Source organism: Cinclus cinclus, chromosome 4, assembly GCF_963662255.1.
Source record: "Cinclus cinclus chromosome 4, bCinCin1.1, whole genome shotgun sequence".
NCBI classification, from domain to species: domain Eukaryota; kingdom Metazoa; phylum Chordata; class Aves; order Passeriformes; family Cinclidae; genus Cinclus; species Cinclus cinclus.
This window is the reverse complement of record NC_085049.1, coordinates 19,085,915-19,623,441: the sequence shown is the minus strand read 5'-3', so window position 1 is coordinate 19,623,441 and position 537,527 is coordinate 19,085,915. Positions and strand designations below refer to the sequence as shown.

At 39.2% G+C, this 537,527-nt stretch overlaps 1 protein-coding gene across 7 annotated transcripts; it reads right to left on the bottom strand.

Moving 5' to 3' along the window:
- Window positions 1–221,385: 221,385 nt before the first annotated feature.
- Window positions 221,386–466,342, bottom strand: SOX5 (SRY-box transcription factor 5). 7 transcript variants are annotated; one of them, XM_062491739.1, is made up of 14 exons: window positions 466,112–466,342; window positions 433,827–434,037; window positions 375,167–375,253; window positions 361,129–361,301; window positions 358,591–358,659; window positions 314,469–314,592; window positions 302,570–302,655; window positions 273,143–273,289; window positions 252,738–252,915; window positions 247,896–248,041; window positions 232,528–232,636; window positions 231,508–231,681; window positions 225,139–225,355; window positions 221,386–221,915 (listed from the first exon to the last, which is right to left on the bottom strand). In XM_062491739.1, the coding sequence occupies exons 1-14, from the start codon at window positions 466,340–466,342 to the stop codon at window positions 221,612–221,614; spliced, it is 2,256 nt and encodes a 751-aa protein (XP_062347723.1). In that variant the 3' UTR covers window positions 221,386–221,611. The 7 variants fall into 7 exon arrangements, with proteins under 7 accessions (XP_062347723.1, XP_062347720.1, XP_062347724.1 ...); XM_062491736.1 differs by having other exon boundaries at window positions 247,896–248,068; window positions 314,469–314,589; XM_062491740.1 differs by having other exon boundaries at window positions 314,469–314,589.
- Window positions 466,343–537,527: the final 71,185 nt, after the last annotated feature.

Here is a 537,527-nt window from a genome sequence, read left to right as displayed (position 1 = left end):
TTGAAATACAAAAGCTTATAATGTTCCTAAAATTTTTGCAGGCTTAGATACTTAGATGTTAAGTACCATTTTAATTCATTGGTTCCTTAATTAAATTAACAAGTCCCTCCTTTCCTAATCAGGAGATCATCTGTCTGTAATTCTGAGTCATATTCCAAGTTACAAAAAATTATTACGTTTTCTCTCATTAACACTGCAGAGCAACAGTAGCAATGACTGACCTAGATGCTCTTTTGATTCAGGAAGATAATTTTGTGAAACTTTATTTATATCCCCCATGCAAATTAAATAAATCACATTTTTAATGGAGGACCTAACTTTTTCTTGAAGGAATCTTATATGCCAGTGGTGTGTAAGGAAGATGCTTAGCTTACAGCACTCAGACAGTAAAGAACACTGATAGAACAGGGAAAATGATTAGATTTTGATTCAGGTGCCTACAGAGTTTGAGATAGGGGCCTGAATTTTTGTGTTTAAGATAGCATATTTAGCACTGGTAGCAGAATACATGAGCTTAGTGACAAACTGTGCAATTTATAAATGCACAGCACCATTTCTTTGGCTCCTCAATCAAATGAGGACACAAGCTCTGCTTTTCAAACTACATTTTATAGAAACAGATAAAAAAGATGCTTCACAAGATTTCCTGCTTACTTTGTGTCCCAGAGCAATACCTAACAAATTTAAAGAAAGTGAAGAGTGAAAGAGAATCAGAAAAACAAGCCAGTCATGTAACAAGAGATATTGAAGAAACATAAGAAAAGAAGTTCAAGCAGGAAGACCCCATCAGCACCTGGAAACATTAAACATATGAACCTCTTTTATTACTCAGTTTGTGCTTTTTCCTCACTGTAACATGACCAAGTATGCAATTTTCTTCTTTTATTCAGGAGAAGCTTATCAGGAGAATGCTGTTCTACAGCAAGGCCATTCTGCTCATTTCTATGTCAGAGAAAAACCAACAGGCAGCCTGGGGAGACCACAGTTATCTATCAGTTGTATTTTTAGAAATAATACTTCTGCTGTCTTTCGACCTGTTGAATCTGTCCCAGGAGAGCAAAAAAAATGTGTGAAATAGTAATATCAAATTAATTCTAAGTAGAAAGTCTTCCAGGTGCTCCCTTAGTCTCTGAGCAGTGTAAGAGCAGAACTGATATTTTCAGATGGACACAGAAGAGAGGAGTTAGAATCATAGAATCAGAGAATGACAGAATGGTTTGGGTTGGCTGAGACCTTTACGATCATCTCATTCCAACCCCCTGCCATGGGCAGGGACACCTACCACTAGGCCAGGCTGCTCAGAGCCCCATCAGCCTGTCCTTGAACATTTCCAGGCATGGGGCATCCACAACTTCTCTGGATAAACTCTTTCAGTACCTCCCTGCACTCTGAGTAAAGAATTGCTTCCTAACATCTAATCTAAATCTCTCCTCTCTTTTTGTTTAAAACCATTCCCCATGTCCTATTACTACCTGCCCTTAAAGTGAAAAGTTGCTCAGAGGATATTTTCAGTTCAATCCATCTGAAATACTGATTACATCTGTATATAAGACCCTGAAATTGTGAAATATGTTGAATAGCAAGGTGGGCATAGCAGTTTGTGCCAGACAGGGTGCATTTGCATATCCTGGGTGCTGTGCACAAGAACAGGGGGTTTTCAGCTCAGGTGCACTGTGCTGTCTTGTCAGTAAATGGATTTCACACCCTTCAATGAGAGGACTGCATCTTCCTGAGGTAGTTGAAAACCTGTTTTCATCTATTTCATGTGTCTAACTTTCTCAAACTTTCACCATTTGGACTGGAATTTTCCATGCCAGCTTTACATCCAAAGGTGATTATATAAAGATCACTATAATAAAAAAGGAGGAGGGTTTTATGTTTCCTTGTTTGTTTTTGAGAAAGACTAGATTACTTATACTTTTTTTGGATGGATAGCTCTGCTCTCTGGGGAAGAACATTGCATTTTGCCTCCTACCCATGTCCATGCAGACTTCTCTGGATTTTGAGCAGTTGCTCAATGCTAAAGCCTGTTCAATGAGATGATGAGTTCAGTGTGCTCTAGAAGAAAATAGTACTAAAACCTGAGGCAGACTGGCTGCCACCCCCAACCGTCTGTAAGATTTGGACAGGCATCTTCCTTTCTACTTAATTTAGGATGTGACCTTGATCAAACTTTCCCAACTAATATTTCATTCCACTCCATAATATAATATATATAATCTATATAATCTTCCTCATGGAGTAGAAGAATCTTTGTACAACTGGGATATTAAAGGCACAGGCCTCTCACATAGGGAGAGTAGCTGCAGATAGAGGAGATAGGAAGCTTTCCCAACAGATCCTGCAGGGTTCAGCCAGCCATACAGCTGGGTCTTAGGACACTCCAGAGACAGCAGGTTGGCAGCTAATTTGGGAACACTGGAACAGCAGTAGTGCATCAGATCAGACAACATTTTCTGCTTCCTATGAAAATGAAAAAAGGAGTGCAAGAAGGGGTCTAATGTGTCATAAGACTTTCCCCTCCCTGTTACTGAAGGATTTTCTGAGCTGGAGACTTGTGGCTTTGTGTTCCACAGCCCATAATAGATTTTCCTCCATGAATTTGTCAAATTACATTTTCAATCATATGATACTTTTGGCTTCCAGAATTATCTGTATTTGGGCTTAATTATGTGCCACATGGAAAAGTGCTTCCTCTGCTCATTCCAGTTCTGTTGCAAGATAATTCATTTCATGTCCTTAGGTCTTAGATACTGAGAAGGAGCCACAGATCTTCTCCTCTTGCCCTTTGCTTCAGCCACCAGCACGTGGAAGAACAAGTTCCCTCTTCTCCAAGCTGGAGAGTCCCAGGGTGCCTCTGTTCCCCACATAAATGTTGTTTTGAACTGTGATCCAGCTGTTGCTGCATTATTTCTATTTATGCTGTGTCATTTTTGAGAGTAACAACAGGGCCTTGAAGTAGACACAACCAGAGTGATTCTCCTTTCTCTTCTCTCTGCCCTTCCTTTCCCCGTGGTTCTCTGTGTCTTATTTGCCTTTTCAATCTTCCTGAAACACAGGCTCGATGTTCCAGTGGCACTATGCACAGTGACACCAAACTCTTTCCTGCATGATAACTAGTGACTCCATGCCTGAGTGCAGTTCTTTGCTTTTCTTGGTGTTCATGTGCTTTTCCTGGCTACCTTATCACCTCCTCACCCAATAACTTTCTCCCACAGATGGACCGTTGGATTTCCAGGATGCTGCCTATGCCAAATAGTTCTGCTGCTGGTTTGTGTCACAGTCCCAGAGTGGGAGCTGCACTTGAGATGTTTGGGAGTTTGACTTGACTGCTGCTGCCCTATGAGAGGTCTCTGCTCTGTTTTCACTCTCAGTTTTGAAATATGTCTCAAATGTTTAATGAAGCCCCTCACTCAGAACCAAATGAGTTCTTTCTGAGGCTGCCTTCCTCCCAGCTCCTCTCCTGCTCTGCTGAGAAGACTTTCACAGCTTTGTGTATTGTTCCCTTTGAAAAGCAGGCTGTTTATTTAGTATGTGGTTAGGCTGGAGCTGTTTCCTTTTCAAAGGCACAGATCAGCAAGCTGACTTACATTCCTTGATTGGCTGGTTAAGCTTAGCCAAGATTCAAAACTCAGTCTTAAACAGAACTGAATGTGACATTTTCTTTTCCAGCTGCTTCCCTGAGTTTAAAATGCCATGTGCTTGTGAAGGAGAGTCCCAAAATAGATCTGCTTATTCTAACCCTGGACAAGACACTTTACCAGCACAGGGGAAAAAAAAGCATTATTTAAAAAATTCTCCTCTCCACCCTTCAGGGTAAACAGGGTGTGTGCCCTCAGGGCTGCTCAGGCAGAGGGAACAAAAGTCGTTGTGCCATGTGTGAAATATTGTGTCTGAACTCTCCACTTCTGTTAGTCTGCCCAAATAAAAAATCACTGGCACTGTAAATTAATTGGAGCATATACTCCAGTTATCTTAGCCCATGACACAGTGGTTCAAAGGAAGGCGCTGGGGAGCTGCTGGGGCAAGTCCCAGTGGTGAAGGTGTCTCTTTCAGGATGTTTGTTGTTACTACTGCCATCACATCTCATTGGGACATACAGACAGGATAGTGACTATTTTGTGCTGTGGTTTCCTTTCAAAAAAAGAAAAAGCCAGTACCCATAGAGTTGTTTTTATTTTGGTCAACAAAAATTTAGACATAATGGTATTTTTGCTGAAGGAACAGGGTACAAGTTTCTGAGCATCTTACATTTTTTAACCCATGTGCAAAACCATACTCCCTGAAAAAATAAAATACCGGTAACAATTACTTCACTGCAGATGGCAATGTTAAAAATCCTACTCTATATATTAAGTTTATGGTATGCCACTGCTAATTCTGGTTTCCCACATTCCAAAACAAGACACCAATCTGTCTTCACGTTAAGCACAATAACGATGTGAGGTTGACTAGGAGTGATTGTTAAACAGATCTCCTTATTATATATAATTACCCCACTGTCTAGGCAAGCAGCCACACAGAGCAGCTTAATTTTTGTTATATTTAATTCAAATCTGACAGTATTACAAACTCTCAGGACACTACAACAAAAACATTTGGTATTCATAAAGTGGTTTGTTGCTAATTTTGTCCAGTACCTTAAAAGGTTGCTGGAACTAGGGCACAACAAAAGAATATGCTGCTCTAAGCTGGGATTTTTATCACTTTCTAAATGATGCAGTGAATGTCAGAGAAATGCTGTGTGATAGTGGCTGAATGGGTAATGATGGTTGCTGTAGTGCTAAATGATACATTGGCACCAAAATAGAGCCAAAGAACAAATCATCGGTGACTTTTTTTTTATTTTACTCTTTCAGGAAGAAAAACTCACATCAAGACTTGCAAAACCTGAATTAGCTGAAGGAAACCTGCAGCAGACAAGCCCAGTTGTGTGCCCATGTTCTCTCACTCATCGCTGCAGCAGCACAATAAGCAGGGGACTTAAAAAGAGAACCAGAACAATTTTGTTCAGATCCTAGCTGTTCTTTTTAGAAACCTGACAAGCTCTGAAGGCTGGAAAACTGCTGGACCCAAACCAACCAAACCCTCCTCACCCCATCCCTCCCAAACCAACCTAAAACCTACATGGGAAGAGGGTGTTGCTCCTTGTGCCCACTTCTGTACACCCAAACCACTTTTGTACACTCTGCTGCCTATATTAAAAAGCTGGTCTCCCTCATCCGTGCATGGGGACAAGTTCTTCCAGCTGCTTATGCAGGTGGGAAAAACAGCTCCCTCTGATATCTGCTGTCCAAACCAGATTGAGTGTAATGCACAATGCATATTAAACATTTTATCTGATGCTTTGGCTGGTAGTAGGGAAGAGAACTGCGAGCTTTCCTGAATACTGCATAAGTATTTCTCCATTTCAGGTTAATATACTTTGGGTCTGAGAAATGTGACTGTTTTTTTTATTTGGCCTTTGGTTTAGGCACCCACAGACTCCTAACCCATGACAACCAGTTTTTACTGGTGCATGCACCAGTGTTTGTGGGACAGATTCCCAGGCTGGCCAAGTTCAGGTCTGTGATGCATCAACAGCTCAGAAAGTGCAGAGAGTAGGTGGGTCTAGATTTCTCTTTAAGCAGAGAGGGTACAGGGATTTATAAATGACATCAGCTGGGGGGGGGGTGGACTGGACTGAGGAGTAATCTGGAAATTCCTGACCCTCTATAGCCCTTGGCTGGTAGGTCTGAGCTCAGTTCCTGCTAAAACAGCAGCAGCTGTGCTCTAAAAATATGGAAAGTGTAGGATTAGAGTGAAGGTGAACTCACTGATGCTCTGTGGGCTCCACCCTCCTTTCTCCATGGTGGGTGAGAACTGCCATGTGCATGACTGCAAGCTCCCTGCCTCCTGACATGAGCTGATCACGAGCAGTGACCTCATGGGCTTATTAATTCTTCTTACTTCATTAGCAATTTTTCGCTTGAGTTTTTCATTTAGCCATCCAAAACTTTAATTCTCTCAGTATTTCTTAATCTACCCTTGGGTCTTATTATCAGCAAAAAAAAAAAAAAAAGGGGATCTAAGAATAATTTTGCTTACACTGCTAGGGTAGAGATCAGTCTTTGGCAGCAAAGATGTTTGTAGTTCTACTAATAAAAAATCACTTAAAAAAAAGCAGCCAATCAGATCTCATATAAAATGAGAGCTCATCCTCAACATCCTCTGCCTATCCAGGTTTGTTTCCTGACAGACCTTCGAGGAGACATCACACCTCACTTTGACAATATTTAGACAGCATATAGGGAAGGGAAGAGCCAAAAATCCAGAAGTCCCTCTATACTGGACTGTTTCTCAGGGAAAGAAGCAGCCCACAATGATCCATCTGAAAGAGTCCAAGCAAAAACACTGATGCAACACCTGCACTGTGGTAGCAGTAGGATGGGAGATAGAAATGATTATGCTCAAGCAGCAGTAGAGCTGCTGCCCATGCTCTGTGCAATAGGACCTTTTGGAGAACCCTGGAATACATCCAGTAGGAATGCATGGAAATAATGTATGGAGAGAAAGGGAAACATCTTTGTGGCACAGCAGTGACCAGGGAAATGGAATTTAGAAATCACTTGCTTCTGTGGGGTCACCTGTTTTGAGTCAGTTAACCAATGTTCTCAAAACAGGAATTTAGGGGATGTGTCAATAAAAGTGAATGAACACCTACAGCTTGGGCAGGTCAATAAAACTTTCATGAGTAAATCACTAGAATTGCTTCAGTAGCATGTAGTAGCTCAGAAGTTACATGCTTCACTTTTAGGGGCTACACAGTTAATTGATAACCCAGGAACACATGAACCATCTGCATTAATGAAGAAATACTTAGCCTTGCTTAGTGAGGTCAGCACAGGTCAGAGCACAGTATCTAATGTCTGTCCTTTCACACCTCTTCCTGAGTTGTGAGGAAATCAGAGCACCTTGAATCTTGTCTGTAGTTTTGGATCCCTCACTGCAAGGAAGACATTGAGGTGTTGGAGTGTGTCCAGAGAAGGGCAACAGAGATGGGGACAGATCTGGAGCACAAGTTTTATGAGGAGAATTTAAGGGAGCTGGGGGTGTCTACTCTGGGGAAAAGGAGCTTTGGAGGGGGCCCTTATTGACCTCTATAACTCCTTGAAAGGGGGCTATAAAAAGAAGAGGGGGAGCGAGGTGGGGCAGTAAAAAAATCAGTCTCTTCTGCCAAGTAGCAGGTGATAGGAGGAGAGGTAACGGCCTCAAATTGCACCAGAGGAGTTTTAGACTGGGCATTAAAAAAAAATTTCTACGCTGAAATTTTGGTAAATCACTGAAACCAGCTGCCCAGAGAAGTTTTCAAAAGACATTTGGATGTGGCACTTATGACTGTGGTGTAGTGGTAAATAAGGGTAGTGTTGGATTAAAGGTTGGTTGATGATCTTAGAGGTCTTCCCAAATTAAGTGATTCTATGATTTGTGAGATCAACACACCTGCCTAAGAAACAAGGTGTGCAGCCATAGGATATGTCTTTTACTGGTTTTGCATTTTTATATAGCTTTTTACACTGTGTACTTCTCTGTTCAAGTACTGAAAAGAGGTAGAGTTGTAAGGTAGAGGGTGGCCATGCAGCATCCTGCCTACAGCCATAAAGGGACACTGCAGGGGTGGGAAATGGAGCTCTTAGGAATGATGGATGTTTCTCCTCTCCGGGTTTCCTAGCGAGTTCATCATTGCAGGAATCTGTAAATTCAATCAGTAAGTAAAACAAAAATGAGCCAAAGCTTTCAAATGGCAGTTCCACCATCTTGGTTCCAACTTGAGGAAGCCTTGGCTCTAAAAAAAAGCCAAAACACTTTCCAGAAGAGTGTTATGAATGGATGTGAGTGTTTAGATAAGTCCCTGCCCTTTGCCCAGGCCTCTGGCAGCAGGCAGCAGTTTTATGGAGGTGGCCAGCACCCCAGAACTCACTCTCTTTCACAAATTCTTTAATAATGATAGTTTTGGTTTATTATAGAATCAATTATTTATTTAATAGACAGAAAATTAACAGACATAAGACTTAAAACAAACGAATACTACACAGGAATAAGGACAAAAATAAACTACTAGTAGGTATACACAGCACAAGGTTAAAGGTACCTCTTAATGTTATATCTAGGGAAGAAATAATATAGCAGGATTCAATGTATCTTACCATCCAATTGCTCGTGGGGCACATACTGAGATCCTTTCCCTCAATCCCCAAGGAAGTAACCACAGAATCTGAATCCAGACTCTGGGGAGAAGTCTCAAACACTTCAGGGTGTGTGTGTAAGAGGATCTGCCCCTGTGATAACTTGTGTGTCTTTTATAGTTTGTAAAACAGGGTATCTCAGTCAAGAATATTTCTTTTATTTCTTCCCACATCTGCTCTCCAGACTAAGATGTTGATTCTTAGCTGAGCAGGTGCCTTTTGGCACCAGAGATGACACCCTGCTAGGCTTTTCAGCCCAGGTTATCTCTTTATGCACCAACTATCTGTGTGTGAGGGGGTGTAGATGTCCTGCCACAAAGAGAGAACAAAAAAAAAAAAAAAAGAAGTAACACAGATTAGAAATTAAATGCCCCCCACACCCGACAGCTGGTCCTGCTGCTTAAGTGTCCCTTTTGAGGCTCAGGAATACGTAAGCAGCAGGACCAGGGCACTGCATCTCCTGAGGGGCTTTAGGTACCCATGTAAGAGGGGCTGGGGGGGTATGTTGAAGCAGGTGAGGGCAGATGGAGGCCTCAGCGGGGAGCAGTGGAGAAGGAAAGGTTTCAATTAAGTTATAGCCTGGTCTCCCAGACACCACCCCCCAGATTAGCTCTCTTGTTGGTACATGTGAAGGCCGGGCTGTTGTCCTGCTCCCCGGAGCAGCCATGTGTGAGACTGGCCCAGCCAGTCCAGGTGAAGGGAAGGAGCAGCAGAGAGAGGCAGACATGCCTCAGTCAGTGGCTGGCATTGCAGTATCATTAGGTAGAAGAGGTTAAAAATAGCATTTTGCAATCTAGTGAGCAGAAACATAAACCAGAAGGCAGAGGAAGGAAGGAGGCGCTATTCTTACTGTCTAGGTAAGAATTTTTGTGAAATTGTTCAGGATCACAAAGCTGGAGAGGAAGAAGGGGCCATGCAGCCCTCTGCCAGCAGGATATGGGGGACACCCACAAACCTGGGCTCTCTCAGGGGGTTGCTGTCTGCCTGTCCATTATGGTGTGGCTAATGGGGGGCTGCCAAGCATTGTGATGAAGGTGTGAGAAGCTGCAAGTAAATTCTACTTGCTGGGGTAGGTGTTGTATTTGCTGTGGGCAGTGTCGGAGTGAAGCTTCTCAGAGGGGGTCAAATAGCATCCTTTGTGCCTGTGTGTGCTGTGCTCAGGTGTGAAACTGCCTTTCACATGAGCTTCTTAGCAAAGTGCTGATAGGTCTGAAGTTGCTCAGATCAAGTGCCTCCTGTTGTGCGCTGGAATGTCTCGGAGAAAGGCTTGACAAGGGAGCCTTGGTACCAGGTGTCATCCCATTGCTTGGTGAGCCTGTGTCCATTGGAACATGGGTGACAGAGAGCTCAGGCACGCCTTTATGTTGCCACATTTATAGTGACTTTTCATGTGGCAAGGGAGGAAACCTGCCCTGCTGCCAGGGATCAGGCCAGGTCTCCTGTGCCACTGTGCCCTCTCCCTCCCTCTGCCCCATTGCTTGGTCCTGAGGCCCCTCTGCTCACCTGCTGTGCTTCTTGCAAACAGCAAATACATCCAACAAGTTAGTGCAGGGTGAGGGTCACTTTCTGACCCAGACTCATTTATGCTTGAAATTAAAATTCTTAGATGAAAATTTGGACCTAATGTCTAGCTGAAATAAATCCTAGTTAAAAGGGAGTGTTTTATCTTCTAGTAAGAGGTAGAAAAAGGAAACTACTACATGTCAACTCCATTATAACATGTTGTATCTACATCATTCAGATGTCACTTTCTCAACCTCCTTCCCAGGATGAATCATGTAGTCATCATGGAAATTGCTGGGATGGTGGGACAAGAGGCTGTTCTGGGGCTTGGTAACTATGGTAAAGATTCACAGTCAGACAGAGTGCAGTAAATTGCCTGGTATTTTGAATTTACTTCTTACAGCTTTCTTTCTCTTAACTTATAATGGATTCACTCTGTAAAAGTAAAGCTGTATAGTTGTGTATGAAAAGGTGCTCTGATGAAATGAGTTTTGCCTAATGGAATTGGTACAAAAATATCTGATACTAATTTTCCAGCTACTATGACAGAAAACTGTGGAAGGAGGAGGGATCTTCTTGCAGATGGGAAACCTTATGACTCCCTCAGTTATCCCCACTTAAAAGCTATCAATTTAGAGCTGTCCTGTGTACTGCCCCATGAATTGAACAAGCCTTTTCAGTCTTTAATTAAGGGTGACAAACTCTTTGAACATCACAGCATTCATCTGTTCATGTGTGGAAAGCCTGGTATAACAAAAGAATTTAATCAAACTACAAGCCTAATAAAGACTACATTGCCTGAACTAAATGATGTTATTGCTGCTGCAGCTCATAGTTTTACATTTAAAAAAGCGGGTCAGAGTGTTCATTCATCTTGATTAGCAATGCCAACCTAATTACTTCTGGAGGAAACAGTAATTAGCTGGAGTCTCACCTCATTAATCATGACATTCTTCTAGCAGACTATTTTTATCTCATAAATGGCTTGGATTGGAACAAGGTGTATATTTGAATTCTAGTTAATTGTACACAGCTTGCTGCATAACATTTCACATTTTTATCATTTAACTGCTTCCTTCCTGTAAACCTCTCAGCTATTCTTGTAGGCTGCTCTTGTTAAATAAGAGGTGAATGGCCCACATAAGATAAGTCAGCTTTAATTATGGATGGAAGGAGATGAAGGTGTGTTCCAGCAGCAGGGAAATGGAGTCCCTGCTTGCACAGGAGAATAAAGGGATCTTTTCTCAGGCAGAAATCAGGGCACAACTACCATTGCACTGACACTTAAGAGAAGTCTGGGCCAAGATTTTCAGTGGGGAAAAATGATTAAATACATCCTCATTATTAAAGCCAAGCTCCTGGGGATGTCTCCATGTAGGCACCTTGAAGTCAGTGCACCGAGTAGCCAGTCTCTGATGTTATTGATTATTACATGGTTTTAAAATATGTGTTGTTAGAAAAGAGGTTTTGCATTTATTAAAACCAACGAAGAAGCAAGGAGGGTTTTTTTTTTTTTTGCGAGTGTGTGTGCTAGGGAGGTTGTTTTTTGAAAAGTTGCTTTAAACAAATCATGATTATTTTTCTGAATTTTAAGAACTGGGAAAGAGAGAGAGCCTGGAAGCCACAGTTCCAGATTCACTTTACTGACTGGACTATTAGAGCTTAATTTTCTAGGGAGGATGATTATGGGTGCATTAGTCTGGGAACATCAGATTTTTTAGAAGTAGTAAAATAAACAGATTTTTGTATATATGCTTATAAAACATATACCAAGTATGCCAAGTGTGTCCCTATTACTAGTCTACTAGTGAAGAAAGTTCTGCATGAGGCCATGTTATATGTATTTATTTATATATATACACACATATATATCCATATATATATATATATACACACACACATATATATGTAGCTGAAATGAAGGGGTTGTTTTTCCTTACCTACAATGTATCTTTTTAAACAAGCAGTATGTTAACCTGAAACAGTGAGAGCAGATTCATAATGAAACATAGGAAAAATAAAAGTTATTTCATTTTTGACTGACAAATATTGTCAAGTTTATACTTGGTATTAGTTGTATGCAATGCTTTACATTTCTAAAGCACACAAATGTTAGCATCAGCTTTTTATTTGCTTTTAGTAGTTAATTATCTGCATTTTAGAAGTTGATCTATGTTTTATGAGTAGTTTTCCTCTTCCATAATCAGGTAAGTTTACATTACTACAAATGGAAACTAGTAGCTATTTTTGAGTGTTTCCTCCAGAATATTTAGTTATAACTTCCCCACAGATTAAACTGTAACCCAGCAGCCACTGGGGCACTTTTAGAACTTGCAAATAAGACAGCAAGTATTCTTGTCAGTTTTTGAGAAATTATTAAATTATTTCATTTTATTAATTAAAGAAAGTACTCTGCATTTTTGTGCAATTGTGTTTTAAAAAAGTTTTCTTGATGTCCTCTTTCCTCTCTTTCAATTACAAAAAGAAAATGGAACACACATGAGGAGGAAATCAAGTGTCCCTAAAATGGAACAAACACCTCTCCCTCCCTCCCTTGACCTTGAAAAAAGCATTTTTTCACAAGAAAGAGTTTGGTGTAAGAGACAGTTTTCATTCCAAAACGATGTCAAAGTGCAATTGGGTCCACACAGTGATAAAGCAAAAAATTTCTTAACTTTTCTGGCAGAAGGAGCCCTGCTTTTTTTTGTAGATGTGAAGTACCTGCAAAAAAAGGGTATATTTGACTTATGCATATGCTACATGTAAGTCACTTTTTGATATTCAAGTGATTAATTTAAAAGTCTGTTTCAATAACTGCTATTGTTTCTAATAGTTAACTTTATTATTAGGATCCAATATGTTTGAGACAGATATCTTTGATCATAGGTCCCAGTTACAGTGTTATGCTAGAGGCAGTGCTTGTCAAATGCTAGAAATGTAAGAGTTTTCCTAATTAGTATGTACTTATAAATTAATAAAACCTTAATAAATATTTAATGAAAATTGTAGGCTTGTTTGCCTGCATATTACTTGTGTAGATATCTGTGATGTCTCATAATTTTGGTCGTGGATCACTTCTAGAGGATTCCTCAAATCTAGAGAAAATTACTTTTCTACTTCTAATAGGCTTGCTCATACTAAGCTTTTGATATTTAAGTAGTACTTCTGACATCTCAAATTAATTTATAAAAAATTAATTGAGCCACTGTTACACTTCTGATAGAGGCTGTCATTACCTCCCCAGCTTTGAGGAGGAACTGAAAACTAAGTTGGTTAAGGATAACTGTCTCAAGAAAAGGATATTAATGTGTGTAGGGTTCAGAAAAACCAACCTTTTCTCTTGCTATAAGACAAAACATCAGTATACCTTAAATGTGAGCTTTGTGACTGAGCCAGGTGCAGAGCCAAGAGAAGAAGACCAAAGTTCTTGTTATCAGGGCTGTTTTTCCAGCAGTGAGATACAGTCTCAAACTTGACTCTTTCCCTCTCTACGGCAGAAATTTAATCTAAGAACCTTTAGTCAACATCAGGCTGATGTCATATCCAAATGGAACACCATTTCTCATCCTGAAATTCACAGTAAAAGGAACTGAACCTTCTTTGTACCATTTTATAGGTGAATGCTTTGGAGAAGGGGGGAAAGGTGGCCAGATGTTTGGCTTCCCAACCCCTGGGGCTCGGGTGGCCTGTGGCACAGGGAAAATGCCCTTTTGTTGTCTGGAGCTTGCAAACCTGAATTTCTGTGCGTTTGTGGGGACTCTGGGAAGGGGCTAAACAGCCACTGGAGGAGTGGGATAGGCTGCTGCTCTGGTGGATTTGACACCTCCTATTTCCCCCTGTCTGGTGTTACAGAGTTGCAAAGAGCCCTTGAGCAGGTCTCCAGATTCTTATTTCAGTTTCTTGTAATTTATGTCCAGATTCTCTTCTGTGAGGTCTGCCATTGTAATAGTTTAAGGTTTGCTAATCGTAATATATTTACCTTTTGTTGTGAAATAGGATTAGGAGTAAAAGTAAAGCAGGCTTGAAACTTAAAAAGGGAATAAAGAAAAAAACTTTATTAACAACACAAATAATAATAATAATAACAATAAATTCAGAACACCTTTTTAGACCAGTTCTTTTTTTTTCTCTTTGTTACAGCTGAACAACATACAGGGGCACTTCAGTCAATTCCTTACTTCAATCTTTTTTTTTTTTTGTTCACTTTAGGGAGAGGAGGTGTTGGGTTTTTTTTTTTTTTTTTTTTTGTTTAGCTATAAGGATCTTTTACCAAGAGAGGAAATCACCAGTTTTTTCTTGACTTTATTTTTTCATGATTAACAGCTGCCCGGGATTTGCTATCATGAACTTTCTCCCATTTTACAGTCTTTTTAGAACTGAGTTGCAGGCCATATTAAAAAGTCATGGGGTATTGCTTTTAAGGATGAGCTACTTAAAGGGAAAAGTTTTCTTTAGCTCACTTCTCTCTGTTCATACTTTATTCCCAGGAACAGAGACTCCTTTCTTTTTCTTGGGGCAAAGGACTCTTCAAACACTTGCTCCACCCCCCATGTCTTTCTTTTTTTTCGTGGTTTAAAGAAATTTTTTCGTGAAGTACAGTCCACCCCTATAACTTGCAAAAAAGATATTTCAGCCACCCTTCATGGTGTCTCCTCATTCTCCTTCCATTTAGAAACTTAGCTTTTACTTCACTGACTGTGGTGTATCCTTTCTGTTGTTCTTCCTCTCACCGAAGGAAAGATTAAAGTCTCTAAGTCTTATCTGAGCATTGTTAAAAAGTTAAAATCTCACACAGAAGTTGCTGGAGCTGTGTCAGGATCTCAGGGTGCCCAGGCCGCGCTGGAGGGGCAGGACGAGAACTGCAAAGCGCACGCAGAGGAGAAATGGGTGCCAAGGCCGTGTGTCCATGGCTTTCCCCCGGCGCTGCCCGCCCCCAGCTCCAGCCGCAGCCCGGGGGTTCTCCCTCTGCCCTGCCCAGCACACAAAGCCCTGGGGGCTCTCCCGAACCGGGCCCGGCTGCCTCCCCCCAGCCCGTGAGGGCGGCCGGGCGGGCTCGGCCACCCCAGGGCTGCTCCGAGCCGTGGCAGGGCAGGGCAGGGCCCCCCGAGCCACGGACACACCGGGATAGAGCGAGAATCCCAGCAGTGGGCTGGATCCCCTTGGGCACTGGGGTCCCTGGTTAAAAACGGGGCCCAGCAACTTCCCGAGCCCTGCCCCGCCTGGCCCGGGCTACATTGGAAGCGGGCCCGGGCCAGGTCAGTGCACTCCGTAGAAGGTCAAAAATGCAAGAGAGCTTTCCCGCAGTTTACTTATTTCAAATGCGATTCACGGAGCGAACCGTCTTTTCCAATTGGTTTCTCAGGCTGTCAACAACTAAACCAGCCTCCAATTGGTCCCATCAATCCACAGTTCTCATGGAGAAAAAACTTTCCAGTGTGCCCTCCCCCCAGGGTAAAACCAGCACTGCCATACAAAACACTCCCACCATCCCAGTAATATGCCAGTCACAGGATGCAAATGCTGTTTTTTGGGTATGTTGTATTAGACATTATAAGCTTTGTGTCTATCCAGTCCTGTTACTGCATTTAAAACATGTGGTCCTAGTCTCAGGTGTTGCCAGGGCTTCTTCCTGTGTTTGCCTTGGAAGGCTTTTAAGAATGTCCAGGGGGAAAATTTTAAGCACTAAAATTCAATTACAAACTCCGTAAAATGATTCAAAATTGCTACTGCTTGGTAACCAAAAGACAAAACACAAACACAGTTTCTTGACATTGAGAAAGACAGAATAAGCCTGCACTTTTAAATATGAGTATGAGACTTGAGTGGCATAATTTCTATCACTGTCTATACCTTTTGATAGCTCCATCCTCCGGATAATCCTAAAATTAATTACATTGCTATTGAAATATTCCTGCAGGTCTTTACTCTTACCCATGGCCATAGCTGAACAGAAAGCCAACAGAAACTTGAGCAAACTTTGGAGCAATTTTATATATTTTTAATAACTGTAATTATTTTGGTTTTTCAAGTAGTATAGGGTGGATACAAATGGTATTGTGGGCAACTGGTTTGTGGGGAAAAATAAAAGAATAAACCACAGTGCAGAGGCATGGTGACCATGCAATACAAACATGAATGTCCTCCAGGGATAATGTTGCATTGACATGAAGATAATCAGACTCAGTATAATGCACCCTTCTGGAAGACAAGTTATGTGGTAGTTCTGCTTGCTGAAGACTAACTCATGTCCCCTAATTTTGTACTGGTTTGAAGTTAATCTAACATGCATCAGAAAATACATGTAGTAAAACAGATATTTAAAAGTTTCTAACACATTTAAAAATAAAATCTAAGGCACAACCTTATAACTGGAGGATTAAATCTTGCCCTAGCCAGTAAAAATAGATTAAAAGCATGGGAAACTATTTTAAGCACAGTGTTGGCTGTACTAGACAATTTTAGTTAGTTCTGTGTCTCAGTCTTCTCAGGGATTAGGGTAGTCCAGAAGGCTGCAGTCAGTATGCCAAAAAATGGCTTTGGCAGGGGGAATAAAATATTTTAAAAATTATAGAAAGCCAGTGTTTGTAAATAAAATGGAATGGTAAACCTGTACCTGAAATCTAGAAGTGTGATAAAGATAAGCCTTGGAAACTGGTCACGGATGAAAAAAATAGAAGAGACTGTCAATGACAGCATCTAGTCCTGTTGTATGCAGTGGAAATTCTGCCAGTTTCATCTTTTGGCCAGGATTTGTTCATGTGGAATGGGCCCCCATCTGGCACAGGCTGTTGTAGTTCCACAGTGTTCCGTGGAATTATAACATGTTTTTAACAATGTAGAATGGACTCAATCTGAAGCTTTGCACCTTGTGTAGACCTTCATATCAGTATGAGGAAGTTGAACCATTCAAACTTTACAGGATAAATACAAAAAATTCAATCCCCTTGTTGCTATAATCACTTTTATTGGCAGTGGAAAAAATACCAGGCTAATCTTCAAAAGCCTGTTAGTCTTATTTTTCCCTTTTAATTTTGTTTGATTGCTTATGTATGAGATTAAAATCTCCTAATTTGTGAAGAATTTGCAGGTGATCTCCGATCCATATTGTTGTAACAGCCTCATCTGTGAGTAGACCCTTCCAGTGTACAGATTTAGGAAATCTGTTGTCTCATTACCATGGTCTTTACCCCATCCCAGAGAAGAGATGCAGATGTGTCCAAAGCGTTTGCAAGGGCAGAAAAACTCATGGATACTGAGCTTAGATTTATCCAGCTGGGACAACAGCCAGAAGTAACTCAATTTTAACATAATGGCTTCCAGAATATTTAGCAGCTTGAAGAGATAAATTTTTCAATGCAGATTTGTGAAGTCCCAAAGAACTATTACCATCCCCTTTTGGTGGTGCACCACTGTTCTTAGGACTGATGGAATTTTTTCATGTCAGGCAGAATATGTGGAGGGCACGTTGTCATACCACAAACTGTCAGGGAAATTCTTGGTGACCTTTTCTCTTTCTAATAATATGTCTTGGCTCAGGCTTTTTCTCTGTGGAATCATGAATATTTTCAGTTTTTCCAGGAAATGCAAAGAAGTAGGGCTTCTGCTGCTCTTGCTCTGTCTCATATGCAAAATTTTCTATATGTCTTCTCTTGTTCTGACCTAGGAGCACCTCAGAGACTCTGCCATACATTTGAATTTTGTCTTGACTTGGTTATTCTATTCATTTGTAGACAGTGTACTGTAATTATTTTTTGCCCCAGGGGTTTGTTTGTACTGAGTCACTGAAGCTGAATGGCCCTTCATCAAGCATATTTTCTTTGCAGATATTATTTGCTCATGTAAATTATTAGTGTGTTTATGCTACTTATGTTTGATCTTGATTAAAAAAAAGTGCTCTTTGTGGTCCTGAGTTGTAGATAATGCCTGGTATCGATTAACCAGCTTAATTTAAAGAGTAATTTTAGACTGATCTTTTAGAGAGCTGTAAGAGGTGGCATAAGTTGAAGTGCTTTTAAATGAACACCTTTTTCCTGGGATTTAGTGTACTAAGGTGTAACTTTTTGTTGTGCCCCCTGCCCTGTTGTTGTTGGGCAGGGGAAAGTTCCAAGGTTTGTGAGAACTGGCCTTTCAGGCACTTACCTTCATGGTTTCTCACAGAAACCTGTAGTTTCCAGCCGGCATAAAAAGACCGGGAGAGCAGCTCAGACGTTTTCCACAGGCTTTATTATTGTCTGTGAAGGGCTCAGGCCACAAATCCAAAGATGGGGGATCACACATGTACTTTTATAGGGTTTGGGGGGATCACAAGTAAATCAATAGAAAACAGGGTTAACACATTTTGGCCAACTACATTATCTTTCTTTGTTTGGGACAACCAATTATAAAGAATCAAACCTAACCAATAATATTCTTAAAAGATAAGAAGAAGAGCTTACATTTTTTCAAACATGAGTCATTCTAAGCAAGTAGTTTTTCTTATCTCAAAGAAGGTTCCAGGGGGCCCTCGCAGGGCTGTCTGCAGAGGGATTCATCTCCTCTACACTAAGGGATGTGCAAAATTTGGGCAGTCTCAAGCTGTTTGGTGTTGCCAACTTGGTTGCTGTCTGTGTGCCCATGTTTGCACCATAAAAGCACCTGGTGAGGAACGAGTGGGACAGAAGATCTGAAGCAAAACATACTTTAATCAAGACACTGGGTGACCCTAAAGGACCTTATTGTTCAAACTGCTTTGCAAATTTTGATGTGAAACCGTGGTTTCATGTGTAACAGCTTTGCTTTCTTCTGCTGCAGGGAGGCCTATCTGTACAGGGTGGTCCTGCCCTCTCCCACTGCTGCATCTGAGGCTTGTGAGAGCTTGCTACTCTGCAAAAAAACCTTTTTCTTTTGGCCAAGTTAGTTTTGTATCTGATTAGTGATTCACGCTCCTTGAAGGGGTCACACAACCTACTGAGGGGAGATGGACAATATTTGGGAGTAGGTGAGAGAGGCCAGTTGTGGGAGGACTGACTATAAGAGAATAGATATAGTGCTGAAGGCAATCTCACCCGTGAAAAATTGCAGCTGTACTAATTACCAAAGAGTGGGAACAGCCTTGTCCCTTAATGGCTTGGCTGTGTCCAGTGAGGAGGGGTGTTATAAAAGAATGGATTAGCTAGTTGAGAGTCAGTTGAAATCCACTGGTTCTGAGGTGGAACGGTCAAGTAGTTGTGCAAGGGATTGAAAGGGTAAAATGCATGTGAGACAGATAGGGTCAGGTGGTCGTGCTAGGGGCAGGAAGGGGTTAATGCCAGTTCTGCAGAAAGAAGAGAGAGAGAGTCAGTGTTGCGTGGAGCTGCCTGTGGGAAGTTCACAGAGAGAATGGTATGAAAGTTTTTAAGACAAAAAGGGCTGATGCTGGCATCAGTCATGAGTCCACCATCAATTGGCGCCCTATGAGGAGTGGCTGGAAATAGCCAAAACCACTTCTGGGTAGAACCTCTCCTTACTGGCAGCAATGTGAGCTGCTAGATGAGCTCAAGGTAACTTTATCCCAAATTAGGGCTGGGCCAGGCCAGCAGGTACTCACCTGGTCAAGGTTGGTGGTGCTTCACTGCTTCAGATTCTGGCACTATGAAAGGATGTTTGGGACAAGGAGGATCAGGCTCAGATCACTGAAGTCCATCATGAGACTTTGAATTAACCTCAGGCATCTCTACTGAGTTCCAGAAACAAATGTGAGCCTGTTGCTTCTGTGTGCTGATGCTACCTCACATAGCCTGGCTTCTTGGCAGGACTGGTACAGCAGGAAACAAGAGGAGTAAAAATGAGGATAAGTCTTGGCATGTACAGATTTGTGCATGTCTGATATTACAAAATGTTTATGTGCAAGGCACACTTGATTTTGAAGTTTCAATTTGAGTTTGGATAGCATTCAATAATCTCATTTTATTCCCATTTAAAATCCATCTTAATTAAAATGTACAGAGTATTCCCACAATGAGTATTGTTTCTAAACTGTGTGTCTCCTTCAAATTCCCAGTATAAACAATCCTGTAAATAGGTAATTAAAGCCATCTGCTTCTTGGTAGCCTAGTTACCTTTGCAGAATCATTTACATTTTTCTCCCCTTTAACTCAGGGAATTAAATTGCCATAAATTCTTACTTTAGTGGATAAACTACTACAAAATAATGCTCGTGGCACACAGTTCCTCAATAAAAGACACATTCTATTGAATTTATCTTCCAAATAAACTGTTCTTCACAGGCACAAAAAATGGTGCTGTCAGGTGATGGACATACCCAAAGACTAATCAAGCACAAGATACTTAAAATAATGTGGTTACTATTTGTAATGTTGTATTCCTTCTTTTTCTATGAAAACGGTGCTTTTTATCAAGTCATCAAAAGTAGATACTGATGTCTATGAACCTATTTTGAGCTAAAGATCTGACTCTGGTTTTAGGCCAGTTTCACAGATGAGCAAACTGAAAGTCAAATTTTAGAGTAGCTCTTGGAAGTGAATAAAACCAGATCTCTGCCTTGAGGTCACCTCTTCTAAGTGAGAGAAAAAGAATCTCTCTTGTAGCAATCTTGGTGATAATACTATGACTGCAGAGTGAAGGTTTAAATGCACTGAGGTAGCTGCAAAGGCCTAGACTGTAGTGCCCGGGGTACTCGCTGGGGCTTATAACTTCTGAGAGAGTTGCAAATTATTTTTATCCCAGTATCAGAGGAGGAAAAAATGTCTTCTGGGTCTTCTCCAAGAGTTCTCCAAGCTCTTAGAAACTTATGCACATTATTTCTGTGAAAGGAGAAACACTCTTTTTCTTCTACTTTCTCCCTTTTAAAAATAGCAAATTCACTGCTGATTACTCACACTTGTAAGTTCTGAATTGACATTGTAGACCATGGGGCAAAATATTGCAATATTCCAAAAGCACGAAAATATACTCCCTGCTTAAAAGAGAGTAGAAGGCCTCCTGCCATCCCAAATGGCAAGTGCAAAAACCTGGTACATAATTCTCATTTCATTGGCAGCACTTTCTGGAAAGAACCCTTCACAGCTTGCAAGCACAAAGTAAAGGTATTTGAGCTCTTTAGCCCCTTAAATTATTTTGGGCATCAAAGCAAGCAACAGTATTGCAAAATTTCTTATTAAAAGGGTTTTCTCTGGTTGTGGGAAGGAAAATGCCAAACCAAAAAACCCATAAGAAAGAAATTGGGTTCTGTCAGTGACTTTGGGTTTTCTCTAAAACTCAAGTTGGAGCTTGCTGGTGAAGGGAGCTGATTGTGCATAGATACAGCAAATAACTTACTGCCACTTTGAGTTTATTCAGTAACTACATAAGGCACCTAAAATAGTGTGTGAACACCTTTAGGAAAAGAATTTAGTGCTGCAGGTTACAGTTATTTTCTGAAGACCATGACATGACCAGGCAGGCTAGATATGTACAGACTTAGTCCCAAGTTATTAAAACATCCTCTTAAATGAACAGAAATTGGAAAAGTAAGCCTAATTATGGGATTGCTTATTTAATAGAAATAACCTTTTAATGGATTTATATTGTTGCATCATTGGGAGTTGAGACAAATGTAGAACATTATTGCATAACCGGATCATTAATCCAGCATTGTACAATAACCTACATTTGTCTTTTTCAGTTATGACCAATTGAAATTTAAATTATATTTTGTTTGCTCTGCAGGTAATACAAAAGTAGCTTTTGGATTTGCATTTTAAGAGCTTGTTCATAATTTCTGACTCTGGCAGTGTTCCTGTTACATACACAGTTTTCTATAAGAATATTATGTATGGCAGGTACATGGCATTTGGTTTAAAGAAAACTAATTTCAGTTCCAGTGGTTGTGGTTTAGATTAGAAATAGGTGCAAAGCGAAAAGCACACCAAACTGAAAAAAAAACAAAACAAAACAAAAAATGCTTTTGACCTTGAACCATAACAGAGGGAGTGAGTTGTAGGTGGTGGAGTGTCTCCCAGGAGAGCAAGCACACTGTGCCTTTGCATGTGCTAGAATTGCTGGTGGGGGGTGGAGAGAGAGGAAAACAGGGCCAAAGCAGAGCTGGCTCTGAGGAGGAGCCCCCTCTGTGAAGTAATGTTGCTATGGACAATTAACAGTCGTTGGAGCACAGGCAGAGGAAAATAATCCTGTTTTTTTTTTTTTTTTTTGTTTTTTTTTTTTTTTTTTTTGTTGGTTTTTTTTCTCTCCCTGCAGTTTTTTGATCCATATCCTAGAAATAAAATCTGCATTTAGAGATAGAAGTTCTTCTTACTGTCAGTACAGATAAAGTATTTGCACTGAGGGAGTAAAGGGTGCTCTCCCCAAAAAAGCCACTCCTTCCTTCTAGTATCTGAAAGGAGCCAACAAGGAAGCCATCCCCCAAGAGGGATTCTTCATCAGAAACTGCAGGGACAGGACAAGGAGTAATAGCTTCAAACCAAAAGAGGTAAAAAATACGTTAGATATCCAGAAGCAATTTTTTACTGCAGGAGTAGTGGGGCCCAGGCAGAGGTTGCCCAGAGAAGCTGTGGCTGCCACATCCCTGGCAGTGTCCAAGGCCAGGCTGGATGGGACTCTCAGCAGCCTCATCTGGTGGAAGGTGTCCCTGCCCATGGCAGGGGGTTGGAACTGGATGAGCTTTAAGGTCCCGTCAACCCAAGCCATTCTGCAATTCTGTGGTTTTTGCCAGAGAAGATGGAACTGTAGGAAAGAACAGGTAGTTTCAGCGGAGGGCAGGTGATGGATATGTATTCCAGGAAACACTGTTCCTGATGAATTCATGTGCATTCATAAACACATTTATATATTTTAATTTTTGTCAGGGCTGGTAGCAACTTGTCTTATTTGAAGCTGAGATACCACTGGAAATGCAACCAGGGGTTTGGTTACCTTAGGGATATTGGGAGAAGTGATGCCATTTGTTTTTTGCCTTTTTTTCTTTAATATGTTCTCTGTATTCTTCACACATATATTTGTAGCTCTGTAGCCTATTGTATTAGTAGCTAGTTTCCCCAATACTTTTCCATGGCCTTTCCCTAGGCAGAAAGACAAAACAAACTCCAGTGCTCCAAGCCCTTGGAGATACAAGGTCCCTGTCCTATCTTGGTTCTTCCTGGCTACCAACATTGAGAACTAGTCTGCAAGATACATTCTCATAGACAAAATACAGCCAATGCCAAGGGGGAGACTCCAGAAAAGGGGCTTGATCTGGGGGGGAATTCCATCACCACTGGTCCTCCTAATTGGTGCTTTTTTGGTAAATTATACTAATTTGTTGAATGTATAAAATCTCTATTCACCCCATATTGGTGAGCTTTTCTGGACATCTTTCCATAACTGCCCCAGAAATCCTTCAATAAACATTCACTTTTATATTACCTCCCATACTAAAATTATCTTGAGTTTCATTTCTGGGCTGGAAAAAGCAACAGAAGAAATTAGTCATTAAAACACCATGAAGATGGAAGTTCCTTTATAAATCCTATCTCTGTTTCCTCCCAAGAACATTGCTGAGATGGCTATTCAGACCTTCAACTGCTATAAATTAGCACAGCTACATGCTTTCCAGTGAAGCTACTTTTAATTTGCATCTGCCAGAAGATCTGGCTTCCTTGATTCAATGATGCTAAAACTTCCATTTTATGATGCCTGTTTAAAGATTCTCTTGTTTTTATAGCCTAACCAAAGAATTTGTTTTCTTAATGATAGCCACAGAAATACACAAGCCAGATTCTTTGTTACCTCACTGCAAAACACAGTCCTTGCATTGCTGTCAGTGAATTTTATCTGTTGTCCAGCTGTGTAGCTGAAAAGAATTTGATCTTTTTTGTCTGTAGAGTTTCCAGGGTGCTCTTTTGCAAATATTTTTGCTTTCTATCCAGTGGGCATTTCCACATCACTTTAGTAATCTTGACTACAGTGGAATTATGCCTGTTTACACTCATTTGCACTAAATTTGTGAAAAGATTTTTGATATTGTTTTATAAATATAAATTATTAGGTTTTTTCCTTAAACTAGAATTTTGGTAAATTAAGATAATTTAAGTGGGAGCTCTGGCTTCTTTGAGGGAATTGTTTGGTTAAGCTCACTGGTATAAATTGTATTGTCTTCTGTAGGTAAGAGAAAGAGACATTTTTTCCGACAGTTCATATTCAACATAATTTTCCATCAAGGAGACTGTAGCAGTTTGCCAAAGTTGTCACATGCCTTGATATCTTTGAATTTCTGCCTTGGAAGCTGCTGAAATCCTTCATGCAACTGCTCCACTTGGGCACAATCCAGGAAGAGCTTTCTCCAGCTGCTTTGGTTTATTATGTATTGGCTCCCAGAATTTGAGATCACAAGTCGAGCAAAGAGGCTAAATGTAGATTCACACAGAACATCCGGCTCTTGATGAGCCTGTGCTCCAGCAAGCCCCTCTGACCTGTTCTCAGTGCTAATGTTCCCCAAGTTACTCCCAAGACTCCTGGAATTTGGGCTGTTGACGATAACAGGCCAACAACTGTCTTCCTGCATTTATGGGACGAAGAGAAGCAAGCAGTAAAAAACCCTTCTTTTATTCTATATTTGTTGTATGGGGAGAGAAGCACATTCCACATATCCTCCCTCACAAGCTAGAAATGAAGTGCTAAAGCTAAAGTCTTGGCACTTAGGAAAACAGGAAGGAGAGAGGCTGAGGTCCAACACATTGAGATATAAATCTTTGATGCTACAAGACTACCCTTGCTATTGCTTTTGTTCATGTTTGTATTCTTTGAATATTTTTCTTGTGCAAATTCAGGGCATTCAAGCTTATCATTGTGTTTTTATGGGAGATAAGCTTCTTCCTTCAGTTTGATAAGTGTCTTATTCCTAAGGCAGATCTGTCAGGTAAAGAAATATGATTGAGGTAAATGAGGTTTATGTAGGTTAGAGTGGGCTCCCTATTGCTGTAGCAGTGGTAGGCTGGCAAATGTCTCCAGCACCCTACTGGCAAAGTAGCAGGTGTTTACTGCCAGCTACAGCATTTTCCACCCTTCATACTTCAGGTACTGCCATTCAGGTCTGTCTCAGCTTTGCAGCTGGGTATTGAAGTTAGTCTGGATATTCTCCCTCCCTCCATCCTTTTCCTCTCTGTCCTTCACTCTTCCCCTTCTTTGCAGTGCTGTGCAATCAGCTGGGTAAAAAAACTAATAGTTGTGAGGATGGCATTTGTTCTTCATTGCATTAGAAACCCAAGTCTGAGGTAGTGCAGAGAAATGGAAAGGCTCATGTTCAGATGGCATGTTCGTGTTCAACATGTTCAGTGTTTCCAGAAGGGAAATGTACCAGGAAAGGCTCCACAAGCCCATGTGCTGGTGGCTTGCAGAACAGCAGCCTGTTAATGCCCCACCACATATATTTGCAGTCTCACAGGATACTCAGCTGGACAGGTGATGAACTGGGAACAAATCCCAGTGACCTTCAGAGGTGGAGCAGGATGGAGATGCTAATGGCTTCCAGCTCCAGAAAGCTACAAAAAGGCACAAACCCTGCTAACAATTTGCTGCCCACCAAAGAAGAAACCTGGAGGCATGAGAAGGTCTTAGTGTCCCTTGTCCTCTCTGGCATCACAATGGAATAGGCTTAATAGCTAGATACAAGCATTGCTTGGCCCAGTGGCTGGATGGATTTCTTGGCACTTCCCATGCTGGTGTTTCTGTGTGTGAGAAATTGAAAATTGTTTTATTTCAGATTTTCTTATAAAAACAGATCTGCCCGTGCTGTGTTCTGATACGGTGTTGCAACAGCATTTCCTCCAAGATGTGGACATTCAGGAATGGAAGATGTCATGATTATAGAATTCCAGTCTAGTCCAACTAAGTGTTTAGGCATTCCTTTTGCAGAAATGAATAATCCCTATTAATTAAGAGGATTCTTAAGTGCTTTCCTGAAATGTCTTGCAGGATCAAATACAGTTTATTCCCAGAGCTCAGGTTTGTTTTTTTTTTTTAATTATTTTTCCCATTTTATTCTATCATTTATGATTTAAGAACAGTGCTTGAAAAACAGCTGCTGTGAAGATTAAAGATCTCTATAATTCACATGTTCTAAACTCAGCAATTCTAGGATACTTATGTTCTTTTACAAAGCAGGGGGAGGAAGGGACATGCAAAATCTTCAAGATGCTATTTAAAAAAAGACTTCAAAGGAAGAGGGAAAGTTTTATCCTTTCATAGCTCAAGAAAAGTATGCCAGAGTTATGCAGATAATCAAGCATCTTCTCCACACTTTAAGAGTGATTTGCAGAATGTGATTTGCCTCTTTTCGTTACATCTAAACACTTTATAACTTGAAAAGCTGTAGTTGTGTTTTTAGTTCCATCTCAGGAAAGCTTAGGAGAGCTAACATTAATTAGTGTATACACATTTTATGTGAGCTGTTGTGCTCTTCAGTTACAATAAAATGGGTTTTTTTTCTGACTATATGCAGGAGTATTTTTAATGGGTTCTCTCTCTAGCTTAGTCTGACCTTTTTACTGTTGCAGTTCTACTGCAAGGAAGAACCCACAAATTCATTCCATGATTATCATGTGTCCTGGCTTCCTGTATGTCACCTGCAGCAGCTTGGGAAGGACTGGGCAGTTCTGGCTCAGAAAAAGGGTGTGATCAGAGGTGGAAGAGAGTGGCTGAGTGACTCTGGCCAGGGAAGAACATTAGGGTTGAACAAGTCTTTTTAAAAAATCTTCTTAAAACAGAGATGCAAAATGTACTAGAATCCTAATCTTGACTGGTGAAGACAATGGGAATTTTGCCTATTTTTTATCTTTCCCCCCCCTCCCTTTTTTAAGGACTAATTTTTTTTTTTCTTTCTGTGTGCTTGTTAGACAGTATTTTCTTTGAGACAAATATATCCACAGTTCCAAGTCTGAATATATAGCTCATAAAATGCTAAATAAGTTTTCTCAGTTTGTAGTCATTAAAGTCTAGATATTGGAAATTTGAACTTCTTTGCTGAAGGTATTATTTCTCATTTATTATACCTTGAATACCTTGCATTTTATTTTGCTCTGCTTTACTGTTGTGACCAAGAGCAGTATAGTGAACATTTGAAAATAACAGGTGAAAAAACACCAAGGCCATTTACCAGCTAAGGCGTCTCCTACCTATCCTGTGAATTTGTCCCAGTGAGAGGCAACATAGGTCAGGCATCAGGGACAATGAAAGAAGACATATTTTTGTACCTGAAACTGTTCAATTACTTTGGATTTTGGTATTTGCATTCTTTATCTAAATGCAAGATTTCACGTTTTGGTAAAATCTCACTGTGAATTTATGATTCTAATTTGCACCATCAATATTTCTTTTTTGTTCCTGACTAAAGCAGTTCAGCTCCTTTCCTCACAGTTATTTTACTCTGTTTACAGGATTGAATTCTTGTCTTGTAACTAAAATCTAGCAAGCCCATATGATAATAAATATGTGCTAGCTCTTCCTTTTTTCCCTATTTTGCTTTACAAGATAAGGCCAGACCTGTCAATGTTTTGCAAACTATGCTTAAAGCTCACTCTGTGCTCAAGTGTGATTATTTAAAAAAAATTACATTTATGAGAAACAACACAATGTATAGAGGACAAAGAAAGGTTCTGAACATGTGAATTGGTGTCTTTTTTCCTGTCTCTGTGCTGATGGACTATTGCATCTTAGACTGTTTTAGGGTTTTTATAATGACTTCACATTTGGTAGAAAGGCTTCAGACTTATGAACTGCTCAGGATCCTATGAATACTGATTTATATATTTATTTATACAAACATTTCAGTGTGTAGAGACAGCATTCACCGCTCATAAAGTTTTACCTTATGTTCTTTCCTTAAATTTAAAACCAATGAATACTGTTACTGAACTTCATTGTTAAAGGATGAAAGCGTATTTTTCCTATGCTCTTTAAAATAATTTTAAGCCTAGATTATTTGAATTGGAGACCTGTTTTTTTAATTTACTCAGCACTTATTTACATAATCAGTACTCAGACCTTTTCCTGTACAGTTAAGCTCAGTTGTTACTGTTTTTTTCCTGCTCACTTTTTGTTTTGCATGTTCAACCTTCAGACTTCAGCTAAAGGATTCCAGTGCAAAACAAAGAGCATTTTTAAGATTGGATTGTTAACATTTCTCTGCACAGAGAGACTTGGGAGCAGGCATTTTGGACCTGTTTTTCTATATTTTCAAATAATTTTGGATGCATCTCAGAACACTTCTGTGTCAGTTGTGCAAAGAGGACTAAATTACAAGGCTAAAAAATCTGGATACATCTCATTGGCACTTTCTAGCTCTATTTGCTGAAGTTGGTCCATTTCTGCTTTCACATCAAACACTGCTTTTCTTCCATGTGTTTGGCAGGACAGCCCTAAAACAGTTATAAGGCTGTAGTGAACTAAGTGAGGCTGTTGTTTCCAGCAAGGCATTTGCAGTATTCCCTTGTCATTGAGCTTGCTGACAAGACAGTTTTGGGGCTAGAATTTCTCCCTATCCTTAGTGTGACTGGTTGCCAGAAAATGAGCACCATATGCTGCACTTAGTTTAATAAAGTTTTCTGTGTGTTATCTATGTCATTATTCCTTCTGTAACATATTTGTAATGTAAAATTATATTAGGAAATTGGGAAAACTGGAGAGTCCAAAGATGGCAGAGCTGCTGCTCAGAAGCAACCAGCAAAGAAAGCTCCATGGGGGAGGTTTGCAAGACCTGGCTTTTTGCCCTTTCAGCTTTCTTTAGGCAACAATAGAGAACAAATCTTGTGCATTCTGAGTATTTGGAGACCCTGGAAAAAATCCATTATTAAGGGATAGGACTAGAGTAGATTAAAAAAAAAATTAGTTGAAAGTAGGTGTAGTCAGTAGTAAGCTTTTTTTCTTGGCCTGACTCTAAATGTAGAGTCCTGTACATAACATTTGCTTGTCTTATAGGTAAAACCCCCTTGTTTCGTGTTTGTCTTAATAATGGATAATGTTCAGCTCCTTGGCTTGCAAAAATGTTATGCAAAACATTTCCTGTTTTCTAACTAGCTCTAGTTCTGAGCTTGGAGAAAGCTTTTGGCACTCCTCATCAGAGGGATTCAAACAACTTCCCAGCATGCTTTTATGACCTGCTTAATACACAGGGACTTGGAAGCAAAAGTGGATGTAAACCAGGTTTTAGGCAACAGGCTTTACGTATTTTTTTTTGCTTTTTTTTTGCCTGAATTTCAGCAATTGATTTGCTTTCCAGAGTTTGGAACTGCCTAAGTCTTGCATTAACTACTGTTGGTGGAAGCAAACACTCTATTGGATTTCAAGCAATTATTTTCAGTTATCTTAAGTCTGCTTTCAGAAAATTAGCGACTTCCACTTCCAAGACTTTTCAAAAATAAGGCACTGAGGGAATTGGACCTCTGCAATGTCTGTGTATGTGGTACCTGGGAAGCTGTTTAATTTGTTTGCTATCACAATAAAGCTATTTTTGTGATAGAGTAATTCCAGTCCTGCTTGAACAAGAAGCACAGAAAATCTGAGTCTCATAAGGAACCATGATTTGCAGTGTTTCTGTGTTGATTGTTTGAAGAGAGCAGATGCTAGGAAGATGCTTTGTTAAGCTTTTTAGATGAATATTTAGAAATGAAGAAACCTTCACACTTGGTCCTGTGCAGCAGTCCATTCATCACTGGATCATACCATGTCAGGGTAGGAATCTAGGAATTTCAGTGGAATTTGCAGAAGCTCCCAAAGAGACAGTTGTTGGACAGTCCTGCCCATTACAAACTACATTTCTTCTTGCTTTCTTGTGAGTAATGGATGCACAAACGACAAGACTTTGCTTGCTTATTCTGTTTTTAACATCTGCGTCTCTGTAACACTCATGGCACTGCACTCTGCAGAATAACAAGGTATTTTCTTTTTCTTGCTTTGCTGTCTGGGTACTTTGCCACACCAACCCAAGCATGTGGTCCACCCCATGTAAGACTTGATGTGATTCACTGAGATGCCTCCAGTTGTGGTGAACCAGAGATGAGTTGTGAGGCTACACACAAGGCCAGAGAAAATAAGCTATTAAAAGCCTTCTAGGATAAATATGAACTCCCAGGTTGAAATTAGGATTTGGAAACAGCCAGATCATTCTAGGCTGAAAATGAAGACAAAGCTAGCATGAGCTACAACAATGAATATAGAACAGGTTCTGCAGCTGTGCTCCAGCTGATCACAGGTTATTCCCTTTGTGCCATTTCCTAAATTTATGACACAGCTGACCTATCAAGCCCAAGTGACCAGTTAGAACTGATGCATGGATCCTGAAAGTGGTTTAAAAAGGAGAAGCCTCCACAGTATTGTGGTGGGCCAGAAGAGATGAATGTGTGTAGGTGAATAGGGGAAGACTGAGAGTGAAGGAGCTGTTGCAGAGTAGTCTCTTCTAGCTCCCTCCTGTGTCATCAGTTCTGTCACTGCAGAGGCCTGGTCTTAAAGTGCATATCAGTCAGAGGTTATAAACAGCTCAAAAGGGGCCTGACATATTCTACTTTACCCCTTGCTGCTGAATTTGACCCCTTGAATCCTGTTGAGGAGCTGATTTGTAGGGATGACTACTGCAGAAGCCCTCTCTCCTCTAGCAGTGATGGCCCCTGCATGGCACATGGGGTGTGACAGAGCTCTGTGCCTAGTGGTGGCCAAAACAGGGACATGGAGGGAAACTTTCACCACATCTGCTAAATCAGTTGCTGAAATGTGCTATGACAACCCTTCTCAGGCCTATGTGCACACTGAGGACAGTGTTGTGACCTCTTTGTGGCAAGTTATTGCCATTCAACCCATTTTAATCCATATTGTCTTTGTTTATGATTTTAGTTGTATATTATTAGGGCTGGGACTCTCACAAAACTGCAAGCACCTGTATCAGACTATACTTTCACTCAGCCCAGCAAAGGCAGGCAACTACCACAGGCTTTCTGAACACAAATTGTTCCCCCTCAGCCCTGCCAGACTGGTGGCAGAGGTTCTCATGGACATCCAGGGAGTGACCTGGTCCCTTGGACATCAGACTAAATACAGCTTTTAGATGCTGGTGTTTAAGTGACAAATGTGATGAGTTATGAAAAATCTATGAAGTGATCAGAGAGAACAAAAGTCCTTATGATTGGTATTGGCTAAAGTTTTGAGCCAATTGCAAAAATAATTAATGAAAACATGGCAAAAAGGGGTTGTCATTCTTGGGAATAACTTTCAGCACTGTGTGAGCTTCTGTAAACAAATCTTGGAAGTTAGAGCAGATAGATGCTCTTTGAGAGCAATATAACCACAAGTGATGCGCCAGAAATCTTAATCCATGTCAGAAATTATAATCCATACCTTTGCTGGGTAAGGAATCTCTGGGACCTCTATGACTATTTTTGAATGCTGTATGAAAAAAAACCCCAGTCATAAATTAGCTGTGTTGGTGTAAAAACACTGCATTACAAGTGATGAGAACTAGAGCATGGAGATTTCCTTTCTTGCCCTTTGAACCTGAAACCTTGGCATTCATAGTGGATTTAGTGTCTTCCCACTGTAAAATTCTTGTAATGGAGTGGGAGGGGGGATTGTTTTTTTATTCTTCCAGTAGCCCTCCCTATTCCCTCCCGAAAAGCTTTGCATTGTTGAATGCTAAAAGACCTGGGGTTTACAATGAACCTGTGAACACTTGAATCAGTGTAATATTTGTTATAAAATTGCAGGAACAGGCAATATTTCAAAGTCCTCTGAGATTTAAATATTAAAAGCTCTTATCTTGTGTAGATTCCTGCTAAGATTACTGGGATATGCCTCTACACAGGAATATGTATTACGTTATCTTTGATGGTGTATTTTTGATTATTAAAATGTTGATTTTTTAGAGGTCATTGTAAGTCTGCTGTAAAAATGTTGTGCTGGAATTTAAAGGTGAATTTGGGGACTGGCAGTCAAGTGACTGTCAGGCAGCTGCCTGATTTCAGGCCCCTTGGAAACCCACTCTTTTTACCTTTTATTTTTCACACAACTCCCTAGATATGGATAAGATTTACTTAATTTCAGCTTTCTAGCATCCAGTTGAAGAAGTCATCTGGATTCTCTCTGCAGTTAATGGAAAGAGATAAGCACTTCCAGACAGTGCCTTATCTCAGAAAGGTGAGATAAATCTGCTTTTGGAGATGTTTATCGATTACTATTGACAACAGAGGAATCCTGAAGAGGTAGTTCAGACTAGATGCCTATCTTTAGGTGGCTGTTTAGTTAGGTAGGATGTTTACTCCTTATCCTAGGTGGTTTTGAAGCAGACTTTCTAGCTATGGAAAGTAAGGGAAGCAGTTCCTCTAACACAATGCCTTGTCATGCCAGTGAAGCTTCAGGTATTTCTGAAAGTGGGCTGGGAGGCTGAGAACAGCAGCTCACAAGAGGAGTGGGATGATGTTCCCATGACGGTGGCACGGGTTTATGGAAATGTTTCTTCTCTTCCACCATGCAATTCCAGGCTGACCTGGGGCTCATATCCCTATCACCCACATCATTCTCTGGCAATCAAAATTTTGCCTCTATGGAAGGAATTCTTGAGGAGTTAAGACTTAGTTGTTAAATACCCACAAAACTGGGAACAGCTCAAGTAACTGGAGAGGCAGAAGTAGGAGTACTGTGAGCGGGCAGGAGCTGCCTGTCGCTAACCCAGACTTATTGATGCTTTTTGATTGCAGGGATCACATCCTTATAGGAATAAGAACCTCCCAAACCCATTTGTAGCACACCCCTCTGGCAGCTAGAGGTTGCTTCCAGGGGAGAGAAGGAAAGATGACTTTGAAAATACTTGTGATGGGAGGCAGCTGCTGTTGACAGCAGGTTGCAAGTGGAACTTTGCATCAGATCTTCTTGGGCACCTGGGCACGTCCACCCTTGGCTCTCACTCAATGACTCTCTCCTCAGTGCCTGCCTGATCTAGTGTTATGCTGTGCATGCCATGGATGAGCCTGTTAGTCTAAGAATTGCTGCACAAACCATTATTTTTCTCAGTGGAGAAATAAACACAAACTTTTCTTCTTAAGAATATAATAAGATCAGAATACACAGGAAAATAAGTGTGTGGGTATGTAAAGACTACTTCTCTGTATGCATCTGTTACCATTCACTCTAATGGCTGGGAAATTATCATCTCTATATCCCATGACATTATACAGCAAAAAGAACACTTGTACACATTATCTTTACATGTATTCTTTTTATCATCAGGACCTCTGTAAGCCAACAAAGCTCCTGGAAGCAGATACAGTTTCTTTAAAACTTCCATATATAATTTTGTAGTCACAGGAAATAGAGAGAAACATAGTTGAAAAACAGGAGTTTATAAAAGACTGCTCCTTCATTTTTATGAACATGAAAGCAAGAGTAACTGCTTTGCAGAATATGGAAACAACAGAGACCTTCCATCTTGCAGTATTCAATAATGTTTTTTTTACTCCTCTGTACATAATTTTAGCGGATCCTGAAAAGAGTAATTTAAGAGGTGTTGTATTTGTGGAGGCATTTGAAAGAGGTAAAAGAATACTTTAAAATTGGAAGTGTTTAGGAAGGCTAGATCTCATACCTTTAAAATGGGGATTTCCCAAACCAATTTAACACGAAAACCCATCTTCACACTAAATTAATGTCGATCATAAAGATACTAAAAGAGTGCATTAGGCAATCAGTGAATTTGTTAGTAACTGTAACACCAGATCAATAAATATCTAACATGACCAGCAAAAGGAGTATACAAAAATGTTTTCTTCTATTCTAAATTTCAAGATTTCATTAGTAGTAGCATTCTTGCCAAGATGTTTTTCTTTTGTTATTAGATAACCTTATTGATGTTGATGTCCACACAATATGATACATTTCTTTCCTATATACGCTTTCTGTGCTTCGAGGAGATAACATTTATAGGAAAGTTGAAACCAGTAGCAATGGGTAAAAACACCACAAGATGTCACTGCTAACCTGGCAAAACGGCTGCTGCTGCCAAGCTGTTCGACAACATGCTATTAATTTATAATAAAAGGTATCTGACAGCTTTATTCTGATGAATTATGGGAATCCGAAGCACAATTCCAAGTCTTTGGTTTATAAATTGTCATTGATTTTAATGTTCTTTGTAAAGTTGTGGCACGCAACAAATTTTCCTGCCAAAAGCTGTTAAATAAATAGTGATCCTTTGCTCCGAATAGTACATTGAACTTGTTAGAGTGATGAGCAGAATGAATTGATGGTTGTTCATAAACCATTTATGACAGAACGCACAGCAGCAATTCAAACAATTATTGAATGCATTTATTAGAATTGTTTTTTGAAAATACTCCACTGAACAGGGAGGAACGGGCACAAGTATTACAGGAGCAATTTGACACTGTTCTTTGCCTAATACTTCCTCCTGAATAACACATGGCTGGGTCTGCCACAGGGTTTCTGAGCAGCACATTTGCCTCCCCCTGAAATTATATGATTTCCCAGCATAGGATATCTGGCACTATGAAAAAATATTTCACACACTCTGGAAATAGTTATTGTAAAGACAAGCTAACTTTCCTATCTAAAAATTAACTACTAACTCTTGTGTTTCCTTAAAAAAATTACAAAATGGTTATAATAATTCAAATTAATTTAAAACTCAAATTTATATATCTGTGATAGCATTATTTGTAGAGCCAAACCAGTGGAAAATTCACTTTTTCTCATGTAGTGTCCTTTGTTAAACCTGATAACCACACATAATTTCCTTTGAGAGGGAAAATAGCCCAAACCAAAAGATTGCAAATGAACATATTTCCAAATCTTTGCCCTTTTTCTAGATCTGAAGTAGATCAAATCCCTTTAGCAATTTAAACAGGTAGCAAATGTTGAAGGAGTTTGTACATTGAAGGACTGAAAGACCGGTTTAAAAACAAAAATCAGGTTGCTTATATGATACTGTTAAGCAAAAATAGAAAGTGGAGGTGCTAGAAATCTTACAAGTAAGCTTAGTAAAGTTTGCGGTACCATTTTGTAAAGGCAGGGACAGATCTGCTGATTATGTATATGTAAATTGATTTAGCTCAAAGTTTGGGGGAAAGAGTCGTTTTACAGATGCTTAACACAGGGAGCTAAGTATGTTTTGTCAGTTCACTGAAGCTGCATGTATGCAAAACTGCTGTGCTTCATTAAAGAAATTATACCTTTAAACTTTGGTATTTACATATCCCCATTTTCTAAATCTTAGCAAGATTTCAATTCATATGTGTAAAATCAGAAGAAGCAAAGTTCTTGCCTGATATTTTTGTTTTTTTGCAGAAAGCATAAATGAACAAGGAATTTTCTGGGTTCTACTTATTCATGGAACTGTCATTTCCAGATATGGTACATCAGCCTTAAATTTGAATGTAATTTGTCCAAGGCTCTGCCACAATGTAAGTAATGTGTACTTTTTTTTTTTTTTTTTAAAGAAGATAATGAGAAGTTGGGAACAGAAATAAAGAATCTATAAAGTTTTTGTAAAGCTGGCTCCTACTGACAGCTTGTCTGGAAACATTATGGTCTGACATATAAACACTGTGTTTACTAATATTTCAAAATGCAGCCTATAATCTGTGTACATTTGTTATTTTATTAATGCTTTTTATTGCAAGTTACAGAAAACAAATGTTTGAATACAGTGTGAGTTGTAGGTATGGACAGATGTTGACACACTTAAAAAGCTTTTAGTTGTATGGATTCAAAGTATATTTAGATTTTATTTCTGCAGATCTACAGCAGTGAGGGGAAAAGATTTGTCAGTATACATTTGTGGACATTTTTAGTGTATAGGAGGTTTTGGTAGGTGTGTATTAAAACTGAAAGTTGAGGAGTGTTCTGTTAAAATATTGCTTGCCTTTCCCTGGTGGGAATCCTGCTTCTAGCCCATGGCAGATACCTCTGGGCGCTGGAAGCTGCTGCAATGCCAGGGAAGAGAAGATATTTTGCTGTTTTGGGGAAAGGGGAGAAGTTTGCACTAACACTGAGTGCTTTGCCAATAATTCCTCTCCAGTCGGGTTGACAACTGAGGGTAGGATTGTGCAAACCCTCTCTAAAATCCCTGTAAGAAAATGCAGCTGATTCTCCCCATTTAACATCTGAAAACTAAACAAACAGAACCTCCAAATCCTTAGACAGCTCACCGACATTAGCAAAATAAACAAACCCCACAATGCAGACAGGTTGAGTGAGACATGATTTCTAGAATCCATGTCTCTGAGGAGTACTTTGAAGTATTAGATCTCATTGCAGTGAGCAGCTTTTGAAAGCAACAGCCAGGACGTAATCGGCTGCTGGTGTAAATCGTTCTTGTTCCTTGCAAACTTGTGGAGCTGGGATAATTTACTCCAGCCAAAGCTCTGCTTCCCCTGAAAGTAGTCAGATTTGTCTGTAAGTCTTTCAAGCTCAGGAAAAAAGAGATAGAAATCTTTCTGCACATGTTTTCCCCTTGCATTTGGAAAAAAAAGAAAAGGGAAAGAAAAAAATATGAAAGGATGACCTAGCCTCCCCAAAAGCTCTGAAAAAAATGTCTCACACAATTTTTATGGGACCTCAGAGTACCTTGAATTTTTAAGTAATCTTTTTTGATGATTTTAGACAGACCATTAAGCTGAGGATAAAAGTCCCTCTGTTCAATATCTGGATACATTAAGCATTAGGCTTAAAATTTACAGCTTTCATTTTGACAAGAAAAATGGCATGTTTGGTCTCAAGTGCTACCTTGAACTGTTTTTCAACATTAAGACAGGTTGTCAGTCTGAGGGGAGGAGGTCTGGGCACCAGTGGCAGCTGCTGCTGCTCTTGCTGTGTGCACATGCAGGGATAGAGAGATGCAGCACTGCTGCCTGTCAAGAGCTGCAACTTGAGAATGTTTGGCTTTTTTAAAGTAAAAGGAAAATTATGCTGATCCAGAGGAAAGCAGAAAGCAAACGGGGTCTCATTTCTGACTGTAAAATTAGTGGTTCGTCCAAATATTTGAAAGAATTGAAACCAGGGGAAGATGGAAAATTGAGAATCGTATTTCCAAGAAGGCTTTAGGGATTAGAGTAATGAAGAGTTTGACTTCCAGCTTCCCTGGTGCTCGTATTCCAGAATGACTTGCTCTTCTCAACATCTGAGCATATTTTACCAAGCAGCAACCACTTTCAATTTTGTCTTATGTCTGAAAGAGAGATAGAAAAGCAGACATATTTATTGGCAGTATCCTCAGCTGGGAAGATACAGCAAAATGTCATTAGGAATTTGATAGGGAGACTTTCACTATGCTAATTCAAGGCACAGCCAGTGTACAGCTGGTCTTAATAGTATTTTGTATGGTGAGATAAACAGCCCAGGCAACTCAATAGTGTAGGATCACATATACTGTCTGTAGGCATTCCTTCTTTTGAGATTTGCCAAAGTTAGCAGTTACTTTCCATTTGGTGGATTATTAGGATCTTAAATAATCTTATTAATTAGATTGAAGGGGCAAGGGAGCAGTGACCACCCCATGCAGGATCATGTACTCGTCTCTGGGAACAAGAGAACTCTCTCAGTTAATGAGAGTGCCCATCTCACTTGCAGGTTGCAAACCAGGTTTGTTGGACAACATCACTGTATGACTTGGTGTTTTAGTGAGGCAAGTTTTGAAGAAAGTTTTCAAAAATTTGCTTAATGATAGTGGGTGAAGAGACAACTCCAGGAAGAGATTAGCCTTTTATTGCTTGGCTGAAGCCAGTGAGTTTAAGAGAACAAAAATTAATCCATTAATTGACCATCTTCCAAATTAAAGTAGAGCTGGAAAAGAAAACAGTTGTAGAAAAATGCCTGTGGGCTTTTCCCATGTGAGCGGAGTTGGTAACTGCTGCCAGCATATATGTCCTGGTAATGGTCACAAATCTTAGGGCAAAAAAGCTTTGATAACCAGTCAAAGAAAGATCTGAAGCACCTATAAAACTGCATCCTCTCTAGCTGCAGGAGGCAACACATGATCAGGCCATGCAAAAGCAAGAGGCATATGACTGGTTTGCTGGCATTAGTCTGTATTTATTGTCCCTGTTATTATTAACTTCATGCATCTTGTGATTTATCTGATACTTGAAAAGAAGGACAGCAAACAAAAGGAGTTGTTGTTTGTTTATTTGTTTCTAATTTTTTCCTTTGGAAGCAGTAAAATATTAACTCAGTGCAAGTACACTAGGCTGTTGTCTTCACACAGTCAAGAGAGGGATGACCTACCACCACAAATATCACTCACATGTTTTTCAGAGATATTAAATAGGAAAATATCATCTCTCAAGTCACAAGAGAGCTGAGAAAGTGAGTTGTAACAGGGTCAATTAAACAGGCTTAATTACAATGGATCTTGTGAGTACTTGCCACCCTTTGGGTTAAGGCTTACAGCCTGATCCAGGATCACAAATGGGGTCAGAAGTGCTTAGAAATACTTCCATGCAAAAAACTGCAATTTGATGATCAATAATTCAAAGTGAAGAACACTCCTACTGTCTCTCTCATTTCTAAAACATGACTGAAGATACCTGAATGTTTTAAGTCAGTGGTCTTGATGAACTGCTGCTTGAATGGATGAAGTACTCTCAGAGCTGTCACTGGCTTGTTTTTGAGACACAAAAGTATCAGGAGAAGGAACTGGGGTATTTTGGCACTGTTGTCTTTCCTTTAAATCCAAGAAAAATTCTGGGAGAAGTAACCAATAAAATTCTTTGTAAGCACAAAGAAGTTAACAGGATGAATAGCCACCAAATGGATTTGTCAAGAGAAAAATCATGTCAATGCAATCTAACTTCCTTTTGTGAGAGTCTGTCATATCCTGTGGATAAAGGAAAAGCAGCAGATGAGATATTTTCACTTTCTTTAGGCTTTTGACAGTGTCTTGCGACATTTTGATAAATAACCTAATATTGGTGAAATTACTGTAGATGGGGCCCAAAATCAGTTAGGAAACTGAATGTAGAGAATTATCAGGGGTTTGCTGTCAAAATAAAAGGGTGGATTTAAGGTGTTCTGCAGGAGTCTGTCCTGGGTTCAGAGCTATTCAGTATTTCAGTTGCAGTTTAGGTGACAAAAGAGAACACACTTACTGAATTCCCATGTGACATGGTGCTAGGAGAGACTGAGAGCACGTAGAAGACCTAGATTAGAGTAAAAAGTACCCCTCATTAAAACAGATTCAGACTTCAGAAGAAATTAAATGCAATTTGATAGGACAAGTTGCAAGCGTCACACTCAAGCTCATATGATCAGAAGTTCAAGTTAGGGGGGAAAGCCTTTGATAGAAGCTCCATGGACCAGGACCTGAGAGACACAGTAGAGCATAAGCCAAATGTAAGTCAGGAGTGTCATGCTCTTGTGAAAAAGGCAAATATAATTTTGGAAAGGATCAACAGCAGTATAGCCTGCATGACCCATGACATTTTTCTGCTTTTTTAGCATCTGTAAGACCTCAGCTTTAAGGCTATATCTGATTTGTGTAGTACATTTCAAGAAATATGTGGACTGGCTGGAGAAAATACAGAGAACAGTGATAATGATCAGAGGTCCAGGAAATGTGGCCTATGAAGGAAAAATAAACTAATTACCTTCTAAGATATAAAAGCAAGGACTGGGGTGTATGTGGCAATGATATGGAACTACACAAAAGCAGAGGGACAATGCAGGAGATGTTGTGGGAACTCCATAATTGGGTCTCTTACAAAAAAACATAAACACTGGGAATGATACAGGAAGGGTATGAGAAACCAGCATGTTCCCTGGCAAAGGCTGGGGACCACCACATTAGGTGGAAGCTTCACAGAGATAGGATCTCAGTCATGTCTAATTTTTTTGAATGTTAATTTTTAGAAAACATTTGGCTTAACTAATTTGAGACTGGATGCCCTAATTTACACAGGTAAAGCAACAGTCATCATTGTGTAACATTGATAAATCAAGGGAGCATTGATTTAAGATGTGCATGTGCAGGGACTAACAATAATATTTTATTTCTATAAAGAATCCTTTGAGTCTGACAGATCTGTAGCTATAAGTTCAGTTTGGAAGTTTGACTTTTATATATCTAAATATTGTAGAGTGGAAAATCATGTTGAGGAGTGTTGATATTATTTGCTCTGCAATACTGATGTCAGGTCTGACTTATGCTTTGACTATGAGCAGAGACAGAGAAATGAGGATCCCAAATCTAAAGAGGGTAATATTTAAAAAAATCCTTCTAAATTCTGTTTTCAAAAGTGATCCAGGCACTTAAGAATTTACACTCCACTGAATTTCAAGTCACTTTTGAAAGCCTGATGGAGATGGGTTATCATCTTTGGACGGATTGTAAATATTGGGAATAACTCCTGCAGTCACTTTCATTGCAAGTGTTTTCTGAATGTTTATATTTACCATCCAATTCCAAACTCACATTTGCAGGAGAATGAAGCCAGAGACAGTGTTGGACAGCAGATGAGCCTAACTGAGGGCTCTAAATCACCAAAATCAGTGATGTAAAGCAAAAAGTATGAGTAATCAATACAGTCCATCTATCTGTGTTTTGCTGTTTGGCAGTTTCACACCAGTCACTGTGAGACAAGTGGTCCTAGCAGAGAAACCCAATGGGAGAGACAGGAAGGGACTTTCAGCTCCTCAAGGGTATTTCACAAGGTGGGTGAGGCTGGAGAGCAAGCTAAGGAAAAAGTAACAGAAGTGGAAAACTAAAAAAAAAAAAAAAGAAAAAGAAAAAAAGTGAGGTAGGCAGGACATGAAATTGCAAAGAGCTGAAGAATCAGGATTTTTAAACAGTGAATCTCCATCACAATATCTTCTCCACACTGAAAAGGGCAGGAGAAGGGGAAGTAGTTCTAAGTAAGAATCAACATAGAAGGCAAAATCAGAAATACAGCGACAGACAGGAAGAAAGTGGGAAGATGAGATTTTACCTAAAGTAGATTGTATTGAGATGGAACAAAAATTCCAGCAAATTAAAAAGCAGGAGGAGGGAACTTGGAAAAAGAAGGGGTGTTCCTGGGGAAGTCAGGAGGAGAGGAACTGGGGGCTGAAAAATTAGTATTAGAAACATGTAAGTCAAAATGATTGACACGTAATTCAGTGAAATGGTTGATTCTTACCTACCTTCACTGGGATTTAAATGTCTATGCATGTGTTTGTAAATGCCCTTCCTGCATACTACCACTGTTGTCCCTTCATTTGATGAACTGAACTGCTGTGAGTTTCTAAAATATGACCAACACCAAATAACTGAAGCCAGAAGATAAATAGCTGTCTATTTATTGTCTTATCTATTTTTGCAAACATACCAGCTTGTCAGACTCATTACAGCAACCAGCATGAAACTCTGATGCATTTTAGGAGATGAGTTTGCAATATGGATCTGCAGCAGCTCTGGACACGACAGCAGAAGCAACAGCACATCCTTCTGTAACTTCTCCACTTGAGTGGAGTCTGAGCAGAGCATTTGCTTTTCTTCATGTCTTTACTTCTTTTTCCTGATTTTATTGAATACAACCTAATTGTGCTTTGGACAAAAAGTTAGAGATTAGCTAGAGGAGTTTTAGTTGGCTGGCCATCAGTTCTAAATAGCAAAGAAAAATTAACTTCAAAGCAAAGTGCATTTCAATACGAAAAATGAAGAAAGGAACATGAAAATTTTACTAAGGTCATGAACTAGGAGAGAGAGAGAAAAGTAGCTTTGTCAACAATAATTTATTTTTTGTTTCTACCTAAATCCAAAGTGTAGGAAAACTAAAGTTTTGTAAGCTATGTCCTTAATTATTCAGAAATCATTATTGCATTGGCTGTGCAGTTTAGAGCAGCATTACATGATGCAGGTCTTCATCTGAGTGATTGTCTTAACTTCAGGTGATTGTATGGAATACTCACAACCATACCTATTGTAACTAAATAAGCTTTACAATGCAATTCTCAGGGTATAGGAAATAATGTTATTTATTCTATATATGTATGAGCTGAGGAAATGGTGCATTGCCTATGGTTGCACAGCAATTTGGGCAAGAGTCCTGAATGGAAATGAATAATGGTGATTGCTCTGCGATCCTCTTCCAGTCACTAGGCAACTCTGCCTCTCACAAATTCCATGTAGTATCTTCAAACAAGTCCCAGTTTTGAATATTTTTAATGGAATTTTCAAAGAAATTTGCACAAGTTAAACATTCATAACCCAAAGAAATTAAAAGACTCTGGCAACTTTGAAATTCCAGCTCTCACTCCTAAAGATAGCAGTTGTGTCATTCTTTTAAAATGCTAAAGGGGAGTTTGTGAATCTGGGCATCACACCAGGCTCTTAGAATCACATCTCCATTTCTGCCCACTAAAGGAGGATCAGCACTATTAGGCATATTTTGAGGAAACCTTTCACTAACCCAGTATGTTTTATATTTCTTTAGTACTTTCACTGCAGCTTTGTTTTCCTTTTTTATTGGTATTGCATCTTTAGTATTACCCATCTCATTGCTTGAGTCACATGGGAATATCTCTGCTATTGCAAATAATGACAGGAAGGATAATAGCTTGTACTGTGAGGGACATATATAATGATTCAGAGTCTCTTCCAGATCAGGTTTTAGTAGGTGCAATGCAGACTGGCATAGCTGAGTTAATACTATATACAGTGGCTCATGTCCATGTGTTCAGAAGCTGGAGATACCGGCTGCCTTGTAGATTGAACTCAGTATACGTATGTATGTATACATACATTTATGTTTGTTTGGCTCAGTAAGGATATCAAAGTGCTCCTTTTAGTTTTATTTTTTGAACAGCAGTAATAAAGAAAGATCAAATACAACTGAGCCTTTTCTTGCTGGGCCAGCAGCCCTGCTCCTGGATGGATGATTTGCCTGAAGAAAGGCAGAGGAGAAAAGAAGTTGCTCCTGAAGCAGCAATAGAAGAGAGATGAGTGAAGGGATGAATTTTCAGCAATCCAGAAAAGGCTCCTAGGTAGCCTTCATTTTAAGGAATTAATCATAAGATGGCACACATGCTGGGTGAGGCAAAAAGAGTTGGTGAGGTAACCTGCTGTCATAAATGTGTTCCTGGAAGAAACTTCCGTTGGGAACATTGTGTGGAACAGGGGGAAGCAATAACTATGGACAGTCCAAAAGAAGAACACAAAGGCTGCACTGTGGGAAGGAGCAGCAAGCCTACCTGCACAAGTTCCACATTTGTGTGCTTCTCATTTTCTGTGCATGTGGCTTTTTATGACACATTTATGACTCACCCTTCTTGGGCACTGGCATCTACAGTGATGCTCCAAAGTCTTGTTTATGAGAAATGGCCTTCTAGGCTCTGTGTTCCAAATTTATACCCTACCTGCAGTAAATGTGGCTAAACCATGCCTCGTACTAAGGAGCAGAAACTACAAACAGGGAAATAACAAATTTTGCAGGTAGCTCACTGGTCAGCCTTGGCATCCTATTGCCCATATTTCAAGTCTCCATTTGGCATAACTTTATTTTCTTTTTTTTTCTTGCCTGTAAAATATTTAAGGGAGTTTTTCTTTTCAAGCAGGTTGAACACTACAGTGTCTTTTCTGTTCATGGACCAGTGAGAGCTCCAGCTTGTCAGTATTCAAATTACTATCAAGCTCTTTAGTACCTGTCTAATTAAAACAGAACTTACTTGCTGATCTCTTCATGCTAAAGCAAATGAAATCCTAATAGGAAAAGCGATATATCACTTAGATCAAAAGAAAATGAGTAACTATAACATAACCACCTCTTCTATTTTTTTTTTCTTTTTCGTGAAGTGGGGGAGGAGAATGGCAGGCAACTCCTGTTTTCAGATAAAAACATATGTTCTGTCTCAACCTTCTTATTGATTCCCTGTACTAGCAAAATCCCTGCATTTTACTGTAGCTGAGGAGAAGCATAATTCCAGGGATGGAGCATGGGGAGGGGAACAGGAGATGGCAAACTGAGGGAAGAGAGGACACTGGGGAGGGAACGTACCCCTAGAATATTTTGAGCTGAATGTAGAGTTTTTTGCTATTGCTTTGTTGCCTAAAAGAGGATGTTCTGTGGAAGTCCTCAGTCCTTTTGTTTGGTTCCATTAAATTGCCTAAGTATCCTTGGGGAAAGGGCTATCTCAGTTTCTCTGATACTCTTGGGTTATTGATAAAAATAAAATAGAATAGAGAATACCTCCTTGTTTCCAGTCTATTTGCATAGTTCTTCCTATAGCAGAATGGTCTGTTCTTCTTCCGCCAACAAAGGCACCATTTGTCTTGGGGTATTGACTTATTCTATGAGGCCTTCGAATATTTTCCCTTCTTTTTACTCTTTTTTTTTTCTTTTTCTTTTTTTTTTTTTCCCTTTCCCTGACCCCTTCTCTCACTGAGCTGTAATTCACTTGCCTCTGGCTAGGAATATTAATGAGCATTTCTTTTCAAGAGCTTATGCAGATTCCACTTTGTGAATCAGCTGGCAAGAGGTGCTGTCCAAGTAACTTACCCAGAATGGTGCCCAGGGGCAGATCGTATGAGTGCATGGCATGTCTCATTCCCCAGCTTGAGAATAAAAGGTCAAGGAGTTGACTTTCAGTGTGGGGTGCCTTATATGGATGGCTCAGAGAGAGAGCCCTTCATACAACAAAGGTTATTTAAATAACTCCAATGTCTCAAAAAAATGTAAATTTGCAAAAAGATAGGGAACTTAGCAGCTCAGGTGGTCCATTATTAACGGTAGAAGTATTTTTCTTTTGTTTGTTCAGACATGCTCCAAGTTAGAAGAGACACAGAACATTAAAAGTGTCTGAGTAGGGTTCAGTGGCAGGCATGAAATTACTTTAGTTGGCCAAATGAGAGTGCATTTTTTTATAGAAGACTCTTAACCACATTGCAAACTTTCATTGGAGATAGACAGAAAATGAAAATTTAAAAATTGGGCAATAAAAAATTTTATAATCCTGAGCAAAGTGGCCCTCAAAAGTGTACCACTCCAGTCTCCTGGAGAAGATGGGCCATTTGAGATGAGTGGTCTGGATCACAATATAGAGGAATGCACGCTGCTTTTTATTTGAATCCAACATGCTCTTTAATGATGTAAATGCATGTTTGTCCTCCTCTGCATCCTCCTGTTATCTTGGCCTTTGTGGTAGTGGCTCAGAATATTTGTCTTTATGCTAGAGATCTTTTTCAGGTGGATTTTTTCCACCACTCCCAGCCATAACACTGGACTTGCATCATGCAACTTCTGGCTGACACAAAAGGTCTGGAAGAACAGATACCCAATAACCTGCAGGGAAATCTTTTCTGAAATTGGGCTAAATCTGATTCTAAGCAAAGGAGCAGTTTAAGTTGCCTCAGGTAATCCTTTTCACTAGGGTTCTGAGCACTGGGAAGAGATGTTGGCATAACCTGAGTGCAAAAAATGGGTAGTATTTTGCCTGTAGGTGTCCAAACCAAGCATGGGCTAAGTCTAACCACCATGACTTTAACTAAAAAAAAATAGAGAAAAGATAATTGTTAAAATCTGTTCATAAATTATTTGTACGGTTCCTTCCATCTTCTGTCCCGGACAGGATGTTGACAAAAAAGGTAATATTTTTTGCAATATTTTGGTATGTTTGTCCCTCTGAAAACAGAAAAATAGATAATTTAATACAAACATGAAGAAAAGTGAAACTGAACTGGAACTGCTGGAGTTTTTCTTTCATTTACATCCTTCCATCTGCCAACACAGGTCAATTCCTATACAAACTCTTGATTAGTTCCTGGCCCTGAGATATAGGGCTTATCAAATTCTATCAAATTTCAGATAGCCACTAGATAAATGCCTCATTTTCATTACTTGAGGAAAGGAAATGGTGATCCAAGGATTGGTGTATTTGGCGGGCTGTGGAAAACTAAGCTTTAGTTCTGTGTTTTGCTGCAGAGATCCACTCAGTTTTGAGCAACTTTTTTAATCTCTATATGATGAAGCATCTCCTGCAAAATTAAGGCTAATAGCATAAACGGGCATGTTCTGAGAATATATATGAACCTTTTGACAGGAATGGACTGACATTAGCAAAATTCAAGGTTGAATTTCAGGAAGTTTCTACTAATATGTTACCTCACACCCTACCCTAAAGCCAACAAAATTGAAACTTCTAGTGCTCAGTGTGTAATGTTCCCAAATCAAAACAGGAGTCTTTGCTTAAGAAATGGTATTATATGGAAGGGAGGAAAAGAGAACTCTCTAAAACCCTTGTAGCCCAGTGCTGGAAGCTATTGCCATCCATTTAGGTGACCACTCCCCAGGCACATTCACATAAAATTACTTGACATAAAGCACTTTGGACTTTTACAGTTAACAGGTTTTCTTCACTTCATGGCACAAGTCCCCTTTTGTTGTGATTCAACACTGGCCAAATGCCAGGCATCTATGAAAAGCTATTCACTCTATTTTTTTCTTCTATAGCTTAGCAGAAGAGGGGAAAAGAAACAAAAATGAAGGGCTCATGTGTTGAAATAAGGATTAGGAGAAAATAATCTACGTGCAAACCGGGCTTAAACTTAAAGGTATAAAGTAAATTTATTATTAACAGAATCAGAGAAGGATAATGAGGAATAAAAGAAGCCTTTAAAACACCTTTCCCCTGCCCAGTCCCTCCCTCCTTCCCACCAACAGCACAGGGAGACAGGGCATGGGAGTTTTGGTCAGTTCTTCACTCGAAAAGTCTTTCCTCAGTTCGCTTAGTGGGGGGAGTCTCTTTCTTCTTCTGTGCCGTGGGGTCCTTCTCATGGGAGACAGTCCTCTGTGAACTTCTCCAGTGTGGTTCTGATTTCATGAGTAACAGTGCCACCTGAACTGCTGTAATGTGAGTCCCTCCCATGGGTGAAACAGTCTTTCCAGAACTGCATGGCATGGGTCATTTGTTCATGGGGATGAAGGACAGTCTTTTAAGGATAAGCTGCACTAGTTTGAAAGCAAGGACCCTCTCTCTCTGTTTGGGTTCCCCACTGGATTACAGCTTTTTTTTAGCATCCACCTGCTGCAGTGTGAGCACCTTTTCTCACGGGCTGCGAGTGGATCTTTGCATTCCCCCATGCACTTAATGAATTACAGGGAGACAGTTTGTTATATTATGGTCCTCACCATACCTTCCAGAAAAATCTCAGCTCTGATGTTTGGAGCACCTCCTCCCCCCACCTTCCTGTCACTGTGGTGTCACCATGCTATCTTTTTCCACATGCCCTCACTTTATCCTCTTTCTCTGACTAAGAGGGAGAAAACCTGCTGCTTGTAAGTACCATTGCCAACAAATTCCATCAGTTCAAAGATTTCTGCAAGATCTCACAGTGCTGAAAGGTTGATTCTGTCCAGGTTCTGCACTGGGGAATTGCTTGCTGTATTTCTTTTGCCATCCATGCAACCCCTGCCAGCACTGTGTGGGAAGTCACTGGCCACTGCCATTCAACACTTCTCTTCATGTGGGGTGCCCAGAAGGAGAAGTTGGTGGGAAGGACTACATGGGGTTTTGATTTCCTTCTAAATATATTATCACAGAGCAGTTACCAACTTCCCTAATTGGGCCAGCAACATGTCCATCTTCAGAGCCAGCAGAAATTGGCTCTGTCGGACACAGTGGAAGCTTCTGGCAGCTTCTCACAGAAGCCACCTCTGTGGCTTCCCCCCACTCACCAAAAAATCAGGTTGTACTAAACCAACCCACCTGTTAACAGAATTGCTTCTCTGCTCCTTTCCACTATTCCTCCATCACTGCATGCACTGGCACCATAGGGCTCTTCTGATTTTCGGAACCTTTGTTCTGGAGTTCCTTCCTGAGCTTTGTGGCTGCACTGTGGCTTGGCTACGTCTCCCGCCTACTTGCAGTAATGGCTTTAGGGTTGGATTCTAGAGACATATGGACACCAAACTTTACTAGGGTGAGAATCTGAACAGTTGACTTTTTTTGTTCCTTTTCCTTGTAGAGTGATCCTTGGCATGTTACTTGTATTGTCTTCTGATTCTGCAATTCTAAAATGGGGAAAGGTTTTTTCTGAACAGGACGTCACACCACTTTAGTAGAATTTTCAAGATGTTTTGCCATCCCCAATTGTAGAAATTACAGAACTATTATTACCTTCACTATTTCAATAAACTTTACCAACTAGCCTGAATAGATACTGCTTTTGAACTATTAAATATTTCAAAACATCCATTAACAATCTCATGTGGAGGATAAGGATTTTGAATGTATTTACGGTTGGTTTAATGTATTATTTTTCTGACTTTTAAGAGAGCAGAGATAAACTAACATAAAGAACTGATTACACTTAGGAAAAAGAGTCGTTGGACCATGATAGGAGTTCAGTGCAGCATGAAACTTTAGATGTCTGCTGGAGAGAGGGAGATTTAAATACCAGTAGTGAGAATATGGAAGAAATATTCCTAATGTAACTGTCCCTTTCCAGAGCTGATTTTTTTTCTTGTTTCACTTGGAAACCTTAATCTTTCTTCCCTGTCTTCAAGATGTAGTTCTCCCAGGAAAGTAGTTTTGCAGTCTTACCTCAGATTTTCAGTTTGATTCAGTTACTCGTTGAGGAGCACACATCTCAACTGAGAGGCACTTTTAGAGGTGCTACAGATTTTATGTGTCAGCATAACATATCAGAACGGCATTACTCTGAAAATATTTCTTATCATGACATAAATTTTCTGCAACTGATTGTGACACTCAGGTCTCTAAAGTTACTGTTACTTCTTTTCCATTTTGCTGAAAAGTTGTACAAGGAAAACTGACCACTACAATGTCTGGTAAAATCTAGGGTTTGTATTTTAGTTTGATATACACCCTAATGCCAATTAATGTCAGTTGAATCAAACGAGTTAGAAATGGAAAACATCTATTACATAATGGCAGGCCATGGCTATTCCCCCAGTGAATTCTCAAGTACTTTGCCTCACCTAGTTTTAAATGACTTGCAGTTGAGGTGTCTCTGGGGAGGCTATTTCACAGCCTAATGTACTTTGCCAATAAGAAATGTTCGCTTCTATTTAGACTAAACTTTTCTGTTGCTTATTCTTATCAAATTACTTATACTTCACTGCTTGCTTTTGCTAAACTATTGCCATTCCTCTCACATATTTACTCTTTCTCGACTTCAGTCCATGAATCAATATTCTCATCCTTGTTTATTATATGCCCACTTCCCCACTTAATTTCTTTCCTCTTGTATCATCTCATAATCCAGGCTCTCCTCTTCCGGGACCTCTTTCTGATGCTAGGCCCCCCAAACTGAAATAGTTAGTGCAGGAACAGTGTCCTTCATAGATACAAACTCTCAAGGTTTGTGGTGACATGTCATTTTGATTGATGCTGGCATTTCTTGTTCTCTGATCACTGCTCTGTCCCACTCACTGGTGGTAAAATGCTTCATGACCTCAGTGCATCACAGTCAGAAATATGTGAGGAAGTATAGGCATTTTAGAGTTTCAGGAATTAGGGATGGGTGACTCAAAATATACAGCTAGGTGTGACACAGGATAGGCTTCTCCACACCTCCTTCCACTGAAAAAAACTCAAGACATTTTAAAGCATCCTTCGTGGAAGATTTCAAATGATCTTCTGGAAGACTGAAGCATTTGATAGTCATTTGTATCTGAAAAAAACAACTGTGGAGAGACCTCTGCCACTGTTTGCAAAGAGACTGTTGCTTTCTTCAGAGCACTGTGCTGTTCAGGAACCAGCCCTTTCACTGCCCAAAGCTTTACTGAGCTCTCCTGGTCCCTCTCATCCCCAGCTGCTAATGCACACCTTGAATTCTTTACTATGAATAGTCTAAAATGCAACCAACCTCCATATTCAGGGCTGGAATCCTGAACCAGCCATCTCTGTAATTAAAAGGGACTGTGTTCAGCTCTTGAGGCGACAGTTTAAGCTGAACACCAGGTTAGAACTAATTCTTATGGGTCTTCTCTTGTATGTTTTTGTTAATGAAGGATAAATGTTTGAGACATATTTCTTAGTTCTTCAGATACCAGGGAAGACTAGTGCTTAGCCAACTTAAAATAAATTCCAGGATAAAAAGGGAAATTGTCTTTTCCAGCTTTTCTCCTTGTAGGGAGGAGTTCTGTTTTGTTGTATTTTCTTTCTTTGCATTTAGCCGAAGTTGTTATTGTTGCAAGTCATGGAACAAACAAATTTGTTCTTCTTTCATAAAGTAAACCTCTAGCATTCAACCCGAGTTGTCACCTCTTGCTATAAATGCACTTTTCCAGACCATTTCCAAGGTTTAGTTAGAGAACAAAAAAGCAAAAATGTGCATATGGGAGACTGCAAATGCACTCTGCCTGTGAAAGGAAAGTAAATGAGTGTTCATTAATGTAAATCTCTATCTAAATGCAAGTACCTTTTCATAGATCTTGAGAAATTATTATGACAAATACAGTGCTTTGTTAATGGTTATGGTTAATCTAGGAAGTTTGTTCCATGTCTCTCAACAATAGCAACTTAAGTGAAATGCAAAATCCATCAAGAACTGGAGGAAGCTCAAATAAAGGGAATGAGTTTTGGACAAATAGCTCCACATCTAGTCTGAGTCCTATGCTGAAAGCCACCTCTTGCCCCTCTAGATTTGCTTGGTTTTAGTTGCTGTGTTTCAAAATTAAAGGGTCTTAAATTATGTTCATTGGCCTGGTTTTAGAATTAGGCAGGTGTGACTGTGTGCAGTGCTGTTACCTTCAATAATGTAATGTAAATGGAGAAAGAATCTGCTTCACTGCCTGCTCTTGGTTTGCCCTTCACGTACTCCATGTGCTATGTGGAGGCTGGATCTAAATTCTGCATCAAGACCCTCTTGTTCTTGCAGCACCCTGGGGAATCCTGTGATAAAATGGGGATTCTGTGGCAGCTACAAATAAGTTCAGGTTCAGTTCCTTTGTACTGAATTAAATATGTACATGAATAATACAATTGGTACAGTAAACCTTGTAGTTTTCATTATCAAATAAAATTCTTAAAATGTGTTTCCTACATTTTCAACATTCCAAAAAACTTTGCTTCAATAATTTATGTCTGCACTGTAAATGCTTTCAACAGAAAAAAAAAATAACAAGATGGAATTTAATTTCCTTATATCCAGTTTGTGAAATAATTTGGCTTCTGGACACCTGGCACATGTTATAAAATCAACCAGCATGGCTTGGGTTGGTAGAAAACTCCAAGATCATCTTTTTCTAGTTCCTTGTCATGGGCAGGGACACCTTCCACTAGACCAGGATGCTCAGAGCCCCATCCAACCCGGCCTTGAACACTTCCAGGGATGACGCAGCCACAGCTTCTCTGGGCAACCTGTGCCAGTGCTCACCATCCTCACAGGGAGCAATGTCTTCCCAATATCCAATCCAAACCAACTCTCTGTCAGTGTGAAGCCATTCTCCCTTGTCCTGTCACTCCAGGCCCTCATAAATAGTCTCTCTCCATCTTTCTCAGGTTCCCTTCAAGTGCTGGAAGGCTCCAATTAGCTTGCCTTGAAGCCTTGTCCTCTGGTTGAACAATTCCAATTCTCTCTAACTGCTGACATTTAAAGAACAATATTTCACTTTTAGACTGAACTTTTCCTTTGTGTTGCAGTTGTTTCTGAGGCTGTTGATGCTATGTAACACCCTAGAATAGGTGATGCCATACAGACCTCAAGTCGGGGTAGACTTTGATCCCAGAAGTGACCCATGCATAAACTCATTTCCAAGGGAAAGGTTCTGTGGAAAAGTGAAGCAGTGGGAAATACAACTGCAGCAGCAGAGCTGGCTGTGCAGAGCTGGTGGCTTCAGACACTTTCAGTGTGCAGCAGAGCGACATAAATTCTGTTGAATGGTTGTTCCCCCCTTTGTTTTAAAGAATAGGTGTTATATTTCACCATGACTTCCTTAGGGATATTTCTAGATGTTTTGCAGTGTGAATTGCAAAATATATAGGAGTGTGCTTAAAAGTTACCAAGTATCCCCGTTTATTTCCTAGTGGTACAGATACTTAGTATCTACTGAACCTTGTGGGTGGCCACATAATTAAAGAAGTCTTTCCAGGACTTCGTAATGGGCTCCATAATTTTCTGGTTAATAAGAAAATGACTGGGCTTACAGAAAAATTCAGCTGGAATTTTTCAGCTCTGGAGCTAAAAGCACAATCTAAAGTCCCCCCTTTAATGTGAACATGAGTTTCAATGAAACACAAAAGCAGAACATGTCAGTCCAGCAATATGATGTTTCACCTTGTTCTTTTATTACCAATGTTATCCTCCTTCTAATTCTGGTGCCAGGGCAAATTATTCATTATTTTTTAAATTCTTCTATGTTCTCCAGTATCATAGAAAGGTAGAGATTTGGTCAGGTCAGATCCCCTTGTTTGTCCTTCTTAATGTAAAGAATACTATTTATGTTGGACATAAATACCTTTGGTCCTCATGTAAAGGAATTAACCTCTTTTTCTGTAATGTAGAAATATTTAAAATGTAAATGTAAGGTACATTTTAAATGTACCTTTTATAATTAGATTTAAGTTTAGGCAATGAGTGCAGACAGATTTAAGCTTGGTACACTCAAACAGAAACCAAGAAGGGAATATCATTTGGGATTTATATTAGGATCCATGTATAACTGTCAGGATGCCTGGGCTCCTGCCCTGTTTACCACAAGTTGCTGGCTCTGTACATATAATTAATTCAATCAGCAGAAATCTTTATTACTGGGCCAAATCCATCCTTTGTGGGTGGAAATTCCTATGATTTCTGTGTGCCTGCCCTTTGCCTACATGTGGATGCATTTACTCCATGGGAAAGGAATTCTGGCCCAGAGTTTCAAAAGTGGGTGTTTAACAGAGCCTTGTATAACATTTTAAAACTCACTCTCTAACATAAAAGATGATACCAGGCAGTGGTACTGGCAGGACTTGCTCACACAGATGTTATTGGTAGTTTAGATAAACAGTAGCACCTAGGATGCCAGATGTTTTGATTCATCCCTGGTGCTTGCCAAACTGTAATTCATATTCCATTAGGGGCTACTGGTTATTTATTTTTCAGCCCACTAGAAGTTTAACTGACTATTTCTCCATCTATTTTCCTTTCCCCCTCTGCTCTTTCTTCCTCTCATTTACTTTTCTTCTATCTACATTAATATTCATTTTGGCCTGAAGCGTGGAGAAATCCCATCAATCACCCAGGGACCAAGTACCCTAGGCCAGACTATCCTATTTTTACTTAAGATTTAGTGATAGTATCCACATAATTTCCCATTTTCCAGCTGAGAGGTGGGTGAGGGGAGAAGGTGAAAACCTTTGCCAAGAAGCTCTCTGTGGTGGATACTAAAATAAGTCAGGTAGCAGATGCCCAACCCAAACTTCAGTGTGTAATTAGCTGATTCAATATCCAAAAGAAGCAGGTAACTGTTGTGATTTCTGAATCCTCTGCCAGGGTGGATAGTTTACAACTTGCAGATATTTCTCTGATGAGGGAGGATTATCTTGAGCTCTGAGCAGTAAAACACTGTTTTCTTAGTATTCAAAAAGAATGGCTGTTTTTTTTTCTTTAGGGATGTTCTTGGCTTAGATGGTTCCCGTTCTTTTCTTTGCTATTTCTTGGAAGTATTCTGAAAACTATTGATACAGTATGCAAGTTCAATGCAAGAAATGCATCGTTATAGAAGTGTAATTATACTTTTATTCAAAGATGTTTTTATTTGTTGGTGCGTATTTCAGTCCTTTAAAAAAAGATAGAGAAACACAATTGTATACATTGTCAAAAATAAAAAAGTCAGAGGAAGGCAGTGTAACAATCAGACTGCAAAAAGAAGTGGAGGAATTAGAGAAACACTAATAAAAGAAAAAATATGGATATCACTGGAAAAGCACATTTCAGGAAGAAAAAAGTGTGCCTGGCTGTTGCCCTTCTAGGAGAACTAGTCATAGAAAGAAGAGAATGGAAAACAAGATCAAAGCTGTAAAGCCATTTCTCCTCCCTTCTTTTCAGTGCCATTTCATAAGGAGTAAGGGGAGAGGGGGAGGTGAGGGGAAGGGGGCCAGGAATCCTAGCAACCAAAATACTATGGATGCAAACACCTTTAAAATGTGCAACTGCCAGCAAAAGTTCTCAGAGGGTCAGGTCACTCCTTCTGTTCCTGGGCAGAGCAGGATGTGCTCACAACAGCACTATGGCTTTGTTTTCTTCACTTCCTAAGGTGGAAATTTATTGTTTTAATGTCTGCAATATTTTGATATACAAATATGCCTATAGAATTTGGGGAAAAATTTTTGGGAAAAAAAAATTGCTTGGATGTAGTCAGTTTGAAGAAACAGCTGGAGAAGTGCAGGAGAAAGGGAAACAGTGTTTTGTGCAAGTCGTTAAGGTTCTTTTTTTATACTCTATCAGGATTTCCCTTTCTTTCCTGTATTTTTTCTTCCACTTACTTTTTTTCCCCCCTATGAATCTCTCCTTATTATTTTCTTTCAAAACAGAGATCTGGACAAAAGTCATAGTAACTTCACTGAAGTCAGTGGACTTTCTCTGGCATAAGAGATGGAATATCCTCTTCTCTTTATTGTCTTTGTTTGATATGCCCCATTTTTTGCTGTCTCTCTTATACATGACATTCCCTATTGTACAACTTCTTCCTTGTCTTTTTTTTCTCTGATTAATTATTTTTACTTTTTTTTTTCTCCCCAGCACTTTCCAGTAAAAATATCTCTGTTCTTCACTGCCAGCACAACTGCCAGACAGGTGTCGGTTCCTTCCATTCATTGACAGGAGCAATTTTTTATGGCAGAACCCAAAACTGGCCAAACAACAAGCCTGCAAATGAAATCACCATCACAAGTATCAGTGACAATGAAGGTGCCAGTTATCTCAAGTCCTACACTTGGAAGGAAAAGATCAAGCCATAACTCACCACTTCATTGCAGCTTGATACTTTTGGCCCCTACAATTTCTGTACCAGGGTCAGTATTTTAGGAATGGAACAGTAACATATTGCTGTCTATAACAGTCCAGGAGAAGCTGATAGTGGAAACAGACAATATAATTTTTACTTTCTTTGAACAGGGCTCCAACTGCACTCACATAAATGAAGCAATGGTAACAGATTTACATGTAAATGATTCCAGTTCAGTGTGGATGTTGATTCACGGAGGCTAATAGCTAATAACACAGAGGCTAGTTCAGCAGATTGTAACAAAGAGTAATGGAAGAAATTTCCACTGGAATGACAAAATTGAAATCAGCTCTAAGTCTTTTAAGGTCATGTAAGCAGTGTTTTTCATATTGCTAAACTTCTCACATAATCTTTCAATATGAATCCTTAAACTCCTTCAAGAACCCAACCCCTATTTCACCCATAACAATGCTTATATATTTTCTAATTGCATAAAACTACTTCAGGTACTACATGAATCAATCCACATGTTTAATGGATATTCTTAACTGGTATAAGGTAAGTTATTAAGAATATGGTGAAGTAGTATTTGATTATCTTTGAAAGGATAAATGTTCCAATGAAAAAGAATAGTCTTTGTGTGGAGGGCAGTACACCATTTTGGCTTTCACAAACAAAAATGTATCAAAAGCTAAATCTAGGAAAATTATATTCTAGAACAAAGTGATGGTATGATCAGAACCTGTCTGTTCTTGTGTTCTTGCTCCCTGTGGGGAAAGGTCTTCTATAAATCACTCAGAAAAGGTTAAAAAAATTATTGCCTGTTCCCTAAACCAATAGTAAGGTGATAATATTAAAAAGAAACATTGTGGACAACATCAAAGTCCAACAGGGCTAAGGAAAAGGAGACAAACTGAAAACAGGTAAAACCCAGGTGTGGGTTTAGACTCAGCCTTAGTTTTGTCTTGTAACATGCTCATTTATAAAAGCCTACACTTTTCACTTTTTTCTATTCTGGATGGTTGGATGAACTGCACTATAGATGAACTGCAGCACAATGGACATCCTGAAGGCACAATTGATATATTGAAGGCACAATGCCTCCCAAATTGGTTTGGTTGCTGGCAACTGTGAAACACCTGCAGCTTTGAATTCAGCCCTGGATTCTGCAGAACCATTTTGAGAAAACAAACGTAAAATTTTGGTTTCCTTTTTGATTTTCAGAATGCAGAAACAAAGATAGTCTGGGTAACTTCAGGATATGCACAAAAGGTGTTCAAACAGAAAATGAGAAAAATAATTATTATGGGGGGTTTGCATTATTTTTCTTCAAAAATTAATCTTTGCATCCCTAACTTTCTATGTAGAGAATAGATTTCAAACTCTGATCCACTATGACACACTAAGGGTAGCAGCAGGACCTAGCTGATCAAGAGCAAGCAGTAGAGACCGTGTCAGTTTTGTATCTGGGGAGGTTGAGAAGAAAAGGAGGAGTGGCAGTCAATCAACCCTCAATTGACAAATTTTGCCAGCACAATCCAAATCTGCAGGGAAAAGCTGGAGCACGAACACTGGGAAAGAGTTCCCTGCTCATCTGGCTTACCTGTGGAGGAAGAATGGTCTTTTCCAAACCAAGTATTATTTGTCATCACTTGCCTCCAAATATGCATCAAAAAGCACGGCAAAACTGTTCAAATGTAATTTACTCGCTTATCAGAATGGGGTTTTATGCATTAAATTGCTGGTGTATCCATAATCAAGTCTTAGTGTGCTTTTAAACCACTGACAATCTTCTTCATATAGATCACATCTTCTAAGCTTAGGGCAGCTGATAGATATTTCCATGTACACAGTTGTTATGAGCATGATTAATGCTTGGATACACTGTTTGCATTTTCCAGTGCCATGTGTAGGATTTACAAAGCCCAGACTATCTCATGTATAGCCATAATCCAAATAAACTTTGGTTTCTCTGATCCTGAAGAAGAAACTTTGACAATAGAAGAAACAATTGCTTAGTATACACTTTCTAAAGGATGTGCTGGCCCACAAAAGAATATGTTTTAAAAGTTTACATGGTTTTCACAATGCTTTTGGTGTTTTATGCAAGCTGTCATATAATGGAAATAATTACCTCAGGGACATGTGTTTATCTTGCGTTTAGACCACTTAAAATACATTTTGCTTTTAACTTTTCCATAGGCCAAAACCACATCAAATGGGCCAAAGATGGAATAAACGCACACACTCCTGAGGTCATTATCACTTCATTGTAGTTTTGCAGAAGAAAAGGAAAACAAACGCTGTCTCTTTGTGTTGCTTTTGGGACTCAGCATGCCCAAGTGATGGTGTATACACTATTTTATAAATATTTTCTTTTTAGAGATGTGCTTTGCATTCTTTTTTTTTTTTTTTGCCTCAGCCACTTACTAATTGTGAATTCTTCTCTGTTAGTACTTTAAGCTTTAAAACATTGAAAAGCTGGAATAGTAGAAATTAGAGCTGGAGTTGCCAGTGCAGTATTAGTAGCTGGCATTCTCCACAAAGAGAGGCACAGATGGAAATATTTTAAGAAGAGTTTGCATGGAGAATCTACTCCTTTTATGAGCTGAGTCCTGGAATGGGCTTTTGTTTGTGAACAAGTAAATGAACTTTGCACTCTAAAACTACAAGACAGTTACTGACCAGTACAAAATATACAGATCAATGCTATTCCTATCACTCCAGAAAATGGTAGTGGCAAACAAACTGCCACCTTACTGTTAGGAAAAGCTTACTTTTTCTATTGACCCTATTTTAAACATGAATATCATAGCCTACTCCTGTCATTTTCTTACATAGACACTGTGGAATACAAGTGATGAAGTTTTACTTGTCTTTTCAGAAGCTTTAGTTTGCTTCCTAACCTTTAGTTATGGAAGGGGAAGGAAAAAAGATTTCTCTGAAACATCCAATTTAAAACACCAATTATTTGCTCTGTTGAAGTCATTAGCAATTTAAAAAATGTATTTAATTAATTTAATTAATTTAATTAATATGGTGAAGATTTCACTCTGCGCCCAAATGGTACTCGGACTCAATGCTGTATAATAGAAACCTGTGGAAAGCTGCAGATTTTGTCTCTGCAAAGCCACCAGAACAAGCTGAACTTCAATGGACTTAAATGGAAAATAATTTCAAAAGTCCTAGGCTTGTTACATTTTAGGTAAATTATATGTTTAAGTGACTATTTTTCTTTTGGATGTTTAAAGATGGAAACAGTATAGTTTGACTCGTGGGTAGATAAGATGACCCTGGCAAAGGTGCTTGCTAGGGAAGGAAGCATTGTGTATGTGTGTATGTTAAAGGGAGCTGTTGGCACTCACAGTTAGGACATACTGAGGAAATTCAAAGTTCTGAGAAGATCAGTAAGGGACTGAGTCCCATGCAGGTCTGCCAAAGGCCCAGCAGCTACACGGAGGTGGAGAGATCTCTCCAGGAAGAGTGTAGGAGTAGCATGGAGTCACTGCTAGGCTGTACCTCCTGTAATCCCAGGGACTTTGAGGAAACACACACCAGTAGCAAATGTGCTGGCTGGTTTCTCTTACTGCTGCCTGCTTAACAAGACAAGGTATTCAGAGGGGCAAGGATTTACTAACAGAGGTGACCCAAACAGCTGTCTGTTCTTGTCCATAAAAATACCTCCTTAAGAGCTAATTCCCACCCCTGGTAACTGGCCCTAATTCCATGTGGAATCCTCATTTTCATCATAGAGATGCTGGCAACATGTGGTCTGTGTGGTACAGCCAGCCAAAGTTACGTGCAGTACAGAGCTCCCCTTGGAGGGAAAAGACCTTCAAGAAGATTATTCTCTTTCAAATATCAGGCAACATCTACTTTTGTAGTGGGTTTTTGTGGCAAGGTTTTTGGTTGTGTTGCTAACACATTTCGTTGGTATCACAATATTAGGCTTAGAAGAGATTCAAAACCATGTAATATCTGAGAAATTACACCATTCGAGTTTGAGAAGCATCGCAACTTGGCATGTAGCAGAGCAAACAACATCTAACACCAGGTTTCCACCTGCACTCCGAAGGGTGACAGCCATGGAAGAGGAAGAAACTAGGATGTCTGTGACTGGAAACAAATAAAAGTGTGTGGGTAGAAATCTCTTACCCTTTCTTCCCCTAAAAGTCATGGCGCTGTGGGAATGACTGTTTCACGTGGAGCCTATTTGGGGCAGCTCTTTCCCCTGTGGGTGCCTGCTGCTCCCCAATTGCACATCTGAGGTTGCTCTCCACCCATCTACTTTCTGCTCCTCGCTTGACCATGGAACTTGATTTCCTCCTCCTTCCCTCCTTGTCCACGTTTGGAAGGGACAAACGTTTGGAAGGAGGGCAGTCTCCAGGCAGGTCAGGGCACGTTCTCCTGGAGGGCAGGAGGAAGGAGTCAGGGAGAGGAACTGAGGACTCTATCTGCGGAGTGGATTGGAACTGTGGGAGGATTGGAAAATGTCTTTACATGTTGGACTAATTTTCATTTCCAAAATTCAGTGTTTCTGGCAGCACTTATTTTTAGTTTGAAGTTCTATTTAACAGTTTTCAAGATTGGGCAGTGTAGTAATTTAGCAGCCCTTATGTGAAGGAAAAAAGGCTGCAGCTTCTGCACCACTTTTAATATTTGTTTACCATTTCAATTTTGTAGCATGCCGACATTTAAATGTTCTGTTTGCTGTTATTTTGACACCTTCCCTTTATTTACGTATTTTTAATCTGTGAAAACATAAAACTTTGTGCTTGCTATTTAGAATCTGGGGATTAGAGCTGACTTTTCTTTGAGAGTTAGCTTGGGTGTACCTCGAACGTGGGTGAAAAAACTGGGCTGGAGGTAACTGGAGAGTGTACCTTCCAGAGAGGTGATCAATCAGTATTTTATGACTTCTAGCTAAAATGTATATCAATAAATTTTCCTCTACTACTTTAAGTTTCTCTGGTCTAAAAGAGAACGGAAAGTAAAAATTATTGTTATGCTGTAGTAATGAAAGGTTTTCAAAAAATACACATAAGTCAATGCATGTAGAACAGTTGATATATAGAGAACAGTTTTGCTCTAAAATAGTTGTCTTGGATTTGAGTACTCATCTGCTTTGTCTCAACTCTGATGCATTATCTATATGATGGAAGATTTTCACAACAAAACATGAAACCATATATCAATGCAGTCATGAATCTCAACCCAAATGGTTAAAAGTATTTGCAAGATATAGAGCTTGGCGTGGTTCTGGTTATACAATTCCAAGTGAGACTAGGTAACTTTCAGAAGTGGAAAATGAGTTTTCATCACATTTAAAAAAAAATTAAAAGTAAAATTCCAAAGTATGAAATTCATTTTAAAAAACACACTGAAAAAAATATTTACACAGTTACCTGGAATGTTCTGAAAGCAGAATTTTGCAGAACTGCTTTTGCAAAAACAAAATCGCACAGGATCTTAAGGGGTCACCAAACATATTCCCCTACAGGTGTTCAAAAACCCAGAAGATCATCTCTTTCATGAATTTTTTAAATTTTTCTTTATATCCTTTTCTCTTGGCATTTTTTTTCCTGTGGAAATCATTACTATGTTACTGCTCTTTTTTCTGCAGCAGCTCACCTATGGACCATCTCTGCCTTCTCTCAAAGAGCAAATCTCCATAATGTTCAAGAATGATTCCAACCTACATCTTCTATATATGAACAAATGAGCAAGAAAGAACTGTAGCACAGCCTGGCAGGATCATGGTACTTCACTGTAGGCTTAGATAAGAGCACATTAATAGTCATGCATCCAGGATTTAATCATAGCTGCAGCATTATTCGATACAAACCTAGTTTCAAATCTCGCATGGAAAGTTGGTCAGTGGCAAAGTCAGCTTCTGCTCTGTGACCTGGAACTAAAATACAATTTCCTCTTCTTCCCAGAGGAAGCCTCTCCTGGTGCACAGAAAGGAATGATCCTCTGTGAAAGGAAAATGGAAGTTGCTTTAACTTTTATGATTTTATGATTTGATTGTTCTGTGGTTTTCCACAAGGCAGTCTGCATCTTAACACCAAAATCAGCTGGAACCTTTGATCTTCTTTGGGGATATGTTCTCAAAGATTCACTTGGAATTTAGTTGTGTGGCCAGTGTAGAGTCAATTGGATCTATATGGTTATATCAGTTTGCTGCTTTGAAAATTTACCCTGTTTTATTTTAAAATATGCTGTCTCATTACACAGAAATAGAGAGGGTTTCTCTGATACCTCATTGAGATAGCAGATGTGGGGCTTTGTGTGTTTCTGTTTTTACTGCATCTTCTTTTGATTAGCTGCCTATTTCTTGTTAAGCAATAATAGGAAAACATTCCTTCAGGGTTTCTTTCAGCCCCAGTCTTTCTTCTCTAGGAAAGTAAAAGAGGGAGAAATTTAAAGATCTATCCTGTGAAACTGTTATTTCTTTGATTAACATTCAAAATTCTGATGCTTGTTTTATCAAATTAATGTAACTTTGAAGAAAAGAAAAAGGCAACACTGATTTTTCATAATAGATTTTAATTAGGATGAGTGTTTGAATCTTAGGAGTCCATCCCATGCATGTTTTCAGATCTCTCTCATCATCCCAGAATCAGAACTCTAATTACCACCCATACAGATCAACTTGTATTCTGAAGATATCAGAAAATACATAATGAAAGATTCTTCTTTTTAATTGCTTCCTTATACCCCTGCTATATAATTTCTATTGTCATCAATGTGCCTGCACTTCTCTTTTTGTGATTTTATTTCCTTTATTATAGGTGAGCCTGTTGGGTTACATTTGGAAGAGGGTCTGTGCTCAAGCATCTCTCTGTTCTCCTTCAGCTTCTATCAGAATTTATGTGGTTGGACAATTCCTGGCATGTGTGGGGCATTAGATAATACAGCCTCAGCAGACAGGGGCTATCCTGGGTGGGACTCACTGTGGGTTACCTGAACTCCTCAGCCATGGCTCTCCCACTTCCCATAGCAGCAGGACAAGGGTAGGAAAGCTGGGACAGCAATACCCAGTGAGGGAGCCTGGATGAAATCATCATGGATCCAAGTGCTTCTGCCCCAGGTCCCATGGGTTGGAGTCTGTCAGGTGTTTTTTTCCCCTCTGTTGTCCAGGCACAACATTTGGAAGCACAAAACATGGGTCTCAGTTACTTGAGACATTAACATATATCTTGCACCTTGAATAAATGTTCCAGGCAGTAGTGTGCTGGTGTCCCTTCCTCTTCTCCCTCTCCTGTTCAGTGACAGGCTCAAAACTATGGTGCACCCTGACACCTTTCCCCACTGAGTACAGAAATTTGCTATTGACAGCTTTTGGTTGAGCCCTGAGTGAAGAAGAGTCTGGATAAACAAGGAGCTGGAATTAAACTAAGTCCTTCACATGCCAGACCAGAAACTGAATGCTGAAAATCCTGTTCAACTCTGAATATATGGTATCTACTCCACTCTGCTGCCTCACACTTGCTGTGCCTGTCAGAGTAAGACTCTGTCTGAGCAGGAAGGGTTGGAGCAAACAACTCTCCACTTCTTGTGAGGTGCTGTCTGCCCTCAGACTATCCTGTAGGGTGAGTTGGCTTTAGAGTTAAGCAGGGAAATCCTTGAGACATTTTTAGCTCTGCCTAGAGTCCTGTAAAGTCCATTCACTACCACTACAGTGCCTGCACTCATTTTGTTATGTTCCTCCTCCATCCTGGATCCATTCATAATGAAGCTCATGAGATGGAGAGACTTGTTATTTAACAGTCTTCACCTGAGGTCCAACAGCAGAGATAAGGGATGTTATCTGTCAGATGTTCACACTGCCAACTGTCATTAATTCCACACTCAGGTAAGATGAATTAGGATAAAGTTCTATACTTCCCTTAGCAAGACTTCCAGCACACTCAAAGGGTGAGCCTATGCAAAACCACATCTGTTTTCAGCAGAACACAAAAGAAAATGAATGATCCCAGATGAATTCTTATTTTCTTTTCAAAGGTAAATGAGGATATGTGAAAGAAGGGATATTATTGGCTTAATTGGATCCTTTCTGGGCTATGATCAGCAAAATGTGATGGCAGCAAGGAGTAAGCACACTGCTTATACTATGGTGCAGGATCTTGAGTTCCTAGAATGCTGCACAACAGGGCAGTGGCCACTCCACCAACCCCCATTTGCTGAGGGCTTAAATGACTACAGATTCAATATTCCCAAATTTATTGTCTGTTTTGAAACCCTCAAAATATGGTTAGCATTAATTTTGTGGAAGTCTGTTGTCTTTCACAAGTCTTAAATTGGGCTTGATGGAGACCAAAAAATATTGTTAAGATATTAGCAGCTAGGAAAAGTCAAGCGCAGGGGATTTTTATTTGCTTTAGTTTCAACATTCACATAGAGCAAAGATATTCACACTTAAAAATATCTTGAACCATATTATTGATCTATTCAACAGGGAACAAGAAACTGTGTGTTTAGGAGAAATAAAAAGTTTTAAAAAGGTAGAATTTAATGATGAATATTTAGTTCTTATATGTATTTATTAGTGTCTTAAGAAATGCAGTTATATTGGTTCAACTTTCAGCATGTGATGTTGGGGTTGTATTGCCTTTTAAATTGATGTTGGTGAAAATAGTCATGGTGTAATTTCAACATGCAAAAATTTGGAGCCTTACTTAAGGCAGAGAAAGGTCTTAACTTTCTAACACACACACACACACACACACACATATGTATATACAGATATATATATATCTTAACTAATAAAAATTCACAGTTTATAAGTTTATAAAACTTCTTAGTGGTCTATATAAGTTTTTGAGTGAATATATATTTCTCAGATCCAGGGATCTAATGCTCCCTGAAACCAACAGGAATTTGTTAAGCATTTGTCTGACCCACAGTTAACTCCTTAGAAAAAATCTTCATCTGCCTTCCTTCAACATATATTTTACTTTGTTCAGCTATAACCACCTCATACTCACAAACCTTCCCCTGGGCTTCACCTGGGAAGTTGCATTTAATTTTCTAGAAATTAAGTTAGGCTCTTAATTACTGCACCATTTACCTGCCATAAGAGACAGCAGCCAGAACTGTACCACTTCTGTGTATTTAACTCCCCATGTTGAAAATCATGTTGGGGGAAACAATTTTTCAATGCAGGGAAACAAAAACATTATTTGATTTGATTATTTCTAGAAGTCCATTAAAAGTGCTTAAGAAGCTACTTATTACAGGGTGAAATATTGCAAATCTTCAATCTGCTTTAGTTTCCTGGCAGTCTACAATTTTGAGCCTTTTATGATATCACAGAACTGCCACAATAGACGGATACCTTTTGATTCATACTGAGGTTTCCTCTTTGTCTAGATCAATTACACTTACACTTACATTATTTTTACTGGGGATTTTCAAATCCAATGTTTTGTGGATTTTTCCATTTTCTTGCAGTCCTGGTTACCAGGGCATCAGGACTGCCGAGTTTTGGTGTTGTGGTGATGACAGAGACCCCAGCTGTCCTAGCGAGCCCCTTGCAAGAAAACCACATATTAACTTTTTAAGTGCTTGCAACCCTTAAGGGTTCAATGTATCCAGTGCTTTCTTGTAGTCTGCTAAAAAGATATAAGAGCAGGGAAGGAAATTGTCCATACAAGTAAATTAGCAACTGACTCCAACTGAAAGGTCAGAATGAGTCAGATAAAGTGCCATTTTTCTCAGAATGAAAGGCTTTAAAAACCTTGTTCTAAGGAAAAAAATGTAAGGACAGGAAATGGCACAATATGTGAATCTTGAGACAAGGTTGTAAGACGAGAGTAAAAAAAAAAGGATAAATTGTCACAGTCAAAGAGTAGCATTAAAAGTGTCTAATCTGCATTTTGGATTTGGCATGATGTAATCAATTTTATATTAGTTGGCAGGAGAAATTCACATATTACTGTGTTCCATTTTTTCATTTCAACTGACAACTAGAAACAGGCAGTGACCACATTGTTTTTCTTTATAAATACAATTTTTTCACTCTATATATGCTGAGCTGCATTGTGGTAATATGCTGAAGTTACCTATGTGTGAACTTCTTACTATGTACTCTTATTCTGTAAGATTATCCAGGTCTAACTAGGGGTTCTGTGATAATATTTGCAATGCCTGGACTTTGGCCAGTTTGTGGAATTACAATTCTTATGACACTCTCCTTCAGATTTCCACATTTTGTTGGCAAGTGGATGCATTTCAAGAGTATGGAACAATTCCCTATTATACCAGCTTATCTGAAGTCTGCATTTGGCACTCAGAGGAATTATTCCATAGACTTCAGTGGGCTTTCCATAATTTTTGGAAAAAATGCTCATGAGAACCATAGATATACATAAAAATAGATAAACACAAAAATGTACATATATACTTTTATATATGACTTTTACATGTAACACTGACTTTCTAACTGAAGATGTTGTACAGATTCCCTTATTTAGCTTCCTCAGGGAAGCAGTTTTTCATAAGTAGGATTACCCAAGTCACTTCCTCAACTGAGAATGAAGAACTGCTCAATATAAATTGAAAAATTGTCAGCCTCTGAGGTCAAAGATCTATGTTCACCTCCAGACAGTGTGGAAGAAATGCACTTTAAATTATTTTTTTAGAGGAAGTCAAAGGCTCTAGCTAGCAGAGAAATTTGCATTCAGGAAATGTTAATTAAAATTCTCTAGACGAAAATTTCAAAATGGGCATTGAAGGTGTTGATGGCACCTTGCTGTCCAAGCCAAATTTCATTCAATTGTATCTGTTTTCAAGGGAAATTGCTGCACAACAGATTTGACTAGAGATTCACTAATATGAACTACTCAAATTTCACATTCTGAGCTGCTGTGCCAATATCACATTCTAAATACCAGTGAAGAAATATAGGATGGAGAACCTCTCCTGTGAGGAAAAAGTTGAGAGAATTGGGATTATTCAGCCTGGAGAAGAGAAGGTTTCAGGGCAATCTAATTGCCCCTTCCAATACCTGAAGGGAGTCCACAAGAAGGATGGAGAGAGACTATTTACAAGGGCCTGGAGTGACAGGGCAAGGGGCAATTGGCTTCAAACTGACAGAGTATAGGTTTGAATTGGAAATTAGGAAGAAATTCTTCCCTATGAGGGTGGTGAGACCCTGGCACAGGCTGCCCTGAGAAGTTGTTGATATCCCTGCAAGTGTTCAAGACCAGGCTGTGATGACTCTTTCAACCTAGAAATGAAACAACACATACTTTTGAGTTAATTTCATATAGGAGATAATATAAAAATGGATTCTTATTGGAGCTCCAGGGGCAGTTATGAAAGAATGTACACAAAAGCTCACCCTCATGGGGGTGAATACAGTTTTATAAGTTTGTAAATTAGCCCAACAGTTATTAGCATAACTGACAAAAACCACCAATTAGGAGGACTAGTGGTGATGTAATTCCCCCCCAGGTCAAGTGTCTTCTCCAGAGCCCGCCCTTGGTACAAGCTGTACTTTGTTTATGGAAATCTATCTTCAGAGTTGTTCTCAACCCTGTTAGTCAGGGAGAACCAAGATAGGGTAGGGGCCCTGGAATTTGTTTTGTGTTTCTGCTTAGGGAAGGGGCATAGAAGATTGCTGGGGAAATTAGCCACTAATGCAATAGGCTACAAATACATGTGTAAAGAATACAGAGAATATATAAGGGGAAAAAAAAAAAAGCAAAAATCAAAACAGCAGAAGCTGAACGGGGCTCTGAGCAACATGGTCCAGTGGAAAGAGTCCCTGCTCATAGCAGGGGGTTGGAATGAGATCATCTTTAAGGTTCTTTCCAACACAACCCAACCTGTCATTCTGTGACATGAATTGCACAAAGCACTTTAAAGGTGCCCAACACAGTTTGTTACAGGGACAAACCTCTGGTGTAGAAAGAAGCAAGGCAAGTCAGAAGGGGCTGAAATGGAAAAAGGGAAGAATTAAAAATCTCTTAGAAAGAAGCAATACCCTATCAGCCTTAGGTGAATGCTGAAGAAATAGAGAACTGAAAAAAAGGGGAAAAAAGTATGAGCTCCTCAAAGACCTTCAAAACCTACATTTTCTGCTAAGGTTGCTCTGTTAGGTCCATGCATTATGGCACAATAAACTTTCAAAGGTGCTTTCATCAAGTGAACAAATGCCTAGATGAGTCCTTACATTGTTTTTCCCTTTATTGCATTGTTATCCAATTGTCTTGCTAAAGTTACACAAGAACTTTCAAATGTGGCATACAAATTTCTATACTTTCCAGCAACAATTTCCTGGGCAAATATTTATTATTTTAATAGATGAAAGTGTCAATCTTGAGTCTTTTGGCACATTCCCAAAATCTTCACTACATCTCCAGAAAGTTGATGTGGATGTCAAACTCCTGAATTAAAGAGGTATTCTGAATGCCAGATTAAATTAAATAGCTATGATTAGGCAATCTATATGATTCATCAAGTATTTCAGGGAGAAATGTGCTGCTGACACACACTGGACTTGGTTCCATCCATTTTTTCATTCTTCTGCTAGCAAAAAGCAAAAGGGTTATTTTTTCTTATTTATTAATCCTCCTTTCAAAAGATATTTCTGTCTTTTACAATATTTCTTGGTTGTTTCACATTTGTCATTTACTGGAAGAGAAATAACTTGCTACATTTAATTTGGGGAGTCAAAACAAGCACTGATGTCGGCAGAATTATGGAAAAGATGCACTTTCCCAAAATATGTTCTTAGTTTTCTCTGTTACCCAATTTAACAATATTGATAGCACCCATTTATGGATGTACTCATTAAATAAGAGGATATCCATAATTTTAGAGTCTTTATGACAGGCAGATTTAAACTGCATTTCAGGTTATTTTTCCCTCTGTGACTTCAGAATTTGACTTGTACATTCAAATTCCAGTTAGCTGATTTAAAAGTTTCTCTTACTGGAAAGAAAACTTTCCATTGCTTGGTGGGTTTTTGTGTTGTGCTGGGAATTTTGGAGGAAGCTTGGAAGGTAGGTGTTGTACAGAATCAGAGTCGGAATGATGAGCTCCATGTAGTTACTAAAGTGAAGCACCTTAGTTTGGCTCTGGTTTTCATACAGCCTAAGATATCACACAGATGGTACTGGCCACTGGACAAACTGGCTACTACTCAGTAACTCTGGCAGATGCTGGCAGGGCATCCACAGGAAGATATTCCTTCAGTCTCTTTTTCACATTCTCTGCCTTTTCCCCAAGTTTTTGGCAGAGTATGTCCAATATAATTATTGATATTTCTTATGTCATGCCTAAGCTTTTACTTTGATTAGGTGTTTCATATTTAGAGGGTGCTATGTTGATCCAGTGGCTTTACTTGGCGAATGTTACTGCCAAGAAGATGAATATGTCATTTCTTACCCACAAGACCCCACAGATCACTTACTGTTTCAGAATGTATCTGAAGAGCTTTGCTGAAACTCAGTATGCCAGTAGAGTGCCATGAGACTCCTGCAAAGCTGGAGTTCAGTTTTAAAAACAGTAGTTTTTGACTTCCAGTCTTTTAAAGAACTTGTTTCTAGACATTTTTGGTAATTTCCAACTACATTATACTCTTGCTTCCTAGACTAATTAGTAAGGATAATTTAGAGCTTTGGAAGTTAGTTTCTGTTTGCAAAAAGTTACCAATAAGTGACATGGAATCAGTGTATTTTCTTAGCATAATTGGCACGTATTTCAAATGTAGGGAAGAGTCAGATCCTCTGAACAACAGCAGCACTTTCAGCTCACAGATGGTTTTATTTTTACCAGTGCCTCAGGCTAGGTGTCTCTCCCTTGTCCTACCAGACCTGTGCTGCCTATCTTGCCTTACTTGCTATCCGGAATCCATGCAGGCTATGTGAAAAAAAGCTGTGTACTTGTTGATTGTTCACATAACAACATTTGCAGTTTGGGAAACCCAATTAGATAAGCAATCCCTCCAATCCATGTGCTCATTCCCAGTATCAGGAGCTTACCTGCTCATTGATTTACTTTCCTATGCAGAGAGGCCTATGGTTCTCTCTGTTGCCAAGGCAGCCTCAAAGTGCAAAAATTGCTTTATATCAATATTCAGCCCCTTCAGAAAGAAAGGGGACAGTTGACATATTCAAAAGCAATTGACATATTGCCAGTATTTTTGCCTGTGTGACTTTTTGACCTGTGAACCAACACAGCATTAGCTGTTCTGAAATAAAAACATCTCAATTCCAGAAAGCTCTTGGCATTGTATCTTTATTTTATTTATATTTTTATACTAACTTGTGTTTTTATACTAAGTTTTACTCTTGTAACTTGGGAATTATTTTTCACTTCATTGTAAAATGGCTAAGATACTACATAAGTGACACATAAATATTATTGTTATAGATATTTGTATATTTCTGAGTGCAAACTTGAACTTGAATTTGACAAAGAACATTTTGTTCTACCCATTTGCACTGTTGGCTGGTATTTGCCATTTATAGAATTTTGTAAGACCAGTTAACTCCTGGTTATAATGCCAGTATATGCACTGCTCTCAAGTGTTTCCTGCAGATGAGACACAAACAAATGTGAGAGGAAAAATTGGTAGAAATATCATGACGTTTTCAGATTGATTTTTGTCAGAGTGAGTGAGCATTAATTGCACCAGCAAGGATCCCCCACCAAGCTGCTATAGCTTGGATGTCCCCAGCCAGCAGCACTTGTTCCCCTCAGGTGTCAGGGTGCCCCATAGTCTAAGTGCCAGCTTTGTTATGGGTGAATTTTCACATGGAGTGTCAACAGAAGGTAGCAATTCTTTCATGTTTTAAGAGATGAATGAACCCCAAACCCAGCCTGCTTTCCACTTTCCATTGATTTGAAAAAGTTTTCAAGGTTGAATTTGCTAAAAATAGTGACAGCTTATATTACCTGGAATGAATTCATGCTGTTCATTTTACTGGTAACCAGGGGAGAGATAGAGGCAAGTTAATGTCCCTCTGTTTCACAATGATTCAGGGCAACAAGAAAACCTGTTACTTAGGAGATAATTTTAGTTTGCCGTTGAGGTTACAAGGCAGTAAATGGCTTCTTGCTGCATCCTCAGAGTTTACCCAGCTCATTTATGAGGCTATTTATTGCCCAATGTACTTAGAACCAAGCTGAATTATCACTACAGTATCAAATCTACATTAACCCCCCTCCCTTTTCATTCATCCCTTCCTTTATTTCTTTTATATCTCTTTCCCCACCAGATATAGCCAAGTGCTTACTTCTTCTGTATTGCTTTTTCAAATAGAATCAGAGAAAATCATATTAAAAGAGCAAAAACATTTTATATGTTAATTGCTGATGGTTTTTATTAGATCCTTGATTTTAATTGGTTAAAATTTGGTAAGTTTTTTTCCTTGGGGGAAAAAATGTGCTCTTGGTACAAACAGTTTTGTTAGAAGGATAATTAATTGCTTGTACGCAAAGTGAAGTGGTTCACTTATTCTGTTTTGGATCACAACCAACTTATAAAATCCTATTTATATGAAAATTGTCCAAACTTAAGATTCCCTTATGATAGTGGAAAATATTCTTGTAGCAGTCCACATACCTTTGCTTTCTCTCAAGTTGGATAAACACAGGCCAAGTGTTTGCAGGGTTGTAATACTTTCTAGATTTTACTGATACAAAACATTTCTTTGGTAGTTTGTAAGATTTTTTTCTAAACATTTTATATTATGATATCACTTGGTAGAAATTGTTTACATGTACTTTTTGTTGTGTACTGCTTGTAGACCATAGTTTTATAATTCAGCTTCCTTGGTGTCTCGTGGTACCCCATGGATTTGCTCCTTATTTATATGCCTTTATGACAGCTGCCTGCCATATACCTAATATGGCCAACTGATTTCCAAAATATAACCAATTTGACAGGTGTTGTGGACAGCAGTAAGAGAATGCAGTAGCAGCTCTGTGAAAACTTCATATGGGATCAGCTATCAGCTTCCAGACCTGCACGACTTCTTCTGAAGGCAAAAATGTTATGTTGGATTTTACAATTTTTTTCATGAACACTTTCGTTTTCACTTGGAAAAAAAATTCTCTTCCTCAATCAGTTAGTATCTGTAAGTGATTGCTGCAGAGTTGCAGCTGAAACTCAGTCACCTTAAAAACTTTCAACCTGTTTTAAAGCAGTTTTTAGCCGACTTTGATGAGGCTGGTCTTGACTTTTGCAATTTATTCCTGATACCCAGCAAGTACCGGAAACTCATTTGTAAAATTTGGCCTTTATAAAATGTAATTTAAAGTTATTTAAAGTAATGTGCTATTTATAATTGCACATCAGGTGGAAACAAGAATCAGGCACAGGCTTTCCGATAGTTTAGTCCAAAAAAACAGAAGCCCTTTCCAAGGGGATCTAATGATGAAGTGCATCAGTAACACCTTCCCAATTTCCAGACTTTCTGTATTGGCACTCATGATTACAGTGGTTTTCTGTTGGTCTTTGAGGAAGCTCAAAGTGATGTGAATTTAGTAGATTTGTCTTTCCATTTTGCACATTATGACAAGTGTAATGCTAAGCAGATGTGATTTAATTTTGAGCATCTTTGATGCGCCACTGGGAGACGTTCCTAATGTGAATATGTAATGTCAAATACTCTGTTAAAATGCCCCCAGACAAAGCCAATATGAACTCTCAGTGTGGGAGGGCATTTGTCTGTATGTATAAAAGAATACACTGGAAACACTACAGGGATGCCAGTGTAGCATCCCCTTTATTTCAGCAATACTGACCTGCTAATATCAGACATACACTCTATAGTGTGCAACATACACAGCTTAAATAATTTGGAACTATTTGTTAGTGATTATATTATCTTATTGGACTGAAATATAACTTTAGCAATAATTTCAATTGATGCGTAGTTCTTTTTATTGAGGGAAGTTAAGAAATTCTGACTTGTAGATGATTCATGGCAAGAAAGAGTAGGGTCTATTTTTCTTGCTTTAATCTGAAAGAGGGTAGGTTGACATTAGATATTAGAAAAATAGCCTTTGCTGTGAGGGTGGTGAGCCATTAGGAAGAGGTTTCCAAGAGAAGCTCTGGTTGCCCCATCTCTGGAAGAGCTCAAGCCAGGTTGGATGGGGCTCTGAGCAACCTGGTCTAGTGGAGATTGTCTCTGGAAGTTGTTCATCCCATGGCAGGGGATTGGAACTTGATGTTCAATTTCCCTTCAAACCTGAACCGTTCTATGATTCTCTACAATGTGAGGGTTATTTTTACCATCGTTGACAAAGATTGTATGTGGATCACCCGAAGACTGAATAAGAGACCTCCAGAGTTGCCACTGGAGGGGCTGTCAGGGGAGCTGCTACAACTGCTGTGTACTCCAGCTCCTCTTTTGTATCTTAAAACATGGGTGTGATTAAGAGAAAGCATAGTTGCAAGTAGACTTTCAATAGCCATCTTTGGCTGGGGAGGCTGCATTCCAGAACACAGGCATGGATTTTTTTTTTTTTTTGTCATGTCCCTGTACTCTGTAATTAAATTTTCATTGAATGGCTGACTCTGGCTATTATAATGTAATCACTTACAGCTCTTGCGTGTAATTCATTAGAACAATAATGAGTTTCAATGAACAGGATTCCCACCAGCGATGAACTCTGAATGATTTCTACAATAAAAATTAATTTGGGAGGGTGGCAGATGTAACACAGATCATGGCATGCTCAGGATCTGTGCATACCTAAGTATAAATAATAAACACCCCTCAGGCAAATGTAAAATGTTGCAGCTTTTTGTGAAGTCATTGTTAGAGGAGCTTCTCTGCATTCTGGTACTTTAAAGCAAGAGCTGCCTCATCACTCAAGTTGTTGCATTTTTTGCATTTATTATTTGATTCTCCATACCATGATTTTTGATAGCAAGTTTTCCACCAGCCCTGCACCCTATTCAATTCAAGATTTCCAGGTAGTAAATTTGTTGATGAATCCTACAGAGTACCAGGCGAGCTGCTGTTGTTCCCTAATCACTCAACCCTCGGACTAAGCCCAAGTTCTTTTGCTTGGGTAGATGCAAAGGAGAAAATTTCAACCAAATATTCTCAAGAGGTAAAAATACACAAAAATTTACTGACAGACTATAGAAAATTAAGTAACATTGGCAAAAGAATAAATACAACATAGTATCACTTATCACAGCAAATTTTAGCCCATTGAACATAGAAACCCATTCAATGTAATGTTCTATGAGAAGAAGATTAGAAGAAGAGAGGGAGAAAAACTAAAAGACAGGAAAATGATAAAAAAGCCAGACGTAGCTACCAACTCCTGGATTCCAAGGATGTAAGGCTCCAAGATAAAGGCAGGGTTAAAGGAAAGCATGTTTGCCTTGTGATGTGGTTTCTTAAAGGCCCAGGTGGGACCTGTGGTCCCTGGGCCACTCAGGGGTGGGTTAGGGGACACCGGGGGCTGCCTCCAGTGAGCCATGGCTGACAGACACTATGGAGCTGGGCTGTATGGGGGCAGGGCACCTCCTCACCAGAGCAGGGCCTGACCCATCCCCTACAACATATTTTTGCTTCCCAAGATATCTTGAAACAGATGATCTTCCCTAGTCTCTGCCAGATGCCTTGCTTGCAGCACCCCTCAGTCTCCTATCAGCTGGTGCCTGACCTCCAAGTGAGGCAGCTGCCTGTTATCCTTCTTCTGAACCACTGGTTTTCTCAGGAACACTGTTCCCTAGGTTCCACATTGCCCCAGATGTAAAGAGCTGAGCAGCCTGCCAGCTGGGATAGCAGGAGCCAAAAAATCTGGGTAGCATATTGATGTTCAGATTGTTCCACCTTGGGAACATGCTGGAGTTTTCAAACTAGAGCTGTCTTTGTGGTGGGGGGGGAAGGGAAAAATAATACTAAAAAAATCTTTTGGTTTTTCAACATTTTTAATGTGTTGGGAGTTCCATTTTTATGCAATCTTTGTGGTTGAATTATTAATGCCTTGGCATGACAAGCTTAAGAAAAGACCAAGAATTACAACTATATGAAGAAGCAAATTTTTTCTGGTTATCTTTGATTTTGCATGAAAAAATAAAAACAAAGTATTTTTCAAAATAGATTTTGCTGCAGAAAATTCTATTTGTAATGCATTTTTAAAGTCTCTCTGAAAAAAAATCAAATAAGGTAAAAGATGCAGATTCCTACATATTTAGATTTTTCTGCAGAAAATGAGAGTTTTGTACTCCGCCTTGACTTGATTCCATTGAAGTATTAACCACACAGTTGCAGTCTTGCTATGCAGAAAGCTGCCTTTCTAATGGATGAGGAAGTCTTGGGAAGCAGACATGGGTGGAAAAATACTCAGTTTTCAGATAATTTGTGTTTCATGACAGCAAGAAAACTTTCTATAGTGCTTCCCATATTTGGAGGCAAAATAACGATGAATAAATCTAGAATGTTGAATCCTTTATACAGAGTGGCTGGATTGGATCCCTGTTCTAGGATCTGTTCCCAGAAAGTTTAGCTCATGTCCTGATTGCAGTTTCAATTTAGGTATTATAGCATTATCCCATTAATGATTCTTACCTTTGGGCACAAGACAGTGAACAAGACAACGAGGGTCTTGCTGATGATGCAGAAAAAAAACAACTATGTTACAGACCACATGATGAAGGGAAATAAGTGCTTGAGGCAACTTCAAAAACGACCTCTCTGTCCTGCAAAGAGCTTCTGTCCTGGTTTTTTGCTGCTTCCAAAAGGTTATTTAAAAAACTAGTACTTGCCACTGCAGCAAAGCTGGGACATTCCTAATTCTGACAGATAAAAATGAATTGATCACTGAAGTAGATGGCAACCTAGGTACAAACAATCATGATCAAATTTTATTTGTTGTGTGCAATACAGCCTTATATTCTTATATAAACTTTTCTAAAAACACAGTTTCCCAGAAGGGAAAACAGTCAGGGCAAAATTGAGTGGGAGAAAAATTTGAACACAAGAATATCCATGAAAATTAGGATTTGTTTTGGAATGATTTATTAGAGGCAAAAAAACCCCCAATAAACCAAAAAAAAACCCACAAAAAACAAAAAACCAAGACCCAAACCCAGCTCTGCAATCAAGAAAGGTTTCTACGGCTAAAAAAATCCAGGTAAAATAGGAGAAGGAAATTACAACCCCTTTAAGAAAATAAATAAAAACCCTACAGGAAAAGTATGTAGCAAATGAAAAAATGAGAAGCCCATCATAGGGAACACAATCCAACATTTAGGAAATAAAATCAACTGATAGAAAAAACCTATATGCATCAATAAAGACCCCTCTGCACCCAAGAGGATGCAAAAATCAAGAAAGCATTTCTAAAGCCCATGAAGAACAAATCAAATCTTAGTGGATATCTCAGTGCTGGATGAAGGTGACAAAATTTTCTAGTAATGTACATCAAGATATAATAAATAGATATTTTATAATTGGAAAGAAGTGGGATTATATTTTAGCATGATACTGAAATACCTTTAGCTAATTTTTAGGAGATTAAACAGCAGTAGTTAAAGCCAATTATTAAAAAAATTGGCCAAGGAGTGTCTTGAAATAAAACTGTAGGCACTGAATTAATCCTTAAAGATGGGTGCCAGAGTACTGGAAAAAAGGCAATGTGGTTAGAATAATTAAAAAAGAAATTAAATAAACTGAAATAGGTTGAGTAGGTTAGTTAAGACAGGGATCCCAGAAAAAAATATGGAAAACCTGAAGTGGACATTGTCAAATAAAGGGTGCAATGATGGGTGCCTTATTGCTGCCTGTCAGAATGATTGTGTTGGTTGTGAAAAAAAAGGCTTTCTCAAGCATACCTGATGTCTTAATTCTGTTGTGTATTAAAACGATATAGTTGTCTTGATTCAAAACTTCTTATAAATATTTGACATAGTCCTGCAGGGAAAAAATACAGCACAACCCTCAAATAACTCATATTAATGTAAATAAAATTAAATTAATTAGGATCTTATTAAATTGTCTCAAAAGGAAATGACAATGGGCATTGCCAGCCAGAGAAGGAATCTACAGGGTTGGATTTGGTTGGTTGGTAGCTTTTGTCTGGAAAACACAAAAAAAGTCCTGTCTGACTTCACCTTGTGAAGTGAAAAGCTGTAAGGGAAGCAGCCACCTCTTACACTGGGAGCTGGATAACTTGATATAATGAACATGTTTAAACAAACATGCATTTTCATACTGTTAAAATGTGTGTTCTTTTGTCCCAAACTAATGCATGTATAAATCATGTTTACAGTTTCAAGGTATTTTATGCGGCACACAGTGGCAATAATTATTCTTCATAATAAATAAAATCTGGTTTATGTGAAACTTGACTAGAAAACCCCAAATTATCTTTGGCTCTATATGCCCAAAGTTTTCTGTATGAATAGTAATCTGAAGCTTGTATTCAAAATTAGTGAGACTATTTAAAGAAAACTGTGTGAACTGGAAGACTAAAATTAGAAAAAAAATATTAAAAAGTGGTCTGGAAAAGATGTTTCTTAGAAACTTCAGAAGCACAAATGATTCAGTCATTTAAGACTAGGCTAGGGGGATTGTTGACCCTGAGCATCTGCATGAAGAAAAGAATATTAGTAGACAGGTGTCAATCTAATAAAATTAAGTAATTGAACAAATGGCACTGCAAGATCCAGTCGCTAGAAAATTCAAACCAAATGTTTACAAGATTTGCACTGCAGAAGTTCAGCCATTGCAACAATTTATATAAGGATGCCATAGTTCATCACCTGAAGCTTTTCAGCCAAGGATATTTTATACTTATATTTAAATATACTTATATTTAAAGTTTACTCAAAAAGTTTCTGTGAAGTTCCAGAAGTCATTATATTATCTTCTCTCCCTTAAAATGTAAAGTGATTGCATCTTGAAATGTTTGACTTAATTGCAAAACCATTTGGCTGTTTAATCTTAACGTGAATTTTGCACTAGTTGCATGGATTATGCATTCTCATATGGAATCAAATGGAATTTTCTCTGGTTTCTTTAGCACACACCTCTTTTATCTTGCCAGCTCCAGTGACAACCATGAGTTTCAGCTTAGAACTTCAGTCCAAAAAGAAGAGGATGCTGTTAGACAGAATTTCCTTTTGAAGGTTTTCCATGGGTAGAAGGGAGTAACACAGGCAAGACAATTATTTGTTTGCTTTCTCTAACTAGGAGCTGCTCCAGTATTGTGACTATGTGAAAGGCAGTAAATTCCCAACATTCCCAGTATGTAAATGCAAAAAGTCACATACAGATTGCTCTTATGTGTAGTTCTGGAGCACATCTTGTGGCTGAATGTTAGAACAGTTAAAGTGGTGCTGAAATTAATGATTCCAGAGGTATTAGGTGGATGAACTCTGCTGGTAGATATTAATGATTAGTTATGAAGGACAGGAATGGAGCATATTCTTCTGGGCAGAGCTTTGATCTTTTTGCTGTCTGAGAGAGCTCACTGAAAACTTGTCTGGTGTGCCTGGGCAGTGCAGACCTAAGGTGGAGCTAAAGCTTCCTGCAATGCTGAAGATGTTTTTAGTATTTTTAAATTATATTGTATGAAACAGATTTTTCAGGTCTGAGGGTGAAACAAGAGTCAAACAAAAGAAATCTAATGGTTTAGTGTTGAGTAGAACTGAGTTTAAAATGTTCTTAACTCTACATATTTTTCTTTTACAGAAGTACACTTTAATAGGTTCCTTACACAAGGTATGATTCTCTTATGAATTTCCCTGGAAGTGGTATGGTATGCAACTGCCAGCAGAGATTCTCCTGTGTCCCCATTTCCACCACTCTCAGAAATGAATAAATTTGCAGTAATAGTGGCTTCATATGACAACAAATTCCTTCCCTGATTGTGGCAAAGCCCTGTTATCTTACAAAGGAATCAACTGAAAACAAGTGAATGTGTAAATATACTGACTTCTTTCTATCCTTCCCCACTTCAGTCTACTCCTGTCTTTAGTTATTGTATTCTTCGTTGATGTCGCAAGCAGGCAAGAAATTAATACTGAATTTATGGGGGTATTCCCACAACAGTTTATTTCATACACACTTATTAACATGACTAAGACTTTAAACAACAGAACTTTTAAATGCCTGGCTGGGTTTTATCAGGTGTTAAGATGACCAAAGCCACTGAGTCTTTAGACTTACAGGCAAAGACTGCACTTCATCATACTGGTGGTCCCTTCCAGTTGCTATGAAGTCATGGGGACAAAGATGCTTGCAAAAAATTAATGGGTAAATGTTTTGTTGAACTTAAATTATGATGAGTTAGGGGATGAATATAGCAAGAAATTCTTCCCTGTGAGGGGTGTGAGACCCTTGAATAGGGTGCCCAGAGAAGCTGTGGCTCCCCCATCCCTGGAAGTGACCAAGGCCAGGTTGGACAGGGCTTGGAGCAACCTGGGATAGTGGAAGGTGTCCCTGCCCATGGCAGGGGGTTGGAATGAGATCAGCTTTAAGGTCCCTTCCAACCCAGACCTTTCTATGATTTTTTAATATATTAAAAATACATACTTTCTTCATGCATATTTTTGAATCTGCAGTGCATCTCCAAGAAACAACACTATTTACAACATGCTATCTATCTCTGTAGGGCCCTGATATGTTTATTTGAGGCTAAACAGATGTGATCTTCTCGTTTCAGAAAAATATTGAAGCAGATTCATAGGCCTCTGAGTTTCTGATCTATTTAGTGAAGAAGATGCTGTAACTTTTTTTTAAAGGATAAAGAAATAAGACAAGTAACCAAAAACCTTGCACTTAATTCCCATAGATTCTGTAAAACCAGAGTTGGGAACTAAAGCTCCATTTTAGGAATTCCTTCTTTAATTTTTCTGTCAAATAGGTCCTTTGATAATGTTCAGAGAGCTTTTAAACTATTTTATTTTTCTTTCAGGTCAAAGTGAGATTTGCCTGGTGGTCAGCTTTCTAAGCTATTGCACTTCGCATTTAAAGGGGAACATAAAGATCATTACATTGCAATTGGCACGCATCAGGGTTCCCTCCTATTTTACCACCAGTTGAGATTTTAGAGATTTTTGAGCTGTTCAGGGGTTGAAAAGAAAACCAAAGAAATCATTTTATCTAGATGAAGATAACTGCTTTTTTCACAGCAAAGGTAAATGAAACCAATGTATTTTGCATAATGAAACAGATGACAAACTGGGCAAACTGATCTATTAATGAGCTTCCTGTAAAGCAAGAATGCAGAAAAATGAGCAAGGAGCAGAAGAAATCACTCTGATCTTCAAATTTAACAACCACTTCTAATCAAAGAATATTCTAGGATATGTGAATTCTTTAGCTCCCTCGAATGGTCAGCACTATTTGAATTAAAAAGTGTGTTGTAAGGTTATAATGTAAACCTCATTACAAGCAACTTATTCAGGTGTGCAATATTACTATTTGGAGGAAAACTTATCAAACTTATCTACTTATCTGTCAGGTGTTAAAGACCTGTCAGTCAGAGGTGGCAATTTGCAATGCTAAGAAAGAATCACAGACAAGAAGAGGTGTCCACACAAGATACTTAGGCTAGTTCTTCCTTTGAGTGTTCATTGTCTTTGTGACAGTTCTTCATCATCCACTTTGCCATAAGATACCCTCAAAACCAGAGCTAGAGTTCTGAAATGAAGGCGGGCCTTGCCCATTACTCAACTTGGCTGTACAAGTCCTGTCAATGTAATTTGTAATTCTGTTCTTTGCTGAGTGCTTTCATGGAAGCTTCTTTAAGTTCTGGGGCTGTATTCTTTGGGTTGATTGCATGGAGAAAAGTCCTCTCCTCCTGCCAGAAAAGTGCCAGGCTCTGCACTCAGTAGGGTGTGCATGTGTCCAGCCCTGCACAGTGAAGCTGTAGAAGTGTCTGTGCAAACATTTTCTGCTTGGAGAGCAGCTGTTTCCAGTGCTGCTGTTTGCAATGGGGACAGTTGGAGCTGCATCCCAGCTTTGATCCCTCCTGATTTCATGGTGAGCTGCCACTTTCAGGGGAGGTTGCTGATAGACACATACTGGTGGTCTTTTCTCATCTACGGTTTGGGCTCTTAGGTGCTCTGGCAGCCCACTGTGCTCTCTGCTGCACAAATCCCCAGTAAATGACAGATTGTGACACCGAAGATACAGAAGCATTTAAATTGTCCTAATATTCCTATCCCTATGATGTCTAAGCATCACCTAGAAAAGAAGGTTATCAAGCTAATAAACCTAATTCTCAGCTTCCCTTCAAGGAGCTGAGACTTGATTCCTGGTAATTGTTGATAAAGAAGTTAAATCCAAGCGCTGTTTCTGAAGATACAGTGGAGAGACTGGTTTTTTTTAAAAAATTATACAAGCCAAATAAGTATCAAATAATGAAACCTATAACAAAGATCAATAACTTCAAAATATTTCCCAGTACATTGCTGCCTAAGCTAGCTATCAGTCTGCCTGAAGAAGCACTAAATAAAATGCAAGAATTAAGAAAAGGAAGAAGTCAAACAGTGCTGTTTTTTCCTTTCAGTCACAAGCTGTGTTGGCTGCTGTTTTCACTCCAGGTGTGGCCACAGGTATCCTTCAGAAATGAGGTTTGGATTTATTTGGGCTCATACTTGGTCTGCTTGTGAATGCTTTTGTCTCTCTTCCTTCTTTTAGCTCAGCCATCATCCTTCTTCTCCAGTACATACAAACTTTGAATTAAAAGTGAAGCCACTGCTAGAGAGAATGTGGCATAATTTATTTCTAGTATAGGCTGACCCCTTACTCCACAGTATTTTGAAGGCCAGGTCCTAAAAAAGCACGGAGAAAGAAAAATGTTAGTCCTAGTTCATATTCTAACAATTTAGTAGTAAATGTTTTATTGGTTTTTACAATGTGATAGATTGTGATTGAGGGAGGAGTAGCTCAATATCCCATTAAAAGGAAAAAGCAGCTGTTTAGAAGGATATGATATTTCAGCTCATTTTTATTTACTGGTTACATTTAGAAAGCTCAGTAAGTTTTGCTTCTTGGTCCATTTTCTATTCAGAAAAAAGAGGTGGTATATTAATAGTTTCTAGTATTTAGGTTAGAGGTGTGGTTTGTTTCCTTTCTCTAAGAAATTGCATTTTTCCTTACTGAAGGATAAATAACAGCAGCAGCAACATTCATAACAATGAATGTTGATTCTGTTAATAACTCTCCCTTTGTAATACAATGCTGACTTGGACGATAGGTGCCCCTTACACTGCAGAAAAATTCTAGCACCTTTACAAAACTGTGAGTGATGGACTGTTATTGGATGCAGACCAGGATTCATCCTGGCTTTAGTACAGGTTTGGAGAAGGACTTTTCATGATGAAAACGAGCATGGCTGAATGGATTTTAATTATCTGAAGTTAGGTTGTGTTTAGCCAACAACATGTTGAACATGATTTTTCCATACATATAATAGCAAAGTCATGCTCATGCCATGTACACTGTCCTTCTACAAAAGTGAATGTATTTCCTGCTTGGATGTCTTTTAGTGTTTTAGTCTTTACTTCAGAAAGCACACAGTCAAGTAAGAAAATTTAAAAAAAGGTCAGCTTTTGATTTTCTTTTTGTTTTTGTGATATGGATCTTTTGATGTTGTTATGTTTTTTTGTTTTTTGACTTTTTTGGTTTGTTTTTAACTCCCCACAGAAAATCAGTTGTGCTTGTTTGGGTTTTTTTCCTAGAGTGAATTTCACATCTGCACAGTTGCATATACTCAAATATTCTCATTGGAGAATTATTATTTTTGGAATTATAATGCGAATTGAATCTCAGATTGGTCTGAGCCTCCAGCATAGCTGCATATTGAATGAAATGCCTCTACTCACAGGACTGCATTTGAATACATCTTATGCTTTGTATGTGTTTAATTCTACACAGGGAAGACCTCATTGCTTGAGGGTGAAAGGAAATCAATTTTTACAGTGATTCCTGCATTAAAGACAGACGTGTCAGAGGTCATTCTTGATCTATATGCTGTCATTGTTTATTCCCGGGGATAAGGTAATTCTTAAGTTAGAAGAGAAATTTTCGTTAGGATTTAATGCAGTGTGCAAGATGTAAAAACCTAATGTCTTAGTGCACTCTGGGAAAGTGGGGAATTTAAGTTATTACAGAATCACAGCAAGGTCTTGGGGGTCTCTCTCACAGTGATTTGGTGTCATCTGAGGTAAATGGAAAGCAATTGTCCAGAGGAAGAACAAAAGAAATGAAATTCTAGTTACCAATCTGTGCTATTTACACAAAGACCCAGTATAAATGGAAACTGAAGATGATGAACTCTGTATCAGCTCATCTTTTGAACCTCAGAAGAAGTAATTACATTTTTAAAGTCTGGATTTTTCTTTTTTTCTCTCCCATTCTTTCTTTAGATCTTCTTGTTTTGTTTTTACACTTCAAGAAAAGAAAAGAAAAAGAAAAAAGCGATAACAATTCATTCCTGTCCATGGGGAATAGCACACAGGTTGTAAACCAAGGAACTGTATTACTACATTAGTGCTGAAACCCACCAAATGAATGAAATAAGTACTTGAAATGAAATAAATAAGGTACATCTTGCTGCACAGTTTCTAAAGAAGAAACCTTGCACCCAGCAGTGACTTTGAAGTTTCACTTTTTTTTTTCTTTCCATGATGTGCTGGTGTTCAGAGTCCATGACCTCTGTGCAATCCCTTGAGGATGTCAGAGATCTGAGAGCCATTGTTGTGCATGTGTTCATTAGGTATAAAGGAAAAGGTACTGATCTAAATGCAACAGAACGCCAAAGCTCCCCAGATTTTGTTGTTACTGTTAAGAACAGAGCAAAATAACAATCCTGAGCTGTTAAATTTCTGTCCTCTGAGTAGATTTTTGCAGTGTAAAATTAAATATCACTGCTAAAGTACTTTGCTGAAAAAATTAATAACCAGCTGTATTTTGGGGGGCTGATGGCAATAATGTTAAAAAAAACCCCTCATATAAGTGAAAAGAGTCCTACTAAAATAAAATCATTTTAATCCTACTCTAATGAAAGTCCATTTCAAAACTAAAACCATTCTAGGAAAATACAGACTGAACCTAATTGTTCTTGATGCTTGTAACAACACTCTCCAAACTGCTTTGCAAATATTCAGTGTTGTAAATTAACTTATCTGCAGAAGGATCCTAGAGATAATCATGCAGGACTGTTATTACCAATTCTGCTAATTTTCTTGTAGTGCAATTGGCCTCACAACTCCCTTTTTCTTAGACATAATATTCACAAAAAATTATAGACATCACGTGCCTCAAAGGATTTAGAATATAAGTGGATATGACAAACAGAGGAAGTATATTATCCCTAGATTGTAGTTATAAATATGAGTTACAGAGAGAGAAAGAGAGATTCTCTCTTGCAAAACAATGTATGAGATCACCACCTACAGCCCTTGGGGCCATTTAGATATGTCTTCAGCTGACACTAAAATAGACTTAGGAAACTTTAGATTTAGGGACAGAAAGAGGTCCTGTGCCCTACATCCTGTCCTTGCCATGTGGGCTTACTCATAGCTCTGCTGGGGTGCCCTGGCTCCAAACAAACCACAGTTCTTTTGTTTGGAGAAATTTCTGCTAATTAAGGGAAATTTTCTTATATTTTTGAATTGTGAGATGCATCATGAGTACTGATATTTGTATATCCATCTATCTCACTGTTCATTCTTTGGATGAATTTATTTCTTATTTTGCTCGTTAATAAAATAATGCCAATTACTCAATATAAAGAAATGCAGAGGAAGTGTGGGGCTTCAGTACAATTTACTTGAACAGAAGGTAGGAAACATTAGTATCGATGCATTCCAGGACTTGCTAGCAAAGCACAACTAAATTTAGCAGCCAGAGATATTGATTTGATTAAAAATTGTTTTAAGACTTGTAAATGTCACTGGAACTTAGCAAAATGAACATTATTAAATCCTTCTGGTGATGGGGAAAACTAACAAAGGGATTTACAGTGGTTTCTGTAATTAATTGCTCTGTCATGATTTATATTAACTTACAGTACAACTCCATTAGCTCAGACCTGTCATCTCTGCTCAAGGAACCACCAAGTAATCACTACCACATTAAAGAATAAATTAGTTTTTGGCTTGGAGCCTAGTTGTAGAATGTTCCATTTGTGTCTGCTGTAGACATATGTACCTAATAAAGTTGGGAAGAATGAGTTAAACTATGTATATATCAATGTCAGCTGACTGTATTTTAGCGACTATATGATCAGCATTGTTCATTAGGCCTAATGAATCATTTAATATCTGTTGCTTGCCTCCTGTTTTGGTGAACACCTTTGGATAAACTATGAAACAGTAGATGGTTGGAAATAGGTAGGTCTCCTGAGATCCTCCTTCCTTCACATTCTGCAACCTGTGGTTGTAGTAATAACTTCATATGGTTTTTGTTAACACTTCATTACCCCTGACTTGGATAAATTATCCTCCTGCTTCTTCCCTAGTTGCAGACACATGGGTGAAGCCAAAGTCTTAGCTACTACTTACAGTAGATTATGGGATTTGTGAGGTTCTATCAAATTATCTCTGGCTTTGATAGTTTGAAGATGTTTTAAGTGGTTTTTCTGTTAGTGTGTTATGGCTTGCACAAGAAGTTGTTTTACTTTTCCACATATGTTGTAATGTTCTTAGGAGTCTCCAAGCGAAGTTTTCAACCAATTTATCTTTTCTTTCTTCCCCCCCTGAGTCCTGGATAAATCCTGGAGAAATCCCCTTGAGGCATATCAGCACGTGGTCAGGAAGGCAGCAGTAGCACTTGGAACATGAGGCTGGCTGTTCCACTGAAGTGTCATGTGGTTAAACAAGAGTTGTGGGCAGACTTCATGACTTGTGAATGTGCATCATGTGTAACACCTCAAAGGGCTTGTTGTGCATTTGAAGCTTTTAGTCCTTTGACAAGCTACTGAAATTAAAACTGTGTCATTTATTAGCTCTGTTGTCCAAATCAGCACATTATCCCTTCCCTTTAAGCAACAATGGAAACCACAATGACAGCCTTGCTAGCTTTATTGTTTCCTACTGTTTAAGGGGTGCTGCATGGGTCTTGTTTGTCCTTCCTGGCCTTAGTGAGAATGTTGCCCTTAGAGCTAAAATAAGGACCTGCATGTAAAAAACCTAATGAAAAATCCAGACAGGTCTTAGCTGATTTTGTAGCTAGGAAAAATATGAACCTTGGTTGCTCAAGAAGACCTAACAGGACTGCAAACTACAAGACCCAAGACAAAGGGGAATAGCTCTAAACTGCAGGCGAGAGATTAGATTGAATATTGGGAAGAAATTCTTCCTTGTGACAGTGTGAGGCCCTGTCAGAGGTTTCCCAGAGAAGTCATGTATGCCCCATCCCTGGAAGTGTTCAAGGCCAGGCTGGATGGGGCTCTGAACAACATGGCCTAATGAAAAGTGTTCCTGCCCATTGCAGGAGGTTGGAACAAGATGGTCTTTAAAGTCCCTTCCAACACAAACTGTTCTGTGATTTCATGAATATGCACAAGCTTAGGAGTGGGAGATGAATCAGCGTGGCATCCCAGGCAGAGGGAATAAGTTAGCCATGCAGTAGAGAGGTGGGCTGTTAAATATACATTTTGATGAAGTGTTCTGGACACAAGAGATGGCTTGGAGTGATGTTGCATTCCTCCTCTCAGTTGCAACTTGAGATAGTTACAGCTGCAGCAGGGTCAGATGCAGAGCACACGAACACTGAGAGTGCTTCTAAAATATATGGTGCTTTTGCAGGTTCTACTGGACACTGATTATGAGTAATTTTAAACATTAACATATTTTATATTAATGGTAATTTCCTAGTGTCCCAGAGAAAAAGTCAAAGCCATGCCTGGCATGTTCACAGGAGTGGCCAAGGCACAGATTTTTGTGAGCCCTCCATCTGTTGATGCCAACACAAGGACAGGAAGGACTGTGAGTTTCAAACCTCTTTTCTATTAAGGGCTCTGTGCCACTCCCTACTGTTTTCAGTATAGAGCTACAGTAAAACTCAAACTTTTTTTTTTGAATCTGTGAGTTTACCAGATCTCTTGGCACGATGACTGCTGTGCCTTTCTTTGAATGCCACAGCACAAGCATTAGGTTCAGTGGCAAGAGACACTGTCATTTCTAGTGTCCCAGACTGCTAATCTTTAAATATTGTTGTATCAGCCAGCTCTTTTCTACACATGCCATCATGACTGGCACTGCCAATCTACTATTTATGTGGATTATGTTCAAACCATCTGTTTTAAAATAATAGTAACGATCTCTTGAATAGAAATATGCGTGCTGACGTAAAGTACAGGGCAATGCTAGGGAAGTATTACAAAATGGATGGACATTAATTTGCAAATGTTCAGTGATGGAAGAGATATATATCTATTAAGTATTCCCAGGAGGAAGTGAAAAACAGGCCAATAACACCCCCCTGTTATTTTACTGGACATAACTTGGACCAGAATTTGTTCCAGTGTTTAGAGACAAGCCTAGTTTTATTTTTCAGTTCAGACCTAGTGGGAATTATTCAAAATGGTGCAGTTGTAATTCTAATACTCCCCCCCAAACTTGCAGAATGTACAGATCACTATCCAAACTTTGTGGTTTGGTCTCACATTTCTTATGCAAGTTTTCAAAATTAGCCACAAAATGAGGTAGTGCTTTTCTACAAACTTGATGGAAAATGGGAGGTAGAAAATCTCAAGAGAATATCAGTTTTCAGAAGATTTCTGTATGTCCTGAATTCAGTGGGAATAGAAAATCTGTGGCAATTGTTTTTCTTTTAAAGATCAATCTAAACCTCTAGCTTTAAATCTAGTCTTCTAGACTTCTGGCTCAGACCCATCACAAAATATTTTAGCGCTTCCCTTTCTTGTGCCAGGCAAAATCAGGCACTGTTGTCTAATTTGCATTTCCAAAGAACCCATAACTGCAGTCTCTCCAGTGAGTGTTGAAGTGCAGAGACATACAAAACCATTTTTAAATTATTTTATTTTACAAACCTCTGAGCATATAATGATCTGGTTTAGGTCAGTTCTTACTTTATATGAACACGCTCATTTCTTAAGTCGACATGGTTCTTAGCTGTAGTTTTTTTCTGCTGAAGCTTTGCTGTTTAAGTTTGAGAACATATTTGCCAAGCCAGTGTCTAATGTGATCATAACAAGCCAAGGGGGTATATTCTCCTGTCAGATACCTTCCATTAACATCAGACCACTTCCCACTTTCAAATCAAGGGAATCTTTACTTGACGAGGAACTAAATAATGACCGCAGGCTTTGTCTGGGCTAATTTATAATCTTTCAGGCTCTCTTACTAGCAAGAACAAAAAAATCCTAGTGAATTATCAATACACACACCTGTTTTACCTATTGCTCCTGAAATAAAGATATTTGTTTTATTATCTGGCATTCTGTTGCATTGTTTTACTGGTTCAAAGTTCTTTGTTGGATTCTTTCCCTCTGCAGTCTTGCTCCAGTTCCAGATTAGTTACCAGCGGTGACCGAACACACTGTTGAATTTAGTGTATCCAGTGGTAAAATGTCAAAGGGTGTGATATTTGCATTATCAGAAGTGTAGTTAGATGTGCCTATAAAAGCTTTTGCCCCTTTCAGAAATGGCAATGCATGAGCCTTTGCAAGTCAGAAGCAAAAGAATGTATAATCTTACCACTTTCACATTCATATTTTAGTGTATGCAGGAATTGTTCTTACAGGCAGAATAATTGATATTAATGTTGTTATTATAAATTATTATTCTGCAATCATTGCCTTTTAAGAATGGGCTGATGATTTATGCTTTCCATATAAGCACGGATTTCTTTAAATGGAAAACAGTCAAAGTTCATCAGGTTTTGAACATATAAATTTAATCACTCATCACACAGTAATTTATAATCTCATACATAAATATGTCATATTACCTATTCAAAGATGCAAACCACATACACCAAGAGGAATAGAGTCCACACTTGGGGTCTAAAGGATTAATCAACATTTTAAATATATGCCTCAGTGCTTCTGCAGACCAATAAAATCCTTGACCACGACCTGATACAAGGCCCTTTTTACTCTAGAGATTGCTCAATAGCAGTTTGATAGTTTTGTTACATGATATTAAAATATATTATAGGTTTTGCAGATGCTTCTCCTCTACTTACCAGCACTCTAATAGCTCAGAGATTAAGGTGTTGCCACTTGCCCAGAGCTCTGTCTTCTCTTTCAATCCCTTCATGAAATGACATTGTGTCTCCACCTCGCTCATTTTGTTCATTAAAACAAGCTTCATTCCTGAGAACAAAATAAAATCCCTTTGTAATCTCAGTGCATTCCCTTTGCCATCCCCTGTTCCCTCAATTGTTTCTCCTGTTCTAGTTAACAACTAAAGACAATTTACCTCCCTTAACTAAGTCAATAGATCTGTTAAGAGTCTAAACTTGATCTGAAAACTCAGCTGATACAAAGCTTTGGGTCATGGTGCAAAATTTCAGAGTAGCACTTGACTCGCTGCAGAACATTTTTGGACAACAGCACTTCCAGGAGCAGTGTTATTTATTATTACACCACACCACTCCAGTGCATCAACAGAACTTCTGGTGTTCAGTTTGGCTCAGGGTCTCATAAAACTTTCTGTTGCACAGCCTGGGTAACCTTGCTACCTTATCACCTCCAGCCACTGGTCCATCTTTATGTTAGCACAGGTTCTCTCCTTTAGGAGCTTGAATTACTTATTGTCCGGACTCAGACATTGATGCCATGTTTTACCCCTTAAGTATTTCTTTGTGCCGAGTAACCTGATTTCTGGAAGTGTCACTATCCATCAATACTTCAACTAGACTTGTCCTTTGCACTAAGACACCAACTCTCTGCCAAAAAGGCCTGTGAATCAAATTAGCAAAATAACTCAGATCAAATGCTTAGATCCCAGTGCTTCCAAACATTGAACTATACAGGGAACAAAAGCTGTAAATCATGCAGCTACTCCTGAGCTTTTTGAAGATATTTCGGCAGTGTTCTACCATAGCCCGTCAGATCAGATATGTTTGGATTTGATCTTGGAAAAATGAACTTAAAAAATATTATAGTAATTTAGGATAAAAGCCTAAAACTAAAATAACTGGGAACACTATGGCGAGGAGGCCTTTTAATGGTGTGTTTTAAATTGCTTTATATGGATAATCTTTGGCTGGTAGAGGACAAGGGGAAAAAGTTGCACAGAACCTCTGTAGAGCAGCTCAGAAAAAAAAAAAAAGAAAAAAAAGAGTACAAGTGGTTTGGCAAGTGATCTGGAAGTAAAACTGTGGCAAATTTACATAAGATGAAGTCTGGAAGAAAGGAGGGAAATCAACAAGTGGGAGAAGCTGTGGCCTTGCAAGGCAGCAGCAAGCACAGAGGCAATGGTACTGAGAAAAGTCATAATTAGTTTGAGACTGTGCAACTGCCTCTGCTCCATGGAAAATAGGAGCTGCCTGGGAAAAGGATCTGTGAACAAAGAGTAAAGGGTGATGTAGCCAGCAAAGATAAACTGACACTTATGGTGCTGTGGAAACTACTGAACCAAACAGGCTGCAGCAGACTGGGAAATAGCTCTGTGATGATCAGGCTGCATCCAGGATTCAGAAAGAAATGGATGATTGCTTTTGGAAGTACACAACAAAACTGTGCATGTTACCAACTAAGCACATGCTCTTGGGCTGCTTCTGTATAAGAGGGGTGGAATGTATCATGGTTCCAGGAGCTCATTTTTCCTCATTAAATGTTGATCTGATGGAACCACCCCCCCGACCCAGCTTGGATCCATAAGGAACAGGCAAAGTTCCCCTGCTTCAGGGGTGCAATGTGTGTATGTGCACCCCTGTACCCCTGGGGCAGGTAGGGAAGATAGGATTGTCTAAGCAAAATGAACATGCAGTACTGTAAAGTTATTCCCTCCATCAGGATGCACAGTTATTCTTTACTGCTTTTATTAAATATGAATGTATTTTTGACTGGCAGAAGAGTGAGTGTAGTATGCGCTGTAGCTTTTTCAGAGTTGTTTTTGTTATGTGGTATCACTAGATAACCCACCTAAAAATTTCAAGGCCAGTTTAAAAGTCATGAGTATTTACAGAATTGGTTGGCTTGGGATTTTTGCAGATTTTTCTTCTTTTGTGCGTATCTTTCAAAATACTTGTAGGTTAAACATGCAAGCCTTTTGGTATTTTCAGAAACCCAACTCCAGGTCTCAGGGCTTGAAGTTTTGCAGCATCAAAAGCATTGTCAGCAAAGTTTGTGCCATTCCTGGATATGTTTCTGCCTGCCCCTGCCATCATTGCCTGGGGTTCAGGGCTCGCAGAGGCTTGTGGTGGCCAGCTGAACTGCGCTGCGTTGTCATGGCCATGGCAGAGGTGGCAGGCTCTGGTGGCAGCTCCACACCAACCCTCCCGGGTCCTGCATCTGCGCCAGGCATGTGTCACTGACTGATGTGCAGATCACCACATTGCCCAGCTTCTTTGAGACAATAATAATGCACCTTCTGAAAACAGCTTTTGGTGTTATTTATTCTTTTTACTCTGTTTTGCAGTAAGAATGAGTGGTCTCCAGTGACTCATATTGCCTGTCCCCATTATTGGCAGCCTCACAATTCTGCAGGGCATTGTTCTTAGCCCCCCACAAGCTGCTGTAGCATCAGGCCTGTTTTTCTCTCAAGCACCAGCAATGGCTTGTCCCTTTCTCTGTCTCCTGGCCAACAAAGACACAGTTTCTGCTGTCCCCTCTTTCCTTCCAGATCAGTTTTTAACTACAGGGCTCCCTTGGCTGGGGTATCTCTGAGCTCTCCTTTTGGCTGTCTCCCCTGGGCTGGCCTGTGTTGCACCACTGCTGAGCCCCACGGCAGCTCCAGATGTGGGCAGAGGAATCCAGGAAAGGATTTCTGGGCACAGACACCCTGTGACAGTGTGTATCCTCAGGAGGATGTGGGGGCGGGTTGCTGTTTGTGGCCGACCCTGTCTACACTGGGGAAAGTGGGGGAAGGATGGGGAGCCAGAGGTGTGCCTCTGAGTCACCATGTCCCCTGGGCTGCTCTGGGCCTGGCATGGCTTAGTCACTGCTGCTGGCTTGGAGCTGTGCTCTGGTTCTTCCACAGCTGCCAGTGAAACCCGTGTCTGTTTTTCCCAGGAAGAGTCGTGTTGTTGTGCATCGTGCCTCTGATTTGGATCACACGGGTGCAAACCCACCATGGCCAGGGGTTCTCATGGCCAGGTTCCACCTTTCTGCCCAGTCCCTCCTTTGGTTCTGAGCAGTGGGAACCTGGCCTCAGCTGCCTTTATGAACCTCCTGTATGTCGTGTTACAAACTTATCTTGTCAGGAAACTTGTAGCAAGCCGTGGGAGAATTTGGCAATGGATGCTAGAGTGGAAAATATTAACAGCCTGTAAGAAAGTCTGGCTTGTGCTGCTGCAGGGAAATTGGCAACTGGTGGGGGTACAATTAGTGCAGGAAACTCCTCAGCTCCTTGGCGAGAGGGCTGTGATGGCAGCGTGCATTGGGATGGGAGTTATTGCAGCATAACATGAACTTTGTGAGCACCCAGAGATGCTGGCTAGAGCCAAGTTGCAAAAGAGCACTACAGTAACTGTTTCTCTGGTCCAAAAAAAGTCACATTAAAAAAAAAAAAGTCAAAGTAAACTAGAGGGGAAGAAAAAAAAAGAAAAAAATGAAAGCAAGGTCAGTTCTGTAAAGATGGCACCTTTATAAACTGTGTTATCAAACTGGCACTGAAATGGTCACAGCAGGTGTAAAACACTGTTTCTCTCCCATCCATGACCTGCTCAGCATGTTCAAAGGGCAGATTTTCAGATGCATTTGGCTTTGGCCTAATCCTGCTTCTACTGAAGCCTTAGGGAATTTTCAATGGAATTTTTTAAAGTGGATGTTACATCAACAGAACGCATTTTTAAAGAAGCCCACTCAAAAGCAATCAGACCATATCACACCCATTAAAGCAGTGATGGTGGAATTTGCTGGGCTCGATGCGACAGTGGCTGTGGTACTGTCACCTGTCCACCTGGCTGGGTGTGGCTGTGGCACTGTCCTCCCCAGCTCTGTCACCTCCACAGTGGTTGCACTGGGAGAAAGAGCCCTGGTTTTGCCCCGTTTCCATGCACAGAAGGCGAAGGAAGGTGATGGCTTTTTCCTTGAGCACCCTGAGCTGCTGTGGGTGAGGAGTACATACCCTGCAGGCTCCTTGGTGGCTGGTGACCTTTGCTGGGGTGTGGGGAGCATCTCACAGCAATGGCAGTAGCTTCAGTGGCATCCAGGCAAAAAATAATGGTGATCATTTTTTTCCTATGGCACTGTGCCAAGGAAGAACTCAGTGCTGTTCAGGTCTGACCACCATCAGCAAACTGCTTCTAGAAGAGAGAGTGATGCAATCAGATATTTGGACTTCTTGAAAAATTGAGGAAGCTGATCAAAAATACCCAAGCTTGGCCTAATCTTTTCTCCCTCCAAGTCCAGATGCTGCCATATATACCAAATGTAGAAGTCAAATATTTTATTTATTTGGCTCTTTTCATTTTGTTATACATCTATTGCAGTTACTAAAGTTTTAGTGCTTGTGAATGACTTCGTAAATATAAAATGTTAATTTACTGTTGATTCAAGGCAAGCAGAGTTTTTTAGTCCTTGTGAGATCCATTGGTTCATGAATGTTACAGAAATGTCTTCAAAGCACATTTGCATATAAATGCCAGTAAATAGTAATTTTCCTCTGATGTGAAAACATCATTTTCATGTTGCAAAAGCTGCCCCCCAAAATAGTCCCAGTTAAGGACTTTATTAAAATTACCTTCAGGTTCTACATAGGCTGTTGGTGCACAATGACGTTATAATGTTGCATTAGACACATAACTTGCAGTTGAAAATTAGAAAATGTTTGTGCTAAAGTTAAAAACTTTAAAAACCCTGAACTATTAACAGAAAAGTTGGGATGATTTATGCCACAGCAGTGGGTCTGTTAATCTCCCTGGCAATCCCTTCTCCTGACAAAATTATTGTGTTTTCTATGCAGCAAAGACAAACTCAGACTGAAGAAGGTGTTCAGGCAAACTGAGACTGTCTTAAAAGACTATGAGACACTTGCATATTTTGCTGAGAGAAATGAATGCAAAGAAAAAATATTTTTCTTTTCAAGCCATCCCATCAAGAAGTCTAATATCAGGGGGAAAAAGAAAACAACTGAAGCCAACACACAAAATTAGCACCCAAGCAGGTGATATAAACTGACTTAAGTGCTTGAAAGAAACATGAGGAGGACAAATAAGCAGAAAGAGGCTTGTAAGTGCTAATAAACAGAGTAACCTGGAATTGATCTGCTGTTGAGCACTTGAGGCTGGTGGGGTTGGCTGGAGGAGTGCAGTGTAGGGCAGCCTTCAGCAGCTTTTCAGAGGATGCCCTACCGTTCCGACACCTTTTGAAGAAAAGGATTTCTGTCTTTCCTGTCTGACATCCTTTGCTCTGAGGAAGCTCTTTTTCCCCCCTCCTTTGGCCAAAATATTTCAGCTATTTTTGGTCATGTAAAAGAAATATGTAATAATGAAAAATCCACCACTTTGTTAGGCATCCCTCTCTTGCCCTCCATAGCTGTGACTCAGTAGATAAGACCTGGATGGTGAAATTCCTGCATTTTTTGTTTGTTTTTCATTTAAGATGTAAGTATTTTAAGTACCTGGTTTTGATTTATTTACATTTTTTAATTAAAAGAATATTGCAGATAAAAGATGCTATAGCAATCCTCTTCCTACAAAAGCAAAATATTGCAATGTAATTAAAAGGACTCCTCAAATCATAATTAGATTTGAAATTTAATTATGACTAGAATACTTAATCCTTGTGCACAACTGATACCTTATTGATACATAACCTTTATTGTAGTTTTATTAGATTTTGGCTGAGATCTTAATCTATGGACTAAATAAGATCATCAGATTTTTCTGAAGACTTAGATTTAGGTGAAGAGAGCAGCATGTTGTTTTTTTCTGCATATTACAGCAGAGTTTTGTATTTGTGCATTTCTTCACTTGGGCTCAGCTCCTCCAGACAAAGAGAATTAACTCTTTGTGTTCCGTAATTTCAATACTTAGTTTTCAGCTATAACAAAAAAAAAAAAACCCAAAAAACAAAAAAAACCCCAAAAAACAAAAAAACCAAACCAAAACACAAAACCCCAAAAACAAACAAACAAACAAAATAAACCCACCAAAAACAAAATAAACAGCTGAGATAAAACTGGTGGAGGTCCTTTTCCATCCAACTTGGTCCCATTTGGTTGGCTGTCTCTTGTAGGTAAATCTGATTGTCACAATATGTCTGCATCTGCTCCACACACATTTTTCTTTCTCAAATTCTGTCAAATCCACTTCCTGTAACCATCTCTATAGATGAGATGTCAAGGGCAATGCACAATGTTTGAATAGATCACTTTCAGGTGGTGTTTGTCTTCCAGTTTTGCTCAGAATTTTATCCATATTAAAGATCATTCTTCTATTAGTGATTGAAGCAGAAATTAGGGCTCTGGAAATCAGTCAGATGTCCAGTTTGGGTAACTGAAAACATAACATGAAAGAATATCTCTGCTCATGAGTGGAATAGTCAGACTGAGGATCCCTGGATCTCAATAACTCCAGAAGGAAAAAAAATGAACAGCTGTTCATTAGCAGAGACTATGGTCCTAATGTCTCTAGGTCTTCACTAAAAACTTAAAATTAGCATTAATATTATTTTTAATCAGTTTTTGAGTTTACATTTAGTCTACTTCTATAGAAGAGTTATGTTAATTTGAATAGAAAATACTGGAAGTGCCTATCAAACAACATTAAGCTGCAAAGTTTGGAGCAAATATATGTGCATATTCACCAAGCAACTAGCACTATCTAAACATGTGTGCAAAACATGAAGTAAAATAAAGTTTACTGATAGGCTGAAAATCATCAGCTGTTCTCCCTCAGTTGAATTTGGTACAGATTAACAGGATCTGGAGACAAAAAGCATGGTTGACCATCTGTGTAGGTCATATCATTTAATTGCATAGTACTTGAAGTTTGTTACGTAGAAAGATACACCTGTGCTGGGCCTGGGGGGTCTCCATCATGGAGACATGGAAGCATGGACCTCACTCAGGTTGAGAGAGCTGGGATTGTTCAGCTTGGAAAAGAGAAGGCTTTGGGGTGACCTAATTGCCCCTTCCAGTACCTGAAGGGAACCTGCAAGAAGGATGGAGAGAGACTATTTACAAGGACCTGGAATGACAGGAAAAGGGGGCATGGCTTCAGACTGACAGAGAGTGGGTTTGGATTAGATATTAGGAAAAAATTCTTTCTTGTGAGGGTGGTAAAACAATGGAACAGGCTGCTGAGAGAACTTTAGGCTGCCTCATTGCTGGAAGTGCTCAGGGTCAGGTTGGATGGGGTTCAGAGCAACCTGGTGTAGTGGAAACTGTCCCTGCCCAGGGCAGGGGATTGGAATGAGATGATCTTTAAGGTTCATCCCAACCTAGACCATTTTATGATTCAATCTGGATAAGCACACAAATGAGAGCTGTCCACATCATTGTGCAAAAATGTGGTGGCATTGTTTCTACATCAGTCATTACCTAAACCACATTTAGCAAGAAAAAATTTCAGCATGTCAGGTAGTAACTATTAAAGTATAATATCTTTCAGTTTAAAGTAGAAGTTATCCACTAACTTTCTGCTTTTATGTTGGTATTTCTTTCTGCCACAGACACACTGACCACTCAATCAGCATAGGACTTTTGTGTATTAATTAAAACAGAAAATTGTTAATATGATTAACAAATACCATAATAATGCAGAAATAATTTCATTAGTGAACTTTAAATGCCTGTGGTTTTCTTCTTCAAATATATTACTTATGATAAGTTCTAATAATTTATATTTATTTCTATGTATCTCTCATATTCAGAGACAGTGGAAGGTAACTTCTCCATCATATCTGGATAACACCCTAATGAGTTTCTCTTACTGAAGCTCTATATGAGCTTCTCCTAATTCCATGTTTCCTACTTAGGCAAAACATTTGGCAATAAATACGGGTTTTATTTTCTTTTTGTCCGATGGTATTTATGCAAGAATCAAATACAGTTGTCAGCAGTGGATCCGATAGCATTTTATGTAGATGGGTTATATTTTTGTTAACCATTTAAAAACTAGGAAAGGCTCAAGAAATACTGCCACCAAGTCTGTGGTATGGTAGGAAGGAATTCTATTGACTGCTAGACACAGCCTGAGTGCTCAGGAGCAGTGTTCTCCTGTGATATAACTGCAATCTTCTGCTTAGGAACTATGGCAACAACCACACTGGTGGTGATAATAGCTCTATTTTAGTATCACTGGGGAGATTACCACTTGGAAAAAAAAAAAGGTAACACACCAGCTTCATCTGTAGTTCATCTAAAAAACTTGTAAGGGAAGCTATTCAGCCTGAGTAGTGAGAAATCACAGGGCAGTTGGCTGGAGAGACATTATGTCTTGCACTGAACTCTCTTTGGGCCACTTCAGAATGATTCCCAGGAATACACCTTCCATTACTATACCTTGCCTAGGACCAAGCAATGACCTTTTAAAAACTCTTCAGATTTGCCTTACTGTCACAAAAAGTCACTGACATAGAAGAAAATTTGCCCTTCCTGTTCATCTTTCTTGCCTTATGATGTATGGGCATCATTATGAGAGTCTGGGTGAGACCTGAGGCTCCCACGCCTTCAGCTCTGCCTGTTTGTTTGCTCCATGTTCCAGACCACCATCTCTCTCTGGAAAAAACCTGCCTTAAATATGAGGAGTGACAGAAGGAGCAGTTGGGATGTGATTTTAGGAGGATTCTCATTTAAAGACTGGAAAATTGCCCTTCTGATGTGAATGTGAAAACAATGGACCTGAGATTTCATGTTGCAATTTAGAAGAATTGTGAGATTTAAAATCGTAAAACCACACATAGTTAAGGTTATCTGCTGGAAAGGTGTCAAAATGTAGTATTGTTGCAAACTGACACAAATTATTTTCTCTATTATATCAGAATGAAGTAGGTTATTGGGTTGTTAATTGGCTTTAAAATATATTCCAGTTGTTTGAAATTTTCAACATGCCATTCAAGTTTAGATACGCATACAAAAGACCTTGTACTACTTTTATACTAAGAACTTTCAGGTTACAAGATGGTTACAGAATGTAATTCATGTTTATGTATAGTAATCTCTTCACACTTGGATTAGTTTGGTCATTTCAAATTCTCATTAATCTCTTACTCTCAAGTAATCCAGAAAGCTGAAGCAATACAAATGCATTTGAGGTGGCCAATCACTATAAATATCGAATACCATACAGAAAAAAATAATATACTCACCAAAATATAAGCTGAATTTACTTTCACTCCTTTTCAACCCAGCCACACTTGCCCAGGCAATCTTGTATTCCTACCTTTCATATGAGAAGGTTTTTTTTTTTTTGAATGCCTTATAAAAAGACATTTTGCCTTCTGTCTAATAACACCTGGATACTTAGCCTTATCTTTCCTTACAAATTTCTTGTGAAAATGTGCTTTCTGTCATCTGTAATGCAGTGGAGAAACTGAGTCCATAAAAGAAGTGGATCCTTGCTCTCAGCCCACCTTCTAGTCAGTGTGATAACCATTAGGAACCTCACCCTCTGTTTCTTTAAATGCTTTTTGTATGCTCTTCTCAAACCTGCCCCTGGATCTTTATTGTAATATCTTCTTTCTAATTTGAGATAATTGACCATTTGAAATAATGATTTAGTAACCCTTTTTTACTGCCCTAATTATAACCTATTTGTGTTTTCTGTTTTCTCACAATTGCTCAAAAATTAATGAGTGTTCCTTTCAAAGAGAGTGTATTGACCCAATTTTAGTCATGGTTTTGGCCTGCCACATTGCTGTTTTCAAGGTAACCTTGATATTGTTGCAGACATACATAATAATTTTTTATGTGGGAACTATCTATATTGATTTGACTGTGGCCTTTTGTTCCAATAAATCATAACATATTGCTATCTAAGTTTCCCTCAGTTTGGCTGAATTTAACCACAGTAGAATGGTTCTCTGGCTATATTAGAGAGCAAACACCAGTCATTTTGTTTAATGGTGTTGAATCTGGGGTGAAAATGTTATACGCAAAGTTACCTCAGGAGCTAATTAGAGGGCTTTTACTTTTGCAGTTTTTATTAATGACCTGTCAACGCTGTATAGTTCGTGAAATATTCTGTACATCTACATGCTGATGATGTGACCTTGTACACAGTAAGAGCACAGATAAGGTATGAGACCTTGACTGTTCTAACTCAGAATTTATGGAGTGATTTTCACAATTTAAAGATACACATTTCTGAAGAAATAAATTGGCTGAGAACCTTAGAAAAATATAAAACACATAATTAGAGGGGTAGTCTCTTATACTACAGACAGACCTGGGTGAAATGCAGTGGAAAATAAGAGAGAAAATTAAGTAAGAAAATTCCTCAACCGGTGAAAAAGCCAAAGTTACCTTTTCTCTTTCCTCAAGGAAAACAGTGATAAAAGTTGGAAGGATCTAGATCTAAGCATTTGCACTTGTAGCAACACTTGTGATCATGATCTAGTAAACAGCCAAGCACATGTGTACAAAATTGTTTTCAAACTGGCCACATTTTAGGATTTGGGATCTTTTGGTTTTATTTGGGTTCTTGTTTATTTGTATGGTTGGTCATTTGGTTTTCTTTTTAATATAGAAATCCAGAGTGACAGTATGATCAGTGTTTGGCTAATCTCTTTCAGGAAGGCAAATGTTTTGACTTGCCTTCTTGTAATATTTGCTTTGGTATTTTTTTAGACAGTGATATTGGAAAAAATCCTCAATAACAGAACCAATAGACTTTGATTCTTAGCCTAAACTATGGGATCTATATAAAGAACTATTAAACAATGACAGGTACATAAGGATTACACACTTCCTGTGTTTATGAATCATGCTTGGAACTGTTAAACTCCTTCTTTGGAACTCAGTGTAAACTGGGTCATTCTGTAAATCTGATGATGGATCTTGTTCATGAAAAAATAATTTAACCATGCCATGCTGATTCCTCTTCTCTGTCTTTCTCCGTGTCTTCCTTCTCCCTGATAGTGTAGTTTTTCACAGGGTTATGTTCTTCCCTCACTAGATTGCTGAGAAGATTAATTATCTTTTTTCTCTGAAAGCATCAGATATTGAACATGTGCATATGTTTTCCTTTACACATTCAGAACCTCTGGCTCCATTTTCTGGCTAAACAATTTAGGAGGCAAGTTTTAATAACCCTTTTCAGTTAGATTTTATTCCAGAGACACCATAGCGATTCTGAGAATTGTATGTAATAGCTGCTTGAACAAGCCTGTATTGCTGATGGAGGAAATTCTTCATTTAAAAACCAATATGCCAGTTCCTATCTACTCATGCTCAGCAAGGGATTGATCATCAACGTTCTCATCTCTCCCTGGACACATGGATTATGCATAAAGCTGTAGTGTTCACACCACTGCAGACAGGATTCTTTCTTCAGGCAGTTTAGAAGCTCAAATAGGCAGAGAAGAGAGAATGATACACCAGGTAGAAGTGCTGGAAGGTTGCCTTTGTGGAAGGGAGAATGCAAGCCTATCAATTATTTCCTTTTCAAGAAACCTTATCCTCTGATATTGTAAAATTGCTCAGCAGCTCTTGTTGAGACATGTCCTCAACTTCTGCCTGTGTCCTCTTCATTACAACAAGTGAAAGAATGTACTTTTGTGTACTGGCATGATCTTGGCTACAAATTCTTGTGTGATTTTAAGCATGCATCTAAGTCCCAAACAATAGGAACTCTGATGTAAATATGGTTTTAAAAGTTTTATTTATTCCAGGAGTTGCCCCTGCCACATTGACAGTACCAAATCTCAAGAGCTTTAGAGGATGAATAACACTTCTTTGGTTTCTTGTACTCAGGGCTTCTGCTACAAACAAGAAGAAAAAACAAGGTGGGGGAGGGGTGGAAGAAGAGGAGGAAATATGTTGAAGTTGTGATTTATGTACTGAAGAAGTAGGAAGAATGGAAAAAACTGCAGAGTGAAGAAAGCAAGATGTAACTGTGGAAGTCCAATGCATGGACAAAATGAATAGAGAAGTATTTGATCCACAAACAATGTGATAATATGTTATCAGCTCTTGAGAAGAACACTACAGCAGGAGCGTCATAAGAACAGAGACTATTTCAGCTTTGTGACCTAGCTGTTCACAAAGTCAGACACGAGAAGGTTTTTGATACAGCTCCTGGAACCTTTTGCTATCAAGTTCTTCAGTGTGGATACTCATGTGGATGCTTTTGTAAATGTGTTTTGGTTTCATTTGTAGCTCTTTGGAAGGAAGAGCTCCTCCTCTGAGTGGGTAGGCTCATGCAGAATGTAGAGGTCAAATGTCAGTCCTGGTCCCCTTCCTGTGATGCCTTAAGGACAATCTGTTCCTCTTAATTTGTTGTGCCAGTCACATGTTGGGGGGTGGTTTGAGACCAAACTGTGGTCTTCCCTGACTCCAGGACCAGAAACATGCAGAAAACAGGGAGGTTTGAGCAGGATCAGGTTTAGGCAGCACTGCTAACAAGCATATCTTCCTAAAACTAAGAATTAAAAATGTCAGAGTGGCCAGGGCAGGAATAAATTTCAGCACAAACCCAGAAGTACTGAGCAACATTTAACGCTACTGAAATTCTATGTTAATATGAAATGTAAAGAACACAACTAAATGATGCAAAGATTTAGTTCTCTAGAATTCAATTGCTAAAAATGGAGGCCTAGTACTGCTTATCATGTTTTTATGGATTACTTTCCATGAGTCAGACAAGGAGGATTTCGGCCCATGGGGGTGAAAAAGAAACTGTAATAACCATAAAGAGGTGTAGGACTACTTATTTATAGATATGCATATAGAAATACAGTAAAAAGTCCTAGTACAAGCTCAGTAGACAGGCTTCAAACACAAAAAATAACCATCTTTAAATTGTTTCTGAATTATGGTGAGCCCTAAAAGATGGCCTAAAACCAATTAACTTGTCCTTTTTTTGTACCTTTTTATACTTTAAAAATGACCACAGAGATCTCTTTGAAAATATATTAAAAAAAAAAAAGCTTCTAGAATTAAACCTTTTGTAGGAAGCTTCAGCCTGGAGCAAAATTTAATGGCTGAGCTATAAAGCACTGAAAACTTTCATAAAGGGGTCCATAAAGAAACACCAACTGACCCTAAACCCAAGGAGGTCTAGAAAGCTGCACTGTAATAAACATAGGGCCTAATTAATTTGCACTTAAGGGGTGTATGACATTTGAGTAAGATGTAGTTATTTAATGCTCACTTTCAGCACATATGTCCAGTAGATATAAATGACAGGGGTAGGATACTGCAGTTGAGAGGTTTACTGTAGGTTAAAGCTAATAGTAAATGAGGTTATCAGCTGTTAGCCAGACTTTGTTTTTTCCATGTGGTTGTAAGGTGCCTTGCATGAATGGATGGTAAGACTCTTTAAATCTACGTTTCCTACTCTGAAGCCTCCTCTAGGCTAGAAATAGACAATGTGGGTTGTATGTACAGCTCATTTCCAGAACAGTTGCATTAAAACATAAGAACTACTGTTACAGCTGCTGTCACTTCACTGTTCATCCCATGGCAACTGGTAAAATCTAGACCTTGATCCGTACCTGGTTACTAAATTTAAGTAAAATGTAACATCTAAATAAAAAAAATCCATAACTGGAATTCCAATTTAAAAATTCCATTACTGAACATAAATTGAAATAACAGTATGCTCACTCACTTTCTCTGGTGTGTTGTGTGTATGAAGTATGCCATTTATATGTTTCTTAATACAGGCACAAACACATGCAGTGTGTGAGGCATTAATGTAAGTCAGATACCCCTCATTGTTTGTAGTTGCTCAGACATTTTCCATGCTTTTATAACACATTTTTTTATGTCTCAAGATGTTTCTGGTGACTTGAGGACTAAGTTTTTAATCCAGAGGAGAGGTAAATTTATTCTAGGTCATTGCCTCATCTTGGCCAGTGAGAGATGCTTTTACACTAACAAGACAATATCTGCAGGGTCTTCAATCTCATCCTCTGCCTTCATCACTACTCTTCCCCAACCCCTCTCTCCCCTTGCAACCTCAGCCATGCTTGGTCATCACTCTAGATTTCCCTGTACAATCAAGGCATAGCTATAAAACATATGCAATTTTCAGGTATCCTATGTTTAATTTTGATTTCCTCATTCCAGCAGTGGTCTGATTTGTTTCAGAAACAGACAGGAAAATGAAGGAAAGGCAGATGTTTGTCAAGGCTATATTTAGGAAGCTGCTACTTAAATGTGGAAATCAGTTATACTTTAACTGTGAGTGATCAGCACAAGAAACATATTCTTTCCTCTACATGTGCTTGCAGAACATTTCTCTTTTCTTCACCTGCAATATGCTCCTTTATGCTCTGACTCTACTTGGTTATCAATAATGTACTGTGGGCCTAACAATGCTGCCTGTTTTCACAATACTTTGTGGAATAATGCTATCCACCCCCATGGATTCATTGGTTCATGAAGGTATTGGTGAAAGGTGGAATTGATTTACTCAACTTTTCAGCATAATATTGCTATTGTTCACTGCTAGGACATGAATAAGGAATGGCCTTTAGTGTAAACAGCTCAGCCGTTGAGCTTAGTTATTGCTGTGAGGGGTCTTTTTGAGGTGGGTATTTCTAGTTTTTTGATAGATGACTTATTAAAGCCACTCTATGTAAGTATTGTTTACAATGCTTGCTGTGCATGTGGCTTGCATCTGAGTATTTGTTTTGATTTGAAAGGTGTTTTACCTACACTTAGAACTCTTTAAGAGCCTGAACCACTCTTAGATTTTTGTTATGAACTATTAGCAGAGGAGCTTGAGGGAGCTGGGAGTTTCTTATATCAATAGAAATGGCCTTTGTCTCTACAGACTTCCCTTTGAACTCACTAACCTCCTGTCAGCAGGAAAAAAACCCAGGATAACAACATCTTCTCTATTTTTCCAGTCTTTTGTCCTCCGCAGGATGCAAAGGCTGGCCTTGCTCCTATGTGCTTCCCTTGCTAACAGGATCCAGACCTCAGGATGAGAGCTACACAGGACTATCATGGCCTAAGTTTATTGCATATCCTAAGTTCATAATAACTTCTGTGCTTTGACACCTGACTTGAATGATCTAAATTGCAGATTGCTATTTTTTAACTGGGTTGTTATTAAACAAGCCCATTGCTTCTGCTCAGAACCAAAACTGCTCAGATCATGGTGGGGCTGTAACAGCAGAGGAATCCATTTAATTGGTGCCTTGTTGAAATACACTCCCACATCTGGGATGTGATTGCTGTGGAGCAGAGGCCACACCATTGATTTTCTTTCCTCCAATCAATGGGAAAATGGCACACCTAGTCATCTTCAAATGGCATACTTCTTGGCTTTTTTTTTTTTTTATTTCTTCTGGTTTTACTCCCAGTTGTTAACAGCCATGAATCAACACCTGCTACAATAAGCTCTTGGCTTGGCCTTGTCTTGTTTCATGCTGCTCCTTTACTCAACTACACCTTTTTCTTAGCCTTTGTGGTCACTATTTTTATGAGTTTAAAGGGTGACTTGGTGTCTGGGAAAGTGAATAAAGTAACAAGTGAAAGGAAAGTGGAACAGTTGAAAACCAAGAAAAGAAATTGTGTTAAGAGTTCTAGATTATTTTCCCTCTTTCACTGTGGCCATGCTACTGAGATGGATTTGATCTTGAGGCAGCTACTTTCTGTACTGCCTCCTCTGACCCTGAGTGTTACTTTCAGATTTCTCTTAAGGTTGGTAGAATGAATTCCTGGAGGAGCCCTCCTGTTTTGAACTTATTTTCTAGAGAAAAATCTTGTGTAGAAATTGCTTCATCATTCCACAGCTAAAATAATATATCCAGCTGCAGGAGAGAAGAGAAAGTCTTTGCAACTCCTGAATTCTAAAGCTTCCATATAAGAGTCAAATGTTATTAACACAATTTTTATATACCAGTGTGAGCACTCTTGTTATGATAATTTACTGCTAAAATGGTACACAAAGGCCTCTGTTCAGGTAAATTTGGAATAGCCTGTTGAAAATTAAGTTGATTACTCCAGTACATTTGACAAGTTTGTCAACATAGATTAACTGTTGTTCAGGAGAATTGTTAAGCATACAGGGCTTAACATACACCATTTGAGGAAACATTCAGAAGACAAAGCCAGAAGAAAGAACCTTGTCCCTAAATTAAGTTTATTGTTTCCTGCCTCAAAAAAGTACAAATTTCTGAAGCCCTTTTGTAAGTTCAATCTTACATATCATTACTAACTTTTGTTGCTTACACTTCTGTTGAAGTTAATTTATGTTGACACTGTTACCAAGGCAGTACTTTTTAACAGGGGTGAATGATTTTTAATATATCTCCTATGTAAAAGCCACAAACAGGACATTGTTTATGTGAGACCTGTCACCTGTAAGTGAGCATGACAGTGGTCCCCATTAATTAATCATTAAAGCTGAAGTTTTTTTCCCACGTTACCTATTCTAGGACTTTTTAGTGTCCTGAGTTAATATGGGGTAGGTGAAACTGTATGAGGCAAGTTTCTAGATTACTTAATCACTATAGAATATTACTCACGAGTTTTATAACCAGAAATAGTTGAAACAGGTCAGACAACATCTTTTTCAGTACACCTGAACTCCTGGAAATTCAAAGGCTTCCCAGGACTGAACTGTAAATTCTAATAAAGCCCAGGTAAGATTCTAGCTTGGTTGTCTTTCTGGGATTTTTATGCTTTTAATTTTTCCACTTCTGTGCTGTTTTTTTCCTTTGTCTTCCTCCAAGTCAGGAATCCCAGTGTGCCTAGGATCTGCAACTTGTCACAGAGAAATACATGAGTTCCCTTATTTTTTTTTCAAACCTGTGCAACAAAGAAATGTTGAGTTCTCAAATCCTATACTAACCAGATTTATTTTTCTCTGGCCATCTTGAATTATTACTCTTCATAGGTAGAATACATGTTTCTCAATGCTTTTGAAACAAAAGTTGGGTTACCAGATTGTAAATCTATGAATAGTAACAGTGGTATGGTATGTAGCTATATAACGATGACACCTAGAGGGTCAGTACTTCATTCTTTATCACTTCACAGCCTTTGGATGTATAACTGCAGTCTCTCTCACAAGGGCTTTCCAGGAAAAGTTTAAGGCAAGAGTAAAGGACATATCTGAGGGAAGTGGACACAGCAGATATTTTAGAATTACTGGGGATCAAACAAGATATAGAAAATATTTGTTACTGATAGAAGTTCACAGAATTCCTTTTATTTATCGAATATTTTTGTGGTCTGTGCTGTACAGTTTTCTTTGGCTTCTGTGTTGGAAAGTACGGAAGTGGTGAAAGTACATCAAGATAATTCCTGTTTGTTGGCTCTTATATCCATTTTCTTGCAAGGCAGACACATGGAAGCTTAGGATGTGCACAATAACAAAGGACTGGAACAGAGTGTAGTATCCAAGACTTGCAGTTTATGGCTGTCACACCAAGTTTCACCTCATTCAGGGATATTTCTTTGTGACTTCATGTCCAATTGCCCAGGAACACCCAAAATCAGCTACACTGTTGGCTGCTGAGTGTAAGCAAATGGCACAAAAGATTATAGTCCTTCTTGTAATAAACTCCTGAGCTCTTGAGCTCTGCTCTCTAAGAGATCAAATGCAGTTTTGCAGTCTTCTGTGTTGAGGTTCACTGGGTCTGTATAGCAGTGGGGTCTTGTCCTTGTGCACTTTGTCCAGAGTTCAGAATAAGTCCCAGAATAAGTTTTGTGATGGCCATTGGTGGCACATAATTGGTGCTTAATAACCCTTTGTATCACTTGACAACCCCAAGGACCTCTTATATTTCCTGCATTCCTAAAGGATTTGTGTCTGCAATTGCCTTGTGCCACCAGAAAAGAGAAATAGTCTTGTTGTCCTGCAAACAGTGCATCAGAATCTGTCTCTACGCTGGTTATGTCATTCTTTTACTTTACTTTCACAAGGTTTTCCCTGTTATTTTTGTTTTGCTACCACTGAATAATACACAGTCCCACAGCTCTGACAAAAAGAAACTGATGAAAGTGAACATATAAGAAAAATATTAGTAGCTGCACTCTTAGCAGAGGTAATGGCCATTGACATTAATGGGAATTATGCATCTGTGGAAGAGGAGTATGGCCCCTTTACTTACCAGAGCCCTTAATATGTTTTAGTGAGCCATGGTGGTGTTCTAAATATCATGAAACCCAAAGGAGATAGAGAAAACAACCCCTGGCACTGATGAGCTGGATTCATTGCCCTAACAGAGATGGCTTTTCAGGAATATTTCTGTTTCTTCTCCTGTGGAAATAGTTGTACATGCACTATTCATTGACATGAAAGAGGAAAAGGTAAGGAGAGTGAACAGAAAATTGGGGAAAGGAAGTAGTTTTCAGATGTCAGACTGTCATATAAAAACATAAAAGTCCATAATTAACATTGTACTCACACACACACACACATATATAATTTTACACTTATAATGTTTTTGTATGCCTTTTATTCAAATTCTAATCTAGCCCTGCTTTTCACTATGTTCTGTTTTATCAAAATAAAATGTGAAAATCTACTGATAAGCCAAAATAATAACAACTTTATGGCATGTCAGGGCTATTTTTTTATTATTATTTTTTAACCTTGATCATGTTATAATAGTGAACATATGTATCCTTGGCCTTAATCACCTTGTCAAGTTAAAGTGTATATTCAACTTCATTTACATGACATACGATCTAATGCTGGAGAACAACAATACCATTGTAGTGCTAATTGAAAACTGTGAGCTGAGAGCCAGAAGAAACCACTGGTCTGATTGGTGAGGGTGCCAGGAAAAGGGATTTATTCCCACACCTGCAGTTGGTCCATAACACTAACATTGTTACCGACATCTGGGTCTAATCAGCACAGAGGCCTTGATATGTGGCTCCTGTGGCATATAAATTAAGCATTATGTTCATTTTAAAGGCCCCCTCTTTCAGTTTTTTAAGGACAAGATAGATTCATGGCTCCTCAGAGTCTAACAAAGTAGAAACCACAAACAGAGTAAGTTACTGCCAGGTTTCTTAGACCATACCTACCTTGTACATGCCACTTAAATAATGGAATTTTATGCTCAGTTCCAGTTTTCAAAAACGCATCTCTATTGAATGCAAAGTTCAGCTGAGAAACTATGTTTAGGGTAGAAAGTGCCCTTTGCCCATTCACCTGAATCTGAGCCCCAGCAGACACAGGGGTGGCTACAGAACCAGTGACAGTCCCAGTGGCTCCCAGGGCTGGCATTTGACCCCAGGCCTGGGGAGAGGCTTGTCCCACAGTCTGCTGTGAAGTTAAAACACCATTCATAAAGGTGCTGAAAGTATTCAGAGCAACTGGAAATTGTACACAGAGAGAGAAAAAACCCACAGGACTGAAAGCCAGGCTGCCTAGGCTGAGGAGCAAAATTTAAACCTCCATTGGTTGACAACAGGCAGTGATTATTTTTGCTAATGCATCCCTTGGCTATGTCTAAAATTACCTAACTGGCCATTTGCCTCTGTAGCTTTGTGTATTTTTCTGGAAACCATGGGACAGATACCCTTAATGAAGGAGGGTTTTTTTCTGACATTTTTCAGTGTCTACATACCTTTAATATCTGCAAATAGTGAAAGTAATTATCTAGCGAAATTTTTTTAGAAGATCCAGAACTGGACTTTTGATCCTACCTCTGCCATTGATCTTTTGTGGCAGTAGGCAGTTTATTTAACTATTGTCTCTCTTACCTACTGTGCCTTTTGGGGATAAATAATGATGTAGAGAACTGTTTGCCTAAGGTTTCAAGGTGGAAAAATGACACAGGGGCATTATGGAGGCTTAGCGTTTCACTACAGATACCGGGTAATTACATTAATTGGTAGAAATCATAGAATGGTTTGGGTTGGAATGGTCCTTAAAGATCTAGTTCCAAGCCCTGTATTGGAATGTGGGGTTCTATCTTAGTCACTACTGTCAGAAGAATGTCCATTTCATGAGAAAACCTGCTCAGTGCAAAGGCACAAAATGAGTAGTTTTGTAACCTCTGCAGCCTTCTTAATACAAGCAGGATGCTGGAAGAGGGAGGAATTTCCTTTTCATTACTAATAACTCCAGGTGGAATTTTAAACCTAAGGAGTCATAACTTAAACCCAGAAAACATCGATGGAGATCTTAACACGCTGAAACAGAGTATCTGCTGCTATAAATTGTGTTAGTGCTATTAATTTCAGGAGAACCACATTTCACCTCACTTGAGGAGAAGGTGCATTATTTATGGTATGACTGCAAAATCTGTCACTTGATGCACCATAGAAATGCGCTCGGGCACTAGCAATTGGTTTTGGTAGCAGGCCAGTTTGCTGGCTTTGAAGGATTTCCAGTAGCCAAAGGGGAATTTTAGCACCCAGTGTCGCCCTGCCCCCGCTCTCCATTTCCATGGGTCCTCAGCGGATTTGTCCTGTTTCCCTTCCAGCTGGATCAACCCCTTGTCAGCTCCACTGAGGTTCAGCACAGCTCTGTGATGTCACATACCAGGGGGGTCAGAAACTGCATTCAGGGAACCACGGGGTAGGATTGTTAGAGACATTCTGTCTGTGCTGTCCTCATTCTTTGCTCATTTGCCTTCACACGAGTGCACACCTGCTGTCCTGCTTTTCTGCTCTCCTGACCAGCTTTGTGACCAGAACGAGAAATCTAAATTTCAGTACCTGTGGTTTAACTACTGCTTCCACTTGCAAGAAAACCTCCTGTGCTACCCATGGGAGATGTATGTGCAAGAGAAATGAGATTGGGGTCCCTTGATGTCTCTGTGGGTGGCATTTTCTCTAGCTTAGGTTTTTAACTTCTCTGCATTGCTTGGTATTGAAAGTGCTACTTAGATAAATTAAATGTTAATTTTTGTAGTAATTGACCGGCCAATTTCAAATGGTGTTCTCTCATTAGTTCTTATAAATGGGAGAAGTCTGGCAAAGTTAACAAAACCAGAAAGATCAGAGTAACACACTTTGTTCTGGTGGCTTCATTAATGCCATGCAGAAATTTCGCATTAGTATTGAATGTGGTAAAAATAGTATAAGAAAAAAAAAAATAAAATTTTTTAACTGTATGACCACTGTGGGAAGGTCATAGAGTACAGGCTTGTATTTCAAGTGTGTTACAAGGGCATTGCTAAAAGAGTCATGTCTGACTTCATGACAAAGTCTTCGTGATGATGCAAGTAAAATACAACAGTTGTATTGGAGAAATTTAAAGAATAATCAGACTGTGGAGAAGGAATCTCACACCCCTTCATGTTTTTCAATCCAAGTGCAAATGTTACAAGCAGAAAAAAAAGGAGTTAAAGTTATGCCATTGTAACGTCCAGATAATTTGATAATATTTATTCTAATATATGAAATGCAAAAAATAAGATCAAATACAGATATGTTATTATTTTAATCATAATATCTTACTTCATTTTATGTCGTTCCTGTTAATGTGGTACCAGCAGATCTAATGAGCTATTTAGGTTTTTTTGCATTTCAAAGTGTGACCTCCTAAAAATTAGGATATTTCTTTCATCCAGGATAATTTTGCTGAAAAACACCCAACTTTTCAAACATTAGCATGTATTTGATGTGGAAAGAATGATTGGACATACTACAACAAGTGAAATTATTGTAAAATGCATCAATAAAATACAGAAAGAAATCAAAAACATTATTCCAATACTTTGTCAGAACACTTGTAATGGCAATCTACAGCCAAGGCCCGGTTCTGCAAGTCATAATATGAGAGTGCTGGGCACAGTAATGTACTCATGTGGTGTTGATGGCAGACGTGAAGACATTTTCCTGAGGTGTTTTATAAAAAACACCTTTTTTTTTCCATTATAATTAAGCTATCCAACCCGTTTTTTTCTCTTTATGAATAATTCACAAGGTGAAACTATTTCCTCTGACTCTGTCTGTTATGTGCAACTGGTATAGAAAAATTAATGCAAAGCATATCTGAGTACGTCATGCTCACAACTTGTACATTTCAGTTATCAAGGATGGGTAGGTCATCAAAAGGACCTGGAATCATTGCAGAAATGTTATGGCTTGCATTTATCAACCTTTGAATTAGGACCTTGCTACTGTCAACTTACTTGTCCTTTAAGATTAGAGCCTCTGTTGTGCATCACAGCAATGATTCATGTAAAGCACAGGATTCAGGTTCTTCTCTCTCTGTGGACGACTGAAATATTTTAAGCATCAAAGTCAGGAACAGGAAAGGAAAAAAAGAGTGAAGTTTCAATATCCATCTAAGGCACTCAGCTCTTGATGAATACTGTGGTGCTCAGGCATCTTTCTCTAGATTTTTGAAAATTCCAGTTATTCTCCTGATGACTGCAGTGAGACATTTTTAGATTCCAGTGCAAAGAAATCTACATTCTTTAGTGCAAAGAAAAGCAAGTGACTGAAGTTTTATAAGTAAATGTTGAGAGGTGTAAGCGTAAGCCTTGTTCAAATATTCAAATACATATTCAGACAGTTTTTGCAGGTATTTGCCCCCTTCTGAAATTTTTCTGAAAGGGATATTTCTGTTTGTGTTCCATACAGATTTTATTTTATTTTAAAATATTGTATTTTATTTTAAAAGGTTATAAAATTCTTCCATTGTTTATCTCTATTTTATTAACTACAGTGACACTTTTTTTGTGTGTTCCAACGGGGTTTTTTTAATACAGGAGACATCAAATTTCCTTAATTTGTAGCATCAGTTATCTTCAAAATTTCTTGATTTCAAACCGAGCAGATGATTAAAAGCTGAAAGATCATAACACTGATCACTGCAATGTTTTTGCATTCCTCCCTTAGAATAACGTCTGAAGTACAAAGGATGGCTGATCTAATAAATAAGTAAGAATAGAAGAAAGCAAATGTTTCCACGTGATAATAATTCTTAAATTGTTTTTGCAGTCCCTCTAAAAGGCCATGCATCAGCCCATTATAGCAAGTATCACATGTTTTTACTGCCAGTCTGTTACGTAGCAGTTTTACTTGCATCATACACTTAATTGCCACATTAAATCATGGTTTCTAAACATCAGTTCACAGCAGGATCTTCCTCTGATATCTTATCTACTTTTATCTTTGACAACGTAACCAATAGCAAAAATGTCTTCTCCCTTTGTAATCTAAATTCTCTTTTGTATCCATAGTACTATTCCTGCCTACTGCAGCAACTCACTACTTACAACAGTGCAGAAGGAAAAGTCCTTTTTTCCCTTGAATGTGCATATTCCTGGTGGAGCTTAAAAACTTCCATAAATCCATAAAGTAATTGCTGCATAATGACCTATTGTTGGTGAGCGTGCCCAGAATGATGTCATTGGGGGGTAATGGAGCTACTGAATCAAAAAAACGGCAGCTGTTCCCAATTTATTTGAGAGTCAGTTGGACAGAAAATTAAATAAACACATAGACAAGCAGGACAAGGGCAAGTCCTTGCACTATTCTTACGATTGTTTTAATTCAATCGCAGGAGTCAGCAGGCAGCTGATATTGTGGCCCAGAGTTTCAGTAATTGCCTGTCTCCTCTCTCAGTCAAGCTGCACATGCTCATTTCATCATTTTAAGCTTTTGTGACTCAGATTAAAAAAAAAGAAAAATACCAATGAAACAAAGATGAAACTTAGCTCTTTTTTTCTCCCACCCTCCCCCTCCCTTGTCAGCATAGCAGGCTATCCAGGAGATGTATTAATATATAGAAATTTTCATTTCTTCCTCCATCTGTGTCTACGGGGTCTCTACCCTTCTTTCCCTAGGATACGAAGGAGAGTTTTCCTTTTTTTTAAATCACTCATATGTCCTTTGGGAAGCCCCCTAAAGTTTCATATTCACTGGGGAGAGAAAAAATGCCACCCGGCTTCACACTCTCTTCTCTGCTGTGAATAACAGCTTTGATGTGCTCCTTTGAAGTTCCTGGCTCCAGGCTGCATTAGGGAAGCATCAAATGCAGCCTTAGCACTGTGTGTGGAAGCTGGAAGCATGTTGTGCTTGCACACTGGACTTGGGGACACCCACTGTGCTTGTAGGGGACAAGGGACTGCAGGGGACCACAACATGACCAAGTCTCCAGCACAGCAAGCTTTTCCCTTTTTGCTATTCCCATTTCCTACTGGTGTGGCATTGAGAACACATCAACATCCATGATATTTTCCAGTTCTTGCAGCTTCTCGTGGTATCTGTGCACCCTTTAGAAGCCCTGATATGGGTCAGAGCACTGGGATATCACATCTGACTCCAGTAGGATTTGGTTCTTCATTACTTCAGGGCAATGTTGCTTCAAATGCTTCAACTGTTGTGGCATTAAAACAATCAAAGTAATTTTTATGGACACTAAAAGAAGTTGGGGTCACAGATCAGTTATCTGACTTATATTAAGAATTATAATGTATATTCCTTCATAGCTGGATTTTTAATATGACAGTTTTCACATTTCTAAACAAGTGTGGGTTTTAAACATCCTTTTGTTTTTTATTTTAACTTACAGATGGATTCTTTTGTGCGTATATTTTCTGTGTCTGCATAACCAGATAGTGAAGTTGATATTTGTCTCCAAGATGGAGAAGTGCTTTTCCATATTTGTCATCACAAATCTCTTCAGATCAGACATCTCTTTGATCATTTTAACTGTATTTTATATGCTTCATAATTTCCTTGCTGAGTACCTTATGTTACGTGTTACTTTATAAATCAATAAATAATAGCAATAATTAAAAGGGCATTCTGCAGTAGGGAGCTAGATGAAAAATAGGTTATTCCATTAACCTTTTACCTCTGGAGACAGGAATTTCAAATTTGTGCTAGGTCACAAGAGCAAATCAGTTGGTCTCTTGTGAACTTCAGTCCATGTCAAGAAGCACCGCCTCACTTCTCACAATCCCTCCTGATTGACAGCTTTAGTCTAGAAGAATAACAGATCTTTTGCAGCTTGGAACACTGAGATGCAATGGCAATGCCAGTGCCTCTATGCCCATTTTACCTTGTTCTCCAGAGAACCATTTGGGTAAAAGAATCTAAACCCTTCCACTGCCTGTTATTCCCACAGCCTGAATTGGTATTTAAGTATCAAAGTTGCAACTGATAAAAGTAGGAAGTGGCTTGTGCAAGTAGGAAGGTGGGGTTTTTTTCAGCCCTGTCCTATAAAGTAGCTCTCAGAGGGCACAAAAAGCTTGTCAGAGGAAAATTGAAGGGGAGTTGGTGGTGTGTTATTATATACCCAAGTGTAGGCACCAAATGTGTTAGTGAGGAGCTGTCTATTCCATCAAAGATCACCGATCACACAAAATTACAAACAGACCTTTAGGTCATTATTACTCTCATCTCCTTTTCCACACTTCTGCCTTCCTCCATCAGTTGCTGATGCAACTCTGTTGTCTGTACTCTGAGGTCTGAGTGGCCAAGTGAGATGTAAAAGAAATAACAGATATTCACAATTGGCGCCACATTTTGACTTTTTTTTTCTGAATTACTCTGAGAGAAGGAATGTGAATTATTAAGTGGAAACTTACCTTAAAAATAAAGGTAGCACAAATTTTGGAAGAAAAGCTTTTATGCCAGAAAATCTGCATTTTTACAATTTGCTTGCTTGTTTTGCACAATGAGATTAAAAAGGTTATTTTTTTCTCTTATGTAATTTGAAAACAAAAAGGACCTGAATTGAATTTTTAATAAAAAAATGAAAACTTCTAGAAGTTCTAAAGATCGTAAAATTTCTAATTTTTGACCAAGACATTTCAGTCTGTTGCTTTGAGAAATACTTTCTGCCAAGTCTCAGTCTTTCCTGTTGTTTCTCACCTATCTGCAGGTCATTTATAGGGAGAGAGACAGTGCTTTTTGATGACACTTGCAGAAGATGCCCCAGAGTGGACTGCCATTTTTGTCTGTGCTATTCCTGTTGCCTGGACCTCACACAATATTTCCTAGCTGATTTGTGGTGAACACTGGTATGTTCTTCAGTGAAAACTGTTTTGTTTTTTTTTTTTTTAATCTGGTCATGATTATGCTTCTGTTTGGATGAAGGAAATTGTTGAAATTCTATCAGTATAATACCTTCAAGGACTTAGCATCTTCTTCATATCTGTAGTTGCTATTTTGGGAGGTATGGCTGTGAGCTGGGGAGGACTTCTGAGGGCACCATTTTGTTTTATGTTTTTTGCCATCCTAATGATAACCTTAGCAGATATCAGTCTTACTAGACTAAGTAGACAAAACCAATAAAGGCCTTCTCCCATCTTCTTCTAGCTGTCTCCTGCACATGGCACAAGTTTATCCATTTCCCCACATGCCTCTGACAATCAGTGTTGAGACAAATTGAAACTAAATTGGTTTCTGACAGGGACATGTCCACTACTTTGGTTCAGAGGTCAGATTTCACTCATCTGTGGGACTCAGCCTTTAACCACCGAGCCCAAAGCATTAACAGGCATTAGAAATCCACTGAAGATGGCAGGAGTCGGTTGAAGGTGAAGACTCAGAAAACTCAGCAGAGCTTGTCATGTGGATAAGGCAGGCAGCTCCTGCTCTTCTCCTTCCTGGAGAAAGTACAATGCTATTTTCATTTTCATTTTCATTTTCATTTTCATTTTCATTTTCATTTTCATTTTCATTTTCATTTTCATTTTCATTTTCATTTTCATTTTCATTTATCATCTTCACTTACAACACTGGAGTTACTGCTAGTAACCCAGTCTAGAAAGAGGTAACTCAAGAGTCCCCAGGGGCTGCTCTCAAACATTCACACTCCTCAACCTCATTGAAGCAGGAATACTTGTCCTCCAGGCTTAGCAGAGACCCAAACATTCACTGTGGCTTCAGAAGCCCAGGTCAGTGGGGAATAAATGCCTTCAGTAAAGATGTTATTTTGTAGCTCTTTACAGCACTTTCTTTTCTGAGCTGAGTGGTAGATCCACCTCTGCTTTGTACCCTATCCAAACATCTTTGCCAAGCCCCAAGGATGAAAGAAGTTTACTGATGATACCTTTCATACATATTTTGGGCTGAAAAGGAAAACTGGAAATGGAGCAGTGATGAAAAAGAGTCTGGTGGGTGTAACACCCTTTTGAAGACTGCTTCTTACAGAAGCCAGAACTGTTTCTCATAGTACTGCAGGTAGTTATTTTTTACTGCCTTTTGTCAAGTTCATGGCTGTATAGAGGGCAGCTGCGCTATTTTTCAGTATTTTTCAATATTTTTTTCTTAATTTTCATGACACGACTTATGCTCAAGCATACATGGAGGGACAGACTATGTATTTTGTTTACAGTTATGATTTTCTTTCTAAATGAGTTCTCTGTGTATTCAGCCAACCTAATCAGTAAAGCACATGGACAGCTTTTCACAGTGGATATGAGTCTATCACATTGGGTTTGCAGTCTAGGTTGATTAGTTGGTTCTTTGTGTTAAATAGGTCTGTTGCTTTGATTATACATCAGCAAGAGGTTCATTTTGCCTCTTTTTTGCATCCATGTGAAGCTTGGTATTGGTCTCAAATTTAGTGGTGAACTTCAGAATGTTTTTTATCCAGACAAGCTTCTCTGTATGTAAGATTTATTTATTACAGTCTATCTGTGAGCTCTTCTTTTTGTCATATTTGCTTATTTTCTTTCCAGGTTAAAATTATGTACATTTTAACCAAGGTTTCTCTTTTGTTTAAAACTGTAATTCCTGCATGTGAGATTTCCCGTTTGTTTGTCAGCCTTGCCATCATTTTGATGAGGAACTTGTGAAAAGTGATTGTTGTTTTGCATAAAAATGGGCCTCCTTGTGGGGAGTGTCTCCTCAACCAAAACTTCTCAAGAAACCTTGAAACAGTAGCTTCATTTTCAGTTGAACCTGAAACTGGAGAAAAGGAACTCCTTTGGGAAGAAATCTGGTGAGGTAATGATGGGTAGCTCTGCTGGACTTTTTTTGCAGTACTGATGGAGAAAAGGCATCTCAATGTCAGCAATTTATATGATACAATTAAGCACTGGAAGCAAAGGCACAGAGATATTTCAACAAACCAGTGCTGGTGCTGGGGATCTTGATATTCTTCACCCTCAGTCCTCTCTGAAGCTCCACTTATGGCAAGCAGCTGTTCTGCACTGTTCCAGCACATTCAGGAAAGGAGGGAGCAGTGCTCTTGGCTGCAGAGGGTGAGTGGGAAGTATTTCCCCGAGCTGTTTCTCTCCTGTCTTTCTTAAAGCAGGAAAGCTCTGCAAGTAGCACTGTCCCAAATCCCAGATAGAACTCTCCTGCTCAGGTAGGGTGGAGCTGTTTTGCCAGGACCATGGCCAGTCAGATTTTGAATATATACAAGGATGGAGCCTCCCTAGCCTTCCTGGGCAACCTGTGCCAGTGCTCAGTCACTCTCACAGTAAAAAAGGCATCTAGGATCATATCTCCTTTTTCTTGCCCCTGGGGAATCGAAAGGTTACAGCCAGGCATCACCAGGGATATTGGGAGAGTCTGCTTTGGAAAATGTGAGCTGAGCTAAAATCAGTTGATGATGACAAGGAGCCAAGTATTTAAAGATATTATAAGGACCTCAGAATAAACACCAAGCTGGGGACCCTGAGACCCTTAACCTGACAGAAAGGCTCTGAAGCATCTGAGATTGTGACTCACCCCTGAGCCAGGGGTGACTTTCCACCAGGTGTGCACATCAGACAAAACAAGTTCCTAATCATTAATGCACATGAGATTGGAAACCCTGGCAAGAAAAACTCCAGCACAGTAATTGCATGCAGCTAGAAAGAAGTTGGAATGGGAGGGGGAATGGGAATGAGACCCATTTGCTGGTTTTATCAGACATTTCCTGGAGGTCTTCAGTTTTAGATTTTTAATTTCCTTTCTTATTGTGTGTGGTTTTTGACTTCTAAAGATTACAGCATCTCTTCCATTACTGAAAAACTTGAAGTTTCAAGAACCCTCTGGTTGAAATTTTAACAGTTCTCCTTAAGAAATGCTAAACAGCAAATACTCTTTCCAGAAATACCATCCACTGTAAACCTGTCAGACTATTACTTAGCTATTAACCTTTCTTGATGAAATTATAATAGTGCTGTTTAAAAGAATGCTGAATATCAGAAATATTTTACTAATACATAACAGATGGATACCATATCCAGAAATATTTGCACTGTAAACCAAAGCGCTAAGCAGTTTTACACTGAGAGGTCAAAGATGGGCAGGAAACAGTTTCCCATCCCACAGAAATTTTAGTTTTCATATTTTCCTACTCTCATGAATATACAGAATATGAAAGAACCTGGAGTTTCCCATAATAAACTTTTAAAAAGTTTTTATTTGTTTGTTTTTTTATCCAAGCACTTATCCTCTACACATGCTTCATATTTGTTATTTAACACATCTTTCTTAGGTACAGACATCCTGTCCTGAGAAGGCTTCAGATTGAACAGTCAATAGATTTTATTTTTGATCTCCATCTCCTTGATTGAAAACCATTTTCTTAATAGGTTAAAGAGTAAAAGAAAGGATTAGAGCAAAGCTGTGACCTAACTGAAATACAGATTCCATATGTCACACACCTTTTATAGCTCTCCATATGTGAGGATAACTGATTTTTCCATCCTGTTTACATTGCTGATTTCACTGTTGGACTTGGTCCTGGGTGTAACTTTTATTTTTAAATAAATGAGGTTTGGGAAAACTTAGAGTTGCTGTTTTCCAACAAGTTATAAGTATGGGAAGTGGGACACTTGCACTTGGAAAATTTTTGTGAAGATATGCTTTTTATTCATCTTGTATAATAGTTATAGCTGTGGCTTTAGCTGAAGAACGTTTCTATAAAAGGATAGAATATGTTTCCAAACAATGTCTTAGTTCAAAATAGTTCAGCACTTCTTGTGAAATGTAACTACAGCTGAAAAAGTACAGTGTGTCTTCCATTTAAGAATGAGTAGACATCCTGCTAAATGGTTATGTCATTGAGATGGAAGATTTGGATGTGGGAGAGATTCTGTATTATCTATAGATTCTGTATAGCTATAGAATGAGAATAAGTGAAGCTGATGATTTATTTTTAATAATTATGAAGAAGTATGTTTTCAGAAAATTTTGATATGGTGAGATGGAATCAGAAACTTTGTGGTCAAAAAATGTTTCATCCATATATTATGAGAATCTGATGTAGCAAAGATGTGCTAGCAGTGATTTCCTACCACTGGCAGTTTGTACAGAGTATCTCTCCTGACTGGCAATTACATGTACAAATAATACATTGCCTTGAAATTTATTCATTTATTCTGGATTACCACACTAATTTTCCCTTCAGATTTATGACCAGAGTTTTTAATTCATTCAAGCATGAGTTCACGAAAATTTTTGTTCTTCTCTAACAAGAGCTGTGTCTTCTCTATGTCTGTTCTTCATGAGGTGTAAATTCTACTTTATGAGCACTGAAATGATGAAGTTAGAGGCGTCGTAACTTTCCTGTTAATTAAAGGCTTTAAATCCAGATGGGCATCTTTATTAATATACCTATACATTTACACAGATATATGTTCAGCTTCATTTGTACCTTCTATACCTTGATTCAAGAATCACTAGATAAAATTACATGGCTTATTCAGACAGCTGAGTTTTTCATCAATAATCCTAAAATGTACCAATTCATGTTAAGCCATTTTACATTTTTACATAACCAGCCTGAGTTTATTAAGTATTTACTACCTGTGCTGTTAATTACTGGCAAGGATGTAATCTGCTTAATGTTGCTCTTTAAAGACTTTGTTTTCAAGATTTTTTTTCAAGATATGATTATTTTCAGTGACAAGAAACACTGACAATTGCCATAGAGTCTGTTCCAGATTTTAATGTAGCAGTAAGCCTGGATACATTCTTCCAAATAGCTAAAAAATTAATTATATTATTTTTAAATTTTAATTTCTCCTGTCCTTTAAAACTCTAAATTATAGAATTTCTTTGAAGTAGGAAACCCAAGAGATATTATAGGTAAAGGTTTTTTTAAGTTTACAAAAATGCTTATTTTTGTCCAGGAAAAATAACTATTTAGAGACTCTAGTTTTCCACTAACACCCTCCAACATAGAGAACTTTTTCAAAATGTCTTCTGATGTCACTTTTAATTACATTTTGGCAGTATTTTTCCCTTAGGTTATCTTACCTGAGGAAGGACTCTTCTACTGAGTCAACCTGCTGAGAAAAAGCAGTGGTATGATTTTATAGCTGAAAAGCTATTCCATGGTTGGGTTTTCTGAAAAGCTATTCCATGGTTAGGTTTTTCTGCCTAAGTTTTTAAAAAAAAATATTATTTTAAATTTCATTATATGTGCTCTCATTTAATAATAATAAGAGCCCTGGCAGAAACACCTAGTTTGCTCTAGTGTCCTTTAATCAGCTTTGCTCCTGATGTGATCACAGAGCAGTGTCTGTGCCTGCAAGGACCAAGGGTGCAGTACCTGAAAGGAGCCTTTGGGAAAGATGGAGAGAGACTATTTACACGGGCCTAGAGGGGCAGGACAAGGGGGAATGGCTTCACACTGAAAGACAGTAAGTTTAGATTGGATATTGGGAAGAAATTCTTTCCTGTGAGGGTGGTGGAATAGGTTGTCCTGAGAAGTTGTTCCCCAGTTTGTGCCCTGGGCGCCCCAGGCTGCATTTGGCTCTGAGCAACCTCGTCTAGTGGAAGGTTCCTAGTTTGGAATTAGGCGATCTCCAAGGTACTTTCCAACCCAGGCCATTTTATGACTCAATGATTCTGTGATCCTGTTGGTCTTCTACGTTACCTAGTCCAGTGACCTTAAATACTGGACCTTAACAGAAATATCTCTGTATCACACCTTCCCCCTTAGAGCACCAGAGTGTGTTCACCTCTGACACCTACAAATCTCCTCAAGATTTGGATCTTCAGCCACTCAGGCTGCTTCCCTCCTACCCCACTTTTGAGACAGTCAGGTCAACTCACACTCTTTTCCCCAGAGCTTACCCTTTTCTGATCGCCTCTCAGAGCCCTTTAAACCTCTCTTTATCTCTTATATTATAGCATGGAAACAGATCAGAATGGTGGGATAACAAGGAAAGAAATGGTTGTGGTTAATTGTGCCCTCAGTGTTCTTGTAGCAGGTTGCTTGTCTGTAGCTGGTGGTGCTGCTTCCTTCCTTGATTTCCTTCCCTGATTTCCTTCCCTGGCTTTTTGTTAAGGTACAAGTGTGCACTTCTACAGGGAAGTTTTACAACTATTTCTCTACCTCCCTAGCAAAACATTAACAAAATGTTAGCGCAGCATGATCCATAGGATTGCCAGTAGTTGCAGCCTTTTAATCAGATGTTGTAACAGATACGAGTCCTGCCAATTCTAGCTGATTTGTACTTTGTATGTTTCTAGTATTTATGAGGACAAGGAATGCTGTGCCATGCTTTTCTCTCCCAGTAGGTCAGGCCCCACACTAAATCCATGGAGAAACCCATGTACTGAATGCATGCACTGAGCCATTCACCCATGCCCATGCACTGAATCATCACTGAATTTCTGAGAGATTTTAGCTATTCCAGACCAGCCTTGTTACCTATGTTAATCTGGATGGTAGCCTAAGAAAGTCTTAAATTCTTGAATGTTGTTTAGTTTTAAGGCAAGCTTTCTTTGTGAGTCAAGAATGAAGTGCACAATATTCCTGAAGCAGCGTGGATTATTAATTCCTTCTTTTTACATATGTGTATGTAAGTTCTCTCTTGTACTTGGAAGTGCATAGATATACAGACACTAAGCTTTTTACAGTTAATAGGGGCCTTGGCATTTTTAAGTCTTAGTTTTGACTAGACTTACTTGTTTTATTCTGCTTTCCTTCTGTTGCAATTTGGTAAGCATTTTAATTTAGTTTTAAAGTGAAATTCCTTGTGATCATTCTGCATGAAGGGCACCACAGAAGTAACACAAGAATGATTGAACTGACTGAGTGGCTATACTCCTCCCTGCCATCTTATCCTCTTCACTGGTATTTAAAAGGAAGAGGGATGGAGAGCTTTGTAGATGCTCTTTGGACTGCATGTTTTTGTTGTGTGTTCTTTCTATCTTTTCTGTATTTACAGCATCAAAATAATTAACCAGAGGAGTTAAGCTCAGTTCCAGTATAAAAGATCAAACGCATTTAACCAGACACAAAAGTTTCAGGAAGACAGAAGACAAAATAAAGTCCTCAAACATTAAATTATTGAAATTTTGAGCAGCATCCTCTGGGATGCAGAGGGAATTAAAATGGCACTGCTTGTAAAACACAGTTAAGTCTATCTCTGTGTAAGAGATAGTGTGATGTGATTGTTAATGATAGTTGGATGGTTGTTTGGCCTTGATGACTCAAGAGCTGCCTTCCAATCTTATGTTAGTGGACACATGAAAGAAATCTATTTCATGGAAAAAAGGTCTCGGTGTAATGGAACAAATGGAACTTTCACATTTATTGATAAACCCCACAAATTTTATCCATAAATTGTTGGAATGTTAGCATTATGCCCTCAATATGAATAACTCTGATTAAAATTTATGTTCAAAACATTTATGACTAAGTGAGCAACTCTGGAATTCTTCTGGAATACTTCTGACGTCTGCTGTAGGTGGTTATCTCATCTGAACTTGTAAATGGAGCAATTTTAAGGGAAGGTTGAGGTTAGATAATGCACACAGAGGATTGCCAAGAGAATCTTTGATCTGTCTTCTGAGTCAGCAGTAAGCAAGTATTTTGCGGAATAAATTATATCAGTGGATCTGCAATTGCCAAGAGGGTACATTTCCAAGTAAAACACAAAATGAACTTCTGGTTTTATTGGTTATTAAAAACCATGGGGTGTTTGGACATCCTACTAATCTGACCAAACTCTGTTATAGGAATTATTTTCAGCTTATGTTCCTCTCATTTCTACAAGGTTGTTCTCCTTGTTCTCTTCCTAATCCAGAGGTTCACAAGTTTTTTGGATTGGTGAGTCACTTTTAGGCCTTTGCATGTCTCAAGTGCTTACCTGTAATAAACATATTAATCAGGTTTAGAATACCCCTGGGGCAGCTGTGGGTCTGTACATTGCTTGTTCACCACCTATTCGGACTTTCAGATTCAGTGTTAGAAAGTTATTGCACTGCTGGGACTTTTAAGAAACAATTACTTTCTTTTGCAAGACACCTAAAATTTGTGATCAGCTTCAGTAGTCAATAGTGTAATATACTTAATTTTTGCTGCATTTTGGTGTAAGGATAAATATAATTTTTGTTGCTAATTTTCTTATTTTTATAGAAGTGATAATTTGTCATTATTACAGCATGCAGTTAGGGGCTATCTTTGGGAGGATTCACAAATATAATCTGCTTCATCTGTGGTCTTTCCTGCCTTGGTGATCAGGGCCATTTTTTGTGGGTGGTTCTGTTTGTATTCTCCAGCAGGCTGAACATAACTGCATAAAGATGTGTAAGGCCCAGTTTGGTCCTCCAATCTTAGATGAGCTATAAAAGAAGGAGTTTGGGAAGTTTTGGGCATTAGTGCAGCAGTTCTGTGAGAGTAGGTAATACTTGGTACCTATTTTTAAATCATCCTTTCCTGTCTGCTTGAGTCAGACTTTTCCAAACTCATCATTGTTAGAAGTATTAGGCTATTGTTACACCAGAGGCTGTGGTCAGATGTAAAATGAATTTTCTCGTATCACATTCAGACAAAGTAATTGCTTTTGATGCATTACTGTATTTCTGCTGCCCCAAAGGGTGAGGCCCAATCCTTTTCTGGAGTGCTTAATTGCCTCAATTAGCTCCTGATACTTCAGACTGCCACATGCATTTAATAGATTTCCTCATCTTTCCTTATTTTGCATAGAATTTGTTGCAAAATGCTGAAGTATGTACAGGAACCCACTGGGGAAGTCTGCTCTTGGAGATGAGTTTATGCCTGGTCAGGCTCTGAGTAACATGAATGGATCCCTCAGGATGAGGAATGCTGTATAAATACCAGGTATTAATGCAGTAATAACATTTCTAAAATTAACAGATCAGCAGTATCAGGTAACAATTGTCAGTTTCTAAGAGAGCAGTGCTAGTAGTTTTGAAATGAAAGTGAATGTTATTTAATAATCCTAACTGTTACTTCCTGACCAGCACTGAAAGCTGCATTGAGTTGAAGGACGCATATTTCTCAGCAATTTTCTTTTATTAAAGAGAAAACAATGCTGCCTAAGAACAGCCTGGTTCTAGAAAGATGATCATGGACCATCCAGTCATAGCTTTTAGAAGGTCCAATTTACTGAGGAATGCCAGAATATTATCTCCTGGGACTATAGAAGAAATTAGTGTCTCTGTACTGGTGGTTATTTGTTAACTTGAAATTAAAAAAAAAAAAAAGAAGAAGAAAAAGGAAGGGAAGGGAAGGGAAAAATGGAAGGCTGGTAAGTTAGTATTATTATATTTAAACTGTGATTCTCCACTGCCTTTGCCAAAGTCTTTTATGGAAAGGGCAGTGTTACAAGTAAAAATGCAGTGAGTAGAAAAAGCCACACTATGAGTGCACCCATATACACATTGCAGTATAGGCAAATATGTATTTTTTACAGAAAAAAAGAAAACCCAGACCACATAAGCTAGATGATATAAGGGGCAAAGCTTATTCTTCTGTAATCATATATATAGTAAGAACCAGCTATCCAAACAGTGATGCTGCTGCAGATGCTTCTGAGGTAATTGACAGTCATGATGCACAAATACTGTTTAAAGGGTGTTACAAAGTAAGGATGGACATGGCCTTTTAAACTTGCTGGACACCGGAGCAGGGAAGCAGGCAGTGCAGGAGAAAAGATTTCTTACTCCTACCTTGAATTTAAAGCAGTGGCTTCTCTGGTGAAATTTTATGAGATTCAATGCTGCAATAATGCTGGGAAAGAACCACAGAGGGTATTTTTTATTTTTGGTTTGAGATGATTTGGAGGGGGGTTTTTGCTTATTTGTAAATGGAAATTCCCTGCATTTATGAACACTCACCCTGCCCAGGCTGTCCTCAGTGGGCTGAGCTTCTCTGGTTTGCAGTAAGTCAGAGCCTCCCAATCCCATCAAGCATCCAGCACTTTTCCCTGAAGCTGCTTTATTCCTGGAATAGTAACGTGATAGAATGGTTTGGGATAGAAGAGACCTTAAAGATCACCCCTTTCCATTCCTCCCCACGATGGGCAGGGACATTTTCCACTAGACCAGATTGCTCGAACCCCATCCAATCTGGCCTTGACCACTTCCAGGGATAGGGCATCCACAACTTCTCTGGGCAACCTGTGCCAGGGCCTCATCACCCTCATAGGGACAATTTTTAATCTAAATTTCCTCTCTTTCAGTTTGAACCCATTACTACTTCTCCTATCAATACAGTTCTGAAGACAATTCCTGATTGCTTTGTATTTTAATTGTTCTCACATATGAAGACCTGGTCAGGCTTATTCAAAACACTTATCTTTGAGGTGTAAATGTTTCCTGAAAAAATGTCCTGAACCTCTTTTACACCTTTAAGCACAGCTATCAATAGCACCCCCGTTATGAAAGATCCACCGTCACAAGAGCTGGGATTGCTCACCCAGTAATACCTGTAGGCACCTGTATCCAACTTCTTATAAAATACTAATCATGGACCCTTATCCAGTAAATTTTGCAAGGCACACATCCCTAAAACCTCAATACCAAAGGAAAAAGTCATAGTGCAAGCTGAAAACCCTCAACTCCCCCAAACCAAACTGCACCCTTCAGTCACCATCTGGTTTGAAATATTCATTACAGAGAATATGGGCAGAATATGTTCCTTGCTGCAATAGCCACTACCATAGTTTTATTACTGCTCAGTGCAGAGTTAAAGAAAGGCAAAAATAGAAAGAAAAAAAATTCCACAGCAACAAACTTAGAGAATGTAGGAATCAGTCTCATTATGGAAGAAAGGGGGACTTTATGAAATATATTTACAGAAAAAGAAGGCAAGAGAATGAAGAAAAGAGTACCATACCAACTCCACTAGAGAAATAAAAGACTACTACCCTTATACCAACAGAAAGAGGCATAGAATTACTAGAAAAACAACTATAAAGACATCGTAAATCAAACAGCATAGAGTTTAGAACATCAAAAAAGCAGAAATTTTCATCTATTATTAATTATGATAAAAAATTCTATCTCAGAATATTTTACACAGCAGCTGTTGCCAAGAAAATCTACATCTCCTTGAGCTGAGAAACTTTAAAATCAGAAGCAAATCTTTGTGTAGTCAGTGGAGATAGCATAGATATTAACACAGTATTTCAATGTCTTATTTCCATTTTCCAGTCAAATAAAAACACAAATATGAAATACAAAAACTATTTTAATTTTATTTTGATCTTATTTAAATATTTAACTGAGTCCAAATATCCTGATGTCTTTTCGTGTATGTCTGCATGTTATGAAAATCTAGTCATCTCTCTAAAATTGAGTTAAGGCTGTTAATCCATGTGGATTAGTAGTTCTAAAAAGTAATTTATTTGTTGTTTTAATTCTTTCCCTTGTAGTAATTTTGATTGAGTGGCTGAGTATCACTTTTGAACATGGAGTCAGAGTTAGGATTCACCAGATTTGCTCCCTCTTGAAGCCTGTTAGCACTAACTGTGGCAGCTAAACCACAGTGACCAAATTGCTACCATAATCTTTTTATTAATCTGTGTTTTTTAAGAAGCTGGTTCAGGACTTGGGTCCATAAATATAGATGCATTTCCCACAGCAAGCATTTGGCCAGGGAGTAGGGGCAGAATTGCATTATGTACAGCTTGAGACTTTTGTCTCTGTAATCCACTGCATCTCTTCACATGTTTTGTTATGTGTTAATTTAGATTGCAAATTCCTCAGTCTGGGAACTACATGGCTCTTTGTGGGCTATAGCTGTTGGCAGTGCTTAAGGAAATAAGTAGAATGGACTATTTCAGCTGGAAGGGACCTACAGGGATCACCTATTTTAACTGCCTGATTACTTCAGGGCTGATCAAGTTAAAGCACATTAATGGCATTGTCCAAACACTGTGCCTCTTAAGCACTGGCATACCTGGGGAATCAAAAGGATTCACTGTTTCTTCTCTGAAATTAAGATATGTAGAGTTATAGCTGAAATGTCCACGTTACCCTGTCCATGTGTTTCAGTGTGTTTTAATGGTAGGTGATATACTGGTCTCCACAGGCACCCAGTGCCTGGACTTTCATCAGGGAATAATTTATTGCCATTTAAGTCAAAAACTATGGTTCTTGTAAATTAGTTATTATTTGCCTAGGTAAAAGATAAGGCATACAAAAATATCTATTAAACCCTAACTTGTTAAAACAGAATGCTCTATTTGACGGGGGACCGGTGTGGGGGGGGTGGGAGGCAGAGAGAATTTTCAGGGGAAATACCAGTTACAGCAAACAGCTATAGCCAAGTCATCTCTCATGGTTAGTATTTGTCAACAGTGTAACACATTTGCATCAGTCAGGAAAGTCATCGAAGCTGTTCACTTGGAAGAATTGCAGTCTCTTGTTCTTGAAGCAGCAGTGAAATGACAACGTATAAAATGCTTGCAAAGATTTGAAAGGAAACATTTCAGGCACTGCCTGGAAAACGTGTGACTAAGGCTGTGAGAATAATTGTGATTTTTTTCAGCTAGAGTGCCGAAACTAAAAAAGAGGGAGGAAAAAAATAAGTTAGAGGCAAACCAAATGGAACTTCGTTTTTTGTTTTTCTTGCCAAAATGGAAATCTGAAAACATTTATTTAGTGTAAAATGCAAACATACATTCCATTTCATCCAAAACAAAAATGTTCATTTCAAAGCATGAGGAGGAAAAGTAAAGGAAATAAAGGACTGGGATTTGCCAGGTTTTCAGAGGTGACAGCTTTTACCTAGCAGCTGATATGAGGAACAAAATATATATATATATGTATGTATGTATGTATGTATGTATGTATGTATGTGTATATATATATATTTATGTATGTATATGTGTATATACATATATATGTGTATGTACATATATATATATATATATATATATATATATATATATATATATATACACACACACACACACACGTATATGCATGACTATTACTTGAGAACTGACCCCCCCAGCATATTGTGTACCCTTAGCACAGGGACAGAAAACCAAGGTTTTGCAGAGGCAAAAGGCTCTTCTGAAGAACATCTTTGTGCCCACAACACAGTCAGCAGAAGTCAGGTTTCCTTCCACACCTGATGTCTGATGTGAACCCCCTGTATCCTGCAAGCACTCCTGCTTCACCTGGGTATCAATCAGCTCTATGTGTGTGGCTCTTCCTTTTTCCCTTAGAGGCTGTGTGGAGCAGGCTGTAAAATGCAGCTCCCTCAGCCACCTGATAAAAAGCCTTTTTCTCCATAGCTTGCTCCTGTTCTTTGGCACAGTGATTATTTAAGCACCTTGCAATACTTTAGCTTCTTTGTAACACAGAGAAGCTCTCAGGAAGGATTTGAAGCTACTTCCCTGAAGATCTTGTAGAGGGATAGTGAGGGTACAGGGGTACATGGGAGAGCAGTCTCTGAAGTCTACCCTGGTGAGGGTGGTTTCTCAAGTGTGTTGTGACCGGCTCACATATTCAATGTGTCTGCAATGAAATGAGCTGAGGTACATAGCATCTGCACTGTCAGTCCAACATGACATTAACAAAGTTATTAAACAGTCCAGGTCCCATTGCAGTCATTCAGTCAGAATATGACCCACTGGTCATAAACTTCTGAGCCTCAAACATCCAAAAAATTTTTAAGTCAACAAGTTGTCCATGCTTTCTATCTGTGGGATTTCAAATTGAATACAAGTTTACTGTAGGAGACAGTGCTTAAAGTCTTGCTAAAGTCAAGGGAAATGACATCTACTCCTCTGTACTTTTCCACAGTTCCAGTCATTTTATTGTAGGAAGCAGTCAAGTTGGTCAGACATTACTTACCTCACTGAAGGCTCTTTATTCGACTAGGCAAAAGGCAGCAAAAGCATAGCAAAATAAGACAGACAAAGAGAAGGTGTCTTGTCCTAGACCACACAAGAGGTCAGTTGTGCAATCAAGAACAAAACTCCAGTCTTCTTAGTCTCCGTCCAGTCCCTGACCTAAATTAGGTGTCTGTATTTTTTAATTTAAAGTTAACTTTTAGTGAAGTATTTCATAGCTGAAAGAAAAAAACCTCAAAACACGGACCACATGGCAGATCCCCAGAGAGCACTAGCAGCCAATAGAACATATTTTGCAACTGTTATATTGGACTAAATTCAACTAGGAATTGATTATCTGTTCTCTTTAGAAATAAATGGCCGACACAATTTGGCCTTTACATTTCCTAGACCATAAATGGCTTAGGAGCTTGGATAACTACACTTGGGTTAGGATAACAATAAAGAATAGAAGGATCTCTTTTTGTGGTAGTAGGAGGAATGAACTCTGTGTCACGCCTAAGTGCCTACACATATCTGACACAGAACTTGATAAGTGTAAGTAAATGTTAAATTTAATTCTTTAAAGTTCAAGCGTCTTTTCTAGTGAGGCTGGAGTCTGATAGATGGGAGAGACAAAAGAGGGAATATTCTTAATGCACTGGAGTGCCAGACTGTCTAGGGCTGATGCCCACAAGTAGACTCATAATTTTCATCAGAACTCATTTGTCTCCAGCTCTTTTGAGACTTTTGGCCTTATTTGTGAGAAAACTTTGCACTGTTTTCTTGGCTTTGTTGAAAACCTGATTTTTTTTTTTAGTTGATTTGTGGATGGGTGCTCTCAAAAATCCATTCTAAGGAGGCAGCTGAAAACTCTTGACTCCTGACTAATATCAGGATACAACATATTTTATACAGAAATAGTTTGTACTGGAGAGCAATGGTGCTTTCTTGAATTACAGCATAGAAGCAGCCCTTCCTTAGTGGATCTGAGCTCCTGCTTGAATGCAGCCTTTAAGGAGGAATCTCAGAGCTGCTGAGTTTCAAGCATGAGTGTAAGGGCTGGCTCATTTAACCTCTGGGCCCATTCTGAAACCACAGCCTGGGAGTCAGAGGAATTGCGGCTGGACTTTTTAAGTGAGCTGTATCACTTGAATGATGGATGTACCAAAGTCTAGGAAGAATTTCTATTCCATTTAGAATGTTAAGAAATCATCCCTCCCATCTGTCTTTTAAACCTCTCTCTTTTTTTTTTTCCTTTTTTTTTTTTCCTTTTTTTCCCCCCTCTGTTCACAGGTAGCTCAGAAAGTAACTACATATTTTGTCAGAGGAGTGGGGTCATGTTTTTGTTGTATTATTCAGTGATCAAGGGAACCTCCATTATGTACAAAAATTTCCTGAAACTCCTATAGAAACAGCCTCCTTGTACCATGAGTTGGTAGTAACATACTGCCTTAGACCATGATGTACCACATTGTTTCCTAAACTTTTGAAAACCAAGCTCTGCTGCATTAATTTTTTTTTCCTCTCCTGCTAAATTACCACATTGTTAAATACACACCCATTATAAAGTATTCATCTTCTGTGACCCATTGTTAGCTTTTCATGCCCCACAAGGGGATATGTCTCAGACTTTAGGAAACAATGATCTGTTGTGACTCATCTGCTTAAACATTTTTTCATTATTTTCCATCTTACACTTAACCACTTTCTATATATTTTTTCTTGGCATGAAACATAATTAAATAAATAGTAATTTTTGATTGGTTAGTTAATGTAAACTTCAGTGGTTTGAGTGGCTTTCAGGAGGCATCTGCAGCCTACTTACTGGTATAGGAAAGACTGGAAAATGGGTTCTGCTGATTTTCTGTATAAAACTAGAACAGTCCTGATTGCAGCAGGAATGGAAATTTAAAAAATTATTTGCTAACTTCTTCCACCTACACAGCAATGCAAGTTTCTGCATCTTTCTTTCTTTCTTACCTTCTCAGGAGTGAGGCAGAGTGTGAATATATGGAAAAAGAGAGTAAGAAAATCTGAAGAGGGGAAAAATTTGAAATAGAAATACAAAAATACTACAAAAAAGATTTTGGTATTTCAAATCTGACCTAACCAACAATCATCAGAAATGTCAGGCATCATGTTCATGCAAAATTTTCCCACTCAGTCTGAAGAGGAGGAAGCTTTGCAAGATTGAGGAGCACTGGAACACATCCTGTCCCTCCTCACTGTCTGTGAAATTTGTTCTCTACTGATGATGAGGAAGGTAGAGCTCAATCCAGAACTTGATCCACTTTCTTGATGGTAAAACAAGCTTTTTATTACCTAATTGTTGTCCAAAAAGAAAAGTTTAGTGTGGGTTTCACACCAACCATGGAAAGTTTCAGTAAAATATATGACGGTCTGGTTAAATGATGAGTCTTTAAGCACAACAGCATTTCTACTGTGCAAAACAGCATTTTGGATTAATGTCTTCATCTTCCTGGGAGTGGTTCTAATTTTATTCATCAGCTCTGGCTTTATTCTTAGTGTTTAACACTGTTGTCATTAATGTCTGAAGACTAGTAAGGGCAAAGATGAAATCCACACAGTGCAGTTATGTGGCAAGTTACCAAACCTCCTGCATGCAGATCCACACTACAGGTTTGGAGTGGAAGGGGCCTCCAGAGTTCATCTAGCCCAGTGCCCTGCTTCAAACACTTCTCTTTAGATGAGGGTGCTCAGGGGTGTGTCCTAAAGAGGTCTTAATATCTCAGAGGATGGAGTTCTCACAGTCTGCCTGGCCAGTTGCTCCAGTGGCTGTTTGCTTTCATCTTGAAAAAGTTCTTCCTCAAATCTGTCTGAAATTTCCTATGTTCTACCTCGTGACCAGTGACTCTCTTCCGATCAAATCTGGGTAAAGTCTGAGTAATCTTTTAAATTTCTGGAATAATAAAAATAGCTGTAGCAAAAAATAAGACAAGTATCTCTTACCTAATGAATCCTGCATATAAAATAAAGTGAAAATCTTTGACATCTGCAGCAAAACTTCTGTTGGACTCAGGAAGGCAGAAATTTTTGTTCATTTGTGGCAAACCTAAGTTCATTTTTGGATTGTATCATTTTTGAAGCATCATAGCTGCGATGAAAAATGTGCTCAATTCTAACTTTATGTTTTGACCCTATATCTTCATCAGTGCATGAATGAAAATGAGTCCAGAAAATGAGAAAGAAGATGTTGTGAAGTTCAATGTCCTGAGCAAATGTGAGCTGCTAGCAAATGATAGGTGTCTATAAAGAAAGGTTTTTGTTATGAAGTCTGTGGCAGAGAATGAATGTGTCTCTGTTGCCATCACAAAGAAACATTTCCTTCACTGTAACCCCTTCTAGAGTAGCTCTTGTTTCATTATCATAAATGCCCTAACTATGCAGGAATAGTTTCATGCACCAGGTAGGAGTCCCTAAATAATAGTTTGTGCTGTGGAAAATTGCTAAGAGAGAATCAGCTTTGGACAGATTACTATTTTATCTATCAAAGAAATTAACTATAGAAAAGGCTTGTTGGATCATGGAGCCATTCCTATTACAAATGGATACAATTTCCAACAGAGAAAGGCTCTGATTTTCAGACAAAAATGGCTTTCCAGGGATGAGCACTGTGGGCTTCTCTTTCTCTTGCAAGGCCTGGCAGCCTCACAGGTTTGTAGAAGAGGGCTCTGTGATGGGAAGATGGGAGAGGAGATTGGCAGCTACCAGGAAGTCCTTTGGCAGTTTAGTGAGGAGTGTGCAAATAATTCCACATCTTTCTCGGAGTTCTCCAGCACTCCACTCAAGCATGGAAAGGCAATCTTGTCTTTCCACTGGAGCCCATAAAATTTTCATTTTCACCTTCTTCCCATGTTCATTCAGATTTTACTGAGTCTTTTCTCAGTTTTAATCATTTTTTTTTTAACCTTCTGCTATGCAGCTGTAATCTCGCTTGCTCCTCAAAACAAACCTGCCCCCTGTTTGCCTGGTCCTAGTCACAAAAGCAAAGGAAGGTGGGAGAAGCAGGCTTACTGCTAAACCCACTCTCCTGTTGCAGGGGTCTGATGTCTGAGGTGTTAATCTTCATGTTCTTTTGATCTGAGTAAGGATAATAGGTTGTTTTTCAATATTGTTTCTGGTTCATTAATATGTATGTTGTCTGCTCCTTTTTTATCCCCCAGAAAACCCTTTGAAGATACCTTTGTAGCCTCTCTTCTGCTGCAGGCCTAACTTTGACTTTTCCGCTATTCATTGTTTTCCTGCTTGTTTCATGTTCTCACTCCGTTACAGCCAGAGCTGAGGCTTCCTCCTCCTGCTTTCTTTGCAAGGACCTGTTCAGTGGGAGTGATGCTTAAGCTCCCCATTTTTTTTTTCATGTGGTCCTGGCAAAGAAGGTGTCACAGAGATGATTTAAATAGGGCACCATCACTGATTGGCGTTGGTGGCTTCTAGGCACCCATGTGTCATGCACTGGACAAACCCCACACATTAACTGGGATAAAGCCTGATTGGCATTGTTTCCAGACACATTTAAATAATTGTCACACTGCACCCCATGAAAGGATGAGACAACCACTATCTAGTTTTAAAGGCTGCTTTGTAATGAAAAGAACATTAGATCATTTGATTGCTGTTTTTCTTTGGAATGCATCCTCCTACTCAGCGCCCTGTGGGCATCCATACTCTCTTGTTGGACTTGTTTCTGTTCATATGATTTCATGTGCTTTGGGGCATTTCAGTGTGCCTGCTGTTTCTTTTTTTCCCCCCTGCCTTTCTTCCTCTCTACCTCTCCGTATTTTTGTGGTGTATTTGGCAAAGCTGTGGGTTACACCCATGTTTCAACTTGTTGTTTTTGTCATTTATTCACCAGCTGAGCTCAGAGGAGGATTTGTTTTTCAGTAAAATCTGGGGACTTTATGCTTTTCTTTTTTTTTTTTGTCTTTTAATAATTTTATAGTTTTGTTGACTAAAGCATAAGAAAATTGAACCATTTGTCCATGGTTGCACAGTGAGTCATTGCTTCTGTCAAAATAAGAATTTGCCTAGAACTGCCATAGCTTGTACCACCTCATTCCAGCCATTAGAGAAAATCAGCTCTTGTGTCAATTTGTCACAGATCTGAATGAAAGCTATTTTTTTACATCACCTGGTTCTATGGCACCAGATGAATTTCCTGGGCACATCTATCGGCCACACAGTGTGGTAGACAATAGCAACATTGAGCTCTGAGATAAAGCAGATGTTAGCTCCTGGACTCTAATAAGTGGGTTGATAAAGACTTGTAAATCTTGGCCCTCTAGGCCCAGCTGAGTTCCAGTCCTGGATTCACTTGGGAGAAGAGTCTGGCACTATGAAGAAAGGGGCTCTGAGTGTCTCAGTTTTGCATTTATTTTAGATTGTTACAGCTCGTCACAACCTGAGCCCAGAGTTCCCACACATGGTGTGGGCCAGAGCTGCTCCCCCTACCCAGACCCGTGGATTATGCTTTGGAGAGCTGAGCCTGAAGGGAGAAGGAGCTCACCAGTGATCACTGTTTCAGTGCTCCTCATAGCAGCAGATAAAAGAGCAACATTGCCTGCAGAGACAGAAGAAACTCTGTAGAAAGAATCTGTGAGCTTATTGGTTTATACAATAAACAGAGAAGACAAGGTGGGAAACATTCCCAGCATTCCCACTAATCCATCTCTTTCCTGGCTGGGAATTCAGCTGCAGAAAATTTAAGAAATAAACTTGACAGTATATTTGTCTTTCTCTGAGCCTCAGGGGTCCACAAACCATAGCTTGGTGGTGCCTATTTCAGAGGGGTTGGGCCCCAGGGAGAGCAGCCACCTCCACTCAGTCTGGTCCTTTGCTTCTGCCTCCTGAGGATGTAACAGCTCAGAGCTGAACGCACCATCCCTGACAACCCTGACTAAGGGTAAACCTTAAAATACTTACAACATTTAACCATGAAAGCCAGGAACAATAATAAAAAACTCCCAAAACCAACCAACCAACCAACCAAACCAAACCAAAATAAAACCCCCAAAAAATCTCCCCCCTCCAAAACAAAACAAAACAAAACAAAACAAACCAACAAAAACAAAAAACAAAACAAAACAAAACAAAACAAAACAAAAAAAGTGGAGAAAAGTACCAATGTACTTCATTTTTTTATAGGCTGAAACACATTCCAGGTCTCCTCCAGTAGTGAAAATCACATCTCTTGGGAGTGGAGGGCCGCAGAAAGGTGAGACAAAGACATTAGAATATGGCAGGATATAAAATAGAATTATCATGGGCCAAATAAAGCACTAATTTAGGTCTTATTTGTAGACTGCGGGTAACATTCAAATTTCACTTCATCATCTTTAAGCTTTTCACTCACTAATTATTTGGAAGGAAGAATAATTAAGAGAAGGATCCACTTGGCAACTCATTAGTTTAAAATCTTTCTTCTTTAGAGATTTGGTCAACACTGCTTCATAGTCTTTTGGAAAATTTTCTTCAGTCTATTGAAGAGACTTCAGTTGCCTCAAACCTTTCAATTTTAGCTCATTTAAATATATCAGCCAGTTTCAAGACTTGATAAAGATGAATGCAATTAATCTTAGAGGCCTCATAAATGTTAAGGAAAGAGCATTTATTTTGAAAAGACGGTAGAGCCAAATAAAAATTCTATCTGGTAACCCTCTGAAAATAGGAATGTGGGAATTTCTGACTGTAATTAATTTTGTATGGGTATTATAATGACTTACTTTTACATGCAACAAGGATTGCTAAAGAATTGGTGCAACAGAACTTGTGTGTGAGTGTATATTTGTGTGTGGACATACTATACATTTGGAATGCAGTTATATAATGTGGTAGTTATGTTTAGGGTTGTAGTTATCATTAGGGTTGGTACTGAGTTTCCATTTTTTGCTATCCATCTCTCCAATAACAGAAAAGAAATTAATAATTCATCATATAATTAATCACTTGGTGTGATTCTTGAGATTGTCCTGTCCAGGGCCAGGAGCTTGTGAGTCTCTTCCAGCTCAGAATTATCTGTGATCACTACCAACAAAATCAGTGGGCAATCTAGACCTACTGTGTACTCTTCCAGCTGAATGTGAGGTTGGCTGGAATGGCAGATCCAGAATTTCTTTTAAAATTATTTTTGTTTTGAAGAAATAATGCCTAAAACCATTTGGTTAATACAAAAGAGAATGACAGTGGTCTTACATTTTGGTTTCTTTGAGAAGGATAGTCTTCTCAAGAAAAGATACTTTTCATTGAACATCTGATAAGAATTCACAATGTAAAGTAATGATTAGGAAGACTCTACCCCATTACAAGCCATAACAAGATCAGGAAATCCCACCAGTCTTGGGTGGGAACATAATTTCCTTTGACAAGACCAAAGAGGATCATGGATACTTCTGAAATGTTTATTTTTCTGTCTCTTAGTTGTTTCAAGTGGCAGAGGATACAGTCTTAGATTGTAAAGTAAAATGACTTCTTACCCCATCTTATGTGTGTATGCATTTCTGAGCTCTGGGGCTGAGGGAGGGCATTGGCCCCCCTTTCCAGCCACTCCTCCTGGTCTATGCATGTAAGGTGCTATTAAGTGAACTTTTCAGAGAAACACAGAAGCAGGACAAAGTATTATGGTTTGTTTCTATTTGCTCATTTGCTTTAGCCCAGCTTTTCACTTTAGCAACTTGGTTTGCAACTAAAATATGAAAACCTGGGGAAGGAGGGTTACTTGACCAGATTGTGGAGCAGAGCTGACCTTGTGTAAGACATGCCAGCTCTGCTGAGAGCATACAAATGTGTTGCACTTTATAATATGCAGAAAGGTCTTGAGGTCTCTCTCCTCTCTTTAAACATCAAAGATCAGATAATGTGTTTTCATCCTTCAACATTAAACATTCTGTTGCAGCCATGGCAAAGGCAGAGGATTGTCTCTGGGATCTGCTGCCATGGGAGGGCATGGAGTCAGAGTGGCTGAATTTGAAAATTGAGAGGAACAACTTTGTGACCAGTAATAAAATGTGTAGCTACAGATACTAAAATAATGATAGGGCCGTAACCTGGATGTGGAGAGATCCAGGGAAGAATTCCACTCTACGCCACATGGAAGCACTGCACACATAAAGTGGTGGATTTGTGGGGTGAAGAGGTGAGATCACCTTGTCTCAAGGTAGCAGATGAATCAGAACTGATGAACAAGACCAATTAGTTTTTGACAATATTTTTCTCAAAGTACAAAAGTGCAAATGAAGTTAAGAGGTCCTGGTAAAGATTTGTTATGCAGATGTTCCAGGAGACACAAATAATTTTTGTAAAAGCAGGAGCATATTTCAGGGGGTGGTTTGAAAGCTGGATTCCATTTTTTTGTGGACCTATAACAACTTTGAAATGCTTGCTGTTATTTCTGGATACTTTTTAGATATCAGGAGGTGGAAGTGAAATCTTGGGCTTGCAACTTCTATGATAGGATTTTTCTGACACAGATCATAACCAAGAAAGAAACATGGAAGAGTGGATTTTCAGCAGAGAATGGAAAGGAGATGGAGATATAATAAAACAGGAATGTGGATGGGTTGCTTTAGGAAAGATGAGAATCAGCAAAAACATTTGCTGCTCAGTTTGTAGAGCTGTGTAGCTACACACTAAGTAACAGTGATGGCTCCATCAAGCACTTTGCTGAATGTGGGCAGGAGGGTGTTTTGCTGCTCCAGACGAGGTGGTGGCTCTGGGAGTGGTCAGTGCAGATCTCTTGTTCCAAACCACACCCCAAATGAAACTTTTCTATTGTTTTCCTTCCAGATGCATTGGCAGCAACTCTGGCTGCTTCATGCCCTGACATAATAGTGATCACATCTTCTCCTTGAGCTCCACTCAGGTTTTCTCCTGTCCAGTGGGATTTGGTGGTAGAACTTTTATCAATGTGATAGTGTTGCCATACATTTTCAGACCTCATTTCTTGGAGGGCTGCCTCCAAGGGCTGTAACATTCTGTAATTGTCTGGCACACCTGTTTCCAAATACCTCAGTGTAAAACTATCTGTTTTTTCCTGTGAGAAGACTATAGTACAAGTTCTGTTAAGTCTTTGACATCTAGCCAAAAACTACACCATTTATTTAACCTCAAGCATTAAAGGCTCTATTCACACACATAAAAAAGGATATTTCACAATTTTCCAGTAGGATTTTAAATGGAAATGAGAGTGCATGAAAATATCACCTAGACTAACATTTAGTATAGGTAAGTATAGGATGATGTGTTGAAACTGAATGTACTGAAGTTGGAAGTAAATTAACAATTATATATACATATATTATTCATTCTTTATATCTTTAGAAAAATTGACAAGATGCTTATACTCAGGAAGAACCAAGGAGAATAAAATACCTTTTGAACTCTGGTGACAACCAGTGCCTTATAACCTGGGGAAGACCACCCAGTATCACCTCTCCATCACAGCATATGTCCTGATGTGTAGGTTATAGAGTAGCACTAAGGATTATCCCTGAGTGCTTGGCCGGCTGTGTGTCTGATGGAATCTTCCTTTCACGCATTAGGGCTGCCTCAGAGAAATTCAGCGATAAGTGAAATTATCCTTATATGCATATTGGGTAGTTTTTAGATCCTCCCATGCAAAGATTTCACTTAAACATAAGGTGGCTATTAGTAGTAGCAATACCCATAAAGTTTTCCAGCCTTTTCAATATTCAGTCATGCTGCTTCATTTTGTCATCTCCTAATATAACAGAAGAAAAACTGTATCTGTAAGGATTTACAGTCTCCCACATGTTAGCATGCTGATGGCCCAAGGGCACAAAAGGGGTTAAATACCTGCCAATGTTTGCTCCTTCAATATGAAAAAAAAGTGAGTTAATTAGCTACCAGCATAGCTTAATTGCAGGAGTCATTAGTGCAGCAGAAGCTAAACCAGGTTGCATATGAAATGTGCTTGTTAAACACAAGCATTTCTTCTGGTTGGGAGGATGACTACATGTATATATTGCGTATTTATATGTGCCCTGAAGCTCATCCTCTTCCATAGAGGAGATCCTTGTAAACCATCCTAAAACCAGTTACTTCACCCTGGGCGAAGTACTTTTTCCTCTGTGCTCAGTAAACATATTGATATTTCAGTCACTTCTTGAAGACATCAAAGGTAAAAGGAATGAGGGGGCTGCAGATCTTCTGTCTTCTTAGAGCATAGGCACTCTCATGTTAGGTGTATAAAGAGCAAAATATGTACATACAGCTCTACCTTTGCCTGAAGAAACCTTTCTTTCAGGCTGAAGACAATAATGGAAAAAAAAAAGGGAAAGAAAAGAAAAAAAAAAGGAAAGAAAAAAAAAGGAAAGAAAAAAAAAGGAAAGAAAAGAAAAGAAAAGAAAAGAAAAGAAAAGAAAAGAAAAGAAAAGAAAAGAAAAGAAAAGAAAAGAAAAGAAAAGAAAAGAAAAAAGAAAAGAAAAGAAAAAGAAAAGAAAAAAGAAAAAAGAAAAGAAAAGAAAAGAAAAGAAAAGAAAAGAAAAGAAAAGAAAAGAAAAGAAAAGAAAAGAAAAGAAAAGAAAAGAGAGAAAGTTAATAAATGCATAAATTGAAAATGTTTCTGGAAGAGTATTGGTTATGCTCCTATTGCAGTCCATATTGAGCATTGGGAATAAAATATCTCGTGACTGATCAAAAGTACAGAATACACAAACTAGAAGTTCTCATGATTTGACAACTACATTCTTCTGCATAACCTGCTCAGATTATAATCCTGAAAGGCAATTGAATAACTCACCCTGAATTATAATATATAGTGATCAGATTTTCAGAATTAGCCTGAAAATATATATGCCTGGCAGACAAATTTCATTCTCAGGTGTTAGTAATATCAGTACACCCTCAAATACTGTAGCATAACCTCTTAAGAATTTTGCTGCACCACAAAATGTTAGCTTGTATTTTGTGCATCTCCACAAGTAGTGTAGTTGGCTCTGGTTGTAAAAGAAAACCACATAGAATTTGAATTGAGTGCAACCAGTGTGGAGTTGGGCTTTAAGAGAAATAAGAACGCATTTTTCATTTCTCTCCATGAGGTTTTAACTCAGATGATCAGTACTTTAAAAATATCTTCATTGATAACAAGGTCATATCTTTTATAAGAAATTAGAGGGATGATCACAGACTTGCATAACATATTGCGCCTGGAGTTATTTTATGATACAAGATGCTGGGGGAAGGGCAGGTTTGAGACATCCTGCAATTATTTTCTTAACTAACCAAGAAGGAGTCAAGCTACATGGAAAATGTACAAGACAACTAAATTCAGAACTTAGGGCAAAGTTTCCAAGAAAACCCAGCAATACTAACTGCACAGTCTATTGTGAATGGGTCCATTTCATGTGACCAAGGGATGCAGCTTATTTTTCATAGCTATCTCTTTCTTTTTCTACTTTTCCACCTAGGAGAGACTCAGATACTGGCAGAAAGTGCAAAGTAATGAGGCTGAGTGCACATATTCACCCAGTTCTGTCATATTTTTTAACCTGTCTTATCGCAAAGTTAGAAAATGTAAACTAACACCAAATAAAATGCACTTCATATACAAATTATTTCCAAATAACTTGCATTTCACAGCAGTGTTTTTCAGGACCAGTCCTTCTCAAACAAATCTTCAGTAGAATGGAAGCCATTTAGTACTATTAAAGCCAGATTACATTCTGTCAAAAAGGTCCTTTGGATGTCTCTACAGAGTCAGTGAGAAAGTAAGAGGAAAGCAGGAATTCTTGAGATGCATCATGGCTTCAAGCTCCAAATGCTGCTGGAGATATTTTCTGATCCTTCGTACACCTTTGTTTTCCAAATAAATGCAAAAAATTACAATTGGAAAGTTTTCTTAACAAGCAAGCAAAACTTATGTTGTTTATCCAATAAAAAGAAAAAGGGAGAATAATAAAAGGAAAAAGTAAGACTTGAAAAGTTTTGGTCTGAAGGTGGTGAAAGCTGAAGTAATTTGTTTAGCCCCAGAGCAGGCATAGGACTCCTCCAAGAAAGTACCTCACTCCTGAGCTCCAGAACCACCTGTAGGGATGAAAGGGCACTTCAGGACCCAGGTCCATTCAGGGCTGGGCTTCCCCACTGAGAGCTTCTACATGGGTGCCAGTGAGTGCCAGTCAAGCTGGCAGCTCTTATTATGTGGACAGGCATCCAGCAGGGATCTGGCTGAGTTAATATTGGTTTAATAAAATTCTTCTGGTATATAAAACTCTGCTAAAAACTCACAGTGCTATGGAATCAGCACTTTGAATCCTGGTGTGTCTATGGAGAAACTGGTGTTAACACAATGGGATGAAAGGCTGCAATTTGCAGAAAATCTACGCAGTAAGAGATGAAACTTTTTGCTCTATACTTTTATCAGATAAATCTTACATAAATGTGATATAAATTTGCACTAAAGCAGAGGATTTCTTATATAAGAAGGGTAATTGAGTCATACTGCCAGTAGCAGATGGCAATACTTTGTGATGCAGTAGAAGACAGGGCAAAAGGGTGAAACAATAGAGGAATTGAGAAGAAGCAGACATTCTTCCCAAACCCTAAAACAATCAACATGTTCCCTATGGTATGGACTTCACTTGACCTCCATAAAAATATGGAAGTTTGTTATCAGACAATGTCTTCCTCCCCTGTAACACATAATTCAAAACAAACCCAGCATTCTTCTCAGATTAGCTTCTAGTAATAATAAATAATGATGCTCAGCATTTTCCATCTTCAAGTTATTTGTAAGTAAGTAAATAAGTAAACACTTATTCCTTCCTCCCAATGTAATGTGTGCATTGTTATATCCTGTAGGGAAACTGAGGCATAACAGTTATTATTCCAGAGGGGAAAAAAAAACACAGGCTAGAGTCAGAATTTAATGCTAATCCTTCTTGCCTAATTCTCGCTGAAAAGCAGCAATTAAAGCAACACAACAAGATGTAAGCATTTTACTGTGATGACACTGAATTGATTTAAATTCCATTGTTCCAACAGGATGCCTGTACGACTTCAGTCAGATCACCAAATTTAGCCCTGCTGTGAGCTTGTGCAACTCCCACATAAGTCACTGGGAGTTATGGCTGGGTTATACCAGGCCTAGACTTGGCACTGAGCAAACAGCCCTCATGATAATGAAGTGAACTGATTTCAAGTGAATGCTAAAAATTCCTGGCAAAGTAATGTTTCTCTCCTCCTGCCAAGTGTCATCAACATTATTTTTTTTGGGTGGATTCAGATCCCTGAGAGCAGAGTTTTCCATTACGTGTTCCTAATTGTTAAAGATTGGGTCTGCTATACTACTTGAGAAGTAGTGTGTTTAGTTGTTCTTGTTACCATAACACCAGGGTGAAATAGTGCTTTTCTCTCAGCTGGTTAAGCCACAGAATACAGTAGCAGTCTTCCTAGCAATGTCAAGGCATTAGACAGAGGCAAAGCAATCCACAGTCAACAGAATGAATGGAACAATTCACACTGTTGTACATAGATATAGAGGTTAAACCCAAACACATGAAAAAGTGATGCTGGAAGCACTTGGGAACAGCTGGGCCAGATGAATAACTCAATTGGATGCCATGAGGAACAAATTAAACAACTGACTGGAGACCAGGCTGCTCGTGTGACAGACACTTTAATCAGGAAGTCAAAAGCTGATTGACAAGATGAAAAGCTGGATGACATGAAAAATGGAAACAGAAGGAACAACACAAGAAAAGGGCACCCTGGGTCAGCATGCTGACAAAAATAATCAAGTACGACAGGCCATAATCCAATCTTCGAATGTTTGGCATGGTGCTAGTTATAAAAGTCTGCAGCCACGAGGAAAGAAAACTATTATTAAGTGAAGGAAATTATCTGCCTCTCTAGAACTCACTGCTGTGTGTTCATCAGAGATTCTCTTTCCACCCACAATGCATTATAGATACATATTAGAAATAGCTTATGTTGAATAATATGAAATAAAATTAAAATAATGTATGTAGAAATAAAGTACTTCTACAACAATGTTAGAGTAAGTCATTGCTTTTTCAAAAACCTACAGCTAAACAGGTGTTGACATTGAGTAGGTGTGAAAAGTGAACTCTATCGCGGTACATGGGCTTTTTTTTTTCCCACAGCTGAATGTAAATCTATTGCTTTCAAGTTTTCCATAGGAACCTGCTCTACCTAAACTTAGAGACTGGCTGCACTTGGAGTTATCTGCAGAATGTAAGACAATTTGAAATTCCCCAGTAGTGCATATTTAAGATACTCTGCACATGTGGTTCAGTTAAATACCTCCGCAAGACCGAGGGGCTGCAGTGTGACAATTGATGGTTGAATTCAGCATGTCACTGACTCGAGGTCCAGAAGAAAGACATCCTGAGCTTAGTGTCTGAAATTCAGAATTTGATACCTAAAAATGGAGCTTTTTTTTTTTTTTTTGCTTTTTTTTTTTTCCTTAAGATGTTCTGAAGAGATCGTGGCAAAGACTGATTTCAAGCTGGTACTCTCGGGAATCTTGTTTTGCACTAACCCCTCCCACCCCAAGCAGTAAACTGTTTAGGTTAATTGTTTCAAGAGATAAATGAACTCAGGTTCTCCTCCAAATACAGTAGATTTCAGTGAGTTTACACAGGCCTGAGAGGAGTATTTGGTGACAATTTCAGCATGACTTTTTCCAAGCTTGAGATAGAGAGAGCTTTCATGAAGGAATGTTGGAACTTGATCTCTAATCTTGAAAATGGGTAACCTGATGTAAGATTAGGTGGCCTTTTAGGGAGTTTCTGTATATTGTGTGTACCACTGCACACAAAGGTTTGTGCTATTGGTAACCAAAGAATTAACCACAGCAGGGCATACATCTGTTTCAGCTTCTTGTCTTTAGTCACAAGGATGAGATATGTTGTCTCCTAACTGAGATAATGACAGCTTTTTGTTACTGAAGTGCTTTTCTCTGTTTTAGAGAACAATATTAAAACAATACTCTGAATGGCAGGCTTAATGGGGAGCACTCCCTGCTGGAAGAAAGCTACCAGTAAAAAAGCACCACCAAAAATTGGTAGAAGAGGAAGATTCTGAATTTGAGATTAATTAATTTCAGAGTCCTTTTTCTCTGGTCTGCTTCTCCTTTTATTGCCATTGCCTTTGGTATTATTGTTACAGTTTCATGGCTTTTTGTGCCTCTGTTTTCCTTTATTTGCCTCCATTCAACAGTGGTCTTCTGTTTCAGTGACAGAACAAACCCAGGACCTGTTTCATCTCTTCCATGTTTGTTTTTCCAAACATTAGCAACAATCACCGGAACAACAAATCCTCTACTGATTCTAAGCTGTGGCCAGGTTGATATTTACCACAAACAAAGGCATTAAACTTCCTGGAAATCCCAAAACTGCTGCTGAGCAAGGAAACTGGTGTTTCAGATGATGTGCTAGGTTGAATGGTTATGTTTTCTTCCTTTAGTTTTATCTGCTTTTGCCCTGGTATCTGCCTTTGTGATGCCTTTCTTTAAGGCTTTTTAAAAAAGCCTTAAATCCTTGCTTGTCCTGTAATGTGTTGTAGAGGCAGGACATGCTGTGCTCTCCTCTAGGAACTTTGTATTTGTTCTTTTCTTGTTTTGCTGCTGTCTTACTCAAAGATAAAGGTCATCATGACAGGAAACATGGTATATGCTTGCTGCTGCTGGTGGTAAAACTTATAGTAAATGAGCTTTGTTCTTGGTTTAAATTCTGGTAGACAGATGTTTCTGTATACAATAATCTTGCTGTACTTGAGACAAGTTTTTTCCTTTCTGCATGAAGAAATTAAAGACTATTCATACATGGCCACAGTGTAGGAGGAGTGGTTGTGAGATGTTGCCCTATGTCAGTCCTGACTTTCAGGTGAGTGAGATGAAAGAAGACAATAGGAAGGTTCTTAAAAGCAGTGTTTATCAATCTCATGAGATAAACACAGCAAATCCTTAAACAAAATATACATAAAATTACTATGGCTGAGTTTGTGGTAATATTTTTCTATAATTAAAAAAAAATCCATAGGCTGGTCACAGGAGCAGAATGTAAAATTCCCACTTCCTAAGGTTTTAGGGTTATGAGTCCTGTAGCCTGAAACCTGCATCAAATCCAGCACCTAATCTGCATTAAAAAAAAAAAAAATTAAATGAGGTTATATATGTGTGTATATATGTGTGCATGCATATGTATATATGTGTCTGAGAGGTCAGGAGGGAAGGCAATTGTAAAATTTCTATCAAGATTAATCCAGGGTGTGCTCACTAAGAAAGAAAGGCTCCTGGTTACAGTGAGTTCAGGTGAGGTCTGTTTCTAGCCAATTAAAAAGAGCTATTTTATATAGGTGCTACATTCTAGAATTTTTAGTTTATGAATAGATTGATTAGATGAAAGTGAATACCTTCCTAGTGTATGATATTTAAAAGTAATTTTCAAAGCAGAGAAGACTTTGGTTCATGATACACTTATTAAAATATATATTTCCCATAGTATTAGAAATAAACAGTATAAAGGGATGCAGATCCAAGGATGATCCATGCTCAGCCCGGAACTGAAATCCTTGCAGCGTGGTTTGAGTTCAGGATCAGGACTGGAGGAGTGACCCAAAGCCAGGAGACCAAACACTGCTGAAAGGAGGCAGGATCTGTGCCTGGCTCAGATTAGCACTAAGCTTGAGCCCAGCTGCATTTGCAGCACCCAGCTGGTGTTCACACAATGAGCAGGTGAAAATGTGACGGAGATGAGGTGTCAGAGCAGCAGAGCCCCGCACATCTTTCCTTTGATTTACAGGCATCAGGGGCAGCAACACCAAGTCTAACTCAGCCAATATGAATGAGAAATGTTCTGTAATCAACATTTGCTTGAGTGAAAAAGAGTATTATCATCTAAGCATGGAGATAGTTTGATATTTCAAGATCTTTTTTACATTTTAGAAGATAAGCAAGATGCAGCAGTCCATGATGAGTAATAGATGGAGATCTTTTTGCAGTGGATTTGTTAAATTGAAGTTTTATGTAAAAATTTTAATTTTTTTTCCAAAGATGTCTCTCTGTATCTACATGTCTGTCTATGTATAGATTTTTATTGTCATTACGTGGTTTTGTTAACATTAACCATGAGTGATGTAGGAAGACATAAATTTCCCCCTCTAATAAAACACAAGACACCTCTTTGTTAGGCAGAATTCATAGCAGGGCTGATTCATAACTCTCAGAAAGCCTAGAAAAGAAATAGAAAAATGTGTCTATCAAAGCTGAGGGCAGCACATGTAGCCCATGCCCTACTTTCAATTCATTCAAGATCTCATTTTCACAGTTTTAAAAGGAAGTTACGTTGCCTTTTTGAAGAATCCTTGTGGCCAGACCCACAAAGGTTTTAATTTTTCAGAGAGTGACCAATAGTCAGTCCCTGCTTCTGGCTTTGATGCTCTGGGCTGAATCCTAAAGCAGAAGCATACTCTACCTCTTTTCTTCCAAAAACCTCCAAAAGGCATGAACCTGCTGTGGTAGAGTCCCTGAACCAAAACAAAGTAGAAGTAAGGAAGGAAAAAACCTGCAGAATTTGCAGAGCAGTCATGTGGATCACTTAACTCTGTTTTCAGTAATACAAAGAAATTACAGTTGTGCTCAAAAGAAATACTCCCATACCTGTGCTTCACCACCTCTGTCCTGCAACACAACAACAGCATGTTCTTTAGGCTGAAGTTAGCACTGCTGGTGTGCCTTCATTTCCTATGGCATTGCCTTAGCCACTAATAGAAGGACATTGCCTTTAGTCTTGCATTCTTGAAGGTCTGGTTTTATTCTGTTAACTTTTATGTCCATGGCCCTTGTCCTGTGATTTATTTTAAAGCCGCACTCACTACTTGATATCTTTGTTCTGCTTTTTAGTAACTATCCACTCTCTGAAAGCCTCTCCCTATTGATACCCAATTGTTCCTGGCTTACCCATCAACAAATGTCCATGCTAGGGCAACGACTGGACAGTAGTCAGCCTGAAAACCTCATAATATCAAGCATGAATCATAAGCTGTATGATTACAAATACCCCTCCCTAAAGCACTGCAACCACTATGAAATAATTTTGAAACTCCTAGCAACATTATCACTTCAGTTTTCCTCTGAACTCACCCATCTGCTTATTAGCTAGACACAGATCTGCTTATATTGGGAAAAAGAAGGAAGTCTGGTCCAGAATTTAGGACTCTGCTTGGATGAATAGACTGGCCTTTAGCAGGTAACTTTGAATTGGATGTAGAAAAGGGCTCAGGCAACGTAAAATCCAACACTTACTCAATATAATGGCATCTGTAATTCTATGTTAGGTTCCCTGATGGCCTGTGAAGTGCTGTCCACACACCGTGGGAGGAGAGGAGTTGTGTGAGGATGGGAACTGCCAAGGTCAGCTCACATAGCAGCAGGGACTGCTGAGGAGCCAGTGGGGTGAAAACACCTTGACCTGGAAGCACTCAACCCATGGAACTCTCACCACCAGGTTACAGCTGAACCTGAAGTCCTTCTAGCAAAAATGTTTCATGTAGGCTGCAATAATTAAATGCTAATTGTCCAGAGAAAGCAAAAGTATGACTTCATAGACCCGAAATTATGGCACCCTGTGAGAAGGATGTTAGAGGAAGAAATCTGCATCTCAGTCCCCACTTATTTTATTTGAATACATATGTGTATATGTAATATAAAGAATATTGATATAGTATGATATAATCTAATGACAGAACATTAAATAGCCATTAGAGTAGGAACAAAACTTAGGTCTCCTGCCTTTGGGAATGCCCTAATCATGAGGCAATGGAGTAATGTTTATTCTCTCACTTGTATTCTCTCTGGCCCAATGAATGCTTCATTAGTCCAAGCACACTGGAAGCGCTTCAAAAGAAGTTTGCAACAGCCCTCCTTGTGTATACAACCTTGTCCCCTGGCTGGAGAATTCACAGTGGAAGTTGTGGGTTCAAATCTTCCCAAACAGAGGGGAGAAATAAATTTGAACTTACTAAAGCCTTGGTAGATACCCCTTACCACAGAGTTATGGGGTATTTGGGGAAAAGTCAGAGCTCTCTTCTCAGCTTTTCTGAGGATTGTTTGAGAAAGCTTAATCCAAGAGGAATGCTCCAAAATGCCATCTGAGTTCAAACCCCCATTTGCAGGGTGAGGACATCTCCTTCAGAACTCAATTCCATAGAAGGTTTGGCTTTTTGTTGCTGTGAAAACTTGAAGTCCCAGGAAAGTCTAAAGCAGACTTTCAACTATGGAGCAGATTTGCTGGTTAAAACCAGCAGTTAACCTGTGTGCCTTTAAACTTCAAGAACTAGTATCTAACAAGAAATTTGGTGGATAGAGACTCCATCATTCACAGAGGCAATGAGGCAAGATACAAGTAGCTAAATCCTATCAAAAGTCTGCCATTATGCCATGGACAGATATTAATTTAGGGAACAACTGTGTACTGTAACAGATTGCCATCATTAGCCTATTTGCTCTTTCTCTTTTTTGGTAATACTGCCCTCATTAATTTCTGTGAACACTTAATTTGCAATAGGCAAATTTCAGCTTCCAGAGCTTTAAGTGGTTTCAGATAGTGTGACTGAATTTAAATGCTATAAGAAGTATGAACAGCTGGTCAGCCAGTGGTAACTTCTGGGTTTGGTGTGTTTCAGAACACCTAAGGTATGCTATTAAAACACATCTGAATCAGGAAAAAACTATTTGTCTAGAGCCTTACTATATCTCTAAGTACTTGGTTTGTAGAACAGGATAATAGATCTGATTTCTTTAACATTTGATAGGTGCTAGAATAAATACACCAAGATTCTTTTAGTAACAAGAATGATTTGGGGGATAAAAATGAGCCATATAATTCAAGCTGCTGTGGGAGGAGACATTTTTGTATTTGGAATGGCCTTGTGTTTTGTGGAGGTTTGTGTTCTCTGTGTAGAAAAGGTGGAAAACAGGCATGACTAGGACAAGCTTTCCCCACCTAAATTGCCACTGTGGTTCAAAAGTTTAGTCTGAGAATCCCTCCTGAGGTGCTAAAAATAATTGAACGTATGCCTGCTTCTACCACATTGCCTGATTGCTGCCAGCTGAGCTGCACACAAGTGTCCAGTGAGACCAAGAACAAAGGAGCTGCTTGTTTCCAATAGGTTCCCAAGAACCACCAAAGGACTGAGACCTTTAGTCACTTGGAACAGCTACCAGGGAATGTGGATGAGTTGCCTGGCAGGGTTGTTTAGGAAGAGCTTACCCTGCAAATGGGCAGGGTGAAATAGGCCTGACTTTCTTCCAGACTGTACCTGATGTGCTAAATATAGCAGAATTGATGAGTGTTGTCTCAACCCTGTAAAGTTGAAGTCCTAAATGAGAAAAAAAAATCACCCTCTCTGAATATACTTTGCAAATACTAATCTCATTAAAATCTGGAAGCATGTGGCCATTGATTTGAATGAAGGATCTGGTGGTTTGCCTATATTAAGAATTAACATCAGCAAGAATTCTGGCTGATACAGAATGGCTACAGGAAGTGTTACTGACTGTAATACCAAGTCCTGCATTATTTTAAACATTTGCTGTGATTATTTTGTAGTCTTTCAATCTTAAGAGGGACTGGCTGAAACATATGGCCTGAGAGTGAGATAAGAAATATTCTATAAGTGGTAGGAATGCTGGCTTTGTGCCCTGTCTACTAAGTTGCCTTTGTTACTATTGCTGCAAATTCTCTGTACAAAAGGGTGCCTCATTTGTGTTGTGCTTACAAAGCTTACTTGGGAAACTTGTGTTTGTTTAAGTAAAAATCTGCAGAAATTATTTCTGCTTTTTGAACACCAGCTTGAAGTAGTTTGGGCCTGATTTTGAAAGGTGCTAGTGCACGTAACAGTGGGTGCTGAGACTCTCAAGAGGTAATGGTTATGTGAGCTCATACCTCTGCACTTACCTCTCCTGAAAGTTTTCCAGTCATAGGATGGCCTAAAAATTACTTGTAGAGTTCAAGAACCTTTCAGAGCTTCAGCAGCTATACAGGGCCAACCTAGTTTTCTTCTTTTTAGCACAGATTTGGCAGTTGATTTGTTCATCTATTAGTATGGTCTCATATAGGTGATCTTAAATTTTTTCTTAGTGTGAACCGCCCCACCAGACAAAAATGTGCAAGCCACTTCCTCCCACAGAAACTGTTTATGTGGAAAAGGAACATTAGGAAAGTATTTAAGGTATTTTTAGCTGCCTTTTAGTACAGTTTAGAGGCTGGAAACAAGGAACACTGTGGTCTAGCTATATGATGCTGGGAGCTGATGTATAGCTGTGCAGCTGCAAGTAGGCAGAGATGGCCAAGATCCTTGGCCAAGTCTCATCTTCAATAACTCCCTGGCCAAGTGTTTTCCAAGTGGTGAGGCAGCTCAGCAGGGAAGTGTGAGCACACTGCAGCGGGGGCGAGGGGCAGGACCCCAGTCTGGCCCAGCTCCCCAGGGGAATGGGGTAGTGGCTCATCCCAGCCTCCCTGAGGGTGTCACCGTGGCCTGGGTGGGTGCGTTGGGTCTGTCTCAGCTATGGATCTGCCAGAGCAGACCACAGATCTGGCAGGAGTGGAAAGGAGATGACAGCTATCCTGGGAGGGAGGGAAGAGGCGGTAGCAGTGGCATCATCAGAGCATCTGAGAAAGGGCAGAGGGCAGAAGTAAGCAAGCCAGGCATTTTTTTCCAGCTGGGACCTAACTATAGATCACTCATCTGCATACAATTTGCCTTAGCAAAAAGTTAGCTGCAGCAAAATCAAGGGGATTTCTCAGCAAATGTAATGATCTGTATATATACATGGAGAAGAAAGGCAGACAAAAAAAAATCCTTAAATACTTTCCAAAAGTTAAGAAACTGATTTATGCATTTATCTGAAAGCAATTTTCCACCTCCACATCTTCCCCAACACTGTAACCGCTCTATAGCAAAGCACTAAAAGATACTAGAAGAGAAAATGGCACAACAGGAACTGAAAATGGGTATTACATTGACAAATGCAATCATCCATCCTGCAACTGACTTGTAAGACTCATTTCCCAGTTCTCCCCAGAGACATTCCCTTTGCAAGGTGGCAAGCTCTGGCTGCACTGTTTCATATCTCAGCACATTGTTGAAGGCAGATGAAGTTTTTAAGTTAGTTTTTGATGACTGGAAGAAAAGTGCAAAGTGTTGGTGGAGTAATCCCAATAGCTCTCCCAACACGTGTTATTGCTTTTAATTAACTCTTACGAATTTTTAGATCAACTGTTAGAACTGGGGAAGGCTAAACACATCTTTTTTTTCATACATGACAATGCTTATGGAAGACTTAAGTGCATTTTGTTTTCTATTCTTCTCAAAGGCAGTACCTGTAGCACCCTGACATTCTATCCACATATGTGAGACATTGCTGAGAGCATTGTCATTATGCTATTTAAGCTTCCTAACTTAACTAACTGGACTTCAGCACAGTCCAGTGAAAGGATTTTAATTCAAAGAAAGCTCGCAAGAAATGTTACCATTTGCTAAATTACCAACACCTCTCACAGTGACACCAGAGGTACCACAGGGTGTCCTAAGCAGTGTAACTTTCCAACTCGGCTACCATAGCAGAAAAAAAGGGCACTGATGCACTCAAATATACCTGCCCTATTGCTTATGAACAACGTTGGAGGGACCACTGTGAAATAGCAAAGATTCAGTATCAAAAGATGCCTTCTATGAGAAGTGGGCAGTTCATCCATCCAGAATCTACATGTGTGGACTCTTTTCACATAAGTCTTCTGCTGTTTTCAAAGTAAAAGATGTTTTTAAAGGAAACAAGTTTCTCTTTCAAAGTGAGATGAAGGATGAGAGCGCTTGAAGGACCTGCTACAAGGTACACATAAAGAGACATTTCCTGGGGTTTTCTCTCACAATAATCCTTGTAGAGGGAAGCAGAGTCTAGCAGCAAAACAACTGTTTTGTTATTGTAAACTCTGGGGAGAAGTTACAGGAGTTGATGGATCAACAGCTTTTATCAAGCTGCAACAACTCTTTCCACGGCCATCTGAAAGTGCAATCATCATAATTTGGACAGGGAGGGTGGGATCACGTATTCCAACAAGTTAAATTCGTCAGCCTGTAATGCACATAAATGACATAAAATATAATTGCTTTTGAATTCAGGCCCCTTCAGGTTTCATGTTGATTGCAGAAAAATGAACCAGATGTTTCTTCAGCAGGAATCACAGAGGCAAGATAAATAGTCTCTGGTCCATGACGTTTGATAGAGTTTCCAAAAGAAACCAATTAATTATTTAATTATTGGGTGTGTTGATCATGTAAAATATAATTGGCTAGGGCAAATAGCAATACAACCCTGGCATCTGGCTGATTGAGCTTATATAACTCTTTTTTCTGCTATGAAAACATTGTAATATGAATTAATGCTACTTCATCTTTCTTCCTTTCTCTTTCATAAATAAAAGAGTCTCAAAACATAGACTTTCCTCTTTTCTGATCACCACCTTTCACTAGCAAGTAACTTGGAGAGAGAAGAGCCAGTAGCAAGTATAAATATTGTGATAGGAAAAGATAGCTTTGTTTAACTAACATCAATTTGAAGAAAAGGCAATCTGTTTGAAAGAGCCACATTTAATCCTCAGCTCTGTGAGGAATTCCTCATGGTAAAGACAGCTAAGAACCATTTCTTCTTGTGTCAGCACTAGTGGGGTGGGTGTGGAAAAAGGAATGTGGTGTGGGATTTACTGGGGCACCATGCAAATCTACGTAATTGAACTGATTACACTGGGTTGATTTAGCAAGCTTATATATAATTTTTCTTTATGATGTTCTATAAATAAATACACAAGAAATAATATGTAATTTCTTTAAATCAGCAGATTATTCTCAAATAATATTTGTGGTCTTCCAAGCTTTCTCTCTGTTCATGTATGTTCCTGAATTTACTCTGTGGTAGCTATTTTCCTGTTAAGGGACAGGAAGTAATTGAAAGGAGGACTGAAAGAAATTAGTGACTCATGTCCTCATGACTCTTCCATCACAGCTTTCATTTGGGCTTGTTCAGCAACATCTGGCATCTGGGAATGACATGCTACTTCCACTGTTTGCTACGATCGAATCTTCAGGCGGTCTGTGGGGTGGAAGTCCATTTGTCCAGTCACTGAGAAAAGAAAACTGAGAAAACATAAACTGTGGTCCATGCAAAAAGCAGTTTCAGGTTCTTGAGATCTTCTTTTCCTTGCCATTCCTGCCAGAAACATCCTGTAATATTTCTTTTCCTGGTTTGAGATCAAATCATTCCTATACCTTTCTTCCAGTGTCCTCAGCAGATCCAGTGGTTCGTGCTAGATTAGATTTGTTTTGTAGTAAAGAAATGTGCAAAGCCACAACCACTTGAAAATGTAACAGCAGGCCCTGCTAAGGAAAGGGTTGGCTTCTGAGCTTTCCCAAAGGAAGGCAGAACATGTTATCTGCCTGACTTTGTCCACTTTGTGCCCATTCTTAAAATAACTTTGTGGCTGAGTTCAGCAGTCTTAAGCTAAACAAACTTCCCAGAAAGTCAGATCTACTTATTCATCTGTACCTGCAGCAAATGTGGGAGCTTTTTCAGGGGACTTCAGCCAGGAGGAAGTTGAAGACAAGGGATTTTTAGCCTGGCCGTGAGTCTCCATGACCAGCCATAGGCTGAGAACTGTAACTGACGCGCTCAAAACTAGCCTTTGATGCTGGAATATGCATCAATATTTTCCCCCAACACCCAGAGTCATTGCAGAGATGGCAGAAGTTTAAGGCCACATTTTTTTATTGGCTGATTTAGATCTGCTGTTTGTTGAGTAAATCTCAATGAGGATACCTTGCTCCCCTCAGCACTGCCATCTAGGTGCTGAATCCCTCCCTCCAAGATCAGGGCACCCACAAGTCAGAGGGACTAATGCCAAGTTTGAATCCTCTTTGTGAAGTGACCCCAGGTACCTGGTCTTACTCACATGTGCTGTTTCTACCCTTGTCTTTATAACACAGAAGCCCCTTGACTATGAATACACAGGTAAAGTTTTCAGTGTAAGATGCGTTTCAAGATGCATTAAAAAATGAAGCTCTGCCTTCTACAAGACTTAGATACATCTAAAATATCTTTCATTGGCCATGCACATAAAATGTTTCAATTCAGGAGGTAAACAAGGTGAAAGCTGCCTTCTAGATGACTGAATTTTATTTTCCACCTAAAAGGCCTATCACTGACCACATCATATGCAGCTATATTGAGGAAGGAACTGCTCTCTGTTTCACCCTATATATCATCTTACAGTGACATTTTCTTAGCTGGGAATTGCTTGGTGATTTGCCAGCAGGCAAAGCAGTGCAGGAAAGGGATAAATTGATCACATTCATCCAGCTCTGAAGGCAAAACCCAGATGTCAGCCAGAGTCCTGCTCCCATTACAAACCTGCCTGTCCACCTGGTAAAAAGGTGTCTGAGGAGCAAAGGATATTAGTGAGGTGGAGACAAAATATAATTCATATTGCTATAGCTAACCTTCCTCTTTGAATTATAGGTCCTGGTGAAGTATTATTTATGAGCTTTGAGCAGTAGTTAATGACACTGGGACATTTTTCTTCTTTTCTACATATCCTTCTTCAGAAACCTCAAAGAAATGGCACTGAGTTTACTAATTAAATGTGTCTCTGTACAATGGGACAGTAGGCATAGAGCCAGGTAGAAATACAGTTTCTAGAAATACAGTTATCTCAGAAATACAATTTCTGGAGTAATTAAACTGAAAATGAAAGTTAGTCAAACAGTCATGGATAACAGAGAGGTATCAGGTTGAAAAACCATAGGTGGTTTTACCATTCACAAGTAGTAGTTTTTCAGTCAGGTTTGGGTCACTAAAATTCATTAAAGTTAGTAATTTGTATGAGAATTGGTACCTCAGATTTCAGCTGCACATGGTCAACTTTCTGGCTCTTTGTGGTGATTTGAATGATAACTTTCAGTTCTTAATACCTCTGAAGGACTTTGAAAATGTAATTTGTTTTTACTTGTCCTGAGCACGGTGGGTAAAATGTAGGTGTCCAGCTGGCAGGAGATTGCACTGAGGCCAGCAAAGTTCATTGACCTGCACACAGACTTCTGGTGATCCGACAGCAGAGAGATTTCTAAGAATGCATTGGTCCCACCACTGTTGCTAAAATTTGCTTCTATTCGTAGATCTCCAACCATTTTACACAGTTACATCACCTCCAGTGTCTGAGTGTGGAAACTGAGGCACCATGCCAAGAACAGACAGACAGGTCTGGAATTGCTGTGGTCCAGGCCAGAAGCTGAATGTGGGCGTCCCAAATCTCTGTTCAGCACCTTGTCAGTGTTCCTTTTTGGAGATTCTTTAGCTGACAGACTACTATGCTTTTCTGGGAAAGTTCAGCATACAAGATTTGTATGGTCTTTGAAAAACTTTAAATCTTGTGCTTTCACAGCAGTCAGAGGCACAGTGATTTTCCAATAATTAAAATGTTTATTTCCAAAACAGCCTGTTGGGAATAATGGCTCTGGTTCTTTGGCTTGCTGATGTGCAGGCTCCCTGTAACCTTCCTGGAGCCATGGAATTCTGCTGGTGTAGACTCACAGTAGAACAGGCTGGGATCAGGCCCTGGTGTATTCAGTAAGACAAACCCATTACAGCCACCAAATCAACATGGCTTCACTTGAACAAATGAAGCAAGGAATCTATTTGAACTGGGAATTAAAAGGAGCTATTAAAACATTCCCCCTGGTATTTTTATTTTGTTTACTCATGAGACCTGGCTCATGCCCCTCTAACTCGCACAGAGTCCATATTTGGAAAACTCTGAACTCGTTTGCATACTTACACTCAGGCAAATTTTAGAGATTTTTTTTTTTTGTATACATAGTGCACTTTTCTTAGTATTTCTCTTTTTTCTTAAACAATTTAAATCAGGAGGCTGCCTCTTTCATTTCGTTTTCAAAACATGACCAAAGAGGGATCTAAGTGCTTTCTTCAATTTCTTAAAGCTAACATTTCTTCCACAGTTGTAACTGCTCCCTGGCCACCCTGTCCCATCCTGCATATCCTTTTGGAAGAAGGAAGAAGCCCACATTTTCCTCAAGCTGCAGCAGGATGAGGAAATCTCTAAAGTTTAAATATGGGTCAGTTCAGAGGAGCAGCGTCAGACTGGTTGCTCCAATGAGATGCAGTCCTGTGGGGCTGAGCAGCAGATGCTGGGAATCTCTTCACATTTCCAGGACTTACTGTTAAGGCCTGAAGGACCTTCTGATGGCTGCCCCCCAAGCCTCTGCTCTCACCCAGCAACATGTCTTTGCCTGTGGGAGAAAGAAAAACTAACAGTCCTGAAGGATTTTTTGCTCAGGTGTGATCTGTAAACTCCTTTTTGGCTGTTCATGCCTCATGCAAGTAATTACACCTATTAAGATACCACAACTGTATTAAAGCTGAATAAACTGAGGATATAAATCAGTAGGATTCCTTTAGTAGTCAAACCACTAAATGGGGGTGTGCTTAGGGCTGTCATGACTGCCGTGACACTGACCTGCAGGAGGGCAGGGAAGTGACAGATCCCATCCTCTGCCATCTCTGCAGACATCTGCCCAGCCTGGCTCCTCTTTGGTAGAGGAAACAAAAAAAGAGAATTTGGGGGTGCAAGTGGCTGACAGAAGAGGCCTCCGAGTCTCTAGTCAGGAGGATAAGAAGCAGCCCCAACCACATTGGTGTAAAATCCTGCCTATCTCCAGTTCCCAAGTCTCTGGAGGAGAGGTCTGTGCTGGGGTCCTGGCAGAGGGACTTACGTGAACCTGCAGGCACCAAAACTCTGCACCCAGGTGCCACCTGGGTGAGGGAAAAGGGAAGGAGGGGGAGGCACTAGCTGATAACCTCTCCAGCAAGTCTTGTTACAGCACAGGATACAGCTGTTCACAGGAACTGCCTGGGGACTTAAATCCCCTCAGTAAGATTTAAACATTTACCAAGCCCTCACTTAGGCACTAGGGAGTTCTGGAGGCACCTCCCTTCTCACCACTGAGCTTGATATCTCCAAATCCAGCTTTTGCTCAGGCACAGGGGCTCCTGAGGTTGTACTGGACTGACCTGCTTTGTATCTGTATCTGTATATGTCATTCCCAAATTCAGATCATAGTGTGTGCTGGAGGTGTGTGCAGGCAGATATTCCCAAGTGGCTGGAGAGGAGAGCTGGGTGAAGGGCTCCATGAAGACTGTGCATTCATCAAATGTTAATAAAGGAGATGCTTTCCCCCTTCCCTCTTCCACTCCCTTGGTCGGGAATAAGAGTATTCAGTCATGGGTGTGAGAAACTTATTTTCATTTTTGTTCTTATTCTTAAAGGATTTGAGCCCATGCTCCCAGTTCTGAGGAGAGGTCCTGCCTATTTATCAGGGGCACATTTGTGAGCAGTTTAAAGCTAGTGAGGGAATAATAAAAATAATTGGGAAACATAATATCTCTCAATAAGCCTTGTATACTGTACATGTGTTTTTATATATTGATCCAAGAGAATGGGAGTATATGTGAGAAAACAGCCTGAGCACTAGTATATTTGACTGGAAAGGGCTTCTCCCCCTTACCCAGTCTAAGTGCTAAAGAGGAAGAACCCCTCCTCCTCCTCCTTCACTGTGCCAGTCTCCCCTAGGCTCTTTCTTTGGAAGAGGAGGGCCAGTTGTGCCTGTTTCACTGCAGGGATGTGAGGTGGAAAAGTGCATTACTGCCTCTGCCTGGCCTTCCGCAAAACAATCCCTGCTGTAGCTGGTCTGGGATACTGGGAAAAGAGAAGAAAGAGGGGTGTTGTAAACAGCTATGTTCTCCTGCTGTGTTTGTGGACAGCCTGGCCTCTCACCTCCTTTGAAAATCCTGTCTCAAGTGTCCCAGATATTGCTCAAAGCAGATTTTGACCTCCAGAATTTTCACTATTGTTCAGCTTAACTTTTTTTGTCTGTAGGGAAGAAGAGTATGCACAACTGTCAGAAGAAAGCAATTTAAAAGAATTATTTATATATTGGGGAAAATTAAACTGTGGGGTGCAGGAGAACTGTTCACTGAATCATATGTTCAATTACATGTGGATATACATACAAGAAGTCACTCCATCCATATTTTAAGGATAAAGCAGCACTGCACTTAGTCCAAGCCTAGGCTGTGCATATTGTATTCTCAAGTATGCTTTAACAGACTTCAGAGGTAAGACTGTTACAGCCCAGACCAGCAATTTAATTTGGTACTTATATGTCTTCATTACAGTAGTTCCCTATTGCCTCACAATTCCAAGTACATTTTTTATCATGGTGTTCTTTTTGTCCTGCAGAAAACGTTTATGATTTCTTATAAGGCTCATAGGTTTCCCTTAGCCCAGCCCACTGTAATCAAGCAGGGAAATGTTCATAGTATTCCTATCCTGCAGTCTGGGTGCAGAAATGGAGAGATGCTATAGTCTATCCAATGTCATAAATGAAGTTTCTGACAGAGCAGGGCATGAATTCAGCTCTTTTGAGTTTATACTTCTCTGCCAGGGAAAATGGAATTATTTTCTTTTTTCCCTTACAGCTTTTTTACTGGGATTTATAGAAAATCTGATTATTATTCTTTAATAGAAATCTCTAAAGAGCTTGGTAGTTAGTGTTTCTACAGAATCTAAAATAATGCAAATTACTTGGAAGAAAGGGAATACCAAAAGAGCATGAAAATACAGACGTAGATCCAAAACATGCCACCCTGGATGTATCTGGAGTGCATGAAATACTGGCAACAGGAAGATGTTGAGTTTTTTTTATAGCCTGGCATCTGAATTTCATCCAAGGAGAAAAGGAAGAAATTAGAGACAGAGAAATGTTTTCATTGCCACATTCATCCTTTTTGTTTTCTTCTTGTTGGAAGCAGGGCTGGATGTAAGTGAAAAGTTCATTATGAAGGTGGAAAATATTTAAAACTAGCAGTGAACTGCCTCCTTCTCTGTTCACTCTGTCTCCCTCCACCTTCATCCTGTTTTCTCTCCTAGTGCAGTGCAGACCTTTAGCATAGAATCATTAGAGTGGGAGAAAGAAAGTTTTACGATATCATCATACTGAATCAGTACAGGATTCAACCTGTTTATTGCCTCATGCTTTTGCCAGGGAAATTTGAAATTACTTATGTCATGGAGGCTTCCACTCTTCCTCTGAAATTATATTTTGGATGAAGTGAGTTATTATTCTTAGTTGTTCTTGCCACTACAGCCATATCTCATTTAGGTTTTGCCTGCTATTGTCCTAACCCAGTAACTCAGTCAAATCCCTACATGGTTTTAAAACTGAAACCAGAAAGTAGCGCAAGTAAGTCTGACCCAAAAGAGATGAAAATTATTCCCTGTAGGAAGTGGAATGTGTAAAATTTTACTGATAAGCAATGGTGCAGAAAGGCTGTTTGGACTTGGCTGCACCATCCTTACAGCATCAAGCTGCCAAATGTCCATTACACTGTGTGTGGCGAGCTACTGGTCTGGCACACGTGTTACTGGAAGCTGATTGTGTTGAGGGATGCTCACAACACTCCATGTAGATTATGAGTGGCTAAGGTGGGTACTCCTACCCCTTTCTCTGCATCCCTTTCCTTCTTCTTTTTACAAAGCTGCTTAAAACCAGGTTTCCTAGAGTTCTTAGCTGTGTTAAGATGCAATAGATGTCTAACAGAAATGAGGCTGAACACCAGTTCCCATGATTTCCCCTGTGGAACTTAGGCATCCTCTGGACTGATTCGTTCCACAAACCCAACTAGACTGTAATTTGCACTTTTAGATAGACATGATATGTAAATTCTTTTTAATATAAATTCGTGTGAGAAAGCGATAGGGAAAAAATCACATCCCTAATAAGATCATTTACAGAGCTTCAGCAGAGGAGAAAACAGTGATTTCCAAACAAAGCCTCAATTAAGGATAAAAATAATTCTGCAAATAATACTGTATTTGCATGGGAAATATGCAAAATATCATAATGTAATTCTTAATCAACTAGAGAGCTGTCAGACATACAAAAATAAGTTAATTCTGCTGTTAATATTGCTGCATGTTATAAATATTAATTGAATACTACTCAACATTAGTTTCATTATTGTTTAGCAACTGTTTTAACTCCCCCCACCTTTTAAGTTGTCAAGTAATTGGCTTTCTTCTGCTCATGTCTGTTCTCATAGTAAAAAGAAGGAAAATCTCATATAGACCAGCTTAAAGCACCAAAAAATGATGTTTCCAAAGACTTTGTGAGTTTGTCCTTTTTACCTAAGTTTGATGAACTGTGAAACAAAGTTTTGGTCTGGTGGCCAGCCTTGGTCTGGCTCTAGGCATCCTTCCATACTGAGGAGAGGATCTGCCATTCTGTGCACCTACTGTGTATCGTGGGTGCTCTGACCAAAATTCATGAAATGCCTGAGGAAAACCAACAGACTGCCTGTGGGAGAAACTGTCTGGTTTTCTCATTAGCAAGAGCTAAAGGGTCTGTATCAGGGCCTTTCATGTGGTAAAAAGAACTCATTAATTGCTTAATTCTGTAGTTGCTATTTATGTCATTATTTATGAATATTCTAGAATCTGACACTAGGGCAAATTCTAGTCTTAGTTAAATTAGTAAGTTAATAGTAAATTTAAAAAGTGGCTTGATTCACTATTGTTCTTTTGGGTTTCTTCTAATTAAAATAAAACCCTAACCCATTATAGGGTTATTCCTAATTATCAGAAGTGCATGTACTGCATTAGATTGCTGTTGTGCAAATTCCTTCACAGATATTAAAGGTTTTTTATTGAAACAGGATGTGAGGTGGATAAATACAGATCCATTTTACAGACATGAAAGTGAACGTACCTAAGCATGCCAGAGGGCACCCTAGTGAGTCCACGAAAAACCTAGGAAAGAAATCAGAATACCAGCCCTTGCTGCAACCACCAACACATTTTCTTCATCAGTTTCTCAGCAGATAAATTCACATCAGCCAGCCTTGTACAGCCATAAATTTGGCACTTATTTCGAACACAGAAAATGTAGTGTCCCAGGTCATATGCATTTTTATATCATGGAGAAAGCCAATCATCACTATGAAGAATGGGTTACTGTGGCACAACAGTTTGATCTGTAGAGGTCTTAGATTTGTAGAAATCTAAGCCATAGTGCTGGAAGAGTCTGGGAATGAACAACCTCATGCCAGCCAACCAGTGTGAGATGGTGCAAGAGCTGATCTCCTTCATCCCAGGTAATAGGCAGATTTAAACCAGCATGTTATTGAGCGTAAGAATAGTTAGAGGAAAACATGACAAAAAAAGTCTTAGTGCTTCTTTCACCCTTCAAAACTGTGACATGATTTTGCCTTTGCTTTATGACTCTGAGGAATAAAACCAATCCAGATTCACACATTTTTAAATGCATTTGTCTTATTTTTTCATCTTCGTTCTCTCACAATTATAATACAAGATATACATAACAGAGGGACAAAGGCTGGGGATCCTCAGGCTCAATTACCTGGCTTGTCTAAAAGAGCAGGCAAGCAGTTTCCATGAATGGTTTTAAAAATGTGCCCAGAATCTCACTGCTCTGAGAGCTCGCATAATCTCTTCTCATTTTCAGCCCAAATTTATTTCAGCCCAAAATTATTCAGCAACTTTTCACTGTATCAGTTTTATCATTTGCCTAATGAACACTTCTGAGTCCTTGGATGTATCAGAGCAATATGGGAGGAAATTTAGGAAACATGCCAACAATGCAGAGAACCCACAAAGTGCAGATACCTGTACCATAAAAAGTCCTCTCCTGAGGTTCATTTTCTCTGGGCTTCTGTACTAACACAGCTGAGGCATAGATACAATTTGCTCCTTCTTACTTTGCAGAAGAATATATCAAGTAGATATTAAAGACATAGAAACCCCAGACAATCCGGAAAAAAAAATACAATTAGTTGCCTATTTAAACCTTGTGTGCTAATTATTGTGGAATCAGATTTTACTTAGATTTGGGGTACTGTGGGTTTGGTTTTGCTTGCATTGGCTTACAGTGTTGTGCAGCAACAAATGGAAAAACTGTTGATGTACTGAAAAACTCTTCTTTCAGCTCCCAGTTAAAGACAATAAAATTTTATTTTGCTTTCTCTGTCTTTATTGCTTCCCTTCACATACTTTTTAGCCATATTTGCAAGAACTTTGAGGCAATATTGCTACAAATACATATTTAAGATTTGATTACTCATTCTCATCCACTATCATGTGCCAGACATGCAGCCTACTCTAACAGATTACTGTTCTTAAAGTTGTTACAGGAAGGTTAAATAAAATGTTGTTTTTATGACACTGAATATCTTTATGATGTTTTAGCTAAATTACAGGCTGTTTGAGGATGCCACAGATGTGCCAGGTATTAAAATCAAATTGGCAAAATGTCACCAGTCCCTTGCCCAAGTTATTGTGATCCTGATTCTCAAGCATCTATCATTTGTTGTCCAACACCTCAGGAACCCGTCCCTGCCACACTTCCTTCTGCACATTTAAGGACACAAAGCAAAATCAAAACATGCCAAAACTGCTCCAATAGTAAAATCAAAGTCTGAACTGAAGCCATCAAAAAATCCTGATTTTCCAAATTTCTGTCTCTTCCGGTGTTAATCATCCTCTTTTAGGACCCCCCTTCACTAATTTATTTTGCTCTCAGAGTCTTGAGAAAAGAATGAACTTACTTTAAATATTTTTAAATCTTTATTTTTTTAGTGTTGCAATCTATTTTTCAGCATGTTTGAAATATTTCAAGAGATGAAAGCATCTCATTTTTAAATCATTCACATTCTTCTACTAACATCTTTTTTTTTTGTTTTTCAGGACTGCAAGGAAAACCTGTGCTGGCTAGCTTTTAAAAAAGCTGTGTTATGAAGGTGCCGACAATGAAAAGTAAGATATATTTTGATATACATTATTTTGAGGGTATGAAAATAGAATAAAAATTATCAATGAGTGCATAGACTGTAAAGTTCTCTGCACCCACTTTCAAACATTTACCTTGTTGTATTGCTGTAAATTTTTCCAAGTATGGGCTAAAAACAGGTCAAAAATATTTATTTGCCAGACTTAGGTATTTTGCTGCCTTCAAATATTTGTGATTGACTAAGAGTATGTGCCTCCCTAAGCCAAATAATATAGAAATGTACTTGAATTAAGAAGCTGAAACAAGCAAAACCTTTTTTGCCCACTGAGCTGAAGTCACACCAAACCTTTCATGAATATTAATGCCAGCTGTGCAGGTTCACATGGTAAATCTACTCTCAAGGTTGCAGAAAAGATAGAGGATGCTTCCACTTTTATAGGGCACCTGCCAAATTTAGAGCATGGAAACACAGCAAGGATAATCATGCTTCATGTTTCAGAGTATAAAATTGGTTTATGGCCTGGAATGATGTTTTTTCTCTTTGGTTGTCACACTTTTGGGCTGTCCTGTTACAAATTCCTCTCTCTGAAGTTCTAATGACTTGAGGACTGGACACCATGTAAACTGCAATGGGAAGTTGACAGACCAAGGGGAAAACCACATCTTTGGAGCATTTGATGGTTGTTTTTTCCTTGGTCTGCATGGAGAAATAACCCAAAAAGTGTTTTGACCAGCTCTTCTGAGTCACCCCACACCTGCATCATTTATGGCAGGTGAAGAACTTCTGAGGGTTGAACTCCCTATCCATCTATAAAACTAAAAAACTTAGGGAATATTTTGTTTCTATAAAGAGGCTGGACCCCTCTTTTTCTCATAAACAAGGAAAAAATATTTCAGCTGTGTACAGTCAAAGGTTAAGTGAGTGCTGAGACCTGCACCAGTTTTAGAAACTTTACCTGAATGAATTCCACCTGCCATATGTCGACTATTTCTTTTGACTAATGGGTGATCTCTTTCCCCATTACGTAATCAAATCAGTGCTCAAGTTGCTGGTAGCTGCAAGGTAATCAGATACTTGTTCACACAGAGAATCTTTACTTTTAAATAAAATTAACAGAGAGGGGGAATCTACCAACAAGGTGTTAACATTCCTTTGGAAACAGTGGATTTAAAAAACCTGTGAATTTTAAGATACACAGGAGATTCTATCTGATCATTAGGAAATTCTTTTTTGCTCTGTGATTGCCTGAGCACAGGAACAGTTTGTCCAGAGGGGTAATGGAGTCTTTATCCTTAAACATCTTCCATCTAGACATGATTGTGGGGAACTGGATTTTAGTTGTTGGGATGCTGGAGCAGATGACCTCTGGAAGTTCATTCCAACCCCCAGTCTGTGATTCAGTAGGTGTCCCAGTACTGCTTTGAAATTATTTTTGACATTGTACTACCTTTCAACTAGCAGATCTCTGTATACAGAGTAGGCTTTACTGATTTGATCTTCTCTTTATTATTTGCCATTTAAAATATATTTTGCTTCTACTTTGCTGAAGAAATCCGTGTTTAAAAAAACTAAAATGTAGGAATGTCATTGTGAAGTTCCAGTTCATGGGAGAGAACTTCTGTCTTCTCTGGTTTTATTTGTAATGCTCCTCCATTGAATTGCATGTCCACAGACCCTGCAAGTTTATATTCAATCTCAGTTTTCTCAAGCTAATTTTTAAAAAGAAAAACATAAAGAGGAAAACACATGCTGTCTTCAGTTAACTTTGAAGAATAATGTTTGCTTTTTTTTATTTTGAAAGGGCAAATATCTCATGCTCTAATGCAACAAAGATGCATATTCACACCTACCATTAGAATGATAAACAAGAATATGAGGAGAGGTAAGGCTGCTGAGGCAAACATCCTTTATTACTTGCAAGCAAAATTTCTCAATTTCCAGCAACTCACACTCCATTATTAACTAACAAAGACTTAGGAAACCACAGCCATAACAGATAATACTCTGTACTTAAGAGTCTTCCATCCAAAACTATGAAAACCCTTTAGAAAGGCAGGCTTTGTTACTAGCAGAGCCCAGATGAGGAAAGTAGGGCACAAAATTTAGGTGGCTTAATCTCAAGTGTAATGTAAACTCAACCACAAACTGAAGAAACTTTGGGGTTTTTGGTTTCCAGTTCCCTCAATTTACCTTGGTGATGTAATTGTATTTACAAACTGACACTATGCAGATTATTATGCTTGCTGAATGTCTGTCACAGCTCATAATGAATAGGAAATTATCTGTGGAATTACAAACAGTAGGTACAATAATAAATGATAGTTAATTATGTGTAATAGATCTGATCATTTATTGCTACAGGATGTCAGTGATAAAATTAATTTTAAAAATCTGATCGACTCCATAATCTTAGAAAACAAAACATGTTAGCTACCTATTACCTTCCTTTCCTGGCTTGTTAATTTTCTTTTGTTTTCCAAATGCAGGACACAACATAACACACAAACCACTCTTTTCTGATTAGGAAAGGTCCTTATGTTTCAAGTAGGTACAGGAATACTGACTCGACTAAACAGAGTGAATTTTCAGTTATTTTTCAAGATAAAAGGAAACACTGAAATAAGGAAAAAGGGAGGTAGGGAGAAAAGCAAGGATAAAAGAAAAACTCCCCAATAAGTAAATAAAAATAAGCAGATAACAGTGTGATATTTAGTATTTCACTGTCTTCCAAAGAACCTTTTGTGCTACAAGTCCAACAGTTAGATTTGCATTTTTATTTCAACCCTTTAAACTTTTTTGGGTCTAAATTATGCTTAGTTGAGGACAACCTTACACAGTTAGGCCAATAGAAACCTATCTTTTTAAAGTGAGAAATCATGTCTTAAGATTCTGCAGCTTCTTCAGGTCTCTATCTATTAAGCAGCAAACATTTTTGATTAAATTCAGTGACATTAATCTAAGAGAGTTTTTTCTCCTCTCTCTCTCATTTTTCTTTTTTTTTTTGAACTACTGTCTGACAGCTTTTGTGGCAAAGTTTTACAAACAGGACTTCAAATTAGCTGTAATTTATAGCTAACATGAATAACAAATTATTTACACAAATTTACACAAAGACCTGTCATTTAACGTTGAACATCTCTGCTTGTCCATAAACACTTGGAAATGAATTTGAAGGAGACTTATGAATGAGACAATACCTAATAGTGCAGACGGATTTGGTTTTAGTTACCTGATTAAGCATCTTTTTACTTTAGAGTGTTTCAAGTGAAAAACATATTGGTAGCAAAATTTGGGCAATTTTCCCATTTATGGTGGAAATCCTATTAAAATTAATCAGCCTTTTAATTTGAAATGGCCCGATAAAAATTTAAATAATGAAAATGCTATTCTACATTTAAACTCTCGTTCACTTAGCTTGTTAATGAGATCAAAAGTAACCACTTTGTGTGACACTTGATCATTTGAAAGCATGTCAAAATCTTCAATCAAAGACCTTTCAAATTCATTACATTTCTATGGAAATAGTTATATCTGAGCCAAATTTAAAACCCTTTTCTCTCAAACTGTTGAATTTGTCCAGAAAATAAAATCTTGAATGGAACAAGAACTAGTTTTTCACCCCAAAGCTTCTCAGCACAGCAAATATCTGACCTGAAAATTATACACATTTTAACACAAGCATGCCTGGAATACAATTCCTAATCAGATCTGGTTTAATGAAGAGGCTCAAGTCCTCTCTCTCGTACACACCACATTTACTATGACTAACTATCACAGTGCTGCTGTGTAGTGGCCATCATTATAGGGGTATTACATGGCTTCACTATTTCTTAGGAGCAAATAGAGGTTAATAATAAAATCTTCCTATTGAGTGCTAGTAATAACTTTGTATTTCATTGTCAAACACCTGATTTCTGTTATCAGTCTTCTATTTTGTCATATCTCTGTGAGTTTCACCCCATTTCCTATTTCAAATGCATCCAGCACTGTGGAGACATTTCTATTCCAGTTCAGAAAGTTCTCTATTGATTAAGCAGCAGTTATGTGTCACTTGAAACATGCATGCAAACTGTGATCCAGATGAATATTAGTGTTGCACTGCTGTGAGTGCATTTTAATGAAGGACTAAAGCAGAGATTATTGGGGTTTTTTTGGGGGGGGTCTTGATTTGCAGGTTATTCTCCTGTCTGGGAACTGTAATTATAGTTTGATTCCTATGGGACATGTAATATTCTGGGGCAGAAGCAGGTTTCCTTGCAGCCAGGGTCCCCCACACCTGAGTAATGCTGCTCAAGAGGTATTGTTTGCTCAGGTGAGCCATCAGCCTGGTCTCCAAATTCCCTCTGTAATAAGATGCAGAAGTGCCCCAAAAAGTAGGAAACAGGAAGCTGTGGGAAAACCTGGAAAACTGGAAGTCCAAGGGGATATCAGCCCTGTAGCAAGGAGGAGGAAGGGCCTACAGAGGACACAGTGACCTGGAGGGCAGCCCACCCTCGGTGGGCAGACCGAGCATCTGCTCACCACCTGTATGAAAACCTGTCTCTTGTCCCTGTCCCTTTGGTCACAGTGTGGTGACAAGCCATCTTCCTGAGATCCACCATCAGTAAGACCAGGTTTTCAGGGAAGAGCAGCCTCTGGGGAGAGTCCACAGGCCAAAAAGCTCATCAATGAGCTACTGGGGCAAAAAGAGGGAGGCATGAAAATCAATATCATGGACCAACATCTGGGATTTTCAATTTGTAGGTAAATCTGTACTGTTTTCTGTCATAAATTTGCAGTGACAAATTATTTATTCATTGTCTGCAGGGTATCCTGGGATTCTTCAAAGTAATGCAAAGTACCATTTCTGGGAAGAATCACAGACTGCATGACTGGAAAAAAACATATCTGAAGAAACCATTCGCATCCTAAAAAATAAGCCTCACAAACTACAAAATGTGCTATAATTTTGATGGGAATTCACTAAAACCATGCATTTGCCTCAGTTTCCCTCTGAAGAACCTAACAGACTTCCAGCTTGCTCCAAAAATGCAGGCACGTACCAGAGCCGTGTTGTTCAGTAGGTTTGTTTATTTTGGGTTCAGTTGATTTGTTGCAGAAATACACTAGACCCTTAATCCCAGTAGGAAATTGAAACTGTGAGAAAGACAAAGTCTGGCTGACCCCCTGCAAGAACAAGCAACAAATCCTGCTGAGAAATAGCAGTAGCAAAAACAGAGGGAATTACCAGAGAGTTTTGTCTTGGAGGATGACAACTGTTTAAAAAATGCAATGACTGAAGGAGTAATTCTTCTACACCCTCCCACTTTGTCTGTATTAAGCATATAACAAATGGTGAATTGAAATCTATACTGGTAATGGTGTCAATGAGGGATCAGGATTATACATGATACTTCCTCAATTTGTTATGCCTCATTAGCATTGTGGCTTATTGCAGGGAACGACACAGTTCTCAGGCATTCCCTCATGGCCTGTCCTGATGGATAATGGAAATACAGCAAGGCGAGGTACGGGTGACACGCTGCTCTCACGACATTTATCAGGGGCACAGATAGCTGTGTTAGGGATGCTTCCCATTCTCTGTCAGAGTGCCATATTAATTGGAATTAACAGTCCTGCTCACTTGGTACTTTTCCAAGGAGCTCCCCATGTGGAAGGGGCCTTGATGGTAAGGAATACAGAAGTTTATACTCTTAGAAGATATTTTATGGTGCTATGAGAAAAGCAACAAGTGTGGTTCTTTGCATCAAACTCCCCTCTATTTAAGCTGTTCCTGCTGACCTGGTTTCGCTAGAGGCAAAATTCTGTTGGCATGAGAATTAAATGGATGTGTTTGTCTTATCTGAGTTCAAATTCTAAAAATGGCTAAATAATGGTTTTAAAAGTGGGGGGGGGGGGGGGGGGGTTCAGATCATGTGGAATCCAGATTTCATTTCTATGGCTTGTCTTTGCCACACCTTGTTACATGAGCTAAAAAACAGCCTCAGAACATGGTCAGGCCTTTCTAAAAAAATGTATTTTCCTTCCTGGCTTATCCTTTAGTTTACACTATATTACAAGAAGTTAGAAAGCAAAGGATTGAGATTTAGGAGAGAGGGATTTTTATCTTCATTCTCTAGAGTTTTGGGAGAAGCAGAACTTGAAGCTGGTAAGTGTTAAAATGAGTCAGAAGAGAAAAAAAGACCTAAAAGAACAGATGCATGATTAAGGCTAGCAGTAGTCATCTTGTAACAGAAAGAAAGTGGAAAACAATTTTCAAGTTTATCTGTTGAGAAGGCAAAGAGCAAGACTGGTACAAAACCCGCTCTGGATCAATGAAAACCAACCAAAAAAAGAGAAATCCTCTTTCACTGACACAGAACCCACAAGCAAAAGAGTGGGGGGAAGAAATTGAACGTGTATATCAGCTGATACACAAAAAAATTGGTGCTCAGATAGGTCCACAAGATGGTTGTAGAATATATAAAAACCTCTTTTTCATCTGATTTTCAATATTCATAACTTTGCTTCCACTTTTTGTCACAACCAAGAAGATTTTGGTCTATCTGCAGCTGGGCTGTGCTTTTAAAATCAAAACCGCAAAGTTTCAAAAAAAAAGGTAATTAAAAGCCCTCCAACTAAAATAAGAAAATGTAGACAGTGAAAAATCTTTATGGTGCTAGAATCATCATTCAAAGCCAGTTCTGAAAGTAGCAAGAATAGCATTAAATGTATATCTATATATCTTTTTAACCTTTATACAGACAGCAGGAGCACTGCAAGCTAAATTTGCATTTCATAGCAGGAAACAAAACCATCCCACAAAGATATGATAAATCATCAGAGGAACAACGAAGTGCCCTCACACATGCATATGTTTTTCTAAAATCACAGAGAATGAAGATAAGAGACACACAACCCAATCTCCATCTCAGAGGTTGATTGACTATACCCAAGCCTGACTACCTCAAGAGTAGTACTACTGAAATTTGAAATATGGATTTGTCTCCAACAGTTCTTCTCTCTTTCTTTCTTTATTATTATTTTTGGACAATTGACTGACCTAGTTTTCAAATCCTAAGAATTTTTAAGATAATTCTTGCTGTAGGGGTACAGTGGTGATGCAGAGTTACTTACAGTGATATTTTGATTACAGAGAGGAAGAAAAGTCTGTCATTCCTGCAAAGCATATTGTATATCATGATTGTTCATTCTGGTTCAGCTTTGTTGAGTTCTGTGAATGTATATCAGATACAAGTTTGGACAAGTCAGGTTTTTTAAGTGAAATCAAATTGAAAATTTTTATAGAAACCTCATTTTGACAGAAGAACCAATTTCTGCAAGAGAGATATACACCAAAAAAAATCCATATTAAAATTTTAATTCTAATTATAAAAATCTATTTTTTCCATAGAAAACCAAAATAAAACATTTCTTTTTTTCTTATTATAATTTAACTTTGTTTGAGAAAGATTAAAGTATTGGGGGAAAGTGGGTTTGAAAACCCAGCCAGATTGTTTTGAATCAACTGACTTGGCATAAAACTGCATTTCTTACCAATGCATTTCCTTTGCCAATCATAGTTTCAGTCCCCCATTTCTTTTGGGCCAACCTTCCTCAAAGACCACATATCCTACACAGTAATAAATGGATTTCACTGGCACATGGCTTGTCTACAAGATAATTAATTCTCAGTGAGCGAGGATCTGAATTTACAGTGTACTAGCTATGCTGCACTGACTCTCCATATGGACATCCTAATTGCATTGTGGCTTACTCTATCTAAAGCACATTAAGGATATAACTACACAGACTTGTTACCAGGAAGAAGGTGAGGACGAGGGTTTACTGCTCTCCTCTGGCATTGGCTGCTACTCTTGAATTTCCTGGAGCTCTCTGTTCTTGCGGTGATGTGAGAGACCACTGAGTGTCCAAGCTGGACTTGCTGCAGGCTAATGGGACACAGATCCATGCCCTGACTCTTTCTCTGCTGGCCTCTTCACAGGAGTGCTGCTCTGTGTGAGGCAGCACACTCCAAATCTTCAAATAGCTTACTTTCTCTGTGCACTTGGAATTCCTGCCTTCATAGCAGCATGTGGAAGAGAGACATCCATTCACATCCCGTGTCAGTGTGCAATGTTGTATTTGCTTTTTATCAGTGTGTTCCACACAAAGGCCGTGCTCACCACTAGCGCCTTCTGTCCCTGCTGTGGTTTTGTCCTGGGTAGAGCACGCTAATGCCAAAACTGTTCTGAGCAAAGCTCAGAAGAGAACTGGTTGGGCATTTCAGCCTGGATACCACACAGTGACTGATACTGCTCCAGGCTCTATGGGTGCCTCTGTTTCCAGCTGTGTTGGTGTGGGGAGGTGGTAGCTGCCAGCAGGTCTCCTGGGAGAGAAATCACCATTGAGGTCAGGGCTTTCTCTATGAAAGCACAGCTATAGAAGCTCAGGTTCCAGTGTCAGGCAGTAATGGGCTCTCCTCTTCCTCTAGCCACTCGTTTTGTTGGTCTGTACTGCTGAAACCACCTTACTCTGAGGAGGGGCTACAAGGCCACACCACAGGTGAATCCAGCTCACCTGTACAGGTCAGACCATTTCCATTGCTGAATAGCTTTAGGGTTTCTTGTGTATACTGTATCAATTGGAAGGGTTCCTTGTAAAGCTTCCACATGTGCTGGTTTCCAGCCAGTACTAAACAATCCTGAGTGAGATTTCCTTGACACTGAAGCCTGGAGCTACTATAGCTAAAGAGCTTAGAGGTGTTAAAAAGGGATAGCCTCTCTCCTCCCTTCTGGCAAATACTGGGAGTCAAGTAATAACAAACCCAGTTTTATAAAGGTCTGTGTACAATCTCCTGCATTCCTCCCCACAAAACCTGGAGTTTTCCCTTCTCTCCAGAAACAACCCGTGTTATCCAAATGCCTCCAGGCTTCCTGGAAGCCTCTATGCTCTGCACTGCAGCTATCTTTTTGCTCTCCAAAACCATGTGAGTGTTTTCCCTTTTTATCCCTAGGTGTATATAATGTCCATGGTTACCTGTTTTTCCCTGTCACTCCAAGGGACACTGGGTGTTGGATCAAGTATGATGCTCACTTGGCCTGTATATGTGTTACCCTTTGTCTCCCTAACTCTGCCATACCATTTGTAGCTTGGAAAAGAGAAGTTATCACTGGATATGACAGTCAGTGATGGCTTCTTTATTGCTGATTTTCCCTATCTTACAATCTTTAAGACTTCTAACAGATCAGGCTAAGAGTAGGTAATGTGTTCAAAACGTATTGGGAAGGTTGTAGGGGTGGTGATGGACAAACAACTGAACAGATTCATATATGGGACAATGAGATAAGCCCCGTTTTCTTAGAAAATAAGAGCAGAAGTTCCCAAGATTTTGCTCATAATATGTGAGTTTATTTGTACATGCTAGTGGCTTTCTGAAGTTTGGATTATGTTAATGGTATTTATATTTATATTTGCAAATAGGAATTGATGCATACCTCCAGTGCAAAGAAAATGAATAAACAAAATCATATCTACAGTGACTGACCATCCTACATATGCAGTTAGACCCAAGCAATTATGAATTTGTAAGGTGCTTCCAATATAAAATCAGATCCCAAGTATATATGTCTATAAATGCCTGTATGTACATATCCACATATGTAAGATCTACTGTGAGTTTATGGATAGTGTAAAGCAACATTTCCAAACTTTGGAACAGTAGCCTGTTATTGCTAAACAAACAAACAAAAAACCCCAAAAACCCCCCAAAAATAAAAAAACCCAACCCCAAAAATGAAAAGAAACTCAACCAATCAACAACAACAACAGCAAAAACAGCCTAGGAAAAAAAAAAAAAACTGCAGGCAAATTCCTTACCATCTTTTTTTTTTTTTTTTCTCCCAGATTTAGACCAGTGAAAGCATTCAACACAGCACTGGGGAAATCGGATCAGATGGAGTGATTTGAGACAGCAAAAAACTGCTATCAAATCTGATTTTTTTTTTTAAATTTAAGTAGATACTTTCAGTTGAAATAGATTGCAATGTTATGTTGTTTTATTGGAATAATCTGCATAGTGAATGCTGCAGTTAGAAATTAGGGTTTGAAGCAAGAGATTATCAGATAAATTAAAGCACCTTATTTTCCCCCAGTACAAAATTTGGGTATTCAGATTTTCAGCCTGAGGAAAAAAAAAAGAAAAAAAGAGTCTCCAGGAATTAATTTCTAATGCACTTGAAGAAATTTCGGTTCATGATTCATTCATAGAGAAAGAAACAGTGAAAACCTTTTTCCACATCAACTTGCAACTCCATTCATATTTATCATCCAGTTCTTAATCCATTTAATCCAGCCAGAGTGCCTGTGAAAAGGAGAGAGGTATGGTGTGAAATGTGACAGCCACCAGAGCAGCAGGAGGAATCTGTTATTCCATAGCCATCCCTCTATGTCACAGTAGTTTGCAGTGATTCCCAGGCAGTCTGTCTGTCTGTCTGTCTGTCTGCCTGCAGCTGCACCTCAGCACTAATTCCTCCATGGTACTGCCAAAAGCTTTCTGCCCCAGTTTCCAAGTGGTGTCAGGCATGGGGCAGGTGGAGGGGGTGCTTGGAAGTGAGAAAACTTTGCTTTCATTATATACATATATTTTTATTTCAACTGAATATTGCTGCTTCCCTTAGCTTTGGACTTTGGAGGTCTAGTGGTCTGGTTTTGTCCCTGTGCCTGTCCTATGACCTTTACTATGATACACCTGAACAGGTCAATTAGAAGGATGGCTTCGTGGGAGCAAAAGTCAGGTGCAGATTTGAGATGTTGTGGGCAATTGTGCTGAGGATAATATGTTTGAATCATAAGCCTCACCTTGAGCTCTAATGCTGCTGCAACCATCTCTCTGCTCTGATGGCATTGCAAGCTTCATTCTAGCCTCTCAACCACAATCTGTGTTTTCTTGGCTCCGAAAATCTGAACAAATTTGGAGTTTGGTGGGGTTTTCTTGATGGAGAGGTAAATGTCATCCTTTCAGAGAGAAAAAAGACAAAAGTTATACTACTAATAAAGGAAACTCATTTGAATTTTGAATGCTTGCAGTAGAATTTAAATTTTTCCAGGCCAGCGGAAAAAAAAAAAAGAATCACATTCTGAGGCATCTAGATTCTGGTCATGGCTAAAATCTATATTTGTTAAATCCTTATCGCAACATTACAGAATAATTTTAATGTACTGGGAGTGCCAGTTGCACAAGTGAATTCAGTGCTGGGAAAGAAGCTTTCACCACTATTTCCCTTTGATTTGCCTAATGCACATCCTCACAGGAGAGCGCCCTGAGACACCAGGGTTAACCCCCCCACCCTGCCTGCTCTATTACCAAATATCCATATTGGTGGATCCATTTGCTCTCCTGCTGCCAATCTGCTGGGGGAGAGGAAAGCCGGATCTCTGGTCAGAGAGAGAAAAACAACACTTTGTCTTTTTCCAGTCCTCTGCTGCATAATGGGCTCATAAAAAGGAGTAGCAGAAGGAAAAAGACAGAAAACAGAGTAAAACAGAGGAGGTAAGGGGAGAGGAGGGTGAAAGGAGCTGTACTTGGTCGGGAATGTGCCTTTCATCTCCCACCTGGTGTCAATCCCCCCTGAAGTGTGGAGAAGGAAAATTAAAACTGGGACTTCATTTCATGGGGGTGTGCAATGCCTGATGCTCGTTTTCCAGAATTATGTGTAAACTCCACACAAATTTGCCCTCAGATTTTTCTATGACCTCACACAGAAGCTCTTTCCTCCTCATTTTAATGCTTTGCTACTTGTATTTTACCAAATTACACCGATAAAGGATTAGTTTATCCAAACTCACTGCCAGCTGATTCCAGTGCACAAGTAAATTTTATTTTGCATGGAAGCAAACAATTCAGAGGTTCTTGGAGATATTCACCTGGTCTGCTTTTCTGCCCATACCAGAAAGCTCAAGTGTAAACCCCTGCTTGCAGCAGAGACTGACTGATTCTAAGTTCTCTTGCCTTATTTAAATTAGCCTAATAATGTCCCTCATGGAACATTTCTGATCTTCAAGGTGTTGCATTCACAAGAAAGGGAGAGGAGGTATCTTTGCTTGCCAGATAAAAGAAACTAATTAGATTAAGGATTTTTTTAGTTCTCTAAAAAACAAGAAGTGGGTGTTAGTTCCATGTCATGCTACAAAGCATCAACACGGTGACCTAATTTAATTATTTCCCTCACTCACAAAGCTCCTAAATCTGCAAGATTTCTTGTATTTCACAGGAACATTGTAATACTCCAAAGACAAAAGATGATATTTAAAAAGAAAATAACTAATTAGATGTCAAAGCTTTATTTAGAAGATGATCAGCAGAAAATTAGTAGACGATTTTTCTCAGATACAAACAGGAAGTGTATCCTGTTAACTCTGTGTTTCCAATCCATATATCCACTCAGAATCTAATAATTTCATCCACGAGCCAGGCTGCTTTGCATTAAAAAGGGCTTGAAGTCTGACTCAGGGATGTGTATTTGTGTGGTTTGCTGTACCTTTTTTTCCATATGTGATAACTTTTCTGCATGAATAGCTTTCCCAGAATGAATGCTGAAATGAAATTTGGATACCAAAATATCAATTTTTCTCTATACCTGCTGTTAGTGCTCCTATTTCCATAATGCTGCTGAATTTTCGTTCATAATGCACAAATTTCTGCAGTTTTCATTGCAGTTCTGAAGCAGAGGTAGAGACAACTAGAAAATAAGGTGGCACCAGCCAGCACCTTTCCAAGCACACACGTGCACAGTTTGTGCTTCAAAAACTTAGACCCAAAAGCCAATATAGCATTTCAAGACATAAAATAATGGAATAGATTTCCTCAGTGTTCAAGGTGAGTTTATGGCAGAAACTTGCATGCTGGTGAAATATCACATATGCTATCAACAACTCTGCAGCATAGTTACAAGGAAAGTCTTTTGTGTATTATTACATCAAAAAGAGCAAAAAAACCCAACTCTCTGTTTCAGAAGACCCTGCTAGGAAGACACCAAGAAAAGCTCCAAGTGGAGAAAGTAACATATAAGGTGAATAGTATCTTTTCCAGGGAAAAAATAAAAAAAAATTAAAAAAAAAACCAACAAAAAAACCACAAAAAACAAGTGCTTGAGACTAAGGACTTGTGAAGTGCTGGTAATACACTACATGCAGATACAAAAGTGCAAAATGCTACTAGATAGAAGATGATGACAGATCTTTGCTCTTGTCAGCAGAGAGACAGTGACTGTAGCAAGTCATTATCACCCAAGTTGTTACTGTGAAGTGTAAATAAAACAAAAATAGCAATGCAGGAGATTGTAAGATTGTTGATCCACATTCTGGGTGCTTAGAAATCAGCAACAGAAGATTCAACCAAGAAGACCCTTCATCATAAACTGGAAGCAGAGTTTAGAAGAATGCTATGTTCTACCATGAAAAGAAAAATCATCTTGCATCCAGACAGCTTGTGTTAAACCTGACACAGATAATCTAGCACTAAAGACAGTCTAAAGCAGCCAATTCAAAAGAAAAATACCTTCAAGTGGTTCTGAGTAGAACAGCTTTACAGATGAGAGATGACATCAAAGTAGAAACTGTGAAAGAGTTGTTGTCTTCTTGATCCTGAGAATTCAATCACGGTTTACTAATTATACCTATTTCAGTCACAGTCTTTCCTGCACAGCATTAGCAGAAGAAAGGCTTAAGCCCATCAACCATAATACTTCATTCACTTGAACTTCTGCTGCCAAGATTTAGTTTATGCAGTTACCTGCTGAAAGGGAACCGTCCAGCAGAGCACATTTCCCTGCTATTTATTTTTCAGTCTTTAAGAGGCAATGTGGAGCTTATTTGACTTGGGGATGGCAAATTTCAAACCAAGGAGGCTGATCCAATCCTTTTTACTCACAAGCTAGAATCAGCCTCAGAGAAGGAGCTGGTACAGTGTCTGCCATGTGCATGGTGAACTGGCTTGCAATGATGCACTTGAGGAGACAGTGCTCCGAGGAGATACATCACTGCATCTCAGCTTCTCTTCACAAGGTAGCAGCAGGAAAAGCCTCTGGGGAGTGCTTTGAAGAGCAACATGGAACAACAAAAGAGTCGGTAGTGTCAGATGAAGGACAAAGGATTGCAGTGCTTGGAGAAGCTGGTTTGGATTCTTCCTTGCTCACACACAAAACAACCTTTGAATACTTCAACACTACCTTGAAATATTGATTGTGCACATTGGATTTTTTCCTATGCTTGCCAATCTGCTGTGTACAAATGTGGTCTCTGGGTATTTGCTATTTGTTTATCCATCTCTACCCTAAATGTGGAGAAGTCTTGGTGTAGGCTAATTCCTTAAAACTACCTGGGGGAAAAATTATCCCCACCATATTAAACCATTGAGGAGACGAAAAATAAAGATACTCAGATTCAAAGGTGTGAAAGGATACACTATCAAACCAGGGGTAGACTGTAAGTATCACAGCCGAGAAACTTATTAAAACTTTTGAATTTCAATTAAACTCAAGGACACATTTAGACACCTAGTATTTACTGAGCCTGAGCAGATAGTGAATGGGTACTTGCTGTTCTTGAGGAGAGTTGGATATACCCAGATAGTGCTAATTGGACAGGTTTGTCTGCTTGTCAGCTGTCTTGCAGAACAGTGTAGCCTATTGATAGCTACTGATAGCACATATTGAAGCAAGCATGCACTGATTTCCAGAAGAGACTGCATTAATAATGGTTTATCCTCCTAGAAATGTTATGACCACGTGTCCAAGTACAAACTTTGAATATTTCATGCATCAGTGATCAGACAATGTGTTCCTAAGACTATGTATTACTAAAATTACTAAGATTACTAAAATATTTATTACTTCAGACAGGTATTACTAAGATTTCAGGAGAGGCATATATCCTCTGAACAGACAGGAACTCTCCTTGAAAAAGTGACTGTTGCTTAGAGCAGAGAACTAGAGATTGGAGAGGTACTGACTTGCCCATGTAGATCCTGTTCTTGAGAACTGGCTGTATGAAAAAAACTATGAAAAAACAAGCACAGAAACCTTAGGTACAGAGAAAAAAATTTCGGACCCTGCTGAAATTATTCTCAGGCCATCTGTCTGCATTTCTGTGAAATGAATGGCAAATAGGACATTTGCAGAGTGTGTCCTGTAATTATCCCGCCCTGGCAGTGTGGAAAGCTGCAGAATGGATGCACTTTTCATTACATCTTTGGAAATACCACAAAAGGTCTGAGAGAAACAGTAGAGGAACCAGCGCAAGAATTAATGTTGAAGATGTAAAGCTGAACACAGCATTCAACAGGAGGAAATATTTGGGTAGGGGGCATCAGTAGTCAAGCCTTACTGAACTCTTTGATAAGAAATGTTGGAAAAAGGATAGCAGAAATAAGCTATGCAACAAATGTTCCCCATTTCCCATGAGATCTGTACATGTTTCAGCTGATGAGGACAAATAAGACATAATCAATTCCAAAGACAAATTTCTGCATAAGCGTCACTTCCACAGACAGCTTCATCTTGTCCTATGTGTGTGCAGATTGGACCATGGATGTAAACGATTTCCACTTTAATTAGCAAAGCATGATGCAACACTGAAACAATATGCAAAAGCTATGTGCAAAGTCTGTGTGCCTTTTCCATGCTTTTAGTACTTTTAGAAGCAGAGCAAAAGCTGAGAGCCTTGAACCAGATATGATGAGAGTATAATTAGTAACAAACCTTCTCTAAGCTTGGACAAACACAGGACAAACAGACTTCTTTCTGCATTTAAAAAAAGATTCACGTGCTATTTGTCCCCAAAAGTGCAACAAGCAGCATCAGTGAATGTTGTTACCAACATTTTGGTGCCAGCTGGGGTAAAGCATTTGCAATCAGCTTCCCAATGTAGAGATTCCTTTTTCCAAAGGCACTATGTGCCTACTCTCAAGTAGGAATTTGAAGATAATCTCATCTCGATTAGCCCCCTTGAGTTGAGCTCTGCAGCATTGCACAGACAACTGATGCCAAAGGCGATCTGAACCATCCAAAGCTGCCCCGAAGTCTAGGGAATGAAAGTCCCTCCTGTCCATGTCACATCAAGCATGCATAAATCATGAGAGTAGCCCCAGGTGCCTGGGCTGTGTACTTAGCAAAGCTGTACTAAAGAAGATTGAGGAAGAGCTCTACAAAGTTGTTTTAATGAAGATTTAAAAGAGGTTGGTGCCTTTAGGAGTGTACATCTACTGCCGTGTGTCCTCCTTACAGTATATCTAGTGTTCTTAGCCAAAGGTAAAAGGAGTCTTCATGACTTTTCCCCCACATTTTTATTAAAAATATTTCTGAAGAATAAACTAATGCAAAATGAATTATAATTAACATAAAATTATACTTATAAATACATGTATTATTGCTGGATAGTCATTAAGAACAAAAGTACAACTAGTAAACTACCAGTTACAGAAGATTTAAATAAAAGTACATGAATCTAGATTCCTTCAAAAATAATTATTAGAATTTACTACCTTACATGGCAATAGCAGCATGGCAACCACAGTCTGCCAGCCTTGTTCATGGACTTACTTCTTAAACATGATTGCATACAGAGTGTAATTAAGAGACATTGATTCTTCTAGTTCAGAAAAAAGTTATGTTGGGTTTTTTTAAGTATTTTTAAAATTTAAAATGCATCTGTATTTGCAAGATGCTGCCACAGCTCCTACTAACAACACTTTGGAGGGTTGAGCTTGGCCTTTGGTGTCGTATATTCCTAGATATATGCCTCCAATAGCTAGCACGGCAACTGCTATCAGGAAGGGCTTGGGGTTTTTTCCCTTCTCTCTGCCCGTCCTCTCCTTTTTTCATATCATGCACCAAGGAAAATTCTCTAATTCATTGGCAATAACGCCAATTTCAATGTTTAAAACATCTGAGGAAGGAGTACAGGAAAGGGACGTTCTAACTTCATTCCTAACCTGCAGTAGCACTGTTATGAATTAATTTTTAAACCTCTTGAAACTTGTTTCACAAGTAATAATACAAATTCTGTGAAAACCAATTTTGTCACTGGGGGTGGTCGATTGGCAAAATTATTCTAAAGGTAGGATAATGCTAGTATAACTAGTTAAATACTAAAAAAAATGCTAAAATAATATTTAACCTATTTCAAGACTTCTTAAATTTCTGCCAGATAATCCTATGAAAGGCTGCAAAATGCAACTAATTAGAATCTCTTCAAATTTTGCTGTGTGTGTAACCAAACAAATTGAAATTTTGGGAGTTTATTTTGTATTTCATTCAAAGTAAACTGTCTCACAGTCTAAGGTATCATCAGTGAAAATGGTGTGGCAAAGAAAAACAGCTACTGAACACTACTCTCCTCTAATTACTTTCTCCAGCAGGTGGTGAGATTATTGTCTTCTGTAACATTATCTATTATAAAGTACAAGTAGGACAGTTGTAACTTAATATGACATGAACATTTAACACTCTTTCCTGATGTTTTGACTTCTTTGTCTTTTAATAATTGTGTGAGTAGGGGACAATGGATTTTTGAGGACAAAATTTAATTTAACAACTACATAACTGAGATATTTTAATTCATGCATCATATGTATGCACCTCATTATTGTACATAGTATAAAATTAACAGTGTATATTGTACTCTTTTACTACAGGGTCAAGAATTGAATCACAATGCTATGATCTCCAATTAGGGTCCCTTGATGTGATTTCTAAATATTACATCTAGAGTGACTTCCCTTCAGAAACCTTGAGGTCACTAGGATGACCTTTATATCCACAGTTATATAAAGATCCAAACCCCAGGAACTTCTGAACATGCCTAAATTGAAATCCCTGTTACTTTTTGTGCTTTGAAAATGGGACATGATCTTTCTGTTAAAATGATAATTATTCATAAGAACATTATTCATATAATGTAATCTGCAATTATGTGATAATACATTATTTTCTGTAGGTTCATTGCCTACACAATGAACAGCAAGGATTAGGTACATGAGAAAGCCAAAAAGAATAGGATTTGAGGGCTTTCAGAACTTGGACCTGCTGCAGTGACAAAAGATTTCTATATTACCACAGAAATGTTTCTTAAACGGGACTGTTAATTTTGTTGTACAAGTATGGCTGGCAATAATTTGCAAAAAATTGCTGACAGAGAAATGGGAAACCCCTTGCCCTTCTTGCTCTTGCTGCTTTCCTGCCCCTCTTCTGGAGTTAGTTATGTGCCTCCTTAATTAAAACAGGAGACTGAGACAACTATTTTGAAAGAGGAGGAAACTTTCTATTTTGTGGAAACAATAATCAGGGTGCTAATTGCTATTTCCCCACTGCTGCTTTCAGCTACCCCAGATTTCAGAAATGCAAGTTCAGAATGGGAAATATCATTACCATGTTGCACTCTGAGAAGAGCACACAAGAAATGTGGAAATCTATACAGTGCATTGGCCCACCCCAGTGCAGGTGGGATGTGAGATCTGGTCACTAAAAATGAGTCTTTCTTGTAAAGGGTGAATCTTGAATAAAAAAAGCCGTGTGGCATTTTTGAAAGGAGATAATGCTGTGAGCAGATAGAGGTGAAGTTATGAACATAATCTTCTTGGATTATGAAGATTAAATGGCATTTGACATACTTCTGCATATTACACTGGCACATAAGGTCAGGAAGTGCAGGACAGAAAGCATCGTCCTTTTCTGCTTACAAAACTGTCCAGAGGCAGATTTTCCTGATTAGGAGTTATGAGTCAATAGCCCAGAGAGAGCCAGGGAGTGGGGATGTCACACATGCAGACATATTCTGACTGTTAAATTTTACCAGTGCCTCTTTGCCAGGGTGGGTTGGACACAGCTCTTTACTGCCCACTCTTTTGTTGCAACCACCTTTTCACTTCTCTCAAGACACAGGGAAAGCTGCAGTGCACTTGGTTGAGGTTAGTGACTTACTTAGCATATATAAGAAAGGCAAATTATCCCAGAGAATGGAATTAAATCTTGAAAGGTCCAAACAACAGCATCATACCACTCATAGGTTTCATTGCCTCCATGTAAGCGGGATATTATACGGTCGGGAAGAGGCACTGTATCTGCTACATGTGTCCAAAGAGAATTCCAACAGTTTTAGAGAAGAAAGCATCTTGGAAAGACAGGAAAAAATAATGGGAAGTTGAGGAGAATTAATGGAAAACTTGAGGATATCAGACAATCAAAACATTCCTAGGAAGGGTGTCCCTATATCCCAAGGGAAACCGTATGTCACACCCTACAGTCACCCTGGGCTGGTCTCTGTTTCACCCGGCAGGTCCAGGCCTGTGTTACAAAGCAGGATGGAACTTCGTGGGCAGCTGGACCATGGGAAAAGCTGGGTCAAAAGTTTTCCAAGTGGAAGCTTTAATTTGGATTACCCATTTATCCTCAGAGCAGGACACGTAGCAAGCAGCAGCAGGAATATGGGAATGCAGCTGTCCAAGGAACACATAGGCACCCAGCAGGTTTTCAGACTATCCACAGCTCCCTGGTTTTCCCCCAGAGCACGCAGGAAGCTGACAGAGGCCCAGCTCTTGTGAAAAATCAGGCTGCTTCTTAGAAGTGTAACAAACTAATTTTAAGTGTCCATTTTTAGAAAATTTGCCTTTGTTTCTCCACTAGTTTTTCATCTTCCTGTACATCTTTTAGAGCAAATTATGTTTAGCAACAAGGAAAAATAAATAATTCTTAGCATTAGATGGGTACTTTTCTGGGATCATTTCAGTGAGAGCTCTGTATAGTCCTAAAGAGTATGAGGGCATCATTCAGTGATCCAAACAAACTTTTGGGTTGAGACCAGCTGTTATGAATACTTTTTTGCTCTTTTTAGGAATAAAAAGAATCAATGTGTATATTACACTCAGGCTGAGACTTGGGCTGCTTTTGTTTGCTTTTTATCATGTCCATGCTTATTCTCATTCTAAGTGCATTGCTTTCATCTTCAATAAACAGTGTATTTTTTTTACAAAAAGCCCAATGCCTCTTGTATCTGCAAGCCTAAATTCTTTGTGTCTTGGCATAGCTCAAAGAAGTGGAGTCTGCATTGCTGACCTAACTCGGATCTGCTGATTTTATGGTTGCTGCTTGTATTTTTCAGTGGTAGGAAAGTGACAGTAATAGATCTATAACTTGAGCTACCATGTAGCTTTTTCATTCTGCTCTGATAGTTGAGCTACCAAATGGTGAGTGACAGAAACCAAACAAAGCTAACAAAGAAAAGGGGGGAGGGGAGGGGGGGGGAAAGGAGGCATGGCACAAAGTAATAAGAAATGAAAAAAATATGAAATTCAAGAAAGAATAATAAAAGCAAATCCTAAAATAAATGGCAGGGTTTGATTTTGTAGTCCTGGCTTACAGCCAGGTAACTGTGTGAAAAGTAAAACAAGTGAACCAGATACACCTAAGGTAAAAATAATGTGCACACTCTTTTGAGGAAAAGATGAACAAGAAGAAAATAAAAGCACCCATCAAGAATGATAGAACTGTGGAACTTTAAACCCTTCAGTGCCACATTGCTTAGATTCTATTTCTCTGTGTTGCTTTTGAAAGAGAGGAATCAGTAATAGCATGAGAAAAGTAGTGAAGGGAGGAGCTGGAAACATTTGAAGACTTCCAGGTCTGCCCCAGCTGTAACTCCCTGTGTCCTCTCAACCAGGTCAACAGGCCTTGTGCAACCACTTCAGGAGGAAAGAAAACATATCTGCCCTTCCACAATTCAAAGGCTTTCCTTTTTGTTCCAGAAAAACCCATAAGGCTGCTCTCAGTTACATGGGTAAAAGCAGACTCTGGTCCACAGCAGGAGGAACCACTTCTCAGGAAAATGTGCTTTTTCATCCACTGGCTTTTGGTAGTAGCTTGTTTGGCTTTTGCCAAAAATGTTCCAATAGAATTTAAATCTTAATTTCTTCTATCCTACTGGGATTTTATATTTCCATGACAGTTTTCCTCTAAATTTTTTAAACAGTATTCAAAATTAAATGGTCTTCATATTTGTGTTTTTTAAGCAAAAGTCAATCCTAAAATGATAGCCAAATCAAAAGCAACTTTCCTAAGGCTGGAAGAATTCCTCTAATCCATGGAAGATGTAAATGTTACTTCTGTTACTGTCAGCTGACAGTAATAGACTGGCTAGGAAGAAGCAGACAAAGAAAAATTAGGGTCTTCTTCAGTCATAAACTTATCCTTTACTCACAGGTCAATGAAAATGGGAATCATTCTTCTCACACAGAGTTTAGTTCCCATTTTCTAAGTGCTGACTGGCCACAGTTTCGATCCAAAGGGACCAAATTGCAAATAAAGTCCTTTCCTGAAGGAGCCTATACAAAGACTTCTGCAATGAACTCTGCCTGCTGTTATTCTTCACAGTGATTAAAAGAGGTCAAAATAACTCTTACAGTGCTTACAGTTAAGCTGATATGAAACAAAAGCTACTTATGTGCCTCCAAAACTACATTGTAGTGAAGATGTCTAAACTTTGGCTTTTTTATGGCTACTCCTGTATACATTTTCCCCCTTATCTTGATGCAGTGTCTTGGCATATCAGTGTATAAATAAAAGCAACCTATCCATTTCCCTTTCGGATTTCCAAGGAAAGTTACAAGGCAATTAGCTTTGTATCGTAAGCTTTATTGGCAGCAGAAAGCCAGAATCACAGGAACATTTGGTTCCCAGGAATTTGGATCTTGTAAGTGAGGGCCAGTGCCAACACCAACCAGAGTGTCTGCCAGTTGTTGTTCTTCACAGCTACAGCTGGCTGCCATTCCCAGCAATGTTGTGGATTAAAGATCAATACCTGATCAGATTCACTTGGTGAGAGGCCATCAGAGGGGCATAAGGCTGTGAGGAAGAGGTGAGCCATCACTCCACAGTCCTCTATGGACACAGGAGAGGTGAGCAGAACTCCAAAACCTGGAGGGAGTACTGAATTTGAAGGCAGGCTTGCACTGTCTCCATGGCAGAGATATGATATCTATAACATACAGATCATGAAAGTATATTAATCCTTGGGAAACTAGATTATGTGACTCCCAGTAATGAATCCTGCACAATTTGCCGTCTTTTATCTTGATCTCAGGATTCCCTCCCTGTAGCCTTATTTTCTCACAATGAGAATGACATTTCTGAGACTGTCATAGCTCCTGAAATATGTCAGAACATTATTGTTGTAATAACTGCATCTCGATATTCTTCCCGTGTGGTCTCCTGGGATATAGAAAATACTGCATAGGAATCCTTATTGACGTCTCCAAAGCAGCAGGGCAAGGCTGCAGCTGAGATATATCAAGTGCCTACCTCCTTTAGCTTCAGTGTCCCCAGAAATCATCTCAGCAGAGGAGCAGACTAAAACATTAAAGAAGTAAAAATTGCCTTGTTCTTGTTTAACTATTTGGGTCACTCTTTGTAACATCATTATATTCAAGACACCACCATTCATCTTTGTCCCCTCCCACCCTGCTGCCTGACTGCTTCTCATCCCTTAAAAGGGGTAGAAACACTTCTCCAACTCACTGGGATGTTGCAAGGGAAAATGAGCAGAGGTATGCAGCTCACTCCAAAGACAATCTTTGTGAATGCATCAAACGCTATTAGTGAGTTATTGCTATTTTCCTTCCATGACACAGCAATGATCCAAAAGGAAGCATTATTGGGTAGACACAGCTAAGGCAAGGCAAATGGTGTTTGAGTTGTGCCATTTAGTGCAGATTTTAGGGGGCCTTACTTTTCATTGTTCTAAGCTGGGCTTGTTCAGTGATTTCCTCCTTCTGCCTCAGTAGCATGGCGCACTAAATCTCTCCTTGAGCAGCCAGGCCATCAGTGCAGAGCAGGGAGCAGAAGGAGCGTGCCATTTCCCACACATAGTAATTGATTTAGCAGCAGTTTAAAACAATGTTGAGCATTGTCAAGGATGTTCCTTTGTGGTGTTAAATCAAGTTCCTTGAGATGGATTACATACTAACCACATACTATCTCAAAATCCCAAGGGCTGTTTATTGTTCAACAATTTATGATAGCCTTGTTAGAGCCCTGCATATCAGGCATCTCTGGAGTATGAGGAGAAACAGAGACAAATAGCATACAAACTATATTGAACAATTCATTACATTATATTGTGGAAACCTCACTACAGCATGCAGATAACCCTTTTATGAATGCTGCCTTATTGAACAATAATCACTCTGTAATGTTTCAGATATTTAAATCATATTTATAATCACACATTTTAACGCAACATCCCTCATAAAGTTCTCAAGGCATTTTATAGGATGCATAAAGCACGGAAAAATACAAAATTTAAAAATGCAGATGCACCTACCACAGGTGCTGGAGGTAGGCTAATGAGGTAGATATACAAAAGTCTAAGCTGACAGTTTAACAGTTTAAGTAGTGTACATAATAATTCAAGCACATTTTAAGGTATCCTTAGTTATAAACCTGTTCTTTAACTAAATATTTGGGCTAGGTTGTGTAAGTGCTTATTTTCGGTTTACAATTACAGTGAGAAACAGCAACATTTTTTAGTTCCTTGTTTAGAATCTTGTGCTTAAAAGCTTTCATGGATCCCAAGCTGAAAGATAAATTACCAGGGGAGGTTTCCAGTGTGCTTGCTGAGCAGTGTTGTATATATCAACACCTCTCTAAAGACTGAAACCTTTGCCTTGCTACATATTCCGCAAGATCGTGAGCCACATCCTCTCTGTTTCTATGTGTGCATACGTGCCTGGAACATTCTATATTCATGGTCATTGGTCCTACCCAGCCAAGGCTCCCATTCATTCTTGTCTTAAACAGCCCCTAAGAATGATCCTGAGCTGGTGGCCAGCACAGCTGTCACTATACCAAAGGTGTGAAATGTGCAGTAACCTTATGATCCTTTAGCACTCCACAGCATGCAGGCACCTGATGAGAACCTGGTTTGCCCAATGGTATCTTAATTCTGATTATATACATGTTCTCCATACTAGAGTAGGTAGTAGCGAGCTAATTCCATCTCTTTGATTTGTATTCTTTTTGGTAGACAGCTGCATCTGAAAATCAAGGTTAAGTTTCTGAACTGTCATGGACGTTTTTCTGAGAAAAAAAAAGAGTGTTTAATTCTGTGCCTGTTACTGTAGAAAATTCTGGAGGATCTTGCAACTTGCTAGGGATTTTTTTAAATTTTAACATATTTCACTATGTCCAGAAATAATTTTTAATATGTTGTAATGTGTAAAAAGTGTGGGAGGGTTGGGATATTTTTCTTGATGGCACTATGTGCATGTGTCTATATTCTCATGGCATATTTGTGGCTTGAATTCAAACTATAGATCAATTCTCATTTCTCTACTTCAAGACATTTCCCTCTTCTTCTAAGTTAGTATTTAAAAATTTGGATAAAGTGTCAGGGAACTTTAAATAAAAATATATGGTATTTTGATGTTTAAGGATCTCAAAAACAGTACTTCAGAGTTTGATGGGATATAATTAAGGAAACAAACAAAAAACCCCAAACAGAAGCCAAAAACCTTATGGAAGAAATAGAACAGAGAGAGTTTCTGTGGTGGGAAAAGAACTGGCTAATCAACAACGTCTACGGATAGGAGCAAATTTGGAGGATTCGTGATTCGTCGTGATTTTTTTTTTTTTTAGGGTTATAGTTCTATTTTTGCAAACCACTTATGTCCTGGGACACGACTAAGAAAACCTGGTGAGCTATAGGGCATCTGCTTTTGGCTAAGGCACCATCAGACACCACCTTTCCTGGCTCTTTTTACAGCTGGACAAGCTTCCTGGTGGGAAAGGCAGAAGGTGAGGAAACCTGGTCAAAACTTCTTCTAATTTACTGATTGCTCCTGAGTCAGTCATGAAGAGCATCATTCTGGCAGAACCTCTGGGTTCAAACATACAGGAGAGATACTGGAGTTTACTGCCTGTGCCCAAGAAAGGAAGCTCATGTCCACAGGGGGCTTTGGCTCAGCATAGCCTGGACTTACCAATGCTTAAAAATCCCCCTGTGAGAAACATTAGTGATGTTCTGTTACAGCCATCAAGAAGAGCTGGAAAGATTGTTCCTGTGTGGGCATGAGGGTATAGCTGGGACTAAAACATGGGGTGTCAGTCATCACTAGGGACACACAGCAGAGACAGACTCTGATGACTTTGCACATCGTTGTGCTGACATTTCCTCAATTCTTTCAGAGTCAAAAAATACTACTATTTTGGAGGTAAACCTATACTGAGCTTCCTCTCATACTTCTCACCATATTTTTGTTGTCCCTTTTTCTGTCTAGTCATAATTTTCACCAAAAACAACATGTGAGTATGCTTTTTAGTGAGTGGTGTGAGCACACAACAGGTTATAGAGCTGCAAGCAGAGGCTGTCAGCCTTACCTAATGGAATAACAGATAGAGGGCAAGAATAATAGCTCCCTTGTCTGCTAGTCTATTAATAGAGGAGGCCTTAATACTCCAAAATGACTAGTAATAAGAGTATTTTAAGGATGGGGTGAACCTTGGAAATAAATGGACTTTCATTGCTAGCAGGATTGCTACGGCATAAATTATATGCTTTTAGAAATTGTTTGTTTCATTACTGGGAAGAAATATGGTATCAAATGTTAGTTATTGTTGTTATTTTTTTTATTATTCTGCTTTTTAAAATGTTTAGTCATTCTTTTTCCCTTTAACATCCATGTCCAAAAAACACATAGAACTTCTGACCTAGCAATATATTTATACAACATCACAAATCTTTTCCATGGCAACAGGCTTTGTCAAGCTGTCATAAGCACCATAATGACAGATTTCCAAGCAGTTCCCAAATAAATATGATCTTAGCATGTTACTGGAGAAAAATGCTTGCCGTAAGTGATGGGTAGCTCAAAGCACCTGGTCCAGAGGTGGAGGTAGAACAATTAAGAGCCAATACTCCACCATGAAAACTAGTAGGAGATTCAATATTCAGTTAAATCTGAAGCCTTTTTATCTGGAAAACAAAGAAGAATAAAGGCTAGTTCTTCAGACCGTTTGTCACAAAATTAAACATGAGTGACCTCAGTCGAAAGGACTTCTTGAATGAATAAAAAACACTTCTCAAGAGCTGAAGGACTGGACCCTTCCAAGCCAAGAAATATTTAGAGCGGCAGCTGGCATGGATTCTGTAGTGCACAGATCTTCAAAAGGTCCAAAAGAAGTGAAGGAATTCAGAATTGGGCATTGGGATCAAAAAAACCAATCTCAAAGTCAGAGTCTGCCTTTGAGATATTTTCTTCTTCTTGCTTAATTCCACCAGAGTCAGCAACTAGTATAAGGACCTTATATATTCCTTATAAGGAATAATAAGGAATTCCTTATATTCCTTATTTATCCATTATAAAGAATAAGGACCTTGAGAAAAATTTTATTTAGAAATGAGCCGCAGCAGTGACTTATGAGAAGTGTGTTCAGGCTGTCCCCCCACCATGACATTTACAATATTTAAATGGGGTATCTCTTAAGGAGGAATAGTTTCATCCACCTACCTGTCAACTGACTACCAGAGAATACCAAGTGGAGCCAGATGCTGTTCCATGTATTTTTTTCCTAATGATCATAACAGTGGAACTCTGATACTATTTTGCTTTTGTTACTATTGTACATTTTGTCTTCTGTTTGCCTTCTCAGGTTATTCCCTCCAATAGCCTTATCTTGCTCTTTCCCTCCCCTTATTCACTCAGTTTTATGCCTTTGCTCATGGTGCCTCCTAACACATTAAACAGTCTCCATGACCTCATCTGTCTAACGTCCTTTTATTCACATCCAAAAATCTCTTGAAACACACCTCTTCCAGTAAGCAAGCTTTCTTCTATTATAGTTTATAATTTTGTCTTTTTTTTCTACTTGTGTCTCTTTATTTTTCACATTGTAATAGACAGAGCTGTTAGTGTCACCAGAACCTAAAATTGCCTGACATTTCCCATTACAAGACTTTGTTTTTAGTTGCTTATAATTTTGCAGCTTTAAATTACTTAGACTGAATTTTTCCATGCAGGTGTCTCAAGAAAAGTTTTTCTGGAAAGTTTCAGCTAGACTGATTTAGTCAGTTCTGAAAATGCAGTTAAGGAAGAATGCCATGGTTTAGCCATTTGAAAGAATTCTTACAAGCACTTTGTTCAAAAGCACTTGGGTTTGGTGTAGAGATTTCAAAGATCCAGTGAATCTTTTGGTCTACCTTTGTCTGTACCCCCAGAAAAATGTCAGTCTGTGCCCACCTCCAAAATCGCATTTAAAACTACAGCTTAATGGAGAATTCTGAGTCTTTGGCAGCTAAAGCTCTAACACAGTAGGGGCTGGAGTGGAAAAAATTAGGAAATTCCAGAATTAAGGTTGCTTTGGTTGCTTTAACTATACCCCCACTTTGTGTGTAAGCTGCTGTTGCATTCTATATTCAATTATGTGATCACAGGGAGATTTCTTTCCCTCACAGGGTCTGGCCTCATGCAGGGCACAGGATGGACCTGTGCAGCCTGTGCTGAAGAAGGGCCCATTTGTTTGCTGAATCTGAAAGGCACCAGCTCAAGAGCAGTGGGCATGGGAATTAAGAAGGAGGAAAAAATTGTGCTTTGCATAGTCAAACACTTCCTGGAGATTTGGACGTTGCTTCTGTCCCTGCCAAAAGAGAGAAGATTTTAAGAGGCACTTAGCTGGGCAGCTCCATGGAAAATATTCAGCATCTACGGTTGAGTGGAAGAACTACGGGTTTTAGAAAAATGGGAATCTGATTGTATGTGTATGGACAATATGAATGTATACACTTGAAAGAGGTCTGAATTAAAACTTCAGAGACATAATATTTAGGTTTTTGTGTTGTGCTCTATAGTTTTAGCCTCTTTTCAACTAAAAAAATGGTGTATTAAACTGTTAAGCCTCCAGAGCTTTTTAGATTGGGAACCCCTCTCTCTAATCTCTGCAAGATAAATGAGGTTAAAACCTGCATTTCTGAATGGCAGCTCTCACATCCAAAAAATGACCCAAAATAATTATTTTCAGGATCTGGACCTTATTTAAGACAAAGTGCCACAGCTGGCGTTCAGAAAGCAGATCCTCACAAACAGCTGATAACTTTAGCATTTTCACACAGAATTAAGCAGGTGCCGGGGGAAGGAATCAGTATGTCACAAAGATTGAAAGGAAAGTCTCATTCTTATCTTTGCAAATCCAGCATTGGCAGTGAAAATGGATAACAAGATGGGATGCACATGGTATTGCAAGGATAGAGGGATTGGGCCTTTTTGTGTAAATAAGAAACTGCTCTGAGGGCACATAAAATGATTATTTGAATAAAACACTTGTGGAAAAAAACAAGGGATATACTTGGCACTCTGGCAGAATTTTATCAAACTACAAAGTTTTCCAAAGTTTTCCATGAAGCCCTGGACATGCTGCATAGAGAGTGAAGCAAAATAACAACTACTGGTGTTTCATCAGAGCAATATCTGTATCTCAGTAGATACCAATTAGTTGCCAAAAACTACTGTGTACACATGACAGAGGTTAAAATTGCTCAGAAGGTTTTATTTCTGAAGCTGCTATCTTTATAACACAATTTATTAGTCATATCCAGTTAGCACTTCTCTGGAAGTGAAATCAACATCATCACACTAAGAGCTGAGAGTAAAAAGATAATTAACCAAACAACTAAAGCATTTCCTACAATTATTGTTCAAATCCTTAGTAAAGCATTTATGTTCCTTAAAACCTTATCTGAGTATTTTTTCTTGAAGTATTTTTTTATAGAAAAGTAGCACAAAAATCTTCTAAATGGGTCAGACTCCCATTGCACTGAAGTCAGTTTCTTGTTTTAGGAGTATGTGTGGATTGACATATCCCTCACAGTCACATTTCTGTACACAGGAAGGCAGAAGAGCTCACTTTGAATTAAGAAAAGGTAACCCTCATTTAGGAAGGCAGGAGTTTTATGAACCTTTGATTTATTTCATATTTGCCTTCTTTTCAAGATTTAATTACAAAAACAGCCTAAAAGAATCCCCTGAAACTCCACCATCAAATTAACTCGGGGCTGCACGTCTCTGCTGCAGAACAAATATCCCTTGTAAGTGTTAGACGTTTTGAGGGGGGTGGATCTTTTTAAAGAAATTATTCTTGCTGTGCTTAATATGACCTTTTCCTGACCGGCAGTTTTTCTTGTCTCTCAGCCTTGTTTTCCTGAATGTCTCCTAAGCAGTCTGAGAGCTCTGTGCAGGCTGAGCAATGCCTCAGACTCTGCAGTCTTCCATGGAGTTTCTAACTAGGTTAAACATGTTCAACCACCCTTGCTCTGAATTGCCATATGCCTGCAACTTCAGTGAGCTTTGATGGATGTAGCTGTGAGGAGGCATTTCAGAAAGACTCCTGGCTCTTCTGCTCAGCTTGCTCCCCACCAACGACTGAATTGTTTACCCACACAGCACTTTTGCAGTTGCTGAGAATTTTTCATCAGCTTTGCCTAATTTTTGCAGTTATTGAGATGTTTTGATTGGCTGTGCTGAAATTCCTGGGATTTTTTTGCTCACTGTCCCCAGAAACAAGAGTTGAAAAGTAAAGAATTTATTAACTGTGCTTTTCAGGTGACAAGACCAAGGAACAGACAAATCAAAAAGGCTTATGCAGAGTCATGCAGTGAAGCATTTTCACCATTGTCTCCAAGATTCCTGATTTTAGGACCAGCATGACAGCTGCATGATTACATACCACAACTTGGGACTGTTCTTTGGTCAAGGTAAAATAGCACTATGGGCAAGCACAGGTTTTGCTTCTGTGCTCTTCTTCCCCAAGGATGGCACAGAAACTCCAGCCCTGACAAATATTTTTCTGTGCAAGAGGACCAAATGTCTCAGTGATTAACCCAAAAGACCATTTCCCAGTGGATTATCTCAGATGATGTTTTCTAAAAATTGCTCCATGTCACACACAGACCAGTGTTCACACAACTCTTCCTCTGGACCCTACTCTCTGTCACACCGTGGCTGTTGACACCAGAAGTTTAGTGTCTAGGGGAGAGCAGTGAAAGCTACAGGATTTTGTGGAGCATATCAGGGAGGAGAAGAGAATGTGACACAGCTCATGTCTCTTCATCTGAGGTGCCTTATGTACTGCCATCTCTTCACCTAAGGGGTGGAATATTTTTTCTGCCTGACACAGTGTTCATTTCAACAGATTTCCAGACAGGAAAAGCCACATTTGTGCTACGAGCTACAAGTGCCAGGCTTTTGCCTGGATAAACATTCTCTGGGAGATTTTTGCAATCCAGACATCGTTTCTGTCTTCTTATCTGGAAGACAAAGAGTCTGGAGATGCCACATTGCCATGAAGCAGAATAAATAGGTCATTAAGGGCTTGCCTCACATAAGCCACACAGAAAAGATTTTGACTTTAATGAATCAAGGCAAAGGATGAATAACTGAGGGTCTAAGTCTCTGGATGACCTACCCTCTAATATTTTTGCTTCAGCTTGCAGGAGCCTAAGTCCTGAACCAGCACACATGGAGAAGGGTCTGGAATGCATGTCTAGTGAGGAGCAGCTGAGGGAGCTGGGGGTGTTCAGCCTGGAGAAAAGGAGGCTCAGGGGGGACCTCCTCACTCTCTACAGCTTCCTGAAAGAAGAGTGTAGCCAGGTGAGGGTTGGGTTCTCCTGCCAGGTAGCAATGAGAGTAAATGGCCTCAAGCTGCACCAGGTCAGGTTTAGGTTGGACATCAGAAGGAATTTCTCCACAGAAAGGGTGACCAGATGCTGGAACGGGTGGCCCAGGGAGGTGGGGGAGTCACCATCCCTGGAGGTGTTTAAGGAAAGATGGGATGTGGCACTCAGTTCTGTGGTCTGGTTGACATGATGGTGTTGGGTCATAGGTTGGACTTGATTATCTGAGGCCTTTTCCAGTCTGATTCTCTGTGATTCTGTGTGCTTCTGTGATTTTCATGCTAGTATGCTGTTACAAAGATGATTTGTGTGGACTTTAGACTGATATTTTAAATATATTTTTTTTTCAGAGAATCTTTCCCTACCCCTCTGCAGCTTCCAAAAGACAGCCTGGTCCTGTATGAGGCAAATGCCTTGGTGCTTCACCTGAACAGACAAAGGCCTCTTGCTGCCTAATTAAAGATGCTCTGTGATCTGTTTCCCAGAAAATTTTAGTGTGAAAAAGTCCCACATTTTCTCGAATTTCCAAGACATTCAGCAGGAGAGGAAATTCTATGCTAAATTTAAGCATGAGATACAAGTGGGCACTGGCATAAGATGTACATACCACAAATGGAGATCCATTCCTTATTTTCTGTAAGTCTGGCAAACATACCACACACAGACCACACTTACCTTACAAATATACATGTACATGATATATTTTAAACCAAATCAGCTTTTCCTTCAAAGCCAGTGCAGACAAAACTCCTCCTTACCTCCCAAAATGGATGGAGCTTCTTGATCTCTGGGTGTTCCTGGAACATCATTGCAGATGGGCAGTGCATTACTAAATAGCCAAGATCAAGGCTCCATTCAGAAGAATTACATATTAAATATATATGATTTACTGTAGAATTTTTCCTATTAATGCACATTATATTGACATTTACTGTGAGAATTCATGCTTCATAAACATGGAATTGTTCTGTTTTCTCAATTTGTGCCAGTTTCCTATAAATACAGAAATTAGGTAGCTATCACGAAAGCTATCTGATAGAATTGAAAAATAGATAAACAAAGAAAAGCAATGCAACTCAGTCATTAAAATTCTTAAAAAAACCAAACAAAAATATATCTGCCCATTATCCTTTTGATGAATCTGGCCTTTTGCCTCAAAACCACTACTAATTTCAGTTGGCATAAGAGGAGCTTTTTATGAATCCTACCCAATGTTTGCAGCACTGAACTAGAAATGCCAGTCAATAACAGCTCATTATCATTATCCAGATGAGAGGCAAATTAAGCATGGGAACACTATGATACTGCAATGTAAGGGTTGAAATTCAAAACAACAAAACAAGAAAAATTTGGACTAAGATTGTCTATACAAAACTTAAGGGTTATCATGACTGGATCTGAATTTCTATTTTTTTCTCAACACACTGGAGCATCCTTGCAAAGATATAGGTGGAACACTACATAGTCCTACAGAATTTATCTTTTCCAATGAATTCTGCTAACCAAAATAAAAACTTTTTGCAGGAAATACGGAATACAGCCAAGACTCTGCCTAAGATTGACCTTCTTCCCTGATAACTTGTCTTCCCATCACTTAAGCAGCCCACTTGAATGACCAATTTCCCAAGATTGTTGCCCTCCTGGCAGTATTTCCTGGGATGCTGTCAGTTTTGCACCTGAATGACTCCATAGAACCCAACTCCCATATCAACCAAGATTTTAAAACCCTAATGCTTCTTTCAAAACTTGAATTCTTCAGCATTTCAGGTGGAAGGAGAAGGACCAGTTTGAAACTCCTCAGAACTTTGCTGTTCTGCTGCTTTGGAGATTTTTTGCTCTGGCAGTGCCTCCAAGAATGTGCCCCAAATATCAGAGTCCAGGCATCCAACCTAAGCACACCAGGTGAGTCTGAACTTTGTGACAGTTTGTAAATCTTTCTTTGGAGTCAGAATGAAACTGCCTGCTTAGAAAACCTTGAAATGAAGGTTGCACCTCCATTGTGCAGAGGGCAGGGTGGGCCCAAAATACACAGGGTACATTTCATTTCCCCTGGCAGCTGAAGCATCACTGCCCTGACAGAAATTACCTGACAATTTAGGACATGAAGGTTTTATTGACATTATAAGGACCATAGAGAAAACAAGAAATTACTAGGAGCCAGAGATTAATAATATTATACTTAAAAATAATGAAATTTATACCAATTAAATTAATTTAGATATGAGGCTACACTTTACAGAAGTGTGAATTGTGCAAGGTTATGACCAGAGCTTTTTAAGCATAAAAACCATACATTTAGTAAATACATATTAATCTGTTTTCCCTTCAATAACTTTACTTCCCCTGATTGGAGGTGGTTAGAATTCTGTCTGGGTACGTGTGTGTGTGTGTGTGTGTGTGTGTGTGTGTGTGTGTGTGTGTGTGTGTGTTTATGTGGCCATGTATTTTATAGGAAAGTTTGTTTAATTTCTTTAATCCAATTTTCTTGGACCTGCTAATTCTAGTGTGGATATAGCTGGGGTTTTTTTAAGTCAAGATTTTGGATAAAATCCAGTTTTTCTTTTGAATAACATAATCCAGAGGTTAAAAAGTCAGTGGTAGTGGGCTTGCTTATGGCAAGAAAGGGATGTGTTAATGGGAAAAACCCCTCAGATTAGACTATAGGGTAAATCTAAATAAAAAAGACAGTCAGTGTAAAAAATGACAACACATCACTGTGGAAGATGAGAATCAATGCAGCTCTTTTACATGACAGATTTTCTATTCAGACTAAATATATTCTGTCTTGAGCATATTGTGTATTGCCCTGACATCATTTTGCCTTTATTCACATACTGTGGTAATGCTATCTACAGCATATAGACTCCCATTGACAGCATTTTGCCTTTCCTCAAATCATAACATTGTCTATGCAGACATCCACTGACATTGTTTTGCCTGTATTTTCCACTATAGACTCACAGTGACATTGTCTGGCATTTCATTATGCTCCTTCTCAGCAGGGTTCAGCACGGTTTTACACCAATTATTAAAAATTGTAGCCAGGCTTCCGGATGCTCTAATAACACAAGTTGGCTTCAATGTCTTATTGGAGGGACACAAAATAGTGCTCTCTCAGGCACTTGTAGGTTTCTTAACTTGGGAATGTTTTAACAGTATAACTAGTGGAACGATCAAAACTTTGATAGTTTAGACAGAGTTAATACATCTATAATTGCTCTTTCTCTTATTTAATGAATTTCAAGTCTTGCTGACGTGCTTAAACAAAAAGTTGTCAGCATGAAGTTACAGCAGTGAATCTGGTGAGTATCAGCGTTATCAGTTACACCAGTGGACCTGTGGTCTATGCTGGCATGTGCAGTGTAGAATGGAACTTCTTCTCCCAGCTGTTCTGGAACATCTGTCTGTGCAAATGTGTGGAACATAAGCCTGGGTTCACTCTGCAACAGGTGTGCAAAACACTTTGTTTAAAACAGGATTTAAGGTTAATTCTGTAGTGTCTCACTGGGCCTAGATATTTCTGACAGCACTAGAATCCCTTGTGATATACTGAGGGAAAATGCAGATGTGGGAAATGTGAATTTAGTGGATTCAATGCTATATTGTTAGTTTCTAACACATGTGAAGTACTATCACAGTTCAGGGATGTGTGCATCCATGGGTTAAAGAAAAGCTCACATAATTTTATTTTGAAAAGGCTTCTGGGGTTTTATAATGCATTGCCTCTATCTGGTAAACAGAAAGCTGGTGTTACTTCTTTTTATTTTCTCTAAGCAAGGAAACCTTTTCAAGGCATACAAACTATTTATCTGTCTTAGTCAAGGTGATTTCCATACCAGGCCATTGTCCCTGCAGTGAGACTGTGATTATGTGAAAAGTAATTGTGTGTGTGCATATCTGTATACCTTTACATTGTTTCCAGATAAAATTAATGAAAAAACCTACAGTGAATACAAGGAAATGTGCTTTTCCTGCCTTTCAGAGCAGTATTAGTATCTACTTCATATTTTAATGAGTTACTGTGCTGCTAAAAGTTGTATCTGGCCATCGTCTGCTGAGCCAGAGTGGTCTTCATTGTGCTGCAGTTTGCTCCCATGAAATGCAACACAGACTGAGGCACTATCATCATCAGGAGCAAAATAAAAACTTGTCATATACAGTACTGACAGCAAAACGGAAATGTTTGGAAAAGATGATTATCTATTGAAATATATATAGTCCAGAGGGCAAATGTTCATTCAACATATTGACAACAAACATGTAGCATCTTTTATGAATGCTGTCTTTCCAGTTCCCTCTGTGTCTTTGGATATCTCAGCATATGTACAGGGCATTATTTCTTCTATCAGCCCAAATCCTGTGACAGTGTCAAGTGCCATTGCTCTGCAGAGTTTGCAGATGAAGATGTCTTACAGTGTCTGACAACAGTGCCTCGAATTTGTGCAGTGCGTGACACTTTGCCAGTCTGAACTTAAAGTTCAAATAAAATTTGTTTTGTTGTTATGTTGGGTTTTGTTTGATTGTTGATTTGCTTCTCCCCCCCCAAAAGAAACATTTCCATTAGCAAGATGGTGCTTTTTTAGTTCTTTTTCTGAGACAGTCCGAAAAGTTTTTGAATAAACTTTTCATACCAAAGCCTGAAGACCAGATGAAACAACATTGCACAAAGTAGTAGATTTTTTTTATTTTTACTGCAGCCACATGTAACTGTGGCAGAAAATGATTAAAACAAAGTGAGACTGTCAGACTTTAAAGTGGGTTTAATTTCTTTATGAGCTTTTTCTATCACTTGATTCATAATTATTTTATTTCGTGCTCTCATCTTATGGAAACTTGTCAAAAAGCTTTTGAAATCTTAATAAGTAGGTTCACAGGGTCTTCTTTGGCCACAGCTTTTCTAACCTTTTCAAAAAAAGACAGAAAGCCTTTAAATTAAACTGATCTGCAGGCAGCTAATTTTTGTAGTTTCAGAAAATAACTGACTTCTGTAGTTTGGGCTATTCTTTCAAATACAAACATTCAAAAAATAAAATTGAAACGACTTTTAATGCAATCTGTGTTCACTTACATGAGTTAATAAAATCACATAATACAGCTTAGAATTGTGTTAATGGGTATTGCTTTATGGTATATGAAAACTATATTAATTGAGGTTTTACACTGCTATAGCACTTGCTGTGCAGCCCAGAGGAAGAACAATTCTTGATTTTGCTAATACTGTGTTTACCAAAGCCATAAAATAACCTTTTGGAGACATAAAAATATGAAAGGTGTATTGAAGAGGTTTGTTTGCTTTGTACTGTGTGAATTTGGACTCAGGATGCCATGTGAGAGAGGTGTTTGCTGCCTTTTTGGGAGATCCTAGATGTGTTTTTATGTAGTTCCTGGGAGTGACATCTACACCTCACTGGAGCTGTACCTTACACCACAGTAAAAAGAGGGGAACAAAGGAGATGTTTGTCCTTTTTAGATATCATAGAATGCCCTTGGTTGGAAGAGACCTTAAAGATCATGTGGTTCCAATCTCACTGCCATGGGCTGGGACACCTTCCAGTAGACCAGGCTCCTCAAAGTCCCATCTGACCCGGGCTTGAATGGGGCATCCCAGCTTCTTTGGGAAACATGTGCCAGTGCCTCACCACCCTCACAGGGAAGAATTCCTTCCTATTATCCAATCCAAACCTACTCTTTGTCAGTGAGGAGCCATTTTTCCTTGTCCTGTCATTCCAGGCACTTGTAAATAGTCAGGTGTTGCAGTCATGAAGAAGCAAACTGAAGGAATAAAGAGTGTAGAATTATCTCAGTTGTGGAGTTATCCCAGTTGCCCACACAATCTTCAACATGTCAGGTAAAACTGCAGCACTACAATTATCTCTGCATTGAAGCTCAGAGTATAGGTTGAAGCCAGGGCAAGAAGGGAGTTCAGACTCAGCTGAAAAGAAGAGGAACATCATCCCATTAAACCCAAGATCTGAAGAGGCAGCCATGGGCCAACAGGAAAAGGTGTAAGCTGGGTGTCACTGCACGCTTTAGTGCAAAGCAAAGGAGCTGGGGAAGGCCAGAGGTCAACTTCAAAATGTCAGGTCTGTGGGGAATCTGGATTTATCACTGCAAGGATAATTTAAAAAGAAAGAAGGAACAAACTTCTTTCTGAAATAAATATTAATAATAATAAAAAAAAATCCTAAAACCAGGTGTAGCAAAATAACAATAGTTACTTCAGAATAGACCAATATCCAACTCACAGAAGCCAAGGGATACTGAAACTTCGCATACCAAACCTGGAAAGAGTATGATAGTCTCCTGAATCAGTTTAAAATGCCTATTGAATTTTGATGCTATTTTCTGTACTGTGGATTTTGAACCAGCAAGAGTTAAGTAGGCTTTTCTGAAATTCAGAGTGAGCCTCATTTAAATGCACACTTCTGCTGAGCAGGGTTTGAGAGCTCCTGAAAACCTATGGTGGCAATGATGTAACCTGACCTATTACCTTAACAATTTTATGTGCTCCACCATGCAATTCATGTGTGGAATCACTGGCAACAATTACAGGAGCATTGGGTGAGATATAAAATGATGCAACATGACAGCTAAATGGTGGTTTTATTTGTTTATTATCTTGAAGAGTCTTATTTAAAAACCAGACTTTCCACTTTCTTTCTGCATAGAGCAGTTGTCACGCTCAGCATCTGCCTGGATCTGTGCTTTGACTGGGATCTTTAGCTGTGTAATGGCTGCCTGACGTGTTGGACTTATTCCAGTACTTAGAACAAAAGGATTAAACCAATGCCCATTTTGAGTATACTTCCCTGTAAGGCCACCAGTGTATCTCCGGAATAGTTCTGTCGGGCAGCTTCCCACCAAATGTTTATTGTTAGATCTGGAACATAAAATTACATACACATGGGTGCACAGATCATTGACTAACTTATCAGCTGCTTAGCTCCTTATCAGCTCCTTTTATTCCATCTAAATATTTTAAGAAAATGAATAGCCCCAAACCATGCTACCTTATACACCTACTACTTATTGTCTTCAAGAATATTTAAGCAAGATCTGTATTTTATCACCTAGACCTCACAATATCCAGCAGTGTGGTGGGAGCAACAGTTGTGGTCAAGGTGAGGGACAGACCTATTAAACCCTCTAATTTTAATACCACAAATAATCAAAGTGTGACCAGGAAACCCATCTGTGTGATAGCTCTGAACTGTATGGCACAGTCCTTTCACAAATTAAAAACCATCAGTCTATATTTTGGGTTATCAAAATATTCTGGGTACCTTGAATAAGCACAAATTCCTATGCCAAAGAAAATTATTATTTGAAAGATAAGTATGCCTAGATATCTCCAGCTATATACTATTTTGTGTAAAGTACTTGTGTTTTTCCTCCCCTTTTGTCAAGAGCTCTGTAGTGCAGAGTTAGCAGATAAGGATTTGGCATCTCCAGAGATAAGACACAGACATTTTCTAATTCTGTTCAGCTCTATGTTATATGGTGAGGAGTAAATTAATTTTGCAGCTCCAGATCAGAGATCAGGTGAGTGGCAGCAAGACAACCACAAAATTTTTAGATCGAGGGATTTTTGTTCTTTAAATATGCACTCCATGAACGATACAAATGTTTCCTTTGAATGGTGATTCATACTTACCCAGATGTCCTTATGTGCATCAGAAAATATGACTGTCCTCCAAACCCTCATGTTAGATATTTACTGTGTATTTCATGGCCTGGGTCCTGGGACTGGAACAGTGAAGGAATGAAGTAGCCCATGGGCAAGCACTCTGATTAATTTGCATTAAACCACAGGATGTAGCCTGAACTTCTCCAGGCACATCAGTGTGCATCAATCAACTTTGTTTGCCTCATGTGAATGTGTGTGTGTATATGTTCAAGTGGAACACTTTAAATATCCTCAGCATTGGTAATATTCCTTCTTGCAAGTAAGCTTCCATCGGAAAAAAAAGGTGTCCTTTGCTGTAGTAGATCACACGGTTGCCTTCTTGGGTTATAACAGAGAGCAGGAAAAAGAAATGCAGTCAGTACATGAACAAGTAATAATGACAAAAATTACCAAATAATAGCTGATGGATAGACAGAGGGATTTACAGTGCAGCTGCTGGGCACACACAGCTCCCAGAAGCATTGATGAAGCTGTGACTCCCCAGCCCTGGTAGTCCTTCCAAACTGCTAACACAAATGTTTATCTCTCTAAAAGACACATTTTCTTTAGCTCTCTCAATCATAAGTTCAAGACACACATTTCTCATTGCTCAATCTCTCTTCCAAAAAATATTGGTTACAACTGGTGGTTTGGAGTATTTTTTTAATTTTTAAAAATTATTATTATTGTTGTTATTATTATTATTATTATTATTATTATTATTATTATTATTGTAGTTTGTTTGGGGTTTTTTTTTTGTTTTTTGTTTGTTTGGTCATTCCCCCCCCTCCCCCCTTTATTTTTTTTTTATTCAGGAGCCATTTTTTGGGCTGTGGAGCAATGAGAGTGAGTGAGCTAAATTAATTTGAGAAACAAATTGTGTTAAGGCTCGGGGGAAGGGTTAGCTGATAGATAAGCAGCCATGGGAAATCTATCTAGAGGGAGGACAAACGAGCACAACTTGACTCTCATGTAACCCTTAATCTATTTATAGGAGGAAGAGTTAGGAAATGAAGTACCTTTCAACAGCAGTTTAAGTCAACAACTAAAATTAATTGCCTTAACTTTAAAACTACAGTACTTGTGCAGGCAGCACATGAACAGCCAATTTCACACTCCCGGACTCTGGCAAAATGTTGGCAAAACAACCTCCTCTCGGAAATGGAGAAGAAGTCAGACCTGCCTCTCCTAGCTTTAATAAGCCTCCCAATTGTCAAAGTGTGCAGAAGGGGATCTTGTGCTGCAAAGGCAGGAGAACATCATTAAGAACTATCCAGTTTTGCCTCTGCAGCTTGAGGATGTGAAGTGCCATATTTGCTTGTATCAATCTCACAGGTGGGTTGTGCTGTCTTTTATGCCAGTATTACACTACTCACCTCACACCTGAGAAGCCCAGCAGTGCTGGCAGACTGGTTGAGCATGGAACTTGGACCCTGCCCATGGTGAAAACATGAAAGTGAGTCTCAGCCATGAGATGTCACGGTCCCTGGCATCCTGTCAGCCCTCAGCACCACCAAGGCACTTCAGCACTGGGCTGTGGGGCAAACCATGGGCTCACATGAATAGTCTGGGAACTGAAAAGCCAATTGGTTCCACTGCCTTCAGTGATCTGATTTAATAAAACCAGAATTTAATTTCAAACCCCTTCTTCTTATAGTTTAATTTTTGGACTGAAGGTTAGGAAAGTCATTAACTTTCTTGATTTTCCTCCCCTTGCAGAGCTTGGTGGCATACCTGCTCTCTGAATGCTGTCTTGTGGGCATTTTTTATTCATTGAGATATTTATCCCTTTCCAATGTTTTAGATAACAAACAGATAGGCTGCAAGCTCAGCAGCCAGGACCTAGGGACCTCCTGCTTACCTGCAGCCTAACTCTGGCCACAGCACTCAAAGCTCTGAGCTTCATTTACCACACATGAAGACTGAGGCTTGGTCATGTCAGCACTGCTCTCCAGCCCAATTTTTACACTGTGTGTGTTTATTTCTGCAGGCTGAGGAAACACAAGCTGGGCACAAAATAAGATCTTTTCCATTTGGCTGTTAACTGAGATCTTTTTTGATTTCCCCTCAATCTGCAATGGGAAGGAAAAGATTTTCTGTCAGCCTAAGACTACCTCAGAATTACTAAGGAACTCCTAAAATAAATGCTAGTAAACACGGGGTATGTATATACTTGTTTGTATGCCGTGTTTATGAGAAGTTTTGAATTCTATCCCATTGTTTGTAAATATTCTATATAACTCATCTGTTTTTATGTATTAATTTGTATGTGTTCATTTATTTTTGGTAACAACCTGTTTTATGGAAATATTTTAATAAAAAACTGTGAACATGAGGAAAAGTAGAGCACAATACAGATGCACAAACACTCGCTACATGACTCCGAGGGAAAAAAAAAGTGTACAAGGAATTCACACATCATCTAAACAGAGAAATGTATAAAACAGAAATGCTGAATGAACTGAGTGTGTAAATACAGGACCACTGTCAGCCCTGCTTTCTTGTGATCCAGTCTATCCATCACACCACAGGAAAAGGGTGGTGAGCCAGCCGGAGTGTGGGAATGAGTATCTGATGCTCTCAGGTAAATGCCTGTGTGATGTGGGGAGGACCAAAAGCAGCCAGATCGGGTCCATCAGCCAGGGGTTTTGGAAGGCAGTGCTGGGCAGAGGAAGGCTTTTCCAGGATTCATGGCAGGGGGGAGTGGAGGTGACACCATGCCAGTGCACTCCGCAGGGTGACAACCCTCCTGCTGCAACGGTGCCACTCCAGAGTGCCTTGATTTCTCACTTTGTCTGGGTTTAATCTGGCTGTCACAATATTTCCAGACTCACTGGGCATCATGTGTCTTTATTAAAGTTTGCTGAGCATTTTGAGATCCTTTGATGAACTGTGCTAAATGCCAGGTGTTATTTTCACTTTTCTCCAGATGTACTTAATACAGTTGTCTGCTGTTTTGCTGATTGCTACACATACTGCAGATATAGAGACGTGTTAAGTAATAAGGCTATCAATCAACTCAGGAGTTGAAAAAGTCATGGGGTGCAGCAAAAGCACCGATGACTATTTTGCTGTTGCTGTGGTTTTACCTGTGGGGACAGACAGCAGGTAGGGGCTAGCAAGCAAGCAGCATGTGGCTGATCACAGAAGGGCTTTTTCCCTTCATGCCACATCTTAGCCTCAGCCTCAGAGCCTGGGTCTGCATCAAGTTGGCTCCAGCCCAGGCATTTAGTAGGACTTGTGCCTCCTTTCTGTCTCTGCCCATCCCTCACACTCTTGTGGGAGCCCTGTTCAGCTCTTGGAAAGCCTGGAAAGACAAGTGAGGGCCATCTGACCCACAAGCAGCATATGCCCTTTTTCTTTGGTTCTTATTCAGCAACATCATGTGGAAATCCCACATTTCCTCAAGCAAAGCCCCACTGCCAAGCTGGAAAGCTGGGTGTGATCCCTGAAGCACTGACTCCTGTGGTTTCGACATCTCCCTCTCCCAGCTCCAGCATGATGGGGGAGGCTCCACCTGGAGCTGAAACACTCCCAGGGGAAAATGGAAGTGACCTTGAAGTTTATAGTAAGGAGTGTTTTGGAACACAATGGCAAATTTTGTAATGAAACGCCAGAGCTGTTTACACTTCAGAGAAAATTTTGGACACAGTTCCACATCCAAGGTTAATAATAATGCCTTGGGTGCAGGAGTCATGGAATAAGTAAAAAGTTGGCTCAGAAATTAATGATGAAGAATGGGGAAACAAAGAAAATAAGTGATATGAGATGAATTGTAGCAGGAGGAGTAAACTAGACCAGAAACTATTGCATGAAGATAGAGAAGATTGCTATCACATCAAGGCTAAGAGATAAATACAAGTGCCTCGGTATGCTTGCTTTGCTTTAATCTGTGTGTGCCATGAAAGACCGGAGTGAAAAAAAAAAAAAAAAAAAAGAAGGCAAAGGCTTTGGTCAGTTTAAGTATGTATCTGTTTGAAAAAAAAATCTATTGGAACCTTTGCCCAGAACTTAGAATGAAACCATCTGCATCATTTATGAGCTTCATGCAGTTAGGTAATATTTTGGTTTGTTTTTCAATTCCTGGGTGATAACAGAGGTGATACATGAAGTAGTCTACATCTCCTTGCTCTCACTGCTGGCATATAAGGGAGCAGAACTGGAAGAGAAGAGGGATTGCCCAGTTTCTGCATCAGGACCTGAGTGATGCTCACATATCCTTTTTTTCCAGTTGCTACATGAGACGAGGTGAGTTGAATGGTTTTGCCTCCACTGAAACCCCCAGATAAAGACATTTACACATCTTCTCACATCTGGTCTTTTGTGGCGCTCTCATTATGTTTCAAGTCTCATAATCTAAATAACATGAGGTCTGTAAAAAACTATTTTAAAAAATGTTAGCCTTAAAAGGTAGAATAGGTAGATGATTGAAAACCATCCCCCTTTTCCCCCTCCCCCCACCCACTTTAAACATTAACCAAAATGCTTTTGGAGAAAAAATAATAACTGAGAATGTAAAAAACCTTTGTTTGCCATCACACAGTATGTCTTTTTTGTTAAAGGAGCTTCAATCTCTGCAGGCCAAGACATACTTTCTATGGTAGCTCTCTCTGGAAGTACATTGGTGCATTCCATGGGGTATTGAAGACTCAAACATGAAGGCATGAAATGGTTAAAAGAATAAAAGCCAACAATGCTTTCCTGCATGATGCTCAGAATAGATGAACAAAACCACTTCTGCATGTTGCTGAGTTATGGTAACTTCTAGAAAAACACTAATTTTTTGTGCAGTAAAAAGCCCTGCAAAGATGTTTCTTTTTGATTCTTTTGGAAGATATCTGTTGGAAGGGCCAAATCTGAGATGCAGGGAAATGTATCTTTTCAAATATACATGCTGTTTTTCTTATTTTTCTCTTTTTATTTCCCCCAGAAGAATGCCTTACAACACACAGCTACCTTTCAGTCAGCTTTCACTTGGGAAGGAAAATATTGTGGCCCACAGCATGTATCACTTACAGCAGGGTTAATCAGGAGTTACTCCACTGGTGCTCATACTTACATTGGTGTAAATCCCATGTAGGTGAGGCCAGAGTGTTTTCAGGGTAACAAAGAATGTGACAACAGCACCTTTCATCCAGTGACTACTGGTGGCCCCTACCACATGGGTTTTCAGGAATCAAAGCCCAGTGTGTTTGAACCCATGTTGACTCAGACAGTAAAATAAAGCAGCCTTTCTAGTCTGTTTCTCAGCACGATAATTCTACTACAGTATTACTCCAAGGTCCACTGAGTAGCTGCATTTAATAATGCTTTACAGCAAGGTTCCATTTATAAACACTTCATTATTAATAAAGCATGGCAATTTGTAGCATGCATAAAAATTATTTATATTCATGTGCTAACCAAGCCCATAGATTTAATAATATTGACGTCTTATAACACACGTTGTAACAGCTTGTCACAGCATCATCTGTTAAGCATTTCTTACTAATGCCTTTCATACCATGCCTTATAATAATTTGTTAAAGGATGCAGCTGCATCTATTAAGCCTTTCATAAATATGAATAGCACATTTTCTAAAATGGCACAATTTATTAAATTATTACTGGGTATTCTAACTGGAAACAGCATTTCTCTTTCTCGCTTTCCCCCTTTCCTCATTTCCTTTTTTACTTTCTTTTTCTCTCCCTGTCTCTCTGACCCCCGCCCCAGCTGGTCTGTCTGTCACATAATCCAGCTAAATCAAGTTTTCTTCTCCTGTGCAGTGATGGTTCAGTTCAGTGGGGTTTCCTGATTTGGTGAAACATAAGATTTGGGCACCTCAGTTTGAAAGCAGCTTGGGGACAACTTCAAAATGAGTGGTCCAAGGTGGTTCTGTGCCTTGCTGGAATCAACAAGAGCACCAGCTGTGGAAGGAGGAGATGACCAGCCCTGAATTCCTCTCATGGTTAGGTTCATGGCTCACTCCTGAGCCAGGAAGCAAACAAGCAAAATTAACATCAGTGGTTCCTCTTTGCTTCTCAGGCCCCATCAACATTTAGCCACAGAATAATTTCTTTTCATGTAGAAAATAAGAATGGAAAAAGAAGTGGATATAAGAAGAATCATCTTCTTGTCATGAAGGTCTGAATACAAAAGATTTGGTTGTGAATCTTCTCTGTCAGAGGGGCTTGTGCCTCCCTGGGGTGCAAATGGCAGCAAGGACACAATGTGGGTGTGGAGCAGCACCTTGTGTGGCTGCTTGAGGTACCAAGGTTTGTGAAAATACCTTTTTGTTGCAAAAGGAAGTGGCATTACAACAGCTGTGAGCACAGCTTAGTTATCAAAGCTTCGTAACTGCTGGGAGACCCACACATGCTTCTGGGACCTGCCAGCCACCCTGCTCCTAAGTTTGGCTCTGTGGTCCTCCAGTGATTTTATCCCAGCCTGTCAAAAAATTATGTTCCCTGATGGTCCTTGGGTAGAAGCTTCATCCCAGGCAACAGTTCCTCACCTCAGCTCTGACTTCAGTCCTTTGCTTTATTTTCCTGATGAAACACCTTTGAATGCTTCTGTACAGTGCTGGCCTATCTTGCTGTGCACCCTATACAAAATACACAGGCTATGCCCTGCAACAGTTTACTTTTGTACTTTATTCCTATTCAGGTAATACCTCCTTTTGTTTTTTTTCCCCTCCTTTCCCTCTTCATATAAGGTAAAATTGTAGCACACTGAAATGTTATTAGAGATTAAATTTTTAATTGTGAATTTCCTTGCTTTTGTAAGTTTCCCTCAGATCTTTAACATTTAAAATGTAATTTTTAATGTGAATTTCCATGCTATTTTAACTCATTAGTCATATGCTATCATTTTTCATTGTAATTACTGTAATTTCATCAAGTGACATTATTACAGTAAATACTTTGAGTAATTACTATTCATATGGAAAAAGATATCTGGAGGTGTAAGAATGTCATATAATAAAATATTTATGATGTGTAGAGACAAATTATGATGACATATTTGCATCACATAATGGTGTGACAACATTCCATATTTACCTTGGGTGAGGATAATGACACAAAAATAAGTTTCAGTGATGTCATCTCTTGGTATAATTTACAAAGAGTTGTTCAGCATCGAGGTAGAGCAAATTCAATAACTGTCACCTTTTGAAGACAAATAATGTCCCCCCACCCCTGGAAATGCCACCAAAGGCAGTGGGGTTGGTCTGCTGCCTGCTGAGAGGTGAAAGAAGGATTTATACTTCCCATACTGCAGAGTGTGGTCACAGTGGGGTATAGGAAGAAAAGATTTTCAGCAGCTGGAAGAATAAAGAAAGAGATGTCTGAATTCTTTACCTACCTGAGCTATTCTTGACAGAAGAGGCAGGATTTGTCACTGGTTGTATAGACCCCATTTTCTGAATCTGGGTCTTAACCTGCCTGGTGGAAAGGCTCCGTGCTTGGGGCAGCAGCTGAAGACCAAAGGAACCAGGTTGGCAGATCTAAACTGCTCAAAGCAACAGGCAGCTTTGGGTCTTATGCACTTGTGTGCCTAAAATGAGCCAAAATTTTTGTCTTTAATTCACTATGAATTCATCAGCAAAATGATGCTTATCCTACCCTCTTACCTCCCAGAGACCTAAAGACAGCAAACAGTTGAGAAGAATGCAAGCACAGCCACGTGTGTCAAAGGAAGGAAATACATTTGCCAAAAGAAGAGAATACATTTGCCTGGGTGATGGGGCTGTCACCATGGGTCACAGCAGAGGCCACGAGACATGCTTGGAGCAGTGAGCTACAAGGGAAATGCTGCCTTCAGATTTATGTGAAAGTCGGTACATCCGTGTCTCTGTGCTAAGCCAGGGCCCCAGGAAAGAAAAATGGCAAATAATGTATAGTTGGAGACAAAATATAAATAGTGCCTGTGCCTGAGGAGAACCACAATTTGCACAGATAATCCAGTTTTTGAAACTGTGCTTCTGTCAGTATGCCAGCATCCTTGCAGTAGCTTGTTTAGGGGACACTACACATACCTGATCTGTTCACAGCATAGGGATATTTTATTTTACAGTTCTGCGTGGGCTGTGCCACTCTGTGTGTGTTGCCATTGGCCTTTTCCTCCCATGTACATGGTGGCTGCAAGGGGAGGTGACTCCTGACACATCAGGGCCATGATGTATCAGCCACCCCACTTACACCTTGGCCCAAGGTCTCTGAGCAGCCCACACAAACATTTTATGTTGAGGATTATGAAAGCATCACGGTGGCTATAGGCATACTAATAATAGAACCATTTATTGATTTCTTGTAATCTCCAGCAGCATTCATTCTCCTCTGTGAGTTTACATGTGGCTCTTCCTGGTCTGCTGGGAAAGGGGTGTCTTAGTGGAGCCTTATCTTTCCCTCAAACCTGCAAGAAACACTGTAAAATTGGTGTTATTCTCTGTACATCTGTGAATCCTAATAAAGTCACCTAGGACAGAAAGAAAAAGTAAAAGAACTGGATTTGGCAACAGAGAAATTCTTCAGGGAAATTTCAAGAAAATAATGCCAGTGCTGTGCTGTAGATATTTGGGATTTGCCACATGTTAGCATCAGGTGTCAGCAGTGTCACTTCTTCTTGGAGCAGGGAAGCAGAAGACCTGGATGCTATGGACAAAAGCAAAACCAGCTCACTTTTTTTTTGTTAAAAGAAGTCTGAGGATCTGATAGAATTTTGGATCAATATTGTCTTTCTCTGGCTTTAGCTTAATAAGTTTCAATGCCATCATTAAGACACAAAGCAAACAGCTGATGTCACTTAAATATAAGCATATGCATATCACACACACAGAGATGTTATCATAAATACCTGATATTTATGATAACCTGATATACCAAACTTTGTATTTCTGTAGAAAGAACAATTGCTTGGTTTTCAAATTTGCAGAGGTTTTAATTGGTGTCAGTAAGCCTCAGTGTACTATAGACAATGTTCAACTGCTTGCCAAAGCCCCAGGCCAAACTGGTCTTGTAAATCTTAAAACAGACCCTTTTAACTTGCTGACAAATCCAAAGACAAAGATCAAAAAACCAACCAACAAACAACCCCCCCCCCCAAAAAAAAAGGAATAAAAAAAGAAACAAAAAGTTAGAAATCACATGCTCAAGAGAGAATATTCTTGCCAGTAACATGACAGAGTCAATTTAATTCGAAGTGATTCAAACAAGAGAAATGATTACTTTTTTTTTAGGATATTGTTGGCCAGTTCTGCATCCTGAATCTGATTGACATATGATACTACTAGGCTGAACGAAGACATTTTGCACATGTTTTTGCTTTAAAGAGCAATTGCTAGGGGTAACACTGGTTACTTACAATGTGGAGACATGCCAAACTATTCTGAATTATTCTGAATGAGAGTACATTGCTGGCTATCTCATGCTTCAAGGTTTGTAGGACTGGGTGCATAATTGTGGTAGCAATTATACAATTGTCAGGTAGCATTCCTGACATCACCATGTGATCACATAAATTCAGAGGGTTGGCGAAATAAATGGGAAGTACAGGTTCCTACCAGGTGTGCCATTCACTTCTGTGAATGGGCATTTCCACTACAAGAACTTGAATTAGCTCCTCAGTAGACTTTATGGGAATATATTTGACTTTTACAACAATTTCACTACAAAAAGTAATGTTTTGATATAAATTTTTTTACAGGGATTTTTGGACTTCTTTTTTCTAATACCCATCTCTTTCCACTGCCACCTTTAAACATTTTCCACAAAGTTTTATTATTTTTTAACAATCTACACCATTCAGAATATAATTCCCATATTTGGACTTTTTGGAAAGATTTTTCTGAATGGAAGCTCTTCTGTCCCACAAGGTGTTGATGCAATATTGAGAGCAATAGCAAATTAGTTCATTAATTCTTAACAGCAGCCTGAACCTGTAGAGGCAAGCTTGGGTGGGAAAGTCCTTAAATCTCTGTCAGGATTTAATCCTTCTTTTTGTTTGTGTGCTTGGTTTTCAGGCACCACAGTTGATCCTCCTGTTACACCCTGTTCACACTTTGGAGTAGCTTCAGCTTTCCTCAGCCTTTGCATCAAACAGTTAAGCAACAAAATACTTCCCAAGTTCTGTTTAAAAAAGCTGCAATGAAACATAAAAAAAGCCCAAACCAGCTCTATTTGAACTTTCAGCCTATTAGTGCATATGACAAGTTTTCCCCCCTCTGGGAAAGAAGAATCTGAATTTCTGAACCCCCTTTTTTGGAGCCCCATTTTCCTGAGGATTACATGGAATTAGCACAGGGAGCGAAGGGGTGAGAGAAAACCACATGAACTAAACTGCCTGGGTTGAAATTCTCCTGGCAGACCCACTAGCATCTGAGACTGGTTAATTTAAGTTTCCCCGTGTTCAGAATGAAAGTTTTCTAGCCTTTTCTAGGCACTGATTTTACCTTAAATTGGAAAACTCATCTCTCTCAGAATCATCAATATATATTTTCCGCAATGAGTCTTTATGTGGTTTATCTCCACATTTCTCATGTTTGATCACCCTGTGCACTTGTGCATGTCAGTGCTTCCTTTTTAGTTCTTTTTGTCATGTTTTTTGTCACGCAGGGCAAACTGAGAGATTCCCCCCATGATGCTGAGCCTAGATCAGGGGCCAGCATCTCCCAGGGATTCTTTGCCTCAGCATACACAACATGTCAGAGCATCATGCCTGAATCTGCCGAGCGCAGTGACAGCGCTCGTGATGTGACACGGCACATCAGATGCTGAACATGTCTCAGTAGTGAGCAACAGTGGGGAAAAAGGTGGGGGAATGGAGAAAAGACAGTAAGTGAAGAAATGGAAATACCCTTGCAACAATCCCACTGATGGTGTCTTGTGCCCACAGAGTGGACACTGCCAGGAGATTACCCACATGCTGGCAGTCGACCGTGCCCACCAGGCCATTAACACTTGTTCCTAGTCTTTTCCAAACTGTGGTTTGTTAGCTAGCAGCTAAAACTTTGAGAAAGTCTAAATGCCTGTAACTGAAACAAGACAGAACGCTGTTTCAATAAACTTAAAAGTGGCACTGCGGGTTTCTACGCATTGTATTTTGTGAAGGCATCTGCTTCCAGATTGTGTTAACAAAAATATGTTGTTTGACAGATATCATCTCAGCAGACAGGTTGCCTAATCTGTTTTATTGACAAATTGACTTATTATTTGATCAACTTGAATATAGTCTTCAAGATATACTTCTATTATAAAAAAAGTACATGGAACAGAGAATAATGTGTTTAGTCCATCATCTGCTTTCAGCTGTCATTTAAACATTGGTGTGTCTGTAAGAAAAGAAAAAAGTTATCCAGTTGTTTTGATCATGCTGTCAGAATCGTCTTTATTGTCTGGGGGGAATGCCCATGTAATTTCTTCTTCCTTGATACGATAATATATTGACCTTCCTCATTCAGTCAGAAGAAAGCAGGTTATGATGGCTCTACCCACCACCTACATGAAGTTTCAGATTCTATCAGAAGAGAAACAAAGCATCTGTGGGAGCCAGAATCACTTATCCTTCACTTCCTCTGTCTTCTTTTTCAATGGGACCAGGAAACAAAGTGAAGTTTAAAGGTTTCCCTCACTGAAGTCAGAAATGCTTAAAAAAAAAATAAATCTAAGCTGTTGTGTTGCTGTCTTTTCATTAAGGGGGATGAGGGTGGGCTGTTGGTTACATTTATTTTTAAGTCAGTAAGATAACTTGAAAAGTTTCAAAAGTATAAAGAATAAAAAAAAAAAGAGCTGTATGAATTCAGGTAACAAGGTAGGTGTGAGAGCTTTAATGTTCCTTAGCACATTGTTTTGTGAACCTTTCTTGTATCCTTACCTTTGCTGCCTGGTTTTGATGGGAGAAATCCTGCTGATCCCTGTCCTGTGGGACTCTGCTGCACAGGCACCAAGTGAATGAGAAGACCAGACAAGATTTAAATCTGGACCTACATAAACAACATGCTACCTTTGGCTGTTTGCTCTTGAAATTTAACATCAGAAATAAATTAATACTTGGGAGCAAGGCAGTCACTAAAAAAATATTCCTCCATTTAGTCAATTTCTGGGTGTCAATCCCAATTTTTCTATTTGCAATTATATTCACAGTAGGTGGATCAGCTCTACTAGAGATAATTAAAAAGACCCCATTTTGTGATAAAAAAATCCCCCATATTCTAGATAATTATCGATATTGAAAATCTTAGCCCCTTTAAAATCAAATGGAAAAGACTTTTCATTGGGAAAGTAAAGGCACAAACTGAATTCAAAAACCCCTTAAATTGTCAATGCAAAGGAAAATTATTTTCTTCTTCTTGTTTAACTCCTTAGGTAAATATATCCTCAGAGGGAAGTTGAATAGGCTTTTGATGCACAAAATCTGGATTTTGATTAACACAGGTCCCCAAAAGAAGCCCCAAATCCAAGCAGTTATGTTAAAAATATGGGAGTTCTAGAAGTGACAACAAAATCAGACCCTGAGCTGTACCTCTCTGGGCTCAGTTTAGCAAAGCACAAATCTGAGTAATGGAAACCTGGCCACAGAGAAAAAAAAACAAACCAAAACCATCCACAATTTGCTCATCTTTGAGGTTTCTTTCTTCCTATTTTTTTTAACTGCAGACATTTAATGCCATGCTTGTCTGAGAGCTTTTCCTGTAGCTAATAATACTTTGCACTGTAGTGCCTTTAATCCAAAGATCTCAAAGTGCTTTGCAGGCATTAATGAATTAAACCTCATAACACCCCTTTGAAGTAGGCATTATTATAGCAGTCTTAGAGATGGGCTGAGTAATTTTCATGAAGTTGTAGAGCAAGTCCCTGACAGAGTCAGGAATAGCTGCTGAAGTCCCACGTCTCAGCGGCTTCTGTAACCACCATGCCATTCTCCCAGATTAACTCTCTTAAATCATTTTAATTTTAAATAATTACTTTGATTTACTTACTGTATTTAAGTCATATCTCTGTTAAATACAAGGGGAGGCATTGATTTATCCTTGGTGGGTTAGGTATTCAGTGCCTGTGAAAGTTGTGCTGATAATGTGAAGTTAAACTGACACAAATCCCTGTGTGGGGATGCTCTTGCAGGGACATAGGAGGGACTTTGCAGGGCTTAGCTTGAGCCCCGTCTTCAGACACACACACTCAGTTCTGTACAGCTCCATCAGGATGGCTGACACTCATCCCAGGACCTGCAGCACCAGGGACGCTGCCTGAAACTACCAGTAACATTTTCCAGGGGTGATAATTTGCACTAAAAAGGGTCCCTCTTATGGCTACAGCTGTGCCTATGCCAGCAGTTTTGGGATACACCAAGTATCCCTCCTTCCTGACATTGCTAACTAAGACTAAACACACAGTCGAGATTCAAACCAAGTCTGATTTATCTCAAAAAGCCATTCAAACTGCAGCTTGAATTGCCACACAGGGCTGCCAGAGCTTTCTCTAAACCTGAAATTCATGCTTTTAATTAAATTTTCAATTACATGTGTACCATTCTACTGCCATTTAGGCCCAACTCTATGGAAAGTCTCCCTGCTTGAAGTATTTTAGGTTTTTGTGGAGAGGAGCATTTTGATGCAACTTTAACCTCTTCCTAAAGACTTGGCCTCCACAAGGAAGGGGTGAAGGGCATGCCTGACTTTGGTCAAAGTAACATTCCATGCTGCCTCTGACAGCAAGTTTAGAAGTGTCCTAAAAGGTAAATTGTTGCAAATCTGCAAATAAACAACCCTGAAATTAATTAATTCTCATGTCAAGCAGTTAGCTCTGATCAGGTGGTGGGTGGGAAATCCTCATCACATCCTCTTCAGCCATATGGATCTGGGTGGTGGTGACAGCCGAGTGTGTTGGACATCCAATGCTCTGAGCAGAATCTGTCTGTGATGGAGGACAACTCCATCTGAGCACTTGGTCCTCTCCCTGCTTCCCTGGCCACAGACACCTGATGCTTTGCCAGCAGAAATAAAACACCCGAAACCAAAAAATCCCCCAACCACTAAGCACTGTCTGATCTCTCATGGTGTTGGATACAGACAGCCATCTCCCAGGGCTGGATTTCCATCTGGCCAGGCCAGATGTGGTGCAAGTGGAGGTGAGATGTTCATGGGTGTGCGTGGGTAGTGGGAACCTGTGACCCACCTGAGCAATGCCATAAGACTGTAGCTGCAATGATGAATGCAATGTTTACATGACTGAAGGTTGGACAGCAACTGCTCCAAATCATACTTGGGAATCTGCAGGATTTCTCCTGCATTAACTTAGATCAAATTTATTTACCAGAGGAAAACACTCACGGAACTCCTGCAGTGCCTTGCAAATCCACCCCAGAGCAGGGAAGACAGGTTGCCACCCCTGTGCCCTGCACAGCTTCTCCAGCAGGGATGTGGTTGGTGCAGCTGGGGCACAGCTGATGCTCACAAGGCTGTTGACACCACCAGCCTTCCTGAATTAGGCCAAGGATGGTACAGTGCTCGTTTCTTTTTCCCCTTTTTGTTGTTATCTTGCAAGAATCTCTGATTCCAGTGCTTAAGTGCCACTGTAACACCACCAGCCACGAACGGAGCATCCCAGGGACTAAAATTAGCTACTCCAATCCTCTTGCTGGTCTCAGCCACCAGATTACTTTGATAAACATGTTCACAGGATTTTCTGTACCTTTGCAGCATATGTTTTCCACTGGCTGGCCCAACAGACGCTGCCTGCTCTTCTCCCACATTGCTTCCCTACAGTATTGCTGAATATTTATTAACTGAGAGCTTATTGACAAGCTCCCATGCACCCTTTTCTCACGGATCCCAAAGTCACAGCACTGAGCTTCCTCGTGAGGCACATACACTTTCCATAACCTTCCATGGCTTCTGCGGGGGGGTCTTTTCACTTTCCTACACACACAGAGCTTGGTATGTTACTTTCTTGGTAGGCATGCGCTAATTGTCACACGTCTTTCTTTTTAAAATACTTTAATGTCATAATTATCCTCATTTTCTTCCTTCCTGCTACAGGCAATTGCTGGAACGTTTTAGAAGTTTTTGAAAAAAAAAAAAAAAAAAAAGAGAATTAACCACAAAACCAAAAACCCAACCAAAATCCCCTCACAACTTGTCTAGGGAGAGAATTGTTACCACTCCCAAGTCTGGGCCATATCACTTAAGGACACTAGAAACTTTCTTTTTACTTCAGCTGCATACTGAGGGTTTAACTAGTTGTCATCCCTGGTTTTTCAAAGCCCAGTCTTATCCTATATTAAAGTTTAGATGTATATTCAGCTTAGATTTTCTCAGTTTCTCCTTGACATTTTTCCACCACAGATTTAGGGAACATTTTTGCTTCTTTCAGGTATCAGCCCCACCAAAAAGAAAACAAAAACAAACAAACAAAAAAAAAGAACAAAAAAAGAGAATTCCAAGTCACTCCATCATGACCTCACCTGTTCAGTCATGCCCAGACTCAGGTGGGCAGTGTGCACCATGTCAGCACCAGAGAGGAGCTTCCTTCATCACATGATGCTGACAGTATCAGAAAAAGGGATTTTCAGGGGTTAAACAATTCTGACTTTTCTTGGCCAGAGCCACCATCATATGGCTCCTCTCAAGCCCATTTCCACTTCCACTGGACAGTAGATGCTCTTGGCTCTATCAGGAAGCTGCCAAAACAGAACTCTGGCTTTCTGATGGGAAGTTTCAGGTGCCACCTCACTCACAGGAAAAGCACAAGAGGACAACCTGGCAAACCAAAAAAGTGGGGACAGGTTCATAGGATCTCCACCAGCTACCTCCTGCTTTCCCAAATATTGCCTTTCCCTTTAGGAAATCTGGAACCATGGAGTGGCATCTGTCAAGCCGTAGGCACTTGAGAGTAAGCACCCATCAGAATAACTTACTGTCAAAAACAGGTACAAATTCATTTCATCCCACTTTGTGCCATATGCTGCTGTCAAAACTTCATGAACTGTTTAGGCAGCATGTTGGGACATTTTGACTAACTATGAGCAGAGCTATTTTTTTCATAGCTTTGTGTCACTGGTGTTTATAATTGGGTATTTCCCTGAGCATGCTTTGGTGCCTGAGCAGACAAGCCTGTGGCAACAGAACATAGCTTGGGAAGGTGGGCATGGGACGAACCTCTGGATTCATCCATCTGCTTATCGTCCTGACAATGACCTGGAAATTGCACTGGAATTGCACAGTGTAACTAACACATTGTTCAGGGACCAACTTCTCCTTCTGTTTTAATGCTAATATTTGAAAGATGGGGCGATCTTTCTGTCCTGTGATTTGATGAAAATCTTGAATCTTGGAGCAGACTGGTAGGCTGAATCTAAATCTCATTTTCTGCTGTTTGAGCCCAGCTGTTTTGTTCTCTTGACAGAAAAATGTGCTAGCACACCCTTTGCTATAATAAGTGGGAAACAGACCACAGGATAGGTAAAGAACACATTTGCTGTTTTATTGGTGCCTTGCAGGGCAATAATACTGAAAAAGGGGAATGCAAAAGAAACAAAAACCCAAAAACCAAAACCAAAAACCCAGGATGGTGGCAATCCACATTGTATTTTTTTTAAAGAGTACATCAACTCCTGTTTTTATTTATTGTGGCATGAATGATAACATAAAACCAAAACATGAAAATATACAACTTATATTACACTATGTGTTATGAACAAAATATAAATCTATAACTCTATGTTATATTTACATAATTATTTCTTTTATTAAATTTCAAGTGAGATGGTAGGTTGCACATACTTTGTTTTAAGCTCCAGGCATTTGATTGTCTCTATTTCTTTTCTATTTTCATTTCACTTGTAAAATCCAAAACGTTAGAAGGATAAGAGCTTTAGAGCCAGTGGAGCTATATAAATACTGTTTCAGCAAACCAGTGACAAAAAACACTGGGGAGTAGAGAAATCAGTCAGTAGAAAAAACGAACTTGACGTGTTCTTCAATCTGGGAAACTGACAAGTTAAGATAAAGTCGAAAAAATGTAAATATAAACCAAGCTAAACAGACAGCCCATGCCCTGTGAATTGAGGATACACTTGAATTCACATCTAGTGAATTACACAGTTATTTGCAAAATGGAAGGGATGGTTCTACCGAGAAGTGGTCAGACAAAGAAACTTCCTATCCCACACATCATGCCCTGAAACGTCCGAGATACCACACAGTTGCCTTTCTTTACAGCAGATGAATTCGTGCTAAAGAAGACCTACATTTCCATGGAGCATAATTATTTTTGATGTTACAAATGTGATGTCAGAGGCTTCTTCGGGGACAATAACAGCTCATCTCTTTGGATTAAAAAGAAAAAGCTCTGAAAATGTGCTGCAAAAAGGTTAAAGACAATTTACTTTCTAAAAAATGATTTAATTAAAGACAGTCTACTGCAGTAACCAAATCTTTGAAATAATGTCTTCGAAGAAAGAATTTTTTCCATATGCATTCATAATAAGAGGATTTGGTTACAAAACTAATTAAATGCTATAATAATAGCTAGTGTTCTTTTCTGGGGGCCTGATTAATATAGCGGAACGGTTAGATAAAGATGTTAAATGCACTTAAAAATCCTATTTTACTAATATAAGGCATGAATAAATGGAAAAAAGGATATACTCTGTGTTATTTAATTGAGCTTAGAAGCAAGTGCCTCAGTTTTTTTTTCCTTTCTTTTCCCCTTTTCCCCACTGCTGGTGATGTTCTTTCTCAAGCTCACAAGATGCATGGTGGCTTCTCCCATTGAGGAGGAGGTGGCCTGCACATCCCACCCCAGGCAGCTCCCCAGGAGCATCCTGGCTCACCAGGTTCCCAGGGAAGAGGGGAACAGAGCCTGCCTTAGCATTAGGGCCTCAATGAGCTTTTAGGTTAATAAATCCTATCTCTTCTAACCTGGTTTTTCTACATGCTCCAGGGCACAAAACCCAGGAAAAAAAAAGAGAAACAAGACAAGAAGATAATTTTTACAAATGCATGTTTTGTCTTGTTTTTTTTTTTTTTAGTTTTTTGTGGTTTTTTTTCCCACCAGATAATTCAAGAGAGACAAACAATATTTATTTTCAAATCTTGTCTTCTACTGCTGAAGGATATATGGATGCTCATCCTTGGACCTAAGAAAACATTAGCATGGGCATTAAATATTTTGCTGGTTTGGAACCCCAGAATATTTTTTTTTTTAATTATGTTTTCATCTTTTAGCCTATTTTTTTTTTAAACATTTCTGCATTGGTTTCAACATCCCAAATGTAGAGGAGGTGGACAGTCTGATAAAGCAACTCATTCCCAGAACCTGAGGGAGGGAAGGCTAGGCTGGGATGCAGTCTCTCCAAAGGGAATGTCTATGGAACAAAATCAGCTCATTCAGCTGAGCCCTGGATGAGGTGGTGTGAAAAGCACAGGGCTCTTGGAGAAGGGCACTGTCCCACCATGGCCACAGACACCAGGCTGCCCCCAGGAGCAGCTCCCACAGAACTCAGGACTGAAACTTGGTCCCACTAAAGTCTGAGGGTCCCTTCCCACTGAGCCTTCTCAGCCCACGCCATCAAGACTTGCTCCAATCCAATCCCACCTGCCACAGTGGCACCTACCTGGAGCTAAAACAAAGTATTCCGGTAGCCAGAAGTGACACAATTAAACCAGAGAGTCTCTAAACTGTGGTGGAAATCATCCAGCAAATGTGAGGTGAACCCACAAGAGTCAGAAGTAATTTGTTCACAAAGACAGGGAACAAATTTAAAATTAAAAAAAAAAAAAAGAAAAGGAGCAAATATCTGTTTTCACATTGTACATAATAATGATATAAAAACAATTGTCTATTTTTTTTCCTTCTTATCCAAACAGAGTGCTTCAAAAAAATTGGCTCTAGATGACTGGTGTAATTAAATAACTAAAATGAGTGATGAGAGAGCAGAAGTTAATTAAGATTGAAAACAACACTCCCATTAATTCACTCCATCATAATAAACATCAGAAGTTGACATGGCTGGGGCCAAAATTAAAATAAAAGAAAGAGAAATGGTGTGAGCAGAAGAAGAAGAAGAAGAAGCAATTTGTTTTCATATGTATATATATATATATATTTATATATATATAAAAAGGTAAGGTGGGGAGGGGTATCCATTTTAAATAGCCTAACAGCTTCATTTGCTGCACTGCCAAATTAGAACAGAATAAAATAAAGTTAAAAAAGGGGAGGTGTAAATAAATTATACATAATTTACTAATCTGGGAACAGCTGACCATTATTATTATTATTATTATAATTACCATTCAACACTAGCAAGAAGAGGCAGTTCAACTGAAAAATACCAAAACCCCAACACAGTCATAAAATACAAACAAAAAAGAACCCTCTCTGACATGGAGGATATGATCAGCTACTCCAAGCATAATTTCAGAGCAAATCTTCTGACAGAGAGAAAATAGAAAGTAAGTTTTCAAAGCAGAGGTGGAAATCAAAACAGGGAAAACAGAAGAAAAAGAAAAGAGATGTAGCAGAGTAAAACTATTACATGTCCACACCACTCATCGGAATATTGTCCTACGTCTTCAATGGAATTTGTCTTTTGCTTTGCACAAGGTCTGCAGAGGTCAAGTTACAATTCAAGTGGGATTTCAAGAGGCAAAGAAAGGCATTCTCCCCTTCCTACCTGTCCTGTTCATCCTGCACCTGGGATCAAGGGCTGATTTTGCCTGATTAAGGGACTGTTGCAAAACCAGTGCTGCCAAATAATGGTGACAGAGTTCTGGTGAGTGCTTGGGCTGGGATCTCACTGCCACTAAGATGCATGGGCTAATTTTACAAGTTAGAGGTGATAACAACAGCAATGTGCCTCCCTCTGGGAGTAGGAATTTACTAGGAAGCAAAATAAAGTTGGCATCCTCAGTTAAAATAAGAATTCAGAGAAAGGTTTTGCTTCATCACAACCCCAAGACCTTCCTTTCCAGGGCACAGTGCAGCTCCCAGACAGCTTCCTCATCTGGTTGTGGTTGAGCAAGGAAGACAAAACTGCCCAAGCAATAAGTAAGTGCTCTACAACAACACTGGAAATATTTTAGCACAGGAGAATATTTTTTTTTCAGTTGTGAGAGGCAGCAGTGACAAAAATTCAGCACTGTAATGGTTTGAGTTCTAACCTCACTTCAAATAGGGAAATATCTTCACAGCTATTAGCCTTCTTTCCTACACAAACATCTCACTGATAAAAGACAGCTTTCTGCCAGTGCACAGAAGAAAAAAATGTCAGTTTAAAAAAAAAAAAAGTCTTTTGAATCAGAAATCAGTACTCAACCACCCTGAAGGTAAGAGTTCATCAGAAATGGACTCGGTTGGTTATAACTTAATTATGTTCAGCGAGGAGGTAACATTTCCAGCTGATGTGTCCATGCAGAACAAACCACATTTTGGACAAGCCTTTTTTATATTGTTTATGCTGCCACTTGAAGTGTAAACTAAAAGTAAAGGTTTCTTACAGACCAAGTCGTTTGGAGGGTGCAGGACTTCATTCTGGAGCATGCTTTTTGCTCACAATAGTCCAAGATTATTCTTATCAGTACCATAAACACGCATATATGAAAATCCAAGACCATAAAATATTTTTTCTCTAAATTTCTTATGTCTCTCTCTCTCTCTTTTTTTTTTCACCTGAGAACAGCACCTACAGTTTCCTTTAAAAAACAAAAGCAAAACCAAAAATATATGTCTAATCTCACCAGCTGCTGGTATATCAGGTTCTTCAAGGGATTGTCTAAGTTGTAACACTGTCCTAACTTAAGACAGAGCAAGAAGCAAATGAAAAGCCAAAGAAAAACAAAACAAAAGACCAGCCTAAATAAAGCAAATTGGACTAGTTCAGCGCTTTAGTACAAATTTGGCACTTGCTCAAAGACTCAGTATGTTGTGCAACTGATGAAGAGAAGTCCTCTCTTGAAATGAAATGCTTGTTGGGGTTAACAGAAAGACTCCCCACTTCCTTCCTTGCCAGCCACGCGCGCAGGCACGCACACACACATACTTCTGACCCAGATTTGACAGGGAGGAGGAGGAGAAGGAGGAGGAAGAGGAAGAAGAGGAGGAGAAGGAGACAGAGTGGGTTAAAAGGAATTTTATCTTTTTTTTCCTGTCAGGTGCATTACCAAAAAAAAAAAAATTATTTCTCCTTAAACTGTAGCACAAAACAACAAAACACATTCACAAGCCACTTGTTGGCACTGTGTACCTGAGTGAGAATTTCTAGAACATTGTAGAACAAACAGCCATAAAGTTTATTTGAAAAAAAAATAATAATAATAAAAGGTCGACGGGTAAGACTTCAGTGCTTGGGTATAGCAGCTGAATTACTGGCATTATTTTACCCATAGCTTATATCATTCTGTTGTTGTTGTCGTTGCCTTTGTTTCCTTTCTTCTGAGCCTTTTTTCTTCTGATGCAGGCTGATGTCTATTAGTCAGCTGATGTCCCAACTAGTTAAGACTAACAGTTAAAGTAACAGTCAGTGTATGAGAAAGTTAATGTGCTTGGCCACTGGCAAGGATAAACCAGATGGGGCTTTATTTATTTTTTTTTGTTTTCTCCTTGAAGTCCTGCAGGTCACGAGACATTGGGGCCCCGATCAGTTGGCTTGCCCCGCAATGTGGTTTTCACTGTCACTGCCATAGTCTGCATCGGGGTCATCCTCCTCCTCATCGTACTCGTCATAGATCTCTCCGTTGACGTCATCAGGCTGCATCTCCTCCTTGATGTGTGGCTCCTCACCCTTGACCCCGTAAGTGCTCTGGATGACGGGCATGCCAGGCTCTGGGCTGCTGGACACGCTCGAGTGCTCCGAGGGCAGGTGTGGGGAAGGCATTCCCGCCATGGCAATGGCTCCTGGGTACACTACACCCGCTGTGGCAATGGGGATCTGTGCTTGTTGCCTGACAGAAGAAGAGAGGAAAAGGATGTTGGAATGCTGCACAGAATAAAAGGATGGTAAATTCAGCAGCATATATTCTTGGGCATGCAGAGGAATTCTTATATCAATATTCAAAACTCACCAAATGATGCTCCACAAATGAGCATCAAACCCAAATTGGTTCCACTGATAAGAAAACCTCTGTAAACATCTCTAGCCATACCTGAACTACATAGCTTCAGCTTGCCTTGTGAGGGAAAGTTCTTTTCTGGGTCAGCTTGGTGCCACCCAAAAACAAACATTCTTGCCAACTGTGGTCCAACTTAAAAAACTCTTTTACTTTGAAAATCTTCCTTTTAAAAAATCCAATCTGCTTTCACGATTGGGCATAAAAGTCACGGTAACTAGACATAAATTGCCAATAGGAGAGATGCAGCAAGGTCTAGGTAAATTGCACAGGAATGGGAAGGTGCTGCAGGAAAATGCCACTGGATGAGGAGAAAGCAGAGACAATGCTTACTCCACATCAGGGACCTGGTCATTGCTACTGAGAACAGTGGGCTTTCTGGAGCCAACGTGAGTTTATAGGATGGATCACTGAAGGCCTCCCACTGGAAGGTGAGAGTTTCCACTGGGAGCAGCAGTGAAAAGCAGATTTTTCGAAGGACAGTGGATAAAACCGGGAAAAGGCAGACTTAAAACGGAAGTGGGCATTATTTAAAAATTAATAAAAAGCAAGGAAACAACATGAGCATTTGAGAAAATCTTCTACAGGATGTCATTATAAAGCATCTAAGCCTTGGGAACCTGTCTGCAGTAATGAAAGAAGAATTATTCCAGGACACAGAAATTCCCTTTGCATCAAGAACACTAGCTGTGTTATACTAGTGTTTGTTTCCCTGAGAAGCTTCAGAGTCCCAACAAGCCTAGAGGTTTAAAATTCATGCTCCTTTTGTTTCCTTCCTGCATGAAGTAATTCCATTGCAGTAATTCTCTTCAGTACATGCTGCACATTGTAATGTCATCAGCGGTGTGTCCATCTGCACTGAAAAGCCTTGCCACAGGAGACAAGGCAGAGTCTCTTGAGATGAACATTCTTAATTAAGAATGAAACCCTTCCCTGTTCCCCTGCCTGCCTGTGCCCTGGCTGCACAGTAAGCCTCACACAGGGCTTTCAGGGATCCTGAAAGACTTCCCTCTGCCAAACAGCTTTATATTCGTTTGAAATTGCTTGCTGCATTTTCAGATACTTCCTGCCTGCCATCTGAGTAAGGCCTCCCTCCACAGATCCCTTATTTCCGTGTTTCTGAAACAACTCAAGTTGTCTCAGCTGCAGATACAGCTCTTAAAGTAGGGAGCAGATCTAATTGGCATTTTATTTTAAATTCAGCAGTAAGGCTTTTGTTTTCTGGAGTCAGCATCTCTGCAACAAGATTCAGCACACTTAAATGGGTTTTAATATTTAACAATAAGAACACTTTGCACTTAAATGGTGCTTTTCAGAGTGCTTTTCAAATATTAAATAATTTAAGAGCAGTATTTTTCCACTTCTATGGGATGTCCAGCCTAGAGGACCTGGCAGCAGTTCTTAGATAGTAATATATTAGGGCTCTCAGCAGGCCATGCTTGCCACGCTACCATGAAGATGAGGACACTGAAATAGGGAACATTAAAAAATTCCCAATCCTTCCTACTGTGATGCCTCCAGCACAGCCACAGCTCCTGTTAAACTAAACACTTACTGTGGTGCCTAGGCAGGAGTTGGGCTGGTGTTTAGAATTTTTAGCCCTAAAGGACCTGTATTGGTGGCTGCAACAGATGGGAAATTTAGACCAGGAATGCAACTGTAGTGCTGTGACCGGTGACATCACACACTGGCCCCACTCTGTCAGCTGCTTCCATAAAGATTTCACCCCAGGTTCTGTGCTCTGGTGCCCCAGTGTAAATTACCTCCAGAAATGTCTTGATTTCAATGTCAGCCTTGTTTGGAAAGCTGAATTTCTGTAGGCAGAATGTTACAAGGTTAAATTTATTTTTTTTTCCCATGATGAGGCATGCATGTTAACCAGATAAGCCGTGTTTTGGGGGCTCTGTTGCCACCTATTCTTTTTCCATAAGGCCCCCTCCTCTCTTTTTAATCTCTTGATGCCGAATGTTGGCTGACTTCCCTGTGTTTGTTTCAGTGCTTACCACTGGGATCACTGGACCTGCCAGCACCACAGGGTTAAGCAGCTCAAATTTCTCTGCTGAGCGGCTTATTCTAACAATGCACACTGTAGCTGTTTAAAACACAGTCTGATGACACTTAACAGTCACTGAATAGATGTTCTCTCCTTTATTGCTACTTCTAGTCATTAACTAAAGAGATGTGCAACCCAGTTAATACTGAAAGGATTCCAAATTAAGAGGAAACAGAACACAAATTCTATAATTTCTTGTTGCTAGTTTTGCCCTTTTTTTTAGGATCCCTGTGTAGCTGTTAATTTTCTCAAGTTAATACAGAAATATTGTGGCTTATTTCATTACTTCTGATTCTTTTTGATCTGCTGCAACCAACACCAAGGAATATCTGCAGAAGGAAAATATATGCTAGTCTTTTAGGCATATTTTATTATAATAATATCAAAGTGATCTATTAGCTGTTTATCAGAACTGGTATTAAAATTTCTGTTTAACAGAAAGTATTTAACCTGCTGGACTGTAAGACACTCCCTGGAAGGACAAAGGAATAATGTACACATGATATGAATACAGCTTGATATGAATCAACTGAGCCACATTCATATTCCAGCTCAAGTTCAGTGTGTTCAGCCGTTCTTTAGCAAACCACTCACCACAGATCATACTGAATGCAAACTTCTATTTTTGGCTTTTGGATCAAGAGGCACTACCAGAGATTCACTCAGGTACTCTTTCTAAAGCCTCATAATAGTTATAAGGTAATGCAAGAAGACTTACGTTTCTTTAGAATATCTTAAAGCCTTTTTTGTTTTTTCATGATCAGAGTGGAAATGAGACAGTTGGCTGAGGCATTAAGATGAGTATAAAACAGAGCCAACAAAAAGATCCCTAAAACTGCCCAACTTCCTCCTGGAACACTTCATTAACAAGTGTAACTCTCATTTTCTATTAGCAATACCTCATCTTCTTGCCAATAAACTATAATTAAGAATTTAGAATTCTCCCTTTTTTTTTTTTTTTTTTTTTTTTGATGGAAGGAGCAGTAGTTTTAAAAGGTCCCATACCCAACATTAAAGTACTGCCTCATCTCCTGGCGTCTGTTGCGCATGATGGCCTTGTACTCGCCAATGCGTAGCTTTTTGCCATCTACAAGGCAGGTACGCTTCGGCCTGGGCTTGTATTTGTAGTCTGGGTATTTCTCCAGGTGCTGTTTGCTGAGCCGGGCCTGCTCCTCATAGTATGGCTGCTTCTCTAGGTTTGTCATAGCTTTCCAGCGAGATCCTGTCACCAAAAAACAAAACAAAACAAAAACAAAACAAAAAAAAAAAAAAGGGGAAAAAAAAAAAAGATGAGATGCTACTCATCCCCAAACACTGCAAGGCAGAGAAACAAGTAGGTCACCCAGAACAAGACACCTAAGGCCATTTTGCTTTGGGCTGGGAATCTGTCAGAGCTTCTAGACAGGGTTCTGGTCTTGCTTGTATTTGACTCATAAAGCCCTTGGGTATGGCCAAGATGCAGAGAGAGATGGCACTGGAAATTTTGACTCAATATTTCACTGAAATTCATCTACCTTATAAGGCCCTTCAGGTGGGAAGTAAAACCATTATCCGGATAATGAGCAACTCCTGACATTTTGTTTCAGGAAACAAGGCAATAAATTTTGGAGGAATGGACACAGAGAGTCTGCTCTGCTGTGTCCCCACACTGTCCCTTGTCTACATGCCTGTTTACACCTCCTGTTCAGAGAAGGCTCCACTCCATGTGGTGCTGTCTGGTCACTGGAATCCATGGCTGGATCAAGGCATCAGATCTGGATATGCACATGTCGACAGCTTAATCATTCCTGACAAACACCAGGTCTTTCCAGCTCCCAGGTTGGTGAGAAGCAGAATAAGAACAGACTGTAAATGCTCTGCAGTCAGGTACAGGAGCCTGCAAAGACCCTAAAGCAATGCCTCTAAAAGCTATAAACTATCCCATATGTGTCTGTGGGGTTTTAACTCCAAGACCAAGTCCTGAAAACCACTGCCAGCCCCAACTTAAAGAATTTACTGTGTCATGAAAGAAAAAACACTGGGGTACTGGCACATTTCTCCCTGGAGTTGCACTATGGCTTCATTGCTGGCAGCCTTGTTTCCTGCCTATGTTAACGTGGGTATTTGAGATAGGGATATAGTAAAGACTTCAAAGTTGTTTTCAAATGCCTGATGAAAGTTATAAACTAATATTTCTTAAAGGGTATATTATGGGAGCAGAAAGTAAAAGTTCTTGAATCAGTTGCCCAATTTTATTTTTCCATTAAATATAGGAGTGCTTCAGGGTAAGATACATTTCAAATACAGGAATAGTTCAAGCTGTGAAACCTGTGGCCTAGAAAGAAAACTTTATTGGAAAATAGTCAAGTTTCCCACTGGAAAAATGTTTGAATAGTTTCTCAATTTAATGGGTTCATAATGTCATATGTCATACTCGACTTCCTCTGGTTCCTGACTTTTTATGGTTAGCTCAGGCTATTACTTAGGCTGGTCTTATCCCACTGTACCCCCAAGACTCGCAGTAGAGAGAGCACAGTTATCCTTTCCCCAGGAAAGAAAGCAGTTTAATTCCCTCTAGAAAGACCCCTTCTGATTATTGACACCATCTCCCCTATCTTTGGAACTTTATTCCATGATGCAGTCTGGACTTCTGGAGGGAAGAGCTGGTACCAACTGACCTCACATCCAGAGATAAACAAGGCATAAACAATGTCATTGTCCTGAAAAGGGGCAATGGGCATGCCTTTCTTAGCATACACTGCTTTGAAGTCAAAACCATATTTTTTCATGATGTTTACAACATATAGCATGCAGACATTCCCCAGCTAGTCCTGGAATGGGAAGGAGTTTAATGACATTATTATTAGTTTAGGCCCAGCACCATAAATGCATGGCTAGATGGCTTTTAGGTTTTGGACTGAAAGTCCTGCATATCACTTACACCATAGAGAGGTACTGGGGATTTGTGGCAGGGCTCTGTGTTACATAGGGCAGCACCTCTGTGACCAGAATCCTGCTCAGCAGCTTTGTCTCCTGCAGAGAAATTATTCCAACCTTTTTCTGGCAAAGAGAGTGGCTAGAGAAATGACACCAACTTTCAGCATGTAGTACCTCCTGGATGTGGGGTTGAATGACACAGTGATAAACATGATTGTCAAAACACTGCACACCAACTAATACTGTGTTGTGTTGAACAACGTTAAGAATTCAGGGTAAAGCAGATGAGCTCTGGAAGATGCCCAGATGTGGGTGTGCTTTCAAATTTTGCATGTGGGCACTGACACACTGGCGATTAGCCTAAACCTAGAGCTGCCTAATCCCAGATCTGCTGAAGTCCTAATGGCCTAGGAAAACAGCCCCAGCCCCTTTTCCTGATACCTGCATCAGGCTTTTTTTTTTTATGAATAGAAAAGTTGAAAACCTCAGTCTTTAAACAAATCTTGACATTTGCTTTATATGCTGTGAAGGGATCTGCAATGTAGGGACTCACACATATTTTGAGACAGACAGATGCACAGAAAGGTAGAAATTAAAATCAGCTCTCACAAAATTACCATGAAAATGCTCTATTCCAGCACAGCTTCTCTTCTGCTGTGCCAGTTCACTTGCCACCAACCTACAGTCAGATCTGGGCAGACAGATTCCTACCCCCTCATGTGACAAGATGTAGTGGGTAAAGTCAGGCAAACAACACAAGCCTTTGCAGGATAAAGGCCACAAAAAGTGAAATTTTGATGCATAATATCTGTACATACAGTTACATATACAATATTTGTACATAAATGTCGTTGTATTTTTTCTTCCTGGGCCTGCACACTCAAATACAACAAAAATCCTGGTAGTTTCACCTCTCTTCCTAGCAAATTTTTAATAGGTACCTACTGTAGTGACACCTCTTTTTACTACAACTTTACTGTTTTTACAAAATATACTAAATATAATTTATTAGTATGTGTCGAAGTATCATACATAATTAAATAAACAATGCCGTCAAAATAGATTTTAATAAAGGGCACATTTTCTGATGATAAACCATTGTTATTTACATTTGATCATTTTCACTTATTTTCTTAGTAGTTTACCTAATCTCTGAACAGTCCTCATCTGAAATTTTGAAGGATATGTAATTCTGATCTTGGAATTTCCACCCATGGGGTGATCTATGAATGAGTACCATCAATCAATATATTAAAACTTTTTAAAAATACCATATATTTGGACAAAATATGCTTGTAATAGCTTTATTTGTCATTGTTTTATGTGTCTATAGACACATACAGGGAGGCACAGGTACCTAAGCACAGTGCCAAACCCAAGCCCAAACAGGGTGTGATTGTATGAACTACAGAAACCTTTTCTTTTTAAGGGAAGATTTTCAGTCTTAAGTGAGCTTCCTGCTCACCATCTGTGTTGGAAAGCTTTGAGTGGGTCAAGTATGCATGGCTTTTCTCCTTGACTATGAAAACAACAGCCAATTCCCCTCCCTGGATGCATGCAAAATGACAAGCAGGATCCTAGCACAATTCTCCCTGATGTGGTGGCTGAAGTATTTAGGAAGAAAAGAATGCATTCAGAGATTTTGCAGCACCAAGCACAGCTCCTGCCCCTGAACTGAGCTAGGGCAGTCAGAGCTGTGCCTGCACAGCTGTGACTGTGAACACATCTGGAGAGGGCAAGTCTTTGAGTCCCGGGCAGAAAAGAGATGCACTCACCCATGCCCAGACACTTGTGCTCCAGGCACACACGTGCAATGTTCAGAGCTCCGCTTACTGCTGATTCCAAGAGAAGTTTCTCTGACAAGAATTTTCAGCTGTTTGAAACATTCTAACTTTCAGTCCATTAGACAGACATTTTTCAATCTGAGTACCTGAATCAGGTTGATTTTATGTTTAAGAAACATCGTCACATAGTCAAACACTTACATAATGTATAGGTATGTGCATATATTTGTATAAACACATGTATACATTCCAAGATAATTTCTGAAGCTAGTAATTAACTTCATTTTTTTCCTAAAATTTTTACATAGATTTCTCAGTGGAAGTAATTAAAATATTTACCGAAATATCTAAACAATGTATTATTAAATTGAAGGAGTCCAGAAGTCCCATTTTAGCACTTTTTTAACAATTTACTAAAAAAACCATTATCCACAAGTTTAAGTTGCAATGAACAGATGGATGACAAACGTATGCACAGATGAATTTAGTGACAAATCCATGTATCTAATTTTTATGCTCAAGACATAATACCACAGTGTCAAACATAATCCCTAGAGAATTCTATTGCTGGGAAGGGCACCTCCTCTCATTTTACTATAAAAATGAGCTTCGACTGGTGAGAACTCTAAGTTACTCTGTGTGACAACAAGCTCTGTGACCTCAGTGTGTAGCGGTGCTGCTGGAAAAATGGGAAGGAGAGATTGTGGCTTTCTAATAAGGACACCCTAATACCTAGCTGAACTGTGAGCCTCTAATTGGTCACCCTACGCCAGTTAACAGACAGCTCCCTGCTGACTTCAAAAGGCTGGCCTTTTGCTGCCTAGGGAAGAACTTTGTAATGTTTCTGTCAAGAAGGAGAATACCAGGACATCCCTCTCTATTGCACACTGGAAAAAAAAAAAATCAAAAGTAATGCTGTAAAGAAATAGAAACATCATCTTTCACTGTCTCAGACCTTGCTTTTCCCCATATCTGGCAGCAAAACAGAGAGTTTGGAGTCAGCTATACTGTCTGTCACCTCAACAGGATCTGTAATGAATTTGCACATTTTACTCCAACTACTGTATATCTAATCAGAAAAAGATGTCTCCATATCTCCCTGATCTAGCGCCAAATAGTAAAAGGTGATTCCTTATGTTAACAATTTCAGCAGAATGCCTTATTAAAACCAGATTTTAGGGTATTATAAAATGCTTAGAAGCCCTTTAAAATGTCAACGAGGATCCCCAGAGACTGCGTAAAATGTCAGCCCAGCTCAAGCGCCTGTTTTAAGCAGAATGAATTAGCAGCGTGCTGTCGGAGGTTGTTATCCAAAACAATCAGTTAAGAGGGAAAACATCAAGCTCTCTTTGTACTTTCTATATGAAAAGGGCCATTCAGAATGATCTTGTTGATTTCTGAAGCTGATTACTTAAAAACAGGTTTAACCAGGTCTACTCTCAATTTAGGAACAGACCAAAACTATTACTGCCCTGTCCTCTGGCTAATCACATCATACACCTCTGACCAGTATAATCGCTTTTAACCAGTATAAGTTATATAGCCATCAACTTAACCAATTTAGCCTTCTAATCCTGTTCCCATAACTAATCTAATCATCTCATGCCACCCTTTAAATCATGGGTTAATATCATCACATCTGCCATCCATGGCAATACATTTTGCTTCTCCAACCAATTTATCTCATTTCCACTTGCCCCTGCTAACTTTCCATAATACCACTCTAATCAAGGTAAGCCTCAAACCTCTGACCAGTCTGAACTTGGCATATTTACCAGCCCTGCAAATGGTTAATGCTGCCATTGTGACTGCACTACATCTCTTGAGCAGCCTGCAAAACCAGTGAGATCTGCAGCACAGGTAAACATGTTTTCTGCTTAGCCACTGGCTGCTTAGATCCTGTAGCTGTTTCTATCAGTAAAAATGCAGTATCTCTAATATGGTCGCAGATGTATTATTCTTCTGCCGAAAAGTAAGTCATTGGACTCAGTGAGCCTCATTAGTCACCTACTGCATCATCCAGCACATCACAGAGGAGTCAACTTTAGACAGAACATGGTCCTGAGAATCTGATCAAATAGTGAAAAGCTGGAACACTTTGGCATGAAATTCAGTAGACAAATGTTCATGACAAATATTGATCTGGATGTGAAAGAGAATATGGAAATCAGGGTTTTTTTAAATTTCTTTTCAATATATGGAAGAATGAAGAACCACCCACTGTAGGAGAAGATCAGGTTCTAGAACCAGAAGGTGCACAAATCCATGGGACCTGCTAAGATGCATCTGCAGGACCTGGCAGATGAACTGGCTAAGCCACTGTTCATACTACTGGAGAAGATGTGGCAGTGAGGTGAATTTACTGCTCTCTGGAAAAGGAGAAACATAACCCCCTTATTTAAAAAGGAAACCTGGGAACTACAGGCTACTTCATCTCCCTGTGCACAGCAAAATCACCACCACAATCTCAATAATTACAAAGACACAAGAATATTTCAGGTTGTGGTTAATACATTCTGCTGGGCAGCATAGGGGAAACTCATATCCCTGTTTTTCTTGGTGCAGGGACTTAAGAGCAATAGAGAAAGAAGCAATCCTGTTCTGTCAGGTGCTGAGCTAAACTCAGAATATTTCCAAGCCTTTCTCTGGAAGAGTGGTGCTCTATCATTCTTACCTAGTATCTTGCTGATGTTGGAGTTGTGCATGTCAGGGAAGGCTTGAAGGATCTTCCTCCGTTCATCCTTAGCCCACACCATGAACGCATTCATTGGGCGCTTGATGTGGGGCTCATTGCTACCACGCCCTCGGGATTCCCGGTAAATCCGAGACTCTGAAACTCCTGCGCTTCCTAAAAAGTAAGAGGAAAACATTTCCAGCTTGTGTTTCAGTATGCAGCTTCCTCTGCCATCAGAAACCTGGGTCAGGTGCTGCATATTCACTGAGCCAGTATTCACAATAGATTAATGGTTAATATATCGTATATTGCCTGGTTTAGTTAATTCTATTAATTCAGGATCACATAGTATAGACCTGATAACTGAACAGCTTTTCTAAGCCATCTTCTACTGCTTAATTACATAAACCAAACATATACTTAAACAATGCAGGTTTGCTTTTTATTTTCTTCCTTTCTTGCTTACAGAATGCTGGTCGTATTATGTCACCTATGTTCTGCAACAAAAAGGGGGTGATTGCAATACTGGCCATTTCTTCTTAAGCAATTCTCTAACTAGCAAATGAGTATTTACATACTTGCCTGTTTTTGGGCTTACATCTCCTTAACAATATATGGAATAGCAGAGAGCAAATAAACATTATGCTCGCTTCATCAAACAAATAAAGCTCTCACAGATGAAGAGCACACAGCACTTATGGAGGATCAGGTTTACACTACATGGCTTCCCTGTGTGATCTCACTTACCCCACATATATTTGCCTCCTTTAGTCCCTTTTATTATCAGAAATACATTGTTGGTCACACCTTGAGACCTTTAGTGGACAGAGGGAAGGATGAAAATCATCTCCAGACTTAAAACACCCCAAAAATGAATCACTTCTTCCTGCCTTGTTTCATAGCCACTTACTGCTAACAGCTCATATTCCTCATGGGCCTCCAAAGCACTTGGATTCTCCCTCAGATCCTATTGATATGCACACACAAACCTGGAAATAAGTAAAAGTCATTTGTACTGACCGTCAGAATCTCCACTCATGTTGAAATCCATCATTGCATGGCTGAACTTCCCATCTTCGTTCTGTTTTACTGCCAGCTGCTGAGTCAGGGTCTCCAGTGTTGTTTTGTCCTATATGGGCAAGATGACAGGATTTGGATCAGGAAAATAATTAAATATTGTAATTCCAAAGTTTTTATGTTATTTAGGAGGTTAATAGCTAAGCTAGGTAACTATTTACAACAGTTTACTGAGCATTATATTGAAGAATAAATAATAATACTTTTTCTGGAAGAGATACGGCTGCAGACTCTACCACAAAGTCCTTTTTAAAACTTGCTTATTAGCTAGTGATAAGCAAACTCCATAGTGTTGAAAAGATTGGCTTAGTTAGGCATGATAGAATTGGCTCCACATCTGAAGAATACTTCAACTCTCTATGTTTCTGGGACTGCAAAGCTGGCTTGGAAGCTTAGGCAATACATGCTCTTTTGCAATGTATTTATTGTTTCACTCTATTTCTAGCCTGCAATCAAAGTGCAGAGACATGGATGGCTTTGCTCTATTTCTTTTTTAAAAGGCAGTATTTTAGGAAGCAGCCCATAGAGCAAAAACCCCACTGTACAGTTCAAACTTATTCAGGCCTTGGGAAAGGTTCAGCCTGAATTTAAGCGTGATCCTTGGGCATCAGTTTGTGTTCTTGTCTGGACTGTTTTGTCCAACCGTGCTAACACCCCATCCATCATTCATCTGGTCAGAACTAACTGTGAACCCTGGATTGCAACAGGCTGGTGTGTGTTGCCAATTAATCCGTCAGGCTGCAGTGGTGTCTAAAGACACTGCCAGAACAACATGCTAGGGCAATTAATTCCAATGTTCTCTTCAAAACACCTCACTTCCTCCCAATTGTTTGACTTTACAAACACAAAGGTGTTCTATTTTCCCTGTTTTTGTTTTCCCAATGACTTTTGCTCATGAGCATTCTATCTTCCTGACAATTACATGTTTAAAAATAAATCTTTCAGGGAAGCAATACTAACATTTCAAAATCTCAGGCACTGTGCCTTTTGCAAAGCTAAGAAAATGACATGATATGGCATGATAATGAAGTGGCTCCAGTAGAAAACATTCTTTTGAGCTTCTTCCTGAAAGAAAACATTTCTGTTTCCTTGCTCTATTCCACTCCTGTTGACTTTAAAAGATCAATAAACTAAGAAAACCTTCAGTTTTCACATAGCAACTGTTTCATACAGCCTAATAATGTCACTGGGTTGCGTTACATAAGAAAACAGAAAAGAGAACAATGTGAATACAGAAATGCCTCATGTGAAGTGAATCTGCAATTCAAAGACTGGTTCAAATTCATGTAAGTCAAGTGCACAAAGATTTTCTCAGGAAGAGTTAGAAACAAGGCGAATCTGCTCAAGTTTGTATGCTCACAGAGATCAGGGAACATGAGGTTAACTTTCCTATTCCTAACATTCATTTTCACTACGAATCCCTTTCACACTCCTGGTGCTCTGTCTGTACCCTGACACTTCACCATGGAGAGCATACAAGATGAGTTATCCTCTTGGTTTTTACAGGAAAAGCTCATGCAAGAGACTCAGCCTATCCCAGGCAAAAGGGCTTCCAAAACACTGCCAGGCACAGTCTGCTGTCCAGAAAGCTAGGAGAAGTTTCAAATAAGCACCTGAACTATTCAGGCATTTAGTTTTACCAAACTCTTTGTTCCACCATTTTTAGCTCAGTTCTCATTTCCAAAGCAGCCCGTCAAAGTCAAAAAGTCAGGAATAACTTGACTTAGTATTTCTTCCAAATCAATTGCAGATATATAATGGAAGTCAACAGTTTTTCCTCAGGAAAGAAAAATCTATTTACTGTCAACTGTGTAGTGCTAGAGTTCAAATTTTTTTTTATGTCAGGAATCATTTTAAAACACTGCCACCAAGCTAGAATGTAAAAGAATATTTTCTCTTGTTGGCTATATTATGGGGGAGGGGAGTTACTCTGCTGCAGACGTTTTCTGAAGCATGTGTAAACCTCTTAGAAAAACAGAGGTGAGAGCACAAAGGGCAAGGGGCTTAACAGCTTCTTCTTTAGGCAGTAAGTGCATCTCTTGGAGTCAGAGGCAGTTCCATTCCCAACCACGCTCCACTGACATGATCTGATTGAGTCCCGAGGTCGGTGGACACTCTGGAAGGCTGCCTGCAAGGCACACTCCAGGTTCATCAGAGCCTGACTTAACAAGCCCACAGATGCTCTGCCACACTCCCTCTTGGGCAGAGTTTTCCATTTTGGGGTACAGCCACGCTGGATGAAGTGAGGGAGCATGGGTGAGATGGAAGAGGTCTGTGAAGGAATGCCAGATGAGCATGGAGCTCCCAGGCTGCTCTGTGCAGCCCTGTGCATGGAGGTGGCTCTCCAGAGAACTGTAACATGATGAACACTGAAACCATCCTTTTAACACGGTGACAATTTACTCCTTGCTACTTAAACGTGTAACTCATCCACCAGTGATAAAATGGCAGCTAAAAAGAACTTCTGCATGATATTGCTCTTGAAACAGAGGATCAAAGCAGACAGCTGTACTTTTTTGTGTTAATGTTCAGAAATGTTTTAAGTCTAAAAAGTCTAAAGCCTGCTCTTGCCTGAGACTCTGCAACAGTACATCTCCTAAGAGAAAAGGCTATGAGAGCTGGGGTTGTCCAGCCTGGAAAAGAGAAAGGTTTTAGGGCGATCTAACTGTGACCTTTCAGTACCTGAAGGGAGCTGATGAGAAAGATGGAGAGAGACTATTTACAAGGGCCTGGAGTGACCAGACAAGGGGCAATGGCTTCACACTGAAAGACAGTAGGTTTAGATTCAATGTTAGGGACAAATTCTTTGCTCTGAGGATGGTGAGGCTCTGGATCATGCTGTCTAGAGAAGTTATAGATACCCCATTCCTGGAATTGTTCAAGGCCAGGCTGGATGGGGCTCTGAGCAACCTGGTCTAGTGGAAGGTGTCCATGCCCTTCGTGGGGAATTTGGAGGTAGATGATCTTTAAGATATCTTCCATCTCAAGCCATTAAAAAAAACCCCAAACCACCCAACTGCCCCCCCTCTAAACCCCAAACAAAATGGTTTTAGGAGAGCAGAAAGAGATCAGCAACACTCTGGCAGGATGCAAAAGTCTGACCATAGGCCAGAAGCATTGTGATTTCCTGTCCTATGCTCTTCCCATTAAACACACAGCAGCTGATTTCCCCCAGTCTTGACATAGAGAAACACTTTTACAATCACTAAATGTTTGGAATGGGTTAAGCAGCAATCCCATGTTGTTTTGCCTGAAAGCATTCAGTTGAGGATTTCGTGCTTTTCATTTGATGGAAGCACCTATTTACCTTTTCTACAGAGTCTTTCAGTTTACAGGCAAGTATTTATGGAACCTCCAAAGAAACAAAGGAGAAGATTTTTTCTTCTCTGACCCCAAATTAACTGGCACCCTGCTGATATTACTATCCCAACCTCCCCTCACAGAATCATAGAATCACAGAATGGTTTGCGTTAGAAGGGATCTTACAGATCAACCAGTTCCAACTGCACCCCTCCCAATCCACAACAGACAAAGACATCTACGTAACAACTTCAGACAAGAAATCCACAATGATTTGAAGTTTATACAAAACCAGGATATATTTATCATCATTATAATAATTCAAAATCAAATTGCACATTCCCAAATGTGTAGGATTAGCTATTTAAACAGTAGCAAGATGAGGTCACAGCCAGTGACAACTGATGGGTAGGTTGGGTCCAGCAGAACACCCCTTGTTTCAGGTATGAAATGCTATTCATCCTATGAAAAATGCTAAGTGGCATCAACTGCAGACTAGAACTAATATTGTTGGGAGCAACAGGCAAGGTTGGTCCAAACCCAGGAAAGAGGTGTGAAGAATTGATTGTGAGACAGGCAATTCTAAAAATTAGACAGCACAAAGCAGCAAAAAAAAAAGAAAAGAAAAACAGCAAGGAGCACTCCTGTCCCTCCAGGAGAAGAGACATAGCCATGTCTTGCTAAACATTAAGTGATTCCAAATTTCTGAATTTTGTTTCTGACCTGAGAATGCTGAAAGACATTTTTAAAATATTTTATTTCTTTATGACAGGCTTCCTAATCATCATTTCTATTGGATTGCAGGAGAGACTCTCTGCAGCAGCAGAAAGATCTCTGTTGACTGGATCATTTAAAATTCTAATGGGTAAAACAGAGCAGATAATACTGTAGAGAGCATTCAATCTCAAAATAGCCCAGTTGTTCAAAGTATAACCAGAGAGGTTCCATCAACAGCCACAATGTGATGAGAAGTTTCTAAAACTTTATTAATCAAAGAAATTAACCTGCCAAAGAAGACCGATTTGTACCACAACTCCCAGAAAAGCTCTAATGATATTTAAAAGAACAAAAACACATACACACATGGAATATGTCATGTAAAAAATATATATATAAAAAATGACTAAGCACCACAAGTCAGACTCAGTTTTGTGGTCAGCTGCAAAAGTTAGTTGGCTCTCTGTCATGGATAGCTGTCGTAGTTTAACAAAACACTGATCTAAAAATGACAAGAACTTGGTTGCAGTCTCTTTCATAGAAGAAACATAAAACAAGAAGAGTCAAAACATATGTAGAACAGCCTGATCCTGTTTGCCAGAACTCCTCCCACTACTCCATAGAAGTGAAGAAAAACCTTGTAATGTTTGAGAAATAAAAACATCCTGATAGATTTGCCTACTGCCCTCTGCCCTCACTGCTCCCATCTTGTACTGGTTCATGGTACCAGTGCTCAGGCTGCACCTGAGACCATTTACACACCTACATTCCAGAAGGACCCCACAGCCCTTCCAGAATACTGTGAATGCTGGGCATATGGCAGTGGATCCCTCCTCCTCCTCCTCCCTGAGACATCCTTTTGGCTGGGGTATTTGGCAAACTCTGCCGGCACTCTGAACTCCGTTAGAGTTGCGTTTTGGCAAGAGCTGTTTTTCCGATTGCATAATTCAAGGTTAGCACTTTGACTGAAGCAGTCCACTCTCCACTTTGCTGCTCCCCTCACCCTACCCCCATTTTCCCTGACACAAATACTTCTGCTCAGTTTTGATGCCTGCAGAGAAACAGCCAACGTAGAATTCCAGAGGAGGAGTGCTCAAGAACATAACTTCACATTTCTGCTTTACATATCCCAATGGAACTGAAAGACCAAGCAAAAAAAAACAAAACAAAACAAAACAAAACAAAAAAAAACACAAAAAAACCCCAAAAAACAAAACAAACAAAAAAAAAAAGGGTGGAGAGAGCCAAACACAGTTACCTACAGAATTCAGAGAAACTTGCTGATCATTTCTTGCACCTAAGAATTCCACACATACAGATGGACACAGCCTGCTTACCTTTGCTCAGTGTCAGTAAATTAAAAAGAAACAGATGGTTGCCTGCTACTGTCCTTTTGTGTGTCTCATTTCCTCCCTTCCCCTCCAAATACAGTTTGTCCAGATATTTCCCGTATCTAAATGCTAAAGGTGGTATTTTCAAATAGATTTGAGTTTTGAGGAGATAGTTTTTATCTTAGCTTGATGAGCAGGACCTGTGACAGCATTTGATGTGGTTTGTGGTATGGAGGCACATGTCCTTCCCCAGCAAGGGCCTGTAAGTATCAACTCTTCCAACACATACCTTGGTCAATATGCACCAAATCTTAAAGTTTCAGGCAGATTAATTGCTATGATTGCAATTAATAAACAATAAAAGTTTACTTTATGACAGAAAAACATATTTAATTATTAGACAAGCTGGTGGCACCAGGTATTATTCATTCAACCCTGGGTATTTTCCTTAGCTCTCCAAGAAGGTAAAGAGACTTATGCTCCATCTAACATGAATGAAGACTTTATAAAAGTAATCTTTCTGTGAAATCCCTCTGCCTCTTGTAATAATAAACCTTAGAATAGCCTGAGTTCTAAAACTTTCATCCACAGTCTTACCAAATGTGGAAAGCATGAGCTAGGCAGGCATTAGGGATGACAGAGAGCTGGAAGAACTTAGGGGAACAACTGGTAATAGTGAGAGTTGTGCCCAAAGGTTTGAACATGATGAATTATTTGCATTCCAGACTCTGCTCCTGCATATTAATGCCATGGTACTTCAAAACAGGTACTGTGCATGCTGACTATATCCCAGTCCAAACCCTGTAATGGCCCAGATCCTGTTACACCTCTAACTGCTGTAAGAGAATTTCCAGCTGTTTTCAGAGGGATCTTTGATTTAGATTTGGGTTTTTCTTTGTCATCTTGCCCAAGTATTCTTCACTCATTGGTGAATTACCCACAGCATTTCACAAAGAAAAGCAGGATTATTAACTGTTTACCAGAAGAGAAACTGAGTCACACATTATGGTACTTGCCAAAGGTTTCTTAGTAAGACTGATAATAACTGAAATTAGCACTCCTGAATCTTACAAAAAAATTACCATCTCAAGCTTGTAATTTCTTTATGAGTATGGTGGAATTGTGACTCTTGCTGATGGCACATGGTACCAAGGAAAGCAAAATAAAAATAAAGCAGTTATAGATCCACCACTGCAATGGACCTTGCTTAAGTAACGCCTGCAGGGCTGTAAAACTCATAAAGAGCACATGCATAAATGATAAAATAGAGTGAGACTTTCAAATGTTGACTCAGTAATTGTTAAACCCCTTCTGGCTGCACAATTTTATAGTCTTCTACTGTACTAATGAAAATGCAAGAAACAACAAAGAAGGGGTTTAGCCTTCCAATTATATAAACTCTGTGGACCACCAAAGAAGATGAAAGATTATTTATAATGTCACAGCAAGTTATCATTTGAGAGATTTTTTTGTTGTTGCATCAAAGTTGAGTAGGAAGAAACAATGCATTTACCACCCCCTCAGCTCTTTCAAGCTTGCTTGTCCAAGATCTCTATTTTTCATGGAATAATCCACCCATAATCTAAAAGCAGCATTAGAAACAAGAAAATAAAAGAACATTCTTTATTTGTGGCTCTTCCTGATTTTATGGTACTTCTTTTAAAATTATGACATACAGTCTAAGTTGGGGCTATATCAGTTGGGAGAGGAACCATATCTTTTAGTTAACAGTACTTATTAAAGTCCATATTGCTTTAATACTGCCTAGAAATCATTGCATCTGATTTGCAATCTACACGAAGTGCTATACAGACTCAGTAGAGAGGTTCCTTATGAGGTATTAGAGGGAAAAGATCAGAATGACCATGAAGACCTAGACATTTAATGACTCTTCTCTCAGGAACAGACACCAATTCACAGAAAGAATTTTCTGAAACTTATACAGTATTTTTTTTCTTTCTTGTGTATTGTGGACACAGGGCTTTGGTTCAAGTCAGTATATTTGAAAGCACTGAAGGCATGGCAGAGTACACTGAAATAAAAATAGGAAAACCCTCAATAACTTGGCAAGGGTCAGGCCCTTAAGGTTTTAGGATTTTTTTTGTTTTGGCTTGTTTTTTTTTTTTGTTTGCTTTGTTTCTTTAAATTCTTTATTTGAGAAAGAATGAAATAATTACTTAATTCATAAAGTGTATTATTTGGCTTGGAAACAAACTGATGGGAAGCAGCAATACTAGAAGACACTGAAGTCCTGCTTTTCTTTCATTATGATCTCTGAGAAACAGAACAAGTCAGGACTTTTACATGAAAATGCACATAGGAGTGGCCCACCCCATTATCTTAAGAAGAATAAAAAGCAAAACGAAATCAAAGCAGAATGATGAGATGCTGTTCTTTTCTTAAGAAAGTTGTTACAGCACAGGTGCAGGCATTGACCTCAACCAGATCCAGGTGTAATCTGCTGGCTGCAAATAGGTTAACAGTTCCATAACCCAGCTTCTCATCCAGACTGCTTCTTGGGCTGACATGGCCTGTAACTCTCTGTGAATTGCTCAGTCATTGCACCTTAATTTCCTGAACTCTACAGGATGGAGATAGTGATGCTTTCCCACCACTGTAAGGAGTTTTGAGGCCTCTGGATGAAATGTGCCATGTAAATTTTAATCAGGGACTTCACAGAAAGTCAGAAAGTTGGTATAGCTGATCAGTGTGGAAAGAAAACATTATTAACTGGGGGAGAGAGGTGGTAAAAGAAAAATCAAACAAGAAAATCACAACCCACACAGGATTTCCTGGGAAGGAGGGTCTGCATGCATGCAAAGAGAAAGCAAGAACACAGTCTCTGCTTTCCTGGCAATTGTTTAATAAAACAATGGGTGGCTCAACTGCACAGCAGCAATACATAAACTATACACTACTTTCTTTCCATTTTTCCCTAGAAGGTATTCAAGTTATGAAGGCTGATGTACCTTTGCTTACACTTCTTCCAGCCCTGCTCAACAGGTGAGGCTGATCCTTCAGGAGCCCAAATGGACACAATTCACAGAAGAATCAGGCCCAGCCTCTGTTACACTGAAGAGAGGTACTGCACTGATGCTGGAGCACTGATGCTGGAGCCCATGAATGGCTGAAAGCCCCAGTGACTTGAGACATGTGATTATATAAAAATAATTTAAAAAAATCTCAGGAAGTAATAAGCTCTCATGGCTGTGGGGTACAGCTTAGGACTTAAACCCAAGGACTCAAGAAGCTCAAAAGTTGTAACAAGAACTCCACATCACTTGTGTGTTTTTTCTTTCAGGAGGAAGTTGATCCATCTTTATTGGGTTTCATAAAACTTCCACAACAGTATAAACAGCTGCAGTCAGTCCTCCCTGACCCACACTAGGCTGTGAATGTTTCCATTCTCCATCGCTTGGAGTGAACAGTCTTAATTCCCATTCGGACTTCAGTATCTACATGGGTCTAGAGTTCTTCCCTTGCCTCTCTGCCTGCTGTTCTCCTTAACTTCAACTGGAGTTTCACACACACACACACCACACACACACACACACACACAAACACACATCTGTAGCAGAATCCATCCCTCCCTCTGTAAGCTTCATTTTTTATTAGCTAATCCTGCCCATGCAGCCCTGCCATCACAAGGCACTAAGGACACACATAAATATCCATACTGAATCTTGTCTTTGAAAAATGGATCTAGGCATTTAAGCAGTGATGGTCAGTCAGGAGGAAAAAAAAAACAGCAGTGGTGTTTTAAAATGAAGAGCTAAAATCCTTGGAGGAATAAAAAAAGTCCTCACTGCAGAATCTCTCCCTCTTATGCGTAGGCACTTGCTAACTGAGAGTAGTGGCACTGTGACAAAAGCAGCAAAACCAAAGGCAGGCTTTACTAAAGGAAAAGGGGGGAGGGGAGTACTTCCACTGGCCATCTGTGAAAACAAGGCATGTGGCCATTAAATGCAGAGGCTGTAAATATAAATATACACAGGCTCCACAAAGCAAATGGCAAAAAAAAAAAAAAAAAAAAAAAAAAAGAAGAAGGGGGGGGGAACAGATAATAAGTGGATAAACTTTCAGGTGAAGTAAATCAAAATGTTCATTGCTCTGTGTTGGACAAAACCAATTTTGATCTCTGCAGGATGCAAACCTGACAGGTTTTTTTTTGTTTTTGTTTTGTTTTGTTTTTTTTAATAAATTTGTGAAAAGTTTCAGGAGAAATTGCAGTTGAACAGGACTCCTTGACCATGCAATATTCTGTTGAGGCTACTGACTGGACTTATTGGAAGTCTGACATCTGGGTGAATGGATGGGTGATGACATAATACCTGCTTGACCTGTCACACATTTTGAAAACTTTGTGCTCTGTGCTGATAGCATGAACAAAGAGGACTGCATTCCCCACACAAGAATTTTTGCTGGCAAAGCACCTCAGTGAAACAAACTTCGAAAGAGAGTAGGGAGAGGCGTAATAAAAGGGGGATAAAAAGTTGTTAGGATAACACATTAACTTTCGTGTTGTGGGACTTGCATTGTCTGCAAGACACAGCCTGGTCCCCACATTGTACAACCATTAGTCCAAACGGATCCCTGCTCACACTGCAAGAAGAGAACAAAAATATTACACTGATCAGCTTTGCTGAAATTTTACAAGCCAGTGAGGAATGGAGTGGGCTACAGGATATATCTATTAGGTCTGTTGAACATGCAGGGTGAAGTGTGCATGTGTGTAATATCTGTGGGTGACACAGTCTCTGCTAGTCTTTGAGAATGCTGAAGTAAAATTTTCCAGTAAAATACGACAGAGATGATGAAATTGGGCAGGTTTCAACTCTTGCAAAGTGATTTGGCTTATGATAATACTGTGCCTCTGGACTAATTTTCAGTGTTTTTTTCCTGTTTGGGAAGCCTGGCTAGCGCCAGGTCCCAGTTTCAATTGTACAAGTTACTCAGTCTAGCCTGACCCACGGTCTCTCAGTGTCTGCAGCAAGCACAGGGTTAGTCTGTTTGACCAACCCTTCTCTTTTCTTCTCCTGCCTGCCCTTCAGTCCTGCAATTTTCTCTTGACTTTCTGGTTCAAATCTAACCATTAGGGGAAGAAAAGAAGTTATTGAAGCAAAATTCTCTACTGCAAGAAAAATTTAAATGTCATGTGTTAAACCAACAACTCCATATGTGTTTAGTAAAGTGAGCTCCAGTGTTTTATTTCTCAAAGGCAGCAGGAACTGTGGGTTTGAGATTCTTAATATTCCCCTTCTTCCCAAGAGGAGAGCAGGGACAAAATTCATTTCAGCTCAGTGGATCACAGTGGTTTCTTAGGAGTTAACTCTGCTATCCCCATCCATCAGGCAGCCAGCGAGGCATCAGAAAGAATGATGGATGTAAAATTATTACAGGGCTGCCACCTGATATACTTTCTGCCATTTGTAACTAACGCTGGAACTGACACACTTTTTCATTATTAAACATCCACATTAAGTCAACATTGGTCACTGTCATTTCATGTTTGGCACTTTCTTAAGGGGAAGAGGAAAAGGTGGGGGTGGGAGTGGGAAGGATGGTGGGAGGAGGGGTGAGTGAGAATGGGAGGAAAGACATCCTGAACCCGGTGTTCCATAAGCATGACTAATAGGCTCCTGCTCACAGTGCTGGAATAAATATTGTTACAAATAGCTATTTAGTCACAACCCAGCAGACAAGTACATGTCAGAGCCTTTTAAAAGGACACACTCCAAGCAATAACAGGGAGAACTTGTACCGCGGGTTAAGACACACCCCCAGCACGGGTGTGCGTGTATTTGAATGTACTCAGCTTGGAGTGTGACTCCATCCCTACACATCAGAACGGCTCCTGTGGCTGTGTGTCCTTACACAGCTGCCCCAGCCACTGCCAGCATTCAGAAACCAGTCTGTGCCTGTGCATATGTTCAAATAGCTGCTTGTGTGCCCTGCTCCTCCTTTGTCACAGAGTACATCCCTGAAAGTCTGGCTGCAGTCAGGGAATCACTGGCTAGCATTGTGCATGTTTGTGCTGTGTATGCCTGAAGGAGTAGGGATGTAGACTGGGATGCATGCACACACATGCTGGCTCTTTGTGTTTGTGTACATCTACCTTGCAGTTTTGGGGCTGAACAGAGAGGCCAGAGTTCCCTGACTGATGCTGCCTGTTGTGGTGTTTACCCCAGCTGACAACCTGAGCTCTGAGCTGTGAATATAATAGGAAGCATTGTTTACATATAATATGTATCAAGCTATAATTAACTGTAGATGACAATTACAAATAAACTACAAATAAAAATTACAAAAAAATATGCTCTCGGGTTTCCAAGAAACCACAAAAACATACTCTTCTCATCTATACAAGGAAATGTTTCCAAGAAAAGTAATGTAAAAATATGTTTTACTGCATTTGCAATTAAAATAGGTTTTAGTAAAATCCATGTTCATCGTGATGCTCAAAGTTTTTACTGTAATCCTCTGAAAATCAAATCTGTCAAGATGGTCCAAGTTGGATGCCCAAAAAGTGACTCACCCAAATCATCTTAGCCATTTTTAAAAATCTTTTCTTATGTATGACTCCTTTTATACAGTTTCTCTCTGGTTTCACAAAATTCCTGTTTGACTACTGCCTTAGCTGGCATGTCTGGCTGTCCATAGGGATCAACCCATCTGGGAACATGAGCAAAGAAAACAGGTCACATATGAAAGCCTGAAGAGTTTTAACAGAGACTCCCAAAGAGGATTTCCAGCCCCAAGCCTGCCCAGCTACCCTGGTAGACAAATCCCACCAAGAGTCTAATATATATTTTGGGAATGGTGCAGAGCCCATCTCCACCAGAATGCTGCAGAAGCAATTCTTGCAACAAAATGCTCAACAGGTCTCAGAGAATCATTATTGCACTACCCACTGCAGCAAAGAAGGGATAAAAACTTGCAATAGCGTCAAATGAGTGTTTGTTACCTATAAAAAATAATGTGAGTTTCTAAGTACTGTTATGCCCAGGGATGCACAGATACACATTAGGATAATGCTCTCTTAATTCCAGTCCACACCTCCAATTCTCTGGTCAGGAAGCAAAAGTGACACACATGATGTCTCAAAAGTTCAGGGGCTGCCACTAAGTCTCATGGTGGGAGCTCCATAATAAAACTGTAGCACTATTTTTTGCTAACCACATTCCCAACTATCTCATTCTCTGCCTCTGAAAACAGAGAAAACCAGAATAAAGTTTAATTAAAAATTACAATACTTGCTTTCCTCTCAAACCTCTTAGCAAGAAAACCTTCAATTCCTGGGGCAAAAAGACTCAAACAGTAGAAAAGTTGGATTGTTTGTCTGGATATGAACTTCACATATTAAAATAAATCACAGAATATATTAGGTTGGAAAACATTTCTGAGATCATTGACTTCAAATCAGTGAGCTTCAATAAAGTTTTGGCATTAATTGTATGAAAACACCCAAAACCTACAGTTGTTTTAGCAAAATTCTGTATTGAGCAAACCATTTTTTCTTCCTGCTACCTTGTAAAAGAGCTCCTGTCTGCCCTCCACGAGCCCACCAGGAGGTATGAATTAGAGAGGAAAATAAACTTCAACTGAGGTTGAGGGTGTGAAGTGAAAACAGAAGGAATAAGGAGAATCCCAAGAATAGGAAAGTAACAGAATAAAGTGAATGCAGATGGTTCCACTCCTGTTACTTAATCAAAAGGCTGTGCAGAGTCACTAGAGCCAGCATAAAGTCATGTGTTAGAACAACAGCTGATCTGTATTAAAGAAGATTAACTTGCAATGCCATGGTGGAGGGCCTGGGATTATTTTATGTGCTTCCATTGCCGAGCAAGCCGTCAGCACAATTACTGCCCTCCGATGTGAATGACTGATCTGTAACCACAGCTAAACAGCATGCTGCTTAGGGGCCTGGGTGCTTCATGAAGATGAATTTCCATACCATCAAAGTGCTTTTAATGGGCTTCCTGATCCAACCACAAGGCCTGCTTTGCAAGTATATAGAACTCAGGATGAAGGCTTCCTGTCCAAAAGGATTTGGTCGGTTGTCACTTGACAATTCCCAGCCAGCACAAGGGAGGAGAGGGGGGAGATAGGTAGAGTTGTCTCTGCTTTGGAGGATTTAAAAAAAAAAAAAAAAGGAAAAAGGAAAAAAAGGGTACAGATGCTTTCTGAATGCAACCAACTGCTGTATCCACAGCTGAATTCAATGCGCTTAACAAATAACGGCAATTTAGCTATGCTTGCGAGGAATAGCTTGAGTCACTTTGCATTAGCATCTGGCTGAGTGTTAAAGTCATTTCTACATGGGGAGCAGAGAAAAGGAATTTCTGCTCCGAGCATCCTTTCAAGAATGCTTAAATATTTGAATATAAATTCCTTTGTGCTTGTGATCACTTCTTCTTATATCTGACACTCTGCTTTTCCCTTTTCCTTTCTGGTGCTTTTCGCCATAAACATGCTCTATCCCTCTCTCTCTTTTTCTCTCCCCATAGCAGCACCCTTATTCTTCTGAGACAGAGTGCATGTACTGCCAGATCGTACTACACTGACCTCTTTTTTCCTTCCCCTTCCTCTCTAGAAAGTGCATGAAATTAAGAGTCATTTTTACATCACTGACACCTAGGATAGGCTGATGAAAAAAGTACAGCGGTGAGAGACTCACATGTACATTTAACATTCATTATGCAGGCTGCTGGCTCCTCACAGCTTATTGATCAAACTCCATCTAAAACCAGGGAAAATGGAAAGCTATCCAAATTAGCAATCTGCTCATTCTGGACAATATTGTTTGACTCACAAGCTTCCTAGGATGACTGGATTTCAAGTTTCTGCTAAATAGCTGATCATTTTTATTCAATCTATTTATCTGCCTGTCTCAGTGAATTGCACAAGACCTTACAGTAGAAATGTTTTCAATTAAATGTAGTTCACACCAAATGTGACAATGGGGATTCTTGTACTGCACAACGATGGCTGTATCACCTCAGAAAATGTTGCAGGGAAGGAGAGGAGCAGAGGAGAAAGTCTTGCTAAGCACACAATGCTGAGACACACACCAGAGTTGAGATGTGTATCTTTGGAGGTAACATTATAAGGACAGCTCACTGTAAATGTGGCAGCAAGCACTGGCAGGTCTCTTTATCCTCCATAAGCCAAGGTAGCGCACAGAAAGACATCCGGCACTTACGAAGTAAAGAAGCAAATCACAACCTCACTGACACACACAACAGTTAGAGCACAAAGAAATTTTACAAATTTAGAGAACATCCACTTTGTTGGTATTTTGTTATAGCACAGTTTCACAGGCCAGTCCAAAAAGCAAAAGGTGGTAAGTCCCATACGTTTTGCTGCCTCTAAGTTTCACTGCAAATATTTGGCGCAGTTTGTGTTGTCAATTCTACGCTTTTCAATTTTGTTAAGTCATCTAACATGACATGACAGTGCTACATTGCAATGGTCACAAAATATCATATATGACGACCTCACAAGGCTAAATACCCAGGAGCTGAGCCTGAGTATCCACAAAGCTTATGGTCCTAAAGAAGCTTGAATATTTTTAAATCCAGCTCATCTCACAAACACATGTAAGCATTTCCATAAAGCAAGATTTCCACTTAGACCCAGAGATTTCCAAGATCGCCTTCTCTTAATACACATTGACAGGCTGGAACAGAGAATTAGTGGTCTCCAAAGTTCCCGTGAGGGCTTTAACTATCTCTACCTCCTCCCTACTCTCCCCCAGGGGTCTCCAGGTCTCTCTTTCATGTCATCTTTTGGTTGTGGTTTCCATTTTGCTCTTCACTTTTTTTGAACTGTTCTGTTTCAAAAATAGGGAAGGAAAAATATAATAAGAAAATGGAGGAAGAGAAGGGAGGAAGAACCTGTGTATCTGTGGGGAGAGGCAAATGAACACTCTGACCCTTTGCAAAAGGAGTCTGGGAAACTCACTTTTTCTGTCCTGCAGTTATTGAGACCCAGGCTGTTCACCACGGCCACCTTCCCATCCAGCACCTGCTGCTCCCTCCGTAGCTGCTCCTTCATCTGTCGGGCCTCCTGGATTGCCTTGGTAACAGCATCGTGGTCATTTAAATAACCTGACGACGTGATAGAAGAAAGGATGTCTTAAAAAAAGAAAGTTACAAGAAAATACTTTAGCTTTCATCAATGGAATGTAGTTTATCATTACTAATGAGATAGAGTTAAAAGGCAATGCCCACAAACCTGTCTGTGCTCTGTAATTCTGCTGTTGTTATGATAGAGCCACCTGGACATAAAGCATGAGAAACCTTGTTGCCAAAATCCTCATTCCTGCTATTTGATCCCATTAGTTTCAATATTTCCCTGACACTGCAGAGGTTAGCCCTGTGGGTTGTATGCAGCAGGATGTAACCGGATAAGAGTTAGGGGAAGCTTTGATCACGCCAGCAGTCCCAAACTCTTAAAAATAGACCATTTCATTCTTCCCCTTCTTAAAACTTGTGAGTACATTAAAATAAACCACAGGTGGCGGTGGTTTGCTATACATATGAAATGCATAATGCCTGAGAAGAAAAACCTCATCCACTGAATACTCCCCACCACCACTTGTCATTCATAAATGTACAAGAAACCACAGCTACACAGACCTACATTCCCACTCCTATTCATGCTGCTAATAGTAGGTCAAATGTCCACTGTTTTGCTGCAAATTCACAGCCTAGGGCTTAGCCTTAGTAGTCACTGAATTATTTCCTTTTAAAATGTTACAAGCATCACCGGCACAGCTAATACTATTTAATTTTAAATGTGACACTATGTCATTTTTTTCCTTTTACCTTTTTTTCCTGTAGATTATACTTATTATGATCTGCATGTGATTTGTAGGATAGAATACTGATGGGAGACTCCAAGCCCCAGTCCATTTTTCAGATATTAAAGTAGAGGCTATCCATCTCCCTCTCCCCTTCCAAATCCCTACATGTGCACGCACGTGCACACACACGCACACACACACACATACACACACACACCTTTCTGTCTTTTAACTAGGACATAAAAACAGCATAAAATGAATCTGTAATATGAAATTGCCCAGAAAAGGGACTTCTGTTTGTGACATGAGGCTAAATCTAACCAGATCCATTGGTGAATTGTGACAGATGGAGGGATTGTGAGACAGAAGGCAGGCACTAATCACACACAAAATGACCGGCTTGCCTCAACATGTTCCATGGATTCCAGCAAACTTTACACCCTAATCCATTTTTAGAACAAAAAACATCTGGGCCATAAATCCTCTAATCTGCCAAAACACGCTATTAAATCCCATGATTTGTTGAAAAACACTAAGATTAAAGAAAGGAAATATAAAATGGCTAACTGCCGTGTTAGGAAAGTGTTATTAATACTCTTTCTTTGTCTCAATTATGAATGTTCTGTTCCTAAAGAGCCTTGTCTAATCATGTCAGATTACACATCCCTGTTGTATTGCTAGACTCTTCTATCTGATCTGCTGATTGCCAAAAAAACGTAGGACATAGTCTTGCTGCTTAAAACATTTCTGAGGAAGAAGCTGATGTCAGATTAGTTCAGTGCTGTGCTGCTGTCAGGATTTTAGTTTGGTTTGGGGTTTTATTGTTATGTTTTTCCACACTGCGGACAGAGTGGGACGGGTACTCCCATCTTCCTTCGAGAACAAAAGCTAGAAAGATAAGTTCCTGTGCAGTTTGACTGTTCTTAATTGCACTAGCAGCTAGCTTTTGGCTAAAACCCCAGGAACGATGAGAGTTTTGTATGAAATAACTTGATCCACATTGCTTTCATCAAATGACCCAGTTCAGTAATTCCCAGCCAATACAATTCCAGTAATTCCAGTTTTTCCAGCATAAGGAAGAACATAGCCTGCACCAGCACAGTGCTACCAGCTGATTTTTCTATTCTTCTTTTTATTGTTTTTTTTAATATCCATTTTACCAACTTGCTTGGTTTCTTCCCCAGTTTGTATCTGTTCACCTTTGCATCTGATCAACCTCGCATGTAGTCAGAATAAATTAGAAAGAAAGCAAATAAACAAACAAACAGCAGTATTAGTGCTGCTTTTGCTGTTGTCTAGGTATAATACTTTCAATCTGTAACAGAGCCAAATTTGCCTAGGAACTGGAATTCATGCCCTTCTCCAGACTATTTGGCTTTTCCTGAATACTGCTATCTTTGAGACAGTTTGGCACATGACAGTGAATAAAAGCAAGCACTCCTTATGTTTTTCAGTAGCTGCCAAGATGCTGGTGTGCAGGGAAATGATTAATATAGAAGCGAGCTGAATGTAAATTATTGTTGTTTAGGGTAGGTGGTGAATTATTGACAGAGAGGGGAACTGCATTACATAAAATGAACTTAATTCCAAGGATTGCCAAACTAGCACAGAGATGTTGCAGATAATGGCAAAGAGCAGAGAAAAGTTGTTTCTGTTTTTAGTACATGGACATATGCCTGTTCCCAAAAAGAAATGCTTGGATTTAAAGTCATACATGAAGCCATGACATTTGTGACTGCTCAGTCTGTAGCACAATTTATATGCTATAGGGATAGCTCTGGAAAGGGCTGTGGAGCTGTATGCCTGACTGCAGCTATGCTGATAATCTCTGAGGCTCTGAGTTCATGTCCCCCAAAGAAAACTGAACAATACACAGGCATTTCTCCATGTCATGGGAGCCTGAAGGACTGCTTTCAGAGAACAGTTATAATTTGCAGTTAATGGTGGTGAAAAGTGACAGCTCAGCTGCATTCCAGCAAGGTGGGCTGTGCACACCTAGGACAGACAACTTGTGCCTTGTGCTGACAGCTCCAATCATTCCAGTGGTGGAGGTAACTGCCTGACAAAGGACTGAGTGTTTCCCAGTGGCTTCTTGTAGAAGGATTTATCACTCAGGATGAGAAAGTGATCCAGTTTCTCGACCATGTTAGGGATCTTTGTAGCTTTGCTAAAAATGCTATCAAAATTTTTCATGGTGTAGCTCCTGCTGGAGAGTGACATGAAATTTCACGATCACCAAATAGTTTCATCATGGCAATGAGTCCTACTTGCTGTAACTTGTGTTGGATCTGACCTAGCAGCTAGCAGGAGACTTTCTAGGGTGTTCAGGAACTTTTCCTTCTTGCAGTCCTCCATTAAAGGATAAACCTTTGCTAGAAGTACACTGTGTCCATCCAGCTCCTGCACCAGTTAAAGACAGCTTATCTTATATATACAGCATGCACAGTGATACTGCTCAGCAACCTCAAAAAGTCACTTTCTATATTTGTAGCAGAGAGATATACAGCAGTGAACTCTATGTCATTAACAATAACTTAAGTATGTTATCTTTTGCTCCACAGTTTTCCATGGTTTATTAATGGTATAACACATTAATTCTTCTTACAAGAGTGACCTTTAAAGCTCTGTTCATCCTCACAGCTTTTATCCAATTACATTATCACTCATTAAAGGTACAGCATTTCAAAATCTGCACCTTGTTAAAGAAGTAAATTGCAGGGGTCTCAAACTTATGCAAAATATCAGGCGTATAGAGAAAGAAGATTGGAGAGGGGAGAACAAGAGATGTCTTGCCACTGAAATGTGAGTCAGATGCTTAACTTCCCACTGAAATATGATGTTCCCTCTACTTAAGGACAAAAAAATCTAATGGGAAAAAAATGAAACTCGATGCATTGTGCATGGAGAGCAGCAGGGTCAAGCAAATTAAAGATAAAATATATTACCGTGTATCACAGTTAAAGAGTGTAGGGTTAATAACAATATAGACATTAACAATTAGTAATGTGATATTTAGAAAATATTTATATAATTGTAATGTGTCATACCAAATAAATTTTACTGCATAGCACTGCTGTATCACAGACATAGCTTCTGATAGGTTTGACCTATGGCTTCCTTTGGAGTTTTTTGTGCTATCCCTGAAAGTGGCCAGGCAGGAGATGCTTTGGGAGAAACACAACAGATAGTAGAAAAAGTACATCTGCCTCACTCAATTCCTGAAAACAGAGCTTGATTTACATAATGAAGTCTTGATACAGGTTATACTCAATCACTTCACTGAATACAGCATTTCAGTTAGAACGATCGAGAATGGGGTGTGTACTCATTTTCCTTATACACACAAAGAACAGTCCCTCTAACACATCAGATTTATGAAATTACCAGTAAGACTGTTACTATTTAGATGGTCTTTAGGCAAAGACATAATTTTAGCAGGGGGAAGAATTATCACTATTTTCTGGAACATAATTTCAAACAGTCAGCCAAGACTTTTTGCAACATAGAACAACAAATTTGGGGTTTTCTTGAATGAATCTGGTGATTGTTTTGCTTATTACACCGAGGTAAAATAACATTCCATTCAGCATTTGGACAGGCTAAGGATTAAATTTGTAATTTTGGAAAGATGTAGACTTTTAAGAGATATTTTTGAAAGTTCATCCATCACTTTTAGATGACATAGCATAATATCATGCATCTTCAATGCCCACCATTAGACAGGTCACTGTCTTTAATGTGTGCATTAAAAACCAGCATTTATTAGAAGTTAAAGCAGCATCTGAAATAACACAGGCCTTTGTTTTATAAGTCTGTAAAAGTTAAGATACCCTTCCTGAAAGGAAAGTCTCTGCAAGTTTCTTCTGACACCAAACAAGTGGAGAATTATGGTCAACCTGTGACAGCTCTTGGCCCACTGCCTGGCAGTGGCTGATGAAAGCCCCTTTCCATTAGGACCTATCCCTTGTTATGAGTGGGATACACATGACTGAGCTCACCTATTGTGTTGGCTCTGGCCGAAGGACTCGCTAATGTTGCTGGCACGGAGGACTTTAGTGAACTGGCCCCACTGTTTATTCTCAGAGCTGGCATGTGAGGAGAGGTGGGTGATGTGGGAGATTTGCCATCAGATGTCTTGGGTTTGGCTGAAAGGTTCAGAGGCTGGGCCACTTCATCCTGTGATAAGCAGAGGAGAAAAGAATGTTATCACCAAACTGCTGTTGGCACAACATCACCCAAGTGAAGGCAGTGGTTTCAGCTCATATGAACTTCTAAACCTGAGAGGTTGCATCATATATATGAAGATCAAATGTGATACCATCTTGTCACTCCAGTTTGGAACTGAAATGACTGATAAACTGAAAAATTAGTGTGACATGATCAGAGAACATCATCCATTTGCACTTTGTGTGAGAGCTGTCTCTGAAGAAATTATTCCCATCAACAAGACATTTGTTTCTATCATGAAAATAAAGAGCAATTTTAAAGTTGCATTGTATTTTGAGTCTTACATTCATTAATGAAGCAAAAACTGAAGACCATCTTCACTTAAAACTCAACCACCACTAGCCAAACTGGGCAAACAAGTGAATGGGGGTTCAGTTGGGTTTTTTATGGTCTTTTGTTTTAGTGTGGGGATTTTTTTTTCCTGTTTTATTTTGTTGTTGTTGTTTGTTTTCTTTTCTTTTTGGTTTGTTTTGGGTTTTGTGTGTGCACGCGTGCACACCTTTTCTTTGGTCTTTCGTTTTATTTTAAGTTGTACTTTCCCCTGAACTTCCCAGACATAGAATTCCAAGCACAAAAACACTGTAGGAAATAAATACTCTCTTCCACCTTAATAAAATCTGAGACAATAACCTGGATAATTCTGCACATACCCCTAGATGTTTTTATCTGCTGCAAAGCTGAACTTCCAGATTTCAGCAATTATTATTATGTGAAAAAAGAAAAACTGAGTGACATTTTGTGCACGGTAACTAGAATTATTCCTAAATCTGGCTTGATTACATGGTGTGATAGACAGTGCTATAAAAACATTAAAATGCCAAGTAATGTATTTTTGTTCAACCAAAGTAAAATATAATAAGAAAGAAAGAAAGAAAGAAAAAAAACAACAGAGAAGGGCCAAAAGGATTTTAACAAGGGGACCATTATAAAAGTGATTTTAACTGACTTTTAAATAAGCAGAACTGATGGATGTGGTATTAGATCAAATCATCACATAATAGCTTAGCTCTTGTCTGACACTGTGACTTAGGAAAAGTCATCCCTTAGCTACAAGAAGTGCTGCATCAGACAACTGGGTTTCAGCTCTAGGCACTGAAGAAACTGATTCTGGTCTTCCTAAATTGTAAGCACGTTTAGTTTATAGAATTATTCCTGACTTACAAAATTGTAAAGCTGAGTGAGATTAGACCCAGCTTTTGGGTTTTGTGGGGTGGCTTTTTTTTTGTTTTTTTTGGTTGTTTTGGTTTTTTGTGTTTGAGCGTTTTACTGTTCACACCAAAGTCTCTGCAACTATCATGTAACAGCGATTCTTTTCCACACAGGAGGTTGTGCTGCAGTAAAGAAGAAATTTTATAGCTTCCTATTGCTTGTGGAAGTATGATGTAGATGTCTCCAAACACAAGACAGTTCTGCAAAGCACTGTCATGTAACTTTCCAGCTGCCTCTGAGCAAAGCATCTTTGTTATATTTGATTATATTTCTACATTTGGTTGTATTTCTACACAGTTTTGTGACAGTCATAGCAGATAAACATTATCAGAGGCATTGTGGACAAAGCTGTCATCCTCAAAGTGACGTTGAAGCCATCCTAGAGGCAACTTGTACATAAAATAAATGGGAAAAAATCAGTGCATAAAATTGCCTTAGGAGCCTACATACTACACTCTCAGAAGTGAATTAGGTACCTAAATGGCAGAGTTCTGTTGATATTCTAGGAGATTTAGGCTGCAGGGTTAAAAATGTCACCAGTAAAAATGGTATTTGATATATTTAGAAGGGATTTATTACTTTACAGAAATATAAATCTACCGTATTAGAATAAAATAGATGAAAATAAAATAAAATTAGAATAAAATAAAATGCCAGCCAAATGGAAGGGGACTTGTTTTGCTGTCCCCTGACTTCAATTAAAAAGGTAAAGAAGTCTTACAATAGTCCAACTATAATGTTGTGAAATCAGTACTGAGTTGTTGCATAGAAGTTTTAAGTACAAAGGAGCCAACAAACCAACCAAACACAGCGACCTTGTGCCAGACAAGGATCCCTGAATAGCAAAGTCATGTATTTGGAAGACAGCCTGAGAAGCAAAGCAAACCTGCCCACAGACTTGTTTCAGTTTAGTCCAAGAAGGTTTGGTTTCCACATACGTTCAATTCTTGACCTCTGCTGTAAGTCTCAGCAAAAGGGGCTGATTAGTGTCAGATGTGGTACTAAAAGCTGCAATGTGCTCTCTGCCCAAAAGAAATCTGAGGGCAGCACCAGTCCAGAATGAGCAGCAGCTAGGCCTTGATGGGAATGGCTCTCACACTGCAAAGGCAGCTTGGATTCCAACCTACATTCTCATAATGAAAGGTTTTTTCAGTCCCATCCTTTTGGCTCAGTCCCTCAGCTATCCCTGTCCCTATAAAGGTTATTTCCTTCCCTCCTCTTGCTCCTTCTCCCTTTTCTCAGCTTTTCTGTTCCCCTTTTTTAACCTGGTGTGAAGGCAAGGTCCTGTCCAAGTCCACTCTACAACGGTGATTCTGATCTCGTTTAATGCGAGTTAGAAACAGAGGAAGTGGGGCTTTTTTTTTCCCCATTGTGGGCATCAAGCAATGAGGCTGTTTTGTGTTGTAACTATTCTTGCTAGTAAGAATGCTCTTCTTCATTCAAGTCAGCACAGCCTTCTCGGAAGCCAAGAAATATAAGACCTTGTGGAAATAATAGAAGTCGACAGCTCCAGAGCTGATAAATGTCATTCCAAATTGCCCCTTCATTCACTTTCATTGTGTGTTCAGGCTAATGGTAAATTAATCGGAGGTCACAGAAGCTTGGTTCTCATAAAGGAGGATAAGTAAACAATTTTCAGCTATTATATATATTTACAAAATGACACTACTTCACTGTTTGGTCTTCGTAACATTTTTACTTCTGTTATTTCAAAGAGCATTCTCAAATCCTCGCTGGAAGTCAAATGCATTAAAAATCCTACGTTGCATCATGATTTGGTAATAACTTCAGTCATTTCCTTTACAATAGTGGAACTGCACTGATTTATTCCAAAGGACTCTAAAAAATATCTGGGGGACAAGTAATAACATACAGTTGTATTAAGTGTGAAGATGACTGTTAGGATCTTCACTCTTAGTCAGTGAAACATGTTACTCTTTTCCCTCTCTGCAGCCATAAATTGAGAATCCTCTCCTCTTCCAGTTTAAATCAAAAAATGTACTGTCTTCATCACTGATCGAAGCCTGTGTAACCCCTGTAAGAATTAGGTGTTTGTCTACCTTTATTTTTTAACTATAAAATCTCCCAGCTAACATTCTGCCACATTACAGATTAGCAGAATTTTCCCAATTATGCCAGGGCTAGGTGTAAGACAGTGCAGGCATGTAGGAGACATAAAAGATAAAAAACAGATGTAGCATCTTCACTTCAGGTAGATGGTATCTTTCAACAGCCAGCAGATTTGATTTTATGCAGTGGATCACAGAATCTAGAATTACTCCCGGCATTCAGTTTTTATTACAGAAAGCATTGATTGGTCCTTGCCTAGTTTTGAAACACAGCTATTCTAAGATGACACTGATAAGGTGGGGTTTTCTTTTCTCAAGCCGGGATTTTTTAAAGTGTCAAAGTCAAACATTTATTTATATATCAACCAAAACAATTAATGCTGAGACAAGAACACCCAAAAGGCTTGTAATAATATAAACACAGATGTGATGAAAATAAAGTATCTTCTTGATTAAAGGTTATGAAATGCCTCTTTAAAAGTAGCACATTTGTCTTACAAAACAAAATACACACACACACAATAAATGTGGAGAATAAAGCATAAGCAAAAACACATGAAGGAGGACTAATAAAATGTACCCACAGAAAGCAAACCATTGGCAAAGAAATTCCCATCCCCTCTATCACAGCTGTGTCAGAACAGTTGCTGTTTTAGGGAGAATTGATTTGTTTCCCAGGATTGGAAGACTCATTAACCAAAACTTGAATTCAGGGAACTTTAAATCCTTGATTTCCTCTAATTTTTTTCCAGGTTGTAGCTAGGTATCTGTGGAAAGAAAGAACCCTGCTACTACACCAGAATTTGGGGGATAAATAAAATATTCAAGAGCTGTATTTTGTAGCTTTACTTAACCTGGATTAGTATACCTCTGAGATGTCATATTTTAAACTGTAGACAGAGAAAATCTCCAAGTTTAAGTGCCTGACATGCAACACAGAAATGGTGCTGGCAAATTGAGTGTGGATCACACTTCTTTTGTAAGGTTTGTACGGTCCTTTGAAAAGGCAAAATGCTATGGGTTAACACAAAGTGCTTATTAACATGGGAGGAAAAAATGAAAGAGAGGGAAAAGTAAGGGATTTGGGCACAGCCATACAGTGACAGCAGCAGAGCTTCAGACAGACCCAGGAATTCTGACCCGCAGTCACCAATCTTGAAATAGTTGGCTGAAATGATGTCCTTTCTAATCTTTCCATCATGCTGTCTCTATTTACTTCCTCCTAGGATAAAAGGTTAATTCATCTCTATGGAGAATAGATATGGAAAAAGAAGGGAATAAAATCTGATTTTGAGAAACTCTCTAAACCATTTATTAAAAATGGCACTATTTCAACACCAAGAGCTGAATAAAAGACTGATAGCCCACATGAATGAACCAGTCTCAGAGAATGAAAAAAGAGGGGGATGGGGGTGGGGGTAGTGGTGAAGAATCTGGACGATTCATTACGATTTGATAATCTTACTCCTTTTCACATACTTTAAGATTAGTGCACTATTAAAATACAGTTACTGAATTATTGTACTGTCATTTAAATTCAAGTGCTGGATCCCACTGTGGCACACGCTGAAAGTCCAGGTTGCGGGGTTTATTACAAAATCATGAACGGCTCTGGGTATCATCTGACTGGCAATACAAATGTGCTTAAATGACCTGGCTTAAGCACAGCCCAGCCTGCTCTCCTAAAGAGGCTTTTCATGACCTCTGGGAGCACATTCGCCACATCTTGCTGCCGATTTAAATGACCTTGACAGTACAAATTACAGCCAAATGAGTTAGAAATAAGAAGCCAGGGAGGGGGGTTTCTACAACATTGCCTCTGCCACCTCAACAGAAACAAAGCCTCATTCCTCCACCCTGGTTCTGTTTCCTGGAGATCTTAATTTCAACAGAAATGCAAAATATGGAGCCACTTACTGGCATGTCTGGGGCAGAAGACAATGACACTGTTGTTGCCTACTGAACAGTGCAGCCACTCAGTGGCTTATCCAGACTCCTGCTTATCCAAAAATGTCTAACCCAAACACATAAGAAACTAAGGTGCAACAGCAGAGATGCAAAGAAAATCCTCTGGAATCAGTGTCCCTCAAGACTGTTTGTCCACACACTCATACAAAGACACTGGCAGCTTCCTTGACATCCCCTCCCCTTCTTCTGAAGCCACTCATGGTGAAACTATCAGTAGTGATAATAAGAAGCCAAGAGGTAAAGGCAGTTGTGAAACATGCCATATAAATGAATCATACTGCTGATATTATCCTCACTGATGAAATAATTGTATTAAATTAAGCAGAGATGTTCACATGACAGGATGGGTGAATTAAATAATGCTCATCTGCAGCTGTACCTCCTCCTGCCACATTCTCAAGTTTTGATTAAGAATAATGTGTCCCTTCCTGCAAAGGTGGAAATTTCTCTAACTACGTAGAAAAACAGATACGTGACATAAAAACAGGTATCTTGGTTATGATACAGTAATAAACACAACAGAATTATTCTTCAGCTTCAGAGAAGTCACTTTATTGTATTCTTGCCCACAAGTTTCTGCACTAAATTGGAAGGCATGACTAGGCTCTGGTTAGAAAGGAAAAGGTACTAAAGACAAGGATGAGGGCAGTATGAGGAACAGTGGTGTTCGTTCTTCTGATTCTACAAAATGCACAGACCTTTATTTCTGTGATGGTGCAGAAAGATCTCTGCCTGGATTTGCTTCCATACCCAGAGCAGGTGTTTTTTGTTTGTTTGTTTGTTTGTTTTTTAAATGGTGTTGGTTTGCTGAATATCTTTTCCTAAATCAGTTTCTCTCGGAAGGCACGTACTTTCTGGACTCAGGGCATGTTATCCAACCAAAGTTAGTATTTCACTGATATGCCCAAATACTCATATTCATGGGACTCAAAGGGGGAAACTGAGCTGCCTTGTACTTGTGACAAATACTCTTTTTGTTCTCTGGTCTGCTTATAGGGAACTCCTCCATGAATAAATTGCTCCTAAAGGCTGATTTATACACTGGGAGGATTATTGCAAAGTCTCCATTCTTGTTCATGGAGAAAAGTGGTGCAGGAACATAGCAAGTGAATCTGTTTTGTAGCACCTGGAACAGAGAGGATTTCTCCCCCAGTCTTCTTTTGCAACACTAGGGAATCTCAGTGAGGATATTTTCTGAGGACTTTTTCCTCTCAAGAGAGATGCCTCACATTCTCCCCTTTCCTTTTTCTTTACAGGAAGCATAGTTGCCAGGAAAGAAGTCAGCTGTCATAAAGACTAATTTGCTGCCCTGAAAACCCCAAGCTTTCATTTTGTCTGGTCTGCACATTGCCACAGTAAAAAAAACCAGAGAGCTGCTGGGTGGCTTTCATTTTGTATTGAGCAGTGTAGTTTCCCAAAGTTGCATGCAGCATTCCCAAACAGATATAGGAAGAACAAAAGAGGAGCATGCAAAATGACCTGTTTAAGAACATGACAGGCCCTCAAAGATTCCTTCTCCTCCACCCCACAACCGTTGTACGTGATACACAGCACTGATTCTGTAGTACCTATTCTATAAGGCATGGAATACAAATGCTGAAATAATAGAGGAGAAAAGACAAAATTATAGGATAATTTTAGTCCTCCTGCTGTCTCAGACATGGAAGAGTGGGATGTTTTCAGTTGCAGGGCAGCCTAAAAGCAGTATCTAGGGAGAGAGCTACAGAACTGCTCTTCAAAGTCTATATCCAGTGATGACCTGGGGTAAAGGCCTTCCTTTTGTGAAGCATCTGGTCAGACCTCTGTACTCAGAAGCAACTCTTTAAATATCTTCAGGAAAGACAGCACTTGGTCCTTGCCCTCTGGGGTCTTGTGGAGCACAAGGCAGGCTGCTTGGCCAACAAAACACATGGACAGCATATGCATCCCAGCAGAATGAACAGACTGGTACATGTTTACCCAAAATTCATTTGTTTGGTTTTATAAATCTTTCGAGACACATACTCCAAACCACACTTGCAGCTTCTGGCTGGCTTTGGACTGTCAGAATGCCCAACCATCCTTGTGAACTCTGCTAGTAATCTCCACAGACAAATAGCACAATGTGTTTGAGGAAAGCAGCCAGTCTGAGATTTCTAGGCTAATTTTCATTGATCACGAGTTTCCAGTTACACCAACCTCTAGGGAAACCTGATGACTTATGGATGGTTATACCAATCCAGATCCAAACTCTAAGCATTCGTTTTCATCCACGCAGAAGTTAATTACTAGTCCTATCACCATTCTTCTTCTAATTGGGTATTTGCTCTTCCGTTTGACTGGAACCAGCGGAAGTGAGAGCTGCTCAGCACATTGCTGAAAGGACCCAGTAAGAGGATTTTCAGTACAGCATGAAAGGAAACTGCGGGAACAAAGAGCTTTTAGCATTTACTTGCACCTCATACTGAAAAACCTCCTTCCCACTCTGCATCTCTAAATGAGTGAAAATTTAACTCAGCAGCCTCATATAAAAAAAGCCTCAGTGAAGATGCTTCTGCCAGGTTGGTTATGAAATGAGAAGGGTCCATGTTGAGTAACGATAAAACATGAGCCAGAGCAGAAAAACTATTCACTTGGGATTCTCCTTGTCTGTACTTCATGCCAAACTAGGGTCCTGCTAGCTTTTTTGCATGTAACTATTGTTCAGCTAAATTTCTCATATCACTGCTTCATCTGTTTATTTGGTATACTGTTATGAATGAAGTGCTTAGGTCAGAGGCTCAAGTGGGAGGCTAAGCAGGAGGAGTGATCTAGGCACAGGTCAGCAGGGACTGATGCAGACACTGCAAATCTGCAGAAGATGACAACCAATTTTTCACAATTTTAACCAAGAAAATCACATCACATCACATATGGTAAAAACCATTAGAGAGGATCACAAAACTGTGGAGCAAAGGAAGGGAAAGTATTCTTCCTATAAAGACTGCTTTTCCCAAACTGCACCCACCGAAATACATGGTTACAAGTAAAGTACAAGAGGGGAAAAAAATCACTTCTCCAATGTAGCATAGGAGTAATTAATAAATTAGCACTCATAATTACTCTGACAGCTTTTGCCTTATTTTAAAAGTGGGAAGAATAAGTTACAAAGTGGCTAAATGGTTTGCCTAATCTCCCACAGTGAGTAAACAGATGAGTCATAAGGAAGAGCAGAGCCACCTTTCCTCAGAGCAGTGTTTGGGAGTTTCTTTGATACTGTACTGAACCTCCTAAAATGTCCAGCTGCTTCAAAAGAAGTTGCAAAAAAAGTAGACAGAGGTCAGGCAGTTTGATCTGTGGTTATATATTCCTTAAGTTGTGCTGGGTAGACGCTGTAGTGGTCTGTGCCCCAGGTAATTTTGTTTTTTTTTTTGTAAATCCTTTCTGCATAATTCTGTCCCAATAAAACCCAGAGGGCTGAATGTGTGGAATTGTGCCCTTATTAATGTCCTCTTCCACCTGTAACAAGGCTGTTTAAAAAATGGAAATAGATATTGGACTGGATTTTGTTGCTGCCTAAACTGAACCTTGAGTCACCACCTTCCAACAAATAATCCCCAGCAAATTACGCAGAATGAACAGCAATAAAAACAACAAACCTGAAAGGATGGGGAAAGACTTGGAAGGAAATAAAACAAGGACCTGCAAAGCCAAACAGCATTACAAACTGGTACATTTTAAATGAACAACAAGAAAACAGAAGCCACACTGATCAAAGCCTCCCACCTCCTCTCTGTGGTGGATGACACCTTCGCTGGGAGCACACCACCACCTCTAACCCCACACCTGCAAAAGGAATTAATTTCAAAAAGAATACAGACCAAAGCAAACCATATCAAAACAAATTAGCAACAGACCCCTCATCCTGCTGTGGTCAGACAGGAGAGGCAAAAATGCTCATAGTTGCTGAGATTCAGGGGAAAAAAGGACAAAACAAAACCAACCCCTCCCCCCAAAAGAAACCCCCCAGCTGTTTAAAACTTTAGAAGACACAAGTCTAAGGACCTTGAAAGAAAAGAGATTTCAAACAGCTTGGACAACTGGCAGGGGGCTAAGAAATTCCTTTTCTTAAAACACCTGTGCTTTCTCTGACTTTGGATATCTCTATGTAGCCTAGGTAGATTTTTTACTAAGAGAGGCAGCAAGTGCAGCTCTAGGAATATATAGTGCAAAGATAATGTACACCTTGTTTATTTATAGATACACACAAATGCAACAAAAATGTCAAAATATGTTTTGTAACTGTAAGATATGACCTGCTTGACAATTTGTTTTTCCAACTAATAGCTTTTCAAAGGAAAACTATCAACACAAAGCTCATCTGTCTTTAATGCTTGCACGCTATTAACAACATCCCAGATCACTAAAAGCAAAATGATTTTACATCTCAGTCTTGCTGGATATCTTTATGTTTCACCTCCTTTTAGTAACAAGATGAAATCTAATCAGCAGCTGCAGAAACTGGAGGGAGCTTAAGGTACTGTTGGGAATGTTCAAAGCCAACACATGCTCCTTCAGTAAATACTGCACTCACAGAAGAATTCGTTTAATATTTATACTCCATCCATGATCCCATATATGGGGTCAACTTGAGAGAACATCTCTTGGGAATGGTTAGGAATTGTTGCAGTCACTCCTTTTTTAAATTGCTGATTCCTCAGGTCATGCCAAAGAGAGAGACTCAGGTTTAGTTCCTGACTTTACAACGAACTTTCTCTGTGAATTTGAGTGAATCACCTTCTGTACATGGTCACTAACATTTTTGTGAATTTATAATAAAATATTACTGAATATAAATTCCAGTGTTTTGCACAAGAGCGCTTGGATACAGAAAGTTAAGGGTCACCCCTTTGTCTCAATTCTCTTACAAAATTGGAGACAACACAACCTTTGACCTATGAAAAGGGTTTACTCTATGCAAACTGGGCATACTTAAACATGGGCATGTTTATGAAACTGCATGGGAACACCACTGTTTGCAATCCCTTAAGTTTAGTAACTACTACTGATGTTATATATTTATCTCTCTCTCTCTCCCTCTCTTGCTCTCTCTCTCTCTCTCTCTCTAGATATATCTATATCTCTCTGTATATACATATTTACCTACCTATGCTTATTATTATTTGCTGCTGAATGCAGAATACAAGCAGAAGAGTGCTGAAGAAGTATTCAGCCCCTCTTGGTGCTGACTTCAGATCCTGTTCCTGATTCACACCAGCAGAAACGAAATCACCATCAGGACCAGTGTTGGGGCCAAATTGCTGGCAGGCACAATGAACCACTAATTGCTGGATTCATTAGTAAGACTCATAGTTTATCCCCATGAGATGCTGAATACTTTCAGCTCCTTTTAAAACCTTCATCTTAGAAATTAAAATTAACAACCGCAAACTAGTATTTTTGTTACACTGTAGAAACTCAGCAGGAATTTGAAGTTAGATCACAGGAACGCTAAAATTCCATTATGTAAAATCAGGCAGATACTTATCTACCATTTCCCTGTTAATTCTGAAGAACACGCATGCATCCACACACAATAGCTGCTCCATGCTGTTCCTCAAGCCTAAACAATTGGTTAAAATAGTTTTTGTAATGCTGACAACTGCCTCACAAAATACCTTTTAAATCCCCCAGTACCACACTATTAAGACCAACCTATTCTTTTTAGACATAAAACAAATGTCTATTTAAGAACATATCCAAATGCATTTTCATCATTCAGCCAGAACACTTTTACCTCCCAGAAGCTGATGCTGTAAAAGATGGAAAGAGAGACAGACAGAGAAGAGACCTCTAGTCCACCTACTGGCTTCACTGAAGGCAGTGAATCCAGCTCTAGCTCATTTCAAGTAGGTTCAACTGTGTCAAAGGTTACCCACAAGCTATTTCTTGATGATTTATAGCTGATGTCTACAGATCTCCTTTTATTTTAATGATGACTTCAATACAGATGTTAAGATATTCTTTGTCTTCACAGAAGTGTATGAGAGGCAAGTTGACATCTTTAAAAAACAGAATTCTAAGAGACTGATTCACTTTTTCTGAACAGGGCCAGCTCTGGGCAGTTTTCATATCTTATCCAGGAGAAAAAAAAATGAAAAAAAAAAAATCCTTCACCCTTTCCTCCTATACTAAAGCTGCTGCATTTCTGTGACATTTTGGGCACAAATCCTAGAGCACTGACTCAATGTGTACGCCACCAGTTATCATCAAGACAAGACACTGGGACACTTGGTAAGCATAAGATAATTTTATCTCTTCACCACTAATAACATGCATTTATACAGCATTATTTTGCTCTGCTTGAGCCATTTACAAAGTGAGTCCCAAAAGACACTATCATGGGAATCCTTCTACCCAGCACTGAACCACAATCATTTGGGGGTGAGGAACAACAGCACAGGAAAAGCAGGAGCAGGACATACCACATCCATTTGAAATTTCAGATGTCACGCTGGTGAAACTGCTGAGAGTTGTCCAAATGTGGGATTGTTTTTAACCTTAACATTAGTCTGTGTGTGTGGGTGTCCACAGGTCTGTGTGTATGTATGTGTTCAATTTTCCTGACCCCCAACTTGGTCTGTGCCTTTACAGAAAATGTTGAAAGTATAGGCCATTCACTCATTTATGACAAATAATAAGCAACTAGGGATAAATGAATTAATTTCAGAGTTTTAACTGCAAACTCTATTTTCTGTGGACATTTGAAACTAGGAGAACACCCAGAAAAGGAAAGAAGATCATTTCAGAGAAGACTATTTGAAATAATCACAAAGAGGGGTCATTCTGATCTGTAAGCAAAGCAGAAAAAAACCAACAGTTTAGATTAGGAGAGCTCAAGATCGACCGAGGCAACCAACAAGCTAAATTCAAAATATATTAACTTACAGCTGTAACCTGAAGCCTATACAGCTCTTAGCATGGCAAAAGATAAAAATAATCAGTGACCTGGAATGACTGCTCTCCCTGAGTGAGCTACCTTTCAAAAGAAAGGAATTCACAAGAACACATGCAATGAAAACACTCTCCAGAACTGATACATACATATGTTTTCTTCCTAACTGTACACTGAATTAAAGCTGCTTTACTAATCCTGCTACTGTATTACTCCCTTTTACAGTACACCGCTTCCCAGTTTTCTCTGGAACATTCTTTAGATGAATAAATGCACCCCAGAAACTCAACTTGAGAAAGCTTTTTGTGCCAATTTTCCCATGGATATGTCATGTTGGGCTGTGTTTGTCACTGTGCAGCTCCTGCTGTGTTGTATTAGCTGGAAGTCACATAACACAATGTGGCTGATCCATGACGTGAGATGTCACTGCCCGGCACGTCAGCTGGGAGCCTGTGACAAACTCCTGTGCTTCATCTCCAGACACACACACAGACCCCTTGCTTTGAATCCACAAGCAGGTGCTGGCATAGCCACTAAAAAGTTGAAGGAACACTAATAACTCATGAAGTAACTCAAAAGTTAAAATACCTCTGTAACATCATGACTCTAAATTGAGAAACTTTCTCTGCACTGTTCCCATTAGAGACATGGTCTTCCCCTCCATGTGTCAAGATACTCAAAAACCTTCTATCAAACACTTTTTTCCCAATATATATATATATTTTTACCAGTTCTGGAAATAGCTTATTTTTTCTTTAAAAGCAGCAAGGAAAAACATAGCAGCTTGTAACAAAACAAAAAGAAACTAAACTCATTTATTAGCACAAAACATACACATTTGAATTCACAGTCTGACAGCATTAATGGATAAAGACACACGATTGAGACTGAAATTTTAAACCAGTTTCATATGTTAGATCCTGATGCATCAACTTGTCTACCTTACTCCCTAATATTCTCTCTGGATACTACTGAAGCACTTTTACTGGGAGATTCTACAGGAAAAAGTCTAATTCTGCTGTGAAGTATTTACACTTTAGCAGAATTGTCAACATAAATTTTTCTATGATTTGAGACTGAAAATTAATCCCACTTTAATAAAAAAGTAACTCATAGATTAATTTTCTTAGCTGCTTTCTAAGCCTTTGAGATACATTTATACCAATCTAAGTTTCAGGCATGACAACATGAAGATTTTTGTTTAAATGAGATTCTTACATACTCAAAAGATTTCAGGACCTTGGACCTTAAGAAGGCTACATTATAAAATCACAACACGTAGCCACACTGCTTTGAAAAATACGTGTACTCTAAAGTGATGCTTTCCACATAATGTCTCTGAATCCCTCTTTTGCAACAGCTCATTTTACACTGAACAATTCAAACTGCATTCTGTACAACAAATGTGTAGTTCTGAGAAACCTGAGTGAAACAGTTGACAAGCATTTCATATAAATCTAAAGTTAATACTAATCTAAAAGAAACTGTCTCGTTGAATTTGAAAATGTAACAGATTTTTTCCACTCTGCTGCTAAATTTTGCTTCTCTTCAGTTATCCACAGCTACCAGGGATTAGAGATTAAAATGTTTCAGATTAAAATATTTTTGGAGCTCCCTTGTTACATGATTATCATTCAGCTGTGGGTACAGGAATACTTACTGCAAAACGTATTTCTTTGCTGCTTAGTTTGAATTGCATTCTGTCAGAACATGTCAAGAGGAGCTAATTTCAAATCTAGCATGTAGCGTGGATACAAACCACCCTTCAGCAGACAAAACAAGCAGTTTCTGGAAGCTGTCAGACTGATCACATTGGAACTTTATTCAGTCACCTCAGAAATTCCCTTTCCCTGTTGGAAAGGAGTTTTACATTTGGTAAAAGGTGGCTACACTGCTGTCCACTACACAGGCCTGCCAACACAGCCCCTGCACTTTCTGTTTTTTTAAACTATTAACACACACAGTGAAATACTCAAACACTTAATCTTAAGTAGCAAAAGGGAAGATTTCATTCCTGATGTGAAGTACTTGGTTCCTTTCTAAAAGTATCTGGGAGAGTGAGAGCTCACTGCTCTGTTTCAAGAACTGTTTCACAATGCCTGCTGGAATACCTTGGTGTTCTGTGTGAAGTCAGTGGATCATTTAAACAAAAATAATGAGAACTACTACCTGCCGCCCACCCCACCAATTTTATTTATTTATATCAGGTTTAGAAGGCATTAACAGCAAAGAACAGCAGTGCACTAGTAAGCACACAGTGCTTGTTTTTTACCACTTTGCTTTACACCTCTGTTATTCCCTGTCTGATTTCTGAGGTGCTTTCTCTCAGGAATAAAGCAGTCTAGCTTGATTTGTGTATCTAACTTTTGTTTTGTGAACAGCGATTTTGGAGGGTTTTCTCCCCTTTTCTTGTATTTTCTTCTGAGTTTTCAATACAAAAACTGTGACAACTGTGACTGTGAACCTGACAAGGGTTAATTGCCTGGCAACTCTGCTGGCGAGACACGGTCCTGCCAGAGAGACATGATATCAGGAAAGAAGAGATGTGGACAGCTAATCTGAAAAAGCATCCGAGGAGCCCCTCCACACATCTAATTTATTTTTAGGAAAGTAAGGAGGAGTGTTAGGCAGGCAGAATGCTGTGCAAGTCCCTGCTGCTCCTGTTTAAATACTGCTATTAGCATTGCTTTTATTGTTTGGAACACATTTTCTATTTTAGAAAAGCACCTTATAAAGTTCCATAATACTCCTAATTTCACTGTGCTCCAGCAAATGGTTTAAAAGGTCATTTTTTACATGCCTGTATGTCATATATAGGAACAAGAGCAAGGAGGAGGAAAACAGCTTCAAAGATTCTGTCACCAACTTCACATTTTACTATTTAGGTCAAAAGCACAGGCAGCAAATGAGAAAGGCTCCCAGGTAAAGAGATTATTAACTACAAGAATGGACAGGTAGACTGAAGAAAGAGTATAGCACAGATGAGGTCTCAGTTTACACCTCCCTACTCATCACTGCATCTGTACTGTAAACTTTTCCTTGATTAACTTACAGCTATTTCTGACCTGTTTGATGCTCTGGCAAGGAGATTGGGAAATGCAATCACTGAAAAATGTTTTTTGTTTTGATATACTGATGTATAATATTCTAATGCTAATTGTTATTCCGGTGCTGAAAAGATTATCAGATTAATTTAGCAAGGATTTTTTAAACCTAGTGGCATATAAAGAATTGTGTCCAGTCTGGAAACTCTTAAAAATAGAAGCGCTTACAAATGTTGAAGATAAAACTTCTGTAAATACAACCCCAGTGTTTTATCAGAGATGCTGTCTTACATCACTTTAATGAGAACTGCTGTCCTTCATTCTAAAATACCTTAGCACTCTAATGAAAATAAGGATGCCTTAATTTCCTGTTGCTTGAACAGGCATTCAGCAGCTGCTGAGCTCTCCAAGCAATGAACAGGATAAGGACTGCCATTAGTATACAGGGACTGACATGTGCCATGGGTTAGCTTCAGACAGGTTCCTCTTTGCTCTTCAGGGATAAGAATTGTCCCCATCCAACACAGTCATGCCCTTTGATCACCCGCACACAGTTGTTTTATTATTTTAATTTAAATTATATGCTTTCCATTAACATGTTCAAAAATAGCAGCTCTGATGGTACAAGGAATCCGTATGTCCATTTTTCAGCCAGGCTTCTGCCGCAGTCAGAGTGATGTGGCAAGTGAGCTGATGCATCTATGCACATAATGGGGACTAATGTTTTCCTCAAGATCTCCCCAGGATAGAATTTCACATTCTGCACCACGGTATGAGAGAAAGGGAGACAAATGCACCCAACCTAATTGGGCAGCTTATGGTAGTCATCAAAAATGAAGTTCAAGTCAACAACTTGCCTGAAGTAGAATCAGAAATATCATATAGATGAGTTTTATGGGCCTTTTTACTGTTTTAGGGCCTTTTTCTTATTTCCCTCAGATGTCTTCCTTTTCTTATTTTTCCACTATATTTTTATCTTGAGTGAAATCTTTCCTACTAAAACTAGGTAGTCCCATCATCAGTTTTGACTAGGACAGGAAAATACACAACCAGCTCCCCACAGTTTAATTATTTTTCCTAGTAAGATAGCCTATGGCATGTCTGAATTAAAATGCCCATTTCCAAAGGCTCTTATTCTTTATTTTTTCCCTGGTCTCGCATGGACTTGGTAAAAAGTCAACAGTGACTCTGTAGTTCCCTGACCTTCCCTGGATGTGAATGGAGCAAGCACACCTTGCTCCCTTTCTGCCCTTCACATACTATAACCAGGATGCAAGACACAGCTGGTACGTGTGGCACCAACTGTAGCACCATCAGCAGACACTCCTCAAAAGTGGAAGAAGTTTTTCTGGAGAGACTCTGGCCATCTCAAGGTCCATCTGCACAAGCACTAAAACTTTCAAAGGCCATTTAATTGTTGCCTTTAGGTGATGTGTAGAAAATGCCATCAGAAGTGTTCACTTCAGTGATCAGATAATGTGAAACTAAAGCACCCTCTTCAGTTAAAGATTCAGATCGATATTTGTCTGAATATTGTATCTGAACAGAAACTGGTTTTGTATATCCAGCTGCTTAGTAGTGTTTCTGGCTTGTCTGAAACACATTTCCTTTCCTTGTCACAACTCCCAGGTGTGACTGCTGAGCAAATGGTAGCATCACTGCCAGAAGTATCTGAATTGGAAAAAAAAATTGATTTGGACAATCTGTGTGCTTTTGTCACTGATGGAGACACAACTGTGAGTGAGGTTAGGGCTGAGGTCACAACAAGGTTAAAAGAACAGTGCCCAGGAATTCTCTCCTGTCACATCTCACACTGAATTGCTCCTGTTTTACAGCAGATGCTACAGACAATACACTGTGCTCCATTAAATATGGGGAATCATTTAGCTACATTTAGAAGCTACATTGAAAATTCACTCCAGAATTACTGCACTTGAAAGGTTACATGGACAGGGCTAGAATATTGCAGCATGCAGGCACTAGGTGCTATATTTATCCATGCCACATAAAGAAACAAAGGCAAGAATGAACAGGGCCCCAACCACTTACAAGTGAGGGTGAAGTTGTTGTCCTTATGCAAGGGTATAAAGCACCTGATCTGAAGACAGTGAAGACTGGAGCTATTAGGTGAGAGTCCTGGTAGTATGGTAAAGGTCACAGTTCAGATAAACACAGGGTCTACAACATCACTTCATTCTATCTTGCTTATACAAGAGGCTTGAAGTGAATCACAAGATGGGCTGGAAAGTTATTCTGTCTAGTCCTTACCTGCACCTCTGCCTGTTCTCTCCTACTTGGGAGCCTGCAACAACCTTGAACACCCAACAGGGCAGCATGCAAGCAAACACAGGATCAAAGGCAAAATGTGATTAAGACAGACTTTGGAAATCCAGCACAATTTGGCAAACTTCAAAGATAGTTGCCTTTCAAATGGGTTGTGGAGGAGGCCTTGGTAAATTTGAATGGTATGATTAGCATACCGGCTGTTTTTAAAACTGCTCAAGAAGAAGCTGTGTTAAAATCCATTTCCGCAAGACACACGCATTTTTCTTTTGGACAGGCTCCACTAGCTCTGTTTCTTAAATCAGTTTTTCTGGCATGGATTTCTTCTTGGAAGAATGTACGACACCAGCTCAGTTTCCTAACCAAAACTTGACAGAATGTGTGCAGCACAGCATAATGGCATCTCTACTTCATGGCTTCCTAAAAGTTACAGTACAGAACCCTCGGAAGTGAATTTGACTATTCCAGGTCACATCTGCTGAAAGACGACAAGATGACAGAAGATGCCAGGGTAGTCTGTCCAGCACAGTATTCAAACACTGGTGAGGGCCACTGATAAAGGGCTTGCCAAAACAGGAGTTGCCAAGGTCTTAGAGGAGTTTCAGGGATGTTTTCAAGTCTTACTAGATTTAAAGGATGATCCTTGGCAAACTCCCCCTGATGCTTCTCAGCATTTCTAGAGCCAACAGTTGTTCCATCTGCTGCTGAGGCTGACTTTGAAGAATCCTTGCAAAGAGCAGCACACTAACTTTAACACTAAACAAGAGAAGAAAAAGCCACAGCTTTTCAGAAGTGACCTAGATGTTTGCCAGTAGCTTGACACACTCTCAGGTAAGGCTGTCTCCTTGTCTCCAAACACTTGAGTGCATTACCGAAGCTGTGCCAGTGTAAACTGTGGGCTGAAAATAGAGATTCAGTAAACAGCATCTACTGAAAGCTATTCTAAGGCATTAACTTATGTTCATCTGTGGAGGTCTGATGTACAGTAAGAGTGAGAAAGAGCACCACAAATTAACTTAAAGAAACAAATTGCTAATGGGGATTAAAAAAAAAAAAAATGTCTGTGAAACTTAAAGACATATTCCCGGATGACAGTTAGAAAAACTAAATATAAAAAAAAAAATCAGCAAAGAAAATAAACCTTTGGAGCTGTTGAACACAAACAAGCTTAAAAAAAAGCAAAGAAAGGTCCACACAGACACAGACTAAGGTGTTTAGTTCCAACACATAAGCTTCAGTTTCTGCCATTGTGATGAATTTGCCAATGTGTTTTCTGAGCCAGGCCACTGCACTACTGTGCAAGCTTAATTCTAATTACTGTAGGCTCTATAAAGGTTTCTTTATCGTTTAGTATTATAAATAACCGTGCTTCTAGGCTGGGGTTCAAAGCTCAGAACAGCACCCGCACAACAGCTCAGGCAGGTCAGGTGACCTTTCTCCAATTCCCATCTCTCTGGTGCTGAGGACAGACAAAGTGATATGTCTGTCATACGCCATTACCATTAGAACAGAATCTTGTTCTTTTATTACAACTGAACTCTGCCGGATTTCTCAGCAGGAATGCTAAGTGAAATCAATGTCTTGGATTTCCAGGCTGAGCTTGGAGGTCACAGCCACTCTATCATTTCTCAGCATTATCCCTTCCCTTTCTCTCGTGCTCTCTCAGAGCCTCCAACTGGCACACAGCAGATTGAAAACAGCATGCAGCACAGGACTTACTCTGCACAATTTTACAGCCTTTTGGAGCCCCCTTCCTTTCCTTTTGGCCCACTTATTTTAGTTTATTTTTCCCCCACTTTGCAAACTAAGTTCTGTTTGTCTCCTGTGGAACTGCAAGACAAAGGTATTGGAACACCTAAAAATATGAAAAAGCAATAAAACAAAGGAGAGAACAGAGCTGATCTTGGCAGCTGCCAGTTAAAAATGGTTATGTTCAATCTTACCAGTATATGTGGCAGGCCTTGTAATCTGGCAATTGCCACAAAATACAGTGTGCCCCTCAAATCTCATAAGAACTTCTCCTGCTGCACAGGAGAAGCAAAATCAACACTCAGATTTTAAGTGTAGGAGATCTACAAGTTGCCAGCCACACACAGAACTCCCCTTGTAAAATGCGCAAACTTGGTAACCAAATACTTCTTAAAAAACTCAAACCCCAACAATCTGCCATCAAGTATTGCAGAGCTTTGTAAACACAAATCACACAATCTTCTTGCTTTAAGAGAAGAGGCCAAGCCAAGGAAAAGCCATGGGAAGTCAGAACGTCTACAGTAAGGAGAGAGAAAAGAGACAACCTAGAGCTTGATTCATCAACTCAGCAGCTACTGATTTCAAGCCATGTCTTTCATTCGTTGAACATGCATCTCGCTGAGCTGACAATGGTATTATTTATTTGTCTGGTTATTTTTAATCTGTACTGTTTTACTGTTAGGGTGAAAACAAGACACTACTGCCAATTCAAGGACTCTCTCCTGACGTGATAAAGGACATGGACAGCATGCTAGAGAGCACTAACAAAAAGGAAGGACACATTTTTAATCAAGCTCTTGCCGTCACCTAAATAGGACTGCTTTCTCCCTGCATTCCTTAGCTAAATTCTTTCTAGTTGTTTTGCAACATCCTCCTGTTCCAGGGAGACATCCTGGGAACAAAGCTTCCTGCAACTGAGAGGCACAGGCCTGGTACAGTACCTTGCTTTTGGGTGGAGGGCTGTTTGTGCTCTTGTCTGTGTGGATGCTGGTAGGGGACACGGCAGCACCAAGGTTCCCCTGGGGAATGCCAGGAATCTTGCCTCCCGGAGACACTTGCATCGCAGCAAGTTGGGCAGCATACAACTGCTGGTAAAAAAGAAAGAAAAAAAAATTGTGGTCGAGGGGGGAAGACAGGAGAGAAATCATCAATAAATAAATAATGTTCCCAAAACTTCTGTGGCAGATGACGTATTTTCCTTCCAATGGGTATTTTTTGTTTAGCACATGCATGTTTCAAGACATGAATTGTCATCTTCATTTTTTGTGACTCATTCCTCCAGGGATGAACGAAAGATGTCACCATGAGAAGTGTCCCAGCTTCCCTGTATGTCCAGGGATTGAAAACAGGGAACAGAAGCTAATCCCCCCAGTTTGCCTGGGCTACTGGACAATCCTTCCTTTCCTGAGACGACACAGGCAAAAAAGCATTTCCACCAGTAATATGCATCAACCCTTGTGAAACACATATGCTGTTGGATATGATGGTCTCCATACTACCACTTTATGATTTCTCATTTTTTTTTGCTGTGCTTTCCTGTATCCCAGGCCGTAAGGTGTCTGGGACAGAGAATGTGAAAATTTTTTTTAGTAATTACTGTAGGAGTCCACTCTCAGTTGGGTTGTGGGGAACCACTAGAGTCAATATAAATAAACACCTATCAGTGGTAAAGTATTGTCCATTAACTGTTAGAAGCCCCCGTTAATCCTAAGAACCCTTTCTGTAATAGATGCAATGCAGACACAGTGGAAATGTTTTTCTCTTCGCACTAAACCAGTAAGGCACTTTAAATACATATTTTATTATTAACATGTGAATACTTATAATCACAGTCATCTGTTTAAAGTTAAGCTCTACAGTAAGAGTTTAAGGGACAGAGGTCAAAAGCAGTTAGAAAGCAGGCAAGCTAGAAGTGCCTGGAAGCTCCCCTGACCTCCTAATAAAACATGAAGAAAATAAACATAGTGGCCAGGCAGGAGAAGCAAAGTTGTTGCTTTGTGAACAGAGAGGAATTCCCAAGGCAGGAGTCTAAGAGAGCAGGAATGTATTAACAAAGATTTTCCCTCCTCAGCCTCAGCATCCACTTCCAGGACTCACACTAGTGCTGTGTGAGTACATGTGTAACACTGAACAAAGATACTCTCTGCCTGCAAGTGCTAACAGAGCTTCTGAGATGCAATATGACAAGGGATAACACACAGAAATATGCAAGTCGATGTGAAAAAACAGGGTGGCTTCAATATGACTAAGTCAAAGAAGTCTTGTTGGTAGTGTTTAGTTGTTTTGCTGCTGTTTCCCAGTTAATTTTATATGCTGATAGAGGAATGAAGATTGGAGGGCACAAAGAAATGCCAACCCAAACCAGAAAGTCTGAAAGAGGAACATGAGAATACATGACATGATTATTCCACATGGATCTGTGCAAAAGGTCCAGAGACACTGCTAATATGAGCTCACAGTACATAAAGTCCTTAACTTGGTCAAATGGCTCTGAATCTTGGACAACCCTGTGCATCATCCCACGATTCCCTGTACAATCTCTTCCCTTTGCTGGTGCACAGTCCTAGCCCTCTCAAACAGTTAAAAGTAGCTCTTTTAAGTTTAATCAGACACCAAGCTCTTACTTATTTCTTTTTCACTCTATTCTTTTCAGGTTCTCTATTCTTTTCAGTTTTGAATCCTTTTTATTTCTTTTCTCTACTTGGATCACTGCTTCATCCTTATTTTTCCATACTTCTTAATCACCAACAATCCACCTCATTCTGCCTAGTCTTCCTCTCTTTCCCTGTTATCCCTTCATTCATCTTGTCTCTTTTTGCCTTTTCCTCAACTTTATTTATTCACTTACCCCCAGCAGGTCTGAGCCAAATAGATGCAAATAACTAAAGATAAAGTCATCAAAAACAACCCAACCCCAAATAAGTCACAGATTCAAATGCATGTATTTATCAGTTGAAGATCATATCCATTCATTCTTTCTAAAGAAGCCCATATTCTGCAGGGAAAAAGGAACAAGGTCTCTGTGAACTAGGGAAGAGCTACAGCAGGCAGCTCAATGACAAGCAAGCCAGCATTATATATGCATTAATATATCAGAGGGGAAATGGCTGTTAAAGAAATAGGAGACATGACTAGGGAACAACTCAAACATAATGGGACTCTAGGGGTGAAAGAGCAGACCTAGGGAAAGCTTTTCCTTTTCTTTTGCTCCCTGGTGATAAACTGACAAAACAAATTTAGGCAACTATGGGAAAAAGACAAAAGAAAGTCAAATGGCCATAAGGCAGGAAAGGTTCAAGCTTGCTGCTAATCTATAGATTAGATATCAGAGAGCATGTCTGCTCCACATAAAATGGGGTAAAAATAACAATCAGTTTGGACACTTGGCAGTCCTGAGCCAACTGAGATTCCTGACAGGCCATACAGGGTCTGCTGAGGACTGAGCTTTACCAAAATTTCTGGGGAGGAAGACTCTTCCAAATGAATCTTTATCCAAAGATGGAATCACGAGAACTGAACTACATGAAATACATGCACAACATGATGTCCAAGAACCTGCTCATCTCACACATTCCAGTGGTCTGTAAGCAATGGCTAGAAGCCAGTTCCTCCTCACAGTACTGTCATCAGTCACCTTTGTGACAATGCATGCAAAGACTAAAGCACAGGGAATGAATTTTTCAATACAACAGCCCAGAGGAAAGCCTTATTTTCAGGTGAAAAAATGGAATATATGAAATTTCAAATATATGCCTTATTCTCTCTTCAGGGATGGACATACCTGAAGAGAATGAAACACAAAGTATGGTGTAGAGTAGCCTGGAAGGAAGGGTGAAAGAAAATCTATAAAGCCTTCAATAATGCTTTTTGAAACCTTCTGTCCTGTTATCAGACTCAACATCTCACCTCAATTTGATTTATTTTGAGAATACAAACATTAAATAAAAATTTATAAAAGTTCCCTTATTAGAGTCCTCTCTCAAAAGTCTCTGTCTGCAACACAGACCAACTTCTTCTGTTGCTATTCTACAGAAAAAGCAGTATCGGGCCCAGCTCTAAAAGGAGAAGTGTGTGTTCATGAAATTGCAAGGGTCTGAAACCTATTTAACCAGTAAGATTGCTCTCCTATTAAATAAAAAACCCCCAAAGGAATACACACCAAATTTCTTAAACTTCCACTGTTTTTGAGCTTTTGCATTACTGAACTTGTCTATTCATATTTAAATGTTTCAGGACATGATGATCTCTAGCTTATATCCAAGGAAAGGGCAATGGTGTGACCAAGTGCTGTGAAACAAGATGGCTAAATTAGAATAATTTGTGCATTCATTTAATGGACAAACTGAACTACAACAAAAGATAATTTCTACCCCTGCTTCCCTACTGGCTTCAGATTTCGGAACAACCAATAAATCTCTGAAGAAATATTCAACTATCATCTAAAACGTACCCTTATATCCTACACAGTAATGAAACCAAGACCTCGAAAAGTGCAAGGAAAATGATGTTATTTTGTATCACTCTTGTAACATGCTGGGTTTGAGCCTCTTTATTTTTAGCCCAAACAGAGACTGGCTAAGCCATTTCCACCACCATCAGCTCAAAAGACTCAATGTCAAATCCTAGCACTCCAGGAGGTCATTTTGCTGCACCTCATACAGGACTTCTTATCTACAGCATCTTGACTGCTTTACTGTGACCAAGGCATTCAGTTGCAATCAATGAAGCACTACAGCTTTAGGCAGGCTTTTTATTGCTATACATAATAAATAAGGATAATATTATGAATTTAAAAAGATACATAATACTTCTTCAAGAAGGCAGAATTGGGCTTCTGAAAAAGCAATTAAAAAGTAACATGTACTGTTTGTTTATAACTAAATGATTAGCTTCGTCTCCCCTACCCATGTGCAATATTGCATGTTTTGTTAATCTTTTCTCATTAACCTCTTATGACAATCTCTAAGGAAGCAAAATCATCAGAACAAAAGCACAATTTGATTCACTTTAAAATAAGCAGGAGGTATTGCTAATTTTTTAGTGCTGTCCCTGTATTCTTAAGGTATTAAACAGAAAATCCCCTTTCTCCCTAGGTCACCACCTCAACCATTTATAATTCTTCCAAGATATTAAGCAGAAATATTCTGAGCTGAGCTCTCTAAATGGACTAGTTCTAAGAGCTCTTGGCTTGATGACTCTGTAGTACATCAACAGCAAAGCCTTAACGTTAGGCCAGCTTTGAAAACTTTCCCCTTGGGCATTGTTGTTAGACGTTAACAATGCTCATTACTGCTTGGAGGGAACACTAAAAATGAATTCTTATTCTATTAATACAGAAAATGAGAATGAGATTTAATAGCAATTTTAAAAAGGGTTGAACAAAGTGCTAGCAATTACACAGGCAGAAATAGTTGATTCAAGCACCTATAGGCATTTGGATTACAATATTATCTCTTATTAAAATATTTTTATTAGTGAACAGTAGAGATTAAGAGCTGTTAATAAAAAAAAAAAACACAGAGAGAGACAGGTGGTAGTGGGAACTGAATCAGTTACTGCAATAAATTTGTTTCTAATACAGTGGTTTTTCAGTGAAGATACCACAGCTATGAATTTACAAACCACTGTGCCTGAGTGTTTGAACTGTTGACTGATCTACCACTTCAATTTCTTTGTCATTCTGAGACCCATCATTAAAAATATACACATGAATGGCCTTGTTCTTTGGTTTTTATTTTGCATAATCAAGGGTGGAGGGGAGGGAAATGGTATAAAATGAGACTCACTCAGAATACATGAATTTCATTTTTCTTTACCTCAACATCTATGCTTACATAAGGCAAGAAAACTTTGGTTAAGGCAGAAAGAATTTTGCAATTTTGCCTAATTTTGAATCTGTTCAGGTGTTTTTTCAGTTGAAATGAAAAAGAATTCACTGATAAACAGTTGATATACATCCTACTCTAAGACAGATTTTTAAAAATTACTGGCTACATAGATAAAAGCTACAGAAATTAGAATTAAAGCTGCACTCATTAGTGATTGATAGCAATGCTTGCTATATATTCTACAAAAAATTTCTTCATTTACATATTTGAAATGCCAGATTTTATTTTTGTCCGAGTTTCCTTCAAAGATCATTAGTCAAACATTTCAAAGGGATATGCTAATTTGTATACTCAAACTTCAGCAAAGGCTTTTAAACGCCCCTTGTTTGCATCAAATGGGTATTTTCAGAAAACTAAGATAATATTTGAACACAAAGACAGTACTCTCCTGTAAAAACTTGCTCAAAGAACACATTATGAAGTGAATTTGCTAGCTTTCACTTTGGCATAATTTCAGATAACAACAGCAGAGCTCAAGATCCCGAGATGCACTTTAAAGCATTTTGGTTTATTTGGGGATTTATTTTTTTTCCATAGAATTCTGGATGCACTTGAAAATTTTTGCTGCTCTACCTAACATTTGCCTTTATCACAGCCAATTCCTGCAAGAAACTGCCCTGCTCCCAGTACTGATGTGTGCAGAGACTCTCTGTGGCAGAGCACCTGTTCTGGACTAATGTTTCCTTTATTCACCATGCAAAAAATAGCAACCTGGATGAATTCACCCCAAAATTCTGGACCACACAGAGACTAGAGAAAATACATTAGATGTTGAAAAGCTGCATTGCTCCTTCCCATGGCCTCAAAACCCAGCTAACTACCTTTGAAAACTCCCATTCTGGCAATTCTCTGCATTTAGCCTAAGAGAAGACAGGTAAGTAAGTTACATATCAAGGAACAATAATAAATACTATAAATAAATACTAGAAAGCTGAGACTTGGCTAGTTATCAGAGAGCATTGGTGACACTTGGAGGAACTGCCTAGAGAAATTTTGACTTAAGATGTTTCAGTCAAGATCAGATCTGTTTCATGAAGGTGAACTTTAAACAAAATTTGTTGTGCTCAGTAATATTTTACATCTTGTTTTGTCAGACTAGACAATATTATAATAGTGTCTCTAGCCTTAAAAAACCCCGAGACTTGGAAACATTGAGAAAAACAAGTTCTCATTAGAAAAACTGTAAAGCATTCACTAACAGAACAAGGCTTCATTTATACACAGGCACAGCCTTGGTAACCACCATTTCTTTCATACTAGAAAAACATCATTTTTAGAATCAGTAACCACAAGTCTCCACAAAATATGATTATGGTAGCTGATCTCTAGGATTCCAGGCCTGCAGCCCTTATTCCTGAGAATAACCCCACTGTAGTCAACAAGCCCATACCAGGATGAATGCACTAGCTCTTTTCTCATTTGGAACTTCTCAGGTATGACCAACTGGGGATCCTTGGCATCCAGAAGCAAGGCTGGAACCCAGGTCACTGAGAAACTGAACGAACTTCAGGTTTATTTCCAATGTAATAAAGACTTCCACTGTCTGCAAAACAATGCTTGCTTTGATTGCAGAACAGCAGTGGTGAATAAAGTAAAACATATATGTACAATTTATGGTAGCTCTGAGTCTTCTTAGAAACTGATGTAATTTTGATGGATAGGACACACATTTTAACTAAAGTACATCTCTATTTGTATTTATAGGAGCTTCTATGGGAAAGACACTAACTATAACACTCTCAAATGTGAAGAAATACTTCCTTGAAAAGCAGACTTAATTCTGCCAGTGGTTAAATTCTGTTCAACTATTAGCAAGGTGAGAACCAGCACCCACAAGGTAATTGACAGCTCCTGGTGACACAGGAAGACTGTAGGGAACTCCTGATTAGAGGCTAGACCTCATGGCTCCTTTGTTCCATGCCATAACAAGAAGACAATCCTTCTACAGGATGTAACTGTAGGAACTTATCAATAGACACTTCCTATCACAGACTAATAAGATCTGTTAGTCTCTGTGATAAAATATCATTGCAAACTGTGTATTTAACATTGTCTGTTCTTTACAAGTAAAGAGATTTTAACTGGAAAACTGCCCAAGTGGCCTAAATATTCATATATACCATGTTCACACCATATGACAGTAATTGAAATGGAGTCTCTATGTGGAATGCAATTGGAGAGGAAATTTGATAATGTCTTATGGAAAAAGCCTGTTGGATGAAATGCTGCAGATAAACAGTGTCCCCCCGCCTTGAGGAAAGTAATTAACATTGTTTGTGTTTTAAAATATTAAAAAAATAAGCTGGCAATAATTTATTCCTATAGTTCGCTGTGCAGTACCAGAATATAATGCATTCTTGCTGCCACTAATATTAATTATTTTTATGCCAATGGAACTTCTTATGCTGGAAAGAATGGCAAAAGAATTTCTTTAAAGTATGGACATGCTTTTGACAGCATATTCCTTATGGATTATAGAGTAAAATGGCCAGTGGTAATGCAACAGGCATGTGCAGCTTAAGAAGGGGTATTTGTTTTGTAAACTGCATTCCCTTTATCACCAACTATTCCGTAATGCAGAATAGAGCTGACTGTTCTGTAATGAAGATGAAGTGTTTGAATGAAGGTTCCACATGGAGACTGCTGCTCCAGTATAGCTTTGGCAAATTAGAAGCTTGAAGTCAGTAAAGTGGCCCAGACATTTTACTCCGTAGGAAAAAACTCACTACTGCCTATTTGTTTACCACAGGTATGCTCCTCAAGAGCTTTATTTTTTTTTTTTTGTACATATATCCAGATTTTTGGCAACTAGCTCAGAGCACCTGACTTCAGTAAGTATAATTTTCCATTTGAGAGACCAAAATTCTGTGAGTGGCCATTTGACAAAACACTTACTTCATATTACATTGCTTTACTTGACTGGTACCGTATATAATCATTTACTGTTATCCATTAAGTGACCAGAGTGGTTAACAAGCAAGCACTGCCAGCAGAATTACTGTAAATAAGGTTCTATATATTTCAGATTGCCGAGCTATAATTAAGGCATTTCACTATTTTACACACATTTCCTTAAGCAACTCTTTCTCCAGTTTTTATTTATAGATTTTCTGTTTGAATTTTAAGTTGTATTCAACAGGGAATTAAGACAGGGAAAATCTGTGCCTGCTTTAGGACTGATACTGAATCACTTACTTCAAATCTGAACACTCAGTGTCTCCTGAAGTTAAGTGTAGAGCTTGTAGTGGAAAGATTAAGGTCAACTACATTTCTTATTTTGAGAACATGGATTTGCTGACTTGAATGCTGATATGGTATCAGGTCCTTATATATTGATGATTCTGAGATTCCTTGGTAACTCGCTCTGCTTCTTCAGGCATGAAGTAGTGAAATAGGTATTCTGCAGTACGTGTGGACCACAGCACCTAGCCTGCTCTAGAAACCTTTCCTAGACAAGCTGTGATAAGGAGTCCTAAAACACTGAAGTCTCTCTTTAAAGTAGTGAAGAGATGATAACCACGTATCAGAAGCAACAATGCCACACCGCCAAATTAGTTTGTTGGAGGGGAAAAGAAACAGATGTGAAACTTGCATTTGGATATTTTTTGCCCCCCTATAGTTCTATATACATCTGTTAACTATGATATCAAACAATAAAATGTGAAACATTCTCTTTCCTGTCTGTTCCCCTTTTAACACTAAGAATATTTTTGAACTTGAAGTATCCTACAATTGTATCTGTTGTTCTCAGAGGGATAAATTAACATTGTTCCTCATTTATCTGACACATACAGGAGTTCAGTGACATCTACTCAGCTCACTCAAAAACTTAATTTGCTCTTTGAACTGAGTTGTATTATGTGGTCAAAAGGTCTGGATAAAAGCACAGGAGTCCATCATTAACAAGGCTTCTCTCTTCCAGCTTGGGTAGAGAGGAAAGAATGTGATATTTGTGACTTACAGGGGAGCCAAGGAGTGTGTTTGAGCTACTTCTGTCATGCCAAGCCTCCCTGGAAAGAATACATAAAGGAGGAAGTATAGGTAGAAGAAGAAAATTGAAAGGCAGAGGCCAGTAATGGATAGACCATCCAAGCTGTAGAAGAAAATGGACTTGTTCAGAGAGCTAAACTAAACCAAACTGACTTCTAGAATACCTATGAAGAGATTTTTTTCTGTTTCCCTTTTTCCTTAGCAAGAAACACTAATAGACTATGACACTGCATCTTTATTCAGCTGTGTAAGTTATTTTATTTTATTTTATTGTATTTTTGGAGGTGGAGAAAGTAGAGTACGGTTATTATTTTGGGGGGAGAAGAATGTCAGTTCTATAGTGTTACCTTTCCAGTTTATCAGTTTCTGTGCTACAGAAAATTTTTAAATAGGTTCAACTAAATTTATCTCATGTAATTTTTTTTCATGTTCATTGCTTTAAAATTTCTTTCCACAACTCCTCAAGAAAGCTAACAAGTCCTACCTTCTCCTATGAGATCCTGTTGTGAAGTTGTAGTATCAGTAAATGGCAGCAGTTGTCTTCCCCAGCAGCACACTGTAATACCTTTCCATAGAAGCAGAATATTTTAAGGAAAGCTCCAGCTCACATGTACCTTTCCTTTGGCCTTTACCCACATGGAATCCCCTCTTCTACAACAGAGTTGTTTTGTTCTTGGTACTGTTAAAGCCAAGGCTTGCAGAAAATGTCCGCAAGACTCATTAGACCTGTGGGAAACTGTAATTCCACCGGCAAAGAAATTGCCCCAATTTGGACCACAATATTTTGAGCCTCACTGTATCAGAGAAAATCTATGTTCCAAACCAGAAACCAGCTGAGTTTCGCTCTGGTCAGACTTCTAATGTTCTCAACAGGGAGTCCTATCAACCTGAAACTCACTGAAGTGCCGAACTTCAAATTAGTCCCATTGCTAGAAGCTGGATAACTTTCATGCTTAAAAACACAAATGCTTGTTTGTTTAATTGGGATGCTTGAGCCTGGGAGAAGACAGGCTACGAATAGGAGATGTTAGAGTATGTATAGGGGAATGCCATTATTTGATAACAGAATTGCTGAGAGAGCAGAAAGCACTCAATTAATGTAATAATTTTGGAGTTTGCTTTGTTATAGGAAAGTCCCTCTTTAACAAAATGAAGTAACAGAAACAATAGCTGTTCAATCTTTGATTTTATGATAGAATGGGTGTGGTCTGTAAAACCTGTCTCCCCTTCCAATGGAGTCCATAAAATTCCAGAGAGCCTGAAACCTCTGTGAAGCTTTGGCAAACTTCTCAGGAAATAACATAAGAAGCTGTTTTCTGGTTCATCTCACTATTTCCATGCTTACACTGATGTAATGGGAGAAGTGACACTTTGCATATTCCATTAGGATATGTACAGAAGTTTAGTCTTTAATTCTTAGAGGATTTGTTCCCTCACAGGGGTCTCTGAAAACATTTGAAATCCCTCAGGATTCAGTTTCTGACTCCCACTACAAGAAACCGCAGACAGTAAGGTCCAGTCACCCTGCATGGCTGGACTGTAACCCATGCAGAAAAAGCCTGGAACTCACTCCAGTATGCCTCTTTTGGCACGTCTGCACTTGAGGTTTAAGGAGCTGTAGGCAGAAAAATGTGATTGAAAGTCAAAGGGAATTGTATCTTTAACTTTCATGCACATGCACCACCCAAACACAAAGAGGAGCTATGAGATGAACAGTGGAACTTTTACATGGCTGCTTCTGGTTTCACCAATTTGTGTGGATAACCAGGAACTGCTGGAGCCTCATGTTCCCATAGCAAGTGGGAAGCTTTGCTCTTAGCATCAATCCAACCATGGGAAATGCAACCTTCTCCACATTTCTCCACAGACATTCTAGTACAAGTTGTTAATTCCCATATTATTCCAACTTATCTGGGCTACCCTAAGGAAGCACCCACTCTCTACTTCACCACTTCAGCATTTTGCTCTTAAGACTAGACAAGAGTGAACACATGAATACATCCCTCTGAATTCTGGTTATTGAGGCACAAAGGATGTCCTTCACTGGCAACAGGACTGCAAACACTAATTTATCTCTCAAAGAATTTCACATAGCCCCATATTCCACAGTAACTACATTAACACTGATTAACTAGTAGCAAGCTCTATAATCCATTGGTACATCTGATCCATCCCTGATTATTTCGTAAATTTAGTTTGGACAACTTTTTTTGAGGCATTGAGTAAACTGGAAAGAAAAAAAAAAGAAGAAAATAGACTCCTGAGTGAAAACAGTGATTTTTGGAAAACTGTCCTCCATACCAATTTCCAGTATGGAATTTTTTATAACAGAAAGATGGATGCGCTTGTACAAAAACATGAAATATTGAAATTATCTTAGGAGACATTTTCCAATTGTTAATAATATGGCTAGGTCATAAAAAGAGCTAATCCATATCTTTAAATTGTTCATCCGGAAATTTGGATTAGGAGGAAAAACCCCAGCAATTTTCATGTTTTATAATGTACCATCAAAAACAATAAACTTTTTTCGATCAAAAACAAGGGTCAAAATTGATGTAAAAGCACATTTTAAATTGCTTGTGGCTGAGTAGTTGTCTACAAAGTAGAGGGGGTGGGAGCACCAAAGAGTTTGCAATGGAAACACCAAGAAGCTTTTACTGTAGTCACTGTAGTCACACTAACAAGAGCTGCTATCGTGAAGTAATAACATTATCCAGAAATCTTTGTTTATTACCTCATTCCCAATGCCATCTCATTTCACTTGAGTTACTTGGGTCTGATGCTGGGGTTAACGAGCGAGGAGGTGTTTGAGTGGGTGTGAATTAGGGGCGCTGCTAAAATAGAAGCTATTTTAACAGTTCTGTGTTTAATATAGTCTGGAGCTCAGTAATTTTTTTTTCAGGTAAAATACTCACACATTCCAAGGCCAAGAGTGACTTTGGCAAAGCACAGATAATACCCAGACTTACTCGTATTATATGGAGTATTACAGGGGAACTCATGCTTCTATTCCTTTTCTACCTCCGTCATTCTGCCCACAAATCTAACATAGATGGAATGCTAATGCTTTCATTTCCTGTGTTCAGAGACTTTCCCCAAAACTTGGATATTTTCAGCGGCCGTGACAGAAAACATCACTGATAGCTGTTCTCCCCCACCCCTGTACTCCACAAGCCATCCTCACAGCATCCCATTACAATATGTTCTAACATCTGCCTCCTCAGATGATGTACGACCTATTTGATTGACCCTTTTTGTGCTGCTCAGGACTGGCTGCTCCCTGCAGTGGGAGGGTAAACAGCACTCATTGCTTCTTCTGTTAGCAACTGGTGAATTTATCTCCATTCCAGACAGGGAATGTCAAGCAGGGATCCTCCTTGCTTCCCTCCATATAGCAATAATACCCTCCATATAGTCCCTTCCTTTATAATTATCAGGGTTAAAGAATCCAGAACAATCCAGAAGAGGGAAGGTCTCTCCCTTCTATTGTTTATATATGAAACATTTCTGCCAGTTAATTTTTTTTTCCGTGACAAATATTAACATTACCCAGTGCTTGTGACTCCAGCGTGGGAAGCATGAATAAGGCAAGGAACAGTTCAGTCCTCCATTACGCAGGGATACTCCTTGTTTTTGCCAAAGTCAGCGACTGCAAAATATCTCTCAACTTCTCCAGTTAACACCATGGCACAGGACAGGCCTTTGCTCAAAGTGATCATATTCACCACAATAAAAGCCATGTCTAAAATAGCAAAAAAGCACTTGCCAATATCACAGCCACTAAATACAATACTTCTTCTTACCATCTATGTTTCTATCATGTATTCAACAACATTAACATCAGGACCATTGACAATTGTCCAAAGTCATCTGGCATGAAATGAAAAGAACATGGCTATGAAAACATAGGGAAGCAATGCACTGTGACCAGCACAATGGGATATCCACACTTCCCAAAGATGGAAAACTCTACTGACACAGGGAGTTAAAAGTCCGCACTGACTCCTACTCAGTGACTTTCCCAAATTCCAACTGCTACAGAAATAAGAGTCAGCTGGTCTTCCTGCTCCATGCCCCACCAGCCATCACAGAAGTATTCTGACTTCATGGTCCACCCTTACTAGCTTACTAACTGGAATTACATGGGAAAATGAAAAAGGAAACTGGGCCACATAGAAAAGTGACACAAAGTGGGAATAGTCTGAGCTAATCACCCCCATCTTGCTTTATAAAAACTAGAATAGAACTTGCAATGTTATGCCAGATTATTTATACATGTTAGGCATCCATGGCTACAGGTTATTCTCCTCCCACCATCCTGAAAAAAATAAAAAAGTAGCTAGTCTGTGCTCAGCACATCTATGTAGTTTTCAAAAACTTTGTGTCAGCAGCTGAATTTAAAGCAAAATGAATCTGTTCTCTCTGTATCTCATGAAAAACACACATTTCCTTTTTTTCTTGTTATACAAGTCAGATGGAGAGTGACTTCATCTAAGTCAAAGTCATCCAACTGGTAATGCATAGAGCTGCATTTTCAGGACAGAACATGTGGGGAAGGGCAAATAACTCCCCCAAAGTTGCTTGCAAATTACTTTGGCTTTGTGCAGAGAACATATATGTTAACATAAAGTAGAGTGTGAACCCAAGGAAAATGAAGACAAACACTGACAGCTGGCCAATCTTGCCCTTCTTTACTGTGTTTGCCTCAAATATAGTATGTTTGTAAGAATGTGTGAAATACTTCTGAAAATAACAGTTATACTCAGTTGAGTTTTAACGAGCAAAGGGACACAATTTACAATCCTCCTCAGAAGGATCTGATTTACTAAAATTCATGGAGAGACGTCAGCAAATTTCCAGGAGGAGTTGAAAACCTAACTTAGTCAATATCCTGTGAATTTTGGAACTTGTGTATTTAATTTGATTTCTTTTTCTCACATGTCCAAGGTTGCAGAGATTTTATTTAAGAATTTATTTTTAATTTTTATCTTCGACTTAATGTTTCCCAAAGAATCAGACCAATGCTTATACCATACACAGTATCTTTCTTCCAACAGTGGGTTGTTGCCACATTCTGGAAGGACACTGAACAACAATTTATTTTTCCCATCAGGATGGGTTGTAGAAGAGGGAATCTTTGCCTCCTGCATCCCAGTAGTGACTGGCAGTCTGTCTCTATCATCCTCCTCTTAGGGAATTTAGAGAAGGAGATCCATACCATTAGGATACAATGGACGTAAGCTGCAGGGCTCATTTCCAATTAAGGAAGACCAGTTATGGCAAGTTAGATCTTTGTCCTTCAAATACACTTCTATTACGCAACTCCAAACCCTGACCTTAATATTTAATCTACTGCAAGCATAGCAAGGGTCCACTGGAGCTTTCAATTGCAGAAGTAGAAACTTTGCCTGAAAGACACAGTCATCCTGAAGGGCCTTTTGCTTTGACTTACTGTGTGAGAGGATTATGTTGATTTTAATAAGCTTAGGATATGCAACATCCTAGAAGATGTACATCACAGATTTTCTCATGAGATTGAAAATATCTTACCTTTCATTATTGTTTATAATTAGAGCCAAATTGCTCCCTTAGAATTACTGTTCTTACAGATGGCATGTATCAGTGTCATCACTGACAGCTTTTTAGACTTTTGACCCTCCTTGAAAGTAAGGCATTGTATGAACTGTAAATTGTTTTGACTAACAAGATTGGTAGCAAGTGGGAAACGTTCAGGGACAGTATAATGTGTCCTAGCAGGATTACATGGCATTTGCAGACATGGGGCGACTCCCTTGTTTCAGATCTCCATGGTCCACTGTAACCTTTAAACTGAGTTGCCATTTTAAGCAGCTGAAACAAGCAGCCTCACAGATGGTTATCTGGTCTCATTGGCCTAGAAAACTGGCCTAGGAAATCTAAGAAGTTGTCACCAGTATTATCCTTCCTACCTCTCCCTCTTGCTTGTCTTCCATATTCTGATGGCTGTTTATGAGCTCAGCTGTCATTCTTTGCACCAGGGAAAGATAGATGGGACACACCAACCCCAACCTAAGTGACCTTTGAATGTGACAAGATTTTTAGGTCAGTCCTGCTAAATGGAAGCCTTGGTGTATCAAGGCTTGCCTCAGGGTGAAATTTCCAGTGAATTTATTATCTCCTAATGCCCTTTGGACTGCTTCCCACCATCAAACACCATGGCAGCATTCAGAACAGGAAGAAATACATTAACTGGAATCTGATCGTTTTAAAAGGTTACAGCTGCCCAAATATAATTTAATTTCATACTTGCCCTTTGAGGGTTTGGTGTATATTTTCATTTTATGACTGCAAATGATAAAGCTCTTAAGATTCCAGGCAATAAAAAGAAAAAGGGGGAGAAAGTATTTTAAGGGTTAGACGTCTATTCAGTTCATAGTCAATGAGGAAAGTGACAAATCAGCTTTTTGTAAAAAAAAAAAAAAAGGAACATTTCCTCCGTTTTTAGTAGTCATTTCTTTCAACACTTGATGGGGAACAATACTTTTTAGTGAAAACAAACCTGTAATGCCACCCAGTGTGATAAGAAAGAAACATTTTCTGTGCAAACATCTACCTATCCTACATCCCTTGAGGACTTGTTTCAGAGGAGCAATTAATGGGAAGTGAAATAAAGTAATCTGAGTGAACTGTTGCAAAAAAAAAAAGGAAAAACAAAAACAAACAAACAAAAAACCAATCAGACTTGAGAAATGCTTAAATCTAAGCAGAATACTTTGAGTTTTAACTGGATAGGCCATGGTTCCTTCTAGAAACTCTCCTAACTTCTTTCTGAGCTCAGGTTATGCACACAGGTCCATCTCCCCATGCCCACACAGCAAGATAAGAATCAGGGTCCTCAGCACTGTTTTCGGGGCAGTATTCAGTTTGGTTGGAGTCCCACACCTGTGTAATAACAGAATTCTAAAGAACAAGTATGCAGGATATAAATCTGACATCCTAGTACACAACATGAAATGCTGGGAAATGATGCTCACTCTCTCTTTTTCCCCACTTAAAGTAAAAGCGAGCACTGAAACACAAGATAGCACACAAATGTCAGCTTGGCCAGCTTGGACTACAGGTGGGAAAAGCTAAGCACGCGTGTCTTTCACTGTATCCAATGAAAACTGCATCACCAAATGAACATCACCTCGCCATCAAACAGTCCGATAGAATTTTGACGACTATTTTCGCTCCATGCAACAAAACATGGAAAAAATAAAATAGCTGTGGAAAGCAAGAACGATTAAGCGCGAATGTTGCATATCCTATTTTCAAAGCCACCGTAAGAAATTAATTATTGCTGGGCTCCCAAATCCCTTCAGGGCTCTTTAAAAATCTTTCCCAAACACACACTGATACACACTGTCCGAATTACTCTCACCATCACTGTATCAGAGCAGCATACAGCAAGAAGAAAAGCTGCCATGATAATGGGATAAGTAGGGATGGTTCCTACCTACAGTTCCTGAAAGGAACTGCATTCCTAGGCAGCTCTTGGCACAGCAGGAGAGTGAGTTAAATCAAATGACTGAGCAAGGAGATTCTGCTCCTCTGCCCTGCTCAGGAGAGACCCGACCTGCAGCACTGCCTCCGGCCCTGGGATCCCAGCAAAGGAAGGACGTGAACTTAATGGAGTGAGTCCAGAGGAAGACATGAAATTCACTGTGGGAATGAAGCATCTCTCCTACAAGGGAAGGCTGAGAGAATTGGGATTGTTCAGCCAGGAAAGGAGAAGGCATTGGAGTGACCTAAATGTGGCCTTCCAGTACCTGAAGGGAGCCTACAGGAAAGATGGAGGAGCACATAGATACAAGACAAGGGGAGAATGGCTTCAAACTGACAGAGTGGGTGGAGATTAGATACTAGGAAGAAATTTTCCAGTGCTAAGGCACTTGAACAGGTTGCCCAAGGAAGCTGTGGCTGCGCCATCCCTGGAAGTGTTCTAGGCCAGGTTGGATGGGGCTCTGAGCAACCTGGTCAAGTGGAAAGTGCCCCTGCCCACAGCAGGGGAGTTGTAAGGTCTCTCCCAACACAGGCCATTCTGTGATTCTATGATTCTTTGTATTGCTTACCCTCAACACTAGTAAGCCCTAGTTTATTTTTAAAAAATTGGAATACTGAACAAATACTAATGCAGAACTACTGCAGAGAAAGTAAAAGATTTTTTTAAGGACAGTTTAACCTACCACACATAAAATGTAGCACACCTATTAGTGTTTCTAATGTGAAATTTGTAGAAGTTCAGAGTTTAATGGTAAATCTACATGAGAGATAAACTAGGACTTCAGCCATGTTCTTGTGCCAAATTAAGCTAGAACCATTTGGTTCCCTTAACGAAATAAATATGCTGCTGTATTCTACAGTAATGGCCTAAAACACTTTAATAACACTATCACAATCTGTACTGTTTTGGTGTATTTACAGAGAACACACTGTTAAAAAGACTGTTTTGAGGCATGGAAAGGGAAAGAAAGGGAAAAGGATTTGCTGCCAGGTGCAATTTTCACACTACAGCACAGGGACAGCATTAACTTGTAGAGTTGACACTTCACCTTCAGAAGGGCAGACAGCCACTGGTGTTGCTGCCCAGATGCACTGAGGGACAACCATCCTTCCCCAGCCCTGCACCTACAGGGAGACACACAGGAATGATGCTTTTTTGGACCCCTGAGCATATCAGGTGGGTGGCATAGGTACCACTCCTCATGGGTCCCCACATCTCTGAAGGATTAACCTCATCCCCTTGAGCATAAACTGCCAGTCCCAGGCCCCTTTGGGAGGTACAGACACTGTACCTACAGGAAGGAGCTGGAAAAAGCCACTCCACAGCAGTCCCTGAAGACAATCTGACTACCTCAATATGCCACAAATAGATTGCCCCTGTCAATGGCTGCTGGTGCAGGATGTGGCACAGCTGTGGTTCCTAAAGCAAAGTACAGCTTGCAATACAGCAAGAAGCCTCTGCTGCAATTCAGATTTTAAATAGAGAGAGAAATACCTCTAAACAACAAGATGCAGAGGTGCAGATCAAGGCAGAAAACACTTTTGAAAACCTCACTTTCTACTATCATTTAAAACTTTCTTACTGCTTTCCTGTTGTATTTATAATCATAGGATACTGATTTCCAAGCTTCCCTCAGCTTAAAAGCACACTTTTAAGAAACGTTTTTCTTTCTTGCATACTTGCCCTTTCTTTTGCTTTTCAGTTACACTTCTGTGTTTGCCCATTAAGGAAAGACAACTCACACAGTAGCTTTCTGACATCCTGGCTCCCTGTAATTCCAGAGTCTGTCAGCCTCCAAGATAGATGACTTAACAAACTTACAGCGTGTTTCCAGGCAGGTAACTCATTCATGATGTGACCAGTCTCTATGGCTAAGGCTTAAGGAATGTCAACCTAGTAGTCAGCAGTACTTTTCTCCTTCATTATCCAATGAACGGAACAAAAACAGACCAATGGTAAAAATGGCAAACAAATAAGGCAGTTATGTGAAGTGAATGGGCTACTCAGAAGCTAGTCTAGGAATCAGATTCCAATGATCAGAGCTCATGCAGACTGCAAAATTTAAAAAGTAGTTTTGAGGACTACAAGGAGCTACAGGTACTGTTGTCTCTGAATTTTCTTGTTCAGATTGATCTTACAAAATTCACTAGAGCTGAAAGCATTAAGAATCTCTGAAAAGAGAAAAGAAACTGACCCTATGTATTGGGGAAAAAAAAATGCGTTTTGACTTAACTTCAAGAGCAAGCTTATGCTATCCAGGCACAACAGAATAATTAAGTTTAACACTGTGAAAGCTAGCTCTCCAGATTCTAGGTATCTTTTATTGAGAAAAGTTCAATTGATGACTTTGGAAAGAAAAACAGTGCAAGCCTCCTGACCTCAATGGTTTGCTGTCTAACGCTCTGATCTACAGTCTACAGTAATTAGGTATTTCATAGTTTCAAACTGTGCCTAATATTAGCCCCCATTCATTAAAGGGTGATTAAATATCCTGGCTGCTAACAGTCAAGCCTGGCAAGGAATCAGACTTAATAAAAGAAAGGGTAAGAGTTCAGAAACTTCTAAAAGCTTGCACTCTCTTGCCATATGCAATTTATATCACAGGCCAGTGATGCACTCCTCATGCACACATTTACTGTTCTGTTTGTTTACTTCTATTCCCTTCTGCCTTGTCAGCTGGAAATTACCTAAACTTTGGACAAAAAAGAATGGTCATAAAATAGACTGTAGAAAGAAAGAAGACATAAATCAAAATTCTTACACATTCATATATTACACCAATCGGCATCTAACAGCAAACCATATCATCTGATCTAGGCACAACACAGAGAGCAAGACTTCAAAACAGAATTTCTTGTGCTATGTTTTAGGATGAAGAATTGTAGTAATTTGATTAGTGGAGCTAAAGAAGTAAGTATGCATCAGTAAGTACTTAGTTTGTGTAATTTTGTCAGTGCTCCTCCCTGTTGTTATTTGTAGCATTGTTCCACAAGCACTGGAGTGTGTGCACATCACTGATCTGTAGTTTTCCTGTGTGTTTGTTGTGATGTTCTGCTGGGGGACTGTGAATACACACTATTGGCAGAGTTCAGCATGAAGACAATAAACTCCAGAAATATTCAGAGAAAGTTCCCAGTCTGACTGCAGCTTTCATGTTTTACAGGAGCCCCGTAAGGCCCCAGTTTGTGGTTTCAGAGTGAGTTCCCCCACTCACGGAGCCAGCCAAGCTCCATTCAGTGTGGTTTCCCCTCCTCTCCTCCCGCTGGACAGTTTGCTTAGGATTATACAATCTGATTTGCATGATTATATAATCTTCTTTTCAGCAACACCCCTCTGAAAAGAGCAAACAACATAATAGGAAAACCAGTAGCATAAGCCAACTCTTTCAAAACCCAGTGTCTGGAATGTGCAATGGACACAAAGTGTGTGTGGGGGGGGAAGAGGTTTTTTTTGGTTCTGTTACCAGATTTTTCATACAGACCTTTCCCAGGAGCATTAATTCCCAGAATGTAAGCCACGAAACAATGTGAAACACAAACCTCTCATAGGTTTTCACTGTTGCCAGTACAGGAAGAGAAGCATCTCAAGGTATGTACAAGGGATGTTATTTACTTCTTTTACAACAGAAGTTACTTTGGGCAAATTAAGAATTCTCAGATGTTTTTTTCCCCACCCAGGCTTAAAACACTGGCAGGCAGGTACTTCCACTGCTACTATTTTGACACAGGTTTTGTCTTGCAGCTGGTTGAACTCATAGCTTTGACACAACAATTCTGATGATCTGGAGTCTTGGTTCTATCGCACAGAAATACAAAGTCCTAGCTGATACAGATGCCTCCTCTCCTTGTCTCTTCTTCCAAACACTTCAGACTTTGTCTTAGGACACTGTATAAGTGAAGACTGTCATATTCCAATCTGCAAGCAGGCTCTTCTGCTGGCTGCTAAAACTGCTTAGGATGTCAGTTACTTCAGCAATATTCATCTAAAATTAATGCCTTATAAATAATCAAGGAGTAATCTGCTTCCGTCTGTCAGGCTAACCCCAAAAAGAAACAAGTGTAACATTTTTGCAAGAGAAAAGAAATTAAAGATGACCTGACCTCACAAGCATGCTTGCCAGAGAGTTACACACTCTTCCCTGCATGACCTATTTTTCCCTGCTTCCACCACAGAGACATTTCAAACAAATAGCCAGTAATTTAGGCTGCTTGAAACACAGAGGGTTGCCACCCAAGACAGTTGGGCATCTTAATGGCTTTGTCAGGTTTCCAAAAGTTTTTAGTGACTTGTTATCTCTTCTGAAGTTGAAATAGAGCTCTATTTAACTAGTCCATGAAGGTCAATGTTAAATGTTTCACTCTCCCAAAAATTAGTATACGGGTATGGATCACGGCCTAACATTTTGTTGGATATTACAGTGTGTGAATGGCCTGTATGAAAAGCATACTGAGTACATAGACAGTTTTTTAGTTAAAACACCAAGTTAGGGAATAACTTACAGCTAAAAAACCTTAACTTACAGCCTAAGTGTTCCTAAAGCGTAACTGCCAGTGCTGCAATACTTCTAAACCGCTTTTGAAAGCTGCTCAAAACTACTCCCTAATAAATTCCTATAAGATTCAGAGAACATCTGTTTCTATTACTAGAATCAGATCCTGTACCAGTTATCAAGATCCCCATCTGATGTAGCATGAAACACTGAACACCTGTGGGTTTTCATCTTTTCCATTTGAGAACTCCACAACTTTCTTAGCAGAGAAAAAGACCAATGTATCATGTCAGAACAGTCTACCTAAAACAGGTTAGCTTCTCTGAGACACCTTCTAGATCCAATAAAAGGGAAAATCACTGAACTATTCTATTAGCAGATATACACGGTCACTACAAGAAAAAAGCAGAGAAATGGGTATCTAGTGCTAATTCACAAGAAGAGAAATCTTGCGGCAGAGAAGGACGAAGCAAAATGGAAACAACACAAGTGATGAGGTGAAAGAAAAATAGTATAGATGTGTGCATATGGAAGATGAGGCAAAAGATTTGCTGTCCTCATGCTGAAGCTTATATGTAAAGAGAAAACAATATGAAGCTGAAGGCTGGTAAATAGGAAATAACATGGAAAAGATGCACTGTTTCCATCATCCAAACGTCAAAAACATTTTCTAGGAACCCAGGGGGTGAGGGGAGGAGGTGAAATAGCTGTATAAGCATCTTATAACAGGTTCTTCTTTCTTGAAAACTGCTGGGTTCTGACTCTGGCCCATGTGTGCTCAGGAAACTCAGAGAACGCTGGCTGCACTTTTTCCTGGCTGTTTGCATATGTTCCTTAGTATGCAGAATGTCTCTGTATGTAATTGAATTGTTGTTTTTGCCTCTGTTAATACATATGCAAATGAGTCACTCCTGCAGCTGTGCTGTATTAATCATATGTGTGCTTCTGTCTGTCTGCCCTGCAGACTCAGGGTCGGAGGGAGGGGGAAAGAGGGAATTCAGCCTCTTTAACCTAGAGGAAAACTCACTCATGCAGACAGAGGTCTGCCAGCAAACAGCAGGCCTGAGTTACAAGTAGAAGGCAGACAGCCTGGTCATTTTTCAGTCTTTTTTCATTTTTCATAGATGTGGATGGAATCTGAAAGTTATGCAGAAAGGACTGTTAATCTAGATAAAATGAGTATGCTACCACTGCTAATTCTTTCCCTTGGAGAGGGGAGAGAGTTTTAATTTGATAACCCACAAAGCAGCCATGATATTGTTTTACCATGTGTATTTACTGCCTGTAAATGTCCATTCTGCATGCACTCAGATATTCACAGTGCTCAATAAAACACAAAGCATTTCTATGTAGTCTGCTGTAATCACTGTCTTTCCTAAATTGACTGGATTCTGATAAAATGATGTGGTCAAGCCTTTCATTAAAATCTATTTTAATAGAATATGTTGAGTTTACCCATAACATTATGTAAGATTCTATTGGGGGCAAGAATGGGCTATTCAAATGCCAACTACAAAGAACATTTACCCACCATGAACAAGATTTATTTGAGCTGAGTTCTGTCATTCGTGCTTTTACACAATCTACCACAATCTCTAGTTCTCAGCAGGTATCCAGAAAGTGAGGAGTAGTTGCATCTTGGTGTTGCAAGACTTGCTTTTGAGTTAGTTGAGAACTTCTTCCATTTAAAAATGTAGGGATTTTTCAGAGATGCTCTTGGCAATCAGCAGCCTCTCACCCCATACCATATTTTTACAGTTTAATGAGTACCTTAAAATCATTACTAAGACTTCATGGAAAAAACCCAAGAAACCTTGGAAAGATACAATTTTTCAAAGACAACTTACCCCACAACAACATAGAGATTTTCACCCTGGTTAGATGGTTGTAGCTTCTTTTACATGAAGAGTTCTGGGCCCCACATTTTTCTAGCTAAACAACCTTGGTCTTCACTGATTTCTTTTGAAATAACCATCTTGGCTACCCATGTGTAGTACAGGTGGCAAATATCTAGTGACCAACATATTCATTTACAAAGCCGGAAAGAAGCAGTTGACAGAAGTAAGGAATATAAAATAGGCACAGTGCAACCATTAAAAAAAGAACAGATTTTAAAGGGCACCCAACAAAAAATGTTGCTTTATTACTCCTTTTATTATTGTTATTTGTGATGGCTGTAAGAAACAGTACAGCCATACACTGAGCTAATGGCAGATGGACAACTGCCATTTTTTGGATATGCTAATGAGAAATGTCACTTTCTATGTACTTGGTTGTTTTTTTCCCCAGATGTGTGTGCTCACAGTGAAAATCTAATTCTACCTTTTTAAATTTTTTTTAAATACTTAAGTGAAGTGCATGAGTATTATAATATTGTAATTAAACTGTACACTAATGATTCATTCTCTACAAATGAAGTCAGAATCCAATTAATGAGAATAGGTAAAGTAAAAAAACAAACAGGGAAAGGACACTGACTCTCGCTGTCGAAAAGCCAGCTTAGATGGTATTTAAAGGAAGACACTGCCCAGCAAATAGAAGAAATAACTTTGCACTGCTAAGAAACAGTTTGTTTTCCTGTAAGCAAAGAACTGGTTATAGTAATATCTTGGAGAGGTCATGAATGCAGACTGCAGAGTAAATGAATAATGGATTAAGTATTGCCATCTCTTGACTACATTCTCTGGAGACAATAATGGGGTGCTAGACTTCCCCTCAGCAGAAATAATTCATGTGTCTTTGAATCTCTGGCAACTTGACTCCCCAAAACAAGGAAAGAATAAAGTTTTCAATATTCAGATGCACCACTACAGTGTTTGTATAGCTTTTTCAGAATCAAATGTTTCACAGATTTGAGGTGTTGCAACACTAGAAGGTCAACTGTTTAATCTAGCAAAACTGGTTATATCTAGAGACTATAGCAAGAAATCAGAAAGAGATTTGTTAAAAAAAACCACCCTCAGTTATTACATGTGCTTGGCAATTAATGCATAACAATATGGTAATATGTCTTCAAGAGCAAGGGGAAGTTCTGTCCTCAGGAACATTTCAAATGAAACTTAAGGAGATACTTCTGAGAAATAGCCTGAAGTGGTAAGTGGAGATATGTAGCTCCATTCACCTGCAATGGTGAAGAAACCAAAAGGAAGCTGGTATGTTAAAAAAAAAAAAAAAAAAAGGTATCTGTCTGAGAAGGCTTTAATTTTACTTTTACTTCATGCTTTACTTATGTTTCATAGGCAACAGAAGTTTTATGGAATACTTGTATGACCATTGGAACACTGCCTCTTGATCAGTAACTGCACACTTGTTAAAGTGCTCTATCCTTTCCAGTGATTATGGATCCTTAAGGTATATAGAAGCAAGGTTTTCCAAAGGAAAATTTGTACTGACACCTAAATAACAGCAGGATGAACAACTTTGCAAAGCCCTCAAACTCCAAACTGGCTTAATTTTTCTCAAAATCTAATTTCTTACATCAGTGCTTGCTTGAGGCCCAAATATTTCCAATTTTTAAAATTACATTTAAATTCAGCCCTTGGTATGCATCTTACCACACAACTAAGAGAATAGGTTTGTAGTAAGAAAAAAGTAATTGACCCAAGTACTTAATATTGGGAGTAGAGACTAAAAAACTTGGCCAGACTGTTTGAGGTCTGAATATGCTCATCATCTTTATACAAATAGTTGCAGAATACAGAACTCTCCTAATGACTGGTGTTCAGAACTGAGACCCAGCTAAAATGCTTTCACACTTAGACACTGATGGGAGGTTCTCTTGATTCATACAGTGACAGATTTGGACATCGTGTTGAACACAAACACTAATAATTATGAAGTCCTGTTTCATGCTAAGATGAGGAGGGAAGAAAGTTTGAATGCTGACACTCCAAACTTTTTGGGGTGTTTTTTTTTTTCCAAGAGCAGATGTTTGCAGGAAGTCTGTATTACATCAGACTGCTATACTGTTTTGACAGGACACAAAATGTCCATACAGTAAGACGACAGAGGCAGCTGTCATTATTCATCCAGCATTATCTTTCAATAGAGTTATGGGTATATACAGCATTTGTGTTACTGCCAATTAATCAGTTGTTGTCACTATCTGGTTATCAAACAAGCAATCTGGGAAATCTGAACCATTCCCACTCCCAATGGTGCAGATTCCTCTCACATTGTATGATTAGCTCCTTTGTTTCCTAATGCTCAGAAACTATTCACAAAATACTTTTATCAGAAAATTTCAGATACAATTTTATAAAGAATTTTCTCAGACTTATGAAAACATTTATTTTATACTTAGCTATGCCCAAGATGACTGGTACCAGAATAAACCAGTCCAGTTTAGTTTTATGCAGAACTTGTTGCACCACATCTATGTTTACAGCTTTGAATGTTGATCTTCAAGATGGAAGAACTTAATTCCCTCATCTGCTGAATCATACAGGAAATCATCATGTTCATATAAGGCATAGAGCAATACTTTTGAGTCATTAGCCTTATTCAATAAAACACAGTGACAATTTATGTTCAGGTTTTTTCTCATTTATTTGAAACATAATTGCCATCCTGCACCACTCATGAAGAATGAGACCAGATGATGTTTGCAAGGAGAAAAAATTGACATAAAAAACCCATGTGCTTACCCAGAGGGATTTCACCGCAGCAATGTTCAGGACTGAGTTTTCTCTGTAACAGAGAAAAGCTAAAACCACTTTTTTCCCCCTCAAATGGCATTTTTGTCATAAGAAGTGGGAATGAGTGAATATACAGGGCTGATAGACAGCACTTCATCAGAGGACAGGTTCAAGCTTGCACTGTGTTAGTTCCAGCTTTTCCAACATGGCCCCATCCACCTACTTCCTTTACATCATCTAATGTAAGTTTTAGCTGCCAGTCTCCTTGAGTCATTAGTCCCTCTGCAAATGCTGGAAATCAAGGCAATCCCTCATGGCTAATCGGGGCAAATATCAGATGACAGAATCTGCACATCCCAGTGGGTGAGTGGGGACTCCAAGTTGGGGAGAGAAACAGAGGGCTTTGGATTACAAAGCTGTCACTGCAAATCAACAGGGCATTTCAAATGAGAGATTATGTTTTCACTAACAAAGAGTTTCTTTGCCACAGAAAAACCATCAGGTGCTAGTTCTTCTTCTATAAATACAGCATGCATTTCATTTACAAAAATAAAAATTCAATTTTGACAACTAGGGATAAAAAAAGTACTTCCTGTTGATCTCACAGTACACTACTAAAGCCATGACCTGACTTAAAATTCTCTAGCGAAATAACAAAGACGTGTTTATTGTTACATAAACAAACAAGAAAAATTCCTTGGCTTTGTCTTCACTGAGATAATGTTGTATATCGAATTTTACTGGGAGCAACAAACTGAGCATTGTGTCAGGTCCTTTGATCTCCCCTGCTTTAAGTACACAAAGTCTGAAAGATGAGTGATAGGGAGGATAGAGAAAGAAGAAAAGAAGGAACATTCCACTTTTCTGACCTCTTACTGTCTGATGACCAGATGACAGAGGGTGTGTAGGAACTTCAGAATTGTAAGTAATGAAGGGGAATGTCTGAAGTAAGAAGAGTTCCTTCTTGAAAGAGACTGCAAAGCCTTTTAAAGGTGGGTTTGGACCAAAAACATCATCAATCTTTCTTTATGACTCAACAAAGTCATCACTGAGCTAAATTGGATTTGAACAGTTTTTGAAGGCACATTCTTTCTAGTCTAGCAACCAAGTTGAGCTCCATTCATGTTAGCTAGCATAAGTGAGCATCCATTTTAAGTCCTGTATGATAAAACCTTTCCAGAAGTAAATCTAGCATGACTCTTTCAAATAGCACCAGAAGAGGCATGTCCAATTTCTATCAGATATATTGCAATGATAGCTAAAAACCACTGTTAAGATGTGAAGAAAAATCAGCTTCAGTTTATTTCTAGTATATACATGCCCTTAGAGATCAGATCTGAAAAATTTATGAGAGTCTACTAAGTTAGTAATTTGAGCCACTCCCACTGACCAGTTGCCAAACTCTCCCTCTAATTCCAGACATGTGGCAAAACAACATAGGTGAATTTGGTCAATATTTTCATTTTAATGTTCTCTGCACAGGAACAAGAGGCCTTTGAGGCTCTCAACTTTTCCATAACCTAAACCCATCCTAAGATACCTACGACTGCAGTCACTTTTGCACAAAGCCCACCTTTTAACAAGAAAACTGTTGTTGTGATAAAGTCTATTTTAATCAGGATACTTCAGCTCACAGCATGCATAGATACAGCCCAAAGCTGGTCCTGGAATGAAAGTAAACCATCCTACCATCGCACCAGAGCACTGATGCATTATTTTAGGACTAGTTTGAAAGACTGCAAAAATAAAAAGTAGAATCAGACTGCTGTTTTTGCATTGCTAGCTAGCTCCATGTTTGTTTTTCCTTTTTCCCTCCCTCCTTCCTTACTATGTCCGTTCTTGTGTGTTTGGCTATTATATGCACTTTATCAATACTGATGTTATGCCTCAAAACTCATTTCAGAGGGATGACTTATGTGGCTTCCATGATTCTTAAGCTGCCTACAGTATTTGTAATTCAGAGAATCAGAAACTAACAGACAGACAATGTTGCTTTTCATACAAAGGCACAATAGGAATGAATGTATTAACCTCTGTGGTGCATGGAATGTGTCAGCTTACACACTGGCAGCTATTTCTGTGGAACTCAGCTAACTTCCGCTGGCTGTGTTAAAATAAAATTAAAAAAAAAAATCTTCCCCAGAACTATGTCCCACGCTCTAGTACGCTGGCCAAACAACTGAAATATCTGATGTCTACTTCATACTGATGCGGGCCAAACTGAGCTGGCAAATGCATTTTACACATCCTAGTTATAAATGCTGAGCCTTTCCTAGCAGGTATAAAGCTCTGCTGTTCCATGTGACTTGGCAAATAATAATGAGCAGGGAGATGCATTTGCAATGGAGAGCTTGGGGCTTTTTTGTTTCTAGAAAGGAGTAGACTCCTTTCTAGGCAATCCAGAAAATTTACTGGAGTAGGTAATCCAGACTTTGCAGCATTAGAGATGATTTGGACTTTGACTTCCTCTCAGTCAAAATTATTATTTGGCTTCATCCTACCAGCCAGGCATACACAACAGGTAGCAAAATTCACATAGGGGCAATGGACATTTGCTTAATTCCAATGACTTGACAAGGGTTATGCAAAGGGCTGATCAGGAATATCCAAAGACTTGCTATCATTAAGACCCATGGACATCCTAATGCTCCAAAATTCAGAATGCTGACAGTCCGAATCAGATATATCTGGCTACCAGGTCACCTCTAATGTAGCTGAAAAAAACTCAAACCCTTTAGTATCTTTACACCTGTTTTGTAATTGTCTATGTTAAATTAGAATAATCGCTAATTATCTGCAATACAGCAGTGCCTAAAATGCTCTGGGTACAATAAAACACAGTAGGAGGGACGAGTTATTGCTCTGAAGAGCTTATGGCCTAAAAGGACATAATCATGTTAACGACTTCTAAGCAGTTTAAAAGTGCTTGTCAGGACAGAGCTTTTCTGCCTGACAATCCATTTCCTTTTGGTATTTTACAGCCTGCATGAGAACGATCTAATGGAAAAGTGTCCTGGTTTCAGCAGGGATAGCACTGGCTTTCTTCTCCGTAGCTGGTACAGTGGTGTGTTTTGGATTTAGGATGAGAATAACATTTGATAACACACTGATGTTTTGGCTGTTGCTAAGTAGTCCTTACCCTAAATCAAGGATTTCTCAAGTTTCCCATGCTCTGTCTGTCAGAAGCTGCACAAAAACACTGTGAGGCAGCTATGCTGGGACAGCTGACCTGAACTGGCCAAAGGAATATTCCATACCAGAGAACATCATGTTCAGTTTATAAACTGGGGAAACTTGCTCAGGAGGGGTCAACCACTGCTTGGGGACATGCTGGGCACTGGTCAGCAGGTGGAGAGCAATTGTTTTCTTGGGTTTTATTCTTCTCTCTTTTTCATTATAATTGTTGCCATTACTATTACTGTATTTTACTTTATATCAATTATGAAACTGTTCTTAACTCATAGGTTTTACCTTGTATTTCCCAATTCTCTTACCCACCCCACTTTTGGGAAGTTAACTAACGGCTACGTAGTACTGAGTTGTTTGGGGTTAAACCACATCAATAAGAAAAGCAAAGGTACTGCTATGAGGAAATTCAAAGTACAAACCGAAAAGTAGTTAAATTGGCAACAGAGACACAAAAATGTAACAAAAACTTGCAGCAAGGTAAAAGGAAAATGTGTTATCGTTTGATGACTCTCTTGCTTCAGATGCAAATTTTATTTGAAAAGAACAGCCCAAGAACCCCTGTTAATTGCATTGTGTTCCAAAGGAAGAGAAAACTGGTTTTCATATTTACTTAACCTTTGCCTCCTCTACATTGTGCTGGGACTTACCTGCAGTTGGAGTGGGCCTAAGCCCGGTGTTGCTGCGGCAGCAGCTGCCATGGTAGTTGGGATCAGCTGAACGGGGTAGGGGTCACCTAAGTAAGAGAATAATAGAGGCGTCAGCACCTTTTATCTACTCTCCACCTGCAAATTAAAGTCCTGCATTCACTCTTTCCAAAAGCCTTCTTTTGTGTGCCTTGTTGAGGCTTAATGAAAAGCTCTATTGTGCAGCCTTTTACTAACACTCTTTTCACAATTCTGGCTGAGAGAGGAATGTGAATAAAAGGCACAAGCAATTAAGGCGGAAACCTCATCCTTTTTCATGATGTATTTAGGGAAATGGAAAAAAAAGTGCACATTGATCAGAAGGCTGCACTTCAAAAAAAGGAAAGAAAGAAGATGGGGGTGGAGGAGAAGAATAGGAAAACAGTACAACCTTGATAAGATCACAGCATTAGACGGGAACAAATTTACAAGCTTGTCCAAAATATGAAGTTAACTAAACTCCTCTCACTGTTAGTAAACTGAGCCTCACGCAGAGCAGAAATGGCACTCAACTCACTACTGTTTTCTTCCAGGCAAGAAAAAAAAAAAATCTCCCTTTAGTGGCAGGGTTAGATCCTACAACAGGAAAAAGCATGTGAAGCTAAGGAAATCAGATACAAGCCTTTGAAATCCCTGCACCACCTTCCACTTCACTTCAAGATTAAATTTTGCTTCTGAAGGAAAACTACTTCAGTTTTAGTAAGAACTGCATTGTGCTTAATGAGATAAAGGGAGCCAGTAAAGGTTTTAAGAAAAATTGCAGGCATTTATGAAGGAAAATTACCTGAAATGGCAAAAATTGAGATGGAGACCGGCATGTTTTAATGGTATGTAGAGCTGACTTTTGGTCACTTCTAACATATCTGATTTGATAAAATAAACTTCATACTACCCCATCCACAAAACCATTAAGAAAACTAGCAAAAATAGTAAGAAATGTTACACATATTATATTGCTTCTTCAAGTGATAAAATGTTTTAACACTTTCCACCAAACTAAGCTCACTAGAGCATTTCTGTATATCCCTATGTTCTGGTGGCATGCCTGATTCTGTAGCACAAAAACAGCCACGAGAAATAAGACTACGGAAAAAGCAGAATACTCTGTCAGGAAAATCTACCTAAATGTTGCTGTACCTTTCACTGAAATGGTAGATTAAAAGTTTTTCCTGTTATTGTGCTTTTTGGAATGAACCGGGCAAAAAAATAAAAAGACAATTAAGGAGGTAATGCAGGGTGTTCTGTACAATTATTAATAAATATTATTGAATTAAAGTTTCAAATGTTATCAAGCCTTAGAGTTACAGGAAATGGAAAACAAAGAAAAATAAATTAATCTATTTTTTTTTGAAATGCAAGAAATTAGCTGTGTTGATGTACACACATTCAGTTAAGTTGCAAATGTTTATCTTCCCCTTTGATAACGTAACCTTCTTTAGACCTTTTCATTCAAGGATTTTGATCTCCTCCTGTTAAGAATTAAATACCACAACTTCTAGTAATGGAGGACCAGCAGAAGCTGGTCTGTCAAAGCACCTTAACAGATATTTAACTTAAATAACTGTGCACGTTTATATTTAAGAACATCTTAAGTATTTCTTTGTTGACTGAAGCCTCACAGTCCTTCAAGGCTGACCAGCCAAGCAATTCAAACTAAAATGTCCACCCAGGCATCCCCATTCCCAAGTGTCTTTGCCCCAGCTTCAGGCCACAACATTTCTATTTATTTATTTGTCAATGGGCAACAGATTTCCTGACATGCTTGGCTTTCTTTTTCTTCCCCAGAGAACATAATTTTTTTACATTTTCCAATTTTATTTTGCTTTCTGAGGCACCCACCTTCCTTTTCCTACCATGGACTGAATCAAAAACATTTCTGGCCTGACATTTTCTGGGGAGCTATTCTGTGACCTAAACAGTGGGCCTTAAACATGTGAAGACACAGAGAAAAAGGAAACAGTGCTCAGAGAGTCAGGGACAATGGTGCTTAGCTGCTTCCACAGCATCATTCCAAAAGTCTCTCTTAAAGAAGACATTCTGATCAAAAAGCAGCCATGAAAGAAGAAAATATTTTTAATTTTTCAACTGAAGAAAGAAAAGAATTAAAGAAAAGTTTCTCAATAGGATGCTGATTCTTACAGTTCATTAAATTTCTAGTTTTGAATTATTTGTATTAAAACACATATATTAAAAAAACAGCTTCCATGCACCCTCCCACATTTCTCTCCACATACATTTATAACTTCAGACCATCATGCTAATTCATAAATCCCACTATTCCCACCAATAACCCAGTGGAACAGCCAAGATTAAAACCCACAGACAACTCTTCAGACACTTCAGACCCCAGGAAGGTTTTGGGACCCTATCCATGAAGATGCCAAGCACGCACATATTGACACCACACAGTGCATGAGCAACTGCCAGCCCTCAAAATATTAACAAAGATCTCAGGTCTTATCTGATAAATACACATTTTTTGCTGTTACCCCAGAACATATTACAACTTTCTACTATCCTTAAATTGATCCCAGTATCAGAGCTAATTTATTGACTAAGCTGTTTTAGCTAATTCTAAAATCTGGGAAATGCATGTCTTAAATATTTAACTACATCTTCAGTAAATATCTTATTTTTAGATGTAAGAAGTAGCTACATTTTTTCCCAAGCTCTAGGAACATTTCAGGAATGTGGGACAAGACATACACTTCTTAGAAACAGGTATTTCCCAAGCCATTCACAAGTCTGTACCACTGAAAACACCAATAAAATCTCAGATTACCATATTACATTTCCATTTACAAAATTCATTATTAAGTGAATGTATGCAGGCAGGAGCATCTTTCAGCTACCAAAAGAAACATTTTTTGTAGTCGTTTCATGATCCAAACTACCTCTCTTGTCATGTGTGGACTTTTTGTACAAACAAAGCATCAGAGATTTTTATTGTTGTTGTTTTTCTTTAGTAGGCCATATGGTAAAATCTGGAGCAGATCAAAGACTGAGATTTTTATGGTGACAACAAGGTAAAAATTATTTCATTAGCTGATGTATTATTGCCTAATATATAATTATTTCCAAGCTAGTTGGTGACATCACTTTAAAGAGCAGATTTAGTCAAGACTGGCTACACAAAGAGAACACAGGATTTATGCACCGGTGATGCAGCAGCTAAAGAAGGGAAGGGGAAATGTCAGCCTGGGGGAGCTGAGGGGGAATATTAGAGGTGTTGGTGCTCACTGTGGGCAATGCTATTGGATCAGGGCAGAACACAAGGCTGAATCCTCAATTCTGTGCCAGTATTTTATTTCTCTATCCTTCTTTTGGTCCATCTTCCACAAACATACCCAGAACCTCTTTCCTGATAATTTATGCACTGCAACTTCTTTCAATTTTAAATCACACCTTCATCCTTGCCCAAAATAATCTTCCAAGATCTTGCTTACAAGAAGATTTTTCATGAAGTACATTCACTTTCAAACCACTCTTTCTATGAACACTCCTATGATCCTCCACTGAAAACACTTTTCTGCAAAAGTTAATCTGTGGTACAGAGCCAAATGGACATCCTGTCTCAACACACCAAATTACAGCCCTGTGTTTAGGAGCTTGATTTTCAACTGACTGGCTACCAACTCATGAGTATGAAATTATTCTGTACTTGTGGAAATACAACAATGGCTCTTAACCAATTTATGTTTTGCTAAATTTTATCAAAGGAGTTTTTTTAAGTTAAAAACATTAAGAATATTTTTCAAAAAGTGAAAATAAAGCATAAGTTAACATTTTGTCTGTTGCACCATTCACCAAAACTCTTAAGATGTTTTTTGTATTCCTTTTTCTGTCACTCATCTCATTTATTTTCCTTCATGGTGCAATCCCCCCTAGTGTCTTGTCTTGTCTCCTGACAAGCTGCAAGCTCTTCAGAGCAGGCACAATTGTCTTACTTGCTATATAAATCAAGTTACATGCTAATGCTAAATTATAATGTTTTGACAGGATTTTAAAGTTGAACCTGATTATATGAAACAATAGAACACTGTTTTTTTTTCCCCTGAAATTTTCTTCTCTTAAAAAAAAGGATATCAGAAGAGGAGAAGTAGGGCACTTATTTACCATTTTTTTTTTTTTTAAAAAAAAACATTGTTTTTCTCCTACCTATCTTCCAGGGACAGCAAATGAAAAAAAGCTGGAGATCACAGAAGAAGAGAAAATAAACCAGTGTAAAGAATAAGAGTATGAAACAAAACCTAACTCTTAAATTATAATTTCCAGCATGGTAAACTAAATTCCATTAAAATACCAAAATAACCATTTTCTTACAGTACATTCTGTTGAATGAAAAGGAATTCTACATTCTCTTCCCCCATTTTTGACAAATTCTACAAAAAGCTACAATAATTTATTACTTTTTTATTTAACACTCAATTTATCACTTAAGTGTATTTAAAATGAATAATCACACCTGATGGCCAACTGACAGGTAAGGCACTGCATCTCTTCTCCCCACTCATTTATTCTCAACCTCATTTTTCTTTCATTTTCTTGGTGTGATGGTAGACACATTGTAAAAGTATTGGGAGGCTGTGAGGAATATGAGCAGTGCTCCCTGGCTTCTGCCTCTAGGGATTATGGATTTTAATAAGAAAAAGAGTATGAAGAAGACACCACCAGTGGCTTCCAAAAAGAAATCCGAACTGGTTTGTTGTTCTGAGGATAGCTCTGGACAGTATTGGTTGAGATATTAGTCTATCTTGTGTTTTAGGGCAAGAGTTCAGTCTACAGAAGGGGTAGGTTTGGAGGGATCTAAAAGCAGCCTTCCAATCCCTACAAGGTGATCTTGTAGGTCAGGATCCTTCTGGTGGGTTTTGCTTGGAGGAGAAGAGCCAATGGACAAAAAGTGAATCACGAGAGGATCAGCTTTTTCCCACAGGGACAGCCAGATGTTGAAACAAGCTGTCCAAACAGGGTTATACATTCTCTGTCCTTGGAGCTTTGCAAGCCCCAACTGAATAAAGCCCTGAGTAACCTGATGCTATCGCCTTGATGACCCTGCTCAGAACAAGAGGTTGGACTGCAAGCCTTCTGAGATCCCTTCCAACCAGAATAACCCTATGATTTTAACATTTTAACATTTTAAAATGTTTTTTTTTCTGTACCTGTTGAATAAGTTACACCTATTCAAAAATTCCAGCTTCCAAGGAAAGCCAAAGTATTTCCACGAATGCTCATGAATTTAAAAAATCATAACTTTATTTTGTTGCCCAACTATGGATAATAGTGAAGTAACACCAGACATCTTTCTTGGCCTAGAAACTGAACTGAAACTATCAGCCTGTTTTTACAGGTCCTGATTGTTTTGCTTATCTGTTTTGTTTTTATTAGAATTATTAGGAGAAACCACACAGAGATCGGGGGCGATGGAATTAATTTAGAAACAGTCTTTAGTTGTGTTGGTATATTTTGCAACCTTGTTTCCTTCCATTTCATCTGCAACCTTACAGAGCTGTCACATTCTCATGGGTGCTGAGAGAAGTGGTTACCAAAAGTTCCTCCTTCTTGCTCTTTCTCTCCCTTGCTATTACTATCTTGCTATTACTCTTCCCTTATCCTGGGGGAACATGAGGATTTAGTCATGTGCTCATTCTTTTCCATGGCATTAAGCAGTAGCCCTGGAAGATGACTAGCATTATAAAGAAGGTACAGTCTGTGGTCTTCACAGCACATGGTTTCTATTTTTTGACATTCTGATAAAAACAGCAATGTCAATAGTTTTTTCTCGTGATTTGCTGATTGTAAATGACCTGCATGTCAGGTGACATAGCTGACACAGTTAAATCAGAAATTAGCACTCAAGTCTCTTTAGAAGACAGAAACATGGATATTGAGGACAAGCAAAATTATAAGACAATCCTCATGGATACTCTATTAAACAATGAAACATGTGACTGATTGAAAAACAGAGACACATCAGCAATTTTCCCTGAGGAAGTTTATGGTATTTAACTCCTAAACATTAATTTTATTGTATTATGTGAGGAACCAATTAAATGAGAGCTTCATTTTTATCAGACATCAGAATAATTGTTCAGAACATAGATGAATGGTAAATTCAGCACATTCCAATTTTATTAGGCTTGACTTGTTCATCTCCCATATTTTGCCAATTTTAAGAGGTAATTAGGTACTTCATCAATAACTTCCTGTGAATTATTTTATTTATAACACTTCCAGCAGCAACAAGCTAATATGTAAAACATATAAAATGTACCCATTGTATATTCAGATTTCCTCCCCCCAAACTGGATATGGTTGAAATAGTGATTAAAGTGCTTTAAAAAAACCTCATGTTGATGACATCTGACTGCAAACACAATATGATTTGTTACAACAAATTATCCACAGGAGACAGGACAAATGGGCAAAGAAAAACATTCCTTGTTTCCAAAATTTGTCATATTACCATAAAAATAACACAGGTATCAGCAAACAAAAGGCTGTCTAGAAGCTTTCCTGAGAATTTGCCAATAACATGGAAAATGTATTTGGGGTAAATCCCATTTCTGGAAATACACACTTGGCAATTATTGTTTCCTGAGAAAAGAAAACAAATCCTAAAAATCTCCAGATAAATCAATTTTTTGCACACCTTAGTTTAGAAAACAAGGTGCCCTGTTCTTCATCTTCTACAGGAGAAACTGTGTGGAGTTCAACAGTTTCAATCATGCTGAAAAGCCTCAGGACTGATAGAACACACCACACTGCTTTAGGTGCAAGTCAACATTTCCTTTCCCTTTTAACATGATGATCAAATGTTTTAAGAAGCGCTGGAGTGCAGTTTCCTAAATTAATCATCACTAATTAGGGAAAACCCATCAAAGTTTGGGCTGCTCTGTGTAGCTGACTTGGAAACTACTGGCAAACAGTGCTGCAAATGTTGAAGCACAGAAACATTCTGACCTGGTCCATGCTGATACCTAGATTTGTTGAAGAAGACTCGGAGAACATTTTTTTCATCCTAACTCCTGCCTTTTTTTGTATCTCAGTCCCCAGAAGCAGTCTCCTGTGCTTTCTCAAATCTTTATTTCATTCCCTCTTATACAGGAGATACAGCCATGCCTTAATATTCCACATACAAACCCATACATATGTGCATTACTAAAAGGATCATACTACCTACAACTGATAAGCAGCTTGCTCAGAGGCAGAACTATGCAGTTTTTAAGGGGCGCAATGCAAAACTTCTATCGCTTGCACCATTTTTATGCTTTCAAAGCACTTCTCAAATATTAATTAGCTCTAAATAAATTCTAATTATTTCTAAGAGTGGCCCTACCAGATCAGTATCATCTGGTGTGAAATCTGACTTCAGTGAAGTCAACAGCAACAGCTCCTCAGACTGCAGCAGAGCTGACATTTCCCTTGCCATTGCTAAAATCCTGGGAGTTGTGCCTGTTATCTGGTAAGAACCATAAGTAGAGCTGAACTAGCAACAGCAGGAGTAACAAGTGATAAGGTTATGGAATGAGAAGAAAAGAAGGGTTAAATGACCTGTGGAGCTCCAGTGTGGGAGAAGATTTGGGAAATGCAGTAATTGGACTCTGTTTGATTTCAGCATCAGCTGAATTGGAAGGTGCTCACCTGCTGCTAAAACCAGTTTTAAATAGTTGGGATACAGGGGTCAACTCCTAAAATTTGCTCATGCTGCCAGTTACTAACTTAGTTAACAACTACCCTTGAAACATCAGCCCTTTATAAAAAGATTTTTACTATACATCTGTCTAGAAGTTGCATATTATGTGCATAATAAAAAACGTATAAAGAGGTTTGCATAAAAAATCAAAACGTTTACATTTCAAATAGCACACATTGCATGAATAACAAAGTAAATAAAGGGCAAATAAGTACATAATCAGTATTTACCTTTCTAACTGGGGACAGTATAGCCCATCACATACTGCCAACTTATTTTTCTCAGAAGACAAAAATACTTCGGTTGTAAAGAATAATATTAAATATTTTATACATGAAATTATATCTAGGTATGGAGGTTAAAAATTAACTGGAACCACAATTTATGAATCTTTTTCTCAAATAGAAATGTAATCCTAATAGAAGCTCCTCCCTTCATCTCTGCCAACTTTACCACCACACAATATGCCATAGAGAAAAAAGGGGAAGTGTCAACTTGTGTAAATTGTCCCTTATGTAATGCAAACCATCTGTTTAAAAAAAACAAAACAAAATGAAAATCCAAGCTACTCCCAAGCATGATCTGCTATGGAGAAAAAGAAAGAAAAGGAAATGTAGTACATCAAACTGGAAGCCAAAGACCATGACCTGCCATGCAACCATGGAGAAAATATTTACCCCTCTACTCCCTTTATTTACCCAATTTTGAAAAATATTTGGAAAAGCATAATTGAATCATTTGCTCTGCACATAATAGACTGATATTGCTGTATTTTTTTGAGCATTTCATCTCTCCAGAATGTTTTCAATCAGGCTGGAACCAAGCAGAGAAAAACTCTTTGTTTTCAATAACATATCAAACAATGATGCCACCACTGGGTTAGAAGGTCCCTGAGTCCTCAGCCACTGCAGCCTGGCAAAGCATGGGGGATATTGCATCACTACACTTCTGCCCTGTTCTAGTCTTCTTTATGTATCTGCCATGAAAGAAGTCTAAATGGACCACTCCTATTAATTGCTAGAATTATTTTTGTGTTATCTTCAGTCTACATGCTCAGAAAACAAAATATGTGTAGCGAAAAGAGTGCTCTTCCTTTCCAGTTTCTGTCTGGTAAGTCAGGAGTCCTTTGGTAAGCACTGCCTGAGGAGCCCTCCCATATACACACTTTGAAACCATTGGAGACTTACTTCTGATCCTCTCTTGGGAGGTACAGGTGAATCAGAAAGCACTGAATCAATTAATTTGGTTTTATTATCTAAGCTGAATGAAAACAAAACAGCAGTACAACTATTCATAATTTCTACTCTTTTGCTGACCCTAAGGCTTGATCACCCATTCGCTTCCAGCTATAGCTGGGCTGGCCACCAGCTCCAACCAGAGCCCCCTGTCAAAGGTTAAAACTGCAACCAGGCTGCTTCTTTAATCCCTTCCCAACACACTTCCACAAAAAGCAACCATCTCAGTTTAAGTAATTTTAACAGTCCTTGCTGTCCCAGCCTGGACAGAAGCAAGTTTGAGAATGCTTAACCAAGAAGCTTGTTCCCTATGTCTCCTTTTGGAGATCTGACTTCTCACAGGGGCAGGGTGCAGAACAGCATAAATGTCCCCTTGAATGTGTCTCCAACAGATACTCAAAGTCTAGGAACTCTGCATCACTAGCTAGTTATGAAAATATTGGTTGTTGCAGTAATTCTCTCTTCCTTCTTCCCCAAATTTTCAAATCTCACTTGAGGAACAGCATGTGAAAACTTTCATAGTTTTTTGTTCTTTGTGACTGAAAATGAATTGTCACATGGAGGTCGCTATCATTCCTGTGTGCAGGTTGTTAATGCTAATAAATAATAGAATCATCACTAGAGAATTTCTATCAATCAGCCACAGAAAATAATTCTGAAAAATATAATCAGTCTAGAAAGAAGGGCAGGTTTTCCAAAAAGACTGGGAAGATGTAGAAATGAGATTCCATTTTTATCAGGCACATAAACTAATTTTAAAACATAGAATGGCAGTCATGTACAGATGATGCTAGTGGGGGCTTCAGAAGGTTCTAGGAGGGCTTCGGCCCAAAAGTAAACTCAATGAAAATCAGGTATTTAACACATTCAGAAGCTGAGCAAATTAATCTGCTGTACATTCTCTGTTGCAGTACAATGCAACCCACTTCAGCTTGGTTCAAGCCAGCACAGGTGATTGCACTAATATTTGCAGTACAAGAACTTGGTAAACACCCCTAAGACTTAGATCCTAATGTATTTGTCATTCTTAAGAGGAAGGTTTAGTCTCCTAAATCACTCAGGTGCTTAACAAAATTTTATTCAAAGCTTTCTGGTTTACAGTCTTTGCCAAGTGGACTGATACACAGTAGGGCAAGCAAAAAAAATGGGAGAAATATGTTTTAGTGGTCTGTCAAAAAGATTACTTGATGTGAACATATTATAGTTGGAAGGCAGCTAGGTGAAGCTTTCTAGGTGTAGCTAAATGTGTACATGAGTTTTTGTTTACACTAGATAGTGAGTGAAAGAAACAAACCCTTTGGACTAATTACTTCTCCTCAGCTTCTCAGTCAAATTCATTCAAACATGCCAGGCAACCACCAAACACAGAGCTGTCTTTTTCCACTGGCTTCTGCTCAGTCCTACATCTTGGTGTATCATTAATTCCAAGCCTTACTGCCAGAAGCAGCAGAAACTTTGCTCTTTTTGCCTTTTAATTTTCAAGGTTACACAAACACATAATGTCATATCTATTTCATAGATGTGAGGAACTACAAAACTACCATGGAGTTAATGTGCATGTAGTACAAAGAAAGGAAAAAAAACACCTCAACTCCTTTTATCCAAACCAGACTTCATTAATATGTAACTAATATAAGATATGCATAATGGTGTGCTTTCCTGACCTTTTCCAGACCTACATTTATGGTAGCATTCATATTCAGTGTGGCTTACAGTTACACATTCTGTAATGTGAATCACTACTTCTCCCAGTCAAGAGAGACTGAGTGTGAAATCACTGGAAGAACTGAATGAGACTATATTTTGGCACTTCAGCTGCTGAGGGATGTGAAGTGTATGGAACAGTACTTTTCAATAGTGGTCCCATTCTGTAAAATATCATGAAAAGGTGGTAGTGGCCAAAGAAACTGAGTTAGTGCTCAAGTACTGTGCCCATGATGTTCAGATGCTGAAAGAAATCTGAAGCTGTGGGCTAAACCAGCTTAACTAAAGAAATCTTTTTATGTTCTAATTCTACAAAAATGCAGCAGTGGTAAGTGCTGAGTAACTCAAACCAACTTATGAATTAATGAGTTAGTCAATGATACAGATGCATACAGTGACATGGACATAACAAAAACCCATACCAGAGACAGAGAAAGGTAGAACAAGCAAGTCCTGCATAATTCAGTAGAAAACTGATGGCAGAAGAGTTATACAAGTGCATGAAAACAAGTCTATGAAATTCATGCCCTGGTTGAGTTTATTAATGGAAATAAAGTTCCTTCATTATTTCTTAACTTGTATTTATTCTCATAGTGTTGACAGGAACATGAAATCCTATAGAAGGCTTAAATAAAATTTAAAAAAAAATCTGTGGAGTGTAGAGAACAATACAAATCTTTCAGAGATTAAAAAAGTAGATGCTATATTTTTTAGTGTTAGGCTTTCACAAATATCCTCAGAGTTTGTGTTAGTCCATCAAATTGAAAGGCATATGCTATCTTTGATCTCTGTGCAGAACCTCCGTTGAGATTAATGTGAGTTCTGTGTGAAGAAAGAGACTAGAATAGGCCCTGAGCTCACAAATAGCAAGCAGTCTGCTTCAGGAAAAAAAACATGTTTTCTTACAACAGTGTTGAAATTTACTGGGAAGTTTCAAAAAGCTTCTCTTCAGATGCAAGTCTGTGGTCCTGAGTATGTTCACATGTCAGAAATACCTGACAGAGAGAAGGTGTACAAACCTACCTCTTGTGTGAGATGTTTTGGCTGTTATGTTGAAATACATTCTTCATCTCTGACAAGCTTTTCTCATACTCGTAACAACTAATCCTCTGTTTTATACTCATCTTTGCAAGTTAATGGCTTTGTCCATCGATGAGGTGTCATTTTATACAGACTGGCATGAAACTGCACCCTATACCCACTTCCAGCTAAAAAAATCTACAGGACTTACTGCATCCCGCCTTGTAGCTGAAACCAGGAGGAAGAAGGAATCCTTGCTGTGCTGCTGCTGCTAGGGTTCGTTGGTCTGGAGGGAATACGGGAATCATTAATGGAGGCAGCTGACCCTGGACCTGCTGAACAGGAGAGGGAAAATCAAACACAGAATTTTTTTGGGGGGACGATGTCTAGTAATATGCTTTCTTTCACTTCTGGTCTGAGAGGTCTGGTTTGAATACATCTCTTCATATTGGGGCAGCAGCATCAACTGTTGAGCTTCATCTTCATTACCAAACCCTTCATATGATTTATGTTAATCCAAAATAAACTGAAGTATTTCACTAAGGCATATCTATATCCCACTTAATTATTCCCCCCACAGTTCATGATGACTCACTTATCTCTGACTGTAGGGGTGCACATTCCTCTCTTTTATTGAACTGTGTAGCAGTATCTGTCTCAGACAGTAGCTTTCACCCTGACTAAGCCCAAACACAAAGACACCTCCTCAGAAGGAAACATAAGTGCATAAGTAGCACACAGCACAGCCAGTACTATTTTTCTGCTCATACACATGCACTTATTTGTACATGTGAAAAGATAAAAAGTCCCTGGGATGGTCAGTAAAAAGGCTGAGACATTTTATTCACAAATAAAACAGCTATGTCTGAAGTGTTAGGTGTTCAACTTCTCACAGCAACTCTACACAGCCATGCAAGTGGAAAATATTATATTGTAAGTGGATACTGCAGGGGACATGCAGAAGTTAGTCATCAAAGCTGGAACTGGGCCATGGCACAACGTCTACTGCTGTTGCTTTTACCCAGTTCCGTTAATAGCTTTTAATTGCTAGAAATGGAAGTTGTCTCTGTATATCACACAGATGAGAAACACAAAGTTTGCTGGATTAAAATGCTAGATGACTAGTTTCAATTTAAAAGCCCCACTGAATTGACCAGATCATCCAGTAAAGAATGACTGGCTCAGTTTTTAAGAGAGCTCATCTAGATTTTTAATAGTGCTGTAAAGCTGAGGCATCGGAGATAGGCAAGTTTTTGAAAACTACAATTTATTTTGTGGTCTGTAGCCTTAAGTAACTCAGAAAATTAAGAGTACCAATAGACAACCTTCTGTGCCAAGGGGAACAAGAAGATGTTACTGCCTGGACAGTAGAACTGGCAAAAGAGAACCTGCACCAGTCCTTGGCTGCCATTGTTCAGACTACACCATTTGCGATTAATTTTATTCTCATCTAATCTCCTTAAAATCCAGGCCATGTCGTGGTTCACCCAACAAGGTTACCAGGCATAACAGTGATACAAAATTTGGGATTACCATCCCATTTTAATTTATGCTGGGAACTGTCAGCACCCCTGTGTGTGCTGACTGCATCTTTATAGTCTGAAACAATTTTCATGGATGGATTTCAAGACAGAAATTGCTGACAGAAATTCTTGCCGTGGTAGATTAAGACTGGGGCTGAAGATAGAGTACTCACTGAACTAGCTTGATCCAGTTTTTTTTACTTCAATATTTTTCTTTCTATTCTGATCCTGTTAATTAGAAGGCACACATATTTTCAACTGAATTACGGGGGAAAAAAATATATAAAATGTGATTTGTTCTGTAGCCCCATGCAGTTATCCTACAGCTGTCCAATACCTGCCTTTTCTTCATATGTTTATTTTTTGTTTGTTTTGTTTGAGGTTTTGTGGTTTGCTTTAAGACAAAGACAAAGTAACAGTATTCTTTTAGAACAAAAATGAACAGCCATGCGGAATTTTTGCATAGTACTCTTCGGCAAAAAGCCACAGAACTTTTTTTTAAATGGTTTCCAAGGATGAAAGTGACTTTGCCAAGCGAAGAAGCTTCAAAACAGGACTCAAAAACACTAATAGAAAGACAGATGGTTCTACTAAGTGTTTTGCTGCCAAAAAAAATGTTAAAAAAAAAGTGAAAAAAATGGAGTGATGTTATTGAAGCTGACTGCAAAGTTCTCTGATGACTGCAAATACTCTTGTCCCACTGCAAGTGTTAACTCTGCCTCCAGGGCTAATATAACTAAAGCACCACACACACACAAATTGTCATTGCCAAGCCCACAATGTAGCTTAAGTCTGCACTTGATTCCAAGTGACTGCCAAACACATGAGCAAAACACCACACTGAAAAATTCCCATTTAGGAAAACATTTACCAGGAAAATGCCCTTTCTTCCTAAATCTGATTGCTGCATTTCATTTTTTTTTTTAAATTGCAGCTCCTCTTTAACTCTCTAAGGGGCCTTATCGTCCCTAATTTCAAATGTCACAACCCTATTTGCATTAAGGAGGTAAAAACTGATAGTGATGAGGATGGTTTTCATGGATATAGGAATAACACAGTCAAAACAATGTGATTTTCTTTCCAGGATGCAATGTATGTAGCAGCACTCAGCTACACTTCATTTTCTCCTAAACACAAATAAATGCAAACATTAGTTTATTTTAATCTTATTACCTGACACAATATCATAAACATTATGGACTCTTCATTTTTATGGCTCATTTAACTACTACATCTTAACTCGTTATGCTTATTATTATTATTATTATTATTATTATTATTATTATTATTATTAACTGGAATTGCTAGGATACAACTGTTTCAAGTGGCATTGAATACAGGCCCTCCTTCTGAGTTTTACATCTAAGGTGTTTTCCTTTTTTTTTTTTTCTTTTCAAGGTATTACTTCATCAGTTAAATCTCTCAAATGTTTTTTATTATATAGCTTACATACTTTCCAATATTTTCTGGATTGTAACTTCTTGATACTGCATTTCTAAATTGAATATAATGGACTGAAAATAAGAGCTATTTTCCTGGCTCTTCGATGTGTCCTGCTAATTGACATATGTCCATAAAAAGAAATACCTCTTCAACAATCTAGTAATTCCTACAGCTGGCAAGATTCTCCACTGGCCAGCCTCTCTACGTGATGACCTCTTCTCAGCTGTAATATCCTAAAGGAGAAAACTGTATTTTAAATCCTCACAAAATTCCCAATGGATTTAATGAGCTACAAATTCACCTTGTAATTTCTTATCTACTTTATGATGTTAGTCTGGATGATACAGATAAAATCTTCCAAGGCCCTGTTTTTTCATACTGTTGCCACTGTGTCAACTGATCACACTGTTCCCTGACCTGCCTTTTAATTTGAATGCCAAATTAACTAGAATATTCTTGTACTGCATGAAAAACTGCACAGGTATGGTATGCACAGAAAAGGCTCATAACACACATAAAATAGCAAAGAAAAGTACCTAATGTCAAGAGAGCCAAAACATTCTATACAATCAATTCTGTTGTAAAGGAATTTGTACTTTTACATGTCTGACAAGTTGTTGAATCAACACGTAAACCCATGAAAGAAGCCATTACTAACTACTAACCACTAGCCATTTATTCTAAGAGAAGTATCACCCCTTAAGGCAGCAGATGTGTAAGATTTCAGTCAAAAAAAGTCATGGTACTTTCATTCATAATGAGGGCAGTAAATCATCCTCTCTAATGGCAATGTATTTTAGGAGCATGAGAAACTCCAACTGAACGTAACCTACAGCCAAAACCAAACCCAAGTGTGTTGGTTCTGCATGGTCTGGTTTTTGGTAGCAGGGGGGCCACAGAGGTGTCTTCTGTGAGAAGCTGCTGGGAGCTTCCACCGTGTCTGGCAGAGCCAATCCCTGATGGCTCTGAAGATGGACATGGTGCTGGCCAAGGCTGGGCCAATGAGAGATGATGGTAATGCCTCTGTGCTAACAGATTTTAGAAGAAAATCAGAACAAAGGGGACATGGTTTTTCTTGTTGGAGAAGAGGAGGAGGTGAAACTTGTGAGGGAAGCAACATGGGGACACCAAGGTCAGTGCAGAAGGAGGGCAGGAGGTGCTCCAGGGGCCAGAGCTGAGATTCCTCTGCAGGCTGTGGTGAGACCATGGTGAAGCAGCTGTGTCCCTGCTGCCCGTGGGGATCCACAGGGGATGCAGAGATCCACCCACAGCCCGTGGGGATCCATGGGGGATGTGAGATCCACCCACAGCCCATGGGAATCCATGGGGGATGCAGAGATCCACCCACAGCCCGTGGGGATCCATGGGGGATGAGAGATCCACCCACAGCCCGTGGGGATCCACAGGAGATGCAGAGATCCACCCACAGCCCATGGGGATCCACGGGGGATGTGAGATCCACCCACAGCCCGTGGGGATCCACAGGGGATGTGAGATCCACCCACAGCCCGTGGGGATCCATGGGGGTGCAGAGATCCACCCACAGCCCATGGGGATCCACAGGGGATGCAGAGATCCACCCACAGCCCGTGGGGATCCATGGGGGATGTGAGATCCACCCACAGCCCGTGGCAGAGGTGCCCAGACCAGAGCAGGTGGATGCCTGGAGGAGGCTGTGATCCAGTGGGAGATCCAGTGGAGAGAGGGCCCTGCTTCCAGCTGGAGCAGCCTGTCCATGGGGGACTGCACCCCGTGGGAAGAGAGACCCACACTGCAGCAGTTTTGGGAGGATTGTTTGCCCGTGGGAGGGACTCACGTTGCAGCAGTTTTGGGAGGGCTCATGAGAGTGGAACCATGCTGGAGCAGTTCACAGAGAACTGTCTCCAGTGGGAAGGGACCCCACGGTCTCCCAGGGAAGGACTCCTCTCCCTGAGCAGTGCAAGAAAATCTCAGTGATGAACGGACCAAAAACCCCCACGCTCTGTCCCTGTGCTGTCAGTGGGAAGGAGGGAAGAATTGGGGGAACAAAAGTTTTTTTGGGGCTTATTTTACTTGTCATTATCCTCCTCAGATTTTGTTAGTAATAAACTCACTTTGTATCTCCAAGCCGAGCCTGTTCTGCCCTTGGAGTGTTTTCTCCAGGTCTTTTTCTCAACTCATGAACCCTTCATTAATTTTTTTTCTCTTCTCTGCCCAGCTGCACAGCAGGGGAGGGCGAGTGAGTGGCTTCTGTGGCTGCCTGGTGTTTGGCCAGTGTCAAACCACAACACCAGGAAACCGTCATAGTTGCCACTGAAAGTCCAAAAAAGAGACCACCCCTAAAGAACTTAACAATGCAAAAACCAGTATGAGCACATGACAAGCAACCAATAGTAAATCTACTGTCCAAGTGGGAAACTGAGACACCTACAGTTGCCTGATTTTTGATTTTGTAAAGTGCCTCAAGGTATCTTTATTTGTTTCACTGCCTTTGAAAAATCTGGCCCTCCATATCAAAGGAAATTTGTTGGCAAACTTGGAACCAATTCAAGCTGTTGAAGCCTGGGCCAGCATCTTCACAAATCCGTGCGTGTCCTTTATGACTTGACCATAACAAATCCAGCCACACAAAGACACTGCATTCAACACAGTCACAGTTAATATTTCTCAGCTTCATTATATTTGCAGTATTTCCACCTAAATTCTGTTCTCCTATCTACTTTTAGGAACATACTATGCTTACCACAGCTACCTAAGCACCAAGCAGTATGTTTTTAACAGTTACCCTACTGTTTGTTACTAGCTCCTGCTGTGACTTCCACAAATTTAGATTGCAAACACTTGACAACTACAGTTCTGTTTTTTGTAAAAAGTCATGTGTGCTTTGGGTCACTATGTAAATAGCTACACAGGGAAAATAATCTCAAGAAACATTAAGATTGCAAAGTTAGACATTCAAGGCTTAGGGAATGCCAGAATCAGGGAAGCATGCATGACCTTATTTTGGTCCTTTATGCCCCTGCATCTAGACAGCATCTTTAAAGTTCAGAGTTTCCCCTTGCACATGACTCTTGCTTAATCTAGAAGGCTTATACCATTTCTCAAGTACATAAACCCATACTTTCAGCAAACCTAAGCCCCTAAAATAAAAGCTGCTATTAGTTTTATCTATTTTCTCTTCATACACTTTCACCAACTTCATTTCCACAGCTGCTCATTACATATTTACTAGCATCAACTTTCATATAAGTTTTTTTCTCTCCAAACAAAATATCTCAATGCATTTCCCAGCATTTATACATATAACATTTTCCACTGATGGGCAAATACTGCTAATGCACCCATCACTAGTTCTTCAGAAACAATTCTATTCCTTTAGGTGAGACTGGTGATGGATAATGAATTACTCAGTGTGGGTAAGAAGAGCTGCCTAAAATCAACACTTTCTTCTCTACAACCTGACAAAACTCTGAACAGTACTTTACTCTTGAACTTTTCAGAAGAAGCCCTTCAGGAGCTGCATGAGCTTATTTGCTGAAATGGACTCTTATGTCGTTTCTTCATGTAGAAGTGTGGCTAATTTTTATTTTCATTTCAGTTATTCTCAGCTGCCTCGAATAAGTTCAGATTTTACATTCCTAGAATGGTGGATGCACATGAATGATTTGATTAACTTCAAACTGTTGTATGAATATCTTCTTGCTTGTGACTTATTTATAAGTTAAGCATCTCTTCTACTGTTTAGGAAAGAATGCAATGCGCATTTTACATGCAGCAACACAAATCTGTCCTTCAAAAATGACATGTTTAATTGCATTTGTCCCCCTTCCTCCAGAAACACTTGGCTCTCAGTGACACACACTCTGCTGAAGGACCGGATTCTTTAATTAGCACATGTGTTGGCCCTCTTTCTCTCTACCTCACCCCCCTCCCCATGTCTATCTTAAGGGAAATAAAAATATATGTCCCCATATAACTACAATCTGCTATTTTCCCTCTCAGTGATGTTTAAAATAAGAAAAGAAAATGTTTTTCTCTTTCTCTTCTCTGTATCACTTCCCTAAATTGACATAAGCATGTCCTGAACCTATGCAGTAGGAAGCCCTGTCTATCCAGGTTATGGAATGATCCCTCTTCCAACTGATTTTGAGGTGCCTTTCCATGGGGTGCTTACTGAATGTTCAGGATGCAAAGCAGAATGCGGATGGCATGAAGTAGAGATGCATTTTTTCTTCCTGATCACCACCTGTAAACTTTTCTGCAGTGGATGATTTGGGCCCTCAATATTATTCTTCCCTTTGCTGTGCATGATGCTTACACAATTCATACCAGTACTTACCAAAATTTACCCTGTCCAAACACCTCAGTTCACTCAGCAGCTCTCACTGTTCTCACAACTGTTTGCAAACAGTGATAATGTTGTCAGAAAACATGCTCTCATAGTGGTCATCTTTTAAGAAGAATAAACAAGGGGATTTAGGGAGACACCTCCATCACCCATATCCTCCCCACTACAACTCTACTAGTTTAATTTGGAGTGATGGTGTGGAAAAAACTATTAGTTTGATGGAATATGGAGATATGGAGACAATCCCTAATTGGTATGAAACTTAGCACATTGAAAACACAAGGAACAAACTTTCACGAAAAGTGAAATGCATCTCAAAGAAATACATAAGCATTTTTCATTTTAAAAAAGCAAGGCTTTTTAGGCTGGAAACTTTCCACCTTTGCTTAGTCCTGCAAGAGAACCCAGGTGTCACTACCGGCAGCCATCTCAAATTAATCGCATCATAAGGTCCGTAAATTAACATACACTTAGCCTTTTTAACTGAAGTGCAGCAAAATGCCTTAAACTGCCAAATAATACAGACAGTAGCTGTTTCCATGCTGGTAACTTCCTTCCAAAGGCTTTCCTCCTTCAGTTCATGCCACAGAACAAAATGCAATGTTGAGAGACAAACCTCCAGCAGCACTTTGCAGGACAGAAGCCAAAAGGACCTTTGGACACTTCCAAAGGAAAAAAACAGTGTTACTTGTTCATTTCTGTAACTAAAATGAAGAACATCAAAACTTCTCTTAAATATTTGATTTAGTATAGAAAAAACATAGAGAGGACAGAAAAGCAGTAAGATTACTTTTTTGCATTGGCAGAGGTTTAACAAGTATTCATGCTTGTGCAACTTAGCACGTAAGTTACCTACAGGGCAATTCTGCCACAAAGGTATTGGAACAAACAGCCAAAGTGACGAGACTACCAGAAATAAAAAGAACATAAACTGGAATTCATTCCAATAGGCAGCTGTTTTAAGACAAAAGCCCAAGAGTTCACACAGAAACGGCTTCTCCAGACTATACAACACACCAGTGAGTGGGGTTCTCTGGCAAAATCAGGACATTCAGAGAAGTGACTGTAATTCAGGTAACAGCTACACTGCAAGACTGAAGTGCACTCTCAAAAAAACCCTTTCTAATCCCAGCTCAAGAGCAACACTAAAAACAATTTTCTCTTTCATTTTTATTAGAGAAAAAGATTCATTGTTTGGTTGATTGAGCTACTTGTTTCATGAAGAAGTTGAAGTTAACAAATGTGCTATTGAGGCATGATGACCAGAGTTTTGGCCAAATTGTCTTATTTCACCTTATTTAATATTCATACAAACACCGTGCTTCTCATGGCATAGCTCCAAAGCACCTGAGCACCTTGCTTAAACGTTAGCAGCCTTCCTAGAAGAATAAACCAGGACTGTGAGGGAAATCTGCCACAAACTTCTGGCTGTCAAAACTGCTGATTTATAGGCTGTATTGTTCTCTATTTGTGTTTTTGTTGGCTACCAGCAAGTTGCTCCTAGGTGCAACTGTCATGAGCAAGAGTTAATCTGCAAAGTCACTTCTTTCAAAGTAGAAAATCTCTGAACTTCCACTAATGCCTGATGCTACCTTGCAGTGTATGATGGAGCAGTTTCCATATGCCTGGCTAATGCTTTTCCCAATGAGGTCTGGACTAGTGCTGATGGCTTCAGCAGCAAGCTATCCAGTGGAACATTTGTCAGGGAAAAGAAAACAGGTGTGAGGTTTCCTGTTGTGATTTTAAAGACAGCATGTAGGATAATTCCTTGAGCAGCACGTGTGCTCTTTCCTACAGTTAGCTAATCTATGATAGATCTGTTCAGTTATTCAAAATATCATGAACTATGGGTTTATTTGTACATGCCAGAAAGAATCAGGGTTACAAAGCAATATATTTCCCTTGTCACTGTTCACAGCAGCTTTTCAGAAGTCATCTGTGTACTTTTCCCTTCTGATTTTCTACACTCTGTTTAAAAGGACTGAAGTATCTGAGTTTTGCCATGTATGTGCTAACCCATCTCTCTTTCTTTTCAGAGTCACTTCTTTGGTGACTCAATGCTCTCATTTTACCGGATCCAAAGTTTTTGTGCAACAGCATCATGGCTTGCTGTCAAAAGAGCTCCGGAAAGTAGGTCTGGTAGGAAGCACTGCTGCAGAGGAAGCAGGGAAGAGCAAACAGGCAGTTTTGCTAACAGGGGATGTTTCTTTTTGAGGATGTCCAAGTGGTCAAGAGAGGAGTGTAGAATCAAGAGGACTTTTGATTTGGGTTTTTGTTAAGATTGACTCTGCAAATCTTAAAATTATAAATCAATGGCTAGACTATAAAAACAAGTAGGACTGGGTGGGAAGGCTCAGAACTGGCATGGGATTTAAAGAGGGGGAGAAGAAGAAGAGCAATAATCCAAATACTACTTTTCAAGAGCTTCCACAAATATTGGAAGTCAACAGATTCAGTTGAGCATAAGGAAATTAGTAAGCAAATGAATAGGAAAGAAACTCTAGTATTACACACCATCACAGGCAGGAAACCTGGCTATTTTCCGACAGGTAAGTTCTGTCACCTAGGAGAAATGCCCCACCTTGCTATCTTTTCAGTGCTTCCAAGGCACCTTTGGGTTCATCCTGACACCAAAGTACTGTTGTGAATGTTTCTGTGCAAAGGATGCAAACAGGACCATAAAATGCTCAGCTATAAAACTGCTCAAAATGGTTTTCAGGCTGAGAATGCAGCTTAAGTAAAGTATTCTAAGTCATTTTCTAAAATAATATCCAAATTGTTTCTAAATATTTTCAAAATTTATTCTAACCATGGCTCTTACTCCTGTATAGATTGAAGTAATGCAGCTTTTGGGGAGTGAGCTTATTCACGAAAGATTTCTTCAGTGCATTTTTCTGAAAAGATCAAGAAATGGGTGGCAAGAGCATGGCTCATTCCATTACATTTTAAAAAGTGGTAATTTTTGTCATTTGAAGTTATTCAGAGGTATCTGTTTTAAGGCCAGCTGCTAAACCTCCCTCTTTACCACTTGTTGATTTTTCTGTAATATATTCAAACACCAATAACTAATAATTTTAATGTATAAATTGCAGTAGTATTTTTCCTGTTCCAAACCCCCATATTCTTACACTGAAACAGGGAGAACAGTTCCAATTAGGAAACCACTGTACTTAAGATGGTGTAGAGATGATGGCCAGTTCCATGATCTCATTTTTGACACAATGCTAAGGGTATTCTTTCAAACAACCCCCTAAGGTTTCAAGATGTATTTTTCACTCAGCATCTCTTTGACAAATGGAATATCATTAATTAAAAAAAAAAATACAGCAATTTCAGTGTGTAGGCGACGGGGAAGAAATAGGGGTTATTTGATATCATGTAGTGGGCAGAAATTCAAAACCCATTCAGCTGCTGAATAGTGCAATGCTATAAACAAACAAGAAAGTCTTATCAAAGTCATCCACTTAAAATCATACTATCTAGAAAAAGAGACAAAAAATAGACTTAAAGGTCTAAAAAAGAAGTGTCTGCACTAACAGTCATTACCTCCTCTTTTCTTTGTGAAATTGAAAGGTTGAGGGATACAGTTAATAAAACTGTATACAATTTAATGAACTACAGGGGGAAAAAAACATAATTCATGGTTTGATCAGTGTAGGCTCTTGCAGAACTGGGTCTGCTCATAAAATCTTAGACTAAAATCCACTAACTAAACCCTTTGAATGACCCCTCTTTCGCCCCAATTTTATTTATTATTATTATTGTTATTATTATTATTATTATTAAATCAGATACATGTTTCAGGATAAGTGTGGTCTCCAGTGATGTAAGTTTCAGAGCACAAGTAGTTACAACTCAGTGTCATTCTTTTCTGAAGAAAATATGCTATCATTATTATCATCATCATCATCATCATCACTATTACTATTTATATTGAGTTTTCTTGCTTTTCATAAGATCTTAAAAATCCCTGCATGATGAACAAATGGCCAGGAAAACTCTGACCACATGTTATTAGAAATTCTTGCGGCAAACACAGCTTTAGTATTGGATAGCCTCTACTTACTTCCCAGGGACATGAATAACAAGGACCTCTTTTCAATCTCTCAGACTGTCTCTTCTGCCAGTGGAATTGTTCCTCAGCAGAGTGCAGGTTTACCATCAAAAGTTTGATTTCAAAAGCAAAATAGATTGAAGTTGCAGAACAAATACTATTTCAACAGATATGTCACCACTATTCCATTCATGTCCTGATGCTTTTTGTACCCTTGTTACCAAAATGCTCATAAAAAGATGTAATTCACAAGTTTTGTTTGCGAGTATTTTTTTAATAGGATTGAAGACGGTCTCTAATTTTGTGCCTACAATCTAATGACAGCAATACAGTTAAAGCACAATTAACAGTAGATAGAGTGATAAAATTTAGACATCTTATCATCTGATTTCTGTGCACAGCCAGGTAAGCAGCTAGTCAAATTTTGCAGCTTTTTACTCCACTAAATTGCAGGTACAAATATTTTGATTGCCCAAAACATTGTATCTTTTTTTCCTTTGCTGTCGCCTTCAGTTCTTCCTTGTCTTCCTCCACCTCTTTCGTTATTAAAAATATAAGGAAAACAAAAAGGGAAAAAAAAAAGAAAATAGAAGACTATATGCAATTGTTTTCTTGGCACTTGTAGATATAGACCATGCAATGGAGAAGAAAATTGCCTACTTCACAAAGGCACCTATCATCATAAATCAGTTTTTCATTTTCCTAGTGGATTGCAGAAATCAGATAAACATTTGCTGCCTGCCTCCCCTTGATATTGCTGTTTGAATGGGCTTGGCCCAAGGTGTGGCTGGGTGTGGCAGCTATACCAGCCTTGCAATCCCAGACAATTCCTGATCGGTGTGCAGAAGGGGAAAACAGAACAGCATTCACAAAGCACAACACATGCATAATGTATGAAAAGCAGGATCTCACTAGAGGGGGAAAAGTACAGCATAATGAAAATGAATAATCTTTGGGTATTTTCTTCCTAGTATTAAGTAGTTCTTGAATGTACAATCTTTTTTTTTCTGTCTTGACTGCCTTTAAATATACACATACCATACTGCTAGATCAATTTTTAAGCCACTATAGGTATTAGAGGACAATTTACATGTGATTTGCATTTTTTTTCCTCTGACTGTGGTTTTGGTAAGTCTTCCAAACCTAATGACTGTTCTTTTGGCCAGCAACATAAATGCTGTAATCACACAATTATTGTGCTGGGAACAGTTTAATTCAGCATTTTGTTCTCAACCACAGAACAATTACTCAACAATTTTGGTTAACCATACTAGCTCACTGCCTGGAGAGGAAGCAGAATATTCACAAAATCTATTGTCCTACACAAAGGCAGTGAGCAGATTCCTATCTATTATAACTTTCCAGCATCTCTTTACTCTTTGGGGTGCTTCCACAAACTCCCCATTATGAAAATAAATTATTAGCAGCACACTATACTAACATATTCATCTTTATGTGTTCAGTGCTTTTAATTGTGCATTTGTATAAAGGGAAAGGTAGATGGGATGTGTCTGGGGGAAAAGGATGCAAGGGAGCACCATAAAAAGCTCCAAAATTACTACAGTGATATTACCCATCTCTTCTAAGCATAAACCCTGGGCATTCAGGCTTTGTTTTTAAGTTCTGCTCTTAAGCTGCCCATTTCTCTTTAGCAATAAAAGTAGAATTTTCTGATCAATTGCTTTTTTCCTGGTACTGTTTCCCTGGAAAGACTGACACTTAACAAGGCTTTGTGCAGTAGCCTTGACTCACAATAAAATGAACAGAAGTTCTGAGACCTCAGCAAGAATGGATTTAAGTTAGTAAGCCAAGTTATCAGCTTCCTTACAAATTTTCCGCTCCAAATTTCAATTCTGGAAGCCTTTTACCCACACAAATATAAATATTTTAGTAATTCCATTTCCACTTTTGTTTTTTGTTTTGTCTTGCCAGTCACTGGGAATATTTTCATTCAGAGCTGTGAATCTGAAAAGTACAACTCTGGCAATGCTGCTGAACAAGTAAAATTAAACTAATTAAACAAAACTGACTCAATGAACTTAATTTGATAGTTAGGATCAGAAAAGAAACCAGCAGTAAACATGGTGAAAACATCAAGTAATAATTGATTTTTTAAAATGCCTTTAGCTTTTAGTAAGTATTCAGCTCAGAAAAGGGACTTTGAAATAATCATAATTATTTTAAGGACAAAATTTGTGTTGAGTCCTTGCACTACTACAAATTGACCCTGATGGTACTCAGCAGAAACAATGAAAAAATCAAACTTTAATTAAAAATAAAAAGCACAAGGCATCTGTGGAGCAGAACACAGGTTCAAATGTCCTCATCAGCAAGCCACAGAGCTATTTTTTCTCCATTTATGGCATGAGCAGTACATCTTGTTTTGCTTAAAGCCCAGTTTCAGCAGATGTGGAGAAAGGCCTTGTCTCTCATGAGGCGGGGTAGACACAGTGGGAATTGCATTAAGGTCCAGTTCTTCCAATTTCTTAAGCTTTCACCAAATACTTCAGTTAAAAAAATATACTATCCCCCTTTATTAACTGGTGTATGTGGGAAAGGAAGCCACTACCTTTCAACCTTTCACAATCCTGCCACTGTGCTTCAGGCACTTTTTGGGTACTGCCAATGTTCTCTGCCTCATTTCTAGACTGCCATGACCCCTTAGGCAGGAGCTCAGCATTCAGGGGTTTAATCCAGGGCATGCACAAGAGGAGAAACATAGAAAGTACTCAGATCACACCAGCAGGTGCCCTGTATGTTTAGATGCTCTCAAAGCTTCAGACCTGAGAGGGTCTGTTTAAAGGGTGTCTGAACAAGACATGCATGGAAACTCAAGAAGTGCTTTTGGGTCTCTCCATCATAATGTTCCCAAAGGCTATCTGAGTACTGCTACCAGAGAATAGATTCTCTTTTTAGATGTTACCCTAAGCCATGCAGGTAAGAATTCTACAGAAAAATACCTTTCTAAAAAAGTTGAGACTATGTTAGAGCTCCTAATACTGTTCTCATATCCTTTGCAGGAAAGGTGATAAAAAGACAGTGATGCAATACAACAACATGTTTCTATCTTTGCATGGACATCAGTAACAAAAAAAAACAGATGAATTCCTGCAGCCAACTGCTTTTTAATAAAACAATCATGGAGCTCCTTGGCACCTAAAGGAATGGTTCAGGACATAAACTGCTGGCCTACCCAGTCGCCTTGAAACCTGTAATGTTTATATAAGCACATTAGCAACACTTTAGTGTCTCATAAAAAAAATCAGTAAGTAAAGATACATCTGAGGTGTGGTAAGGCAAATGAAAAACTATCCAAAGTCTTTGGGTTCAATACATTTCTCCAAAAAAAGAAAATGATTACTTCAGCAGTTCAAGCCTAAAATATTTTGCCAGCAAGTTTGTTCATTCAAATGTGACCCATTCTGAACACATCGGGTCCCTTTAAGACTAAAAGTCAGAGCTGTGTACTCTGAGCCTTTTCATCAGGATGACTCATTCATTAATGGGCAGCATGGATTGTATGGCTGGCTTATGGTAGCACTCTAAATTAGTACTCACACAATGGAGAGCTTATACAATTGCAGTAGTCCATATCCAGTAAAACTGCCTTGGTGCCTTGAATAATGGGTCTTGCTAAGTCTATAACAGTTCTGTAAGAACCTCCAAACAGCTGCACACAACACATGACCTGTGCCATCTTTACAATGCCTGCTAACCATGAAAGCAAGTTTTGGGAACTATTTCCTCTTCATCCTCGCCATTGGACAGTGTCAATCCCTTTGCTTTTTTGAGAACAAGGGGATTTTATTTTCCCCCTCCTCTTTTTTCTTCTTTTTTTTTTCCCCTCTCTTTTCCTTTCCAATCAGCTCTCCACTGATCATCCTTCACACTTTAGCCTCTGTCCCAGAATACTTTGGACAATAGTACTGATTCCATCTGTGCTCTCCGTTAAAGCCCTGGTAATCCTCCTCGGAACAGCTGGACACTCCGGCTCCACACACAGACACTCCTTCTGTGGGACCGTTTGGCTACAATTACGCTGAGCTTGGGCTTATTTCAAGCTCCTGCCTGCAAATGCCTTTCATGGGGTCCCCAGGGCTGCACGGTAGAATGTCCTGACACAACAAATTGAACAATGTGTCGAGACACACAGGCTCGGGTGAAAATACGCTGCTTAGTCACCTCTGTGCCAAGCAGCACTTACAAGGCATTTCACAGACAAATGACAGTATTAGTGACAAGCTTCAATCTCCCATCATGCCATTAAGAAATCATGAAGAAGCATCTTCACTTAATCAAACAGTTTAAATACCTTTATTTTACAGTCAGAAGTGCTGCACTGGCTTAAGTTTAGCTTAGAAGCCTTTTTCAAGAGCTGCAGTGATTTGGCTCTGTCCCGGAACAGCATCTGTTCAAGAGAATGATCTGACAATGTCTGTCCTGGCTTGAAATGACTGAATATTGGGGAAGGACCATCAGAGCACACCCACAGGCTAGTCTAACTGCATACCTTGCTTTTCCCAGGGATTTAACTTGCCTCAGATTCAACCAATGGATTAAGTCTCTATGACATTTCAATATGTAGTCAGATATGCAAGAATAACTAAGTTAATGATTTTTACAAGTCTATGCTGATATTCTAATTTAAGGTCATTGTGAGTCCTACAGATTCAAATGCATCTAGTGCATTACAACGGGATGCATGTTTGCCTGTTTCTGTATCCACACACATATCATCTGTGCCCACACAGACACATAAACATACACGTTTCTCCAGTAGATGTGTGTGCACACGTCTCACACATCACACAAGCAAACGAGGAAAGCTATCTCTAAACCTCCTTTCTGCTATTTATTTCAAAATGTAAATGTGTGTGTATGTGCACATGTACTGATATTTACACATATATTTATACACACCGTACCCACGAAACAGATGCCCCATGCACAGGAGTCCACACGCATATGCAAAGCAGGCAGGCATGTACCAGAGGAGAGATGGTGCTACTCAGGGGAAAATTCAACTCAGAATACAAACAGCATTTAGCACATACATCTGACAGCTTCACTTGCACAGCACACGCTCTCCTGTCTAAATGGGGATGGAATCGTGCAACCCCAAGTCTCTTGGAAGTGTATTTTCTCTGCAGCCCATTGACAGACTTCCTTCCCAACTTCTCATGTAGTATTACCCATACCCAGTCCTACACCAGAGGGACTTTTGAGCTCGTTTGTTTTGTAACCTGTAAGAGATAACATGGAAGTGTAAAGTACCCTGCCGAAAGATGGAGATGGCTATTTACAAGAGCATGTAGTGACATGGGGTGAGTGGCTTCAGACTGACAGAGAGTAGGTTTAGGTTAGGTATTAGAAAAAAATTCTTCCCTCTGAGGCCAGTGAGGCCCTGGCACAGGTTGCCCAGAGAAGTGGTGGATGCCCCATCCCTGGAAGTGTCCAAGGCCTGGTGGGACTGGGCTCTGAGCAACCTGGGATAGTGGAAGGTTTCATGGCAGGAAGATGGAAGCAGATGATCTTTAAGGTCACTTCCAACCCAGATTATTCTATGATTCTCTGATTATTAAAAGAAATGGACTTTTCAGAGCTTTCTAATGTGGCTCACAACATGTGCTTGTAGCTTTGAGGCAGCTCCACACCTTAGACTCCCATCTAAACATTATTTATGGAAAAGCTAATCCATGTAAGTTATGTAAGTTTATCTGACTATGGTACAAAAAAGTTTAATGGTAGGACTCAAAAAAGTATCCGAATAATTCTTCTAAAACACTCCAAAATCTATTTAGATAGATGTTTAAATCAAGCACATTTTATACAGTATGTTACACTATAAGGTGGCATAAAAGTTTCACTGCTCTTAGTTGAAGACATCAAGCAAAACACAAAAGTGGCAAGTAACACATCTCCTAAGCAAGTCAATAAACCCACCCTAGTGCATCAGTCCAGTGCATGCTTCCTGGTTTCCCACATGCACTGTGCAGAACACAGACAGGCTGCCCATACCTACAAGCAAGACTGGCTTTTTGTTGTAAACCCAAGAATTCAGAGTGCATGGTTCAAAGCACAGATAAATGCCTAGATTAGATACTTTTTGACTAGTTCCGCCTATCTCTGGAGAGATCATTTATCCTCCAAAGTCTTTACAGGTGGTCAGCTGTCAAAGAACATACTTGCAGCTGAATTACAGGCAAGTTGGCCAAGATCTTTTTGTGATACGGGATTTAGAAAGAGGTGTTAATCATATCTTGAAAATTCTTCTAGGGCTCCTTCATGCCATGTTACTGTGTCCTAGAAACTTCAAATGAGGTTTATACAAAAGATCTTGGCAAGATCTAGCATAAGGAAAGGCATGTTTGGGAAGTAACTCTCAGGTGCATTAAGAACATCAGAATAGCCCGTCACACTTGAGCAGTTTTTAAGGAGTGCCAAATATCTGAAGAGGAAGTTTTTAAACTAAGTTTTTATTAAAAAAAAAAGGTGTTTGCTCTCAGTTTTCTTTGAGGATACAGCTTTCAAATAAACAAGTTCCTAAGAGTTCTGTCACAGCATTTTTGCTGGATATCATTTCTTAATGGCTATCATTTACCATTTCTGAAATACCATGCCTAATCCTGCAAAACTAACTTGAAGATCAGTCTAACTGCCCACAGAGGCTCTCTCTCTCTCCCATTGTTCTTAGAACCAGGATTCCCAGGCACAGCCCTGTGCTTACTCCAACAGCTTCCCCAGTACAGGTTCTTCAGCCATGGCCCTCTTCAGTTCTTTGGATAAAGTAGCAATATTTTGTTGCTAGGTGGTACAACTACTTTCAAAATGTCTTAAGTCTATCAAGAAAGCAGGCAGCAACCAAAGTAAAAATTCAGCAGTTGCCTGAGCAGTAATACCAGGCTCTTCTAACATACCTCTTAGCCACAAAGTTCCAAGTCTCAATCCAAATCTCCACTGTGAAATCAGATCTGGCATTTAAGCTTGGCCTCCCGTAAAAAGGTCAGCTCCCGAGAAAGTTGTATCACAGTTTGAAGGGCTTGGTTCAAACTTCCTCTAAACATAATGAGTAGTTTCTTTCATGTCAATACGATCTGTAAATCATATAGGTGAGCCATCTATTAGGGCTCAACTAAAGCTCTGTTTACTTCAGCTATATTAATAATTGTATTCAAAGTCTTTATTGACAATACTGGAATTGTACTGAAGCAGAATCTAATCTAACACTCTAAGACTGTAAAGTGGGATGCTGCAGGAAACAATGTTTTTATTTCAATTAAATCTTACCTTTCAGTTTTTGTTGTCCTGATTTTTCTCTCATATTTTATGGCCAAATTCTTCACTTAGGTACACAAAACCTGATCATACTGACAGTGGAGGGAACTACACATGTGTACAGAAGAGGAGAGATTTAATCCTCCCTATTTATAAAATAATCTTACTTAATTAATCCACATTTTATTTTATTTTATTTTATTTTATTATGTAACTAGCATGGAGAGAAATCCCAATATATGCAATGTGCATACCAAGAAGATAAGATGGCCAAATGGCAGTTTTCTGCACACCTTTTTTCTAATAAATTAGCTAGACCACAGCTTAAAATAACCCTTTTAGTTCTAATGTCAGGGTACCTCAACAGTTCACAGACTACAAAACTCTTAGCTCACAGGGAAGCAGAAATAGGTAATTTTTTCCTCTAGGGACTGAAGTCTTGATTAGGGAAGATTTCAGTCTCCTCATTCTACTGATCTAAAATGAATGGGATGTTTTTATCTTAGATAAAAATATTTTCTTTAAGAACTTCACAAAATGTCAGACAAGTTCACCAGATAGTAGAAAAATAGTAGATGATGATGTGACACAGGACTCCTTAGGAGTCACAACTGAAGCAGTCTGTCTTTTAGCGTCCCATATTTTATACACAACATTAACCAGGATCAGCTATCAATTGTCTTTGATTCCCCTGTAGATGTTCAGTTGGTATTCAAAAAATTCTTCATGCAAATCAAGGACAGTATTTTATCTTTAGAAGACACCACATTTCTCTGGGTTTTATGAAAATATGCTCTATTCTAGGGTGTGAAAAAGGATCATTGAGAATTCTGGAAAGATGTAATAGACCAAATCCCATGAAAATTGTCTGGTTTAGGCTGCAAATCTGAATGATCTGATTTGCTGTACTTACGTTGATCCCAGGGCAAATCAGTGAATACATCCACACAAAGCTCATTGATGTTTTAGGCCCTTGGACACCAAAAAACACAGAGGAAAAAACCCAAAATCACCAGGCAATGTGAAGGCCTTAGGACTTCCAGGCAAAAAATATAACGAGTGATGTAACAGACATGGAGATAGAACTGGGTGAGGGAAGGAACAAAAAAATTAGTGGCCCTTTTTGGTAAATGGCCTTGTAGTTCAAATTAGTAATGAATTTACATCCACTTAACAGAAAAGACCTCACTGCAAGCTCTGAGAAATAGTTAACGAAAACCAGGAGTTCCTTATAAACTTGGAATTGTCCATGAGTAACTAGCTATGAGTCTGAATTCCTGAATGGCTGAATCTTGTAAAGAGAACAAGATAGGCCCATATTAAAACTTTTAATGACTTTAGTTTAAAAAAAAAAAATTGGGGGGGGGGGGGGGGGAGGAAAAAAAAAAAGGTGGAACTTTGCAGCCAGCTGGCTCCATACCGAAAGCCAGGCTGCACAGCTTGAACTTAAAGCTATCTTAACATAATGAATAAGTGCCAATAATTAGCATATGTAGTGTGAACAGGTTTGCTGGCACAAGCAAGTGAAAAACTCCAAGGTAAAGTTATTATTAGGGAGTAATTAGCTCTGTGAAGTAAATGAGTGAAACAATAGCTGCCAGCACTGACAATATGGCTAACATCTGACTATGTGGAAGATAACATTGTAAAGTATTGCTCCCTGAGCTAGAATCTGTTAATAACCATATGCTAGTGTAATTAATGCAGAGTCTTTCTGACCTGTTGTCACATAAGAACAATACTTTCTGGGAAATATTCAAACAGGCAGCTCTAAACTTGTGGATGGCAAAAAATAATTTGGGAAGTTGCTTACAAACACCTTTTTTTCTGCATTTCTTAAAAAAAACTTAAAAAACAGTAAATGGGGGAGGAGAGTAGAAAAAAAAAGCCCCTACACTTACAAACCAACTTCTTTTAAGGCTGATGACAAAGAGGTCAAACCCCAGATCAAGTCTTTCCAGACCATCAAAATAAAACCCTAAATAATAATACTGGATTTTAGGGGCGCTTGTAATTCATGCCCAGACTGAATTCTGCAATTTGATAAATTATATGGAGTGACTTAAACACTTTATGCAAAAAAATCCTTGAACTCAGGAGTGCTCAAATCTGAGACTGGGTTCTGAATTTTTTGGCTTGAGCCCATTTCTAAATTGAATAGATCCCTCCAGGTGTCTGATACTCATCAGACATTCTGCCAAGGTCTTAATATCCTGCTAGATAAGGAAAGTCTCTGTTTGTCCCATACACAGGACATTCACAACTCCAAATGAGTGAATTCTGTGACTACAAAGGGCAAGGCTGCAGATAATTTCTCCTGAGAAGGTACTAAAAATCATGACCAAAACTTCTGAATTTTCATAAAAAATGGCACTGATGCAATGTTTTCATCCCGTCATATCAACATCTCAAAATCTTTAAAGAGGTCTAGTAAATACAGTTTGCTCAACAAGCCTTACATAATTATTGTATTTTCAAATCATTGTGCTGACATAGTGCATCCTAGAGTACACATATCCCATGAAAAGCCATTGTCTCTGAAGCTCCCTGGCAAAGAGACCTTTGTAATTTAATTTGAATATATCTCTATTCCAAATGAGCATCTCATATGCACCTTGGTCGTTAGAGCATTCACAGCTGTTGGCTCACTGCAACAGTTTCCTAGAGAGGGCAGAGTGTGGTCATACATCCCAAAAGAATAGCTTTCATTTCTAAAAGAAGTTAAACAGCTTCAAGGACCTGGCCATATTTAATTTCAATTAAAAAAATACAAAATTTATTGCAAGCTGGTTAGTAGGTTCCCTTTTCCCCTTTTAGTGGTGCATCTTAAAAAAAACCCAAACAAACAAACAAACAAACCCCAACATTTTTTAATGCTTCACAGCCTATTATGGTCAGGCAAAGGAGTCCTGCATGTTTGAGATCTCACGTATTCATCTTCTTGCTAAACATCTGTTTAAGGCTTGTGTGATCTACCTGTCAGCACCAGTGATCCATAAAGTGTTTGAACCTCCTGTCACAAACCTCAGTGCTGGTTTGATCAGAGGCTTTGTGCACACTAATCACGCCCTTTATCTTTTCTAATCCTAGGAGAAAAAAAACACAGCAAGGCTGTCTTCCAAACCTGAATCTAATTAATCTTTCCAAGGGGGAACCTGCATAGTTTGAAAAAGCAAGATCTGATGGGCTGCTGCTCTTTTTCTGCAAGGGCCTTATTTTTCCTACCAGGCGTCTTTACACTTGAGTGGTACCCTTTAAAAATACTTTAACTATATCCCAGTGACAGTGAAACAACCTTCAAGATCATCTTATGAATGAAACTGCTGGTAACTTTGCTGAGAAAAAGAGGCCAGTGAAAGGAGTTTGATAGAAGCATGTTTAAACGATTTTCTCTTTTTAACTGCATGGGAAAAAAGGGAATAAGAATAAGAACTGGCCCCCTTTTCATGTTTCTCCTAGTCTGCTCTCTTCACTAATAATCCCACCACTACCTTTCTTTGGCTCAGCTGCACACAAATGTTCTCAAAGCTGCAGGAGTTCCAAAAAGGGAACAGATAACATCAGGTGGGTTTTGGGATATTACAGCTTGCCTTTTGCCACTATTTGCTTTCTGTGGCTAAGGGGAATGAATGCTGTGCATGATAGAGATGACAATTCGAAGTGCACTTGCAATGAGGCCCATACTGAATGGGAATGGGATAAGTAAGTTTAAATTTGGTTACATCTTCACTGATAAGGAAAGCTTCCTTTGCTCCTCAGCACTCCTGAGTCCAGGCATTAGTAGCAACATAAATTCTAGTGAGCAGATGGTTGGAAGCAGCGAGAAACTGATGCTGTAAGACCAAATCTGAGTACAGATTTCATAGCAATCCTCAACCTAAATAATGTCAAAAGCCTTGAACATACATGGATGGATTGATCTGTGAGTATGGAGCTGGAGTTCATTTAGATAATTAACTGATCAGAAGAAAAAACTTCAGGAATTTGTGCAATAAAGTAGTAAGTAATTGGTGGGATGTGACTCCTAATCACACAGCTCTCTTATAGTACACACAGAAACACTCTCAGAATTGGAGATTCAGGTTGATTCGGAGAGGAAAGTAAGTGAAATTACCATATATTACTTAGACTGTGAGAAAGTGCAAAGGAACTTTGGAACCAGAGGTCCAACATCCGACTGTGCATGATCAAAGAGAGTCCTGCATGCTTTATATCTTTTTTTAAAGACAAGATACCACAAGTGGAAAACATGATACAGTAGAAAGGAGTAGATGTCTACCAATATTATTTAGGGTTCTGTGCTTGGATCTAGTTTAGATTTCATGAGCTTCCTAACTGTCTGTAGGCAACAGCAGCAGTAAAATTTGATAAATAATTTTATGCAATATGGAAGGTTGGACTCTTCTGGAAAGCTTATTTCAACACACTTGAGGTACTTTGGAATACAGTGTAAGACAGCACGGGAAAAGTGAACAACCCAAACAATGATGTGTGTGCGTCACCAACAGAGCAGATCAAAATTGGCATGAACTATGGAGAGAAGAAATATAAGTGAAAGACCAGTTATAAGAAACACCACCAAACTGTAACTTCATATTATGGAAAACAAGGAATAATGCCTGGGCTGAAGGAAAGAGTTGGGTCCAATAATATCAACAGAAATGCAGAGATTATGGTGTTTGGGGAATGACCTGCCAAGAGAACAGGGAGATAATGGAAGTGTCAGAATGACAACAGAATAACAACAGAAGACTCTGTAATCAAGTTATACGATTGACAAAAAAGTGGCTGAAATTTTTAGGCAGAAGAAAAAGCTGGATTTTAGAAAAGAAGATTTGAGAAAGCAGTCAAAATGGTATCTTGGAATATGGATCTGCTTGACAGGGAGGAAGATGATGTTGCTACAAGTTACAGAACAGAGAAGTCAGAGAAGCTTTGGGAAGAGATCTAATGAGTTATTTGAGGTTACTGACACGGTCCAAGATTTATGTCCCCTCTAGCTAGAGATTAAGGCACTTGAATCACAACTAATTTATCACTTTTCTTATTTGCTGGCCATGAAAAAGCACCTGGTGCTTTTTCCAGACTGGTGCCTAATACTGAAGCTTGACAGTAGTCTACATAGTCCATCTAAATTTGATAAAAGACACAGGTCAACTTCCAGATAAACTGTGCCACATAAACTTTGATTATAGAGTGAGGACAGGACTAAACTGGTATCTTATCCAGTACACAATCCAAGTGGTTTCAGTCTGTATCTCATTGAATAATTAAGAGTTCAGAATGTCTGTGACTATACAGAGGCCAATGTGCTGCAAGCTGCAGTGTGGATGGGATTATAATATTACTAAAGAACATTCTGTGTATTTCAAGGAAGAAAAGGAAAATAAACCAATTTTTAACAATGTCATTAAAAAGCAACAATGTAACTAATGGAAAGATTTTTATTATTTTTGCAGCCTTATGATTTCTAACCCCTATCTCATCTCACCATGGTATATAGCTTGACAAAAAGGAATGATGGTAAAACAGCTCCTTCAGAGATCATTTAGATCAGTCCCATCTGAGGAATGATGTGGTCTTGTCTTGCTTAGCTGTAAGAATCAGGTTTCTGTATCTCAATTTAAATCATTAACTCCTCCAAACTTCACCTTCCCATAGTATGTCTAGGAAGTTAAAAATGGTTTTTCCTTCCCAAACTTCTGTGCATGTGTGCAAACACAGTTGAAGACAGTGAGGCTCTCTTGCTCAGTACCCTGTGAAATCCATTCTCCCGAGGTCTATTGGCTTTGGAGGTGTACCTGCAAACTGGTTACCCAAAACTCAAATCTGAGTTTGTACTTGATAAATTGACATTTCTAAGAACTTCTTGGGAGAGCTGCCTGCAACCTGGTCTCCAGAAGTACAATGTTAAGCTAAAATGAATCATATGATAGCAGTAGTACAATAATATGCTTTCCCTGCAGAATTCAGCAGATAAAGAAGCTACAGCATGTGAGCAAAACCAACTATAGTTTTACTAGGATACAATCTAAGCAAAAACTAAGTCAATCTCAGTTGATACACTCTGAAAACTATTAGAACCAAAACCATTTCTGTCCTAGTGCCTTCCTGAATTGTCAATGCTGACTTACACATGCACACACATGAAATTTTCAGTGTAAAGATATTAAAAAAGCTCTCTTTTTTTGGTGATATTTACTTTTTTTCCAGAGGCAGTGATGAACAAAGCACTCACAAGTGAATTTTGGAAGGCTGGAAATTTCAGCAAACATCTAAGCCTCCTCCAAAATCAAACAGGCAGTCTAAGAAGATTCCAATTTCTTTCATATGTCTTTCAGCTGCTTCTGACACAAACTGAACAAGAAATTAATTCTCATTCTGTTTTTCCTCCGAAGTACAAGAGAGCCCCACTCCTAGAGTATGTGAGGCTGCTAAATAAAGTCACCAGATGTTGTAAAGCAACTTCAGTGAACTCCAGAAATGCAGAAAAGTATGTTTGTATGTGAACATGCAAAGGAGCTTAAAGAAAGCGATTATCTTTAACAAACACCCAGAGATTTCTGCTTTGACCACTAGTCCTAGAGAAATTTATTCTCCTGAAACAACATTTTCTAAAGACAAAAGATTTGGTTACTTCTTTTATAATGGGTTATGTAACAACTCCTTACTTTCTAAGACTTCATGCTTGAAACACTTACGGGTAAAAATCTTAAGTCTTTCTCTAAAAAAATTAGAGGTTCATCAATGCAATAAGTTTTTATGACTTAGATTATCACCCCATTTTAAAACAAATGCTGAATCCCTCAATTTCCTGCACAACCTCAGTGAACTGTATTTTTACCCAAGAAAACCCAGTACTTCTACAGGTAGCAAAGCATAGGTGTCTTGAGAAGAGAGCTGCCTACCCTATCAACAACTATTTCCCATGGCAGCAGGAGATTTAGAATAACTGTGGAAAATGGAAACAAATGAGGGGAAAAAAAGCTGAGCCCACTATATTCTTTCATTCCAGAGGGATAACAGTTAGAGTGAACTGTTTTAGCCAGATCTATAGCTGCCTTTTCTGATTGATATATTTATCTGGAGCTGGTACAGATGAAATTGTGCTGTTCTTATAGAGAGGATGATTTTTTCCAGTGGCAAAATTTCAAACTTTGATTAGGACTAGCAGCATTATTTTTGCAGCATCCATACTTTCTGAAATATCAGCCAGCATTACCTTTGCTAAAGGTAGTTTGTCTGTCAAGTACTGTGCCCATTCCTAAACAAGCAGCATATGGAGCAAGTAGAGAGACTGAAAAGAAGAAAAGAACAAAGCAGAAAATGTAGTGTCAACCTCAATAACCATTTCACAGGGCTAGAACAACCATTTTATTTTATTTGCCATTCAACAGCTTAACTTCAAATAGGTGTTTAATTAACTGAGAGTGGCAGTCTAAACGTTTAGCCTGAAGCTGCCTGGTGAAGGGAAAAGTATCTACTGCACTTGCAGATCTGGAGCATCAGGCTCAAGAAGAAACTATTAATTGCATAATGCAGAGAATTTGTATGACACACATACACACAAAAGTGTAAAGATCGAACTCCCACCACAGTGAAGTTTCTTCTATGCAAAAACTTCATGCAAGTCTAGAAAGCTTAAAGAAGAATGAGGGCACTTACGGCTAAAACCTGTTTTCACAAAATAAAATTCTACTGGATGTGAAGTAACAGATTTATTAAAAAAAACCCAAACAAACAGGAAAGACAAATCTAGGAAAGCATTTTTATAAAAATACAAGCACAATATGTTCAGAGGAGGATGAACAGGATTAAGGATTTTTCAAACTTAATCCAAAACACTATAATATTGGTTTAAGAAAGCATAAGGGCTCACAATCGCCTAACAGAAGCTGGGCATCTTACTATGGAGATGGGAGAAATAAGGAAGGCAACATGTCTCTTGCCTCCACTACTTGACATCCTATCCAGTGGGAGAGGCACAGCTTTAAACAGTCCTCCCTCTTGTTTCTTGGGGTCTTAACAAGGGACCAAGCCAAATTAGAAGGAAATAAATGCCCTGGCAGCTGACTGATCATTTTGAATGCTTGACTTCTTGCCCACCACCCTGCCAAACAGGTATATTCCCAGCATGCAGTGATATATGGTGTCCCTTAAAATCAGATGGTCCTCAAATATTTTCTGTTCAAGTACTCTCAATGCCTTGGGGATGCAATAATCCTCCTCCCTCTTTAGTTTATTATATTGAAAGATGTCACACTGTGACTGTTCTAATCAGCAAATAAACAGTGCCCAGCACCTGCCTTGGCTTTTATTATCATAATAATCCTGTTTTGTTTTTTAATTCTAAAACATCAGCAACTCAGCCGTAGGTGAGCATGTGTTTATGCCGCCCCTATGTCGCCTTTGTGGTTTCATTATTAGCAAGCCATTAAATGAAAAACAGGAGAAGAAGGAGGAGAGATGGGAAAGGCAAACCTGAGGCACAGCCATTTGTTCCTGTTAAATACAACAAGCTGGCCTTAGGTAACCAGAGCCCTGAGACTGGCATGAAAGCAGGGCAAGTACCAGAAACTGAGAAGAAAGCAAGGCAGTGAACAAACCACTGTGAGTTGGAGGGGACCAGTCCAGGACAAAAAAGACATATGGGCAGGCATCCCACTCACATTTAGTACAGCCAGAATGGAATACAAACCTAGCAGTGGTCAAGGTGAGGAAAGGGCTCATGCAAAGGGACTGGTAAGGGCCTTACATTCTGATTCTTAGGCAGTGTTTTCATGGAATCGACGGGTGCTTCAGAAAGGAAGGTATGTGCTGACAGCCATAGCTTTGTTACAATGAATGGATCTGGAAAAACTGAAATATGGCAAATGCTAACAACACAAGGAAAATTGTTTTCTTACCTTGAAGAGGACGGAAACAGACCCTCATAAACTTTTACCACTTATTCACTTAGATTTTAGTGATGGATCAGATCAGTTTTTCTGCATTAAACTCTATTGCTGTGATTCAGTGGAATGGCACCAACACAAATCTGACTCTGGGAATAAGAGTCTTTTCTGCCTGCTTCCGTGCCTCATTCTACCCCTGCCCCCCCTCCCCTGCCCCCACCCCCCCTCCAAACACTGCAGTCTGCATTCAATTTCTTCCAGTGAACTGGGAAATTCTATAGAAAAACAGCAAAAGTGGAGACAGAAGATAAAAACCTAGACGGCCTGAATCTTTGATAACTCTGCACTTCAGTTCACATTTTGTATTGTGGCCCAATGGGAGACGCCTGACAATCTGGGTTCTGTTCCTGGTTCTGGCAATGAGCTACAGCCTAACAATGTGCAAGCTGCTTCCCCTCTGTCCTCAATTCCCCTGGTCTGAAAAACAGGATGCTTTAAAAAGAAAGAAAGAAAAAAAAAAGAGAAAGAAAAATATTCCAAAAATATTCCAACAGTCCAAGATCCAGTGTTGATGGTGCTGCATAAGATGTGGCTCATACACAAATATTCATGCAAACAGACTGTGAAATGCAAGTAAAAATTAGTGATTTAATGTTATTTTGTAGAGCTGTAAGTAACTATAATGGATGAAAAGGCAGAGAAGAATCACACCTGGCAGTTATGAAATAAAGGATGATGCTTCCAGAGCAGTTTCCATGCACAGGGAGCAACATTTGAATTTCAAGTCACTAGAGTATTTTGACATCTCTTTCTACTATTTAACAGGCAGTAACAACAATTTATCATAGTTCCTCCAGGAGGTGTAAAACAAAAATAGCCAAGCATTGTGGGAAATCTACATTGACAAAGCTTCTGAAGTAATCTGAGTGAAGACAAATCACAAGTTCAAGAAAGTGTCCTTCATGTAAGTATTTCAGTTTCCTTCTGAAGCAGTAAGAACCTTAGAGATAAGGACCAAACTTCCTACCCTAATCTTTATTTCTAAAAAAAGGGATTGGGCAAATAGGCTCAACATCTTAAGGCCCACTTTTCCCGGGGACTGGATAGAATTAGATCTGAGTAGGTTTATCTCAATCGAACTAGGATAGTTTCTATTAAAAAAAAAAAAATCCATATTTTAACCAGCAAAGTTTAATCCCTTCTTTTCCTGTGAAAACTCAGATAAGTTTGATTTTGCACCTCTTGCTGTCTCCATACTCCAGGTATTATGTCATTGCACATTAGACTGTGTCAACACACCGTGACTTCGTTCCCGCTAATGCAAAACCTCAGAAAACATGGAGCCAGGAGATAATTTCAGAGTGCTTTTTTTTCTCTGTTTAATGTAACTCGGTATTTATCCTTCCGTATTTCTGACATTTCCATTGAGTGATAGTCCCAAAACGAAGAAAATCAGTCTTTTGCATGCAAAGCCGTCTTAAAGCAGACTGGTGAGTAGCAATCTTCCTGGGCAGGTGAGCTTCACACATGTCTCAGGAAGCATCTCAGTCTTGTGAAATCCAGGAACAGCAATGACAGGCTTCCAAAGAAGCCTCCTCAAGTCCCCCTTTGGTGGAAAGAAGGCTTAACCTCCCACAAAAGGGCACTTCCTGAAGGAACAGGGAGATGACATCTCAAAAAAACCCACCAAAAACAGGGGTGAGGCTCTTATAATGTCTGTCCACAGTCCGTGAGTGAAGTTTGCATGCCTGAACTTAAGAAATGGATGCTTTCAGAAGAGTCTGGTTTTTAAAAACAATCTATCTTTATTTTTTTTTTTTGTATTTAAGTATTAAAACAGTAGCTCAGGTTCCTTAAACATTAAGAAAATTAATACAGAGAAGAAGCCATGTGGAACTTGATAAAACTGTAACATCATGTTAGGCTTGTCCTCATCTTGGTGATTTATTTCACCACAAAGCATCCCTAAATGCTCACATTTGGATTTTATTATGTTTTGTACAAGAGGAGGGAATTTCAGGCTCCTGCAATCAGCATGTTATGGTAAAATCAAGTAAAACTTCTTGGGTTTTGAGTCAATTGGTAATGAAACACCACCAAAACCAGACAACATATTTCATGAGAAAGAAGCCTTTCAGGAAATAGTATTATATAGCATTATTAAAGTCCCATCTTCCACTGTTAACTACAGCATGCTAAAGCAAATGTCAGCCTGGGGGGGCTTAATGTTTCTAAATTAAGCACCCTTCAAACACGCTTTCTGACAGTTATCTTCATATTTTCCACAGATGCTGCCACTGCCACAGAGCGAAGCACTAAAATAGATCCAATGCTAGTGTCACATCCAGGCTGTGCTGATACCCCTGCCACCGTAACAGCAGTCGGAAAACTGCAGGAGGAAAAACACACTTTGTGTAGAAGGCATCTGATGGCACTGTGGATGGCATTTTGGAAGCTCAGACTACTGACCAAAGCAACAGAAAGTCACCAGCAGAAGGTTCTGTCTCAGACTGAAAGCAAGAGTCCATCTATGTTCATTCCCTAGATGTGCACTGTCTTTTGAATACTGAAATGGTGCAAGTTATTTGACTTCTGCAGAGTCACAGGGCAGCCTGTACAGATGCAACATTCTCTAGAGGTTTTGCTTACCCTGTAAATCATTATGCCTATATTCTTAATTGTTTGGCTCAGCTCCCAGGACATCCATTATATCTCCTGTGACTAATACAGCTTTGTATCTATTCACCCCTGGGGCTTCCAACCAATAAATGGGCATAGAGAGAAGGGCATGAAAATAATGCATTATAGGTCAGCAGTATTCTGTCAGGACACCTGAACAATATGATACAATGGACCAGTCAAAAACATAGTACAAGCCTCTTGCCCCTCTTTGGTTTTCCCTTCTCTGGCTTTCTTAACATCTAGAGTCACTAAGATCATATTGGAGTGTGGAAGTCCTATTCTAAACAAAAAGTTGAGAGAATATTAAATGTACATTAGAGAAGGTGGTATCGGGTGCTGATTTATGCATACATTCTGCCTACTATACACCTAAGCTCCTTCCACAACTGCCAGACCTCCCTGAAGTATTCCCACAACTAAGCCACAAAACATATGAATAGCAGTGTCTCCTACTCAACAGCAGGTGAGGTTGTGTGAAAGAACAAAGCAGACAGAGAAGTATCTATATAGAAGTACCTATAACTCACTAGAGCAATACCTGCTTCAGTAGATGCAGAGAAAATGCTTAGTCTCTAAACCATGGTTCCCACTGAGAAACTCTGATGAAGCTTCTCTGAGGCAAGACGATGTTACCTGTGGAGGTAGTAACAAGGAACACTGGGAAAAAAACAAGCTCTTTTTGCAGAAATTGTTTGGTCTTTTTAAACCATTCCCATGGCTGCATCCAGGCTCTGAGGAGAGCACAGTATTGGGAAGGTAAAAAGGAGTAAGTTCTGTGGAGGCAAACGGGAGAAAAGGCAAACACACCCAAAGCAAAAGAGAGCCACAGAAGCAATGAGGGCAGAGGGATGGAGGGCATTTGTGCAAATACAGATTTCACGTGAAATTCATTTGAAAGCAGTGGCATTTTTATCACAAAGAAGAGTTTAATCAAAGTCTCAGGAGATCTGCCATAAAGGAAGCCCTTGCCTTGCTGCCTGGGCTGTCTGAAAGAAACACCTGTTACACACAACAACAAAAAAGACAAAACAAACAATAGGTATAGAAAGGAGGCCATGGTTCAAACAATGGGAATTGGGAGAAGCACAGTTTTCTCTAAATTAAGGACTAGAATCCTATCAAATGAACAGCTGAGGAAAGCATAATTCTCTATATTTGCAGGGAAGTTGCACAGATTATATGATGGCAACAAATACAATATATGTATCTGAGCTCTGCTTCCTAGGCACCAGAAAGGACAGGAACCTCCTATGATATCTCTGAATGGAAGTATAAACTTGCCTGAGCCCAGCTCCAGGAAAAAGATAGCCAGATTCCAAAGGAACACAATGGACAATTTTCCTCCCACGGGATCTTTGCAAGAGTTTCTGCTAAGAGAATACTGAGCTCAAACAACTTTCTCAAAAGGTGCAGAAAACAAACTTGTGATTTACACAAATCCACCCAAGTACATGAAGGGGATGTGAAGAATTCCCAAAATGGATGTTTTGTTTTAAATACAAAGTGCAAATATTCTTAACAAAGGATACAGAATTCTCTGTCAGTATACTGATTACAATTCAAGTTTCTTTATTCTGACTGTACCAAAAAGACAGGAATTCTGAATGGTACACTAAGAAATAATGCAAAGGAAGTAGAGCTAAAAAACACCCTTAAACTCATGACACCAGAAAACTAAAATTCTTGAAAAATATTATTTCAAGTCTGCCTTTCACTTCAAATAAAGAATAAATGCAAGAAATAGATCATAATTCTAATTCTGATCACTAGAATATGTCAGCTCTCCAAACCTTAGCTTACCAATACAATGACAAAGAAATTCCTCGATCTATCATGTATCTGGTGAGCTATCCTAACCAGGGAAACCTCCTGCTGACAGAAACAGGTTCTATGGAAAAACAGAAGCAGCATTTATAGGTGTGTCTACAGTCATGGAGACATTCAGAGAATCACAGAGGGGAAAAGAAGTCTGAAAGTTTTATTTCCTAAAAATTTTGTAATTTGAAGTAATTTGAGTCCATTTCTACTTATATTGCATCTTGTTTTATATGCATCAGTCTGTTTGCATCACTTGGAAATACTGTGATCATCAATGCCTTCCTCTAAATTAAGGGTTCTCTCTATTTGCCATGACCTCAGATGACGAGGAATTGCCAGCATGGCTGGAGAATTCATAAAGCCCTGAAAAATTCACAACTACGATCAGTTGCAATTTATTAAGTATTCATAACCTGTAGCTCCCACTTGGAAAAACATCCCTCCTTCCTCCTAAATTCCTTTAGAGCCATTAAAAAAATCTATGTTCAGAAAAGTAAAATAGTCATGTTTGTAATTGATATCTAAAATGGGGTATTCCAAATGCATAGACAAAAACGTGTATATGGCAGCTTTCATGTGTGTAAAAGGTAAGAATGTAATCAATGAGCTGTTTCACAGATGCTTACTTATTCCTGGACTACAAATTTGAACTCCAGGCTTAAAGAAATTGGAAATTATGCTTAATTTAGATCTATGTGATTCTTAGGGATATTACTAACTTAAAACTTATTACATATGGTACATGAAAAAGCCCCTCTTGCTTATTCACAGCAGCTCAGAAATTCTTTAATGGCAGACAAGATTCTACACACAGTTTGCAAGATAAGAAAACATATTCTTACCACACAGAACTTTAAAGGACAAATGCGACAACAGGTTCCATCAAATACTGTACCATAAGCCTCAGGGGTTTTTTGCTAAAGCACAAAGAATGTGGTAAATTAGGAGAAAAGGACTGATTAGATGCACAAACTGATCCACTGAGCCCCTCTGAGGGACAATGGAAGGAGCAAATGGGGGGTGCTGAAAAAGGAGTCAAACTCCATTTTCAACACAACCGGTCCAAATTCAACAAAGGCACTCAATCACTCATCTACCTTTCTGAAGACGACAGCAATAGGAAAAAAAGTCTTTGCTATTCTGATGAAGACCAAAAAGGAATAAAAAAAAGCAAACTCAAAACTGGAGGAAGAAAATAAATGTGACATAGAAAAATAAGGGACTTCATAGTACAGGCTCTTATCCACCACAACCAATGAATTGTTCTGTCTGGCTAGCCCAAGAGAACACAGCATTTCTCCTGTAACTCAAGTGCCAGCTGGCACATCTCCCATGCTGACATTTCAGGGTTCAAACTGACCTGGCGATATTCTGTAAGTGGCTGGTACACCAGCATCCTGTGCTTTTACAGCCATCAAAACCACACAGAAAACCAGCTAAAATAATGCAACATTGGAGGAAAAGTCAAGGAATCAAACATTAGGGAATATTAGAATTAAGGCTGTCAACATAGTTTTAATTTTCCCACAAGTGAGTATGGTTTACAATTATATTATCATGCAATTTTGGAATACAATTAATTTATTAAACATGTATGACAGAGATACATGAGAATAAAATAAAGGTATCTATTTCACTTAATTCTGACACTCGTAACTGTCAAATGCCTTACTTTGTTACCTAAATAATGTATTTCTTTGCACATCGTGTTCACAGCACACAGGAGTATGGAAATACTTCAGTCATTTCTGTCCAAATCCATTTAAAATTTCTATTTTGTTGAAACTATCCAAATTCCAACTTTAGGATAATTTGCTGAAAGGTATCACAATAATCTTTTAAATAAATCAAATCTGATAAAAAATCTTGTAACACACACATTGTAAAATTAATTCACTCACTGTAACAAATATTTATGAACTCCAAGTACTGTGAATTAAATTTGTCTCGTTTCATCATTATTACTTTCCATGTAAGCCTTCATTTTATTCTTTTTTAACTTTATTATGCTTATCTCGGAACTTAAATTATTTTATTTAACTTCTAAATACAAAAAACTCTGACATATACCTCTAAATCTCTTCAAAGTGTATTTTAAGTCAATTTGACTGAAAATCTGAAATGGTTCCTTAAAATTATTTAACAGTTACAAATTTTATTCAACTTTCATATGAAAAATGACCTTAAATGGTGACTCTACACAAGATGCAAAACAAAGACAGCTGACACAAGATCCATGACCTTCCAGGTAGTCTTGTTCAACCGAGACTTTCACAAGACAACTGTACCTTTCCCTCTCTTTCTCCAAAATTTTAAGTCAGGGGTCACTCACATCAGACCTCCAGTCACAAACCCTCAAGGAACTATGAAATGTTTCGTTTACTCTTATTATAAACACCAAGCACAGCCAACTGCCTTCCACTTGAATTTGCACATTGCAATTCAGCAGCAGGTAAGTGACAGAACGAGGACAGCTAAAACAAAACTGTTCCTCTTGGCTTCCTGCACGGTGAGCTCTTCTTGTCTCCTATGCCACGCAGGGCAAGGCATCATCAGTTTTTGGACACCAGGTGTCCAAGGAAAATCCAAGGTGGTGAAGACAATGGTATTGATTCAGTAGGTGGAACCACATTTTTCCCTCTGAATCATTTGAAGCCATTATTCCAGGGGAGAGTTTGAAGTGCTCTATTTTGAATGAGCCATTAAAACAGAGTTGAAACCACTTCACATAGCAAGTGGTGAATCTGAAAAGCAAGTCATTGGCAACAGGAACTAAATGATCCTCAGATCTCTCCCTCTGAACACAAGTATGGGTCCTGGCGGCAACTTTGGAATGCCAAACATAATTAGTATCTTAAATATAGCCATTTTGGCTAGAAAAGCAACCATTTTAGATAGAATCAGCTGGGCAGAATGACATGCCCAGTGCTTAGAATCATAACAAAAGATAAGGGTTCTTATACATCAACACTCCCAGTGTTGTTAGAGTTGTAAACCTGGCAGCAGTTTTTTTGTTTGAGTAGTGCTAATGGATACAGATCACCACTGTGTTCTGTGCAAATTCCAGTTTGGGATGTTGTACACCACTTGGTTGTGTCTCCCTGTCCTCCCATTGGAGATTCCCATCCCATCTCGGCTCCAAGTAACTGTGCTTGTATATCTAACAGGTGAACTCCTGCTAAGGCAGGGTGAAACACCATCACCTCCAGTGGACCAGCCCAACCCTATACTGATTGACACCACTGTCATTACAGTAATGACAAGAAAATGTACCCTCACCCTTTTGCAGGTCAGAATCTCCTAATACACATACCACTGCAAAGTAACATTAACAAACATTAACCAAAAAAAAAATACATCCTCTATTCATGCTATGCATCCCTACAAAACACAGTAATTCCTAAAGAAACCTTAAAAACCATTTTCTGAGTAAAAGCCTTGCAATCCCAAGCATATTCCACATTACTGAAGAGGAAATAAATGAGATCTGAATTTAGCTTAAGTGTTTCATTCTGTCTGGGATCCTTCAAGATGTTCTGTGCCACATAAACTAAATATTACTTGGCCAACAGGGCCAAAACCTCCCAATTTAGAGAAATCACAAGAATAATATGCAGTTGTGAACTTTAAAAATTTGTTTTGTTCTGGAGGGGAGAGATCCTACAATAAATGCTCTCCAATTATGCAGCCATCTGAATCATTTTGCAACTGGTGACCCTTATAATGATATTCTTGTTTTCAGAGCCAATGTGATGCCACACAGCGATTTGTCTGTTAAATTGAATTTTTGCCTCTAGATAGATAGATAGAAAGTTTATTTTGAAATGTCTCCTAGTGCTTCTGAGCCTGACTGATGTGAGATGTTATTTTGAACATGCCAAAGCATCTGAACGGCTCCAGTCCTTTCTTTTCAGTGTGCATTCCTTGATAAGTGGCAAAGCTTCCCACTTATCAGTCACTCAAAGTGACTGTGGCTGTCAGTTGTGTACAAAGCGCAATCAGTTTGGAAGAAGAGACACCAGCATTTTTCTTCTCAGTTTGAAGCAAACACGTTTTGACTGCTAGTCATTCAATTTTAAAGCATCTTCAATTAGGGGCGGATGAAGATATAAAGAAAACACATCCTAAACACCTCTGCCAGGCTGCAGTAAAAAATTTATTGTTATCTTCTGCTTTACCTTACTGCAGAGGCAGCAGTAGCAGCCTTTTTTGGCTGTACAACAAAAGTGCTCAGGATTACACACACTCCACACAGAGAAGACCCCAGCCATAAAGAGTTCATGCTCAGCTTCTCCAGCCATTTACACATGGTACCTTCTGCTCCTGTGCCTCTGCTTCCTGTTGTGCAAATATCTCCATGGGTACACAAACATGCACAGAGCTCACATGGCACCCCACGCCACCCATTCTGAATAGAGATGTTCACAAAATGATATATGCTGCTCTACAGCCAATGAAATGCCAAACAAAACCATTAATAAGGCCATGGAAACAGAGAGAAGGAATGGAAAGGGAGGGCTGGCAGAAAGGAGGAGTTTCTTGGGGAAAAGGTAGCTGCATAAGAAAGGGTACTTGAGTACCAGGGAGCTGAACGAAAATGGTCATGGTTGATGGGTGAGAGATGCAGAAATTGGAGAGGGGATCTGAAAACAAGAAAAAAAAAAAGAGAGAAATGCCTGCTGAGGAGAGAGAGACCAAGATGAGGCCTTGGAGCACAGTGCTGCCAGCTGCAATGACTGGATTTGACCATTGGCCTTTTTCTTACAGTCTTAGATGCTGGATTATTTTGGGTGTTTCAGTGTTCTCATTTTTAATAAAAAAAAATTTTCTGGCCTTCCCTTGTGATTGTGTGAGAGAACTGGAAAATGGGAACACTGAATGCTCAGCAACAGAAAGTAAATTAAGAAAAGATGCTAAAACGGCAAGAAAAAAAGTCATGAAGTTCAAAACACTGTTATGATTTGAGAACATTTGGACCAGTAACACTAGAGAAAGCAAGTGCTATTGCAATGAAGTAGCTCCACATAGCAAAAAAAGCTGATTTACCTCAGTCAAACATGCATTTTCAATAAATTCAAGTTCACAAAGTCACAGAACATCCTGAGTCTGAAGGGACCCACCCACAAGGGTTCAATTCTTCAGGGAATGGACCAAACCTCCAACCCTGGCAAAGGCAGCACCATGCTCTGACCAACTGAGCTCATGCAAGTTTTAAGCAGATACTCCTGGTTTGCAGTGGCACAACTACACCAGTCAACAAATTTGGATGGTATAAGGGTATGGAAAAGGCCTGGGATCAAACTACCTGTAGAAACTTGCTAAGCATTATCTTCAGAGTTAAAACCATGGTGCAAAATGATCTTTTATATAATTTAACTTTCCTGGTAAGGGAAGTAAATGAAGGCCCACAGGTTACTCAAAAGTCCAGCCTAACTCAAATGTTATGAGCTGGAGAGGGCTGAAAGCAATTAGCTCATTCTGACTGACTTTTTCTCCCCCCTCCCTTTCCCTATTTCCTCCCCCAGCATTGGGGGTTTGTTTTTTTGTTGTTGTTGTTGTCTTTGGGTTTTTTGTTGGTTTGTTTTTGGTTTTGTGTATGTGTGTGGTTTTGAATAACTCCTTTCCCAAGGGATTTTTCCTGCTCAAGGGACAGGCGAGTTATTCTGATAACTGATAGGACATCAGCTGCAGAGCTTTGCGAAGAACAATTGTTTTGCCTCTGCTGGCAACATCAGCGGTTTGGGAAGAGGTTGCAAAGTCATGGGAAAGGCTATAGTGTGAGTCCTTTTTGGGTCTCACTGAATCCAGTATGCCCGTGTTTATAAATTGCGGGAAAACAGCTGCTCCTGACACATGATGAATTTGGACAAAATGTCCCCACATCCACGAGTCTGTTCAGTTTGATTGTGCAGTCATAGCTTGTCATATCCACATTGGCAAAACAAAACAAAACAAGAAACAAACCATTTCAGTGGACAGAGCCTGTTCTAAAAATATTTTGGAGAGTGAGGAGGAAGATACTTTCTCACAGTTTCCTACTGAAGAAAGGTCTCATTAAACTCCCACTAATATGAACAAGAGCCTTTTCTCCATGTTCAGTGGGAGTTGGATCAGGCCCTCACTTCAACAGCTTTATTATCTTACCAAGAAAACCTTTTGTCCTCACCTCTCTCTAATATGCAAAGAGGACCCTAATTATGGAAAAACTAATACTGTTCTGCCTTGCAAGGGTGTGCAAAGCAATTGCAATACCACAAAGCACTGCTCTGCTGTCACTAACTTCTCAGAACAGCAGAATTCCCAAGGAACACGGGAATCCAGAAGCAACAGGCATTACTAAATCTGTAACAAAGCCCTTGTGTAGCTGCTCATTTCTGTGTCTCCAGTGAAGGACTCATCATCTCCAGCCCTTTAAAACCTTGAGAGAATTCTGGTTACAGACATGTGAGAAGTTGGGAACCAGGAAAGAAATGCCCCAAAACCTTGTGGCTGCACTGAGGAGACACTGACAGGGCAAAGATTAAGAGTAAGGATCTCTACTCTCCTTATCGTAAACCCAAAGTTCTTCAAGGATTTAGCTCATAGCCTGCTCGAGTTTGGTGGGGTTTTTTTGTTTGTTTTTTTGAAGCAGCAGACAAGAAATGAAAGGCTTAGCCATGATTGAATTATAGTTTAAGACAAGTTTAAAACTTGTTGGGGCAGGGAAAAAATCTTCAAATTTCTTTTTTGTACAGTAAATTAATCTGTATCTTCTCCTAATGAGAGAGAAACTGGTACCTTCTACAACAACAACAACAACAACAACAACAACAAAAAAGAGAACACAAACAGGCCAAGATATCATGCAGCCAGGTCTAGATAACAGATGATTGCTCACCTGAGGAGTTCAAAACAAACAACAAATCTAAACAACAAAAATTATTGCCATAACTGCTTGGGTAAATTATGGTATCTAAACTACTCTAGAAGCAGGTCTCTACCACAGTTTTGGAAGACTGGAATCAATCCAGAACCTCTTGCTGTTTGGAAAGTTTTTGACAATAACAACTGTGTCACTTCAAAACTTTGCATGTTAAGCTTAAAAAATATTTTGTTGAACTTCTGTGTAACTCAGAAACCAAATCCTTCTTTCCTCCTCAAAAATATAGCTACATTTTGAAAAATAGATCTGGCTGAAAAACAGACTAGCCATCCTACAGGAAATTCTAAGTTCAAGATTTTATTACATTCCAAACTGGAACAACTTCTTAAACCTCAGAAGGTAATAAGAATGGGAATATTTTGGTTTGAGAACACACAAACGCAGCCAGGCCTCTTCATCTACCAACACAGCTCATGGGGAAAGGGACACAGCCAGCTGACAGCGGGTGGGAGGATGGAAACCTGGATCCAAACTCATGAAGGAAAGCCTTCTTTGGAGCTGGGAGGACATGCAGGGCAGCTGAGTGATTTGGCAAAGCCAGAAAGCTTGCAGCCCCAAGGCACACGATGCCCGGGTGGCTGTGGTGCCCACACTTCCTTCTAGAAAAGCTTCTGAGGGTCTGCAAAGCTTGAGGCCATCGAGGCCACAGCAAACTTTCCACCTAGCAGCTGGCAAAGCCACATCCCACCTGGCAGGTGCAATGCTAAAAAAGTTAATTCAATTCTTATTGTGCCTGTAAAATTTTTAGCAGAGAAATAAGGCCCGTGAAAGCTGCTTTCAGCAAAGACAGTTGGGAGATAAGAAGAAGACATCTGGCCCAGAAATGGAGTGATAGACGAAACAAAGGACTGAATGTCTGGGAACTTGGGGTGGGATTCATGGCAATGGGGTAAACTGTTCTAGGCACAGAGACTGTACATAAGTAACCCTCTTGCAGAATCATGTGCCCACTTTAGGTTAGAATCTCGTGCGTGCACCTTTGGGCCTGAATGAAATTATTCCTTCTTTAACACAACTTTAGTGTTTGAGAGATTAATTCCAATATTTCAGGCATTTGGTAACAGGTGGAGTAGGCCAGAGACACTCATTCCAGCTTTGCATCAGAATGTAGTTGGGATTCCAACATTCTCAGAGGTTCAAACTTTCTCACAAAAAGAAAGGGTCCTATTAAAACATCTGCTCTAGTTCTGAAGGAAAATGAAAACCCTCTCCTAAAACACACAGTTATCAAATGGTTGCTGTCTGGCAAAAATTGCCCTCAAGTTTCAGAAAGCACTTGGTGCTTGGGCTAAGTATGTCACTCAGAAAAGAATACAAAATAGTATCCAAGTACTGACAGTATTAAACCAAAAATGTCAAACAAAACTGTGGCCTAAAGGTTAGAAACACTGTAAAGCAGCTTCCCGCTGCTTTGAGATCTTAGTTTTACATTACTGGCAACCTGAAGTGCTCCAAGATCTTGAGCTGGGCTCTCCAAAAAAAAATTGTGACTAAAAATCAGAACAGATTAGAAAACAGCATTTGGCCTCTGTTTTGTTTGCCTTCTAATTTTGGAACCTGTAGTGTTCATGGTTTCAGATTTTGCCTGGAAATATGAGAGTTGGAAGTTTACGTTTTGGAGAAATGAAAGCTGGCATTTTTGTCATCACATGACTCCAAGAGCTGGGGCTTGAGGGAAAAACATAAAACATTGTCAGGTTTTCTATAAAATTGTGAGATTAGCAGTATCAGTTTTATCACAATTTAGGCTGCAAGGTTGACCTATTTTCTCAACAGTGCCCTACTGAATATGAATTGCTTTATGAATTTTAACAACCATATTTCATTTTAAATGTAGTTCAATTAAAGTGACATTCATCACTGAGCTTCAAAGCAAACCCTTCCATCATCATCCCAGGCTAGACTTTTTCTCTGAGCAAGTGAACTGCATGACCCCTCCAAACTTTGTGTTTCAGAGACACCCTTTGGAGAAGGACACCTTCAGGGTGTACTGGGGGGACTAGCTCCTCAGCATCATGAGCATCTTCCAAGTTTCTTCCACTCTCTGCCCACCTGACATGATAGCTACAGAGCCCCAGACTTCCCCAGGTTCTAGAGCAAGGGCACCAGGAAGCAGATGATGGCCTCACAAAAGAACAGGTAACCACAGAGTTGCCTTGTGGCCCTGAAGGACAAAGCCAAACTGAATCCAAGAACTTGCTGAGCTGTACTAGGTGTCAGCCTGTTCTACAGCTGCAAATCACTACCATTCTAAAATACAATCTGAAATCTTTGGGGTTGCTGATGCACAAGAGCTGTCAAAACTCAGTTTCCAGTTCTATTCATGGTAAAACAGCAAGACTAAGGGGTGCAGGGGAGAAAACCACAAATACTCAGCAGGCAGAAAGTGTTCCATTAAAAACCCTACACACAAAGATTAGGCAGAGCAGAAAGCAGTGTGCATGGGAGGATACATTGCAAAGTGGCATAAAAACGAATGGGGGAGGGTTAGTTAATTGTTCAGAGAAACTCAAACCTCTTCACAAATTAGGTCTAGAATATCCTGAAAAGTAGAAAATAAAAATAAGCATCTGCCAAAACACAAAATCCCACCTAGGTCCCATTTTGGCATTTTGAGGTAGTACAGATTCTCAAATTTAATCTAATCTGCAACATTTCTCCAGTTTACTTAACTCTCTATACAAAGTCCTTGTTTTCTGCTTTAGTGACACCACCATCCAATTAATTCAGAAGAGATGGGCTTGGAAAAGATGTGTCAATTGGAGACTTACATGCCAGGTACATTCTTCTAAGCTCAAGGAAATAGAGCATCTTTCTCCAGCATCACAGAAGTGCAAGTTTAATTGAGCTGTAGTTACACTGAGAATTTGCAGTCCTCTAAGGAGGAGAGAGACATCACAGTTTCTCCCTGGTTACTTATTGTGTATCAGTGACTGGGTAAGGAGAGAGGGAACTGTTTCCAAGTTAGCACACTGAGAGAAAGGTCTCATAAATCACAGGGTCAGCCAGGTTATACTTTTTTTAACCTTAGGGTATTACATTTTCAATACAGTATTTCAATAGCTTTCTTCTGTGTAATAATTTATCTGGTATTATGGCAACTCTGATAAGCTTAGAAAAAAATTGGCTCAAGTAAAACAATTCCTTTGTCATAAATAAGTTGTGTTCATAACTACAGCAAAATTATTCATCTGCATCTAAGTCAAATAAGTTATCCACTCTTTGTACAATATTTCCTTGTCAATAAATCTAATGCTATTTCAGATCTTCAGGCCAGTGCGACAGAAGCCTGTTAGATTAATTAGGGCAAGGTCAGAAAAGCTGAACTCACAGCTACATTCTTGTCACAGTTTTCTTCCATCTACCATAACCCATAAGCTGATTAAACTCACTGACCAGTTTAAACATGGGCATGTTAGGGTGACTTCATTATCTTAATTTATATACAAAGGATGATTTCTTTAAGATTTTTTTTTTCTTTGACAGTCACTAATTGAGGAGAAATGTCTTGCTTTGTATTTACAGTCAATAATGATTTTTTTTTCATTTTTAAATGTTTTTCCCTTCAGAGATGTGGGCTTCAACCAGGGCTCATGCGACTTCAGGATCATACAGGCATGGAACTGCCCAGATTGCCTGGGCAGTACAACCAAAAATTCACTACAAACAGATCAGCTCCGTGGTAATGAGAAAACAGTATTCTCTCTCTGCCTGTTCAATTCTTGACCTTTCTTGCCTGACCATCCAAAAGGAGGGTGCCACAAATCTGATGGGGTTTGTGTGAAGTGGACCCTGGAGGTGAAATTCTGACCTCAGCAGGGTCAATATTTCATCTGAAATCCCCTGAGACAGACCTCCAAATAATTTCTAAGGATTGCAGCTTCTATCAGATGGTAGTTGGCTGACTTTCATTTACTACTGACTTAGGTCAAACTTGGACCAAGGATCAAGAGATGAAAGGCTCTATATCTCATTATCAATAACCAGGGTTTTCTTCACTACCCTAAAAACAACATACTTCATTCTTATCTACAAGGCGTTAAAACTTAAAAGGGTTGGGGTCAAATTATGTTACTTCAATTTATTTTTATTCACTGCTTATAAAACAACTTCCTCTCCTGCTGCCACAGCTAAATGCTAAAAATATAAATATTTTCCTTGCTATTGTACAGATTTTGCTATTATTTTTCTTTTTAAGTCCTATTAAAAATGCAGCAATAAAGAAAAATCCCTCACACACAAAAATTAAAGAATAAGAAAAGAGCGCAGAGGTCAAGGCCAAACCAAGCCTTACTGATCTCAAAATCATTTTCAGCAAAGCACATCTTGTATAGAAGTTGCCTTATGCTGGCAAGAATTTGGACCTTCCCAGGAGTTTTTCATAAATACGCAAGTCTTGATAGGGACAGAACCTCCTCTGGAATGACAGAGCCAAGTCTTCTTCCAGTATGAAGTCATACAGCTCCTCTGATCTGGCTGGAATTAGGTTCTCTTAAAAGGGTTACAACTGTGATTGATAATTTTAGGTAACTCAACTCTGAAATACTGATGAAAAGCTTTGGAAGGATAATTCTGTTGCTACTGAACAAACAGAACACAGTCTACACTAACTTGTAATGCTCTGTACAGAACTGCATAATTAAACAGCCAGAGATGTTACCCTGATCCTAGACATCTGTAAGAAGTCAAACCTCTCCTTTGTTATTTTGTGGAAACCTTCACAAGCAAACTGATTTGCATTATTCCCAAAACAGGACTATGCGCATGGAAGGAAAGTTATGAAATAGAGTCAATGGCATGAAAAGTAACTTCTGAATACATGAAGGAAGAAGGAGGCTAAATAAAGTTTACTGGTTATGCTGGTTTGACAACTTTTTCTACTACTCAGAATAAACCTATAGATACCTGGAACTTAACACAGTTTCTCTGTTGAATCTAACCAACCTTTTGACAAATTTCTCACTCACACAATACTTCACCACAAACAAAAATTCCAAGACTTCCAACACCTCAGGCAGATGGAAGAAGGTGCACTTGATTATCAATCACTGAAGAGAACTGTTTCAGCAAAACCTTAAAAACAGAGCTGTAGAACATCAGTTCCAAACAAATTCTTTATAGCAATGCTTTTGTCACGCCTGAGGAAAGAGGATTTTGGTCCAAATATTTGCTTACATGACCAGCTCCTCTAACACCATGCTAATCATGTAAGGCCTTTGAGAAACTGACCTTTTGTGCTAAATGACAAGTAAAATCCTCATGTGTTTCCATAAACAAGATGCCAGCCAACTGCAGAGATTCTTAAAGAAACTATGGCAGTAACAGCTGAGGGAAAGAGTGGGGAAAGGGAAAGGAAGAAAGATAACAGGGGCATGGGAGGAGACGTGTCTCTGACCTGGATCTGTTGCTGAAGAAGGTTAATTTTGTGTTGCTGCTGCAGAAGCTGCTGCTGTTGTCTTGCAATCTGTGAAGAAATTGCACAAGAGAAACGTGAGATATGGATCACCATTCCCAGAGTCAATCCATAGGAAGCTTCAGCCCTGCTTAGTTCTTTAAACCTCTCCACTGAGCTAAGAAACCTTCAAGGGCAGGTGGCAGCAGCCTGGAGACTGTTGCTCAAGCAAGTGGCACACATTCAGGAACAATACTAATACCAATGCTAATATTAGTGAGAAAAGGAATCTTATGGAAAATGTTGTGCTAGATGTGAAGACAAGGACCTATGCAAATATCTTATTGAAATGGCACTGCTAAAATTCACCAGGAGAGAGAACAATACCAGCAGAGAAACTGAAAAATAATGAAGGAAGGTAGAGAAGGCAAATAATTAGGATTAATTAGGATGACTAGAAATACTCTTCTGTTTGGCCCAAAAAAAAAAAAAAAAAAAAAAAAAAGAAAAAAGGCAATCTGACATCACAGAGGAAGTTTCTTAGTTTCTTAGTGTACTTTTTTTTAATGTAGAAACAGGCACAAAGAGACTGGAACTGAGTTTGGAAAAGTCACTGGCTCTTCAACATGTGTATCAGCTGCAAGAAACTACAGGGCAAGCAAGGCTACAAGGTTTAACACTGAAACCAGTTTATGGAAGTGGATGGAGTAGTTCTAAGTCTCCTCTCAATGCCAAGTGCAATTTTCCATAAGGATTTCCATCCTTCCTCTCCACTAAATGATTGCAAATGCTATTGTAGACACATTTTATACACCGTGAGGAAAAAAGCAGATGTTAACAGAATGGAATTAAGAGTTCTAAAGGCTGGAGGGAGATAAACCATTCTTGAACTTACAAAGCAGATTTGAAAAAATTTCATTTAAGTTATCACAAAAGCTCTGCTCTTGTGAACAGCCAGTGCAGCAGAACAAACATTAGAAAGAGCTCTGCTCTTCCCCTGTGTTATGAGTACACATCTCAGGGTCAGCTGGTAACTTATATGTACTTACTGGGAGAAAATTTGTGCTTTCTTCCCTTCAGGTATTTTCTTTCCTTTCTATTATTAGACTATTTGCATAAGAAACACTCACTCATAGTTAGCTCCACATCTAACAGATTAAATAAATGTTTTCTTTCTGGAGCCTTTCTTTTAAGACGAAAAAATAATTTTTTTCACTACTTTTTTTCAGAGTTTGGATATTTTAATTTCTGCATACTACAGAAGTACACACAATTTCTTCAATCGAAAGAAACCCTAGTTATCCTAATTTCTTATTGCCTTTTTCCATTGTCTTAATTTTCTTTTTCACTTTCAAATCCCTCAGCCATTCTGTGGCACTAGTGACTTTAAAAGGCAGGGTAAATGTAATAGCTCATACAGCACGTTTCCTCCTGAAAGAACCTTGCCAATTCCACCTTTCATCTACCTTTGCTGTTTTAACAACAGCATGATACAAATTATCCAGCTTAAGGTAACTCACTTCTGTTCTTCCTGTGTGGGATTTCAGGCATGAGGCCAAAATACCCTTTGTTTAAGGTAAGGTTGATAAAAAATTAAAACCAGGGGAAAATCAAGGCTTAAATGTCTGAAGGTATCAGCAGTGCCTTAGAAATCTTAAGATTTGCTTAAGTACAATACCAACACTGAATATGACAACTATGACAGATTTCAAAGAATTTGGGAGTTTGATGAATCTCACATAGCTGCAATTCTGTGATAAATTTTTAAACTAGATATCTAAATATTCTCTGCTCATGTTCAAGTACAAAAGCGAACATTAATTTCTGTTAAAATCTGCACAGTGAAATCTGTGAGAAAAGTTAAGTTTTTGCCTAAAATGTTGTGTGTCCATGTATGCACATTGGAACTGATCACATATGAAAACCATGTTTGCATTTCGTGAAGGGCATATTTGCAAGAACTGAAAATCAAGCCTCTCAACTGTAGCAGAAAAAAAGTCACACTTGTTCACTGACTTTGTATTATTCTCTATTTTTTTCCACAGTTGGCAGAACCCAACCTTTTCATTTCTCACATTACAATCCAAGTGCCGCATTTTTCTCTTTTTATACCTGTTCAGTATTATTGAATTACAGCAGCTTCAGCGGATTGTTCAGGAGGGCTGAATTTGCCTGTTTATTTACAAGTAGTTTAAAAACCCAAACAGTACTGAAAGATAATACAGAATCACAGAATATTCTGAGCTGCAAGGGACTCACAAGGACCGTCAAGTCCAACTCTTAAATGAATGGCCTACACAGGGTCTGAACCCACAACCTTGGCATTATTGGCACCAGGCTCTAAACAACTCAAAGATGTGTATATTGCAAATTAAATCACTAATCTGGTATGGTTTTGTTCAAATTTTTTCACCTTGGAGAACAAATGGAAAAGATTTTGTGTGCAGAGCAACTTCTAGAGTATGAAGCCTAAAAGATAAACTACTGGAAAGTCCTTCCAGAAAATTATTTAAGCTGAAAGCCACTGTAATAATCACTCACCTGTTCTTGTTGCTGCTTAGCCAGCTCCATTTGCTGGCGTTGTTTCTCGATCTGAGATGCAGCCAGCTTCTTCTGTTCATCGTGAGCTGCTAGCAGCTGTTCCCTCAAACTGGTCAGCTGATTGATCATACCCATGAGCTGCCTTTCTTTCTCAGCGAGGCTTTCTGGAGTCCCTGGGCATCATACAGTGGGGGAAAACAAAAAGAAAAAAGGGGTAAGGAGAAGAGAGAGAAAATTTAGAGGGATCCAGCTCTTTATTTTGCAGCTTTACTGTAAGCAAAATTTTAGGAGAACCAAAGAGCAGCAGCAGCATACTACAATGTGCTGCACACTAAGACCTGCTCCTCTACAGGAAAATGAGCCATGGAGGATAAATCTGTACACAGGCTTTGATCTGGTGTCCCCCTTCAATGTTTCTTTGCCCTTTCATCTATTTTCCACTGCCTTTCTACCAGATTAGTAAAGTGAAATTATACTGCCGATTTTGAGAACGTTTCCAAGTTTTAAACACTGGGGATCAAAAAATCAACCCTTCCAGGTTTGTAAGACAAAACTGTATTTATATCATAAACTTAGGAAAAAGATACAGTTTCTGTAAGTGTAAAAGCATTGATGTAGGGTAAGTATTAACATCCCTCTATAACCTGTTATATGATCTACATCCCTGATTAGGATTAAATTATATAGTATTTAAACTGTCAGTAACTCCTATTGCTGTCGCTGCCACCAAGGTGAACTTTCGAAGGAAAAAGTCTTGTATAAACATATCTGAAAACCTGAGTTAAATGAAACTCACTATCACCATCTCATCTGTACTGTTGTTAGATTTTTATTTTTATTTTTATAGTAGAGCTCAGCAGACACAGAGGAACTAACTACTGCACTTTCATAATAATGCTGAAGAAATTATTTTTCAACCCAGAAGGACAATTGTTATAAGGAAAGGGAAGAAAAATTTCCAAGAAAATCAAAAGTTATGAATCATACGTTACCAAAAAAAAAAAAAAAAAAAAGGCACTTTTAATATATGTAGGATCATTTGACTGTGAATTTAAAAGACCTGAAAATATGTGTAGCAGCTAATCCACAGATATCCCCAATACCACCACACCCTCTCACATGAGTCAGATCCTATGAAAACCTTTCTAACAAGCCCTTAGGAAAGGATTAAGGCTATCAGTGTCAATGCCTCCTCTGAAAATAGCCTGCTTTTGGGACTACCCTGCCACACAAACCTCTTTCAAACACAGGAAGCATTCTTCTGCCAATGTCACCAGTGCTCTCCAAGTGAAAAAAAAAAAAAAAGGAAAAAGAAAAAAAAAATTGGCGACTACAGCAGACATGTTCCTAGCCAACTATCAGTCAGACATGGAAAAGAGCTACTGGTAATAGCTCATTTAGTCTACCCCCCTGCCAGTGCAGGAATGTTCCCTTCAATATATTTACTACAACTTTCTAGATTGGATTGAAATGTCTGAAATTGTGAATCATCTACTGCTTGCTTTGAAAGGCTGAACCACAGCCTTTGAGGTGGCATTGGGGGGTTCTTTGCTTGATAGTTAGCTTAATTTACTTTTTGGTTTGTTTGTTTGGGGTTGTTACTTTTACTTAATTTCAATGATGTGATCCCAAGCAACATCCCATTTCCTACATTAGCCAAGTTCAAGTACTTAAATCCATTTGTAGACAGATATATGCAAGTGGAAAACCACAAAGAATCACCAGAAAAAAACGTGACAGAAGAAATGTAACTAAATTGTTTTTTATGAAGGCTCTAGAAATTTCTGTGAAAATATTCTCACTACATAACAAAGAATTACAGCAGAATATTCTCAGAAAAAGCCTCCAGAAAAACTGTGGTACAAGCTGGAAACTTGAGAAACACATTGAAACAGAAACCATAGGACTTTAAACCTGTTCTGCTAAAAGCTGTGAGAAAGAATGGAAGCCAGTGCTAAAGCACTATCACGGCTGAAGAAAACACTTCAAACTATGATTTTCCTTCCAACATTGGAGACAGAGAACTGCTACAAGTAATGCATTTGCCACCTGGCCATGGAATTAATCAGAAGTTTCTATTGCCACTCTTCAATACTTTATTTGTTTTTCCCCAGGAAAAAAAGGTGCAGTGTTTCCATGTAGTGCAGAAGAATTATTCTACAAGGCAGCCCCTGTCTTGGCCTGTCCACGTGGGTTTACCACAACACTCCTCTAATGAAGACTATCATGCACTGATACTACCACTATAACTGAAACATCAGAAAACAAAATATTTTGTACTTATTTATTCAGCAGATATTTTATTCTTAATTTTTACTGGGGGGTTGCAAGCACAAGAGAGAGGGGAAGACGGTCCTCCAGAAAGAAGGAATACACAGGACTGCCTCACTCCCTGAGTCAGGGTAAGCAAAAGGAAATCACTGTCAAATACACCAACACACATCACAGCTCTTCAGCCAGTACTGGTTCATTGGTGTATTTTGAGCTACTACAGTAGCTTTCAGTTGGGAATCAAAAAGCGCTTCGTAAACTTAAATTAATCCCCATCTCTAAATTAATCTTAAAGGTGGGAAAATGTTTCCATATGTGTAAACTGACAGAGAGAGAGAGAGATCACAGGGCTAGTTACCAACAGCAGCAGAAAAAGACATGCTGATATCCAGCCCCATGAGTCGAAGTTCTGGCTGCACTTCCTGGAAGGGAACAAGACGCTCTGTGTGCCACTGACCTGACACTGCACACACAGGGACATCCAGCTCCTGCACTGCTTCTCCAGCCTGACTGACCCACAGAGCATCAAGAAACTTCCTCAATAGGAAAAGAACAGCTTTATCTGAATTCAAAGAATGAAAATGAAGTACTGCATCCATCTCCGGGCTCCTCAGCACAGGAAAGACATGGACTTGTTGGAAAAGGGACACAGGAGGCCAGAAACATGATCAGAGGGCTGGAGAACCTCTTGTATCAGAAAAGCTGACAGAGTTTGGGCTGTTCAGTCTGGAGAAAAGAAGGCTCCAGAGACACCTTCCAGTACCTAAAAGGGGCTTATAAAGACGGGGACAAACTTTTTAGCAGGGCCTGCTGTGACAGGACAAGAGGCAATAGTTTTAAACTAAAAGAGGGTCAATTTAGCTTAGATGTAAGGAAGAAACTGTTTACAGTGAGGGTCGTAAAACACTGAAACAGGTTGCCCAGAGAGGTGGTGGATGTTCCATCCTTGGAAATTTTCAAGGGCAGGTTGGACAGGTCTTTGAAGAACCTGGTGTAGTGAAAGGTGTCCCTGCCCATTGCAGGGGGTTGGACCTGATAACCTTCCAACCCAGACTATAACTCTATGAACTAAGAGCAAGCAGGCAATGCAATGAAGTGCCAATGCAGACAGCAAAAGCACAGGCACACTGCAGCCATGCAGCCAGGGACAAATCAACTCAGTCTCTTCATGATTATTCAATTTTTAAAGAAAATCTGAAATGCCCACAAGGGGTGTTTTATATCCTACTTAATAAGTACAGTGCATAATTCCTTGAGTTTATGCAGCTGGAGTGAAAGTAGTCTGACAAAAGGCAGACTTCTTGCTTATTTCTCAAGCTATTTTACTTTGCTAATAAACCAAAGGGAAGATTTATCAGCATCAGTTTTATAAAAGATCTTCTGTTGGAGAATACTTCCTGGAAAACACAGCTTAGTAGGTATATTTTTTTCACAGGACTAAGCCATCCTTCCAGTAACTGGAATAGAACTTAATGATAATTTCAAGTCTTTGAGGTAATAATTCCTTGAAAAATAAGTACTTGGATAGCCATACTCTCAAGTTAGCTGTGCAAAACCAGAGACAAGAAAGATCAGCTATAGGGATCTAATGAGAGATTGTGAGTTCTGTGCAGATTTTCCCTTGTTTTACTCACATGTAAGCTCCACCGATGATGAAACATAGTTTTGACATATCTTGCAGGTAACTGGTGGCTTTAAAATGTGTGAAAATTAAAAAAAAAAAAGGAAGTATTTGAATCAGATGGTCTTGATAACAATGTTAAGTGTTTGCATTTAATTTAAGTTTGTTGTTTTTTATGTTAGTCTAATTACCTAACACACCTTTTCTACAAATACCTTCATGGAAATGGTCAACAAAAGTGCCATTTCACAGTTGCCATGGCTAATCATGTATTACTGTGCGTAACATGTGAAGGCAAAAACATGGACAGTGTTATTTATTTAATGGTGAGGTGAGGGCAACAGCGGGGTCACTACATAAATACAAACAGTTATAGGAATTTTTCCTGGTGGATGAAAAATTACTACGGAATTAAGAGATCCAGTTGTTTTTTGTACCATTTTCTAGATGCTGCAGATTGGGGGTAAACAAAGATGGTGGTCCTAACCATAGTATTTTCTCTCTGTTAACCTGCATTAGAGCTAAACTCCTATCATCACGTGAAATGTCTTGGCAGCTAGGGATTTCCATTTAAAGAATTCTGTAGCTTACAGGGCAAAACATGTCAGTATTTTAAGCAACTAAGCCAACAACAGAATAAAGACAGTCACTCAAATTATGCTACTTGTGAATTAATGAACTATCCACATGGCTGCTAACCCTGTTAAAACTTGGGAGGGGGTGCAAACCCCTAGCCCCAGAGGACATCTTCAGCTACTTCCTTACTAAACTCCAAGCAGCACAGATCTGGGAATGGTTCTGGAGCTGGCCTTTCCATGTTGCAGTACTCTCACTCCAGCCAGGCAACAGGGCTGAGAGAAAAAAAAAACCAAGTGTCCATTATTGCAGCGTACAGTTTGACAGCAAGCTAGACCACAGAAGTACTGAGTGAGGAGCCAAAGGAGAGTGCCTTGGAACAGTGACTGCCTCAAGAACTGCTCTTAATTACCATCAGATCCACGACAGATATTGCACATTTTATGTCTAACAAGGCTTTTAACCAGCAGCCCACCAGTCTTTCAGGAGATTGCTGTAGGTACTCCCTGTGGCCTATCACTGCCATGGCAAAACGTGCATTTTTCACAACTGATCAAAACAACTCAGGCAAAGGACCATCAAAGTACACACTGCAGGTTGGTAACTGCATAAAGGCCCAAGAAAAGATGCTTTCCAGATGCGTCAGCTTATCCTCTATTTCCACAAAGAGAGACTCAGAAAAAAAAACCATGTTTGTGGATGAAACACCCACAGCAGATGGCAATAAAAGAAGACTCAAATTAGTGGCATTCTGTATCGCCAAACCTAAACTTCATCTCGGATCAACACTACCCATAATAGTGTTTAAGTAGTAGAAGAAATTTACTCAAATGTGAAATAAACTATTACACATTCTTAGTTCTGATTCACAGTCCCAGACTGGCAGTGGCAGTAACATTTTAATAAACATTAGAAAGAAGACACCAATATGACCAAATGACACACTTAAAGTGAGAAAACGAACAGGAGAAACCTTGGCATACCCACCCAAAACAGAACCAAAGCAAAAAAAAAAGGCAGAGAAACTGCTTTTGCGATCAAAACAGTAAATACTTTATTATAATTTATCAGACAGAATGAGAATGTAAATGAGAAATTGGGAAAGCCAATATTTTCTTTAACAGACATTTTAAGCTTTTGCTGCAAGTGTTCAGGCAGTGAGAGTGTTTGCTTCCAGACAACCTACAGATGTGTATTCTGCAGGGGCAAAGCTATGGCAAGGCTCTCCTCTATCCCTCTGCCATGCCCCCATTAAACTGCTAGGAATGGCATCAACCAGGGCTGCTGGTGTGCACATTCACCCATACAGACAGTGAAATCTATCTACCAAGTCAGTTTACTATCAAAGTAATTGCATAAATAGCTTTTGAACTGTCAGAATCTGGCTTTCAAAGGAAAATCAAAGAAAACAATGCGCAAGTACAAAGCCTGGAAGACATAATAATATTGTATTATGTTCATATCATTAACTGTGGTTACAAAAGAAAAAAAAGCCTCCTGTATCTACAAAGTTTTCTACGGGGAAAAAATCATTAAATGGAAATAAGAATATTTTGAAGTACTCTGTATTCAAATAACGTTAAGATGCATAATAATAATTAGACCATGCAGTATAAAGCATTTTTTAATTTCAAAGCACTACCTAATTGATCTTTTTAAAGACTGTTTGCAGGTAGAAATGTAGTGGTATGCATTATGTTTTTCAAGAGCAAATTAAGTCATGAAGATTTTAGCAACTTGCCGAAAGTCATTCTGAACTTTATGTGGTGTAGGAGGTTTTATTGCTGGCCCTGATGAAGTCACCAGCAGAACTATTTCAGCAAGGCCAAAAATTTCCCCACTGACTTTTAACAGCAATACACGTTAAATAGATAATTAAGTCTCTGTGTTTGACCCAGTTGGAGACTAGGTAGGGTTTCAGCCAAGGGGACCCTTATAAATGAACCAATTATTGATGTCATCAAATTTACTAAGCAACAGAACCATGCCACAACACTGTTTCTGTGTAACTTTGATGTAACAACGGCGTGGCAAGCACTGAGCTACAGCCCATACATGAGCTAAAGACTGAGTCACCTCAAAGTATTTCCTGCAATGGTGTGTTTTTTCAATAGACTTTTTAAGCTAGTGAAGGTTACTGTTTTGATACAAAAATGAAGGAGGCTTTGCAAACTGAAAAGTCAATTAACTAAGCCATCCTCAGAAAGAGTAAAATCCTACTTGTCCTAACTGTACCAAATCCAAAGAATAAATAAAATTATCAGTAGTCCATAAAACAAATACCTTTTCTAGAGGGTTTTCTTGAAGTGCCTTTTCTCACCCCAGTATCAACTATTTTTTCCCCGCTTCTCGCCAGAGTTTAAACCCTGACATATTAGAAATCTAAACCAAGTAATACTTTGCTCAGTAAGGAAACCAGGAAAGTAAAACAGACAGGCCACCTAGTCTTCTTCTACTTTAAAGCAAAATAATCTGTGTCATGCTCTCCCTAAATAAAAATGTAAAAATCTTCTTATAACATAAATTTAAAGAGGAGTATTCCCATTCATGCTGCTGACATCACCTGAAGTCAATGGGGAGCAGATGTTTCCTTCAGGAAAACTAGTCTGATAAACAGATCTAACAGGCTGAGGTAAGTTCATCTTAATATCTACTTTCCTCTGTTTTTGAACAGTAATGTGATATGTTTATGGCCAAGCAATGGGATTGTACTTCAAATTGTGTACTTGTTGGGATGTGTTGGTGGATGGATGTGAGTCTATGCTTGTGAACATGTGCTAACTCTCCTAATGCTTCTCTAATCAATAGTTCAGAGAGTGCTTTATTATGGACTACAACATAGCTTCTCAGGCCACTAAATCCTGGAGCTGTCAGGACAAAAACATCTGAAAACCGGCATTTTTCATTAAGTATTTAAGCCAACTTTGCTACACAATGACTGCCATCTTACAACTACCCTCCTTGATAAATTAAATTTCATCTTATTGATAGGGCGAGTCAGCATAGTAAAACAAAAGTTTCTGACTGCTTTTTACTTAGCAAGCCACAGTCACCAGAAAAAGAAAACAACAAACAAGGAAAGAAAAGTGCACAATTCAAATTGATTTGACTGTACCTACAGATTTATGCAATGAATCCACTCCGTTTCACAAGTAAAAATCTGCTTTAGAACAGCGAGATATATGGAAGGTATTTATTTCAGCAGATGGACATTCTTAATCTTTTATGTTTGAGTGCAAGGTGAAGAATGAATAAAACCAAATTATGACCAATTACCCTCTTTTGCCATTACTAGCCTCAAGAACTCATTTTCTGTGGGGGAGAAAAAAAACTCAGCTGTCTGCTCTGTAACAAACCAGCACTTTGCTGTTTCACAACACTGGAAAGAGGCTGTCACTGAGTACTCTTCATTTGCAGTCAGAAAAAAAGTTTTGGTACAGTAGACGACAAACAAAGCTTGGTATTCAACCATGTTAGCAACTTATTGTGAAGTTTACAAAAGGAATAGACAACATTTGTATTGATATTATTTCTCAGAGGTTATTCATTGTTTTACTGTCTAGACAACAAGTTAGAACTAGGCTAGGAAAATAGCATTTGCTGCTGGAATTTCATACAGCAGCAGGAAAAAGAGTAAAAAGTGTGTGTGTATGTGTGTGTTTGTGTGTGTGTATTTGCTTTGTTTTATTTTGGTAAACTGGGACTTGTAGCTCAGTGACATTCAGCTCTATCAGCACATCTTTCAGGTAATATTAGTACCATGAAGCAGAGCTTTAGGGCTGTTTTGTCAACCAACTCCAAACAATTTTTAAATATAGAGTGGTTTGGCCCCCATATGTTCAAACTCATTGGCATTTGCTACCTTAATTAGTTAAATTTTATTCTATTATCTCTATCAATAATCACATCTTAAAAATAAAATTAAAACCTGACTTTTTGTGATCAAATTAAGTACCTATATGCACAAAAATCTGAAACAACCTGAATTAGCTGCTTTGCCACAAAATAACATTTTAAAATGCTTTTAAAAAGATTTCTCCAACCCTCCCTTCCACATATACAACCCTCAACTAACCTCCCATTCTAGCAGCTCCATCCAGTCACAATCTCTACCTCAGGCTTTCTTTTGGCCTGAAGAAGCTCTGCGTTGGTGTGGCTAGTATTGGCTACTTCACTGCAGCCTGAGAGTATCACACTGCATTGTGATCAACCTCCACAATTTTGGGAGCTGTCAAATTTCCTCTTGAAACTTAGGACTCCCTGAGTGCAACTGGGCAGGTTCCCATGCACCCCAGTACTTCTGGAATATTTACTAAGGACTGAAATTCAGTTTGCAATTTGCTGCTATTAAACCCCTCAAAAAAGTAAACACAAAGAAGATAATACGTAAATTGCAACAATTACTGAATTGATCAGTTAAAAGCTGACAATCCAACATACCTTACCTCCTTCACTTATGACTCTCACTCTTATCTTGTCACTCCACTTACTACCCACAATACTACCCACAAAAAAATAATGTAAAATATCCACAGCTGACATAAGTCTGCAAACAATTTTGAACCACTAATTTGCAAATGCAAAATTTGCACAGCTCCTAAGAGAGCATGCAGCTTTCACACATCTCCTGGGGATCTGTGCTGTATTAGTCAAAGGTTTAAACCCAGTGTATTCCCCATGAATAATCTTTCTCTCTTTACCCCTCCTTCTTCCTGTCCACATCTAAATGCAGAATCCCCAGCTTCCTTGTCTTTAGTTTACAGATTATGCGATCCAAAGTGTCACTCACTGGATTACTGCACATAACCTGAGCACTACCCAAAGCTTACTTGTCTTCAACTTGTCCAGCATTACTTAAATGGAATTATCCGTTACAATCCATATACCGAATCTGCATAGCTCACTTATCTCAAGATTCTGTGTGTCACCTACCAGATTATCCGTTTTAATCCATACATTGAATCTACATAACATATGTCTTTAATTCATGGGCTCTGATGAGCTATAGTATCACTGAATGGATTATTTCTCTTTATCCATTATTGGCAGTCCTAAAACCGTTCACTGCATACTCTCTCATGCCCCATCTTCTAAGAACATGAGCAAAATCAGAGTCTTCAGCAAACACAGCTCTATCTCTCATCAAACACAGCCTGACACAATACCTGCACTGATATTTCACGTAATTTGGAACCCAGTTTCTCATGAAAAACAAATGTCTGTGTTATCATGAGTTGAAGATTGGGATCGTTAGGCTAATCTCACTTTCAATTACATCCATAAATCTGTGGTTACTCAAATACAGTCTCTGGAGCCACCTGGATTTAAGTGGACACCACAAAAAACTGATGCTAACTTAACAACAATCCCTTTCACAGTGAGTGCAGAAAACACTTCACCCGATTTGTTTACAAACTAACCTGCACAACAGAAAAGGCTTTTCAAACAAGAAAAACATATCAGATTCAGACTTGCCCAGTCTTTCATAGGAGATTTGGGCTCAATCACTGTTAACAATGTCTTCAACAGAAAAACAACTCAAAAGGATTGGAAACAAAAGTCTGATTAACCTTTTGTTCCACACACCTATTCAGAATTAGCTAAGTGGGGAACATATAAAATATGCATTATTATGTCGTGACAAGTTTCAATAGAGAGATGGACAAGATTAGCAGCAAGGCTTTGTACACACGAAGAAAGTTTTAAGCAGAGTTCTCATCGTGGTTAAAGCTGCCTCACTCACCCCAGTGGGAGCAAGACTCAACCCACGCACCTGAGGGGCCAGCACCAGTGAAAGAGAAGCTTCATGTTAGTTTTATATATATATATATATATATGTGTGTGTGTGTGTGTGTGTGTGTGTGTGTGTATATGTATATGTATGTATATGTATATGAATGATCACTGATATTTAAGAAATAAATATCATTTTTTTATACCTTTTCCTAGTAAGACTGGAGGACAGCACCTACTTTCCAGCTGCAATGCACAGCCAAGAGGAAGTTACACTGACAGCAGAAAAGAGGGATGATTTTCTTTCCTGTAGACAATCAGTTTGAGACCTGAAGATCTCTCTGCTCCACTGAATCCAATAAACTGCATTACCCATGAATAATCCAGAGGCCTTCTGAGCCCTGGTTTTGAATATGATGGATATAAGTAAGTTTGAACAGACTTTAACCAAGTCAATATAGTTTTACAGCTTCACCTTAAAATACTTGAATTTAACAGCATGTTTTGCAGGTTTTGCTATATAGTGACTAGTTCTGAGCACAGTAAAAATTCCACAGATATCAAAACAGAATTTCTTACGAAATCTCTAGAGCTAAACTTGTAATTTAGCGCCAGACTATTTCTCTGAACAAACACAGGTATTTGAGTTGCAATTTCTACAGATATGAAAGGTTCTAGATTTTGCCCATTTTAAGAGTATTCCCTTACAGTACCTTTCAGTCAGGCTGTGGAATAAAACAATATATTTCCTTTTCAATTAGTAACTGGATATATAGATCCTTCTAACTGTGATTTTGAAGTTTGCAGCTGGCTCTCTGCAGATACTCGGTAATGGTTCTTCTGTTTTACAGGCATGGAGATTAAGAAAGGGGGGTTTAAAGTAGGAGCCAAAGGTAACAAAGCAACCAAGAGAAACAACTGAATACAAAACATGGGAGTCTGGTCACTTCCAACCATTCACCAATTGCCCTATCTTTAATAAAATACTACTGCTTTATAACTTAAAAGAAATCACGCTAATAGAAAATAAAGTCTTCCTCTACATCTCCCTTTCTTTAAATGTCTCCCAGAGAATAAAACTCAATGGTAATAACACAGGCTTGGGCATTAACAATATGTAGCCTAGTGCTGAGGCTTTTGCACACGATGTACTAAAACTCCCCCAGACCTAATGAAAAACACAATGAAATTTTGAACAGTTAAATGGAAAAAACTATTCAGTGCATAAGACAGTTGGGCAGTACAGTTCCTAGTGCTGTCCGCATTCCAGGGTGTATTAATAACAAGACAGTACTCAGGTGGGGGATTCCAAATATCACTAGTATAGAAATGAGGGGCGGAAAAAATGCAGCTGCCAGGTCAAATAAAGAGACAGAAGTTAATTAAAAAAACACAACTGGAAAACTTCATAACTACAGAATGACAAAATCATTTTGTAGCCTAATATATGTGTGTTTGTACACGTGTATGTGGGTATAGAGCAGCTCAACTTGCACACCTTTCCTGCTGCCTCACTAAATATAGCAGCAATACAGCTGAGCCATTGTTTGTTGGCTGCTCACTGGCTGATGGTGCCATGAAAACCACATTCCTGGGCACTAAATAATCAGCCTGCCTGACCCCCCAAGAATCTGTAAGTCAAATTCATTTACCCCCAGAGGGCAATGCTCTATTGTATCCTCCCTCCTTTCTAGCCACCTAGGAACAATGGATAGTAATTGCAACTGTCACGGCAGTCAGTAGGAAAAATAAACCAGTGCCTGTTTTCACAGCTTACTGCCAAACTTGATCCAAACACCTAATAACCATGCCCCCAACCACAGAACCACAGTTGCACTAAAAAGCCTCAGACGTGAGGCTTTTGAACAGAGCTACAGAACAATAACTCGACTTGTGTTCAAAATATAAAGCTAAAAACCAAAAATTAAACCAAAGAAAAGTCTTCTTTGAGGCTGTGCTGCTGCTCCCCATCCTTTCCCCCAGGCACGACTGAAAGGACTGTTGAATTTCTATCATGGTAGCATACATCTGACTGCTGCTGCTTTCAAGTTTAGCTTGTGAAAGGGAAAAAGAGGAAGGGAGAAAAAAGATTGCCCTCCAAAAGAACAAGATCATAGGCACGGGGAACAGACCACCCTCTCAGTGCACAGCACTCTTCAGAGCAGCTCTACAGAGTCCAAAGGCACTGGAGAATCACTGGAAGTCCTTCTAAAGGTTCCAGTGTGTCAAGAGTTAAAGAGGCTTCATACAGTGTGCAAAATCTGCTGAAATACATACCCAAAAGTGGGTATGAAAGATGTCTCCTCACACTTTGTCCCTGAAACATCTTAAAGATTCATCAGTTCATGGCAAAGGATGATGTCACTTTGAAACAATGTGCTTTTAAAACCCACAACTCCCAGGTAAGTCCAGTGGCTGCCCTTCCTCTTTATGACCTGTTGCTTTACACACATGAAGCAGGAATGAAGAACACAGCATTTGGCCCACCATCATCATCATCATCAACACAACAACAGCATCTCAGCCTGTTGGGGGCTGGAGCACTATATTCTGTTATAAAGTTATTCTACATACGTAATGAATATATATTTTTGAATTACAGTCTCCTAGGGAGAAGCGTGGGGAAAGAAGTGGCATATTTTTCTACTTGGGTAAGTGAATGGAATAGCACAAACTTAACGCTGGTGGTTTATCAGTGACAGGCTGGAAGGCCCATATAATTAAAAAAACCACGTTATTTGCATATGCACCAACCCATTAACCTGTGAGAGCACGTATTGTATGCTTTACTGAATACTGCCAACCTTTTGTGCACACGGTCCTTAAACCTATCAGGCACAAGGTTTGGGAGCCTGCCTGAGTGAGGATCTCTAGATCAGGGACAACATCGGTAAGCAAACATACCAAAAATAATGGAGAGAAACTAAATCCAGCTTATAAACACAAAAGAGGGGTTTAATTTTAATTTCATTCTACTTTCATATTTCCAAAACAACATTGGCTTGGATTTTGCTACTCCAGATGTACACTGATATAAATGGGAGAAGAATCAGAGCCGCTGTTTCTTTTCAGAGTGATAATGGCTGCTCTGAAAACTTACAATTTTTGACATGTGTATTTTGAGTGAGTTTCTCATCATAAGCACTGCAGAGGAATTATAAAAATATTAAATTACATGAAAACAAACAACCACAGGTTCCCTAAAATGACCTCAGATATATAAAATGGGGAAATATCTTGGCAAAGCAGAAACTACTGTTGCTGGAGAGTGGTCAAATTTTGTCATTTTCCTTCTGGAGTATGGTTTTAAAAGAACATGCTTTAGTGCACAGATGTTGTACGCTGTCTTTTAAAATCTGCACTGGCTAATTTCAGTACCTAGAGGTATCATTACACAAACTTTGCCCTTTTTATTTTTCCCTACATGCAAAAAAAGTTAAAAAAAAAAGTAAAAACAAAAATCTACATCATCAAAATCTGTCCAAACATAAACAAGGAATTCAGATTGCCCTCAAATTTCAGAAACTGAGGTCTGCTATACTCTGATACCACATATGTCTGATCTGACTTACTTTTTCCCAATCCAGCAATAGGATGTGTTCGTTTATAATAGAGAACAATATATGCAACAAAAGCTTAATGTAAATTCATTCACTTAGGGCAATATACCATTTCACTGATTTATATTATCACAGATGGGAGTGCATACATTTCATTTAAACCCCAAATTACCATGTTTGAAGGGGAGGGGAAGAGGAGCAAACAAAGTTCCTTCCATAAATCCAGTAGTATCTGTATATTCATTCTTAATTTCCTTTAGCAGAGAAACAGCATTACCTTTTATTTCTCCAAAGTTCCCTGATCCCATGGCAAGAAGCTTGTCTTTCCAGTCCTTTGATAGTAGCTTTTCAATACTGGGAGTTTCTGAGTGAAGGGGGGGAAAAAAAACGTAAGCAAATCAACATGACTGTCTCCACAATAGAACTCATTAAAAGTCTATCTGCTAAAAATAAGGCCAACCCTATTCTGGGCCCCAGTTCATAATGACTTCATCAACAAACTGATAAGAGGGGAGGGAAGAGAGAAAAAAAATAAAAGGGGGAAAAAAAGAAAAAAAAATGAATGTGTTTTGTCACCTGCTGTTTCAAAACCATTAGCTTTTTCCTCTAGTGGAACAAAGCTCTGGTAATTCTGTATTACAATGGGCACATATAAACCTGCAGTTCATTGTTTTTCAATTTGGTGAACAAGTTACTGCCTATAATGGATGCCTGTCAGTTTCTGGGTGTTCGTCTGCAGTCAAAAAATAATTATGTTGATAAAATGCGGAGTAAAGAGAGAGAGAGAGAGAAAGAGAGAGAGAAGCAAAGAATTAGCTCCTAAATCTGCTACATGTAATTATATCCCTCTGAGTCTTTACAATTACAACCACTTTATAATGTGTGTTTAAACATCGTGTGGTGGTAAGCACACTGTGGAAAGATTTTCTGGTAACATATGCATTATAAATAATAATAAAAAGTTGGGGTATGGAAAAAAGCCTTAAAAGACTGCAAAATCCAGAAGGAGAAAAGGCATTGCTTAGAATGGAAACCCATTATTTGCTCATTTCAGATTCTATCACTTCTTTTAAAAATAAAATAAAATAAAATAACATAAAATAAAATAAAATAAAATAAAATAAAATAAAATAAAATAAAATAAAATAAAATATAAAATATATTTGTTCACTATTTTCTGGGAAAATGCAGTGAGGGTGTGGATGGGTCTAATATTTATGTCTGCAACTCTTGTGTTCTGACCTCTTTTTGTGTAGAATTTTAATGCATAAGTAAATATAAATGCTAATAAAATTCAGAGAACATTAAACTCAATTCCAAACAATGTAATTGTATATTCTTGTCAGCATTTAGATGGGTACACAATTACAATAGCTTTCAATCCCACGATTAGCACTGCATTCAGTTAGAAAATGGAGTGTACTAAAAGATAAGTGTCCCAGTATGTGCCATCTAAATAACAATACCCACACTTATTATCTGGATCTAAGACATATACTGCTATTCTCCACATTTGTGTTTATGTGTATTTGTATTTGTTCAGGCATTTGTTTACCCCCTACCAGGAGCATAAAGGGAGTACATGTTAACTTATCAAAGGGACCGTCTGGCCTAGAGACCATACAATTATTAGCAACTGGTTAACTTTCCCCACAGTAAAAACCATTACGAGCAACCCTCATTATCTCGTTTGGCTAATTCCACCTCCTTTCTTAAGCCCCAACTTGGAGCTCGGAGGCGCCGCGGTTCCTCGGGGCGGCTCTGCCGGCTGCGCTCTCCCCGCGAAGCCCCTGCCGCTCCCGGGGGCTGAGCGAGCCCGGGCTCCCTTAAACCCGCCGCCCGCAGGGCGGTATCAATGCACAGGCAACTACAGTGCCACGGGCACAGGGATGCTCTCCTGCATCTCACATCAGTCTCGCCTCTGCTCGCGCACGGCTGCGCGCAGACAGACGGAAGCGCAGACAGACACCCGGGCCGGGCACAGCCCCACGCCCGCACCTCGCCGGGAGAGCAGCGATAACTTTCGGATGCCACCGACGGCACAGGAGGATGTTTTTGTTCCGCAACATTTTTGTTCACGTTGCAGCACCCCGATCTCGTCCTGCGCACCCGCGGGCGCTCCCTGCGCTGATCCCCGAGCTTGCCCCAGTGAGATTTCTCTGCTAGGATCTCCAAAACTCGTCTCTAAATCTCATTAAATCCCAGGGGCGCGGGCGGGAGAAGCTGCCGCGCAGAGCACGCCCCGTGCCGGGGCTGCGGAGCCGGAGGCGCCGCCGGGCTCCGGGCACTTGCGCAGATACTGATGGAGTCCGTCCGACCCCTCGAAGCACCCACGAAGGAAACAATTTCCCACAACGTGAATAGGTCAGATAAACACTGCCCCTTTTCCTTGATTCTTTTTTTTTTTTTTTTTTTAAGTGTTATCCCTCCGTGCTTTTCTGAAAACTCCGGGACAGCGCGTAAAAAGGCCGGAGCAAATGCGGCATTTGCCGCGCGGAGAGCTGTCAGTCATTAAAAGCCAACAAACCTTTGCAAAGCAGGAATGCGGCAATAGGGATCCATTGTGAGCTGACAATGGGCTCCAGAGCCTCCAGGCTCCAAAAGCAGCCCGCCTTACTTTTAAGTCCATTGTCAGCAAAGTCCACGACAAAGCTTTTCCCCCGCGGCTAGACAAAATATTCGCCGTGGTACGCTCGTACAGAAACACAAGTCTTCTGCCTAACTTGCCGCCTTAAAGCTACAGCAGCCGCTCGCCGGGGCTGCCAGAGCCCCGCCGTGCTGGCCGCCGGCCGCTGCCTGCCACGGGCATCCCTGTTTGCCTAAATCCCTGCTTGCCCCACTGTTTCCCTGAATCCCCGCTTGCCTCCCTGCTTCCCTGCCCGCCGGCCCCCCGCAGCCGCTCGGGGAGGGGCGCCGGGACGGTCCCGGTGTCACTTAGCCGGGGGGAGTTCGAGCCCTGCCGGCGCAAGCCCGAGCGCCGCAGTCTCCCGCCGGAGGGCTCGTGTTACATCCCGGTAAACCGAGCCCGCCGGTGATGCCGGGAGAGCCGCGGACAAATCAGGGGGGAGTAATGAATGCGATGGACAGCCATGTATCAATGACTGGATTTCTGCGAGAACGGTAAAGATCTCAGTAGGAAATCATGATTAGAGATGTGAAAGGCCAAATGGCAAAATCCCAATAGTAACAATGCATCTGTTCATTAATGTGTGAATATGAGTAATATGAAAATTTAACACAATTATAAGCCCCCTCAGCAATCCTGATGGCATAAAATAGATTGTGGTGATCTAATCAGTGTTTCCCTTGTTGAAATACTGTATGTTAACTATTCAAAATAATATTATGGGTTTTTTTCCTTTAAAAACCCCCAAGCAGTCATATTAAATTGATGTCCTAACTTAGTCTCAAACCCCTCTTGATTTGAACTGCTATTTTTACATAAGGCACTTCAACATAATTTTGACACAGAATCAGCAAATAATCATCGTTCTGCTAATACTTAAAAAGAACTTTAATTCCTAAAGACAATAGCTTCCCTACCCCTATAGCTTTATGTAGTTAAAGAGCTAGATTAGATTAAAGCTTGTTTAATTCTATTATATACCATGTTAACATATTGTTCTTACATAAAATATGCTATTCATATACTCAGCCTATCACATTTCAGTAACTGCTTGTGAAATACCTTATGCACCATATCGAAATACCTTATGCACCGAAGCTTGGAAAGAAACATTTATTATGTTATTTATGTACCCCATTAAAAAGATTTGAAATTTACACATTTATTTAAACAATTTACTGTTTGAAAGGTAATGATACTTGAGGTTCCACGAATTATACAGAAATAAAGTCATCCTTTGTTCAGCTTTTGTTAGACTTCATTGGGAAGATGCTGCTCTCAAAATAAGAGAAGAAATAAGCGCTATCTCTTGTTTGCAAGGCAGGCATTCTCTGGATTTATTGGAAAGTCTGTAAAACTTTCAATGCTTGCATATACAATGTGCAGCTTGAAATTGGGAAAGGTGCCCTGCAAACAGAAACTGCTATTCCTGATCCCTACCCCAATCGTTCCTCTCCTCTTGGATTCCCCAAAACCATGCTTTCTACATGCAAAATTTGAGCTATATTGTGACAGATTTTGGATAGGCATCAGGACAGCCATGTATTACAATGATCTGTATTTCCAAAAAGCTACACATGAGATTTGCCATGATTTCTAATGCCTCCTAATTCAACCTACAAGAAGAACCCAGAATTACCCCCTTTCCTTCTTCCAAGCCCCACATGAGCTAAGAATCCCCCCCATTACCTATTTGCAGTGTAGGTCTTATGGCACACAGTAAATCCAAGTCACAGCACAGTATGAATACATCTACAAGACTTGCTCACAGGTTGCCTGTGAACATTAATTCATTAATGTTTGGGAAACATTTCTGTTCCAGACACACGATGAGAAGTATCACATGTTGTTGCAGAAGAGGATTATGGATAGGGCACCAAAGAGAAGGATTGAGATGGGAAGAAGAACAGGAATCATTAACTAAACATTGGCCAAGAGGCGCCTGACTGAATCAACAGAGATACAAATTAATCAATTCAAAAATGATTTCTGCTGCCTCTATTCAACATTTATCAGTCATTAGCTCTTTCTAGAGATATTTACGGCACATTTTGCTTTACTTCTTTCACCCCTGCCTCTGTTGCTTACATATGCTTCTCTGCATCACTGCGTATGGCAGTGCCCACTGGCAAATGCCTCCTCCTGTGCCAGCAGCTCCCTGGTTCCTCGGTGGCCCCTGGTCCTGCCACTCTCCCTCCTTGCCAAGCACCATCCAGACTGACTCCCTCATCCACCACAATGAGTCTTGGAGACTGATGCCAGCAGCCAATAATTCTTGGCCTTTAACACATGGAATGAAAAAACACTTTCCTTGGAGTTGTGGAGAGTCCCATGTTCACTGCTCTGATCTGCATGTATGGATGCATCTGTACATCCACTCAATTGCTCTTACACTACTGGAAAGCGAATCATCTCAGTAAATTAACATTAAATGGCTTTCAAATCTAATTTTTGGTGTGTCACTGTCCCTCAACTCCTGCATTTGATATTTAAATACAGCTTCATTGACTTACTTGCTTAATAGCCCTAAAGTTTTCACGGTGGGAAAGGAGCAGTTTGTTTCCAGGAAATGGACAAGGCTTCAAAGCCATAGTAAGAGAGAGGCACAATTTTTATCACTGTCTACTAGACTTCTAATGAAGTCGACTTCCTGAAGTTAATTTTTTTTTTTTTGAGCACTGTAACTCTCCTTTGGGAGTGGGCCTAGTCCTACTCCCAATTCAGTGGCAGCACAGATACACACGTACCTGGACCTGCCTCAGCAGCCTTCCAGATAAAGTCCCATAGCACAGCATTCCCTTCAGGTCTAGCCTCTCCAGTAGCTCTTTTCAATCCATGCTCCAGGGTCACAGTCCTAGAAATCCACTTATACAAGCTTAGAATGGTGTTTGGTGCCAAATCTCTTTTACCTCTCTCTGCTCCTGCTGATTATTTACTGAAAGCAAACTTTGGTCTCATGCAGCTGCCTGCTTCCAGAGAAAGGTATGCAATTCCAACATGCTGTAACAAGGTGAGGAACAGGAGCTCTTCACATGAGACATGTCCAAAACAACTATATTTGAAGAAGAAATGGGCGAGAAAGCTCTGATGTTATAGAGAAACAATTATGATTGAAGAGTAGGAGGCTGATGTAAGTTGACTACAAGTTAAGAGAAGTGTGAGTCCTGGAGCCTGCCACTTGCATGGTGTCTGGGTGTCCAAGAATGGGTGCCCTCCCAAGGAGATGTCCAAAGGGCTCCCTCCTCTGTAACTACAGTGAACAGATCCTGCCTTGGTCTGAAAGAGAGATACTTCTTAGAAAAAAGTAAAAGAAAGATGTCTGGCCTTGGCAAGAATGATGACATGAAGTGTAGCAAGAACAGAGAGAAGCCAAGAGTTGCTCAATGCCCAGCCAGACCACCAAACATTTCCTGCCAACACGTATTATTCCTAGAGTATTTGGTTGGCACAAAATATCATGAATGAACTTCAACATTGCCTGATACACCTTCCACTTCTGGCAAGCACATTCCTTTGTATTAAGAAAGCACTGGCAAACACTGAGCTGGCACTCATTATTCACCTTTTTCTTCTGCTATGGTCATAAATATGTTCCACCTGTCAGTCAGAGTTCCACTCAGTGCTCCTACAACCCCTACCTATCAACATTCTACCCCATTGGCACTCTGTTCTCTGTTCATGTACCACAAGAAACCCTCCCTGGTCGAAATCAGGAAACAAGATTAATGGCAGATTTCCACTCTTCTTTTAAAAGAGCAGAGAAACACATAGAAAGAAGAAATTTCTCTTTTTATGTCCCCATTTTTTATTAAGAAGCTTTTACCTATACAAAATCAGAAACAATTTTCATAGCAAGGAAAATAAAGGAACTATTATAAAGAAATGGTTGGTATCAGCAGGTTACATAGACATGCAGCATCTGCATACACATATGGTTCTCCATCAACAGAATCATGCTTTTAGGGAACTACTTGCAGCTAGGCAAGACACTATGAATCATGAGCAGGCACAACACAGAATGTATTTAAATTTGGAAATCAAAGACCACAAAACATACATTTTTCTCTTGCCTTCCAGGAAGTACTGCAATTTTTCACCAGTCTAAAAGCAGTTTAAACTTTTGGAGCAGACACTAGGAAACACCTCTATAAATGTAAATATTGTTCAAATGTAGGACATGATTGCTCAGGCGTGATAAGCAAAAATGTGGTGTTCAGTACAATACTACCTGGGGCTTCTCTGACTGGACAGAAAATGGTGTGCTGTTGGGTTCTGTGGGTTTGGATTTGTTTTTTTTTTTATGCACAAAATATTTTTCAGTCTTTGGGCACAAACTCACAGAGCTGAACCAAACATTCAAGTTACAGTATTAGGAAGCTGTGGTGCTCTGGCCAGCAAGTCACAGTATGACTCTTACTGCACCATTCCATCACAACCACTGTGCAGAAAACAGCTGGGCTACATATGTCCATGGGTAGCTTCCAAACCTACTAAAAAGCTCCCTTCTCTGGCAGAGATAACCAGCCCTCCTGTGCATGGAATCTCTAGTCCCATTCTGGCCACATGTTAGCTCACATAGCTTTTCATTTCAGAGAACAAAACCAACTTCTGTATCCACAGATGACCATATTCACCTGTGGTGCACAATGACATCAGGTTACCATTGCATTCTTGTTGCACATAGTGACTAATTTTGTGCATGCTCAAAAATACAACACTTGTTTTCAAGTTGTTTGCTCTCTTTTGCAATACCCATGATGCTGCTTTAATGAAGTATATGCTGTATGAATGATAAGACATTTTTATTGTCATTTCTGGTAAAAGAGCACTGCCTTTTGTGTTTTTAAAAATAATTCAAATAGCCAGAAAAGGTTCCGTAGCACCATAAATAAATTACTTAAGATTTTAATATCCAAATCAATAATCTGTGAGTACTACCAGAAACATGATTCTACTCTACCTGCAAATATACAAAGCAATTATTTTCTCAACTGCTCACCAACGCCTACTGCCAGTCTCACAAGAAAGTTACCTGAAACCACGGGGATGTTTTTTAGGAAGAAAATGTTAGAACAGCCTTCAGATACACTAAACTAGCAGTTGTTGAACTAATTATCCCTTTGGATGTAAGCAAGGAGCCTGCAAATCACAGCACAAGGGAGGAACACCTGGCTAGGCAGGACAGGGGAAGAGCAGAGGGACTTTTAAAGCTAGATTTGAGCCCAAAACCAGCAACTCAGTCAATGACACTCTCAGGAATAGCCAGGCTTCTGTCTGAAGATCTTATAGTCCCCATCACCTGAATGCACAGGCAGTTGCTCCATTACCTGTGTGCTTTTCAGACTGTCTTTCAGACCAGTCACCCAGTCCAGGAGCAGTGTCACACTCCACGTGGGAGATGCACAATGTGAACACACCACACCAGTCCTTCATCCTCCCAGCAGAAGAGCTGATCTTTATTTGGGGGTTACACAGGCCACAGCCAAGATTTTCTCAGCTTCCATCCTCTACTGGTATACAGCCTGCTTCCAGAGTACCTGAAAACTTCAGGTATTTCTCAAAGTCTCTCTGTCAAACATTCTTCTGGACTGACAGTGAGATGTCCACTAAGCCCATCTGAGGCCTAAATACCTGAGAAAACCACCTCTTTCATGAGCACATTCCTGAGCCAGGGAACAAGCCTGCATTCCTGCTCTCACCACAGAACAAGGAATTCCAGCTCTATCTCTGTTATGTCTAATATGCTAACTTGTAGAGTATATACTCCATTGCCTTACCTACCTTAGTGACAACAGACCCCATCAAGGGTACAAAGTGTATGCTAATAACCCTCCAAAGCACAGGGCTGTAAGCTGCTGTAGGGTAATTGCCACCCCTTCAGCTGCTGAGGGCATGGAAATCAGATTTGTGTGCCAGGGCAGCTGGTGTTTGCTCGGCTGACACCTCCAGTAATCCAGCCTTCCACATCAAGCCTGGAGCCACTGGTTGCCTCAGATTTATATGGATGTGGGGCTGCATTACTTGCAGGACAACCCCAAATTATTCTGAAAAAACGACCGCAACAGTGCAGTTTGTAATCACTGCTCAGTTACCCTCCATTTAAATATCTGTCCTTAAAATACACAGTAGGATGTGGCCGGTCAAAGAATTTGCCCTTCCCACTTCCACAGCAGAGCAGTGGTGTTCCCCAGAGAAGGGCAATAGGACAATATATCTTTCATCACTGAAATTCATTGGGATCCAGCGCTTTGGATCCCCAAAGGTGTTCAGGAGCATAAATCCCATTCTGGAAAGGAATTAGGGTCCAGCTGCCTTTGGAGATCCAGGCCAGTGAGTTGGCCCAAAGAATACATTCTGCCAAACAAGGTGTTTCACTGACACAAGTGTTGCTGGAACATCTCTTTCAGCACACACAATATTTAGGATGATTCCAGCTCCCTGCTAGCACTGTCTTCTTCACCCCTAATTAAATTAACATGTAAGAATGAAGAAAGTTTTTGAACCTTATCAAACTTTAAATAAAACAAAAGTTGAGTTTTTAAATGTGCCCAGTACTTTCCTGATGTACCAAAAATAAATACATGAAACAGAGTAACTCACTTTCAAACACCTGAGCAGCAACCCCTTCCTTTTTAATTGAAGTTCCACCAGTAGGAATCCTTCTGAAAAAAGGGCAAGACTGAAATTAAAAAACCCTCTCCTACACATGAAAAAAAAAAAAAAAAAGAATTCTGTCTTATTCTATGCTCTTCAGCTTTCTAATGCCCCTTTAATTCCTGGAATCTCAAAATGAAAGAAGGAATTGATTTTCTCAGGAGTGGTCCACCCAGCAAAAAAACGTGTGCCAGATGACAGAAGGGGGTAGTATTCTGAGCTTCACTGAAATTCTGAAACCACAAAGATATTTTAATATGTCCAGAGACTATTTCAAGAGTAAAAGCATAAAACCAGGGACACCTGGAATTAAATAACATTAAATTTCACTTCAGTTTTGTTTTTCTGTCTCAGTTGGAAGAGAGATACTCCCCCAGAATACATATTCCCCTGAAATACATTTTTGTATTAGTGCTCCCAACAGAGCCAGTTTCTAATTAAAGGGCCACAATATCTTGTTAATATTAAAGGAGGGTCATGTTTTTGGTCTGCTAATTTTTTACATCTTCAGCACATCCTTAATAAGAGGGATTTACAAAAGGCATTCAATGAGATGACTAGACACTAACATTTCATAGGTATTTACACATCATTAAGGATGTTCTAGGGAGATTCCATGATTTATCCTCTGACCAAAAAGATCTTTATGCTGATCTGTCACTTTTAAAGTAATTAAATGCTTTCTCAAACAAACCTAAAAACAAAGCCCCAAGAGCCCCCAACAGTATGCAATCCAAATAAATATAAAACATAAATTGAGAGCTATGGCGTTTGGCTAGAATTTCAGGGAAATCCTTGCAAAGCCCAAGCACTCCACTTCTGAAATCCTAAATTCAACACCAACAATTCAACCCTTCACATACAGTTACTATAGCATTCTTAGCTGAAAATCTCAGAGCAACTTACTTAAAAATGGGAAAAAAAATTGAGTCCTGAAGTGCTGGTAATTTTCCTCAAAATGAAAAACGCGTGGATTATGTGTGATGGAGCTGAGGACACAATCTTCTAAATAGCCCATCTTTCAGCCCTGGCCACTGCCATCACTTCCCACCCCCAAAAAGCCAGGCAGGTCTGGCCTCGGGAGGATGGGCTGCCAGGAGAGCTGTTGATCCCTGGGGCTCCTCACCTCCTGGCCTTCCTCACACAGATTGACAAAGAGTCTTATTGGGAAATGCAACAGAGCAATAAAAAGAAATCAAAGGAAAAAAGTAGGTGAAACAAGCACTCTTGTCACAAAGTTGCAACTTCCACTCTTAAGGCCTGCTTGGCATTTGGGGTTATTCTGGGTCGATTATCACTGCTTTTGGGAACAGACCCACACAGCTCCCTGGCATTCCCTGTGCCCATCCCGGAGAGCATCAGGGTGGGAAGCTGCCAGGGGCAGAGCCCTGCTTCCCAATGGAAGGCAGGAAATATCCTGCTGCAGCTGTGCTTGTTACTGGCATAATCATCAGCTTCCACCCTCCTCCCCCACCCTGTTTTTCCTTTTTTTTTTTTTTTTTTTTTTTTGTGACAGCTGTCTTCCTATCTTCCCAACAGGTGCTATTAGGCCCTGAACAATGGCGAAGGCTTTTAAGCCGCTGCTGTTGACAAGTGAAAGGGAACAACAAATGGCTCAGTAGTGCTCTTCTCCCAGGGTCACTCAACCAATGGTAATAGTTATTATTTTTATTTATTAGCTCTGTGGCACTGTCCTCCATTGTACCTCCTCCAACCTCCCCTTTCTGTGACAGCAAGGAGCTTTTTAACTTTTAATAAAAATGGGCGAGCGCTTGCTTAGCTTCTGAGCTGGCTCTTTCTGCAAAGTGCACAGCTAATGAATATTGTCCATTTATATCTGGATAATTTATGATGTCAGCAGAGCGGAGGTGGGGAGGGCTGGATCCAGATATGGCCATTACTTACTCTGCCAAGAGTGACGAGAGCATGGAGAGGTGGAAGTCAGAAAGAACAAAGAGGTTCTCTCACCTTGTATTTTGGGCTTTTTTTTGAGGATAATTACACAATTAGAAGATAAATATGACATTCCCTCTTTTGAGGCTGATGTAATTTTTCTTTCCCCTCCTTAGCATTTTGTTGACTGCATCATAATCCTCTTCAGAGAACAATGGCAGGTGGAAGAAAACTTAATTTTCCCTTAAATGAAAATAACTGCACACATTAAAACAATGCAATCAGAAGTGTTACTTCTAGGAGAAAAGAATTGTGCCAAAATGTTTTCTGATCCTAATATATTTCTGATGCACATATATTTACTACAAGAGGTTACTCAATTAATAAATGGCATGCAACAGATAAACCCTATCAAATGCAAGACTTCTGTTGTCACTGTCCTGGCAAACCAGGTAAACATGAAGGAAAATCAGGCAATTCCATGTTCAAATGAAATCAGTAAACCAGCAAGTGACCTGGAAGCACAAATACACTTTCAATTTGAAAATGTGAAGTTAAAAACCATCAAAATATTGGCTTATTGTGGAACTGGTTGGTTTAGAGTCATGTGTTATTAATCAAATAGAGGTAATATATGCCCATCTTTTGATCATCTGGACCTATTTATTTAAATTATAAGCTGACATGATTGTGTAGTGAAAGGGCTACAGATTGTGGATGCACTTCCTAGAGAAATACATACTATTATCATTTGAACCCAATGATAACATTGAAAGAACCAGAAAACACTCATTTGGGATGTTAACAAAACCATTAAAAGAATTTTAAAAATTGAAAACAGAAAACTGAAAAGAATATTCCCCTGAAACAACAAAAAACCCCACGCAGTAAGCCTAAATTTCTATTCTTTTTCAAAATACAACAGACTGTTTGACCACTGGAAGTGAGAATTAAAGCACATACGCCTGATGCTGAACAACTACACATCCTGAATTCCTCTTGCACAACCTATGTGAACACAGAATCTCAATCATCCATTGCCAGATGCCAGAAAGACAGGAACAATATTATTAGTAATAACATTAAAAAAGGTACACTATAAATCAAAGCTTCTGAAGTGCAGGTAATTTCAGAGTAAATCAGACTACTAGTTGTGATGTAAATGATATTTGCATGAAATCATCATGTCAAAAAAGGAAGAAATTACTAAGACTAATGTCATCCTTGGACTTGCCTAAAATAGTGTTCCAAGGCTTGTGCATAGGTTTCTCCACTGAAGGACAGCATTCTATCTGCCTTGACAACTTGTTCTGTTTGTTCTCACTTGTCTCCATTCATTAATATTTTTGGACTCTGTTATTTTCAGCATAAATAGGGTGAGGAAATACTTTGGGTTTCCTTTTGATCAAGCATTTGTCTTTCTGAGTTAGGGAATAACATCGAGATACATGGGTGGTTCAGCCATGTAACAGCTGTGACAGGTAATCCCCAAATACTGGAAGAGAAATCAGAGAAAGTCTGTTATGCATAGCTCCTTAACGTAACAGTTCTAATCAAGGGGAAAGGAAAGTCAGAAAGTAAAAGCAGAAAAGTCAAAGAGGTAAAAAGACAAGAGAGACAAAGAAAACAATGCTGAGAACAAGGAAAGAACAGACTAAGAAAAGGACATCATTTGTCAAATCCAAAACGTACTTATATCACACAATACACTGAAGGAGCAGGAGAGCCAGGGTAACTCTGCAGCCACTCCCTTGCTATTGAAAACTGTCACCAACATGGAGCCATTCCCCAGCTATCAAACAGATAACTGCAGCACCCTGGACAAATGTGAAACAGCTGTGACAGCAATTTATCAGAAAAGACAACAGGATTTAGACTGAAGCATAAACTATGCCTTCAAATTTCTGCCAGCACACCGAAGAGAAAACACCTTTTTTATCATAGAGGAATCTCATTCATACCCTGCAGCAGAACTTTTTCAAACTACTTTAGAAAACTTAAGACCTCCTTTATTCATCTCGGGATGATAAAACTTCCCCTGCAAATAGTTCTCCAGATCCACAAGAAGGCTCATCTGCATTTATGATGGGCTCATGAATCACATAGGACCAGTAAGGTGAATGCAGGGCAGGAACAGAATACCTTCCCAAGTACCAAGGTCATTCACTGGGCAGCAGAATACCTTCCCAAGAACTAAGGTCATTCACTGGGCAGCTCTTTACACAATGATGACAATTAAGAGGCACTACATTCCCCTGCTAAAAAGAACAGACTCCAGACATACAGGAAATGCAAACATTTCCTCTGATGAAGTTACTCTGAAACAAGAAACAGTTCTCTCACTTCTACGCTACCAATCTCATCAGTGGCCACCTAAAATTAGACTGCTCCCTCTTTGTCCAAAAGACTTGTCCATGTCACTCTGAGACCTCATCTGTTTCATTAAAAACAAGGTAAGGCTGTGTGTACTCATCCTTACAGATTTCTCAACTACCCATTTGAGAAGGCCTTCTGTAGTACCTGGGCTCTAGACTTAAATTAGGAATCAACCCCCTTCTGCAATTCTAAAGCATTCACCTGTGTGGTCCTAATAACATCAGTGAAGGGGAAGCTTAAACCAAACTGAAGCAGGATGAACAAGTTTAGATGAAGAGACACTTAGAAGAGATCACTTTCTCTTCAACATCTGTACTTCAGGATCTTACTCATTCTTCACTTAGGTGTGGTGGTAAGGGACATCTGGGTTCTGCTGTGAATGGGCAGAAGCTGCACTTTGCTCTACCAGAGAGAAATCTGGTACCATTGATCTTCGTATTTGTGTTCTCATCATGATTATTTCTACCTTTTGTGCCACAAAAGGAAAAGGTGTCTTCTGAAACAGCTCTGACTATTATAACAAGGTGTCTCCTAAGAATCTGGCCTCATATCCAAAATGCTCAGTGGGATATCTGCCTACTGAAAAACATCCAAACCCAAACTGCCATGTATGATTGTGATCTCAAGCACTGGCTAGGCTACAGCTGACTAAAGGACACATGAAATAATGCATGATCTGAGAGTTAGCTAGACAAACCTTTACGAGGACCTGGACCCATACTCAGGAATGCAACCTTGCAAGACCTGACGGGAAAGGTGGGTGCTTTCTGGGAGTGGCAAACCCTTCAAATAAAGATCAAATCTGTAAATGAAGAGCACACTGCACAAAAAAAAAGATCCATGAAAGAACCCAAGGAGCAGATCTGTGCAGGGATTTGTGCGGCTCTACTGCTGGGATTTCTGGCTCTAACTTTTTGTGTCTTTGTGAGGTAACTCTGAACACTGACTCAAACACCTCAAAGTCCCTACGAAACTCAGCTAAATTTTAATGTTTGCATGGAAATCACTTCAGTCAGATAACTGTTGGTGCAGCTGTGAAAAAAATCAATCCAAGTCCAGTATCAACTGCACCTCAATTTTAACATTGAAATAGCTAACGCAGATGACCTCTGAACAATAATACCATTATCAAACTGTTATATGGAATCATACCTTTTGTGATTCAATTTTGTGACTAACACTGACATCTCAGTATGGTACCTACCTATTTTTTCAGACACAATGCTCAACAATATGCAGTTTACTCAGAGATTTATTTCACATCTAGCAAGAGATGTTTGGAAAAAGAACTACATGCAATTCAGCTTTTCTTCTTCAATACTGAGATAAAACTAGGGCTGAGACTGAAATATTTTCTCTTAAACCCATGTCTCTTTGAGTAAGATAGAGAAGTTTTTGAATAAATGTATATAAATTTCCCTCTGGTATGCAGATATGAAGGAGAGTCATACCAGATACATGTCAGTATGCCAGAAAAGGACTCAGAGTCAATATCAAAAGTGGTGGAGTGAAACAGAGGGACGTGGGGCTCCTGTGGAGTGAGGCAAATGACAAGGGTAAATTCCCAGATTGCTTGAGAACAGGGTGTCTGGGAAGGTGGGGTGTGGAGAAATTGCAGAATGGTATAATAGGGAATTTAATAGATCAGAAAAGGCTGAATAGGGTAACAGGCCATTGTTCAGACAGTTCTCTTTTGTGACCAGCCTTTAAAAGAATGCCAGAGAAACAAATGACTTAATCCTGGGGGGATGCTATGGCATAAATGAAAGTAGTCTATACCCTGAAAGCAGATAGAATAAATTTCTGTATCACATAACCACACTGACAACTGCAGCTTTTAGCTAAGTCTCAAGACATTGCAGTTGGCAAAACCCTCACAATCATGCCCTCCCATGTCCCCCTTTCTCTCTTCAACAGCATTTTTCAATGTACTTTGTGGGCAGACAGGAGAATAAGTCACAGTAACAACAGACGTGGTCAAATGCCATGTAAAACATGATGGTTACAGGATAGATCAGAAGGAAAGAATTCTTCAGTGCTGGCTTACCTTCTCTCCCACGTTCTAACCACTGAGCTAATCGTGGAGTTTCCTGGTTCTGTGAACACAGTCACTAAGCACTACACCACCAATTTACACAGCTTCCTGCTTCCCTGCTAAAGGAATGGAAGTGCTGTAAGGGACACTTGGTGCAAAATGCTGGCTAACCTTCCAAGCTGAGCATCATGTGTTTCTGGGGAACTTTCCTGTTTCTTAAACACTGTTAAAGCAGATGATGGAGTTGGAGGGTCCTGGGATATCAAAGACAGCATTTTCCAGTTACTTTAACACAAGCTGAATCAAGCATACAGAAAGGACACCCTAATTAAAAAAGTAAAGGTCACACTCTAGGGCATAATATAGAATATATTGTATATTTCCAGAATATGTTATACTTTCCTTGCAAGGATGGCAGAGTAGGCAGTGTTAAAAGTGACACAATCAGCTTTGGCTTTATAAATAACTGAAGAGCCAGGATATTATGTATTCAATGATATTGTTCAAGGATTATTATTTTTTCATAGGAAAAAAGATAGAAATACACATTTCTCAGTTACCCATAATTTCTTAATGGAAGTTACAGATTCTTAATTAGGAAAAAAATAATCTCAAGTTCATTCTAACTCAGGCAGAAAAATGAAATGTAGAAATGCAATGCAGCAATCCCCAAACCAAACTTTTTCCAGATCTTTATGAAACTCAGCCTCTAATCCTCAAATTCCTATTATACCTACATGGAACCTAATAGTTAGTGCTAAATTTGGCTACAGAAATTCTAGAATTCTCTATGAGTCTTTTGAATGAAATTCCATTCTAGAACAATTAACAGAAGAATTAACTGGCCTTTCAATAATTCAGCATAGGAGATGTGTAGCTCAGCTCTGACTTGTGGTTTACCTGGTAGGCAGTGTGTTGTACTTTTTCTTCTTCCCTCTCCTTTTACCAGAGGGGAAAAAAAAAAAAAAAGAGAACACCATAGGTGCACACTTCTAGAGAGCTCTGCACAAAAGAGAGGCGTCTGAAAAGCCCTGATCTGACTTCAATTGAAACACTTGTTTCCATATATTACAGATACTTTTTTTGTAAGAGTTTAAAACATATAAAAGCAGCTATTACTGCTTTGAACATTTCTAACTCCAAAAAAAAAAAAAAATCAAGGCATGAAAAGTTTCCTCCATCCTTTTTAAATTACATTTGGTTAGTTCTCTGTGGGGCTACTACAAATTCTTTTAACCCCACCAGTCTCTTAGCTACATTAAATTAATGATGCGTCTTAAGCACTCACTCTTCTGCAGGAGAGTGTGGAATCTCCAGTCAGACACCTACAATTCACTAAATTCGAAACACTTACCTAAGGGAGACATCAGTGTATTATCCTTGCAGACAATATTACACTGTAATGCAAAACACAGATATATTTGGAGGAGCTGAGAAGATGAGGTGTATGTTGAGTGGATTTTTCAATGTCAGTAGGAAGAGGCTTCAAATCACTTCAGTGCAGTTCTCCTGACGACTAAACCATTCTAGGTTCACCAGCATATAATACTACATCCTTCTCAATATGAACATCCCAAACATCCAAATTGTTCCAGCAGTCCCTACTACAATGTGCTCCTGCTACTCTATACAGTACTTTAATTAAGGCTGAGCTACATTAACTATGATTATATAAAAAAAAATGTATTTCCACAATGCCCTTTTTTTGTCCACTATTATAACTCTTCACTCCCAAAGCTGTGTTTATAATGATATGTGTGGTGTATTTTCCATTAAAAGCCTTGGCAGGAGTTTCTGCAGTTTTTCTCATGTATTGGAAGTTCAATACTCTTTCTGCATTTGCTTCACAATAACCAGTCCATTTCCAAGTGATTAATTTTCTATTCTAAAACAATGCATTCCTTTCCCCTCTCATTTTGCTGGTGTGGGGTTTTGTTTTGGGTTTTTTTTTTTTTTTTTTTTCCTTTTCTTACCAAGAGAAAAAAATTCTTTTTCAATGACATCATGGTATAAAATTTTCAAAGCAGGTTTTAGCGGGAGATATGCAGATTGCTTTGAAAACTTACCCTCATAAATAACAACAAAGTACTGAATTATCAAGGCTGTAACTCAGTCAAGAGGTGTTGTAACCATTTATATGACCTCAGCAGAAGCTCTTGATTGAATTGCAGCCTTTCATTAAACTGGGCACTCTGTACTATTTTCTCTGAACTAGAGTAAATCGGGATGGTAAAGAGATTAGCCCCCAAGCCCATCTCTTTGTGATCTAGAGGCATATAATTTTTAACCATTACCTCAATTTTGTAACTTAAAAAACCTGTGCATCATCTACTGTGTCAATAATTCCCTTCCCTGTACAGGGAATGATAACATTACAAAAATACTATGGTGTGACACAGGTACATTCAGAAACTACAAGGCTTGTAAAGGAGCAAGATCCCACTACTGAAAGCCAGAGAAAAGTGGGGGGGAAAAAGGAGGGAAAAATTGTAGATTTGTAGCACTGCCGATTCATTCACAAAAAAACTGGAAACCAGAAGGGACCATTAGCTCATCTAGGCTCATCTGCTATATATATTACTGAATATTCATTATTTCATCAACCAAAATCAAACCTTCCTCTGATTTATTTCTAACTACCATTTTACTAGAAGAGAAACAGCTGGCCTCTGAGTCAGGACATTCCATAAATATCTCCTTGCTTTTACTGGAAAGTTGTATGTGTAGGGATGAGGGTGGAGGGAACCAGGGTACTTATAACTCTCTGCTCATCTCCAGCTGGCTGATATAATGCTACCTCCGTATTTGGAGAGAAACAACCTCCATACCAGTGGTTTCCAAACAAACCCATGACAACAACATCAACATTTTAGAACTTTTTATGGAGTGGGTCCACGCAGGAGCTCCCATGCTTGTGCATGGGGCCACTGCAACGGACCAGCAGGGATCCCTTCTCCAAAGAGCACTTCCCAGGCTTCTCAGGCATGGGTCAGGAGCATTATTTGGGAGGAACAAGTTCGCTCACAATTGGTATCATACCCTGGAACAAGATGGCGCTTTCCTGAACTGGCCATAATGTGCTTCAGTTTTCCTTATTGCTTGGACTTTGCCTCCTTTTCAAAGCCCCTACATTTAACTCGGTAAGAGAAAAGCTACAGTAAGTCCCTTTTCCTATTTTCTTATATTTGTGTAGCTGTTAGACATTTTGCAAAGGAGGGGAGTACCAGCCAGCCTCTCACAACAAAAGGGCTACTGTCACTGCGCCAGTCCCAGACATGGTGGAAACCAGCCCACAGGAAAAGGCCTGGCTCCAGTGCTAGGCTCCGGCCGAGTACAGTCACTGCATTCACTCAAATTGGCAACAGGTCTCAGTGTTCCTGGCTTTGAGCTGTGAACAAGGGTTGGGATTGAATAACCAATTATACAACCGCTGACTGAGTTTATCCAAGGTTTGCAAACTGCTATAATAGCCCAGTATTCACTGACTGTTTTATCCTTTTCCAGATATAGTGTCATATCTCCCCTTGTGCTCCATTTACATGTCACTTTATTACATACATCCATTAAAAAGGTTAATACAATGTCACAGTCAATGCCTAAATGTTGCCATTCAGTATCCTCGCCTTGCTCCCTGCTACATTTCACATTCACACATTTCTTTCTCTCCCCCTCTCCTGTGGGCTTTGCTCACTCACACTCGCACACTCTTTCCTGCTGCAAGTTAAATCAATTTGCTGTCAAGAATACAGAGCAGAGCATGAACAAAACAGTAGTCAAGAGTCAATAGAGTAAAAACTGCATGCCCCCTAAAGTTGCCAGTCATGGTGAGTGCTCTGTACCGCCAGTGACGGGAATAACCTTTAAAATGCCAAAAGTTCAGAGAATCACTTAAATTTGTAGACATTGTTGAGACTCCCTGAATCACCTGGGTCTCTTAAATTGCTAGCAAAGTTCACTTGCTAAAAAAGTATTCTAAGCGGCTTTTCTTACTTTTCTTACTCAGAAAACTTTAAACATATCACTAACTGTTCTTCTCTGATTTTTAACACTTCCCAGTTTGCCCCCACCTACAACCCAGATGCGTAGGAGGCTGGAAAAGACTGGAAAAAAATAGAGCCAAAATTCTCTGCATCTTCCTATGAATTACTGATAGAGATCTTGCTTAAAATTGCTTGTTATTTTTCCATTTTGTAAAAGGTTATTGTCTCTGATCAAATTGTATAATCTCAGCACAGAATTTTGTTTCTGAAAACAGTAAGAAAATAAAATTACTCAAAATCTTCTACAGGTTCACTTTCTGAGATAAAGGGATTCATGTCACTAAATTTTTGTTTTCAACTGCCCTATTAATAAAAAGTAGGGCAAGAAATCAAAGACAAAACTTTTCGTTTTTGATTTTATGCAATACGAATGACTGCTGTTTGCACACATGGTATCACTGGCTGAAAGATACAACTTTTGAGTAAGGTACAGCTCCTGAGATGATCAGTACAGAGTACAGATGATCAGTACAGATGATCAGCAGGAGATCTACAGTGATAACACAGCCAAGCTGCAATTATTTAACAAAGCCCAGTTTCGTTCTTGATCATAAAAAATTATTTTCATTTAACTTTTTGGCTTTTTACAGTCAGGAGTAGGGCAGTTCAGAAAAAAGAATTTGATTCTGACAAGTAAAGGACTCGAGGATATTTTTCATTCTCCTTCAATTTCCTGGGGCTTGAGACTTCATCTTTTTGGCATCTGATTATGAAAGCCATGGACACAGACAAAACATTTTTTAAAAGACTACTTTTGTAGAACCTAATTATTTATTTACTGATTATCAGTCAAGAAAGTGCAAAAATATTTGAAAATCATCTAAGCTCAGGACTCCATCAAGTTATCATCAGTTTGAAGTTTGACTGGAATAATGGAAAATGGAATTTTTTTTCCCCAATAAATCCCCCTGCAAACGAACATGAAATAGTTCATGTGAACTGTATACTAGTCCCACTCAGTTAAGACAAAGTCATTCACTGGGGTAAGACCTTCAAAAAATATTTTGGTCTACTTTTTCAAAAAACCTTCACACAGGTTTTGGATATTATCTTTTTCCCTTTTGAAGAGTGCTCAGGATTCTTACATCAACCATTGATACTCACATAGACAACTTCATGTGATGGTACCAAACTGTGCTGCAGAGAGCCTAAACGACCTTATTAGCTCACCCTTCAGCCTGGGAAAAGTAAGGAGTAGGTGGAATATTGAGATGTAGTGTTAGAGGAGCACAGCAGTCCTGACATACTAAATGGAGAGACACCCAAACTTCATGTAATTTCTTTGCCTCTCAACAAAACAAACAAATTCTTCAAGAAGTCCCATTACTCAATTTAGGATTCCAAACAACAAAATTATAGAAAAAATCTATTTCCAATTAACCACTTTCCTATCTAAGGGCCTGTTTATAAAGTCCTTTCTTTTGTTCTTTTTTTTTTTTTAATGTAATGCCTTTTGAAAGATTCACAATGCAACTGCCCACTTTTGCATCATAAAAGATCTGTAGGCACCACATTGTTCAGCTATCAGTAATAGACTCTGGATTGAGTTGGACTCTGAATGACACATGGTTAGCAGCAAGTGATGAAAAGACTGGAGAAAAACCCTCCCCTCAATTTACACCTAAACCAATTGTTTGCAAGCTTTGTGCACCATGAAATTCTATTAGAAACAAATTATATTAGCACTGTTTATGAATGGTATAGCAAGTTGTTCTCCAAAAATGGGAATTACGTCTGACCAGAAGAGAGGAATATGATAATTCTTTTGGCAAGTGGAGAGGTTTCTGTTTCCTTCTCTTGTCCAATTGTACTACAGAGAAAAATTGACACTTAATTTTGTTTCTGCAGTTTCTTTCAACTTCTTAAAACCTGATGACCTGACTTGGTACTAATCTAACCAAGCCTGAAGCAAGGAGCTTCGAAATTGTTTAAGGAAGAACAACTCATCTGAGCTCCTTTGGAAAAGGACATTCTCCGAACTCTGACTTCCTTTTCCTGCTCATTCAAGCACAAAAAGGAGAAAATGGGGCTGGAATTTCCATGGGGAAAACCAAAACTAAACAAAACAAAACAACAAAAAAAAAAAAAAACAGGACATGAAATACCCTGGTAAGTTAACAGGCTTTCAGGCAGAGAAGGATGCAAAACTGCATCATATTTTGGACAAATACAACGAAGAAAGGCCTAACTTAACAATATAATTATAAAAGTGTACTTTTTTTTTTTTCTGTGAGGAAGTTCTGAAAGGGAAAATTCTTTCCTATCACCCCTTCTGATTCACAAATTAGCACCTTGCAAGTGTCTGCAGCTTTGGTCACCACACAAGACATTCCCAGCCAGATGCACTGTTCTGTAGGAGGGTATTCTATCCCTGTGACATCTCAGTGTCACTTTAGCAGTACTGGGATCTCATACATTAGAAGATGATAGTCTAGAGCCCTGTAATGGGCCTAAAACAGTCTGTGCTTCTGTATTTGGAGGAAACTGATATTCCCTGAAAGATGCTGCATCTCTCAAACAAAAAATACCGTATTACTGATTTGTGGAGAGGTGTTTTAATTCCATTGTTTGGTGGCTTTATGCAAACACTTCCGTTATGCACAACCCAGAAACAGAACATATTACAATCATTATTGATTGCTAACTAATATTTCTGCCTCAGCCCTCAAGCTCTCTTGAACAATGAATAAGTATAATTGAGAATTCATTAATTTGAGCACTAATCCACAAATGTGACAAGCCCTGTCTGTACCACAGTTCATGGAGCCTGAGAGACTGGCAAATGCTCCAGTGAGTGATCAAACTGTTTTGTTAGGATATTAAAAAAAAACCAAAAAAACCCCCAAAAAACATAAAAACAATAATTTTACTTCCCTTTAAATTTAAGGACAAAATCTGACTGGTTAGTTTCCAACCTTCTCATGACTTTTCCTTCCAAGACCTCCTTGTTGTCAGCCCACAAATAATTTTTGTTAATATTCTAAGTGAAATAGTAATTAATACCTAGATATTCAATCCTTGACAGAAAAGAAGAATAAAGCAGAGTTTGATTCACTGAGTCCTTGAAATAGATTCTTGGGGGAAATCTGAAGACACTCAGAGAGTAGAACAAATTATATCTTATGGAACTCATTCTTATGGTGACTCTGGAATTATCCCTATTTATAACTGTATTTTTTTGGTATTCATGCTACTTCACTGTCCTCACCAAAAGAGAAGATCAAAGAAGAAAATTTGAGGGCAGATTTTTTTTCTTCCATCAATTCCAGTGGCTAGATGCCATAATAAGGCACGCTTTTATTTCTATTACAGTTCACTTCTTAGCCTAGTGTTAGCAATAGCCAGCTTTAAGGTAGGTACAGTAATTGTAGCTTGCTAATTGGTTATTTCAGAATCCTATTATTACTGTACTCAAGAATCCAAATGCTATTGCTTTCATCAATCTTTGTTTAAAAAAAACAAAGATATGAATTTCCACCTCTTCAATTTTGTGACTGCAGCGAAGTGCCGGATTGCCAGTGGTTGGTAGATAGCTTCTATTTCAAACACATATTTATCTGTGTTAGCTGCAAAATGATAGGGCTGTGCAGAAGTAACGATTCATTTGTTTCATGTTCCTAATCTTCTGCTGAATACTCCTTCATAACTTGACTAGAAAGGGATGGATTTATTTGAATTTCATTCGTGATGTCACATGGATTTAAGAGCATTCCTAAATATATATGAAGTCCAAAAAAACTTTGCAAACTTTTTCTCTCTGAGCATGCAATATGTGTAACGAAACTTAAGAGAAATGTAACTTAAAATATATCAGGCTATTAACATTTTAACCACCCTGAAATCATATTCATGTTGCTACATTTTCAAATTATTTTCCACTTTACAAGAAACATAAACACAAGTTCCTTTGATATTTTAAACCCTGACTTAGAGACTGTTTCAGACTCCCTCTATCCAAGTGTTAAGTGACTAATAGCTCTGCAGCTGTGGAAGAAAACATCTCTCATCTCCCCCATGGTCCGGCACCTTCCATTTATGGCTGGAATGATTTCATTTTGTTTTACCACTGCTGGCTCCCATATTTTTCCTCTAACTCTCTCCCCAGCCCACTGCTAACTGTTATAAACCTTCGAAAGGATTTGGGAAGCTATCACTCAAAGCGCCACTGAGCAAGAGCCAATCACCAAGGCAAGGGAAGCCTTCTTACCTAAACAAACCATTATCGGCTCATCTCATGTCTTTGTACTCTTTTTTTTGCTATTACCTCACGGGATTAACTTTTATCTCTAATCTCTGCTCTGGCCAACTGTCAGGGAGCCTAAAAGCTGCCTGTCTTTTAATCTGTGTGTAATAATACTGCTGTTACCAACAGATAACTGTGAAACAACATGGAAGGAAGGAAAACACACAAGGGTTGATTGTTAAAAACTGCTGTGCTTGTTCCTACCTGAAAGGAGGGCAAGATCATGAGTGATGTCCATATTGCATTTCCTTCTTTCTCTCTTTCATGTTTTTCATTTCAATCCAATGCCACTGAAGTGTTTTAATTTGGGGCATCTATTGTTATTAACCAGTTTATCTCCTGTTCAACCTGAAATGGTCGGGCTCCTAGGAGTATGCAAGAAACCTCATCTACTTGTAACTTTCCATTAAACAAAAATCAGAATGGAAAACATAACAGAAAATAAAATAAAAAAGGAAAAAAAAATGGAAAATAAAATTAATGATCCTACTGTAAAGGGAAATAGCCAAAACTTCAAAACAGTCAACATTTTAAAGCTTGCCTTGAAATAAGCAAGTCTCATACTGGGTGGTACATTTACCCAGCAGTCAGGCTTTACTTTACATTAAGTTGATACTTTTATAAGCTCTCCCCAATACTACATTACACTATGTTTCACAAAACAAGAGTAAGACTGAAAGAAAAACAAAGACCACTTAATTATGGCCAGGTGTGTAGGGTAGCAGTTCTCACAGAATACAGGGTCTTCAGGGTTAAAAGTAGGGAGGCAAACCCTCATAAAAACTGCTCTTGTAGGGGTGTTGGTGGCATTTTTTTCAGATTTTATTAAGAGCTTATTAAAATCCGAGACATGCCCCTTTATTTAAATCTAGTCCTTTGAGTATGAAAATCAACAGGGGAGAGGAATAAAGAAGCCCTACCAAAAATATCACCAGGAGAGTTATGGATACAGTGTTTTAAGGAAGTAATTTTAAGGACAGAAAGTATACAAGTCTTACATGGAATAGCAACAGCAATGAAACAAAGAGGTTTGGTGATAAGTACATTTTAACTGTTGCACTAGGTAACTACAGGTATTCCAGCTCAGTATTCCTACTATACCTCTCAAAACCCATAAAGCAAACTCACATGCTCCAAGCATTCTCCAGATATGAAAACTTAAGGATTAAGCACCAGACTTTGGATAACCAGCTAATTTAGGGAAGCTGGAGCTATAGAGCATCACACAACAAAACTTTCTCTTGGCAGGACCAAGACAATTCCTTCGAATCTCGTGATGATTTTGTGCATCTTAATTAACAGTTGTATAATTTTCCAGCTTTAGTTGAAAAGGCATCATTATTTCCAAGTGGGAAAAATAAGGCAGAGAAAGAAATGTCTGGCTCAAAGCCAACCAAGAGGGCCCAGTGGCAGCGCCAAGGTCACACACAGAGCCATTCAGGTTGGAAAAGACTCCAGGATTATCAAGTCCAATCTTTGATTAACTACCACCTTGTCAACTGGACCACAGCAATAAAGTGTCACGTCCAGTCATTTCTTGAACATCTCCAGGGAGGGTGACTGCACCTGGGCAGCCTGCTCCAATGCTTAACAATCCCGCCTGGGAATAAATTCTTACCAAAGCAGCTGGCAACAGCAGCCTAAAGGGAGAATCCTGGATGCTTTAGGAGAGGGGTGGCCCAGGGCATGTGTCCCTGGTCCCCAGATGCCCTGGTGGGGACACACCCAGCTTCAGGTGCTCTTCCCAAGGCCTCTCCTCTTGACAGCTTCCCACAGACCTTCCCTGCAACTCACTGCAGACTGTCACAACATATCCTGACTCCTGCCCACAGAGCTCTGTCCAAACAGGCCACAATACGCTCTCCGCATGGCAGAGGCAATGAGAAGACACTGGCGTCCAAAGGAGGTGTCCAAAGGAGGTCCAGTGTGTTCCCCTGTGGCTAATGCCACCCATAAGAAATCTGAAATGCATTCAGCAGGAGTGATTATCTTTGCAGAGTTTAAAGCTAACCCCTCTGCACATTGTGTTGTAATAATTTCAGTCACATATCACAATGACAAAGATTACAGATGTAGGGGCCAAATACAAAAGGCAAGGCTGCAATATTTCAGCAGAAAAAGCAAGGAAATTTTAAACTAAAGCCACCTGAAACTCCAGAAAGAGACGATGGACCAGAGACATCTCAAACATGAACTTATTGGCAAAGGAAAAAAAAGGACCACAATGAATGAGGAAGGGGGATGGGAACCATCCTTCACCTCTCAGTGAGGAAGGTGAGTGACTGTGAGGATGGTGAGGCACTGGCACAGGTTGCCCAGAGAAACTGCAGATGCCCAGTCCCTGGAAGTGTCCCTATCCATGGCAGGGAGGTTGGAATGAGATGATCTTTAAGGTGCCTTCCAACCCAAACCATTCTGTGATTCTATGATTCACCAGACCTAAATCCTTTCCTCTACTACTCTCTCATCAGAGCTGGTTTTGGGGTTTATTCTTAACTCCATGCATTCCTTGGCCACAGACAAAGATGTCCTGGCGTCCAGAGCTGGATATCCTCACACTGGAACTCAAACTCTCTCTTGACACTAGTCATAATTTCTGACAATAGCTTGAACCCCAACGAAGAAAAACAAGAAAAATGTAATTAATTCTACTATCCATCAGTACGCTGAAAATCTCAGTCTGCATACTGTGGTCTTTATCGTAAGGTGACTCCAAATAGTTTTCTATTAATTCTGACCAGATAACAGTAAGGAAATTCAAGACACCTCTTGCCAAATAAACATATGACCACAACTGTCTGGGATTATTTAGAAAAGAAAATAGAGAAGCACCCAAAAGCAATACCATCCGCCTTCTAATAGGGATTGCTGATGGTTTAACACTGTTTGTTGCTCAAGTATTCAAAGGCTGCTGCTAGATTTGAACATGGACTGCGCTGGCAAGAAGATATTCAAAAGGCAAAGCAACAGTGTTTCCTTACATGACAGATTTAGATACTAAAATAAAAAGGACAAAGAAAATCAGGAAACCAAATTGTTCAAAACGTTATCTCTCCCACCAGTTTCACCTGACAACATGAAGTCTTTAGACTTGCCCATCTCACCCCAAGATGCTTATACTCAGCCCCAAAATATAGGATCTTTGCAAACATCACAGTATTTATTGCTCAGCTCAGATCTGAGAATGAAAACAAAACACTGTATCTTCTCACGGTCACCTCTGAAATTCTTCTTCATACCACTGTCAGTACTGGTCCCTCATCTCATTTCATCAGAGTAAAAATCTACATCTGTTCTACATTTGAGACAACATTCACAGTTTTTCAGACTGCCAGCACCAAAACCTAACAACCAAGTTCTAATCAGTGACAGAGGCGCGCCTACACTTGCAGCCCACTCCACTAAAATAAGGAATCAGGGACACGAACACTAGCTTTGACCCAAGTGCCCAGATTAGCAACCTCCCACTTGCCCCCCCTCAGAAATCAATATATTGCTGCATTTAAAAATGGTTTCCTGAAAACTTCTCAGAAGCAGCTTGGTGAGGGTGATTATCTGAGGATCTTAAGTGAGGCTTTAATAAGGTTCTACTGTATACAGTACATCTAAAATAAAGCCCACTAAAAATAACAATGAGAGAAGATGATTGTAGAGGATCTTACTCTCAAGGCATCATTTCTAGCTTGTGCCCACAACACTACAGCAAAATATCTTGTCAGGCCAGGAGGGCTTGACAGGCCTAATCAATAGCTGTTATTTTTTCACAAGTGCCAACAAAGGAAAAACTTAATTTATGCCACACAAGATGCTGAAAATAATTCACACTAATTGGACCGTCTAAAATTCCCCTTCTGTCCTTCTGTTTTCGATTGCTTTTAACTTCTCAAACTTTGACTGTCCACACTGAAATGCTTAGCCTCTGAGCTAGGGAAAAAAACAAAAACACAGGAGTAACAAGGGCAACATTACTTTCTTGCTATCTGACAGTTTAAGCTTCCATTTTAAAGCAAAATTAGCATTGAATTTTAGTGTCTAACTTCCTTCAACTGTTTTGTAAAAGACAGCTACACTGCTTGAGAATGCCAACTTTTGTCAAGTGAAGATTAAATGAGTACAGACTCTTTCAGTATTGACTTCAGAGGAAGTCAGAAGACTGCAGACAGCTTTAATATTTGCAGCACATATTCTAATATTCTGTATTGTTACTGATCCCTGGGACTTACAAAAGCCCTCTGGAAGTACACAGAGTAGATCTTACAACTTGTAGAGGTTTTTTGGGTTTTTTCCTCTTCATGCTCACATATGAACATTACATAGTGCTACAGCACATTGTGGGGCCTTCCAGGCCATCAGGTTATCCCTTACACGGGGAACATTTGAAAAAAGCTAACATAGCAACTGAAAGTTGTACATGAAGAGAAGGAAGATTCTGATAAGCAATAAAGTATTTTGGAAAGAAGCCATCCACTGCCATTTGTCTGTGAAGCTATAAAAAGCACTTTCATGAGCTGTATATTAAAAAAAAAAAAATCTAAACAAATCAGAAATCACTACCAATAACTATCATGCACGCTATCACAGGAAAAGGTATCCAGCCTCTGTCCTCTCTCCTCATTTGGATATGGTGCACAGCTATCTAAGTATGGGCAACAGTGCTGAGCATTTGGTTTTCCTACTATTTTGAACTGTAACACAAAGAAAAGGCTGGATGCCTTCCCAAAACAAATGAAGATGTATTCCAAATCCTAAAACACAAGGTACAAGCTCCAAAAGAAACATACCAGGCTGTCAGGCCAAAGCTGCTACTGGGGAAACAGACAGGTATGAGGAATTCGTTGTGGAAAGGTGAGTCAAGCAGTGAAGTGCTCTGCACACAAGGATGAAGAACAAGCAGAACTAAGGAGCAGTGAACTGGGGATGGCATAAAGGTAATCACTGGGTTTTTATTGAAGGTCCTTATTTCTTTAGCCTTTTTCCATAATTCCATAGCAACCAAGCAGAAGTATGTCCAGTAAATGCTACAGTAACTGAGACTTCTTTCTTCAATGTTCCAGTCTGATTCAGTCTTACAGTTTTAGACCCAGCTGGTGTGAATTCTCAAAACAAAGTATCTGCCCTATCGTTGACACATCTGGAGAGAAAGTCAGCCTGCTCCAGAGTAGAATGAAATGGACAAACACATTCAGTTAATACAGAGAACTACAGAGTCTGGCTCTTAAGCCTTGAGCTAACCTGACAGGATATATGCACATCAGAATCTGAATTCTGTTAGACCAAATGTGTGATGACCAACCTGTGATTGCATAGCAGGGCTCAACCCTAACATGCATACGGAGACACCTGAGGGACAGAAAAAAATTTCCCACAGGAAATGTTAAATGTTACTTTACTCTGACATGTGGCTGTGCTGTTAGAATAGAAGCAGCACAAGAGCAATGCAGAGTATAATGCAGAAGCTTTTTTATCCTTCACTCCTAACTTTATTAACATTCAGGAAGGTTTATGCTGTTGTTGTTCTGTTCAAAATTTGCATACACACCTCCAACAGATTATTAGTATTTTCCACCAAGAATAAGGAAAGTGTAAGTATGATAGATGAAGTTATTGTGTACTTCTGTTCCAATATGAAGGGTTTAGTAACTATGACATATCCTGCCCCTGCGCTGCAGTAATATTCATCCCATGTGAACAAGAGGGGAATATGTGTTTTGTTGTTTTTTTGTTTTTGTTTTTTTTTAAGAAGCATGTTTTATACAGATTTTTTCATACACTGAGACTTTAAAGTGTATCACTATGTCTATGTGTATGGAAGAAACCTTCTGTTCTTACAATGACTTCAGAAATCAAGTAGGGCAATACTACTCTTACTTGGGATAATGAAACATTTTACAAAAAAAAATTATAACTGAAAATATTATTTTGTGGCTTTGTGGAATTATTCTACCCGACTTAGTAACACAGTAAAAACTCCTACAGATAAGACAGGCAAGTGGTCCATTATCAGGACCCGAGTTAAGTATTCATTCAGTTTCCACCCTAACATTGACTCCTCTGTCAAAATCTCTCCTAGCAAGCAAAGCTTGCTCTCTGTGAGTTCCTTAAGTACAACTAGCTGAGTGATAGACCCATGCACAGGAGCAGAGTGGAATTATTAATACAGAAGTTTGAAGAATCCTTAAATCCATGCCCCACTGGGTTGATTTTGCCACAGTCACTGCTAGAATCACAGATTAATTTACCTGAGGAGAAAATCAACTTTCAAAAGATCCAAGGAAGATCATATTTACATATGTGCCAGCTTCAGTTTCAAGGTCTATAAGATTGCAGGAAAATAAAATAAAAACAGAGGATCAGTTTTTCTATTCCTCCCACTTTTGCAGCAAATCAAATCTTCCAGAACCAGACTACATATCTCAGATATGTATGAGAATGAAAATAAGAAAGATAACCACAGACACTGAAGAACTGATAAGAATCATCAAATGCATTACCATGGTTTTGAACAATGACAAAAATGGCACTTGAGTGAGATACTACCCTCCAGCTTCATCACACTCAATGACACATTTAATGTCAGACTAAAATATATAGGATATTAAAGCAAACAAAACCGTGTTTAAAGCAATGTTAATGTTACTTTGGTGTTTACACACAAACCACCAGAAGTTTGCAAATTTAAACTTGACACATGAAGCCTTCATCTGTTTTATAAACCCAAATGGCAACATTTGTACCAAGTGCCTTGATCTTGGGTGCAGCTTTTGATTTTGTGTATGGATTTCTACTCTAGCTTTTCACTTCCTTGTCCAGGAAGGACCTGGCTGCTACTTACAAGACACTGCAAAGAAAAATACCAAAGCAGCAAGGCTGCCCAAAGGTTCTAGGAAATTTAAAGCCAAGGGTAATATTTTGGGGCACACAGGCTATGCTAGAAGTGATGGAAGGATGTTTTAGGCATAGAGTGATTCCTTTCAAAGAACAGCTTGGATTTCCTCCCACTAACACAAACCAGTGCATCTATGTCTATGTAGGTCCATTAAGCATTTATTTAATTTTCTTTTCCCCTGCAGTTTTATTCTTTGATAGATCTCTTTGCTCATCTCCAGTTATTAGCTATTACCAGAGGCAAAAGCCAGCAGGTAAGGGACAACCAACTTGCATATGTCAAATCTGTTGTTTACAAAATTAAAATAAAATCCAATAAAGTCCTCCTTCTAGTGTAGCCACTGAAATATGTATACTGCATATTTCAGTGGGATAGTTCAGTTTTAATTCTTCAGCATTCTCTACATCATGTGAAAATAGCTACCACCACTCTTCTTACTGCTGAGTATTACGTAGCCCAAATGCATGAAGACATTTACTATGTACTACATTTAAAATATGTCTTTAAATCCACCTTTGTAAAGCATGGTCTAAGTCCAGTTTAAGTGAATTTCATACTACACTAATATTGTCATAATTTTTTTTAAAACCAAAACCACTGATCTAATCCAGTTGTTACAAAGGTGATGTGAAAAGCACCATTCTAGTATTTTAAGAAGAAACTCACCTAAAACTCTTGTACATTTGTGAAGAAGGATTTAAAAAACTCTCTTTAAAAAATGAAATTTTAGTTTACAGAAACAGAATTAAAAAGAGAGATAAATTACAAGGACAGGTTTTCCACTCTATCATATTAGGAATTGGGTAAATTATGCTTTTTTGTTTGGTTGGTTTTTTTTGTTTGTTTGTTTGTTTTTTTTTTGTTAAATACTTCTTTCTGATAACTCCAAATGGAACTAACAGAGTAAAGAAGAGCAGAATTGGTATGTGCTATTTCTACCCACAATGCCACAGTTCAATTAGTTTCATCAACCAAAGACCACAGACAAAGGATTTTGCAAGACAAATGTGACCCACAACTGCAAGCAAGACAAGTATTAAATTATTCAATGTACGTTACTGTCTTACTCTTCTCACTTAAATTCCAAGTGCACTGGAGACAAAAATACCAGTGTTGTTTTTTGTCACCTCTCACAAAACTTGGTTAATTAGCGGAACACAGAGCAGTGCCCCCGGTGCACACGTGACAATGTACACCCACACACGAATTCACTCTGCCACATTCAGACTTAATTAGGTGTGAGCCCAAGCTTCGAGCCTCAAATCCCTATCTGGAAATACCCTGTGCTGGCCAAAATACAGGAGTGAGCTTGAGGTGATCCAAACTCAGGTCCCCACACTGTCCTGTCCCCCCAGCTTTCATCTACACCAGACTTCTTTTAGCCTCTGGTCTCTGAGGCAAGAAATGCCTTTACAGTTTGTCAGTACAAGACCTGGCACATGGGATCCCAGGCTGAGTTTGCACCTCACAGGGTTACTGTAATATCCTATTACTGGCTAAACAATGAAGTGAGAGAACCACATTTCTAGAATGGTGCTGATTTAAAACCGAGGCTTTTTTTAAATAGACATTTAACAATAACAGTTTTGTTTATTTTTCTAATGAAAGCTAAATACAAAGTTGCACTTTTCTTGAAAGAAATACTGAAGAACTACTAGAATGTAACTTCAGGATACTTAAATAATGTGGGAAACCAAGTCAAATTTTAAGGTTAAAGTAAGTACTCCAGGTCCTGAGTTGCACTAAAAGTTGAAATTGCTTCAACACGCCCATTAGCCTCACCTGAAAACTGGACACAGACTTTTGAATCACTACCTCCTTTCAAAAAACTTACCAAACATCACATTTCTCTTACCTTTGAGCTTCTAAGTGTTTTTTTTTCTTTAGTTTCTTTTCTCTGAGGGTGAAAACAAGTTATTTGCATTATATCCTTTGAGCATATCCGTATATGCTTTCAAGTGGAAATGTTACTCTGCTGCAAACTGATGGTGAGCCTTTCTGTGCCTGCATGCAGGAGCACTGTGTCAACACAATCCCACCACATGCACATGTCTGCATGCACAGCAGTGCCAGGAGAATGTGGGGCTTTAGAAGCTGTCCTAGTGAACTGGTCTTCGAAGGAGAGAACAGCCTTACAGGAAACCAATGCTGACCAGTTTTCTTTCCCAGGACTGGCAAAGGAAGCCATTCAACCTGGGGGTCACCGCTGCTTGCAGTACAGGCAGAATGAAGTGGATCAGATCAGCATGTGAGATTCAACATCCACACTAGTGGGAATTCCTGCACTACACATCTAGACAGAGACCAAACAGAACAAAAATGTTCAGGAAAAAAATCGCAAAGAAACATTGATCTATCACTGGATCAAATTCTCCTTCTCCCAAAATCACTCTGGAAAAAGGTTGATGTTGGCTTCTGAATTGCTGAGATGGTGTTTAACTAATACACAAACAGAAAGGAAAATACTCTAAAAGCTGAGAAGTGAGTGCTAGCAAGGAGAGTGTAATTTAATAGCCTGAAGCTGTCTGATATACAGTCTGAGCATAACCACATTAAAAGAAACCTTGTAAGTCTTCAAACTGTTAGCTATCTGTTCTGAATGGCACACTAAATCCTTTTAACTACAACTTATTTTGGCTGAATTCTGTCAAGGCAAAATTAGCGCATGTTGTTTACAACTGAAATTACACACTGCCATTTCCATTCAAAGCAAGACTCAAGGTCTTGCCTCCCACATTATTTGCATTTACGTATTTTTCCAGAGTGCAGTTGTCCAGAAATTTCCTCAGAATTCTACTGGATCAGACTTGAAAATTTATGCATAGAATTATTTTTAAGACAGAGTATTACATCTTAACATCACCCCTCAAGTCTGTCCACGGCACCTCACAAGAGCTTTTTCATAGCAGGCTTTACACAGGTATATTACAATCATTCCTTGAGTCATGAACTGGCTGAGGGCTCTACCCGTGACACAGAGAAAACACTTCCAAAAAGGGGAAAAAGCCTAACAGCTTCAATGATACTAGAGCCCTGCATGCAACACAAGAGAATTTCAGCAGGAGACCATCTGGGCTTCTAATCTGAAGTTCATTGACATCTATTGACTTTGTTAGGCTTAGACAACTCCTAAATATGATCACCGTTACAAATTTTGGGTTTGTCGGATTCTTGAAAGTGTTAAAAGAACTAAACTCTTAATTTTATTCTTGCTGAAAAAACAACCTAACACCAGTGTAATGTCAGGCAGCAAGTATCTTTGAAGGAGAGCAACTAAGAGGAGGACACACCATAGCATGTCTAGGTGATTTTTTTCCCTTTTTTTTCCACTGAGTTTGCCAACAAGTGTGCCAAATAGGCTGTTTTGTTAAAGTTTTATTTATTTATTTAGTGCCACGAGGGAGCATGATGCTGTAATTCCATGCAATACAGCCACTCTATGGTTTCTCTGTTTCTTTGTCACCAATGACTGCGTGAAAAATAAATAAATTTTAAAAAAAGACCAAAAAACCCCAAACAAAACACAAAAATCCCTCCTGAAGTATTCACTGCTCTCCTAAAAAGAATTAGAGGATCCACCAAATGTCAATACAACCAATGTCCTGTGCCCTCTGCTAACACATGGACAGGTTTATTCAATCTTTTGTAGTTCTTTTAATGCTATAAATAGTCAACAAATTATCTGAAATCACCCATTACAGAAGATAAATGACAGTAAAGTTCATGCTCACACACTGAAGTCAAAGGTAATTTTTCTATCACACAGTCTCAAGATGTCCCTCAAATATTAACTTCCCATCACAATCTCTGTGGAGAGGTAGGGTTGGGACGGAAGGCGGCCCAGGAGTCCAAGCCAGGAGTGAGATGCTCCAGCACTCCCTAGGCCAGCTGGAGATGTGAGCATTAGCAGCAGTGCTCTGGTTCCTGGAGCTCTGCCAGCACAGCCTTTGGCTTTAAGGAGTTTGGGTGGCTGTGTTCTGCAACCACTGTGGGAGGTGGGAGGGGAAGCTGCACCATGGTGATCTTGCCTAGCAGGTGAAACTTAAAAGTCCAAGTGCCTGCATCACAATATTGTTTCATCGTATCAAAAGGAAATGCCATGGCACAACACATCAAACTGAAAACACTTCAAGATCTTTCTTTTTCTCTTGGCTGAGATAATCTGGTCTGCCTGGCAAAATCTGCATTTTCAGTTGACATGCAGGGAAAATTTAAAGTTTAGAATTACAGTTACAGTTCATAATGGTTGACTGAATGGGAGAAGTTCAGGCTGTTTACTTTAGCCACCTTTGTGAATCTCAGCTGGTATCAAGGAATTTTAAGCTGGGTGATTAAGGGCTAAACTTCACATGGACTTCATGAAGTAGGGCAGGTGTTCTCAGAATTTCAATTACCCCAACACCTAGAGGTATAAATATCCTTCTCAAAATATGGGAGAGAAATATGGAACAAAATGGCAGAATTTCTTCCATGAAGTACCTTCATCTTGCCATACAGATTTTTATGCCTAATGGAAAGGGTTAAATGGCTTCTCCATAAACAAAGAAATCATTGCCAATGCAATGCCAATTCAATGTAATGGAAGCAGGGAGAAAGACAGAACAGGGCAGGGGCAATTCTGCACAGAGGGTCTTAGGCCTAGAAAGGGGCTTGTAATTAACTTTTTTATTTACCATTAAACTTCTTTCAGCTAAGTCCAAAACAGCAGTGAGAGGGTTCTGACTAGACAGTTTGTAAACTGTAATACAGTTATGGGAAAATGATCAAAGCAACATTCCTAAATTTTACTGTTTTCTTAACAATTACTGAAATACTGTATTACTTGTATTTCACAGTTTCACATTAACCTTCTTGTTTGCATGAGCCTTCCTTCCACTGACACACAAGAGCACTGCTGCAGATCTCTTATCAGGGCCACTAAGTCTCCTAATACTGTGTTCTAGCCACACTCCCTATAGCTGCAAGAATATCAAAATGCTCTCAGAATGTTCAACAAACATTTTGGTCCCTAAAAACCAAAGATGTGACAGTTGTAAAATGTACCACTGAAAGGAAATACTTTATACAATAGAACTAAACTATCCAACTGGTTCTCTAGCAGGAAAAAAATGAACTGAAAAGACTGTAATAAAAAAGACCAGCATCAACTCTAAAAGGTTCATATGGTTGACTGGCTTGGATGACAGCTTGACCTAGTATCTCACAGCAACCTCATATGGAAATACCCCTAAAAGCAGCCACGGATGTTGTTCAAATGAAAAACATCTGAACTTCTTTTCAGAAGACAAGTTGCAATATGACCTTGCAGAACATGGCCACTCACCAGCGACTCCTTGTACATCCCTCTTACCCAGAGCCTAAATTATGATCCTTGAAAGGAGACAACACTACAGCAGTTTACAATAGGTACAAACAACTCATGCAGGGAAGAATCAGAAATAGCTGACAAGTTGCAAATTTTTATTTTTAGTTTATCTCACAGTAACCATACTCTGAAACTGAAAAAGAAAATGCAGTAATTATACACTGCACTTCTTTTAAAGTGACTTTTCTCACCAGGGAAAAAGCTGCACTTACTCCTCTATCTTCGTATAAAACTGTCTGCTCTAACTATCCTGAGGTGAAATGTTTATAAGCATTTCTCTTATTGAAAAATACTTTATGGGTAAGTCCAAAGTTTTTGGCTGTGGAAAAAGGTAGACAAAAGTAGGAAAAAAGTCACTTAGAATTAAGTATTTTGTGGCTTCTTCACAATTTGAAAATAAAATCCACTTAAAAAGACAATATTCAAGGTAAAATTCCAATACTTTGTCACATCAATTGTTCATAAAATGTTGCTATTTTGAAAATTTTAAAGCAAAATTTTGAAGGAAATCATAGCGTAACATTACCTTTACTGGTGCATATTGTGTAATGTATTTTTAATAAGACTAATATTATAGTAGCTGGTAAAGAAAGCACAAAGTAAGCATCATCTCTGCCTCAGTAAGTTTGTAACATAACACATTTTTTAAAAAAAGAACGTAAATGCGGGGCTTTGTCTTTCCTGTCCTCCACAGAAAAGCAGAAATAGGCATCTGTTTACATCAGCTTCTCAGAGGAACATGAACACATGCACCCGTGAAGGCACACAGAAAAATGCATAGTCCTAATCTTAACTCTGTTGATTTTGTTCGGGACAGCCCACCAGTGCCACATAAATGTGCTTATCTCCTGTGTTTTTCCAAAAGTGCTGAAATATGTCATCTTCCCTGACAGAGATGGAATCAGAAAAATCTACGGACAAGCAGTCCACCTGGACAGCACAGAAATACTAAACTGTATTGTCCAGAACACTCAAGAGCAGCACATAAAGAAAGTTGTTCAAAGGTACCAAAACTGCTTTACTATGGAAAGTGAAAAACCTCCTCTTTACTCATATTGGAAGCAAATCTAACAAAAAAGTCATTACAAGCAAAAAGACGCAGTTACTTTGAGGTATATCTATCAAAGATTGTTGGCAATAGTTAGCAGGACAGAGAATTTTTTGCTTGTTTACTCAGGAAAGTTTTATCAACTTGAGCAATACATTTACCATCATAGCCTTGAATGCAAATGAGAATTTTTTTTCAGCTTAACTTATAGCCACTCCCAGACAACAAGCTAAATTGAAAATGTCACTGTTTCACCAAAATAAGAACAACCACACAGTGGGTCATGACAATATACTGATAATTTTAAATTTGCTCTCCTGGCTTTATGAACACAGGAACTTGAGAAGCACAGCTTATTGTATACTAGGGTTAAGAACAGTCAAGAACTGCATTTAATATCTCATCTAACACAAATCACTGCTTAATTAAAAGGCTATCCATATTCTACACTATACTGACATTGTGATGCACTTTACATAGTCATGTCCTGTTGATATCAAATCTTAACTATCATTTTTGTTATTTCTGTTGCTTTCCTTGCTTGTCTTCGAGATGCTTGCTCATGCTTGTCAAATCTAGTTAGGAGATGCTAATGAACTCCTTCAAGAACACAAGTGGAAAGACTGGAGAAGTTAGCAGGAAGAAAGGAAAAATAAGATATGGAAGTGAAAGAGGAAAACTCAAACAGAAGAGGAATAAATAAAGAGTCTGTTTTTCCTCATGTTATATATTTTTTCAGTCAATGGTGAAAAGCAATGGAGCAATCTTCCCTCACCGCTCAAATGTCAGACTTTAGGTAAACCTTCCCCTACTTAGTCCAACTGCACAGGAAAGAAACAAAGGGATGAAAAAAAAAATGTTCCTGTATCACAGGTCCCTTGGGTTCTGGGCTATGGAAGGGCCCCTGGTCCCCAAGGATAGGAACAGGTTTTCTGAATTCAGCAGCACGAATGAATATCTGTGTGCCTGCAGACTCCTCCTCAGCCAGGCCAGAGCATTCAGAGCCTCCACCCTTCGGATGCATGCTTGTGTGCTCTGCCTATCTTCTAAGAGATTATGGCTTATGTAGATATCTCCTACACCTTTGGATTGTCAAACACAAATCAGCTGGCCAAAACTGTGACATGCAAAGTCACAAAAATTTAAATATTGACTTGAGTTGCAAAATTCAGATTTTGAATACCCCTAAATTTAGATGTGTAGGGTCAAGAATTTAGGTTCAGTCCCTCACTCACAGGAAAGCTAGCTAAAAAATGTGCTTACCTGTTAACTCCCAGAATCATTAGTGTGAATTGACAAGGTTTTACTGCATACAGATAAGATTAATGCAATCTTTCAAGTTGCACAAAACCCTCAAAGGTTTGGAAGTACCATTTAATTTGAGCAAGCAAAGCAGACACACATTTTGGATGCTGAAGATACTAGGATCTGGTTCAGTCTCACTCATTTAATTTTAATTTTAATTTTAATTTTACACACTGGTAATTTCACTGATGTCACTGGAGTTACCTGATTTTTACAATGGTGCCATGTCAAAGGAGACTGAAGCTATGTGTCTGCAAGGAAAGAAATGTGCAGAAGAGAAAAGATGACAGGAAAATATGTGTAAATTAGACTTTACAGTATTAAGTTAACCACCATCTAATCTTAAAAAAATGCTGTACCTTTAACAGTATTTGGCACTGAGGAGATGGTAACAGCTTGTTGCAGAAGCCATGAGTCCAACATCAACCTGAGGTTAGTGGTGGGGATGTGGCATGGAGGTGAAAGCAGTAAGGAAGCAGCAGTCCACCTCAGAAACCATGAGTATGACTGGCTTCCAAATTCAGCTGCTTTTCAAACACCTGGGGACTTCTTGCAAAGCAGAAACTGAATCTATATTGATAAATCCTTGTTACAGTGGGTTCCAAGCAGGAAGGTTTGGCAGTACATCTTCCAGAAGGGCCTGATACAGATTTAAACAATGAAGTGTTACGCACTATAAATGAAACTGTGTCAGGATTTGAACTCTTTAGTTTCCCTGAAACAAAATGCTTTTAATTCTGGGGATAAGCCCATCATAATCTATCTTTTCTTTATTTGAATCTCCAGTAGTTTCAATTTATTTTTCAAAAAGCAGTATTTTTTACGGGAAGCTTTGATCTAACAACACTCCTGCCCAGTAGCAGCTTCTGTGAAACCAGAATTTTAGATTAATATATTATTGATCAAATTCTTGCATTAAGGAAATGTTAAACTATACATAAAAAGGTCTGGTTTACCACTGTAACTCCAGTATTTAGCCATGTAATGTGAGAAACACGGCAGAATTGAAGACATGCAACCACTGCTCTTGCTAACAGTCACAGCAATAGCACTTGCATGATGTATGTATGCCTGTAATTTAGTCCTACATATCCACACTGTGCACTTCATAGCTGGCATTCCAGATTTTAATACTAAGAGGGATACTGAAAATTTCACATTTAACTGAAAAATCCCACAGTTTTTACTAAGAAATGGGAAATTTGAGGAAGTTGCTTTATGTTCTACCTAAATGGTACCACTGTATGAGAAGAAAGATAATGCTGGTGCACCCAAAGACTGGTGAATAGGAATCCATTTACTTCATAAAGAACAATTTTTCTAGGAAGATATTTATGTGGGGGTCTTCAGAAACAGCCATAACTGTGCTGGAATTTGAGATGTTGTTCAGATAGCTGCAATTCTGTATTACAGAACATGCCAAAAAGCAGAGATACATTTTAAGGTGGAAATTAGATCAGCACCTATCCTGCTGAATTGGATGGTACTTCAGAAAATTTTTCGTTTTATTTTAAACATTACTGATGAAGTTTGGGAGTTCCCCCCCTTAAATAAGGAAATACTCTGTATAAGCAAAATAATAAAAAGTGAAAGGAAAATAATTATTCTGGTAATATTTGGGGAGTACTTCCTATTTTAGCAGAATTTTCTTGAAGAAATTCAAAACCAAAAGGATGGCAATCATAAGAAATAAGGTTTTTAAATAGAAAGTATTTTCTAAAAGATATAGAAACACTGCCCTGATTTATGTAGAACACTATATAAAACATGGGGGTTTTTTAAAGATTCCTATTTACTTGGCTACTTGGTCTGCTGAGAAGAAGATTACCTACAGCCACTTCTTAAGTACATTGTTTTCTAAGGAATGAGCAAAAAATGCCTGAATAATCCTTTCCAGGGCTTTAAGGACAGCTTGCAATGTAAGTCCAGGGAGCAGCCTCAGTTGCACACCAGTTGAAAATGTGGCCAGACAACTGCAGTGAGTGGAAACCTTAAAGACACAGAAAGACTTCCTTGCCAGGATTCAGGTCTGTGTAATCCACAAGTGCTCCCTGACTCTGAAGCACTGATAATGAACTATAGATCCTGACCACATAGGAATAAGTCACATTAGAGAGTGTCTACTGAAATCAATAACACTTACCCAAAGTATGATTTTTTTTTCTCCTACAATTTTTATGGCTACCATGTGTATGTCATTAATCTAACAGCTGAAAGGTATTTAAAATGTTTGCAGTTCAAGGTACCTCCTGTTAATTTAGTTCTGAAAATTAAATGCACATTAAGACAAAAGGGAAAAGAGAGACCAGTGCTTGTAAAATGAAAGCTTCATTTTTGGCAATAAAAATTTAGAGCCCCTTCTCTTCCTCTCTCCCAAACTCTCAGGTTGATTCATCTCTCATTCAAATTTAAAATGCACAGAGAGGCTGCAACAAACCCACAGAAGATTGATATGCACCACGCTCCACACATGATTTAGCTGTTTATTCCAAAGTCTGGCATGATGATGTTGGGTTTTCTGATGATATTATTTCAATATATAATAAACAGGGTTTGCTATAAAAACAGGGCAATGCAAGTCCCCTTTAAAAAAAATACAAATTGTTACTATAGCACTTCGAGAGAAAGGGAGGGAGAGATTCACAATGCAGGCTCAGAACTTGGCAACCTGTAAAAGTGCCCAGTCGAAAATTACTAACAGCTGGAGATGACAGTTGTTTTAACAGCTGAGCTGACAGGATTAATTTAAATGCACTGAAATCAAAAGTAGATAACACCTGTTTAGTCTTCCAGGGCCATTCAGAAAGGTAGGCCAAAGGAAAAAAACAGAGCCAGGGCTGTCTGTGCGAGCATGTGTGCACCATGTATGTGTGCATGTCTGCATGTGTGAGCCTCTCCCCTCCCTGAGCAGAGGACAGAAGGACTCCGGAGAAGAATGACATACTTTGGAAGGCTGGGTGTGCAGGGGAGATCGGTGGCTTGTCACACAGCAACAAAGAGGCCAAGCCCCCACCAGCTTGAAACAGCTGGTTCCCATTGTGTCCACCCTCCCGTTCACCCTTCTTCCCCCTTCTCTTATCCGAGCTCTGTGACCCAAACCCAGCAGTGGATAAAGATCACTGGGTTTAAAGCTGCAGCTCCTCACTCCTGCATCCCAGCGATCCCCCTGGGTTAATTAATGCGTTCTCTTTGAGCTCCAAATCACTGGAGCTCCCACACGCTCCCTCCCAGCCGCTTCTTCCCCAAACTAAAAACAAAACAAAAAATTCCTCACCTTCCTGTCATGCCACAGCTCATAACTTGCAGGTCCACAAGATAAATAAATAAATGCATTCTACAAGGCATGTGAGGAAAAGCATGTGAGACAGAAAGAAATTTTTTATGTGGCAGGCAAGGAGGGGTTGATTTTATCTTTGCTTCTCAGGCTATCATCCTGCACAGTGTCCTGCATCATGAGGGCTGCACATCCCCAGGACCACAGCAGGATGTCCCAGCATGGCCCTTGCTCTGGGTACGAGCTCCAAGAGATCCAGGAAGGAGAACTGTCTGTTCCAAGAAAGGAGAATCTAGGACAATCTATGGAAACCACATCTTTTCCTACTGTGACTACCACACAAGGCCACTGTGCCAACTTCCTATGGCACAAGAACCCTACAGGCCTGACTCTGCAGCTGCTCCACTTGCAGCATTTCCACTGAGGCAAAAGTGAGCTCTGCTACTAAACCCAGGCCAAAGACCCCCCAACTCTCCCTGCAATCTCATTTCTGGCTATGCAAATGGCATTGAGTTGTAAAAGGCAAGTATTTCCAGGGAGCTTGTTTCCTCAGATCTCTGTCTAGTCCCTTCCTGTAAAGCAGGACCACTGTCAGGCTGTGTCTCCCAAGCAGTAATTAAACTTCACCACTGTGAAGAAGCACACAGCTACTGTCACTATCAACCATATTTTCAAACCGCAGAAACCAGACACAGAGAACGAAGTTCATGTGGCAATCTGTGAAAAACCACCAGACAGAAAAAAACAGAAGAAATTGTGTTTTCCGAGTCTGCTCTGTGCTTTTCCCCACAGGACTGATCTTTTCTGCCTGTACTCCTCCAGGGATGAAAGAACCCAGCCCTACAATTGGTACAATGATGCTGTAGCTGTACACTTCTTACGACAAAGCCTTCAGCTCCTCCTTCGTGCCCCACAGCCTTTCAGCAAGGCAAAAATGAACTGAATAGCTCATGTGCTCACTTCAGCTGACTGCAAGCCCAACCACCGTGCTGTAACACCAATATCAAAGCACGGTTGGCACCTTCTGTTTTTGCAGTTGAAGGAAAAAAAAAAACCAACAAAAAAAAAAAACAAAAAACAAAAAAACCTGTTCAATGGAATGGTTCAGAAAATGTTTGTTTCATTGATATCAAAAGTTGGAGACTCACAGATACCTTCAGTTACAGCATGAACCATTGCCAGAAAGCAAGACAGAAAGAAAACCATCCATGGTAGCTGTCCCTTAGCTGTAGGTTTCAGCGTACTCAGCTTGTATTCTCTTTACATTTCCAGCCACCAAAGCTCCCACACACTCCCTCCCACCTTCCTCTTCCCCAAACAGCACAAAGCTTCATATAGGCTAAATAACCGTGCCAAGAAAAACAGAACAATTCTTAACTAAGCTGCATTTATTTACTTATTTCAGAATTTCAAGTTCTCTTAGCATTTATTGTCCAGGCAAAACTACTTAACTGGACAAATGTAAGTATTAATAGCAATTCTGAGAAGAAATAAGACCCAAAATCACCTCATGTGTGTGAGCCCTGTATGCAGAAAACTGAAGTAAAACCACAATAAACACCAATTTACATAGACAAGTTTCAAGTCTGGGTGTAAAACTGCCTTCATTTTGTTTCACAAGTACCAGGACACTTTTAAAATCAAGTCACATTAACCTTTCTCTGGAGGGTATACTTTGGCCACTAAATTAATGCTAATGAAGCAGGGGAGTACAGTGTCATGGACTGTACCTGAGTTTTACTTCTGCAACCCAGTCTATGTGTGAAAGGATTTAATGCAGAGGGTCACATTGCCCATCTTGCCAGCTTTGTATCCAGAGTAGGAGAACTCTATTAAAAGACAGATACCAACACCAGCTCCCAGCTACTCCTGAGTATGAAAGGGAAAAACTCCAGTAAAATGAGAAATAAAACTTTCTTACTTGCTGAAGCACTGAACTTTTCCAGCAAATGAACCTAGGGATTCCCGATATGTTCCTAAAATACTGGGCTAATACCAGAGGGCATTTTCCCTGTTATTTTTCATGTCCATGAACCTCTGCATGTGTGGATTCTGACCAAGTCTGGAAGCAAAAGTGCCAAGGAACATGCAAGAGGCTGTTCTCCTGACAATTCTGCTTTGGCTGGTTGCTGGAAATGACAGAAATCCCCAGAGAAAACCAGCAGTAATGATAGTTCATCTCCTGATTTGCAGCACAAGATCTCAACTGCCTACCACAAATAAATCAGGAAATGTTTCAAAATAATATTGAGAGAACATATATTTCAAAAAATAAATAAATCCTCTACTCCCTATAAATACACATCAAAGTAGCAGCAGTGGTAGTCATACTGGCAGTAATAATAATGCCAGGAAGGTCTGATTACTCTTGCTTATATCCAAAGTTTATTCTTACAAATTTTATAAAGCCTATCTGCACATCTAAATCATTAATTTCCATTAATATTTCCATAGGAAAAAAAAATTTTGATTTCTAAAGGGCTTTTTTAAAGTTTTCAGTCTACTGGGCATGCGATGATAATTGCTGCTCTGTTCTGCTTAATGATAGAGTCCTTTCCCTGCACAAAATAAGAAGCAGTTTCTTCCCCACTTTTTATTTCGTTATCCAGCTCAGAGGCTCAAAGAATAATTACAAACAATGCCTGAAGAATGGTTCAGTTAATGTTAATTTATACAACAAACTAATTACTACCAAATGGTAAAAAATCACATGTGGAAGTTCCTGTCTCCCACGCACACAACTAAACCAGCAGCCATCTGTCTCAGCCTGGGAGCTCTCAGTGACAAGGAAAGCAAGGCAAAAGGATAAATCCAGATACACTAAGCTGTTTCCTCTGACACAAAACCATAGGATTCAAACACCATTGTCTCTACACAGTGATCTTAGAAGTGGCTTTTTTCCCCCTTCCATTTATAAAATAAACAAACAACATGCATCAGTAACTGCCTTGCTATCTAAATTTTATCTCAACCCCAAGAATTTAGGATGAGGACTAAAATATCTCCATCTATCAGATATAAGTCTTCCTCCCAGCATTTTCTCTACAATACTCTATAACATCCTTAACTATCAGAAAGCATGGTATGAGACAGTCTTTGAAACTACTTATACTATGTTACAGTATGTACATTGATGAGACAACATGATGAGAAGATGTGCTTTTTTGTTTCAACATTTTTTCTCAACCTGAGAAAGCAATTTTCTCCCAAATCTTGAAAAATCAAAGTCAGTACAATTGTTATGGGATGCTCATTAGAAACTTTTATGGGATTATTAGAAGCTTTTATGGGATGCTCATTAGAAACTGACAAAAGAGCTGGGGACAAATCCTGAAGCATTTCTTCAGTTTAAAGTCTTACTGAATTCAATGTGAGTGTTACGTTATTGAGAACGTCAATACCAGATCCTTTACATGAACAAGGACCTTGGCATTTTGACTGTTAATTATTTTCTGATTAGCTTGCATCTAATGAAACAAACTAAACACAATATTATACCCTAAGCTCTGTTCAAGAGATCTCAACTCCAATATTCTCTGCTGTCTGTGAGATCAGAACTCCAGCAGTCATCAAAGAAAGTGCTGTACATGAATAGGGGCAAAATATCAGAGTTTAGATTCACAGTACAGATTTCAGAGGAGAAGTGTTTTTCCCCTAACATTAAAAACTTACAAATCTTTCTTTGTTTGAATATAAGGCAAAATTTTCATATTTTGCAGAATTATTTCTATGTATCTCATTTGAATCAGGCACTCCTCTTATGTTTCTGTGATTCCCACAGAAGTGCCAAAGTGCAGCCCTCATTTTACTAAAAAGAGACAAGCCAGTATAAGGTGAAGACTGATGATGTTTTAGTAAAGAAGAAATGTCTATGAACTTGTGCTTCTGAGTATTTCTCTATTCAAAAAGATAGAATATGTTTCAGATAGCTTCAAATAATCACAGAGGAGGAATGAGTGCCACAGCAATTTAAAACAAGGTCCCTGTAATCTCATATTCATGAAGTAACATAGTCATTATTTCTACATGGCCAGAACAGTATCGACAGTTTAAATGAAGTAAACAAGAAAGAATCACAAGAAACTCTACATAACCAAACAGTAATGCCTAATTATTCCTCATTCATAGTCCTTAACAGAATTATGATATATAAAAAAAATTACAGGGAAATTCTTCTAGCATACAGCCAAGAGCATAAAATGTTACATGATAAAATACATTCAATGAAGTGAAGGAGGAAGAAACAATTTCCCTGTCGCTCAGCCCTATTTTGCCTCCTCTTTTTTTTTTCTTTTTTTTACATCATCAGGAGCTGCTTTCCATAAATGAAAACTTAGAATCTATCACAAGAATTTAACTTTGTTTCACATCTCGAAATGTTTTCACATTTTATAGAAGATTAGCTACTATTAAAGGGGGGAGGGGGGGGGGGGGAAGGGGGAGTGGGTGCAGGAGGTGGGAAGAGGGATGGCATGGAAATTACAATCCCAGTTCAGCCAAGTCCAGTTCTTGGTATAACAAGTGAACTAAGACAGCTTTCAACATGGATCTGGAGTGTGAAATGAACCACTGAGTGCTGTATCAGTGAGTGGGATAAGACAGAAAAAGGAAGGATCATTCATTACTGTGTATGTTGCAGAAAAACCTGTATCTGCTTTTAGGGGATGCTTTGGACATCTAACAGTCCTTGAGAGTCACTGTGACTGACATCAGGTCTCTTCCCTCCTCTTTCACCCCAAGTAGCCTCAAGCAGCTCTCACAGCCAAAAGTCTGCCTCTAATTTTAGTTACCACTCCTGGCACATGTTGTGTCCTAGATCACTGAAAGCCTTGAATTAATACATTAAGACCCAGTATTAAGCTACAGAACTGACAGCTTTACAGACTGCATTCAGCCTTGGAGGAAAGCTACCTGGAGCAGCTTAAACAATCCCAGTGCCCTCTTCCAAGTAGGAACAAGATTTTCCATTAAAGAAAAAAATCCAATGAAAAAATCTCCACTAGTATTTTGCCCATCCCAAGATTAATCAGATTTCAAAGGTGTGTTCTAAGGGAGAAGGGAAGGTATAAAGAATGCTAAAGCACAACTTCTAACCTCCTTATACTGAAAAGCTTGGAAAAATTGTCTACCTGTTCAATTTTCCCACAGTGTTGCCTGATTATGCAAATACAGCAGGCTACTCCATTCTTCTCTTCTTGATGCTTTTTCACCTGCCTTTATGTCTACATGGACTTGTCTGCTAACACAGCTGAAGCAGATGAGTTAAAAACAGGCACACTGCATCTTATGTGCCCCTGAAAACACTCGGGAGTGTGGTGGTTGGTAACTGCAGTCTCATTTCTGGTGAACATTTATAATGTTCAATATAAGCAGATCAATTGTCAGCACCAACTTATGAGAAACCAAGGATGAAATGAAACTGGCAGCTGAACTCCCCCCAGCATTTTAATGGCAGTTTTCTCCATGCTATATTTATGGCATAAGGCCAGAACAAAAGCAACAACCAATAAAACGAATTTACATAGAACTATTAGGAAAATTTTGCAGTCTGGCAACGTAAGAAAGCACCTCCCATTATCTTCTTTGTGAGTCCCATTACTTTAAAATATTGGGTCATGCACACTGTGTAGAATCCACTGGGCACTGTGTTCTCCCATCCACTAACCTGTCTAACAATAAAATAACAGTAATAATAAAAAGCCCCATGATTGTCTCAAAAAGACTGCATCTTTTATTCAGCAGAAAGAACGAGGTCCTAAACCACTATATTATGTATATTATTCATCTAATACTTTTATGCTTAGGTATAGAATGACTACCAATGAAAGCTCCCTAATTCATCTGGACTCAGACAGGACTGACTAGGCCAAACCAGTAAGAAAAGAATGCATTTTGTTTAGATATGCATCCCATACATCCCATACCAAAAGCTTCACCAGAGCCATGAATCAATCAGATGACACAGCAAGAGGAAATGCATTTAAAAAAAAAGACTTAAAATAAAATAATCTTCAGTGAAATGTCTCCATATTTAGTTAAACACCATTGCTGTTTAAAGCTGTATATGAGATCAGTGTGGAATCCAGAACTGCTACAGCTGACAGTCATTAGCAAGAGCCTGCTGTCCTCTAGTTTCATCTTCATATATTAATTTCATATACAAGGAAATAAAACTATTTGGAAATACATGGCTTTATTTAGGTTTTGTATACAGATACCTTAGTAAAAATACATTAACATGCTTTATACTTTGCAACACACCAGCAAAACTACAGGATCAAAGGAATACACAGTAATCACTATACCTGAAACCATTTTTCTGGTGAGTTCCAAACTGTTTTTTTGGGGGGGGGTTTTTTCCCTCCCCTGGTGCCTGACTCTGTGGGAGATAAGATGCTCAGTTACTGAAATGGATACGTGTTGTGGGAAAAACAGTAAAGAAGTTTAGCATAAAAATATGACGGTACATAAAAAAACCCAAGAGGCTTTCTTCTTCCATGTGATCTTTGTCTCTACACTATTTACCTTAAGACTGTGCGTGCTAATCTACAGTACAAGACTAATACAACATTCCAAACTGTACTGGATAAACATGACACTAGGATAACCACTTCCAAGTCAGGAGAGACACTTTCCTTTCTGATAAAGCACTTGGACAGTGTTTGTAACTTTGAGGCTTTTTTATCTTTGGCTGTTATAATTTTTGTTTATTGGCAGTTCAATACAATAATTATTTGGGTTTCTTTTTGAGATGGAAATCATATTTTCCTTTGAGCATATGGGCTGGCCTTCACAACTGCAATTCCTAGATATTTAGAAAAAAAGATATAATTAGTAGCCAAGTATCATGTCCCATATACAACCAACAGTCCCTGCTGGACTTCACATCCATACATCTTATCTCCTGTGTGTCTATTGTTTATTTGCAGATTCAAGAATTTTATTAATTACAGCTAAAAGGCTCTGATGAACAATGGAGGTTCCTTGCACATTGCAGTGCCTGAAATTGCTCTTTCTCCCTGACAGGAAGAATCTGGCTCTCTATGTCACACATCTGTGTTTCTCCTTCTGTGTGCTGTCTAAGCCAGTACTTTCTGTAACCCAAAAGGCAAGTCTGGGGGCTAATTCATCCTGTACTACTGTACTTAGACACACGTATCTCACCAACTAGGCAATAAAAGCTTTTACCAATTAGTGACCCCACAGATTTGCTGCTGTTGTTATTTTTCAGTTCTTTTAATACTGCTGCTTCTAGGAACAGGCCTAAACCCTGTCTGTAGAGGGACAGAACAAGTCACGTTGGGCTCCTTAAAATTCTGTTCTGGGTCAAACACTGCCTTCCTGAAGCTCTTGCATATTCAGTGGGAGTAAAGAACTTGCATCTGAGAGCAGAACCATCATCCCAGATCACCTTGAAGTGTCCATTAACTCTCCCACACTCAGAAATCAATCAAGATGAGCTTCCTCTCAAGCACAATGAGCCTAAAATATAAACCATGCTGCTCTCAACAGAGAGACAAGAATATCAACTTCAGTCAGATGGCCTTCTCTTCCTCTCTCCAACCTGCACCAGTGAGAAGAGGGCAGGATGCTCATTCAGCCCCAGGGTATGCCCTGCACAGGGCTCATCGCGATGATGAGCCAGCACGAACCACTAAAGGTCCATCATACAAAACTCCCGCCACGTAGACATGTGGGGTACAGCTTATTCCCCCCTGCTCACTTTGGAAGCAATCCTTGCTTGCCTCAGCCCCCAAGCCCTTCCTTGCAAAACCTTGAAGCCACCACTCCTATTTACACCTTTTATCCCATGCCACAACCCCGTGTTGCCACCTGTCAGTCACAGCTCCATTTGTCTCCAGGAGGGTGAATCAGGAGGAGGAGAAATAAAGTGGTAGGACCTCTGCATTGATTAGAAATGTTGAGGGTGGGAAAGATGGGAGGTGGGGAGAAGGAAGAAGGGAGAGATGGAGATAGATTAGAGGGTAACAAAACTGGAGAGGAAGATAAACAGAGCCAAAAAGAAATATGTCCTTTGTTCGTTTAAATGGCTCTCTGCTCCCAAGCCCTCTGCATGACTAATGCCACGCTGTGGTGTGTAAACCTCTTGGGCACATAACACAAACAAAGCATAACTGGGCCTGAACAAACAAAGGCCTAAGCAACAGTGATTGAATTCATCTTAAAACAACAAATCAATTCTTCCCTATTAATGCCCTAAATACCAGCGTAGGAGCACTGTCCTGTTGTAATAAACAGCCATGTGTTCAATTACCGTCTGTTTTCCCAACTACTGCTCTCTCCAGTAATTACACCATGCAATGCATTCTACATTCACATTATATTAATGTGCTGGGAGGAGAAATCCTAAATACAAATTAAATCAAGGCTAAACATCTCAGAAAGTCACACAAGTGCTAACAGGGCATTCTTCTGCAGAAAGCACAGCCTGATTTTTCTCTTCATTCACTTTTCACTTTCATCCTCTGGCTAAACAAATAAATTAAAATGCAAGCTTGAAAGAGCTCTATTGCCCCAAAGACCAGCACAGAAAATCTTTCATAAGCTCTCTAAAGTCCACTTCACCTGAACAACAAAGCTCCCCAATCACGAGCGTTTCCCAAGTATCAGCTTACCTCACATCAGCAACAGCAAAAACAGCAGCAACAAAACCCCATCAACAACAGACAGGTGACAACAAAATGGGGCAAGAAGAACAAAAGCAGAAAACTTTACAGACTGAGACAAAAGCAGGAGAATAAAAGTTTAAGAAAAGGTTTCTTACCCTTTTACAGAACCGTCAAACAACTTTTATTGACTACTGAGTAGCACACAGCAAACAGACCAAACAAAAGCTATGATGAAAGACATATTTATTCGTGCAGGGCTCCTTCCCCCTACCTCAACCTTTCTTTCCTTTTCATGTACACCCACACTGCACCGTTTGCATTGTGTTGTTAATAACCAACAGCAACCCAGAGGAAACACTGGAAGAGTTTCTATGATGCTGTCAAGCACCAGACAGATGCTTGGTACTGTCGATATATTCTTTACATTTGGTGCCAAGGTTTGAAATTAAAAATAAAATAGGAATAATAATACTGGGAGAGGAAGAGAAAGACAGCAGAGAGCACATGGATGTACAACAAAACTTTTAAATCAAAGGAGTATTATCCTACCTGCTAGGTTTTACTTCAGCAATCTGATCTCCTATGGAAATAAATAAATAAATAAATAGAGTTTTTCTTTTTACTTTGTACTGGGCTGCAAGAATTTTACTAGAAAGCAAAGTAAAGTTCTGGGGTATACCAACTGCAGATTTCTAGGCCCTATAGAACAGACTCCAAGTTTTCAGCTGCAAAGACAGGCCACGTACATCTAATGTATGTATGTTCCAAAATCAGCTCCAAAATAAAATGCTCTAGGTGCTGCAAAATTTTGCTGACTTGAGGCTTCAGAAGGCACAGAAATTTGCACATTTGGAGGAAATAAAATTTTCAAAGTTTTTCTGACTAGTATTACAGATTGCCCTCAAACCACAGTGTGTAACATTCAGATTTAAGTGTCTGTAAAACAATTGCTCATTTGTCCTTCTCAGGTCATTAGAAACAAAAACACCCCCTAAACCTCACCAGGTTTTGCAACTCATTTTTGCTTGACTAGTTTGCATTTTTTCATTTCAGCTGCCAAACCAAGTCAGGGGAAAAGCTGTTTCCACCTGACCCAAAGTGTTTTATTTAATCCTAATTGAAATGTTTTCATTTCTCTTTCAGATTAATCATCTTAAACATTTAACAACAAAAAATATCATTTCCAAAGAAACATTTTGCCTAAAAATGTTGACTGTTCCAAATTCTCTACTATTTTTTGGCTAAAATTAACTTGTTGAATTTCTAAATGCTATCAGTCCTTAATTACCATGTAACAGGTCTCAGGGTGCTTAGGGCAGAGAGCTCCCCCCAGTTCTCCTCTACTTGGTTTTTGAGCACTTTTTGAATTCATACATTGTAGAAATCATACACATATAGCACCCCTAAGGAAATGCAGAGACTGCAATACAATTAAACTGTATGAGAAGGAAAGATGCTGAAAGGAATTCTACCTTCCCAGTACAGCCTAAGTACAATGGAGGAGATGTATACAGATGTGTAAAGCGGGCAACCCTCACACCACCTTAAAATACCAACCTTAAACAGACACGTAACCAATAAAACTAAGCAACAGCTCCAAACTTAAGAGTGTTTTCACAAGGCAACTTCATTAGCTAAACAAGCAAGTGGGAGTTGCTACAAATGTTGCTCCTTGCCATACTAGAGGCTTTCCCTTGCTTCTGGTAAACAGAAGACACAAGACAGCCTTGTGAATAGCTCATGGCACAGACTGAAATCTAAAGCTAATCAGACAGGATGACAGGTCATCTTAATCAACTTCAAAAGCCAATCCACATGCTCATCCCAGTTCCTCACCTCCCCTTCCAGCACTGCTCTGTCGCTCATTTGGCTGTATTTACCCCTTCCCCCTCCACTCACTTCCCACAAATTGTGCTGTTAAGAAAGAACACAGGGAGCCCTTCAGGTCTCAGCATCCCGGGCGCAGGTGGTGAGAAAAACTTTGAAGTGAGCTCTCCACTAACTCTAGAGCTGGCCGTGCCTCCCCCGTAAGCAGCTCTTATTAAAAAAAAGACCAAGCATCCACTAGAACAAAACCAAGCAGGCCTATTTAATTAGGGCAAATACTTGATATCCACTTCTTCATGTTAAACCACACAGTCACACAAGCCTGGGAGGTCTGATTAATTTTAAAATGCACAGTCGTGACAAGCGCCTCAGGGGTAAGGAAAGGGGAGAAAAAAATCCCATAAATCCTGCTAGCTCAACGAATAGGTTTTGGCTAAATGGTGTGTATGTTGCCCAGATTAAGATGTTACTATTCAGCAAGGGCTTGAACCTTTAATATGAGGGACAAGAGGCCTGAGAAACAGGTGGCTTGCTCTTCACTCTTGAATAAATTATATCCCCGAAAGCTGCAGCACATGAGCACCCAGAAGGAGCTGGCACACTCCCCCATGTACATCTGGGTATTACAGTCTGGGGCAGAGGCTTCTCCAGCAGTTATCCAAGGACTGAAATGAAGGTCAGAAAGCTAATGGCTTTTCCAGGGGAGGGGGAAATGAAAATAAAATAATAGTAAAAAAATAAATTAAAAAGAGAAAGAGCACACAAAAACCAGAGGCTAACTGCAAACTGATCAAGGTGGAATACAACAGGGGAAATGCACAGCAAAATTACGTGGGGTCAAAAGTGACAGCAAATTTTGAAAACCCCCCCAATTTTAAAATGAATCACAGCTGGTGAGGAGCCTGGCTACCTGGGGGATCAAGGGCAGACAGGAGCCCAAATAATTATTTTTGCCTTGCTGAACCAGTTACATGTTGCGTTGTTAAAAATGGGAAGTGAAAAGAGAAAGCACTTTGCTTTGGCTCCTGCTTGTTCAATATTATAGAGTGAACATAGCATAGACAGAAATTTTAATTGTAGACATTCATCAGAGAATACTTCCATTCTGAACCAGGGAGGGGGAGAGAATGACTGCATCTTCTCTCCAAAAGCACTGGTTTTCTGTATCTCACTTGACCATAGTGCTTTCTTCTATATTTAAGATGCTGTATCAGCACCTCAGATGCCTTTATTAAAAGGAAGAAGAAAATCCAAAACCTAAAAACCTTCTGAGGATGTAAGACAAAAGAGTTGGAAGGGAATCTAAGCAAATTTTGAAAACACCCATTGAAATAAACTGAGACTATCAGGCTAAACTGTTGGGAAGGAAAACATTTAAAAACTTAAGGCAACAAATAAACTTCACTTTGAGCAAGTCAGAGCTGGCAAGGCTTCAAATTAGGCTACTCTGTTCTAGAGTTAAAGCACTTGTTAATAAAAATTTAAGCTACAGAATTTAACAGGACCTTCTTTTCACATAGGCCTATTTCACAAATAAACTTTCAAATGTTTTAATTATTTTTTATTTGTATCAGCAGTATATGAAAGCATATTTCCATATGGCAGGGTCCTTGAAGGAAGCGCATGGAAGTTTGATGCTGGCCTGCTCGACAAGAAAATATATTTTCTGGTGACAGACTGCAGAGATGAACATGGAAACCACAAGGCACCTGAAGCATCCTTCCACAGCATCAGGAGTGTATGAACAAAACTTGAAAGTACTCAGCTGCAAAGTACCCTTGTTTGTCCTTCAGTGGAAAAGCATTACAAAGCCTCTTCAACACGTACTCTTTCAAAGGGGCAGTGAAGAACCAAATAAAAGAATTTTAAACCTCAACCAATTACAGTGTCCTTAGGCCTTTCCCGAATCTGTGCACTTTATTTCTTCCCATCTCATCAGATGATATCTTGTTTAAAAACAAGAGTCTGCATTTCAAAGGCCACCCTTCTTGTGCCCATGAATGGCCTGCTTTGGAATCTAAGGCTTAAAAAGAGTGAGAAATCTTGATTTTTTTTACAAGATTTGCTGATTAGAAGTTTGATAATGTTAGGAGATACATCAACTAGAGAGCCTGAATTCAATATGGCTCACTTTTATAGATTACACAACTGCTTAAACAACAGTCATTTAAATTACTGCATTAACAGGTGTTGTGATTTACAATGCCAACTTAAACATCAAATACAAACAGCCTTTGGGGGATGTTCAGAAGACAAAAATCATGCCCAAGAGGCTCTTCTCATCCCTTTCTTCACAACAAGTAATTACTTATAGTACTGCTGCCTATGATAATACATGAAACTACAGTACTCACATTGACTGTTAAAGCTCTGCAAACACACCTACTCCCTTCTTACTAAACAGCTGAAATTAATTGCTTCCCCTCTGAAGACCTAAGAACTATAAGATCAAAATTTTGGAGTAGTAAAAATAAGAAACACAAATGAATTGTGTTTCTCTTCATATATATTTATGTCTAAATACATACAATACATTATATATATGAGTGTGTGCATATATGTATCTATATCTGTGTATGTGTCTTCATGGAAAATTCAAAGTATTGATTTAAACAGCCCAACTGAAGTGAGTTTCAGAGGTCCTTACCAAGGAAGAATGAGCCATGCAGATGAATGACTGTACCCACACTACCTCACCTGCTCAGTCTCTGTCATCAGGCAGATGTTCATAGGATCCTTCTGTATACAGAATTCCCACGAATTCCGTACAACAACATGGATCTGGCCTCAGAAGACTCACTGTGAAGGTTTTAAAGATTAACAGATACATAACCTGCTAAAACCATACACTGCCAAAATTGAAAAATAAGATTGATCCTTAATGAAAAGTTAGGAGATGTAAAGAGCCAAAGAATACTCCAGCTTATTCTAAAAATATGAAGGAATTTATTTGTTTGCCTCTTTCTTTTCCAGAAGCCAAGCCATACGTTTAGGGGAAAGGCTAGAGAGATTTCAGAGATTTAATTTTCCACAAGCACAGGCCATAAATTATCATACAGCAATCCAATCACATTAATAGTGCAAGGAACAGCTAAGTGGTTGCTTTGGTCTTTTCTTTCATAAACTTGTGTCAAGCTCAGTGACTTCAAAGAGATTTCTATTTCATTTCTACAAATGAGGAGAACAGACAGACAGAGAGTCTCTCCCATCTTCTGATGCCTGAAGAAAACAGAAGAAAAACATGCCTGTATCTCATTCTCCTAATGATTTCAGCTGCAAAAGGAATCCCATGGTCGGCAGACGACCCTCAGGGCAAGGGTTTGAGGTCTGTCACAGTGTATAAGGCTTCTCCAAACCCACTCCATTATCTTCATTATTGTATACCAGGAATAAAAGGGGACTGACTCCTCTTCTGAAGCTCAAGTTAGAAAGGACAGAATGTTTCATGTAAAATAACATTGTGTGACTTCAGTAATAGGTTTATGCCTTTGGGGGCCTAATACTAAAGCTGCATATAAGGATTTTCCACAGAATTTGAGAGAAGAAAAATGAGCACTGTATTAGTAATGAGTAAAATTCTGCAAGATTTACATTCACTGAAACACTTACGTCTCTGTGTCAGCATAACTCAATCACATTGTCAATCACATACTTCCATCCAGCAGCAGGAAAATGGCAAAATTAGGGGGAAAAGAAAAAGAGCAAGGAGCTTTAGAGCTAAATATACACCCCTATGAAAACATCCCCCCCCTGCCCCCAACTCATATCCAAGGAGGAAAAGGAAGTGACGAGCTTTTGGAGAAGTAGGTAGTGTGGGTTCCTACAGGGCACATTAACCAAGGGCATATATACAAAAAAATCTACATGAAAACCATTTATATGAAGAGTGATGCTTCCCTTATCAGCTCATGGAAGTACAGTGATGTGTTTATATATGTGCATATGTACATGTGTGCATTGCTGTAATATGCTTAAAATGCAAAACTTATCCTTCACTGACAAAATTCACTAATTTTTACTTTTAGTTTTTAACAAGCATAATTGAAGAAAATAATTTCCCTTGTATCAATAAAGTTTCTTAGAAAGAGTCAAACCCGCTATCTATTTTTTTGGAATAGCTCACTTGTCCTTAAAGCCTGTTTCAGAAAAGAGAAGCCCTTCCCCTGACTAATATGGGGTTTGAATTGAGACCTAAAGTTTGAATTGAGACCTAATCAGCCCTTTGTTTTTCCTGATTTTGAAGAAAAAGGCCATTTGAGAGAATGCTTGAAAAGCACATTTCCCACAGCAATTCAGAAGACTATTTCAAACAATAAAAAGAGAGCAAACACAGCCCATTGTACAAGTTAAATAATATATAAACTTTTGAGTACATAGAGAAATGGGAATCTGGCTCATATCTGGTCTTTGAAAGATTCACAGGAAATTGATTTAATTAAACCTCAACTACTGGTGCAAATGTTTCCCTTTCTTCCCAAAGGGAAATAAAGTATTATATTATTCTTGTTGACATAATGCAGCAAAGCTTAACCAAGATTCTTGATCTTCATCCCACAAAGCTTTACAAACTAACAAGACCAAAAATCATTACTGAAATATGTATTTATCACAAATTGCTGCATTTTTACCTACATGTACTATCAAAGATTCCCACTTGTAACACCTTATTCACAGGGAAATTCATTAATATGCTAATTACCTGACTAGCAACCAGTGATGACTGACAATTTTACTTTAGCACTATATGAAGAAGACATGACAATAATTTTCTGCTGGAGTTCAAACAGAGAAGACAATGTGTTGCATTAGTATACAACTCTTTTAGGGAAAAAGACTCATATTTGTTGAGGACCTCTAAGAACAGTCTAGCCATCTGCACCCAGAAATATATATTTTTTAATTAGCCACTCTAAAAACAGCCATGTTGGCTGAAGGGAAGGGGGAGGGAGGCTTGTCAAAATGATGTATTTGTCCCTCACCACCTTTCAATGCTCTTATGCAAGTCTAATTTTCTTCCTAGCCAGCTCACCTCTCTGGCCTCCTTTTGTTTCATGTGCCATTTCCCATTCTCTTCTAACTTCTGAACTTTTGTTAGTTCACTTTTAAGGAGAAAGGGAAAAAAAGCTCAACTCTTTCCTATTCATTTTTTCCTGGATGGGGAGTAAGCAGAGACATGAATATGGCACCCTCATAATGATTTAACTAGGGCTTAATGAAATTTTCATCACAACCTGCTGTTCAATTTAATGGCCTTTGAAAGACAATAGAACAATGGCTAGAGGGAAGAAAAGATTTTTTGTTGCATGCATTTGCAAAGCCCAACATTCAGTTGCTCCCCCTCCTCTCTCTCCCAATCTCTTCACAAAGCTGTAGATCTTTTGTTTGTACTGTATATTTTCATTTTAGTAGAGCTGAGATAATGCACAAGTTCTGTAACCATTCTCATGTCTATCTACAGCCTTTCCTTAATGGAGTCTGTGCAGCTTGTACAACCTCATACTCAACAGAGTATTTATACAGTGCCCAGAACTCCTTGTTCTTTCCTCTCTCAGATAAAAGCCTGGTCTCCTTCCCACCCATTGCACCCCAATCTCTTCCATCCAAAGGCACAATGTATGTTATGGCACTCACCATTACATAAACCTGAATGCAAAATAAATGTTTTAAGTAATATTAAAAAAATGCTTAGACAAAGAATTTGCTTCCCAGCAGACCCTTACTGCATGCTCCAGTCAAGAAAAGCCTAATTTACAATCCTATCATGCTCGTGTACGTGCCAGCATGTTTGTATCCATACTTTCATTCCAGTATGCAGGTTGTCCTTAAATTTTCTTGTCACTTCATGCTTTAGCACTGAGGTGGGCCCTGAGAGCCCTGCTTTTAAACATTTGGAACAGATTTCCGTAACAGGATAGGCAAGTGTAAATGAAAATAGAGTCTCATTACTGTGCACTAGGAAACAAGGCTCAGTATGTTCACACAGTTGGCTCACAGTGCCCCAAAAGGCAGCTGTAAGTATGCATGCAGACACCTTTGGAGAGAATGGGAACTTCATCTTCCAGTCAGGACTTTGACTCTGCCCCAAACAGCCAAACATGAAAAATCCTAATCTTTGGTCTTAGTCTCAGCCCACAGAGCACAAGTCCTACCACCACCACCTGGAGAGAGGGTCTCAAAAAGACACCTGTTCTCCAGAAATGACACCTATAAGCCAAAGCTGAAACTTGCTGGCCACACATAATGCAGGGAACACCTGCAATCCCTTTGTCTGTACAGCACCTGCACTACAGATAAACAGACGATGCGTCCCACAAAAAAGGTTTCATGAAGTCCCAGTTTAATTTCTTACCGTTCAAATAATGACACGCACACCAGATCATTTCACAAAAAAATTGACATTGATGGTAATACTTTTTTTAGTTCTAGAAATGGGGAGAGGGGTGTAAAAGCCCCTTTAGTGATTAAAAATAGCTTACTGCAGGCATGTTGATGAGGTTGCAACTGTAACAGAAAGACCACCAGACTCTCTTTTCTGGGAAAAGCTAAAAACGTTAGCTATAATGGGACACTGAAAAAATTTACCTCTAATGTAGAAAAAAACTGTAATATCTTTAATTCTGCTCGCAAAGGAAAAGCAAACAGAGCAGAAAACGGCACGATTAAAAAGTATATGTATCAAAAAGATCTGGAGAAAAGAAAAACACAGAAAATATTGGCCAGCTTCCCAGGCCTTACCTTCTGGCTCGTTTTTGATGAGCTCTTCCATTTTCCTTTGCTTCAGGGTGTCCACGACATCTGCAAGGCTCCCCTTGCGCCTCTCCGGGGTTCCCAGGGCTGTGCTGGACAAGGACTCTCCACTCTGACGCCCACCTTCTTCTGCCTTCAAGGGTGAGGTAGATGAGTTGTGCGGGGCAAATGAAGACATCACTTTATTGCCATCAACTTCCTGAAAGGGGAGAAAAACAAGATGAAACATTCCTTTCTTTTCTTGAAGAAGGGGGAAAAAAGAACTAGACGTAAAGAAAGGAAGAACAATCCTTTGTTCTTTGAGTTCATTGCTATTTGTTCTTCTGTTGAAACCTTTAAAAAAGTCATGCAATGCTTCAAAAACACCCAGAACAAAGCCCATCCATAAAGCATAAAGCAAGATTACAGGCTGGAGTGAACAAAGATCAGCTTGCAAGAGAGAAACATAAAATACAGTTTTTCCCTAATTGAAAAGAAGTGTTGTTCTCATAGGTTTCCTAATAACAATGGTATTGATTACCTGTAATTGTTTGTTCTTCTACAGCTCTCTTTCTTAAAAAAAACCTCCAATTTTTACAAGGACCATTAATTTCCTGACTTTATAAAGTTCTTAATGCCTTGATTGGCTAGTTGTTTTAAGAAATAAAATAGCAACTAAACATTAAATGTCCTTCACTATATGACATATTTTACTCACAGTTCAAGCGGTTCTCCCATCTATAAAGGATGAAGCAATTGCTTTATGTTTTCTAATCCTATTCTCTGCTGTCATAAACCTTCATTTCTTGTAGAAACAGTATTTTTCACAAAGGTGGTCCTAATGACTTTCCCTGGCAGCACAATGGCAAAACTCTGTGACTTCCCAGAACGTGCACACAACCCTCCTCACATGAGAGTCCACAGAGGTCTACTCATTAATTTTAATGGAAAGCAAAACTGGTTCCAGCATCTTCAAACTTGCTTTCATTAACGTGAGAGCCTTCTCCTCCACATCTCCTCCAACATAAAGCTACGTTCTCTGCACATATTCCTTCTCCTTTCATGTCTGTTATACTCTACCCTTCTGTACACATCTCCCAAACCTGTTTTTTCCTCTGCTAATATATGCCATCTGTACCTGAAAAACTTAGGTCAATGTCTCCAAACAAAGACTGCAGCAGAGTAATACACTGCATAAAATATAATACTGTAAACATGTATAGTTTTTATTTAGATGTGATTTTCTAGGGGTTTTTTTTCACTCTCCTATTACCTTAAGTTTTTGTACTCCAGCTGTTTAATGAATATTGTTTCTTAAAAAAGCCACTGGATCACCCTGTGATATGAGTTACAGACTTGGTTGAGAAAGTCTTAAAAATTTTCAAATTGTTTTCATTTTTTCATTCCATTTCAGAGGGTATGAAGGTGATACATATATCTACAAATATGCACACACACTGTTTTCAGAGATTTGTGTTTTAATTCTATATTGTTCTGAATAATTTTGATGTCTCTATGCTAATAAATCAGTATTTCAGAAAAAAATAAATATTTTCATGAAAAGAACATGAGTTTCTTACATTATGTTTCTACAAAATATTTCATTAAAATTTGAGTAAAGCTACATGAAAAACATGCAATAAAGAAAATACATTTATTTTCACAGGCTACTTTGTTGTGGCAAAAAGATTACCTATGGTGAAGAAAACTTTTAATGCAGTTTTGAGCAGCTTGAATGTGTTATACTAGTGAATAAATTCCCTAACAGAATCGGATTTAACTGAGATTACAATCTGGGCCATCATATGCCCCAAAAACCAAACCCAGTGATGTTAATGAGAGACTTTCTACTGACGTCAATGAGCTTTTGACCAAGCACTAAAAAATTTTCCAACTCCAATCAACAGAGATGCTCCTTTTTTTTTTTTCTTCCTTGCAACTCCCTCCCTCCATGTTTGCTCTGCACTCAGAAAATTCTTAGTTGCTAACACCGGACTTTAAAACTTAGTTGTAGTCAAATGCAATTTTTTTTCACATACAGACTTAAGTAAACTGATTTTTTCACCAATCCAAACAAATAGAATGGATAACTTCAGCATCATTTTAGATTTTATCTAAAATTCAAAAGTATTATCACCAAGTGGCAGGTTTTTTTCCTACACACAAGGCTAAAAGAGGAAATATCTTGAAAGCTGCTTTCTTATTCACACTTTGAGACAGATATGCCAAATATCATCCTCAGTTACAGTACTTAAATCTACCTATGCCATCAGTCATGTATAGGAACAGTGTGTTTCTTCATTTTACCAGGAGCTAAAAGCAGGTCCAAAGCAGGTCCAAAAGACTTTCACTCCTGTATCTGTGTGTCACACATTGGTCACAGACACAAAGTAGTTGTAAAAGTTGCCTAAACCTCAGATATTACTGCTGCTGTTTCCATGTACGTTTGGGGTACATGAAAGTGGGGTTTTTAATGTACAAATACATTTTGAGTATAAAACCAGTTTGTTATAAGAGACGAAGCGCAAGAACACAAGGATTTAATGATTATGTAAAGTAGTATAAGATGGTTTTCAAATCACAAATTGCTAGGCTTCCAAATGAAACTCACAAGTGTTTCTAAAACTACGCCTTGCTTTCTGGGGAAAAGGAATTGTGAGGGGGACAATGCAGTAGTCTGTGAATAAAGCATCATGAAGGGACTCCAAATACTCAGTTCCTAGTTCTTGCAAATGCACTGTGAAACCATGGAAAACACCACCTTTTTTCCCTGCATTTCAGTTTCGAACTGGTAAAACAGGCACAAGTAATCTCTTATATTATAAAGGTCTTGGAATGATAAATTCAATAATAAAAGAGATACCCTCCTATTACAATGTTGGCTAAAAGCATTTATAATACCACAGTTAGAAAGACTTCATAGATGGATAAGAAAGGAAAGGGAAGTGTTCTACACAGGTTTGTTTTTTTTAAAAAAAGGCAAATTATATATTAAGATATACAATCAAGAAACCATCCTCCCCAGCAAAGTTTCTTTAGACCACTCGGTTAGGTGTGCACGTATGTACTGTTTGCATATCACATGCATGGCTATTTATACACTTGTGGGATTTAATACTCAATCAAAACACATGTACAGCAGGGGAACAGCTGCAATCACATCTCAGTGGGCTAAATTACAATATACAAGTGAATTATTCATTCAGAAGGATCTGTATCTATCACACATCCATTGTGTGATTTGCAATCCAAGAGGAATCCTCTCCTTTCTGTACTCGTGTATGAGGGGGCACCCCAGCTTCTGCTGTTGATGGCACTTCAACATGCATCCTCCAGCATACCAGCTCCAGAATCTGCTTTCCCACACACTGAGGATCCTTTAATTCTGTCATTCCTAACCATAACACAACACAGGCAACAGTTATCTTGGCTTTCACTTCATATCCCTCTCTTTTATTTTGCTCTTTCTTATGCCATTACTTGGAGACATGAAAAAACTCTCAATGGGTCTGGATTTTTTACTTCCAACATGTAAAAAGAAAGGATACTACCACCACATAAAACCTGCTTGTGTCAATGGCTGCAGAAAGCCAAAAAACTTTGAGTAAAGAAAATCCTCTGATATTGCATACCAAAGTTTAACTATCCCTCTAAAAACACTCAGAGAAATCCTTAATGGCAAGAAAGATACGTCAGTAATAGTTTAAAATTAAACCCCTGAGAAGTTCCCTCCCAACAAGTGAGATTTAGGGGGTTCTTTTTTTAAAAGCACAAACCAACAAGACTTTCTTCAGTCTAACTGAGAGAAAAGCAACAACACTGGTAAAGTGGTGTTAAAAAAACATCACTATCTACTACTGACGTTTTACATTTAAGTCCATCAATCCATATACAAGACCCATCTCTCAGCCACCAAAACAGTGGACAAACACTTTTCCTGGAGAACAGTCTCCCTCAGCTGCGTAACCATTTCACCTGTTCAAGTTTGATTACATTCCAGCCTCTGGCACTGTTAATCCTGGTAACAGTTTTATGCAGGCAGCAGCTGCTTGGTGGATGGGGCTCTATTACTCATTTGCACTGCGAATTGCTCTGCTAATGTGTACTGGCCCATCATTTCCTCCAACTCTGAGCTGGGATCATACTCCCCAAACAAACACCTGATGCTACTGCTTCTTGATTTCCCACTTTGGAAAGGCAGACAAGGACCTACACAGATCTTGCTGAAACAATCGTTCTAGTCCCTTCTTCCCCCCTCCAAGCAACAGCAACAAAAGAGGGACCAGCCCACCTTTCGTGTCTTCTGCTTCTGTTCCAAGCTAGAATCCACAGGAAGACTTGTTCATTTACAAGAAAGTTGCCTTGATATTGCCAAACAGCTTTCCACCAATGGAGGAAATACCTCTTCCAAGGTTTAATGATAAAACAGGCTTCTGCCCTTTCAGGATGAGGTCAATAATCTTCCTTTGTTAATCTTGGGCAAGCTTTACTTAATCTAGCCCCCTTGTCACCTTTGTGATTGACAGGAAAAGTCATGTCACTGGACAATGGACTTGTCCTCACTGAGCAATATTTTTTTTTAAAGATTACACAATGTTACCCTTGCTCTCATAAAAAGTGCAAACATTGTGCTGGTAAAAGAAACTCTTCATTCCAGCTGTATCTTTCAAATTGTCTTCCTCTGTTTCCAGGGTCCAAGGGAGGCCAATTTCAGTACTACAGAGGAACATTTCAAGGCTTAATGAAAACAGGTCGTACTCGATGAGATTTCCAAAATACCTCTCAGTGCTCTAAATAGATCTCATCTTCTCCTTCCTCATCTAGAGATGCACATTATTCCTGTCTGCAATTAAACCCAGACACTCTGCTTCTGTGACATTAAAATTTTGTCCCAAACGAACCAAGAATTGAAGCAGAAGAAAACTGAGAACTAAGTCTGAAACTGTTAATTACCACCATATGGTATGCATGAAGTCTGCATCTGCAGGGAAAAAAAAAAAAAAAAAACAAAAAACCACAAACAAACAAAAAAATAACCCACAAAAAAAACCCCACAAAAAACCCATGAGAATCAAGCTGCTGGTTTTGCAGCCAAAAACACCTGGAACAAAATACTTGTGTCTTTAAATCAAGCACAGATATTGTCTGATTTTAAGAAGCCTGTGATCCTAAAAGCAACCAAAAAGGTTCTTTTTTTCAAAGCTGGAATTTTGCCCATACTTCACTCTTTCAGAATGTGTAAAGAATGCCAAAGGCAGGCTTTTTTTTTCCTCTGCTTTCTACAATAGACATGTAGGCCTATCTACTTTATAGTCTCCATAGTGACCAGGAAGCTGGCAACAGTATGACATAAGAGATAATCAGAAAACAGAATATTTCACTTTTCTGACGACAAATGATTATCTGGCAATTTAGTACTGTTCCCTATTTTTAAAAATTTATTTTCCACAGTAATATTTTAGGAAATGAATATCTATGTGTAAGATTCAACAGCACAGCTACTTCAAGTGAAAATCTGGAAGCTGCAGAAATACTTCCATTGCCCACAGGAGGCCCACCAGCAATTATGAGAAAATTCAACTTGACATTTCTAGTATTTGTTAATGCTTAAAAGAAATAAAACAGACACACAATATTCACAAAGCAAGAAAAATCTTTAATTTTATCTTAATCTTCCATTTACAATCTTTGCCTTAATAAATGTAATTAACTTACGGAGCGTAAGTGCCATTGCCTTTCAATGGGAATCTCATTTTCAAATCACTAAAGTGATTTGAAAACTGTCCCCTTCTACATTCTGTGTCACAGGGGCTGCAGAGCAGGTATTACCACAAACCTGCCTGGTTTATTGTGGCTGTCAACCTGGTGCCTTCAGGAAGATGAAACACATATTCCTTAAGGCTTCCCAGTGGACACTGCATTTTCTTATGTTAGAATTTCCTTCCATCTATCTTGTATTTAAATACGTCTTTTGTCTGTAAGTCTCCTTCATGTGGTAAAGTTGCTCCCCAGTGGTAGAGAGGAATGATCCCAAGGAGATTTAAAAGGAAACAGTGGAGGATATAGTAAGCAAACAGGAGACTGTATAGAAGGTAATAGAAGGGGAAAGCAGGTGGAATAGGATAAATACATCGTTAGGAACTAAGAACTGACACATAACCCAAAGAGGGATAGAGTGGTTAAGTGCAGCATATAAAGATGTACATCCAAAGGTTACGGGTCTGCAGTTAGATCAATGCAAACCAACCACTATCCTTATATCGATTATTTCTTTTCCTAGGCCTGTGGTCTTAATGATGACAAGCAAAATCAGATGCAACGGAGAGTGAAGAAGTAAGTGAATGGATTGGAAGAGTCAGCTGAAGAGGTCATTGTGACAGAGAACTTTTACCTGAATTTGGTGAAGTAAACACAGTAAATAGAGATGCACTATTTTTTTTTTTTTTTTTTTTTTTTTTTTTTTTTTTTTTTTTTTTACTGTGACCATGCTACTAACATCAAGAGAAATACATTCAAGTCACATACTGATTCAGTTTTACTGACACAATGTATTTGGGACTATATGATCCATATCTTGGAGGTACTACCAAATATTAGACTTACATAATTCTGATGAAATCTTCTTCTCCCTCTAAAACGTCAGAATTTCACTTTGCAATAGAATTTTATTTATTTATAGCAATCATTACTAGCTCTTGTCTTTCAGATTGTATTTATTAGACATCAAGTGCTGTATGTCATTATTGGCCTCTTCTTGATGAAGCTGAAAATATACTGGAAGATGTTTCAGTGGGAAGACAAACAGGTATTTCCAGTGTTTGATGCCCATGAACTTGGCTGAAAATGGTTCAAAGCTCAAAAAGACAGCCATAGGAACTCTACTACATCCAGACACTTTCCTTTCTTTTACCTTTTTCCTCCACATGTAAACTGAGATATTAATGAATACTTCCTGCATCTTGAGGCATTTCTTAAATTGATATAAAAAGCCTAGAGATTATTGGCCAAAACCCTCACAGTGGTTGTGTTTTCATTTTTATTGATGCAATAAATACTCAGCCCTTACATTACTCTGTGGGGCACTACAGCCCAACCACCTGAAACTGGAAATTGGGAATTCTCTCATATATCAAGTGCCACCCCATAATAACTGACAGGAACACCGAAATGTACCTTGATTTTTTCCAAATACCACTATACTCACACTGCTGCCACAACTGCACGAGCAAGAGAAAACTTCAAACATTTACAAGGTTTAGAGATGAGTTGCAAGGAACTGTTCAGTCGCATCCACACAAAAGGAATGATTTATAATCCGTTTTGCACTGATTTCTAACTTTATCCTCTGAGATTTAGAAAGCATAGGAACAGCTTTTTCAAGGATTTAACTATCTACAGATAGAAGGAGGTGCCTAGCGGGATTTCTGAAAATGCACAACAATATACATATTCATTTAATTCTCACTGACTTCACTGTTAAGTGTCTGAAAATAAATAGGTGGAACCAGTGCAGTGTGACTTTGTGCCTCTTCACCAGACCATTATCAGACTATCTCTAGCACAGAGCACAATCTGATAACTGATGCTTTAAAACAACCATTTTTCCACTGGCTGTTCTGCATTCCAGCCCATCCCCAAACATACAGCACAAGTTTAGTATTTCTTACTGCTTATCCCATCATTTCTACTTGATTTATTAAAAATCAAAGAACTACATGCAAACTGTGGATCTGTTTGAAGTAAAAATATATGAGAAAATGTTGTGAGTGAAATTTTAGAACTTTTTTATACTGAATGCCAAGCAAGGTTTTTAAAAAATATTTTCTTCTGTGGTCTATATTTTGGTTTTATTTTTAACCCACTTATTTGTCCCATTTCTTGCAATCTAGTGTTCCCCATACAGAAAAGTAATTTGCAAATCCTTAGATATTAAATATAGTAAAATTGTAATAACTACTTTGTAATGGGTAAATGTGGTTAGTGGCATGATACCCATACTCAGACCAGATCTCTCCTACTGCTTCTTTCTCTGGCTAAACTCATTTTAAGAAAATAACGCAATATAGGATTACATCTATTTGCTCTCAAAACGCTTAACAAATAAAACTGGCATTCTGAGAACTCCTAATATGTTAGCTATAACCTGCAAAAACAAAGAACATGTTGTACTATGAGAGCCTTGTTATCTTTGTGCTAGTAATCTTCATGCTTAAAATTATATATAAAGCTCTGCAAAAGCACTTTTAAGACTTTTATGAGCTCTTCCCTGAGGGACTAAAGATCGCCCGCAAGACCTTGCTAAACAAAAAATAAGACTGCTTATCAAAACAGCTTGGTAGAGGCTTCAGCATACATTAAATCCTCCTAATAGTTTGGAAATCATGCAGTATAAAACGATTATCTTTGTAAAAATACAAGCTTACTAACCAGATACAACAACTCTGGCTTGTGAGTGTAATAAAACCTATGTTGAGTGTCAAAGCCAGTTTGATCACCAGCTTTGTTACTATGAAACAAACCCATTGTCTGTGCTAATTCCTTGAAAGAAGGGGAGAAGACTATCTGAACAGAACTCGGGATAAAAGGAATGCCATAGGCCAGCAGTGGCTCCTGGACTGTTCCCAGCATTCACACTTCAATTCACCACAGTTTTCAGATGGAAAGGGATGTCAGATTACTTCATCTGTTCTCTGGTAGCCTACAAAAACTTGCACTAGACAGATTATTTCGCTTCATTCATTTGGCTGGGTGGCTGAGAGGAAAGTAAAGAAAAGCCACATATGAAATAGTAAAAAACTGCCTTCTCTGTGTTGAAACTCATGGGGAGGATATCTTGTCTGGAAAGAACAACCCTCCAAACTGGGAACAAAAGAAAAGAGAACATCTGTACCCACAAAGGCCTGTGTTCATGTCCATACTAAGGCAGGGTTATTCTACAAATACCAGAAGCAGGTTTGTAACAGAAGGGCACACCTGGTGTGCCCACACTTTTGGTGGGGTCCCAGATGTTTGAATTTGGCTAGTAAAATGTCTCAGAAAGACAGCGAGGCTTCCCATTCTCCCCATGAACATTCTACAGATTTTCATTGCTCGGGAACACGGCCTCATCTGCACTTCTGTTCAAACCACAACAAACTTACACAGCTGCTTCTTCCAGGGCACTGGACACCCCTGTTAGAGCTTGTACCATCCACGTCTTTTTGGAATAATTAGCATATATTTACTTTTGTTACTACTGACCATATATAGGCTTTACTCTCTCAGTCCTCCCACACAGGTCAGCTCCTACAGCTCTTTAATAATGAGTTTTTTGCATCTGAAATCCCTCCAGTTTGCTTCTTTCTCCTACATGGCTAGAACTGAACACATTATTTCCCATACAATATTAGCACAGTTATGAGAAGGACAATTACCATGTTACTGCATTTTTTGTTGTCTTGCTACAAGACAAGCTCATACACAATTTGTTTTAACACACCTAAGCATTTTTCAGCATTACTGTTTTCCAAGTGCCTTTCTCTCATTGATGATCTAGATTTTTGTTGTATTTTATATTACTTGCTCCAGCTGTATCAATTTGTAACCTTAATGCACTTTTTTTTCTTTTTTTTTAATAGCTACTTTACCTGGAAAATTCAAATTAGATGCTTGAAAGATTGTCTGAAGGAAGCAGAGCTCAATGCATGCATACTTCCCAAACGAAATCCATGCAACTTGCAATAATCAATTACTCGGGAATCATTTGTTCTTTCTTCTTTTATAGATCTTAGTCTCATGTATTATAAGGAATCTTACACACATCCTGCATAAAGGATGGTTATGAAGTCAGTAAGGGCAGTGCAGCACATCCCCTGTGGAGATAGGCTGAGAGAGCTGGGGCTGTTCAGGCTGGAGAAGAGAAGGTTTTGTGGAGACCTCAAAGCACCTTCAGTACCTGGAGGGGCTCTCCATCAGGAACTGCAGTGACAAGACAAGGACTAATGGCTTCACACTGACAGAAGGGAAATGTTAGATACACAGAAGAAACTCTTCCCTGTGAGGGTGGTGAGGCACTGGCACAGGTTGCCCAGAGAAGCTGTGGCTGCCCCAGGAAATGTCCAAGGCCAGGTTGGATAGAGCAGCCTGGGATGGTGGAAGGTATCCTTGCCCAGGGCAGGGTCTTGGAATACAGTTTTTAATGTCCCTTCCAACCCAAGACATGCTCTGATTCTGTGAAAGGTATGTGGCTAAATCCAATACACTTTTAAATAATTGTGTTCTGCCTTATACATGTAGTGTATTTTTCATGAGCCTTCTTAATTCACATCTATTTATCTATTTTTCTCTTGTATTTGTTCTTTTGCTTTTCAAAAGATTATGACAAGACTTAAAGATGATAACCATCAAAATCGTCTTCATCTCCACAAAGATTAGCATCACACTATTTCTTTCTTCTGAAAGCAATCTTCTGGAAGCTTTTATTTTCAAGAAGAGCCAGAAAACATAACTTTATTAAAACAGAATAGCTACTTGAGAAATAGCCTCACTGCCTCCACTGGAGTTTACTACAGCATAAGAATAAGAATTTTTAAAAAAGAAATTCTTTTCGTTCAGAATGTTAGTCTCATTTATTTTTGCAGCGAGTATCATCCAGGCCAAGGGACTCATGGATCTACTTTTACCTAAATTCTCTATTCTGCTACCTGCTTTTCACAGACTTCAATTATTTTGCCTACTACTAACTCTCTTTCATTTCTTAAGTAATGTTACAGGACTTTTCCAAGCAGTAACTGGCTTAATCTTCTTTAACAGTTATTTACAGACTTTTTTCCCTTCTGAAATTTACTTCTCTTATTCTGCTCTTTTATAACTTGATTGTCTTCCTATCTACAACCATTATACAATTTTTGTGAAAGAGAATCTGGAATTCTAGAGTAAATCAAAGCAGTTTTCTCACCTTTGGAGGAAAGATTGCACAGGATGTAAAAAGAAAAGGAATACATATATTCTGTGCTTATAAACAGAGAATAAATCCTTTCACAGAAAGACAGTTCCACTGAACGTGTTTACAGGGTAGGAATAAAACTTACTTGGATCGTGAACATTTCAAAGGACAGTATTTGATCAAAAATGCCAAATATATCAGGATAATTACTAGAAATTAATGAGACAATTCAATCAATGTAACACTGACACATAAACATAATATGGGTTAGAGCTATTCAGAATTTTTTTAATTAATCCCCACAAAATACATTTGTGGTACTGTATATAGGACAAGTCAGGAAATGGCATGAGCTGACTGGCCAGGTTCCAAAGCACAGGAAAGGCAGAGCACATTCAGCATCCAAAGATTATCAAGAACCAATTCCCTGTTCAGTCTTCTGGGTCTTACTACACCTCAAATGGTAACATTATGTCCTACTCCAGGGAGCAGCATGGTGTCATTTCAACATTTAAGTCCCATTCTAAAGCTCACCCAAGCAGAGCTTAAACAAGATTTAAGATGTACACAGACCTCACCAGTTTAGACTGTGGTTGAGTGATTTCAAAATACCCTAATAAATTCTAATTTATGACAGATTCACAGTTGCTCTCACTCTGCAGATGAGTTATTCTTTCTTCTGTTTCTGTAAACTGCAGTCAGCAGCACACATTGCCTACTATGAAGAGACCTTTGTGATAAGATGATATCAAGGGATGTTGTGACATTCCTGATTAAGAATTTCACAGTACGCAAACTGTACAGAAATGCTAATTTCCCTCCCCTTTCTCATCACTTACCTAAATTATTCTGAGTAATACAAATGATCTTTATTAGCTTTAAAGCAGTTCATTCTCATTCTCTTATACCATTTCATTAAAGAAATCAAATTCCTGCAGATGACTAAGTGCACAATGTATTTTCCTTAATAATTAATTTTGTGCACTGATGTACGTCATGTTCACAAACAAACCAAAAAAACCCCAAGGAACATCAATTCTTCTACAGTCACAGCCAACTACCCACCATCAGCAGAGAATGAATAACTTTTGCTGGAAATAGCCTTTCTTCTCCAAATTCCTCCTTGAGTCACTGATTTCTGAGTATTCCCTGTAGTTTTCAGTCATCATGAAGTGATGCTGAAAAACCCACAGAATTGCCCAACCCAAATAAGAAAGGGACAATTTTCTACACTTTGACTGGAAAGAATGTACGGCTGCTTTATGGTGAGGAAGCACTGCTTGACTAACAGAGCAGGGTTTTATAAAATCTCTCTCTTTCTGCCCTTAAATTTACTAAAATTGGGTCTCACGACGTGGTCCAACCAGGTATCATTGTGCCTACCAGCATTAAGCTGATCTGCAGAAAGTTTCTAACAAGAAGTTCTCTGCAATGCATTCATTATACTCAGCAACATCAAACAGGGAAAAATAATTAAAAAGCTCCTATTGAGCACCTAGAGACCTTGAGCACAGACAGGGGGTGAACACAAAGACATGGTATTTGGTTTTGAGTCACATTTTACAGATATCTATATGCAGATACACACACACACACACATATATATGTGTGTATTCATACACATTAAAAGAAATTAAAGAAATTACAGTGCATTTTGAAGTGTTTTCTTATTTTCCTCTTCCCTTCTAATCTGGTCTAGGAGTGTCTACACTTACAGTATACATACTTTAGCATACCCAAAAGAGTTACATAAAATTTCTTGATTTCATTTTTTTTTTTAATCTTCAGATGTACATGTATGTGGGGATGACTTATTTGAAAAATAAACTGCCTGGACAGACTCAATTACATGAAGTAAAAGTGAAAAACACATGCACATGACATTATAAAGGGGAACTATGCTGAGAGCTTATTTGTATGTCACAAAGAGGTAAAAGTAAGACACGTAAAACCAGTCCCTCTGAAAGGCACCCAATCCTCCTTACAGCACCTCTGACAGTACAGGAGGCTGCACTCACATATTTTTATAATACTCTTCTCACTTTGATTTATTTGATTTCTCGTTCAAACATTACAGAAGGTCTCCTAATTTCAGGTTCAGAGTAGCTTTCAAAAACAGAGGGTCAAAAGATGCTTCTATAACACTATGTCAAAACTTCGGATCTAAACTGGACCCAGCCAGTTCAAACTGGTCCACACAGGTTTGAACTAGTCAGAACCAGTCTGAATTGGTCTGATTTGTCTGGGTCCAGTTTGAACAGTTCAGAACTGCTCTGAACCTGGCCCCATGCTCATCCAGACTGGCGGTACATAAATCAGTTACCCAAATCAGCCAAAACATCTCCTTCAAAGGGGAAAACCTGGGATTAGGAAGACCCATGGAATGAAAACAATAAAAAAACCCCAAAACCTAAATTATATTTCCAGCAACTGAATGGAGAACTTCTGAGGACTGCCTAAATGCCCAATCTTTTCGCAAACTTTTCTTAATTAAGATCTTGATTATCAACATGCTTTTCCAGATTTCAGCACATTTGTTTTCTACAGGAGCTGGCCAGAACACTGAACAACTCAGCAAGAGTTTCAGAAGATCCCCATGAGCAAACTGCACTTAACTCCACAAGTTATTTTCAGTGAACAATGGGATCACATTTCCAGAAGACTAAACTCTTCTAGAAATCTTACTTCCTGAACATGCTTGATTTCAAGCCCTTGTGTTTATTAATTTCCATGTTAGCTATTATTCACTTCAATACAAAGAAAAACCTTCCTCCTTGGAAGTAACAAAATAAGTGAAGAGCTGAAGTTATGCACAGTGATAAATAAAATACAGCCAGAATTAGCTGCTATAATGCCTCAAATGTTGGTAGTTAATCAGAAAGTTTACTTTAGGGCTTAAGCACTACTGAAAAGAAACACAATATCCAGTGACAACACTAAGGAAAATAAACTGGAAAACCGACTGCAATAAACACCTTTGGAAGTTGCTGCTCATTCGTCTGACTGCAAGGCTGAATTAATTTGAGACTGACAGATCAGTAGAAGTTTAGATTAAATTGTCTGTGTTCTGCTTCTGTATTAAGAGAACATCCAACTATGTTAGGGGATAAACAGAACAGTGACTTTAAAATGTCACCTATATCCAACACATTTGTCCCCCATGTATTTTTTGAGTCCTGTCCATCTGCTTGCTTTATTGACTTTTTTTTTTTAACTGCCCTCAGCACTGAAGATTTAATACAGCAACAAAAGAAGGAGCTGGAGTCTGCTTTGCAGACACAGTATCAACAAAATAGTTAAGTACCATTTGCAAAGTGTTTATTACTAGTGATGATGTGAAGCAAAAAAAGACACAGCATATTTTCAAACCCTGGGTTAAGCTATAGCATTATAGGCAATTAATAGAAATATCATATTTTTATGCAACTAAACTTGACCTCAAAAGCCACAGCAAGACAGAAAGCATAGGACCCTTTAATGTCATTTTTACAGTCATTTATCTGACTATAACCACACTTTAAAGCATTAAGGTCAGCTGGTCACAAAGCATGACCTACACTTCTGACTAGCATGCACTACATTTGACTTGAGAGTAAATAAGGGATTGACACTCCATTAACCCTCACAAGTACAATTATTTATCAAAACAGTTCAAAAGACTACCAGACAGAGAACTGATAAATCTGGAAGCAAAAAAGGAAACTGTAACAGTACAAACTGATGTTTTGCCAGTGATGAAGAGCTATTTCCTATCACAATTCCTGTGGCAAGTCCTCCAGTCAGTTTTAACACAGCCATCCATTTTAAATGACTGCACCTTAATTCACATTGGCTTTGACAAAATCTCAAGAGGGTTTTTTTTTGTTGTTGTTGTGGTTCCTTTTTTAATTTCCATCTTCTTTCTCAGAAGTAATACATGCCAACATCCTGCATTTACAGGAGTCTTTGCTTAAAATGCATGCAGAAAATTCAGAAGAGCCCTGAAGAGGTTGGCCCTATCTACTCTTCCGCACTTCTAGTTACAGCCCAAGGATGACACCTGTTCCCAATGTTCCTGTTTGGTGAGGTGACCATCATTTTCCCACCACCATGTGAACTTTATTTCTTTTATTACAAGACATGTGGTGTTAATTCTTAAAATTTCTGTAACATCTTCATGTTGTGAGATTCTACCCAAATCCTGCACTGAGGCTTGGAGTTTGAGCTGCTCATCAGCAGCTTTCATCTGCCATCAACTACTTTGACTTTTTGACTGCAGAAGCAGTGCTTCAAAAGATGGGGAAGTTTGTTCAAAATCCTATACTGGAAAAGGTCAGGAGGGAGAGTGGAGAGAAAATAGCTCTAACACATGAAGATTCTACCATGATCAATTGGAAATGCTGTCCATCATTGACATCTTGTCTTGCACAAATGTTTTCCTTTGGTAATAAAGCGCACCCCTCTGTTGCAATATACCCTAGACTCATCATCTCTAAGATGCACAGGTGGGAAAAATCACTGGAGTTGCAGTTATTACTGCAGAGCTCCAAAAAAAAGCAGTGGTGTGCAGCAAATGAACCGCCCTCCTTGCCTTTGCTCTCCCTTTCAGACTACCTCACTTCTTTGTAAAAATGCATCAAGTCCATGAACACAAACAGCCCACCCAGCTGGCTCATACCTTCTTTTGGGTGGTCACAAGGCAAGAACCCCCAAATATAAAAATCAACAGACAAGGGGGAAAATCATTTTAAGGGGAAGAGGCTTTTCTCTTATCAAGTAGCCCAAAACACAGTAAAAGGCATGGAAAGTGTTGACTGACATCAAGGTCAATTTCTACTAAATGTCATCTAATAAAGAGGAAAGACTGACTTGATAACACCTTTTTAACAGAAGATTTATTACATTCATAACATACAGAAAAGCATGATCCTCATTATGTTAGTTATCTTATTTCAGCTTGTCCAAACAATTTATTCCTTAAAGATAATAAAAGGAAATGGATTATGATTCAATCTTTTGCACACTTTACCTTATACATATTAAAATAATCATGTTTAGGGGACTGAGTACTTTCTAAACCTGACAAAATTGATATCCTGAGGTCTAATGTTTATTTTTTCACATTGACTTCCAGATCAAATGCCTTAAATTTCAAAGGCCTCCCCCCTGCCAACTCCTCGTCTTGGAAAGTCAACATTTCTTTTTTCTCCTCCCCCTAAGAAAAGATTCTGTAGTCAGACATTACTGACAATTCCTTGGATATGCAGGAGCCACTATAATCCATTTTGCTATTCAACGGCTCTAGTCTAAGAGCTCAGCAAAGCAAATCAGTCCCAAAACTTGTCCTCTGCCAGGTACCTAAGCAAAAGAGAGCAGCACACAAAGCCTTCCTTCCACCAGAAAATGCATGAGAGAGGATTTAACTGCAAGTTAATTGAATCTACACAGCATCATCTATAAAATGGTGTCTGAGCCACCCAGAGTATGTTTCCACTTGGGATTAGAGCTTTTGAGTACCATCTCAGATGCACCTGCTGTAGACATCACTGTTGTTAATGGAAAAGCATCTGCGCTTAAGCAGGAGACATTGCTGTTAAAATGTGAATGATTCTACTGTAAGTAGAAGCAACAAAGCAACAAAGAAGCAACGAAACTGTACAATTTTTTAGAAAAACATGGAGACAAGAGTCCCATATACTGAAAAGAAAGTCTGAGACTCTTCAAATGTAATCACTCTTCAAATACTAGAATATTTACTGTAGAAAAGAGTGTATTTCCTCTAGCTGCAGTGCCTATAACAAGAATTTATGAGAGAAAACTAATGCAGCAAAGATTACACAGGAGTTATTTTCTACAGGCAGAGACAGCAATACCCTGGACCAGACAGACTGGGAGGTTCTAAGTCTCCTGTCTTGGGTAACTTCAAGAAGTCAGACTATTATCTGAAGGAAATTACATTGCTACAGCTGATCCCTGGATTGAAGCTGGGACTGGATGACCTCTCCCAATCCCTCTCAGTCCTACAGTTTCATGAAGTGCAAGGCTGACAAATGGTGAGAAATAGATGTGCTCATTCAGTAAGGGCTCTATAGATCTGCAAGGGACTTACTCACTAAGCTGGATCAGGGTTTTTTAGTTGTGTTTTGCTCTGGATTTTTTTTTTTTCCAGATAAATCAATAGGCTTGGGCCATTTTCCAAAGATGTGATTTGGTAAGTTTCAAGCCAAACCTCTCAAGCTTTACTCATGAGATAAGTGCTAAACAATGAACCAGATTCATCAAAGCTTTACAGACTTACTTAAAAGAAAAAGAAACTGATTCAGCCAACTCATTTCAAGCCAAATCAGGCAGTTGAAAATCTATTCCTGAGATTTGGAAAATCTGTCTTTTTTAAAAATATTTTTAAAATATGTTTAGAGAGTCCCTCTTTTGCAAGAGCCTCAGGCAACTCTGTCAAGAAACTGGGGGGTTTTTTTGAATTTTTCAGTATGATTAGGAGTGGTGTATTCCTCATGTCTACAGGAGATAGCTGAAATACATGCGTTTGTATATATACACCTAAATATTTTTACATATATATACAAGCAACATAAGGATTCAAGAACATTCTATCAGAAGTTTGGTAATTAAAGCAGTAGGTTTACTTTTCAAATAGACTAAAAACAAATTTGCTTCTTTACTACAAGAAAAAAAAAAATAGTGCTGGACACCAGTATACTCTACCAATGCACAAAGCTAAAACCTGTTCCCTGCTCTCAGGCATGTTTTTGAGCCTTAGTACATAAAATCTACCATAATTCTCAGTATTGACCCTTAGAGTACTTCCTAGAAGAAGGTTCATGTTCTTTCAGTGCTTGGTATCTCTACCTAAACAAGATAGTTTTTGTGCACACCCCACAAAAAAGCCTCCTGGAAGCACCAAAGTATTTCAAACAAGGCATCAAACATTACCAGGAGAGGGGAAGACACAGGCCTGGCATTACCTAACCAGGATGGGACACAGTGTTGACTGAGAATGGAGGAAAGGACATCCTGTCTAGCGGCTAGCATTCCACACATGGCTTTTGAGCTGGAGAAAATCTGGACTGGAAACGCTGCGCTGATAATGCAGAGATTTCTATGCAGAAACAGAAAACGCCTCTATCCTCTCTTCTTCCCATATATACTGTTAATAAACATAGTAAACTCAATTTCAGAGGCTGAATGTTGATGTCACTAGAGTCTTGATGTCACTAGAGTGATGGGCACAGGCTGAGACCATAGATGGCTGCCCCTCTAGCCCAGCATCAAGTATTTGCTGTAAACATTTATGTCAAAGTGATGATAAAATGTTCAAAACCTTGCCATGCTTTATTTTCTGTTTCTGTTCTTTGCAAGGAAACTACTTCTTCCAAGAACATGGAAAAAGCATGTGACTTTGAACTGGAAACCCTGAAAGATCAGTGAGCCTACCTGCTAATGAGCAACTTGCTATTGAAACAAGCTCGTTAGCTTTGGTTTTTGCTGGCTGCTGATCGATTCATAAGCCACTTACGTGGCCCCTGTAAGCCGTACATAAATTATCAAACACATTGATTTCCTCAAATAATAAATCAGGAAGTCAGTCCTTTCCATATCTCTAGTATAAATGCTTAGCTCAATGGCCTTCAAAGTTCAACCGAAGAAAACAATGATACCATCAGTGTTCACAGATATACTGCAGCTGAAGTGGCAAATATTCTGCTGCAAAAATAAGCTGTGCTGGCATCCCAGGGAAGTGAATAAAACACTCTGAAAATGTTACATACAAAACGCACAGAATTTTGCATGAATCTTTGTGTAGGTGGCAGCTCAAGAAATTCACAGTAAGGAACAATTGTCTCCAGCAGGGAAAAATCCAAGACAGATCATCTTCTTTTTCCATCTCATATATTTAAATTTCCACAGCCATCTTCATATGACTGAAGTAGTCAAAATCCTGTGGCATCCCAAAGTCAGTGCTGAGATTTGGAAGTGAAAGCATTTTCTCTTGTCAACTGGCAACCCCCAACAGCATAGGAAGAGAACCTGTTAAATACTCATTAGTCAGCACAGGGAGAGGTAGGGAAAGCCTCCTTAACCCAAACATGCATCCATAACATTTCCATTTTCAGCACATATGGATACCTCCAAGGCCAATCTGGCAAACCTGATTTCACCTGGCCTCCTAACTGTTTTTTAAAGTATATCAAAAATTAGTACTTCGGACATGTATACTTGCAAATTTCCAAGCACTTCATAACACTGATTTGCAATAATTTGCCTAAGGTCATGTGGGCCTTGATCCAAAGCCTATTAAAGACAAAGCAGTCTTTATAGTGACTTCAAAGAGCTTTGGATTGGACCCACAGTGATGCACTGCATAGTAAATAGAAAAATCAAGAAAAGAAATGTCATCCTCTCCTTAACTGACTCAGTTTACTGAAAAAGATGGGAACATGGGATTTAATTTTCCTGTTCTTCTGTATCACACTGCCAGCCCAATTATGTAGTTGTTGCCCTTTTCCCACTCAATTGTATTTCTCGGAGCATTATTCAATTCTAAAATACAGCCCAACACTAGAGCTCGGCCACACTGCAGAGGTATTTTCATCACCTTGACCCTCAGTGACACCAGTCCCAGAGCAGCTCCCTGGAGTGCCCCTGGAGAGGACGGTGGCATTCCATGCCAGCAGAAGATGGTGCCAAGAGTGTTGGATGGAATGCTTGCTCCAAAAGAGCAGCAAGCTTAGGACTAAATGCAATAACAATAAGGAGTTAAAATGTGCAGACCAGGGAACATCTCTTAATCCCAGTTTACTGAAAGGACATGTCATTTTTAGAAAGTTGTCCAAACAACTGTCTTAATATTCTACACCAAAGTGGCTATTAATCAAACAACAAAGGCCCAATTAACACATAGCTGTTGTCACCTTGATGTTAAAAGCCTCTCCCTTCCCCCCTTCTTTCTTTCTTTCTGTCTTTAATGTTACAACCTAACCCAAAAATGCCTCAGGGCTCTATAGAAAAAAAAAAAAAAAAAAAGACCCCCCTGAAAACAAAGAAAAAACATACCCAAAGAACCCCAACCAACCAACCAACCAACAAAAAAAAAAAAAAAGAAACAAACAAACAAAAAAAAAAGTAAAACCCCACCACACCCAAAAAAAAAAAAACAAAAAACAACAAGATAGAGAGAGGGAGACAAGGAGGAAGGGAAAAGGATGTGGAGAAAAAGTGGGGAGGGGAGAAAAAGAGAGAGAGAAAGAGAGTCTTAAATACCATCTCTCCTCTAGGCAGCAATTTCCACAGATGAAGAGGTCACCACTGTTTAACAGTGTGCTGCCACGTTAATTTAGTATGACAAGATAAAGCAGTAATCTCTGCTTGAAGAGGCTGTAAACCGCCTGCTATCCAGGGACATGCTCGAGTCGATTTGCACTGTATATCACTTTATACAATTGCCGTGACAAAGCCCCCTGAGTTCCCTCATGTAAATCTCTCTCTCCCTCTCAACTTCCCTGCCAGTCAGACAGCAGCAGATCTGTGGTAAGCTATGCAAACTTCATGTTTTACGCATGCCAATGGACCCCAAAGCTCCCTGCTTCCCCCCCCTCCAGGAAAAGATGTTTAGGACTTTGATAATCCATTGATCCCACTTCCATATCGGCTTGTATTTTTCAATCTGTCGTGTTAAGTTGTCAGAGAGGGCGATTAAACCGATGTTTCATGTTCCGAGATTTGCGTTCCTGGGAATGATAGTTTTCAAAGCCTTTCTTGCTAGGTTCTGCTTAAAGATTATCCCTAAGAAAGCTGATGTGAATATTATTACTGGCATAAACCTGGTAATAAAACCATAAAGTGTTTTAGGTAAAGACATTTTAGAGATATTCAGGGTTATAAACATAAGAGTTTAAAGCTGGATAGAATTTGGAGAGCTTAAAAAAAAAAGGGAAAAGAAAAAAAGTGCCCTGTCAGGCTGTGGAGTTTTCTCAGCATGAAGGAAAACAACATATGTAAAAGGGAAAAGGGAACTCACATGTCTATGTAAAGTAAATATAATTACAGAACCACGGAAGAGGGCAGAGCAGAACACGACCTGTGCAGTTAGACAGGAACAAGAAGGAGACAGAGCATGTGTAGCAGTGGTCATGATAGTGCCTCAAACAAAATGCAGTGACAGCTATTCCCAGGAAACAGCCAAGGAAGATGCCTGTATCTCCAGCAGCCTGCATAGCTGAAAACATGGGCTTCTTGTTGGGAAAATAAGGGGGATTTTTTGCAATATGTTGCAACTCTAAGATGCCATACTGCATCTCTAGAACATGCAAGTTTTAAGTTATGTCTCCTTCCATATCACATATAATTTGTGTTGTTTTCCTATGGCCTGCAGGCACAATACATGTCACAGCACACAATATACCAAACATGGTGCCAAGATGTGAAGCTGTGCACATGTACATATACCCATTTGCTGGATTAAACACAGAGGAGGACATAAGTAGAATTAAAATACGCGCAGCAGACAGGTTTCTACAGATTAAGGCTGGAATTTAACTACAGTTTCTTAACCAATACATTGCTAGGTCTATCATGCCTATGCATAGCATTTGGACTTGCAAAAATGACCAAGCAAGGCTAAATCAAATCTTTAACAGGTTATATACATTCTCTGTAATCAATTATACTGAACAATAAAATCTGATGATCATTGCCACTGATACTGACAGACAAATGCTTTATTAGGCATTTGAATTTCTAATAACATTTGATAATTCCCTAAATTTTAAAAGGGGAAACCCACTAGAATTAATGCCATTTTTCAATACTAAGAGAAACTTCCCAAAATAGCCTTTTTAAGGTGTTCTATATTTCTTTATTCTCCAATACATGTTGCTAACCAACACATTATTTATTATTTGAACTTAACAGTACTTAATAGATATACCACAACAGGTTTGCTTTTAGGGAATATCCGATTCTTAAAACCCCACTAAACACCATCAGTACTGGTGAAGAATTAGAAAAGAATTCTGATAGAATACTATCTGAATACATCTCCCAAGCCCTCCCCAAGAAAAGGATGAACAAGGACATGGTTACTTCTAGAGAAAAACCAGAGAACATTTGCACAGTAACATGCATTATTTCTTTAACACCATATACTGTGAATGGGATTTCTCTCACCCAATTTTAACCCCAAATTAGACACCTAGTCTAAACGAATCATCAAGGCTCCCTCTATAGTCAATAGACAAGCACTTTAAGAAGGTAATTAATCTTTCTTGTCCTGGGTGCTTACTTAAAGATTGGAAATGTTGTTCTAGGCAGTCGGTTATCTTTTTACACAAACTGTGAAGACAGCCCAAACACCTAAATTTTATGTGCCTAAACTTTGGTGAACTGAACCCCAATCTCACTGTATGGCATTCAATAATCTCCATGAGTGTGGAAACTCTGACAGATCATGGATGAAGGACAAATACAATTTCCATTGTACTAGCACAGCCATAGATGACAGAAGTGAACTGCCCATGATAAATCAACAACCTGGAAGCTGAAAATAACATGTAATTTCACCCAGTAAACCGAAAACTTGCCATCTTTGTTAATATTTATCAAATTACAAGTCCAACAACTCTTTGTGATATTTTACAGAGCAATATAAAAATACAAGTCCTAAACAGGTAATTATTTCACTCAAATTAGTTTATTCACAAGGAAAGCTCGGGAATTCACTGTGGTCCTGTGTCAATATATTACCCAACAGACATGTTGACAGCTTCAAAACTGAGGCTATGGTCACTGCCCAAAAGCTAAATTCACACTGGCTAGAAGCAAACAGGAAAAGTACATCATCTACCACAGATGTATTCTTTGCAGACTGAATCACACTGTTTGCAACTCTGCTTGTAGATATATGAAATTCTGAGAACTGCTTTCCAGTGGAGTTTATCAAATTGGTTTAAAGAGAATTTAAACAAGTCTTATACATGCAACTATTGTGACGATCAATCTGCTCTCCTCCGTACTCTGCTACTGTCTCTGTCAAGACAATATGAATTTAAGAATTTGGGGAAAAAAAGGGGGGAGTAGAGTGTTTGCAGATTTTATATTTATAAAAGTAAAGAATTTACCATAGACTCACACTATATCATTAGTCAGATGCGGGCCACAAACTCAAGTGAGTTGAGCAGTTTGAACTCTGAGATGCAGAATGTTTTCTATTCCCAACTCAGCTAAGCATTATATAGCAAACTTTTACTTATGAACAACTAATTATTAAATGCTCTGGCCAGGCAATTACCTCTCACTCAAGGTTTTTTTGGCTGAAGTTATCTAACCACAGATTTATAAACTATAGGGATCAACAGCTGAGTTTAACACCTTAAGCTCCAGCTGTAACCTATGAAGAAAAATAGGCACTTCTAGGGTGTGAGTTCCCTGACCTACTTACAAGATCCGTTAGGACTAAATGAATCATGCTCCATTGTTCCCTATTTACTTCCATTAACTATAAAGATAAATTTACTAGCTCACTTCTGAACATACACTTTTTAAAAACATAGTCTGAGGAGACTTAACCCTTGAATCTTCATCCCAAAAGTGACATTAAGATTTACATGGCTTTGTAGTATGTGTTAGTGGCCAACTCCATTCTGTGAGACGAAATAACTTCTTTCCACTATGAGAAAAGCCAAAATATCCTCCTGCTGCACAAGACTCCAATAATCATCAGAAATTTATCACTGATACTCCATAAACTTAACTGAAAATTGTACAAGAAACTAACTTGCTCCTAACAGAGCCCTAAATCCTGAATGCTAAGCTCTGCATTCGTATCTGGTAATTTTCTGGAAACCTGCACATGAGGATGTGCAGCAAATACTGCTGCTTTTGAACACAGATGGATCCAAAGCTGAGCAGATCTCCTGATTACCACTGCAGCAGTTTAAAATGAAAAGAATGTGAAAGAGGAAAGTTTCACTTACAGTTACAGAGATGAAACACACATTTTAAATTCAATCTGAAAATCAGCATAGAGGAGTATGAAGCACGGATGTTTTGCATTACTTCTGGCAAACAGTATTAATAAGCAATGCAAGCTTCCATTTCTGATTTGACTTTGTGTAGAGATATACACACACAATCTACCCCAGTAATTCAGACTTGAGATGTCAAAAGGATTTTACCTTTTGCTATAATATTTCTTATTTTCTGTCATCAAACTCCAATCCTACAAAAAGCTATGTGCAGAAGGAGTTACAGCCAGTGACCTCTCCTTCCCTCCCTCGTGCTACCATCAGCATTAGGTTCCAATCAACCAGATTATTTTGCAGGAATGGGGTCATAAGCTAAGCATTCTGGGGCAGGAATGTTTCTTTTTTCTGTCTCTATAAAAATAAATCATGCTCTGGGTACAATATAAATAAAGATAATAACAGTCTGATACTAGATTTTACTGGTCTGTACTTTAGACAATCCATGTAATTTGCTTGCTGCCTGTACAAACTACAGAAAGTTAATCTTTAGTGCTCTTTTTTTTCTTTCCTTGGGGGGGGGGAATTCAGTTTTAAAAGCATAAAAAACGGTGCTGAAGCAGACCATTTCCATGTATAATTACAGTCTTGTTTACACTGCTCTGGCAAAAGCTATCCTAAGCTAAATTGGGCACAACTCCACTCAGTTACTTTTGTTGGTTTATCTAGTGATGCTCAATTAATGGGATTCACCAAGTCTACTTCTCCTTTGCAAAGAGCAAAAAGGCCTTATCTGATCACACAACTGCAACTAAACCGGAAAAAGAAACAAAGAACTTCAGGGTGTTAAAGAGAACCTGGAAATGAGGCCGGCCAAACTATTCAGACATGCTTACTACCCCAGGAATAAAGGACTCTTTTTACTTAAGAAAGTTTGTTTCCTCCATTTCATTGTCTTTTAAATACTTTGGAACATTGGTTGGTTCAGAAACATTGCAGCACATCAATCTCCTCTTGTAGGGAGATCTCTGAACACATCTTAGGATTTGACCAACCAATGGTAGATGCCCATTCTTAAGTAAACACATAATGAAATCTGCAGTCTAATTTGCCAAAGGTCCTTCTTCAGCAATGAATTTTCTAGAGAAAATTAATAACTCCTTTTATTACAGCGGAGAAGGCAGTGGTATTTCACTGATGTACTTAAGAGGAAGCAGTTAGCTCCATGAAAGGGAAAAAACATGACTGGATGATGACATGACACTTTAAATGCCAGCAACTGCCTGGAGCCACATTTTCATTCCCAGTATAACCACCATTACATTGGATGAATCTGAAAAAGCATTAGCAAAGGGAGGAAAAAATTAAAGAAAGCAAGCTGGCCTTGGCACAGCCTAATCCAACTGGATCTTGTATGACCTGAAAAATCATACTTAAACAGATAATGTAAAAATCATGAGCATGTCACTTGTCCATTGTAAGGACAGAAAATAAAGAAATGCTTCAAATTTTAACTGCAATGGGTAACTTCCCATGGACACAAACAACTGACAGTGAGAAGAGACTGTAAAGCATGACTGTGAGTACTGAGTGTAGCAGAAGGTTCTGGCACTTCTAAGAGCCAGAGATTATAACCACAGGAATTCCTTGCAACCCTGAAATTCAAGAAACCATGACCAACACTTCACAATGCCTTTTAGGTTTGGTATATCTCTACTAAGTAGAGCTGCATATCAAAAACCAACCATCCCCTATTTTATTGACATTCTGTCCAAGCAAATAGTGCAACACTTATTTTTACTGTGCAACATCCTCATATGAACTATTTACTAGAAGGCTTAAGAATGGATTAAATAATAAAAGTGACTAAGCTAAATATGACTACAAGCAGAGGAAGAAAATGGGCAAGGCAGAAAAAGGTTTTCAGAGGACAACTGCAAGCAGACAGAAACTGATAGAGTAACTAACGCTGGCTCTTATAAGGCTGGAAATAGAGAGAAATTTGCGTCTGCAGTGAAAAGAAAGGGAGAAAACCACACCAGCTGCTCAGAAGTAGCACTGTGGATATGAAAAGTGTGTAAAGCAAACACAAAGCACACAGGGAAATTGTTCTGGAAGTTCTAAAATGAATTAACAACTACTGAAGCAAAAATGAGTCAAGGTGATGTGCAAAAGTAGGAGTTTGTGCTATGTAGGAGGCAAAACATAATCAACTCGGGATTCCCACGTGCCTTGCCTTGAGGCATATGTCAAATAAGAGTATGGAAGTCTGGTCTGCTGCTCTCTATTCTGATAATAGTTACACTGACAGCCTAAGGCCAAAAGCTTCTCAACAGTGCAGCAGCTTGGCCAAAGGACATACACCCCTTGAAAGGAAAAAGCACAAAAAATCAAAGCTACATTTCTTTGGATTCTGTTTTCAGAACCACAGAGAACTGGGTATTTAACTGCCAGCAGAGTTTGTGCCTCACTACAACACTAGAAGGATTCCTGTCACCAAAGAAAAGGTAGAGTTTCAGAATAAATTTGAGCAGAGTGCCACAGGGGATGGACCCAGACTGCAGAAGCTACACAAGCTTCTGCAGAACCCACAGCTATTGTTTGACTTCCGACAGGATGGGGAAGATCCCACAGATCACAGATAACCTGTGTTATGTCAGACATAGGGAGTGACTGCTAGAAGCAAAAGATGCATTGAGAAGTAGGAACACATAAATGTAGTCTCTCTGGATTGTTTCTATAAACTTGTCTTGCAGACCTAGTGGGGCTTTCTCCATATCCTAGTCCTCACCAGTGCTCCTCAAATCGATAGCACAGATTTGAAACAAAATTTTGAAGTTCTCTCTGTTGCTTAGAAAGTTGACCAAGTTTTTTGCTTACATAATTTTTGATGGGGCATTTAACAATCTTTTCCTCAAAAGAGAGACCATCTGGTTCAAATACTCCTACCAAATGTGAGCTTTACAGTTTCATCTATCTCTTCTTTCCATAGAATTTTTCAGCTACTCACCTGAATTAGATTTTACTAGTATTTATGCAGGAAGTTTAAATGAAGATATTTTCCAGTATGAAGTCAATGAATTGATGCTTAGGCACATAATCACTTGCAAACAATGGACACATACAGTTCCCAGCACTTCCACAAAACAAAGGTGTTTACTTTTCTGTTGACTATTTTCTGCTTAACTGCATTCAAATGAATCCATTAAAACATGACTGCTTCACAGTAAGATGATCTTCAGCAAAAACAAACAACTGCTGTTTCCACTTCTCTTCATGGTCTTAAAAAACTACAGTCATCTGCACCTTGTATTCCAGGCTATTTATATATTATAAACTTGGTCTTGATTTATCAAGTTATGGGTTTAAATGTAGTTTTAACCCTCCTGCTTGGGGATGAAAAAAAAGTTTTCTTACTTCATTATTTATTTAATGCCCCCTAACCAACCTTGGGACCTTTTAAAGTCTGATCAAAACACCAATGGGTCATCTCAAACTTCAGCAGTTGTTTCTGCCCACATTATTCTGCTGGGAATAATGTATCCACTCTGGTTTTCATGGCTACAAGTATGCAAAAGTCACTGTGATAAGAGGTGGTTCAATAAACTGAGGCAGCCTCCACAAAAGCACGCTGCTCCTGAATTGCAGAATGGCTTTGATCCCTGACTCACCTGAAGAACGAAGACACCTTTTTTGTTTCTTTATGTGCCCCAGACAGGACTGGCACATCAAATAGCTGGCAAGTAATGTAAGCAAGACTCACGTGGATGGGGCAGGACAGGAGTTCTGGGAAAACACGGATCACGACAAGGAAGACAAGCAGATTAGCCTAAACTGAATGTGAGATACTTGTCAGGCAGATAGAGAGTTATCAAAGCTGTTTCTGGCTCCACCACAGCTGATTCTCAAGGACTGCAGAGAGTTTTCCAGGATGTGAACTAAACAATGCAGTAGGCAACTTCTACAGCTCTTTCAAGGGTCCTGACTGGTTATTTTTCATTTGTTCCCTTTTCTAACAGCCCACATAGTGATTCCCTGAAATGGTGCAAGTGTAAAGACTGAACTCTGGTAGAAGCCTAAAACTGCATCTGCGGAAACTGCTTCCACATGCTACTTTTGTGATGACGTTTATAATGCAATGTTTGCAGCAATGTAATTTCATCATCTTATAAATATCAATTTACCATTGAGAGAGGAAGGAAAGAACATCAGACAGATGCAAACTTACCAAAAACAAGTTTATGGTTTAAACTGTGAAATTGCGTGCGCACGCATGTGTGTGTTGTAATTACGGTGCCTGCTAACAATTTCATACTGCCACACTGCACATATGGCTTCCAAGCTAGCTTTATCTGAATCTCTGTGAATCTATTCTCCATGCTATTAAACTGAGCACATTCCACATCGTTCAAAAGTAATTACACTTTTGTCTAGAGTGTAGGAGACTGCTCTCCCCAAACAATGAAATTCTCATTATTAGAGCTGGCACAGTAAAGGCACTGGTGTTCACAACACTGTGCATTGTATCATCACAATAACTTATCCTAAGCTTGATGCTCAAAGGTACATTGGAAATTAAAATTTCTCTAAAACCACTGTGAGGTTTTTGTTGGGGTTTTTTTTGTTGTTGGTTTTGTTTTTTTGTTTTTTTTTTAAATATGCATTCTTTAGCTCAGTATAATTAGAGTCCTATTTGACTTTTTAAAAAGCTATATGCATTCAGATTTCCATTCTCCTCAGAAGGTCTGAATAATAGCTAAGTGCTCCAGCCGCTTGTTGTTCTGATCCCCCACCATTCATATGCTGACAACTCCAGACCAACAGGTGAAGCGCAGGCCAGGATAGATGTGATAACAGAATTCAAATGAAGCATTAAACAACCTTTTATTTCGGACAAGAGGAGGAAAAGCACAAAGCAATGTATTGGTAAGCTCTTTGACCAGTAGTACTGCTGTTCTTAATATTATTCCCAAGTTACACAGGAGTAACTTCATCCACAACAGAAACACAACTTCTTTTAGCGTGAAGCAACAAAGCTACTGAATAGCACACCATAGTATTTCCTATTAATTTAAAGCATTATTGAAAATCAATTCTAAATCCCACTGAAAGTGCAGGACAAATGTGGGATACCAGCACAGTTACAGTCACCAGTTTGGAACAACTAGGGAGTGGCAAAATTATAGCTTACCAGTTTGACATTTTATTCAGTACTTTTTTAAATCACATCCAGCATTTCTCTGATATTGCATAGTCTAAAATAATGGTCTGATTTAAACACACCATGACTGTGGTATACTTTAATCAGTACTTTTAGCCTTTATGTTTCTCATTTTCAGAATTTAGCACACAGACACCATTGGTGAGATCAGTGGTCCTAAGAGTTGCAAAAGCAGTCAAATGGAACATAAAGGCAGGCAAATAGAAACAAGTAAAATAGACCTTTGTAACTTAGATGAGCTATCAACTATCTGTGCTATCCAAATACTGTAGCCTTAATAGGTTTCTTCAAAAGAGCTATTGACTGATACTGTAATCCTCAAGTGTTTCCCTGAAAAGCTTATGGCCTACTATTAATGTCCTAAGCAGACTCTCAGATATATTCTAGGTCAAATTATTTGTCTTTTATTTTCTACTGAGCCATTGCTTTAAGTCAGATAAACTACTGTTTCTTGTCAGGAGAAGAGTTTTTCCCTTAAGTAGGAAAAAATAAGCATCCCGTTTTTTCTATCAAGAGAAAGACAGTTTGAGATAGCTACCCTGCCTTGGTTGAAGCTGGTAAAGACCTCCAGAGGAGACCTGGCCTAATCCTCCTGTTCAAGCAGGGCCACTGAGAGTTAGCCAGGATCATGGCCAGATGACTTTTGAGTATCTCTAAGGAGGGAGACTCCACAGCCTCTCTAGGCAACCTGTTCCTCTGCTCAGTCACCTTCACAAAAAAAAGCATTTCCTAATGTTCACAGAGGTCCTCCATTTCAGTTTGTGCCCACTGCACTAACCTTTCTCTGGCTGCACTTCCAACATCCTCAGAAATATCCTGTTCATTTTGATGGGAAGATGGCCTTTGCAGATTTTTGCCTATTTTGATTAGGCTTGAAGATGTCTTCAGAGGAATTCTGCCCTCCTCTTATACAAACTTACCCAGAATTTTTAGCTGTCTCACTAAGATGGCAGTTGTTAAAACTTGGTAAAGTGCAATAGGGTAAATTTTCAAAAGCATAAAGCTCCAGGAGCTTTATCAATAAAATGGTATCAAACTGCATTCTGTGGTGCTGTGTGCACACATGGATCTACTTCCCAGAGATGATAAAAAAATCCAAACAGTAAAAAAACGTCCTTTGCAATGTTATAAAGTGAATGGGAATGGTTTTTGGGAATGGTTTTTTGTCACTGCAGAGCACACAAACTGTAGCCATCTAAATGCTATCCAGTGATTTCTTTCTGATAACTACATACCACAACAACAGAGGGAGTGATTATGTGTATTTTACTCATTGAGACTGATCACTTCTTTCCTTCTGGAGCCACATAGGCTACATCCTTTCTGAATGACCTAAATAATGATTTTTGCAACACAGTTCTCACTATAAGAGAGATATTACCAAATATTCTTAAACATGTATGAAGACAAAACTAGTCCCTTACAGCCCCCCAAATCCTGGCTCAGGTAAGCCTGCAGTGTGTCACTGCTACAGCAAAACAACTATCTAAAACATCCCATGATTCAGTATCTTGTATTGTAAAAAGACAGAACACACTGTTTTGACATCACATTAAATACAGCCTTCATAGCAGGAAGTTACACTAGATGATCAGCCAAACCTCTTGCTCTTAAAAGCTATAAATTAACAAAGAAGTTAGTTAAAATCAGTTAAAGAGTAGTTAAATGTTTCAGTGAGGTGTAGCTGAAATACTCCTGCTGGACTCCTTTGAAAACAGTATGTTTTTATTACATTAGTGTCTGATTCTACACTACTGGTGCCATCACAAGTTTATCTATTGACTTAAATGTTGTCAGAAACAATTCCTTATCTTCAACACACTCTCTTAAAGTAGGCCAAAATACAGCTAAGCCCATACATTAGTTACATAGCCTAACATCCCACTGGCCGGAACAGCTATATTAATGAATTTCATCTCCATAAAACATAAGATAAAGGATGAGAAATAAACAACCACAGAAAAGATAATGACATTGTCTGCCCATGAGTAATTTCTCCAATGATGTTCTTTCTTCATGTAAAGTTGCAGTAACACAAACTAAAATTATGTATTCCAAACCACTTTCTGAGCTTAAGCATTAGCCCAAAAAAGAAAGGAAAATGGATCAGGATCAATGAGTTACTCTGTCTAGGAGAGCAGCTTCAGTGAATATCCAGTGACTTGGTCCTGTGAGAAATAATAATCCCTAAGGCTTTTTACTTAGGGCTTGTTACATATGCATAATGAGCTGTAAGGGCTTAAATACCAATGTGGAGCTCTTGCAGGCTTTTATGAGAATACACTATCACCTATTTTGCAATGCCTTTCTAAAAGCCTTCAAATATGCAGGTCCACTCATTATCTTCACTTCCAGTGAAATTATCAGTGCCCTTTTCAAAGTGGGGGACTAACAGAAAAGTTTCAGCCAATTTGTAAATAAGCAAGAGCTGTGCAAGCGTGTTCACAACAGAGCTTTGTCAAAGTACCTCAGTTCTGGGGCTCCAATGCCTTTCCTTGCACCCTTCAACCTTCCTAAAAATGTATCAGTACTCCTTGTGAAGGGCCCAAATGCATAATAGTGACACTCCAACATGGCATTGTTTTGTCTTCTTTAAGTCCAGAACCAATTCTGGACTGCTGCATGTAATGAATAAAGTACTCAGAATCAGTTGTAGAGTGGAAATCCACACATGAAAAAGTGGGATGTTGATTTAATTTCATAAGCACAATAAATTTTATTGTCGGTATCTGTGACGTGAATAACACATCAGATGTAAGTTTTTAAGTCATAAAATTCCAAGTTTCTCTTTTTTTTACCCTTTATACAGACTTTCATGCTTTACTGTCGCACAAACTTGGCATTAGGGTGATGCTTCAGACACCATGCCAAACATGACTCTCACTTAGAGTGTTCCAAACCCATTTGCTGTTTGCTGAACACATACACTTCAAATTCACATCAGTGCAGCTAACAAATTTTAGCACCCTGAATGCCATTAGGCAAAGGTGAGGAAAAGTCTGCACAGCAAGTGATTTTGCATTTGTAGTGGAGGGTAGTGGCAGCCCAGCTAAGGTCAGAGCTTACACATTATTGTGGCATGTTCTGTATGTGTAGCTGTGCACTCCACAAAGTACAGATCTGGATGCCAAACTACTGCAGAGGCAGAATTCAAAGAATGGATGTAAGCACAATAGACCATAAGGAAACCTACCATTGTGTTGTGCTGAGAAGTGGGAGTCCTATGGCCACAGTTCTCTTGCGTCAGCAGAGAAACTGGCTGAAATTCCTCAGACTGAGGCTTGTTGGGAAAACTCACATGCAAGGGAAGGTGAAAGGCTGGGAGCCCGTCACTCTCCTCTTCTCCCACTTTCTGTCTGCTTGTCACCATGGCTACCTCTCCATCTGCTTCCCCATACGGAGAGGCTGGTCGCTTGGAAGACATCCTGGAAGGAACAAAAGAGGAGAAAATAATGAAACCTCCAAATAAATCCTTAATGCCGTCATTGTGTGGTTAGGGGCCATTGTAACAGAAATGCCTTTTTTGTGCTGGCAGAGAGCAGGAAACCATCCAAATACCACTGCAAAGCATACACAATTGGGAACAATGGCCAAGCAGGTAGCAACAGAACAGTGGCTTATTTGTTGTGAGAGTAATACACTAATATAGCACTCTCTTGTATTCTTATACACGAAAATTCACCTAAGACTGCATAATGAAATGCAATTCCTTTAAAAAATACCCATCTAGTTTTGCATTTGCAAGGGATTCTATGAAGATAGAATGTCTCCCGATACAAGCTATTGTCAACCTAGCTTTTAAGGAATAATCATCTGCATGCATTATCAACCACAAGTGGTAGAAAAAATAAAGTAAAATAAAATATAATACAATAAAAGAACTTGCTAGTAAGCCAAAACGTCTGTGTTTACAAAATTTCACCCATGTGAGCAACAGAGTGTTACAGTCATGCTGCAAGGATCTTTCCAGGTTTGCAGATACGGTATAGTTAAGCAATTAAACATTTGGACATTAATTATCTAAGGTTTTTGTCAGCAATAAGTCAGGGGTGTACTGACTGAATGAAGATCTGCTATAAAATCCTTTTATCTATATATCAAATTCTTCCTATCTATAGCTAGATCAGGAAAAAACCCCATCAAAATGCAATTTACATCTATAACTACATAAAAAGGATACATAAGGAAGAAACATAGATCACATGTTGTAAAAAACCACACACAAATATTGACTTGAAATTCAGGCCCACATTGTGAAGTTTTTGATAATGTCTGATAACACCAATCTTGTAGGACATATTTATCTTCAACTTTTAGAAACACTGGAAGAAACTTAAATCATGAGCAAATTCAAGTATCATTCAAGCCAAGCACTACTGAAAATCTTACAGAACCCAGAATGCTCCCAGCTTGGTCTCTAAAATAGAAGGGGGTACAGTGAAGTCTTAAAATGCAGACAAATTCTGGGATTAATTACAGCAACATTGTTCATGAAAATCAGGGTATGTCCACGGATGGCATAATGGACCCCTGTGCTAACCAGGGGCATCTGCAAGGAGCAGAATGGGAAGAAATCCTCCAGGCAGAGCCAAAGAAATAAAAAATAGGGAAATGTTTCACAGGGAAAAAAAAAAAAAGTTACTAACAAGGAAACTGAAGACTACTTGTATACAAAAGTTTAAAAAAGGGCTGAAGTAATATTGCTTCTCCTCAAAATTATTCTAATTACCCTTTTTTTTTTCCCATTCCACAGTTAAAGGACTGCATTTCAAAAGCCCAGCAGCCTCTTGAACCATGTGTGGGGCTGCTGTGAGGTCCAGTCGTACGGGAGCATGTCCATACGATTTGGCATATTGAGCACGGAATGGTTCTTAGCAGCAGTCAACTGGGTCGGAAAACAAACCGTGACTTTAAACAGCCCTTTGTTAAGACTTATTTTGCTTTTAATGATCTCATTTTGAACCTTGCCTCCTGAGCCAAGTTAGATTATATTAAAAAAAAAAAAAGGAAAAAAAGAAAAAACCAGAACAAACCAGAAATTCCAGCAACAAAAACTCAGACAAAAAATCCCTACCAGAACCTATATGCAGCTGCACGTTGCCTGTTCTGAACACCACCTTAGAGAACCAATCTGTATTTTCTATTAATGTTTGACTTAGTCCAACAGAATAACACTTCATACATCCTACCTGAATTCTGTCTTCTAGGCTTTCCCACCTACGTGTCTGCAGCAAAGCATATGTACAAAGACAGAGATCACCAGATAGACTCTTACTGGCAGTTTTCTACTAGCCCACTGAATTCAGCAGTTTACAGCTATGTTTGATGTGACAGATCTCAAGCCCTTCTGCAGAAAGCATACAACTCCCTTCTAAAGTTAATGTGAATTATTCATCTTTTGCATTGTACTGCACCACGATCAACATTTGCTATGGAATTTAAGTTTCGTGGCTACTCATTTTAACACTACTTAATAAAAGCCTGAGTATTTACAAAATCTCTCTCAAAATCAGCACTAAGTAGTTGTCTCAATTTTGGCAAATAAAAAGTGAGAGACACAAGATCATTAGTCAATTATTCCACAATAATTTTCTATACTTTAAAACATTTATATTTGATAAAATGACTGAAAATATTGTATGCCATGCACAAAAGTCCCCACTGCAATTCACTCTGACAATAAATTATAGAGAGAGAGGATGCCTTGCTTTGTATTGATGATTTGGATTACACATTTTATACTCAAACTGTGTCAAGAACTCCTACTGCTGTTAACCTAGAATAACACAGATTCTGTCACATTTCTTCACAAGGAAAGTTTGAATATCACGCTGAAATAAAGCTCTTCTGTTAACTTTATATGCGAACATATAGCTTCAGATCATCATCTTCTGCTTGTCACTGTTCCCAACAGGATGAAATAATTTTCTGCAGGGAATTTATATAAACAGACAAGGAAGACAATAGAGGTGTCCACCTCCATGCACTTGCAATAACAGATTATTTTGCTTCTGAACTAAAATGAAAATCTACAGGTTGCATTGCGGACCAAACTAAAGTGAGAGTAGAAAGGGTAAAGAAACTTCTCCCTTTATCTCTAGAACATCCAGTTTAAATTACAAGCCACATGCCCATCACCATCCTAGAAGACTAACAGATTACTAAAATGGCTAAGGCAGCAAAGTTGAGGCTTTACTCTGTGTTAGTCTTCCAAGGACACTCAAAGAAATGGCTACACAAACCTGGACAGCTCAGACAACAAATACCATTTGTTTCCAGGCATTTCTGTCCATAGCCAACCTGAGTCAGACAAAAATCAGTTTCACAGAAATTTCTTACTCCTGATGCACATCTGGGAAATTTCCACAAGAAAATGGAAGACTTAAATACATAAATTAATAGATCCATATCTACTTTTGGAAATGTCTTCGAAAAGAATAGTAACTATCAAAGTCTATAGTAGTAAAGGATTAAATCTCTGAGAGGTTCCCAAGAAGAAAACATGAAATAAGAAAAAGTTATCTATAAATATCATAATTATATGTTATCTATAAATATCATCATTTCTATCATCAGTTCTATCGGTCCATTTCCCAAATTTTTTATGCCCCCACATCATATATCCTCTAATTCTCTTCTTTTCACATGTCTTGTTTATCCTACTGATTAGGTCTTAACAGATTCCATATCTAAGATGCAAGCAGAGTTCCCACCACAAACAATAAGGAAAGGGAAACAGCTAAATTCTGAATAACAACATTATCTGAAATTGAGCTCTTTTAAACAGATCTAGATTTAATGAAGTACTGGAATTATCCCATCTCAACAAAGGACTGCAAACATCCTGGATCTGTCCTCAGTGATAACACAACAGTTTACAGGCCATGTGACTTCAAGATCTTTTCCTCAAATTTAAACTCAGAACAGTTTTCAATTACAACACTGTGAAAGAAGATTTACAATGGAACAGGAAACTTCAATTTATGGACAGAATTAAAAAAAACCAAAACATAAAAACCCCTAAGATGTAACTCAGAAAAGCAGAAATACAGCACAACAGATTCTGAACATAAAAAGGTGTCACTGCAGATGAAATCTATTGCAACTTAATTGTTTCGAGAAGAATTGCATTTTGAAATGTCATGAATAATTTCTACTGAATAAAAATAGGTAGGTGGCAATATTTTAGAGAACCTAAATCTGCAAAGTTCTGATGCACTGGAACACAGGTGGTACCCAGGCCATTCCACAGACACATTGGAATTACGAAATGTATCTCTATATTTGATTTTATCAGTGGTTCAGATGGAACTCAAGATTTAGTTCTGGTGATGAATTCAAATTTGATACTGTTCCCTGTAAAGAGACTTGTTTTCAGAAAGACTTCTTAATATGCAGAAACTGCAGTTAAAAAACCCAAACACACTTTTTGTTGAATTTTCATTAAATAAATGCTTTTCCTGGTAGCAAGGATGTTTTTTCAGGGAAGTAAAAAACCTCATTGTTCTAACTCGCTCTTACACAACAAATATTTTATGTGGTTCATATTACAACAGTTTCTCCAAGTATTTCTTTACTGCCTTTCAATTTGTAACAGAGTCTTCGTAGGCTTAAATTGATATCCTGCGTCCATTGATCTCAGAGTTTTTGCACTGACTTCAGCATGGTTGGATTTTCCCACTGGAGCAAGTAAGAGTTACGCTATATCCACATGAATTGTTTCCTACACATATTGGTTCCATCCAAATAATTTCAGGCTGCCAAATATGACTGTTTTTCTCGTTTGTTTCTTTCCCTTGAATTCACTCTTTCAAAAAAGTGAACTTTCCATGATCTTTCCACAGCTATATTTTTTTATTATAACTATTTTTAACAGAACCTCACTTAAGTGTCCCCCCCGTACATCTCCATTCGTTCATTGGTTTCGGTTCATTTAATCCATGATTGTACTCCCAAAATAAATCTAAAGTGGTATTCCGTACTCAAGGAGATAGTGCCCTCTAGCACACAACCTGCATCCTTTCCAATTCGATTGTTCTTGCCATAAAATTTAATAAATTTTGTGTCATAAAACTCTACACTTGTTACATTAACCAAAATACCTCACAAACATTTCAGATACCTACAAAAGCTTTTGGAGAAGGGGCTTATCCATGTCTTCAAAAGTGACAAACACAGATGTGTCAGGAGAAAAAGATATGAGGCCATAAATCTTAACTTGCTGGGAGTTAATTAAGGGATTCATCAATCATTACACAGCTCACCCCATACATACACCGGCAAAATCCCATCAGCCGCCACAACCCACGGCAATCTACAGGTTAAAAACTCCCAAAGCCCCTCTGTTCTGACTATTTATAAATGACTTTGTATAATCTAGTATTAAGACCTGTAATTATAAAACAGCATTAAAACAAGCCTGCAAAGTTATGGATAATTATAGCTGGTACACTTTTTAAAGAAATAAAAAGCTTTTCCATTCAAACACAGGCTTTGCCTCTTTGACAGTTCCAAGTCCACAGGATGTAAAAAGATGATTTAAATTGTATGTCAAAATTCTGACTGTGCAAGACTTTCTTTTTTTTCCCCTTATCAAGAGAGGCATTGTTGTTTTCTCACCATAACCAGGCGTGACAGCGCCTGACTGGAGTCGCACAGCCAGTTTCTGAATCGGCATGAAAACATTCACCTCTTGAGTTTCTCTGGCAGCTACAAACCAAGTCTTTCTCATGGACAAAGTATAAATCACTCGATCCTGTATGTCAGAGATGGGAATAGAGTATGAGGACAAGAGGAGCAGATCAGCAGCACTGTGGAGCGTCAGCCCAGTATCAACTGCACCAGGAGTTTGCTCCTGAACATGGCCTGAGTCCAAATCAAATACTAAGTGCTAAACCAGTCCAAAAACTTCAATGGGATTCAATCTGACTCTCTGCAGAGATATTTACCTCTAATTACAGTACTTGTTGGAAAGCTGCAGACAGCTTTTCCGCAGGAAATAATCATGATTACAAACAGCAGCACTACTACATATATCTAATGTATAAGCATACGCACATACACACACACATACAAATGCATAAACCAAAGTTTATACAAAATGTCACCAATGCATCTGCCTTATCCTGATCACATTTAATGCTAACAAAACAGGTCTTCTTCACAGGTTTTCTGGAACTATGATCTCTCCTTACACACAGCCCTGGTAAGAGGTGCCAGCTAACACTAACAACCGTTTCCATTCTGTTCTGGCCCCAAAGTAATTAATTATTTATGTGCACTGAGTAACTAGTACCTTTAAAAAACCAACTCCATTCATTTTGACAAGATTACTTGTGTAATAAGGTATTACTCAACATGAGTAAGGGTGGCAGACTCCTACACACTGTCCCACTGGGAACTGCAAGCCTGACTTGTTTCTACACATACCACTAAAAACAGACATCATTTGGCAGTATTTTTGAGTCATTTACAGCCTGGTTTGGAATTCTTCACTTAAGTAATTCTACAACTTAAAAAAAAAATTAAAAAGGGAAAAGAACCAGAACTATAATCTGCTAATCAGTAAAAACTGTGCATGAAATTTGTTCTCATCAGTCACTCACACTGAGGTAGAATAATCTGTTAATTATTACTTTCTAAGATCATATCAAACAGGTATCTTAAAATACACCTATGCTATGAAGAAGCTGTGTTATTCTAAAGTCAACTTTGTTAACACAAACCAAGATCACTACAGCATAACCTGCATAGTATTTCCATGCAGATGTCTATTATTAGAGCTGCCACAAGTAATCCTATGGTTAGGGGTACCCAATAACTCCCATTTCACCTTTTCCCTCTGGCTTTCTAGATTTTCTCTCTGTATGGTACTTTAACAATTTTCGATAGTCCTCCAGTTTAGAGGATTCTGAATATAAAATGGGAAGGGAATACGTTATCCCCAATCCATTTCAAAGTATAGTGTAATATCAGTAGCCCAGCTCATAAATGTGATATTCCACATACTGTGGAAACTGTTTTTTGAGAAAAGCTACTGCTCCAAGATCCAGTGGTAAATGGTTTCAATTTGACAAGATTTGAAACTCTCAAATAATAGAGCTGTGATAAGTGCCCTTCATGAAAATGTTAACAAAACCATTTTTATTAGAAAAATGAAAAGTAAAAATCAAATAAAATAAAAAAATCAACAATAAAAATTAAAAACAATAATAATATTGATAATAATAAATAATAAAACAATAGAAACAACAATAAAATAAAATAAAAATTTCTATGCTGTCAACTGAAATTTTATTACCTCCACTTTCTTGCACTTAAAAGGAATTCATGCACAAAAAAGACACTGTAAAATTAAGTCTAGTAAAAATCCATTGCCAAAGACTTTCATGTTGAATATTCCCAACATACGCTATACAAAGTTTTTCAGAGACTTTTAGAAGCAGGTAACTGGATAAGACTGTGTATGACCAAGTTTTTAGTGAAATACTGTAGCCTGAAACAAACCAGCCTTCAACCAAAACAGCATTTGGAAGGTAATGAATGTACTCGTATCTACTATATTCTATTACTGTAACGAATATTGCCTAATTCTTTCATAGATATCCCACAGACTTTGGATCTTACTGGCATGTGTTAAGCAGGAACATTCAGCAATTCACCCAGAAATGCACATTTAAAAATCAGCTTCAGCATGAGAACCTGTGCTCTCAGGATTTTTGTTTCGTACCTGTCAACTTCATCAGTCTTTTGTTTTTCACTCATCTGTATATCAATTAAAATAGCCAAAAATCTAGTAAGATGCTTATGAACCAGAAACTACAGGATGAGGTTTTAATTTCTGAAAAGCATGTTTTTAAGAGATCAAACTTCAAAACCTGAAGTTTTGAGAACTTCTTAAAACCAGAAGAGGCACATAGTGATAACATGGTCACAGAACTGGCAACACACAACTGTGGTGGTGCAGTGTCAAAGACGATAAGCATCTATCAGCACAAACTCTGAAACAGCAGGATGCAGTCATTGTTGATGTTTCAAGTAAACTGAGCCTGATCACTGGCTTCTTTCATGCAAAAGACTCTGCTTGGATGATTTTGAATTAAATCCACAAGCTCATTTATTTTCCAGTGCATCCTCAAATTAACTCTGTCTTCCTTTCCTTCCAACCCCCAACCTTTCAGAAATGTACCTCCCCCAACTCTTTAGCTCCTCATACATTGTTTTTTTATTATTTATTTATTATACTTTTTATTATTATTTAAAATTTTTCATCAGACCACCACAAAAACAGCAGCTCTGCTTTTATTTTCATGTAAAGTTTTAGGAACTGCTCACTGCTAAAAGCACTATCTCAAATCATTGTGACATTACCTTATCATTACGCTTCTGCTTCCTGAACTACAAAGAGGATCTAGTAAAATAATTAGAGATCCCAAGTCTTGAGATTTCACTGTACAAACTAATACCTGAAAATGACAGAAAAGTTGTCAGTCCTTCTCCAGACACTGAGTGGGAGAGCTGTGCTGCGCAACAAACCCATACATCACACACACAGATGAGCATACCTAATTCCCACTGAGTTAAATGAAGGCAAGGAGTTTGAAACAGCTTTAAAATGATGACAATTATGACTGACATTGCAAAGACATTTGAGGAAGCATGGGCTCATTTTGAAAAGTTAGCAAATATTAAACCTTTGTGGTTTTGGGAGCTTATTCTTGGTCATTTGCAGTATTTGTCTAATCATGCTGACATAATTCTTTCTTCAAGCACTGTTAGATGATTAATTACTTTCAGTAGAATCAACATTAATAATAAGAATTCTATCCCAGAAGACATCTAGATTTCAGTATGAGGAGCCATTATTTTGACTAAGATCTTGGTAGAATATGACAAAGCTTTTCCCACTCTTCCATCATGCCACTGCCTGATGTGAGTGTCAAACAAACAGCCATTAAGTTTCAACCCCCCCTCTTCTTTCCCCTTTATTTAAATTTAAAACTCAACAAATGGTATTTTTAAGTAACATTTCCACTGCAGAGTTTGTGAACAAACCAGAAACACAGAAATTTTTAGAAGTTTCTTTTTTTCCCCCACTTCACTCTAAGTTTCCCTACAGTTAACTTCAGAATAATAACTTTATACTGCATGTGTGTTTCCTTCCTGTAAAGGTACATATAATTGCACTTATGAAATAATATTCAAGATAGTCACTGGCGTTTACACATCTGAATTTGCAGTATCATTCTACCTTATTATATAACTCCTGCTCCAACCAATACTTGAACCACATTTGCACCACGTCTATCACTTTGCAAAAGCAAAATGCAAAATCCCACAAGCGCAGATAAACACACACATCTACAGGTGCCCTGTATGTTTCCTGGCAAAAGGATCATGCCAGTAAAGTGGATAACCACAGACAGCATGAACTTGCATCACTGAAATATTTGGCCTCTAAATAAGTTTAGTGGGAGTAGAACTGAGGCCTCAGAAAAACCACATGTACCTTTAAGAACCACAGACACAGTGAAATCAGTTTTGCATCTGTGTGTGTGGTGAGGGGGGTATGAAAAAATATACTGAAGCAGAGCAATGTCTCCAGTGGATGCAAACATTTTCTTTCCAACAGGTTCATTCCAGCTGCCCAGAATCTTTATCATTCTTTGTTGTTCACATCTGTGTGCATGCTCCTCCCTTTTTGGAGGGTTTATACATGACAGGTGCATTCTTGGCCCAGGAACAAATAATCCTGGAGAACCCAAGAAAGAAAAATCGAACTGAACTTGAAGATAATATCACAGGGAATAAATACGTTATTGCCTTTCCATTATGCTAAAAAACACCACAAAAAAATTCAAACATTTATAATGTATAAGTAATTTGAGGTAGGATTTTCAAAGCTGAAAAGAGATTGTTACAAAGCCCAGATGTTGCCTTTCAGAAACTAGTGAAAACTGCTGCCTCGGAAAATTACTCTGAAATACCAATAGAGTAAAACAAAAGTTTTTAAAATAAAAATAATTTCACTCAGACATTCTGGTATTCCAAGAGACAAAATTAACCTTTTTCAAGTGTTCAGGTGGTTTTGCATTTGTATCTCCTACTTCAGATGAACCACAGTCGTGCCATCTCTGGCCCAACAAACGAGAGCTAGAACAGGAAAAATTTAGGGTATGATGTGAGAGCTTCCAGCCTCACTAACTGTGTTCACTGTACTGTGAAGTATGCTTTAGTTATCTTGTACTCTTTTCCCAGTTGTTATTCAGAAAAATGTAAGAATCTAAAATCTACATTAAAAAAATGGGTGGTGCAATCACACATCTGTTCAACTGCAGTAGTGCTGTATCACATCTGTAATTTTCTGATTTCTGAGCATCCATGTTCCATTTCCAGCTCTACTGGACACTTTTCAGAACTTGCTTGCACATGCTAAGACTCTTCCTCATGTAGGTAAATGGATTGACTTAGCTACCTGATAGCTGATTTTCTGCTTTGTTTGATTCTAGATGTACCTGTAAAACTGCAAGAGAAAAGAACAATCATAACCAGCTGATAATTACCCAGCTTAACAAACTAACTCTAGGCACTGCTGGAGCTGCTAGGTAAGAACAATGCAGCTCTTAGTCATGTAACACACATTTATTCTTGCACAAACAAAGGCATATTGGCATGCAAGGTAAAAACAAATCAACAAATAGGAAAACGGGAGACCATTCTGAACAGACAACCTTAAGAATCATACAGCACCTCAAATATTCCTTTAGAAAGGCTGCAGTGGCAGGCACAGCAGCACCACTGCAAAAAGAGGTCTACTTAAAAAAGCTTTGGAAGCTGTGGAGTGGGGTGGAGAGGAGAAAAACCCAGAAAGGAATGTCCTTCCCTCCAAGGAAACTCAGATTATGCCGTTCACCCTTCCATAGGTGCTCTGTCTACCTTCATGTCTGCTGCTCAGCAGCAGTGCCCATCGAGCTCCACAAAGCCCCAGCTGTATAAACCAACACTGTCAAAGGACACAGTTCAGGGGTGGATAAAACAGGGAGGGGTGGCTAACATGCTGACCACTGACTGAGCTTGCAAGGATAAAGAAGCCTTGATGGAGAGAAGTAATCATCCATTGTGTTTGTTTATTTTACCTCCTCCACCACATACTGGAACCTTTTTTGTTTTTTCCATTACCAAAACCATCTCCCACTGGGAGGCCTTTGTGATCTAAAAGGGGAAGAGCCCCTCTTTCTTAACACTGGCAAATTTATGTAGGAAGATTCATTCAAACACATCGTCAAATAAATATTTGACTCTTCCCCTACATCACACTCTCCACACACTGCATTCAAACAGACTTAAAAATTGCCATTAAAATGCTCTTGTCTTCAACTGCTTTTACTGAGATGTATTAAAACAATTTAGCAGTCTAAGGCACATATTGCCATGGAAGTCCAACTTCAGATGACAGCAGTAGTCTTCTGAAAAAAATAAATAAACACTGCAGTAAAGTAAACCTGGCTGTTGTTGCCATAACAAGTGGTACAATAGTTTTCTTGAAAAGACTTATATCAAAAACCCTCTCCCCGCTGGGGATACCCTTAATTATATTATGAGTGAATCTAAACCCAGATGTTCAGATCTAAAACGTATGTCACAAGCCTCATGAGGGAAATGACTACTGCATGGGAAATAAGGCATTCCAAAGGCACCACTGGCCCTCAAGAGAAGGAGGACTTTAGGATTCCTTCAGGCAGAAGAGATGTAGGTGCTGAGCATCTCAGAAAGTTAACTTACTTCTCAAACAAAAATGAACAACAAACTTCCTGACTTCTCACTTTTTTTTTTTTTTTTAATCTACACTCCCCACACATACATCACTTTTCATTTTTCGTACACGAGCTGCACGGATTTGGCAGTGAGAACAATTCCAGCTTGTAAAAGTGTAGTCCATGGGCTGCATTTTGATGTACCTGAAGGCAACACTGGAAAGAAAACTTCTTTATTGGAAGATGACTAGACACTCCACGGCATACGTGCTGCAGTCAAAGTAATTGATCAGGAATAATTACACTCACAATAAACTAGGGCATGGAGAAAAATCATGGATTCATTAGCACCACGTATTAACAAACAACTCTGCATCACAGGCAAATGATAAGTTTTCAAGGTTACCAGCTGCATCTGGATATAAAACACAACAGGAAAGGTCCACTATCCCGGTTTTTATTTGAAAAAGGTAGTAGATAGCTCTTGATTTTTGTAAATGGTCACCTGGCAAGTTCTAGAGCTGTTGAGTGAAACCCAGGAGAAAGGATTAGCTACAATGCATTAGAGAAATTTATTTCTGAAGTATAGCAATGGCCTCTGGCATTCATGATTGCTAAAGAAGCAAAAACACTGAAACTATGACCAGATCGATCACTCCTGAATGCCTTCTCTGCCTCAGGATGGACTATGATAGCAGGACTCAGCATTAAGAATTCAGAAGACAGCAACGTCCGGTGTGACCCCACATAATTTATTGAACCTTTGTGCTGGTTTTGCATTAATTGGCATTTAGAAAAAGAGCATCCACGGAAGTTTTTCTCCTTGAGAACTTCCTCTGTGAGTTGATGGGACCAACTGAAGGCTGGTTTGGTTGTTGACCGCCTGGGAAACCAATTGGAAGATTTGGTCCGCCTCTGTGAATTCACATTCTAAAGCAAGCAAACCCCAAGAAGGGCCCTTATATTTTCCAGCAGGAGCGCAGGTTAACAGGTTACCTGGTGCGGGGCAGGGCCGGGTCCCCCTTTGTTTTGAGGATCTGGCATGTCCCAGCAGGGAGGAGGGGTGGCCATGGGCAGTGGGTGCTGCAGCTGAGCCCAGGGAGGCTGACTGAGATCCCAGCTGTGCCCCCCACCCTTTCCAGAGCAGTCTGAGTGTCCCGAGATCCTGGCACAGCTCCAGCATGGCCTGGCCACAGCCATGCATCCTCCATGGGAGATTTTAACCCTTCCAATGCTCAAATAAGACTTGCAGATGTCCAATCCTCCCTTCAGTGAGAAGAACAAGAACAGAGAGGATACAGCAGTCAGTGAAGCAGAAGACAGGTTCCAGATGGAAGGAGAATGAGGAGACACCATGAATTTGAGCTAAAAATCCCTTTTGTAAGCTATAGGGATGGACTGTGCTACACTTAAAATTCCCATATACTGTGAAAAAAGACATGGGGGGTTGGAGTGTTCAACTTGATAAATCATTAAGCAAAAGCACGTGTGTTGAGGATCCTTTGCCCCAAGGGAAGAAGGGGATCTCTGTTCCTGGGGATGAAGTATGAACAGAGAGAAAGAGAGATGAAGAGAACTTTTGCCTTTTGAACAGTTAATTCTTAAAAGTAAATACCCCGTAAGTTTAACATGGCCCACAAGCACAGCTTTTGGGAAAGCTGTGAAGTTGGGAACAGTTTGTGGAAAGCAAAGCCATGATAAAACTGGGTTTTTTCATTCTTGTGGAAAAGTCCCTATAGCCGAACAAGTAGAGACTTCTCTCCCTAGAGTAAACTGAAAAAGATTATTTAAGTTAATAACTGACTGAAGTGTTTCTGTATGTTGTTGTTAAGAAGAAAAAGGTGTGGGAGAGGGGAGGAGGAGTAGTCTGAAGGTTTTATTCTGAATTTATTATTTCTTTATGTTGTTAATAAAGTTTTTCTTTACACCCTTTAAGTTTTAAACCTGCCTTACTTTTGCTCCTTATTTAGCAAAAAAAAGAGTATATTGAAATTAGAAATCTAATCTACTACAGCCTTTCTGGCTCCAAGTTTTTCTGTTTTTACGTAAGAGATAAGAATATTTAACTGCCTTTATAAAATGCCCTGCAAGCTCAGATTTTTCTTTTCTTAAAAGGAAACATTCTATTAGAGATCACTGTTTGTATTACTTACGTATATCATTGATTTACCTGGTGGGTTTGTGTGCACTGACACTTAAGTGATGACAAAAAGTAAGTTCTCTCATCAGCTACGGCATTTTGAAACTGCAAAACTAAGTTTCACAGAATAGCAGCAAAACAAAACAAAACACTCATCCCCCCAAAAAAAAGAAAAAAACAAAACAAAACAAACCTAACCAACAAAAACCAAAACCAAATCAAACCAAACCAAACCCCAAAAAAATTCTAAATAAACAAAAAAAAACTAAACCAAGCACATAGCAGGAAAATGTCACTGCATCCTTTTCACTATTGTCCAGTTTCACTGGCTGGCATTTTTAGCAGTCTGTAAACCCCTCCCTTGTAAAAGAGCTCATCAGATGTGCAAAGATTTTTACCTTTCTCCTCTTCTCTCTCATCCTCCATCTCTATATTGCTTTACAGGGGATGATCAGAAAGTGCCGATGTTTCCAAGCCTTTACACCCCTAGCTGCTGACTTCGCTCTGCCTTCTTCCCACCCCATAATATGAATATAAAGCACAAGCCAGATTTTAAAAGATATTAAAGTGCCAAAAACATAGTTTGCCTTACCGTTAAGAGAATTTAAAATATGCTTCAAATATTAAGATACCTATAGACTCCTGAAAATCTGGCTGGGAGCCCATCTATGTCTCCAAGCACCTTCACAGCACTATAAACCTCATCTTAGTCCTCTTCTTTCTTGTACACGATTTATTAGCAAACATTCTATACTTGTACTGTGCTTTTCATCGTCCTTAAAAGCACTTACAAATACTAATTACTTTTCACATATCCCTTTTCCTGTGAAGTAAATAAGGATTATCATCCCCTCTGAAGTAAATACAGATTGCTAACTCCTTTTTCTAGTCTGAGGATATACAGAAGGGGACCTTAAGTGGTCTGCACCCCACAAAGTAAAGAGAAACTATAGAAGCATGGACTAAGATACAGAAGTTCTCCATCCTGTGCACAGACTGTGACAGTCTAAATCTCACCCGTCTATTTGCAAATGATACTCTTAGCCCAATTGTTCCTCTCTGCTGGCTGATGATCAAATATTTAATGAATGCCATAAAATGAAAATATGAACTCTACAGCAATGCCTCTTATTTGTCATGCCCCATTACTTAGAGAGGGTGGTAACGTGCTCACATGACAGTTTTCAATTTTATTATAGTCTCTATTTGCTCACTCACTTAAGATGTTTAAAGAAGAGTTGTATGGATTATCAGGCAGTCTGAAAAGTTCAGTTCAGAGCTCTTCAAACATATTCATTTTCATGTTATTAGCACAAGTAAAGTAAAAGCCTTAGGCAGGTAATTTACCATCCAGCTTATCCAAAGGGACTTCTAAAGGAGAAATCAACCTTTGTAAATTGTTGGTGATAATCTCCAAATTGATCATTAATTATCAGCTGCTACTAAGCGTTTCTTCCATCAGTGGCACTGTGAAAACAATGCGTTTCTCAGAAAATCTACCATTGTTTTCACTGGCACCTGTGTATTCAGCCCCTATTAAACCCAGAAGTTCAAGGGCAGGCAGCTGCCTTGCTAAGTGAATTCTGTCCAGACACTGCATTTTCCAGGCAGCTTAAAAATTAGTTATCCACCAAAAGGAAAGCATTTGTTATTAATGTTGTATTTTACATTCTGTACCTTCCCATGTATAGGAGCAGTTACAATTAATTTAAACCCATTCAATTGTGCTTAATAAAGTGTACATTGTTTTGTACATCTAACAGTAAAAATTTGAAAAGATCATTCCAGACTTTGTGAAAATGAACTCTGGAAGAGACCAACTGTCCACCATCTCAGGTCCACTTCACACAGAATCAGAGCAGGGCCTTTTTGTACAAGAGCTTTCATATCAAGTCAAAATACAATTCAGCCTTGATGCAAATATTCCAACAACTGTCCTCCCGAATTGCTGAGTATATACACTAAACACAGTTTTCAGAAGTCTGGGAAATACTGTGACCCCAGTCTACAACATCTGACGTTCTCCCAGTTCCTACTTTAATCCCCTTTAATGGATAGTCACAGGTAATTTTCCTGCAGCAGCCAGGAAATGTCACACACCTCTCACCTTAAGTGCACCTAAGTGTGACCAAACACACCTGACAGACCATGCTTCAAAAAACAACCAAGATCTGAAACAGGACCACAATAAAGTGCAAGTCTGACAACCATTTAATTGTGTATTGTCATATCATAGTTAAAAGGAAGCAAAGAATTCATATTAGAGGGAAGATACAGGCAGGCAATGACATTTTTTAGAAATATAGTATCTGGAAATAGTACCCAGAAAAGGCTGCATGGTTACAAAGCACATCAGTTTACTTTATCTTGAAAACGGTCTACAGGTAAAAATAGCCTAAAAAGGTGAAATGTCACTACCATGGGTTGTACATATAACACAGAAGCAGCTGAAGCCTTTTACATTTGAGAATGGCAGCGCCAGCAGCACTGCAATATATTTCTCTGTTTTTTTAAAAAAATTGAAATGCAAGCTAATTCTATAGCTGTGTAACCACATCATCTTGAAAACACACACACAGAGTAAAAGAGTTTTGTTCACATTTAAAAGGACTGATGGCTCACTGGGTTTATGACCTCTATCCATTGGTAACAACTCCACACTGAGTCCTGATAATTCCAAATGCAGTGGGATTGCAGTCATAAAGATGGAAAAACACAGAAGTACAACAGCTGAAAGAACCACCCCTTAAAGATAGTTTTGCTCAGATACTCTCAAATTCAAATAATTTGGGTTTACAGTTGCAGCACAGGAACTTTTAAATAATATATATGAAATTTCTAGCTCAAAGAGCAGGAAGTGTGAAATGGAATAGAACCTTACAGAGAGATGAGACACAAATCTGGTAAAAAAGAAGGGAACAGACTTGTATTTTTATCAGTGAGATGGTGCCAGTGAATGGGCTGCTGCTCTTGCAGGAGCTTGAGCGATAAATACTTTAATCTTGAGCAAAGAAAACAAAGGAATCCATCCAAACTATTAAGGTGCTGTTGTTCTGCACAGGGATCATGTTAAATGGCACCACCTCACTAAACAGTTCTGAGCACTGGATACACTGAGAGTCAGAGAACTGCCTGACTGTCATATTCTGGGTTAAACTTCTAGGACTGAAAAACCAAACACACTCACAAGTGCAAGGAAAACACAGTTTAGAGAGAGAAAATAAATCCTCTGATGTGATTTACAGATAATTCTTTTCAGGAGAACTACACCAAGACTCTCAATATATGCTTAATATTGTAAACAAGATTTGTCATCAGTAAACAATTTAATAATCCAGTTACATGAGCAGTAACAATTCCTGGGCAGGTAATGAACAATATGATATCAAAGTTGTCATCTCTTAAACAGAATTTTGGTTGATTTTCTGTACATGAGTAGTCCTGATTAATTCAATTGTGCCCTCAGTGTGTTTAGCGGCTGTCTAGATACAGGAGAAGAGAGTCTTGCAAAGATCTCTCTGAGGATTGAGTGAGCTTTGAAATTCTAACTTGGGCCACATTATATGAAATAGAATCCAGCTTACTTGCCAGGAAGCAATAAAAGAGAACTCAGTGAGCCTGCTCATGTGAATACATCTTAGCAGAATCAGGACCCACTCGAGCCACAAGGGAGGAGAAACTTAAATAAAGCATTTCAGTATAACCATTCTTTCAGCAGTTCTTAGTCTGTATTAGTACCTAACATCTGAGGAAAGGAAAGGTTTGCTGCTTGGCAATAGTGTGGTGTTAACGTAACACAATCTGTTAAATGAAAAAGCAAAATTAATTCCAATTTGGTGTCTTCACATTTCACACTCCAGAGACTCTCATGGACTGAATGAAAGACAAGGGGAAGAGAAAATTTAGTGATTTTTTCAAAAATTAATTGTCTATTTCTTTGCATTTCACCTAATTAAGTCTAGAGGCAACCTGAGGAGAAAATAAGAAAGGTCTCTTATTTTTATAGGTATTTCTTGCCATGTGGCCTAAGAAATGTCTGCCTCTGTCCATCTTTCACTGTCTACTCCCTCTCTTCCCCTTGTCCTCTCCACAATTCAAATGTTTAGCTTTAGTTCATCCTCACAGCAAGGAATGGATTAAGCAGAATTACTTACTGCTATGCCAATTAGGGATGAATTAATTACAGTTTCACCTCCTGTGCCTCTAAGATCGCAAATTTATCTACCAAGTCCAACCTGAATGTACAGAAGTGAAGAGCTGCAAACACTCAAGTGTCTGCAGAAACCAACTTTTCCTCCTGACCTATTCAAGCCTCTTGCTGCACTGGGGTGACTAAATGTGAGCTCTTCTTTCCCAGGCAAAAGCCCAGCTGAGCTGCTGTACTCCTCGGTACTTCAATTCGCAGGACTGTAAAGGAGGGCAGTAATAATACCTGTTTTTCCGCAGCATTGTGCAAGTTAATCCCTTAATATTTGAAAAGCACCTTGAGGCCAAAGCACGTGGTGCACAACAGAAGCACAAAGCATTACCACCATCATAATAAACTGAGGCATGTTCCACTTAGGCTGCTCCTAATGAAGTCTCCCTGGACCTCCACTCAGGACATTTTTGGTTTCTGGAGTTACATGTATGCCCTGTCCAAACGAAAAAGCTGGAAAGCTACACAAGACTTTTTTTATCTCAGCAGTCCATTTTTTCCTTATTTATTTTTTTCTGAAAAAATACTTCGCCATACCACCCACCACCCACATTCACCTCCAGGCTAATTATACATTGAAAGACAACCAGCATAAAGATGATGATAGCTTAAAGAGTTAAGGGAAGGCCCAGTCAAATAAACAGGATAATTTCCCTTGGTCTCTCACTTTTTTCCACTTGGTGACGAATCTTAAAACCTGTATAGCCACCCACCTTAAAAAGACTAAAACAATCATTGTTTTCCTTTTCTCCTTCTTTTTTGCTACCCCTATATACTTTCAGCAGCACCCTCCCCAAAGTATAAATTGCCAACCAAGCCTTCCCTTTCACCCTAGGTACAGAACCAAATGAAGCAATTCTGAATGACCCACTGCCATGACTTTAAAAACCCAAAAATAATTAAAAATAATCCAAGAACAAGACCCAAGGGCCCAGTATCATGTCACCTCCCATCTAAAATTCAAAAAGTTTGACAGAAAGCAGATAGCTGTGTCTCTCATACAAGTTCACCCATGTAAGCAGTCCCATCCCCACTTCCCTCCAGAGTCAATTCCATCTTCCACTTCCTGTTCACTCCCAAACAAGAGCATGGATGCTCCAAGAATAAGCCTTTCACAGTTCAAGGCCAGGTTGCATGCAACCCTGAGCAACCAGATCTAGCAGGTGGCATCCCTGTCTTTCAAAGTGGGGTTGGAATGAGATGATATTTTAGGTCCCCTCCAACTCAAACCATTCTGTGATAGTGAGGCCAAATGACCTCAGAGTTAAAAGCCCTTTTTGACTTTAGCACCTTCAGAAGCATGGGAGAAGGATGTCTAACTCTGTAAAGATCTCAGCATTCCAGCTGCCACTGATTCCAACAGAAACTCTGGGCATTTAATTTTGAGCTTTACAACATCAGGAAAATAAGTTATTAATATCTCCTTTCTGATTAATCTGTGGTGATTTTCTATAAACCCACACCTTGTCAGTCTAAGTGTTCTGCTTTGCTAGTCTGGTATCACCCATGCCATTATAAAAGGACATTCCTGTACAAACAGAACATGAACCCAAATATCACTTTCTTCACATAATAAACGTAATGCTGTACATTTGGTCAAATCACTACATAAAGTGGTAAAGGAGGAACCCAGAAAAAGTATCCCACCGGCTTGATTATAACATATTTAGAGATTTTTTTTAATATCATTGTTCTGAGATTGTAGTTTTTTTAACACACCAGAAAGTGCTGCAACTTACCTAAAGGAAAATATTTTAGTTCAGTTCTCTGCCATTATTTATTCTAGTCCATTTTTCACATCTATATAGCTTGTATCATTATTGACACAGCTATATGAGTAATAACATGTATCATGCCTTTTTCTGTACACAACCCATACAAAGAAGAATAGGGTAGTTCAGCCAAATGACTAATTATTAAGGGTATATTTTCAAAAAACAGAAATCAATTGCACATCACAGTCACTGACTGTGGTCATTCATTACATCTCTGCTGTAGAACCTGCTCTGCTTTATATGAGATATGTCATTACTAAGAGGCCGTAAGAAAATACTGTAGAAGTTTTAGGTCTCTGAATGATAAGTATGTTCATGTTTTTCAATGTACAATAAAAAAAAGATTTAAAAAGTCACACACACAAAAAAGAAGATGGAGCAAATAACAGTGCTGCTTCTCTGGTTCAGCGACATAGTGCTCCAATGCACCTCTTTTGGCCTATTCCTCATACAAACAGATAACACCTATCTCTTGCAGACTATTCCTAACTAAACACTTAGAGATTCTGACTTGATTATCTGAACACCATGGAAGACCCCAAATGAAGATGAAATGGAGTTTTAGAACTTAAATACTCATACAGCTAACAGGCATATAAAATTTTAAAGGTAGGATAACAAGTAATTTTATACACCTAGGATGCTCAGGTGCCCTGGCCATAAAGTGTTGCTTTAATTGCATACCCTTAATAAACTAAAAAAAAAAAATGAATTAAAAAAAAAAATCCACAAAAGGTCCAAGCTTTCAGACTTGGTAATGTCTGTTGCCTAAAATCAAGCAAGAAACACAACAACGCTGTGTTCACAAAGAAAAAAAAAATATTTCAAACTCCTCAGTCAGTATAGTTGGGAAACCCTGGAGTTCATCCTGTCCAGTTAGAGTGTGTAAAGCGACAGCATTAATCTCTTCCTGTTAACTTTTCTGAGTGCCTCACCTCAAGACTAGATGTTGAGAGCAATGAGTCTGTGGTTCTCTTGCATCTATCTATCTACTTGGACATCATTCAGTGACTGTGTAACTTGCTAGGTGTTAACCACCTCCCATTCCTTACTACTCTACAACAGCAGCAGTTATCTTTTTATCTTTTCGGTAATATTGCCTATATTTCATAGGACAAAATAAGAATATGTATTCTAATTTGGCTTATTAGCCATCTAAAAGTGCATCCTACTACCAACTGAATTAACACGTAACAGGGATACTAAAAAAGCCATAACAATGCCACACCAAGAGAAACACAAACAATAATAATAAAACAAAACTATATTTAAATGGCCCAAAATCTATTCTTTAACTGATGTCATGTACACCCACTCCAGTGTTTCACAATTGCTTCTTCATTCCCAAAACATGAAATTATTCCAAGGGGACTCCAAACAGTGCTGTATTTTCCACGTTTCACTTCAATAAAATATTACAAATACATTAGCATGTAGTTGGGATTTTTTTCTGCAGTCATCATAACAAACCAATATTTTCATAATATCACCACAAACCACATCTATTACCTCATACAAGAGCACAATGTTTTGGCAATGCAGTGCAAATAGTAGAAACAACCTAACCATCATCTTCCAAAATAGTTCTTTGAACACATTTCCAAAAAACAGTAGCGACAAAAGCCCTGCCACTTCATTCCTTCCCTCCACCCCCATGATGGATAAGAAGAAAGCACTGAAACAAGCACTGCCCTCTCCTATCTCTGTGTTACTAAGAGGCTCTGGATCACAGTCATCCACAGTTAAATCACACTGAAGTCAACAGGAAACATTCCAAAACCTGGAGAAACTGCATACATCATTTAACCTGAACACTCCAGAATAAGGTTTAAAAAAAACCAGACCGTTTAATCTCCCAGTCTCACATGTCTTAACCAAGCCATGGGGAGGGCTGGAGAAACACCTAAATTACACCAGAAATGTAAGTAGTGCCCCACTTTAATGTGAAAATAACAATGAAAATTACAGCAGAAAAATTTGAAGATGAGGTAAAAAAAATTCTTTTGCTCATGGCCTGATGTTTTAGAAAGTCCAAAACCTACAGAACTTCAAAGGAATCAAAGTCGCTCAAAGCCTAACAGGGCAGGCCTTTATTTATGTGTTCAATCTACTATATTCCTTCTCAGACTTTACCCAAAATGGTTTCAAGCAACTTACTGTTAATAAGGATTAAACCTACTTAACTGAAGTATTTCCAGAGATCACATCACTATCAGGCCTGATTAACAGGTCTTGAAGTCTACAGCAGTGAGGCTGTACTCGTCATATATTCTAAATATGACTATATATTTGTATTCTGGATTCCTTCTCAGTGAAAACCAGTGCATGCAAAATAAATTCCACAATCCCACATCTTGTATACAAAGGGCATCACACATATCCTGCAACTTAAGTTATTCTCCTGAAATTATCTTAGTCTCACACAATCACACTTCAAATACCCCATATGTCCACTTTGGTTATCCCTCCTTTGAAAAGCTAATAAATGTAATACTTAGATGCAACTGCATTTCATCTAGAAACAATTATCTGCAGTACTTTGTGCCAGGAAAAGCATCAATAGGCATCATTAACAACACTTCCACTTTATTTTCTTCCCGTCTAATGGGCCCAATCCAACACCCAAGTGAAGTCAATGAGAGCCTCACAATTGTTTTCAGTGGGAGCTGGACAGAGCCTCACAACTGCACATGAATGTGAGGTTTGTGCAAGGAGACCAAGTGACAAGCACAGCCTCTGTTTATTCACACCACGATATTGCAAAGGGAGAGGAAGAACAAACTTCCCGGGATGTTCCCACTACCCAGAGCTGCCGAGAGCCAGTAATAAAAGCTTTGGAGGTAGAAGCAAACACTGCTCTCTGGACTTACTCAGTCCTTGTTCTCTTTTCTAAAACTGTCCATGAGAGCTGAAAACTGGACTGACACAGGCACCAGGTGCCTGGTGAAATTAAACGTTTACCTGTTATTCTCCCTAAGTGTTTTTAAAAAACGCAATACAAGACCCACCCTTGGTTCCTCACAGAGCCTCATATTCACCTGGGTTGTTTTAATTTTGAAGGAAAAACAAGTCATCTGCACAACAGTTCTCAGTTACAACGCACTCGTCTTGCTTTATTGAACTCTACCTGATATGGGGTTTAAAAATGGCAAACAATTTATTTCAGACACTCACTTTGATGTTTCATGCAGATAAATACACAGAGAGCGAAAAGCAAGCTCTTGTATTTTCCCAAAATACCCACAGAAGTGGTATATTTCCAAAGAGACTGGATGCATGAGCCAAACAAAAACACTTAAAAGGGTCCCATAATTCTAAAAGTACACCCAAGTGCTTTGTACCTGCTGGCTCATATGTGATGCTTTCCCAAACAGTATTTTATTTCTTTATGAAAATCATGTACTCTTCCTTCACATACGCTCATCCATTCCTCATGCTTTCAGTGTTAAATATAACATCGGAATCTTTGAGAGTACAGATGTTATATTGTGGGAGATAAGAAATCCTGTTCACTTCTGGTGAGCAACAGAAAGCACTCTGGGAAAGGTACAGCTAGCAGCAAGGTACAGAACAGGTCACATAACCAGAGAACGGGTTGCATGGCTGGCACGTGGTCACCTCGTGCATGGGGCAGGGATTGGTTGGGGACACGTGTGGACACCAGGGGATCAAAGAGCTGACTGGGTAAAAAGGACGTGTGAACAGCGACACCACAGTGGCAGGCAGCCAGTGCTTGTTTTGGGTTAAGACTAAAACATAAAAAGGCTTGGTTTGTTGCAATAAATGATCTTCAAAGAAAGAGGTCTGTGTGTCTTTTTCCCCCATTGCTATATTATGTAGCCCTTGAAATGTAGGAGACAACTTTTTTTTTTTCTAGAGATTTTCAAATCTGCATCTATCTAGGGCTTCCTGGAAGGCACAAGTAGCATTTAATGCTCCAAGGGATTTCCAAAGTCCTGCTCTGACATGTGCCTGACCTTGGTTTCCCTCATAGGCTGGAGCTACACAGTCGAAGAAACTGACAGGCTGATACTGCATTGCCATTTGGCACTTGCATATTGGAAAGCTCACTTTTATTTGGGACTATGAAAAGACAGGCCACAAAGAGAGTTGAAGTCCAACCATTAAACCTAGTCACTGGCACCCAGCTTTAAGGAAGATGCAGCTAAAACCTGATGGTAACAACAAACTCACTGAACATCACAGACATACCAAGAGCATCCTCCTCTGAAACCATCCCCTCTCCATCTCAGGCTTTCCATGGGTTGGATGGCTAAACTTAGTGGGGAGGGTGATAGAATGCAGCAATTTCTTTAAAACCAACTCAAAGAGACAAGAAAGAGACAACTAGAATTTTAGTAGTGGAAACAAAAGAAAGAAGAAATTAAAAAGAGAAGACAGAAAGAAAAAAAAAGGGAGAGCGCAAGATACTTTGCTCATCTCATATTTAGAGCACAGGGGAAGCTTAGACTTAAGAGTGTAAATCAAATTAAACATTTCAGGGGTCTGGCTTAAAAAGCTGCCATTTTAATAAAAAGGAGGACAATTAGAAGGTTGTTTAAAAACTGTAGCTGCATTCTCCTAACCTCTGCCTCCTCCTTTTCCCAACCCTGCCTCCCACACCACCAACTGCCATCTCTAATTTACCTTGCCATGCAGTCACTCCAGAATTCCCTCCCAACCACAGAGGACTGGAGGAATCTACAGAAAATAAACTGACAATAAATACAACTATATTACCTAAAGGGAGGAGGGGAAGCATCGAAAATGACCAAATTGTTGACATTGGTCAAGAAAACTTTCCCCTCTAAAATTTCAAAGAACACGAAGGCTGAACAGCAAAGGTCTCATTATGAACTCACTCAAAACTGGTTTCTTTTTTTAATAGAGTTCCTCTCCCCCATCCCTGAATACAGGAGCTTATTCTTGTGCAATCATTAATGCTCAACGGCAGATAGGCTGCTATTTCCCAGTCCTGAAGAGACCCATTTTATTACATGGAACATGAAGAACTGCTTCATTAATAGATGGCTAAGTAGCTCCAGCAGAGTTGCTATATGGAGGCATAGTGACACCATGGTGGGAGAACTGGCTTTCTTTCCATCTGGATCATAATTTAGAGGTCTTCAGAAGTTCCTTAAACTTAACAGGTTTATTGTTTTAATCCCCACCTGGGAGAATAACAGGACTCCTCATAAAAATGCAGAAAGCAGGTTTGACTGCATGTGGGGAGAATGTGAAACAGAAACAGCTGAGGGAGAGAAAGGATGGGTATGACATAGGGGGCTGCAAGTCCATTTTCTTGCTGGGACTGAAAATATTAATACTGTTAAGGCTTATTTCACATACATTTTTTAAATACTTAGATTTTTGCTGTCCACATATCATGACTCAACTGAAACTAAGCAGAAGCTTTTTTAGTTTCCAATATTATCATCATTTTATCCATAGAAATCCAACTTTTATCTGTCTTTCAGCATCTCAGCTCTTCTCCACAAAAAGCCAGACTCAGGCTAATAAAATGCAATAGTTTAAAGCAGCACTTTCTTGAGACCACATAACATACAGAAAATGAAATTTTTATAAAATGAGAATGCAAATATCAGTCAATCCTTTTATTCACCCCCTGTCATCTTGGAGGAAAACAACCCAGCCCTACTTATAAATCAGAAGTACATTTACTGAGGAAAGCATCCAGAAACATTATGAACTGACATAAGCAGCTCTCTAGACACAGCAGCAAGGAACCTTTAGCCCTGTCCAAAGGTGTTAACAATGCAGGACTAATGTGACATGGCACTAAATGGATGGCCAAACACAGAGGCTTTGTTACATGCAGGAGGTTGCATTTGCCATCTTTTTCCAAACATACACCTAAGGGAAAATATTATCAAGTTGTTTCAAAGCAGGACTTTCAAAGAAGAAAAGGAAAGAAGAAACTGCTTTGTCCTGCATATTTTAAGGACAATTGCTAGGAAAGAGTGAAAGCTCCACAGATTATTTATTTTTCTCGTATGGTTGATTTTCCTCTGCTTAACTTTAGGGTAAAACATGAACTGGTCAGAGTACCAAATTCCCACATACCCAAACCTCCTAACTTTCAAAATTTATTTTATACAGCTATATATTTCATAAGTAGGTTTTTACTAAAGGTTTTAGTCAGTCTCATTCATTCTCAGCCTTTAAACAGATGAATTGGATCAAAATTATTGTATTATACTCCTGTAATTTATGGTATCGACTTTATTTTCCACCACTGCACCACTAAAGGAAGACTGTGGTCCTGATTTAAAGCTGTAAATTCCGATCAAATGGGAAAGTGTTAAATTCAGAAGAGCTTTTGGTCCATTAACTTCCATGCTGATTTGACACGCTCTGCAGTGCTTGGGCAACAGACTCTGCTATACAACGTATTCCTAAGCTAACAGTGCTTTGTGTCATAAACCATCTGGGGTGTCAGTTCCAAGGGCCACTCATCTAAGCTCCTCTGATACACTTGGAAATGCTAAGGTGCAGAACAGAAACTTTTCCTCACTACAAAATACCTTTTGCAAGGGTAAGGGAGATGCTGCCATCAGAGAAACAACGGAAGACACAAAATTTTGGCTAAGGGTGTTGTTTTCATTATTCCACTGAAGAAAACCACTGGACAAACAAGCTTTCTAAAACACTGGGATTTTTCTAAGGTGCCAGTGAAAGTGATACCCTTCATAATCTGGACAGTGTTCCCTTTCATATCAGAGCCTATAGTTGCAAAGCTAAGTGCCAAGCAGATGGTTGAAATCTGTTTTGTATAAAAAGTGTGTGCGCACACGCATTTTTTTTAGACAGGGTTCTTTGTATTCATATTCAGGCCTAGGTTCTAGCCATCAAAACACTGGCACTGAAGCAATCATTAGCTGCACTTTAGACAACTGGCAACTAAGGTATTCACAGCTCTCCACAAAATGTTCAGCTAATACCTCCCAGATGTACAACCAAGGCAAAAGATCATCTTAAACTGGCATCAGTGCTTTGGATGGCCTTTCAATAGACTGCATATGTATGTAAAAAGCTATTGTATTTATCTCCTTTTAAAAATAATGCTCTGTTACACTCTGAGTGTTTATAGCAGCTTTTAAAAACAAAGGCTTCCACATCAAATTCTACCCAAATACAACAGCAGAAACTCCATTCGTCTTGTTTTCATCTTTCTAAGAAACATCTAGCAAGAAATTCTGTAGGTAATTTTAAGATAAAGACTTTGTTTTTTTTTTTTTAATCTGATAACCATTTACCTTATTTAAAAAGTAAATATAAAATAGGCTCAGCGGCTCTAGAGGACTCAGTTCCAGACAAGATGAACCTGCTCCTGGTACACTGGACAACTCATGCACCTCACCTCAGTCACAGGTACCTCGGTCAATTTCTAAGTGGGTTGCTTATTACCATAAACAGCAAAACCAGAAAAGCTTACCAGCATGGGGCTCTGCTGTCTGCCTGGGCTTCTCATGGAATCAGTGAACAGCTGACAATAATTTGCCTGGTGACAAATTAACAGAGGTCACACTTTTGAAAACTGGGGTTATCAAACAAATGTATATTTGGAATAAGGCATTTTTGTGCAGCGGTTTCTCTATAGGCCTTGGTGGCCACAACTGGGAATTAGTACTTTAGGAAACACACCATTTCAAAACAAAGATTGATTTTCTGTGCAGTGCCAAGTCTGCTAAGGTCCAGATGTTAGCTCTGGCATAATTCAGGTACATTTTCAGCATGGACATTCAGATCACTCCAATCTGCCAGGCATACATGTTTAGGAGAGAAAGAGACTTAACCTGTCATCAAAGCACAGCAACACAGAACTCCCCAAATCCCCAGATTTGCTGAAGCCTGCAGAAATCCCTCATGATGCTTTAGCAACTCTGGTGACATTGCAACCCATGGAAGTTTGCCGCAGGTTAAGGAAAGTCAGGATTCTGCTCAGTGATCTCCTCATGAGTCAGTATTTCATGCCATCATGGTGTACTGGGGTGAAGAATACCTGCCTTTTCCATAGAATACAGCAGGACAGTAATTAATTAGGACTACGTTTTTAGGACCTGACACTAAACTCCAGTGCTACTGAGTCCAAACACTCAGAATGAATGGGCACTTGTTTAAAGGATGCCCAGACTGGTCCTATCACAAAATAGGTCTTTGTGAATACACTGCTGAAAAACTGTGACTGAAACACTATGGAACTGGCCTGATCACAATCCATTATCTTGAAAGTAATGTCGCTCTTAAAAAGCTTATCAAAGAGAATAACTTAACAGCTTAGTCGTGATATTCAAAGGCAACAGAGATAGAATCCACCCAGGACTACCTCAGTTTAAACACATTTTCTCAACAGTGTGTAGTATAGGATGCAACACAGCCCAGATGTAAAGCTACCTGCAGACCTCAGCATTTCAGTTCTACTCTTACTGAGCGTGCAGTTGGAAATAAGAAAACCACTGAAACCGATTAGAAGAACTTTAAGGTGAGTAAGAAAATAATTCCTCCCTTTTAATAACCCTGTATCATTTATTTCATTTTGGATCTCATTTAAAAAGCAGACACCAAACGTTTGGGTAGGAATCACAGCGCATTTTGTGTTCTGCAATGGAGTTTTTTGCTTTTAGGCTGGTTGTTTGGTTTGCTCGCTTTGGCTGCCTACACTGCCACTTGCAGTGAAGTTTGTTCCTCATATTAATACTCTCCATGTGAACAATTTTTTCCTGGACTCACCACATGCCTACTTCTTATGTTATAAAACATATGACAACTCTGGTACATGTGACTGAAGATGTTAACTGTTCTCCAGGACCAAAGTTTACCTGTTTGTAGCACACATAGTTTCCCAAATTGCTGCTTAAACACAGTGGGCACTGATGCTGGACTTCAGTTATCCCAACTTGCCTCCAGATAAGGAGCTGGTTTAGAGGCACACTCAGATAACTGGAAGGTCTACAGACAGTATTCCCTCCCAGCCCTCAATAATACAACTGTGGCTGCAAACATTTCTTTAATTTTTTTTATTAATTATACTCCAAGTCCCTATTTTACATACTTAAGCGATTTGAATACTATAGTTCATCTTCCCAGATGAGACCTTTAGAAATTATAATTGGACAGAAAGAAATCTGTAATTTGCAGTTCCTAGGATCTCAGGAAGGAAAAGGAGTCTGTCTCGAGGTTAAAAGTGTCAGTGTCTCTACTTTTTAAACCCTCACAAAGTGACAGCATTCCTCAGTTTAGTCATCTATAGGTTGAGGCTAACCTTACTTCTCAATCTAAAAAGCACAGAAATCTTCATGATTTGTGTATCAGTGCTTACCAAATGCTCTGAATTCCTAATCAAAAGACTTTATAGGAAGTATGAATCTATTATTAATAATATCAGTACTTCTAACAGTAAAGCAACTTCTACATACATGCATCTGGGAAAAAAAAAAAAAGAGAGAGAATACCCATACACATATATTGCTCAATTTATAAATTGTTAAGCATGGCCTCAGGACTGAAATCTCATTCATGAACCATGTTAGGGATCTCTTACCTACTCCCTGTTTCTGAATTTTCCCCATACAAAGACACATTTATATTACTCTAAGCTCTAAGCACAAAGGCTGCTCTGTGGAATGGAAAGAAACCTTCTTTTTTTGTGTTTGTACAGTGACAAGCATAATGGGGTCCTGATTCAGGATGCTTGCACTCTACAAAAACACACTAAATCAATGACACTAATACACATGAAGATTATCTATAAAAGAGATGCATGGCATACTTGAGAGTGGCACAGCATTTTCCCTATACTTTGCCTGGTATTTCATGCAAACACCTAATGTACATTCCCAAGTCACACAATTCATTTCAAACTTTAGGAAAGAACAGAAAAATTAGCAAAACTTACAAAACATAAGCAAAGGAGGAGAGCCTTCCACTGAGAAATTCTGCCAAATTCTAATATCAGTTGTAAAATCAGAATCAGCTCGATGTTATGGGGTTTTGACAAAGATGAGAACCAGTAGCCTTCTTTAAAACACACCATAAATTTCTACTTCAGTGTCCAAAACCCAGGAGCAAAAACCAAATCAAAGCCGGAACCTGAAGAGAGAAATGTATTTTCCATGTCCCTGTTATATTCAAATTCAAAAGCTTAGATATTTTTAACACACATGGAAAAAAAAAAGCTATTTGGCTTTACTCAGCAACTGCAGAAGGAATCTGTACGAAAAGAATAATGTTGCATGTTCTGTTTTCATTTTATTTCATTTAGCATTTCAGTTCTATTTCAGTTATGTTTCATTTAGCCTATTTTTTTTTTTTAATAATCATCATGTTTTGGTGATTCACATTTCACACCAGCCCAGGAACAAGTCATGTAAATACAACACAGCAAAATGACCCAGTTTGTTAATAGAAATGCAAAACGGGTAAGAACATCCTTCCCTCCGCCCTACCAACCATCACCTTCCCACACATCTCATGTCTATTCAAAAAAGCCTCTGCCCCAGTGAGGCCATGGTATTGAAATTTAGGGATAAAACCCTATGAACAAAAACCTGACTAATTCTTGGGAGAAAATGTTTTCAGTCTTGTCTTACAAAGTGAATGCAATGAGGATGCTAAGGGAATTTATCTGGAAACAGAAGACTTCTCTGCAGTCTAATACAGAACTCAGAACTACAGCTCCCTCCTGGCACAAAGCTCCACTGAAGTGTTTTAGTCCTAACTCAGGCAGGCTACCCCTAAAGGTGAGAGGACACCATATGATTCTTGCCCTTCATTAAGCATTCTCTCTTTTAAATCAAGGAATACTTCCAAATTTATAAAAATGGTGTGCAGAGATGCACTTTGGTCTTTCAGACTATGATGAATTTTAGCTCATCACAATCTACTGAAGTGCAGTCAGCACCCCAGCAGAGAGACATCCAAACCACAGAGGGCAAACATGGGTCAGTGCAGATGGGTGTACATACTCCTGAGATTTTGGGAGGCCAGCTGTTTTAAATGGCAAAAAATTTTGGGTGAAATATTTTCATGTAACTACAGTAAACAAAAAAAGAAAAAGAAAAAAAAAGAAAAAAAGAGCATTAAAAATTGTTTCAAGCCATTAATATTTTCTTTAGGTTTGGTCTTCTGTAATCTATTGAGCTGCAAATGGCAAGGAAGTCCAGCTCACTATCAGATACATTAACTTTGGTCATGCCCAACCTCGGAGATGAATCAATGAAACTTGGGTCAGTTTTTTCATTCCCACATTCTTAAAACAATTAAGCCCAGCACCAAAGAAACCAAGATGACAAATTCTATGGGTTTCTCTTTACATGAACTACATTCCTAGGGCTTTTTTCTATAGAGCTACAAAAGTCCATGAAGAACACTAGATGCAGACAATGCTCTTAACTACAAAAATAGCACATAACTCATCCACAAGCTCCTCACCACTAAAAAGAATTTTGAGTATTCACACTAGAAAATTAAGTGTCAATTAACTCTGCTTATATTTTTGCCCCCAAATGTAACAGAATTATGTTATGACAGAAACAAATGAGTAGTAATAAGACTATAATATTATCACAAAGAAAATTTGCACTAAGGCAAAATTCAATGGTATTTTTAGGTCAAATAGCAGACACACAAATCTTAGGGAAAAAAAAAATTAAAAAATCTTAAGACAGTCTATATGAGCTTGAGAAAACACAAAACCAGAATTACAAGGCAAAACAAAATAAAACTATTATAAATCTCAAAAAGCATATGCCAAAATTAATTACAATACTTTGGCTTCAAAAAACCCGAAGTATGAAAAGGAAATTTGGAACACTAAATACAATTTTATAAACTAGCAAAATATAAATACAGTTTGAGAATTGAGAAATGTTACCTGATTAATCCCACAATACTTTTAAAGGAAACAAGGTCAATACAAGCTTTTCCTCATTTTCACTTTACCTCTGAGTTCCACAAGTCAAAAATAATATCATCATGTTGGAATTTTTTTTTTTCCTTTAAATGAGGTGACAAAAGGACAAGTAGAGGAGAAGTGCCACGCCAGATGAAAACCAGGACATTGGAAAATATTTGCCAATTTCTTTCAAAACAAACAGCTCCCCCAATATCATGGGTAGCACCTGAACAACTTTATATTAACATCTGATAATTCTACCAAACGGAATTCAACATTTCCTTCGTATCTATTTAAAAGAATTGAATAAGTAAAAAAAAATTTCCACCTATCCTAAAAAAAGACAGGCAACTTCTCTGAATTACTACTGTACACCTCACAATTTCCATTCACTTCTCACATTCTTTTCAAGTCCCATGGCCCTTGCAAGCAGCGCTTGCTCACTAAAATTCTTCCAGAACTTAAATTTGTCTCCCAACAACTACCGCGCACAGAACTTCACGCTGTCACAAGGACATGCGGGCTCAGGAACAGCTTTTGGAGACTCCTGGCTTCCCAGCTGGCGTAGCATGGCATGGCATGGAGGTGACAAGCAGTGACTCTCAGGTGGAGGCTACGGCGCATTGGACACCCCACGGCATCCTGGTGCCCAGTCCCAGGCAAGGCCACTTGGAGCAAGGCAGCCCCTCTGGAGGGTGCGGGAGAGCTGGGACGACACCTACACCCTCGGCAACGGGTGGGGCTGAGAACTTTATGGTGCTGGTGTTTTGACAACGGGGCTGTGGGAGGAGATGGGAACGGGACAAACGCCATCAGTAAATCCCCACAACTACTTGCCTTCACCCACTGGCCAGAGCCGCCCAAAGCTCCAGAGAAAAACAGCCCCTTTCAAAAGTTCCAGAAGTTCTGGTTTAGGTAATTCAGTAATGTGACGAGGATTTGCTTACTTTGCAGCCTTGTAGGTTTTAACATACTCATATACAACACAATTTTACCTTTTGTAGGAAGGAGACTTCACGTTTTCTGTATTTGATAAAAAACCATAGAAACTCTAAGAGAGAAATACTCTTTGCTTTTAAGGATAATACTTGTTAAAAAACAAGCTCCTTGCCATCATCCAAGAGGCAGTACAGCTATTGATTAATTGCTGTGAGCACTTCTTTTCTCTTGACTACAGTAGCACAATTCACAGGCATTGAATATTTCCAGTGTGTACAGGTAAAACACAACATTTCCCCCTTCCACTTATGAGTTGATTTTGCTATAACCGGGCCAGAGCAAGAAATTAATAAAATAAAATAAAATAAATAAAATGGAAAGTCAAGAGGATGCCAGACTGACTTTTGCAACAGTTGTAAATGCACAGGTATCTCACACAAACATGAAGTTACCCTATATTTCAAACCTAGTATGAAAAGCATGTGAAGAGACTAACTGTAACTACCTTAGGATGAGACACTTTTTTTCCCGTATAAATATTGTTTAAAGTGTATTTTAAACACCTACAGATATATCACATTGCACAGACACATATTCTTATCCTATCAGGGAGCTTCACATTTAAGTAACTCAACCAGATACTCTGTGCCTCCTAAATGATAAAGCCATAAATGCTCGTTAAAGCTCCCTGAGAAGTAGTAAATATTTTGTAAACTAATTATATATTTAAGATCTCTGGACAGAAAGAGAAGGAAAAACAATTCCTCGCCTATGTAAAGGTACCAATCAAACACACTATGCACATAAACACCGCAAGATGCTTGGTGGGAGACTGTGTATGTGTTTGTGTGTGTTTTAATTAACTCCTTGAATGCATATGATGAGCCAGCCACCCAGAATTAGTAATGCCAAACTCCCAATTTGATTCAAATGCAATGAATACAACAGTCGAATTGTGCAGGCTGGTGTGTCACTCACCAGCTCTCTCACTTGGGCTTTTGCCTTCCAAGACTAGTTCATGATTTCAACAACTGGTAAATTATTGAAATGTTCATTAAAATCTGTAATCTGTAACAGTCAACTTCTTCCCAGCATAAGCACAACAAATTAAATTAGTGCATGCAGGACATTAATGAATAGTCTGCAAATGCATTAATTCCTTTAGACTTATCTCAGAGAAATAAAACTCTTAATTTTTGTCACTGCGAAAAACTAGTATCTGCAACTTTACACTGACACTCTATTTATTCTTCAAATCCCAGATGTCTAGAACCATAAACTTAAAGCAATGAAGTCCTTTTCCCAAAATATCTTAATGAAGTTAAAAGCTATTCAGCTCAATACTAATCTTTCCACTGAAAGAATCTACTTCTACAGGTAGATTTTAGGAGAGTAGGACAACATTCTGAGCAAGCCAAGTAATAGAAAGGTATTATTCTTTCTCTAAAATTCTCAGCAAATGCAGCAGAATAAAGCTTTTAGGGTAACTTTAGCTAAGAAAAGCACTTAGGAATATGCAAAGTTTCCTTTTAAGAAAATGACTTCTCCATTTGACAGTGTTGGTACAACCCCAAAATAAATTCAGTGGGAGTCTGAAATGACTCGTGCAGTGCAGCAGTAAAGCAGCTAAGTATATTTTTTTCCTCCCAGCAGAGGCTTGCTTTACATCCCTGAGCCTTTCCTTTCTACAAGCTATTCACTAGAACAGAGAACATTCCAAGAGCACACTATCGGTGACTGCAAATGTTGAACTTGTTCTCCTGTCCCCATCCCCACTACTCCCATCCATGTCTTTTGTCCATTCTAGCTCTGCCTTTTTTTCCTACGGAGAAACTAACCCACCCGTCCTTCTTCTGCAAGCACTGCGTATCACTTTACCTTCAACTGGTATGTTAATATAAAAATTTAAAAAAGTAAAGGAAATAATGACAAAGAGAAAGGATGTCACTCTGTCTGGATGCCTAGTATAGCCTCTCTCTCAGTCTACAGAGAAATGTAAATATGCAGTAATTAATTTGGGTTTAAGAACATTCCATACACTAGGGATATTGTTAAGCAGTCACTTTATCTATTTTTCATTAATCAGGCTTTATTAAGACATTAAAACTTTATGTTGGGCATTTCTGAGTCTTTATCATTCTGTAAATTTCCCAGCTGTCCGCGATGGTACGGGCTGCATTGTCTCTACCTTATCCTCAGTGAAGTAAAACTTTCTTTCTATTATGGCCAGACTTGTTAGTTATATTTAAGTATAATGGCACAACTTAAAAGAAAAAAAAAAAAAAGGAAAAAAAAAAGAGAGAGCGCAAGAGAGAGAAAAATCAAACAACAGAAGATTTATTCTTTTCAAGACCTTTAGAGCAAATTCAGGGTGCCACAGGCACTCACTCAGTACATCCCAGAAGTTACCCTTTCCCTGTGTAACACACGGAGTGGATTGCAGTTATAATATCTCTCTACAATGTTGCTGCAAACATCATCCCCCTCACCGTACGCATTCTGATGCTCCTCTCAATCAAACAGCAGAACAACCACAAACAGAAATAAAGGCGTGTAAGGAACTTCTCGGGAAAGGACGAAAATCCTCACAATTTTGGCACGGTAATTAATTACATATGTTAATACACAAAATCTACTGCAATTTACCAGTGATGCTGAATGAATTAATGAGCGTTTGTCTAATACCGAGAATCATTTTCATTCTAAGTATGTACCGTAAATTACCCCTGCTAATGGCCACAGACACAGAGGAGAAGTCCCCTGAATTCAGCTCTCTTCAGGAGGGGTGACTGAAAGTTTCTGAAGTGTTTGCAATTTACTGAGATAGACAGAAACCTCACAGGAAAGACAACAGGGAAAGAGGAACAACCTCCTGAGAGACACACGGATGCTCTGATATCTGAACTGCAAACAACTTCGCCTGACAAATCTTCACCTCCTTGTCATTTGCTATTCAAGTTTAAAAACGAACAGTGGGAGATGGATAATAGCAACAGAACTGAAATGGGACATGCAGATATGACAAGCTGGACCCCAAGCGACTGAAGAAATGTGCTCCAAGAACTGCGTTGACTGAGAAGCCAAGAAGAGAACCTGCCATAAACATCTAAAACCCAGTGATCTGTGCATCGTGCATAAATACACATGTCAATCCTGCTGGCATTTGTGGGTCTGAGGATCTCCGTGCAAGAGAAAGTGTGTCCTCGTGGCTGTTCCCTGACAAACACACATGTACTACATGGACAGCCTGGGTCTGCGTATGTGTGTGCAACTATAGTCAAACACACACACTGTAAACAAATGGTAATGATTAACAAAGATACCGGTCTGTATCACCAATTTCAACTACAGAGGGAAAACCGCTTAAAATTAAAAAAAAAAAAAACCCTGCATGTCCTGAGGTTCATTTTTATTGCTTCCCATTTCTACTGCTTGCTATTATTTGCATGGCAAAAGAAGAGCAGCGTATTGATTATTTAACTAGAATGTTTACAAGAGCAAAGCTGGGATCTCTGAAAATGAAACGTATGCCTAGGGGCAAAAAAAAAAAAAAGAAGAGAGTAGAGAAGCTCATTCGAAGGATGATGGTTGCCCCAAATGACTTGTTTATATATAAAATTTATATAAATATCTATATTTATAACGCAGAGAGACTTCAGCTTTAAAAAAAGTCCCCCAGCAGGAAAATGAAAGGACTTCATTCTGCTTCAGAGAATTTACAAGCATTGTGTTCATCACAAAGTTCAAAGAATAATCAAAATTGCTTGCTTATGAATTTCTGTGTATAAACTTAGTGAAGTACTTGAAATACTTGAATCTATCGATCGTATGAAAAAGACAAATACATGATCATGATGCCAGATCAATTTGACATCAGAAACAGTAACAGTTTCCTCAGGTAGTTGAATTAAGTTAACACAGTGCAGGTGAATAAAACCAATTTTGTTCTATTATTGTAATGCTAACAAACCAAAGGAAAATGCCAAGTATTCCAAGTCTGGAAAATTAATTGCATTAAAGACGACCTCGGAGTAGGGCAACCAAGCCAATTTCACTTTCTAGTAAGGAAGCCTCCTAGTTTCAGAACAAGGATTGAAAGTGTTAAAATAGTTCTTTTCTGCATTTCCAAATTTTCATTTTCTCCAATCTTTTAATTCAAGTGTTCTTTCCTGTCCTTCCTTTGCATGCGTCTTCCTCAGCCCACTTAAAATGTTTTTATCTTGCCTTCTTTTCTATGCCTTTACTATCAAATTCAGTAGGTTTGAACGATGAACAGCTTGACTTAGCATATTTTTAACCAGCTGGTCTAGCACCTAGCTTGTATTGCATAGTCAGATACAACCAAATGTTTATACAGGAGGTAGCTTTCACAAAGATGAGAAAAACCTCAGTAACGCGCATCCTGGCATTCTTTCCTTTACTGCTTAGAAATGAAAGTTTGGATTGTTTACTGCAGCCACACAAGGGGCTATTAATAACCTTTAAAAAAGAAGCCGGAGGGGAGGGATGCAGGACCATCAATGGACACATATACAAGCGCCTGAGAAAATGCTTCCAAACATCTTGCGAGAAGCAGATCATATGAAATAAGGACTAAGCTCTCAGAGGTCACAAGCCATCACCAGTGACAGCAAAAACTTAATTCCAAGCAGGGAAGGCTCCTGTTTCGGGCAGGGGGAGACGGGCACATCTACGTCATACCCGAAGCCCGCTCGTCATAACCAGACCCCACTCTTGACACTCTGCGAGAGAGGCGACGGCCAAACTTGGAGGCAAAAGTTTCACTTCTTTCCTTTATTTTTCTGGGTTTGTTTTGTTGGGTTTTTTTGTTTTGTTTTGTTTTTCCCTCTCTCCTCAGGCAGAAAGATGTTCTTCTGACGGAGGGCGGGGATGTTAACTTGCCTAAAAAGAGTAGCTCCTGCTAGATCAACAAAAGGTCATGTGCTCGGCAAAGCGCCTTCCCAAGTTTGACGGGAGCCTGAGGTTTGAAGTTGAACCCCCCGCCTGGCCGCCACCGGGCATCCTCTGACCGCTTTCCGGGGAGTCCCCGGGCAGCAGCGGGGAGGCTCTGCCCAGGGAGGCGTCTCGACGGGCCGGCCGGGGTACGGGAGGCTGTGCAGGAGGAGGGCACGGCAAGCTCCGCGGCCCCGGAACAAAGCTGCGCGCCGCGGGCGCACCGCCCGGGGCCGGGGGCTCGGCGGATCCCGCCACCCCGGTCACTGACACGGCGCTCGAGAAGCCGAGGGAGCGCAGGGGGAGCAACTCCCGGCCTCCTGCCGCCGAGCGCCGGAGTTGCGCGTCCGTCCCCGCGTGTCCGTGCTCCCGCTGCCCGTCCGCGCACACGCGCGAGAACAGGCGTGCTCCGATAAATTAAAAAAAATATAATACAGTAACAAACAAAACATGAAACAGAATGGGGAAAAAAAAAGAAGAAGAAAAGAAAGGGGAAGAGACACCCCCACACACATACACACACCCCCGCCCCAACAACTCGACTCACCTTTCAAACTCCTGAGGTAAATCAGGGTCAGTTAGCATGCTGGAAAAGCACAATTTCCCTTTGTCACAGCAGCCACCTATGGTCGCCTCCAACTGAACCTGTCAAGTGAGTCCAAACCTTCTAAACCGATTGATTTTCTCTCTCTCTCGCTCGCTCTCTCCCTCCCTCTCCCTCCCTCCCTCCCTCCCTCCCTCCCGGCTCGCTCGCTCGCTCGCTCTGAGCGAGGACTCCTTGACCAGTCTCTTAAAGGGGCAGCGCGCTCGCAGCAGGATGATCGCGGAGCTCCCCCCGCCGCGCTGCGCGACCTCCGGGGGCCTGTCCTTTCCTTTTAATTCTGCTCGCCCGCCGCCGCCAAACGGGAAAAGTCAACTCCTTCAATGTCCTAAATAAACGTGGAGGGGATAAAGTGGGGGGGGGGGGGGGGGGGGGGAAGGAGGAGGGGAAAAGAAACAAAAAGCGGTCCGACAATCCACCTAAACCGGCAAACCAGGAGCAAATCCCATACGCTGAGGAAGATCAGTGGAGAAAGAAGATAAAACAAGAGCAGACTGATTAAACTGAAACAGTTATCAACTCTCGGAGTTGAAATAGGCGAGAACAGATTAAACACATAAAAATGTTACCAAAGGCATTTGTGCTCCGAAGAATTTTCATTCCTTTCCCCCCACCCTTCTCGGTCTCTCGCTTTCTCTCTCCCTCTTTCTCTCTTTGGGTAGGGGGGAAAAAAAATAAAAAGAGAAAAAAGAAAAAAACACTACCCCGCACAACAATCAGGCATTGTTCTGAGGGAAGAAAAGCAACTTTGACAGATTGAAATATAGCAGAGGCCCCTTCAAGGAAACCTGTAAACAACTTGTCACTCACTCTGTCGGTCTCACTGTTAGCTCTTGCTTTCCACAAAGTGCTGCGAACCGTCCTGGCAACAAACCCAAAGTTTCCTCAGCTCCAAACTCCATCAAACAGCCCTGTTGTATGCAAGGGAAAAGGTAGCCACATGCCAAAACAGCGGGCGCGCACATGAACGCACACACACGGATGTTCAAACAACAACAAAAATAAACTTTCCGTTCATCTGTTAGGGCTTTTCTCGTTTTCTATTTAATCACACCCCCCCCCCCCCCCCGCTTTTTTTTCCCCCCACTCTCCTGGTGAGCAATAGAATTCCCTCGGTCGTGGCTCCCTCTCATTTCCCCTGCCCAGACACCCCCTGGTAACAAGGTGGACGACGCGCGGCTGCAGAGCCCCTCGGCTGGCTGGAGGAGCGCAGCCTCCGCCGCACTTCCAGTTATCCAGATAAAAATCTGGCAGGCGAGGAAGGCGAGCAGGTAACGGGCCTCGGACACGAGGGGACGGAGATGCCGGCAGCCCCCGCATCCCGCCCCGGGGACACCCGCATCCCTCTCCGCTCCGGCGGGAAGGGCAGCTCCCGAGCCCGCCCCGGCGGGGAGAGGGGGCAGCGACCGGGAGAATGCCGCGGGGAAATTCCCGTCCGAGCCGCGGGGATTAGCCGGGGGCTACTCTGGAAGCGGAACGCACAATGCCTCAATAGTCTGTGCGGCCCGTGTCCGGCCTGGCACTGAACTCGCAGTAAGGGGCAGGAGGGGAAAGGAAAAAAAAAAAAAAAAAAAAGAGAGAAAAAAAATTGGGCTCCCTGTTCTTTCACACACACGTGCGTACACACCCACACAGGACCACGTATCTATACCCCATTCTTTCTGCCCTAATTCTTTCCTCTCTTCCCCCTCCCCTTTAATGTGCAGCTGGACAACATTAAGGGCCTTTAAAACCCACGTGGTTTTGACCCCACAACAGTTTGATTAGGTCCATTGCCACCCCTCTCATCCCTGCCTCCCAGTGGCACCGAGATAGCAAGTTTATTTTTGAAATATATACACATATTTGCACGGAGCATCCATAAAACTTTCAACATTTTCATGCCCACCGGCTTAAGAAAAACGCCAAACAGAAAAGCTTATTATTTTCAATATCCAACAGCTACACAGTTTAATTTGCTGCTTTTCACTCTCAGCGCACATGTTAGAAACCAGCAGGCTCATGCAGAGGCCAGTCAGTCCAGTGTTAGTATAAAGTCATTATCAGCTGGAAGTCTGGGCTGCTCTCTTTAATCACAAGGAGCAAACCCACCCGCAAATTCTGCGCATCATCACCGAGGAGCACCCGACCCAACCACGGAACAAAACGCCGCACCCAACTTTGCCAAGGCGCCGTCATTATGGTTCCTAAAGGAGGATCTGCAAAGGCAGCCTCCAGCCTGCCTTCCACCACCACGGCGCTCCGAGCCGAGCCGCACACAATCTGTCAACTTCTGGCATGAGGGAGATCTAATGGCTCCTCACTGTGGGGCAGGGTAAACCAACTTCCTTTGGTAGTCCCCAGCAAATAGTATTTTCTACAGAGGGCCATTCATGGGAGCCTGACAAACCTGTTAATATGTACAAGGATTTTTCATTTGTTTTTTAGTAGCTATGCCTTTTAGGACAGCCATGAACTAGACTTGGAAAAGGCAGCAGATGATTAAAATGAACAATTCCAAATATTTTGTCTTTCATCTGAGGGTCTCAAACCATGTTAAGTATCACATTACTCCTCTGCAGGTAATAAATATAATTAGGGCCAATTCCAAAACTTTATTTGTATTGAAAAGTATCTCACTCTGCAGGGGCTCCATTCAGATCAGCAAATCTCTGTGTGGAGTAGGAGGCTACTTAGTAAGAGAATTTGGCCTCAAATAAGGAAACTGAGATGGCAGGCTTAGTAACTTGCCCAGTTGACACAGTCAACTCCAGAAAAGGATGAAAAACAAAGACCCCACGTGCCTCACAGTCGACAACAGCCCCTATGCTGCTGAAACATATATATTCATATGAGCTTTTTTCCCCACAGATATTTTTACTTTCATTGTTTTGTTTGAAACATGCTTCATTTCTGTATCCACATTCTGTTGGGCCCCCCTTCTTGGTGTTTCATTTTCCCCTTCATATACCACTACCCATCCATAAATGCTGTTCCTTCTGTCCCAGCTCTTGCTTTGTTTCCTCTATTTCCTCACGCTTGGCTTTAGGAGAAGTTTACAGAGTGAAGCTACACAGAAGCCACATCTGGAAGAAAATTAAGACCATTTTTTAATAAAAAGAAGTATAAATCTCAACCGTTTGAGTAGAACACGGATACCATATTTTGACTGCTTGTTAGTTCCATTCAGCTCTAGCCTCATATCCTTTTACCAACCCAGCTCCACTGCACAACTGCCTTTCTTCTACCACGTCCTTCCTTTGTCTGTTCACATGTATTTACCCCTTTCCCTTATAATTTCCTATTTGAGGTTTTTCAGGACAATGATCACATACCCCCCCAAGCTGGTATAATTCCTAGCACACTGGGGTTCCTGGTTTGTTGGCTCTCAGCTAATATGATTATAAACCAAAGCAACCACCATCAGCATCAGGAATTATAGAAGACATGGCCTAGACTAGGAAGAAGCAGAAAGAACCAGAATAAAATAAGGGGAAAAAAAAAGAATTAAGTGTGTGAGGAAAAAATCTAAGATAACTGAGCAAAAGGGAGAGTTGAGAAGGGGAGAGGAAATGGAAGTAAGAAAGGAAATAGAGATCTCTCCTCTGAATGGTTCTGACATGAACTCTTCTTTTACTTAATCTAGTTTACAATTACTCTTACCCCAATAAATTTTGTACCTTCTTCCCCTTTACCTTCATTTTGTGTTTTCTGCAACTACAGAGCTCCTGCTCCCAGATGACTGAGGGTAAAGAGAGTGGTGTCCAAAGACGAGAGAAAAAAAAATAATGTTGCTGTTATAGTAATACTGTATTATCGTATCCTTGTACTATACTGAATTATATTGATTCTACATATATGTATTACTGGAATATAGACAGTTAAGTATAGACTTTCTGATAAAATTATTTTCTCATAATAAGTTCAAATGCAATTGTAAGATGGAGAAAAGGCAAGTTACATGGTTTGAGGGAATCTTGAAGTCCTTCTAAAAATCATTTCATACTAACTTTTAGCTTGCTTTATAGAAATTGCCAGGACACGTCACGAAGTCTGCTAATCAAAAAGTGGAAAAACTGAGAAATTAGAATAAAGAACCACTGAGAAAGAAGAAAATGTACATAACATGCAACCGTCCAGTTTGTAACATAAGAAACTTCATCTTGTTCTGAAACTTTTGACTAGTAATCACTAGTGACTTCCTAGTAATAGGAAGCTCTGGTGCCCCTTTTTACTGAGTGGGTCAAAGTTACAAAGCCCACTTGCAACCTTCAGCATCCACATTTAATGCTCACAATTCTTTCCTCTCAAACTGAGAATTCAGAAGTTCAAATATCTTTAACTCATGAGAAAAATGAAAACCTCCTTACTATTCCCCTAGCAATTCAGTGAATCTGCATTTCTCTTGCTTTGTTTCCTTTAAGGGGTGTCCAAACAAAAAAGTCCTAGTAAAAGAGCACAATTTGGGTTGAACTGAACAAAAAAAGCTCTGATTTTCATTTGTATGGGGGGGACACTGAAATAATGAACTCCTGTAAGAATTTTTGTGCTTAACTGATTTTGTTTTTTGGGTTTTTTTTTTTTTGCTATTGTGATTCTCCAGATCAATAGGTGAACCAAAAATTTCAATTATTCACCCAGCTCAAGTTAGAAATACTCTAACTCTGGAATACTGCCCAGGCAGAATACTCAAGTCTTTGGACAAGCATATTGGAAGAAGGAAAACTTTAAATGAAACAATAATTTTTTAATCCTTAAATTATATCACTTCAGTCTAGTGCCTTTAGCAGATACTGCAATACTGTAAGCAAAAAAAGTTCGGGGGGGGTGGGGGTGGAAGAGCTTTTCAGGTTTTGTTATTTCCACTGTAGGTTTTAATAATAGAGACCTACAAAGTCCAAGGGAATGTAAGATGTTCCACAGAACGATTTACTGGAAAATTCTCACAGAAATATGCAAAACTCTGAAGATCATAAATGGATTTTCTTTTTTAGGCACACACTCAAAACAACTGCAGCACTAAGAATGAATCTGTAAGACTTCTAAGAAAGGGTGTTTTGCAACATACTCTGGGAGAGTGGAGGGAGAACAGAGCGGGGTTGATGCATTTATTTTGAAAAATATCTTGCAAATAATGAGCACTTACTTCAGAGCATGGAAATGTTTAGCTACAATGCAGTTTGGATCATATGCTTAGGAACAGATTTTTCCTTCCAGTGTGCATGCCTAGCTTCCATTTCCATTAATGGGAATTAAGTACATGTGTCAAGAGGAGAAGTTAACTCTTAGAAATAAAACTAATCTATGCCTTTTTTAAAGAATGTAAATGCCGCCTCAGGCATGTTCAGTGTTGGCAAAACTGAATGCTGAATATAGTATAGCAAAATTGAGAAGGAGAAGGCGGTCTGGAGGACTGAAATTTCTGTGCTATTTAGAGTTTTTTAATTTACTGCATTTCTTCAAGGAAAAGTAAAACCATTTTATTTGTAAGTGGGAAGCCCTCATTTATCATTTATTCACTTGCACTTTTAGCAAGGCCCTACCATCTGCAACCCTCCCTGTAAAAAAAGGATTGATGCTACCCTTACAAAGAAATCCAAACCTTCATCTAAATTCAAACTTCCCTGAATATTACAATAAAGTCCATATTTATTTTTTAAAAGGAGCTTAAAAGTCACTCCTTTATCCTGTCCACTCTGAATCGACCAGGGTAAAGGAATCTCAGTGTTAATATATTTGCAAACTAAAATAGTAGGGACTTTTAGAAATTAAAATAGTACATGTAAACACGTTTAAATTAAATTACATATCTATTTCAGTAATAAGTAACTTTTAATTGTTAAACCAAGAAGTATTAGTGAGATGGCACAATCCTGGTTTTGTGTCATGTGTTGGTCTCTCACTCTCCCAACCCCCTCTATTTTGGGGATTATTATTGTTTTATTATTTCTGCATACTTTCAGTTACATACAAGGTCTCTTTACTGTTTCACTTAATATCATTGGTCTGCACAGAAATAGCTTGGAAAAAATCAAACAAAAACAGAACCATTTAAAAAAAAAGGTCATAAAAATAGAGAGCATACCTATGGACAGGAACTGATGGAAATTATTTAAGAAGATAACTGGATTTCAAATCTACAGTTCCTCATTAAGGTTCAGAACATGAAGTGTTACTAAAATAGGGACCTATTGCTCTGAGTCTTTTCTTTTCATGTTCTTTTTTCAGTGTAGTTATCTGGCGTGGAACATCCCATCTCGACCGAAGCCCACAGCCTCACCTCAGGCCAGTGTCCCTGCTCTGCCTCCTTCCTGGTCACAGGGATGATTCCTTTGAGGGCCAGGTCTGTTTACTATCAGTAGCCATCCAGCCTTCAGCCTCTCCAATGACAATGCCAGCAAGAATATTCTCCCTCAGTGTCATTCCCAATGACTGCCACGATACATGTAAAAATGATCCCAACACATCTGTACAAAAAAACCGACTCCCAGCAAAGGGAAATTACTCCATTTTTCCCTGGTGTTTGTGCAGAGGAGGGATTGGTAGAAATTAAGACTTAACAGACAACATAAACTTCTGAGCCTGAGTATCCTGAAACCACAATTTTGATCTGTTTTTAATGGTAGATAATAACTGTTGAGCGTGATTCCAAGTACACTGAAATTGAGATCTTCCTGCTTGACCCATTGGACCTTTCTTCATGGCTCTCACAATTCTTATCCCACCACATTCTCATTACTCCCACAATAACAATTCTGTCTCTTTTTTTGACTGATCCACTAAACAGGGTTAGTCATCACATTTTGTCTCTGTATTTCAAATCTCACTGCTTTTTCCACTCTAGCCTGCTCTAATTTGTACACCAAGGACACTGGGTTTAAAAAGAACATGTTTGCTTCCATTGATCATCAAGCAACATGCAACTAGAAATGCAAGGGTGTTTTGGAATAGTCCACATCACCTGCTCCTGTGTGTTTTATGAAGACATTCCAGCCTTCCTCTTGTGGTCATGAGGTTTGCTCTGGTCTTGGCCGTCCAAATTCTCCACATCCACACATACATTGACTGTCTGCTTTCCTTACTAGAAGTGGTTTTCTTGTAGTGCAATTACAGTCCTTTGTGACATTTTCAGTGCAGAACTACAGCCACCCTGAGCTAACCAGACTGAACTATTTGCAGGTGTGCATGACTCAAAGAGCATTTAATTCATGGTTGCCCTCCATTTTAAATGCTTCACTGGATTATGAAAAGTAGCAATATAAAGTTCTTTCAAATAATATTACCATTTGGCATTCACTTTTTACTGGAAGAACAGTGAAGAATTAGGTCTTTTGTAAGAAATATCCTCTATCTGAACCAGTTTACAGTTTTGACTGCAACTGCAATTAGACAAAGAACACAAAAAGAGGTAACATTCCTAGTCTGTCTAATCATAAGGACTTGTGTAACTGCTATATAGCAAATGTTTCATAAATAGAAATACCAAAATGTCAAATTCAGAAAAAATTTCAAAATAAATTCCTTTCCAGTATGCCATGCACGAGATCTCTACATTATGTATACAGGCTATGATTAGATTAATACAAATCAGTGTTTATTAAATGTAATCTATTGATATTTAACTTGTTATACGAGTCACTGTGAAGATTAAACTCTAAATTAAGCAGTGATTCTAATGACATTAAACGCCAGGGAAGGAGATATAAAACACATTGCCATCTTACACCTTAAACAGTGAACAGCAATCAAAGAGTATGTAGAGTTACATCTCATTTATAAAGTTACAAAAGCATATATAACCATTAATTTATTTTAACGGTGCTCTGATGAAGCTTTATAAGTGATTTCCCACTTCTGAGTAAAAGCAAAAATCTAAACTCCTACTTTTAGCACACAGGCTTCAATTCAGCCACTATTACATAGAAATAAATACCTAAGTATGGTATAAAGCAGACCAATGGCTTGTTATTGCTATTTCTATGGAGGCTTAACTCTTGCTTCTCATCTCTCATTACATGGGACAGCCAGAGCCTAGAAACATTGCCAGGGTAGAATGCTAAAGACCCCTGGGAATGCTTCTGTACCTTGTACAGGGAAAAACGGAGAAAATACTGTCACAGAGTTCTAAAGCATAAATATGGAAAAATCAGAATATCTGGGGACACTCTTCAAAAGCCCTAATGCAACCCAGGTACAGAGCTGACTACTTTCTAGTACCAATTAGCTGGTAAGACAGATCTTCAACTGTTGCCATTGAGGTATATTCAAAATATAAAAGAATCAGAAAGAAGATATATTTAAAAAAAATAAAAACACAGAAAAAAAAGCCACTGGACTGAGACAAATAGACATTCATTAAGATAAAAATATAAAGAAGTTTCTCAGGAATGTTTATCAAAGAAAATTTATGTCATAAATTTTTCTCTGCCTGGAGAAGATCCAGAGCTGAGTGTATCTTCTCCTGCCATGTAACATCATACTGAATCCAGACTGCGTATTTGGTCACCCACTCTTTGCTTTCATCAACATTTTCTATTATTTCAATGTGGCTTTTGTTTTGACGTACAAAGTTTAATTTCTCTTTCTTTACAATGCATTTTATTTTCGCCAATATTTCAGAGTTGTGTTAGAGCAATTAGTGACATGATGCCAAGGACTGAACCACACAAGCAACCTAAATATTTTGATTCACTGAGAATGCAGTCCATAATTTACAAAGTGCCTGACCCCATCCAATAAATAAAATAAAATAAATTAGTCTGAGCCACACAGAGAAAAACATCTAAGTGCAGAAACAGTGTAATGTCACCACATCAGATATAAGATAGTCTTTTGACAACCTCGAAGAAATGAAATCACATTTGTACTTACCTTTTTAACATTTGCCCCCACAGGATCAGGCCTGTCAACCATTTCTCCTGGTATTTGCATGTGGCTACTGCCCTTCTTGAGAGCAATGTGGTTCAAAATCCGGGCAAGGATTTCACAAGTGAGAATGTCACAGGTGAAACTTCGTTTCTTGTTTTCTTAAGGAAGTCTGAGCTAGCAATAGAATGGCAGCAGGTGTTTCCAGAAGTGCAAATGGGGTGGAAAATAAAAGGCAAAGGAGGCCTCTACCTTTTTCTTCTTCCGTTTTTTGTTTTGTTTTTGTTTTTAACTGGCCTTGACTTTTTCATTTCTTTTACAACTTGCCATAAATTTTTCAGAAGGGTCCCAATACTATAGTCAAAGTTGAAACCGGCTGTATGCAGCCAGGACAGGCATTTGGCACAAAAGCAACCATACAGAGCTTTCTGCCTGTAATCTCTAAAAAAATCACAGCTTTTAGGGTGATTTGTGGGCCGTGACACATAGGGCCACAAAAACATGACATTGCCAGGATTTGTGTTTCATTGCATGCAAAAAATGTACATCACTTAATAAAAGCAATTTTTTCTTATGTTAGTTTGAAAAATCACCACTGAATTTAAGTGAGGATTCTGCCTCAGAGACGAAGTACAGCCTGCATCAAAGTAAGACTCAGGTCTCCATTATATTATCTCCTAGCTATTTCAAATAAGGTGGGCCCAGACTGGAGAAGTGTTCTATAATGAGGGGAGAAACTTATTCTTGTCCCTCATCTCCTGCTGAATGCTTTAACTGTTTTATTACTTCATAAAAGTATATAAATCCAAATATACATTACTTCTGAGCCAAAAGTAAATTACAAGTTACATAAAAGACTGTTTCCTATTTTGTGTGTTTGCATTTGACTGACTCGTTCTTTTAATAACTGAAAAAATAAAGTAACTGATCCCCCTTTCTTTTATTTAATAAACTTCTGTTTTTATTATTTATCTTTTCTCTAAAACATCTTGTAGTTTTTTCCTCATAGAAGTCAGTCTATTCAAGCGCTTTGTGAAGGTCTTTTTCAAAACTGCCATTGAAGTGAAAAAAAAATAATGATTGTATTTTATTATTTGTTGACAAGCTCAAGCAATTATCTTTATACGTAATTTTTTCTCTACAAAAGCTATGCTGATGGATAGCTCCTGTATCACAACACTCATCTATATGTCTCCTAATTTTATTTTTTATTACTATTTCAAATAATTTATCAAGTAAGGAAAGAAAAGTCATTAGACTAATTCTCAGCATCAATTCTACTGTTTAATTAAAAAGAAGCAGAAAAATGGCTTTCTCCAACCTTACAGGTTAGAAGCCAATAATAAAAGGAAAGAATACATATTAAGTTAGCAGCCCTGTTTGAGCTCATCATAAATTTCCAGTCGCACATTTTGATATGTCCAACTTTACCCACTGCTCTGCTGCTCTTCACTTCATGAGTTTAACATCTGCTTTTCCTTCACGTTTTTTTCTCTGACAATAGCCAATCCTTAATATTGCAAAAGAATGGCTACAGGTTAGATTTCCCTCTTAAGCCTTATACAATTGTATATGGCTAGGAAATAATTTGATTTTTCAGCAAACCTGTTACCCTTTTTCTCTACTATTCTGTGTCACAATAGCAAGGAAAAAAAAAAACCTTAAATATTATTCTGTGCTACAGTACAAAGGGAAAAAAAAATATTTCCACATGTGACATGGACAGTCTTTTAGAAAACACCTGAATTTATTCCATGTGACTTCAGTATATTCCCAAGACATTATGTTTGTTATGAATGGGTTTTTTTTCACATTTCTAGCTAGCAATAATCCTCTTCTCCTCCAGTTTTAAGCCACACCTATTCCAATGCCACACTTCCTCTCCTAATACTGTATACTGAGTTGTGCAAATTAAGTTTTCCAACAACTTGGAGCCAAGTCCATATTCCAGACTTCAGAAGCCTTCAGGGGTTAATGAACTTCAACCATACATTGATACCAAGGATATCTAGAAAATCAGAGCCTGTTCTTGATATGAAAGGTGATGAAATGGCATCAGCTCTCCAGAAGTGAGGGAACTATAGATTCCTGCAACTGGGATTTGGACCAGAGAATGCACAAGACGTACATTTTGTACCATGTAAGAGTTCTGATAGTCTGCACATGCTTGGACTAGTCCATATAAGAAAAAAAATACTGGGTTTTTAAATAAATGATCCAATGACTTGCATTTACAAATATGACTGCAGGGTTTTGTGTGGCTACTGTGCATGGCTTGAGTATTTTCATAAGCATGAGAGAAAGCATATAAAATCATGATGGAAGAATTTCAGTATTAATCAAAACCTTACAAGCTGGGGATTTTTTAAATTGAAATAAGGACATATTTCTTATAAACCTTACAAAATACCTCATTGCACTAAAACTTTACCTGCAAACACAGTTTCATAATTGGTAAATATTCAATCTCTGCCACTCTCTCCAATGCCCATACAGGACCTGAAACCTATCCCTAAAACACAGGATAGTCAATGAAAAATCCCTAGAACTGCATTTTAAAAGGTTGTTACACACAAGATCTGTGTACCACAGTGAATGCTCATATGTGAATGTTCAGTTATTAATATAACACAGGGAGTTTACTAAATGGAGAGGACTATAGTGAGCAAACCTCTGAGAAACAGACTACTCAGATTTTTGGCTTCATGAATACCAGGAGGGACGCTCATCCCCACCTCCCTGGGCAGCCCAAAGGCAACAGACACGACACACACTTAACTGGATCCCACATCACATGAACAGCGAATCCCATACACCTTTGCTTCATTAGCCTGACTACACATAGCCACTCTGCATAAACCAGGAGCACCTGTCCAGGATTTTCAGATATTCAGCATTAGTCGCCAAAGTCAGGCGTTGCTGAGCTGTTTCTGGCTGTCCAAAAATGTCATAGATATCACTGTACAAAGCAACAAGGCAGTAGATTATCTCTGAAGGTCACAGCATGTTGATAATTCCTTACAGCTTGTGTGTCTAGAGAAGTTTCAGGCTGAGAACATCCCCTCAGTTGGCTCCAACACAGACCAGGAGCCCTGAGCAGGCCTCTCAGCATAATTCTAAACTGGACTGACCACTTTAGTCCCATACTAGTGAATAAAAGCTTCCTCACACTTAGATTACAGACTATTCTTACTTGTCCTTGTTGTATTTTACATCATTTACATTTACATAATTTACATTTGTAGTCATTTTCTGAAAAGTGTGACCATGCTCCTTGGAGTTAGGTGTTAATTCACAGCTAACGACACAAGCATCATTGCTTTCTCAGTGAAGGAAGTATTCAAAGAAAGTGTTCATTTTGGGTACTGAGATATATTTCAAACACAAAAGAACCCCACCAAAACAAACAAACAAACAACAACAAAAAAGAAAACAACCCAAGCCTAACAAAAATAATGAAATTATTTTTTAAAGTGCCTTTATGAATATAAAGGATCTATAAAGCCGTCACTAGGTGGGTCCATAGCAATGGATTAGACTTTGAGAGATGTTACATACAGAACACTGATGATTAAAACAGATGCAATATAGACTAAGAGAGAAGGTGAAAATAGAAAAGTGAAATGGGAGAGATTTTTTCCTCCAGCTCTAGAGGCATCGGGCCTAGAAACCAAGGGGCTGAGGAGCTGTATTTTGCACTGGCTGTCCATCCTTTAGATGACTTTTATTAAGAAGAGTACAATTCATATAACAGCAGAATTGACTCACGTTCTCTGGAAAGCAGCTCCAGGTGCTCACATGAAAGTTCTCCTTGCTGTAAGAAAAGAAGCTTAGGAATAAAGGAAGGTATTTTTTCAGACCCAAATCTCTGTACCTTCAAGCCAAAGGAAGAGTGTTCCTTACTCATCCTGGAAAATATTTATTTGGGACAGTGAATGGAAAGAAAAGTGTTATTTCTTAATTTACTTTCCTCTTGAACTGCCATAAGAGTAAGGTGCTGGTTCCAGGCAGAAAATCCTTAATTTTTGGTTTGGTCACATTTACTCAGGTTTAGTCAGACTTCAGCCAAGAGGAAACAGCCTCAATGTGGCCACCATGACAGCAAGGAAGGAATAACAGGTATTTTCTCTTCTCTGCTAAGCAGAAGCTCCTATCAGAATACAAAGATGATGAAAAACGTGGGTGGATTATTTGGTTCCAGCTGGCTCCACATCACACAGTAAGGAAATGCCATGATCTTTGACAGGTTCATACTAGTAAAAATCAAGGAAAAGATTATGGGAAAGCTTCCCATTCCATTATCAAATAATTTGGGGGAGGGAGAAGGATGGGAGACTAACAGTTTTTCTTTCTAAGCTCTCAGGAAATGTCTATTTTTATGACCCTTTTAGTGTTGAAAGCATTGTCTGAAATAAAGACTAATCTCAAAGGATGTGAAAGCAAACCTATCATTAAGACTGCTCAGAAAATGTAAAGCAAGAAGAAATGAACCATTTTCATCTGGTGGAGCTGCTGCCCAGCAAGTCTAACTCAACGACTGGAGACAGGTGCCAGGGCCTGGAGCCCACCCCCAGGACTCCCTCCACCCTACCCATGGCTCAGGACCCCATTTCAGCCCTGGGGCTACTAGCCCTTGTCCCAGGGATGCTGCAGCATGGCCAGTCTCCAGCTCCCCATAGCCCTGCCAAACCTGCCCAGCCATGGCCCCATATCCTGGCCCTGTGGATGTACCCCATGCCTGGAGCTGCCCTGCTCCTGGCCAGCCAGCCTGGCACCCTGACAATAAGCCTTACTTCATCAGGCACGTGGGGGAAGATAGGTTGAAAGGATAGTGCAGGATAGTCCAGAAGAGAATCTCTCCTGGTGAATTGCACCAGTACTGATTACTGAGGAGTGGAAACATCTGTGCCTGCCCAAGGAGTTGGGGTGTTATAAAAGAGTGGGTTAGCTGACCACTAGTTGTAGTTTGAGTTGGAGCTTGAGAATCAGAGTCTGCTGCAGTCTGGGATGGAGTCTGTTGGCTGTGCTGTGAGGAGGTAAGGGACAGATAGGTGAGAAGATGTTGTGTGAGGGACAGTCAGGGTAAGGTGGCTGGGAAAGGGACAGGTTGGGGTTTAGCCAGTTATGCAGGGAGGAGAGAAGGAGTCAGTGCTGTGTGAAGCTGCCTATGAGGGAAGGAGTCAGAGTTGTTGGAAAGAAGTACAATGAAAGAAGGCATGAAAAAAAATTCTAATAAAGGACTGGTGGTGATGTCAGTCATGTCCATTTTGATGTAATAAGTGAAACACCCACCCACAACGAAATTTACCCAACAGCCTCCAATACCTACAGCAAACAAAAATCAACATCATGAGAATCTTCCTTAGGGAGATGAGAGCGGGAACATGGCACTCATACATGAATGCACTCCCAGTTACACACATAAGCTGTCTATACACTGCATTAGGTGTCTTAGACATTATACAGTCTGATCTGTGGAAGGAAGCTTATTAAAGAGTGTGGGGACAGAATTTAAATACTGCCCCCACTGCTGTTTGAATTCACTGCTGCCAAGAGACTGGTCTTTGTCTTTGGACCAAACAATTCAAGCCTATCTTGTCCCTTTGGACTTTATCAGGCTATTGCTTTTAGGAAAAGGAAAGAGATCACCTTGTTCCTCTGAATACTGCCAGAGGAGGAGGGAGGGCAGTGCCTACAGCTGTCCATGCCCCACACACCAAACAGTTCCATGACTGTGACATTAAGAGATGATGCCCAGGGAATGCAGGACCCCGGGCCAGCCCTCCCCTGCCTGAAGGCTACAAGCTCACACCTTACTGTTCCCAAAGGTTCATCCCAACCACTAGGTACTAAAGCTGCAACTATTGACCAGAAGTCTGTCTAGAAACTAGTACAAAGTGCAAAAAACCCCACTTTGATGGGAAATTTAAGTGGCATAATGACACTCTACTAGCACTGCAAGTAAAATACACAAGTGAGAAGATGGCCCTCCAGTTTCCACACTCTCTTCCATGGCCTGTTCCTTCATTTTACATGAAAATGTCCATGAATTAAAATTGTTTCATTATCTTATTCATTAAGTTAGAAGAGGAATATCTTTCTGCAGCCAAATTACTCTTTCATTCTTTCTGGCCAGTTTGAACAATTTCATTAAAAACATAAAAGATTTCAGCCAGCTCCAGCCTCCCCTTCACTCTGGTGGTTAGGCTGTGCTCTTCAAAAGTGGGAAACACAATCTTATCCCCTTGTGGTGAGAGGAGACTAACCCCTCAGAGCACATTCATTCATTTGTGGATCCAGAGAGATCTTTGAGGAAGATAAGTGCTCCACTGTTCATTTCAACCAAGAAAGCAGCACTTCTGAGTGCACTTTATTTTAAGTTAAGGATCTCTCACAATTGGGAAGTTTCAGCACAATCAGGGCAGATAGAAGCTAAGAGGAGGTTCTTGGGATCACAAGATTTCATTTAGGCACTTAGGCTCTGTTACTGTTCACATTAAACACTTGCAGATCTGAGCCTAAGTGCATCTCCAGTTAAAGGAAGCAAGATATTCCCTGTGTAAAGAAAATGGATGTGGTTGGAATAAAACTCTGTGACAGGAAACAGGCTGGAAATACATGTAAACTCCAGAGTTTGACTCTGATATTTAGTAATCTCTTGGAATTAGTATCTTTGATTCTGAAAAATATAAAGGTGTGCTACGCCTTTAACATCTGCTCAAAACCACTTAAATGTTCAAGGAGTTGCAAAAGTTAAGTTTTGTTAAGTTTTACTGTCAAATCACACCAGAATATGTGTAGGACTCATCACAGGGCTCTTGCAGTATGGTTAAAGAAAGCACTCAGCCAAGACAATATAAGACAGCAGCACTACATGCATGAACTAAGTACTGTGGGATTATCAGGATTCTCTCTCAAACAACACTTCAAAGACATTTGATCATTTCTGAACAATTGTGACTACATAATGAACACTGTTTGATTTCAACATGAACCACCAAAAAACCTATTATGTCATCTCTAGATACAGAAAACATTACTGAGGTAAAAATGAGCTGCCTAATAATTCAAACAGGTGATCATAGAGCAGGAATTCCCCAATTTACAATGCCAGTGTTGGTCCAGCTCCTTTCAGATCTTTAAGGTCTTGTCAACCTCAGTACTAAGCATCCCAATCCTAAAAAAAAAGACAGTAGTTATTTTATGGGGCTTCCAAGACGAGTTAATTTTTTTACAGCACTTTCAAAATAGAGAATAGTGCATAAGCGCTCAGAATTGCTACAAGAACTTACCAGTAGATCTTTGGTGAAACTGTTGTTTCAACAGCCACAATTTATCTCATTGAGAGGCTATTTTCTTTGAGTCACTGTTAGTATGTTATTGACTTCTCTAATACTCAGCAAGGAGTATAGAAAACAAGACAAAAGTTCAGACTGGAGTGGATTTCAGTGGGACTAAATTCTGCATCTTCCTCTGATGTCCTCTCATCAATCATCTGTTACTAAAATGGCAGAGATGGTGCAATGTAGGAGAATACTTTGTAAGAATAGCACAGAAGGCAATCTTTCCCAATGGTGTACAGCTGTAGTGATTGCCAAGGAGTGGAAACAGCTTTCCCTACCCAATGAGGATGGGTGTCATAAAAGAGTGGGCTAGCCAGCTGCAAGTTGTAGTTTGAGACTGAGGGTTTGCTGTAGTATGGGATGGAGTCTGTTGGCTGTGCTGTGAGGAGGTAAGGGACATGTGGTTGTGCAAGGGGCAGATAAGGTGAGAAGATGCTGTGTGATGGACAGACAGGGTTGGGTAGCTGTGTAAGAGACAGGTTGGGGTTTAGCTGGTCATGTAGAAGGAAACTTGCAGCAAGGAGAGGAGTCAGTGCAGTGTGGAGGTGCCTATGAGGGAAGGACTCAGAGTTGCCAGAAAGAAGTCCACTGAAAGAAAGCATAAAAACTTTTTAATGGAACACTGGTGTTAGTGCCCGTCAAGTCTGTCCTGATGTAATCACTACAGTGCAAAGGATGGAATACTACTTTTTGGATAACCTGGAAATGTTGTGAACATTCATTTGAGAAAAAAAAAGTCAAGGTTTGCTCCTACTTAGTTTGCCTTCTTGGGGATTTATGGCTGTTTTGATGAGGCTCACAGTGGTGGCCATTGCAGCTGATGTGTTCTTTGGTATGGTATTTGGATTTTGGGCAACCATTTTGCTTTATATGTGTGCCAGATAGCCAAGATCTTGAATAATGTTGATAAACCAGGAAAACTATTTGTTGCAAATCTGATAGATTTCATGTCAATAGTAGGGGAAGAAAGCCTAGTATTGTATACTATTTGCTTCCAATTAAACCTGGAAAGAGAAAAGCAAGGAAGAAGGCAAAAAGACCAACGAAATTCAGAACTTTTTAAGTTCTTCAAAATGATTCTGTTCAAACAGCAGATCAAAGTATAGACTGGTTCTTATTTTATCTGTAGTTGGCTTATTCATCCACCATAAGGACTTCTTTAATTCCTGTAAAACAACTGTGTGTTCAGGAGAATGTCTATTCTGAAAATGTTTCTATTCATAAAAATGGCATTGCTGAATTCTAGCTCTCCAGTATGTTTGCAACTCAATGTGAGATTTACTGGCTGACAGATAAAAGATGTCTTTTTCAAGCACCAGTCCTGAACACTCAGTGAGGGATCATAAAATCAATCTGGTTACCTAGTGGCTCATCCAGCAACAATAGGCAGAGACAATTTGTTCACTGTCAACACGTGGACAACTCCATTGCCTCGGCTGCCTTCAGAGGGGCCATGCAGCCTTGCAGAGGAACGACATTCAGATGTCCACTCCTGATGCATGGAACAAAGGGAGTCTCATCCCACTGATCTGAGTCTGGAGCAGAGGTCGGCAACCTTCCAACAGGGATATGCCAGATTGCAATTTTCTTTCCCAAATTAGAGTTTAAGAATGCTGGCAGGAACTTTGCAGGAGCCAACAGACGCTGCCTCTCAAAGAGGCGACATGCTGCCAATCAGCTGATTGGCACTGTCTTGCCTCTGTGTGAAGCAGGGGCTCTAGGCTCCTGGGGAATCAGGATCTCAGTAGGAGCCAATGCGCCTCTGAGATGCCTCCTGCACTGGCCTGCTTATGTGTTATTCCATTATCTGACCTATTAATGCTGTAAGTGGGCAACTTGTAGCTTCTACCCTTAAAAACCTGTCCAGAATTCAAAGCCATACCCCAGCTTGGGCACTGATTCTAGAATGGAGGTAAAGGACCAAAGGAAAACGGCATTTAGCATTCCATGAAACTCACAAAGTCATAGGAAATACAAACTTCCTCAGTTGTGCCAGTTTATTTTTAACTCTTGAATTTCTGTCTAGAAGCATTTGGGCAACTCCAGTGCTTGAACACACACATTAGAGAAAAGAAACACCTAAAATATCACACATGCCGTTTCACTTGCTGCAAATTCATATACCTCTTTCACTTTCAGGAGTAGACAAACATTTTCAATTAGTTAGAGTAAGCATACATAAATACAACACCATTGTTAGGGTAGAATAGATAATGGAAAGGAACTGCACACTTAAAGATGCTTGAAAAGACAAACAGTAATTTTCTTAGGTTTTTGGCAAGGCAGTTTTCTGAGCTTAACTGAGACATAAAAACTACTATCCCTACTCTTTCATTCAAAAAAAAACTGTAAAAGGGGAGAAAAGTCATTCCGCCTCTTTCAGATTTTACTGAGTAGCTGTCATGTTTTGAAGGCTTACAAACTGTGTGTATAACCAGCGGCACTGCTGTCAGCCAGCAAAGCAACACGGGTATGGAACTTTGCTCTCCTCAGTTTTACACTTTCCAGCCAAACTGAGCAGCAGTGCAACTGATAGAGTTGCCACCAGGTCCTCTTTGGGATATTGAAGAGCAGGGCTGTCTACTTCCCCTCTTCCTGCTTCCTTTTCCATGCAGGCTGTAGTTCAAACTCCTCTAAGAATAGCAGTGGCTCCAACTTCTGTGCCACTGGCAGTACTTCCCTGGCTTTTGTTCAGTGAATAGGCTAATTGTGCTGAGCTGGTAGCAGCTGAGATTGTTAGTGATATATTGTCCCAGCATTAAACACAGTGTCACCTGGCAGGATGATTGACTGGAGCCTGGATCTTGGCAGAATGGTGTTTTGCAGTTAGTTTGGCATTTCTTTATTAAGTTCAGGTTAGATTCACTTAAGGAATGTGCTTGCCAGCTATGCCATGTTTTTGACTTTATATCCATCATGATGATAAATGGTCTATTTACAAAGATATTCATAATTAAATTCTTACCTTCTTTTCCAAGCCCAACATAAAACACACCAATCATTGTATTCTGTCGAAGCAAGCCAAATTCCACTAGAAACATTTTCAGACATCAGCATAGGATCCTTCTCTACTCTGCTCAGATCCTGAACTTTCTAAAGATAAATGCCTATTTTTAGGGATTGACATTGTTAAAAAAAAAAAAAGAAGACAAATTATACACTAACACCCTTCACTTCTTTCTCTTCCATCCTTTCCCTCCCCCCCCCCCCGCGCTCTTTTCTTTGCCTCTATATTCCTGCAATTCGGTGAGCCATCTGGGAATATATGAAATTTTGAGCATCTGCCTCTTTACCTATGCAATTATGAGAACAGAACTGTTATAATGGTAGTGCCTAGGAACCTCAGCCACCAGTGGATGGTAGCTGCTACTATGAAAAAAATCATAGTTCCTGCCCCAGGCATTTGGCAAGTTATGAAGCAAGAGGCAGCAGTTAGACTGCAGCAGTATGAAGTAATGAAATACATTTGCTCAAGATTATTATGCAGTGGTCTCACAGAGACCTAACAAGTTATTTTAGATATTAAGACAAACTATCAGTCCAGCCAGAGTTTCAACAACTTCATACACCTCTTTGTCAAGCTTTGCAGACACCCATTGTTTTCTGGTTTATTGCTTGGGAATGGCTCAACTCTACCATTTCACCTCCTGCAGTAATGGACTTCTGTCCAGGGCTATCACTGCTACTCTGGAAGCTGAGAGTGCAGACTGAGAGACACAGCTGTGCTATGAAGCAGTTACGAAGTAAAGAAGTTATTAATCCCTACAAGCATATAAATCACTGTGCCCAAATGCAGTGCAGTTCCTCTAGTATATTTTACTCCCCCTCTGAAATACGAATTTCTCTGGCTCAACCTCCCTTATGATATCCATAGATTTTTTTTTTTTCTGAAGTACCTGGGGACAGATGCTAAAAAATACCTTAAAATGTAACTAGACAATCACTTTGTGGCATTCAAAACTACTTACAGAAGTGGTGCTTAAGCACATTTTAAAATTCCAGATGAACATCCCTGTGACTAAATAACTTAGGCACTGACCCATCATGCTAAAAACTTTGCTCCAAAATTCCTTCTCTCCCCGTACACAGCTCAGTGCTCTGTGACAATATACCCTTTCTTCCTGGACTAAATCTGGTAGCAGCCAAGTTTCTCTTTAAGTATTTAATTAATGTTATTGCCAAAGTATTCTTCTTGAAACCTTGATAAAGAGCCACTTAACACTCAGAATTAAAATTTATGGGAAGGGAAGCTCATATGGGATCTGTCTTACCTAATAGTGCACACTTCAGCATAGCTGTTAATATGAGATCTAGACTGTTCATAGTTAGTAGAGAGAAGTGGGATCTCACAGGACAGAATTAATTTGACACCTCCTAAATAACTACCAAAGGGTTTTGTGAGTTCCATCTCTGCTTTAACCAGAAAGAAAGAAGAGCAAACTCATTTTGCCACAGCATCTACTTTAAAGGCAGCTGAAGTTAGGTGAGATGGATTGCACCACTGTGTGTGGAGGTTAAACCAGGATATTGATAGTCCAGTTCTATGAGTTCTTTCCTTTCTCTCATTGACTCTGAACATAACCACCAGCAAATCATTTAACTTCTCAATGTTTCAGTTTATATATCTATAAAAAAGGTATATTATAGTGCTATTACATTCTAGATACGCTGCAGAGTCATAGCAAGGCAAAAGTAGCTCTTGAAAGTGTGCTGAGAACCTCAGAGGGAATATATTAAGTATGTGCAAACCATATTAAAGAGACTACTAAAGAATTGGGGGAAACAACTGACAAGACTTGGAGCAAGAAATAAAAGAGATTAAATTCCACTGACTGCACATAAATGTTGTGAATAGTCTATCTTACAAAGGTTTAGCATGTTACACATGCTCAAGAGAGCTAATATTTCAAGGTGGATTTTCTCCATGCCATGAGGAGAAGTGAAGGACTTGGTTAAATTCTCATCTGAAGTTAAGGAGTATATTCCAGCCAGGAGAGTTGATTGTGCCACTAAGCCTGGCAGTACCATAAATGAAGCTCTTGTTGCAGGGTGCCAATCTTCCCAGAATTATTATTGAAAATGGATGACTGCATGTGCTTCCAAACAGCCAGGACATCAGTCTTTCATCTATTTATCCCATGACCGTTGCTCCTGGTGCATTTCTGCAAGGTTTTCATAAAAATGCAAAGGGGGAAAAATCGTGAGTTAAGATGGCCATTTGCATGGAATTTTTTTTCCCACCTAAGGAAGTCTAAAGGAGGCACATGTTTAACCTGTTGTTCAGGACAACACAGTAAATTTTGGTTCTGTATCTGATGCCCTCCTGGCCTATGTCTGGAAGCAAATAGTTAATGTTCCACATGCAGCCAGAGGTGCTGTAAAGGAGGGAGGAATTGAGCACCCGAGGTGATTATAGCTGAAAACATGACTCTAATGTAGGGAAATAATTCATATTTAAATAATTGATTATTATCTACAAAGTTATCATTATAATCATGTTTATAATGAATGCATGTTTTACCAATTTGAAATAACTAAGTATTCTAATCTTAGCAAGCTTAAAGAAAGTCTGTTAATGAGATAAGAATGTGTTCCTTTCTGCATATGCATTAACTGCTCTTTTTTTTTCACTTCAGAAAAGATGCTTGCAAATGGATTACTCTGGGATGTGCTCTTGCCAATTCACCAGTGGGAATGCAGGTAGTACCAGGAGATACAGTGCTGGGAAAAATCTAGGTCTTAAATTGTGCCTGCTACTTCCAATTCATATGGCATTTCCCATCAGTTCATTGTGCCTTTCCATTCATTTCCATGATATCTTCATTTCTATATTCCATCAGTGGCTAAGCCAAATTCCACCCCTGAGTACCTGGGAAGCACTTTCAACTCAAGGCTGTGAGACACAAAACATCCTCTTTTTTTAAATGGGAACGGATGATGCTCTTGTAGGAGCACATCCTTGAGTTTCCTCAGTTGTTATTTTTCATTCTTCCCAGGCAGAGAAAAACTTCCCGTTTCAAATGAAACCTGTACTCTGAGTATCAACACTGCAGTCACTTAGAAATCCATGCTAATACATGTTAGGGGCTATCTTCCACCAAAATTAGTAGAATTCAGGAATTTAAATCATAGAACAGTTTGGGTTGGAGGCGGCCTTGAACATCATGTAATTCCAAACACCTTTCCCTGGGGCAGGGACACCTCTCACTATCCCAGGTTGCTCAGAGCCCAATCCAGCCTGGCCTTGGATGCTTCCAGGGATGGGGCAGCCACAGCTTCTCTGGGCAACCTGTGCCAGGGCCTCACCACCCTCACAGTAAATAATTTCTTCCTAATATCCAATCTAAACCCACTGTCTACTAGCTAGAAGCCATTCCCCTTTGTCCTTTCACTACAGGCCCTTGCAAAACAAGTCCTTCTCTTGTTTTCTTGTAGCCCCTTTAGGGTCTTCCTGGAGCCTTCCACTGCCAGGCTGAACAACCTCAACTCTCTCAGCCTGCAATCAGCTTAGTTGCTCTTCTCTGGACTTGCTTCAGTATACCTACATCCTTCTGATTTTGGGAACCTCAAAGATGGATGTAATCTTAAATGTCCTTAAGGATTGGGCATTTAGTCTAATACAATGAATTGTAAAGGTATTTTACTTCAAAACCAACTATTCAAATACAGTCACCGGAGAATATTCCTGCTTATTGTACAAACAAAGCCTCATGTATCCCACATTTTACACAGGGTTGGTGAATCACTGATGTGATCAGCTTTGACATAAGGCAGGTACCTTTCCTGTGTGCAAACCTCCCATCTTTGGTCAACAGATGGATGAAAATTCAACATATCTGTTTTGGAAAGATGAAACACTGGCAACAGGTATTTTGCTGTTTGTGTATTCAGGACCTCTTTGTCTGCTTCCCTAACAATGCATGGAATTGGTCCTCTTTGGGTCATGATAGCAAAAAGCACTGACTCTTCCCATTCCAGATCAAGAGGAGAGCATTGTGATACAAAGATAACACTTTAGGTTACTACTTGTCCAACTAGATGGAGTGTGATGGATTTTCTGTTGTGCAATTTGAAGAATTCAGTGATGGGAATGAACAGACTTTTGAAGCATTTAAAAACTGGTGGAAAATATTTTTTGCTGAGTTTTGCAGGATATTCACAACTTAAAGTGCTGTCTTTTTGCCACATGGCAAAATGCTGATTACCAGTAATAGGAAAAGAACCAGCCTTACAGTTCTGTCATTGTTAAGAGACAAGTTACCCTGATAATCATATTCAGCACTTGATATTCCAATTAATGTTATTAAACATAATTTCTTTTTTTGGGGAGGAAGAAGTTTATAAACTGAAACAGCACTTCTACTTTTCCTAGTCACATTGCAGCTCCTTTGTGCATTTCAGCTCAAAGCAGGAGCCTGGACTAAACTTACATTTGTCAAAATACCAGGACCTAAGCTCTGGCTGCAGGTTACACATTGAATGTAGAATTGCATGTTTGCACAAGAGAGGAATGGAAAAGCAATGGGAAGTAATTCCCAGAATCACAGCCATCCTGCTTTTTCTTGTGTCCTCCCTATTACTTTATGAGCTCCTGCAAAGGGGAAGTCTGGGAACAGGTCTTCTCAAGGAGCAAAACCGCTATGAACTCCAGAAATACCAGAAACAAAACAAAAGCCCTGGAGTCTTATAAACAACATGCAGTCTCTGTGGACTCTCATCCACTTGGAACAATTATTTTAACAGCATCCAAAAGGGCAGTGCATATCCTGATATGAGCTCCAGTAGCAGGAATTATGCCGTTGCCTCCACAGTGAGCAGATGGAGAAGCAGTACCCTTCAGTGAGGTCTGTGGAGACAAAGAGAAGACATGCACCAGACTTGTCTTGGGCTCCCAGCCAATCCTTCTTCCAACTTGGTAGGGAAGTCAGCTACCCTGTGCTTCCCTTCGGTTCAGTTATAAACCTCTTCTACAATTTAGTTCTTATAGAGCATAAAACAGCTGCGAACATGAAGAGCAGTACAATATCTGTGTCCTGCAGTCTCAGCCCAAATACAACTGAGTGACTGTCAATTGGTAGCTGGTCATCCCATCCCTTTTCCTAAATAGTAATTCTCACCTTCAAATACCCTTGAAATTGTCCTTGGAAATGAGTTCATGTTGCTGCCAGTAATAGTTTAGAAGTGCTATCCAATTTCAGGCTTTTCATGTTTATTAATTAAAAGGTGACAAAAAATGACATTATCAAAGTCTGCATTAAATTGCTTTCTTTGTTTTAGGATGGTTAAAGGTCTCCAAATAGAATTGAAAAGGCCACATGTGTTACAATATTATTATTTTTAAGTAGACACCATTTTGTCATAGACTAGATTCAAAGCTTGAGGCTACAGTCAAACACACAAAATAATAGCTGGCTTATTTCTCTTTCAAATTTTTGATATGAAAGAGACAGGACAGAGTAATTGTTTAATCACTGGCACATTGCTTTAAATCTCATTCTCAGCACACATAGAGAAAACAAAAATGGATGGAAAGGGCACTGAGGCATTTGAGTTGATTGATGGCAGGTCAGCGGCCAATGCACAATAGATATAAAATGTAGCAGATCAAGATGATCGCATTTGAAAAGCATTACATGAAGTTGATCTTAACCAGGGATATGGCTGATACAATGAACAGGTGGAAATACCAGCCAATGTGCAATATCACATGATTGCATCAGGAAAGAAAAGGTAGGAAGTTGAAGATGGCATGTGTTTTTGCTAGTCTTTAGAACACTCACTCTGTAGCAATACTTGCCTATCTTAATAAATGTTATACTCCAGAAGCCGACCCTTTCAATCAAAAAAAGTGTCAGTGTTACTCAGGAGAAGCAGTCCCTGTGACCTCAGTGGGGCAGGCAAGACACCCTGATTTCCAGCTAAATTTCTGTATGTCCTAACAGCACAGGCCAAGTTCATTGACACAGCAGGTAACTCTTTACATAGCTAATATTTTGTACCTACTTTCCATGCACAGCACTCTAGTCCTGACAATCCGCTTGGTCCCAAAGAAAAGACAGGAGAAAAGTCTTTGTGGTTATTACACTCTCCAAGGTTTCCCAACCACTTCACACAATTCGCTCTGTGAGGATTTAACATGCCTCTCTTATTCCTGTGATGTGCATTAGATTTTTACGTAAATATTTAATGTTTGCAGATCACAGGAGACCATGCAGCTGAACAGATTATAAAACATTGTAAAGTTTAAAGCAATACATAGCAGAGTAGTAGCTGGCACTCCAGGAGGTTTATCAGGATAAGAAGCCCCCAATTTTCTGATTCCCCTCACTGGAGTTCTGTGTCAGAGTAGCATGAAAGAGCCAGTAAAAAGTATTTAAAATGTGCTGTTATTTTTTGGTTTGTATGGATACTAGAGGAGAAGGTCACTGTCAACAGCTGGAGAGTTAGCAACTGACAGAAGAATCAACAGAATTCTGGAAAACTTCTGGAAGTGCAGCTGGAATTGGGAGCTGTTCAAGATAACTTTGGGAATTTGAGGACTAATTTTTTTATTTATTTTTTTGAATGATGTAAGGTGTAAGTGCTGAGGGCTACAGTCCCAGCTACTTTTTATATCTACGTGAAGCTCTGTGGGCTGCCAGGACTCGAGCACTTTTTCAATACTCAGATCTGAGAACTCAAGTTAGAAGGGAGCCACAGGCTTTCATGCACGTATGAAATGTGAGTTAAGAAGTTCCTTCGCATTAAAGTTCCTGTGAATCTGTTCATGTAGATGGAACCAATTTGGCTACTTACCAAAAATGGTATCAGAATCTGCCCTTTGATTGCTAGGCAGAAAAGATCAGGCAGCTCACTGACTGATCAAGTGATTTGTTATGACCTAATTGTATATTTAGATGTAAATGTTGCCTTTGGATTTGCCTGTAAGGGCACAGTTTGACCCTTTCTTTTTTTTCCAGCTGAAATGAAATTATGCCTAAGTAACACATCAAAAGAGGTAGGAATTTGCAGTTGGCACCATTTAAGGCTTCGTATAATCTATTGATATTACATTAATAAGATATTCCCCCTGTTCAAATTATTCAAATCTTTTTTTTCAGGACTGAGATAAAGAAACATGGCTTGTACTAGAAATTAAGATGTGATGCAGCATTCAGCTGCAGCTTTTGCTCTTTTCTTGAAACAATCTTGCACAAATGACAGGACTGGGAGAAAGCTTGGCTAAGAATACTCCTAGATCAGGGAAACGTACCAAAGCAATACATTACTATTCTGAGTAGTGATTTCAATAGGGCAGTTGCTTGTTTGCAACATTCAGCAAATTATATTCAGGATTGTGCCTTACAAGCCTGATTTTGTCCAAGGAACCAAGTGGGCCAAGAAATAAATCATACTGAGAACTACCTACGTAAGGATATCAGAAATTCATCATAAAATCAGGGCATTTCTGCAATATAGTGTGGCTGAACTTGGCTGCTGAGTGTGGTATAACAGCTCTGTGAATGGACAGAGAATTTCAGACCTTGGAGCTCAATTCATTAGCTTGTACAAGCATTAACGTTGTTTCTTTGAAGCAGAGGAAGACTTTCACAAGTAGCATTAGCCCAATTTACAATATGATAGAAAATACTGCATTTGTATATTTTAGGTGGTTATCTGGCTATTAAAAGGGAATATTTACAATTAAAAATACATTACCCTTGCCTAAAAAGTTCTGACTGAGCAAGTGAAGACTTTTTACAAGTATTTGCAAATATTACCTGGAAGTTTAAGGGCCTCAGAAAGTTAGCACAGATCACTAACATGTTATCTTCTATGACAGCTAACTATTGCACTTTGTTTTTATCAAATTACGGGGTTTTCCAGGAGCACCCAGTCCAGGCTACAAGTTACAGCATTACTCCCCAGACACACTGGTTTTCATTTCAACCGAAACTGAAGGGAAAGTAAACACTGTCAAATCAGCCAGTGCTCTGAACAGCCTTCATGACAACTTCATCTTAGTATGTCAACATACCAAGTGTTTCTCCTAGATACCTCCATGGGCCAGATCCAATGACCCCAGAGCCAGAGTAACTTCCAGTGCTGGAAGCAGGTTTTCCTACTGGCTAGATAAGAATAGCAACAAAATGGACGTTCCTTAGAGAAAATAACGGAGACAGAAAGAACCAGTGAAAGAGGGGGATGCTAGAAGAGGTCAAAATGGAAATGCAGAAAGAAAGTGGTTAAAGGAAACTATGGGATGTGTCGATAGCAAGGAAGGATGAGACAAGAATTTGAGCTGAGAGTAACTGAGTTTATACACAAATCCATCAAATTTTCAGTCTCTTATTTTATCCAGCCTCATAAATACACACAGATTGGTCTGCCATTCTCCTGCCAGACAGAAGACTGACTTTTCCCAAAGAGATCCCCTACACTACATCCAGAGGCCTGGAGGCCACCCAAGATCTTCTGCTTCAAGCCTAACACTCTGAGCAATTTCTTTTCATGAAAGCAGTTTACATTTGTTTTGTTTTGTTTTCTGGGCTTTTTTGGTCACACTCTTAGATTTCTGCAGCTGCTCTGTAGCAATGTGCCATCCACTGTGGACCATAGGTGGAACAGAGGAAGGAGGGGAAAGCACAAGAAAGGAGCCAGGTAAAGCTATCACCTTTTGCCAGACGCTTATTTAGAGAATCCAGAAATCCACAAGCAACCAACTTTTGCCAATAAACACTACTGCAATAAATTTTTTGTAGTGCTACAGATCTGGAAAAGCCTGAATGATCAGAAAGTATTTGTGGTTTTTTTATTTGTCAGATCCAAGGAGACAAGCTGTTATTTTATTGCTCTGTGTAGATGCTCCTATTTTGATGGACAAAATGTCTAGCACAATTGGACCACAAAGTGACATAAATCCCAACAGAACAAAAATATATCCATTACCTACGGTATGTCTGGAATCAATCTCTGTGAGGGATGATTATGGTATTGACCTGAGATCTGTCAGTACATTTTCCTCTGAGAAGTCCCTAGTGCCTGTAGACAGAATCCCTGTGGGGGTTATCTTTCATGTACACCAATATGAACTAAAGACTAAAAACTTGCCTCATGTGTGCTTTTCGTAGCCAGATTAAAAACATTTATGTCTATTGAATTAGTAACTCAATACAAGTTGTGCTAAAAGCATAAAGGAAGTTAATATACATGGTATGAGGAATCGATGTCACCAAGTCGTCAGCAAGAGACAGTAAGCAAGTCACTCCATAATATAAACTTTCATACTTTACTGCTCCATATACATGGATAAACTTCAGTAAATATCTGCATAAATTTGCTAATTATGATGGCAGCAGAAAGGAAACAAATGCTGAACAGGTATAGTCAAAAAACAGGAAACCCTTAGTACCTAATGCATTGTAGCTTGTATTTATTACAAAGACCCTCATGTTGACCTGTAATTAATAAAAGCAGATTTTTTTTCAGATTGTCTTTTGGTCTCTGGGGAAGAGGCATCCAGTCTGAGTGCAGTAATTGCAAGTGGATTAACCACCCAGAATTGCCTGCAAAGATCACATCATCACCCAGACTCAAAAAACACATCCAAAGCTAAAGAATTAATTAATTTACAACACCAGTGCTCTGCCAGAGGGAAGAAAACCCTACAGAACACAAACCTTGTCATGCAGCCTGGTGTGATATAGGTGGAAGAATCACTCTCTTTATCCCCGGACACTAACCAAAATAAAGTCTAGAATTTGAGTTTGCAGCTAACCAATAGGATTAAAACCAAGTACATGAAATTTCAGAATGTATCTCAACACTTTAGTCTCTTTTGGCAGTTTGTTCATCAAGACAGGAGTGAAACCATATTATGAGAAGCGATATAACAAGCTAAGCACCATAGCCCTGGGCTTTCATGCAATCAGACTATATCATACCCTTTTCTCTTACACCCAGGAAAACAGATCAGCTGAACAGGCCACAACAAAGTACTCGAAAGAAATGCATGCACTGCTTCAGTCTTTAAGGAGTCAGAATCCCAGCTCTCCTTGAACATAAAAACATGAAAGGGAAATTCAAAGTAACTTCCTCTGCTTGTGACACTCATTGCTGCTGGGAGGGCTGGGACCTTGTCCTTAAGAGCCATGTGAAAAAACCCTTCTCTGGCCAGGATCCTCAGCACTTTTATCACAGAGATGGAGAGCCACAGAGAGGAGAAGCTCACAGACAGGAGATGGCAAAGTTCTGCCAGGAATGCCAGTGCTGTATGCCATGTCAGAATAGGGCTGAGCATGTGTTAGAATCCCAAAGACACCTGGTAATGGCAGAATTAGATTGCTTTCAGACCTTGTGAGAGTGTGTCCTTGTGGCTGATCCCGTGACACAGTTCAGGCTTGGAAGCCACACTTCTGTTTTTTTAAGAATCAGTGGTTACCCAGCCTTACCCTGGGGAGAAGCATTTGAAGAATACCAAGTTCCTTTGCATTTGCATTTTTTAAAACACACTTCAGGTTTGTCTCAGAAGTTTTATAAATTAAAACATTTGCCACAGAGACTAGAACTGTTCATAATCAGCATAAAGATGTATAACTGTCTTAAACTCTTATATAAAAAGATGAGTTTTACCTGGCACTCTGAAGCAATTCCAAGTTTCAGCATCATAAGAGTTTAAAGGATGAGACATGGACTGCACATTACAGTGTCTGATGCAATAAAAAGGGGTTTTGGGGTCATTTTAAAGTACATCCGCAGTCAAGATGGGACTATCACTCCATCAAGTTGGAATAAATAAATATTTTATGCTTATAAGTGCTCATAAACAAAGTAAAATATGCACTTCTCTATGAGAATTCACAGACTTTTTCAAGCATTGGTTGATTAACCAAAGAAAATTACAGAAAGGGACACAAATGCTCCCATACCCACTCTCTAGTGAAATGAGGTAAAACCCCAGCAGGAGGAGAGTCTCTGACTGTCAGCAGTGGCAGTCCTTAGCCAAAAGGTCACCCTGGCTCTGCTAGAGGGCTTGCTCCTGCCCCAGCACTCCCACTGAAGATCCTACAAAGCACTCACTCATATTTAATCATGGAAGTACTCTGGACACTGCAAGATCAAGCCTCAATGAAATATTTAAGAAATGTGCATACAAAAACAAAGGTAACTGACATCAGGAATAGCCAGGGAGTCTAACAAATTGCTTTGAAAGAAAGGAAATCTGCACGATGATATTAAGGAAGAAAGAAAATAAAACAAAATAAACCTTCTAGGAGAAAATAATTCAAATATCTAAATTTGAATCTGATAGGGCAGCAAAACCCTGAAATTATGTACAAAAAAATATCACTGCAACAATTGTGGGGACAGCTGAAGCAATCACATGAAAACTCAGGTTGCACTGGGAAGTCTGAGGTAACTTCAGCTACAACAGCACAAAGGCTGTTCCTGTTACCATATAAATCTCATCAAGCTAATGTTAATTTCAAGAGTGTTTTAGCACAGCTGGGAAAAATTCCTACCATAGAAACCTTGGCTTTACAAAAATAGTAGTTTCTGAAGTATTCTAATTATTTTATAAGTATACAATGACTGGAAATACTTTAACAACAAGCAGAAACAAGAGTGGATTGAAGCTGTGAGTTAAAATTGACATGCAAGACCTTACAGTAGAAGCATGCAAACATTTTCAGAACAGATTTTGATGCTTTACTACATTCTGCTTCCTGTATTCTCCCCCTCCCCATATTGCATCAAAATTTAATGAGAAAAAAATGGATGGAAAAGGGAAAATAATTATGGACACAGTTAGAAAACATTTAGCGGCCATAAAAAGTCTGAAGATATCATTATTACAATTTATATTACATTAGTGATCACAAAATAATGCACACTTTACAAACACAGAAATATAATCTAATCCTAAAAAAAAATAGTTTATACTCAAAGAAAATGAGCATGAGAACCTGGACCTCCTTTCTGGGCTGGGTTTTGAGTCAACCTGTGGCTTTATTCGCCACTGAGTTGTGCAGCCAAACAAGTGAACTCTCTAATGGCACAACCATGGTTTTATGGCATGGCTGATTCTGACATGGAAATACATTAACTCAGGTATGCAATGGAAGTTACAAAATATTTTTAAACTGGTTTCACTTCCTTGTTTCTTCCACACTGCTACTGGAGAAATTCCCAAAGTCCCTACATTTCTATAGGCTCTGAAGGGGAATACAACTAATTTAAAAGAAAATTTGGACATTTTACTGTGGATTGCCCTCATTACTAAGGCTTGCTGATCATGCCCAGCAGTCTTCCACTCCTTCCCTTGAACCATGTATAAAACCAGGAATGACAGCACAGAGGTGCTCCTCATACAAAATGTCCTCTCCTTTTGCCTAATGTCCCAAGCATTGCATAATCTTGGAGAGTGGCTAGTTGAGAATGAAAGAGGAATAAAATGATTGCAGGGTAGATTATCTCATCATTTCACTCATGCTGACTTTTCCAGGTCGGTTATCAATATCATCTGCATCATCTGAGGCAAGCTACAATTCAATATGCTGGAAACTCAGCAAGAATGTACCCCAGGAAAAAAAACAGTCCAAACAGAAACTCACTCAGAAATTCTGTCAAATGGGACTAGAGAAATTGCTGTGCAACTACAGTGTGGGGGACAGAATCCTGATGGACTAGTCCTGCTGTATATGAACACCAATAGGTCAGATCTGTCCAAAGTTGGTACCTCTGTTGGAAGGCAGGTGTATCTGCTGATCCTTAAATGCAAAGAAAGTGACAGAGATCACAAATCAAAAAAATCCTCCCTCCATCCACCACATCAGTTCTGCCCTGGTTTTGGCTGGGATAGAGTTAATTGTCCTCCTAGTAGTAAGTACAGCGCTGTGTTTTGGATTTATGATGAGAATAGCATTGATAACACACTGAAATTGTAGTTCTTGCTAAGCAATGTTTACCCTAAGTCACTGCCCTGCAGGAAGGGGGCTGGAGGTGCACAAGGAGCTGGGAGAGGACACAGCCAGGATGTCTGGAGGAAAGTTGGCCAATGGCTGAGCAACATACCAGGCATCATTGGGTTTGGTGGTGAGCAATTGCTTTTTATTTGCATCTCTTGTTTTCCTTGGGGTTTGTTTTTAGCTCTTTCTGTTACTTTCCTTTTCATTATAGCAATTGATTATTTTACTTTAATTCAATTACTAAACTGTTCTTATCTCAACTCACGGTTTTCTCACTTTTACCCTTCCCAATCCCACTGGAAGGGGAAAGGGAGCCTGTGCAGTGATTAGTTGCCAGCTGGGGTTAAACCACAATGAATTCCCTATCTGCTCTTCGGCAGCACCTGAAGGAAACTGGAACAGCGTGACTGCTCAGATGTGATGATCTTCAATGTCCAAACAACAACCAACATAAAATTCAATTCAAGCTATACTACAGGGCATGTTTTCAGCATTTTTTTTTTTGGGGGGGGGGGGGGGGGGGGGGGGAGATGATGCTTGAGGAATTAACTGCAAAACTCCCATTATTAACAGAAGTCACACAGCTAAATCCCCACAACCTATAACGAAAATATTGCCTTACATTTCTCTCTGGTATCACTCCTGATCTGTGCTGACAGCACTCACATCATGAATAACATTATGTCAGACTGCCCAATGATTCCTGAAACTGTCAACAATGTTTAAAGTCAAGTTCTCCAAACTTTTTAAAACTTAATCATCTTCACTCTGGAAGCATAAAAGTTGAATGCAATAGAAATTGTGCAGATTCACAGTGAGTTTCTTGTTGGCCAAAGACTTCATCTAGCTGCTGAAACATTTACATACTACAAAGCACTATCTATAGAAAGGATGTCCTTAAAGGCCAGAATATACATGAGATGGCAAAAAGAGTTGAGAAAGTGGGGAGAATAGTGCATAGTGTACTTGACTTTTACACTAAATTATAAAAGCCTCCAGTCAATTCAATGTATGAAATCAGCCTAGTTTAGGGAATTTCACTAACACCATGTACAAGCACACCTGAGAGGGAAAAACTCTTGAGAGATCTTAATTTCCTTGTCTTCTTCTGTCGCAATCTTACAATGCCACATTTTTCAAAGCATGAAAAACCATCAATCCTTCATTTTCCCTCAATTTATTTATTTTTAAAATTATGACCC

Coding starts and splice junctions, on each gene's coding strand:
- SOX5 (XM_062491736.1), bottom strand. CDS start 466,342: ATGTCTTCCAAGCGACCAGCCTCTCCGTATGGGGAAGCAGATGGAGAG. Junction 314,590..358,590: donor TTCTTCAGCAACAGATCCAG/GTCAGAGACACG, acceptor CCTGTTCAGCAG/GTCCAGGGTCAGCTGCCTCC. Junction 225,356..231,507: donor CAACATCAGCAAGATACTAG/GTAAGAATGATA, acceptor TTTTGGTGACAG/GATCTCGCTGGAAAGCTATG.